We start from the raw sequence: 531,590 nt of genomic DNA, 5'->3' as shown, positions 1-531,590 counted from the left end.
TTCCATTTCTATTTTACCTTCTGGTTCTAGAATATCAGGACAGTTTTTCTTGATAATTTCTTGGAAGATGATGTATAGGCTCTTTTTTTGATCATGGTTTTCAGGTTGATCAAAAGTTTTTAAGTTATCTCTCCTGGATCTATTTTCCAGGTCAGTTATTTTTCCAATGAGATATTTCACAATGTCTTCTATTTTTTCATTCTTTGGGTTTTACTTGGTTATTTATAAAGTCATTACCTCCCATCTGCTCCATTCTAATTTTTTTTATTTTATTTTTCATTTTTAACAAAGTTCATATCACATAAAACAATTCCAACTTTTGGTCAGGTGATACTTCTTTTAAAGCATTTACAATATGGACCACAAAAGAATTTTTTTTTTTTAACATTAACCAGCTGAGACACATAATAACTATGTATGCTAACTTCACAAGCCCTTGACCTAATTGTCTCCACACTATTACTAAGAATTAAAGGACCCTAACTTATTGTTGTTGGTTTAAAGCCCAAAGCCTAATAGCTTAATTTTAGACTTAACCTTGGATGTTCCCCTACCAATAATCTATAATTTAATAGATCTGGTATTAAGCTTACAAACCTTTTGACTATAGGAAATTGCCACCAAGAGTAGGGACATAGCAGGGAAATAATATCTCCCCAACTTCATGTCAGTTCCAGGCAGTTCATGTCAGTTCCAGGCAGGAGTAGATTGTCAACTTGCATTCAGTCAGACTTAAAGTCCACCAGGTGTCAGGGGGGAAAGTGAGTCAGGAGAATCCTACCCTGCCCAGGTTGAACAGCTGCTCTCCCACCCTTCCCATGAGATCACCTTTTGCAGTTCATACCAGCATCTCACAGGCTTACTGGCATCATGGATTAGAGGCTCAGACCACCTTTGTTGCTATCCATACCTGGAGTTAGACTCAGAAGAACAGTCTGTTAATAGTCCCATAGAATCTTAAAATAGAAAGTTCCAATAACCAGGTTTCAGATATGACTATAATTTCACATTGCTTAAGGAACATCTTTTGAGGCAAATCTTAAGTGGCTTACATGCCTTTCTATACATGTTCTAGTTCCTGATTAAATAACAATCATAAAATCAAATTTACCATTAAAATCTTAACTTTTCCATCAATGCCAAATTTTACCCGAGGTTACCTACCTCTAGGAAACTTAGACTAAAATTCTTCCCCCAAACTAAAGATGTCTCTGATTTAGTCTCAGTAATTAATTCAGTCAATTGTTTTAATACTAATTGCTTTTACATCACTTTGTAATATGTCCAATTTTTCTCCCCATCTCTCCCCTCCCCCCACCCCCTAATACCTTGCATTCTGATTACCCCTTCCCTCAATGAGCCCTTCCTTCTATCACACCCCACACTTCCCTTATCCTCATCTTCTCTCTTTTCTTGTAGGGCAAGATAAATTTCTATACCCCATTACCTGTGTTTCTTATTTCCCGATTATATGCAATAACAATTCTCAACATTCATTTCTAATACTTTGAATACCAACTTCACTCCCTCCCTACCCATCCCCACTTAGAAGGTAAGCAATTCAATACAGACTAAATATGTGTTGTTTTGCAAAAGACTTCCATAATAATCGTGTTGTGTATTACCAACGATATTGCCCTCTATCCTTTTCTACCCACCCTTGGTTTTTTATTCCCTCATTTGACTTGTCCCTTTCCAAAAGTGTTTATTTCTAGTTACTCCCTTCTCCCATTCGCCCTCCCTTCTATCATTCCTCTCACCCCACTTGTCACCTCCTCCCTTACTTTCCTGTAATGTAAGATAGATTTTCATACCAAATTTAGTGAGCATATTATTCCCTCCTTAAGCCATATGTGGAGAGAGTAACTTCACTTTTCCCCTCTCTCCTTCTCCTTTTTCTCCTCCATTGAACAAGATTTTTCTTATCTCTTTTATGAGTTATAGCCTGTCCATTCCATTTCTCCCCTTCTCCTCCTAGTATTTTCTTCCCTCACCCCTTAATTTTTATTTTAATTTTTTTTGTGTGTGGATATCATCTCTTCTGATTCAATTCAACCTGTACTCTATGTCTGTGTGTATGTACAATCCCTCCACCTACCCAAATACTGAGAAAAGTCTCAAGAGTTACAAATGTTTTCTCTCCATGTAGGAATGTAAACAGTTCAGCTTTAGAAAGTCTTTTATGATTTCTCTTTCCTGTTTACCTTTTCATGCTTCTCTTGATTCTTGTATTTGAAAGTCAAATTTTCTCTTCAGTTCTGGTCTTTTGAAAGTCCTCTATATCACTGAATGACCATTTATTCCCTTGAAGTAGTATAGTCAGTTTTGCTGCATAGGTGATTCTTGGTTTTAATCCCAGTTCCTTTGACTTCTGGAAATATCCTATTCCAAGTCCTTTGATCCCTTAATGTTGAAGCTGCCAGATCCTGTGTTATCCTGATTGAATTTCCACAATACTCAAATTGTTTCTTTCTAGCTGCTTGCAGTATTTTCTCCTTGTCCTGGGAACTCTGAAATTTGGCCAAAATATTCCTAGGAGTTTCTCTTTTAGATTCTCTTTCAGGAGGTGATTGGTGGATTCTTTCAATATTTATTTTGCCCTCTGGTTCTAGAATATCAGGACAGTTTTCTTTGATAATTTCATGGACAATAATGTCTAAGCTCTTTTTTTGATCATGGATTTCATGTAGTCCCATAATTTTTAAATTGTTTCTCCTGGATCTATTTTCCAGGTCAGTTGTTTTTCCAGTGAGATATTTCACATTATCTTCTATTTTTTCAAACTTTTGGTTTTGTTTTTTAACTGCTTGGTTTATCTCATAGTCATTCATTTCCCTGAACTCAATTTTCTCTTTCAAAGAACTATTTTGTTCAGTGAGCTTTTGAACCTTCTACATTTGGCTAATTCTGCTTTTTAAAGCCTCCTTTTCTGCATTCACTTTTTGGACCTCTTTTTCCAACTGAGTTAGCCTCTTTTTTTAAAGGTGTTATTTTCCTCAGCATTTTTTTGGTTCTTCTTTAGCAAGCTGCTAACTTGCTTTTCAAGCTCTTCTATTGCCTGAGCCCAATTTAAATTCCCTTTGGAGGCCCTGGAGGCAGAGACCTTGACTTCCTGTGACAGTAGGCCTTGTTCTTCCTCATCTGAAAGGATGGGAGGAGACACCTGCTCACCAAGAAAGTAACCTTCTATGGTCTTGGGTAGAGCTAGAGTAGGTCCATCCTTCTATTCTGACATCTTGGCTCCACCTCCCTGTTGTTTTTTCATGAACAATTAAGTTCTTCAAAGACTCAGAATCCTTTCAAAGTGTGGAATGCTTCTTGTGTACCTGAAAGGGCCTTTCCTTAGTATTTAAATGTCTGTCTTTGCCACTCAAAACCTTCTGTTCTATAGTCTAAACCCTAAAGGAGGCACACTTATATTAGTAACATACAAAACACATACAAAAGGGATATAAGATGACTTTGTGGGGGGGAGGGTGTGACTAGCAGCTGAGAGGAAAGGGAAGCATTTATTTAGCACCTGTTATATACCAGATCTGTGCTAAGTGCTTTACAAATATTTGAGAAGTAGGTACTATTATGATCTTCATTTTACATTTGAGGAAACTAAAGATAACTGAGGTTAAGTGACTTGCCCAAAGTTACACAGCTAGTGTCTGCCCAGGCTTGAACCCAGGTCTTTCTAACTACTGCTTCTCCTAAGTTTAATGACAGTAAATGGTATAGAATTTAGAATGGAAGAGATCTGGAAGGTCATTTAGTTCACCTCCCTCATTTTACAGAATAGAAAATAAAGTCCAGAGAAGAAAAGTGACTTTCACAAAATCATATAGGTAGTCAGGATTCAAATCCAGGTCCTCTCACTCTATTTCCAACATCCTTTCCACTATATCCTGCTGTCTACCCTTGAAATCTAGACATAAAGTGAAAAGTCTATGGCTTTAATTTCACAAACCTTTTGTTGGAATTCTAGTGTTAGAAACATGCTTGACACTATGAAGTATCAAGGAAAATTTATTAGCATTCAGAGGAATTGAACACTTTGGCCAAAGTGGACCCCACTCCTCTTTTTAGAAAGAGGGAGTACCTTCTATATTCATTCTCTCTGAATGAACGAGTAGCTCCCAAGTAAAGCTACAAGAAGACTATAATTTGTTCAGACCAATGCAAGCCCTTTTATACTGTTCTGAATTTTGGACTTCCCACCACACCATCCATTGGCCACATGCCTTCATGTTCTCCTCTCTGATAAGCTCTCCCTCAAACAGCTCATTAAACCTGCACACAAGTTTCTGACCTTTAATCTGACTGTGCTAAGTCAGAATTCTGATGAACTATTGCCACTCAAAGCTGGAAGTTTTTACCCTGTGGAAATAGAACTCTTTCCTTATTTCCCACACTAGATAAGGAGCAACATTGTCAAAACTGAGCTTCACCTCATTAATCTTTTTGTGCCTATGTTTTAGCGGAAGCAACACTATTCAAAGACTCAAATGGGATCTGTGATTTCATCAAGGATATTCCCTTCAATAATGAGGATAGCAAGTCACACCATGCTTGCCTATTATGTGCTTCTCTTGTCCCATGCCCCATTTCCCCATAAATTCACCCCTGGAGAGACACTCACTGAAATGTGATACTTCCTCACTTTCTCTTGATTTTGGAATGATTTCTATGACCCACTCCACATCCCAAGGACTCTGAATTCACACAGATTGAGCATGATGCTGGGATTCTGTATCCTGGGGGTCAGTCCCTCGTTTTTGGCTTTCTCTGAGTGGCAAAACCACTCAGATTTTTCCAGGAAAAAAAAAACTCTAAAAAACAACTTAGGTATGACTTCTGGCTATGTCATCTCTGGTCCAAGAATATACTCCACTTGAATATATCCTTGTCCAAGAACTCATTATAATTGTAGCTGACAAACTGGCTATGAAATCAGCAGATGGGCAACCTGTAAAACCACAATGCTAGTAGAAACGGGCTCTCTGACTCCTACAAAGGTACTTCATGTGTGGCTTTAGATATGGAATAGCCCTTATTTTACCCACCATGGAAATTGTTAAGATGCAAAGGACTCCCCAGAGCTCCTGTACAAATACAGATCCATAAAACATTCAAATAACCCATTAAATTCATTGGATGCCCTCAGAAAGTAATGACATTATGTGCCTGATAAATACACCCCATTCATCTCAGACCTATGTCATCCAAACAACTCACAGCACTATCACACAAGGAAAACCAGGTCCACATTTCTCAGACCCTTAAGGTTTGTCTTTAGAACTCTGTTGTAGGATAATCCCGTTGGTGATACTTTTTGCTTAAAAAAATCATTATTAGGGAAATCTTCTCTCTCTGGGAGTCCAGTAATCAACTATCAAACTTGTGAAATTTCAAATTTGGGAACTCTCAAAACCTAGAATTACAGAGGAGGTAACCTCCAGGGCTGAACATGTCCATTTTCAGAATCTCTAGAATTTGACCAGAGCTCTCAAACAGAAACAGACAAAAGATAACAGTTAGGAACTGGAGATTCAAAGATACTCCCTGTCAAGCACACTTGTCTAAGCATTGGCTTCTTACTAGGTGCTTCTCCTGCAAGTCACCAGTTTCTGCTCCTGGGAGAGAAGGTAGGAGAAATACACACACACACACACACACACACACACACACACACACACCATTTCTGAACCCAAGTTTCAGAATCCAAGGGAAAGGGGGGGTAAAAAAGAAAAAAGATGTAAGAAGCAAATTGCATCATCATTCACTTTTATGAACAGTAACGGAAAGGTGGTTCCTCTGACCAGAATATATCGCCTCCTGAATTTTTAGTAAACAATCACCTTGGAGGTAGCCCCCAGTCACTAGTTGGGAATTAGGTGGTAGAGAAGATAGTGCAGCTGGGTCTGGAGTTGGGAAGACCCAAGTTCAAATATGGCCTCAGACATTAGATGAGTGACTGAGCAAGTTACTTAACCACTGTCTGCTTCAGTTTCTTCAACTGTAAAATGGAGGAAAAAATAGAGCCTACCTGTTAGGATCTATGTATAGCTCAAATGAGATAGCATTTGTAAAGCACTGAGCACAGTGCCTGGCACATAGTAGGTGCTTAAATAAATTCATGTTTCCTTTATTCCTTTTCATCAAGGAGCTAAGGCACTACATTTATCTCCAATGCATATTAGAAGAAAGGCTGATTCTCTGTTATCTCACCAAAGTGACTAGGGTGAACTCTTAAAAGTAACTAAGGATATCCTGACCAGCCCCCCCATTATGATATCTTACCAATCTTCAATACATTTCTTTCATGATACTGTGCATGGCACATTGTAGGCATTTGAAAAGTGCTTGTTGATTGATTAGTTTTTATCCTTTGCCCCAGTTCTTCTTAATAGTTACTTCTTTGGTATATATTGCAGCCTCCTCACAGCCCCACTAAGTGAAATTCATTTTTTTTTTAACTATTCAGCAACCGTAGAATTCCATGGTTGATGGTCATTCAACACCACCAGTAGGATATTGGTATTAAGAAAAGATGTGTACTCTTTTCTGGAAGAAGCTTGGAGTCATTAAAAGAACATCATAATTTCCTAAAGATAATCTAATCAATTTTTCAAAACTATTAAATTTGGCACAATTTATGGTCCATTTGGAGCATCTATCTAAGATCCAGATGATAGATAGAAAGCCATCTTATAGACATACCCTGGATAGATTTATGTATGAGTGTGTGTATATATATACATACACACATACATCTGTGTGTATACATGAATAATCTCTACATGTTCTCCACATCATGATCCACATCAGGTCAATAGACATTCTTCATCCATTTGGTTTTTCTTGTCTGTATGGTCAGGTTACAGTTAGGTTACATAATAATTCCTAGATCCTATCCAGAGTTCCACTAGTAACAATATTAGTAAAAATAACTGGTATTTATACAATACTTTAATATCTACAAAGCAGTTTACAAATATTATGTCATTTGGGGCTCACAATAATATTATGAGATAGATACTACAAATATTACGACCATTTTACAGATAGGGAGACTCAGGCTGAGAGGCTAATTGAGTTGACCCTGTTCACCAATTAAAAAGTGTCAAATATGGGGACTTGAATCCAAATTCTCCCTGATTCTGTGTTCTTTCTACTACACCATGCTCCCTCTCAATTATAAAGTGCAATGGTAGAACAGAGGAATTAGGAGAAAACTGGGGCAAAAGTATAAGTTATAAATAATTCATCAACTATATGCTTAATCAGTTTCTGAATAATTGAAAATTGATTAGTGTTTCATGCTGGAAAGGCAGAGAATCTCTCCCTTTAGGCAATTTTAATAATGATCTCACCTGAGTGTCCTTAACTGCAGTTAGCCATCTAGAGTCAAGACTGTAAACAATTTCCTATTTGTCATTTGAATTTTTTTTTAAATGGATTTGGTGAATGATGTAGAGAGTATGAGTGATGAGAATGATAATAATAGATGAGGATGATCATTTTGAGAATGCTTGTGATGCTCGAGCAATTAGCTTAAAGCTGTATTCAAAAACTTTGTTTAAATTTCGTTTCACAAAGATACGTGATAAAAGGTGCGGGTCCTTTTAGAAAACAGCTTTGAAAGGATTGATGAATAATTTGGAAAGGCTTCACAGAAGCTTCAGCCATTGTGAAGGAAGTAAAGGGAGAAGGAATTGTATATACATATTTGTTTTAACAAATCACCTGCTTGATGGCTGACAGGAAGAAGGCACCTTGGTCTTCCCTTAAGACTGAAGCAGGTTTCTACACTATTATTGAAGATCATCAAGTCATAGGAAGGAGATAGTGCTTATATATGTATATATATATCATAAAATATATGGCTTTAATTCTTTCAGCTTCTGCCACATGGAAGCAGACAAAAAAGCATACTCTGAAAAAAGGAATAAGAAGGGAACAGAAGCCAGTAGGGATTATTTCAGCAATAGACTGTGAAATAAGGAAGTCACAGGAATGATCACAGGAATAATTACTTAAATTGAAGGACTCATATAGAACACCTATGAAAAACTATAAGGGCTTTCGATGCCAACCAACCCTGAAGGTTTGAAGTTGTGTAACACCCTAAGAGGAATCTGATTTCCAGTGAGGAGCATTGTAATCAAAGTTGCAGGGTAAGATTACCTTACATTATGATTTTTAATAACAAAAGACTGATGAGAAGAGTGCTAATTCATCTAGTTTTTCTTAAGATACTTGCTCTCTAAGTATGATCTCTAAATATAGCGTGTTAGTGTTTTATATGTATTAGTTAAATTGAATGGAGTGGATGTACATACTATGCAAAGATATATGCATATATTCATACATACATGTATTTTTAAGGGAGAGGCAGTGAAAAATTCCTGGCAAAAACCTGGACCTCAGCCATTATGGTTTGGACTGTATTGATCAAAGGACCTACTACCATCTGGTGGTCATATAAAAATTATTCAAGAAAACAATAGCCTCTCAAAGCATGAGACTGCAATCCTAAAGTTACCCAATGTGACAAATGTCACAGTGTCTTAGAGTGACCCAGCAAAAAAATCCAAAGGAAGGCAATTTTTAGGAAATTGACAATTTTTTCATGCAAATTGTTTTTCTAAGACTTCTTTGAGACTACTTATAATCTTTTAAAAACAACACTGCATCTGAAGGTTTCTTTAAGGAAAAGTATTTTTTTAACAAAACTGCAGTATCTGTAGGTGTTACAGTAGTTACAAATTGTAAATTACTTTTTACAGATATAACTTCACCTTCTACAGAGACAATTTTATAAACAATGATACATCCCTGAGTTGCATGGATACTTTTTTTTCTGGCTATGTCCAGAACCAGTACTATTGAATAATCATCAAAGCAGGCATTGCCTAAGACATGATGCGCTCTAGGAGGGGATGAGAAAGCAAGGAGGAAGAGATGCAGTATGGAATACTATTTAATATTAATTTTTACAAATTCACACTTTAAAGTCAGAAAATCCTACTCTCCATGGCATATGTCTTTTTTGACAAGTCAAGTGAAATTGATTATTGTAAAGTCTGAAAGCTTCCAATGGACAGTAGTGCACCTTCATGGTTACATTACAGGGAAGGAAAATAAGTCTTAACAAGAATTTTCTTTGTCTATCAAATGTGGCCCATGATAAATAAGCAATAGCAATGCTTCTTCAAATCTTGCTTTATGGATTTCTTTCTTGTGTGGAAGCTGTTTGTTTTTTTTTTAAAGTAATCTGACAATTTCAGATTCAAAGGTATAGTAAGTACAGGTTACATATCAAGCACTGAATATCCTACTTTGCCTATATTAAAGGAGCTCTTTTTTTCCACCTACACAAGTTTTGGTCTTTTTTCCCTTTTGTCATCCAGCACCAGGAGCCAATGTCAGATAATGGGGAAGATAAGGTCCATTTTAAACATTTAGCCAACCATCAGCTTAATGACAAACTGTCCATCACATTCCTTGGCATTAAAATGGCCCTAATAGTCAAAATACTTCTTTCTGACTGTCAAGAAATGAGTAGCATTTCTATCCATAAACTTCTATGGAAGCTAAGAAAGAAAGGTACTAAATCTGGGCGAATTATATTCATATACAATTGTCATGCTCTGAATTCTTTATAAAATAAATCAAGAGGGTGAAATCATATTACCCATTTTTTCATATATAGTAATTAAATATCAATGTTATATTTAAAATGACATCAAAACAAATATTTGGATCCAGAGTTGTGATTTCATTTCTATGTGGAGATACATAGTGGAAACTGGCTTTACAGATGACAACTAGCAGCTCCTCAGCATCTTCTTAGAGAATTGCCTGAAGACAGAGAGATTAAGTGATTCACACACACCCACAAGCACCCAACTAATATGTGCCAGAAGCAGACTTGAACCCACATGAAGCCTTTCTGTCTAGTACCGAATTTAGAAGGGAAAAAATGTTGTAAAAGGAAGTGATATTCAGATACATTCTAAGAGTCTGAGATTCTTTTATTCTAAATAGTTAACTACAGGTGCAAAAATCATTGCCAAAAACAAGTCCATTTGCAATAGGCAACTTTCCATGACCAAGAAACACTATTGAAAGACTACTTGTAACTCACATAGCTCTGGCGTTCTACAAACTTCCTCTAAATGTCTAGTAATAAAAATTATAACTAATAATCAGTCAATTGAATATTGAAAGAGTGGTAAAAATCCTAATAGTTCATTCTATATGATCCTCCTTCATGTCCACATGTTAATGATCTAATGAGGAGGGACATGGAACATTGGAAAGATTACTGACAATAGAGTCAGTGAACCTGGGTTCACATTCTATTGCTGCCACTAACTGGGTAACCTTTGGTAAGTCACTAGCCTACCTGGCCCTCAGTTTCCTAAACTATAAAATGAGGCTGTTGAACCAGATGGTCTCTTACATCACCAGCTTTAAATATGAAACTCTCTGAGTTAAAATGTCATTTTAGCCTAGAATAACACAAACACAACACAGTCTTAACTAGCATAAAGACTATTTCTAATCTGTAAAGGCTAGTGAGCATTGTATTATGGGTTATTAGTTTACCAAGCAATTTTCCAAAGGAAATTTATTAAGCTAGGGTTGAATAATGTATTTCAAAGCAAATAAATCTTTATATGTATTTTCTTGGATTCAAAATAATATACTTGCTAATTTTTAAAATGCTGCTCCAACTGGGAAAACATGCATAAGGTGTCATGAGAATTCACTGCATCATCACACTAATTTTATGATGAAGATGAAAGAATGAAAGATGAAGGAAGAAAAAATGAAAGATGAAGTCTATATTCATGATAATTCAATATTCAATTGAAGTATATAGGCAAATATGTAAAAAAAAGTTCTCAAACCATTTTTGAAAAATAAAAATAAGTAAATAAAATAAAAATAAAAATAAGTAAAAAAATAAGCTGATATAAAAGGTTCCTATTGACAAAATTGGAAGTCTAAATATTAGGATCATTCTTAATATTATGAAAATAATCGACAACTGTTACAAAGCCTGGACAAGGTAATTTCAAAGGACAATACTGGCAATCTTAATTAGCAGTTCTGAAACTTTATGTCCTCAGAATTCTTTTACACTTTTAAAAATTATTGAGGATCTCCCCAACAAAAATTTTATGTGGGTTATATTTATCAATATTTGCCCTATTAGACATTAAAATAACTTAGTGTTGTAAAAAACACTTTTGACTTCACGAATTATCTGAATCTTAGAAATTTCCCAGAGATCCCTGAACCACACTTTGAGAACTGCTGATCTAAAATATCCTCCTAATAGAATCCAAAAGGAACTCACTGGATTGCCAGGCAACTAAGTTCAAACTGAAATTAAGAAAGCAAAATATTTTTCTTTTTTATTTGACTCTACTTCTGACATTGACCACTAGAGATAAATAAATCAAGGAATTCAGTTTATCATTACTATAAATTTAAGTGTTTCTATTTTTAAAGAGTTTTATAGAAAAGATTGTTAATGGGTTGGCATAAATTCTTCATAAGTTAATTATTTGGGGGATGAGTCTGTTCCTATGATTTCATTGGTATAGGAAATTGCTGCAGATGAAACTTCCTCTATCAATGTAGATCTGCAGCAGTTATAACCTTAAAGAGTTGCCTAAGATTTAACAAGACAGGTTATGTGACTTGCCCAAAGTCATCCTATTGTCCTTGCTCAGTCATTTTTCAATGATGAGCCCAAAGTCATACAGTCAGTATATGTCAGAGGATGAACTTGAATCTAGGTCTACCTGACACCAAGATTGGCTCACTAGACACCATGCTGCTTGCCTGACATGTTACTCTTGGATACAGTGAATTTTTTCAGATACAGGAAAAGAAGTGTATGACAATGCTGTAGAGTAGGTAAATACAACAGAGTGTAAGTCAGCATCCTTCAAAAATACTAAATGACTAGACTTGCATCATGAACAGTCCATAGTCTTAATCAAGCAGGTATAATTACAGCTCATTTGAATAATGAGGATTGTGCATTTTTGAGAAAACTAAAAAGACTTCTCACATTTTTTCAAGTTTCACCAACCCCTGTGAAATGTTAATGAACACATTACAGACTCCTCTTAACCATACTGGTTGTCTAAAGCAAATGCCACCAAAGCATTGCATTTAGAAATAGGTGATGGGATTAAGGTGTTGAATGTGACTATTGCAAATCTACAAAGACCAAGGTTTCCCATTGCATCCTGGGTTGTCTCCAGTCATCCTGATGAATATCTGGTCACTGGACCCAGATGGTTCAGGTGGAGAAAGTAAGGCTGGTGACCTTGCACAGCCCTCCCTCATTCAAAACAAAGTCAAGTGCAAATCATGTCATCATTTCTCTGATGGCATGGTCTTCTTCAAAAACGAAGGACGAACACAACAACCTGCAAACCTACAGGCAAATCCAGATATAATATCCATGATCCAAAGTCTTCTCTATCAAATAGATTTTTCCATTTCTGTGCACGATGGCAGTTTGGAATCAAATTCTAAACCTTATGGGTTGAGAAAGAAGAGCCTTGCAATTCAAGAATATGATATTCTTATGAGCCTTGAAAATGTTAAGAGTATTATGTGAGGATGTATCAAGAGTATCTCTCATTTATGATGGGAAGAAACAATTGCAGAAGAATTGGAAATGCCGATCAATTTTTCACCCAATTGAAACAATAAAAATATGCAACTAAGCAGTGAAAGTTTAGTTTTGTCTGCAAGAGATTATGTTTGCAGACAGGTTTTTTAAAAGTTCCATTTTCCTATAACTGAACTGAGTCAGAGAGGTGAATTTTTGCAAGAAGGTTCTTTGGATTCTGATTTCCTTTCTGGTTCTATATTCTCAAATATGAATTTAAAATAACTACAAATGGTCTAGCTGTGAAATATGACAGGGACCTTGATATTTCCAGAATTTTGTTTAGAATTGGAAAGCATCAAGTATCAAGTACAAAATTTACTGCCTCCCATGGAAGCAGCAACAATTCTTACTCTGATACAGGATTATGTTCTTGAAAGATACTGTCCAAACATAAAAACAACAATATGTTGGATTGTTGGGCTTTCTTTACTTCTGCTTATTACTATTGAATCATGTCAAAGGAAAATCAGCAAACTAAAAATAATTTTCAACTATCTAATGTCATAGGGTCATAGATTTAGAGTCAAAAGAAAGAACACTTCAGAGGACATCTAGTCAAACCCCTTCATTTTAGAAATGAGAAAACTGAAGCCTGAAGATTTAAGTGACTTGACCAAGAACATCTAGGTATTAAATGTTAGAGGGATTTGAATTCAGATCCTCTAAACTATAGAACCATCATTTATGGGACAAGGTTGATTTCCAATAAATGAGCTTAAAAAGTCTGGCTTTTTGACAATTTAATCAATGGCTTGCTACCTTTAAAGTAGTCCATTAGAAAACATTCAAGTACCTATCATGTATCATGCCTCCCTGTTAAGCATGGTGGAAATAAGAGAGAAGTTAGTTCCTCCTTGGATCGAAATAACAATCTAGTGCTGCCAGGTTATCTACCACTGAACAAATTACCACAATATACAATAATGTATTATAAGGGAGGCAAAAAAAGGGAGGGAGGGAGGGAGGGGGAGAGAGAGAGAGAGAGAGAGAGAGAGAGAGAGAGAGAGAGAGAGAGAGAGAGAGAGAGAGAGAGATGAGGCAGAAGGAGTCTTCACAGAGAAGGCAATATTTGAGTTGAGCTCTAAATGATGGATGGAATAACAATAGTTCATAACTGTAGAGCATTTTATCTATTCTCCCCTTTGATCCCTACAACAATCCTGTGACGTAGACAGTGCCAATTTTAGTGTCCTCATTTAACAAATTAATAAAATGAAACTCAGAGAGATCAGAGAGAAACTCAGATACTTGTCAAAGGTCAGACATCTGGCAAATGGAACAGTTGGGACTTGAAATCTCATCCTCTTACTCCAGACATTGCTTCATCTTTCATTTTTCTCCAATACTATCTGCATCATAAAATCAATATGATGATTCAATGAATTCTTATGATACTTAATGTGTATTTTCCCAGTTGGAATATCATTTTTTAAAATTAGCTAGTATATTATTTTGAGTGCAAGAAAATAAAAATAAAGATTTACTTGTTTTGCAATATATCATTCAACCCTAGCTTAATAAATTTCCATTGGAAAATTGCTGGGTAAACTAATAACCCATTATACAATGCATACCAGCTTTGATAGGTTGGAAATTGGTGTCTTCATGCCAGTAAGGACTGTGTTATACTATACAAAAAAAAGACATTTCAATGCACAGGGTCTCAGATGTGAAGTTAGTAACATAAGAAGCCATCTAATTCAACATCCTTGTTTTATAGAGTAAGAAACTGAGGGCCAAGTAGGTTAATGTCTTACCTAACTGAAGCAGTTCAGCTGCTGTGGGACAGCATTAGAAACCTTCAGGAAACCTGGGCCTGTGTTGTAATGAGTTTCAAGGTGATACAACCATCTCAGAAAGGCCAAGGCCAATTCTGGGCCAATGGCCCCATTTTTCTGGGTGTAACTAACGTTTTTCGGTAGCATTGGTTTCTGTTTGCACATGACTATGAGCAGTCCTAACTAAAGTCAAATCAAGTCAACAAGAATTTATATGCCAGGAGCTATGCTAAAGGATGAAGCCATCCCATGGCTAAGAATCCAGGCTGAGAAGGTCCATGTACTAGATATATTCAGTGGTATTCTATCTGGGGTGCTAGAAAGTACAATTTATTATTATTCATATACAATCTGACCATATCATCCTTCTCCAATTCCACTAGCTACCAGAGTCTGAAAATGATCCATGAATGTGTTAGCAGCTCAACACAGAGATAAGAGTTGCTATGCTAAGAAAAATAGAAGTAAGGTTATAGTGAAGAATGATTTGACTCTTGTTGAAGTAAAACTTAAGTGAAAAAAGTGGAAGAAATGGTGCTATCTATGACCCCGAAGTCATCACAAGTTGAAGAAACACTTCCAACAATCCAACAAGCTCTAGCGACATAGTGTTTAGGCTGGTGGATGTCAGTCCACCTGCCTGAAGCAAACCTGACTAGACAGGGCAATGAGACTAGAGGTCATAGTTAAATTTATATGAATAGATCACCCAGAAATTGTGTGATTCTTAGCATACTTTATTCACTTTTCCGCTACTCCGTGGTCCATTCTTCATTTTTATAGCAACTCCTGGGGTTTGCAACAGAAAGAAAATGTTTTGGTAAGAGCAAAAGATAATTTAGCAGAAGTCTACCCTTCCAAATATCTGACTAATACATATTGGTGATTCATCTTCCTCTGGTTTTTCTACTACCTCTTCAGAGTCAGTCTTTCTGTTGAGTTGGTGCCCTTGATCCTGCTTAGCTACTGAGAAAAATGTGCAGATACCACAATGACTTGAAGTTGCAAGCACATTTTTTTAGTTTTTTCAAACGTATAAATTTTCTTCTAAAAAATTTTTCCATGTTTTTGCAGCATTTTGTTCTTTACACCCCAGTCACTTCCCAATAAACATCTCCATACTACCTTTCTTAATTTAAAAAAAAAGTTAAGGAAACCTGCTCCCCAAAACAAATGGCAAAAATGTGCCAATAGTCTACCATCTCTCTTTCTGGAAAACAAGGAAGTACATTCCAATATCAGTTCTCTAGAACCAGCATTGGTCATTGCATTTGAGCCAAATCCTGTTGTCATTTAGTATAGTGTGTGTGTGTGTGTGTGTGTGTGTGTGTGTGTATACACATATATATATATATATATGTACAAGCATGTATTTATATGTGTGTATATACATAAATGTAATTGGAACCATTACGTATATGGTTCTGCTGTTATATTGTCTTCATTCTGAATTAATTAATATAGTTTTCCTAGGTATCTCTGAATTCTGTATATTTGTCATCCCCTATATTATGGCACAATATCATTCCATAAAAGTGATATACTGCAAATTGTTCAACCATTTCTCAGTAGACAGATGGGCCTTTACTTTGTTTCCACTGTTTTGCTACTATTAAAAATGCTGGTATGACTATTAGGATATAAATGAGGGCTTTCTCTCTGTTACTGATTTCTGTAGGGCCTAGTGTTGTTTGTCTGTCATTCTCAAAGAGGACCAATGAATGACATCAGCAAAGTGATGTCTTGACTCACAAATGAATTGGATTTAAGTGAAGCAGGACTCTGCAAAGTCATCAGCCTCACTCTCTCCTCTGGAACCATCTGGATCCAGTGGAAAAATATAGATGAGGACAACTGAAGATGGCCCAAACACAATGGGAGACCTTGGGTTTTTTAAGCTAAGGTCTTTCTCAGGTCTCAATTTGTCTGAGGCAACACCCATTCAGTGATTAAAGCTAGGTGAGAAATGAGGAAAAAAAATGGCCTCTTTTATCTAGAAAAAAATCAATCTGGGAGGGGAAGACCCTCAGGATTTTTGGCCAAAACAGAAAAAATTGCTATTTGCATGTGTGTTCATCCTTCCTTGCCGAACACCATGCCATCAGAGAAATAATGACATGACTTGCACTTGACTTTGTTTTGAGTGAGGGAGGGCTGTGCAGGTCACCAGCTTCACTTTCTCCTCCAGAGCCATCTGAATCAGTGACCAGATATTCATCAGGATGACTGGAGATGAGCCAGGATGAGGCATTTGGTTAAGTGACTTGCCCAAGGTCACACAGCTAGTGAGTGTCAAGAGTCTGAGGTGAGATTTGAACTCAGGTCCTCCTGACTCCTGCACTGGTGCTCTATCCACTGTACCACCTAGCTGCCCCTGTTAATTGCTATTTACATTCATTCTGAGCCATCAAAACCCAAACAATGACCAAGTGAGGCTTAGACTGGGACTTATTGTTGGCCAATCCAGGAGAACTAGAGTGATTTGGATTAAGACAGGTTCTAGTAGCTCCATCTGAATCCTAATGGGTTTTTTAAAGCCCATGTAGTTTTGCCCCAAGTAATTTCATTTACAATTTCTTGAAATACAGTATATAGACTTAGTAGCTGCATTGCTCTAGCTTAATCACATTTCTCAAATAATTCCAAAGTGCTAACAGCACTTTTGCAGGGCACTCTCAAAAGTGATGCACTCAGAAAATTATCAGCACCAGACTGGACAGCAGCAATAAGAGAAGATAAAGCAGAAAACAATAAACATTTTAAAGGGAATCTTTGTTTCTGAACTACTTTTAACACAAAGGTACAATAGAAGAAGCTCCAGATTAGATTTTACAGCTTTTTATTGTTATAAAAGCTATAATGATCATCAATTAATTAATCAGTTAATAGACCAATTATTTCTAGGTTATCTTAAATACAAGATACAATAGGAAAATTATATGGTTAGATTTTATAGCCTTGCTATTTTTATTAGGAAGTTATAATAATATTATAGAATCTCAAAATTGGAGGTGACCTTAAAGGCATCCAAGTCCTACCCATACCTAAACAAGATCGTGTGTGCGTGTGTGTGTGTGTGTGTGTGTGTGTGTGTGTGTGTGTGTGTGTGTATTTCCAATAAGAAATTAGCTGAGTTTTGCTAGAAAATCTCTAATAAAATGGATAGCTCTAATGGTTAGGAAGTTTTTAAATCCATCAAGTCTTTATCTGCCCACTTCTGAGCACCAAGCTGAGACCAAGCAAAACAATTTGAATCTCTCTTTCTTGTAATAGGTTTACAAATACTTGAAAATAGCTATTGTGTCCACCAAAATGTGTGTGTTGAATTAAATTTTGTGCACCATATTTTAGGGAGGAAATCAATAACCTAGAGAATTTCCAGAAGAGGATGAGGATAGCAGAGGGCCTCAGGGTCATGCTATATAAGGACCAGTTGCAGTAACCAAGCATATTCAGCCTTGCAAAGACTAGGGATAGTGAAGGGGGGGATAAAATTTGAATATCAGGATTGAAGGAAACTCATCAGCCATCTAGTACAACCCCTATATGAAAAGACCTCCCACTATAACATAGTCAACAATGGACCTCCAGCTCTAATTGAAGATCTCCAGGAATGGGAGATTCCCACCACATCTGGAAGTAGTCCATTTTACTTTTGGTCAGCTCTAATATTAGGAAGTTCTTTCTGACATCAAACTTTAATTTGTTTCTTTATAACTTCCACCTATTGCTACTGGTTCTGATAGATTCTGAGCCAAACAGACAAGTCTGAATGGAATATAGCAGCTATTCAAAACTTTAAAGGTAGTTATGGTATAGTGTCTCCTTCCTCCACCACTCTGTTGTCTCTTCTCTAAGTTAAGCATGCCTAGTTCCTTCAACCAATTCCCATATGAAATGGACTCAAGACTCTTCACATTACCTCTGGACACTCTCCATCTTATCAGTGTCCTTCTTAAACTGTGACAAGAACTGAAAACACTACTTCACATGAGGTCTGTTGAGGGCAGAGTCTAGGCTTTTACTTTTCTATATCATGGCTTGACCCTTTGCTTCTCTTCCAGTGTCGGGTCTACATGCCTGATTCTCAGTGTAGGATCCTCTAGAGGCTTGGCATTCAGAAGTTCCTGCTATTCCACCACTTGACCCCACAGTTCTATTTTTCTGGTGACACCTACCACCCTTGTCAATCAAAACCTAGATACACATTGTAGTCTAAGGTTCTTTCCCAGAGAAAACTCTGGGTAGGGGCAGAATGAGGCAAATACAATTTTTGAGAATGCCCCCAAAACTGAACCCAGGAGTTAAAGCTCTGGTCCACAGTTCATGAACCTGTAAGTTAAACAGATCATGGATGTAGTTAGGAGCACTATGAGTTAAATGGATCAAGATTGCACTTAGGGGCAAGAAATTCCTAAGTATTCTCACTAGGTCAAGAATTATGTGTGGCTGATTAGCAGACAACTCTATCTTGGTTGAACATTTACACATCCTGCTACTTTGGTCATATCCTTCACATTTCAACCCACTCCCACTTTAAGTTCAATTAAATATATATTTTTATTTTATATATGTATATATGTGTGTGTGTATGTGTGTGTACATATACATATATACACATATATTTTGTTGTTCAGTTGTTTCCAGTCTGACTCTTTGTGACCCCGTTTGGGATTCTCTTGGCAAAGATAATGGAGTGGTTTGCCATTTCCTTCTCCAGCTCATTTTACACATGAGGAAACTGAGGCAAGCAGACCAGGGCAAGAAACCAAGTTAAGTAACTTGCCCAGGATCACATAGCTAATAAGACTATGAGATCAGATTTGAACTCAGGAAGATGAATCTTCCTGATTCCAGGCCTGGCACAAAGAGTTTCCACTAAGGCCTCTAGCTGCCCAAAAGAGAGAGATATTGATACAGATGTCTATGAGTGTCTATGTACGTGTGTATGTCTTAAGGACCAAGCCTCTGGACTGACATACAATGGATATGCCCTGCTGCTTGCTGTCCACTGCAAGGTGCTATCACAAGGGTTTCTTTAGGTAAATCCGCTAATAAAGTTTAGAATGGTCACCCAGGCTTTCTGTGCCTCTTTCCTCAGAATTCATGCATCACAAATGGCCACAACAGCCTCTAGTGTACAGAGCAGCATACTGTACGGAAGGAGGGCTGGGTTTGGAGGTGAAGGACCTGACTTCAAATTCTGACTGTGGTTTAACCCCCTATGTGACTTTAGATAATTTGAAGTGATTAGACCAGATAACTTCTCAGGTCCCTCTAGCTGTAAACTTATGGTCCCTTATTCAAGTTTTCCTAATTATATCAAATACCATAGGTTCAAACAGGGATTATTGGAGCACCTTACCAGAAACTTCCTTCCAAGTTCCCATTAAATCACTAATGACTACTCTTTGGGTAGCGCCATAGAACTAGCTCAGAATTCACCTAACTAACAATTATTTTAGCTCATATTTCTCCACCTTAAATACAGAAATAATGTGAAAACCTAACAAATGCCTTGTTTAAATCTAGGTAAACTTTATCGTAACATCCCTCTAATCTTTCAGTCTAGTGACCCTGTCAAAGAAAATTACATTTGACCTGAGCTGGTTTTTGCTGAAGTGATGTAGACTTTTTGTGATCACACCTTCATATAGATCTTCACAAACCACTTTTAACAATTTGTTCTAGAATTTTGTCAGAAGTTAAAGATAACCTCATTGGCCTCTACTTTGCAAACAACTCCCTTTTCTTTCTTTTTTTTTTTTAAATGGAGGCAATGTTTACCCTTCTCTATTTGTATTTCTCTGATTCTTCATTCTTTCAAGCAAATACTTTTATTTCTTTCAGTGCTCTGTGTAGCCCTTCCCACAAGCTTTTAAGGACTAATGTTAAAGATGACTAGGGAGTGCTTGTCTCTCAAGGGGTGAGATAGGTGAAACACGAAGAGGAGAGACTATTAGAGCAAGACCAGATGTGCACTGCAAGCAATGGGTCCTGACCCCATAAAGTGGAACCTGGAGTGAAGGATAAGCTAGCAGTAGTGAACTTTATCCCCTTTGGTTGCATAGACAAATGGCTGAGGGTTTCTTTTCTCTTCCTCTCTTCCTTACCCTCTCTCTTCAGAGATTTTTTCCCCGAACTTTCTACCCTGTACATGGATTTTTCACTCTCTAGTGGTGTTTTGCTTAAATTTAATTCATTTAAATAAAGAGTTCATTCTACATTCTTATTCTAGGTATGATTGTACATGCTTCTCTACTGTGCTAAGAGCATGATAGTTCTATGGAGATTTTATATGACAGATTATATAAGCCAGGACTTCACTTCTGGTTTTGTAATTAATGAGACTATGTGGGGACATATTTCATGAGCCATTTATCCTATATATTTCATAGTTGACCTCCAAAGGGCAGAATTGGAAGAGAATCCTGGACTCATGCACATGATCATGTGTAATGTTAATGAGTTAAAGATCCCCACCCATTGATGAGCCTGCCCATTAAAGGAAGCTTGATTAGGGGAGGCTCACACCTTTTGTTAATTTTCTAATGAGACACTGGTTCTCAAGGGTTGTGACGCCTTTTGGCTCTGAAAAATGTATAAATACTCTGAGGTGAAGTTTGACCTTGGGGTTTACTCACTGGAAATGTTTGTTTGACCAGAGGAGAGAAGACTGGCAGTCTAAGGAGGCGGTCCTCTCCGCCTTGGAAAACCCAGATGTTGGTGCTCGTCTCTCTGGTAACTCTGTACATATGTAACGGTCAGACAGATCTGTCTGCTGATCTGTATTGTACGTATTGCTTATGGTCAGGCAGCTGGAAGCCCTCTCTGTTGGTCTTTATTTCTCTGCTTTCGTTTTCTCTGAAGTTCAGGGTGCTGACTTTTTCCCTTGAACTAAGTGAATGATATATATGCTTGATTAAAGTGATTGTTGACCCCTCAAAAGTTGCCTTTCCTTTTAAAAAAGCAAATCAAAAAATCTGTAATAGCAGGTCATCCTGGATGTGTCAGGGTACTTGCTTTTACATCATGCTTGAGTTAAATCTTGTAGATCATAAAGCATTCTAAAATACAGAGATGGAATGAGAGAACATTATAGACAAGTCCTACAATGTTCCAAAGCCTCCCAAAAATAACTTTAATCACTTAAAGAAGCAACTTTTTTTAAGTGATTAAGACAGAATGGGAGTCTGGAAATGACAATGGAAATTAGGAAGTATTCTGAATTCCCCACTGAGATTGGTGAGTTGAAGGATACAAGAGAATGCATTACTGGGAAGGATGACCAAGGATGCAGTGTCATCCTAAGGAGATGGCTGTCTTTGAGAGCCAGAAAATGGAAGGATCATGAAAGAAAAGAGGTATAAAATGAAGGAAAGTATGTTAGTTACAGAGTTCCAGGAGACACAGTTGAAAGGATGGGCAGATTGAGTGTTGGAGTAGAGTTGAAATAGATGGAGATGATCATCCAACCAGCATAGACTGTGGGGATGATTTGCCTTTGGGGGCAACCAGGGATTCAGTATCACAGGGTTGGAGAGAATATGAGGGGATGGATGTTTTCTAACCATTAGGGAAGAAATCAAAAAAGAATATTAATAGATGAGAAGAGCTCCATTGACGGAGCCCTGAGCTTCTCAGGGAAACAAAACTCTGTCTTTTTAACACCAATACTATTCTGGTAATTCCACATGACTTGGAATCATGAGATATCATAGTCTGAAAAACTATTAAGTTTAACAAGAAACTACTAACAGTTCTGTTTATGACAAAGACAAAGCTCTAGCAGATGTCTGTCTTATTGAAGTTTCCCTGTCACTTCTATATAATACCTCCCTGTCAGATTTATCTATTTACTAAACTCTGTATCTATTTCCACCCTCTCTTACTTCTAGTGCCTTCCCCCTCTTAATTATTTCCTATTAATCCTTTACGTAGTCTATTTGTAATCTATGTGTTGACATGTTATGTCCCCCATTAGATTGTAAGCTCTTTGAGGGCGGGAATTGTCTTTTTCTTCTTTTTTGTATCCCCACGACTTAGCAGAATGCCAGTAGGCACTTAATAAATGTTGATTGATTGATTGATTGATTGATGCTTCAATATCACTTCTGTTTTTGCCTTCATTGATTTCTGTCCAAGTGCTTCCTACACACTGGTTCCCAGATTTCCTCACATAAGGAATATGACATGCAATGCCACACATATGAATTAATTAGCTAATTAATTAATGAAAAGAATTTATTAAGTACTTACTATATGCAAAGCAATGAGCTAAGGATCAGGACTATGAAGAGAAAAGTAACAAAATCCTTGTTCTCAAAGGTCTCATGATCAAATAGGAGGGAAAAGACACTCATAACAAAGTTCTAGCTGCAAGTAAGATAGAAAGACCCCACACTCCTTATGGTTCAGCAGCAAAACAGATGGTAATATGTTTTGTTTAATGTCATTTCCATTAATAAAACCCTTTTACCTAACCTTTTCCTTTTGAATAAACCATACCCTTCTAGTGCCATTTTCAAGTCAGAGGTTCCCTTCCAAGTCTCAATGATGCTTATAAGATGAAGTTTTCCTCCTTGCTTCATTGTCTTTATTTCACCTCACTTGTTACCCAGGACTTGTTCCTTTGTGAATAGACTATCTCCTTTCTTGGATTTTGTCCATTACTTTCTAAGAAAATAGTAATGAAGAAGATAATAGTGTAACTGGGCTTTGATACCTGCCCAGATCCCTGAAGATCTCCAAATGGGAGGCACCATTTCCTGCACAGCCAAACTCTCCTCATCTTTAAATGGTCTGAGACCTTCACTCCCAGAGGTCACTGAAAAGATAGAGCAACAGTGCCTCCACTGGGCATATTTAAAGACACGAACAATTCTGGCCATGAAGCCAATGGAAAGAGGTTATTCCCATCCATGTGGTCAGGGATCACAGAATGTCTTCTTGGGGCTGTCAGGGAGTACAATGGACAGAGTATTGGACCTGGAGTGAGGAAGACCTAAGTTCAAATCTATTTAGACATTCACTAGCTGTGTAACCCTGGGCAAGTCATTTAACCTCTGTTTGCTTCGGTTTCCTCAACTAAATAGCAATAGCAACTGCCTTGCTAGATTGCTGAGAGGATCAAAGGAGTTAATATTTGTTCCTGGCACATTTTAGGTGCTATACAAATGGGTATTTACTTCCTTTTTTCTCTCCCTGCCAAAAAACAAAATCTACAGGTGTATCCTGTATTAATTAGTAGTGCAGGAATAACTACCTAGTAAACCAATCAACTAACCAATTGACCATTTCACTTACCAAAAAAATATACCTTAACAGAAAAAAAAAAGAATGCTAGGGGATGATTTTTGATATATGTTACCTGAGGCCTCATAGTAATGAACTTTTCTGGCTGATGAAAAGCATTTTACAAAGCAACAAAGAATACACCAGTTTCACTGAAGAAGCAGGCTAGACAGTGAGAATATGTCTCATCACCCAGTACAGAGGTTGTTAAACTTTTTTGGTGTCATGGATCCCTTTAATAGTCTGGTGAAGCCTACAGACCGCTTCTCAGAATAATGTTTATAAATACACAAAATACATAGGATTGCAAAGGAAACCAATTCTCTTGAAATATAGTCATCAAAACTGTGAAAAAAACAAGTTCACAGTCTCCTGGCTAAGAACCTAATGTAAGGCTGCAGTACCCTGACTCTGACCTCAATGGTGGGGAAACTTTTCAAATGAACCTGAATTCTAATAAAATACTCCCTTGGGATCCTAGAGTTTGAGCCATGTCTCACCCTGAGTACAGGATTTGGGTAGAATAAGAAAATGGCCTAGGCCAAGAGTGAGGAACCTGCAGCCTCAAGGCCAGATGCAGCCTTCCAACTCCTTTGTCTGTGGCCTTTTGACAGAATCCAAGTTTTATAGAACAAATCCTTTTATGAAGGGGATTTGTTCTGTGAAGTTTGGATTCAGTCAAAGGGCTGAACTTGAGGACCTAAAGAGCCACATGTGGCCTCAAGGCCACAGGTTCCCCCCTCCCCAGGCCCTAGGGAGAGGTGTCAATCATTTGTTATTCTCAGGTTGTATTTCTTAACTTAGCAACTGGAATTGAACAAGGAAAGCAAAGTAAGTTAGACTTTCAGATGAAAGGGAAAGAGATAGCTATGGTCTCTTTTTGTGACCCAGGACATACATAGACTTCCAATAATTTCCAGTCTAGGGCAGTAGATGAAACATTCACTTCCTATTACAGTGCCTTACATGTTGCAGGAACTTAATAAATGTCTATTAAATTAATTACAATAAAAAGTAGAGTCAGACCTTCTGTGTGGCTAATGGATAGGCTTAAGGAAAATTGAACAGAATGAAGGGACAATTGCAAAGAGCTTTCAAGTGGTCAAAGCCATTAAGATTTCCAGGAGGTTGAAGGAAATAATTGCCAAATCAGGCAATGAAACCTTACCTAAGTCCAAAGGTATGCTGGAGTTAGCACAAACCTGCTAGCTGTAATGTTAATTAGAGTTAAAGATCTTCCCTGCACACTAATAGGCTTCACCTGAAGTCCATTAAGAGAAGCTTTTGTTAATTTCTATGAAGCACTGGGTCTGGAGGGTCATGATGCCCTCTGGCTCTGAAATATATATACATACATACTTTGAGATGAGGTTTTGCTTTAGGAGGCTTGGAAGAAGGTCTGTGTGCCAAATGAGATTCTGGGTAGCCATTAAGGAGCTGCCCCCCTCACTTTGAAAACCCAGATGTTAGTGTTTCTCTATCCGGTAACTATGTATGTATGCAATGATCAGACAGTTGGATCTGTCTGTTGATCTGTGAGTTGATCTGTGATGTATGTATTGCTTATGGTCAGACAGAAGCCCTGTCTGTTGGTCTTTATTTCTCTGCTTGTGTCTTCTCTGTTGGTGAATGTAATTAAAGTAGATTGTTGACCCCTCGAAAGTTGCCTTTCCTTTTAGAAAAGCACATCTAAGACTCTGTATAGCAAGCCTTCCAGTGTATGACGAGGTGCTTGCTGCTACACTAGCAAGTGTAAATGTGAACATTCACACTTCAGAAACTGGCAAATGCTACGTATTTTCATTTATTGCTTTGTCAATTGTCTAGGTTTTTTAGAGTGATAGAGAAAATGTTAATAAGCTTTAAAGCTTTAAAATGTGTATAGGTTTGTTTGGTTTTTTTTAAGAGAGATGGTTGTTAAATATTTACCAAGCATACCCCTGCATAACCCATAGAAAAAATCTTTGAAGGTCCACCAGAAAAGGGTGTGTCTCATCCTGGAAGCCAGGTATCAAAGATAGCGCTTGAGTAAAGCTAAATGAATGTCTAAATTTTAAAGAAAGGGCAAGAAACAATACTCCTGGCATTGCTACAATTCAGGACCTTACACTCGGTTAGACTGGAAAACATACTCTTGAAGGGCTGGGACATTTAGCAGATTCACCAAGTCATATCATCATCCTCAGATAGAAACCTAGAACTGGCATCTCAGTCTGATAGGGTTGGTGAATGATTCCCAGAACAAAAACCTAGGAAAATGAAATCTAGGCAGAATAAAGGGGCAAGGACTAAAAAAGATTAGGACCTATTTCTCTGAAACTTGTATATAGGACAAAAATCAATGATGATATCCCAACCATGTAATTTTCATGACCAAAATTGTCCCCAATGAGGAAATATGAGAATTCGCCTCCCTACCTTTCTTTGGAGGTGGGGAATGACGAATTAGTGGAATAATGCATATGTTGTAATGTATGTTGCAGTTTGAACATTATGCTGGTGAGTTTTGCTTAAAAATGTTCTTTTTCCTTTATATTCTTTACTATAAGGTATATATATTACATAATGTTATATATAATTATGTAATGTTATAACATCATATATGTATTATTACAAGGTAACATTTATATTCTTTGTCATAAGGTATGACTTTCTGGGTAAGAGAGCAGAAAAGGATTTACTAAGGGATTATAGTAATAAAAGGTAGCATTAAAAATTTTAAATAGCTAATTTATACAGTAACAATTTCATAACATACATTATGTCATTTGATCTCACAACATCAAGGATAAGCACTTTCATTGTCCCCATTTTGCAGACAAGGAAACTGAGGCACAAGGAGGCTAAATGACTTGCCTAGAGTCACAAAGCTAACCAAGAGTCCAAAGCAGAATTTGAACCTAAGCCTTTCTGCCTGGAACTCCAGCAGGCGATTTACTACACCATGCTGCTTCTCATGCTGTTTCAGTATCTGTAAATTTGCAAACACTGTCACTTGTCATTTTAAATGTTGTCTCTTCCCCTGTAGTTCTTATTAGTAAAATCTTCGAAACAAATAAACACAATAAAAAAACCTAGAGGGTTTTTTTATATTCTTTACAGTGAACTGCACAAAAGAGAAGGCAAGGAAAACCCAGATGGGCATCAAGGAACCTTTGCCAAGAGCTGTGGTGTTGGCAGCAAGCAAGTAGTGGGAAGGGAAAGGTAGGGGTGTAGGACCAGCAAATCAAATTGTGAGCTTACTGAGAGGGAAAAAAAAAGTACAGGTCATCGAGCCAATAGGCCCATGGTACGTGGGAAAATTGCTGATGCCCAGATCACCTGAATTCTGGCCCAAAGTATCAACCTAGGTAAGAGAGAATGTCCCCACTCATGAAAGCTCTACCCACCATTAGAGCAGAGCTCCACCATCAACATTCACAACGATCCAATGATATTCTCCTCCTCTGGTTCAGCTCCTCTGACCCGCTTTCCCCGACTCACTAATCCAAACCTATGTTCCATTTTACAATGGAGAAAAACATTGTTAGACATTTTCTATAGACTTACTTTACAGGCTCATTCTCAGGAGCCTGTCTATCCTGCATGGCAAAGTACACTTGCCTGGCTTCTTTTTTTGTTTTGCTTTGTTTTAGTAAAAGTGAGAAATATTGCTATGGCATTTAGTCCCTGCGTCCCTTTCAGGAAATATCACCACTTTCTGATGCTGTTTCTGAGTGTCACACTCTGCCATTTAAATATTAATGTTATGGAAACAGAGGAGGAAAAAATAGGTCTCTCATCTTTGCTGATATATGATGTGGGGAAAAATTAAGATTAATAAATGACGACAAGATCTACAGAGGAAATAAAAATTAAATGTGCTTTGGACTGTTTTTAGAAATTGTTTGAACAATGAGCAGTATATTGAATATCCTATAACTATGATAACTCTAAAAGCTTGATTTCTAGTCATTATTCTCAAATACCTTGGACTAGAGCATCCTTCTCCATGCATTTTCATTTTGAAAGTTCACTCACAGAGAAGTCCTTTTAAGGTTGAGAAACATCCAAAATGAAGGGTTTTGTTGTTATTTTTGGTTTGTTTATCTTTTCTGATCAAACCTCGAGTGAACTGCAGACAGTCATCATGCTGGGGAAAACATAGATTCCGGGAGCTGAAAGCTTGACAAGTAGCCTCCCCGCTGGAGAAGCAGCAAGATAGGCAGGAAGAAGACTACTGGGACAGAATGATGTATACATGATATGATGCAGTCAGGATGAGAGGTTTTAGCTTAATTGTTGGTCTTTGTCAGAAGAGAGCGTTCCATCCTCAGGGATGACTGTGATGTAAAGATAGAAGGCATCCAGAGAGTGGATTTTTTTTAGATTGTGTAAGGAATATTAGACTCTTAATTCAAAATCTCTAGGTTGAAATCCACATGCTGCCACTTACAAACTGTATGATTTCAGCAGTACAATGTAGTTCGCAAACAAGAGGTCTACTTTTGGAGTCAGAAAACCATGTTTCAAACACCAGCTATGTGACCTCGGTCAAGTAACTTCCATTTTCTGAGCTTTGGTTTCTTCATCTGTATTATAAGAGGGTTGGACTAACCTCCACAGTCCCTTCCAGGTCTGAATCTTGGATCCTGTGGATCCAACATCTAAGCAACTAAATTGGAAGATTGGCTTAACAGTGACAAGCTAAAACTCAACAAGACAATGAAAACACATTGGGGGAAAGATTTAGAAAGGAATGCTCAAATATAGAGTGGATACAAATGTTAAATGGGAAAACAAGATGCTCTCAATTAGACAGTGCTACAATCAATGAATCAGAAAGTATTCATTATTTCCTACAGCTTCTGAGCATCAACCATGTACATACTTATCCATATCTGGCTAGGAGAATGGCAGGTGTGAACCCTTGGGCAGGAGATGAGGGCAGACTCTAATGCTGACCTCTAACTCCCTTTAAGGTTTGGTTTGCTCAGCAGCTTATATATTGCCTGTAAGTCCAGGTCAGCTCTCTCAGCGAAAAGACACAGAATGCCTGAGGACATTACTGCCTTGGCTTTGGCATCCTATGCTGTCCTGCTGTTCAGACCTGTAGGACTCAGCTGCCCCAACTTGATTCATGTCCCCATTTGTCATCCTGGCTTTGGAATCTGGTTCTGGTTGGGCTCACTCCTTTTTCATTGGCATTAACCCTGGTTGTGCACTGGGGTCAAGCTTCACCCTTGCTGGGTTTCTAAATTTTGCCTCCTGATCTTCCTCACCACTCCTGTCTGTGGTTTTCATGATAATTCCTGCCCCCCATGTTTAAGGACTCCTTGGTTTTCTGTTCCAGCTCTGTTCCCTGGCAGCATTACACAAAATGTTCAGTTACATCCAGTCCCTACCCACTTAGCCAAAAAAGATTGTCTATGCTGGGTGTTCTGGCATGAACCTACAAGGTGTCACATATCTTGCTGGTCTGACCTGATGGTGGCCTACTGTGCTTTGAGTATGAACTTTATTCTTTTACTTTCAGTTCCCTGAAGATTGTCAGGCTTCTGCCTGGCTAAGCAATAAATCCATCTTTTCAGGGATCAATTGCAGTGACTGGCTGCAAAACCTGGAAATCCAATTAACTCCAAAATAAATAAAAAATGAAAAATACACTGAAGCCATGGCATAAATCACCCAGAAAATGTTCTGCACGTTAAAATAAACAAGGAGGAATTTCAACTTCATTTGTCTTCTCTCTTTTTTAACCCTGTCGTTGATCAATTTTGATTTGGTTTTTATTTTGTCTTAGCCCAGATTTGAAAGCACGAGAACTTCTTGGATGGCTATCTTAGTTCTAATTACACCCTGCAGGAGTTTGCCAGAGAGGGGCCAAAATGACACAGCTTAGCTCAGTGTCATATGTAAAACATTTGATTGTATCTCCTTTCATCTTTGCATACCACATGTTCCCTTGAAGGGACATAAATCTGCTCCAACTTCAAGTGGGAAATTGGAGTTATTCTAGCTTTCTAGGACATTCTAAAAAGGACAAAATTCTCATTGGTTCAATTCAGTTCAACAAACTTTTGTTAAAATGCCTACTGTGTGCCAAGCACCAAGATAGGTGCTAGAGACACAAAGGGAAAAATATAACAGTTCCTGTGCTCAAGGAGCTACTGGGTCAAATGTTGGGTAAAGGCTTTTTGTTAGTTGCCATAGGCTTGATATTTCTGGGACATATGCCATTGACCCTCCTGTCAACCATGGGAGAAAGGGATTAAGGGGCAAGGAGGAAGAGAAATGTGAACAGTCAGACAAAAAAAAGCATTAAAAAAAGAAGAAATGTTAGGGGTTTTTTTAGGGTTTTTAGGGTTTTTTTTTCTAATAGACACCCACACCCACTCCGTTTGTTTGCTATGTTCTAGACAAACTGAGACAAATGATCATAATCACCTTTGTCTTGGGGTTTACAAGTAAGCTCCGTCCAAGAGTCAATGTGAGGCTGTAGGAAGAATATTGCAGCCAGGAGTAAGGTGGCCTGAGTTTTGGTCTGACCTTCAACAAATCTCTTAATTGCTCTAGATCTCAATTTCTTCATCTGTAAAGGGAGAGGATTGGATTATGTGAGCTCTAAAGATACTCCTTTCTAAAACACTAAGTTAATATGTCTAGTCTTCCATTAAAGTTATTCTCAATATCTATTTTACCCTCTGGTTCTAAAATATCAGGGCAGTTTTCCTTGAAAATTTCTTGAAAGATAATGTCTAGTTTCTTTTTCTGATCATGGCTTTCAGATAGTCCAATAATTTTTAAATTATCTCTCCTGGATCTATTTTCCAGGTCAGTTGTTTTTGCAATGAGATATTTCACATTATCTGTCCCCTCTGCCACCCTGGGACTGGGGCCAGACCACTCTACTCTCTCACACAGGTCCAACAGGTTTTTTCCACTGATTTTCCAATTTGTCCTTGGTGTTTTGGGATTATGAAGTCTAGAAACTACCACAGGTGCCAGAGATCCATTCCACCCCTCCAGACCTACTCAGGTCCTGTCTATGATGGCATGGCCCACGCTAGACTGCTCCCAGTGCAGTGTAATAGATGCATTCCTTTGAACTTCCAGGCTGTCTTGTGCTGGAGAGGGGCTTCACCCCATTATTCTGTGGATTCTGCAGCTCCAGAATTTGTTCAGAGTCATTTTTTACAGGTATTTGGCTGGGCTTGGAGGGAAAGCTCTAGCAACTCTCTGTTTCTACTCTGCCATCTTGGTTCCACCCCCTCAAGTTATTCTCTTATATCATATGCTGGAAATGAGGTGACCCTAGGTTCTCAAAGGCTGTGGCAGAAGAGTTCAACCTTTTTCAGGTCCTACAAAACTGAAAGAGCTCTAAGTATGAGTCCAACAATAAACTACGTGTCTGCGAATCAAGTTTATCGCCAGAAGTCTGGACAGTGGGTGAGCAAATTATTTGGCAAGATCAACTCATAAAATTAATCCAGCAGGTGAAATCCTAAACCTTTTGAAATACTGAAACTCTCTGAATACAAAGAAAAGATATGCTGCTTAATCCCTCATTACTGCTACAAATTTTTGCTAGGTTAAGTATGAAACATTCCCGCTCATACTTTATAATAAAATTAACAAAGGATCTTACATACTTAATTATAACTAATTGGGTTGAGTGAAGAAATTATTTTATTTTCCAAATTTATTTTCAAAATTATATTCCAGAATCTGGAAAAAAAATTCTGAAGATGAAAGATTATAGTATTATTCCTAAACTATTGGCAATAGCATCAGCCTCACCTAGTGGCAGATTTCAAGATGATTTATCAACGTCATTTGTTCATCTATCCCTTCGTTCATTCAGGTTTGGGTGACTATTAACTATGAACCCAACATGATATTAGGTTACTGAGGAGATAGAGAACACATTAATGGCAGTCTCTACATTCAAGAAATTGAAAATCTAGGTGGGGAGACCAAGGCCTATAGCTGTGAAATGAAAAGACAAATACAGAGTGATCTAGGGGAATATTTAATCATGATAGTTAGCATTTACATAGTCTTTACTATGACAAGCACTATGCTAAGTGCTTTACAAATATTATCATATTTAATCCTCACAATAACCATGGTAGGTACGTGATATTATTATCCTCATTTTGCAGTTAAAGAAACTGAGGCAAACAGAGGTTAAGTGACTTGCCCAGAGTCACATGGTTAATTAGTGTCTAAGACTGGATTTGAACTCTGGTCTTCCTGACTCAAATCCAGGACTCTATCCACGGCATCATCTAGCTGTGCCCATTACCTTCCATTCTTAAGACCATACCAGTGTCCCATCCCTAACTAATCATCTGGAATCTCTCCAAGACAACTGCTCAGTTCAGCAGAAGAATTTTAAACCAGTCATTTGGCATTGAGCAGACCAAAAAAATTTTCATCGTTTGACTGAATTTTTCACTTTTCAACTGGTTTGTACTGGTGTGATGTAGACAACACAGCCTAAGGCTCTTCTTTCCAATCCTTGTTTCTTCTCCAAGGCAAGTATTTACAAGAACCAAATTGGCTTCTAAACCTCACTGTGGGGTTTTTTAGTCTAAAACTGTTTATTGATCAATAAAAAGAAGAAAATCACAAAGTCATTGCCTGGGGAAACTGTACTAGTAATTTTACAGCAGGACAGACAGTGAGGGGAGATTACAAATGTTGGTAGACAGGAGATGTAGCTCTCACTGAAAACAAGTCAATTCTAAAGAAATAAAACCTCTGTCACTAACCTTGGAAAACTATGCAAGGTCAACGAGATAATGAATATTATTAGATCAGTCATGTTCCAATTCTGTTTACTAGTTCTTAGAGCAAAGAGAAGAAATACAGTATACATGCCCATATGTTTGAAAGTACTGAGCAGGATAAATAAAAGACTTATGCCCTTAAATGAATGCAAAAGAAAATATATTGAGAAGCTTAAATGGCTGTTTTTAAAATTTTGTCATTTTAAATATTCATCTTTCGAACCTACACACATGTAAATGTCAGGGGTACCCTTATGCACATGCATTGTTAAAAGCAGGCTTGAATGAGTGCAGATTTCAGCAAACTCAGGTCAAGAATATGCATGAATTATGAAGATTCTTGCTCCATCTTCCCTTAGACCTTATGGACTAACCTGACCGACCCCCTTCCTTTGAATTTAAGCCTCCTTGCCATCCCTCTTCCCACATCTCTATTAGATAATCTTACTTGTTTCTGAAGTTGTTACAGATTCTTCTCTTCACCAGATATGCTACACCAATACAGGCCCATTTGCATATTTTCACATTTAGATTGCCTTACATTTAAGGGTCGTTCAAACTTCATATGCCACATCAGATAGTTTGCTTTTTCCCCCACTAGATGGCACTAACAGCAGCTTCATTACATATATGTATGTATTCACCTAATAAATATTTCTTGTATAACTACAATGCACAAGACATTGAGCTATGCACCATGAAGAACAGCAAGAACTATAAGATATAGTCCCTGTCCTCAAGAAGCTTTCAGTCTGGGAGGGAAAGTAAAACATATATTCACATTATTATCATACAATGCAGTCTATTGCATGATAATAGTTAATATCATTTTTGGATTTTAATAAGGTCCAGAGCTTGAATTAATCAGAAGAAGGACCTGGACCGAATAGTCTCTTTGTTCTCTAAAGTAAACTCAGAGAATATCTCTTCCTATGTCAACAAGGCCAGGTGGGGCTGACTTAGCATTCCTTATGAGACCATGAACCTGAGACATTATCTTGAATAGTGGGACTTTTTCTTTTTATTATCTTGTGGACATGTACTATGTTATGACATATTAGTGATAAAGAAAATGCAGATATTCTGATTTGTAATTTCAATCAACACCCTGTTCACTCTCTTATCCTATTGTATTTGGAAACTATCCCATTAAGAAATCCCTTTCTCATGGTATAGTTAATCACTCATGGAGACCATAAATCTGAAGGACTGTCCTAATTAGATTGGATTGTCCTAAACAGATTTAAACTTGGTCATTCCTACAACAATCAGTCAGAAGTTTTTCTGGCTCCATGATTATGTAACCACTAGCTTCAAGGGAATAAACAATATGTATTCAGCCTGTTTGCCTTTTTAACCAAACTTCCAGGTCGGCATGCGTCATGTGAGCAGCAGAAGCAATCATGTCCAGCTGGAGAAATCAGAGAGGCTTTATGAAGGACATGATGGTTGAACTGAATCATGAAGGCTCATAAAGATTTCAAGAGGAAAAGATTACAAAGATACAAAGACACAGAGATGGGAGATGGACTGGCAGATTCAGGGAACAGCAAATAAGTCCATTTGGCTAGAGAACATGAAAGGGAGTAATTAATTTAATGTGGTAATTAAGTGGTAGATTGTTAGATGTAAGGGAACTTTAAGATCATCTAATCCAATGTCTTCATTATGAACTTGAAGAAACTGAAGCCTTGAGAGGTCTAAATGATTAGATCAAGGTCAAACAGATAATAAGTGTCTGAGGCTGGATTTGAACTCAGGTCTTCCAGACTCCCAGCCTATCACTCTATCCACTTATTCAATTCCACTCACCTTTTTAAGAGTCCATCAAGTCGTCACATAACTTGCTGTTAATATCAAGGCTGCAATCTAGGTGCACTAGAAGTGGGGTAGAATAACATAACCATCTCTTAGAGCAAAACATATTCCTTTAAAATCATATACTACAGCTTGTTTAGCCATTCCCCAATTGATGGGCATCCCTTTGATTTTCAACTCTTAGCCACCACAAAAACAGCTGCTATAAATATTTTTGTACAAATAGGTCTTTTCTCCCTTTTTGGATGTGTTTGGGATATAGTCCTAGCAGTGGTATAGCTGGATCAAAGAGTATGCAGAGTTTCATTGTCTTTCAGGCATAGTTCCAAATTGCTACTGGGAATTATGTAGTCTGATCTGAGGTGAAAATGTTCAGATGATTACACTGAAAAAGATGTCTGAGAGAGTCATTGTCATTAGAGGGAAAGACTCAGGAGAAATGCCCTTCAGGAAGCCATTCCTGTTAGTTTTTAGACAACCATCATTGGTGCCAGCTGAGACCTGTCAACTCTAAATGGTCAAGGACAGCTCCCAGCAATCAACAAGAATCTTCCATACCCCTGCCTTTCTGCAGATTCCCCTCTATTGTATGTACTGTCATCCTTTGAAGATAGCTGAGAAAACTGGTTGTTCTTCCTTTTACAATCCCTCAGATTTCCTTTTCCCCAGTATCGATTCAATCCCATACAACACCCAAAGGTAATTTGGTTTGTACATATTCATAAAGCTGCTTCCTCAAACCCATTGCCATTAGCAGAAATTTCCTGCCTGGAAGGAAAGAAAGAGCATTTATTAAGCACCTACAATGTGCCAGTCATTGTACTAAACGCTTCACATTCATTATTATACAATTACATGTAATACACACAGACAGACAGACGGACAGATAGATAGATAGATCCACAATTATTATTTCATTTGATGATCACAACAATCCTGGAAGGTAGGTGCTATTATTATCCCCATTTTATAGCTGAGGAAACTAAGTAAACAGAAGCCAAATGATTTGCCCAAGGTCACACAGTTATTAATACCTGAGGCCAGATTTGAACTCGTCTTCCTGACTTCAGGCCCAGAACTTTATCCCTAGTGCCACCTGCTTGTCTCCTCTGACAAATTCCTAGTGAGAAACTTGAACTGATGACAAGACATTTTGTTCCCAATGGATTCAAGACAACCCACCCATCCATTTATGTGTACAACACAAAGTGGCCAGACTAGTCCATGAAAGGCAGGTATGTGGAACAGTTTGTTTTCAGAATTATAGTGATGGTAATGGCATGCAGGGCAGTGAGTGTGGGATTGACTCTGGCAGCACAATTCAGTGATGTGTTAGAGAAAAAGGGAGACTTGTCTCTTAACTAACTTTCAGCCCATCACACCATACACAGAGTTTCCAAAAAACCAAGCCTCAGCTCTGATAGCAAATGCAAGTTTATCTCCTACCAGTTATACCTCCCAATTACAAGGATTTATGGCAGATCTTCAATAAGGACAGGGCAGAGTATCCTCCCTTCATGGACCCTGAACGCCAGATTGAGCTGCCCCTCAGAATGACCTGAATATGGGTGCATTCACCTGCTGAACTATGAAAAGAATGTCAAACTCTTTAGGAGTCTTTAAAGGAAAACCTGAAGAAAATTGTCCTTCTGATGTCTCATGAGGTCTCTGTTATTCTTCATGCCCAGAAGGGAAAGTTGATACTGTAAAGGTTATTTCTCAAGGCTATAAAAATTATTAAAATACAAAAAAAGTTGACTGCAGATATATAAATAATATTAAGGTTATAAATCAGAATTTCTCCTTCCCTTCCCCCCCCACCCTACATATACCTAGAGACAGTATGAAATATTTCATAGAGTAAGAAAGAGTAGATTCATGTCTCTACCATTCTAAGCACAAGCCCTTTCTCTCTGTCTTTTTGTGGTAGCAACAGATGCCTTGGGAGTGACATTGGGTGAAATTGGCAGTGTGGCACACATTTCCAAGAATCTCCTTTAGTAAAGTCCCTCTATTTACTGAATGCATACTGATTTGACCCTAATGCAAAGGAATCATTCTATTATAGACTGGGAATTGTTGGCAGGCAAAGTGGCACTGGAAATCTTCCAGAGGTGCCAATGGCACTACTGAAACTTGGGGAATTTTAAAGAGGTCTGCCTGCATCCTGTCCAGGTAGCATTTATAATGAAGTCTCCTTCTCTTGTGAGTTGATCTGAAGGTGGCCTACAGACTAGATTGTACCTGTACATTATCAGATATTGGTGATAGAAGATCCAGAGGGAGTGAGGAGGGAAAAGGGGAAGGAGTTGTATTCTTCTATTGCATCATATTCATGGAATTATACCAAGTGAGTAAGAGAGGTAGCATGGTACTATGGAAATAATACTGGAGTTAGAGGAATGGGGTTCAATCCCACTTCTGATACTTACTACTTATGTGATTGTGGGCCAGTTACTTAATTTTCTGGGCCTTGGTTATCACATGTATAAAAAGAATGGGTTGGACTAGACCAGGGCTTCTTAAACTTTTTCTACTCATGACTTCTTCAGTGCTTCCTAAACTGTGAGTCACTTAAACTGTGGGTCATTAAGAAGCACTGGCCTATGTGACCTCCAAAGTCTCTTTGATCTCTAGATCTTTGATAAATGTCAAAGTCTTGAATTTTGTTTGAGTCATGATCCTATTCCAAAGAGGGAAGTTCTTCAGTCACCCAATAAGATACCACCTTCTCTGCACCCCCAAACATTTTTTATATCAAGTCATCGATTCTCTTACATTATTGGTGTTCCATATGGGCCCACAAGTGGTAATGGGAATGTACAAGGATGATAAAAGTTATGCTAAACTAATCAGCCATGGAGAAGACTTAGGGCCTGTAATAGCCTCTTTTAATGCCTATAGGACCTCAGGTCACAGCTCAACGTATTTCTGGCACAGGTTCTAAAACTAAGAAAGCTCCAGGTCTTGCCAAATAGTATGAATCACCCTCAGACCAATGGGCAGGTTAGAAAACATGTCCTAGAGCCTTCAACTTGCCCATGACTTGAAAGCACCAAGAATTAATGTGACACAAATACATACCATAATAAACAACAAATATTTAACAATATACTTTTGGACAGACAGTAATACTGTTCCTAACAAAGACCAAAAAAAAAAAAAAGCCTGCTCATGTGTCATGACTGTTTAATTCCATTCCACATGTCAATAAGCATTTATTAAGTGCCCACTATGTGCCAGACAAAATACTAGTGTGACATTCAAAAAGTCTGAGGGACATAATTTCTGGGTAATTTAACTATTTTATTAATATGACTAGTATATTATTAATGAAAAGAGGTCAGTGGTACTCTTAAATGGTAAAGACCTCTCATGGCAATGCGTTCACAGTTTATATGACCTTGGAAAAAGGGCAGCAATCAATTCTGACTGGTTAACAGTTAATGAGAAAATGAATATTATAATGAGACATGAGCCCATTCTTGGGGGCATATGACCCAGATCACCTAAGTTTTAGTCAAAGAGACTCCAGTCATCCTGATTTATAACTTGCCACTGGACCCATATGACTCCTGAGGAGAAAGTGAGGCTGGTGACTTTGTACAGCTCTTCCTCACTTAAACCCAATTCACTTGCATGTCATGGTATTACCCCCATGATATCATGGTCCTCTTCAAGAACAAGGACAAACAACGAAAATAAAGAGACTTATCAACATACATATCAAAGAGGGAATCCACTTCTATCCCAGACCTGACTAAACACAGTGAACAGGAATTCACCAGTTCTTTCAACCTGATTGGGTAAGTCTTTGCCCAAAATTTCCTATACTGGTTGATTTCTAGATGAAGATGTAAAAAAGGGGGGAAAACAGTCCTAATTAAATAATTAGTCATTAATACAAGATAGAAATAATCATTTCTCTCACTAGGCAAGAAAGATACAAAGACAAAAAACAAACCCATCCCTGTCCTGAAGGAGCTTACGTTCTACTGGAGGAATGCAACATGAACACAAATATTTAAATGCAAGGTGAGTCACAGAGAGTGAGAATATTAATGATCTGAGAGAACAGAAGGAAGAGAATTAGCATTTATATAGTGCCTACAATGTTCTAGCCACTGTGCTAAGAGCTTTTCACAAATATTATCTCATTTAATCCTTACAACAACCTTGTGAAGTAGGTGCTATTATTGTCATTTAACCTCTTTATATTTTATAGACTCCCATTCCTTCCATAAGGATCATTCTCTAACTTGTCCACTGAAATCATTATTTACCCCGACCTTACATGTATACATATACCTGTATGGATTTACAGCTGAGTAGACTGAGGCAAACAAAGACTTGCCCTAGGTCGCACAACTAGAGTCTGAAGTCAAATTTGAACCAAGGTCTTTCTGATTCCAGGCCCAGGGCTTTCTCCACAGTGCTACCAGCAAAGACTTCACAGAGGAAATTATTCCTGAGCTAAGTAATAAAGAAAAATAAAAATGGAGAAGGACGGAGCTGAGGAGGGCATGTGTTTGCATGTAGGAACCTGAGTACAAGCCAGAAGCTAGACTAGAGGTCTGAAGACTATTAGAAATCAAGCTTCAGCCCCCTGGGACAGGTATTAACAACCATGAATAATGAATTACAGAAAAGGGAAGTAAGCTATTTCCCTATCTCCAGTGTTTGGACAGTTAGACATTTTAGCAACTTAAATTGGCCTTCTTTATAATGTATGTATATTATGATCCTCTCAAGAAAAATTATAACCATTAGTATTTTAAGTTCTGATGGGGATTTTAAGACACAAAAGGACCACATTAGCAGATGCCAGAGCCTGTTTGTACACCAGGAGAAATTACAGAAGGGGTCCAGGAGTTGGCTGCAAGGACCCAGAAGAGGGCCATTTTTCCAGAACTTTCATTGACCAGCAGAGAAACCCAGGGACTAGATGTCAATCAGTGGAGAAGACTTGGGGGACTCCTGGAAATATAGGTAAACTAAAGCCTAAAAATGAGAATTCTGCAAAGACCCTTCCGATATTCGTATTCAACAACCCATTCTGAATGTCCTGTCATTTCTATGAACCTCATGGTAAACAAAAATCAATGGAGAGGTGTGTATATTCATCCTCACTTATCGTAATTACCTTATGTTTGTCTTTACCAAAGAAGGTTTTCATTCCAGTCTCTTCATGGATTCTGTCCATATATAATCTTACCACATTTCTCATTTAACCTCTTTATATTTTATAGACTCCTGTTCTTTCCATAAAGGTCATTCTCTAACTTATCCACTCAAATCTTCCCTCACCCCTGACCTCACCTGTATGGATTTATTGTTTAGCCAATCAATACCGTTATGTCTATTTTTTATATATTTCTGACCTAATATTATCATAGGTTCATAAAATGATAATTATTGAGTTGGAAGGGACATTGGTTATCTATTCTGAACTCCTCAAACCCAGTTATTTTGACTTCAGGTCCACTATACCACACATAGTCAGTGACCCCACCTCTATAGTTTGTGACATTGAGGGTCATGTCTGACAAACATGCCCCTGAACCTAACAGTTCAAGAAAGGACCTCTTCATGGGCATTTGGTCATTTGTATTTTATTTTTTTAATCTGTTTTTATATCACCTTCATAATATATATATATATATATATATATATATATATATATATATATATATATATATATATATATATATATATATATATATATATCCATCTTTCCTTCCCTCCTCAGAGAGTTATCCCTTTTAACAGAGACTAAAGAGAGAGAAATAAAAGTAATTCAGGAAAATTGATCAACACATCAGCTAAATCTCTTACCATATGCATCATCCCACAGTTCCATGGAAAAGGTAGAAAGGTACTATTTGATACTTTTTTTTTTGAGACCAAACTTCCTCATTAAAATTATATTGTTTCATTTTTTTCTTTACTTTATTTTAGTCATCATGAATGTTCTTCTTCTGGTTCTGCTTACCTTATTTTGTATCTGTTTCTTTGAGTCTTCTCATGTTTCTCTGTAGTCTTCATATTCATCACGTCTTATGATGCATTAATATTCTGTTACAGTCACATACCATAGTTTACTTGCTCTGATCAATGAGCTGTTTCCAGCACTTTGTTCCTACACGAAGTATTGCTGTAAATATCTCTTTCCCTTTAAAGTCAGAACCTATGACTATTTTCAGCCTTAGCCCTGAAATGCAGGATTTGTCAGGGCTATATTGTCAGAGTAAGCTTCAGGAGTAAATAGAATTAAACCATTATCAAATCTTGATTCAAATTAGATTATCAATTTCCACCAGAAATTAGTACCCTGAAGGAATGGGACATTGGACAGGTGAGTCTTACTAAGAAAAAGGGAACATGTAAGTCTAGCACATAGCATACTCTATGCTCCTGTGAAACAGACCCAAATAAGTACCACAGGTAGCAGTATGAAATAAGTGGCACTTGGAGTAAGAAATACTAAGATGTGAGGCAAAAACACTGCAGAGCATAGGAATAAATGGAACTTTCCATAAAATAATGAGCAGTATCCATCTAAAACCATCAGCAAGTATTATATGCAATGGGGAGAAGCTAGATGCATTTCCAATAAGATCAGGGGTGAAACAAGGGTGTCCATTATCACCACTGTTATTCAATATGGTACTAAACCAGAGATCAGAAACCTGAAGGCCCAGGAGAATGTGTTAGTTAGCTCCCCCAGTTCCAGTTACTCCTGACTAGCCTGAAAGATACATACCCTCTGTCCCAAGGCCCATCAACATGGGATTCTCTCCTTATTGTGGAAATGAATGCCTTGCTCAATGAGTTAATGAGGGGAGAAAGCTTCAGTGTTCAGTCAGTTCTACTTTGGGGTTTCTTCAAGCCAGAGTCTTCTTTGAGTAAAGCTTGGAGTCAGCTTCCAACTTCAGGTCACTAAAGGAAAAGACTCTAGGAAGTCATGAGAGGAGCTGGCAGTCTCCATCATGTCCCTATCCCCAGCTTGGTACACTAGAGACATATTCTAGTGCTTCCCTTTGGGTAAGATTCAGGATCCTCTCCTTTGGTTGAGTTGAGTTATATCGCTCCAAAAAGAACTGCTTCACTCTATATTGTCTGATATATATTCTCCTATATACACCTTTTCTGATTTCTGTTTTGCTATGATTTGGATAAGTGGGCTTCTTTTCTATTTGATATGTGTGTTCATTGTGGGAAAGGGGTCAAACCTTGGATATAGAGCTCAGGGTTCCCCTTTTTCCCCCAAATGACAAAGTCATCAGAAGTTAGAGCAATCCAATTATATTCCCAAGACAAATAACATTTAGGAAGCTTTGTTTGTTGTTATTGTTCAGTCATGTCTGACTCTTCACAACCCCATTTGGGGTTTTCTTGGCGGACAAGTCACTTAACTCTGTTAAGTTCGCCTCAGTTTTATAAGCTATAAAATAAGCTGGAGAAAGAAATAGTAAACCACTGTAGTATCTTTGCCAAGAAAACCCCAAATGGGATCATGAAGAGTCAGACATATAATCTGAGCCCTGTACAGTGTCCCTTCAAGGAGAGCAGAGGGTACTCCAGCCCTGACTTCCTGCTTCCCCTCCTGGCAGAAATTATATTCTCCCTTGGAGAAGGGAAGAGGAGGAAAAGAAGGTTAAAGATATCTATTCTGCCTCCCTTTGAGCTACACATAAGGCCAGCGTCCTCACCACATGTGGGCATCTCTCCTCACGTGGGGGCCCCCTTATTCCTCTATTGCTTCAAATGCAATTGGTTTAAAAACAGTAGAAGGGATATTAAGGGAGTTACTGAGAAAGGGTGGTCCCTAGATTTGGTGACTTCATGTACTCTCCTCCACTGCCCCAGGTCAGAATTCCAAAGAGTCAAAGATTTTAAAACTCAGGATGATAGGATCACAAATGCAGAGGCAAAAGGAACTTGAGGGATCACTTGATCCAATACTCTCATTTTACAAACAAGGAAACTGAGGCTCAGAGAGGCTAAGTAATTATATATTATAGGATAAAATTTTTTTAAAAGGCTACCCTCACCCTGATCCTTGTCTACCACATTATCTCATTTCTCCTTTAAACTCTTTTTTTCTATTACATTATCCTATCCTTCCCATAATCACCAATCTCTACCTATCTACTGCTTTTATTCCACTCCATCCTTGGTTGCTTCTCTCATCTCCACAGACTCTAAGATTTGCCATTTAATGATTGCCAATCTCACTCCATTCTAACCAATCAAGGGCTAGATAAAGTAGCATAAGGGAAAGAAAAAAGGGGGTGGGGGAATAGGTAGCAGTAGAATCATCCTACCTTTTCCAAGAAGCTTTTTTCTTTCCATTCTTCCTTAATTTTAGTGCCTTCCTTTTGTGATTTCCTCCAGTTTATCCTGAATATATTTTCTTTATACATAATTATTTGCATGTTTTCCCCCTCATTAGGAGCTCCTCCAGAGCAGTCTTGTGCCTTTCTTTGTATCTGTGCACATAGTAGGTGCTTAATAAATGTCATTGATTGACAGACTGACTTTTTGACGAACTCTGGAATCAGAAGTTCCACATCTACTACCTACTGTCTATGTAAGTCACTTAGTTCCTTGAGCCTCAGGTTCCTAATGTAAAATTGGGAATAATGGAGTTCAAATGAGATCTATTCAAGCTCTAGATAAAGTTATGATCTCGTGATCCTAATATATCCTTTTGAAGGAAAATACCCAGTAGACTGATTCTACAGATTGTGTATCAGTCAATATGGAAAATGAAAAAAAAAAAAAGACAAACAGCCTAAATAAGCAAAGCAGTAGATTCAAAGTCAAGAGAATTGTACTTGTGGCCTGGGGAAAGTCATTTAATTTCTCTGTGCCTTACTTAGTTAATGCATTTATAAAATGAGGAAAACACTGCCTACCCTTATCTTTCTCACCAAGACCTTGTAAAGACCAATAAGATTGTGTGTAAAATGAGGGGACGGGACTAAATGACCGCTAATATCTTTCATCTCTGTAAGTTTATAATTATGTGAACTGTATCCTTCAGCAGAGGATAAAGTAATTTTTAAAATTCAGAGTGTCATCACAGTGTTATTATATTGCACATAAAGACCTGGTTGATTGATCTCACACACACACATGCACACCCTAATTGACCGCACATCTTCCAACATTTTGGTAAACAGCCCTCTTCACTGTGGCAGAAGAGAATATGTTGCTAGAGAAAAGATATTCTCACGTAGCTTTTTCATCCCTGTGGGAAAGATGTTTGTGCACTTGTGTGGCTGATGAAACATCAGAAAGCATGTCCACACCACTTTTGTGACTAAGGCAACCATCAGAGGAAGTGCCTCGCTCCTTCTTACACTTTTCCCTTTACTGTTTTAATAGCTAGCTTTTTTCTTCAGATCATTAAAGCAGCACTCAAGCAAAAGAGAGAGAAGCCAATATATTTCAAACCTCTGCCATTCCAACAGCCACTATATATGATGATGACTACTTCTTGTAGGAGCATACCCAAAGCCGGCAGTAGGAAAAAAAATACTCCAATGAGTCACGCTAGCTGCCTTTAACTTTAAGAAATGAGCACTCCCCATAAAGAAAATATTAATTTAATTGGTTCTGGTGCGTCTAAGTTGCTCTGGTTTTGGTCTTTTAATTATCCTCTGAAAAATGCTTGGGCAACAGCCTGTTATTAGGTTAAACAGTGTCAGCCCCTGTGCTGTAAAAGCAAACAGGTTTGTGGTGCTTTACAAATCAACATTTATCTTCTGCTGTTTGCCTTGGAAGAAGCCTTACTCAGAGGCACTTTTCTAATCAGAAAGACAGAGTGGACATCCTCGAAAAGAAAACGATGCCTCCTTTACTCCAGGAGAAATTTATCCTTCAGCTTTTGGAGTAACTATGTCTTAGTGAATCAGCACTATCTATTTTCAATAATGCAGGGGCTGCTTACACAGTTGCCAGACATTTCAGTCCCCTTACCTCTCCTCCTCTGGCTCCTTAAGTTTTGACCATTTCACTGCTCATTAGCCCCTTCTCCGGAGAGTGATCAGGGGAACAAGAGCAGATGAGACTGGAAGCAGTCTGTTTTGTTCCTTGTTAGCAACTCTAGCCCAAAGTTTGGTAGGGAAGTGGTCTGAAATGATTAACCAAGAAGTTTGGAGATGGACTGGAGATTTCATTCCTTCATACACATCCTCAGGCTAAACAAGAGTTTTTCATACTATTTATAAAATTATGATTATATTAACAATAATAATGGTGATATTAAAATAACAACTGGAATATCAAAGTTTCCTTCCAAAGATCTCCAAGCATTTCACATCATCCTTGTCAACCTTAATAGACCATATGAGTACCAATAAAGCAAATGCTTTTAAATGCATATCATCATAATCCCTGTGTAGCTCCACTGAAAGGAAACCTACTGTACAGAAAGTCATACACTTACTAGGAAAAAAAAAATATGCCCTGATAATGATCCTCAGGGAAAGATAAGCTGGATTCTCTCAATACAAAATTTACAGAAGATAGTAAACAAATATTTCAGCAGGCCAACCAGGGCTGTTAAATAAACACTTATAAACCATCTTACAGGATTAACCCTTTGGGAAGAAGAACTTAAAGCGGAAGACCTTTAAAAGGGAATATTTTCCTTACAATAGCAATAATACCATAGAATTCATTTAGAGGACCTAAAAACAGGACACAGGATTCCATCACCTACAGAAGGTAATTAACAAACTCCTGTTGAGTGGGTTAAATTTTAAAAAATACTATTTCTCACATAATCTAGCAGTTTAAATTTTAGTGATGTCCTTTCCTATTTCTTGTACAAGGAAGCCACAAAAAACTGAGGATTTGAGAATTAGTAGGCAAGAAAAGCAAGGAAACTCTTCCTTTTACCTGAGGGGTTGCATTTTATTTGTGTTTCTTTCAGTGGCCATAAACAACCATGTGTATATTACACCCTACTTTGGAAAGAAGGTGAAAAGGTATTGATAGTCCTCTGCTTGGAAAACCAAAGCTGAATGTGCACAGATAATTCATGACTAGTTTAAAGTAAACTTTTTTCTCTTCTTTTATTGTTTTTTTTTTAAAAAAAAAAAAAAAGAACAAATATACTTTCTCTCCCTCCCACTTCCTATTCCCCACCCTATGGGGAAGAAAAAGAAAAAGATTTCCTTTTAAGAAATATGCATAATCAAGCAACACAAACCCCCTCTTTGAAATTTGGAATGCTTCTCCTAGTTATTACTGCATGGGCAAACAATGCCACAGGGTACTCCAGTAAATGTGGTGATTCTCAACCTCTTTACTTCAACAATAAGCATTAAGTGCCTACTATGTGCCAGGAATTATGCTACACACTGGGGATACAAAGAAAAGCAAAAAACAGTCTCTGTCATCAAGAAGCTCACAATATAATGGAGATAACATGCGAAAATTACGTACAAGCAAGATACATACAGGAATGAATTGGAGATAATCACAGAAGGAAGGTATTAATATTAAGGGTAATTGGGAGATTCTTTTTGCAGAAGATGGGATTTTAGCTGAGACTTAGAGGAATCCAAGGAAGCTCAGAGGAAGAGATGAGAAGGGAGATAATTCCAGGCAGAGAGGACAGCCAAAGAAAATGTTCCACAATTATTATTATTTCTTCTTCCCCTTCCCCATCATCTTCATCCTCCCCTTTGTCCTCCCCCTTCCTCTTCCTCCCTCTCCCTCTCCCCCTCCCCTTCTCCCTTCTCCTCCTTCCTCGCCCTTTCTTCTCCTCCCTCTCCCCCTTCCTCTCTCCCTTTCCTTCCTCCTCCCCTCCTCTTCCTCCTCCTTCTCCATCTTTTTTCTGGAAGAAAGTCTTTTGAGTTTCTCCATAGAGAGGAAGCCTTATTATGCTAATTAGGATGCATCCAAAGGTCACTGACCTGAGGTGAATAACCACTGTCTTGAGCTGGAATGTCATTGCTCCCTGCTCCAACTGTCTTTAAAAGCCCACATGCTATAAATATTTCCAAAAAGGCGTGCTGCCACCCTGGGGGCTGGGAGAGGGGCGTTGGTTTGCAGAGTGTAGTTCAGTCTCATGTTCTAGTATACCAAAAAAAAAAAAAAAAAAGATTTAAAAGTTCTTAGACAAAAATTTTAAAAAAATTATCTGGAAGGAATACAAGGTGGAGAGGGTTTGTGAAGGGAGAAAGAAGAATACTAAGGGGAAAGAGGAAACTTAAACCAGGGTCTAAAGATTAGTTGGTTGAAGTCTGTTGGTACAGATAAGGAATCAATATTCATTAAGCATTTACCATATATACAAGAGAACATCATGCTAGTTATTAGGGGAAATAAAAAGTTTAGACAGGACATGGTTCCTCCCCTCAAGCAATTTACAACTAGTAATGAGATAAGACATTGATGCAAATAGTTATAATATACAACAATATATAATAAGTTCATTAGAAAATTTCAGAACAAAGTGTCATGCGAAGCTTGAGGGAAAAGATTAGAACAATAAACCGAATCTTATAAAATGAAATATAAGGGGGAAAAAAATCCAAAGTTCTCTACTTAGGTTCAAAATTTCAAAATGCACAAGGGTTTGAGATATATATCTCACAGTTCCTGGCATGTGTGTGCAGATATATGTGAATGTATCTATACATGTATGTGTGTATGTACACACACACACACATCCATACACCTATACATGCATATGTACATATATAAATATATGTGTCTATACATGTGTGTATACATATATGTGTGTATAAACATATGTCTGTGTACATGTTTGTGTATATACATATATGTGTACATATACATGTGTACATATGTGTGTATATACATATATTTGTGTGTATACATATATCTGTGTGTATGCCTGTATACATGTGTGTATGCGTGTACACATATGTGTCTGCATGTATATATGTGTGCCATGTGTATACATATGTACATGTACACATGTGTGTATACATGTGTGTGTACACATACATGTGTGTTTGTATGTGTGTATACATGTATTGCATATACGTGTGTGCACATGTGCATATATACACATCATATACATATATATATGACTTCAGGGTTTTAATATTCTGTGAACTCAAAATGAGAAAACAATATACAATGGCCAAAAAAGTAAATGCAGAGCTAGCACCTGGAAAGGAATGTGGTAATAATCTAGGTGATATTCTACCCTGATGAGACTGCCTCTGGATTACTGGAGCCATTTCAGAGTGCTACATTTTTAGTAGGAACATTGAAGCCTCCTTCTCTTTCCTGATTTCATTGGTTCATAAATTTGTATCTGTAGGGCTAGGAACAACTTCCCAGTTTCATTTATAGCAAGAATGTCAAGATTGATGTGATTCATCTCCAACAATATGTCCACTGATCAGTCATTGCACAGGGATTTCACATTTAGTTTATTAAATAAAAGCTTATAGATGACCTAAAAACTATGAAATCTTTAATACACTTTGCTACTTCTTCCACCATTCTGTCACTGTAGAAACTGATGGGAGCCACACAAAAGTGAGGGCTGTTTTGTATTTTTCTTGCTTTTAAGAAGTTCTGTGACTAAAAAATTCACCACTGAGTGGTCAGACTACTGATGAGGAGCTCCTTTGTACTTCAACTTGTCCTCAGAGAATAAATTTAGTGTGTTGCTGAGTTCATCCTTAAAGCCTTTCCAGTATGCGAAAATGTGCCAAAGCTTATGTTCCATTGGTACAGCCTTGAAGAGCTCAGGTCATTTCCACGCTACAGTGAGGCATCAAAGTAGGACATTGTGGAGGTCAAAACTAGAAGAAAAGTTGTAGCTAAATGGAAATATGGTTAGTCCTTAGAGAGGCAAAGAAGGGAGGCAGAAAAGTTGGTCTTGTTTTCTCAAAGGTAATGGTTATTTCATTGTACATTTGGTCATTTCATATTACAGTTGTGATGACAAATATTTATAAAAAAGATCACCATGAAAATAATCACAATTTACACACAAACATTGCTGAAGAAGAAGAAAGGGGTAGATAAATTCTATGAAGAACTGTTAAGGTTCTCTAAATTAAATCAATATACACTGATATATGGTCACTTCTGAAGGGAATATACTAAAGGTATGGGAAAATATCTTGGATTTTATTAATAAAGAGATTGAAGAAAAGGAGATTGAGAAATTATTAACTGCTCACTTATTTTTACATCTATACAAAATCTTTATAATTCATTTATATACAAATCAGGGGCATTCACAATGAGAGTATTAGTAGGGAACAAGTAGGCTTTGACAAGTGATATTTAAGAGTAAACCGCATCTCTGTTATTTCACAATTGACTGAAATACATAGAAAATGTTAGATACCACTGTGCTTATTGCATTTGATTTGCTAAAGCAAAATATTTTCTTAAGGGCTCTTTGTGTCTCCCGTCTATCTATACATCAATATAATTCAACATTTATTGCAGAATGTAACAAAAATCACCATGTTCAACAACTGTCAGATCATAAAAATCAGGTGAAACATAAAACAGGGAGATGTATACTCAAAGGTGTTTGCCACTGTGATGGAAAAGATCCAGCAAAGAGTTCAGGTGGAAGAGTTATTCCCCATAGATAATGAAGTCCTCCAGATGTTACTATTTACAAATAACATGATGCCAATTGCATCAAACAGCAGATCATCACAGAGCCTCCTAAAGTAGATCCTTAATTACTCAAAGTTTGACTTGATTTTTTAAAAAGTGAATGAAGAATGCTTATTATTCAGATTTCGAGGCTATTAAAGTTGGTACACGAGTATACATATCTTGGACAGACACTTAAAAGAGTCAACAAACTGGGACCAGCATTGAACAGGAGGAGTAGCGTATGCTAGATTGCCTTCAGGAAATTGCAAAGCCCCTTTAATGATCTCAAGCTTCCTATAGAAGCTAAAGTCTATCTTTTTAATATGAATATAATACTGATACTGTATGGCAGCAAGACATAGGATAAAGCTGTCTTCAAAGAACTGAAAAATGAATCTCACCCAGAAACCAATGAAAAAGTGCATGGTGGGTATGAGCAGGCTGCAATATCTAGTCAATTAGGATTTTCAAAGAGGAACAGGAGTAAAAGCCATCACCACGTAAATGTATAATGGAAAGATTAGAAGGGCCTAGGCTATCTAGGATGAGGGTTGGCAGGTGGACAACCAGAGTGCTCTACTTATACCCCAGTGATATCAGGAGAAAGTGGGGAAAGTTCACTTTGGGTAGACTTCCTATAGGCAATTTTTGGAGGACTTGGACAAAAAATACACAGGATAATCAGACAGGGATGAGTTAAGATCTCCATCACAAAAAGGAATTTCTAGGTCAATCATTCAATGAACATTTAAAACTGTGCTAAGATACAAAGATGAACCAAATAAAAGAGACTGTCGTTTCCTTCAAGTTGCTTGTAATCTAATGGGGAAAGATAACAAAGTGATAGAAGGAATAAACAGGAGGGGAAAGATACCTGACATGGTGGTATGGTAGAGAAGTCTGCCAGAGAAATACCATAGTGCAGCCAGGTGAGAAATGAGATGTCTAAGCTGAGCTCTCCTTAAATAGAGGTTTGGAATTCTTCAGTCAGAGAAGCAAAGGGTAGTGATAAGGTAATGAAAAAGATTCTAGAACTATTTGAGTTTCGATGAACTAGATAGAATCCACAAGACAGCAATTAGTAGGCAAAATGGGCCTTCTGCCATGTTGAATGACCCGAGAACGTTAAACCTGGAAAATTTTTAGAGGGTATAATAGTTGTCTTCAAAAACATTTGAGAGGTTGCATCAAAGAAGTAGGGTTTTATTTATTCTATTTATTTATTCTATTGGTCCCAGAGGTCTGAATAAGGACCAATGGGTGGATATTATTGTGAAATAGAATTTAGTTCAATAACTAGAGCTGTCCCTAGTTAAATGGACTCAGTGATGTCCTAACATTGGAAATCTTCAAGCAGATTCTGGACAACCGCTTCTGAGAGATGTTGTAGCTAAGGGTTAAACTAGATGCCCTCTATAACCCCTTCTAACTTTTGACTTCTATGATTCCAGAGGAGTAGCAGTTGTCTTGATGTTACCATACAAGTCTTATGGAGTATATGTCCTGTCTTGAAGATCTGTTTCAACCCTGTGGATTCAAGAACTGTTTTTTATCAATTTATTGGGCTCTGAGTGAATGACTCAGGCTAACCAAACTCACAAGAAATAGATTTTAGAAAAGACAGTTAGGAGGCTAACCAAACTCACAAGAAACCAAAATGTCAACTTATTAATTTAAAATAGGAGATAGACCTTTCCATTAGCCAGAATCATTGTATCCATTATCCAGGGCACAACCTTTTCTGTATCAAGGTACCCAAGAGACTGAATTAGTTAGCAGAACATTGCCGGGTGAGTATATAATCAGAACAAAGGAGACAATTTGAGCTGAGAAATAGGGTCTAGTGGTGAGTTGGCAGCACAAAGAATATGAAACTAAAACCAGGTGAGATGAGCCTAGGCTGGGGAACCTGAGAGCAGGAGTCACACCTAGGCAGAAGAGGGATAGAGTTCAGAAGAGGGTCCGAAAAGAGAGAAAACAGGAAGCAAAGGTTAGATCAGAGCCAGATCAGTGCCCTGGGCAAAAGTCAGAAGCTAAAAATGCAGACTTTTGCAATGTCTATGAAACTTACAGTTTATTATGTATTATATAATTGGGATTTATCCACTTGGGGTAAGGGACCTGTAATTTCATCAGTATGGGGAAATTCTTCATGTGGAAATTCTCTCCATCTATGCAAATCAACAACTCACTTGCAATTTAATAGGTTAACGAATTGCCTGAAATTCTAAAAGGTTAAATAACTTCCCCAAGGCCACATGACTAGTGTACATCAAAGGCAAGACCTGAACCGACATCATTCAGACTCCAAAGCCAGCCCTCTGTACATCATACTGCTTATTAGCTTATATAATATTATACTATAATATATTGTTGTGCTATGTTGTACTGTATCACAAATGTATCAAACACAGGCCCAAGGATACAACCAACTCCCCAGTATGTCTGAACCAGATTTAAATGTAATTGGGAAATATTTAACAAAATAATAAAATACAATAAAAGTTAGATAATATTAATATGTGGTTTTCTAAGTCAATATTCAAGGATCCCTTATGTAGGGTCAAGTGGCCCCAGTTTCTCTGTGTATTTGACATCACTGCTGTATCATGTAATATGTTACTATAGATAATATTATGTTATATTGTGTGGTATTTTATTGTGCTGTGTTATGTTATGCCAAATACAATATATTTCATTATAGAGAGGCAATGTTGCAAAGGGGATGGAAGGTTGGCATCAAAACCCAGAAGTCCTGAATTCGAGTCTCATCTCTGATACTTACGGGCTGTGTAACTAAACAAATGATTTCATCTTTTGGTGCTTTAGGCAACTTTCTAAGACTCTAAGTTACAGAGAAGCTCAGCTCCGATCAGGTCACCCCCTCCACTACTCAATAAATTCCAGTGGCTCCCCTTCACCTCCAGGATCAAATACAAAATGCTCTGTTTCACATTCAAATCCCTTCATAACCTATCCCACCTTGCCTAGATTTCTAGTCTTCTTACACTTTTCTCCTGGACAAGTACTTTCCAGTTCAGTGACACTAGCCCCCTGCTTATTCCATGAACAAGACATCCATTTCTTACCTCCAGGCATTCTCTCTGGCTTAAAAAGCTCTCCTCTGATCCTTAACTTTCTTAAAGTTCCAACTAAAATCCTACTTTCTATAGGAAGCCTCCTCCAACCCCTCTAAATGCCAGGGCCTTCCCTCTGTTAGTGATTTCCTATTTATCCTGCACATACCTTGCTTTACATATATTTGCATGTTGTCTCCCTCATTAGATTGTAAACTCCTTGAGGTCAGGAACTGTATTTTGCATCTTTTTACATCCCCAGCACCCAGAACAGTGCCTACTACATAGTAGGCACATAGGAGGTACTTAATAGATATCGATTAATTTTTCGATTGGCCTGCATGAAAAGAGGGAGTTTCCTCACTCTGGAGGTCCCTATGCTAATAAAATCACTGGTCTAGTCCCTATCCCTATATTACATTAAATGATATCAGGCCTTATATAGCAAATATTTTATAAACTTCAAAATTTAAAAATCACTTTCCCCACAGTTCTGCACATATTGATTATATATCACTCAAATATATAAGTGCTATGCTTGGTATGCATACAAATACCGATTACATTTTTTAAAATTCTAAATTATTTTGCTGAGAGAGTGGTACAGTTAAAGAATGCTGGCTTCAGAGTCACAAGGCCTGCATTTTGTTATGGTTGTTGTTCGGTCATATCTGATGATACTGGAGTTGTTTGCCACTTCCTTCTCCAGCTCACTTTACAGATGAGGAAACTGAGGCAAAAGGGTTAAGCAACTTCCACGACCAGCACTCTATTCTATTCACTGCACCACCTAGCTGCCCTTCCCAAGTTTAGGACTTATTTCCTTTGTAAAGTGAGATACTCATTTAGCTTTTCTCTGTCTTTTTCTTTATCTGCAAAATGAGGAGTTTAAACTGGATGACCTCTGGCTCTAGATCTATAATTCTATGATTTAACTGTTCATAAGAATTTAAAACACCAAAGATTCTCAGAAACGTTAATAGCATTTACTGCTACCCTTTTTAAAAAATTTACTTAAAAGTCTATCTCATTCCTCCTGCCCTTTGTTTAATATAGACCAGACCCCCATTTACTCTCAGTCTTTCTCTCATGATATAACCATGCTTTCCTCTCAGATTATTCCTTTTTTCCAGGAACATAGCAGATATTACAGTGGGAAACAGGGGGCAATGTCTCCAGATAACCATAAAGCATACATATATTGCTTCTAAAAGCAAATGATGCGTTAACGAGATTAACCAGATTAGTAGCCAATGCCCAGGGTCCTGAAAAAATGTATAAACAAGAGAGGTAAATATCTTTTGGAAGATGGAAAAGTATAAGACATAATCCATGCCCTTTGGGATTTATGTAGTTGTATAGACAAGATTTATACACATGGGACAGTTAAAGAATATGAAACAGTATTAAATTGTATGGCAAAGACAGTGAGTTCAGAAAAGGGAAAGGTTAATTTAGTTGGGATAATCAGGGAAGATTTCATGGAAGAGTTGAGCTCAGGGCCTTAACTGGAAAAGGTGGGGAAAAGGACAACTCAGATGGAAGAAGGAAATTATGAAGGTAAGAGCCAGGGAGACAGTAAAGACACAGGACTAACTGAAAAGGAAGCTTCAAACTATAAATGGGAAAATGGTCAAGGAGACCAGGCAAGGAGAGATCATAGAAAACCTTAAATAACAAACACAGCAATTTAGATGATAGAATTCTTTCTCTTGCCTCAACACTATCTCCCCTTAAATAGAAAACTTTCTATTATCTTCACGCTTTACACATTAGTTCCATCTATTCCCAGGAATCATTCCAGGAGACATGTTTCCTCTTTCTATTCCAGATCACTTTCAATTTTAGTTTTTCTCAGACAATACTTAATCTAAGAGGCTCCTTCACTGCCGTAGGCTCTTAAACTAAAGTTGCTATTTCTTCAGTGGATTTGAAAAGCAAGACAGCATTTTCCACCATGCAAACCCTTGGGAAGGATGGCTGAATTTATTTGAGGCTCAGGTGTCCAAAGGACCACAAGAGAAGTATTGGGAAAATCTACCATTGTGTTTGTAGACTTCAGGTCACAAGAGTTTCTTGATATCCCCTATTGTCATTCACTATCATGACTGAATGAATGAATGATAAAGCACTTATTAAGTGCTTATTATGTGTCACGCTAAGCACTCAGAATAAAAATACAAAAAAAACAAGACAGTCCCTGTCCTAACAGTATATATTCTAATGAAGGAAGACAACACATAAGGGAAGCTGGAAATGGGGAGGAGTGGCAGGTTATATTCTCAATGGAATGCTTTGGAAATGGAGGCCTGGTTTGCACCAAGGAAGGTAAACACTCACCTATCAGAACTCAGAGTGGTTCCAGGAACAGAGGCCAAGATTCCTGTCCCCAGGGTCACCCAGGGTGTCACACCTCATGGCAAATTTTTCCTAGAAAGAATTAGGAGGAGCTCAAAAACACATGATACAGATGTCTTACAAGGCATCAAAATCAGATCATGAAGCTTTTATTATGATTTTCTCCTTGCTGAGTTGATTTCTACCCACCAGTGTGGGGGCAGTAGGACAAAAGGTACCACTGTACCCCCCATATACAGTTTATGTCTGAGCAGAGCTCAGGGCACAATGCAAGGATACACACACACACACACACACACACACACACACACACACACACACACTCCCATAAAATTATTGAATCTCCATTATATAAAAATGTCACATTAAGTCTCAACTCTTGTGTCATTACACTGAAAGTCTCCTGTCAGATCCTCTTAATCAATGCCTTCTTTCTTTTATCCAACGGTCACCCCAAACTCTTGCCAATGGTACTGTGATCTACACTCCCAGGACTTGTTCCTTTAACCAAGCACTATCCATGAGGCTACATCCCTGTGTTCATAAAAATGTCTGAGGAATGTTAAGTACTTTTCTCTCCCTGATTTCTATACCTTCTCTTTTCCCTCTTAGCTCCATAGTATCCCCAACCTCTTAGCTTTCAGCAGCAGTTGCAAAACTCAGAACCAAAAAGCTATGGCAGAAATTGGAATATAAAAGTGGCAAGAGTTAGAACAAAATGGGAGTTGCAAGAGAAGGGGAGCAATGGTTTGACCAGCCTAAAGAGGAGACAGCTGAGACAAAATGGCAATGGACTCTGAACTACTTCCAATTTTTCAGTCTGTCAGTGTAAAAATAGTTCTTCACATATGGAATTTCACTTTACAGCCAATTTGGCTAGAATGCAGCCTTTCCATATGTCAAGGTGTGGTGGCACAGCAGGTTCCCTGCCTTCAATGCCACCCCCAGAGCCCTTATTGGATCTTTCATGGTGCTGTGGCCCTTTCCATTCTCTATTGTACCCCATAAAATTTGCAGTCATGCTAGCTTCGCAAAGGTAACATATGAGACATTATTCATTTCCTCTTAGGTCCTACAACTATAGTTTAGGTAAGCTTCTACCAGATGCCTTGGATACCCAGGCTATAGTCAGATTTTCTGAACAAAAAGATTCCCCAAAAGTACAGATTGCTGAGAAAGAATTCAGCATGATTTTTTAATTTCCCTATGCTTTTTTTTTAGTTTAAAAAATACTTTATTAAATTATCAAAGCATTAACAACTGGAGGTGAGGTCCACAGGTGTTAAACATTGCATGTTTTGGGACTTTCAGTGCATTGATCAGTTATGCTGACTTATTTTCCTCTCTAAAAAAACTACTTTTTGTCCTATGGCATGCTTCTCTGGAATGGGAAGGGGAAAGGATACATAAGACAATTCTGGTGAAAGAAATAGAAAATATCAATAAGAACATTTTTAAAAATAATAACAATCACTATCATCTATACAATTATATTGTGGGTAAAAATGACATATATTACTTAGAGCAAATCTGAAGGAAATGCAAACACTTTGATTCAGTTTGGTGTCTTCTAGCAACAGTCACCATCCAGCAAAATAAAATAGTCACAACTTAGCACTGCATATAAGATGAAGCAATATAAAAGGAATAAGAAATGTGGCACCTGGCAAAGTGCAGCTGTGGATTATTCCACTCAGAAAATGGTAATTTAATGGAGAGTTTTTAATTGATGCAGGTTCCAGCAGTAGGAGGCTGCCAGTGATTGAGACTGATCAATTTCACTTCTACTGAGGCAGAGTATCAAGCAAAGGGATCTATATAGAAAGAAAAATACAGTTATGTTTCCATGACATTAATTTTGTTTGGAACAACAACTGAATCATGTATTTCTAAGCTCCTCCTAGTTCTTTTTAGGAGACTCCATGATGGAAGAGAGCCTTTAAGATGTCATTTATCTCTTCCACAAGAAAGAGCCACAAGTAGAATTTTTTATCCCTTGTACCTTTCAGGCAATTGTGTGACTATAGAGATTTGTTCTGCTGAGGAATATCAATTATAAAAGACTGGCTATTCCTACATCATATCTTCAGTAGTCATACAAAAATTTTGTGGAGATGGGAAAAAGTTGGTGACAAAATCTAAAAAAAAAAAATGAAGAGGAATTGTTTATCCATATTAAAGGGGGAAAGAGAATCTAAGAAGGAAGAGTGCTGGTCAACAGAAAGTGAAATAGCATGGTTCTTATTTTTCATCTGTTTTCTCCTCCAAGAATGACTTTTGCATGGAAAGGACAGAACAAAAGTGGATAATAGGGATTACTAAGATAATTAAGGAGATAACTGCCTTTATGATATTCAAAGCCTCTTGGGGCAGATGAACTATTTCCACCTGTTCTAAAGAGCTAATGGATATCATTGCTAAGCCACTGTCTGTGACGCTTGAAAAATTTTGGAGAATAGCAGTGATAACACAGGACTACAGAAGAGTAAATATTTGTAAAGAGAACAGAATTTTGAACCATAAGCCAATGAGATTGACTTCAATTCTTGAAGCAGCATGGCATAAATAAATAGTGACTGACCTGCTTTTGAGCCCCCACTTTAGATAACTCCTAACTGTAGAGAAAAGGAGAACTTTTGTGGGCCTCATTTGCTGCTTCATCTTTAAAACAGGGATAATAATAGCACTGCCTTCACAGAGCTGTTTTAAGGCTCAAATGAGATAATGTAAGTAAAGTGCTTTGCAAACCTTAAAGCTCTGTGTAAATGTCAGCTATTATTGTTACTGGCAAAATTCTGGTATGTGTTATTGAAGAAATAATTAAGGAAGATCTAGAAAAGGGATGATGATGACAAAGAGTCAGCATGGCTTCATCAAGAATCAGTCATGCCAGACTTATCTTATTTCATTTTTTGATGAGGTTATTAAATTAATCGATCAGAGGAATGTTGAAGTTTATCTAAAAGAAGTTTACCTAATTTTTCAGTGCTTGATTAAAAAAAAAAGTCTCATTCTGCTTGTGGAAAAGATACAAAGATGTAGGTTAGACTGTAGTACAGTTAAGAATTGGTTGAATGACTATATCCAAGGAGTAGTCTTTAACTGGGAAGGAAGTGCCCTGGGCATCTGTGTTAGGCCCTGTACTTTTGAACATTTTCGCAATAATTTGGATAAAGGCAGAAATGGATACTTATTAAATCTGCAGATGACAGAAAGCTAAGAGGTCTAGGTCACAGTCTGATGAAGGAGTCAGGATCTAAAAAGATCTTGGATGGGTTAGAAAATTAGGCTGAATATGAGAAGAAATTTAATGTGCCTTTTTGCAAACTCCACATCACACTGGGGTTCCAAATACTCCTTGCTCGCAATATCACCTTCAAACTCTCCTTTTACCACCATCACTCAGCAATATCTCCTCTTTCAAAATTCATTCTATTAAAAGATTTCTTATAATGAAGGTCATCATTCTCCCTTCTTTCTCAAGGAGTTCAACACTTGGCTCACTGTCTTCTCCTCCCCAACTCTTATCTTCATACTAAGGGATTTCAACATTTATGCTGCTGCTCATCCCAATTCCTTAGTCCCCTCAGATCTCATGGTCTAATCCTCCATTCCACCTCAGTCATGCATAGGAATGGTCACATCTTGGATCTCACCAAAAATGTTCCACTTCCATTAAAAAACTCATATTCCTCTACCTGATCATAGCCTCCTCTTATTATAGCTGTCCTTATGCCTTCCTTAAGGGGAATAATAATAAGGAGCATAATATGGAGCATCTATCTCCCAGGGTTATTGTGAGGATCAAATGATACAATATTTGTAAAGCACTTAGCAAATTACCTTGCATATACTTGATAAATGCTTATTTCCTTCCATCCTTTGGTACTTTCACAGGTCATTATCCTAATCTGACTTTATATTCTTCCCTACCCAGTCTTGACTCTGTAGTTCAAATCTACACTGTCCTCTACTTTCATATTCTTTGTTTCCTTCTTCTTCACTGGTCATACCTTGACAAAATCCATTGCATCCTGGGCCGTCTCCAGTCATCCTGATGAATATCAGGTTACTGAATCCAGATGGCTCAGGAGAAGAAGGTGAGGTTGGTGACCTTGCACAGCCCTCCCTCACTCAAATCAAAGTCAACTGCAAGTCATGTCATCATCTTGATGTCATGGTCCTCTTCAAAAACAAAAGACAAACACAACAACAACAACCTCTACCTCCTACCTTTTCCATTCTACTTATGTGCTGCTGAATGTTGCTAGGGGAAGGTATTTAACCAAACTGAGTATAATACAAATTTGTTATTGGCACTCATCTGAGCCTTCACAACAGCAAGTCAATCCTTTTGTTCCTTATACCCTAATTTATTACTATCAAAAATATCTGAAACTCCCAAAAGCTATTTAAAACTTTCTCTCCCCTCCTTAAGCTGTCCACCCTCCTCTGTTCTCCCATCTGATCTCCCATGAAGACATCATCTCATACTTTACCGAGGTCATTTAACTAAGGTCAATCATTGTGAGCTTCCTCTCCTCCTCTTTATCTTTATCTCAAAAGCTCTTCATATCATCACTCACCCTCTCTGCCTTTTTACTCCAGTCTCTTATGAGATGACCAAGGCCAACTTTGCCAAGACCAATGACTCTATATATGCCCTTGATCCAATTTTCTCAACTATCCCCAGTCTCTCTCTAATTGTCAGTTTCTTCTTAACTACTAGTGCCTTTGCTTGTATCTTCAAACATAACCAAGACTCTCCTATTGTAAAAAAAAAAATTTTTTTTCAATTTTACCAGACCCTAACATCTCCCCAAGCTGTCATCCTATATCTCTTGTACATTTTCCAGTCAAATTCAAAGAAAGCTCTACCTATTCAGATTTTACTTTCACTCCCTCTCTTCTCACTCACTCCTTGATGATTCGTAAACTGGCTTCCAGCCTCATAACTCAACTGAAACTATTCTATCCAAAGTTACCAACAATCTCTTGCTTGCCCAATCTGATGGCCTTTTCTCAGCCCCCATCTCTCTTGAGCTCTCAAATTATCTCAAATATTATCTCAAACAATACCTGGCACATAGTAGGTGCTTGGTAAATGCTTATTCTTTTCTCTCTTCCTCCTCCCTGCAACATTTGACACTGTTGACTACCCTTTCTTAGATACTCTCTTCTCTTTACATTTTCTTGACAGTGCTTTCTCTTTAGGGTTAGGCTTAGGGAAACCATTTCCATTTCCTCATAGCGTATATCTAGGTGAAATAGAGCACAAATAGGACAACTTATCATAAATGGAAAAAGGAGCTTACTAAAGTAATATTTACAGACATTTCAAATTTAATCTGTTTTTTTCCTTTCTCTAGTTTCATCCCTAAATATTCTCAGAATGATTTTGCTTTCTTGGGTCTCTGATCAAGCTTTCTTCCCATTCTTCTTTAGGCTGCTTCTCACTGTTTTATGGGGTGATATTGTCTATAATCTTCTATCATTCTCCTCTGAAAGATTTTGCAAATTCATTTATATTCTAAACATATGTTTTTACTCATTGCCATCTCTCTTAGCTTGGCAAAGAGATCAAGTTTTTGCCAAATGATGTGGTTTCCAGATTTTTTTGGTTTGCTTGTTATGGTAATTTATTTACATCAATTAAATTTCCATAGAAAATGATGGGGGGGGGGGGGCGGTGATGGAGCCAAGATGGCAGAATAGAAAGACACACATACACTTAGCTCTTACCCCACAGCCCATAAAATACCTGTAAAGAAGACCTCTCAACAAATTCTAGAGCAGCAGAAGTCACAGAACAATGGAGTGGAGAAGATTTCTGATCCAGAGAGACATGCAAAACCCACGGGAAAGGTCTGTCACGCACCTCACCCAAAGCAGAACCCAGCCCTGCCTTGGCCACGAGGCACTGAGGGGAGCAGATCTGATCAGGCTTCAGGGACAGAATCTCCAGCTGCAGCGCAGGTCCCTCAACCCACAGACACCAAAGGTCAGTGAGAGGGTCTTTTCAGCTCGCAGAGAGGGGAGCAGGGTATCCCCATAACTCAGGCCCCCACAGGAGGTAGCAGTAGAGGCAGCAGCAGACAAGGGCTCCCAAAGCAGGCAGGAGCCCACATCCATTGTTGAAGGTCTCCTTGTAAACCCCCTGAGGGAACTGAACCCTGTGTGGCGGCCCTGCCCCCACCTGAGCAGCTGAACTTAATCTCACACTCAATAGGAGCCCCACCCCCACCAAAAACCCCTAAGGCTTGGGAGCAGCTCATTTGAATCAGCCCCTAAGCATTGGCTGGGTGGAATTGGAGGTGAGGTGGTTGTGAAGAGGAAACTCAAAAGTCAAGTAACTGACTGGGAAAATGCCAAAAAAAATAAGACCATAGAAGGTCACTTTCTTGGGGAACAGGTGTCTCCCCCCATCCTTTCAGATGAAAAAGAACAAGGTATACTGTCAGAGGAAGTCAAGGCCTCTGCCCCCAAAGGAAACTTAAAATGGGCCCGGGCAATAGAAGACATTAAAAAACAAGTTAGCAGCTTACTAAAGGAGAACCAAAAAAATGCTGAGGAAAATAACAGCTTTATAAAGAGGCTAACTCAACTGGAAAAAGAGGTCCAAAAAGTCAATGAGGAGAAGGAGGCTTTAAAAAGCAGAATTAACCAAATGGAGGAGAAGGTTCAAAAGCTCACTGTACAAAATAGTTTGTTGAAAGAGAGAAATGAGTTCAGTAAGTAAGTTAGTAAACAAAAGCAAAAATTTGAAAAAATAGAAGATAAGGTAAAACAACTCATTGGAAAAACAACTGACCTGGAAAATAGATCCAGGAGAAATAATTTAAAAATTATTGGACTACCTGAAAGCCATGATCAAAAAAAGAGCCTAGACATTATCTTCCATGAAATTATCAAGGAAAACTGCCCTGATGTTATAGAATCAGAGGGCAAAATGGATATTGAAAGAATTCATTGATCACCGAACAGACAAACTCCTAGGAATATATTGTGGTCAAATTTCAGAGTTCCCAGATCAAGGAGAAAATACTGCAAACAGATACAAAGAAACAATTTGAGTACTGTGGAAATACAATCAGGATAACACAGGATCTGGCAGCTTCAACATTAAGAGATCAAAGGGCTTGGAGTGGGATATTTCAGAAGTCAAAAGATCTGGGATTGAAGCCAAGAATCACCTACCCAGCAAATCTGAATATAATACTTCAAGGGAAAAAATGATCATTCAGTGATATAGTCGAATTTCAAGATTTCATGTTAAGGAAAAGACCAGATCTGAATTTAAAAATTTGACTTCCCAAGGCAAGAAACAAGAGAAGCATGATAAGGTAAACAGAAAAGAAAAATCATAAAAGGCTCTCTAAAGCTGAACTGTTTACATTACTACATGGAAAGAAAATATTTTTAACTCTTGAATCTTTTCTCAGTATTTGGGTAGTTGGAGAGATTGTACATACACACACACACACACACACACACACAGATAGATAGAGAGTACAGGGTTATATCAGAAGAGATGATATCCACACACCACACAAAAAATTAAATTAAATTGAATTAAAATTAAGGTGTGAAGGAGGAAAATTCCTGGAAGAGAAAGGGAGTAATGGAATGAGGCAGGCTATAACTCATAAAAGAGATAAGAAAAATCTTATTCAATGGAGGAGATAAGGGAGAAGGGGAGAGGTGAAAAAATAAAGCTACTCTCCCCACATGTGGCTGAAGGAGGGAATAACATGCTCACTAAATTTGATATGAAAATTTATATACACCACAGGAAAGTAGGAGAGGAGGCGACAAGTGGAGTGAGGGGAATGTTAGAAGGGAGGACAAATGGGAGAAGGGAGTCACTAGAAATAAATACTTTTGAGAAGGGATAAGGTTAATTGTAGGGGGGGGAAATAAGGGGGGATAGGGTAGGTCAGAGGGCAATATAAGTAGTATTACGCAACACAATTACTATGGAAGTCTTTTGCAAAACAACACATATTTCGTCTGTATTGAATTGCTTACCTTCTCAGTAGGACTGGGGAGGGAGGGGGAGAGGGAGAGAAGTTGGAATTCAAAGTATTAGAAACAAATGTTGAGAATTTTTATTGCATATAATTGGGAAATAAGAACTACAGGGATAGGGGTATGGAAATTTATCTTGCCCTGCAAGAAAAGAGAGAAGATGGGGATAGGAAAGGGGTGGGGTATGATGGAGGGGAGGGTACATTGAGGGAAGGAGTAATCAGAATGCAAGGTATTAGGAAGCGGGAGGAGGGGAGTAATGGGGAGAAAAATTGGACATGTTACAAAGTGAGGTAAAAGCAATTAGTATTAAAACAATAGATTGAATCAATTACGGAGAATAAATCAATGACATCTTTAGTTTGGAGAAAAGAATTTCAGTCTAAATTTCCTAGAAGAAGGTAACCTCGGGTAAAATTTGGCATTGATGGAAAAGTCAAGGTTTTAATGGTAAATTTGATTTTATGATTGCCATTTAATCAGGAACTAGAACATGTATAGAAAGGCATGTAAGCCATTTAAGACTTGCCTCAAAAGATGTTCCTTAGCCAAAGTGAAACTATAATCATATTTGTAACCTGGTTATTGGAACTTGCCATTGTTAGATGCTATGGGACTATTAAGTGACTGTTCTTCTGAGTCTAACTCCAGGTATGGGTAGAAAGAAAGGAGATCTGAGCCTCCAATGCATGATGCAAGGGAAGGGTGGGAGAGCAGCTGTTCAGCATGGGCTAAGGTGGGATTCTCCTGACTCAATTTCCCCACTGACACCTGGCAGACTTTAAGCCTGACTGATGCAAGTGGATAATCTAATCCTGCCTGGAATTGATATGAAGTTGGGGAGATATTGTTTAATTTCCTATAGTCAAAAGATTTGTAAGCTTAATACCAGATCTGTTCAATTATAGATTATTGGTAGGGGAACATCCGAGGTTGTCTAAAATTAAGCTATTAGGCATAGGACTTTAGACCAACAACAATAAGTTAGGGTCCTTTAATTCTTGATAATACTGTGGAGACAATTAGGTCAAGAGCTTGTGAAGTTAGCAACATAAATATTATTTGTGTCTCAGTTGGTTAATGTTTAAAAAAAAATTTCTTTTGTGGTTCATATTGTAAATGCTTTAAAAAGAAGTATCACCTGACCAAAAGTTAGGATTGCTTTATCTGTTATAAACTATGTTAAAAATAAATAATAAAAAAAAAAAAAGGAAAGTCTCTCAACAAATTCTAGAGCAGCAGAAGCCACAGAACAATGGAGTTGAGAAGATTTCCAGCCCAGAGTGACCTGAAAGGTCACCAGGAAAGGTCTGTCCCATCGGATGCAGAGCAGAGCCCAGCCCAGCTCAACCTTGGCCCCACGGGAATCCCCAGCTGCAGTAGCAGCTGTTTGCAGATCCCTCAACACACAGGTGCCAAAGGTCATTGAGAGGGTTTTCTCAGCTGGCTGAGAAGGGAGCAGCCTGATAGCTCAGGCCTCAGGCTGTCTGCAGCTCCCACAGCAGCTCCCACAACAGCCCACATCCATTGTTGGATCGTAAAACCCCTTGGGGCACTGAGCAACTGATCTTTACCTCAGCTTTGTGTGGAGGCCCTACCCCCACTTACTGCTCCTGGAGGAATTAAGTAGCTCATCTTTATCTCACACTGAATGGTGGCCCTGCCCCTGCCAAAATCCCCTGGGGAAATTGAGCAGTTTATCTGAATCTCAGCCCCCAGTGCTGGCTTGGTGGAACTGGAGGCCAGGTGGTTGTGGAGAGGAAACACAGATTCTGGGCACAAAATGTTTCTGGTTGGTCCCAGACAAGTGTACACACTTGACTGTGCCACCTTGGAGGAACTTAGATCTTATAGATCCCCAGAGTATACCCTACTCTTGACAAAGGACCCAAAAGTCAAGTAACTGGTTGGGAAAATGCCCAAAAAAGGGAAAAAAATAAGACTATAGAAGGTTACTTTCTTGGTGAACAGATATCTTCTCCCATCCTTTCAGATGAGGAAGAACAATGCTTACCATCAGGGAAAGACATAAAAGTCAAGGCTTCTGTATTCCAAACATCCAAAATAAATATTGAATGGTATCAAGCCATGGAAGAGTTCAAAAAGAATTTTGAAAATCAAGTAAGAGAGGTGGAGGAAAAAATTGAGAAGAGAAATGAGAGAGATGCAAAAAAATCATGAAAAGCAGGTCAACAACTTGCTAAAGGGGACCCAAAAAAATGCTGAAGAAAATAACACCTTCAAAAATAGGCTAACTCAATTGGCAAAAGAGGCCCAGAAAGACAATGAGGAGAAAGAATGCTTTAAAAAGCAGAATTAGCCAAATGGAAAAGGAGGTCCAAAAGCTCACTGAAGAAAATAGTTCTTTCAAAATTAGAATGGAACAGATGGAGGCTAATGACTTTATGAGAAACCAAGAAATCACAAAACAAAACCAAAAGAATGAAAAAATGGAAGATAATGTGAAGTATGTCACTGGAAAAACAACTGACCTGGAAAATAGATCCAGGAGAGAAAATTTAAAAATCATAGGACTACCTGAAAGTCATGACCCAAAAAAATAGCCTAGACATAATCTTTCATGAAATTATCAAGGAAAACTGCCCTGATATTCTAGAACCAGAGGGCAAAATAAATATTGAAAGAATCCACCAATCACCACCTGAAAGAGATCCAAAAAGAGAAACTCCTAGGAACATTGTGGCCAAATTCCAGAGTTACCAGTTCAGGGAGAAAATATTACAAGCAGCCAGAAAGAAACAATTCAAGTATTGTGGAAATACAATCAGGATAACACAAGATCTAGCACCTTCTACATTAAGGGATTAAAGGGCATGGAATATGATGCTCCAGAGGTCAAAGGAACTAGGACTAAAACTAAGAATCAACTACCAAGCAAAACTGAGGATAATACTTCAGGGGAAAAAAATGGTCTTTCAATGAAATAAAGGACTTTCATGCATTCTTGATGAAAAGACCAGAGCTGAAAAGAAAATTTGACTTTCAAACACAAAAATCAAGAGAAGCATGAAAAGGTAAACAGGAAAGAGAAATCATAAGGAACTTACTAAAGTTGAACTGTTTACATTCCCACATGGAAACACAGTATTTGTAACTCTTGAAACTTTTTTCAGCATCTGGGTAGTTGGTGGGATTATACACACACACACACACACACACACACACACACACACACACACACACAGAGCACAGGGTAAGTTGAATAGGAAGGGATCATATCTAAAAAAAATGAAATTAAGGGATGAGACAGGAATCGGGAGGAGAAAGGGAGAAATGGAATGGGGCAAATTATCTCTCATAAAAGAGGCAATAAAAAGACTTTTCAGTGGAGGCAAAAAGAGGGGAGGTGAGAGGGAAAATGTGAAGCTTACTCTCATCACATTTGACTCAAGGAAGGAATAAAATGTACACTCATTTTTGTATGAAAACCTATCTTACAATACAGGAAAGTGGAGGAGAAGGGGTTAAGCAGGGTCAGGGGGATGACAGAAGGGAGGGAAATAGGAGGAGGGAGCAATTAGAAGTCAACACTCTTGGGCAGGGACAAGGTCAAAAGAGAGAATAGAAGAAATGGGGCCAGTTCAGGATGGAGGGAAATATAGTTAGTCTTACATAACATGACTATTATGGAAGTCGTTTGCAAAACTACACATATATAGCCTATATTGAATTGCTTGCCTTCCCAATGGGGATGGGTGTGGAGGGAGGAAGGAGGAGAAGTTGGAACTCAAAGTTTGAGGAACAACTGTTGAGTATTGTTCTTGCATACAACTGGGAAACAAGAAATACAGGTAATAGGGTATAGAAATTTATCTTGCCCTACAGGACAAAAGAGAAAATGGGGATAAAGGAAGGGAGGAATGTTAGAAGGGACAGCAGATTGGTGCTAGGGGTAATTAAAATGCTAGGCACTTTGGGGTGGGGGGAGGGGAGAGATGGGGAGAAAATTTGGAACTCAAAATTTTGTGGAAATGAATGTTAAAAACTTAAAATAAATAAATTTCAAATGTAAAAAAAAAAAGAAAGAAAATGATGGTAGTCCATTTTGATGTCTGTTCCCATTTTTCAACATCACTAGTTTGTTTAATTAGGTCAGGTTGGAAGTGCCTCAATTGCATTTTCTATCTTCTCATTTTTCATCTTTCTTCTAATTTGGTATTGATTTTCATCTATATTTTAACAAGTTAGTGATCTGATTGTACAAAGACAGCTGATTCGGAAATGACTACCACATTAGTAATCAGTCATTTCTTGTCTCTTAAATTATAATCGATTTTCATTTTTTGTAATGTTATGTAATACTCACTATGTCCAGCACTTCCACTTCTCTTTAAAAAAAAATATTCATACTATATATCTGAAGTTTCTGTGTAGTCTATAAGCCATTGCCTTCTCTCATTTCTATTGATGTCCAATAGATTTTTACTACCCACCCCTAGGCCTTTGCATTAAACTCAGTGAATTGATATGTTTATTTAATTAGGAAATTCATGCCTTTATAGAATTTCTCTACCTCCTCATCTTTTACAGCAGATTTTGGTACCAAAGCTATAATTATTTTCATGATAGTATTTTTGCAAGTGCTTATTCCAAGTGCTGCAAGATGAGATGATTGAATTAACATACTAATGAAAGAAAAAGTGTTTATTAAATGCTTACTATGTACCAAACACTATGCTAAGCACTGGAGATTCAGTTAGAAAAATAGAGACAGTTCTTGCTCCCAAGGATCTCACGTTCTAATTAGGTGAGACAATGTAAAGAAGAAAATTCAGCAGCAAGGTAGATGGTGAGGGTCAGAAGTCCTAATGGTGCAGCAGAGGATCAGATGGCACAGCCCAAGGATCTATACGTAAGATGACTGTACCACAAGTCAACCAAGAGTTCCGTGAAGTGATGTTTCTTATTGTTTTTGAACACATAGGAAAACCATCCATGACAATGCCTTTATGTATGTCTCCCAAAAGAGCCCAAAAACCATCCTTTCACTCAGCTGCAACTCCCTCATATCTCTGAATTTCTCTTACAGCAAGACTGCTAAGACTGAGATGATTTACTTCCTTTGGTAATACGCCCACTTGTTGGTCACTTGACAAAGATTTCACCTAGACATTTACAGCTTACAAAATATACCTGTCCAAGATTCAATATTCTCTATCTTTGAGGAGAGATCTAACTGAAAAGCAATCTAGCAGAAATTAGGCACAGGCCAACATCTTATAAGTCTAAGAGGTACTCCCCAGTAAATAAATGGTCCAAGAATATGAACAGGAAGTTTTCAAAGGAAGACCAAAACAAACATGAAAAAATGTTCCAAATCCCTAATAACTGAAGAAATTCAAATTAAAGTAACTCTGGGGTTTCATCTGACTGGCACCCGTGAAAAATGAGGAATATGACAAATATTAGAGAAGGGCTATGGGGAAACAGGCACATTAATGTCCTATTGAGGGAGCTATGAATCAGTCCAGCCATTCTGGAAAGAGATTTACTATTCCTCAAAAGTCATAAACTGTTCTTGCCCTTTAACCCAGTAAATACCACTACTAGGCCCAGGCAGCTAAATGACGCCAAGTACACAGAATGCCAGGCCTGGAGTCAGAAAGACTCATCTTCCTGAGTCAAATATGACCCTAGACACTTACTAGCTATGTGACCCTGGGCAAGTCACTTCACCCTGTTTGCATCAGTTTCCTCAGCTCTAAAACGAGCTGGAGAAGGAAATAGCAAATCATTCCAGTATAATTTCCAACAAAACCCCAAACAGGGCCACAAAGAGTTGGAAATGACTGGAAAACAGCAGAATAACAACAATAAAGGCCCACACCATCAGGAGAGATCCAAGAAAGACGGAAAAGATTCAGATGTACAAGAATATTTATAGCAGCTCTTTTCATGGTACCCAAAAACTGGAAATAAAGAGGGTATATGCCTATTGAGGAACAGTTTAACAAAGCAGGCTTTGTGGAGGTAATAGAACATTATTGCATCAAAAGAAATAACAAAATGGACAGTTTCAAAAGAAACTGGAAAAACCTCTGAACTGACGTAGAGTGACGTGATCAGAGCTAGGAGAACAATTTATATAAAGAAAACAACATTATAAATAAAAACATCTTTGGAAGACTGTAGAATTCTGAGCAATGCAATGATAAACCATGATTCCGGAGGACTAAAGACAAGTTATCTAATTCCTGTCAGAAGGGGAGGGAAAGGGGATAAGCATTTCTATAGAACTTACTACATGGCCGTGAGAAGTGGTCTACAAACATCATCACTATGATCACTATGTGGCCATGATGAGTGGTCTACAAACATCATCACTACTTGGCCATGATGAGTGGTCTACAAACATCATCACTATGTGGCCAGGATGAGTGGTCTACAAACATCATCACTATGTGGCCAGGATGAGTGGTCTACAAACATCATCACTATGTGGCCAGGATGAGTGGTCTACAAACATCATCACTATGTGGCCATGATGAGTGGTCTACAAACATCATCTACATTGTCTCATTTGATCCTCACAACAACCCTGGTAGTTAGGTTCTCTTATTATCCCCATTTCACAGCTAAGGAAAATGAAGCAGAAAAATAAGTGATTTGTCCAGGGTTATATCTAGTAAATTGTCTGATGTCACATTTGAACTCGGGTCTTTCTGATTCCAGGTTCAGTAGCGCTCCATTCATCCACTGTGCTACCTAGCTGCCTCAGAAGTAAATGTAAAATGAAACATATAGTTTTGGATATAGCCAATTATGGCCAGTTGTTTTGCATGATTACAGATGATAAGGTTTTTTTTCCTTTTTTTTATTTTATTCAGTGTGGAGTAGGAAGGTGGAAGGAAAGACAAAATAAATGCTTATTAATCAGGAAAAAAATAATAAAAAGTTGAAGTGGGAGGGAAAGAGAAAGAAGAAAAAAGGAAAGAAGGAAGGAAGGAGGGAGAAGAAGGGAGGAAAAGAGGGAGAAATAGACAGACAGCCACCTTAAATCTGTCAATCTGGATACCTTTGTCCAGGTCTCAAATTCAACCTATTCTTAGCCTCTGGCTTGGCTCTTCAAGGACCATTCATTCTCCGTCTCTTGGTCTGCCTTGAGACTATTTCACTCTTGTCACTAGTTTAGAAGTCTCCATCTGTGAGTATGACTGTCTTTTTTTTTTTCTGTCTCTCTCAATCTTATCTGCTTTCCCAACCTAAAGTAACCTTTGCCAGCTACCTGAAAACTGTGTCCACTTCTAAGCCACAGCTCTGTCTACTGGGGTGAAGAACCTCAAGGCCACATATGGCCCTGTAGATCCTCCAGTGTAGCTTTTTGACTGAATCCAAGTTTCACAGAACAAATCCCCTTAATAAAAAGATTTGTTCTGTAAAACTTGGACTCAGCCAAAAGGCTGCATGCAGTGACCTGGAGGGCTACATATCGCCTCAAAGCCCCAGTTTCCCACTCCTAGAACTAAAGCCTTTCTCTTTAGCCACAGATTCTCTCTACTCTATTGTTTCCTCAAACCTGAGCCCTTTGTTCTATCCCAGGGGCACCTTCAAGTATCTCTTATTAACTATATAACCACTTAAACTGTATAACCACAGAAGACATCACCAAACTTGCACTAAATATGTCACAGAGATATTGATGGAAAAAGGATTTACCTCATATGTGTGTGTGTGTGTGTGTGTGTGTGCGTGCTCATGAGCATGCATGCACAAGCATTTCAGTTGTTTTTCAGTTGTATCCAATTCTTTGTGAGCCTATTTGGGTTTTCTTGGTAAAAAATACTTGGGTGGTTTGCATTTCCTTCTCCAGCTCATTTTACAGATGAGGAAACTGAGGCAAACAGGGTAAAGTGAGTTGTCCAGGGTCACATAGCCAGTAAATGTCTGAGGCTAGATTTGAACTCAGAAAGATGAGTCATCCTAACTAGGCATAGTGCCCTTCGCACCATGGTACCACCTAGCTGCCCTTTACCTTAAGAGGAGACCCTATATGTGCATAGTGAAGGTTAATTGTAATTAGAGAGTCTTAAACTATCAAAGAGATAGTAAATAATAATAATAATTAGACCTAGAGAACAAATATAATTTATTATTGCTGTACAATGAAAAGAATGCTAAATGTAAAGCCAGTAATTGTTTCAGTTGTGTCTGACACTTCATGATCCCATTTGGGGTTTTCTTGGCAAAGGTACTAGGTCCAGCTCATCTTATAGATGAGGAAACTGAGACAAACAGGGTTAACTTACCTAGGGTCACACACCTAGTGTTTGAGGCTGGATTTGAACTCAGGTCTTCCTGACTCCAGGTCTAGCACACTATCCACTGCACCACCTTAAGTCAATAGATCTAGGTTCAGATCCTATATCTTATTTACTACCTATGTGACCTTAGGCAAGTGCAACAGCAAGCACCCTGACATATCCAGGATGGCCTGCTAGCACAGGTTCTTAGATCTGCTTTTCTAAAAGGAAGGCAACTTTTGAGGGTCAACCATCTTCTTTAATCACATATACTAACAAAGAAAATGCAAGCGGAGAAATAAAGACTAACAGACAGGGCTTCTAACTGTCAAACTATAAGCAATACATACATCACAGATCAACATACAGATCCCACTGTCTGACTATTACATACATACATAGTTACCAGAAAGAGAAGTACCAACATCTGGGTTTTCAAAGCCAAAGGATCCTTAACAGCTACCCAGTCTCATTTGGCACACAAACTTTCCTCCAAAGAGTAAGCCCCAAAGCAAAACCTTACCTCAAATTATATGTGTGCGTGCGTCTGTTGCTGAAGAAGACCATGCCATCAGAGAAATAATGACATGACTTGAGTGAGAGAGGGCTGTAAAGGTCACCAGCCTCACTTCTCCTCCAGAGCCATCTGAATCCAGTGACCAGATATTCATCAGAATGACTGGAGATGACCCTGGATGAGGCAGTTGGGGTTAAATGACTTGCCCAAGGTCACACAGCTAGTGAGTGTCAAGTGTCTGAGGTGAGATTTGAACTCAAATCCTCCTGACTCCTGCACTGGTGCTCTATCCACTGTACCACTTAACTGCCCCACCTTAAATTATATATACACTTTTCAGAGGGAGAAAGCATAGAGACCCTCGTGACCCTGGTACCTCATTAGAAATTAACAAAAGATGTGATCCCTCCTACAAAACAAGCCTCCCTTAATCAAGCTTCCCTTAATGGGCTCCACCTGAGGCCTATTAATGGGCAGGGAAGATCTTTAACTCTCATTAACATTACAGCAAGTAATTGAATTACCCTGGGCTTCAGTTTCTTCATCTGTAGCATGAAGGGCTTGAGGCTCTCTGAGGGCCATTTCAGCTCTACATCCAAAATCTTATGATCCTATTAATTCAGCCTAAAATCACATTGGGTTTTTTTTTGGCTACCATCATACATTGTGGATGAATATTGAGCTTTACAATTTACAATCCTTTTTCATATAAAGTACTATGTAACCTCATTTCCCTCCTCCTGTACTCATGCAGTTGCGTGAACCCAAGTGCAGAACATTTTCTTTATCCAAAATTCCATTGTATCAATTTCTGCCAATCTTTCTAGTTTGTCAAGATCTTTTGGGATACCCATTCTATTAGCTGATATATCAAGTACCCCTCCAAGTTTTCTGTCATCTGCAAATTTAATGTAGCCTGTGGCTCAGGGACCAAGTTCAATCCTGGGGTCTTCTCTTAAATCTTATCCCTTTGACTCAAAACCCTCACTCAGAGTTCCCCATAGAAACACCAGATTTTGGCTTATTTTGCTCCCACCCAGGATTTTTCTGAGAAAAATGTCTAGGTCTCCATAGACAAGTGAGTGGGGATGTACAAAAGAAAGTAATATTCATAAATTATGTGATGTAAAAACAAAAGATATTAATAAAATGCATTTAAAACAACAAAAAAGAGTTCCCAGTTCCCAAGTAAGCACTCCAGCTACCAGTACATTACATACGAGACATACTTTACTTCACACAACAAAAAACAGAAGATATGAACAACCCATAAACAATCAAAATAACTCGCCTTCCTTCTCTAGTACATCTCACCTCCAACCCCAGTCCCCCAGTGATTGATACCATTCTACAAACTCCCCAAAAAAGGGGAAAGCACCTGGAGTTAATAGAACATCAACCACCTTTCCCAAGACCTAAACAGATCACATAATTCACAGTTGTTTTAGAGGGTAAGAACTTGTTTGTCCCTGTTCACCATGACTGAAGCATTATCTCTCTACTGCTGCTGTCTTGGGGCTCCCTGGGATGGTGCCATGCATAAAATTAGATTCCCCCTCTACCACAAACCCTGGTCTCTGTATGTAGCTCTTCTACTATATTTCCATCTCTCATTACTGGTCTCTCTCACGCACACAGATCTGTGGGTTCTAACTTTTCAAAGGTCAAACTGAATGGTGTGGCTCAAGTATCCTCCAGACATAACAATAGCAATAATAATTATTATGATATAATAATAGCTAAGATTTATATAGCACCTATTATGTGCTAGGCATTGTGCCAAGTCCTTTACAAATATGATCTCATTTTATCTTCACAACAACCTTGGGAGGTAAGTGCTATTATCATCCCCATTTTACAGATGAGGAAACTGAGGAAGACAGGTGAAGTGACTTGCCCACAGTCCTACTTCTAGTAAAGCCAGATTTTAATTCAAGTCTTCCTGACTCCAGGGAATCAATCATTTTTTAATGTGATCTCAATGGACCAACAGTATACAAGGCATGAAGGAGACATCATTAAAGCTCCAAAAGTGAAGAGATATATGATAGCTTAAAAACAAAGCAAATACCTCATTTTTTAACTTTGTCAGGTTGACCATGCTCTTTCTGCATTCCTCTAGAGATCTCCCTCTAACTTGGCGTAAAATGATTAGTCAACTCTCTTTGGATCCTAAAGGTCATTCCATTATGAATTTGTATCACTGTTCTATGATTAAATTCATATCCCTCCACCTTATCCACAAATATTTTCTGGCTCTCTGATGTCAAGTGACTTGACTGAAATTTATCTACACTATGTCTAGAAAAGCTATTCCCAACCTGTGGGCTGAGGACCCCTGGAGAATCACACAGTTATTGCAAAGAGTCCACAAATCCATTCATGAATCCATATTTTCTCAAAGTATTAGTAATAGAACTACTGTTTTATTAGAGTGTTCCAAATTTGGGGACATTAAAAGGGTCCTCACTGGACTGTTTTTGATAGACTTAGTCCTCCACAGCAAGGCAAGGACCTAAAACATTTCCAAAGGACTCATGATGCAAAATGCCATTCACATCCAAAGAAAGAACTATGGAGTCAGAATGCAGAATGAAGCGCACACTGTTTGTTATGTTTGGTTTTGTTTAATTTTACTCATGTTTTCTTCAATTCATTTTAATTCTATGGAACATGACTAATGTGATAATGTGTTTAATAAGAATGTATGCATAGAGCCCATATAAGATTGCATGCCACCTTGGGGAGGAGAGAGGAAGGGGAGAAAATTTAAAACTTATGGAAATGATTATTGAAAATTGAAAACAAAGAAATAAATTTGAAACAAAAGGGGTCCTTATCATAGGAAAGGTTATGAACCACTATAACATTCCTCCATCTTCCAATCTAATAGCCCCGTCCAAAAAGGAAATGCGCTTTGATGGACATGATTCATTGTTCTTAATGAGCTTGGTAAGATCTTCCCTTTCTAAATATTCACAAAAGCCATTCTAGAAGGCTTACCACAAATCAACACAAGCAACGATCACTGTTTTTTCCACCACACCGAGGATTTCATTAGTGTAGGGAACCCCTAGAAAAGTTTCCCTACTGGTGCAGGTTGGCACCCTCTCTGCAATTTATAGTCATAGAAAGTTGCAAAAGACACTGAGAGGTTAAGTGACTTGTCCAGGGTTTCACAGCAACCGTGTCAGGTATAGGTCTGAAAATAGATCTTCCTGACTCAGGCTTGCTTTCTGTCTTGTTTCTCTATCCTGCTGCTATGAATGAAAATGAAAATGAAAATAATACCTCACATTTTTATGGGGGCTTTAAAATTTTTAAAGCACTTTACATACATTATCTCATTTGAACCTCACAAACATCCTGTGGCTTAGGTATTGCAGGGACTATTATCTCCACTAACAGATGTGCAACCTGAAGCTCAAAGTGGTTAAGTACAAGGATGCACATCTAGTAAATAGTCAAAGTCAGGATTCAGACTCAGCTCTCCCTGACTCCAGGCCCAGCATTCTATTCACAAAAGCATGTAGCTTCTAGTTTGAAAAGACCACATTAACATATTTGGGCAGGGTCAATGCATATATTGTGAGCCAGACAGAAATTTTGCCAGCCAAGTAATTTCTGAAAATGCTAAATAAGTATATGCTTCTGGGTATACTTGAGCCCTTGTGCGTAGATTTTTAGTACATTTATTATTCAAATACTCTATGCCCTATAAAAGGGAAAAAAAAGAGATGTACCTTGCTTTGTTTTGTTTGGCTTTTTCTCAGTCAACAGAGTGAAAGGATATTTTGTAAAAGGTTTACTGGGGGATTTACATTTAAATTTTTATCTCTGGTAAAAAAAAATCTTACATACATGAACAGGGACAGATAGAAAAAGCTGTGTGATGTTTGTTCCTTTTGTTACTGAAGGTCATTCATAGATACTCGAATATAGGGTACAGGTTCCTTGGTCCTAAACTCAGTGACAAAGAATCAGTTCGAAAATAATAGTAAGCCCATTCATCCAAGGGAAGCCAAAGATAAGACCAAATTCAAGTCTTCTATGTGGTTCTTCCCAAGGGTGAACAAGTACCTTCCAATCAGTGTGCAAAATATATCATACTTTTCTGGAGATAGATAGATAGACAGACAGACACAGACAGACAGACAGACAGATAGATAGATAAATAGATAGATGATCGATAGATGATAGATAGATAAATAGACTATGGATAGATTAGATAGATAAATAGATAGATAGATAGATAGATAGATAGATAGATAGATAGACAGATAGATGATAGATAGATGACAGATAGATGATGGATAGATAGATAGATGATTGATAGATGATGAATAGATAGATGATGGATAGATAGATGGATGATGGATAGATAGATGATAGGTAGATTGATTGATAGATGATGGATAGATAGAAAGGTAGATGATAGATAGATGATGGATAAATAGATAGATAGACAGATTATATGCATACATATATAAACATACATGTATATAAAATGCAGCTACAAACCCAGAGCTAAGTTCTAAGAAGCCAAATTGAAGCTCTGGAGTGTTTTAGTTGGAGCATCTCTACCCCTAAAATCTAATTTCTTGCAACTTTCCATACAGTATCCGGTGTTGTATTATTTATAAGAAAATAATATTCTTCCTTCCCTTGTGTTTCCTGACTGCAGGCACCACTGCAGTGATGAAGCAATAGAACAATTCTGGTAATGTTTCCATAGCTACCTTGCCTCTAAGTGTGGTTTATTCTGTTTTAAAGTCAACTGACCTACTCATATCATCAAATGAAGCATTTTCCATCTAATCCCTCCTCTCTCCCTATTATTGTCTAGTGTTCTTGTGATGCCTATATTTAAAGAAGACTTAGATGCATAAATACATGGCAAGCAGGCATTCCAGTTAGATGTAAGAGGATGATGAATATATTCATTCTTTCTTCTTCCCCTTTCCAATGTGTGTATGTTCAGTTCTGCCCTTGCGATATCGGGGATCCTTCCATGATTCAGGGAGGCAAAGCTTTTAAAGTACGCTGGTGCTATCTAGTGGCCACTCAAAGTTTTGCTGTTTGTACCTGAAAATCCATTCAGCTAATAGGTGAAAGAAAGCTTAGTTCAAAAATACATTGCTAATTCCTTGGGTGTCCTTGGGTTAAAGCTTTTCTTTCACTAAAGTCACTATACATCCTAATCTAGGGATTCTTAACCTTTTTTGTGTTGTTGGCCCCTTGGACTGAGTGATGAAGATCACGGAGCCTTCCTCAGAATGTTTTTAAATGAATAAAATACATAGGATAACAAAGAAAACTTTGTATTTATAAGAACTATATACATATATATGCACATATTCATATTTATAAGATTATACTGAAATACTGTTATCAAAATAATTTCCCAAAACAAGTTTACAAATTCCAAGTTAAGAACCCCTGGCCCATAAAGAAAGAGCAACTATACTGAAGGATGGGCCGCTGAAAGCAAAGGACATTAATTTTCATCAACAATTGCTATCACATAGAGACACTGTTTCAAGTATTGGAATTCATAAGATTATAGGATCATAGATTTAGAACTGGAAGGGAGTTGGAAATTATCTCGTATAACCCTCTGATTTTAAAGATGAGAAAACTGAAATCTGGAATGTGTCAGCAATATATCCAAGGTGACCCAGTTAATAAATAGTAAAGGTTCAAATTCAAGTCCACTAACTACCAATATAGGGTTATAGTGGTCAGTTCTGGTCAGAAGCATGAAAGCAAAAGCTCACCTGGAAAATACTTGACAGAACAACTAATAAAGATACTTCATAATAAAAGCAATTAACCAGAGGAAGTAAATAAGGCTTTACCCATCCACAGTGTAAAGAATCTTTATGTATGTTGACACAGTAAGCAAAAAAGGAGAGGAAAATATATGATAGTGTGTTATCTTTATAGCTATAAATACTATACCCTAAAAACGTGAGAAAATATGTTAGAGTTATTATGCAAATTCTGGTACCTACTATATGCAAAAGATTTCCAAAATGATGCTGAACTTCCCACATAACAAGAAATAGCTGCTAAGCTAGGTTTCCTCTCCTGTTTTTACAGATACCAGTAGGCATAAACTAGATCCAAAATGGGTGATTGTCTAAGGGTTGGATTTTAGGAAGCCTGTCTTATTGCAACCCAATGCCATTTTACCTTTTCTTGGCTGTCTTATCATACTGTTGACTCCTGCTGTGGTCCACTAAACCCTTTAGGTCTTTTCAAACTTTTCTAATCCTATTTCATCCATCTTGTACTTGTGAGGTTGATTTATTTTTTAACTTAAATGCAAGACTTCACATTCCCTATGAAATTTTCTCTTAATAGATTTAGTCTAGCATTCCAGCATGTCAAAGTTTTGGATTCTGGCTCTGTCATCATTTCATTTAATAATAGGAAAGAAATTCAGAAAGATAAAGAAAGTGTGACATAGAGGTTACCACCTTTCTTCTGTAAGTGTTATTGTCATGAGACTCCTTAATATTTTCATAACTATTTTAGAAATCCATACTCTAAGAAAAAAATCCTGGCTGATCCTCCATTAGTGGCTGTTCAGTTGTTTTTCAGTTGTGTCTGACTCTTTGTGACCCTATTTGGGGTTTTCTTGGCAAATATGCTAAAGTGGTTTGCCATTTCCTTTTCCAGCTTATTACAGATGAGGGAACTGAGGCAAACGGGGTTAAATGACTTACCCAGAGTCACACAGTTAGGACGTGTCTGAGGCCAGATTTGAACTCAAGAAGATAGCTAACTCTAGGCCTAGCACACTGTGCACTATGATGCCACCTCGTTGCCCTTGCTTATTATTATTTTTTAATTACTAATGGATCCTTCATTGCTTTATCTTGTTCTAATTACTATGAGGATTTATGATAACTCTCTGATAAAGGTTTTTAAAGTTCATGAGAGGCAACTTGGCACACTGGATTCTTGGTCCTTGAAGCCTTGAAGACCCAAGTTCCAGTCCTGCCTCTGATCTATATTAGCTATACGATCTCAGACAAGTCATTTAACTTCTCACTGTTCTAGGCAATTCTTCATGTTTCAGAGAAGGTTCCAAACTGCATTGATAGAAGGGGTTTCCTCACTCAGGAATTCCCTATTACCATTCAATTTCAGATCCACTCCAAATCCCTATCCCTTTTAAGGTTTACAAAGTACTTTCCTCACTATAATCCTCTGAGGTAGATAGTGAAATTTTTATGATCACCATTTTACAGATGCTAAAATTAAAGTTTATAGATCTTCTACAAACTATGTGGTTCGTAACACCCTCCGCTCCCTTTTCTACCACTCTGCCACCATCACGTTAAAAACAGAAGGAAACAGGCAGAACTAAAGTCACTTTTAATTTTTTGTTTGTTTCATAAATTATTTTGCCACAGCCAAAAAAATTTTTCATTGATTGCCCAGCCTCTTGGGGATAAGCCTATCCATATTTAGCTAGTCCTTGGAAAATAGACGTGGTCTGTTTCTGGGTCCATCCTTGAAGCCTTCAGAACATGCTAGCCTCATTAGATAATGATAATAAGAATGAGGATAAGGATGATGATATGACTAGCATTTATATAACACTTTAAAGTTTACAAAGTGTTTTATAGACATTATCTCATTTGATTTTCAAAACAAAACTGTAAGGTAGGTACTGTTATTTTACCTATTTTACAGATCAAGATACTGAGGCTGAGAGGCTAAGTAACTTACCCAGGATCACGCTTATCAGTCGATAGAGCACCAGCCCTGGAATCAGGAGGGCCTGAGTTCAAATCCAGCCCCAGACACTTCTTAGCTATATGACCCTGGGGGAGTCACTCAGTCTTTATGGCCTCCCCTCTAGCCCCACACTGACCAAAAAAAAAAAAAAAAAGGCATGGCTTCCAGGAATAAGGAAATATATTGTTCCCACAGTACTCTGTCCTAGTTGGACAACATCTGGAATATTGTGTTCAATTTTAGGGCCACATTTTAGGAAGGACTTTTAAAAGTCTTTTATATCTTTAGATACTTAAAAACAGAGCTCATGTTTTCCATGTCTTTCATCCGTCTTCATATGGCATATATGTGGGGCTCTTTACCATTCTGGGTGCTCTTTACTAGATTCTTTTCAGTTTGAAAATATGTTATATCCTTGAAGTCACAAACACATTACATAACTTGTGCCAGTCAATAGAGAACTGGCCCTAAAGTCAAAAAGACCTGGGTTGAAGTCCTGCCTCTGACAAGTACTGACCATGTGACGTTGGGCAAGTCCCTTAACTTCTCAGCAGCTCTCTAAAACTATCGGTGCTGAGAACCCTGAGAAGTCAAGGGTCACGTGGTCAGTAAGTGTCAGAAGCAAGACTTTGGATCAGAAAAAGCTAATCTGGATCAACAGAGGTAGATTCTTCACCTAGGTAGGGGTTCCCTCTCCCAATGAAATCACAGATCCAGTTCCTATTCCTATCTCACAAATATGTACTCATTGATTAAACTGAAAGATGAAAGAATAATGATGAGATAAGACTATATTGAACTGTTATGTATCTGATTGATTTTATGAATTCATCAATCATAGTAAGAATCCCATTTGAATAAACGACATAACATCAAAATATGGCATTTAAATGCTTCTGTGGTAACTGTGATGTGGTTGAGATGGCTCTAAGTTTGAAAAAAAGATCTGCATTCAAGTGCTAGCTCTATCACTTACTAGCCATGTTGCCTTAGTCAAGTCAATTAACCTCTCAGAGACTCAGTTTCCCTATCTATAGGATAAGAATAATAAACAGAATGGATTATCAAGGGGATTATGGGGTGAACCTCTGTTATTTACCTCTTTCCGTTATTTCTTTCCTACCCTTAATTTAGACAGCTAGGAGGCTCAGTGGACAGAGCACTGCGCCCTGGAGTCTGGAAGATCTGAGTTCAAATCCAGCCTCATACATTCACTTAGCTATGTGACCCCAGGCAACTCACTTCACCTCTGTTTGCCTAACACACTGGAAAAGGAAATAGCAAACCACTCCAGCATCTTTGCTAAGAAACCCCACAGACATAAGATCCATGGGGTCATGAAAAGTTGGATAGGGCTAAACAATAGCAAACCCTTAGTTTAAAAGGAAAGCCAAGTCCCAAAAAAAAAAGTTGGGAAAGAATGGTGCCACCCACATAAGGGTAGAAGCCAGAACAGGAAAATAACCTAGGCCAGATTTTTATCATCACAGTAGTAGATATGCCAGACCACTAAAAGATACCTGTATCTTCCTTCTGTCTCTCTTTCCTCCTTCCCTTCTCTCCTCTTCTCTTCCTTTCTGTCTCCATTACCTCGTTCTTTGTCCTTCCTCTGATTTCCCTCTGTTTCTCTCCCTACCCATTTCTCTCCCTACATGTCTCCTTTCCAGCTCTTTCCTCTTATTTTCCCTGCCTTCCCTCTGTCCCTCTCAACTGTCTCTGCCTATAGCACCCCCATTCTCTCTCCTTGATTTCAGCATCCTATTGTTGTCTCTTTATTCAGATTAGGGTGTAGACCGAGAAAGAGGAGCATCACAAAGATATTAATTTCAGCAAGTTGTCCTACTTCTGGCTGAATGGATAAGATGACAGAATCAATAAAAATCTGAGTACAGAAATGTTTTTTAAATAAATGAATGCAGTTTTATTAAATTCAAGTATATAAAATTCTATTGCTGATGGGACTATATGTTTTAGATAATCTTTTAAGAGTTTTAAAAATAGATAAGAATAACTCATAATTAATATTCAATGTTTGACTGCAAAAGTCACTGTTAAAGGCCTTTCCTCACAAATAGACTAATAATTCACTTGATTAGACTATCAATTTGACTTAAAAATTTTTCCCATAAATACTGATAAAATCTCATTAAAAGAGTTCTGTATATATGCTTTGTATACGTGTCTCATCTCCCATATTGAACTACATTCTTTACAATGACAGGAACGTATCTCTTTTTTTTTTTGCCCACAATATTTAGCCCAGTGCTTTGTATATATCAGTAAATAATCAATACTATTTGTTGAATTAAATGAATGAATGAACATATAACAAGGCAATTTTCATACTCTGAAAAAGGTCTGTAGAAGCAATACCTCAGGAAGAAGAGGAAAACCCATATAGCTGAACTCTGGATTCTCCATGAAAATTTTAAGTGGAAAGTTACTAAGGCAGAGACAGTGAGTTGAGGTTAAATGGATAGATAACTCTATACCTTTGGAACCTTGACCATCTAAACTCATTTTTGCTGATTACTTGTAGAGTGGCTCACAGTTTGGGTATTTTGTTACATGCCACATTTGCATGTGAAAGACAGGAATTTAGAACAGAGTATTTGAGAAGGAATGTGTTTCAGCCTTGCAAGGACTCCAACTATCCTTTTCATTCTTGTTTTCTCTCATCTGCTCATTTGCATGGCAGACCCAAAAAATCTTGGCTGGCTAAACAAAGCTATGGTGCTTCCAAGGCACAGAGTCACACAGATCTTTACAGTTTGTTGGAATGTAGTCTCTCCACATTAGTCTGAGAGGAATGCAAATTGACAATTAAGAATTGACTGAAATCAGAAAGGACTTTCTTACCCTAAGTCAGATAGAAGCTCAGAACAACATGGACACAAATCCTGCTAACAGTAGGAAAAAAGATTTAAAAGATAGACTAAATGCCTGAAAACTCATTAGCTAGAAGACCAGTTTGTCCTCCACAAAGTGTTTAAGACTTGGGACAAAAACTTTGGAACCTGGCTAACTTTTTCTCATTATGGAAAGGAAAGTCTGTTTCCCATTGTCCTAGAATTAAATAGGTGTGTGAAGGTCTGCCTCTCCCTGAAAGGGCTGGAGGTTGGCCTCTGAGCAATAAGGAGAGAAAGGGAGAGAGAGAGAGAGAGAGAGAGAGAGAGAGAGAGAGAGAGAGAGATGGCAGAGACAGACTTCCAGTGAAGATGGTGTGTGTGTTCGTCCTTCGTTGCTGAAAAAGACCATGTCATCAGAAAAATAATGACATGACTTGCACTTGACTTTGTTTTGAGTGAGGGAGGGCTGTGCAGGTCACCAGCCGCACTTCTCCTCCATAACCATCTGAATCCAGTGACCAGATATTCATCAGGATGACTGGAGATGACTCAAGATGAGGTAATTGGGGTTAAGTGACTTGCCCAAGGTCATGCAGCTAGTGAGTGCCAAGTGTCTAAGGTGAGATTTGAATTCAGGTCCTCCTGACTCCTGCACTGATGCTCTGTCCACTGCACCACCTAGTTGATGGTGTAAAAAGTCCTCAACGAGTGCAGGTCTCCCATAAACACCACACCAAAGACCTAAAAAAGGCACCAAATAGAACAATGTTCCAGTCTAGGGTTACACATGCAGATTGCCAGAAGCCAGCCTGCTGGTGATCAGAAAACAGACATGCTCAGGGTGGCAAAAGCCAGTGTGAACTCCTATAAATGGGGACCAAAGCTAATGAGATGCTTGCTCTGTTTTGCTGAAATGAAGTACAAAGTCCAAAGTTCATTAGACAAGGGACAGAGCTGAACAGTATATATTTCTCTCTATCACTTGAAGCCATACCTAGAAACAGGGCCAAGAAAGTAACACCCAGTGTTTCCTCCAGGAACTGTGAAGCCAGAGTTTGGCTCAGAGTTACAACAGGAGATAGGGCTGGCCAGCTGAGTGCTCAGATGGGGTCTTTTAAGACGTCTAAAATCAGTATGATTTCTAGCATCCCTTGGGGCTGTCACATGATCACAGCAGCGGATAAAGCAAGACTAGGAAAGATTTCTTGTAGAATGTGGGATTTGGGCTGAATCAAGAAGAAACAGGGGAAGTTTAGAAGTCAAAAGAAAGGAGGTAGAACATTCCAGGCATGGAGTCTGAAGATGGTAGATCCTCTATGAAGAACAGCAGGTAGGCTAGAGCAGTTTGATCATATATGGTGGACAGTAAAGTATAATAAGACTAGAAAGGTAGGAAAGAGCCAGGTTGTCGAGTGCTTTAAATGCCAAAGAAAAGCCTTTATATTTGATCCTGGAGTAAAATTTTTGAAAGATGGAACTAGAAGTGAGTTGATACCAAGTCACATTGAGAAAAAATAATTTAATGGCAGAAAAAAGTAAAGGAGAATTGGGAAATATTCTGTAGTTGATAGAATAAACTAAGAATCTTTGTAAATTGTAAAAAGTTCAGTGTTTCAAACTGTTAGTATAGCTCTTTATCTTCCCTAACCACTATATACTCTTCTGTTTGACTTCATACTTAAAGAGGGTTCAGAGTAGTGGTATGGGAAAAAAGAAGCTGATGATGTGGGGACCTCGGTAATCAGGTGACAGTATGGGACCTAGAGGTGGAGTGCTATTGTCAAAAAAACAGTACTATGTGGGGCATTCCAAAGTACCAGACTTCCATTTAAATATTTGAAGATTGCTATCATATCCCAACCAAATCTTCTCTTCTCCAGGCTAAAAAGCCTGCTTCTTTCAACCATTCCTCATACAAAATGATTTCCAGAATGCTCACTCTATCCTAGACAAAATCTAGTTCATCTTCAAAGGTCATACCAAGAACTAAATACTAATATTCCATATGTGGTCTAGCCAACAAAGAGCATAATAAAATTATAGCCCTCCTTGAATTGGTCACTATACTTCTATAAAGAAGCTTAAGTTTTTTTGCACACTTCTGTTAAGCTTATATGCTGAGCCAGATAAAATTTCCAGGTTTTTTTTTTCATGTGAACTGCCGCCAAACCAAATCCCTTCCATTCTTATGCAGTTTTTTTAACCTAAATGGAGAATTTAACATTTATCCCTACTAAATTCCATCTTGTTGGTTTCAGCTTATTCTCCAAGTCTGTCAAGATCATTTTGAACCTTTATCATCTGATATGCTTTATCTCTCTGTTTTGTGTCCTTCAAATTTGAAATGTATTCTTTCTGTATCTTCAAATAAACTGTTCACATAAGTAGGGACAAGGAGAGATCCAAGGACAAAGCCTTTCAATGTGCCACAAAAGAGATCCCTTCATATTGAATTGATCCATCAATGCTCCTTGGGTAGGGTTGTACAGACCCTACCCAAATGTACTGCTGTTCAGATCACATTTCTCCATATTATTCACAAGGGTATCATGTTGGATTTTATCAAACACTTTCCTGAAATCAAAATGCCCTCCCCTGATCACTCTCAAAACCCTGTCAAAAATTAGTCTGGCACAACTTCTTCTTAGTGAATCCATATTGGTTCCTATTGGTCACTATTCCCTAATCATCCACTTAATAATTCATCGAAAATTTTGCTGGATTTCATCAACAAGTTTATCTGCCCATACATTGTTCTGCTTTTTAAAAATCAAGACATTTGCTCTCCAGTTCTTTGATACCTCTCCTATCTTCCACAACTTTTTAAAGATTACTGATTGTGGCATTTTTTTTTAATCACATCTGTAAATTCTTTCAGCGTGAGCAGATAAAGTTCATCTTGATCTAGAGGCTTGAATTCATTAATGGTATTTAACTGTTCTCTTGTTGCTCCTCATCTGTCTTGAAAATTTGCTATTTTTATTTGGTTCTTCCCAATTTTAAGATTATCCTTTCTTGAGAAAAATTGTTGTTCCATCATTTTAGTCATGTCAGAATCTTCATGACTCCCATTTGGGGTTTCTTGACAGAGATGCTAGAGTGATTTGGCACTTTCTTCTCCAACTGAGATGAGGAAACTGAGACAAATAGGGTTAAACGATTTGCCCAGGGTCACACAACTAGTAAGTAGCAGAGGCTAGATTTGAACTCAGTTCCTTCTGACTCCAGACTGCACCACCTAACTGCTTCTTTTGAAAAATATATAAGCACCACAGGACAAAAATAATTATACATTCTCTCTGACATTTTTCAACATTATAACATACAGTTTATCCCCTCTGTTCTTCTTGTCAAAATATGGCCCTTTTTTCCCCCACTCCTTTCTGTTCTCTGGCATTGTTCATAAGCTTAATTCATTTGAGGCTTTAGCCTTCTTGAGACCATTCTTATTGTTTTCTGCTACAATTTCATATTGTCCTTGGTCATGTGCCCTTCCTTTTCCTTTTGAATTTATACATATATGAATGTCTGTGTATATGTAAATATTTATTTGTGTGTATATATATATATATATGGTTATATAATGATGACAGATTGATTGACAGATTAATAAACTGGTATTCTGAGTTTATCAGAGATTTCCCACATAGCTTCATTGGTTTCTTTAGATGTCACTTTTCTTTCCTTATAACTGGGATTATTCATAATTTTATACCTAGTACTTCATTTTTTTAGAGTCATCTGCCTTTATTGAGCTGTTCATCCCATAATTCCATATTCAGAATCTCTAAACATGGTCATAACTGTCCTTTCTCCAGCTTTAAAAAATATACTTCCCTAAAGTCTAGGGTAGAATTTAGCAACAAAAAGACATATTAGTGGACGTGGATCACTATCAGCCCTGTTCTGAGAAGTATGGACATCTTCGATTGATATCAATGGAGATAAAAAGTAGTGCCTATATGCAACATAAGTGACTTCTACGCCCTGGCTAATGAAGACCTCAGCTCTAAGTTAGGTACTACAAGCAAAAAGGGTGCCTGCCTCAGTCAGAAAGTATAAAATGGGGAAGGTCTAGAAGTTACTGCCAGGTGCTAGGTTTGCCAATTACCCTACTCCAGATCAAAGACCAAGAGCTCTACCAAAGAGCCAAAAGCCCACCACCTGCATGTTAGGACAAAATAGACAGACAATGATATTCATCAGTCATCTCTTATGGAGAAATTGGAGAAATTAGTAATTATCCAAAACCCCTAATACAGTTTAAAAATACTAGAGATTAAGAGAACTCCAAGACAAAACTTCAGAAAAGGGGGTTAATTCAGCAATAATGTATAACATCAGAAAAGAAGAATGAATTGATCATAAGGAGTCCAAGAGTGTTCAAAGTTTTGTTAAAATAAATGAAAGAAGAGATAAGAAGTTAAATTAGAATTCTTGAGAAAAAAAATTTGGATAATTTTCTATCATCTGTATATTTATGTGTATAAAATATAGAAAGAAAGGATCAATTAAGAAGTACTAGGTATAAGCATATGGTTAAAAAATAAAAAAATCGACCCCCAAAGTAAACATGAAAAAAGAAACATTAAAAATTTGTAGAGATGAACAAAGATGAAGAGAAAAATTATTAAGATAAAACATGTTTTATTGAAAATGCCAACAAAATAGGAAAATTATTAGCAAGTTTGACTTTTTTAAAACTTTGTATTTTAAAGAAAAAAATCAAATTGAGAAAGAAAAATGAAATTACAGAAATGAAAAAGTAGTTACAGCAAAGAGAAAGTCAAGAAAGTTGTCAGAAACTATTATAAACAATTATATGCTTACAAAACTGAATACTTAAAATTAAGATATGAAAATGAAAAAATAGTCAAATTAACAGAATAAGAAATGGAAAATCTGAACAATCTCATCTTAGAACTGAATGAATGAAAAAGAATTTATTATTTCCTTTGCTTCTTTCTAGGATACACAAATTCATAAGTGAAATAATCCCTGCCCTCAAGGAACTGACATTCTAACGGAGCAGAGGAATGGAAATAAAAATAAAGCAGTAATATCCAAAAAAAGGAAGAAGTCAGTGATAGTGAATGAAACTATAACTCAGTCTTTCCAAAAGTGCTGGTAATATTTATTTAATTGCTATTCCCAAAGCAAAGGATAGAAAGCAAGGGACTGTAGAAGAGGAGGATATGTATAGTAGGATGATGATGTGGTTTAGTGGCTGCAGCCCACAAATATAGTGAGCTCTTATTCATAGTCATGGTCCCAAAGTAAATACTGGAGGTCTTCTTGGGAGGATGCAATGACAAAAGCGGTACTCAGAGTGGCATGGCTGAAAGAAGCAGAAATTGAACAAACCACAAGTGAATCCTTAAAGGTAAAACTTTGGACCCAAGGAAGCTTTCATGCAATTCTATCAAAAGTTTTAAGAACCATTAATGCCTATATTAAATAAATTGCTAACAATAGAGATAAATGGCACCTTACTAAATTACTTCAATTTTTAAAAATATGGTCCTGCTACTAAAACCAGGAAGATATGTTGCAGAGAAAGAAAAGCATTATTAATTAATATGAACACAAAATATTTAGTAAAATCCTGGAGAAGAGGTTATAATAATTTATCAGGTTGCATTTATACTAGAAATATGAGGACTATTTAACATTGAGAAAACTATTTTTAAAATAGATTCTATTAGTAACAAAACAATATATAGTGCCCTTTGGGGTTACTACCCCAATTTCACGTTTTATAGGTTATAAGCAAAGTTTCTAGGATTCAATTACCACCCCAGATTGGAGGTGCTCTATATACTCACACTCCTAAAAATAAAGCTCACAAGCCCACACCAGTGTAATTATATTTAATAGCCAATCAGAGGACCCATTTGCCTCTAATCAAAGTTATTTCCTGAGATGGCAGTATCAATAATAAAATACTTCCATCCATAAATATGTGACATACTGTCTCACAAATATCTCACATTAGTAAGATAAGTAAGTATATCCACCGAGTATACTGTTAGAGTGGTATGAATGTGACATGCCTCTGGTGCTTCAGGACCCTGGTGTGCTTTCTTTTCTCAGGATCACATGACAGCAGTCTTAGGGTTGGTAGGGACCTTAGAGATCATTGAATCAACCTTCTCTTTTGACAGATGAGGAAACAAAGGCTCGAATAGACTGATTAACTTACCCATGGTTATATGACCAATAAGTATCTTTGGCAAGTTTTGAAGTCTGGTCCTCTTAGTAAATGAGGGAGAAGAGAAGAGAGAATTCTCCTCCATCAGAAATTAAGAGAAATGTACTTCCAAGAACTAGTTTCATTTTCTGTAACTGGTTATCTTCTCTGCTGCCAAGGGCATAATTCATCAGAGTAATTGATTTTAACTAACTTTTAGAACCAAAAAGCTTGTTTTTTGAACAGCAGTAGGAACATGGCCAATCTTCCATCACCCAATAGCTAGCTCTCCTCCAATTCCAACAAGTTTGACTGGAAGAATTTTTTCACTTCTCATAAAGGAATAACAAAGAGTGAATCACTCCACAGTTTAAAGTCATAACACCACATAATCAACACACGTCCATTATTTTTTGTGATTACATCAGTTTGACCAGGGAAATTCAATAGATCAAAGGCATCTTGACCAAGTCTCTGTGCCTCCCCTCCTAACCTTGGCCCAATACAAAAAAGAACAAAAAAACACAAGATTTTTTTCAATAAATTAAAAAAACTAGCATTCTTTTCTGTTAAAATACTAAGAAGCATAAGAAGAAACTGAGCTTTCCTTAATATGATTAACAGCTTCTGTCTAAAATAAAGAGCTAACATTATTTTGAATGTAAAAGACTATTATTGAAGTCTGATTAAAAGTGAAAAAAAAAGTTATCCTAAAGTAAAGCAACAATATCCACTGTTGCCACTATTGCTTGACATAATTTTTGAAAAGCTGATAAAAAGAATAGGTATAGGTAAAGAAAAGGTAAGTTATTTCTACTTGTATAAAAGTATGATAGCTTACTCCAAAAATCCCAAAGATGCAATGAAAAATGAATAAAATATCTATGAGTTAACCTAACAAGATAAACTCAGTATTTGAATGTCTACAACTACATAACTCTTAACAAAAATAAAGGAAAATTAAATAATTGGAAAGATATTTATTGTTAATGATAAGGCCATGCCAACATAGTAAAAGTGCGGATAGCACCTAAATTAATTCACAAATACATCAAATTTCAAAGAAATTACTTTATAGAATTAGATAAAATAACAAAATTCACAGAAGGAACAAGGCATTACAAATGTAAAGGGAAATAATTTCTTAAAAGTAGGAGTGACGCAGGCCTAGTTTTATCAGATCTCAAACTATATTATAAAGCAGCAATGAGAATGAGCAAATGCTTACAAAACCGAGCTTGATTTATTGCTTTGATCATTATCTAGACTTACCTAAGCGACAGAGAAAATGTTAATTCAGATTAAACTTAAAAGTCTGTCTTGTATGTACTTTTTTTCAGAGTAGATTGTTAAACATTTACTAGCATGCCCCTGCTGGTAAAAGAAAGGTCAAGGAAAACTTGAAAAGAACTGTTTAAGTTGATGCAAAGCAAAGTAAGCAAAGCTACAGAACCAGGAGAACAATTTACACAATGACGATAAAGAAAAAAAATATTTAAACATCAGAATTCTGATCAATGTAGTGACTAATTTTGACCTCAAAGGACTGATAGTAAAGCATACCTCTCTCTTCCCAGCAAAGAGACACTGGACTATAGGCATTAAGTGAGGCATAAGTTCTCAGACCAGGTAAATGTGCTTTTTTTGTTTTGCTTAACCGTACTTTTTTTACATCAAGGGATTATTAAGGAAGCTAGTCTTTGGGAAGGGACAGCAATATAAAGGGAAAAAATCATCAATAAAATATTTATTTAAAAAATATTAAATTCTCAGATACATATCTGTCTATATTCAGTATTTCCTTCCCTCTTTATGAGCTCCAAAGTGACTTGGTCACTTTCTCACAAGGTTCTACATCACCAAAAAAAGGTTTTGTTTGTTGGTCAAAACTAAATCCAGAAAAATAATGCCTTCCCTGTTTTCCCGTGTCTTCTGTGAGATTAGTTTTTTTTAGCAAAGCAAGTCAACCATTTCACAAATACCCTGTTATGAGCAGAATTTTACTTTTAACAAATATACAGATAATTATGAAGTTATGGCACTGCTTCTTTGAGACTTAAGTCAGGAACTTTCCTGGACCATTTGGACTACAGAACATGTATGTAGTGCTCATGGCCCTTGGGTTCAGGTAAACATTAACAGTGCCTGCACCAAACCCTTCTACCACTTCCTCTAAGGACCCAGGTCTACTCCTAGCTCAATTGTGCTCACAGAATCTCCCCAGAAAAAAATAAAAAACCAAATGAATGAGTGTTCAATAAAAGCTTTCATTTTAGATAAAATAAAAAGTGTCCTCCCTTTTATATGCATCGTGTGTGTGTGTGTGTGTGTGTGTGTGTGTGTGTGTGTGTGTGTGCATGCGCGCGTGAATTTCACAGGAACTCAAGTCCAAAAATTTATCTGGGACTTATCCTCTGGAAAGCACTAAGGAACATGGCTATATTATCTATAGGAAGAGACAAGTAAAAGTCCCAACAAAGGCTTACCATCCTATAGGGTGCAAGAGCAAGGAAAGCTCCAGCCTGCCTTCTTCAGTCCCCTTTGGAACCCTTCAAGGTTCAAGTCTTCTTCAAGCTTCTAACCATTCTGCTTTCTTCCGGTTTCCAGCTTTCAGAGGGAAGATGGAAGAGGCCAACCTCACTTCAGATCTCTGAAGGAAAAGATTTTGGGAGATCCTGTGTCTCCATCACGCCCCCATCTCTAACCTGCTATACTAGAGACATCAACAGGAAATTTCCCCTTGGGTAAGATCTAAGACCCTCCCTTGGTTAAGCTGAGTTATCTCATTCTCAACAGGAGAGGTCCTTCATTCTACATTGTCTGGTATATATTCTCTTATGTATACCTTCTCTGATTTCTGTTTTTACTCTATTTGAATAAATGGGCTTCTTTGCTATTTTATATGTGTGTTCATTGCGGTATTGGATATGAAAAGGTTCAAGCCTTGGATATAAAGTTTAGGGTCCTTCTCCCTCTCCTCCCCCTCAATAATGACAATTCAATCATAAATTAGATGCTACCTGATCATATCTCCCTAGATTAACAATATCTAAGAAGCAGATAGATAAACTTCTAGAATGGTATTCCTTCTAAATGAGTAGAATGGTAGCTCCAGCCCCAACCTACTGCTTCCCCTCAGGACAGAAATGATCATCTTCCTTGGAGAAGGGTAGGAGGAGGAGAGATTAGATATGTGTATTTTGCTTCACTTCAAGCTGCACAATGATAGTCCTCACTGCATGTGGTCTTTCCCTACAAATGGGGCCTATCTACACTTAGGATCTATTCCTACATACAAATCCAACCAGGGTATCTTTGAGTGCATTGGTCTATGCTCCAATTCTAAATAGCAATGTGGAGACCTGGGAAGGCTGCAGTATAAGAAAAAAACTTCACTCAAATAACTATGCACAGTTTTTAATGCTCTTCAAATTAACAACCCTCTGTATGGGGCCCAAACTCTCAGAACTGGTTGGAATTAGGATTTACATTGATCCTCCATCCAATAATTTTGGCAAGTGCTTCTAATCTCAAACCTGTCTTGATGCTTACAGGGGTCTGTCCCAAATCTAAAGATTATAAATAGGAAAAAATAATATTAAAACAACAACAAAGAGAAAAAACAGCTTCCCCTTCAATGAAGAAGAACCAGAGTTGCCTGGGCATCAAGGACTCACTAATCTGCAGAACACAGGAATCTTGCACAAGACCCAGAGATATACACAATACTATGGGCTCCATCCTTAGCCATCCTGGTTCACATAGTGCTAGGGTAAGCTGCCCAGAGTCAAGAAAAAAAATAATCCTGGATGAGTGTCCAAGATGTCAACCACATGGTACCATCTTAAGGGTTTCTCTTGATCTAGCTTGATAGCTTTATGACGTGGTGTAAGTCAATCATCTTTTCTAACCTTCAGTTTCTCCCTCTGTAAAATTAGATCATTCCCTTTCAAATTGTATAATGCCATGTTTTTCCTGACAAGTCAGTTAGTGAAGCATCACATCCACTGGTAAGATTCCAGTTCTGATCTATTAATGATTGGTTCACAAAAATAAATCTTGTTTTTCAAAACCATAGTAAGCCTTTTACTTAGCAAATTTTAACTGGAAGAAAGCAATGAAAACTTTAGCTGTATCCCTAAGTCCTTCAGGATTTCAAAATCTCTAAAAATCTATTTCAAGTTTCTCCCCAACATAAATCTAGACAAATGAGCCACATATCATACCTTTAAAAAGACGATGCATCTCTCAATTAATTGTCCATCTCAGGTCTACATCCAGTCATTATCTACAGACCCTCAGTAGAAAATCACCTACTCCCATGTTTGGCCTTTTCCTCCTGATAATAGTAACAGAATTCCTCCTAGAAATACAGAAATCAGTATCTATGTATCCTCTTTAGCTTTCTATTAAGTACGGTGTGGTGCTTCACCAGAAAGTCCAGAATCTCCATTCATGGAAAAAAGTCTCATACCTACTATATGGCTGCAAAGAGTTATAGTGTCTCTTCTCACTTTTCTTTACTCTCTCATATTTTTCTACTCACCCACCTCTTGACAATGCTTTCAAAAAGTCGCTTAAGAGTCTTTTTTCTTTCTAGCTTTCTTCATGTATGGCAGGGGACCTATGCCTTTTTTTAGGTTATGGAATTCTTTCACAATCTGGTGAAGCTTGTGGACCCCTTGAAATAATGTTTTAAAATACATAAAATAAAATACATAAGGACTACAGAAACCAAAGGTTAGTGGAAATAAAGATGCAGTGTTTTTCTGATCCAAACTCACAAGGGCCCTAAAATCTAATAACCTGATACTCTATGCTCTCTGGGAGTCCTTCTTTCTCAATTTCTTTATCTCCAGTTAGAATGCCAACTTTCATTTGCTGTACACATAACTGCTGGCCATCTCAGACAAGAAGATAACAGTAGCACATACTCATACCCTCCAGGGCACTGCAAAAATTCCCCCAGTGTTCATAGTCTTGGACATCAAGATGAAATAACAGTCATCTTTATGGCTCCCCTATGAATACTCCTATGAAATACTGCAACAAGCTACTTGTTCACTGCACCTGTTCACTAAGACTCCTGTGACAAGGACTCTTGAGAAATCTGCTTTTAAGCCTGTCTGGCTGCAACTCTTCCCTCACTAGGCTGTCTGGGGTGTTATTAATTTGCATTAATTAGCACTACCAAGGCATCAATCCCCACCCCCTTGCACAAACATAATACACAGGGAAAAATTACTCTCTCTCCATCACTTCACGGTATTGCACGCACTCTTCTCACCCCCTTGCTATGGTTATTCTCTAGGACAACTAGGGAAGAAGCCAACACTCTTGACTCTCTGTTCACCCCATATCCAATCTATCCTAAAAGGCCCAGATCAAGGATTGATTTTTTTCATGAAGCCCCTCCTAATGTACTTGTCCCTCATTGATCTCTCCTGTTCTCTGAACTCAGGCAATACTAATAGGCTGAACCACACATTTCATATTTAATTATATGTCATCATCTATTTTCTGCTAATGGTTTCATATGCATCATATCTCCCCAAATAAATTGATAGGTTCTCAAGTATAGAAACTACTTCATGTGCTTCTTTTTTCTCTCCTGCAGTACCCAGGATTGTCAAAATGTGACTGAAGTTATATGCTGTGATTTTTTTTTAACAAACACACCCAGAACTTACCCATTGAAATTAATATTGTACTTCAAAGCCATCATCTTGGGAAGCTAAACATTGTAAAATGAAGAGTTTGGACTAGAGGATTTCTATACTCACTTCACCGCCATAAATATAGGTTCCTATAAATAGAGGATCTATGCCCTAGAACAGAGATAGATCATGAAGGAAGAGGACTCTGAAGAACAGAAGTTCAAGACCTTACCTGAGGAACCATATTAAAATAAACCAAAGGATCCAACTAGCAGATAAACAATATAGTTGCTCCCAGAAATTGATTCTACTATTAGATTACAAACACCAAAGAGACTCATTGCTGAATTAGGATACTGTGTCTTCTTCAGAAGATCAGGGCTGTCTCTTGAACACCTAGTAGGTCTCCCCCAAGGGATAAAATTGAGCAGAAAACACCTAAGCTACACAGGATAAAAGACAAACTGTCTACTTAGAGCAAAAAAGTTTACTGAGAACTTTTTCTACTGCATTGACAAACTGACTCAGGACTGTACAGTCTGATTGATCAATTCATTCCTATCTACCAACATATTTTGTTTCAATTCAATTTCACAAGCATTTATTAAGTATTTACTCTGTCAGGCACTGTCTCAATTCCAATTTTCTTTAAAAAAAAAAAAAGCAAGCTTATAGCTATCAACCCTTAGCCATCTCTGCACTCTATGAATTCTCAAGACAGACTTTTCATTGCCCTCAGTGAGAACAAAATAACTTGCCTCAATAGAGTATGGTGGGATGAAGGACCCTACAGTTCCAAGTTCTGCAAGGGGAGACTAATTACTCATCAGTCTAGTCTTCCAAACTAACGAGAAAAGGCAATCCATTACCCTACTTAATATCATTAATAGATTCTGCAAAAATGTTGTTTTGACATTAGGTAAAACAACCATGTTGGAGGTAATTACTTTCATACGAATAATGTTAAAAATAGGAGCTACCTTGGATATTATCCAAACAGCTACTATACCTCCTATCTGTAATGTTTGGTGAGTCAATACCCTAATGATCTGTTTTCTTCAGTGTGGGAAGCTCCCAGAATGAAAGCTGACTCCACTAATACAGGAGCTTTCTTCCTAGGCATCATCCAAACATCCACTATACCCCCCATCTGAAAGTACTCTGATTAGCAAATAATTCACCTATCTATTTCCAGAGAAGCAGATCAGGAATGATTATATGACTTAGTAGATAAGTCCTAGGGAGTTGTTTGAGTTACATGGAGGTCACGACTTTTCCAAGGTAACTGACATGCTGTCAGTGACAACATTTCTACCCAGGTCTTTTTTATGCTACATCTAATATTCCATTAATTATACCATGATGCTTCTGGTTAACATACTTGAAAAACATTCAATAGGATCCTGAAACTATTGTCCACCTCTCTGGCCCAAAACCAATACATGGAGATTAGACATTCAAAGGGTCTTTCACTAATTGATTAGATTTCATTTGATGCCAGATAATTACAAGATTTTGTCACTGAAATCAAGAAACCTTTAAGGCTCCACAAAGGAAAGGAAGGAGAAAGAGAAGAAAAAAATAAAGGAAAGAAGGAAGGAAGGGAAAGAGGGAGGGAAGGAGAGAGGAAGGGAGAAAGGAAGGAAGGAAGGAAGGAAGGAAGGAAGGAAGGAAGGAAGGAAGGAAGGAAGGAAGGAAGGAAGGAAGGAAGGAAGGAAGGAAGGAAAGGGAGGAAAAGGAGGGATGAAGGGAGGAAAGATATATTAAGTACCTGCAATGTATAAGGCATTGTGTTTTACAAATATTCCCTCCTTTGATACTCACAGCAACACTGCAAGGTAGGTGCTATTATTATCCCCATTTTACAATTAAGGAAAATGAGGCAGATGGAGGTTAAGTAACTTGCCTAAGATGACAAAGTTAGTAAGTGTTTGAGGCAGGATTTCCTTCCTGACTCCAGGCTCAGTGCCCTATCTTCTGCACCTGTAGCACAGAGGTTTCACTGAGTTTCTGTACGTTAATTTCTTTAATTTTCTTTTCCTGGAGGCCTTAATAACACCCAATTAGTCCTTTCAAGAATTGTATTTCCCCATTTATTGGCACAGTTCACAGAATCATAAATCTATAGCAGGAAGGTTTCATGCCAGCTTTGTGGAAGACCCTTATTAAGGCAACACCCGTCAGTCTTCTAAGTGACCTTGTGTTGCTGGATCTCAGCCAGTGATCAATTGTGTTTCCTTCATTGGCCAAATTTAATAGTTGAAAATTATAAGCATAGTAACAGCAGAATGCATGTGATAAGCATTGAGCCTCATAAACCAGCTGAATTTCTTTGCCAAATACATTCTATCCCTCACTTATCACACATCAAGCATTCTACACATTTGCAAATATTATAAAACAAAAAAAATACTCAAATATTACATTGTGAATGCAGGATACCATCAATCCCAGACATTAATAATAATAGCTCATATTTATATAGCACTTAAAGATTTTGCAAAATGTATTACATACGTCCTTTTATTTAATTTTCACAACAGCCCAGTGAGGTAAGCATACAATACCTAGTACATATAACATAAATTTAGCACTCTAATAGCTCTTAATTACTGTGGACACAGATATTTTCCATATTCTTTTTTTTCTGCCCCATAATTATACATAGGTATTACAAATATCTGTGAAGTCACTTGAATAGCCCTCCCCCCTCCTTTGCCATGGCTACACAACAACATACACAATACAATTATGTATACAGTTTATGATACCAACAACAACAACATCTTTACCAATTATAGGGCTCCCCCATAGCTACCCAAGAGACCCATGGATATTCTAATGTTCCTTCACAAAACATAAAACATTGTTGGATTCCCTTGTTAACAATGACCTGTAATAGATCACTTGAACTATCTCTTTTTGTTTATAATTTGTCCCTGAAATTTATAATTTTGTTTATAATTTTAGAAGTCAGGACTAAACCTGCACCAAATCTGGCACCAGTATGTTGGATCCCCAGGAGCATAAGATCCTCAGACTGCCTAAGAAGGGGAAAACTCATTCAGGTCAGATATTGAGCTGGTTAAAGCTTCCATCACCATCAGCCCATGGTTGGCCATTGTCCTTCCAGCCTGGATGAACTAGGGAGATCCAGTCTCAAAATGGCCTGCAACGTACCTCATTGCAACTTGAAAGACAAATAATTGGGATTCTATAAATGTATTTTATGTTGACATAGTGCTTTGTGAGGGGAGTAGTGGATAGAGAACTGGACTTGGAGCCAAGAATATCTGGATTCCCTGACAAAAAATAGCTGTGCAACTCTGGGCAAGGAATGTAACTTCTCTGTGTCCCCAGGCAACTCGTTAAAACCAGAAGTTGTAGAGAAGTTGCTAAACTATAATAGCAGATGAAATTCCTCACCTGGAGCTACCTATACGTATAAAATCACAAGTCTGGTTTTTAAAAAAAAGTTGTCTCATTAAAGTTAACCTCAGGTTTCTTAATTGTACCTAAGACTTATTAGTTGATGTACCAAATCCTGATCAAGTTTGTGCAATGTCACATTCCTCAATATAATAAAATTCATATAGTATTGTTGTTCAATCATTTCAGTTGTGTCCTACTTTGTGATCTCATTTGGGATTTTCTTGGCAAAGATACTAGACTGGTTTGCCATTTCCTTCTCCAGCTCATTTGACAGATGAGGAAACTGAGGCAAGCAGGGTTAGGTGATTTGTCCAGGGTCACCCAGCTGGTAAATGTCTGATGCTAGATTTAAACTCAAGGAAATGGGTCTTCATGACTCCAGACCCAGTGCTTTATCCACTGCACCACCTAGCTGTGCCATATAGTGTATGCAAGTACCATTCCAGTCTCCAGCTCAGGCTTTCATGCCCTAAAGGGTAGTTCCAACCCCCTTTCTACAGCTATTGGTGGGAAAGAATAAACTCTATGAAAGCTAGTCACCACCCAGGTAGTCAAACAATCTGAACAAGTCACAAAACTAGAGAGCATGAATGAGGGAATAAAACATTTTAAAAGAGTTCATGAATCTTTTATTTCTTCCTCTCACAGGCAACTCTAAGATGGCAGAGAAACTGGTATAAGAAGTGGCTCACTGGGAGCTCCCTTAACAAATAAATCACAGATCCTAGATGATGATGATGATGATGATGATTTTCTCTAACACTTGTAATAAGTATAGTTCTTCTTCTATCCCTTGATTATAAGACTCACATATCCTAATCAAAGAAAACACTGAGTCATATAATTGTTGCTGATTAAGGATATATAAGTCACCATGTCAATGACTGACACATAGTTCTTAATAAGTGCCTTTTCATTCATTCATTTGCCTCCAAAAGTGTAATGGTCTGCTTCAGGCAGGAATGAGTTCCCCATCATTGAATGTATTCAAGTAAAGGCTGGATGATGACTTCTTGGGTGTGTTATAGAAAGAATCCTGAGTGATTCTAGATATAAACTTCTTCTGTAGGTCATAACCTATATTTCTGATAAATCATAGCCTTCTAAAAAGCAATTTTATTTGAGTCTTTAACAATCATTCCAGAGTGGCGGAGCCAAGATGGTGGAGTAGAAAGACACACATATGCTAGCTCTCCCCCCACAGCCCATAAAATACCTATAAAGAAAGATTCTCAACAAATTCTAGAGCAGCAGAAGTCACAGAACAACAGAGTGGAGATTTCCAGCCCAGGGTGACCTAAAAGGATGACAGGAAACCTCTGTCACACTGGACACAGAGCGGAGCACAGCCCAGCCTTGGCTGCTCAGTAACAGCAGTTCACAGATCCCTGAACTCACAAGCACCAAAGGTCAATGATAAGGTTTTTTCAGCTGGTTGAGGGGAGAAGGGTCTTCCCACAGCTCCAGCCTCAGGCTAAGGCCCATAGATGTCCCATCAGGCAGGTGACAGCAATTCCCACAGCAGCCACTACAGCAGCCCCCATCTATTGTTGGATCGCAAAACCCCTGAGGGCACTGAGCAGTTGATTCTTACCTCAACCCTGTGCAGAGGCCCTGCAGTAGTTGATCTTTATCTCACACTGAATGGCGGCCCTGCCCCCGCAGCCTATCTGAATCTCAGCCCCCAAGTGCTGACTTGGCAGAACTGGAGGCCAGGTGGTTGTGAAGAGGAAACTGCTAAGATTCTGGGCACAAAAATCTTTTCCTGTTCCCAGACCAGTGTACACGTTTAATTGTGTACCTTGGAGGAACTGAGATCTTACAGATCCCCAGAGTATACCCTATTCTTGACAAAGGACCCAAAAGTCAAGTAACTGGTTGAGAAAATGCCTAAAAAGGGGGAAAAAAATAAGACTATAAAAGATTACTTTCTTGGTGAACAGATATCTTCTCCCATCCCTTCAGATGTGGAAGAACAATGCTTACCATCAGGGAAAGACATAAAAGTCAAGGCTTCTGTATCCCAAACATCCAAAATAAATATTCAATGGCTCAGGCCATGGAAGAGCTCAAAAAGGATTTTGAAAATCAAGTAAGAGAGGTGGAGGAAAAATTGGGAAGAGAAATGAGAGAGATGCAAGAAAAGCATGAAAACCGGGTCAACACCTTGCTTTTTTGGAGACCGAAAAAAATGCTGAAGAAAATAACAATCATTCCAGAATTCTATAATGCCAGCCACTTAAGGATAACTTAACACATGCGAGGTCTATTTTAGCATATGTTCCCAAAATTGCCTTTTGGACTTTGTGGTAAGTGTGAATCCTGATGGGAACCTATAAGGTATAGAATGCATGACAGCATGTCAGACCCCTTAAGGGTTGTTTTTATTGTTGGTTTTGATGAGTGAGAATGCAAAGCCAAACTCTGAAGAAGTGCCAAAGCAAATCAGAAAAATCTTTGTGGAAGAAGCAGAGCCCCTGTATAGTATGTCTAAAACAAATTCCCAGCTGCCTTCTTTGTGAGATTTTGACATAACTGGTTATTTTAAGACAAGTAATTATGCTGGCAGTTAAGGCAATTGACCACTGCAGTGATAGTCAGTGTTGGCTAATGACATCCCAAGGTCTTTAGCCCATATTCTATTTTGCTCACAGCTTCCATATACCAAAGTTCAGGGAGTCCAGGCAGCATCCTACAATAGCTTCTGTCATAGGCTATATGTATCTATCAAACTCAGTGTTATATTCCTCCTCAAAGGTGGAATGGTTTTGGTGCACATTAATATAGGTCATATAAATCAATAAATAGCAACTTTATTCAGTGAGAGTTTTCAAAGAATCCTATCCTCGTGTCTCTATATCTCTAAACTTCCATCACTGTACTAACTGTGCCTCAGAACATTTGACTATTCCATTAATTTAAATATGCACTACCTTGTATCTCTTTTTCATAGTATCTTTCCATACTTAGCCCACTAGGAAGATTTACTTTCTCCGTATCATGTATCATTAAAGAGATGTTGGCGGGAATGTATGAGCCATTCATTTTCACATGACAACTGTTATTTCTTTTTTCTCACCCTCCCTGCCCCTATAGGTGATATTTCTTTTTGTTTACACTTTTAGAAGTCAGAATAAGCTCTTAATAAATGCTGGAGGATTGATTGAATAGTGTTGTGCCTGACTGTGAAGGACATATAGGAGTGAACAGAGGGGTAGAAGCCCACTAGAGATGTATCTTCTTGAATCACAACATTCATGTTGGTTTGAAGGATGGACAATTGGGCCTGGGTATATATCTTGTTCCTGCTTGTGGTAAATTCAGTATGGTGGGAGTGATTGTGAGAGAATGGCTACAAAGTCCATAGGAAGGCCTGATGAAGGTGCTAATCTGTTAGGTGTCCAAATTCTAATTTTCTCAGTAATTCCATCTATCTGCAGATTGAGGTCTCCTGGAATGTAGGTAAGAGTGAAATTGAATCTACTCAAAATAATACCTAATAAACCTGTGGTTGGTTATACTTCTAGGTGATTTGAAAGTACACCAGGAATATAGATTTTTAGAGCTGGAAGAGACCATAGAGATCATCTAAGTCCAAGCCATAACTGGGGCCAGAAAGGTGGAGCAATTTGGCCAAGGTAGCAGACAAAGTAAATAGTAGAGTTGGTATTTGAATACAAATACCTTCTGGTTGCAGATCCAGCATACTTTCCTGCTATACCTTCCTTTAAGGTTCTCATACTTTCTGTAAACAATAGTGGGTGCCTAGAAGTTCCACTATCAAGTCTCAAATACAGTTTTGATGGCCAGGACTTCCATTTCCCAGAATAGTTTCATTTGGTGGTGGTAAATTTGTGTGAGATACAAGCACTGGGTTGCAATTGTTTAAATTCTTTGGATGTAATAGCTATGCCATTGCTTCATTGAGTGTGTTAGCCTTGAGGGTTATTGGAAAATGTGAGTCTAGGCAGTCCAATACTGAGATGGTCACAAAGCATTATTTCAAGGGATCAAAGGTAGGCAGGACTTCAGGTGGCCCCTGGAAAGTTTGGTTCAATGACCCTTTGTTGCTGATAGAATAAAAATATAAATTCTTCAGCCTTTCATATAAAACTTTCCACAATCGGTTTCCAACTTATATTTTCAGACTTACTTAATATTTTCCCTTTCACATGCTATATATTCCAACCAAAATGTTCTGAATTATTCCCTAGACTCAGAATTCTGTCTCCTATTTCCAGACATTCACAAAGTCTCTCCCTTATATCTGGAATGCATTCTCTCATTACCTCTGCTCCTTTAAGTCTTTAGCTTCCTTCAAGGCTCAGTTTAGATGCTCCCTCCTGTATGTTGAAAGAGGTATTTGAACTCAAGGTTTTGACATTTTTATCACTACACAATTCAGTTGAATAGATTGAAAAGTGTTAGCAGGACATCCAAGTGGAGATGTCCAGTAGATAACTGGAAATGTGGGGGAGAGTTCAACTTGGAGATACAGATTTGTGAATAATTTGGAGACAATTGAAAATATGAAAGTGGATCTTGCCAAGGAAGAGCCCGTAGAGACAGAAAAGGGACAGAGAGCTTTGGACGATATCCACACTTAGGGCAGGAAGGAAAAAGAAACCAGGAGAATAAATCAAAAAAGGATTACTTTAAACATCTGTTAACATCTTTGGTGGAGCCCAGCCTGTAGTCTATTGTGAGACTGAAATGTGAGAAGAGGAGAAATCATGGTGCGTGCTGCCTGGACAGGACATGAGCCTCCTTAAAATAGACTAAGTTTCTGTGATCTATCAAAATGGTGATGGGAAACTTGGCCCTTCCAGGAGATGATGCCAAGTTTTGAATGCCACATTAAATGACAGGAACTCCTGGTCCATGACAATATGATTTATTTTGGCCAAATTTAGTAGTAGAAGGAATTATATGCAACCAATTAAGTGGAAGGACTCTGCTGTAGGAATCTTTGGATTTCTCCTTATGTTGTGTAATTCTTCCAAAATTGTTCCAGAGGAATACTTACACCACAAAGAGGCTCAGGCCTGAATATAAAAGATCAATGCAAAGACAAAATTTAATGCAATAGCCTTGGAAGACCAGTTTCTGTAATGGTATCCAAAGAAAATGGTCTCTCCTCTTCAGTAGCCACATAAAAGTCTCTGTCAACATGGAATAACTGGAATGAATTAGCCAGAAAAAATCACAATCCTCAGGAAATATTGCAGTGCTCCAACATTTTGCTATTGCATAAAGTTGTTAATAGCCATCATATACATGGAATGCATTTGTAAGCTTGGTCTTAGCCAGGACTCTAGAACTGTAAAAGTTTTGTGAAATTAATGATTTTTTTTTACTTTTACATTACGGATCAAGGACCTGAAATCACTGCAGATCTTCTTTCAACTGTTGTACATGGCTAGAAGTCTTTATTTAATTTTCTGTTCAACAAATAGTAACTAAATTGAGGTGGCACAGTGGATAGGGAGATGGACCTGGAATCAGGAAAACCTGAGTCCAAATCCAAACTCAGACATTTACTAGCTGTATAATCCTGGGCAAGTAACTTAAGCTCTGTCTGCCTCAGTTTCCTCATCCACAAAATGAAGATAACTTACCTCCAAGGATTGCTGTGAGGATGAAAGGAGATAATATTTATAAAGCACATTGCAAACTTCAAAGTACTGCATAAAAGTTAGCTATTATTATTAAATGCTATGCCTCATGTCCTGTTCCAGACAAAAGGGATACAAACAAGGAATTTTTGCCTTTAAGGAATTTACAGTCTAATATAGACAGTATGATATGAATAGCCAAATAACTATACCATAATCCAAGTTATAAATTGATAAATGCATGAAAGAAGTGTAAAGAAAATAGTAAGAGAAATTACTTTTAATTAGAGGAGGGGAAAGTTAACAAAAGTTTTATAAAGTATCTGAGTGGGGCCTCAAATAAAGGATTTCAACAGTCAGAGACATCGGTGGAACTATTCTAAATATGGGAGGCAGGATGTTTAAAGGATGAAGACAAGAAAGGGCAAGACAACACTGGAAAATGCTGAATAGTCTAATGTGAAGGAGAATAGTATGACAGTATGAAATCATACACTTTAGTGTGATTTACTTTCCCATTTATCATATGCTTTAAGTATGATACATTTTTCCATTATGGGAGTACATTTTTTCCCACAAAACTTCTAAGGAATCTATACAATTACTAGAAACATGACATAGTAATTGTAGGAATGCTGAATACCCTAGTAAACAATAAGGAATTTTTCACAATGGCCTAAACACCCTTTTCTGTAGTTATAGACAAGAAGAATGTGTAGCTGAGGTTAACATCATGTAAGTTTGTCTAGACAGCCTTATGGAAGTCATTCAACTCTGACTGATAGGCAAAGTGTGCAATTCATTATTGTGGAGGTTAAGACCTGTTGTGACATCAATTGCTATACTACAGCACATCAGATAAGGTCAAGTATTCATGAAACATTTGTGCCAAGTAAAATGCCAAAGTACAGTGTGTGAAAGAACAAACCTCTATGTCAGTCAAAATGTCACTCTGCCTTGCTACTATAAATAATTTAGTCCTTTCTATCTCTAGCAGTACCTTTATTTTAGATACAGTTAATATTGTGTCAACACTTTTTCAATTCGATTTTTTTGGTTTTCTATTCCAAATTCTCTCTCTCCCCTTCCCCCACCTATTGAGAAGTGAAGAAAAATAATTACAAATGTACATAGTCAGGCAAAAGAAATCTCTCACATTGGCAGAAACAATGAAGGAAGAAAGGAAGAAAAAAGGAAGGGAAGAAAGAAAGAAAGAAAGAAAGAAAGAAAGAAAGAAAGAAAGAAAGAAAGAAAGAAAGAAAGAAAGAAAGGAAGGAAGGAAGGAAGGAAGGAAGGAAGGAAGGAAGGAAGGAAGGAAGGAAGGAAGGAAGGAAGGAAGGAAGGAAGGGGAAGAGGAAAAAGAAGGGATGGAGAAAAGGGAGAAAAGAGAGTGAGAGAAAAATGAAGGATGAGAGTGAGGGAGGGAGGAAAGGAGGAAGAGAGATTGATCCCCTCCTCCCAATACCCACACCTGATGGAAATCACCCAGATCCCGATACACTCTGACTCTCTGGCCCTCTACTACCTCCCCAATCGTTGTCCTACAAGGATATGGACACTTGCATTGCTTGAATGAACAACGAATCACAAGTAAGATGATGGACCTTGGGCACTGCTATCTGCCTTGCTGCTGTTCCCTAAGGCCCACTAGATCTTATCATCTGCCCACCCTTTGTTTCTTCCAAAAGATCCAAGTACAGTCATCTCTCAATATTCACAAGTTTCATATTTGTGGTTTGGGTTATTCACAGATTGGCTATCAATAATTAAATGAGAATTTTTAGAGATTTGTTGCATACTGCAGGAAATCACAGATGATGATCTTGTGTAAAGAAAACTTCTAAAAAAATTTAATAAGTCATAAATGCATAAACACTGTATATTATTAATCTATTTCATCATTTACTACCATAAGCATACATACATAAATTTATTATGTATGTTAAAAATTTCAGTGAGCTAAAGAGCTACAGGCTATCCACTGTCTTTGGGAACAAGAGCCTTGTCTTTGTCTCTCCACCATCCAGACTCAGTCACATGATTTTCTCCACATTGATCTCTGTATGGAGCTTTTTGTTGTATCTTTTCATAAGAGAAGGAAATCTGTGAAGCAACTGCTGCACTGGGGGCTGTGAAGACTGCATAGTGGGTGAGACGTTAATCTCTCTCTTGTAGGAACTGCAACTCTTTTATGGGTGCGGTGTGCTATTTTACTACTTTTGTGTGTTAAATATGATCAGAATTATTTTTAAAAAAAAAGATTTGAGTGGGGCCTAGAGTTATTTGGTGTTTTTTCCCTTCACAAGGGTCCTACGCCCTTAACCCCAGAAAATGTCAAGGGATTACAGTATTGCTATGTGACTTGCCACTACTACTAAGGACTCCAAGCCCTATGGCCTTTCCATTGCTCTGTATCCTATGTGTTGTTTTCTCTAATAACAATGTACTTAATAGTAGGGACTATCTTGAGTTTCTATTTGTAACCCAAAAGCTTAGCCTTAGCCTTGGCTCACAGTAAATGCTTAACAAATGCATTTCTATTCTGTTTCATCCTTTGTTTAATGTCTATTTTCAAAAAAAAAAAATCACAGAATAAACGAATATAATCTCCCAAACCCTTAAGCAAAACAACATAAAAAAAATATGTTATTGTACAAGCCATTACCTTTCTGATATTTATTGACTAGTAAAAGAAGTGACCATATACATTAATAAGGAGGTACCAGTCTTGTACATAGTATCTTCCATGAATTTTACTACGAATCAAAATCAGTATTCGTAATCTTTTGATTTTTCCTTTTTTTATTTTGAGTCATTTTTATGTCTCCTTGTATTTATTATTCCTTACAACACAAAACATATTCCATTACAATCCTGTACCACAATATATTTAAGCCATTTGCTTAATTATTGGGTTCACGATTTTTCTACTTAAAAAATGCTGCTATAATTTGAGATAGATAGGTCCTTTTCTCCTATCACTAACTTCCTTTGAGTATAGACCAAAAGTAGTATTGCTGGATCAAAAAGTATGAACATTTTTAATAATTTTTATCATATAATTTCTTACTGTTTTCCACATTGGCTAAATCAATACATAGCTTCATCAGCAACGAACTAATATGTTTTTCCCACATCCCTAACAAAGGTGAATTTTTGTCATTTTTTGTACTGTCTTTGCCAGTTTGGCAGATGTAAAGTAGTATCTAAGAGTTGACCATTTCACTGATAATTAATGATACTGAACACCTTTGAAAATGATTGTTAATGATTTGTTTTGTCTTTCAAAAACAGTCTGTGAATATCCTCTTTTACAATGTCTTTTGGGAAAATTATTGGTTCTTACAAACTAATGTCAATTCCCTAAAGATTTTGGCTATCAATTTTACCAGAGCTATTTGATGCAAATCTTTTCCCAGTCTATATCTTTCCTTCTTATCCTGGTGCATTGTTTTTATTTATGAAAAAAATACTTTTTGCTTTTTTATATTCAAAATTACCGGGTTTTTCCTTTATTGTTTTTATCTACCAAAAAGAGTTAAGAATGTTTCCTCCCATCCATAGTTATGAAAGACATAGCCTTCCATCCTTTAATTTGTTTTGGTTAAGATTCTTAAATATTCAGAGCATTGATTCATTTGGAATCAATGAACCTAGTGTAGGAGAAAGCATGATAGTTTTGGAAACAGAGGTCATGAGTTCAAATTTCAGTTCTCCCATTACTATTTTTGTAACCTTGGGCAAGTCCTTCAACTTCTCTAGACCTCAGTTCCTCTTCAAGATCACTTACCTCCTTGTAATTCCCTTATACTGAATTTTTGTGACTTAATACATAGGTATTGATTCCTAAATTTTCCTCTCATAATTTGGAATCTCAAACATAAGCAACTTTATTGCTCCTTATAAACTATAAATTATTTGAGTAACATTCATTACTCAGAGGTCTATGTCATGGTCAATTGACATGTCAAAACCTGAATTAAGCCTAGTCTCCTCCTAAGGAATGTCTATGTTGTAGCAGATAAATTTAAAGACAGCCCTACCTTTTCTGCTACATGGTTTCTAAATTCTCCCTGACAAAAAATCTAAATGGCAATAGTGTAAACACATTTACCGTATTTATCAGAATTCAAGCAACAAGAGGCAAGAGGGGATGTGATGGTTATAAGCCTCTGGGGACTGTTTGACTTTGGTGTTTTCTTTCTAGGGTGTTGAGACTCTTCAAGGCCCACTCCTACTTTGGGAATACATTCTCCAGCTACATATCAAGTGAAGCAGGAACTACCATGATGTTCTAATCTAATCTATGTTTCAGAGAAACTCACATAGCCTGTATAGATTTTCTGTTTTATACCTAGAATGAAACAAACAGTTCCCTTATAAGAACAAAGACAGAACTTGGCCTCCCTATTGCCCAGCTGTTTTACAGCACGTTTACCATTATAGATCATTCTAAAATAAAAAGACATGGGGGGGGGGGGCAGAGCCAAGATGGTGAAATAGAAAGATGCACATACGCTAGCTCTTCCATCACAGCCCATAAAAAATTACTCTCAACAAATTCTAGAGCATTAGAAGCCACAGAATGACAGAGTGAAAGAGATTTCCAGCCAAAGATAACCTGGAAGGCTGACAGGAAAGCTCTATCCCATGGGACACTGACCAGAGTGCAGCCCAGCCCTGGCCATGCAGCACCAGGAGGAACAGGACCAGAACAGGCCTCTAGGGCAGAATCCCCAGCAGCCAGGGTCTTAGATCCCTCAACCCACAAGTGCCAAAGAAAGCTTCAAAGGTCAATAAGAAGGTTTTCCCAACTGGACGAGAGGGGATCTGGGTCTCCCCCACCAGCACTGGCCCCAGGTGGCAGCAGGGGTAGTGGCAGCAGCAGCAGCAGGAGTGGCGGCAGCAGTGGGCGCATTTGTGAAGCACTCTGCCTAAAGCCCCTGGGGGAATTGAGCAGCTGATGTGAACCTCAGCCCTGAGCACAGTCCTTGGGGGAGGAGGAACCCTAGGACACTCCTCTTGTCAAAGGCTCCAGAAGTCAAGTAAATGGCTGGGAAAATGCCCAAAAATAGAAGGTTACTTTCTTGGTGAACATGTATTTCCTTCTATCCTTTCAGATGAGGACGAACAGAGGACGTCAAGAGGAGGTCAAGGCTTCTGCATCCAGTACCTCCAAAATGAATATGCGGTGGGCTAAGGCCATGGAAGAGATTAAAAAACAAGTCAACAATTTGCTAAAGGACACCCAAAAAAATGCTAAGGAAAATAACACCTTTAAAAATAGACTAATTCAATTGAAAAAAGAAGTCCAAAAAGCCAATGAGAAGAACATGGTTTTAAAAAGCAGAATTAGCCAAATGGAAAAGGTGGTTCAAAAGCTCACTGAAGAAAATAGTTCTTTAAAAATGAGAGTGGAGTTCAGGGAAGCTAATGACTTTATGATAAACCAAGAAGTTAAAACACAAAACCAAAGGAATGAAAAAATGAAGAGGATGTGAAATATCTCATTGGAAAAACAACTGACCTAGAAAATAGATCCTGGAGAGACAATTTAAAAATTATGGGACTACCTGAAGGCCATGATCAAAAAAAGAGCCTAGACATTATCTTTCATGAAATTATCAAAGAAGACTACCCTGATATTCTAGAACCAGAGGGCAAAATAAATATTGAAAGAATCCACCAATCACCTCCTGAAAGAGAATTGAAAAGAGAAACTCCTAGGAATATTGTGGCCAAACTTCAGAGTTCCCAGGTCAAGGAGAAAATATCACAAGCAGCTAGAAAGAAACAATTTGAGTATTGTGGAAATACAATCAGGATAACACAGGATCAGGTAGCTTCTACATTAAGGGATTGAAAGGCTTGGCATAGGATATTCCAGAAGTCAAAGGAACTAGGATTAAAACCAAGAATCATCTACCCAGCAAAACTGAGTATAATACTTCAAAGGAAAGAATGATCATTCAATGATATAGAAGACTTTCAGGCATTCTTGATGAAAAGACCAGAACTGAAGAGAAAATTTGACTTTCAAACACAAGAATCAAGAGAAGCATGAAAACATAAACAGGAAAGACAAATCATAAAGGATTTTCTAAAGCTGAACTGTTCACATTCCTACATGAAAAGATAAGATTTGTAACTCTTGAGACTTTTCTCAGTATTTGGGTAGATGGAGGGATTACACACACACACAAACACACATATAGACAGAGCATAGGCTGAGTTGAATCAGAAGGGATGATATCTATAAAAAATAAAATAAAGGGGTAAGAGAGGCATATATTGGGAGAAGAAAGGAAGAAATGGAATGGGGTAAACTATTACTCATAAAAGAGATAAGAAAAATCTTTTTTAATGGGGGAGAAAAGGGAGGAGATGAGAGGGGAAAAATGATACTCTCTTTGCATATGGCTTAAGGAGGGAATAACATGTTCACTCAATTTGGTATGAAAATTGAGTTTACACATAGGAAAGTAGGGGAGAAGGGGACAAGTGAGGTGAGGGGGATGATAGAAGGGAGGGAAAATGGGAGAAGGGAGTAATTAGAAGTAAACACTTTTGGGAAGGGACAAGGTCAAATGAGAGAATAGAATAAATGGGGGACAGGGTAGGATGGAGGGAAATATAGTTTTACACAACATGACTACTATGAAAGTCTTTTGCAAAATGACACATATATAGCCTGTATTGAATTGCTTGCCTTCTCAGTGGGGATGGGTGGGGAGGGAAAAAGGGAGAGAAGTTGGAATTCAAAGTATTAGAAACAAATGTTGAGAATTGTTATTGCATATAACTGGGAAATAAGAAATACAGGTAATAGGGTATAGAAATCTATCTTGTCCTTCAAGAGAGGAGAAGATGGAGATAGGGGAAGGGTGGGGTATGATAGAAAGGAGGGCTTATTGAGGGAAGGGGTAATCCAGAATGCAAGGTGTTATGGGGTAAGAGGAGGGGAGAGATGGAGAAAAAAATTGAAACTCAAAATTTTGTGGAAATGAATGTCGAAATCTAAAAATAAATAAATAAAACTATTTTTAAAATTTAAAATAAAATAAAAAAACATTTGATAGACAAGGCAGAGCTATGTGTTTCACAAAGTGGATGGGCAGCTCTGACCATTCTATCACATTTTTCTCTCCCTTCACAAAAGGGTAGGGGAGGGAATACATGGAGTATTTACAATAGGTACTTGTAATGTTAAAGGCAGAATAAAATGATACTTCCAGTGATGTCTGGAACTCAAGGAAAGGATACTGAATAAAGAGCCATGCAAATCAGGAGTTGATATTAAATAAGAGAGACACTGAAGGACAGAGCAATTACCAGAAAGGAGGAGTTCTTCACATGAAGAAAGAGACAAAATGGTGAAAACTAGAAACCAAACAGCAAGAGTTTCACTGTTAGAAGTGGTCACAAAAAGGAAGTCTTGGCTGTGTCATGGAACAGAGGTCAACAGAATCCAAAGAGGGATACAAATTCTGCTTTTGCCAAAGTTTCCATTGCATTCCTCCTATCTTCAAAAATATTTAGCCAAATCTTCCTCTGTCGGAGTTGTGAGTTTTTGAAGGGCTTTAAACTTCAGATTATTCTGTCTTCAGGGAAAGAAAATTAAATAATACACACCAAATGTGGACTATGATGGCTTCTTATTGCTACTGCTTCTTATTTGTATGGTAAATATTGATACATTTCTTAACTTATTGGCACCTTCAGTTTGCTAGCAGGCAGTGAATTTAATATCCTAGACATGAGATAACTTCAGAAGCTTCCAGAGTTATTTGAGTAGGGGTGGGGATAAAATTAACAATCCAAAGAAGTTATTAATCCCTGAGAGTTCCCACATCAAAAACTTATGTGCTTATGTTAGGAGAGGTTCTGACAAATTGGTTTACATCTATAATATCTCTCACTAGTTTTTAAAAATCATCTTTTCTATGCTATCCACATCCAGAGGAAGAAATATGGAGTCTGAATGCAGAATGAAGCATACTATTTTCTCTGTTTTCTTTCTCATGGTTTTTCCCTTTTTTTAATTCTTTTTTCACAACATGACTAATATGGAAATATGTTTAATATGATAGTACAGTTGTAGCCTATATCAGATTGCATGCCATCTTGGGAAGGGAGGAGGAAAAAATTTGGAACCCAAAATCTTATAAAAGTGTATGTTGAAAACTAAAAATAAATTTTAAAAAGGAAGACAAATCATCTTTTCTCCTAAAAAATATTTTCACTTTTGCTATCTAGGTAATTAAGGGTTGAAGTCAAATTTCTCTTGCTTTTCTGATACTCAATCCTTCCTCTGTCATTTACTGTATTACCTTGGGAAAGTCACTTAATTTCTCTGAGCCTCAGTATCCTCATCTAAAATCAAAAGAGCTAAACTAGATCGCTTCTACAACCCCTAGCAACTCTAAATCTACTATGTTACATCTTGTTTAAGAAGAGAAATGTTGTACAATTTGAATTGGTACTTTTTGATATGTCATTTGCTTCTTTATAGCAAGCTGCTAAAAAAATTCTTTGTTACTAAAATGTCAGAATTTGACGACTATATTTCTAAATGAATTGAACTTGGGTTCTTCCTTTGTTTTGTCCTGTATATTTTATAAGTAGTTTGTCAATCTTCACTCCATTTTCTTTGCCTCCGTCAAGTCTTCCTCTATAGTTTCCTGAAAGATGGTATTCAAGCTCTTTGTTTTTCTTATTTATCTTAGAAACCAATGATTCTCAGTTTGTCAGTTTTCACTCTAATTATGTTACTTTAATTTATAGCATTCTCAAATCTTCTAGCTGTGTTGTTCATTGATTTGTTTAGCTAATTGTTTTGCCATCTGTTTTCTCCGCCAATCAATACTTTCTGTTCTTCATATATTCTAACATTCTTTTGTTAAGAACTTCCAGGCTATCATCTTTACTTTATCTGTTGTTGCTCATTCTTTATTGATTTTAGCTTCACTTTTGTAAATACTAGATCATCCTTAATTTTCCTATTGAGCATATTAACTACTCTGAAGAGTTGCAATAGATCTGTTTTCACAGCTGGGACTTTTTTCCCTTCTGGTCTATACCCTTTTGTTTCTTTATACTCCATAATATTTACTGTTGTATTTTGTTGTAGCTTTTTATTTGGCTCAGTCATTTAATCAGTTAATCTTTTTTCCTTTTCTGTGAGGTGACTTTCCTTGTGATAACTTTTGTTTTACTTTAATTTTGATTTTGATTTTATTTGATTTTCTTTGACATCGGTGCATTCATTGCTATTTTGAAAGTGATAAAAGGTGGCTAAAATACAACTTCTTACTCCATCATATTGTCCATCTGATCTAGAATTCTTGAACATTATGCCAGTAAAAGAAAAGCTCTGGAAGCTTCTACCACGCTAAAAAAAAAAAAACAAACAAACAACAACTTAAATAATAAGGTTTTCAGCATGGGACTAGTGACAGGCTATTTGTTTCTTATCTGATGACTAGCACACCAACTCAAGAAGGTGGTCTTTTAAGTTGTGTAGGAGTTGTGATATAGATTAGTGTATGAAATATCCATATATTGAAAATGTCTAGATTCCCTCGACTGGGTTCAATTTAATTCAATGAACATTTATTAAGCATAAATGTGTAAAATTAAGTACTAGAGATACAAAAAATTCAGTCCCAGCTATCAAGAAACTGATATTCTACTCTGGTTGGAGTCTGTATGTCACATACACAGATAAATATAATACAACATAATTTGGGAAAAGAGAGAGCACTGGCAGTAGGATCAGGGGAAGTTTCATGAAGGAGATGGCACCTGAGTTGAGCCTTCAAGGAAGGTGGGGATTCTGAAAAGCAAAAATAAAGGAGTAAGGTCCAGACATGGGTAATATCTTGTGTTGATTTCACAAAAGACCTGGTAGTTCAGTTGGTTGAAGTAAGCAGTATGAAATAAGGCTAGACAGGTATTTTGGAGACAAATTGGAAAGACTTGAATGATAAGCTAAAGAGTTCCTATTTTATCACAAAGACAATGGGGAATCACTGAAAATCTCAAAAAGGGTCAGACAAGGTCGGATAAGCACCCTAGGAAAAGAATTTTGGAAGTTGTGTGGGCAACAGATTGAAAAAAGAAGAGACCAGAGATAGAGCTAGAAATTAGGAAGCACTTACAACAGTCCAGGTTAGCAGCTATAACAGACTGAACAATGAGGGCTTTGTGAATGGAAAGAGGATTACCCTGCCAGTCTTTTTATGCTTTATCCTCTCCCCACCACCATCCTGTAATCTATGATCCAGTAACACTGCCCTCCTTGCTACTCCTTGTACAAGACACTCCATCCCTCAACTCCCATGCATTTTCACTGGTTGTCCCCCATGCCTGAAATGCTCTCACTCCTCATTTCAGCTTCCTGGCTTCCCTGGCTCCCTTTAAATCCCAAATAAAATCCCACCTTTCACAGGAAGCATTTCCCAAACTCTCTTAATTCTAATGCCTTCCCTCTGTTAATTAGCTCCTAGTTATCCTCTATATAGCATATTTGCACATGATTACTTGCCCATTGTCTCCCCCAGAGACTGTGAGCTCCTGGAAGACAGGGACTGCCTTTTGCCTTTCTTTGTATCCTCTGCATTTTGCATAGTGCATGACACAAAGCAGGTACCTGATGCAAGTTTATTGGCTGACTAAATACCAAAGATGTCGTGAAAAGAGGACTGGGGAAACTGATTGGAAATGAAAAGGGAAGTACACTCTAAAATACAGATTCACAGTCAGATAACCAGGCACTTTAGAGCTCTGACACAAAGAAATATCTGGTTCTCTTATTCTCCCTCCTGTCAACACAGCCACCTCTGAATCTTTGTAGTATCAAGGCCATTTTAGGAAACACTGCTTCAGAAGCCTGGGTTATTTCTGCTTGTATAAGCTAACTACAACCAGTCTGGGAGTAGCAAAGTGGCTGATAACTGTCATTACAAAGTTTGGTGATAGCTGCTACCTTTCTGCCCTGCCTTCGTGATTGTAATAGCAGGGAAATGAGGCCTAGCTCCCTATCTCAATATCAAGTTATTCTTGCTGCTAGTTCTGCCTAACTCTTAATAACCCAGTTCCCCAGAACCTGGATTTTCTTCCTTGAGAGATGTATCCATGAATTTCTGCCTTATAGTCCAGTTCCCAGTAACTGTATATTCTCTTTCCTAGATGCCAGATTCCCAACCAAAAGCCTCAATATGCCGTTACTTAGTTCTGCCTACTGCAGACCTCCCCACTGCTGTCCACTTGCAGAATCAGTACATGGGACAGACTCACACCCAGCAAATCTTGGGTTCAGTTGGGGCCTGTCTGATTCTGACTGGGCATCAAAAGCTAGCTCCACAAGGTAGAGATAATGTTGATAAACCAGAAAATATCCAGAAGGGAGCAATGCTGAGCTTACCATATTAGAAATCATGGGATGTCTGCTCAAGGCAATCAAAATATTCCTGGGACCTACAGGAAATTTGCCACTTCCAATTGCTTCTGATATCATTTTATTCTAAATTCATTGTTCTTTCTTATTTCTTGCTAGAACCTGATCTGAACTTCACGTCTTATACCTGTTCCTTGACCTTATCAATTCACAACTGCTGTCCTTTTAAGCAATTTACTTTCATAAGGAGGGGAAGCTGAGTGTCCTCTGGGACTACAGAGAGTTGTTATGAGGGCTTTCTTATTGCTATAGAGTCCCCTGATTTCTAGCACTAATGCTTCTTTAGGAAGGGCTCAAAAAGTGTTTCAAGGACATTGTCATCTTTGACCTTGTGAGAACAAAACCTCTCTTTCTCTTTGCTTCTATTTGTATCCCCAATGCTTAGCATAGAGTAAATGTTTATTGACTTGAATTCATTTGAGGGAAATGTTGGCACCAGCTTGAACTGGATCTCAAGAGCTAACTACTACATGTTGGGAATTGGCAAATGCTATGGAGCATGGATTGATTTATTGGGTTTTTATTGTCTAAACTTAAGAAAGTGATGGGAAAAAATTTAATAATGCAAATTAAACTTAAATGTGTGCAATTCAGATATTTTTTTCCTGGAGAGTTGGTTGTTAAACATTTACCAGTATACTTCTGCCTCAACTCCACTTTAACATCTCTTAATCAAATCAGTTCCTACATTTCTGCAACAATTTAGGATCCTTGATTAGAAATACTCATTTGTATCTTGGGAATTAGTTATTGGTTTGTTTTCTCCAAAGAATTTACTTTGGTATTTTTTGAAGTTTGCTTATATTATAGCTGTTTAAATACTTTGATACTCCCTCATTATTTCACCCAACAATTCAAATAACAGTCCATCCTTTCCCTCTTATTCTGTGTGACCCCTGTCTATATCGTCTTGTAAATCTTTCGCATGTGATGTTCCCCAGCATGCTGATAACTTTGTTTTAGTTCTCTTGACAATACTTTGATCCCAATATAAGACGTACACTGTCCACAGAGACAGTCCTTCACTCTTAGCCTCATGATCAATTCACCTTTTCCCATCATACATCTCTAATAACATCCTTATTGCTACTTCTTTTGTGCATTTTGTGATTTGTAAGCGTTGGATCTGGCTTGACTTTAATTTTCAGGAGATTGTGACAACTCCATGACTTAGAGATAAATGGTACTAGAACTTTTTTATTAGACATATGATTTCATTGGTATAGGGAATTTCCCATAAGAAAATTCCCATTACCTTTGCTCATTGTCAGTGTACTAATGGACCAATTCTATTGGTTAACCATCCAACTGCATATCACAGTCTGAACAATAAACACTGTTCATTTACTTGGGCTTTTTTTTCCTATGTGAGTAGATAGGCCAAAGTTTATTGAGTTAGGAATCTCATTTAGTGAACTCAGCAATGTTTTGGGTCTTGATGAAATCAGTACCATTTCATGGCGCTGTTATATTCAATAGGAACATCTGGAGTAGATCACCATCTATAGGGAATCCTTCCTCCATTTGGAATCTGTGTTGCAAATATCCCATGACAATAGCCAACACTTCCAGCAAGCTTACACATTTGGTGTCTCTCTTAATATTAATGATCAGGTAATCAAACATAGATACATCTCTCATTACATCTTTCAAAGAATCTTGTGTAATTTTGATGTACCAATGGAAGACTTTTATTGAGGAGAGCCTTTCAGGTAGCATTTGCTTTTATTAAATCAAATTTTTACAGTTGACAAAAAGTAAGCACAGTGTAATTTTGTATTCTCAACATCTTTCAGTCAACTGTGTGACTATTCACACTAGTGAATATTCACTATATTCACAATATTCGTCAGACCCTGACTGTTCCTTTTTCAGGTCTCTTCTATAGATGTTTATAGATATGTACATATAGATATCTCTCATAGCAATTTTTTCAAAATACAAAAGCAGATTTAAAGATCACAGTTATTATCATTCTCTAAGTCTCCTTTAACCACATTTTCAAATGATTTACTTTTACAAAAGAGATTTTTAAAAATCATGGTCCTAATTCTATGAATGAAATATGCTTGAACAGAAAGACTCATCATCCTGAATCTCAGGGGCATCTACCTTGTAGCTTGAAGGAAGCCCCCTAATACTACCTTGTGGCAGCATATCTAAAATGCAGAGTCAGTAGCTAAGCAACAAGAATCAGTCTCTTAAGTGCAAAGATTACAAAACAAAAGTTATGAAGTGACAGCTTTGTGTCAGTCACTCAAAATCACAAAGATTGTTAGCTCTGACTTAAAAAAGAACAAGAATACATTCTGCCCAAGGGAAACCAAATCCTACTGTTTTTCTCATTTACTAAAGCTTCAGATATCAAAACCTATTTTCTTACAAGTTCCTTCTACTTGTTTTACTTATCATGGACACTGAAATAATTTTATATCTCTTCAAAAAGTTTTAAGTGGTTAAGTTCTGATATGATATGAGATTTTAGCTACTTCAAACCTCTTTAAAGTAATACAATCTGCCAAATGTGGTAGTACACACCTGGGAGGCTGAAATGGGCAGATCTCTTAAGTTAAAGAGTTCTGAACTGCAATGAGTTATGATGATCAGGCATCAGTACTAACCTTGACATTAATATAGTGAGCCCTCTTGAGTGGGTTGCTTGAGGAAGAGTGAATGGATCTGAATTAGAAATTAAACAGGTCAAAGCTCCCAAGCTGACCAGAGTGAGAGATTGGCTATGAATGGCCTCTGGACTTCCAGCCTGGACATAAGGATGCTCTGGGAGAGGGAGAGGGAGAGAGAGAGAGAGAGAGAGAGAGAGAGAGAGAGAGAGAGAGAGAGAGAGAGAGAGAGAGAGAGAGAGAGAGAGAGAGAGAGAGAGAGAGAGAGAGAGAGAGAAAGAGAGAGAGAGAGAGAGAGAGGTAAAGAAAGAGAGACAGAGAGATGGATGAACAGATAAAGAGGAATTGACATATAAATATATCAGTATATTAATTAATAAAACAATCCCTCAGCATCCAAACAATAAAAATATGTAGAGAAGCTACAACATTTAATAATAATAATGACTAACATTTATGTAATACTTACTGTATGCGGGCGCTGTAATAAGCACTTTACAATTGTTCTTATCTCATTTAATCTTCACAACAACCCTTGGGGGATAGGTCCTATTATTATCCCCATTTTATAGATAAGGAAATTGTAGCAAAAAGAGGTCAAATGACTTGTCCACCATCACTGTCCCCAGTTAGTGAGTGTCTGAGGCTAGATTTGAACTCAGATCTTCCTGACTCTAGACCCAGTATTCTAATCACTGTGCCACCTAGCTGGCAAAATTTAGTATTAAATGAGTAAGTACATCTTTTCTAAATAGAGGACTGACATAAGCTTTAACTTTTGTCCTATCTCAACCAATCTTGGTAGGAAATGAGATCAAGGTGATAGAGGGGTAGTTCACAAGGAGGGAAAGCTAGGTATCCTCCAGGGCCACAGAGAGTCACTGTCAGGCTTCTGTTATTGCTACAAAGTTTCTTTATTCCTAGCACTGATGCTCTTGCAGGAGCACAGAAGGGTTGAGAAAGCGTTCCAAGGACATTATCATACTTGGCCTTATGATTCAGCATCATCAACGTCCACCCTTCTAGTAAACTGCTTTGCCTTAAGACCTCTTGAAATTTACAGACAAACAGGAGGTGCTCCCCAAGGATAGATAACAGAGAACAATACAAATCCAGACATGCTTGGTAAGCCAGTCAGGCAAGCAGACTCTCCAGAGCTGAACCACTAGATCACAAAGAAGTTCCATTTGAAATTTCGTATTCATTGAGTTTGAGTTTTAATTTGGTATTCACCTACAGTATGTATTAACAACTTTAATATGAAGTGAAATATTCTATAAACAATGTATATTGCATTTGCTTAAAAAAGAAAATGGAGAGCACAAAGACACTTTATTACTCTGGGAACTCGACCAGAAATTGTAGGAGAACATGTGAAATTGCACCTAAAGTTTTGTTATTAAAATTGAACAGCTTAAATTGATTGTACTTGAATGAATGTACTTAGTCTGGTCTTAGTTATTTTGATTTAAATGTCTAAATTATGTCTCCTTAAACATGTGTTTGACTGTAATTCATGCTGTTGGATTTTGGGAGCCATTACTGGACTACAGTAATATGCAACTTGTGTTCACTATTTTATAGAATCATCTATACCAATTTTATAATTTAAGTGATATTTAGATAACTCATAACTTTATATTTGACAAATTATCAAAAATTTTCAGTGATATTAAAAAAAAGAGGTCCATTTGATTTTTTGGCCCTCTCGTCAACATAGTTCTACAACAATAAAGGTCATCTTAGGAAATCTGAGGTGTTTTCTTTTTTTATAAGCTCATGGGAGGCAACATCTTATTGTAATGGTTGTAATCTTCAGGACAAAGACTGTCTCATTCTGATATTTATTTCTCCAGCACTTTAGCACCTTAAAATGCTTATTGATTGGTAAAGAAGCCTTCATTGTGTCTAGTACCATATTCTGCTGCCTTTCTGCTCCATGGATCAATGGCCATGCCTTTCTGATTGTGGCCTTTCCTAAGGTCTTTCCTCTGCACATCCCTTTCCTTCCCACAGGAAAATAATCCTGCCTTACCTTATACTCCTAGTGAGAAACTAATGAGAGTTGAAATATCTGCCTTTACTTGCTATACTAGGTTAATGTGAATGTGAGTCCACTAACTTCTCCTAAATTGCATGTTAATAAAGCTATTTATGGTCTGCATCAGTAAGTCTTTACTCAACTCTGTGCTTTTTACTTTTGACCTATTTTCCCTCTTGTCCCTCTCCTGAAGGGCTCATTTGTGCTGAAGGCAACTTGAATTATTTCCTGTGTTGTTTTTCTAATTTCAGGGTTCTGACAAGATGGGTGTACTTGGTTCATTTCTCTTTTCTCTTTCACTTAGGACAGAGGTTCACATTTAAATTTTGTCAACTGGGAGCTTCTCCTCAGCCTTACAAGTAAGATTCCCTGGACTGACTGATCTGTAATAAAAAAAATCTTTGGTAGTCCCTCTCCCCAGTTTACCCTGTTTTATGGTATGTTTTACAGACAGTATGGACAACTTTGAAGGGAAAAGAGATAAGTTAAAAAAAGACAAAGAAAATTATATCCTTCTGACTGAAAGAAAACATAATCATTTAGATATGATGGAATACAGAAAAAGTATGTGGATGAGATGCTTCTATTTTTTCTTATCCTTAGGAAAAAGAAAAGAAGCAGGACCCCGAAAACTCAATGTTAATTGAGAGGGTAGTGAAGAGGATGTAAAACTCATCCCAGGAATATAAAAAAAGCAATCATAAACAAGATTATCTTGGTAAAAAAAAAAAAAGGATGAAGATACTTCACAAATCTCACAGAAAAGCCCCACAAAAGTTCAATTTCAAGATTATCAGAATTAAAGGATTCTTATGCTCTACTTTTACCTCATCTCAAGTAAAGATAGTCTCAGGTCACCCTTTTTAAGATGGATAAGACTGTAAGTCAAGACTCATGACAAATCTCTTCATGGTTCGACTAAATGTTAAATAAGTGTTTACCAGCACATACAGACAGATCATCAGGGTCTTTCCAAAGAACCCCATATTTGGCATAAAGATGTCAAGAGAACCCTGTCCTGACCAGCAACCAAAGCTTCTAAGTAAGAGTGAAACTTAAGCACAAAAAAGATATCCTATGCCAACAGGACAATGAAGGTCATTGTCTTCTCTCATTCTACTAAAAATCAAACTGGAGTCATGATCTAGGCTCAGTGTCAATGTACTTGGTAACCTCTGAAAACTGAAATAGTAACAATTCAAAAATTAATATAATTCAGCTATCACTTGCTCATTCATATAAGTTTAAATTCTTGTTCACTAGTAGTGGCCCTAAGGCATTCTTTTGCCCTCTGGAGAATGAGATCACTAAACTCCAGGTAATAAACAGAGCTACCCTGTCAAATATTCCAGTTCCAAGGAAACTTATCATCAACAAGTGCAATTATGTACTTTGGCACTACCTTAGAGGTGATAACCTGACAACTGGCTAGGGTAAGTCACATGATACAATCATCATCACTTCAGTGTCATGAATCTTAATAAAGTAAAGTTCAAGATTAATTAGAAATTCTATTCAAGCTTGAAAAAAATGAATTTCAATTTCTTTCAGTGATTGATAATAGTTGAAAATTAGGTAAGTTATCTATGTATTTATTCTTTATGTTATCATATAGTCTGGGATTTTCAGAAATTCTGAGAATTTAAAAAGTCTTTTTCAGAAGTCAAAACATAAAGAGTAGTGAGGAAAGTGCAACTTAGTTTGTATTTATATCTTGCTCCAATAAGTATATCAGGCTTTTGAATATAATGCGATGATAATCCTATTTAATGATAATTCTGTTTAATAATTAGTCTGCACTATTTCAATAAAGCATTATGTTTTTAATATAAAAAGCAATATTGAGTACAATAGTATACTAATTGCTAGTTCAGTTATAGGAATCTATGGAAAACATGATATAATGGGAAAAGTGTTGGATTGGGAGTCAAAGGATCTGGACATGAATCTCAGGTCCTTGAGAAAAACATATTTATTAATGTGTCAAATGCTGTGCTAAGCACTCACTATTCAGATAAAAGCAAGACAGTCCTTGCTTCAAGAAAACTTTTCTTGGAATAGAAAAGACTGCATAAAGGAGAACTGAAAAGAAGGTAGGGGGAGGTACATATGTGGTGGCATTGTTGGCAAGTAATGGCCAGGAAATGATGTAAAGTCAAGGTTCCAGGAAAGAAAAGATTAAAAACTCACTTACTGGTATTCTATGAACAGAGTCCAAGGTTGCAGGGCAGAAGGTGGGGCGTGGAGGTGGGGACAGGGGAAAGAAAGGAGAAACAGACAGGAGATAAGAGAGATAGCCACAATGCAGGTTTTACAGTTTATGAACTATCAGTATTATCTTAAGCAAGGTCCTTCACCTTTTGCAGACTCAGTTTCCTGATTCAAAGATGCCAGGCTTAGACTAGATGATCTATAAAGTCCCTTCCAGCTCTGAGCCCCATCGTTCTAAAGTCATTTGTTTGGAATTGAGACCAGGTCCAGATCAGAACCTATTGTCTGCCTAGTAGTATACCTGAATTGCTGGTATAATACTTGGGAGGAAAAAAATGGTCTCTGCCATCATAGTCTGGAAACTCAAACCTACAAAATTTAACTTATTCCAACAAACATTTATTAAATATCAGCTATGTACAAAGCTCCAGGCTGGGAATGCAATCTATAAGTGAATTAGTTTGTGCTCATAAAACTCTTCTACAGGAGTAATACAACAGATATACAGTGACTTAGAAAATGCTTTTCACAAATGCAAATATTTTAGACCTTTTTTCAAAGGACATCTCAGTTTGTCTAGAAATTTTTCACTTCAGCAGGACTTGTCAGCCAGGTCAGAGTGCACACTTTCCCCTATCTCATAAATGGCATATAAAGTGTGAAGGGGAAGGCAGAAGGGAGAACTGAAAGCATAAATGGAGGAATATAGAATGGAGGAAAAGACATAGATAGTAATCATTAGGGTGAATGTGATGAACTCTTCCATAAAATGGAGATGGATAGCAGAATGAAAAAAAACCATAATCCAACAATATATTGTTTACAAGAAACACATTTGAAACAGGGGGATACACACAAGGTAAAGGTAAAAGGTTGGAGCAGAACATATTGTGCTTCAACTGATGTAAAAAAAAAAAAAAGCAGGGGTAGCAATCCTAATCTCAGACAAAGCAAAAGTAGGAATAGATCTAATCAAAAGAGATAAGGAAGGAAACTATATCCTGCTAAAAGGCACTGTAGGCAAGTACACAATATCATTACTAAACATATATGCACCAAGTGGTACAGCAACCAAATTCTTAGAGGAGAAGTTAAGGGAGTTACAGGAAGAAATAGACAGTAAAACTATACTAGTGGGGAACCTCAACCCCCCCTCTCTTAACTTGATAAATCAAACCTCAAAATAAACAAGAAAGAAGTTAAAAAGAAGTGAAGAGAGCTTTGGATAAGTTAGAAACAAGAGACCTCTGGAGAAAACTGAATGGGGATAGAAAGGAATAAACCATTTTCTCAGCGGTACATGGCACATACACAAAAATTGACCATGTACTAGATATAAAAATCTCACAATGGCATATAAAAAAGGGGTGCTGCAAAGAGAACAAAGTTCATGATTGCCTTTTCTGATCTTTCATTAGCACAGGTGATTGAAACATGGACAGTTCTAGCTCTCAAGGAAACCTGATAAGTCTGAGGATGAAAGTTCCTGGGTCCTCCATAGGAGTCAGAGGATGAAAGTTCCTGGGTCCTCCATAGGAGTCTGATGCACTTTGAGAAGAACTCCTAAACAACTACAGTGTCCCAGAGAAGATGACTGCCAGGATAAGACTAACTCCTGCCCTGGCTTGCCAAGAAAACATGGACCTGAGTGGAACTGTTTGGACAATATAAAGTCAACATTAAGGTGACATGCTGATTCAGCAGTCTTACAAAATGCTTAATATTTTGATGTATTAAATATGTCTCACAGAAGAGTATAATAGTTATAGATTAGAGGTTGATTAAGTTTTGTCAGTGCATACTTGTGAATCTTTAGTGTTTGGCATTTCTTTTGTGTGGAAAAACAAGTCTTCTATATTTAATTTACATTGCACATTGAATTCTATTTTACTCGTTTTTTGGAGAAACTCTAAACATAAGCCAGATTTAAGTTTTAAGAGACTATCTACAGGGGCATGAGGTGGGGTTTAAAGAGTCAGGTCTCTCTAGGAGCAAGGGCTCCCCAAGAAGCAACTTAATCTATGGGTACATGGATACATGGCCTCTTAGAGGGGCCCTAACCTTAGAGGAAACACCCTAACCTCCTTGGACCCATCAGTGATTTATGTGTACGGTTATACTATAACAAAGATAAAATAGATATTAATCTTGACATTTCACAAAAGTCTAGTTAATATTGAAAAATCTAGTAATAGAATCAGAAGGAAATTTATAATCCTGATTCCCTTAAAGCATTATCTTATATCCATCCCATCTTTAACTCTATTTATCTGGCATTATAAATGATCTAGAATAATTTCTACCATTCTATTTTATATAGAAATATATCTATATACCACACTATACAAAGTAACCTTAAATTCTAAATCTCAATAATGTTTGTGTGTCAGTACATATCAATATTAACCTTAATTTCAATTAACCTTAACTCAAACTGAAATTTAGCGTTTTCTTCAATTATTTCAATCATACATAACTTAAGATAGCCTTTGCTCTAATAAATGAGTACTTGCTCTTTAAATGGCAAATGCCTTCTTTTTTCTCCACTTTCTAGCACATAAAAGCAGAAGCTTAAAAAACAGGTACTCACTTATACAGTCTTACCTAATATACATCTTCAGCCAAAAAGACCAGTACAACCCTAGATATCATTATAAAGGATAGTAGAAACAAAACAGGCAGCACAATTTTACCCTTATGTGTAGAATATTGTCATTACCACACCATAAAAAAGACCATAAGGTAGCTAGAAACAGTTCATAGAAAATCAACATTTGTTATTAAAAAGCTTCTCAATTATATTCAGCATTTGAGCTGAACTTCTTTTAGGGAATGCTATTTTAAAACTCTAAAGGTAGACATGTAGTGTTACATTGTAGTTGTTCTCTAAGTAAGAAATTAGCCCAAGTTCAAACTGCTAGATATAGACATAGATATAATCCAAGCAAATCTCTGAATATGAATATTTTGAAAAAAACAGGTTAAATATCTTGCATGTCATTGCCATTACATATCCTTTCTTACTTTCACTCTCATCTTTCCTCATTTCCATGCCTTACAATGTCCTGATATTAAACTTTTCCCTTATATTCCTTTACCCCTAAATCCTTAACCTAGGGTCCATAGAAAGGGGTTCATGGATAGATTTCAGGGTGTTCATGAACTTGAACAGGAAAAAAATTGCATCTTAATTTAAACTGAAATTTAGCATTTCCTTCAATTGTGCATTTTTTAAAAACCACTATTCTGAGAAGAGATCCATAGTCTTTACCAAATTAAAAGAGGCTTTGACACAAAAAAGCTAAGGACTGCTTTATATTATCTTCTACAGGGCACCTGGATGAGCCTCTAAAAAAGTGAGATAAAGGTTTCATTCATCTGAAAATTAAATGGCTACAGTCACTGTACCAGTCACTAATATCAACGTATTGCTAAGCTTCCATCTATTATAAAAAAGAATGCCATTGGCATTCTTAATACTGATACTTTAAATATATTACTAAATATATTCAAATATGTTTTATATGAAAGATAACACGCTGATCATATATATATGTATATATATACATATATACATACATGAAATTTGTTATTTTCTCAGATGTTAGAACATCCTCCCCCAATTCAAAACTTCTAGGAGTATGAAATAGATAGAAGTTAAGTGACTTGCCCAGAATTATATAGCCATGAAATGTCAGAAGACAAATGTGAACACAAATCTTCCTGACTTCAAGCCAAGTGCTTGAAACATGCTAACACTTCCTGTTCCCCAACCTTTTTTAAATATGAAGATAGACAGACACACACATACACACACACACACATACACACACACACACACAAATTAGGCAGTGCCGTGGATAGAGCACTGGACTTGGAATCAGAAAGACTCATTTTCCTGAGTTTAAATCTTGTCTGAGATACTTAGGAGCTGTGTGTCCTTGAGCAAGTCATTCAACCCTGTTTGCCTCAGTTTCCTCATTTATAAAATGAACCAGAGAAGGAAATGGTAAACTACTTTACTATCTTTGCCATTCGGTCATGAAGAATTAGACACAACTGAAAAAGGACTGAACAACACCATATATACATACACATATACTCGTATACATATACAGTATACACATATGTAAATATATGTACATGTATAAATACGTAATATGTACACATTTATGTGTATATATAATTGGTGTGGTCAAGACCAACCAGCGGATTCAGTATGTACAGCTGATACAATCTCCACATGGACTTTGGAGTGTGCAGTTAGAGGCAGTTAGATGGTGCCTTGCAGTAGAGTCAGGAAGACCTGAGTTTAAATCCAGTTTCAGCTGCTTGATAGCTGTGTGACCTGGGCAAGCTACTTCACTTCTGTTTGCCTCAGTTTCCTCCTCTGTAAAATGGGGATAATAACAACATCTACTTCCCAGGGTTGTTATGTTGTCATAATGACAAATGACGTAGTATTTGTAAAGCACTCAGTGTAGTACATGGCCCATAGGAGGCACTTGATAAAAATTTGCTTCCTTCTTTTCTTCCTTCCCAATTAGCTTTGGTCTACTAATCATATGGTGAAAATGATCTTTGATTGGTTATAGAGCTAGAATGACGTCGGGAGGGAGTATTTAAAAGGTTCTAACCAGTTTAAAAAAAAAAAAAAGGATCTTGCTTTGCCATTTTCTTCCCTGGCAGCCTTTTAGTAGAGAGATGCCCAATAAGAAGAGACCGCCAATTCTCCCCATCCAAGATCAGCACATGGTGCTCTGTTCTTTGCCTCTTTGAATGTTTTCTTTTAATTTTAGTTGAAGGAATATGGAAGACAGAGGATACCTTATGAGCTTCAAAAGGTCAAGAGAACTAGCCCCAAGAAATTCAGGAACTCAAGTCTACACTGGGATTTGCCAAAAGCTAGATAATGAAGAGCCAAGTCCTGAGTAGCCTGTTCTGTCCAGACTAGCAGCAGCAGAGACACAGGCTCTATCATCCATCAACTATGTCACATTTGGAGATAAACTTGGTGGAGTGAATGATATATTAAAGCTGTTTAAGCCCACCATCCCCAGGGACCAAAATTGCAAAAGGGAGAGTAATGTACCCAGTTATTGGGGGGAAATGTCTATACTTTTCTTTCTGCTATATCTTCAAGTAAACATCTCTGTAAAAATAAAACAAAAAATTAATTTTAATTTGTTAAATGCAAACTGAGCACTAATCAATGGTAGTTAACAGTGTGGAAAACACGCCAGAATCAGGAGAAAACAACCCCCAGTCTTTCAAAAGTACTTTAGGACTCTGCAGGAGAGATTTAGCCTATATAAGAGAGAGTCAAGACTAGAGCAATTGATATTCACACATACACATACACACATGTATACATGTACACATATATATATGTGTGTTTATAAATTTGAAGGTGTTGAACATTGGTGACTATCACTACCTTCTTGGGGGGCATTTCATTTCCTTCCTTTGCCCCCTTCAGAGAAAGATTTACATTTTCTAAAGCTGCTATTGATATATATAAAATACACACACACACACACACACATATATATATATATATATGTATGTGGGTGTATATGATTGGTCTTCTAAATTATGTCAGACTTGTTAATGAAATCACACAAGATTCCATTTTCTAGAGACTTTCAAAAATCCTCAATTCTCAATTTTTTCTCAGCAACTGCTTCCATTCAACTCTGATTTCCAGCAAATGTTATATCACAGTTGGACTTTACATCCTCTCTCTCTCTCCTCTATTACTGTAACCTGGGTTCCCACTGTCCAGGGCTGTGCTGCTCAGAATGTTCACCAAATATGTTTTTAAATATTTAAAGAAAAGACATTAACTTACCAACAACCATAAGAAGAATGTAAGCAATCTCTTTTTGTTTTTTCGATATGAACCTGGAGGGACTGAGAGCTAAGGAAACTTTTTTAACTTTGTAAAAAGACAGATGGATTTAGAACTGGCTAAATGGCTGGACTCAAAGAATAGTCATTGAGAGTTTGATGTCACCGTCAGAGAAGCTCTTCAAGAAGCTTGACCCTATTCTATTTATATTTTTATATTTTATGTTCATATTTTTGTGGATGACTTGATAACATTCTTATCAGATTTTTAGATGTCACAAAGTTAATATTCTGAATGACTGAATCAGGCCCCAAAAAGATCTTGAGAATATCGACCAGAAGAGTCACACACATGGCACTTCCAAGTGCTGCCTAAATCAGATTTAAATGTAATTGGGAAAATTTTAACAAAATAATCAAAAATACAACGAAAGAGAGATAACATTAAATTTTAAAAGTAAGTCAATATGAATGTCACAGGAATTCTTATGTATGGATGAGTGGCCCCTGTTTCTATTTGAGTATGACAACACTGGATTAGATCATTACGTTTAATCTAATAATGAAATTTAGTGGAGATAAATGTAAATTCTTGTACTTGGGTTTACAAAATTGACTTCATAAATACGAGAAAGGGAAGGCATAGTTAGTAGTTTGAAAAAGATCTGAGAGTTTTAATAGACTGAAAGCTCAATATCACTCAACAGGCTGTTATAGCAGCCAAAAAAGTTAATGCAATCATGGTCTACATCAAGACAGAAATAGCTTCCTGGAACTGGAAAGTGATAGTCATACTGTATTCTCCCCTTGTCAGCCCACATTTGAAGTGCTTGACTTGATTTTGTGCACCACAGAGGCACATTGATAATCGGGAGAGTATCCAGAAGAAAGAGACCAGCAGAGTTGAAAGGCCCTGAGTGCATGACATGTGGGGATTGGTTGAAGGAGCTATGTTTAGAATGGAGAAAAGATGACTCAGAGAAGGCATGACAGGTGCCTTCAGGGCTGTCATGGGAAACAGGACTAGAATTCTTCAGCCTGGTCCAAGAGCACAGAACCAAGAACAATGGGTAAAAGTTGCAAAGAGTCAAACACTTAGGTTTGATGTAAAGAAAATTTTCTTAACTATTAAACTTAAAAGTAAAATGTTTTGCCTGGGGATGTTCTCCCTTACTGGAGGTTTTCGGGCAGTGGCTGGATAATTACTTATTGAATGTGTTGTAAGGAATATTATTTTTTCTTTTGTGGTTAGAACTAGCTGAGCACTGAGGTCCCTGATAACTTTTTAATTCTGTGATTCTATGATGAAAAGCAAAGAATTACCTTCTATTGTTCCGATGTCATATTGGGTGATTGCCCAGGCTAGATGTTGGTCAAGTAGCCAATACATGGAGACAGGTCCTGGTTCCCCTCAAACTCAATGACTGCAGCTATATCAAACAAAGTGAGGGTTAGAGAGAGGTTTTCCAAATTCCAAAAGCACTCCAAGAGATCACTGTATTTGTCATGAAGCCTGAATTTTCCAAATTTGGAATGAAGGGAGAAGAAAACCTCCCAACTCCTGTCTTGAACTGAGCAAGCTCTTGATTACTGTGATGTCTGTCTGCCTTGCACATAGGCAATTGCTCAGGACAAAATCAAGGGTCTCTGTTTTTTTTTTAATAAGAAGCTTACAAATCACACATACACACACACACACACACACACACACACACACACACACACACACACACACACCTCTCCTCCCCAATACTAATTCAAAGCAAAAAGTGTACAGTTCAATAGAAGACTAGTATGCAGTGCATTGAAAGACTTTGCCTCTACCCTATAATGTAAGTAGAGAAGGTGGAAATAGGAAAGTGCTAAATGTAGCCTGAAATCACATAATGGAAAAAACATACTCAGCCTCAGAACATTTGTAATATTATAGCTGAGGTTTGGATTGAGTTTGTTACCCCAGGGCAAAGGGAGGACCTACTCTTCCCAGGAAGTCTTATAACTGCCACTTTGTCTCCATGTGCCAGCCAAATGACTCATTCAGACCTGCTTACTAAGAAATAGCATTGGTGGGTTGGATATAGCCTCAAGGAGATCAGCTGCCTATCATCTTAGATAATAACTCCAAATCACCAAATATAGGCTTCTTAAAACATCTTCACACATGCTCACATTCATCCAATATGTTATAATGGAAAACTCATCCTAGGTTCTAGTATTGCCTCTGCCACTCACTGAATATATGACCTTAGGCAAGTTACTTAACATCTCTTAGCCTCTATTTACTAATCTAGAAAATGGGGATCATAATGTAATCCTGCCTATTTCCCAGGATTGCTATGAGAATCAAATAACATAAAATATGTGAAAATGCTTAGAAAATAGTAAATCATTAACACAAATATAGGCTTTATTACAATAGCACAAATCACCCTTTCTACTTTTCTGGTGACTAGAGGAAATTGTTACAAATGGTAGAAGTATCAAATTGAGTAAATTTAGCAGAGTAATTAGTATTTTGTTGGTAATGTTTAAAAGCACCAAGTTAGTTGGTTATCATGGACCTTGGTCATCTCAGGCAATAAGGTCTATTGGAAAGGAAAGTTATTAGAGCTCATTCCTCAGTTGCTTCAGCATTAGCTCTTGAGATAACTCGAGATGTATTAAAGAACTTGCTAATACTTTGCATAGTTCCAACATAGTTGGAAAATTGCTGTCAGTTTTTTTCCACTTATAAGCAAGTAAAAAACTAGGATATGAGCAAAAGAATTTTAGAGAATCATAGAATTTTAGAGCTAGAAAAGTGATATCCAATATTATCTGGTCCAATCATCCTATTTCTTTAACTTGCAAGATGGATAAGGAACAGAAAAACTGTGACTTGCCAAAGGTCACAGAGCCAGTAAATGTTAGAGCCAGAACAGAAACAATACAATCTGCAGTTATCCACAGACGTCAGTATCATCTTCAGGGCTGGCCTAACAGGTTGAATTCCAATGCAATAGTGAGGCTATCGTTTTTTAAAGATTTACAACAATGAGGAGAAAAAATACACAGCTCTAAGAGTAGATGAGCATTAAGGAATCTAATGTGTCTGTTTTTTCTTGTTATAATAATTCTACAAACACTCAATAAGAGGAATAACTATAAACACAGTAAAATAGGAAAATTATGTTTTCTGGAATTATCTTCTATGACACTGACCTGACACAGAAAACATTTTCAGAAAAGGAGCAAAAGGGATAGGAGGGAAAGGCTCAAAATGTATTTTATACAATTTTCTCTACAACCTGCACCTCAGACCTCCTCAACAACCTTCTTCACTATCTCCCCTTCCTTTTATCTCTCAGTTTCTTCCTCTGATTGGATTACTTTTCCCATAATCTTCATTTAAGAAGAGTGCCCAGGTCAACCATGTTTCATTCCTCTTCAGGATGTGCTCAGGACTTCCTCCACTATTCCCTTCCTCATTTTACCCTTCGTCACCCACACGTTTAAACACTATCTATCATTATTGTTGTTTTTTTTAAGCTTCCCTTTATTTATGTGTTGTTTCCCCCCATTAGAATGGGAGTTCCTTGAAGGAAGGATTCTCCTTCTCTCTATTTATGTTTGTACTCTCAGATCTTAGCACAGTGTCTGGCACTTAGTAAACAACAAATGTTTTTGTACTTGTTGACTTCTGATAATTTTTGGCACATGAAACTTTGTCTAATCAGTATCATTTTCTGAGTTGTCACTAATGGCAGTTTCTGTTTCTTCCGATGATTGATTTTTATCACTTTCATGGATTTCTGAAATCTGAAAGTTTGCATTAGGACAAGTTTGCCTGGCTAGATGGCGGAATCAATAGAGTTTAAGACTGAGTCAGAAAAATTTGAATTCAAATATTGCTTCAAATTCTTACTAGCTGTGTAACCTGGATTCACTTAATCTTGTAATCTCAATTTTCTTCATTTCTAAAATTAAGATATTAGTAATGCCTACCTCACAGAATATTTTAAGGACCAAATGAGGTAGTATCTGCAGAAGGCTTTACAAATCTTAAAGTGCTATATTAGTTATTATTTTTAACTTTCCATGTATTCATTTACTATATTTTAATATATATGGAAACTTTTTCTCTATCTCAAACCTCCTTGAAACATAATTAGCAGAGATACTACCATATACTTTTCTGTTGCTCTTTTGATCATCCATGATTTTGATTCTGTGGAGACCATAGTATTTGAGCCAAGGTCCTCCCACAACTACTCCAATAAGATCTAAGAAGAGCACCAGACTGATTACTAATTGTGAAATCTAAGGCAAAAAAACAATGAATCCTTTTCTTATCCCAAGAGAAACTTCCAAAATTCAGTCAATTGAACAGGACAGGAACTATGGAACAGAGAGCCAACAGAGTAGTCTTTCTGTGGGATTATGGAATCAATCTTTGGGCTCAGACCAAGGGCAGGTCAGCAATGCTCTCTCTTTAAACCTACGTAGCCTTCTGGATAGCTAACAGAGCCAACGACAGTTTACCAGAGCTCCACCTAGGGGCAAATCTGTAGTTCTACTACTCAGACTCAAACCAGGGTCTGAAGCCCAGAAAGTCCAGAAGACCAGCAACTGAACTATACCTTAGATCAGACTGCTTTAAGGTCACTAAAATTTTGCAAGTCCTAAGCCCAGACTGACTCTGTGATCCTTGAGGAACACAGCATTCAATATAGCAGAAGGTCTCAAATAATATAGGCCACAGAGATCATAACACTAACTCCAGAAGTATGCAAATCCTGACCCTAACACAAAATCCCAATCTGGGAAACAAGGCTGGAAAAGTGAGTAAATAAAAAAAACTCCCCAAATAAAAATTGTGCCAGGGAAGGGAAAGATACAAACACAAAAGAGGAAAATACCTCCAAAATACTTATAAGAAAAGCCTTAAAGAAAGACATATTTTGGTCATAAGGTCAACTAAAATTCTTAGAAGAAATGACATATGAAGGCTTTTTAAAAAGATAGTACAAACAAAATAAGAGTGTTAGAGAAAACAGTTGGAAAAAATAAGGCTTTGAATGAAAGCCTTGGAAAGAAAATAAAAGCTTAATGCAAGAGGCAGAAAGTATTAGCATAAGGTTTGAAAATTAATATGAACCATGGCAGAGAAAAGATAGTGGATTAGTGGTAGCCACTCAGCTAAACTCTTCCAACATTCCTCTCCAAACAGCTTTAAAATAATACCTCAAATCAAATTTTGGAGTGACTGAGCCAACAAAAGTTCTGAGTGAGACATTTTTCCACCTAAGAAAATTTAAGAGATCAGTAGAAATCTGTGAGACTGAAGTGGAGGCCTGTCTGGAGCCCATACATGGTAGCAATAGTGGCAGCTGCCCCAACACAACTTTGGGAGCTCTCAGTCCAGAGTCAATAAGGGAGTCAAGTAACTCTTCAGAAAGAGATTACAAATGAACTTGTGCTGGCACTGGGTATAGCTGGGGCTGATTGATATTTCTATTGCTTGTATGCAATTCTGGACTAAAGTTCTAGTGCATAGAGGAGCACTTGTGGTCAGTCACAAGAGAACAGGAGTCCTAGAACTTTCAGCTACAGTTGACCAAGGGCCATTCCTATGAGCATAGACCAGGAGAGCAGTGATCATACCTCTCCCCACATCACACAAACTTAGAAGCACCAAAAACTAATGACACTCAGAACTAGCTACAGAAGCACCAAAAAGCCTGAAGCTTGGGATAGTATCTCCCAAATCCCAGATGAGCAGAGTCCAACATTAACATAAAGTTCAAAATCCAAAAAATGGACTAGAAAATGAGCAAACAAAAAAATTGATAATAAAAAAGCTACTACAGTGGCAGGAAAGATTAAGACACATAAACTCAAAAGAAGACTTCACAAAAGTGTGAAAATGGCTACCAAAAAAAAACCAGAAAGAAAACGTCTCAAGGAAAAATGGTAATTAAACCCAAACCTAGAAAGAATTTCTAGAAGACTTAAAGAAAAAGATAAGAGTAGTAGAGGAAAAATTGGGAAAAGAAATGAGAATGGTGCAAGAAAATTATGAAAAGAGAATAAACAGTTTGGTAACAAAGGCACAAAACATACTGAAGAAAACACCTTAAAAACAGAATTGGCCAAATGGCAAAAAAAGTCACAAAAAATTTTCTGAAGAGAACTCCTTAAATAAGACTGACCAAATGGGGAAAAAACTAATTGAAAAAAAGTCTTTAACAATTAAAATTGGGCAAGTGGAAACTAATGACCACACGTGGCGTCAAGAAACAATAAAACAGTCAAAAGAATGAAAAACATGTATATGTGAAATATCTCATTGACAAAAAACTAACCTGCAAAATAAATTGAAGAGAAATAATTTAAGAATTTTTGAACTACCTGAAAGCCATGATAACTTAGTTATGATATTTCAAGAAATTATCAAGAAAAGTTGACCTGATATCTTAGATCCAGAAGGTAAAATAGAAATTGAAAGAATCTACCAATCCCCTCCTGAAAGAGGTCCCAAAATGAAAATTCTTGTGAATATATAGACAAATTTCAGAGCTCCAAAGTTAAAGAGAGTATACTTCAAACAGCCAGAAAGAAACAATTCAAATACTGTGAAGACAGTGTCAGGATCACACAAGATTTATCAGCTTCCATGCTGAATGAACAGAAGGCTTGGAATATGATATTCCAGAAGCTAAAGGAGCTAGGATTACAACTAACCTACACAGCAAAATCCTTCAAGGGAAAAATGAATGAAATAGAGGACTGAAAGCATTCCTGATGAAAAGATCAGAACTGGATAGAAAATTTGATATTCAAACAGAAGATGCAAGAGAAGCATAAAAAGGTAAACATGAAAGAGTAATCATTTGAGACTAAATAAGTTAAACTATTTATATTCCAAATAGAAAGATGACACATGTAACTCCTAAGAACTTTACCATTATTAGGGCAATTAAAATAAGTCTACATATATAGAGGGTATAGATACAAGTCGATTATGTTGAAATGAACTCCAAAAAAATGAAGGGGTGAGAAAGAGGAATGCACTGGAGGGAGAGGGGAGGGAAAGATGGAATAGATAAAATTTCTTACACAAAAGAGGCACATGAGGAAGATCTTTTACATCGAAGGGGAAATGGGGGGTGGATAGCAGGTAATGTTTGAACCTCATTTTCATAACATTTGTTCAAAGAGGAAAGAATATATATGTATGAATGTTTACATACATACATATACAGACAAACACACTCAGTTGTATATAGAAATGTAACTTACCCAATAAGGAAATAGGAGGGGAAGAAAATAAGAGAAAAGAGGAAGAATGATAAAGGGGAGGGCAGACTAAAGAAGGCAGTGGTTAGAAACAAAATAGACTTTGGAGGAGGGACAGTATAAAAAGAGAGAGAAGAAACAAAAGAAAATGGAATGGAGGAAAATATATAGTTAATAATCATAACTATGAATGTTAATGAGATTAGCTCACCCATAAAACAGAAGCAGGTGGCAAAACGAATTGGAAATCAGAACCCAACACTTGAAAAAGAAAGATCCATACAGAATTAAAGAAAAGGGCTAGAGCAGGTCTATTATGCTTCAGCTCACCTAAAAAAGGCAGGCGTAGCAATCATGATCTCAGGCAATGTAAAAGCAAAAGTAGACCTAATTAAAAGATATAATCAGTGAAATTACATTATACTAAAAGATATAATTGACAACAAAGTAATATTAAAAAATTATATAGCAAGTTTCTCTGATAAAGATCCCATTTCTCAAATAAATACTCAGTATAGAACTGAGCCAAATTTATAAAAATAAGAACCATTCCTCAATTGACAAATGGTCAAAAAATATGAACAGGCAGTTTTGAAAAGGAAAAATAAAAGCTATCTGTAGTCATATATAAAGAAAAATGCTCTAAAGCACTCACTATTGATTACAGAAATGCAAATTAAAACAACCAAGAGGTGCCACCTCATACCTATCTGAAATGACGAATGCTGGAGGAGATGAGGGAAAAATAGGCATACTAAGGAACTACTGGTGGAGTAATGAACTAGTTCATTCATTCTTGATAACAATTTGAAGCTACGCCCAAAGGGCTATAAAACTATGATCCAACAATACTAGTACTAGGTCTGTATTCCAAAGAGATTTTTAGAAAAAGGAAAAGGACTTACATGTACAAAAATATTTATAGTAACTCTTTTTTTGTGTGGCATCAAAGAATTGGACACCAAGGGGATGCTCATCAACTGGGGAATAGCTAACCAAATCATGGTATATGATTGTGGAGTAGTATTGTGCTATCAGAAATGACAAGAAAGGAGGGAAGAAGTCAGAAAAATATGGCAAGATATATGTGAGCTGAGACAAAGTGAAATGAGAAACAGGAGATCACTGTGCACAGGGATAGCAATGATGTTATGATGATCAACTGCGAAAGACTTGATAATTCTGATTAATACAATGATCCAAGACTATTACAAAGGACTCATAATGAAAAAATGCTAACTATCTTCAGAGAGAGAACTGATGAAATCTGAGTACAAACTGAAGTATAGTTTTCTCACTTTATTTTTCGTTTATTTAAAAATGGCTAATATTAGAAATACCTTTTGCTTAATTTCACATGTATAATTGATATCATACTGTTAGCTTTCTTTGTGGGTGTGGAAGGGAGTTAGGAGGAAAGAAGATTTGGAACCAAATTATTTTTATTAAATTTATTTATTTAATTTTAGTTTTCAACATTCATTTACACAAGATTTTGAGTTTCAAATTTTCTCCCCATCTCTCCCCTCCCCCACCCCAATATAGCATGCATTCTGATTACCCCTTCCCCCAATCTGCCCTACTTTCTACCACACCCCTACCTTCCCTTATCCCCATCTTCTCTCTTTTCTTGAAGGGCAAGATAAATTTCTATACCCCATTACCTATATTTCTTATTTCCCGGTTGCATGCAAAAACAATTCTCAGCATTTGTTCTTAAAACTTTGAGTTCCAACTACTCTTCCTTCCTCTCTCCCCACCCATCCCCACTGAGAAGACAGGCAATTCAATATAGGCTATACATGAATAGTTATGCAAAAAACTTCCATAATAGTCATGTTGTGAAAGACTAACTATATTTCCCTCCATCGTATCCTGCCCCCCATTTATTCTATTCTCTCTTTTGACCTTATCCCTCCCCAAAAGTGTTTCCTTCTAATGATACCCTCCTCCCATTTGCCCTTCCTTCTATCATTCCCCCCACCCTGCTTATCTCCTTCTCCCTTACTTTCCTATAGTAAGATAGAATTTCATACCAAATTGAGTGCACATGTTATTCTTTCCTTAAGCCAAATGTGATGAGAGTAAGCTTCACTTTTTCCCTTTCACCTCCCTCTTTTTCCCCTCCATTGAAAAAGCTTTTTCTTGCCTCTTTTACGAAAAATAACTTTCCCTATTCCATTTTCCCTTTCTCCTCCCAATATCTTCCTCTCTCACCCATTAATTTTATTTTTTAGATATCACCCCTTCCTATTCAACTAACTCTGTGCCCTCTGTCTATATATATACATATATGTGTGTGTATGTTTGTATGTATGTATATAATCCCTCCAACTACCCAAATACTGAGAAAAGTTTCAAGAGTTACAAATGTTATCTTTCCATATAGAAATGTAAACAGTTCAACTTTAATAAGTCCCTTATGATTTCTCTTTCCTATTTACCTTTTCATGCTTCTCTTGATTCTTGTATTTGAAAGTGCAAGTTTCTATTCAGCTCTGGTCTTTTCATTAAGAATGCTTGAAAGTCCTCTATTTCATTGAATGACCATTTTTTCCCCTGAAGTATTAAACTCAGTTTTGCTGGGTAGGTGATTCTTGGTTTTAATCCTAGTTCCTTTGACTTCTGGAATATTCTATTCCAAGTCCTTCAATCTCTTAATGCAGAAACCGCCAGATCTTGAGTTATCCTGATTGTATTTCCATAATACTCAAATTGTTTCTTTCTGGCTGCTTGCAACATTTTCTCCCTGATCTGGAAACTCTGGAATTTGGTTACAATATTCTAGGAGTTTTTCCTTTTGGATTTCTTTAAGGAAGTGATTGGTAGATTCTTTCAATATTTATTTCACTCTCTGGTTCTAGAATATCAGGGCAGTTTTCCTTGATAATTTCTTGAAAGATGATGTCTAGCCTCTTTTTTTTTTTATTGTGACTTTCAGGTAATCCTATAATTTTTAAATTGGCTCTCCTGGATCTATTTTCCAGGTCAATGAGATATTTTCCATTGTCTTCCAATTTTTTTCCAATGAGATATTTCCCATTGTCTTCTATTTTTTCATTCTTTTGGTTTCATTTTGTAATTTCTTTGTTTCTTATTAGCTTCCATCTACTCCATTCTAATTTTTAAAGAACGATTTTCTTAATGAGTTTTTGAACCTGCTTTGTCATTTGGCTAATTCTCCTTTTTAAAGCATTCTTCTCCTCATTGGCTTTTTGGACATCTTTTGCCATTTGGGTTAGTCTATTTTTAAAGGTGTTATTTTCTTCAGCATTTTTTGAGTCTCCTTTAGCGAGATGTTGACTCACTTTTTGTGATTTTCTTTCATCCCTCTCATTTCTCTTCCCAATTTCTCCTTCACCTCTTTTACTTGATTTTCAAAATCCTTTTTGAGCTCTTCCATGGCCTGAGATCATTGCAGATTTTTTTTGGAGATTTTGGATTTAGAAACCTTGACTTTGATGTCTTCCTCTGATGGTATGCTTTGTTCTTCCTCATCTGAAAGGATAGAAGAAAGTATCTTTTCTCCAAGAAAGTAATCTTCTATAGCCTTATTTTTTCCCTTTTTTGGGCATTTTCCAAGCCAGTTACTTGATGTTTGAGTCCTTTGTCAAGTGGAGAGTATACTCTAGGGACCTGTAAGTTCTGAGTTGGAAGTAAAAATTTTAAAAGAAACGATAAAATTAATAATAAATTGAAATATTAAAAAGAAAGAAACATGAACAAAACAGAAGTTAATAACTATAACTCTATGGGATAACAAAAACAATTTTAAAAAACTCAAAATATTGAAAATATAAAGGGAAATGAATGGTATATCATTTTAAATACAACTGATCTGGAAAACAAGTCAAGGAAAGATAATTTAAAATCATTTGACTACTTAAAAGCCATAACCCCCTTCCCAAAAAAGAACCCAGGTATCATATTTCAAGAAATTTTGAAAGAAAACTGTCCATACCTATTGGAACAAGAGAGCAAAGTGAACATACAAAGAATCCACCAATCACTTCCTAAATGAAACTCTAAAGTGAAAATTCTAAGGAACATCATGTCAAAGAAATATCAAAGAAAAAATACTATAAGCAGTCAAAAACAAAGAGTTTAAGTACGAAGGTGTCACAGTCATTATCACACAAGATTTAGCAGCCTCCCCCATAAAGAAATAGACAGTATGTAATACAATATTACAATAGGCATGTTTACAGGCAAGAAAAACTTACCCAGAAAAACTGAGTATAATTCTAAAGGAGAGAAATAGACCTTTATTGAAATAGAGGCAGTATTCCTGAAGAGGAAAAAAAAATGAACTAAAGAGAAACATTGAAATATAAAGATAGCAGAGAAACATATAAAAGCAAACACAAGTGAACAATCAGAAGAGAATATGCAAGGATGAAGTATTAAGGGCGTAGGGGAGAATGATACAAATGTCCTCTCAGAATCCTAATATCCTTAAGAGTTATAAACAAAGTCAAATAAGACAGAAGGCCTGGGAGGGGTTTTGTTATGTTTTGATGTTCTTAGTAAAAGATAGAAAAGGGAGGGGAAACAGGATATACAAAGGAAAAAGGTGGGGAAGGTTAGTGGAAGTTTTTGTCTTAAATAATCAGGGAAATCAAGAAAAAATCTACTTAAATGAGGAAACATAGAGGAAACAGGTGTCTCATAAACCTCACTTTAATTTGAACAAGTCTAAGAAGAAAATACACACACACACACACACACACACACATACACATACACATGCACAGATTTTGGTGTATAAATACATTCAACTAAACAGGGAAATATGAGAGAACAAGGAAAGAGAAGCAAGGAGAATAAGAGGGAGGACTGACTCAGGAAAGGCTTAGTCATAAGCAAAACAAAATCTAAGCTCATAAGGCAGATTTGAAGAGGAGTCAAAAAGGAAGGAAAGAGTAAGAACTTGTGATTGGTATCTAGGTGAAAAGAAAAGAAAATGGACAAAAAAGAGGAAACTGATTACATCAAGCAAAGAACACTGGTACTAAGCACATTTCTCTCCCACCACCCTCTCTCTCATAACTGTCTTCTTCTTTGGGGGAAAAAAAGATCAAAAGCAAAGAGATTTTTTAAAAACATAGGAGAATAAGAGGGAGAAAAAAACATGATCAACACATATAACTGTGATGGCAGAAGGGATGGATTTACCAACAAAATGTAAAGGATAGATAAATATATCAAAAAGTGGAATCTAGCAATCTACTGTTTACAGGAAATAAAACAGAAATTCACAGAGCAAAATTCAGGAACTAAAGCAAATTCCAGTATGCTTCAAGTGAACTCAAAATAGCAGGGATAGCTACTATGATCTTAGACAAAGCAAAAGGAAAAATAGATCTGATTAAAAGAGATAAACGGAAACTATATTATGCTCAAAAGTTTGATAGGACAATGAATTATCATCAATAATTAACATATATATACATACATACATATATACAAACGGTAAAGAATTTAAATACTTAAAGCAAATCTAAACAAGGTACAGGAGAAAACAAATAGAAAAACTATAATAGTAAGAGACTTCAACGTACTCCTTCTAGACTTGGACAAAACTAAATAAAATATAAATAAGAAAGTTAAGGACCTGAATGGAATTTTAGAAAAGATAGGATAGTTCTTCAGTGGTCATCAAATGGGAATAGGAAGAAGTAAACATATTTCTAAACTATGTATGGTGCCTTTACAAAAAATAAGCTTATATAAGGGCCCAAAAAATTACAAACAAATGCAGAAAAGCAGAAATCATGAACATATCTTTCACTGATGATTTTACAATAAAAATTATATTCAATAAAAGGCCAGTGAAGAAAGGATTAAAAATTAGTTGAAGATCAAATCACTTAATCCAAAAAATTGGTGTATCAACGAACAAATCAGAAACAACAGTTTTTTTTTAAATAAGTCCAACAATAAGACAACATACCAAAATTTTGGCTGAGATAAAGCCAAACCATTCCCAAGGAAAACGTGTTCTCTGAACACTTTCATAAGCAAAGGAAAGAAATAGCAGATCAATGAATTTGGAATTCAACTAAAAAAAAGCCTAGCAGACCAACAAATATTTTTTAAAAAAAACTAATCACCAGAATAGAAATTCTGAAAATTAAAGATGAAATTAATAAAAATAAAATTAAAAAGCAATTGAATTAATAAACATAACTAAGAACTAGTTAAAAAACATTAAAATTGATATCCTGGTATTCCATGATTCAGCGAACTGTAGTTATACATTGAAGGTAGTTTTCATAAATAATTTTATGTTAACAAAAATTGGATAATAAGATTTAAATATCTTATTTGGAACATGTTATTCATTATACTTTTTTTAATGTTACAATGAAAGTATTTCAAAAATTCTCAATTCTTTTTCAACAAAAAAAAGTCTTTGGAGAAAAACATTCTTCTTCTCAAATTGTCTTGTTTATCCCTAGTTAATCATAGATTTGGAGCTGGAAAGGACCTTTAAAGAAATCATCTAATTCAATCATCATTGTACAGATGAGGAAACAAGGACCCAAACCACTCTTAAAAGCGGACAGTAGGTCAGCTTAGATTTGCCAGTTTATCCCTTCCAACCAAATGCTGATTACTCATAAGACCATCAAAAGGTAAAAACAAGTAGCAAAAAACCACAAATATTTATTCAAGCAAAACAGTAAACAGAAATCAGAGCTCTATAGATTAATTTTACTAAAGAATACACATGAATAAATGAGCTCTTTGGCTGGGAACAAGATTCAGACTCCAAAAGAGAAAGAAAGAGAGAGAATGAGAGCACCATTGGAGGTCTTCTCTCAGTAGTCCCTATAATTTCAAACCATAGAAGTGAAAGAATAGAATGGGATCAGCTTTCCACACAAGTCTATCCCTCTGAGGGTGCCAGTCTGCCATTCTAAAGTTCACACCAATTAAAAATCTTTTTCATCTACCTCCTAGCGATCCTCTCTCAACCAACTCAAGCAAGTACTTTAGGGCACACATACAACATTATGCTCAGTATTGTTTCAACCCATCAAAAAGTCCTGCCTCCCTCCAAATTTGCAGTATGCAGCACAGAAACAGTTTCATGGTACTGCCCAAAAGGGTGTTACAAAGTAGTTAAATAAAAAGTAATTCAAGAGAAAGGTCAGTAGCAATTGAAGGAAATTATGAAAGACTTCATGTAGGACTGTATCTCAAAAAAAAAGAGGTAAAAGTAAGAAAGAAGTGTTTTCCAGGCATAGAATGGGAAAAAAACAAGGGAATAGAAATAAGAGATGGAGTTCTGTATATGAAGAAAAGAAAAAAGGACCAGTTTGGTTGATCACAAAGGAAGAGGAGAAATATGTGGTGAGATTAGAAAGTTGGGTTAGGGCCAGGTTGTTAAGAGCATAACAAGCTGAAGAAAGGAGTTTATATTTGATTCTAGAGACAGATGGACAGCTACTGGAGTTGACTGAGTAAGGAAGTGACATTGTCAGATCTGCTTTTAAGGAAAATTATTCTTTCAGGACCTACCTAATGTCATACAAGGCTAGTTAGTGGAAGAACTAGGACTCAGTGACTCTCACTGGTATATAAGCAATGACAATCCCAACCCACCATAGGATACTCTCAAGTGATAGGAGGCATAAAGGAACAACATAGAATAACATGGTACAGTGGAAAGAGTGCTGGATTTGTAGTTTAGATTTTGTTCAAATCTAAACTTATATCACCTTGGGCAAGGCACTTAAACTCTTAAATTTAGATTCATTATGTATACAATGAGACATCTAGATTAGATGATCCAATTCTATGATTGACTTTAATCCCTATGACTCTATATGTCAATGAAATTCAACAAAGTTTAGTGTAAACTTCTCTTTTCTGGATATATGAATGCAATTTTGTGAGGAAAAGGGCCAAGTCAACAGTAACTGAAGACATTTTTTCTAGTTCAATTGGTTCCTGAAGTTAGACTAACAAGGATGGTGAAGAGGAGTGGGGTCATGGGGATTATATGTATATTCTTCCTTTGTTTCAAATATAGAGATGAAGCATTCTTATTGGTTGAACAGAGCAATAGATAACTTGAACAAATGAACCTAATATCCTTAAAATCAAATTCTTTAGGCCACTGCCTATTGAGGGAATTGTGGGAATTGAGTGAACCACACTGACTCCATCTTGTGACTCAGTTCTGAATCCATATCAGTTTCCTTTCTATTCAGTTGTGGATCTATTTCAATTTCTCTTTTGTGAGAAAACTTTTTTCAATTATGGGATAACTTTATTGTATTGTTTGAACCTAGCCCTGCCTGGCTGAGAAGCTAGACCACCTCTATCTGTTGCTTAGAGACCCTTAACTAAGGGCATAATATATGCTGACCAGAAACCTAGCCAGATCTGAAGACTGACACCAGGAGTTTTCTCACAATTATACATCTCAAGCAACTCATATGTCTTTTCTGAAAATTGGCACCATAGTGGGTAATCAGTTATTGTTTCCATGTTGTTTTGATTGAATATAGATACTTGTGGAGAATGGGACACCTCTTTTTCTGATTCCAGGGCAATGAACCCATTCATTCTCCCCCTCCTGACTTGGAAAGTCTCTAACCTGTCTTCCAATTAGAAATCAGATTACATAATTGTGTATCCTGACTGTTTTCTTTTAACTAATTGGTCTTATTTGATTAATTATTTTTAATGCATAAAAATCTGTCTCCTCCTGTATTTGGAGTCCAGCGTCAAAACTGAATAGGACTGAGCCCAATTTGTTATGCAATTGACCTGCGTTGTTTAATAAAGCTACATGCTCAGAAGCTCAAAACTTGGTTTCCTCAGTCATTTCATCCTTTACCCACCAACTAGTCTGTCTATGCTTAAACTCTCCTTTTCATTACAGAGAGAGGAAAAAAAATCTAATGTCAATCCTGTTTTTATCTGTTCTTTTATGTCCTTGTGAATTTCTTTTATTAAAAAATCTTGAAAAGGTTTTATCCATTACAGAAGGTTTATAGAATATACCATGTCATTTGACAATCATCATCAACAACAAAGATGTATTGAATACTTGCTAAGTACAAGGTGCTATATTATTAACTGTGGTCTGAGATTTGGTCCCATGGTTTAAAATTAAGCTCCTGGAAAGTGGTTAAAAATTGAATTTGAACCGTTTGCCAAAATGTCCCTTGATCTTTGCTTATAGGGTCTCCTAAAAGAAGCAGGACCATTGATTTTTCTAGCACTGAGTTGATACTTTTCTGATATAAGCCACAGTAGTAGTTGTCAAAGATCTTACTAGAGAACATCTACTTTCATTAAGCTCAAGAATAATAAAACCATTGGTGTCCCTCACTTTTAGCCCTCTTCTTCAGTAACCCCAATTTGAAGTTTTTCCCCTCTGCCTGAAAAAAATCATTCCTTCCTACCCAGGCCTTCCAACAATCCTGTTGTTCCTCTCATTCTTTGGAAGGAAAAAAAAATCAAAATTTAAAATTGGGTATAAAGAAGTAAACTTCCCATTGAATTCCCAAAAAACATTTTCTCTCATCATAAAATGGACATGTCAGTGAAAAGCCACAACACAGAATATCCTGACATGGACGTATTTTTGCTTCCCCAAGTAGAGTGCCTGACGTCGGCAAATGGCAAGACCCATCCTTTCATCTACCTCCCCCTAGGCCCTCTCCAGTACATCTGGCCTCATTAGAGTCCTAGACAAAATAGGGTATCAACCTGGCATTGTCAAGCTAGTTTTGCCCTCCTAAAATGCGAGGAAGAACTTCAACTGAGACCAAATTAATGCAATGATAACAGCTCACTAAAAGGTGAATTTTATTGAAAGGTATTTTACATAAGCACCAAAAAACCATTACAGGTCACCATTTCTGGAAAACTGTGATTAATGCTATGCAAGTCATGTACATACTCCCCTTCTCTCTGCCCTTATCTGGTTATAAATTTGGATTTTTGGACATCAGGTTTTATTCAACTAATATCCACAGGACCCCATTATTTTAAATAGCCAAATACAACAAAAAAACATAGTATTAAAGAAACGTAGTATAACCTCATGTAATGGAATCTGCTAATAAGGAATCAGTCCTTAGAATACTCTCAATATTTTCTATGGACAATCCACATGAAAGAGTAGTGAATCTGCTTCCAAAAATGCATTAAGGAAGAGCCCTTCCTCCCTTTTTTAAGGAGTGGGGACTGGCCCTCCCTGCTCAGCTATTTAGAACATGTGCAGGTATTTAGATATTCCCTGATTCTTTCCTACTGGCTTATTGCCATCATGCCAAAAAGACTTTTAATTTTGGTGATTGGGCTAGAAGTACATGTGCATACAAAAGTCTCAAAGGAATGGAACAGTTGTCTCTCATCTGGCACCTTTGAGTGAAGAGGAAGAATGGCTGTAGATCTCTGGCTGAGGAGGAGGGAACCTTCTCTCTTACTGGGCTGCCTTGAAGTTGTGAATGCATGCCACTGATATGTCTTGTCTCTGTTATGTTTATTCTTTCCTGAACTTAGGTGAATAAATATCAGAAATAGACCAGATCAGATATGACTTTGTGAGTTCAAAAGGCTGGAAGTGATACCAAAGGCCCAGCAACTGGAATTTGTGGCAGAGTCTGATAGTAGTTATGGCATACAAGGCTCAATGGTGAATTAATCTGGCAGTCAAGGAACTACATCTTGAAAGCAAAGAAGTGACTTATGAACTGGTTATACCAGACCCAGAGGTGAACTCACTGTGGTAAATGTTTGGTGTTCACCACTATGTCTGACTCCCCTCTATCAGATGACTGAGTGGATACATAAAGAGGAGGGTATATCCCTGAGTTGAGGGAGCAAGTAGTCATTTTATACTTCTGACTTTGCTATGCTTTCTCAGTAAATATCTCTTTGTAAAAGCTAATTGATGTTAATTGATATTGAGGAGAGACCAGTTGATTAAACTGATATTGGGTATATATTAACTGATGATTGATATTGGGGGAATAGCTCGAATGGGGATGGGGTGAATTCAAGAATGATCATATTACAAAGACACACCCAACCCTTCAAGGTTATATATCTAGAACTCAAACACATTATACAACATAGATAATGTTAATTTGTGGTTTTCTAGGTCAATAAGTTGCCCACAGAGACCTGTTTCTATTTGAGTTAAACAGCACTGGGATAGATTATCTCTAAGGCTCCTTCCTCTTTGGATGTTCTATGTTTTATGACACCATAAATCTCTAGTGATACTTTAAATCTCCTACAATAGAGATTCTGAAGAGTCAAATTTACATAATGAAATGTTTACATAAATACAATACATTTAAATATAGATTATACTTTGTGCTATATGGTTTGATGTATTGTGTTTGAGGAAGAGGACATGGAGAGATCTTACTATGCAAGCTGATGATGCAAAGCTGTTGAGACAAACTACTACTACATTATGAGCTCTGAGGGAGTCAGCTCTGTCTTATTTAATATTTTCATTTCCATTAGAACTTTTAACACAAAGCTCAAACCTTATTATTAAGTAGGGATAGCCACGAACTGGACTTGTGATTTCATGGGTTATAGGAAACTCCTGAATGAGGAAACTCTGTGTACCAATGTAGGTTGGCACATTCTCTCCATCTTATGGGTTTAGGGAGAGACCTAAAATATTGAGGGTTGCAGTGACTTGCACAAGGTCATATAGTTTATTTGTGTCAGAGGCAAGTCTTAAACTGCCATCTATATGGCCTCAAGACCATCTCTCTAGCTGCTAAACTATGTTACCATTCTATCTATTACTAAGTACACACTTAATAAATCTTTATTGAAGTTGGAATCAGAGATCAACATACAGAGTCAGCATATTTGAAGCTGGACTAAAGTTGTACTAACTAAATAACTTCCCCTCTTTCTATCCTATCTAGCAACATGCATTGGACAGTGAACTTTTGCAAAACCCTCTCATACTACCAACTTCCCAAAGGTGTTGTGGATCAAATGAGAATATATTCGAAGTGTCTTAGAAAATTCCAATGGGCTATACAAGTCTATTTCAAATGACATTTTCCTGACTAACATTAATGCTGTTAAGACATTATAACCAAAGGCCATTGTAAGTATGGGATGAAAATTGAATGGTCAGTGACTATGAAATATTAACACTGTGTTTTCATTTTAATTAATCCTTAAGATGAGTTATGACTGCATGCTTAGCTATCACTTCTTATAGCATCACTTTACTTCCTGTAAAATATCATTTTAGCTACTGATAGGCTTAGTCCAAGCACAAATTATAAAGCAGACAAATTTTGTCTATCACTAACTTTTCCTCTCTATATTTTTCCTCTGCCTCTCTCTACATCTCACAGGAAGCTCATTGCTGTCATACTAACTTGGTCCCTCCTGATTAAAATACCTGATAAACTAATTTATATTATAGTGTTAATAACAATGCATGGCCTCTCCCATAGTTATTTGCATTTTAAAAGGGGCTGCCAGAAAAAGGGAATTTTTAAGCCAAAGGAATGTATCTATAATGGCAGAATTCCTGGTGCTGTTGCACATAAATGGGGAAAGTATGGGCTCAAGGGAAATAAAGCTAGAGAGAATCTTAGAACCAATTAAAACAAGGAAACGTATTAGAAAACATTTGAATCTTCTGTGTTTCCCAAAATATGTAATACAATTATTGATTTAGGACTAGAATTAAGACAGTCTGGAACAATACCCTCGGTTTATGAGCAGCCCGAGGCCCAGAGAGGTCAAAATGACTTGTTCAAAGGTACTAAGGTAGCAAATAGCAAAGCCTGGAATGAAACTCAAGTTGTCTGATTCAAAGTCCCTGTGTTTTTTCCTTTCTACTACAACAAGCCCTTACCTATAAGTTACAAGAATCACAAATTTCAGAGTTAAAAGGGACTTCAGAGGCTATGCAATCCAACTCATACCTGCATGATAATCTCTTCTATAACATGTCCAAGAAGTAGTCATTCAGTCTTTATTTGTAGACTTCCAGTATGGGTAAATCCACTCATTCTCAAGGCAGCCCATTCCACTTTTGGAGAGCTATAATTGTGAGGAAGTTTTTCAATATATCAAACTAAGTTGCCTTTTCACAGCTTCTATTCTTTCTCCCAGTTCTGCCAAGCCAAACAAGTTTAATCTCTTATTTGGACAACAGCCCTTCAAATGGCTGAAAACAGCTATCATATCTACCCTTAGGCTTCTCTTATCAAGAATAATTTAATCTTCACAGGGATTGATCTAGAGGTCATTTACCATCTCAATCACCCTCCTGTGGAACCAGCCTAGTAATTTCCCTTCTAAAATGTGCCACCCACAAGGGAACACAATAACCCAAAAGGAGTCTGACTAGGGCAAAGTATAGGACTACCTACCATCTCCCTCGTCCTGGATATTATTCTCCTTTTGAACACAACGTAAGATTATATTAGCTTTCTTGGCTATTATATTGTACTGTTAATTCATGATGAGTTTGCAGTCCACTAAGATCTCCATATCTTTTTCAGGTCAGCTACTCTTCATCCACGCATACTTTATCCAGAAAATCTGGACTTGATTGTTTTTAAGCCAAGTATAAGATTATGACATTCAAGTTCAAGAGACATAGTTTCTGGGTAATTAATCATTTTATTAATCATCCTAGAATATAATTAATAAAAGGGTCAGTGGCACTCTGGAATGCTTCATGGACCCCTCATGGAACCCACTCAATGCTTATATATCCTTGGAAGGAAGGTTAGGTGCTCCTGATGGTGGCAATCAACTCTGATTGGTTAACAAGTAATGAAAGAATGGATATAATAATGAAAGGGGGGCTTATTCTAATAAGGGTCTGGGGGACATGACTGATCACTCAATCTTGGTCAAAGAGACTTATCTATACCCATATCACCCAGTCCAGGGTAGTCTAGATGAAAGGAGAAATCCACTTTTATCCAGACCTGTCTAACACAATGGACCAGAATCCATCAATTCATTTAAAGTAAAATTTCTTTACTGTTTGTTATCTGTTCTTTTGAACAGATCTGAGTTTACCCTCTCATTATCAGCCCTGCAATTCAAAGGCCCCCTGAATAACCTACAAAAACTGATTTCTGAATGAGCAAGTAGGAAAGGGGAAAACGCTTAGTGCTAATTAAATAATTGGTTCTTATTATAGAAGGAAAATAATCATTTCTCTCAAGACTTTTACACTTATCCCTACTAATTTTCATTTTATTAGGTTCTATCCTAAAACGCTAAACTGTAGAGGGGTTTTTTTTGGAATGCTAATACTGTCATTCAGTGTGTTAGCTTGTATGCAAATTGGATAAACATGTTACCTATGTCTTTATCTCAGTCATTGATATGACTGTTAAACAGCAAAGAGCCAAGCTCAAATTCCTGGAGCACTCAACTACATGCCTCCTTAAAAGTTGATTTTAAATCATTAAATGAATGACCTTTCAGTCTAGCCATTCAATCAGTACCAAATCCACCTAACAAACCTCCAGCTTTCTCCCTCCCTTCCTTTCTCCAGGGTTAAAATGCACGAGTGACTTGCTCAAATGTTTTGCTAAAATCTAGGTTAAGTTGTACCTAAATAAATGAAATCTAAATGAGCACTCCACCAATAAAGCAGTCTAAAACTTCTGTCAAAAATGGAAATGAGAATATTATGACAATGCTCATTTTCAGTGAAATCATTCTGGGTCTCTCATCACTATTTCCTTTTCAGCACATTCAATAACCATTCTTTTAATGATTCATTATGGCAATTTGCCAGGAATAAAGGTCAACTTCATTGGCCGGTAGCCTGCAAATTCTACTCTCCTTTAAAACAAAAATTGGGACATTTTCCCTTTTCAAAAATCTGTGGAATCTCTCCAGTTCTCCACAATCTTTCAAAGATTCTTCAAACCGTCAGTTTTCAATACTATCTAGGATATAGTTCATCTTGGACAACTCAGTAAGGACAAATAGGTACTTGGATCTCTTCATCTGCCTACTTGTCTTGAGTACCAACTCATGACTGGCCATTCTTGGTCATTATTATCAAATGATACAACGTAAGTGAAGCATTTCAAGAACGGACTCTGGAGTCGGAGGATTTGAGTTCAGATCCCGCATTGGTTGCTTATTAGTGACCTGTGTGTGCCATTTGATCACCCTGGGGTCCTCCTTTTCCTCATTTGTAAACAAAGGGGTTGGATTGGATGACTTCTGGGATCGCTTTCAGATCTAGATCTGCGATCCTGTGATCTCACTTTGCATATAAATGTCAGTGCTTATTATTGTTCTTATGGTGTACTTTCCAGTTCACAGATTATTCTTTTTGACAGAAAACCGTAGGAGAGACAGACAGAGAAGGGGGAGGGAGACAGAGACAGAGAGACAGAGACGGAGGGAGTCAGAGACAGAGAGACAGAGACAGAGAGAGTCAGAGACAGAAAGAGACAGAGAGACAGAGAGAGCTCTGCCTTTTTTCCCTTACATACTAAGATCAGTCCTGCCTAAAGAAAACGGGGTGGTTGGTATTCTTGGGAATTCTTTTGGGGGGGGGGTCCAATTTTCAAATGGCAAAACCTCTAAAATCCCTTTCATTTTAAAAAAGTCATAAGAGCGGACAAACCGGATTTTGAAATTTGTGCGACATCTCACAAGTGCCCCCGTTTCGCTGTATTTAGAAATGCCCGGTCAGGCTGGACCCGGCCCGGCCCGGCGCGACAAGGAGCGGCGCCGGATCAGTCCTTGGGCCCGGTCCGCGCTCGGACCACGTGAGAGGCCGCTTCGCTGACGGCCCAGGCGAGGTAACACGGACACGGCGCTAAAGCGCGGCTTCCAATCATCCAGAGCTAACGAGGTGTGAGGACTGCGTGTGTACGTGTGTGTCAGACCGGGCGGGTCGGAAAGCTGGAGGGTGCAGCGAAGGGGGAAGAGAAGCCGTGGGGGGCTCCGGAGCGCCTCCCCTCGCGTCACCTCGGCCGATCCCGGGCTTGGGGGCTCGGGGGCTCAAGCTTCGCGCGGCCGTCCAGACGACCCTCGCTCGTTATCCCACTTTGGATCAAAATAATAGGGACGAGGTCTCCCTGAAAGACTGAGGGAAGGGACGTCGGGAGGGCCACGCGCGAGCTGCAGGGGCTCGAGGAGGCTGCGGCGGGAGCGCGCGCGGGCCCCTCTTCCCCCTTCCCCTCATCCCGTCTAAGCCCCACTCCCCCGCCCGAGACACGCCGGGATCGCGGGCGTGCGGCCGTGGCCGCGGCGGCCCATCGGCTCTCGAGGTTCCCCCAGCCGCCTCCCCGGAGCCCCGCCCCGCCCCGCCCCGCCCCCTTTCTCGGCTCTGGAGGCTCCTCGGCGGGCCGGGCCGAGGCGAGGCCGGGGCCCGGGCTGGGGCGAGGCGAGGGCGGGGCGGGCCCGAGAGCGGAGCCGAAGCTCGGGAGGCGGCGGCGGGCGGCGGCAGCGACGGCGACTGTGGGCTGGTCCGTCCTCTCACACATTTCCACTCCCGCACGCACGCACGCGCACACCCGCACACCCACACGCCCCCCTGGACTCTCGGCGCTCCCGGAGGCGAGCGGGAGTATCGGGTCGCGGGCGCTGCCGCGGCGGAGAGCAGCCGGCTCGGGTTTCTCTCCCGGCTTGGAGCGGACCAGGAGGAGGAACTGGAGCCGGAGCCACCGAGGTACGGATGGGGGCGCCCTGTGCCTGCGGCCGACCCCGGGGCCCGAGGCCGGGGAGGCAGGCGGGGCCCGCCCAGCAGCCCCCCGAGGAGGGGGGAAGCATGGGCAGGAGCGCGGGACGACTGCTCCCCCCTCCCCTCCCCCCGCGCGCTCAATGTCAAGGTCTGGGACGGGAGGGTCAAGGGCTCGCGAGCCCCCCCAACCCCACCCCGCGCCCCGCTCGGGGAAAAGTGACTCCCGGGGCGTGAGGAAGGGGCCTGCCCAGGTTGGGGGGTGGGGGTGGGGGTGGGGGTGGAGAGACTTCCAGGCAACCAGTCGGTAAACATTGTCAAACTAATCCTCCGGTGTGCCTAGCGCTGTGTGGCGCCCTGGGGATAAAAGTAAAATTGATTGACATGAAATAAAACGTTAAACGTTCAAAGCTCCCTTTCCCCGGGGACAGACGAGGCAACGGGAATACGCGGAGATCCCCCCGCCGCACTCTGCCTCGCGCCGTGCCGTGCCCTCCTGGGGAACTTGCTCATCAGAAAAGCCCGGCGGGGCAGCCAGTGCCAGCGGTCTGGAAGAACTGACTTGTCAGAGACTCCTGCCCCTCCCCCTCCCCCTGGGCTTGGCCAAACAAGGCTGTGTCACAAACCTCATTTTATGAGAACATGTTTTGACCCCTGGCGATTCCGAGGATGACTCGCTGAAACCGAGTTAAACGGTGCTCCTGCTCGGGGCAGTTGGCCCTGGCTCCGGACAGCCTGGAGAGTTGTGCTAGTGTGGGATGGGCCATCGCACCGGCCGTGGTGGGACAGAAAGCCCGGTTTAATGCGCTGCGCTCACAGCTCAGACTTCATTGACATGCCACATGCAGCTTTCAGTTTGGAGAGCACTCGATGTAAACCAGCTGGCCCGGGGCTTTGTCTTAGCCTGGAATCTCAATTCAATGTGCTTTTTCTGTGGTTAGTCAGAGTACTGGGACATTCTAGTTCTTCAGGAGAAAGGGCTTGTAAAAGGAAAGGAAATTGTCAGTGATCAGATTCTCCAATTAAGGGTGTCTTTAAAATGTGGTGTTTCTTCAGATTATAATTAGTATTGAAACTCAAAATACATAATTGTAAAAGGTGGACCATATCCGTCACCTCACTTTGTAAAGTGCCCATACAAGTTCTGTCATTCTTGGCTACGACAATCCTGAAATCCTCCATAGTTCATTGTTCTCAGGTCCTGTTTTCTTGAAACTCAATGTTATGAACCTATAAATTGTGGTATTTGGTCAGATCCATGGTCTGTTGAACCTTGGGGGTTTTTTGTGTCAGAGGAAAATATTGTGGAAGGAGATATACGCGGAAGGGAAAGTAAGTCTTTTCTGATGACAGCCTCAGATCTTAAGCCTGCTTAAAAGTTTTTGGAACACAAACTCCACCACTAGTACTGTCACGTTAGAATGATGACCAAGATTATTGTCCCGTAGTGGTGATCTCACATCTTAAATAGGTGAAGTTTTAAACAGTCTTGAGCAGGTTATGTTACTGGCCCCTGATGGACAGTGCTGCCATTTTGCTGGTTAGGGAGCAGGTAGTCAAGTGCCTACTGTGTGTTAAGTACTGTGTATATGAAAAATGAAAATAAAACAGTCTTTGCTTTGAGTAAGCTCTTATTCTGTAAGAGGAAACAACATATACATGTGGGTAAGTACAAAATATGTGCAAAGTAATTTTAAAGTCGTTTATTAAGTGCCCACCTTTGTGCTAGGCACTAGGGGTTGCAAGAAAAAAAAGACTGCCCCAATGGACTTACATTCTATGAGGAAACAAAAAGTATTTGTAAGTAAGTACAACATACATACAAAACAGTTTATGAGAAGAGGGGACAATAGCAGCTTGGGAAATCAAGGAAGGCTTCCAGTCTTCAAGTAAATAGCACTTTGAGCTGGTTGAAATCAAAGGATTATGCTTGTGGGTTGAATTTATAAGAGTTGCTGTAATAGTAAACTGAGTGCTTCTTTCTCTCAGGCCTAGGCTATCTGCTGAACTTCCTTGGCCTTAAAGGGGCCTCATTTGTATAAAAAATTATGTAATTAATCTTCCTAGGGGTCAGTTTATAGGACAAGTAGGTTCACTAGCACTGTACTCCAACTTAGAATTTGGCTGCTACAAAATCATGTCCATGCTTGTGATGCAAAATGCCATCCATATCCAGAGAAAGAACTATGGAGTCAGAACGGAGAATGAAGCAGACTATTTTCTCTTTTGTTATGTTTGGTTTTGTTTAGTTTTTTCGTGCCTTCTCCCATTCGTTTTAATTTTTATATGCAACATGACTAATGTGAAAATGTGTTTAATAGGAATGTATGTGTAGAGCCCATATAAGATTGGGAGGGAGGGAGAGAAAATTTAAAACTTGTGGAAGTGATTGTTGAAAATTGAAAACAAATCAATAAATAAATTTGGGGGAAAAAACGAAATCATGTCCATGGCTAGTTTTAAGACATTCACTTAAGTGGTTAAAGGACATTTCAGGATTCCAGACACTTCCTAGGATCAGGACGTTTGTAAACCTGTATATACAGTGAAAGTAGGGCAAAGATCTGTTTGACTCCAGAGGTCCACTGTAATATCTGATACTTAGAGAGCCAACTTTTCAGGAGCATTGTCAATGGGGAGAAATTCAGAATGAACTCTTTGTCATACTTTGTTACTGGGTGGTACAGTGGTATATGTAGTAAGGAATGGTACTCACCTACACGTCAGTAACAAGGGAGGCCAAAGAATTTTTTAATTGTTTCGTTTGTGATTCGTTCCAAAGGGACCAGCACTCTTGGGCTGGCCCAGGTTCACAAGTAGGAGTCATTCTCAGCTCTACTCTCCTGTCTTATATCCAATCAGTTGCCCCTTCAATAACTCTGTTCTTACCACAGCCTCCTTAGTTCAGGCCTTCACCACTCTCCCCTGGACTATAACAATAGCCTCCTAATCTTTTCCCTATATCCAGTCTTTCTCTTTTCCAGTCCATCCCCCAGAGTTGCCAAATTGATTATTCTAAAGCACAGGTTTGACTGAATCATTCTCCTGCTCAAGAAACTTTACTCTCTACGTTTCCAAACTGTGCTTCCCCCACCCCGCCCCACAGCCCCCATCTTCAGAATGACATTAAAACTCTTCTGTTTAGTATTTAAAGCCCTTCACAATCTGGCTATTTTTTTCAGGCTTGTTACAATTACTCTTCTCACCCCCACATACTCTGTACTCCAGCCAAACTAGCCTACTTGCTGCTTCTGGTATGTGACATGATGTAACTAACATTCCATTTCCTTCCCCCAGGCCTTTGTACAGGCTTTCTCTCATGCCTGGAATGCTCTTTCTCTTCAGCTTCACCTCTTGGAACCCCAGACTCCCTTCTTGGCTTAAGTGCTGCTTCTTTTCTAATTCCTTCAGATGTTAGTCCCAATTCCAAGTCACTTATTATTTTACGTATCTCTTGCATTTCATTATCTGTGGATATATTGTGTCTACCCAATAGAATATAACTTCACTAAGGAAATCGACTTGCCTTTGTGACACACAGTTGACACATAAATGACGGTACTTGGATGAGTTCTTAGACCATATGCTGCCAAAGGTCATTAAGTTATTGTCCAGATACATCATGATATGATGTCATAGTTCAGAGTCTAAACACTTCATTCATAAAGTATTCAAAGTCAAAGGAGGTATTAGAACAAATGATAATTCTGTATTTAAAGTCAATAGATCAATACTATTTTTCATTCATTATCCTCCAAATTATAGACTAAAGTACATGTTCTCCATCTCCCAGAGAGGTAATTTTATTTTTACAGTAGCTAGTGTAATCTAAAAGACTCAAGGTAGTATAATGAAGAAAATAGTGATAGAGTCGTAGAATCATAACATTGAAAGGGACCAAAGAAATTGTTGCATCCAACTGTTTCATTTTATATATGGGTAAATTGAGTTACAGAGGTTAAGTGATTTTTTTCCAAATTAGTAAAGTGTCAGAGCTAAGACTACAATCTAGGTCTTCTATCTAAAAGATAAAAAAATCTTTTTTACTTTCTTTTTGTTTAAATGAAGAGCCCTAGAACCTTAGCCAGTGATTTAAGGTGATTGAATGAGTCCTTCAAATTCTTAGTGTTGAAATCACAATGTGCCGTTCTTTCTAGTCTATGTAATGGGCATATCTGTTCCACCAAGATCTATCACCTTCCATCAGTCCTGTATTTAACTGATGGAGTAGCTATGCACTTGCCTTTATTAAGCTGAAAATTATTGATAGTATTGTTATTTTTCTGGAGGGATGTATTAAAAGTCATTGAGTAAAGGAAAACATACTGGATTGAGAGTCAGGAGATCTAGATTCTAAATTCTGACTCCATCATTAATTAGCTGTGTGACCCTTAAGTAAATTGCTTAACTTTTCTGAGCTTCAGCTTCTGCTTCTGTGAAATAAATGGCTGGTTGATTGCCTCTTCATGTCCCCTTTCACCCCAGAGCCAGTTTACACCCTCATCACCCCTGTAGTCCCCTGCTTGCTTTGGGCATTTACTTCTGTAAATATAATGTTTGCAATGTATTTTGCAAGTGGGGAGAATAAAGAACTATAGACACCAGAGCATTATAAGTAATTTAGACTGTGTAAGCATTGGGCACAATACTGCGAAGTGTATTAATTATGATGATGTCATTAATTTATATTCCATGAAAAGTTATATTTTAATCACTTAAATTTACAATTTTATCTCTCAGAATGATAGATGTTATGCTACTACTGTATTTCTAAGTTGAAAATATTTTTTAAGAAGTGTAAATAAATACATACATTCACTAGGGTGGTGGGAGAAGAGAGGCAAACTTTTCAAACCTTGCCCAGGGCACTAAATGCCAGCACTCACTTCTAGTCACCTCTAGTCAATCTCTTCATTTTCTTCTACTCAAACTTGCTTTTTCATAAATCTTCATAAGGAAATGAATTGTCTTTTGTAAACTTTGAGGGTGATCTGTATGTCCAAGATGAATTGTTCTGAGACTGAAACCAGTAACTGGTTTCATTTATGTCTTTATATCCCTTGCTCTTAGCACAGTACCTTTATACATAGTAGTCATGTAACAAACACTTGTTGGATGAGTTCGGAATTCTCAATCAGATATCAGTAAACCTCTTTTGTGTCCAAGTGAGCTGTCCAGATAAAGCACAGCTGTACATATAGTCCTAGGCTACCTCAACATAAAGAATAAAAGAAGCTCTCAAGCATTGTGCTCAAAGACTTTTCTTTTGTAAAAAATTCTTATTCTCATGAATTCTTCTATCTTAACTAATCCATATTCCTAACCTTGCCTTAGATAATTCCTAAAACTGTTCAGACCATGATCCTGAGTTCACACTCTCTTGATTTTGTATTTTCCTCCACTCAGTCAACAACTAAGATGTGGATCACTGACTCAACCTATAGCCAACAGTACTGTTACCCAAGAACCTATCACTAGATATCAACGTTCCTAATTACTTTTAGAAGGAGGATGCCATGATGAAGGTATAGGCATTGCCTACTGTAGGACAAGACTGTCTTATAGGGAGAGCACTTTTGGATAAAGGAAAATGATAAACAAGAATATAAACTCTTTGAGGAAAAGGTCTGTTTTGGTTTTTTTCTTTGTATCCCTTGGACCTAAGTGCTTTGCATATGGAAGCCACTTAATAAATGTTTGTTGTTGAATAAACAAATACATTACTATCTGAACTACAGCTGGCTGTGAATGCAACTCCATTAGACTGAATAGTTCCCGAGAGAATCTTCTCCTCTCCCCTCATGCAAATAAATTCTTAATCAGTCTTTTGGAGAAATTTCATGAGGTCCTGCAGTTGTTGCCTAGTTTTATAATGAAAAACTAATTATAACTACAACTGAGACCCAAAGATTTCTTCATAGTGTTTTTGTTTGCTTAGAAGAAACTAGTTTACTAAAAGACAGTGGTACTCGGTAGACAAACATCAATTCAGTTAAAGGCTGTTTGTAAACATTAAAATATTGTATATGTGTGAATTATCAGTCACTTCTTGAACATCTTATGGGAATTTATTAGCTAAACAATCTTATTCTTGTCAGCTTTTGAATAGGAGCTTCCCAGCAGGAAATTCATCTTCTTACCTTGCTACCTAGGGCCTAGATCCAGCTATTTGCCTAGCAACTTCAGGGAGAGTAGACTCTACCCAAGTGTAATCCAGAAGACCCCAGAAGAAAAGAAACACTGATAATACTTTAATTTCTTCCATTGGTATGTACAGAACAAATACTACTGTTCCATGTAATCAGAAATATCTGGAGGAGAGGGAGGGGGAAGTCATCAGTACCACCATGGAAGGGACCCTTAGGACTGGCCTTGAGAATCAAGAACTCTCCCCCACATCCACCCCAAAGACATATCCTGTTGTCACATACAACTAATGTTGATGGTGCATCTCTTCCGGAAGAACATTCTGGGTCTATATCATACTTGGCTGGTGCCTTGAGCAATTTTATTACTCAGTCAACAAAAACTTAAGTGCTTCCTGTGTGGCAAGAGCTATGCGAAGAGCTGGGAATACGAAGAAAAGGCAAAAACACTCCCTGCCCTCAGAAACCTACATTCTAATGATGAAGACAATGTATAGGAAATATAGAGTAGAAGAAGGGTTGTCTTAGAGGGGAAAGTATATATACAAAATACATCCAGAATAGAAGGAAGGTTACCATGGAAGGGAAGGCACTAGTATCTGGGGGGAACCACAGAAGGTGGCTTATTGATGATTCTTGAAGGAAGCCATGGATTCTGGAGGTAAGAAGAGAGAGCATTCTAGACACAGGAGAAAATGGCTGCAAAGACTTAGAGATAGGAGATGGAAATCAACTAAGCCACATGATCCAAAACATATCAGTGAAACCTCTCCCCTTAAATCTTCTGTACCACTCCTCCCCCTTCATCTCATCCAAGGACTTTCTTAGTTTATTCAGAAAACAGAAATCTTCTGTGGCAAGCTCCTTTTCCCTACTAAACTTAACCTTAAAATCCTTCTTCATTCTTCATTCTCTTCTCATATGCTACTGTCTCTGACAAAGAAGTAAGTAGCTCTTCTCCTTCCAAAGCCAAATCTGTCACTTTTATCTTTGGTCCTCCCAGCTCCTTCCAGAGCTTTTCCCTTTTCAATACTTTCTCCCATTAGTAATCTCTTATTTTCCACTGGCTTTTCCCCATCATCCCAAAATATGCCCAGTTCTTAAAAAAAAAAAAAAAAGCAAAAACTTTACTTAGCTCTATCATTCTTTCAAGCTATCATACAAAAATTTCTCCCTTTCATAGTTAGGCTTCTAGAAAGGGGCCATCACATTCATTACCTCTTATATTTAGCCACTCACTTCTCAATCCCTGATAACCTGGCTTCTGACTCTTCCACTGAACTGAAGGTGCCCTCTACAAAATTAACACAGTAGCATGACATTTTTTAAAAACTTTGATACTTGGTTGAATCTGTGATCTAATTGATGTAGAGATACTTTTCCAATAGTACATATTACAACTTTCCCTGTGATTTTTGTTTGTGTCATGTATAGATCCAGCATAAAAGGGATCTATACCCTCTATGCTAGGGATCTTCTTATAACTCTTGAAATTACAAGGGTACCAATTGAGTTCACAGGCTGTCATCCCTCACTTTTGTTACATAACCAGATTGCATTTTTTTTTTCTGGTTGTGTATCCATTTGGTGGTGTCTTTTATGCCAGTTCCTATTCTCATTTATTTTAGGTATGTACCTAAACCTAACCTAACATGCCTAACCATGTCCATCTTGTATTGCTCCATCAGATTTTGGATAACATGTTGTTTTAATTCTTCCAGTATTGTGGTATTTCATGATTCAAGCTTGATGACATCCACTTCTTATATTTACCAAAAATTTGAGATCATTATCCAGCAGCTCCTTATTCTTTCCTTCACTTTATCTCAGATCACTGTGGCGTCATCTCTTACTGTATCCTTTACTCTGGTGTCTAATGGAGAGAAAGTGGCCTTCCTCCTTATTAGTGCCAAGCCTTCTACATGTTCGCGTGATTCTGTCTCCTCTTCTCTTTTTCAGAAGAGTACCTTCAAGCTGTGTCTAATCTTTAGTCTCTCCCTATTTACTGACTCTTTCCCTGTTGCCTACTGAGACTCCCAAGTCTCTTCCATTCTTTCAAAAAAAAAAAAAAATTCTCTAGATTCTACCGCCTCTGCTAGCTATTACTTTATATCTTTCCTCTTCATTCCAGCTGAACTCCTTGAAAAAGCCTTCTGCACTCAGTGCCTTCATTTCCTGTTCCCTCACTTTCTTCCCAACCTTTTTGTGATATGTCTTTGAATGTGAATACATGGAAAATACAATTTGAGACTGGAGAATAAGTAATATTCCAATTTGCTGTATTGTACTCTGAGTGAAGGAGATTTGCATGAAATAAGCCTTAAAAAGCAGATTGGAGCCAGGTTTGTGGAAGCCTTAAAACTAAAGAGCTTGTATTTTTTGTCCTGTAATCAGTAGGGAATCAAAGAGGCAGCGTGCTATAATAATAAAAGTAATACCCAAAGCATTTTACAGATCTCATTGTATCCTCACAATAACCCTGGAAAGTAGATGCTATTGTTACCTGCATTTTACAGATGAAGACACTGATTCAGAAAGAGGGTGACTTGTCCAGTCACATAGCCATTAAGTGCCTGAGAATGGAACTGAAGTGCCTTTTTCCTGACTATAGGACCAGCATCCATCCAACACCACTTGGTTACCTCGTTAGTAGATTGAGCATTGAAGGTGAAGTCAGAGGATGTGGATTTGAATCTTGGCTCTATTCTTTAAGAAGTTAAAAATGCAAATTGTCTAACCCTTCAGGTTCTCTGTCTCCTCATTAATAAAATAGCGGAGTTGGACTAGAGGATCTCTGTGACCCCTTCCAACTTTAAATCCTATCATCCTAAAAAGTTTTTTTGAGAAAAGTAATGATATGGTCATATTTGTTTTTTGTCTTTCTTTGTAAACTCAGTGCTTGACACCATACCTACGCACTTGATAAATGTTTGTTGACTTGACAAAGACAGTTTTAGCAGCAGTTTGAAAGATGGACTGGAAAAAGGTAAATGCTTTTGATTTTTAACATGGATTGTAAGGGGACACTGATGAAATGCCTTAAGAAGCTAGGTATGTTATTAATATTACTGATAGCATGTGGCACTTTCATCCATATAGCAAGTTAAATTCCATCAGCATTCAGTAGATGTTCTGTTTGATATGAAATTTTATGCCACGTTGATGCTACCTTGTCAGTCAGTTTCTTCCAAAGGACATCATGGTTGCTTTCCCAGAATCTCAGAAAGCTTGCCCTCCCCAGTTGTAACACTGGGCAAGTCATTAAACCGTATCACAGAATACAAGAGTTGAAAGGGACCTCAAAGTATATCTAATCAAACCCATGCCGAATCACAAATATATTCTGCAGTATTACTGAAAAGTCCTCTTAACTTATTTTTAAAACTTCATGTAGTAGAGCAGAAGGAAGTTTAGAACTAGACACAGACTGGGCAATTTTGTTACTATTTGTGTTAAATTTGTTATGGACTTAAAAAATTTCTTTCTTTATTCAGATTGTCATGTTTGATAATGTTTATGTCTATAACAAGAAAGAATATTTTAAAAAGTGGATTGTTACCCAGCCTCTGCTTGAAGACCTCCACCAAGTGGGGACCCATTACCTCTTGAGGCAGCCTCTTTCATTTTATATAGCTCTGTTAGGAAGTTTGTGCTTATATCAAGCCTCTGTCAACCACTGAAACTTAAACCTAGTGTTTTTTGTTCTTGACATCTCATCAGGTACTACAGTGTAACTGTATAAGTTATATTCCTCCCCTCAGTCCTCCCTTTTCTAAATGAAGTATCTCCACTTCCTTCAGCTGATCCTGATTTGACATTTTCTCAATATTCTTAAGCACCCTTGGCATTTTCCTCTAGGAATACTCACTCTGACTTATGACTGTTCTAAAATATAGCACCGGAAGAGAATTCAGTAGTTTACTAGGGCAGAATGGCCAGAGCTACTACATTAGATAGAAGGTTGAGTAGTTAGCTTTTTGAGCTTCATTACCACATTATTGACTGAAGCCTGCAGTTCAGTGATGCCTCCAGGTCATTTTCTTTTTTGTTTCAAAAATTTTATTGATAGGATTTTCTTGTATGTAAACTTCATTTCCATATGTATATGTAAACATATGCACATATGTGTATATTATATTTACACATACATATATATATACACACAAATACAACATATATATCGCTACTTAACAAGCAAAGATGAAAAAAAAAGATGAAAAAAGTTCAGCAAAACTAACCATCACCTCAACTGAGACTGATAGCATATGCCAAGTTCTTCCTCTGCAAAGAAAGGAGTATTATTTTATCTTCTCCAGGGTCAAACCTGATTATTATAATTGTACTGCATTCTTTCTTTTTGTTCTTTCCATTTACCTTGTCACGGTCACTGTATATATTGTTTTCATCATTCTGCTTACTTAACTTTGAAACAGTTCATTATGTTTTCTTATATTTATCTGAAGTCATCAAATTTGTTGTTTCTTATAGCACAGTAAAATTCCATTATATTTATGTACCACAATTTGTTTACTAGTCCCTAGTTTGCAGTTCTTCACTATTATTGTTTTAAGTGCTGCTATGAATGTTTTGGTCTACATAGGACCTTTCCTTTTGTCTGACCATGGGGCATATGCTTAGCAGCTTATCTCTGGGTCAAAGGATATGAACATTTTAGTAACATTTTTGGCCACGGTTCAAAGTTACTTTCTCAGAACAATTAGATCATATCACAGTTCCATCAACAGTGTGCTAGCTTGTCTATTTTTCTGCAATCTTTTTGGTTTTGATTATTTTTGGTTGTGAAGTAAAACTTGAGTTCTTTATGTATTTGCATTTTCTTACTGCTAGTAATTCACAGTAATCTTATATATGGTTGTTAATTTGCCATTCTTCGTTTGAGATTCGTTTTTCATGTACTGTGCTCACTTGATCATTAGGAAGTAGCTTTTGGCTATACATTTCTATTAGATTCCTCTCTCTTAGATATCAAAGGTGTTTGATGTGAAGATTTTTACCAGTCATTGCCATCCATATCCTAGTTAAATTGATTTTATTCATGTAAAATCTTTTTCCATTTCATGTAATTGAAATTATCTGTTATCTTTTATGATCCTTTCTATCCTTTGGTTAAAAACTCTGCCCCAATTATAAATGTGAAAGGTACCTGAAATCTTTTCTCTTCAGTATTTCAGGTTGTATATCCATTTTTATTTTGTTATTGTAGCATTTGATGTAAAGTGATTGTTTAAACCTTATTCCTGGCAAAGTGTTTTTCAGTTTTCCCAACAGCCTTGTCAGATTAGAAGTTCTTCCCCAAGTAATTTGTGTTCTTGCATTTATAAATAACTAAGTGTTGAGTTCACTTGTTTGGTTCTTTCTTATCTAGTAGATTCCAGTGATCAGTTTTTCTACTTTTAATCAGTACCAAATGGTTCTAATGATTGCTGTCTTGTGATATGTGAGGTTTTTAAAGTACAATAATCCTGCTTTTTTCATTTTTTTCTTAAGATTCTATACCTTTAATTCCTCAAAATACTCCAGATAATTTTCAAATTAAGTGCTATGTAACAGTATTCTAAGATTCTGTACCTATGGAGTTGATTCTTTAAACTGAAGTGTAAGACTTTACATTTATCGTAGTAATTTAATCTTCTACCATGAACACTAAAACTATCCTTTTTAAAATGACAAAAAAAAAAAAAGATAAAAATAGAGAAGGAAAGAAAATGGAACTAGAAGTAGTAGATCTTACCAACAAGCCTGACCTGGATATAGGCCCATAATAAATTTTCTTTGCTTATTTGTCATCTGTTAATACTTTTTGGCTGTGCTTTATTAAAGGCATCTCTGTGTGCATGTGTGTGTGCATCTAATTGTATGTTAAATTTGTATAAAAATATTCTCAACATATTAGAGTTGGCCTTATTATTTGACCTATTGAAATCTTTTTGGATGCTATTAGTATGCCTGCTTGCTTTGTGTCATGTGCAAACTTCATCATTTCCAAAAAACTCATCATTCATCAGAGATGAAAACAACTCTGAATTCAACCCTCCCCTGTACCCCCTGCCCCTGGAGTCCCTTCCTCCCTCTGTTTGGAGTGGATGGGGGAGGGGAATGGATATCTAGGAGTTCCTCCCAGACACTCTGTTTAAGGAGGGACCTCAGGGAATTCACCTCATCATTTCCTATCCTGCTGATCTGAATTTTCATTGCCTCCAGAAACTCATCATTCAGCTCTTTAATTCACATCTTCTCAGATCATTGCCCACCCTTGCTGCAAGATTTCATTATGCCTCTGCATAGGTTATCCTCCCCCACTTTCCTTTTCAGCCCATTAGGTTGTGATCTTCTTTCGGGCCGGACTGTCTTATACTTTCTTTGTATCCCCAATGCTTAGCACTATGTCTGGCATATAGTAGGCACTTAATAAATGTTTATTGACTCTGACTCTATGACTTGATAAATACACCAACTCTGCATCTAAGCCAGTGAACAAGGGATGAATTTGGAGTCAGTGGATCTAGTGCTGAATCGTTGTTCTGCCTCTTGCTATCTTCTTAGCCTCTCATCCTTAGATTCCTCATTTGTAAAATGAATGAGATAGGACTAGATGAACTCTAAGGACCCTTCCAGCTCCAATGATCCTATGATATAATATATGATTTGATATATGATAAACAGCATATAGCCAAGGGCAAATTTCTAGATCATTCCACTAGCGACTTCCTTCCAAGCTGTCTTTGAGCCATTAATAACTACTCTTGGAGTTCAGCAGATCCAGTTTCAGAAGGCAAAAACTGGAGAAATAAGGAGCTTTTCATTTCTCTTCCAAAAAAGATAAAATAGAGTGACAGCTATGTGATACAGTATCACATAGTTAATAGTAGAACTTGGAATCAGAAAGACCCAGTTTTAAAACCTACCCCAGGTATTTACCTAACTTTGTGCCCCTGGACAAGTAACTTAACCTCTGTTTTAGTTTCCTCATCTGTAAAATGGGGCTAATAATAGCACCTATTTACCAGGTGTTATGAAAATAAAATGAAGTAATAATTGTTAAAAATGTTTTGCAAACCTTAAAGTCCTGTGGAAATGCTAGCTATTATTATGACAAAATAGCCAGAAAAATTCTGTTTGGGGAAAAGTAATTGTATGAAATCACATTGGAGCACAGAAATCTATGTATCAGATTTTTTTTTCTCCCTTTTTCTTTTGGTGGATGGAAAACTAGGAATAGAAAATCAAACTTCCATGACTATTTTTTCTTCCCCCTTCATTTGCTTCTGGGTTGCTGAGAAATGGAAAACCTGATACAGTGTACAAAGCCTGAAATAAGATTTAGAGAAAGGCAGTTTATCTCCAAGAACAGCTAGAGAACCGTGGACGGTCCCTACAACTTGATTGCACTGAGTCTTGGTAAATAAATTTATAGGGTGTTTTCAGTGAGGAATAAGAGATTCTCTTTAAACTCTTGAAGAAAAACAAAGAAACTAAGGAGAAAAAATAGTTAGGAATTACCAAATACACATTCATTAATACATTCATTAATATTCTTTAAATCTTGTCTATAGATAAATCTTAATATTACTTAATAATATGAGCTAATTTTACCTATTTAAAGTTAAACAACCTTACTAAATTGAAATTCATCATTTTCTTCTGCGTTACCAGTGTAAGACTCCTGGGACTCTTCTCTCAAATCACGCTGATGAGTTAGGCTCCGGATATCTACTTCTCCCCTTGGAGTTTTAGGGGTGCCTCTGAGGGGTTGGGGTGTCTTTTTAGTGATGTTGACTAAAGTTCCCCCTCTGGTGTATGCCCCATTATCAGTCAGCAGGGCCAGCTAATATCTCCTCAGTGTCATTGATATGCCCCTGGTTAGGATACCAGTATCATTTAACTATAACATAAATTAGCTTTTTTTAAAATGGAGATCTACTGAAGATAGTGGAGTGGGAGAAGCAGTTGGGCCTAGCTTTCCACTGTCCCTTTTCCACGTTGAGATCATGAAAATGCACCAGCAGAAATTCTGATCAGGAAAGCCGAGAAAAGGTAATTAATTTTTCCAGCCCAAAGTAGTTTAGGGAGACATAGAGGGCTCTGGACACTGGGGATGGGGTCAAGTAAGGAGCATGTACACAGTAGCTTGAGTATTCCAGCACCCAGGGACAGAAAGAGAGGGCAGAGATGGGGCATCAGGGGGCAGAAAGAGATCACAGGGGATCCTTAAGCTGAGTGTACAAATAAGTGCTCTCAAGCAACTTTGTTGCCCACTACCCAGCTGTAGGCCATATATCCAGAGGGGAGAGGAGTGATATTGAATCAACATGGGCCTTAGCTGTGTACTGAACAAAGAACAAGTTCCAGAAACCAAGCTCTGTGTCTCTAATCCCAGGAGCAGAGCAGTGACTCAGCTCTAGCCGTTAGTCCAACACATAACCCTCTAGTGGAATAACCAGAGCAAGAGTCCCCGACCAAAGTTGTCCCTGCAGTTCAGTCACTCTGAACCTATAGAAACTCCCAGTAGATTAACAGAGACCAGCAGCACTCTTGAAATTCTCAACCACTCACAAGCCGGCAAACCCAAACCTGGGATAGGAACTTGTAGAGGTCAAACCAAGAAGACAGTGAACAGGCTCCCTCTGGATCATACCACTTTGGGAGCACTAAAAACTTTCAGATTCCCAAAAGCAGATGTGAAAGCAGCAGAAAGATGAGAAAGAACAGACGCTTAAACTAGACATCCCTCTTCTCCAGAAGTGTACAGATTCAGATGCTAAAATAGTCCCAAGTAAAAAAAAAATAGGTCAGAAAAGGGGGCAAACAAAAAAAGAACCTGATGATAGAGAGCTACTATGGTATCAAGGAAGCTCAAGACAGAAACACAGAAAGAAGAGAATGACTTGAAAACATCTACAAACTTCAAAGTAAAATGCAGCTGGAACACAAGCCCAGCAAGAATTTGTAGAAGAGTTAAAGGATTATTTTTTTCCCAAAAGAAGACCTGAAAATGAGTTTTAGAACCAAATGAGAGCTATGGGGGAAAAAATACATGGAAAGAGATTTAATACCTTGGGAAAAGAAGTACAAAACCTTGCTGAACAAACTTCTTGAAAATTAGAATGTGCCAAATGGAAACTAATAAATCCATGAGACATCAATGATAAAATAGGCAAAAGTCTGAAATTATGGAAAATATGAAACTGAGGAAGAACAACTGACCTGGAAAACAGAACAAGGAGAGATAATTTGTGAGTCATTGGACTACCTGAAAGCCATAAACAAAAACAGCCCATACATCATATGTCAAGAAATTATAACAGAAAATTGCCCAGGTATCCCAGAACTAAGGGCAAAGTCAGAATTGAAAGATTCCATTGGTCACTTTCTGAAAGAAACTTTAAAATGAAAGCTCCCAAGAATATTATAGCTAAAATCCAGAGTTGTCAAGTCAAGGAATAAGTGCTGTAAGCAGCCTGAAAGACTTCAAGTACTGCAGAGCCACAAGTCAGGATCACATTAAGATTTATTATCTATTACATAAAAAGAACAGAGAGCTTGGAATCTGAAATTCCAAAAGGTAAAAGATTTTGGCTTACAACTAAGAATAAACTACCCAGCAAAACTGAGTATAGTCCTGCCAAGGATAGGGAGGAGGGGGAGTGAACCTTTAATGAAATACAGGACTGTGGTTGAAATCTCAAGGTTGTTTTCATTTGCTTTTCTTATATTAGTTTATTTGGAATGTTCTTTCATGTCATTGTGAATACTTTGCAGTTCTTCTTTTGAGAACTATTTGTTCTTAACCTGTGACCATGTATCTATTGAGGAATAGATATTAGTCTTACATATATTTATTAATTGTTTATATATCTTGGATACCAAACCATTATCAGAGAAATTTGATTCAGAGATCTTTTCTCCTTTGATCATGTCCTTTCTCATCCTAAGGGCATTTATTTTCTCTGTGCAGAAGCTTTTCTGTTTCATGTAATCAGACTTACATATTTTATCTTTTACAATTGTTTCTCTCTCTTGTTTAAAAATGTATCTCTACCTGTAGCTGTTAGAGATACAAAATTTGGTTCTCTTCAAAATTTGTTACAGTCTGGTTGTTACTTAAGGTTACATATTCATTTAAAATGCATTGAGGAATATGATGTATGAGGATGATGGTCTAAACCTTATTTCTGCTAGACTGATTTCCAGCAGTTTTCATCAGATGAGGTTTTCCCCTCCTAGGTAATTCATATTTTCTATTTTATCAAACACTGGCTTATTGAGTGCCATTATTTCTGATTCTCCATTGTTTAGTCCATTCCATTAATTTATTTCTCTGCTTTTTAACCAATACTAAAAGGTTTTCATGACTGCTGCTTTATGATATGGAAGTGTTTTAAAAGTGTTATTCCCCTTTCATCCTTATTTCTTCTCATCATTTCCAAGAATACCATCATGTTATCAGCATTATGGATGGTTTTTTCATCTTTTTAACCTTTTAAGGCCTTTAATTTTTCATCTTGGCTTATTGCTGTAACAAGCATTTCCAGAACTATATCATTTAAAGATAGAAAAAGGCTCTAGTGTGTCCCCATTGCAAATGATGTTTACTTTGGGTTTTAGATACTTTTTACGATATTAAAAAAGGTTCCTCTGTGCTTAGACTTAGCAAGGTTTGGTATTTTTGTTTTTAGTATAAGGGAGTGCTAAACTTGGTCAGAGGCTTTTTTAGCTTGTATTGAAATAATTGTGTGGTTTTAGATGCTTGGGTTTTTCATACATTTAATTATATTGTTTTCCTATTGTTGAACCATTTTTGCATCCCTGATATAAATCATTTGTGGTCATAATGAATGTTTTCTTAGATAAATCACTAAAGTCTGATAGAATTTTGTTTAAAATATGAGTCAGTATCTATTAGTGACATTAGGTTATAGTTTTTGTTCTGTGTTTTGTCTTTCCCTGGTTTAGTTAGTAGCTTTATATTTGTCCCATTACAAGATTCAAATAGGGTGCTTTCTTTCCCAGTTTTTGAGAATAATTTGTAAAGTACTGGTACTAATGGTTCCTTAAAAATTTGATAGAATTCTTCTGTGAATTCTTTAGGACCAAGAGGTTTTCTAAACCCTTTGATAGTTCTTTTATAGCTAGATTTTTTTTGAGAATGGATTAAGATCTCTATCTGACCTTCTGATAGTATGAATATTTTATTCTTTGAAAGTATTCCTCTGTTTCCTCTTTTTCTCCATTTTGTTAGCATATAGTGGTGCATAATATGTTGTTATCATTTTTATTTATCAGCATTCATGTGGAGATGTCCAGTAGGCACTTGGTAATATACTGGAGTTCAAGGGAAAGATTAGGACTAGATATGTAGATTTGGAAGTCATCAGAATAGAGATGACAGTTGAACCAGTGGGTACTGTTGTAATTACTAAGGGAAAATATGTAGAGAGGGAAGAAAAGAGAACCTAGGACAGAAACTTGGGGGGGTGCCTATATCTTGTGGGTAGGATGAAAAAAGGAGTTTAAGAAGAAACAATCAGAAAGAAAATCAGTAGGGTGGAAAGAGAACCAATAAAGAGCCAAGGGAGGAGAGAATGTCCAGGAAGGAAGGATAATTGATAGATAAGACAGATTGTGCATTTATTGAGCACTTACTACGTGTGATCATCTTTGCCTCAGGAGGTATGCTTCATCAGTCCTCTGGAATCATGATTGGTTATTACATGATCAAAGTTTTGAAGTCTTTCAAAGTTGTTCTTTTTTATGGTGTTGTTATCGTATAAATTGTGTTACTGATTTATAACACCAGTGCAATGCCCACAGCAGCCAGTGTGGATATGCTTGTATATTTCCAAGGTAAATTCGCAAAATATAAACTCTCTTCCTCAAAGACAAAACCAGGACATTTATTCAAACACCAAAAAGCCAAATCCATCATGGTAACAAAAAAATCTATATACATTATCAATGCAGGGAATATGGCCATCCCCAGGCCTTCTTTCTGTTAGGTCTTTCCACAAACCAGCTCCCTTAGACAAAGTCACTCCCTCTCTCACTTATGCTAGCTACTCAGCTCTGTTCTGCCTGCTTTCTCCCTCAGCTCTGCCATTCCTGTGCCAACCTTTTGGCAAGCTCCTCCCCCCATTGGCTCCATGTGACTCAGACTGTGAACTGGGTCAGAGCTCAGAGCGGGTCACATGGGCCTATTAAGGAGCAAGGAATATCTTCAGATTCCCTACATGAGTACATGATCCTACTCACTTTACTCTACATCAGTTAATATGCCTTCTCTTGTGTCTTTGAAACTGTTTCGTTCATCATTTCTTACAGGACAGTAGTGTTCTATTTTATTTGTTTACCATAATTTGTTCAACATTTCCCTAATTGAGGGGTATTCTTTTGGTTTCCAGTTCTTTGATACTTCAAAAAGAGCTGCAATTTTTTAAAAATTACGAGTTGTTTTCCTATTTCTTTAATCTCTTTGGTCTGTAGATCTAGTAGTAGTATCATTAGGTTAAAAGGTATTCATAGTTTAGCAAATTTGGGGCATAATTCCAAATTGCTTTTCAGAGTGGCTAGACCCAAGTCAAAGCTTCACCAATTAATTATTAATTAAATATTAATTAAATTAATTAATTAGATATTAATGTGCCTTTTTTTCTTTCAGCTCCTTCAGAATTTCTCAGGGTTTTTTTATGTCAATTTTGTCAGTCTGAGTATGGAATGGAACCTAAGAGTTGCTTTAATTAGCATTTCTCTCATATTAATTATTATCTAATTCAAGGCAGTTATGTGGCGCAGTTAAACAATGGGCCCACAGTCAAGAAGACCTGAGTTCAGACCCATGCTCAGACACACTCACTAGCTGAACCTGGGCATATCAACCTCTCTGCCTCAGTTTCCTCAACTTTAAATGAAGATAATAATAGCACCTACCTCTTGGTGGAGGATCAGATGAGATCTTTGTCAAGCACTTAGTACAGTTCCTGGTACATAGTGGGTGCTTAATAATCACGTATTTCATTTTTTTATTAGTTATTTTGAGCATTTTTTCATAGGCTTGTAAGAGCTTGAATTTCTTCCTTTGTGAAATGGCTCCTTACAAATTTGAAATCAGTTTCTTATTTCTCTTGAAAATGAGACCTTTGTCAGAGGAACTTAACTGCAAAGAATTTTTTTTCCTAGATACCTGTTCCTTATTTTTTTTCCTGAACCTGAATTGGCCTTGTTTGTGTAAAAATTTTTAAAATTTTGTGTAACCAAAACTGTCCATTTTATCTTCTCTGATCCTTCCTGTTCTTTGTTTTGAAATGAACTGATCTCCTAAATAGATATGAAAGGTTGTTTCTCCCTTTCATCTCTTAATTTGTTTATTAACATCTTTAAAATGTTATTAACCAGTTTATATTCTAGGTCTGTGTTGCCATTGGCTGCCAGATCTCTCAGCTTAGTAAATAAGTCTTAAGTGTTTGCTGACCAAGGTGTATTTTAGATTCATATTCATTAAGCCTGAGCTGGAAATCTTTGTAAAATGATGTTTGATGCCCTTTCTTTCATGCATTTTTTTGGCAAGTTAATCAAATATTTATGAAACGCCTACTCTGTGACAGGTGCTGGGAATACAGGCAAAAATGAAAGTTCCTACTTTAAAGGACCTTTCTATCAGGAGAGAGAATCATTTTATGAGAGACAGTATCTGTGTGTAAGTGTGTGTATAAGGAGAGAAAACATGTATGTTTAAGTGTACCCAAAATATATGCACAGCAGTTTACTGGATGGGGGCACTTGCGTCTTGTTGGGGGGAGGGGATCAGGAAAGGCTTCATGTGGAAGGTGATCTGTAATCTGTTTTGAAAGAAAAAAGGGATTCAGAGACTACTGGTGAGTATAGGGAGTGCATTCAAGGTATGGGAACAGCCACTGGAAAGGCATGGATTTAGGAGATAGGAATGCAGTATGTGAGGAACAGCAAAGAAGGCCACTAGTCTGGTTGAACTCAAGAGTGTAGGAAAGGAAAGCAATGTGTAATAATAGCAAAACTAGAAAAGAGAATGTTGGGGTCAGGTTGGGAAGAACTTTAAAATTCAACAGAGAAATTTATATTTGATACTAGAGAAAACTGAGAACCATCTATAGGGGGTCACACGGTAAGACTGATGATTTAGAAAAAAACCATTTTAGCACCTGTGTGGAGGATGGATTGCAGTAGAGAAAGAATTGAGGAACAATAGCTTGTTTAAATGGGTCAGGTCAGACCAGAGTTATTTTAATTTCATGCTCTATCTTTCTTTTCTTTTATCCTTTTATCTAACTGCATCGGTTTTTAGCTTTGCCCTAACAAAATGATGATCTTTTTATTGTGCACAGATCTAACTACTGCTAACATGATACCCACTTCAGTAACTGGTACTTTCCTATCAGCGTTTATTACTTGTGTGATGTTGAGGAAATCACTTTATCTTACTGGGGCCTCAGTTTCTTTATCTGTAAAATGAGGGGGTGGATTAGCTGGGTCCTGATGACTCCTTCAACTCTTATCTATGATGCTAAGATAAAATAAATTTCATTTTTGTTGTTATTTGGGGTTTGATGCATATAGTGCTTCCAGACTCTCTCTTCATGATCCGTAAACAAAATGTTTCTGTGTGTTCTACATACCTTGACCCTTTTTTTATTCTTTTCCAGCATTTTTGCCATACTCCCCTGTACCAACCTGTGCTTTGATGTCACTGAATACTATATATTGTATATTGGGGATTTTATTATTTATTTATTTTTAACTTTTTATTTTTAAGCTTTGAATTCTGAATTCCCTTCCTCCAGCCCCTCCTCCATCCATTGATAAGGTAAAAAATGTGATATCAATTATACATAAGAAATTTTACAAAATATATTTCCATATTAGCCAGATTATCCCCCCCAAAAGCAAGGAAAATAAAGTGTAAAAGTCAGTCTGCACTCATACTTCATTGATACTTTCTCTGGAAGGAGATAACATTTTTCATCATAAATTCTTTGGAAAATTGTCTTGAATCATTTTATTGCTCAAAGTAGCTAAGTCATGGTTGACCATTGTACAAGATTGCTGTTACTAGGTACAGCGTTCTTCAGGTTCTACTTACTTTAATTTGTTCATATAAGTCTTCTCAGGTTTTTCTGAAACCCTCCTACTATCATTTCTTATGGCACAATAGTATTTCATCACAATCATATATCACCACTTACTCAGCCATTCCCCCAGTTGATGGGCATCCCTTCCGTTTCTAATTCTTTGCCACCCCAGAAAGAGCTGCTTTTGATGTTTTTGTGCATGTACTCCATTTTTTTTCTTTAATCTTTTTGGGATACAGACATAGTAGTAGTATTACTGGACCAAAGAGCGTGAACAGTTTTATAGCTCTTTGGGCATAGATCCAAATTGCTCTGCAGAATGCCTGGATCAGTTCACAAAACTCCACCAGCAGTGCATTAATTAGTGTCCCAGTTTTTCCACATTCCCTTCAACATTTCTGCATCTTGTTTTTGTTTTTGATATGCTCAATTATGCTGATAGTTTTCCTAATATTGAACCAGGCCTGCGCTTTGGGTATAAATTCCACCTGGTCATAGTGTATGTTGTGGTATGATATGTTGCTTTAATCTTCTTGTTAGTGTTTTATTTAAATTTTTTGCATCAGTATTCATTAGGGAAATTGGTTTGTAGTGTTCTTTCTTTATTTTTGTTCTTCCTGATACCTTTAGGTATTAGCACTATATTTGTGGAATTTGGTAGGACTCCTTCTTTGCTTATTTGGAATTAATTATGTTCTTTATATGTTTGGCAAAAGTCACTTGTGAATCCCTTTGGTCCTGGGGCTTTTTTCTTAGAGTGCTCATTTATGGCTTGTTCAATTTCATTTTCTAAGATGGGGTTATTTAAATATTTTGTTTCCTCTTTTGTTAATCTGGGCAATTTATAGTTTTGTAACTATCTATTTAGGTTGTCAAATTCATTGTCATATAATTGGGCAGAATAGCTCCTAATAATCACTTTAATTTCATCTTCATGTGCACTCACCCTTTTCATTTTTGATACTGGTTATTTGGTTTTCAGTGTTTTATTAGTTTTTTCATAAAATCAGCTCCTAATTTTATTTATTAATTCAGTGTGTTGAGTTGTGGTTTTTTTTACTTTCAGTTTTATTAATCTCTCCTTTGATTTTCAAGATTTGCAGTTTGGTGTTTAATTGGGAATTTTTAATTTGTTCTTTTTCCAGGTTATTATTTGTTCTTTCTATATTTTATTGGTGTGTTTGGAGGTATAAATTTTCCCCTAAGTACTGCTTTGGCTGCATCCCACAAGTTTTGCTATGTTGTCTCATTGTTGTCATATTTAATGAAATTATTTATTGGTTTGCTGGGTAGGTGATTCTTGTAATTCTAGCTCCTTTGCCTTCCATAACATTATATTCCAAGCCCCCTGCTCATTTAATATGAAAACTGCTACATCTTGTGTGATCCTGACTGTGGTTCCACAATATTTTAATTATTACTTTGTGATTACTTGAAGTATTTTCTCTTTGACGTGAGAGCTCTGGAATTTGACTATAATATTCCTGGGAGCTTTCATTCTGGCATCTCTTTCAGGAGGTAATCATTGTATTCTTTCCATTTCTATTTTACCTTCTGGTTCTAGGATATCAGAGTGTTGTTTGGTTGTTGGTTATTTTGTTTTGTTTTATTTTTTAATAATTTCTTGAAATGTGATGTCCAGGTTCTTTTTTTGATCATGACTTTAAGGTAGTCTAATGATTCTTAAATTATCTCTACTTAGTTTGTTTTCAAGGTCAGTTGTTTTTCCAATGAGATATTTTTCATTTTCTTTTTTTTCATTCCTTTAACTTTTGTTTTATTGTTCCTTGATGTCTCATGAAGTCATCAGCTTCCACTTCTCAATTCTAATTATTAAAGAATTATTTTCTTCAGTGAGCTTTTGTTCCTTCTTTTCCATTTGGCCAGTTATGCTTTCTTCAATATGTTTGTGCCTCTTTTACCAAATTGTTGACTCTCTTTTCATAATTTTCTTCCATCACTGTCATATCTTTTCCCAGTTTTTCCTCTATCACTCTTATTTGATTTTTAAAATCCTTTTTAAACTCTTCTAGGAATTCTTGTTGGATTTGTTTCTTTTTGAGGCTTTGCTTGTAGCTCTTTTGACATCATTGTCTTCTAAGTTTGTGTCTCAGAAAGGAATAGGAGAAATGGTAGGTTTTAGCTGTGTTAATAATTGTTCGAGACACACTAATTGTATGACTCTGGGCAAGTCACTTAATTCCTCTGTCTTTCTATTTCCTCATTTGTAAAATATGGGTATTATACTCAACAGGAAGCTAGTTGGAGCTCAGTGCATAGAATACTGGACTGAGGAAGACCTAGGTTCAGATCCAGCCAGAGATATTTGTTAGCTATGTAACCCTAAGCAAGTAACTTAACCTCTATTTTCCCATCTCCTCAACTGTAAAATGGGAATCGTAATAGCACCTACTTCCCAGGATTGTTGTAATAAATGAACTAATATTTGTACAAGAGCTCAGTATAGTGCCTAGCGTATAGCAGGTGCCATGTAAATACTTATTCTCTCCATGGCCTCCAAGGTTCCTTTCTACTCTAAATCTGCTCTATTTTTGGTATTTACTAATGACATTTAGTTGTCATTCCTGTGATTAGATGTTACCCTTTTTTACTTTTTAAAAATATTCCCTGAGTATGTGAGTTCCAAGATCAATTTTTTTCAGAAGTTAAACCACACCTTTTGCAACAGGGTATTTTTTCTTCCCTGAAATGCCAAAAACACCTCCACCAATGATTCTCTAGAATTCCTTATAAAACAAAAAAGTTGGTGGAACCAAGCTTTGTCTTTATAAACATCAAAATATTATCAGTTTTAGGCTATAGAACCTTCATAATAATATGCTAGCAAAATAGCATGTTCACCTAAGTTGAAAATCCCATTTTTTTTAAAGGAAACTGTAGTTTATGAAAGGTATGATCCCTTCCTTTTCAACTTACCCTGTGCTCTGTGTGTGTGTGTGTGTGTGTGTGTGTGTGTGTGTGTGTGTAATCCCACCAACTACTCAGATACTGAAAAAAGTTTCAAGAGTTACAAATATTGTCTTTCCATGTAGGAATGTAAACAGTTCAACTTTAGTGAGTCCCTTATGACTTCTCTTTGCTATTTACCTTTTCATGCTTCTCTTCATTCTTTTGTTTGAAAGTCAAATTTTCTTTTCAGCTCTAGTCTTTTCATCAAGAATGCTTGAAAGTCCTCTGTTTCATTGAAAGACCATTTTTTGCCCTGAAGTATTATACTCAGTTTTGCTGGGTAGGTGATTCTTGGTTTTAGTCCTAGTTCCTTTGACTTCTGGAATATCCTATTCCATGCCCTTCGATCCCTTAATGTAGAAGCTGCTAGATCTTGTGTTATCCTGATTGTATTTCCACAATACTTGAATTGTTTCTTTCTAACTGCTTGCAATATTTTCTCCTTCACTTGGGAACTCTGGAATTTGGCCACAATATTCCTAGGAGTTTCTCTTTCTGGATCTCTTTCAGGAGGTGATTGGTGGATTCTTTCAATATTTATTTTGCCCTCTGGTTCTAGAATATCAGGGCAGTTTTCCTTGATAATTTCATGAAAGATGATGTCTAGGCTCTTTTTTGGATCATGGCTTTCAGGTAGTCCCATAATTTTTAAATTGTCTCTTCTGGATCTATTTTCCAGGTCAGTTGTTTTTCCAATGAGATATTTCACATTATCTTCCATTTTTTCATTCTTTTGGTTTTGTTTTGTGATTTCTTGGTTTTTCATAAAGTCATTAGCCTCCATCTGTTCCATTCTAATTTTGAAAGAACTATTTTCTTCAATTAGCTTTTGAACTTCCTTTTCCATTTGGCTAATTATGCTTTTGAAAGCATTGTTCTCCTCATTGGCTTTTTGGACCTCTTTTGCCAATTGAGTTAGCCTATTTTTGAAGGTGTTATTTTCTTCAGCATTTTTTTGGGTCTCCTTTAGCAAGGTGTTGACCCACTTTTCATGATTTTCTTGCATCTCTCTCATTTCTCTTCCCAGTTTTTCCTCCACCTCTCTTACTTGATTTTCAAAATTCTTTTTGAGCTCTTCAATGGCCTGAGACCATTGAATATTTATTTTGGATGTTTGGGGTACAGAAGCCTTGACTTTTATGTCTTTCCCTGATGGTAAGCATTTTTCTTCCTCATTTGAAAGGATGGGAGAAGATATCTGTTCACCAAGAAAGCAACCTTCTATAGTCTTATTTTTTTTTCCCTTTTTTGGGCATTTTCCCAACTAGTTACTTGACTTTTGGGTCCTTTGTCAAGAGGAGGGTATACTCTGGGAATCTGTAAGATCTCAGTTCCTCCAAGGTAGCACAATCAAGCATGAACACTGGTCTGGGAGCATGGAGAGATTTTTGTGCCCAGAATCTTAGCAGAGTTTCCTCTCCACAGTCACCTGGCCTGCAGTTCCACCAAGCCAGCACTGGAGGCTGAGATTCAGAAAAGCTCCATGGGCAAGGCCACCATTCAGTGTGAGATAAAGATCAGCTCCCTCAGGGCCTCTACACCGGGTGAGGTAATAATCAGCTCCTCAGTGCCCCCAGGGTTTTTACGATCCCACAATGAATGTGGGCTGCTGTAGGGGCTGAGGTGGGAACTGCTGCTGCCTGCCCTATGTAGCCTCTGAGGCCGCTGCCTGAGGCTGGAGCTATGGGAAAGCCCTTCTCCCTTCCCAGCCATCTGAAGAAACCCTGTCACTGACCTTTGGTGCCTGTGGTTTGAGGGATCTTCGAATCCGCTGCTACTGTTACTGGGGATTCTGTGACTGGAGATTTCACCCCCAAGGGCTGTTCTCAAGCCACGCTGTGCAGCCAAGGCTGAGCTGGGTTCCACTCTGTGCCAAGTGCAACAGACATTTCCTGTGGGCCAAATGTCTTCCACTCTGTTGTTCTCCACTTCTGCTGCTCCAGAATTTGTTGAGAGTCCCTCTCTACAGGTATTTTATGGGCTGTGTGGTGAGAGCTCATATATGTGTGTCTTTCTACTTTGCCATCTTGGCTCTGCCCCCTCAAAGGATATTTTCAGAGGAAGAAATTAAAGATTCTATAATCATATGAAAAAATGCTCTAAATCACTTTTGATTAGAGAGATGCAAATCAAAACAACTCTGAGGTACCACATGACACCTATTATTGGCACACATGACAGAACAGGACAATGATAAATGTTGGAGAGGATGTGGGAGAGTTGGAATACTAATTCATTGTTGGTGGAGCTGTGAGCTCATCCAGCCCTTCTGGAGAGCAGTTTGGAACTATGCCCAAAGGGCTAGAAAAATGTGTATACCCTTTGACCCAGCAATATTGCTTCTAGGAGTGTATCCCCAAGAGATTATAAAAATGGGAAAGGGTCCCACATGTACAAAAATATTTATAGCAGCCCTTTTTGTAGTTGCCAAAAACTGGAAATCAAGGCGATGCCCATCAGTTGGGGAATGGCTGAATAAATTGTGATATATGAATGTAATGGAATACTATTGCGCCGTAAGAAATGATGAACAAGACTTCAGAGAGGCCTGGAAGGACTTATATGATCTGATGCTGAGCCAAAGGAGCAGAAGCAGGAGAACTTTGTGCACAGCAACAACCGCAGTGTGCGAGAGGTTTTTCTGGTACACTTGGATCTCCATAGCAGTGCAGGGACATAAAAAAAAAAAAATTCCCAATTGTCTTCTAAGGCAAAAGGCCTTCCACATTCAGAGAAAAAACTATGGAGTTCAATCACAGAATGTAACAGATCATGTGTGTGTGTGTGTGTGTGTGTGTGTGTGTGTGTGTGTGTATGTGTATTATATTTTGGTTGTTATGTGATTTCTCCCATATATTTTAGTTCTTCTACACAGCATGACCATAGTGAAAATGTATTCTATAGAATTGTATGTGTAGATTCTGTATGCAATTGTATGCCATCTAGGGGAGGGAGGGAGGTCATTGGGGTTAGGTAGAGGGAAAAAAAATCTCAGTTTTATGTTAGTGATTGTAGAACATTAAAAATTAAAAAAAACTACAAAGTAGTTTGGCAAAAAAAAAAACAACAAACAGATTTGGAGTAGTATTTTATACAATTAATTGTAATAAATGCTAAATCAATATGTGATCTCAATAAAGTCAGAGTCAATAAACATTTATGAAGCAAAAAAAAATCATGGACTAAGTCATCAGCTGGAATGTTTGGTGGTTTTGTATAAGAACTACTTTGACTTGAACTAAGCAATCAAGTCTGTTTTTATTGATCCTTACTTAGTTTATTGCATCCATTGGAATTTGTGGTGGCAGAAGGAAGCCATCATTTTACAGTCACGAAAACAATGACACTAAAGTCAGACAAACAGGTTCAAACCGTATGTTTGACACTAGCTATTGTGTGAACTTGGACAAGTGACTGGACTTCACTTTCTTCATTTGTAAAATGAAGGGGTTGGATTATATGGTCTTTAAGGTTCCTTTCAGCTTCAATTCTATGATCTATAATTATCTTCATAGAAATTCTTTACCAGGGAGTCTAAGGTATTTCATTATTATCAGCACAATTTTTATAATTTAGTGTTTTCTGCTTTTGTTATTCAAAAATATTTTAAAATAAAAGGGGCATTATGAATTATTATGAATTAAAATGTAAAACCATTGGCTTATTATGCCATTTCAGTAAAAAACACATTTGACAGAGATCATAAAAGGTATTCTGCTAAGCATACTTGATGTGGTTACTTACATAGGTCCAAAACTTTCAAGAGCAGTAGTTAGAGGGGCAAGGGAGCACCATTGGTAATGTAGCACCACTATAGGGGGACTCATGCTACAGATAAACAAGACCTTTCTGTAAATTTCAAAAAGAATTCCCACAGTTTTACACTTATTACCTAAAATACAATCTGTAGTTTTTAAAAAGTACGTCATATCATTGAATTAAAATTTAATTAATTTAAAAATGAAAATTAAAACATAAGGTCCCTGTTTTTGAGCCATTATGGTACTTTTATATGTCTTGCAAACTTTCTATGCACAAAACGGTAGTGAGATTCAGCCTATAGAAGAAAAGAGTAAGGAGAGACATGGGAGCTCTCTTCAGATGTTTGAAGAGTTGTCAAATGTAAAAGAGTCTAAATCTGTGTGGTGGAAAAAACATGAGACTGACTAAAAGTTGGGAGCCTAAGTTGTAGTTGCCTGTGCTTGGTGGTTGTATTTCATACCTGAAGAGGACTAAAATGGTATCACTATATTGGGGTCATCGTATAAAGTGTCCAGCTGTGGCTGACCAGACCAATACAAGCTTGAAAGGCTCTACCACAGTTGGGGAATAGTCCATATGAACATTTGTGATGGAGACATCTCTAAATTTGTACATCTCACATTTCTTTTGAGCTACTGCAATTCTGCTTTGCTCATAGAGCATAGCACCTTCTTTGCTATGGGCACACTATGCTAGGTGGACCTGTGCAAGTATCTCCAATGTCTCACAATCAATTTCAGAGTTCTTCAGAGAAACTTAAGAGTGTTCTCATTGCTTCTTCTGACCACTATATGAGTGCTTGCCTTGTGTGAGTTCTCCATAATAGTCTTTTAGAAAGGTGTGCGTTTGGCATTCAAACATAGCCAGACCATTAGAGTTGCACTCTCTGTAATAGAGTTTGAATACTTGGGCAGTTTAGCTCAAGAAAGGACTTCAGTGTCCAGTACCTTATCTTGCTGGGTGACTTCAAAAATCTTCCTAAGATAATTCAAATGGAAGCAGATCAATTTTCTGGCATGGCAGGCTATCCAGGTTTCACAGGTATACAACAGTAAGGTCTGTGCAATAGCTCTGTAGACTGTCAGTTTGGTAGGCAGTGTAATACCTCTTTTCTCTCACGCTTTCTTTCGGAGCCTCATAAACAGTGAGCTAACTGGCAGTGTGTGCATCACCTTCATCATCTATGTATACATCCCAGGAAAGTATGCTGCCAAGGTAAATGAACTTATTCATAGCATTCAGTATTTCTCCATTTGCCATAACTAGTGGTCCCACATATGGATAGTGCTAACTGATGGGCAGCCTCTGTTTTCTTGGTGTTGATTCTCAGACCAAAATTAGCACAAACAGGAGAAAATCAATCCATACTCTGTTGCATCTCAATCTCAGAGGCTGCATTGATTTCACAATCATCTACAAGCAAAAAATTGCACACCAAATCTCCCTTCACTTTATATCTTGGCTTGTAGCTTTTTCAAATTAAATAATTTACAGTCAGTGCAATGGCTGACCATGATGCTATTTTTGTTCTCATTAAAGACTTCCAATATTGCTGGAAACATCATGCTAAAAAAGTATGGGAGCAAGCACATAGCCCTACTTCGCTCCATTGGTGACTAGGAAAGCTCAAAAATATCTTTTATTAGAACCTATGCAAGCATACTATCATGAAACTGACATATGCTGGTGAACTTCTCTGGGCAACCAAATTTTGCCATGATCTTCTACAAGCCTTTACAATTGACTTTATCATAGGCCTTGGTCAGATCAACAGATGTGTGTACAGACCTTTGTTCTGCTCCTAGCATTTCTCCTGTAGTTGTTAGGCAACAAACACCATGTTGATTGTTCGTCAACCTTTTCTGAAATCACACTGGCACTTGGGTAGATGACCATCTTTCAAGTGAAGAATCAGCCTCTTGAGAACTCTAGCAAGAATCTTGCTGGCATCCTTGAACTTTTGGGGAATTATCTCCTCTTGCCATGTAATCCAGAAGATTTCTGTCTGCTTTTGTATGAGCAGTGGAGATCCTGCCTTATAAATCTCACCTGGGATAGAATCAGTGCTTTGTCACTTGAGAAGAGTCTAATGACATTCAAAATTTCTTCATTTGGAAGTTCAGATAGAGAGAAACTGACTTCAGCCTGAGGTATGTGGTCAGTGGCATCAGTATTTATTGATGACACTATCTGCATAAAACTGAATTTCATCTGCCTTCTTACTGAGCCAAGAATCCTGCATCTCTCTAAGCTTTGTTTGCACTTCACTTTTGATGGAGTTAAATGCTGCCTTTAACTGTCTTGCTGGTAAACCCTGAGGAGTTCTTGTTTTTCATTTTGTAACTACAGAATCTCCCCCTCATTTTTATCAAACTGTCCAGTTGTTTGTGAGTGTTCTGACCCAAATGAGTAAATGCTGTGCTATGCATCAAATCTCTGAAAGCTCTCCACTCCTTCTCTGCTCCACTCTTGCAAACTGTGTATTGCGTCAGCTTTTCTTCCAAGTTAACAAATTTCACTCATGTTGAAGCACTGTAATTGGTTGACACTAAGTCTTCAGGTAGTCATCTTGCCTTTGGGCCAATGCTTTTGTTGAATGGAAATGTTTAGCTTGGAGAGGATGTCTACGATTGGTCCAGCACTCTGAGCCACCAATTGCGTTTGTCACTCACATCCTGTCTGTTTCTTCTCCTTTCATTGACATAGTCAGTGTGCCAGTGTTTGCAGCAAAGGTGTATCTTCAATGTTTTGTTGCATTAGGTAAGTGGAAGATAGTGTTGATGATGAGAAGGTCATTAGACACATCTTCAGTAGTAAGTGACTATTCCTGTTGCTGTTTCTGATTCCATTCTTCCCAAGGACTCCCTGCAGTGTCTGATAGTCTGTGCCTTCTCTGGCTTTAAAATCACTCAGAATTACAAATTTGTCCTCTTTCAAGACATTGATGATGAGGGTTTCCTGGTCTTCATAAAATGTTTCTTTGATCTTATCAGGGTTTATCATGGTAGGATTATGGTGGGTGTGGCACCTTCTTTTTAAAAAAATTCATTTATTTTAAACTTAAATACTAAAACTTAAATATACAATAAGAAAATAAAATGAATTGTATTATAAACTTAAATATTAAAACAAATGCAAAATAAGAGAAGAAAAAAAGAATTGACATGCACAGTAGAATGTAAGAGAGAATTCAAAATATATAACAAATTTCCATTTGAAGAAAGCCTATATAATAAATACTGCACACTGTATTCAGAGCTATCTATCTTTTCTTTGCTTCCTTGTAAGTTTTCTTTTATTCTCTGCTGTGTACTTTTTACTTTGTTCTTTTTTCCCCTTTCCTCTTCCCTTCCCCCAAGAAGGTTACATTAAGCACATATATATATATATATATATACAGACATAGTTATAGACATATACACATATATTAATATATACACATATACCTGTATACGCACTTATGTACACATATACAGACATATACTTACATACATATACTTAGATATCTATTATCATACTCATATATAAACATATACATTCATATGAATCTATATAAGACTGTACTAGTTTGTCCTCTGTTTCTCTGAGGGTGGCTAGCATTTTCCTCCAAAAGTCTAAGTCCTTTTGTATTTTTCTCATCCTTTCCTACACCACAACAGTATTCCAACCTTATACTGCCTAGTTATTTTAAATAGTCTAAAACAATAGTGATTAATATGACTGGAATATAGGGCACTCTCCTATAATTGACAATTGCATTGTCATGAAGCTCTCATTCACTCCTTTTGGGAGGCATACAAGCTTGTTGACTAGATTAGTTTTGATTATAAAACCTATGCCAGCTTCACACAGTTCCTCACCAAAAGACCACGCCAGAAAAAATGTGTGTTCTGTTCCAACTTTGGTTATCAGCCTTCATTTGCCAATCTTCTTTCACTAAGGTCTGCTATTTGGATATAATGCCTGCAACAAGAACTGTTCATCCTTCAGGTCTACGGGATTTTGTGTTGTCCATAAGCATGCACATACATTTCATGTACTAATGATGAATGGAATCATCTTTGCAAAGTTTCTGTGCATGTGTGTGTTTCAGCCACAGGGGAGGATCCCTGCCTGCCACAGTAAGCAGGCTAGGGTTAGGTTAGGTGAAGTAGACAGTTTTTAGGGCACTTTTTTTTAGCCCCTTCCTCATGCCAGGAAGTGAGCAGTGCAGTCATTAAAAAGGCTGCTCAGACAATCAGGGGACTGCCAAATTACACTGCTGCTTCAGTCCAATGAGAAGATGACCCTATGCCCTGGGCCACCTGGGTGAAGAGTTGTGACTACAACTTCCAGTGTATCTGCAATTGCTGCTTCATCAGTTACCATTGGCACAGGACTTTAAGGTAGATAAAAATGGTGAAATGGTATGGGTGGTATCTTTTCACTCACACATAAATTGGATTTAAGTGATTCAGAGTTATACTAAGTCATCAGCCTCACTTTCTCTTCTAGAGGCATCAAAGTCCAGTGGCAAGACTAAAACCAAGATGACTGGTGATGGCTCAGGATGCAGTGGTTCACCTTGGCATCTTCAATGTGTCCCAAACTCTAGGTGCTCCACAGCACCTGCTTCCACTGCCTCCCTGGCCTATTGGAATAAATTATTCACATCCACCTCTTCCATGAGGAAATCCTTTACATGCTTAGGGTAGACATCCCTCTAACTCACCAATGGATTTGAGGCCCATCAATTACCCTCAACCTGGGTTAGCTCGTCTGCTGAAATGGTTTTACCGTAGTGTGCCCATTGTGCATGCTACAGCTCCTTGGAGCCACAGGTGAGAGTTGGGTAGCAGATGGACACCAAAGGTGGGAAGCAGCCCTCATTCCAGAGGTATTAGTCTTCCTTGAACATCTTGTACACCCCATGGGCAAATTACATTAACTATTCTAGGCCTAAGTTTTTTTCATCTGTAAAATTAGCGTATCAGTGTATTAGTATAGTTTTATGGTCTATTTCCTCTTGCAACTTATTTAACTTTTCCTTTAAGAATTTAGATGCTATTCCATTTGGTGTGTATATATTTGATACTGATTTTTCTTCATTGTCTGTGGTATTTTTTAGCATAGTTTCCTTGATGAACTCATTAGGTCTATTTTTGCTTTTACTTTATCTGAAATCATGATTACTTCCCCTGCCTTTTTTACTTTGGTTGAAGCAAAATAGATTCTGCTCCGTTCCCCTTATTTTAACTCTGTGTATGTCTTTCTGTTTCTTGTAAACCGCATATTGTTAGATTCTGGTTTCTAATCCATTCTGCTATCTGCTTCCATTTTATAGATGAGTTCATCCCATTCACATTCACAGTTATGATTACTAACCGTATTTCTCTCTATCCTATTTTCTTCTGTTTATTCTTCTCTCTTTTTTTACCCTATCCCTTCTCAAGTCTGTTTTGCCTTCTGGAATGTGTTATTACAAGCCCTCTGCTAATTAATGTGGAAGTTCCTTGAGAGCTGTTAGTTGTCTTTTTTTGTTTGTTTGTATCCCAGTGTTTTGCACTTTGTAAGCACTTAATAAATGCTTTTTATTCATTCATGCAAAAAAATAAGTTGCTAGAATAAACATAGCCAAAGAAGAAACTAAACTCTTGCTTTTTGCACATAATATAATGGTCTGTGTAAAAGTTCCAAAGGAATTTTAAATTTATCAACATTTCTATATATACATATTGCCCACAAAACTCACCAAGAAAAGATAGAAAGAGAACTTGCATTCAAAATAACAACAGAATGTATAAAATATTTGGGAATCTACCTACCTAAAAATACCACAAGACTGGAGAATATATATATATCTCCTGATTTTCATGAAAAGGAAATAGTACTGTCAACTAGTACTTATTAAGCACCTACTTTGTGCTCAGCACTGTGCTAAGTAACCACTGGGGACAGAAAAAAAAGCAAAAATAAAACACTAGAATTTTGAGCTTCATTCATGTTCTAGATAAATTCCAGACTGTATTATTAAAAGGATAGTTTTCTGAACATTTAAAATTGAATATGATTATAAATAGTTTCATCAAGAATAAACCTCAGCAAACTTAATCTTATTTTCCCCTTTAGTAGAAGAGGGAAATTGTATTGGTATGGTATAATTATACTTCAGCAAAGTATCTGACAAAGTCCATTATCTTATTCATGTAGTCAAAATGGAGAGAGGAAAGTTTAGATTATGATAACAGGTAGGTTCAGAACTGGTTAGATGAACCTATCCAAAAAGTAATTAAATGGTCTCCCTCTCAATAAAATGGATATTACCCACTCACTGTAGATCTTCCAAATGAAGTTTGTGTGAGCCTTTGTCAGGGATGTGGTAGAGGGGATTACTGTTGAGATATGCATTGGGCTAGATGGCCCTTAAGATCTCTTCCAGCAACTCTTAAGATCCTGCGATTTTTTTCTATTTCAAAATCTTTTTCCTTAAATCTAAGGTGAGAGGTAATATGGTGCAGTGAATAGAGGGCTGGCCTTAGAGTCAGGAAAACCTGACTTTTTGAGTCCTGACTCTGACTTAGACTAACTTCATGACCATAGTAATAAACAAGTTACTTAACAACTCAGTGTTCCAAGTAGCTCTCTAATGGCAGAGAAATAGCATAGTACAGTGGAAAAGAATGCTGGATTTGAGATAGAGAATCTGGTTCACCCTTGTCACTTTGGGCAAATTACTTAACTTAGTTTCCTTATCTGTAAAATTGACAGAGTTGGACTAGACAACCTCTAAGGTCTCTTCCAACTCTAAATCTATGAATTCTATTTTACAGACTCCCAGTTTGTGTTGGTAGAAGGAGTTTCTACATCAGAAATGCCCGCTGAAAAAATCTAGATTACATCTTATTATTCTCAGCATTTCCTTCTTTTTGCTTTTAATAACTCCAAGATGAAATGGGCTCTTTCTTCCAACGTTCCTGTCACATACCACCAATCATCCTTATAGTCAAAATTCAAATAGTTGTTACGTTTATTAGTTTCACTTTCTTGAGAGATAACTGTTCACAAAGCAAATATACCTTATTCTTATGCTTTAGCAGAAAAGAATTTCAAACAGATGATTAAATAATGTTTTCTCTTAGTACTGTATCATGCCTCTATCACAGTTTTATAATTAGGTAGCATATTAAATAAACCATCATATTGTGTGGTTTATTGTATTCCTATCACAGTATCATTTGTGTTTCTTCCTTTACCTCCATTTTCTTTCTTTTTTTAACCCAGATGATGTCTGTTGAACATTTAAACTTCATGGATGTCTTTTGAAGTATATGCCTTCTTAACATATGTTTCTTTTCACTCATTTTCCCATTGTCACTCCCATTCCATTTCTGAAAGAAGTTCTGAAAATCACTAGTTTCTTCATGTCATTCTCTTGCTCAGAAAAATTTAGTGGCTTCACATAGCTTACTTGATCAAGTATAAATTCCTCTTAGCTATCAACACCCTCCCTGACTTGACTCCACATTTCTTCTAAAAGAAGTGAGAGGGGAATGATGGTGGGATCTTTTTTTGAAAAAGATCTTTAGTGTTCATATCCAGTTGCCTCCTAGATAGTTCTTAGAAGCCCCGGGAAGGGGTAGTAGCCCACCAGCACCTCATATTCAATATATCTTTCCCCCTGAGGCTATTCATCATCTTTATATCCCTGTTTCTGTCAGAGCCATTGAAAAGTAGTCACCCGTGGTTGAAATCTTGGAGTTATCTTTGGCCCTCCTTTATCCCTCCTCTTCCACATCTAATTTGTATCCAAATTCTAAAGGTTTTCTGCAATAACCTCACCTTTCTCCTTTCTGTTTTCCTCACTTTTGCCTTAGTTCAGATCCTCATTATCTCTTGCACAAATGATTACAGTAGTCTCTTAACCTAGTTTCTGCCTTCTAGATTCACTCTCTTCTTCAGTGCATCCTTCATAGCACTGACAAATTAATATACCTTGTGCACACATTTGATTATTAATCTTTGTCATTAGTGCCTACCAAATAAAGCTAACTTTTCAGCTAGGCATTCTGTTATAATTATTGGTGTATGTGTCTTATTTCCCCCATTACATTATAATCTTCTTCTAGGCAAGAACTATGACTTATTTATGTTTATATACTCTATCACTGAATACTGAGAATGTAGTAAATGCTTAATAAATTTTTGATAAATTCAGTTGTCTGTAGCTCTCATTTAACAGGAGCAGCAGTAGATAGAGCACTGGACCTGGAGTTAGGAAGACCTATGTTCAAATCTAGTCTTATATATTTATTAGCTCTGTGACCCTGGGTAAATCACTTAACCATGTTTACCTTAGTTTCCTTATCTGTAAAATGAGCTAGAAAAGGAAATGGCAAACCACTCCAGTATCTTTGAAAAGAAAAAAATCCCAAATGGGGTCACAAAGAGACAGACATGACTGAAACAACCGAACAACTAATTTAACACCTAATTTTTTGTGTCTTGAATTATCATTCAAGTTTTTACATTCCTCATAGGTTTAAGATTTATAGGTAGAGGGTAGAATGTAGACCTCATCTAGTCCAGTCCTCATTCTAGAAATAGAGACATAGAAAGGTTAAAAGATTTGCCCATTAGATTGCAGATTCTTGGGAGTTTGATGTTATTCTTAATATCTTCACTTATTTCCTTGTATTCTCCCAAAATATTTGTGACAGATTAGTCTCAGGACATATTGTTTATTTCATCTTGCCACCTTTAAAATAGTAATCAGGTTTTTTAGTCATTATTTGGTGTTTATTTTACCTGTTCTTCCAGTTCAAACCAAAGTGGGTTTTGTTTTATGATGTTTTGTTTTGTTTTTCCTTAAAGTCACTTCAGCACTGAAGAAGCAAGATCTACTCTAAGAAGGTCAACATTCACCAAAATATGGTCTCCCACTTGCAAAACTCTTCTTGAATTATTGAGCAACCCATGGAGATTGCTCTCCTATATTTAATCTATTCACTTCATTATTTTTTCAGACTCCATTTTCTCTGAGAAGCTTCTTCTTTACTCACACATTTACTGTCTCTTTTGGCCTTTCCTTTTCAAGTTTTCAAGTGTATAGTCTTCTAGGAGTTCGTCCCTAGAATATTACTTCTGTAAGACCAGACCAATAGATGATGACACCTCTATCTACTATACTTTTTTGGGTAATGAGCCTTCTGAAGCCACTGGTCTTTTCTTGATAAAAAGGACAAAAAACTCTCCTAGTTAATGCCATTTTGGCTCTACTATTTTCTTTTGGGAGAGCCCTTCATTTTCTTTCACAACTCCTTTCTAGCCATCAATATTAGGCCTGCCTCTGCTGGCAAATCTCCCCTGGGGAGTACCTCACTTACAGCTGGCTTGATAAACAATATCAGCAAATACCACAGGGTGAGCTGCCAGTTCTTCAGATCAGTTTTAGCAAAAATGTTCTTTTTGCTTATAAGCAAAACAGTTCCTCTTGATCTTTAAATGACTATTCACCTTAATTAAGGCTTTCTGTTCCTGGGGAAAGTAGTACCTCTTTTTCACCCCTTAGAAATGCTTTTCTTTCCTTCTCATTTCTGAAACAACTTTTTTCTGTTTTTCAAAATGTTTATTTACTTTTAGTTTTCAACATTCATTTCCACAAAATTTTGAGTTCCAAATTTTCTCCCCATCTCTCCCCTCCCCCCACCCCATAACACCTTGCATTCTGATTACCCTTTCCCTCAATATGCCCTCCCTTCTATCACATCCCTCCCTTCCCTTATCCCCCATCTTCTCTTTTTTCTTGTAGGGCAGAATAGATTTCTGTACCCCATTACCCATATTTCTTATTTCCCAGTAATATGCAAAAATGTTTCTCAACGTTTGTTCCTAGTACTTTGAATTCCAACTTCTCTCCCTTCCTCCCACCCCACCCATCCCCACTGAGAAGGCAAGCAATTCAATATAGGCTATATATGTGTTGTTTTGCAAATGACTTCCATCATAATCATGTAGTGTAAGACTAACTATATTTCCCTCCATCCTATCCTGCTCCCCTATTCTCTCTTTTGACCTCATCCCTCCCCATAAGTGTTTACTTCTAATTACTCCCTTCGCCCATTTGCCCTCCCTTCTATCATTGCCCTCACTCTAATTGTCTTCTTCTCCCCTACTTTCCTGTAATGTAATATAGATTTTCATACTAAATTGAGTGAGCATGTTATTCCCTCCTTTAGCCAAATGTGAAGAAATTAAGCTTCACTTTTTCCCTCTCACCTCCTCCCTTTTCTCCTCCATTGAATAAGCTTATTCTTGCCTCTTTTATGAGTGATAATTTGCCACATTCCATTTCTCCCTTTCTCCTCCCAATATATTCCACTCTCACCCCTTAATTTTATTTTTTTAGATACCATCCTTTCTTATTCAACTCACCCTGTGCTCTCTGTCTATATGTATATGTATATATGTATATATATATATAAAATACATAATATATATGTGTGTGTGCATGTGTGTACGTGTGTGTGTGTGTGTGTGTGTATAATCCCTCCAGCTACCCAAATACTGAAAAATGTCTCAAGAGTTACAAATATTATCTTTCCATGTAGGAATGCAAAAAGTTCCACTTTAGAAAGTCCTTTATGATTGCTCTTTCCTGTTTACCTTTTCATGCTTGTCTTGATTCTTTTATTTGAAAGTCAGATTTTCTTTTCAGGTCTGGTCTTTTCATCAAGAATGCTTGAAAGTCCTCTATATCATTGAATGACCATTTTTTTCCTTGAAGTGTTATACTCAGTTTTGCTGGGTAGGTGATTCATGGTTTTAATCCTAGTTTCTTTGACTTCTGGAATATCCTATTCCAAACCCTTCGATCCCTTAAATGTAGAAGCTGCCAGATCCTGTGTTATCCTGATTGTATTTCAGCAATACTTACATTGTTTCTTTCTAGCTGCTTGCAGTATTTTCTCCTTGACCTGGGAACTCTGGAATTTGACTCCACTATTCCTAGGAGTTTCTTTTTTTGGTTCTCTTTCAGGAGGTGATTGGTGGATTCTTTCAATATTTATTTTATCCTCTGATTCTAGAATATCAGGGCAGTTTTCCTTGATAATTTCATGAAATATGATGTCTAGGCTCTTTTTTTCATCATGGCTTTCAGGTAGTCCCATAATTTTTAAATTGTCTCTTCTGGATCTATTTTTCAGTTCAGTTGTTTTTCCAGTGAGATATTGCATATTATCTTATATTTTTTCATTCTTTTGGTTTTGTTTTGTAATTTCTTGGTTTCTGATAAAGTTCTCATAAAGCTTCCATCTGCTCCATTCTAATTTTTAAAGAACTATTTTCTTCTGTCTTCTTCTTCTTCTATCTTCTTCTTTTGAACCTCCTTTTCCCTTTGGCTAATTCTGCTCTTTAAGGCTTTTTGGGCCTCTTTTGCCATTTAAGTTAGTCTATTTTTTAAGGTGTTAATTTCTTCAGCATTTTTTTGGGTCTCCTTTAGCAAGCTGTTGACTTGCTTTTCATGGTTTTCTTGCATCACTCTCATTTCTCTTCTCAATTTTTCCTCCACCTCTCTTACTTGATTTTCACAATCCTTTTTGAGCTCTTCCGTGGCCTGAGACCATTGTATATTTATTGTGGAGGTTTTGCATGCTGAAGCCTTGACTTTTAGGTCTTCCTCTGAAGACCGAAATTGTTCTTCCTCATTCACAAGGATGGAAGAAAATACCTGCTCACCAAGAAAGTAACCTTCTATTGTCTTATTCTTTTTCCCTTTTTTGAGCATCTTCCCAGCCATTTAATTGATTTTTTAGTTCTTTGTCAGGACCAAGCCCAGGGCTGAGATTCAGATCAGCTGCTCAATTCCCCTAGGGACTCTGGGGAAGGGCTCCAAAAATGGAAGCTGCTGCTGCAGTGGCTGCTGCCAGGGTCCAGACCACGCTCCCCTCTCCTGGGTGACTGAGCCCTCCTACTGTCCTTTGAAGCTGTCTGTGGTGTTTGTGGGTTGAGCAATCTGGGAACTGCTGCTGCTTGTGGGTCCCTGAAGTCTGTTCAGGGTCCTATCCCAGGCATGTCAGGCTGCGCTGCGTGCACTCCGCACTTCCTGGGTTGTGCTGCATGATCTCTATGCTTCCTCAACTTTTTTTCTTAAAAAAAATTCACCATGTATATCTTTTTCTCTATGAAGCAACATACTAAAATCACACTTGGATTAATGTAATAGTTGACTCCCTAACTCTGGTCTCTTTCTGCCTTCTACTTAGTATACTGCTACTTAAGTACATTAAAGATCAATAATTTCATTACTATAGGTACTCCCTCCATTGATAATAACAATGTTTTGTAGTGATTTTAAGGTTTGCAAAAAACTTTACAAATATTATTTTATTTTATCCTTTTTCCTACAACAATTCTGGGAAGTAAGTGCTATTATTATCCCCATTTTTTAGATCAGAAAACTGAAGCAGACAGAAGCTAAATAACTTCCCATGGTCACACATTCTAGGCTAATTTTAACTTAAGCCTTCCTACCTCCAGGTCCAGTGCTTTATCCACTGTACCACTTTGCTTCCTCAGCTACAGATGGCAATCCCTCTATAACTTAACAGATAATATAAAAGAATTGCTGGGGTTGGAAAATTCATTACCCTGTGGCTAATGTAAGTATGAACTTAGGTTATCCCTCAGGCAGAAGAAACACAGTTCCTCAATAGACTCATATTCAAAACCCTTCCAGATAGGTAGCACTTTCCAGAACTTGTTCTCAGGTGGTGTAGGTTCCAAGGACCCAAAGTCAACTCCATACTACAATGAGGGAACAGCGTAAGATTTTAGTGGAGCTGGTAGACTAATATTCCTAAAAATACTGGTTTCATCATGTTACTCTCTTGCTCAAAAAAAACCTGAATGACTCCAGATTGCCTACATGATTGATTATGAGTACTTCTTGGCTATCAAGGCCTCCATACCCTGACTCCACCCTACTTGTTCAGTCTTGTTTCTTTCCCACTACTCCCTAACACACACCCTTCACCCTAATCAGGTTGTTCTCCTCACTATCACACAAATAAAGCATGCTTATTCTTGCCTTTGTACCTTCTTTCATCTTGTTTTCCACACCTATTCCACTTTCATTTATCCATATCCTTCCCATCCTTTAAACCTAGCATTGTATTCTATCAAGCCTTCCCCTATTTTTCCAACTCACATTGACTTCCATGTCCTTTGAACTTCTTATAGTCTCTAATGTACAAATTAGTCCTGACTATATTCATTACTCTTATATTCATTCTTTTGTGTGTGTTAGTCTTGACTCTCTCCAATTACAGTGTAATTTCCTTCAGGTTAGGGACCATATCTCTGTGTGTGTCTTACTTTGAACTCTGAATCTGTCATATATGTTTGTCTTTCAGATATTGTTGTGATTATATAAATTATTTTCTTGAATCTGTTCACTTCACCCTGCATCATTTCATCTAATTCTTTCCGGATTTCTCTGAGACTACTCCTTTCTTCATGTCTCACAGAACAATAGTATTCTATCACATTTACATGCCATCACTTGCTCAGCCATTCCCCAATTCACGTGTACTCCCTCAGATTCCCATTCTTTGTCACATCAAAAAGGAGCTTTAAGTATCTTTTGCATGTCCTTACTTAGAGTTTGTTTTGTTTAGGACCAATCCCTCCCTTAATCTACCATCATTCTAATTCTTCTTTCTCCTTCCCCTTTCCTTGTTGAGTGAAATGTATTTCTGTACTCAAATGTGCGTGTATTCTTCCTTCCTTTGACTAATTTGGATGAGAGAGAGCTTCAGGTACCAGTTGCTCCCCTTACCTTCTCTTCCTTGTTTGAATGGTTACTTGACAGACTCTGATTGTTCCTCTTCCTCTCTTTTTCCATTCTTCTCCTTAAGATCATCAAGGTGTAGAGAAGATGGGGACAAGGGAAGGGAGGGATGTTAGAAGAGAGAGCAGATCAGTGATAGGGGCAATTAGAATGCTCAGCCTTTGGGGGAGGGGGTGGGGAGAAATGGAGAAAATTTGGAACCCAAAATTTTGTGAAAATGAATATTAAAAGTTAAATAAGTAAATTTAAAAAATAAAATAAATAAAAATATTAAAAAAAAAAAGATCATCAAGGTATAACAGAATCATTCCTAGGTTTTGTCTAATTAAATTCCCACTATGGCCTACTGGTGAAAGTGTTGGAGAAGACACATGAAACATCTCATATTTGAAATAAGCAGATTATCCCTGTTTTATCCCTTATTGCATTGCTTATTCATATTTATCTTTTTTTACTGTTTCTCTAAACCCCAGTATTTGAACTTTGGAGTTTGTGCTCAACTCTGGACTTTTTTTTCATCAAGAATGCTTAGAAATTCTCTATTTCATAAAAGGTTCAATTTTTTCCCTCTGTAACATTATACTCAGCACTTCTCAGTAATTTTTTCTTAGCTATAAGTCTGTTTTCTTTGCCTTCTGTAATGTCATGTTTTGAGCTCTCTATTTCTTTGAATGAAGACTACTAAATCATGTGTGATCATAACTGCGACTCTTCAGTATTTCACTTCTTTCTGTCTGTTTTGTAGCATTTTTTCTTTGACCTGAAAACTCTGAGTCTTGGTTATCATTTTCTTGGAATTTTGATTTGGGGGGTTATTTCAGGAGGTTGCCAGTAGATTTTTTTTCTATTTCTACTTTACCTTTTGGTCCTAAGAGATTTCATCAGTTTGTTCTTTTGAGGGAGCAGGGCTGGATCTCAAAGCATCTCATCCTTCTCCCATGCTGGGAAATTCATGGTTCACCATGCTAGGTCTCTGTCCCGTGTGACTTTGGTGGGGACAGAATTGGGCCCATTTGGATTCTGAGTTCTTTCACTCAGGCTTAGTAGAGGGCCCCCCAGCACACCCCTCCCCAGGATGATTTGTTTCAGTGTCCTGTCCTACTTCCTCTGTGCCTTAGTTCTCTGGCCCAGCAGTAGCAGTTGAGAAAAATGTTGCACTGGTTCCACAGGTTTGATTTCTGAAGTTTGGTTCTCTCAGGCTCTGGGACAAGGGTTAGGTAGGGTGTTGTGTTGAACTCTTCCTTCAAGTTCAGGCACATGTCCTGCCCTTTTCTCTCTGCCTCTGGCTCTGCTGTGGAGCACAGACCACTCGCTGCTCTCCAATCCAGCAGGCTTCTACTCCTGGAGCCGTTCCAAAGCACTGGCTATGTGGCCCTAACAGGCTTCTGCCACTAGAGGGCAGGCCATCTGTCACAACAGGAGCAAACTTCTGCAGCCTTGGAGCGAGGATCTTCACAGCACTGGAGAGAAAGTGGGGGATGAACTGTGGGATTGGCTTTTGTTGTGAGTCCTTATGTCTCGTCCTCTCAGCGCAACCTTTATTGGTAGTATGGAATGTGGGGGAGCAGTGCTGAGTGAGCTCAATGTAGAAATCAGTTCGTAGGTTTTTTGTTTGTTTGTTTTGACCTTTTGGATTCTGCGTATTTTAAATCTTGGAGACAGCTGAAGTTGCTTTATGGCACATCATTTCTATTTTTGAGAGTTTTGATAGGTCAAGGGAATTAAAAAAAAGTCTAGTCCTCCATCTTTTTAATCGTGTACTAGAAGTCTCTGTATTTATTGATTCTTAAATTTTTCTCCTTGATCTGTTTTCCAGGTCAATTATTTTTGTTATAAGATACTTTACATTTTCTTGACCCTTGATTGTAAAATGGCTAAACAGATTTTGGTACTTGAATGAAATGGAACAGTACCAGGCTATAAGAAATGATGAAAACAATGAATACAGGTAACAATGGAAAGACTATATGACAAAGGGCAATTAGAGGATAATGATAGAAGTATCTTTAACAGCTATGGCTAAAGGAAAAATTCTTAACCAAAAAAAGAATAGAGGAAACCACAGACATGATTTGTGTTATGTAAAAAGGCAAAGAGCTTTCTTTGAACAAAATCAGAGCACCAAGAGTAAGAAGAAAACCTGTCAGTTGGGGTAGCAACCTTGTATCAAATATTTGTCCTGAGTCTGTTGTACACTATGTTAAGATATATATGGAATTAACATGTATATATACATATATATATATATAAATATGTATATATAAAACCAAGATCCATTCCTGAATGTACATGTGATCAGAATAACTAAGCACTTCTCAAAATTGCCAGCTGTTACGGTTATAAATTTGCTTCAAATCATTAATGTAAGAAAAATGTAAATTTAGATTACTGAGGTCTCTTTGCTCTCCCAGTAAATTGGCAGAAGTGAGAAAATATAGAAATAATGTTAGAGGTACTGTATGAAGACAGGTGTGTTATTATACTATTGTTTCAGTTGGAAATGTGTCCATCCATTCTGGAAAGCAATTTGGAATGCCATTTTTAAAAAAGATTGAAATGGACGTGATTCTTCAGTGTAGAGATCCTACTGTTAAGGAAGTCAAAGAAAGGGAGAACTCATATATACAAAAATATTCACCTTTTGTTATTACAAAAAACTAGGAACAAGTAAGTGCCTTTAGATTAAGAAGTGGTAAATAATTTTGCTATGTGAATGTAATGGAATATTACTTTGCTGTAAGAAATGACAAATCTGAAGAATTCATAATAATGTGGGAATAGACATGAACTGATGAAGTAAGCAGAACCAGAAAAAAATAACAGACCATAACCATGGAAATAATATTAAAACAAAAATGAACACTGTATAATGATAATTGCCAAGTTTGACCCCAGAGAAGAGAAGAGGGAATGAATTTTCTTTCTGTGGGGAACATGCTATGGATGGGGCATGTTGCATATGCTGATGCAGCTAATGTGACTGTTAGTTTTGCTGGGATTTTTTTAATCTTTGTTACAAGTGAAGGTTGGTGTAACAAGTATATTTGGAAATTAATGTGATATATAAAAAGGTGTCATTAAAAAGAAACCCCCATTTTATAAAACATAAGAATAAATTTTGCAATACAATAAGTAGATTAAAACCATATCTAGGGTTGATGGAGGTGTGGATGAGGTTAAAAGGTGTGTGCTTAGAACTGCTGGAGCATGTGTATGACTAATATAATAATTTTACAATATGTATAATAATTTTATAATATGGTTAATTTTATAATATGCATAATAACCACAAAAGATGCTGGAAAAAACAAATCAGTGTGGTTGAAGATTATCAGAAAAATTTTTATGAAGTTGATGGAACCTATATTAGTCTTTGAAGAATAGGTAGGAATGTGAGTATGTGAAGATACATTGAGAGGATATCCTAAAAGCTATTAAGACCATAACTGGTGTGTTGGGGACTATAAGGTTTTTTTGAGAGAAACTGAGGTTTTGTGTTGGGGACTATGTCAAAATAAAGTTAGATAAATAATACAGATCCAGATTATGGAAATCTTAAAAGCCAGAAAATCAATCAATAAGCATTCATTAGGCAACTACTATGATAGGCCAGACCATATTGTGCTAGGAATTCAATGAGAAAAATGAAACACCTCAAGAAGCCTGTATTCTGTTGGGGGAAACAACATGTACAAATTTTGTGTGCACACACACACACAAAATACAAGGCATTTTTGAGGACAAAGGAGACACAAACAGCTAAGGGAAATCAGCAAAGGCCATAGTAAGTGACACTTGAGCTGACCTTTGAAGGAAACAAAGAATTCTACAAATTTCTCCACAAAAGGAGGGATTTACAGGCATAGAGAAGAGTCTGTGTGAAGGCACAGAGAAGGAAGATGGAATGTCATTTTTGAAGAACATCAGGAGACCTGTTTGACTGAAAGGCTGAGTGTTTGTTTGAAGAGGAATGATACATTGTAAGTACACAAAAGTAGGGGCGAGCCAGACTGCGAAGGGATTTAAATGTCAAACAGAAGAGTTTATATTTTCATCTGGAGTCAATGGGGAACCACTGAAGATTCTTGAGTTTAGGAGGGACATAGTCAGACTACTGTTTTGGGAATATCACTTTGTTAAGTGAGTATAGATTGAGAGGCTTGAGACAGAAAACCTATCACGTAGCTGTTGTTGCAGACCAGAAGAGAGGTGATGAAATGTGAATGCAAAGGAGACAGATTATTAGCATTGTTGTGGAGGTAGAATCAATAAGACATGGCAACTTATTGGATGGAAGGGTAGGGGGAATGAGTGAGAGTAAAGGAACAGTAATTACAAAGTTGCAGATGTGAGTGATTAGAAGGATGGTTGTACCCTCACTGAAAGTAGGGAAGTTGAAGGGGTTAGTGGATGAGAGGGGACTATTGTATAGGACACACAGAGCATTTAGTTTCAGCTGTCTACTGGACACCCAGTGGGTAGTAAATAATGCAGAACCAGAGTCCAGGACCTACATAAAGAGATCTGAGAGTAGTCTGCACAGAGCTCCCAGATCAAGGACAAAATATTGCAAGCATCCAAAAAGAAACAATTCAAATATCATGGGGCCACAGTCAGGATAAAACAAGATGTAGCATTTTCTACATTAAAGGATTGGGGAGTTTAGCTTGGAAAATGATATTCCAGAGGGTGAAACACCTAAGATTACAACCAAGAATCACCTGCCCAGCAAAACTGAGTATAATCTTTCAAGGGGAAGTGGAGTGTACGAAATAGAAGACTTTTAAGTATTCCTGATGAAAAGACCTGAATGTAAATTTTTTGACTTTCAAATACAAAACTCAAGAGAAGCACAAAAAAGTAAACAGGAAAGAGAAATCATAAAGGTTTCAATAAGGTTAAACCATTCCTATATGGGAAAATAATACTTGTAACTTCTAAAAATTGTTCATTATTAGGGCAGTTGGAAGGAGTATACATAGAGGGAAAGAGTATGAGTTGAATATGATGGGATCATTATACAAAAGAATAAAATTAAGGAATGAGAAGGGGAAAGGTAGTGGCAGAATGGAATAAATTATCTCACATAAAAGAGGTGCAAAAGAGCTTTTAGAATGGAGGGGAAGGTTTGGGTAGGGGACAGGGTAAGTGAACCTTACTCTCATCAGAATTGATTCAAAGAGAAAATAGCATACACACTTGGTTGGGTATAGAAATCTGTTTTACCCTACAGAAAAGCAGGAGGAGACGGGAATAAGAGAAGGGGGAGGAGGTGATAGAAGAGAGGGCAGAAAGAGAGAGGTAAAAGATAGAAGCAAAATGCTTTTGAGGATGGATAGGGTGAAAGGAGAGAGAGAGTAGGATTATGTGGGGGGATATGATGGAGGGAAATAGTAATCATAACTGTGAAAATATTTTACAGCAAGTTTCTCTGATAAAGATTTTATTTCCCAGATATATAGAGTTGAATCAAATTTATAAAAATAAGAGCAGTTCCTCACTTGATAAATGGTCAAAGGATATGAACAAGCAGTTTTCAGACAGTAATCAAAGCTATCTATAATCATATGAAAAAATTTTCCAAATCACTATTGATTAGAGAAATGCAAATTAAAATATCTTTGAGTGATCACTCCACACCTATCAAATTGACTAATATGATAGAAAAAGAAAATAACAAGCGTTGAAGTGTCTGTGGGAAAATTGAGACACTAATGCTGTTGGTGAAATTGTGTACTGATTCAGTAGAGCATTTATAACTCTAACCAAAGGGCTATAAAACCATTCATACCTTTTGACCAAGCAGTACTCCTACTAGGTCTGTATTCGAAAGAGATCAAAAAAAAAACCAAAAAGGAAAAGGATCTATATAGAGAAAAATATTTATAAGCAGCTTTTAATGGTGGCAAAGAATTGGAAATTCAGGGAATATCCATCAGTTGGGGAGTGGTTGAACAAGTTGTTGTATATGACTGTGATGGAATACTGTTTTGCTATACAAAATGGCAAGCAGTATGCTCTCAGAAAAAACTGGAAAGACTTCCATGAACAGTGATGCAAAGTGAAATGAGCAGAACCAGGAGAACATTGTTTATAGTAACAGCAATATTGTTTGATATTCGGTTGTGAATGACTTAGCTGTTCTCAGCAATACAATTCCAAAGGACTTATGATGAAAAATGCTGTCCATCTCCTGAGAAAGAACTGATGGAGTCCGAATGCAGATCGAAGCAGACTTTTAAAAAAATCTTACTCTCTTTAGTTTTGTGTGTGTGTGTATGTTTTCTTTCAAAACATGACTAATATGGAAATATGTTTTTCAGGACTTCACAAGTATTAGTAACCCATATCAAATTGCTTGACTGCTCAAGGAGAGGAAAAGGGAAGGAGAAAGGAAATTTAGAACTCAAATTTTTTTAAAAGTTTAAAAAAATGTTTTTACATGTTATTGGGGAGCAGGGAAGCAAAATATTAAATCATTAGGAGAGGAAGGTGGAAATAGTAGGGACACCCTGTCTCCAAAAAGAGGGACATTGGAATTTTTGAAATGCATACACTATGATACAAACAGGACAATTTTGAAGCAATGTAGAATTTATTACTTTTTTTTAAGCACGTGATACAGACTCCTTTTTATGAGATAAATATTTTCCCAGGATTTAAACCAAGGAAAGATAATGTATAAGAGGACTATAGCTCAATATTATTAATGAATATCTATTCAAAATTTTAAAATAAAATCCTTTTTGATACAATTTATCCCAGAAATCATTCATGTAACTAAGTTGTATTCATAGAAGAATACAAGAAAAATTCAACATTAGAAAAACAACCAATATAATAACATTAAAAACAAAATGCAAGCCATGTTTATCTTAGATGTAGAAATGACTTTTGATATGGCATAACATTCATTTATGCTAAAAATCCTACAGATTATGATCATAGAGGGATCTTTTTAAATATTAAGTATACCTATCAAAAAAGCAAGCATCATATGCAATAAGTACACACTAGAAGTTTTCCTAATAAATAGAAAGGGAAATCCCATTCAAAAAAGCTATTAAATGAAGGAATAAAAAAATTTGGAGGGTAATCTAACAGCACACGAAGTATTTGTATAGATACAGTTACAAAGTGTTCCCCAAGGCAAGAAAGACACTATACACAACTATAACAATATAGATAGAAAGAACAACTACCACAAAATAATTTTAAAAACTTTCAGAATTATAAAGAAAAAGTATGACCCTAAAGAGGTAGAAGGACCCTTTCCTGGGTCAGGAGATCCGTGAATGTGGAACGTGGTATATATTTTTAGATTGTTTGGTTAATTCATTGGTTTTGATGAGGGCTGGAAAAGGGGTATGAGACCCCCACAAACACTGGGGTACCAGAGGCAGGTTGTCTGGAGAAGAATTCACGATCTCAAGCATTGTTGAGGTCAAGGTAAAGATTTATTATACTTTTCAGTGGACAAAAGTTCTTAGGGAACCTGCAACCTTAAAGGGGTAGAGGGAAAGTTTATATAAGATATTCTATAATATCACTTGTGCCAAATATGCTAACTAGGTGTTTTGGGTTGGGATTAGGGAGTGGTTAAAGAGTGGTCAGTTCTTAAAGGAACATGCACTTTTGGTATCTACTGCACAGGCATGTTACCCAAAATTCATTGGGAAATAGCCCAAGAGGGGGCTACCTGGAGGTGTGGTTTTAGGCCTGAAATGGCACTAAGTCAAGCAATGGTCAGGGCTGGGGCGGTCAACCAGGTTCTCTCCTCAATATCTTTTTAGACCAGATTAATGTAAGGGAGTATAGGTATGTCCAAGACTAGGATATATACGATTGGTCAGTGAGCAGTAAATGTCATTACAGCCAGTTCGGTACACAGCTGGTTCAAACCAATGAGTTCTATAGGTGCAGCTAGCTACTATCGCAGGAAGGGAGATAATGGTTGTTGCTGGGGCAGGATGTGTCCTTGAGGGAGAAACTGCCTGAGATAGTACTTGAGACTAGGGAGAAATACGATTTTTAAAGAGAAATATGATTTAGAATTGGGGCCTAAGTGCATGCACCCAAGCAGCCCATCAGTTTCACTGATTTTTCCTCTTTATTTTTTTTTTTTTGAATCTTTGTTATGGAGCAAAGAGAGGAATGGAGACTATGGAGATGTAGGGAAGAAGAGCTGAGAAGGGACTGAGAGTGTGTTTTCTCAGGACTATATGAAACAAGATCCTTTGCTGAGTGGTAGGTGGGAAAGCATGGTGTGGAAGGCTTAAACAAAGAAGGAAGTTTAGTTCAGTAGCTCTGGGGAATAAAATAGTCAAGTAGGAAAGAATAAAAGGATTATGTGGAGGCAATCAGAGTTTAGCTAAGATTAGATCATATAGTAGATAATGTAGCAGACCTAGTCAGCACAATTGTGTGACTTCCTCCACATAGTTCAAACACAGAAAATAGGAAGGGAGCAAATGGATGTTAAGGGCAAAGCAAAGTTGGAGTTTGGTAGGACAAGGGGACGAGGAATTTGAGAATAGAGCGCAATGTGAAATTGAGGTAGTTAACTATGGCTTCAGAACTGGGAAAGGAAGAGGGTGAGGTCAGACTAGGAGTGGTGTCCTGGAAAAGTGCTGAAGGGTGGAAATCTTGGTTAGGGGAGACTTTGGTTTCAGGGAGGGTAAACTCTAGGGAGATATTGGATAATAGGAAGTATCAAATGATCAGACAAGTAATTTCAGAATTTTTATATCATGGAAATGTAGAAATGATATGGGGAATGGCATAATCACATATGTGATAATTCCTAAGTGTACACAACTGATACATACTGAAATTTTAAGTCATGTAAGTTGACATACTGAAAGAACAGGTTTGGAGGAGCAGCAACATATGTATGTGTGTGTGTGTGTATGTATCTATATATGCATTAAAATCCCCTAGTATAAGGACAGAGGTTGGTGTGGAGAGGATGATGGTAAGCCAAGTGATGAATTCTTTGAAAAAGAATGGCCCTGTAGCCAGAAGATAAATGCTATAAGAATCCAGATAGAGTAACATATTTGAATGGAGTGAACGTCAAAGGAGAAGAGTTTAGACTTGATTCAGTAGGCACAATCCACTGAGTAAGGGAACATAATATAGCATCATACAGAATTCATTGGAGGAAAGTGAGACTGTAGAAAGAAAAAACAGCTTGCAGATAATTGTAGTAATCCAGAGTTGGAGTGATGCTATATACTGAGTAATGATAAAGGCACAAGAGACAGTGCAAAAAAAGAAAGAATTGTCAAGATATTGGGACCATTTGAATCAAAAACACTGAAGTAGTGTGTAGTGTCTTTGATTTTGTCATTGTGTAACTTGAGAAGTAAAGGACAAAGAAGAACTACAAGTTGCTTTAGCTCTCCTAATATGAAAATATATTTGCTATTAATTATTTCTCACTTGTTTTTCATTTTTTTGTTTTATTCCAGGTTACCCACTCACTCATGGAAAAATGGAACATTCCTACACTTGGAGAACTCAACTCTCACAGCATTTAGATCTTACTCTAAGTCATCTAACTTCCATTTTAACATCATAGAACTTGCTGAAGAACTGAAACAAGATATTTTGTTTTTTAAAAAAACCGACTTGAGAATGGCTTTGTGAATTACCATGACATAAGCTGCCTTGTCCAGAAAGGTTGACACAAACAATAGATGCTATGCCCAGGACTAGTGTCTTCTGCAATGTGACTTTTCATTCAAATTCACGTGTGCGCTAGCTACTGTATTTTGTCAATATATCCCAGAGTCAAGTTTTGTTTCCTTTTGCAGAAAAAAAAAACCCACTGCCCAATATTAGCAAGTTATTACTAAAATCTGAATGTCAAAATGTACACAGCCTAGGTGAAGAAACTAGGACATCTAAAAGTTGAACCAGAATCTTGTAAATTCAGAACTCCACTAAGTGGATTTTATGTTATGGCAGCAGCCTACAGGCTTGTGGTTAGCACTGTGAACTATTACAACAGTGTTGTCATAGATCAGCGTTTTCAGCAGGCTGTACATTATTGCACTGGGACTTGCCAGACCTTCAGACATGGAATTGACTGTATTGTGGTACATCATAGTGTTTGTGCAGAGCTCTTGCATATCCCTGTCTCTGGTGTCAAAAATGCAGCACATGCTCCTCTATTTCTACGTGATGAAAATGGTTTTTCCTTGGCCGAGAGTGAAGAAAACCATCAAGTCCTCCCTGGTATACCTAAAGTCAAGAAGGTATCTGTGGTGCAAAGCACCTGCAACCTGAAAGACATTGCAGGAGAAGCAATCAATTTTGCCAGCGGAAAAATCAAGGAATTTTCCCTTGAAAAACTCAAGAACTCTAACCATGTGACTTACAGAAAGGGAAGAAAAGTTAAGAGTGACTCATTTAATAGGCGGTCAGTTGATTTTGACTTGATCTTTGGTCATTATGGCAATGATGGAACTTATCCAAACTTTGGTTTACTCCGGAGTTCCTCACTTGAGGAAAAACCTGTGTGCCATAGTAATTCACTTGAAACAAACATGGCTTCTCTTTTTCTCCAAAATTTATCTGAAGAGAATCTTATTACCCAGATATTGGAAAAGCATAAGTTGGATAGCCCTTCTTCTGGGACAGATATTAAGATGTGCTTGGATATCTTACTCAAGTGCTCTGAGGACTTGAAAAAATGCACAGACATCATAAAGCAATGCATAAAGAAGAAATCAGGGAGTAGTATCAGTGATGGAAGTGGTCATGATTCATTTTCAAGCTCTGAAACTATCTATATGAATGTGATGACCAGATTGGCTTCCTATCTTAAAAAGATACCATTTGAATTCTTGCATCCTGGACATACTGAGAATACAGACTTGACTGAATTTATTAGTAATTTACCAAATTTACAACCAGCTCCCTTCTCCCCAATATTTGGCACTGAACAGCCCCCTAAATATGAGGATGTTGTCCAGTTAGCACCAGAAACAAGGCAGTTTCATTCAGTTGGATTTCAAGAAGACAAACATGATAGTATTAAAACTGGAACAATTACATCTCTCCAGACTAACTCCGCAAAAGGTCCTTCAAATTCCTTACGAAGTTTAGAACTAAATGACCCCAGAACAATGGAAACTGTTCAATTTAAACCACAGATTTTGACTATGCATCCTTTAGAAGGTGTTTCTTCTACTGACTTTATGGAAACTCTTTATATTGAGGAAGAGTCAGATGGGAGGAAAGTGTTTGATAAGGAAAAAAGAACTCAGAACAGCTTTAATAAGGAATGTTTAGAAATGAACAAAGCTAAATCAGAATTTATAGACCATAATAATAGCTTTGCAAAATCTCCTACCTTAGTACAAGCTGAAACTCTTGGCAAGGTCTTTGAAAAAACAACATTTGTTTTACCGAAGGAGGACCATACACCCAAAGTCACTAAAGTGGAAGAGAGAGACCACATAGGTGTTATGAAATCTAATAATCAGGAAGAGATAGATAAGCTATTAATGGACTTGGAGTGTTTCTCACAGAGAATGGAGAACACACTAGGGGAGTCTTTTGCCAAGAGTTGTGACACTAAATCTTTAAACAACCATAATCCTTTGGTTGGGCAGACAACTTTGAATAATGATCCTAAATCTAATGACTCTTTACCCTTAGAAAAATCTCCTTCTTCCTGTTTGACAAGAATTATTGAAACCAATGGACATAAAATAGAGGAAGAGGATCGTGCTCTCTTGCTGCGTATCCTAGAAAGCATTGAGGACTTTGCTCAAGAACTAGTTGAATGCAAATCAGGCAGAGGAAGCTTATCACAAGAAAAGGAAATGATGCAAATTTTGCAGGAAACTTTGACAACTTCCTCCCAGGCTCGATCATCAGTTTGTCAAAATCATACAAGTGATAAAACCAAAGATAGTACTGCAGTGGTTTTGATTCAGCAGAGCCCTGAGATAATCAAGGTAAGACCAACAATTTTATGTCTTGAAGCTTCACCAAAGAAATACTTGTAAAATAAATACACATGAAAAAAATGTCTTGGTTGACTATATTAGTGTTGTTTCTACTGTGAAAATAACCTGTGTTAGAATAGTAATAGTTTCACTGACTTCAACCAGTCAACCAAGTATTGGTGTTCATTTTGCAATACTGTGCAAGGCTGTCCAGATCATGCAAAAGAAATATAAGACATGGTGCCTACCTTTGGGGAGTTAATAATCTAGGTAAAACTAGCATGCACAAAACAATTAGAGAAAAATGTCTTGCTGAACAACGTAGTCCTGACTTGTAGGAAGTCCCATTTAAACAAGTGTCTGATTAATCCCTGAAAATGAGTAATAGGTCATTTCTTATTGAGATAAGAGAAGGGAGACAGCAAGTATTTTTCACCACAAAAAAAAAAACAAAACCATTTTTTTAAGTGAGTCTTACCATTCTTTATATTGTTAACCCTTGGAGTATTTAATACTAGTTATCAAGTACATGCCTAACCTAGCCTACTATCACTGCTTTGGGAAATTATGAGGAAAGAAACAGAAGGGAGCATCTTCGTCTTTAACATATATCAAGAATATCTTTGTACTCTGTCAGTGGTGGAAATCAAGGAAATATTGCTCTAATTTTTTTTTTGCATTATTTGAACAGTTTACAGTAAGTAAAGGCATAGTATTAGGATGTCCCCTCTACCTTCCTCTTATGTATGAATTTTTTCTCTCCCCTTCTTTCTCCTTTTCCTTTGTTTTTTTTTTTCTGTTTTCCTTTCCTTCCCCAAATCTAAAGTAACAAATGAGTGAAGTGCTAGGTCCCTAGCTTTTTTTTTTTTTTTTTTGCCAAGGACTCCTTTGGCAGTTTGGGGGAGGCAATGAGAGCTCTTCTTATAATTATGTTTTTAGATGCATAATATAAAATACATAGGATTACAAACAAATTATATTAAAATATCAATTTAGTTGATTATCAATTTAGAAAAAAAAACAAATTTATGGTTCCTTGTAGTGGACTCCCAAGTGCTTCATGGGCCCCAAATCAACTACTTGCACTACAGAAGTATTCTAATGAGTCAAGGTTAGAGTAAGTAGTAAAACTGCAGATTTTTAGAAATATAATGATATTTGTTGTTGTTTCTTCATGACCTCATTTAGGGTTTTCTTGGCAAAGATACTAGAGTTTTTTGCCATTTCCTTTGCTCATTTTACAGATGAGGAAACTGAGACAAACAGGGTTAAATGACTTGCCTAGGGTTACACAGTAAGTATCTGAGGCTGGATTTGAATTCAGGTCTTCCTGACTCCAGGTCTGGTGCTCTAGCTAGTGCATCACCTAGCTGCCCAAAAATAATCTTAGAAATTATTAATTCTAATCTCTCCATTGTACCAATGAAGAAAATTGGCAAGAGAACATGGTTAATGGTAGAGCCAGTACTACAATTAGGGTCTTTTATTTACAGTCCAGGATTCTTTTCATGGTGCCATGTTATCATTTTTCTGATCTCTTATTATTTCCTACTTTAAGTTTTACAACTTATTATACCCACCTCAGAGTGTATCTTTTTGAACCATGAGAAAGTGGAAAAAGATTAGGTGCTGCAAAGAAAATATGTTCTTAAGTAAAATTTAGAATTCAAGGATTTTTTTACATGAAGATTATGGTCATCATTCAAAACATTTGGTAATTAACTACAAACTTATTTCTTATGAAAATCTTGTTTCATTTAGTATGTCATGAGGGAAATGCAACATTAAATGTCATGTTTTTAAAAGGTAAAATAGCTAATAAGAGTTATTCATGAGATAGACAAAGCTGACAGTTAGCCACCATTAATAGTACATAATATGTATTAGTAAGAATTCTTGCCCCAGGTTCTTTATAAACCAGATAATAAGTAAATGTCAGTTGTGTATTATGAAAGAGAGGAAAATGGTAAATAATCTAAGAAGGTCAAGAGGATATGAGAACCTAGATGTCATTTCTAAGATCAAAAGAGCAAACTTTTGGTAAGATATAGTAGCATAGTCTCCTGTTTAGAGGAGTTAATAGTTTTCTGGATTGTCACTACAAATATAATATATAAAAAATTTGAAACATCAGAGTGTTGAGTAGCAAAAGAAACACATATCCTGGAAAGTCTTGGCTTTTAGTTTAGAAGTCCTTATTTATTCCTTCCCCTCCCCAAATTATCCCATGCATTATTATTCTGCTCTACCAGATCCACTTTCTTCATACCGTTGGTCTGATATCCTCCATTTCTAACTCAGTAATAAAACTGAAAGAAACCTTAGATGTTTTCACATTACTGTCAACTCCTAGAACTTCTTTGACACGTAAAATCTAGTTTCTTTTCCATGTGACATCCAATAGCTATTTGAAGACAGCAGTCCTCTTTCCACTAAATTTTTTTTCCAAGCTAACAATCCTCAGTTCTTTACATCATTCCTCTTGACAGAGCCAGCAAAATTTATCACATACCTCCTTGAAACCCACTTTCTCCCTAACGCCTTCCCCCCTTATACAAGCAGGTACTTGAGATTCCCTCTCAAGAGACATTGACAGGGAAAGGGTAAGGGTATGGTGTACAATGAAGGGGAACTTCTCTGGATAGACACTAGTTTTTTCAGTGTTGTTCCAAAAATAAGATACACAAACCTAAACCAAATACTTTAGATGTGGTCTAACAGAGTAAAGTGAAACTTCACCATTTGTTTCTTCTTGATGAGAAAAAATAGGAACAAAATAGAAGTTGTATTTATTTTTTTACTCACTGTCATTTAGTGTTATTTAGTCCACTCTCCCCTTGGTTTCCAGAACAGTGGACCTGCCCTTTCCTTATTCTTTTTCTTGTGCCTAAAATAGCTTCTTTTTTTTAATTTTGTTTCATTTATTTTGTTCATCTTCAAATTATTCAGAACTTTAGGTTTCCTGATTTCCTGAAGAAGCCTGTGCTGCCCTTTTGATTTGGCCTCATATATATACATATATATATATATATATATATATATATATATATATATATATATATATATGTATATATATATATATATATCTTCATACATGTGTGTTTATATGTATGTGTACTTATGTACATGTATACATATATATCTTCCATCTTTTGTACATTTTCTTTTTAAATTTGAGCTTAAATGAATTTCTTATTTTGCTAGTTTGTTCTCTTTAGACATTCCTTTGTTTAGTCTAATCACTAGTCTTTCATTCCTTGCCAAAATACAAGCCTAAATTACCCCCACCATAAGCCTTCACTCCTAAGCATAGGCTACTAAATTCCAGTCAATTCAGTTACACAACTGTGCAAATGAGATCCCTCCACAAAGTTATGTTATCTAATCTCAACTGGACCCTCAGGCAGTGTGACAATCCTTTTAGTATTTGCCTAATTGACTGTCATGTTCTCCACAACTGCTGGAAACCTCTCCTCAAACTTCCAACACCATCTCCTTTCTCATTCCTTGAAGCCAAGGACATTAACTTCTACTCTCCTAGGAAAGAAAAGACCATCCATCCTGGGCTCCTAGTTCTCCCTAACTCTGTACCTCACAACTTCTCTACATCATCCCCCAGTCTCTTCTCCTTTATTCTCTCCTTGATAAAGCAGCCTCTTCACTGGTGCCCTTGATCTTACCACTCCCTACTGCTCCAGGAGTTTGCCCCCTCAATCATTTACTCATTCTCTTGATCATATTCAGTCTCTGTTTATCCACTGCTTTCTTCCATGATGTTTATAAACATCCCCAGTTCCCCATCCTTAAAATACCTTTTTCTAATGTCACTATCCCCTCTAGCTATTATTGCATGTCTCTTCCCTTTAACCCTTAAACCCTTAGAAAAAACTATACACACTTAGCTCCATTCGCTTTCCTTTCACTCACTTTTCACACTTTTCAGCATTACTTCTGATACTATCATTCAGCTGAAATTGCTCCATTCAAGATAGCCACTGATCTCTTAATTACTAAATCTAATAATCTTCTGTCCTCATCGTTGACTTCTCCATATTCTTTGACATGAGCACTCTCTTCTCCTTGATACTCTCTTCTAGCTTAGTTTTCATGATACTCTTCAAGGAGTTCCCCTCCCAGATTGATTTTTTTTTGAGTAGGTAAAAGAGACCATTCTTTATCTTATTTCTTACCTAACTTTAATCACTGAATGGGTATTGCCTCATAAACTGAGACCTGGGAAAGACCTTAGCTTAAAAAGGCCAACATCTCCCACTGCATCTGGGGCCATTTCCAGTCGTCCTGATCTATATTTTGCCACTGGACCCAGATGGCTCTGGAGGAGAGAGTGAGTCTAGTGACTTTGCACAGCCCTGCTTCTCTTAAATCCAGTTCACTTGTAAGTCAATACATCACCTTTCTGATGTGTCATTGATCCTCTTTGAAAACAAAGGACAGACAATACCACCACCACTTCCTGGTTATTCCTTTCCCTGTGTGACCTTTCCTTCTCATTCTGCTTTATTGAATAATCCATGTCCCACCCTTTAACACTAGGTAGCCCACTAAACTCCATCCTGTTTTCTGTTCTTGTATTTCACCTTACCCTGTGTCAGCAATCTTATCCACTCCAGTGGGTTCAGTTGTAATCTGTTTGTAGATTACTCACAACCTTGTATATGCAGACCCTAACTTCTCTCCTGAATTCTAGTTCTACATTATCTACTGCATGCTGGACTTCTGTACCTGAATATCCCATAAGCATATCAAACCAGCTTGTCTCATACATGTTGTATTATCTTTCCCCCATTACACTTATCCCTTCTCTGTATTTCTCCATTTCCATTGATGTTACTTCCTTCTAGCCCCCCAAGTTCATAGCCCCACAGTCATCCACTCTTCATTGTCCACTCTTCTCTCATCCCCTATAGTGAGTCAGACTTAACTGAGGACAGTTAATGTTCAGGATTGGAGTAATATGGAACACTCATCGATTACCCGACAGTTATAGAAGGGAAACTTACTTAGGCATAGAAAAGTTATTCAACAAGGATACGTTCAGGTAGACATAGCCCCTTCATTTTCATAGAAGAACCTGTTTGGTCAGAACACTTTTGACTTTCATGACAGTGGCTCATCGGTCAGGTATGAATGGTGCTGCCTCCTTATGGACAGGCCTTTTTATACCACCAGTGACTGAGATTTTGTGTCAGTAGTTTGAGCCCTTGTTCCTTGGACCAACCAACCAATAGGACATTAGCCTTACACATTTTAAGGGAAAACTGGCCCAACCCACATTATAGAAACCCTAGCATATGTTACTCCTACCCCACCTTCATCACTTCCAAAAAGTTTCCAAGTCTTATAATTTCTTGCTTTATAATATCTCTGACAGCTGTCTCATTTCTCATAGGCCTACCACTCTAGTTCAAGCCCTTAACATTTTCCATTTACTGTAGTGGATAAAGGACTGAGTATGGAATCAGGAAGATTTTTGTTTGAATCTTGCCTCAGAAACTGTGTGACCATGGGCAAGTTATTTAACCTGTCAGGGTCTTGTTTTCCTCATCTGTAGTACAAAAGAGTTGCACTTCACCCCAGGGTCCCTTCTCATTCTACATCTATGATTCTCTGGGCCTATGGCCCATTGCAGTGACCTCCTATTTGGTCTTCCTGCTTTCTGGTCTTTCCTCTTTATAATCACGCCACTGCCAAAATAATCACCGAAAAGCATACTTCTGACCTTGTAACTCCAGGGCTTAGGTATAGTCAGTGATTCCTTACTGGTGCCTCTAGGGCACAATACAAATTTCTCTTCTGGGAAATTAAAGCTATTCATAACCTGATTCCAAACTGCCTTAACAGACTCATTTCACATTCTCCCTCCCTCTCTCTCTCTCTCACCCTTTTTCACCCTCTCCCCTTTTCTCCCCCCCATTTTTTTCCTCTTTCTCTCTTCCATATATCTTTGTGTATGTACATATGTGTGTGTGCACACACATACACACACATGCATCATGTAGTCTAGCCAAAATGATCTATTTTCTGTTCCCTAAATGCATCATCATATCTCCTACTGCCTTGCCTTTTGTATAGGATGCCCCTCATTTGTGCTGCGTTCTCTTTTCTAATTGAGAATATCTGGGTTCTTTCAATGCTGAGCTCACGTGTCAAGTCAACAAGCATTTATTAAATGCCTGCTGTGTGCCAGACATTGTGCTACATAAGCCTAGGAACACAAAGATGAAAAGTCCCTGCCCTCAAAGATCTCACATTCTAAGAGGGGAGAAATATGTATGTACATGATATATACAGAATAAACTGAAGTTAATCTCAGATAGAAGGCCCTAGTATTGAGGACGACTAGGAAGGGCTTCTTGTAGAAGGCAGGATTCTAGCTTAGACTTTAAAGGAATCAGAGGTGGAGTTGAGAAGAGAGAGCATTCCAAGCATAGAGGGCAGCCAGTGAAAAGGCAGGTAATTGGGAGATGGAGTGTTTTATTCAAGGATCCCAGAGTACATGTAGGGGAGTAAAGTATAAGGAGACTAAAAAGGTAAAAAGGGGCCAAGTTATAAACTCTTTAAAAGCCAAGCAAAAGCTTTATATTTTGTTCTGGAGAAAGCCACAAGAATGTCTTGGTGTCTGGTGACATGATCAGATCTTTGTTTTGTAGGAAGATAACTTTGACATCTTAGTGAAAGGTGGAATGGAGTGGGAAGAGATTTGAAACACAGAAACTACCTAAAAGACTGTTACAATAAATGTTGAAAGGTAAAATCAAAAGGACTTGGCAACAGATTAGATATGGGAAGTGAGAGAGAATAATGAGTTGAGGATGACCCCCAGGTTGTAAGCCTGGGTAACTGGGAGGATGGTGGTGCCTTTGACTGTAACTGGGAAATTAGGAAAGGGGAGGGATTTAAAGAAAAAAAGTAGCAAGTTCTGTTTTAGACATGTTAAGATATCTCTAGGACATACAGATTGAAATGTCTAATAGGTAGTTAGAGATGTGAGACCAGAGGTCAGGAGAGAGGTTAGGTCTGGATAAGTAAATTGAGAGTCATTGACTTGAATATATAATTAAAACTTGGGAACTATCCAGATCCCTGGCTGAGACAGAAAGGAAAGAGGAAAGGGTCCAAGACAATCATGTGTAACCTTTGTGATTAACAAACATGACCTGGAAGATGATGATCCAGCAAAAAAAAACATGGAATGTGTCATCAAGTTGATGGAGAAGCAGGAGAAGGCAATGTCATAAAAACCTGGAAAGTAGAGTCAGATTTGGTAGTGGAGAGATTGTTGAGAAAGAGCAGTTTCAGTTGAATGATGAAGTCAGAAGGTGGACTGCAGAGAGTTAGAAGAAGGGGAAAGGAGAGGAAGTAAGTAGAAATTGTAGATAACTTTCTCAAGTTTAACCACAGAAGGTAAGAGAAATATAGAACAATAGTAGGCAGGGATAGATGGATCAAGTGAGGAATTTTTAAGAATAGCGGAGACATTAATGGATTTTTAGGTAGTAGAGAAGTAGCTCTTAGAAAGGGAAAGATTAACAGTGAGCGAGTCTGGGAATGATAGAGCAATCTGCTGGATAAGATGGGATGGAATGGGGTCAAGGGTATAAGTAGAAAGCTTGGCATTAGCAAGAAGGGATATTTCTTCTTGTGAGGCAGGGGTGACCCCTCACAGAAAGCTCTTCCTGATCCCCTCATAATCATTGTTATCTCCTCAAATTAGCTTGTAGTTTTGGGGGGGGGCGGGGTTTAAGTCTGTTTACATGAAAGGGGCATGGTAGAGAGCCCTGAATTTATAACCAGAATCTCAGAGTTCAAATCTTGTCTCTGCTACTTAAGCATCTTTGTGAGCTTAGAAAAGTAACTTAAGCTCTGTGTGACTCAGTTTCCTCATCTGTGAAAGGAGGAGGTTAAATTAAGTGACCTGTAGGTCCCTTCTGGCTCTAACAATCCTATGTTGTGTCCTCTAGTATAATATAAGCTCCGTGAGGGCAAGGAATGATTTTCATTTTCTCTTTGTTTCGCAAGCACTATGATTTTGAACATAGTAATAAATGTTTGTTGAACGGAAGTAGATAACCAGTTTTGAAATTCTCTCTTAAACATAGTGTTTTTTAACTGATTTTTAAGTTCCTGAAGTCCATTTATAATTTTAGAAATTTTGATCAAATTTATTTTGAAAATTCTCTTACGCAGAACCTGTATATAGATATTTTATGTGGTCAATAGAAGAGTCACCCCTTTCTCACCAGAAAGTAATTACAAATGGTATTTGCCTTCTTTACCCTTTTTTTTTTTAAACCACAAAGTCAGTAAGATATCTGTTTACATTCTTCTTTGGACTTCAAAACAGTCAACCACCATATCTGGGAACACCTAATGCATCCTTCTCATGAAACAAGCTTCTTATATATGGAGTTTTTATAGAACCATGAGAGTTTATGAATTGAATCATTTTCTTCTGAACTGAATTCACTTTCAGCTTAGTACTCATTCTCACATAATTTAAATTTTCTGTTACTCAGCTTGAATTGGCTGAGTTTGGTCTCCCACAAATATCTCTGAAACACAAGGACAGAGTGAAATTCTAACAAGTCTTTTTTGGTGAAGGAAGGGAAGGGAGGAGTTGTGAGGCATTGGGGGTTAAAGGACTTGTAAGTATCATGTGTTTGAGACTGGATTTGAACTAAGATCCTCCTGACTCCAGGGCTGGTACTCTATCCACTGTGCCACATAGCCTGCCCTTGGTTTATTTCATTTTGTGTTTTAACAGGTTGGACCATCTTTGCTAGATTACGTATTTGCTGCAAAAGACAGCAATAAAGTTTTCATGTTTGGTTCCAGGAAAGGACCTTCCAACTAGTTCTCTTAAAGAGACTGGTTAAACTCAGTATCTCTGTACTACCTCCCCTTTCATTTATATCAAAGGTGGTATGATTATAAAAGTGGCCTCCTAAGTAGTAATGATTTCCTGGAATTGTTAAGGAACCCCTCTAATCTGGAAATGACCCATTTCCAAACACATTATTAATTCTATGTTCTATAGTTCTGTGGCTCCCAATTTTTTAAATATGAGAACTCCTTAATGTTAAAAAATTGTGTAAAGTTCAGTTAGATAAAAATGTGCTTTTTAATTGCTTGGGACAGAGTAAAATATTTAAACATTGGTTTGTCTAGTCCTCATAACAACTTTTTATATGTTCTAAGTCACTTAATATGCAGTATGATCTCCTTTTACTGCTGTCACTTATTTTATACAACTTAGCTTTGAATTCACAAGATTTTGACAAATAGTTTTTTAATTCTTCATTATGAAACCACCCACACTTTTATCATGTTGGGTATTAAGCATACCTTTGATGAAGAATGCACTTTCTCCTCATGGGTTTTCCAATAAAGTTTCAACCAAACAAGTTCTGAAGCTATTGAAACATGTTTTCTCTATTTTCTTGGATAATTTTCTTAACTTTTTGTGACTTATGCTGTAGTGATAAATGATCTTGATGTATTCTATCCCCATTTGAAAATTTCTGTAAGTTTTAAAGGACTCTGCCTCTTAGTATGTCAGTGATATCAGAATTTCTTTGTCACAATGCTTATTCATCATTCCCTCAATGGAGACAAGATTTACTGAAAATAAATAAATCCACATAATATTTTTTGAGTGGATATTTTACAGTTTGACAAAGATGTCCAGATGTTACAGGCTCATCCAGATTTCTTCTGACAATGATTTTGGTGTCTTAAAAGAAAATATGCATTTTTTTCAGCCTAAAGTATCTTTTTCATATCTTTAGTACTCCAATATTTGTATTACCTTTCTTATAATAAGCATATTTTCTTCATAGCATTGACTAGCAGCTTTTTTTCAACTGACGCTCTACTTCCAGTATAAAGAAACTTATGCCTTACTTCCAAGGAATTAGCAATTCCTTTAACTTCTCAGTTCCTTTGAAGAGCTTTGCTTACTTTTTGAGGATTAGTTAAATTGTTCCCCAGTAGTAGTATGTCAGTCATATGGCATTGCTTTTTTTTTTTTTTACCATACATTCCCTTGTTTTTCTATGTGACTGATAGTATTTGATTGTGGATTTGAGTGTTCCTTGAAACACTTGATCCTTTCCTCAGCAACAGTGTCTTCAGTTTCTCTAACAGTTGTTGCAGTATGCTCTTTAAGAGTCACAACTTTTGCCCATTTCCTTGGAAAAATATCCATTCTTAAAGATTACAGATTAATAACAACATAAAGGAGCAGTGGAACACATGTGTGGCATGAAATCTAGTTAGGAAGTTAAAACTCAGTTCAAAAACATTATGTGTAAGAAAAAAATGTCAAACTGATTATCCATGTCGGTTCAGCATTTCGATGATACTGTCAATAGAAACGTATACACTGACCACTGCTGTAACAAAGTGAATCTATATCAAAATTATTGCACATTCCAAGTGATTTTGTAGATCTCTGTAATTGTGTCATTGATAGAAAAAATAGGTGATGGCAAAAGGATACTATGAATTCAGTGACATTTTTAAATGAATGTGTTTTATTCACAACAGCATATAAATACATTTGAAAAATGGAAGTGTGTGTATGTGTGTTGTGTGGTATTCCTAAATAAAAATTGAAATTTTAACATTTGGAGTTTATTTAAAAAATCAGGATCCACAGCTTCAAAGCCACCCTAAAAGTCAGTAACTCCCAGTCTAGGAACTATTACTATAGCACAAATCCGAGACTCTTGCCCTGATGGAATGGTACACTGGAAGATACAAGTAACCAAGTAACAAGTAAACAAGTAACAACTTGGGCATCTCCCAGTGCAGGATTTAGTAGATGTACTGTCAGCTTGGAAATATTCATCAGGAAAGCATCTTTGCTCTTAGAGATTGTTCCTATTTAGATAGTCAAGATCCTTTCTTGTATCTTGATCTGTATTCCTATTCCAGTAGGATCAATTAGACCTCTAAGTTCACTGTATCAGAGTTCACTCACCTTCTCAGCATTCCCCATTCAATCAGAACTGCAACTTTTTAGAATTGGGAGGGACCTTAGACATCATCTAGTCTAGAGGTTTTTAATCTGTGATGCATTCCTTTATTTTTTCAATATTTTTACAACTATTTCTATATCATTGGTTTCATATAGTTCAGAGTTATTTTAATTTGTAATCCTGTGTGTTTTGTTTTGTGCCTATAAAAATCTTATTCTGAGTAGACTTCACCAGGTTGTCAAAGGAGTCCATGATGCAAAAAAAAAAAAAAGGTTGAGTCTCCAAACTAGTCCATTCCATTTGTTTTATAGATGAGAAAATTAAGGCATAGAGAAATTAAGTGGTAGAACTGAAACGAGTACCTAAGTTTTCTTACTAGTCTAGTACTTGCCACCACTTCAGGTCATCGTCTGAGTAACAAAGTCTTTCTGCAACATTCTGGTTCATGAAAGTCTGCCTCAAACAAAACTTATTGTCTGTATTAAACCTCAGCTTCGATCATTAGTTGTTCCAATGACTTCCATTTCTGCTCTGCTATAGCCAACCACAGAGATTAGACCTCTGTATTACATGAAACTGCTCCACTTCCAAAATCCTCTAAAATTCCCCAATCTGATCACATTTTGCCCTTCTACTTTTCCCACCACCTCACTCCACCTGTTCTTTGCCCTTTTCTAAAAAGAGGAAGGAATGCAGATTTGGAGTCAGAGAACTTGGGTTCGGTCTCGGCTCTGCCACATATTACTTACCATTACATATTACCTTGAGCAAAATAACACTGACCTCAGTTCTTTATTGGTAAAGTATAGGTTTATATTAGATAACCCCTTAAGGTCCAAGGTCCTTCCCAGCTCTAAATATGTTAGCTTAGTCCATCACCCTGCTCAGGATCCACTTCCTTCTCATTCACAATTTTGAATATATAATAAGCCATTTCAGCAATGACCCATCCTCCATCCCTGAATCCCTTGGCTTTGTGTCCTTCAACTTTCTTCACTGCTAATCTCGAGTCTCTATTTATCCCAATGCCAACAGATAGGTTTATCTGCTCCCGCTTTCAGCCAGCTAGGAAACACTAAACTATACTAAGTGCACAACTTACTCCTGTTAACTTCAGCCAAACCCTTCCCGATGCTTGACGGGCCTTTTGTTGATTTCTGCTTGAATTTTTCAGCATCTGTTCCAGACCTCTTTTCCCAAGCCCCCGACTCTACTCCCCCCCTCTTACTTTAGCAAAAAAGACTAAAAACATTTGTCATAAGCTCCATTATATCCTTACCTCCACACCTCAGAAAATACAATGGTTCACCTGATTACCAAGGACAACCCCTGTGCTTAATAATGACTTATTTTAACTACCACTTCCCTAACAAAATTGTGAGGTAGGTAGTTCAAATGTTATCATTATTATTATTCCCATTTTACAGCTAAGGAAACTGAGAGATGTTGTATGATTTTCCCGTGGTCACAGAACCTCTGACTGCATGTCCAGTACTCTTTTTTCACTACACTATGCTACTGTTCACTTGTGCCCTTGGTCCCATCCCTTCCAATACTTTCTGTACCTTGTTCCATCATTTGATCCCTCTTTTATCTCCATTAGTTCCCTCAACTGTATTCTTGCTCTCTGCTTATGTAAATATTTCTTTTCTTCCTCCAAAAAAACCTATGCTACTTCATCAAGGTATCAGTTCTGTATCTCCCCTCTCACTATTAAACTTGTAGAAAATGTAGTCTGTATTTAGCTTCCTCCATTTCTTTACCTTAGATTAATTCCTTAACCCAGTGCAATCTGACTTCTATACCTACTGCTATTAAAAATCCATATGCACATCCACTGATCATGAGTATCCCCCAACACTCTGTATTCAGCCCTGTTTTCTATCTTTTTTATCTTCACTTGGTGTTTTAATCAGCTCCCATGAGTTCAATTGTCATCTCTATGCAGATGATTCCCCAGTTTATCTATTCAGCCTTGTTTTCTATCCTGATCTCCAGCTTTCACCAAGTCCTTTTCAGTGATTTCTATTTGAATGTCCTATAGGCATCTCAAACTCAACATGTTCAAAACTCTTTATCTTTCCTCTCTTCCACATTTCCCTATTACTGTTGAAGGCACCTACATCCTTAAGAGTTACCCAGATTTACAGCCTCAATGACATACTCAGCTATTCACTTTTATTCCAAATATCTAATCTTAATTTCCCAAAGCTTGTCATTTCTGTATTCACAACAGCTCTCTTATACACCCTCTTCTCTCTACTACACAACCTCTCCCTTATTCAGTCTCTCCTCACTTCTCACCTGCACTGTTGCAGTAGACTTCTAATTGGACTCCCTGCTTCAAGTCTTTCCCCCACATAACTGCCAAGGTAATGTTTCCTAAAACATAGGTCTTTCCAAGTCACCCTTCTCAGTAAATTCCAGTGGTTCCATTATATCTCTAGAATAAAACATAAAGGCTTTGCATTAAAAATTCTTCATAACTCATTCCCTTCCTACCTTTCCAATTTGCTTACACATTACTTCTCTCCATGCACTCTGTAACCCAGCTTTAACTACTTGATTTCCCTCACACTGACTCACACAACATTCCATTTCCTATCTATTTGCCTTTGTATGAACTATCTCTAATACCTGAAGTGTTTTTCCTTCTTACTTCTGCCTGTTAGAATCCATGACTTCCTTCAGAACCCAGATCATTTGCCACCTTTTGTCATAGGCCTTTCCCAGTCCTTTCAAAAACTACAGCCTTCTCCTTTTAGGTTACCTTCCACTTACTCTGTATGTATCTTGTAAGTATTTATTTATTTACATACTGTCTTTCCCCTTACAATGTAAACATTCTTGAAGGAAAGGCCTATTTTTGCCTTTCTTTGTATTTCCAGGGATTACTAAGTGCTTAATAAATGTCTCTTATTTAATTGATTAATATTAAATTTAGCATGATGGTGCCAATACTGCCCCATCTGTGTCCACTTTTGTGCTGACTTCTGCTTTTTGCTGCATGTTTTTAATGTTTAACTCATGTTATTTAATTTCTTACATAGTATAATTGTCACTTGTCCCTCTCCAGACCAGTACCACCCCATAGTTCTCTTCCCAGGCAAAAAAACAAAAACAAAAAGCCTTTCCTTGTAACAAATTCTTATTGTCAAGTAAAACAAATCCTTGGCTGTGTCAGAAAACATTTCTCATTCTGTACTAATGGTCCATAATTTTGCCACTAAGTGGGAAGCATGACTGATCATCAGTGTTGTGGAGTTGAGGCTGCTCACTGCTTGATCATAATTCTTAAAATTCTTAAATCTTTGACAATTAGAGCCATTTAAAATGTTCTTCCGATGCTGGTTACTTCACTCAGCATCAGTTCATACTAGTCTTCCCAGGCTTCTCTGAATATCTCCAATTATTTCTTATTGCATAAAATTTATTACATTCATATGCCATAATTCATTCAGCCATTCCCCAGTTAATAGGCATTTACTTTTTTCCAGTTCTGTACTATCACAAAAAGAACTGCTACAAATGTTACTGTAAATAAAGGTTTTTTCCCTCTTTCTTTGTTATTTTGTGTATCTCTGATTCGCATTGATTGGCCAACATTAGGTCCCAGCTCTAACCTCACTTGGTCATTGTTTGGGCTATGATGACTCAAAGTGAGTATAAATAGGAGTTGTTTCTGTGTGGGCCAGAAACTCTGAGGGTCTTCCTCTCCCAGATTGATTTCAGTTGGGTTTTTTTGGGGGGGAAGGGGGGTGGGGAGCGGCGTTGACTAGGCGAAAGAGGCCATTCTTTGCCTTATTTCTTACCTAACGTTAATCACTGAATAGGCCTTGCCTCAGTCACAGTGAGACCTGGGAAAGGCCTTAGCTTAAAGAGACCAACATCTCTCACTGCATCCAGGGCCATCTCCAGTCAGCCTGATTTATATCTTACCACAGAGCCCAGATGCCTCTAGAGGAGAGAATGAGACTGGTGACTTTACACAGTCCTCCCTCATTAAAATCCAATTAACTTGTAAGTCATGACATCGTCTTTCTGATGTCATGGTCCTCTTAGAGAACAGAGAACAAAGGATAAACAGAATGGAAGGAGTGAAGGAACAACAACATTGATGTTCTTAGTATCACAGGATAGAAGGACATACACAGTTACTGGCTAGTAGAGTTATCAATTCCTTTCTAGAAAGGCTGATTCTCACCCCTCTACTAACGGTGCATCAGTGTGGCTGGCTTTCCACAGGCTTTCTAAAAGTTCTCATTTCCCTTTTTCTTGTCATCTTTGCCAGTCTAATGGCTGTGTATTTGGGCCTCGGAATTACTTTAACATGAATTTCTCTTTATTGCTTATGATTTGAATCTTTTCTATATGGTTACTGAAAGCTTTCCCTTTCTTTTGAGAACTGCCTGTTCAAGTCTCTTTCACCGTTTCTACTGAAGAGAAGGACTGTTTTTCAATCAATCAACAATCAGCATGCAGATATTAAGTGCTTATAGTATATTATATACATATTTACATATATTATATAGTCTGGGATTTGAAGAAAAAGCAAAATATATTTTTATCAGTTTCCTAAATCTTTAAATATCTTGGATATCAGATCTTTATCCAGAAAATTTGCTGTGAAGATTTATACCAGTTAATTATTTCCCCTGTGCTTCTCATTACTTTTGATTTTGTTTGTGCAAGACCTATTCTATTTTATGTACTCAAAATTGTCTCTCATATTTTATTATTATCTCTATCCTTTTTTTGTGTGAAAAGTACTTTTTTGGTGGGGGGAGGAAGGCAAGGCAATTGGGGTTAAATGACTTGCCCAAAGTCACACAGCTAGTAAGTGTCAAGTGTCTGAGGCCAGATTTGAAATCAGGTCCTCCTGACTCCAGGGCCAGTGCTCTATTCAGGAAAGGTATTTTCCATCCTTGTTCTTCTAATTTATGACATAACCTTTTATATCAACGTCATATATCCATTTGGAACATATTGTTGTATATGATGTGACCTGTTTGTCTTTACCTAATTTTCTACCAGATTCTTTCCATTTTCCCAGCAGTTTTTGTCAAATAGTGGATCCTCACTCCAGTAATTGGATTCCTTGAGTTTATGGAACACTGTACTATAATATGCTTCCTTCAGGCTTTGGTGTACCAAGTCTGTTCCACAGATTAATTTTTCTTTTTTTTTTCCTAAGCAGAACCAAATTTTTTTGATAATTACTGCTTTATGGTATCATTTGAGATCAAGTCCTCCACTGATCTCTTGCCAGTTTTTTTCTCTTTCCCATGAAATTCTTAACGTTTTGTTCCTGTAGATGCTTTTTTCCCCTAGTTCTGTAGAGTAATTCTTTGATGTATGAATGGTATGACACTAAATCTGTAAATTAATTTAGGTAGGTTTGTCATTTTTATAATATTAACATATCCCAACCCTGAGCAATTATTATCTTTCCAACTGAGAGTCTTGGTACATGGATATACAGATATTTTATACATTCCATAGTACTTTTTGGAATTTCTCTTCCTGTCTATTCTTGATGAGGTTTGTTGGCAATATACAGATTATGCTGAGAATTCAGTTGAATTTATTTTATATCCTGCTACTTTGATGAACTGAATTCATTTTAGTTGACTTATTAGCATTCTCTAAGTTGGATTTGCCTGTAAAAAGTAATATCCACTTGTGTGACTTCTTTTTCTTGTCTTACTGCTTAGCTAACATTTCTAGGTCTGTGATTAATTAGAAGCAATGATAATGGACATCTTTACTTTATTCCTGATATTATTGGAAAGGCCTCAAAACCTTTCTCCATTTCAAATAGTGTTTATTCTTGGGTTTTGATAAATAATATATTAAGCAAAAGTCTATTCCTGTGCTTTCTAGTATTTTTTAAACAAAAAGGTATATTGAATCTTGTCAAAAATTTCTAACATCTATTGACATAAAATGTTATTTTTTTTATATTAAAATGATCTGTTAGATTACAGTTTTCCTTATATTGAACCATCCTTGGATTTCTTATATAAATCTAATCTGGTCGTAGCGGATAATCATTTTAATACATTGTGGTGACCTCTCTACTGGTATTTAATATTTTTGTGTTACAGTTCGGTAGGAATACTCATCTATAATGTTTTGTCTACTTTGTGTCTTCCAATTTTAGATATCAAGATCTCATTTGCATCATAGAATTTGATAGGATCTTTTCTTTTCCTATTTCTGAAACGTTTTATATCACGTTAGAAGTTGTTCCTTGAATATTTGATAGAATTTACTTATAAATCCATCTTGTCCTGGAGTGGGTCGTTTCTTGTTTGTTTTCCCTTTTGGGAGTTCATTTTTGGCTTGTTCCATTTCTTTTTCTGATATTGGGTCATTTAAATAATCCATTTCTTTTGTCATTCTTGGTATTTTTGTAAATATTTATCTGTTTCAACTATGTTACCAGTTTTATTGGCATAAGAAAAAATGTTCCTGTTAGTTTCCTTTATTTTCTCTTTGATTATGAATTCTCCTTCAGAGATCTTAATTTTCTCCCATGAACTGCTTTAGCTGAGGCATCTGAGTGGCTCAGTGGATAGAGTGCTTCCTGGAGTCAGGAAGACCAGAGTTCAGATTCGGCCATACATATTTACTAGCTGGGCAAGTCATTTAACCCTGTTTGCCTTGGTTTCCCCATCTGTAAAATGAGCTGGAGAAGAAAATGGCAATTCACTCTAGTACCTTTGTCAAGAAAACCTCAAAAGTTTGAAGAGTCAAACTTGACTGAAACAACAACCCTTTAGCTATATCTCTTAAGTTTTGGCATATTAGCGTGTTGCCATTTTCATTGATGACATTTTCTCTTCTTCTTTGACTAACCATGTATTTAATTTCTAATTAATTTTAATAATTTTTTCATAGGCCCTTTATTGAATATAATTTTATAGTATTGTGGTTGGCAAAAAATGTGGGTTGGGGGAAAGGTGGAGAGGAACAAGCACTTAAGTACCTACTGTTTCCAGCACTGTGGAATATCTCATTTGATTCGATCCTTATGGTAACCCTATGAAATGGGTGCTTTTATTATCACTATTTTATAGTTGTGGAAACTGAGGCAAACAGAGGTTAAGTAATTTGCCTAATTAATTAAGTGTCTGAAGATAGCATCAGGTCCAACCTCTCATTTTAACTTTATTGTTGGTGATTTGGAACATTCTTTCATGTGGTTGCTAATAGCTTGCAACTTTTCTTTTGAGAACTCTTTGTTCATATCCTTTACTTTTCCATTGGGGAATGTGTGTGCATATATATGTTTGTACATTTGTATGTCTGTATACATACACAAGTATGTATATGTGTATGATCCCAGGGATGAAGGACAGAAGGCTCAGTTCATTGGGTTCAATAAATTGAACATCTTTAATACTGTGCTAAATGTCAGTTACACAAAAAGAGGCAAAACGCAGTCCCTGCCTTCAAGGATAAGTTATATATTAGTGGATCTTTCTAGAATGCCAGGTTTATATATTTGGACAAATGAGGAAAACCTGAGTTCAAATACTGCTTCAGACACTAGCTGTGTGCCCCTGTCAAATCACTTAACCAGTGTCTGCCTCCATTTCCTTATCTGTAAAATGGGGATAATAATAGCAACTTGCCTGTTAGAGTTGTTGAGGATCAAATAAGTGCTATGTAAATGTTAGCTAGCATTGTTGTTATTATTATTATTATATGCCCAGCCCATTGTGAACAGTTGTCAGCCTGCTAACATTAAAATACATTCGAAAAGAAATTACTCATTTGAGTTGCAGAGAAATAGTAAAAAGCAAACTAGGACTCACATACAGTTAAGGAACAAGTAGTATTAATACAGTAAGAATTTTGCTTTTATGATGAAAATGACTATGGAGTTTTGATTCTTTACATTTTTAGAATTGTTAATGATCAAGAAGAGGATTGAATATTTTATATTCATAAAATAAAAATAGAATAAATAATATGGTAATCATTTTAAAGAGTTTTCAATCTTTCATGAAATTGTCAAGGAAAACTGCCCTGATGTTTCTAGAACCAGAGGGCAAAATAAGTATTCAAGGAATCCACCAATCACTGCCTGAAAGAGATCCAAAAAGAGAAACTCCTGGGAACATTGTGGCCAAATTCCAGAGTTCCCTGGGCAAGGAGAAAATATTGCAAGCAGCTAGAAAGAAACAATTCAAGTATTGTGGAAATACAATCAGGATAACACAGGATCTAGCATCCTCTACATTAAGAGATAAAAGGGCGTGGAATATGATATTCCAGAAGTCAAAGGAACTAGGACTAAAACCAAGAATCACCTACCCAGCAAAACTGAGTATAATACTTCAGGGGAAAAAATGGTCTTTCAATGAAATAGAGGACTTTCAAGTAAGGACTTTCAAGCATTCTTGACGAAAAGACCAGAGCTGAAAAGAAAATTTGACCTTCAAACACAAGAATGAAGAGAAGCATGAAAAGCAAAGAGAAGTCATAAGGGACTTACTAAAGTTGAACTGTTTACATTCCTACATGGAAAGACAATATTTGTAACTCTTGAAACTTTTCAGTATCTGGGTAGTTGGTGGGATTACACACACACACACACACACACACACACACACACACACACACGAGAGAGACAGAGAGCACAGGGTGAATTGAATAGGATGGGATCATATCTTTAAAAAAATGAAATTAAGCAGTGAGAGAGAAATATATTGGGAGGAGAAACAGAGAAATGGAACGGGGCAAATTATCTCTCATAAAAGAGGCAAGCAAAAGACTTTTCAGTGGAGGGAAAAAGAGGGGAGGTGAGAGAAAAACATGAAGCTTATTCTCAACACATTCAATTAAAGGAAGGAATAAAATGCACACTCATTTTGGTATGAAAACCTATCTTACAATTCAGGAAAGTTGGGGAGAAGGGGATAGGAGGGGTGGGGGGATGATGGAGGAGAGGGAAGTAGGAGGAGGGAGCAATTTGAGGTCAACACTCTTGGGGAGGGACAGGATCAAAAGAGAATGTAGAAGCAATGGGGGGCAGGATAGGATGGAGGGAAATATAGTTAGTCTTACACAACATGACTACTATGAAAGTCATTTGCAAAACTACACAGATGTGGCCTATATTGAATTGCTTGCCTTCCCAAAGGGAATGGGAGGGGAGGGAGGGATGAAGAGAAGTTGGAAGTCAGAGTTTTAGGAACAACTGTTGAGTACTGTTCTTGCTACTAGGAAATAAGAAATACAGGTAATGGGGTATAGAAAGTTATCTTGCCCCACAGGATAAAAGAGAAGATGGGGACAAGGGAAGGGAGAGATGTTAGAAGAGAGCGCAGATTGGTGATAGGGGCAATTAGAATTCTTGGCGTTTTGGGGTGGGGGAGGGGAGAGATGGCGAGAAAATTTGAAACCCAAAATTTTGTGAAAATGAATGTTAAAAGTTAAATAAATAAATTTAAAAAGGAAAAAAAGTTTTCAGAAGTTTTGAACTTTTAAATGTTTCATCATTTAATATTTTTTTAAAATCTCAGATCCTGTTTTAACCGATTTGAAGAAAGACATATATATAGATTCAAAGTATTATACCTATATGTGTGTGTGTGTGTATATATATATATATATGTATATATATATAAAATCACCATTTTAGCCATTGTTTCAACAAGCACTTAAGTACTTACTGTGTGTCAGGCACTGTGCAAAGTACTGAGATACAAAGAAAAGCAGATAACAGAACATACACGTGTGTGCACGTGTGCATACATAACACACACACACGAGTCTCTCTCCTCAAGAAATTCATAATTTCATGTAGGACACAACAGGCCAGTAACAATGTACATATAAGATATATACAGTGTAAATGGAAAGTAATCTCAGAGTTAGTTTATTACATGAATTCATTTTTTCATTCCATTATTCCAATTCTTTAACTACCACCCTTTTCCTTTTTGTCATCATATTGGCTTGAAAACCCCAGAATGAGATATGAGTACATTAGGAATATTCAAAAAGACTTTAAAAACCCCAGAATGAGGTATGAGTACGTTAGGAATATTCAAAAAGACTTTTAAAAACATGTAGTTGATGTTCAGTTATAAAATGAAAAAGTAGCAAAAAAAACAAACAAACAAACCCCAAAACAATTCACATTAAATCCTTTACAAAGCACTTTGGTAGAGAAAGTTTTGCTTTTTTCCTCACAAATTCTCTAATCAATTTAGAGATATTTGTTTCTTTTTTCCCAAATAAGGAATGGAACTTGTTTTAAAATTAAAGCCCCTAATTGGTAAAATAATTAATGTTTAATGAAATAATACATGTCAAAAGCAAGAAAATAGTAAAGACATCTTATACTCTTCATCTTATGTAAGACTGAAGGGTAAATTTGTTACAGCAGGGACTGTTTTGTATAGGTTTTCACCTCCTTTAAGCTGTAGTTTAACAAGTTAACATTGTCAAAGAAGTTGATATATTTAGGTATAGTTGTAATGTTTCTAACTTTAGCACTTTTGGTAGTGGGTGCTTTCCTTCCCAGAATGCTCTGTGCCCACAACATGTGCAAGTCAGTTTGTTTTAAAGCTACCAGGAGCAAAGGTTCTGTTGCAGGATGTGTTTCTAGCTTGAAAATTATGAGAAGGCACTGGAATCCACGACCTTACTTTGAGACTCATTTGATTGTTGGTGCAGGTGTGGAAACTGTGACCTCAAGAAGTTAGGAGACCATTATGTCCGAATATTATTTCAATGGGAGCCAAGAAACAATTTCTTCGTTACAAGACTCATAACTTTTTGCCTGTAAACATATACATCATCAAGATTAAATCTGATCATCTTAAGGATTGTACTGGACAGTGACTCAGTAAACTTGTTTTCCAAAGATGATGATCAAGGAAACCTCTCTTCGAAGGGACCCGGATTTAAGGGGAGAGTTAGCTTTTCTTGCAAAGGGATGTGATTTTGTTCTTCCGTCACGCTTTAAGAAGAGGCTAAAGATATTTCAACAGGCACAGGTTTGAAACTTGTGTTCTTTTTTATTCTCGTATTTTTATAACTAATAAAACTACATTCATTGAATTAAGTTCTAAAATATTCCTATAACTCACTTGTATCTTGATATTAGATCACGGAATTCAACTCTGTCCTCTCTTCAGTTGTCTATTTGCAGAATGCTATTTGTAGCTAGATACCAACATGTTTAAAAATAGATCTCCCTGACCTGGAGTACAGTACTCACACTTTTCATCTGTAAAAAAGGGAAACTGTTTTTAGAGATAATCCAACTTCATAAGTAATTAGTTTTATAGTTAAAATGCATTGAATTTTTGTAGAGAAAACATTTTCAGGTGATTAGCATTCTAGTGTTTAAAAGTTTTATTTGTATTTGAATTAATAGTCTGCAGTTTGGTTACAATAATCATAAATGTTTTTAATACTTTGAAGGCAGGAAGATTGGTTTTTTTCACTCGAAACTGAAGAATTGAGTGCATAGATATGTTTGTATGCACATGCATATTCACATGTGTATCTTGTACATGCATACACATAAAGGGCATTATTGAATGTAATAGAATTTCTGTCATTGGTAAGAGAAGTGCTGGAATTATTTCTGATGGTGATAGCTCAGTTTATACAGTCCACACATGCTCAGCTCCATATGGCCCAGTGTCAAAGCAAGATGAAACAAAGACTAAAGATAGAGATAAAAGCTTTTCTCACAGTAAATGTTATTGACTGTCAGAGAAAGCCACATCAATTTTCATTAAAAATGACTGTAATATGATTTGATACATAAAATCTAATAGTTCAGAGAAGGAAATATTAGCAACAGCATTTTCTCATAGAGCTTCTGTTCACAACACATGAAATCCTCTGGTTTCTTTGGAATACAATATGGAAACGCTGAAATCAAAGTGGCATTTTAATGAATTTTTTATGTCCATGTGTTTATAGTTAAAATAAAACAGAGAAATGAAACTTAGATATATCAGACCAAGAAAAGCAAACTTTATACCTGGTCTTTTGTTATTTGACAACATACATGTTATTAGCAATGTTCCTATGTTTGAATGGAACCACTTTTTCAAAGTAAGCAAACCAGATAACTTAAAATAAGGACGGCATATCATAATAGGTTTTAATTATAGAAATATGTACGATGGGCCACTTGTATCAAATTAGTTTATTTTAAACTCTTTATTCCTCAGTAAATTCTCTATAGAATACTTTTGCCTCATCATAGGCACATTCATGCCTATTTGTGCCATGCTACTTTGTTTTTAAAAATCAGTAGCTAGATTTTTCTCTCCTCTTCAGCATTAACAGCAGCTCCACTGAGTTGGAAATGAACAGAATTTGGAGACTAATCAGTCAACAGATATTATTAAGTGCCTACTATGTGTTGGGGATATAAATAAAAAAGTTGGGTAGACCTTCCCGAAAGGAATTAGCGCTCTACTAGTCTAACAGACATTACAGTTGAAAAAGTAATCAGTAGATAAGTAATTCACTAGAAAAATCATTAACAAGGGAATTAACAAATATGTATGTGGGCATGAATGGATTTATATTTAGACTTGTCAAGGAAAGCAGGACAAATTGCTGTCATGAAGTTAGAGGGAACAGAAAAGGCTTCCTCAGAAACATGACACCTGAGCTGAGCCTTGAAGGAAACTTGGAATTCTAGAGAGAAAGTAGTTTCCAGGCATGGTGGACAGCTTGTGCAAAAACATGGAAGTGGGAGATGGAAAGCTGAGTAAGGGAAGTAGGTCACAACTGTGCTCTTCAAAGGTATTATTATACATTGAAATGATTTTATTTAAAATTCCATTTCTATTTTCAAGAATTACTGTTGAGTCATGGGTCTACATTACATTATAAGTTTTCTAATAAAATGGTCATCTCCTTAGGTTGCCTGACTATGCCATCACTGATTCTTGAGCATAATGAAAGTTATGTTGGACTTAATGTTCGATCTACTTTTTTTTTTTAATATGAATGAAAAAGCATGTATGAAGCACTTACTCGGTGCCAGGCATTGACTTAAGTGCTGGGATACAGTCAAGAGAGAGGTATCTCCACCTCAAAAAGCTTGTTTTCTAATAAGGAGAAAGAATATATCTAGGGAAATAGTTTCTAGGGAAAGGTATTTTGTTCTGGGAAGTCATAGGGATGGTGAGTGGAGTCATAGGGTGGTTGATAAGGAGATAGAGTGTATGTAGTGGAAAGAGACGTCAAGTAACAAGCGTTTATTAATTACTTACTGTGTGCCAGACACTGTGCTAAACCGTAGAGACATAAATACAACGAACAAAACATTCTTTAATCCCAAGGTGCTTCTAATGGGAAAGAAAATAAATACACACACACAGTATCCATAGGAAGGAGGGAGAGGGAGAGAACAAAGTAGATAAATACAGTATGGTTTGGAAGGGTGAGTACTAGCATTTGGGATTATCAGGAACAGCTTCCTGTAGAAGGTGGTAGTTGCACTGTCTTGAAGCAAGAGAGAGCTTCTTTGAGGCAGTGGTGGAGGAAGAAGCACATTCTAGACATGAAAGATAGCCATTGCAAAGGCGCACATTGGAGTTAGGGGTCATGTATGAAAAACAGAGTATGGGATTCAGCGAGACTGGGAAGACAGGTTGGGGCCACTTTGTGAAGCCTTTAAAAGCTGAGCAGTTTACATTTTTCTCCTAAAAGTAATAGAGAAGTAGAAGTCTGGGACGCCTATTCTTGTTTGTGCATGGTGCATGCTGTCTCTCCCATTAGATTATGAGCTCTTTGAGGCTAGAGACTTCTTTTTGGTTTTGCTTTTTGCTGTTTTTTATATCCATAGCACAACACCTGTATTAGAAACATACTTGACACTAATAAGGTATCAAGAAAAATATATTGCAGCAGAGTTCAGAGGAATTGGAAACTTTGGCCAAAGTGGGCCCCCACCGTCTTTCCAGGAGGAGGGAGCATGGGATACAGAAGTAAGATTGGTTTTATACTGTAATTAAAGACAGATCCTCCCACTAGGAGACGGATTGGTCCATTCTCCATTAGGTCACCATCTTCTCTACATATCCATTACGTAACCACCCTTGATATGTTTCTTCCTCCACCCAACATATAAATTGTGCCTAATTTTGTGCTATCTGTCCCCCCAGATGGGAAAGTTAACATGGAAGTAGCTTATTAAGCAAGCACAAAGAAGAAAAGCTTTCTCTCCATATTCCCAGACTGGTTCAGGCCGATTTTAGACATGGTCCCCTTTATCAAGAACTTTGTGGTTTCTGAAGGCCATTAACTGTCTCTTGATTGGTTGGACCCACCTGCAGTTTACTAGCTTTCTTATTATCTGACTTATTTTCGGTGGCTTCAGCAACCAGCGACTCTGAAGAAACTTAACTCTTTGCTGCTGTCTCTCACACCTGATGTATGATAGGAGCTTAATAAATGTTAGTTGATTGAATGCCTTCTTACCCAATTTTTGGTTATTTCTAATTGTTAGGAAGTTTTTCTTTAAATCAAGCCCAAATCCTCCTCATTACAACTTTCATTTATTGTTCCTAATTCTGCCCTCTAAGACTAAGCAAGACTAGTCTAATTCCTCTTCTGTCTTATAAATCTTAACTATTTAGACTTCTGACATGTTCCCCCTGTGGCTTGTCTTCTCCAAATGAAACATCTCCAGTTTCTTCAGTTAATCCCAATATTGCATGATTTCAAGGCCCTTCACCATCCAGGCTGCCCACCTCTTTATGTTATCTTTCTTATCAATGCTGCAACTAAAATGTGGATTCCAGAATTGAACACAATATTCTAGATAAACTCAGGTCGGAGCACAGTCAGTCATCTCTTTATTCCTGGAAGTTATGCCTCTCTTAATGCAGCCAAAGATATCATGAGCTCTTTTGATTGTCATATCATTCTATTAATTCCTGTTGCATTTGCAGTGTACTAAAATTCCCAGATATTTTTCAGATAAACTATTGTCTAACAATGACTACTCATCTTATATTTGGGAAGTTGTCTATTTCATTTCTATTCAATTTCATCTCATCCAGTTCAGGCAATATTCTAACTTGATAAGATCTTTTCAGATCCTGGCCATATCATTCTTTGTGTCATCTATCCCTGCAGTTGTGTGACATCTACATGTGATAACATTTAGGCCCACATACACATCATTATAGTATAGAACCAACCTCGGTTCTCTGGGTACTCCAAAAGAAACATTCTTCCAAGTGTACATCAAAATATTGAATACTTTTGAGTCCAGCTGTTCAGCCAATTCTGATTCCCTCTGATTGCATTGCCATCTAGCGCTTCTTACACTATGGGTCACCACCTCATATGGGGTTGTGAAAAATTTGGCAACAGTAAAAGGCTTCTGAACGTGTAATGACCAAAACTTAATTAAAAATCAAACACATAATGAATCTGAGGTATGTGTGGCAGCACTGGACCCTCTTGCAACTTCACTGCAGCCTTGGTTCTGAACACAAACCATATGAAGTTTGACTGCACATGCTCTCAGGCCACACAATGCCAGTGTTGTTAAAATGTGAAAAGGAATCATGAGTTTAAGTTTAAGACACCCTGATCTAGTCCACATCTTTTCCGCAAGAATAACATGAGAGATTATATCAGGTTCTTTGCAGAATTCTAAGTAAACTGTATCTACAGTGTGCTACAAGTTTAATAGTTTAGTTTTGTGGGGGGAGGGGGAAGAGGAGTCAGAAAGGTTAGTCTGGAATAACCTATTCTTTATGAATCTGTGCTGGTTCTTTAAGGTCACAACTTTTCTTCATATTTCACTAGCTATTCTTGAATTTTGACAGGATCAGAGTCAAGCCTCCTGCCTTTGAAAATCAATACAACTTTGCCCTTCTTACAATTTTTGTGGTAGTTCTTATTTTACATGTTTTGGCAGGGAGGGAAAAGTCACTAAGCATTTATATCTACCATTTCTTTCAGTATTAAGTATATAGTTCATCTGGGTTAAGGAATTTGAACTTATCAAGGACAATTAGAATACTCTGTTATCTCCTTATCTATTTTGGGTATCAACTTTGTATCACCCATTTTAATTTTCTCCTTTTTAGATCAAAAGTCAGAAAACAGAAGCAAAATAAGAATTAAACAGAATTCTTCTGTTTTCAGCCAACATCTAGGGGTGATTTCCTTTTGTATCTGCATTAATCTCTTCTTGTGCCTTCCCCTTTTTCCTGCTCTTCAAAACCTGTGTCATTAAAATTTTATTCTTGTCATCTTTCTCTCCTTCCTATACTGACTTCCTTTGTAGAATTTTTTTGGTCATAAGATCCTACCTAGTCTTCCCCTGAAATCTTTGAAATCTGCTCATCCCAAATCTAGGTTACTCACCAAATTATACTAAACTTCTGTCTAGGAGGGAATGTTCCTTTCTCCTTCAAAGATACCATCATTTTTATACCCCATGTGCCTCCATGTTGATGAGAATCAGACCTAGAATTGAATTTGCCCTTATTGGTTCCTCTACTTTCTGAAAGCATAGATGTATTCACTGCTCTGCTTTTGCCCATGAGTACTCCAAAATGTGTATGGAAAATTTAAGTTTTCCATTACTACTATCATCATGTCTCTCTGTCAGGCTTTTCATCTGTTTCCTGAATTCCTCGTTTATTTTATTCATCTGCTCATGTGGTGTATTTGTATTACATACTACAATGATAAAATTGCTCTTGTATAAGTACTTCCCCCTTCACCTTTTTTGCGTCCCTGATTTCCTCCCATGAGTGTGTCTTCATAAAATAATGCAACCCTGTTCCCTCCTCTTTACCTGTCCTGTTTCATTTGAATAAGTTATACCTATCCGGAGCAGGGGTGGGGGAACCTGTGGGCTCGAGGGCACATGTGACCTTCTGGGTCCTCAAGTGCAGCCTTTGACCTAAGTCAAGACCCTGATCCAGAGCCATATTCCAACATTAATGAGACCTATGAGATCCAATCTGCCCCTTTCCATTAGGGTTTCTAGTTCATCCAGCTTGTTAGCCATACTTTTTACACTTGTGAATAGACATTTGAGGATATGGGTTTTACCGTTGGCTCTGTTCTTGGATTTTTGTCTCCTGTGAGCTGTGAGATGTCTCAGCTGCTATCATTCTTCTACATTTAGCTGTTCTCTGTGGTCTGTAGTTTAGGCGAGCTTTCCCCCTCCCATTACTATTTTCCATTTAAAGCCTTTCTGGATTAGATTCATACATAAGACAATATTCTTATCAAACTTTGTTGAATATATTCCATCCTTGGCTGGGACCTTCTCATTCCTGTATTTTATAATCTGTGTGCCAGATAGCCAGGTCTCATTCTCAGAGATCACATTTTTAAGCAGCTGTTCACTTCCCAGATTTCCTATTCTCTTCTATGTCTCTTGAATTCACTAGACAGAAGTGCCTAGAAGGGGTGAGGGGGGGAACAAATTGGTGTCTTTATGGTCTTCTCTTTTTGAAAATACTTTCTAGATTCCTTATGACTTTGTGAATCTCCAGAAAGGAGATAGATGGTGGACGAGCCTTCAGAGCTTCTCTGTTATGTCCTGGGTAAATGCCCCATGAAGAAAACCATCTTATTTATTGTCATCAGGTTGACAAATAGCTGCTTCAGTTCCCTCTCTGCAACTCACCAACCACCACTACCCCCGTACTCTCCTCCTCTGACCTTTACGCGATAAACTTTAACAGTACCTGTGTATCTTTTTTATAACTCCTTGGAGGACAAGCTCCAGCATTCTCAGAGTATAATAATAGCAAAGGAAATAACTTTAATTTAGACAACTCAATGAATAAGAAGCAAAAGTTACAAGAAAGTCTAGCAGTAGTCTCAGACATGGACCTTGTGATTTAAAGTAACTTAGGCTAAGAAAATATCATTTCATTGGATTCTGCCCCTTTGGTAATTTTGAACGTTAGAAATGTCTTATAAATACTAATGAAAATATCTGCAGGAGTTTTAAAAAACAGAAGTTTACCATAGATATAACAATGATAAAATGATTTATTCATGACCACATTAATTTGTTTAGCATATGTAAACATCTTACTGCTCCTGTAAAAAGGTAAAGTTCTGTTGTACAGTGTCTCCACCAGCTTTTTGCAGTGATATTCATGCACAACTTCCTAACTCAAGTGGAATGTCTTTAAAAAAAAAAACAACATATTTTTGAATCAGCATTCATATATTGTGTTCATGTTGTCATTTCAGGTTCAGAATAAGCAAGAAAAGAAACTTGGAACACCACTTGTACCTGCAGCAAGTGTTGGCAGCAGTCCCCGACCTCTCTCTCCTCTTCTTCATGTGAATAATGTTGCTAGCAATGTGCCATTATCTGTAAACATTCCACGATTCTACTTCCCTAAAGGACTTCCAGATGCATGTGCAAACCATGAACAGACCATAAACAGAATTGAAATGGCCTTCATGGAAGTTGAAGATCAGAAAGCAGATATTTACGAAATGGGGAAAATTGCAAAGGTAATATAATTACTAAGTAATTTTTATCTACACATTCTCTTTAGGCCTTTTAATCTGTCTTCTCCAGTGAAGGTCCCTTCCCCTCTGTGCATAAACCATGTTCTTTCTTGAAATAATCTCTGATTGACCATAACATCCTGTCTAGCCGTTACCAACTCATTCTCAAATAAGTATAGCCTTTTTTATACCCATTACATTCCTTTTCTCACTATTTAATTAATATAATTTATTTTCCAAAACCACCATTTTATTGAAACTACATTCTTAGAGGTCTTTAGTGACTTCCTAATCACCAATTCTAAGGACTTTTTCTTATCCCTCCTTCTCCTTGACCTTTCTGCAGGATTTGACATTTTTGACCTCTCTTCTTTGATATTTGAGATGTTATGTTGCTGTGATTCTCTTCCTGCCTCTCCACCTGTTCTTTCTTTTCTCGTATCTTTTTCTGCTACTCTCTTTTAACTATAGATGTTTCCCAGGTTTCACTAATCAGTCTGTATTTTTTTTCTCTTTATACTCCTTTAGGGATCCTATTCATTCTCATGATCATAAGCGGTTGTTTTGTTGTTCAGTTGTTCAGACATGTCCGACTCTTCATGACCTGTGGACCATAATACACCAGTACTGTCCATGGTCTTTTCTTGGCAAAGATACTGGAGTGGTTTGCCATTTCCTTCTTCAGTGAAGTGAGACAAACAGAGTTAAGTGACTTGCTCAGGGTCCCACAACTTAGTGTGTGGGACCAGAATTGAACTCAGTTCTTCCTGACTCCAGGCCCAGCACTCTATCCACTGAGCCACCTAGCTGCCTCCATCGTTACCATTATTGAAAAGATTGTTAAATCTTTCAAGCTTTAACCACCATTCTGCCTCAGTTCAGCAGCTTTGTTGAATATTTTAATTTGAGTGTCTCACTGTTACCTCACACTTCTAAAATCAAACTCATCTTCCTCCTAAAACTAACTTTTCCTCTAGAGTTCCCTGTTTCTCTGAATTTTCTCAGCTGCCTAAAATCCAAGTGTTAGAATAATCTTTCATTCCCACATCTTCCTTTAATAGTCATTTCCAATCAAAGAGTTTTATTGATTCTTAAATGCAGTATTTTCCCTAAAACTTATTTGTTGATATACTAATAAAGGAATCAGCAATTAATTCTGAAATATGACATTTTAAATTGTGCTAGGGGCCAGTGAAGAAGATAAAAATTGCACTGTCCTCTGACTTAAATGCTTAACTACATAAAAATGGGTAAAACTTGAAGGCAAACTAAACTTCAAATAAAAAACACATAGCACATATTCACCTCACTCAAGTTAAAAAGGTTTGTGCCTGCTCACTTCTATAAAAGATTGCTGATGGGGAAAGATAAGGGGAAGAGAGATGAAGGGAGAGAGGAGGAGGGCAGGGCAATTTTGTAACGCACTCAAAGGAAGGAGAATCCGCATCTCTGCTGGCTTAGACACGTGTGCTTTCCTCCTTGTTCTAGGTTTCCTTTTAGTCTGAAAGTTGGAACATACAATTCACCAGCAAATATGTGACTCTTCACAAGGTTGTCACTTGGGGGAAAAAAGTCACTTTTTGCTTTCTTTTCCCACTGACATTGCCCTAGAATCATAGAATTTAAGTATGGAAAAAAATTAGTCAGAGAACCCTATAATCACCTGGTACATCCTTTTCATTTTACTGACAAAGAAACTGGGACTCCGAAAAGCTAAAGCATTTATTTGACATTCTGTGATTAGTTAGTGGGAGATTCAAAACTAGAACATAGGTCTCCTGTGCTGAATTTAGTGGAATCACACTGCGTCCATTTTGGAAACTTATCGCTAACTTCCTGGATTATTATAGCCTCCTAACTGTTCTCCCTGCCTATAGTCTCTCTTCCCTTCAATTTGCCAGATTAAACTCCCTAAAACACTACTTTCATTTTATTCATTCTGCTTTAAACTCTCCCATAATGACCTATTGCGTATAGGAGAAAATCTAAATTTTTCTTCCTGACATTCAAGATAACCCTCACAGCCCAACCAAATTCTGCCCCTCCTCTCCTTCTGTGAAGCCTTCCCTAACCAGTCTAGGACACAGTGATTCCTAGCTATCTTCTGAAATCCTATCTTATCACCTATAGTATTCATTTGATAGTCAAGTTATTTAACTTTTCTGTTAACAAACAACTTATCTCCTCAACTATACTGTAACCTTTTTTTAGGATTAAAATAATGTTTTACATAAAGCTGGGAAGGCTGGTTAATAGTTGTACAGAAAAATCAACATTCAAAGTAATCATGACTAGCTACAACCAGTAAGATGAAATTTAATGAGTTAATTTGGAGGTATGCATTCAGTCCAAAAATGTAGTGCAAAAAGTACATGGGGAAACCTGGTTTGATAGCTGTTCATTTGGAGAAAAAAAAAAACTTGGAAATTGTAGTTTACTAGCGGTTCCATATGACTCAGTAGTGTGATAAGTTTGCTAAAAAATGAAAATAATAAAATCTTTGTCTTTATAATAAAAATATAGTATTCTGCTTAAGGGAGGAAATAGTTTTACTTTACTCATCACTGCCCAGAGGATCACAGCTGTTTACTTTACTCATCACTGTCCAGAGGATCACATCTGGAGCAATGTGAATGAATTCATTTGGTATTTGTTTTTTTCAATATATACTTTATTTAGTTTCAGTTCTTAACATTCTTTTTCACAAAAATTTGAATTCAAAATTTTCTCCCAATGTCTCCCCACCTCCCACCCCAGGACAGCATGCACCCCATTCCCCTTCTTCCAATCTCTCCTCCCTTCTATTACCCACCCTTCTTCTATCCCCTTTCCCTCTGTTTTCCTATAGGGCAAAATAGATTTCTATACTCCATTGCCTTTATAGCTTAATTTCCAGTTTCATGCTAAAACAATTTTTAGCATACATTCTTAAAGCTTTGAGTTCCATATCCTCTCCCTCTCTCCCCACCCACCCTCATTGAGAAAACAAGCAATTCAGTATAGGTCATATATGTGTAACAATGCAAAGCTCTTCCGTAATATTTATGTTGTAAAAGACCAACCACATTTCGCTCTGTCCTGTCCTGCCCTTCATTTATTCCATTCTCTCTCTTGACCTGTTCTCCCACAATAATATTTGCTTCTGATTATCCCTTTCCCCAATTTGCTGTCCCTTCTATTATCTTCCCTCTCCTATGCCCTTCCCCCTTGCCTTCCTTCAGGGTAAAATAGATTTCCATATCCAACTGAGTGTGTGTTATTCACTCCTTATGCCAAATCCCAGAAGAGTAAGGCTCAATTATTTTCTTTCATTCTCCTCCCTCTTACCCTCCATTGTAAAAGCTTTCTTCCTTGTTTTATGTGAGATGATTTGCTACCTTCTACCTCTCCCTTTCTCTTATTCCTAGTACATTCCATTCAACAATAAATTTTTATTTTTTTTCAAGTATTCTCCCTTCATATTCAGTTCACCCTGTGCCCTCTGTCTATGTATATCTATATATAGAGAGATATAGACTTAGATAGATATCTAGTTAGAGATAGATATATACACATACACACATATACCCATGTACATATACATACCTACACATATATAATATGTACCTACCCATACACACACACACATATGTATATATATGAATATGTATACTGAAAAAGGTCTCATGAATTACAGATAACATCTTTCCACATAGGAATGTAAACAGTTCGACTTTAATGAGTTCCTCAAGGCTCCTCTTTCCTGTTTACCTTTTCATGTTTCTCTTGATTCTTGCATTTGAAAGTCAGATTTTCTATTCAACTCTGGTTTTTTCAATCAGAAGTCCTCTGTTTCATTGAAATTTCATTTTTTCCCCTGAAGTATTATACTCAGTTTTGCTGGGTAGGTGATTCTTGGTTGTAATTCTAGCTCCTTTGCCCGATGGAATGTCATATTCCAAGCCCTTCGATCCTTTAGTGTAGAAGCTGCTAAATTCTGTGTTATCCTGATTGTATTTCCACAATACTTGAATTGTTTCTTTCTGGCTGCCTGTAATATTTTCTCTTTGACCTGGGAACTCTGGAATTTGACTGCACTATTCCCAGGAGTTTTCCTTTTGGGATCTCTTTCAGGAGGTGATTGGTGAATTTTTTCCATTTCTATTTTACCCTCTGGTTCTAAAATATCAGGACAGTTTTCCTTGATAATTTTTTGGAAGATGATATCTAGGCTCTTTTTTTAATCATGGCTTTCAGGTAGACCAGTATTTTCTAAATTACCTCTCCTGGATCTGTTTTCTAGGTCAGTTGTTTTTCCAGTGAGATATTTCCCATTGTTTTCTATTTTTTTATTCTTTTGGTTTTGTTTTGTAATTTCTTGGTTTCTCATAAAGTCATTAGCTTTCATCTGCTCCATTCTAATTTTTAAAGAACTGTCTTCTTCAGTGAGCTTTTGCACTTCCTTTTCCATTTGGCACATTCTCCTTTTTAAAGCATTCTTCTCATTGGCTTTTTGTATCTCTTTTGCCATTTGGGTTAGTCTATTTTTAAAAGTGGTATTTTCTTCAGCATTTTTTTGGGTCTCCTTTAGCAAGCTATTGACTCACTTTTCATGGTTTTCTTGCATTGCTCTCATTTCTCTTCCCACTTTTTCCTCCACCTCTCTTACTTGATTTTCAAAATCCTTTTTGAGCTCTTCCGTAGCCTGAGATGATTGCATATTTTTTTTGGAGGTTTTGGATGTAGAAGCCTTGACTTTTATGTCTTCCTCTGATGGTATGCATTGTTCTTCCTCATCTGAAGGATGGAAGAAAATATCTTTCCTCCAAGAAAGTAACCCTCTATAGTCTTATTTTTTCCATTTTGGGGGCATTTTCCCAGCCAGTTACTTGACTTTTGAGTCCTCTGTCAAGTGGAGGGTATACTCTAGGGACCTATAAGTTCTCAGTTCCTCCAAGGTGGTACAATCAAGGGAGAGGAGTTTACTCCTCTTCTGGTCTGTGCTCTGGTCTGGGAACAACCACAAGCATTTTTATCTGCCCAGGATCTGCAAGTAGGGTTCTCTCTCCATAGCCACAACCAGCACCACCAAGCCAGTGCTCCTCCTCAACCCAGGACTACCACTCAGGACTGAGACCCAGACCCAGCTCAATTCCCCCAGAGTCTTTAGGCTGAGGGCTCCAAAAGTGGATGCTGCTGCTGCAGTGGCTGCTTCCACCCTGAGGCCAGGGTTAGGGCCAGACCATACTTCCCTTTCACCCAGGTGAAAGAGCTTTCTTATTGATCTTTGAAGCTGTCTCTGGCGTTTGTGGGTTGAGAAATCTGGGAATCACAGCTGCTACCCATGATTCCACAGCCTGAAGCCTACTGCAGGCCTGTCCCTGCTGCAATGGCAAGGCTGGGTTGGGCTCTGTTTTGAGCCCTGCTTTGAGCCCAGTGCAATAGACCTTTCTTGTCAAGCTTCCAGGCTGTCTTGGGCTAGAAATCTCTTTCACTCTGTTGTTTTGTGACTTCTGCTGCTCTAGAATTTTAGAGTCATTTTTTACAAATATGTTACGGGTTATGGGGGTAAAGCTAGAGCAGGTCTGTCTTTCTACTCCATCATTTTGGCTCTGCCCCTCCTTCAGTCTTTATTAAGCACTTACCATGTGCAAGCACTTTGCTGAGTACTGAAGATAAAGTCAACAAGAGAGTCCCTGCCCTTGAAGGTCTTACACTCAAATAAGAGGAGACAACCATACATAGGGGAGTAATGATCAGGGAAGGGAGAAGTCACAGGGATGTTGAGTGGAGTCCTAAGAGAATTTGAACATTATACCCTTTCCAAAAGTAATATTATGTTGATTTGATTACTGATCAGACCAAGATTGCATTGTTGGGGTTGGTTAAATGTAGTGAACATTCAGTAATCAAATGCTCAGCCTTAGGGTAAAAAACTGGAAATCCAGCATGGGATTCCAGAACAGGGTGGCAGCAGTGATATGGCAAGAATATGGATGTCTTTGGCAGGGGCTGGCTACATATAAATGACTTCTCATCAATCAGTGTGGGCTCCAGTACAGAAGTAGAGACCAATTTGGATATAGGACAGCAGCAATGTGGTAGGAAAATGGCATGCTCAGATGGCTGGGGCCCACTATTTATAGAGCAAATTCTTTAGTTAGAATAGTGCATGGCAGCTAGGTGGTGCAGTGCATAAAGTGCCAGGCCTTAAGTCAGGAAGACTCCTCTTCCTGAGTTCAAATCTGGCCTCAGATATTTACTAGCTGTGTGACCCTGGGCAAGTCATTTAACCATGTTTGCATCAGTTTTCTCATTTAACCATTTTTGCCTCAGTTTTCAGTTGGAGAAGAAAATGGTAAACCATTCAAGAAAACCCCAAATGGGATTTTCATGGTCATGGTCATGAAGAGTCAGACATGACTGGAATGATTGAATACCACCTACATTTCCAGTCTTCTTAGACCTTACATGTATCACATATTCTTGAGATTCAGTGACACTGGCCTCCTTCACATCCTCAAACAAGGTACCAGATTCCTTGTTTTTCACTGGCTATCCACTTTGCCTGGAATGTTCTCCCTCCTCATCTGTGCTCTCTGGCTTCTTTCAAGTCCCAGCTAAAATCATACCTTCTAAGAGAAGCCTTTTCTGATCGCCCTTAATTCATGTGACTGAAAATATGCTAAACTGAAGAATATCATTTTTGGACATCTGTTTCCTTTTATTTTCAAAACAAAAAATATTTCTGTATATGTATAAATTATTCACATAAAGATTCAAAACAAAGTCAAGTGCAAGTCATGTCATTATTTCTCTGATGGCATGGTCTTCTTAGGCAACGAAGGACAAATACATACACACACACATACACACGGAGATGAAAAAGTAAATATAAGGATTAATAGTTATTAATAGTTTCTTTAGAACTTGCTTTGGTAATAGCTCCATAGATCTGAAGCCTAAAGGAACATCAGAGACCATCTAGTCTTCCCCCTTCAGTGTGTTTTTGGGTTTGTTTGTGGTGTGGAGGGGGGGCATAGGGGGTATTTACAAATATGAAAACTGAAGACCAGACAGGTTAAATGATTTGCTCAGGAACACCCAGAAAGCAATAATCTGAGGTAAAAGTTTGATCCAGACCCTCTGACTCTAGAACCGGTGCTCTTTCTATTGTACCAGGCTGCCCCCTGGTCTATAGTGATAAAGTTGTTTGGGACCAGAGAGGTCATCTAAATCATGGTTTCTTATACTTTTTCCACTTTCAACCCCTTCAGTGCTTCTTAAACTGTGGATCATGACCCTATATGAGGTTGCAACCCACTTTTAAGAAACGCTGATAAACTCCTTTATTGAATTTCTTTTTTGTATATTTGGTCTGGTCCAGTTGCAAACCCTCATATTCTATATCTACTTAAAAAAATTGCTACCAATTCAGTTCCATTATTTTTTGTCATTCAGGTTTTATCTTTTTTATCTTTAATTTTTTCTGGTTGATCAGATTTATTCAAATTTAAGGGAAAGCTTTCTGTGTATTCATTTCTCTTTTACCACTTTTCACTGTTTTATCAAGCACTATTGACCATAATCTTCCATGATTCTCCTCTATAAAATTTTCCAGATCAGTTTATATTCTGTTAAGTTGTACATAGATACTTTGCCTCTCCTCTTGTCAGAGAGTCAAGTGTTTAGTGATTGAGGCTCTTTGGGACCTTCTGGTTTTTTGTCTTTGCCTTATTTGTCTCAGAAGACTAATTTCTTACTCAGTATTCTAATGAACTTGTGATTTCATTATTGTATTACTCACTTTGGTGGTACAGACCCCAACCTATTCATACTTTCTCATCCTGTGCAATTCTTATCCATGTTCTTTGAAAAAATCTTCTGTAGGCAATTTACCTAGTATGCTGGGAGGCCTTCTTCTAGATCTCCTGACGTTGCATGGTGCCATCAGTCAACAAGTATTTAATTAAGCATCTGCTGTACGCTAAGTACTGTGCCAGGTACTGGGGTTGCAAATACAAAAATGAAAACAGTCCTTCTCCTTAAAGAACTTATATCAGGGACTTCACTATTTACATAAATATGTATATACAAAATTAAAACAAGATATATGGGGGGTGGACAGTAACAGGGCCAATCCGGAAATTGCTTAAACAAAGGCTTGAAGGAAATCAGAGATTCTGAAAGATAGAAGTAATGTGGAAATAAATTCCAGGCATGGGGGACAGAAAGTAAAAATGCATGGAGACAAGACATAGAGTGTTGCATGTGAGGAGTAACAAGAAGGCCAATTTGACCAGATATGAAAATAGTATATATTAATATTATAAAGGTAAGTTGAGACTAGGCTGTGAAGAATTTTAAAAACTAAATGGAGGAGTTGAGAGGTCTTAGAGGCAATAGGGAGACATTGGTGTTTATTGCATAGAAGACAGGCAAGGCTGGACTTGAATGTGGGAAAATTGCTTTGGGAACTATGTGAAGGATGAACCAGAGACAGAAAGAGAGATGAGACAAGACTTGAGACAGGAAGACCAATTAGGATGTTTAAAACTTAAAAGTACATAGAAATCAGATTATTCTCAGCAAAATATAGTCCGTCAAAAAGAAAATGACAACAAATGACAAATAAGTGAGAAAATTAAAGAGAAATAGTTCTCATCTGACAGTTTCCATTTTGACTGGGAAAGTAAGTGGGGGTGCGGGAAGCCATTGTACGAAATAACAATAATAATGGTAGCTAATTTATGTAGTGCTTGCTCTGTGCTAGCACATGCAGGTTAGGGATTCTTTCCTTTTAACTGGACTAGTAATTTCATTGCTATGAGGCTCTCCCAGCAGTGAAACTCCTTCTACCAGTGCAGATCATGTACAAAATCTGCCTGCGAAGCAAAGATTAAGCTACTTGTCACGTCACAAGTATGAGTCAGAGGCAAGATTTGAATACAGGTCTTCCTGACTCCCACACCCAGATCTCTATGCACTATATTAATCCGCACTACTTCCTTATGGAGATTATACTGTAAATAACAAAACTATCAACATTTCTGCTGATTCTGATGACCATCCACAGACTCAAAATGGGAAATGACCAGTTAACCTGAGCGTGCTGATAGCTCTCCTGGACCACCCAAAGCTCTAGTACGATAGTTATAGTACAAAGAGACGTGAGGAATGAAATCCAGTAAATAGAAGTGTATCAGAAATCCGGGATACCCAAAAGCCCAAAGGTTAAGGCTATATAAGGACAAAGAACAACATTTAACATCAGTCACTACTAGAAGCTGCAGGAGTTGTTGATCTTTTTTGGCAATCTGGTGAAGTCTGTGGATGCCCTTCTCAGAAGTTTTTAAATGAATAAAATAAAATGTGTAGGACCACAGAGGAAGCCAGTTATGTTGAAATACAGTTATCAGTATGTTTTAAAACCAAAGTTCATCAACCCCAAGTTCAGAATTCTTGAATTCCAGATCATAAAAATTACAGTTAAAATGAGACCTTCAAGGCCTTACAACTACTTTAATTTTATGGTACAGGTGAAACTAATTTTCCCCATATTGTTTGATATCAGTAAAGAATCTTGTACTTGGAGAACATGAAGAAATCTTGAATTTCCACTCTGATCCCAATATCTTGAAGCCTTGATTTGGTTATCCTGATGAGAGATTCTGTTTTTTATCCACTATTTACCTCACATTGCTTTTATCTTGTTTTTTGTGTTCTGAGCACCTTTCATATGATCTTAGCTGACTTTGCGACTAACCTATCTACCAAGAACACCTGATACTTGATTATGTTTACCTTTAGTTGGAAGCTAAAAAGGAAAGCCTCTTGTCAAAAGCCATACGTAAGCTCAGAGTGAATCATTTATCATATCTCCATAATAAACAACTTTCTTATATAGTTCTTATCACATGAATCAGACTGTAATGGCAGGTTTTAATTTCTAGGATAAATGACAAATACAGTCTTTATATACTAAGAAGGTGTGGTACTCTAGACAGTTCCAGATTTCGAAGTGTGTTTTACATGAAACTATGAGTATACAAAATTGTCCAGTCTTGGAAGCTGACTGCATTTCTCTGCTGTGAGCTAGAGGTAGTTGCCAGTGATAGAAAATAAATTAGTATTTTTTTTCTGTCTCGGAAAGAAACAAGTACTTGGTAGGGCCAGGGGGAATCACCTTTCTTTTAAGAAGGGGCAGTGGGAAAAAAAAGAAGAGATGACAGAAGGGAATTCTGGGGAGAAAGAAATGGATACTCTTCCCTTTGGGGGCTGTTGTTATATTTATCAGTCATATCTTATTCTTTGTGACCCCATTTAGAGTTTTCTTGGCAAAGATACTGGAGTGGTATACCATTTATTTTATCAACTCATTTTACAAATGAGGAAATCGAGGGAAACAGGGTCAAGCAATTTGTTCAGTTACTAAGTGCCTGAGACCAGATTTGAACTCAGGAAGATGAGTCTTCCTGACAGTTGCAGCATTCTATCCACTGCACCTACTAGTTGCCTAGAATCTCTTTCTACATAGGATCATAGTTCCCTTTGGGGGAGTATGTCTTAAATGTAATTTCTTTTCACTTCTTAGTAGTTCTCATGATCTTGAAATATAGAGAGTTTCTTATTTGTGATGGCTTCTAATTTGCTAATGTGATTTATGTGCTAGTATTACACTTTCACTTTTGATCATTTATATAAATTGTAATACTTTTAACAAACCCAAAACTATTCCTTTCAGCCTGAGCTTTTCTGGCTTTTTCTTCTGTCTTGGTCTTAATGGGGGGAAAAAAACAGGCAAAGGATGGAGAGAGGTGCAGATAACAGAAAACATGTAACTACAAACTGTTCAGGAAAAGGGATGACTGACTTTATTTCTCTGCTGGGGTGAGGAGAGGACAGGCAGCAATAGGAAATGAGGCTTACTGTTTCTTTTTCTTCTTTCAAAAAAGGGGGCTTATATATTGGACTTTAGTTAGATGAAGCTGCTGAAGGCTAGAGGCTGACCAGGAAAGGGAAAGGAATATTCCGAAAAAGAAACTGAGGAGGTAAAAGAAATATTTCCTTTTTGTTTATAAAATTGGTGGTTTATATGTCTAACAAAATTTTCCCTCTCTAATGAGTTCTCATGTTTACTACCTAAAATCTAAGGTTATAGTAACTGAGTGTCCTTAGTTTCATTTTTCCTAGTACTCTTCTGCCCATAGGCACAGTTGTGCTAAAAAACCCATAAAGAACTTTTCTTTTTCCCTTCATCTGCTTACTGACTCTCTGTTTGTGTTTTCAGGCATGTGGCTGCCCTTTCTATTGGAAAGCTCCCATGTTCAGTGCCGCAGGGGGCGAAAGGACGGGATTTGTATCTGTACATTCATTCATAGCCATGTGGCGAAAGTAAGTATGTGGGAACAGTTGGTCTCTTTTTGACAATTTCCTTTCTTTTGCACACTCAAATGCATATTACCCAACCATATTCTTCTGCTATTTTAGTGCTTTCCCAGGGCAGCTAGGTGGCACAGTGGATAGAGTGCCAGGCCTGAAGTCAGGAAGACTCATCTTCCTGAATTCAGTAGCATCTCAGATGCTAGGTGTGTGACCCTGGGCAAATCATTATACCTGTTTGCCTCAGTTTCCTCATTTGTAAAATGAGCTGGGGAAGGAAATAGCAAACCACTCCATGGTGTCTTTTCCAAGAAAACCAAATGGGATCCCAAAGAGTCAGACACGACCGAAATGACTGAACAGCAACAAAAAAGGGATCTTTTCCTATGTAATTTAAAATTCTTTCAGTCAGTAAGGATAATAATTCATATTTCTGTAGCATGCGCTTTGCAAAATGCCCTCCTCACAACAGACCTGTGAGTAGATATTACAAGTTTTGCTGTTCTCATTTTACAGATGAGGAATATGATGCAGAGTTAAGTTGATGTGCCCATGGCCCAGAGAGGCTTGTGCGAAATCATACAACTAGGCAGTGTCAGGGTGAGACTGGGAACCAGCTTTCTTCTGACTCCACAGCTAGCACTCTTTTCACTTCACCATGCCACTTCAGATCCATGGGCTACCTATTTAATAACTAATAATTTCCTGATTTTTACTTTTAAACATATGCCCATGTATTGAGACATGTTTGACCAATAATACCAAATTGAATAAAGACTCCTTTCAGTAAGGTGAATGCTGAGAAAATATCCCCCGAGGAGGAAAAAATGCCTCTTTATCTAGGAATAAATCTTGTTGATATTATAAGTATTTTAATTAAGTTCTTATCTGGATAACTAGAAATACTACTTTGTTGATACAGTTGTAGATTTCATTATCTTGACCCTCCCAGATCTCTTATTATTTAATTTGTCTTTAAATGAAGATTTACTTCATCCTTTTCTCCTCCTTTCCTATTTTGACTTTTTAGTATGTTAATTCATTCAACAAATATGTATTGAGTGTCTACAATATGCTAAATATGGAGAAGGTAAAGCTTATAGATCACAGGATTGTTTTCAGAGGTGTAAGGCACCTCAGAGTCTGTGCAGTCCACCTTGTACCTGAAAAGAATCCCTGCTACAACATATCTGACAAGTTGACTTTGAGCCTTGATTAAAGACTAATAGTGAAGATAAATCTCTATCCTATTGAGGCACACCATTCCACATTAAAAAAAGTTTATTCAAGCCCTTTCACAAGCCAGATATTACACAGACTCTAATGTCTTTTAACCTAGAGAGTAACTACCACAAGGGAACATGAGGTCATTGCAAGGAAAAGTGCTATGAGAAATTTGAGGTGGGAAAGATCACTTTCTTTTGGGGAGGGGCAAGGGGGAAGTGAAGAGGCATCAGGGAATGCTTCATGGAGAAAGTGGCTCATGAATTAAGAGAGAGCCCTCAACTGATTGAGATGGGGATAGAGGGATTGCATTCCAGGAATGGGAAATAAGTAGAGGTATTAAGATGGAAGAAGATATAACAGAAACAGCCAATAGAATTCCAAGTTGGCTAGAAATATTATGAAATAATAATAATGAGATATGGCTGAATGGGTAGGTTAGGAACAGATTATAGAAGGTCTTGAATGTCAAGATCAACCATTAATGCTTCATTCAGTAAGCTTTGGAAAACCACTCTCTTTTTTGAAAGGTAGAGAGTGGGGAGGAACAAAAGAATGGCATCTTTGAGTGATGCCATGGAATAGGAGATAGAAGACAGAAAAAGCTGGATATGAGACTTTTACAGCAGGCTGGGTGAGGGATTTCCTGACAAGATGGCCACTTGAACAGGAAACCGACCTCCCAGCTCTCATAAAACTACCTACTCCAACAAAATTGTGAAGTGTTCACCAGGTTGAATAATAATCAAGAAATCCGAAGAAAAATTACAGTAAGTGATTTCTGCCATCCACTCAAGAATTGCACCAAAAGTTAACCAAAAGCACAAGGGCAGTAGGAAAGGGGCCATGGTCAGCAAAGCCAACACAGGATTGCCCTTTAGACCAAGGCTTCTTAAACTTTTTCCACTGATGACCCGTTCAGCAGTTCTTTTGATCTAGACAGATCAGAAAGAAACCAGAGACGTAGGTAAACTGCAAGTCCCTACGGATAGAAGCAATGACTGAGCTTTTTCCAGAAGTACTTCTCTTAGAAAGCTCCATGGTGGGGGGACCTTGAAAGCCCAGGGAGGCACAGCAAGCAACATCCAGCTTGGTGCCACAGTGCCCAAAACAGTCCAAGCTGAGGGGCTTTCAGGTACCTAACATCGCAGTCTTGAGATGCCAGAGAAGGCTCTGAAGATCCCAGCACCCTGAACCTCAAAACTCCAGAGGGCCCAAACCCTGGAAAGTAGAAGTCAACATAAGAACCCAGAGATCCGAGGGCTAGACTCTATCACCCAAAAATGCAGCAGGGATCAGAACCTGGCCCTATCCCAGGAACTAAAACTGTATAAAAATGAGTAAATCAAAAAAAACATTGTCCATTATTTTTAAAAAGTGTTGCAAATATAGTGCCATAATAAGTAAAAACAGAGATGCAAAGAAAAAGATCTTTCCACAAAGACCACTTGAATACCTAGAAGAAATGAAACAAGGAGAAATTAAATAAGAGCTCTGGAGGAAAGAATTAGGAGAATAAGTAGTTTAGAAGTGGTAAACCCTACAACCTCACCCAAGTAATGGACTCCCTGAAGACTAGACTAGAACCAACAGAATTCAATGATTCCATGAAGCAGCAAAAAAAAAATATTGAAGTCAGAAAACTTAAAAAATATAAATGTGTCTATATATTATACCTAATATACAATGATTTCAAAAGCAACTGACTGTTCAGAAACAGATCAAAGAATTATCCCCCCAATAGATAAGAATATGAACAAAAGAAAAATTACAAACTCTTCACAGCCATATGAAAGAATGTTCCAAATCATGAATAATAAGAGAAATGCAAATCAGTACAACCCCAAAGCTTTACCTCATACCCTGCAAGTAGGCGGAGATGACAAAAACTGGAAACAGTCAATGTTGGAAGCCTGGGAAGATAGGCACCTGGTGTTCATTGTTGGTGGAGCTGTGAATCAGTACAAGAGTTTTGGAAAGCACTTTGGAATTAGGCAAATAAAGTGACCAAAATAAACCGATCTTTTGATTCCAAGATTCCATTACGAGGCCCTGAAGCAGGGCATTGATAAGGAGAAAGTCCCTCTATATACCAGAATATTGATAGTTGTATTTTGTGTGATAGCAAATAACTGGAAATAAATAGATGCCCCTTGATAGTGAAATGGCTAATGTAATTGTGATTGTTCAGTCACATCCTACTCTTCATGACTCCATTTGGGGTTTTCTTGGCAAATATACTGGAGTGTTTCAACATTTCCTTCTCCATCTCATTTTACAGATGAAGAAACTGAGTCAAAAAGGATTAAGTAACTTGCCCAGGGTCACACAGCTAGTAATTGTGTAAAGCTGAATTTAAACTCAGGGAAATGAGTCTTCCTGATGCCAGACCCAGCCCTCTATCCACTGCACTACCTAGTTGCCCTCATAACCTATTGTGGTACGTGAATGTACTGAAACAGCGCTGTGCTATGTATAATGAATATAGAGAAGATATATAAGAACTGATGCAGAGTGAAGAAAGCAGAACCGGAAAACAAGACCCATGATGACTCCCACAGTGTAAATGGAAAGACTAACCACAAAATGTCCAAAGTCAGTGTTGAGAGATTATAAGGATCAAGCAGGACTTGGAAGAAGATGTGTGAAGACTTATCCTTCCCCACCCTTTGACAGAGGTAGAAGGTCCACAGTTATTGTACATTGCACATATTTCCAGCCTTTTTTAGTTAAGCTGATTTTTCTTTCCTTCTCCTTTTGTTGTCTTTTAAAGATGCTATTTGTTATATAGGATGGCTTTCTGAGAGGGGTAAAGAAATAATACTGGGAGAAATTATGGTGATGTAAAAAGACATCAACAAAAACTTATTTTTTTTAAAAAAAGAATCTTTGGAGTCCCTGATTCAAAATACTATTGTTTATTGTTGAAGAACAATAAAAGTATAGATACTCTTGTTAGGAAATCAGAAATGAAATTATCCAGATCTATTAAAACCGGAGGGTAAATTAAGATAGAATATACCAATCACTTCTTGAAAGAAACTCCAAAAGGAAAAGTCCAGGAATGCCACAGCCAGAATCCCGGCCTTTCACATCAAAGGAAAAAATACTACAAGCATCCAGAAAGGAGTTCATGGAATCAGTCCCCACTTCCCCACTCACACAAGACTTGGCAGGTTCTCTGAAAAACAAGAGAAAACCTTGGAAAACAATATCCCAAAAACAAAAGATAGAGACTTAAAACCAAGAATAACTTTCCTTTCAAAGTTTAGTATAATCCTATGGAGGGGAGGGGATGGACCTTTACTGGAATATAGTGCTTTCAAGCATTTCTGATGAAAAGAACAGAGCTCAGAAGAAACTTTGAAATATAAAAATAAGAGGCCAGAGAAACCTAGAAAAATAAATTTATTTGAGCATTTGAAAGTGAATAAACATTTATTCAACACTTACTGTGTGCCAGGCACTGTGCTAAGACCTGGACATGGTGCTGATTGGGAGGAGCTGTATGATGGACGCACTCACATTCCAATAAGAAGAGAAGAAACAGTCGTCCTTTCCAAATTTGAATGTCTTCATAGGTTTTTGAGGAAGTTAAGTAAGAAAAAAACAGAGGTCCAGAGAGTGGATTGGTTCTGTGCTGAGGGCTTGAAGAGGAACAAGAGAAAGGAGGGTTTAAAAAAAAGAAAAAAGGAATACACCAGTATAGAAAGGAAGAGGGAAGTGAAAGCATGGTATAGGAGAGTTCAGGTGAAACGTATCAATACAACACAGGGAGAGAAATTAACAGGACTACTAACAGTAAAGGAAAAGGATGGTAGACAACAGGAAACGGTGTTAGTGTGCGGCCCCCTTGATTTGTTCCAGACATGGTAGCAAGCAATGGATCTTTGTACTCTATTCAAAGACACAGAGTATTTCAGGACTCAAACTTATATAGAATTTTAGGTAACTAGCCAGCTGACACCAATAGAATACCACCCTGTCATCCATAGGAGAAGGTATTCGTATAGTTGGGACTGGCAAAATAAGGTTATAAATTGCCTAGGATTAAAGAATGAGGGGCAGGGGTAGTAACCTTAACCCTCTAACTGTCCTAAGCAAGAGGCTTTCGAGATAGAATGGTTAAGCCCAATCTGTGGGTTTATTAGCCTTGGCATACATGCGTCTTGGACTGCTGATCCCTAACTAAACTAATCAGTTTTCACCAGTTCACAGTTAGCAGTTGTGATTCCCCCTCCAACCTAAAAGCCATTGTAAAACTTATTAAAATGCATACAAGAAAATATAGAGAGAATTTCAAAAGGAAGTACAGACAAGTAGGACAGATATAAATATAATCTATAGAATTAATTATATACTTTTTAGGCGAGTGTTGTAAAATGGACGTTCGCAGTTTCATATAGAATTCTCTCTTCAGGGCCTGAAGCAGGCTAATTGCTATATAGAAGAAATGAGGAGATATAAGGAAAACAAGATGCAGAGGTAAAAATCAATTGGATTTAGTTTCTTATTGACCCAATCCTCTACATCCTACAAATCTGAAGAAAACTAGATTACAAGATTAGTCCTTGCTAACTAGGAGAGTGATGGTGTCATCAGTAATAACAGAGGAGTGAGGAGAAGATGTAGGTATCAGGGAATAAAATTATAAATTGTGCTTTAGACAGATTTGATGTGAAGTACCAGAAAGCCATTCATGTAGAGGTATCTAGCCACCAGTTAGAATTATTGGGAAAATGGAGCTCTAAACTGCTTTGAGGAAGAATTGTTTAATCCATTATATTTTTATTCCCAACATGTGGCACATAGTAAACACTTAATAAATACTTATTGATTAATTGATTGGACCTCTGAGGAAAGGAGTCATTGACATAAAGGTGAAGTGAATGAGTGAAATTACAAGGAGAGATAGTGTAGAAAAAGTAAATAAATTTAAGTACATAGGTCCATTCTCACCTCGATGAATCCCAAAAGTCCAGACATCCTGATTGAATTAGTCCAAAGTAAACTAGGTGTTAATAGGTGCTTAGTCAGTTTCAAAGGATCATTGGGGTTTGGGATCATCAGTTAAACAAAGTTTGACACTGGACAACAAATACCTTGTATCTGCTTAAAAATCAAGTTTTTTATTCTTTTTGAGTTACATTATAAAAACAGCAAACTAGTTTGTAGTTCTACTCATTGGAGTGGAAAATGTATGCAAATTTGGGAGATGAGAATTCCAGGCTTAAGAGAAAAAATTGCTCTTGGGAGCAGGAAAAGCCTCCATCTCTTTCTTCTCCCTTTACCATATTACCAGATGGACCATATTAGCAAGAAACTGCATCCAGCTGGAACTAAAGAGAGATATGCTGAGGACAAAAAGGTCTTCCCAAAGAAGGTAACTGAGTATCCAGAGATAAAATTGACCAAACCATAACTTCGTGAACTTTAAAAAGTTGGAAGACCCGAAGTCCTCTTGATAGCAATGTCTGCCAAAGCTGTTGTTGACCTAAGCCACAGTTGTATCCCCAGAGCAGCAGTGGTTGATGGCAGTATCTGTTTCCAGAGCTGAGAGACTCACCAAGGATCAACCAAGTAAATGAAAGAAAGGCAGTTTTCACATTCTAAAAATCACTAAGCCTGCAGTAGAGAAATACACCTCAAGTGAGGATTCCACAAAGAAAGAAAAAGATTTCTGGTAGCTAGGAGCTATAAATTGCCCTTAGGTGCACAGGTTCTACTACCATTTTACCATAATATTGAGCCCACTCTTCCCAGGGACCTTATGTATACCAGGGGAGAGTATACCCCTGATTTGGGGTGATTTTTTTTGTAACAGTTGTCTTTGTTACAATCTACTTGGTAAATACTCTTTGTAAAAACTAGTAAGACCTGGTTGATAATCAGTAGGAAGCAGACTGGTTGGGGCCCATTAGTGACAGTATTAGAAAATCCTGTGGCCCTCAGGATTGTACCTAGAACCCTAAGAAGAGTAATAGTTAGCTCCCCTTTGGGAATTTAGCTGCAGTGTAAGTTGTAGAAGTAGCCCTATCGGGGCTACATGGAAAAGGGAACCAGGGTAAGAATCTTGAGAGAAACCAGCTAATCAGAGGGAGAAGCCACAGGGACACAGGGTACTTCCAATGTGAAAAATAGTCCAGAGATAATATGAGCTTGCAGGATGAAGAGGTTTATATGGCATGGTAGACAAAGTGCTGTAGAGAGTTAGAAGTGCCACTTGAAGTGCAATCCCCAAATAAATCCTAAGAATCTTTACTGATACTAAAACTGTATAATAGAATGATAATTTTCTAATTGGAAAACAGCTCATAGGTGAGATATTCCAACTTTTACCAAATGAAAGCAAAATAATATAATGCTTGTAAAACTGCTTTGAAACTTTTAATATGTCATGTTTTGTTATTATTAACATTAATACTACATAGTTACAGCCAGAAAATAACATGAAATAACTACTCTAGTGAAATTGGTCCCTAGACTGTGCTTTGAAAAATACTATCTAACCTTCATTCTTAGTAATTTGGAGAGGATAAACAATAATTACAAACGTTTTCCAGGTTTTCCATTGTGTTCCTGAAAAAAACATGTTAAAAAAAGTGAATGACAACAAAGTGTAACAAGTCTCTTATAAAGGCCGCTTGCTTCCCCACTTCTTAGTTGTCGAACAGGCCTGGCTATTTGTCCAGCTTAGAGATGTGTACATCACAAAAAAAAAAAAAAATCACTCTCATAAAGTTGAAAGGGAACCTACAAACTGTACCTTAAAAATAATCCCCCATGCAGGATCCCAGCCATAGATTATTCCCAGGTTCTACTTGAATACATATAATTATGAGAAAGGGAACACACTACTGCCTCCTGAATCAGCCCATTTTTATTTTTATAGAACTTTTACTAGAAAATGTTTACATCAAGCTTAAATTTCCTCTTTGTAACTTTAGTCTACTGTTCCCAGCTCTAATCCTTCTTCTAGCATAACAGCCTTTAAATATTTGAAGACAGCTATCATGCCACCCCCACATCTTCTCTGTTCTAGGCTATACATCTTCTGTTCCTTCAGCCTATCCTGATCGGTATGGGTTCAAGCTTCCTACCGTCCAGATCATCATTCTCAGGATACAATCTAGTTAGCCAGTATTTTTCCTAAAAATGAGTTTGGTAGAATTTAACACAGTTCTTTAGAAAAAAAGGAGAATGTAATGAGACTGTCATTTCCCTTATTCTAGATGGTATGATTCTATTAATCCAGGAAGGGAGGAAGGAAACAAGCATTTATTAAGCATTTGCTATGTGCCAGGCAGTGTGGTAAGTATTTTACAAATACATTATATCACTTAATCTTCACAGCAACCCTAAGAAGTAGTTGCTATTGGTATGCCCATTTTGCAGTTGAGGAAACTGAAGCAGACAGAAGTTAAGTGACCTGCCCAGGGTCATACAGTCTGAGGTTGAATTTGAACTTGGGTTTCCTTTCTCCAGAACTCTGCCCCTGAGCTATCTAGCTGCCTCCAATACAGGTTAAGATGAAAATAGTTCTGTTGTTTTGTTTTGGTTTTACATACCATGTTATACCACTGATATACACTGAACTTGTATTCCAATAAAAACTATTATTTTCGTATGATCTGTTTTCCAGTTATGCTTTCCCCATCGTGTACTTGAACAGCTAACTTTTTTAACCCAACTGTAGAATTTGACATTATCTATATTACATATTCTGCTTATGTTTGTCATTACATATGTCATACTCAAAATACTTTTTTTAAGCCTTTGTGTTTCCTTAAACATTTATCATCAGCCTTAGTCTCTAGTGACCTTTAGGACCACTGCCACAGGGTGCTCCCACACTTTTTTATTCATCCTGTTATATGTCCTTGTTTTTCTCTGCTTTACTTTTCTTTTCAAAGTCTTAGTTATTTCCTGTGCATCCATATTGATCTTTTAAACCATATTCCTTTTCTTCCTCTTAGGAATTGTGTTTCAATCATGAAAAAAAATTTCATTTCTCTTCTGCTAATTTCCCCTGTAGAATAAGCTATGGGAACCTACTTATCCTTTCTCTGGACTCTGTAATCTGTTCTCCTAAAATATGAAGTGCTTATTATACAAAATCCAGCCTTCCCTTCCATATCAATCACAAACTCTGAGATAGAGTGGCCATTTCCTCCTAATGTTCCCACTATTTCTACTTGGACTGGTGTTTTACTGGGGTAGGAGGCAAATAAAAATAGCTGAACCAGAGGTAACAACTCATTTCAGCATTCATGTGTTTCCAGAATATTGTGTGAGATTACCCAGGACCTCTTCCTGACTCCACCAGGCCTTCAGAAAGAGGGACAGAAGCTAGCTCACCTAGCATGATTGATGTAAGCAATTGGCTTATCTGATCACCACCTTCATCACTGGAGATGATGGAGGAAATAAGCCATGAAATCTGACCAGAAAATATCCATGAACATATCTCCACATACCAAAGTAGTGATACAGAGAAAGGAGACCATGGCCTTCCAGCCTCTCTCACATCTGACACTCAAGTCTTTCTCATAGTGAGTAGTCTGTATACTCACTGGCTTTACTGCCATACCCAGACTCTCTCGGCACCAAGACTAGTCTCTAAATCCAACACCCTTTACTACACACAAGCCATTTACCTACTTCCTGGCGTCCTTATGTCTTCAAGTAGAACTCTAAACAGTTGCTTCCCTTCCCAGCTGCTACCATAGTAGTGGGAGCTGTGAAAGGAATCTTCCCACACAAATAGTAGCGCTTGTAAGCATTTCTCCCTCCCATCCCTCCAGTCTTCCAGTTTCCCAACACCGTGATGTTCTTACCTTACATTTTTCTCCCTTATTTGCTTTGTGATCCATGATATTCTTCCTAAATTCTGAGTTAGTCTTAACTGCTTTGACATTTTGCTTATTTGTTTTCAGTTTGTTCCTTCAGCCCAGACCTGCTCCTTGATTTAATTTCAATACTTGTATATACTCCCAATACTGATGCTTACTGCGAACCTGACAGTTGATAAAGTCTTGCTCCTCTGTACTTCTTTCAGTTCAGCTGTCAGTGTCAAGTCATGTAGGACAGGTGAATTTCAACCAGGTTTCAAGCCCCTTAATTTTAGCTACTCAAATCTCTTGAAATTTAAAATACTCTTACAGTCTCCAGGTGAAGAGTCAGTAAATGAGGAAAAAGCAAGGCAAAGACACAGCCACTGGATTTAAGTACATAGTAGGAATCACAAATGAGCCTATAATGGTGATGGGAAGGGAAATACTGATATTACCACAGTATTGGAAAGCTGATAGTGAATCTCCAACAAACAGGTTAACATGAGCTTACCAAAAGGTATTCTTTTGTCTGTAGAAAATGCTTAGTTGGAACAAGAATTATATTAGACTATAATGCAATAGTACCTATCCAGTTTCAGATAAGTAAACGTTATACTATGATTGGTTTGTTAAAATACTTTATCTCAATTTCAAAGGGGCGAACAAAAGTCATTAGGAGCATAAAAATAGAAATCATTATTTTCATTTAATGTAACTGGAGAAATGCTTATAAAATTATGTAGAAGGAATCTTTATCCCCAGTTAGTTTTTTTTTTAATTTTAAGAAAATCTGGAGAAAGCCTTTTTCTATATATTTTTCTAACTTTGACAGACAAGTTGCCTGATATTATTGTTTACTACTACTACTATAATCATTATTATTATTTTAACACCCTCTAGTGGTAGAACATAGCTTTTTAAACACCTCTGAATAAATAGCTAGAGTTCTTTAATGGAAAAAATCTATTTTTGGAAGACAAACAGCTAAACAGGTTTAAGTTACCAAACAAACTATCCTTTGAGGATTCGTGCATTTGCTTTTATAAAACTATAACCTTTGCATAAGGTGTTTTGTGCTACAAGTACAGTAAAGTAAAGCCTTAATTAAAATATAAACAACTATGGCAAATAATAAAATGGAATTAAAATATCATGTATATAAACATTTAGGCTTGCCTAATAGGTTTCATATCATCCTAAGTAATAGTGACAAATAGGAAATTTCTCAAGATAAAAGAAGATATTCTAGTTCCTAATAGTTTGGCATCAGGAAGACTTCATTTTCTATCTTTTTGATGATTTTAAGATGAGCAGCCCAGGAACTCTTACCCTTTTCTTGTACCTCCTAACTTCCAGCCCTATATATTTTCAGTTCTATCTTCCTTATAGTTAAGAAATGTTATGGTGAAGGACAGTTGTACCACATCTCACTGTCAGGATTCTTACGGTATATGTTTCTAGCAGAGTCCTTCTCCCACGTAGCTGTGCTCATTTCTCCGTAGGGCCATAGTGAGGCTCAAATGAGATAATGTATTTAAAATATTTTGCAAACCTTAAAGCACTATATAGATATTAGATACTATAATTATATTATTTTGTCAGTTAACATTAAAGTGATGATGAAAGAGGCGTGGGAACTGAAGTCAGGTGACCCTAAGCCGTGTTACCTATTGTGTGACTACAGGCAAGTAATTTTATCACACAGAACCAAGATTATTTAATTATTAAGTGGAGATTAAAATATTTATGCTACCTAATTTCCAGGATTGATTTTAGGAAAGGACTTTATAAACCTTGAAGCATTATGTAAAAGTATGAGCTATTTTTATTATTGTCATGTGGCAGCTAGGTGGCCCAGTGGATAGAGCACTGGGCCTGGGGTTAGGAAGACCTGAGTTCAAATCTGGCCTCATATATTTACTAGTTGTGTGACCCTGGGAGAATCATTTAACCCTCTTTGCCTTAGTTTCCTCATCTGTAAAATGAGCTGGAAAAGGAAATGGCAAACCACTTCAAGTATCTTGGCCAAGAAAACCCCAAATGAGGTCACAGAGTCAGCCACAACTGAACGACATTTTTATTATTATAATACGTTGCTGACGTGTGTGTATTCACACATACACACACATTTATAATCCCTCAAGCTCCCTAACCTCAGAATTCATCAGGCTCCTTAAATCCCATAACCTTCTCCTTCAGTCTACCTCAGCCATGTGTAGAGATGGTCACACGCTAGATCTCACCATTACCCATAGGTGTTTCACTTCACTTATTTAAAACTCTGACATTGCTCTATGACCTCTTAGATTCCATCTTTCCTAATACCTTAATCCATTCCTAATCCTCATTGAGAACTCAAATCCTTCTACCTCCCCCCCCTTATTTTCTAAGGCAATTATCCTTGTTCTTTAATTACCTTCCCTTTCTCCAGTTTAGATCCTATAGTTAACCAACTTAACTCTATACTGTTCTCTATTCTGGAACCTCTTTCCAATTATCTTATCCCTGACCCATCTTTTAAGAAACCTTAGGCTTGAATTTCATCCACTTCCACTCCTCTTATGCTGCCTGATAGAACTGGAGTAAGTCCCACAATTGTGCTGTGTACATTAAATTCATGTTATCCAATTTCACCTGGTTCCCAAAATAAGCAAGTCAGTCCTGTTGTTGTTCTTTAATTGCTTCCCCATCTGAATCCCCACAAAGGCTTTTCAAGCCTCTTGTTCATCCCTTGTCCCTGTTTCTCAGCTAAGGACCTCAACTGTTAACTCCCCTGAAAAAACTGAAGTCTTGAGTTTCTTTTTATCTCCAAACTCCTTGACATTGTTGCCTATCCTCTTTTATTCTTCCTCTCCCGCCCAGCCTCTGGCATTAAGATTGGCCCCTCCTTGCCAAAATCAGTTGATTTACATATAGTCTTAATCTGATCCCTTCCATCTTTTGCAGATTACAATTTCAGTTGTCCCTTTTCTTTGTGGAATCTTCAACTTCTGTTTCTCTGCTGGTTCTTTCTACTGCCTTCAGACATTCCCAAGTCTCCTCCAAACTTAAAAAAAAAAAAAAAAACTTCAGTAGATCCTACAATACCCTTAGGCAGGAACCATCTATCTTTCTCTTTCCTTTCTCAGTTCAACTTCTAAAAAAACCTATCAACATTTTATAGTTCTGCTTCCTCTCCTCTCACTTCTGAACTCTGCATTCTGGTTTCCTCATCATTCAACTGAAATTGCTTTCTCTGAAATTAGCATTAATCTCCTAATTGTCAAGTCTTATGGACCTTTTCTCAGTCTTCCTCCTTACCCTGTCTGCTACATTTGAGAGTCAACCACTCTCTCTCCTCCTAGATACTCCCTTTTGTTTCGTATTTCTTGGCACTGCTTTCTCCTACCTGTCTAAATTCTTCTACTCAGTCTCCTAACTGGTTCATCATTCAGATTATGCCCCCTAATATTGAGTGTTCTCCACAGCTCTGTACTAGGGCCAATGGTGTGCAGTAGCCAGCTAGTGAGAACCACTTGTTAAATTTGCAGTGTGAGAATTTACACCTCAGAAATCAGCAACCACTACAAGTCAACGCTTGATTTATTGTTTTGTTGATTATCTAGACTTAAAGTGATAGAGACAATGTTAATAACGCTGTTTAAATTTAAAGGTATGCCCCAGGCACATATTTTCCCTCAGAACCAGTTGTTAAGCATTTGCCAGCACAACCCTAACTAAGGCCCCTTCTTTACTCCTTCATCATCTTTCATCAATTTAATTATAATCTCACTGAAGGTGACTCTAAAATCTACACACCTAGACCTAGTCTGTCGCTTGATCTTTTTCCCTGGTCACTAATTGCCCATTAAAAATTTCAAAATTTATTTTCCAAAGGCATTTCAAACTTAAACATAACTCCAAATCACCTTCCTCTCTATGGAAATGTGTCTAATCAGTAAGGCAGAATGTCACTCATTAGGTTTTGGAGCATGCAAAGTCTGAAAAGCCTTGACTTCATGTCAGGAGGCCTTTTTATACTTTTAGGTAACCGCAGAAGCTATATCATTTGGAGCAGAGGCCTGATGATTTTGAGTCAAGGGATGTACAACTTGAACCTTATTCTCCTGGGCCAGTCAAGTCCCAGGGACAACTTTTTCATCTTTCAGGGAAATATTTGCATGAGAGAAGGAGTTGGATGTTGCTCCCATTCTTCCTTACCCCAGCTTCATAGAACTCTTCCTTTAAGGCACAGCTCAAACTCCACCCTTCACATGAAGCCTTTCCTGATCCTACTGCTAGTGCCTTGCTTCCCTAACTACCTTATATTTAAATGCTTTGTATTTCTCTCTTGGTATTTATTCTACACGTACTCATGTTCGTTTTGTCTTCCTCTCTGTTATTTGTATATCCACTACCTAACACAAAGTAGCCACATAATACCTGTTGATTGGTTCATCAAATTCTGTGATCTTCTGATGTATGAAGATCACAGGGAATGGGGGGGAATCAAGGGAATGAAGATCTTGCTTCCAGCAAGGACAAATGGAATTTTTCTGTTAACTGCACAGAGTATTCAGTGTTTGTGTTCCAACCATGGTCAAGTCATAACTGCATCTGTACAGAGTTCAAGTTGGTCTCTCTCCAAGAAGGTAAGAGGGCTTGGGGAGTCTAGATCATCAGGAAGAATGGAATTTTCCCTTAAAAATAGGAAAAACTTCAAGGTAATTTTTAAAAGAAGAAAAATCTTTTTGAAGAGAGGCAAACAAGAATCCTAGCTTGTGTCAGGATGTTGAAAGATTTAGAGGAGAGAAATAAGGACCATCGAAAATTTTGAGTCAGGTAATAGTAGGAGGTTCTTTTGGGAAGTACCATTGTTGTTGTTCTGAGACCATGCTTACGCGGCAGATAGAATGAGTAATAGAATGGACTATTCTAACTACTAGTGGCTTCTCCTACATTGTAGTTCTTTGAAATTATGGTTAACTACTTGTCACCTTTAAATTCCCTGAGAAGCCACTGCTTCATCTTCCCCATTTTACATCATTCTGCTGCTGCTGCTCTGCCCCTCCCACCCCCACCCCATACTGGACCTCCAGGGCCCATACCTAGCAGGATCTTGCTGAACTTCTCAGTTGACCTTTCTCTAAGGCCATGCTTCTTCACTGTGGCCATTTTCCACCCTAACTACATACCTAGACTGTCCCACTATTTTTTACCTCTTGCTCCTGAAATTATAGTAAATCATCAGTACCCTTGCTTCTCGAAAGATTGTGTTAATCACCTACCCTATTGTCACTTACCATCCCTGTGACTTTCTTAACCAAAACACCCTTCCCTGATGATTATTCCCTTATATTGTATTGTATCCTCCATTAGATTTTTAAAATAATTTTTTATTTTTCTATGTTGTTTTTACTCTGGCTAAATTTCCCTACGTACCCCTCCCATTACTCCTCCCATAAAACTATCCCATATAACAAATAATTTTTAGGGGAGAGAAAAATTAACAAAATCAATCAATACATTTTAAAAATCTACAGTATATACAATGATCCACATCCATGGACAACCAAGCTCTGCAAAGGAATGGGGGAAAATGTCTCTCATATCTCTTCCATGGAGGCAATGTATTCTTTATAGTTTTGAGGCTCATTTTTATCATTTTGTGATTCTTTCCATTTATGTTGTTGTGATTATTGTATGTAATGTTTTCTTGTCTCCATCTCACTCTACATCAGTTCATATAAGTCCACATATCTTTGTTTTCATCATGTTCATCATTTCTTTTCCACATTAAGCTTCTTAAATGACAAGGACATTCGCAATCATTCAATAAGTATTTAGTAAGACCTGGTATGTGGCAAACACTATGTTAGGAGCTGGGGATATAAATACTAGGAAGGCAATCCATATTGCCAGGGAGTTTATATTGTTAACAAGGGAGACAGAGACAACAATTATATATAAAAATATATATATTTAAACTTTATAAATACGTAGAAAGTAGTTTGCGAGAAAGGTCAGTAACAGCCAAAGGAATCAAGAAAGTCTTTATGCAGAAAATGGTGCTTGAGCTTTGCTTTAAAGGAAGAAAGGGACTCTATGAGAAGAAGTTGGGAAGGGATTGAAATCCAGTCATGAGGAATAGCCAGTGCAAAGGTATGGAGATTGAAAATGGAGTGTCATGTTTGAAAAACAGAGAAGACCAGTTTAGATGGTAAGTGTGGGCCTGATAATAATGTCCAGTGAGTCTGGAAAGATTAAATTGGGGCTGGGTTGTGTAGGGCTTTAAAAGCTAACCAGAGGAGTTGATAGCTTATCCTAGAGGTAATAGGGTGCCATTGGAGTTGAGTGCATTGAGTCACATGGTTAGATCTTGTTTAAGCAGCATTACTTTGGCAGCAATGAGTAAGATGAACTGGAGTCAAGAAGATACCTTAGGCAGGGAGACCAACCAGGAGATGGTTGCAATTCTCATCAGTGTATAACTAACACTTTAGCATAGTGTTTTTAATGAATACTTTTTCCTTGATTCATGAGATTTTTTATATAGAAGAAGGATCTTGTTCATCTAAAGAAGAATTTGCATGGGCTTCAAGAAATGGTATCGTAGATCCACAGGTAATATTGAGAGGGTCAAAGGAAGAAGAGACAAATAGTACTGATTCGTTCCTGCCTAGCTAAGGGTATCAATCAATTAACATTTATGAAATATCTAGTGTATGACAGATGCCTAAGCAGCTATTAAAGAATTGACATTAATATTCAAAGTCTGATGTTTTCCTGAGCCATTTAACTGGATATAAAAGAGAGCTTCCCAAAATTTGTCAAACATGATGATGCATGTGAAGAAAAATGCAAGAAGGTACTTAGAATTAATTGCTAAGGAATATGAAGCCCTAAACAAGAAATGGAAGATGACAAGGACCTGTTCTTAAACAAGTGATATTTTCATAACTGCCACCACCTGAATGCTCAGTGACTTGGGTAGAGAAAAGGTTGATCTGGGAAGCAGCAAATACCTAGTTAAAAAAAAAGTAACTTCTTGGACTTTTAGCTAAAATCAATTCATGAAGATCATATCTGAGACTGGGATTTGTATTTCTGAGTGTGTCCAAAATATATTTGCCTGGATTCTCAAAAATATGATTGAGATCATTAAAATGAAATGAAAAGTAGAAAGAAAAGTATGTGTAGCTATCAATCTTAAATCCTATAGAGAATAATTAACTTCAAAATTGAAAGAAAACCAGCAGTAGTGATACCCAGTAATTAAGAGGAAACAAAATCCAAGAAAAAAAAGAACAAGAAAATACAGCATAAATTGTCTCTACACAACTACACTGAAGTTATCTACTGTCAAAAATAGCATGTGGAAAATGGGTCAAGAAAAGAAATAATAATCACCAACCTCCCTGAAAATCATGACCAAACCAAAAAACAAGAAAAGAAAAAACCATAAAGGAAAACTCTCCAGTTCTATTATAACCAGAGGGCAAAGTGATAATACAATACACAGATCACTTCCTGAAAGAAACCCCAAACTGAAAATAGCCAGGAGTATTTTTATAGCCAAATTCCCTAGTTTCTAAATTAATGAAAATGATGCAAGCACCTAGAAAGAAAGAGTTTAGGCACCAAGGATTAGTAGTCAGGATCACATGAGGCTTCACAGCAACTATTCTAAAGAAGAGGAAATCTCTTCATTGGTAAAATAGATAAACCATTAGCCAATCTGATTATTAAAAGAGGAAAATCAAATAACCAGTATAAAAAAAATAAAAAAGGATAATTTGCAACAAATGAAGAAGAAATAAAGGAAATCTTCAAAAACCATATCCCCAAAACCTGATAATATAAATTAAATGGATATAAAAATATAAATTAATACCACTAATAGGCCAAGAAATAAAAAATGTAAATAACCCAATTTCAGAAAAAAGGAATTGAACTACTAAAGAAAAGAAATCCCAGGACTAGATGGATTTACAAGTGAATTATATCCAACATTCCAAGAATAATTCTAGCATTATATAAATTGCTTGCAAAAGCAAGGAAAGAAGAGATAAGAGATCCTAACAAACTCCTTCTATAAGAAAAATATAATCCTGATACCTACACCAGGGAAAGGTGAAGCAAAGGTGAGAAAACTAGACCAATATTTCTAATAAATAAGGATGTGAAAATACTGTTTAAATTTTTAGCAAAGCAGCCACAAACATATTTAAAAAGATTAAACACTGTGACCAAATTGGATTTATGCCATGAATCCAGGTTCATTAGGAAAACTATAATTATATTAGATCATTTTAACAGCAAAAGCAAAAATAACAAAATATAATATCTCTCTATATTGAAAGTATTTTAAAAGAATAAACAGATTGTTCCTATACATACATATATATGTATGTGTATACACATACATATATATGTATGTGTGTGTATATGTATATGTATATATATATATATGCATGCCTCCATTGCCTTTGGATCATTCTCAGATCCTTTGAAGATTATGTGATTCTTTGAAGATGTTCTGTGATTTGTTGTCATACAGCAGCAATTGAAGAATAAGAGTTTAAAAGATTTTTTTCAGGGAGCCAATTGAAATTGTTGAAAGCACTGTACCATCTACCAAATGCAGTCCAACTCAGTCTTTGTGTGTACAGTTCTGAGCCTGTTGTCCATCTGCAGTGTTTATCCATGTTTTGTATCATAATAGACTACCCAGTAGACCGTCTACATAACCACCTATTACAGTTTGAACAGTAGACATGTTTTAGCCTTTGGTTTTTACTGTTTGGGTTAGTAGGCTGAACTCTCAAGAAGTTGTGGATTTTATTAAAGAGGATCTGTATTGTTTTAGAGGTTATTTTTTTTCTAATGTAAATGTATGTGTATGTGTATAAAAAGTCCTAGTGGCAAACTGAGTCTCACATCTGAGGACCAACTTCCTAAGAACAAAAGGTTCTTCGCTCCTAGGTTAACTCATTATGATTTCTTTGATTATGGCAACCCATGAAGCAACAAAAAAATTTTTTCAATTGCTTTCTCATATTTCTGTAATAAAATGGTGGTGCAGTATCAGAAAAAGGAGTAGTGAGTGTTAAGAAACACCCAGATTTTAAACAGTTTATCAACATTAGCTGTAGGCATTCTAACCTTTGTCTAGTGAGTCAATGACTCAGTTGATGTGCTCTTAGGAAAACTAAACCATATCAGTATTTATATCCTTTTGGTAAATTAAGACAAGGAAATTGTGATTTAGTGGAAGGATAGCTTGCAAACTCTCCTTGAGGAAAAGGATTTAACCAAATTGGTTCCATCGAAATGTCCAGTAGCAACAAGAAATATCACTTCATGGATTGGTTAGTTATCTCATCTTTTATTGCTCATGATGAGTTTATAGGGATAGAATCAGGAAGACTTGCCTCAAAAATTTGACTGTGCAATCCTGGACAAATAACTGCCCTGGGCCTCATTTTCTTCAGCTATAAAACAATAATAATATTAATAACTAATATGACTGAGTTGAACTCAATGACCTTAAAGGTTCCTTTGAGCTCTAAATCTATGACTGATTTTTTTAAGATAGATTTAAGTTATTTGGAGAAATGCTAAAGGTCTTTCCAATAAGATTAGGAATGTTCAATGCTACCCTTATTATTTGTTGTTGTTAAGTCATTTTCAGTCATCTCCAACTCTGCAATCCCATTTGGGGTTTTCTTGACGAAGATATTGGAGTGGTTTGCCATTTCCTTCTCCAGCTCATTTGACAGATGAGGAAACTGAGTTAAAGGAGGGTTAAGTAACTTGCCCAGGGTCACAGAACTGGTAAGAGTCTGAGGCCACTTTTGAATTCACCTCTTCCTGATTATAGGCCTGGTGCTCTACCTACTGTACCACCTAGTTGCTCATTATTATTTGACATAGTTCCAAAGAAAAAAATATTATTTGACATAGTCCTAAAAAATTACATCCATGTCAATAGAAAAACAAAATTAGAGAGTTAAGTAAAAGGAAACAAAAATCACTACTTCTTAAAGATTGCTGTGTGTGAAATGAGGTAAACTGAGGAAACAAGTGTGATCAATACAATTTATTTGTAAGGCAAACAACTGTAAAACAAATTGGTTCCAAGGTTCCTCAGTTGGCAAAGGACCATGAAGAGAAAATTATGAGGGTTTTTAATACTAAGGCATAGTTACTATTTTTAGGCTTTATATTTTTAGAATTAGGGACTTTCCAGTGCTTGAGCATGGTGATTGGTTGCATCCACTTGTATCCTGCAAGCCAGTTAAGAGATGTAATAATAACTGATTTCCTTGAAATAACATGATTATGGAAAAAAATAAAACTTAGCTCAGGGAAACTTCAGCAGTTATACAAAATGTCAGTGATAATACAAAATGAAATTAATTTAGTTCTCTCAATAAGCTAGTTCTATAAGGTTTTTAACATGCGTATGATCAACAGAGTATACTAGTATGATCCTCTCTGGGGCTATCTTGGAACAGGCTTTAACAAAGAAGTTAATGCAGAGTCTAAAAAGAATTATTAAGATTGGGACGGAGCGAAGATGGCAGAGTAGAAAGACGAACATACTCTAGCTCTTACCCCACAGCCCATAAAATACATATAAAGAAGAACTCTCAACAAATTCTAGAGCAGCAGAAGCCACAGAAAAACAGAGTGGAGGAGATTTCTATCCCAGAGTGACCTGAAAGACCACGGGAAAGGTCTGTCGTGCACCACATGTGGAGCAGAGCCCAGCTCTGTGTTGGCCATGTGGCACCAAAAGGAGCAAATCCAAACAGGCTTCAGGGACAGAATCTCCAGCTGCAGCGCAGATCCCTCAACCCACAGGCACCAAAGGTCAGTGAGAGGATTTTTTCAGCTGGCCAAGAAGGGAGCAGGGTGTCCCCATAACTCGGGCATCCTCAGGTGGCAGCAGTAGAGGCAGCAGCGGATAGGGCTCCCAAAGCAGGCAATAGCCTGCATCCATTGTTGAAGGTATCCTCATAAAATCCCTGAGGGAACTGAGCCCTGTGTAGCAGCCCCACCCCCACCGAAAGCCCCTGAGGCTTTGGAGCAGCTCATCTGAATCTCAGCCCCCAGTGCTGGCTTGGTGGAACTGACGGCAAGGTGGTTATGGAGAGGAAACTCAGAAGTCAAGTAACTGGCTGGGAAAATGCCCAAAAAAGGAGGAAAAAAGTAAGACCATAGAAGGTTACTTTCTTGGGGAACAGGTGTCTCCCCCCATCCTTTCAGATGAAAAAGAACAAGGCATACTGTCAGAGGAAGTCAAGGCCTCTGCCCCCCAAAGGAAACTTAAAATGGGCTCAGGCAATAGAAGACATTAAAAAACAAGTTAGCAGCTTACTAAAGGAGAACCAAAAAAATGCTGAGGAAAATAACAGCTTTAAAAAGAGGCTAACTCAATTGGAAAAAGAGGTCCAAAAAGCCAATGAGGAGAAGAAGGTTTTAAAAAGTAGAATTAGCCAAATGGAGGAGAAGGTTCAAAAGCTCACTGAACAAAATAATTCGTTGAAAGAGAGAATTGAGTTCAGGGAAATGAATGACTATGAGTTAAACCAAGCAGTTAGTAAACAAAACCAAAAATTTGAAAAAATAGAAGAGAATGTGAAATATCTCATTGGAAAAACAACTGACCTGGAAAATAGATCCAGGAGAAACAATTTAAAAATTATGGGACTGCCTGAAAGCCATGATCAAAACAAGAGCCTAGACATTATCTTCCATGAAATTATCAAGGAAAACTGCCCTGATGTTCTAGAACCAGAGGGCAAAATAAATATTGAAAGAATCCACCAATCACCTCCTGAAGGAAACCCAAATAGAGAAACTCCTAGGAATATTGTGGCCAAGTTTCAGAGTTCCCAGATCAAGGAGAAAATACTGCAAGCAGCTAGAAAGAAACAATTTGAGTATTGTGGAAATACAATCAGCATAACACAGGATCTGGCAGCTTCAACATTAAGGGATCAAAGGGCTTGGAATGGGATATTTCGGAGGTCAGAGGAACTGGGATTGAAATCAAGAATCACCCAGCAAATCTAAATATAATACTTCAAGGGAATAAATGGTCATTCAATGATATAGATGACTTTCAGTCATTCATATTGAGGAAAAGACCAGATCTGTATAGAAAATTTGACTTCCCAACACAAGAATCAAGAGAAGCATGAAAAGGCAAACAGGAAAGAAAAATCATAAAAGATTCTCTAAAGCTGAACTGTTTACATTACTACATAGAAAGAAAATATTTATAACTCTTGAATTTTTTCTCAGTATTTGAGTAGATGGAGAGATTGTACATACACACACACACACACACATACACATATATAGATAGAGAGTACAGAGTGTGTTGAATCAGAAGTGATGATACCCATACACAAAACATAAAATAAAATAAAATAAAAATTAAGGGGTGAAGGAGGAAAATACCAGGAAAAGAAAGGGAGAAATGGAACAGGGCAGGCTATAACTCATAAAAGAGATAAGAAAACTCTTGTTCAATGGAGGAGAAAAGGGAGAAGGGGAAAGGGGAAAAATGAAGCTACTCTCTCCACATGTGGCTGAAGAAGAGAATAACATGCTCACTAAATTTGATATGAAAATGTATATCACACCACAGGAAAGTAGGAGAGGAGGTGACAAGTGGGGTAAGGGGAATATTAGAAGGGAGGGCAAATGGGAGAAGGGAGTCACTAGAAATAAACACTTTGGAGAAGGGACAAAGTCAATTGTGGGGGGAAAAAATAAGGGGGGATAGAGTAGGACAGAGGGCAACATAATTAGTATTACACAACATGATTATTATGGAAGTCTTTTGCAAAACGACACATATTTAGTCTGTGTTGAATTATTGTATTGAATATTGAGTTACTTGCCTTCTCAGTGGGGCTGGGGGGTGGAGGGAGAGAAGTTGGAATTCAAAGTATTAGCAATGAATGTTGAGAATTATTATTGCATGTAACTGGGAAATAAGAAATACAGGGAATGGGGTATAGAAATTTATCTTGCCCTACAAGAAAAGAGAGAAGATGGGGATAAGGGAAGGGTGGGGTGTGATAGAAGGGAGGGTATGCTGAGGGAAGGAGTAATCAGAATGCAAGATATTAGGAAGCAGGGGGAGGGGAGTGATGGAGAGAAAAATTGGACATGTTACAAAGTGAGGTAAAAGCAATTAGTATTAAAACAATTGACTGAATTAATTACTGAGAATAAATCACATCTTTAGTTTGGGGAAAAGAATTTTAGTCTAAATTTCCTAGGGGCAGGTAACCTCAGGTAAAATTTGGCATTGATGGAAAAGTTAAGGTTTTAATGGTAAATTTGATTTTATGATTGCTATTTAATCAGGAACTAGAACATGTATAGAAAGGCATGTAAGCCACTTAAGACTTGTCTCAAAAGATGTTCCTTAGCCAAAGTGAAAGTATAATCATATTTGAAACCTGGTTATTGGAACTTGCCATTTTTAGAAACTATAGGACTATTAAGTGACTGTTCTTCTGAATCTAACTCCAGGTGTAGATAACAAGAAAGGCGGTCTGAGCCTCCAATCCATGATGCCAGTAAGCCAGTGAAATGGTGGTATGAACTGCAAACGGTGATCTCATGGGAAGGGTGGGAGAGTGGCTGTTCAGCCTGGGCTGAGGTAGGATTCTCCTGACTCAATTTCCCCACTGACATCTGGCAGACTTTAAGCCTGACTGAACACAAGTGGACAATCTACTCCTGCCTGGAATTGACATGAAGTTGGGGAGATATTGTTTCCCTGCAATGTCCCTACTCTTGGTGGCAATTTCCTATAGTCAAAAGGTTTGTAAGCTTAATAACAGATCTATTAAATTATAATTCTTGGTAGGGGAACATGCGAGGTTAAGTCTAAAATTAAGCTATTAGGCATAGGACTTTAGACCAATAACAATAAGTTAGGGTCCTTTAATTCTTAGTAATACTGTGGAGATAATTAGGTGAAGAGCTTGTGAAGTTAGCAATATAAATATTATTTGTGTCTCAGTTGGTTAATGTTTAAAAAAATTCTTTTGTGGTCCATATTGTAAATGCTTTAAAAAGAAGTATCACCTGACCAAAAGTTTGAATTGTTTTATCTGTTACAAACTCTGTTAAAAATGAAAAATTAAATTTAAAAAAAAAAGAAGAAAATCATTGACAAAGGCCCAAAAGGTGAAGAAATCAGGCTTTTGCAAGTTATGTTCAAAAGCAAACTACATCTTTATAGTTGCAATTGTTTAAAAAGCACACTGAATACAAGATCAAACTCTGATTATTTCAAGACTCAATAAACTCAACAGAGTAAAATGACCTTGCAAAGATTCTTCTCCAATGAAGTCTATCTTCCTTGCATCTGTTAAAATCGTTCACATCTCATCGAAAGATGCAACAACTTTGAAAACCCTCTGTTTTTTTATCAATTAATAAATTAATTTAAAAAATAAAATCACAAAAATTATTAAGGCAGACGTCAATAAGGGCCAATTTACCAAAAGTGGCCAACATGCCATTTCCCTGCAGCCAGGTGTACCTAGAAGAGGGATTGCACCAGAAGTTGCCTGGGGGAGGTAGTTGTGCTTTTGTTATAACTCTTTGGATTTTATGAAAGTTTGTTACAATTCCTCCTGATCAACTACTGTAGGAACAATAAGATTGATTAGTCATAGCACATACTCTTCCTTTTGAGGCAGTGAAGATGTCTAGAACCATGCAATTTTTTAAGATCACTTGGGCTAAAAAAATCTACCGCACTTTGGAGGGAGAAGATGGATTCATTTGTGGCCTGTTTTTTAATCTTGAGGGAGAGATTTCTAGCTGCTTCTTCTAGTGCAGCAATCCCTAAAGGAACTTTATTCCATTTCTGTGTTGTTTTACAGGATTTGGAATTGAAGCTGTATTACTATTAGAGTTTCTTCTCTTTTTTGACACCTATGCCACCTTTCACCCAGGTTTCTAGTAGACTTTTTCCCTGCTAGTACTATGGTAATGATAAAAGGCTGAAACTGGTGGGGCCACGTAGGCAATTCCGCAGATACCAAACCACTTGGGTAGAGAGGAGTAAACTTTACCATTACAAATTAAAAATTGGACTGGGGTCACCAGATGCCTTAAAATTCAGACAGGGAAAGTTTAATTTCATCATAGGATTTTGCCAAGAACTGTCATATTTTATAGTGTCAGTCCTGGACTTTATCCAACTGAACCCAACTAGACCCACTGTATGTAAGTTTGAATAGGAAAATAGGTTTATAATCTTTATTATCATTATAAAGAATGGCTTTTTCACAGGTAAATAGATCCTTTTTAATAATATTAGGGAAAGAAAGTGTATTAATGCAGTTGTCCGTTACCTAAATATAGAGTAGTGCTACCTGCTCCTTTTTTTCCCAGAGAAATGGAAACTCAAGAGGGGAGTAACAACTTTTAACAAGATGACCCTAACTTTAATAATACCATGAGATCCTTGAATTTAAAAGTGATTTGGTTTTTCCTGAGTGGGATAAAGGAAATGACTTTTCCGCATCCTTTTGTCACTAGTGTTAAGATTACAAATGACTAAAGCAAAAGGCATAAAAGCACCCTTTAAAACTATAAGGATACCAGAGAGATAAAGGTCTTCTGGCTGGGGAAGGGTTTTCTGTTCAGTAATGGAAAAAACTCCCCATGGATCAAGGTTTCTTTGTTGGATATGATGATAAACCCAACCTCCGTGAGGTCCAGTTGCTTTGAGAATGTTAACACTTCCTCATGGAGATTACTAAGTTTTTTCCCAGTCTTCCTGTGTGGAGAGGACAGGAGAATCATGGGGTGACAAGTGAGCCAAAGGAAAACAAAGCAAAAACGTGAAACAGTTTGGGGGCAAGTTTCATGTGAGAACAATGTGTCCAAGAGTGCTTTTCACCCATCTTGATTACTGTCAGAGTCATCAGTAGTCCTTGGAACAGGTCCTTCAAAGCAGATTGAGTTCCACTGGTAATTCATGATTTAGACTTTATCTCCAGAATGAAAGGCATGTACTGAAAAGTTCAAAGGCCCAGTCTATATCACAACTCCAGTGTCATGGAATTCTCTCAGCCTAGTTTGTAGTTCATGTATATAAAAAGTAACAGAAGTATTTCGTCCCAATAGAGGTGTATGTACTGGGAGAAAAGATCTTACTTTGACTGGGGTGGGGGTTAGGGGCAGTCAGGAGCAGGGCAGGTGCTGAAAAGCATTTCAAAAGGAGATATATGTAATTCCCCTTGATCTACTGAAGCCAAAGGAAGAACATTATGCCACTTTAGATGGATTTCAGTACACAGCTTTCCAGTCATGGTTTTAAACTCCTATTCATATGTTCAGCTTGACCTGAGCATAAAATTGTGGGACCACCCATAGGCAAGAGTAAACCTAGAATAGGATGGAATTGGTGAAGTGGGTTCCTCTTTCAGAATCAGCCATTTCAGCAGGCCAGGGGGCTGAAGCAGGGAACAGTTTGTTTCAAAAGCATCTTTACAACAAATCCAACCATGCCCCTAGAGCTAAGAAAGGCCTTTACCCACTGAGTTGATTAACAATAACAAAGCAGACTTTAATAGTGGCTAGACCTAGGCATGCAAGTGAAATCAATCTTCAAATACTCAAAAGGTATATAAAGTAGGGGGTATCCTCTGTAGACAGTGGTACCGAAAGCATGCTGATTAAATGTCTGTCAAGTAGGACAGCTATGGGGATGATGCCAGGGACCACCCTCCTCACAGTTTCCAATTCCTTATGTATCAAAATGTCCCCCTTCATGAACAAACAGACATACCTCCAGGGGAGGGGCAAGTTGCCTTCCATAGTCACCCAGACCCCACCTACCTGTTTGGCACAGAAATGCTGCTTCCGTATTAGAGTTTCAGAAATATTGTAAGACAGAGAGGTCAGCTTTACCAGAAGGAGAAAGGTCCTCTAAGGGCAGAAAGTTTTGCAGTTGTACTGGCATGGTTTTTGCCTCTTGAAGCAGGATTGGTTCCACTGGCATAGGCAGGACAATGAGCAGGGCTTCAGGAAGTTTCAGGACAGATATGAATCTTTGATGAAATCCACATTCTCAGTGACCTTGCCACCTGAAGTCAAGAAACGCCTTTGTTAGCCAAAACATTCCAACAGTGTGATAGATCCCAAATGTATACTGTGAGTTGGTGTAAATCAGGGCACTTTCTCCATTGGCAAAATGACATGCCAGGGTGAGAGCCACAAGCTCAGAAGCTTGGGCACTGAGGTTAGAGGACAGAGAGGCCATCCAAATGGTGTCATGATCAGAGACCGCAGCAGCAGCAGAGTAACGAATATCTTCTCATAAAAGAAGACCAGTCAGTATACAAAATGTAATCAAGGGGAGCTGAGCGATCACCTCAAGATTTCCCAGTCATCCCCACCCATGTATCTGGAAAATTGGAAAGCAGTGTAGCTGGATTGAAAATGGCACATGGCTTAAGAGTGATTTTCTTTTACCCAGTAAGGTCAGTTCATACTTAGCAGGTCTCTGGTCAGAAAAGGCTTGAGTTCGTTGGTGAAGTAAGAGGACCTTAACTGCACTGTTAAAGGGGCTCCCAGAACTGGACTGCAAGCCTTCTCAACCAGAAGGGTGGTGCTGCACAGCCAGAGCTTGAAGCTGAGCCGAATAATAGGCTACTTGTCATGAAACAGACCCACATATTTGGGTCAAGATACCAGAAGCCACCCTTCCCCCTTCATATATAAAAAAGAGTAAAGGGTTTACTATAATGTAAGAGTCTCATTATAGAAGAGAACAACAAAGTCTTCTTGAAATCTGCAGGAGTGGAAAGGTATTTATGGTCAACCTTCAAAGGTCCTGAATCAGAGAGTTTAATGATCTCACCATAGGATGGGATCCACTGTTGACAATATCCAGCTGCCTGAGGATAGCATGTAAGTTTTTCTTGATTCTAGGAACAGATGACTTCTGTAGAGCCTCCGCATCCCTAGGGGAAAAAAGCAAGCATTAGCAGATAGATTGAAACCAAGATACTCTACCTGAGTGAGATATACCATTGAACTTTTGACTTAAAGACTTGGTATCCTCTTTGATGGAGTTTAAAAATAAGATGATGGCTGCCTTCCTGACAGATCTAGGCATTCAGAAGCACAAGTAAGAGATTATCAATATATTAGATCAGAGAGGAGTCTTGAAAGTGAAGGAAGTTAAGTCCTGCTGTAAGATTTAAGAAAATAGTGTAGGGCTTTCTATATACTCTTGAGGTAAATGCAGTCATGTCCATTTTAGGAAGGCAAAGAGGTAATAAGTGCGTGAATGGGGATGCTTAAAAAAAAAGCAAAGACCTATCATAGTAAAACAAGGAACCTCACTGGGAATTGAGAAAATGATGGACACCATGAGATGCCTAGGTATAACATAAGCATTAACTGCACATAAATCCTGTACAAAGTGATTAAAACAAGGTTGTCATCTGAATATGGCTGAGGTTTTTTAATAGGGAGGATAGGAGTATTACAAGGGGATTTACATGGAAAAATAATTCCTTGATCCCTCACACTCAATAATGGGTGAAATACCTTTGGTGGACTCCCTGAACAAAGAATATTGGGAAATTAATGGTGGAGGGGGGGGCCTCCCTTAGTCTTTGATGGGACTTGGGACAGCAGATTTTAACAATCCTATATTTGAGGATGAAGAAATCCACGGAATCCCTGGACTCTCCTCATGGGTCTCTTGGGCATTCTGAACTCAAAAACAGGGAGTCCTTGGGGATCTGAAAGGACTGAGATCCATTATGGGAGCAGGAAATGGTGGCCTTGAGTTTACAAAGGAGATCCCCAACAGATTTACAGGAGATTTGATCATGAAGATGAAGTAGTATTCAATAGAGAACCCACAGATATCATGCAATGAAACAGTTTTGGAACACTGAGGTTTTCCTGAGGCTCATTCAGCAACATTAAGAAACCAGATAGAGGTACAATTAGAGTCTGGTCTACTCATTAAAACTGAATTAGAAGCTGCAGTATCTAGTAAGTAATCATAGATTGCATCACCAAATTTAAAAGTGACATGGGGTTCACCAGTGTGGGGAGAGGCATGGACCAGGATGACTGGGACAAGGACATCAGAATCAGGGAAAACAAAAGAGTCCCCTTCAAGATCCATGGTCTCTCCTTCTCCCCTTCACCTTAATACAAATGGATTCCCCTGAGCATTTCTAGGCCCATTTTTATTTTTATTCTTGTGGTCTCATTTTTTCCTTTGTACATTTTCAGGCAATTTGGCCCTTCTTTTTGCAGTAAAAACATTCAGGAGACTCATGAGTTTCTCACACAGCCTGTACAGGGGCAAGGATAGCAGTTTGGCCCTTCGACTCAGAATTCACTTTCCCCTTCTCTTTTCTTTCATAAAGCAGTGCTTTTAAGTTCACCCATAAGCTTCTCATACTATCCCAAGCAACTTTTATAAAAATACTTTCAAATTTCTGGCTGAAATTGACTGACAAACTATTTAGTACTACTAATGCAGAGTTGGTAGAATTATGAACTGATGCAACCATTCTGGAGAAAATTTGGAATTATACCCAAAGAACTATAAAACTGCCTACTCTTTGACCAAGCGATAGCACTGCTAGGTCTGTATCCCCATAGGGACAAAAAGAAAAGAACTCATATGTACAAAAATATTTGTGGTAGCTTTTTTGGTGGGGGAAAGCATTAGAAACTGAGGAGATGTCCATCTTTTGGGGAACAGCTGAACAAGTTGTAGTATATGGATGTGATGGAATACTGTTGTGCTATAAGAAATGACTAGAGGAATGGTTTCAGAAAAAATGAGAAAGACACATATGAACTGATGCAAAGTGAAGTGAGCAGAACCAGGAGAACATTGTACATAACAACAGCAATATTGTAATGATCAGCAATGAAAGACTTAGTTATTCTTATCAATACAGTTATCTAAGAAAATTCCAAAGACTCATGATGAAAAAGGCAATTTACCTACAGAAATAAATGATTAACTATGAGTGCAGATTGGTCCATACTTTTTTTCATTTTATTTTACTTGCCTTTTTTTTTCTTTTGCAATATGGCTAATATAGAAATGTTTTGTGTTGCGTCACATGAATGAGTATCCTATTGTTTGCTATCTCAGTGAGTGAGGAAAGAGTCAGTTATGGAGAGGGAAGAGCTCTTGATTAAATAAGCAATAGAAAAGATTGCAAGAGATAAAATGGACAAGTCTAGTTATATAAAATTGAAAATATTTTGTACAAATTAAGTCGATGTCATTAAAGTTATAGTGCAAATAGTTTTAAGGGGAAACTTATTTGATAAATTTCTAATATTTGAGATTTGCCAATTATTCATTCAATAAATATTAAGTACCTATTATGTGCTGTGCACTGTGCTACGCGCTGGAGAATACAAAAAGGCAAAAAATGAAAAGACAGTCCCTGCCCTCAAGGTGCTTACAATCTAATGGGGAAAACAACATACAAATATATACAAAGCAATCTATAGACAAGATAAATAGGAAATAACTAAGAGAGGCAAAGCATTCGAATTAAGACGAGTTGGGAAAAATTTCTTGTAGAAGATAGTGAAATCCCACCTGGGACTCAAAGGAATTCAGAAAAGTCAGTCATCAGAGAAGAGCAAGGAGAGTGTTCCAAGCATGGAGGACAACCAGAAAAAAGGCTCAGAAACACGAGATGGAATGTCTGGTTCGTGGAATAGCCAAGAGGCCAGGGCTACTGGATCAAAGAGTATGTTTTAGGAAATAAGATGTAAAGAGAAGACTAGAGAGGTAGGAGGGGGCTAGGTTATGAATGGTTTTGAATGCCAAACAGAGCATTTTATATTTAAGTCTGGAGATAATAGGAAGTCACTAAAGGTTTTTGAGTAGGAAAGTGATATAATCAGACTTATGATTTAGAAATATTTCTTTAGTGGATGAATAGAAGATGTAGGAGTGCAGAGATACTTGAGACAGGCAGACCCACCAGCAGCCTATTGCAGGAATGAGCTGAGGAGGGCTCACACTAGAGTGGTGACAGTGTTATAGGAGAGAAGGGGCCATATTTGAGAGATGCTGCAAAGATGAAATCTCACCAAACAAAATGGACAACTTTGATTGGATAATGGGGGAGGAGGTGACAGTGAGGACTGCAGAATAACTCCTAGGTTGTGAGCCTGAGGGCCTGGGTGGATGGTATTACATTCTACAGCAGTAGGGAAGAAGGGTGGGGAGGAGATGAGGTGGAAGGGTTTGGGGGAAATATGAGTTCTGTTTTGGACATATGGAGTTTAAGATGTCTACTGCACATACAGTTCAAGATGACTCAGGGGCATTTGGAGATGCCAGATTAGAAGTCAGCTTCAGATAGAGTAGATATATGTTTGAACCATCAGTATAAAAAAGGTAATTAAATCCATAAGGAGCTGATGAGATACTTAAGGAATTGATTCAAACATAAGAACAAGAGCCATTCCCCAATAATTAAATGGGAAAATCAGGCCATTTTTTTAAAAGGCAAGTTATGCTTCAAATCACAAATAGTAAGAGAAATGAAAATTAAAGCAAAGCTAAAGTTCTACCTCATACTCATGATATTTGGAAAAAAGTGATTTTAAGTAAAATGGCAATTTTTAAAGGGTTATGGGAAAATAAGCATACTAATGCACTATTGGTTGAGCTGTGATTTATTCCAACCATCTTGAAAAATAATTTGTAACTATACACTGAAGGTCAATAAACTATGAATATCCCTTTGACTTAGCAATACCACTACTAGGCTTAAACACTAAAGAGACGGAAAAAGAGGGAAAGGAACTAATGTACAAAAAAATATTTTTCAGCATCACTTTTGTTATACCAAAGATCTGGAAACAGAGCTGGGAAAGGCTGGACAAGTTATGACCTCTGAGTATAGTGTAATATTGTTGTTTCCTAAGAAATGACAAAAGGGAGAGACTGGGCGAAATCTAGAAAGACTTATATGAACTGATGAAGATTGGAGTGAGCAGAACCAGTAAAAAAGAAATCCCATAACTTCAACACTGCAAAAGAAATTAAAGACTTGAGAGCACAGGAAACAACTGTCTCCAGGAGATCAGTGACAAATCATCTTTACAAAGAAGTTATGGTTTAAAGGTACAGAATTAGACGTACTTTCCAGATACTGACAATATGTGGATCTGTTTTGTTTGACCATAGTTATTTGTTACAAGGTAGTGTTTATCCTTTTCTGGATCACTGCTTTGTTGTGGTAGAGGGACTTGTGTAGCTCAATGAAACTATGAGCTATGCCATGCAGGGTACCCAGGACAGGTCATAGAGGAAAGTTCTGACAAAACATGGTCCACAGGAGAAGGAAATGCAAACCACTCCATTATCTTTGCCAAGAAAACCCCATGGATAGTACAGTTATCCTTTCCACATTACAACTTTCACCATTGCTGTTGTTGGCATAAGAAATTACTGTAGTATTTCATATTTTTTAAATTTCTTTTTAAACAGTATTTTTATTTAACATTGACTTACATGTAGCCTATGACCAAATACTTAAGCCAAATTTTACAATAAGGTACTGTAAACACTCCATTAAAAGCAAAAGAAAAATTCAGATTTCTTCTCTAATACAAAGGGAGGGCCAGAAGACTTTACACAGATTTTCTAGATTGCAGGGGCACTGTTCCACTAAACCCTTCAATATGGAAGGGATAACTATTAAAGATAAAACACTGGAAGATGAGCCCTTCCAGTCAGAAGGGTCTGGCATGTTATAGTTCATGAGATCACGAATCAGACATGATTGAAGGACTAAATAGCAACATGTGGACTAGTACTGATGATGTAAAAAAAAAGAAAAAAGAAAATGAGATTTACAAAATATACAGAAGAGAACAGAGAGAAGTTCAGAGACGGACAAGCAGGGCGATATTATGATTATGTTCTTTAAAAAACTACTAATAATTGATTCATAGTTTCACATAGAGTTCTCTTTTTCTTCTTTGTATAAGGAAATAATATGCTTGTTGTCCATCAAGTTCATACTTTCTTTTTTTTACGGGTGATTTCAAGATTTTACTCCTGGGTTATGATAATGCCAAAAATAGAGATAAATCCAGGAGGACTCCTGTTTATAGAAAAGATGATGTTTGTATTTCAATGTGTTAAAATCAAGGTAGCAGGAACACTTAAAAAGACGAGTCGTTTCATCATTTCATCATCTGTTCGCACAAATTATAATCCTTCCACAGTCTTTAGGAGTTAGTGAAAAATCAGAAAATACAGGGAAAAAAATCACCTAGAGTTCAGATTAGACTGTTTCTCAGCAACAGAAACTGTAGTGAAAAGGCTCACACTACATTTACAGGACCATCCAGAGTTTGCACTTTGAGAAGCCAGTGTGGCATTGGCCACACTGTTTACTGTTTACTCTGTAATAAGGTATTAGTCTGCACTAGAAATAGACATCCAGTTGAAAACATCCAGCAGTTAGGTGGAGATTCATTGTTGGCTCACAAGAGAAATTAGTACTGGAGATGTAAATACCAAATCTTAACCTCAATAAGCCTCTGCCTAACCTAAGCATGAATGTGTTAACATAAGAAAACAAGACATTTGCAGAGTTTCTTATATAGACCTAATGCTCTCTTTGACCTTTTTGCTACTGACATGTTCATTTATTTCTACTTGTTAGCACTGAAGGTCTAGCTCCAGGTGCAGGCCTTACTTAAGGAGCCAAGTGTTGCTGTTGTATGAACAGTTATAAGAGATCCTTTCTATTTTGCCTACTTATTTCAGTTGTCAGTATAACAAAACCCAAAAAAGTTTTCCATCCAAATAATAATAATATACCATCCATACACATATATGTTGTTTCTTCCAACTGGATTGCAGCAAGCTCCTCAAGGACAGGAACTTTTTTGGTTTCTTTGTGTCCTCAGCACTTAGTATAAGACTGTGATCATTGATTGACTGGCTTTTGAAATGAATGGTCCACAAGCTTTTACTAAAATTACTAATTGTCAAAAACATTAAGGTCAGCAGATGAACTTAACAACCTACATTGTTCTTTTTCAGGTTGCTGTATAACTGCCATGATGATGCATCCAAGTTTGTCTATCTTCTAGCAAAGCCCAACTGCAGTTGTCTGGAACAAGAGGATTTTATTCCTTTACTTCAGGTACTTTTTGCTTGCTGATGAAAATGGTTTCCATTTCTGTAGACAGGTGGTTAAAAAATATCTACAAAATATATATAGTAAATCCCTGCTTCACCACCTGCAGTCATATGAAGCACTTCCAACAACCAGATGTTAAGCAAAAAAAAAAAATATAGTGTGGCCAAATAACTCTCACAAAATCCATATACTTAACTCACTAGTTCATTCTTAAGGGACCTATGTGCTTTTACTCTTTTTTTATACACATTTCTAACAACCTTAGTATTTTGGAACAGCACATTGAAAGCATAAGGCAAGCGGTGGAGAGATTGATAGCTTGTAAACTCCTTTTGCCCAACTACTAAAGTAGCTTTTCAGTGGCTCTAAAACGCCTCTGTTCCAGATAGTGCATACTGAAAAATCAGCCCTGAAAATAATCAGATTTCTGTTATCTGTAAAAATGAAGGGAAGCAGTAATGGATAATCTTGAATAGAAAATTGTCATTTAAATTTGACTTTGAAATGGTATGCTAGACACAATATGTCCTCTCCTGCTAGTGTGTCTTTGCACAGGCTTTCTCCCAGGCTTGTATTTCACTGTCCTCATTTCCACTTTTTTGGAAACCATAACCACCTTCAAGACTTATCTTCACCCTACCTATATGAGTCTTTTCTTAATCTCTGCATCTGCCTCTCCCCTACCAAAAAAAAAAAAAAAAGAAAATTCTTTGTATTTACCTTTCATGTCTAAGCAAAGCTCTTTTGGCCAGGCTAGGCTAACTTCCGTAAAGACTGTAGGAGTTGTATTTCTGTCAGGCTGAAAAGAGAGAACTGTTATCATGGGTTCAGAACTGGGGAGCAAAGCTTCTGGTACAACAAGAGTTTAAAGGACTTTCTGGGGAGAGATAAGAGGAAAGTTTTCTATCTACTTGTCACTGTGCATTCATGCCAGCTCTCCTCCTATTACTCAGAAGAGAATTCTTGAAACTCCAGCTCTGCCAGAAGATCTACCCTCCAGTCCTGATCCCATCATAATAGTTCTCTTTTTAACTTGACAAAAATACAACTCGTAGGGTCCTTAACAACATATGCTGTCTCAGAAGAAGTTAGTCCAACCTCACTAGAGAACTACTCCACAAATATCTTCATTCATTCAGAGATCCTTGCTCTTATTTTATACACGTTTTTTATGATCTTGATTTTTTTTATTGTTATTCCTACCACAGATTAGAAGCCGCATATAAAGGTAAGGTAGATGGTGGGAATAAGAAAGTAAACTCATTTTATCAAGTTTTTGATGTGTTAACAATCTTCAATGAGGACCATAGGAATAAGTTCAAAAACCAAAACCATTGTTTGAGATAAGAAAGATAATGTGAGCCAAGTCTGTTTTTTTGCTCCTCTTTGATAGTGGCTAATTCTCAGAATTTGACACATACAAATGTCTAAATGCTTAGTTATTCTTTCGGGATTTCTTAGTGTGTGCAAAGGTTAGGGAGGATAACTATTATAGTTGGTTTGTTCCTGACTTCATCTTTAATTGTTTCTGCAAAAGTCTGAAAGATAGTGTGGTATAATGGAAAGAATGCTGGACACAGAGTCAGAAAAACCAGGACTTGAATCCTGCCTCAGACAATTATTAGCCTGGGATGACCCTGAATAAATCACTTTACATCTCTAGTCTGTTTCCTCAGGTAGGGTCTGGATCCGATAGCTTTTAAGGTCCATTCCCAATCCAGTCTGGGTGCTATGATCCTGTAATATATGATTCTGTGGCCTAGTCTTTGCTCCATAAAACATGAAAGTCGTATTTAGATCTTGAAAATGCTACTGATCAGTAAAAAATCAACTAGCAACTTAGATTTGTAAATGATGGGGGGGGAGACTTTTTTTTTTTACATATTGCTTGGCTTGATCTTTTTAGGATGTAGTGGATACCCACCCTGGCCTCACGTTCCTTAAGGATGCTCCAGAATTCCATTCCCGCTATATCACTACGGTAGGTTGGCTTCTCAATTTTTTAATATTATCAACCAATACTTCAGTCTTAAGATCCTTATTAAAAGGGTAATAAACATAAATGTTTTAAGTGGGAAGAAAGTATAGCATATGATTAAATTTATCATTTACTTTATCTCTGTTACCATTTTAAAATCTTCCCAGTACTTGAAAAGTGTTCCATCTACAGTGTGAAACTATTGCCAATAAAAATGAGAACTCTCACCCAAAATTGCCAGTGAATAATCTTAACCAATTTTTGCCTATCTTTGAGGTAGATCTCATGTTGTTCCCTAAATATTGATACTTCACTGAACTTGGGCATTGCTAAACAGGAAAGAAGAAATTATTCAGCAGGCCTGTCTAGAAAATGTTCTGACCAAGTCAAATAACATCTTCTCCATGAAGGTTTTTCTGAGCCTCCAAGCCAGAAGTGATCTCTCTTTCCCCATTATCTCTCATGGTATTTCCTGTGTACTTCTCCTAGGCACTTTTATTTTATTTTTATTATAGTCATTTGTGTACATATATTATCCCCAATAAGCCTCTTAAGAACAAGGTCTTATTCACCTTTATATCACCAGTGTTTAGCACAATGTCTTGCACCTAACAAATGCTTCAGAAATATTGGTTGTATTTCATTTAATTACTAAATGTTAGAGCAGAAAATGTTAGTAGGGGTGAGTGCCATCCAAGGTAAGGTTACTAATCATGCAAAAATGCATATTCGGTACTTTGTAGCACATGCGTAGCAAGCTTTTCACTTTCAGATACATTCATTTTTTAATGAATTGAGCGTCTTCTATGTACTGATGAAGACAAAAATGATCCCTGTCCCCAGTTTAGCAAAATGATAAAATATATAAACAGGTGACATTTAATTAATCATTTAGTCTCAATTACAAATGAAGGTAAATTGGCATCAAGTTCAGAAACAAAATAGGTGCCCTCTGAGGACAGAGCTAAGAAGGGCACATGACTTTAGTCCTGTTTTGCAAACAACATTTGCCCAGATGGAAAAAGTCTTGATCTCACTGCCAAACAATCTCCTTAGGCTTGAAAAATTCGCTTGCCTCCCTCATTAATTAGGTAGACTATACTTGAGTTATCTGAACTAAGTGTTATAAATTAGCTTTTCTTCTTTTTGCATGTACACTTCTCTTCTTTTCCATATATATAAAACCATATCTGAGCCAAGAATGCTTTTCTTTTTTATCTCTAGAAAATTTTAGGCATGCCTTAAATGGATTTGATCCAATTCTACCTGATACAGAAATCATTTCTATGATTATCCAGCCTCTGCTAAAACATTTTCTAGAGAAAAGAGACTACTACTTCACCCCCCCCAAAAAAAACCCCATTCCACTGTTTAGCAGTTCTAGATGTTAAAAGGCTCTTTCTTTTATTGAGTCAAAGTCAGCCTCCCTATGACTTCCACCCACTAGGACTAAGTAGCTCTGCCCTCCGTAGAAACAAAAAGCAAATGTATTCATTTTTCTTCTCCTTGCATCTTCAGATATTTTCACACAGCTCTCAGTTTTCTCTTTAGTCTTCTCTGCAAGCTAGACCTCCACAGGGCTCCACCTAGCTCCCTGTTCTTACAGACTTTCCTGTGCAGACTCATTTGTTTATTTAGAGGCTTCCCTTTTTCTTTCTCATTGAGGTTATTCAACATTGTATAACCAAAATTATATATATATTTTTAGAATCTTATTCCTCTCGAGCTTTAACCCTTTTAAGAGTCTAACTTACCTTTTTTTCTAAAATTTTGAAATCTGTTTTTCAAACGTCTGTTAGGTATGTGCTATATAACTCTAAGAATGTTATTTTTTTTTCTTCTCTTCTACTTTTCCAAGTACTTGTACTTTACCCACCTTATTGACACTAGTTTCTTTCCTCCTCTCAGAATCTTTTTTCTTTCTAGGTACTTTCGTAGATTGTTTTTACCATTCTAAGAAGCATTTTCTCTCTCTAATAAGCCCTTTTACCCATTTCCTCCAGCAGGAAGGTCAGCTTGCATTTGGATAAACTATAAATGAAAATTTTTTTTTAGATAAAAACTACAAATATAGTATATGGCTATTAGGTGTGGCAGAAGTCCCTTTGTTTTATTTCCTGGTTTACTAGGTTTTTCTAAGCCTGTTCACCAGTTTTTTTTTTTTCACAATCACAAGAACTCTTGGGAAGGGTCTCTAAAAGCCTACCTGTCTCCCTGCCATCCCTCGAGCTACTACTACTATCCCCTCTCACATGCTTCTAATAGAAGTCATCATTTAGCAGCCGTGGTTAGTATATCATCCAGAAGTAATATTTCACTATGTGCCACTTAATCTTTTCCCACAGGCATTGTGTACTCCTGTTTTCAGTAGCTTCTGTTTTTCATATTAGTAAAAGATTTTTTACAGAGTTTTAATTTTATTCATTAATCAGAGGAGAGCTATCTAAAATGTCACCTAAAAGAAAAAATCTAGAATAAACAAAAAATTATTAATAAAAACAAAAGAAAATTGAGAATTTCCTTTTCTGAATTCCCAGTGTACTGCCAAATGAAAATGTTATTTAGACAAGACATTCTTAGGATACAGAAATACAAGGATACACTTTGTTCAAAAGGAATAAAGGAGGGAAGTAATAGTCCTGAATGTCAAGAAGAGAAGCAGCTATATAGAAATATGTGATTCTGAGTCTGAAAACACAATAGAGAGTATTTGTGTTAAGAATACAAAGGATAATGGAAGTACTGTGATTTCAGAAAGATACTATAGACCACCTAGCTCTGCAGAGGATATGGATGGTGTTAACTGTGGTACAGATTACAAAATGGACACAGAGGGAAGCTAGAGCAATGATGGGAAATTTCAAGCATCTCTTGGAAGTTTACTTCTCTTAAAAACAACCTCTGAAGAATTCTTGACTTACTGCAGTTTCACCTCTCAAGATGTAGAAGCAATAGATAAATTGCTGTTCTGTATTTCATTCTAATCAGGAGAGAAGAAACAGTGAGTGGTGTCAAAGTGATGAAACTCTTGGGGAGGAGGGAAGGTTGGGAGAATGCCCACATCATTTCGAAATTCATAGTAGGAAAGAAAAATTTTTCATAGTCAAACATATTTTAGATGTTAAAATAGACTTCAAAGGTCCAATATTCAGTAGGAATATTGGAGTCCCTTGCTATAAAAGAAGGAGTTGTGGGGAAGAAAGATGGTACTGAACTTGCCAAGAAAAGAGAGATGATGGTTTGGGGTTTACAGCCAGCCACCATCGTTTGTATTGGGTAGAAAGTTTTATTGAGTTCAGATGAGAAGAGGTTGCTGAGTGATGGAAGCAAAGGGAGGCTCTGGAAATATGTCCAAGGCTGTGAGAAAAGGTATAGGCAGTGCTGAAAAGAATGACTAAGGAAGCATGGTTGCCTCAGGGAAACCAAGTCTCAGTAAGAACTGGTATATGATCATGAAGTACAGAATGTGAGTACCCTGGTACTTGAATGAAGTACAGGTGAGATGGAATTCATAGGACTTGAGGTATTTAAAAAACAGTTAGTTCCCTCAATAAAATATAAAAGTAACAGAATGGACTAATGATCAGGATCCAGTAATATGTTACTTAGAGAAAACATATACTAGAAAAATGTAAATATGAAAGATAAAAGCCTGGCCTAAAGTTTACCATGTCACTGCCAATTGATGAAGTCAGAAATGTCACCAAATGGCATCAGAAAAGTCTAAATTAAAACCCAGAACTATTAAGTCTGCTAGGGAAGGATGTTGTATTATATACTAGAAGTTTCTATAAAAATAAGAGCACATCAGTCTTTGTTATATTCTTCAGTAGGTGTGTGATCTAATTCTTGTGGCCATTGTCTTTCACCAAATAGGGCTAAACCTGTGTATGCCTTCTTATCCTATCCAAGTCTTCACCATGTCAGATAGTCCCAAGAGGGTTCACCCGACATGCTAGGGGCCTCCTTTTAAATCTCTTGGCTACCAGCCAAGTACATGGGCCATCCAGTTATTATTCCTCACTCTTCTTGTATAACTGGTCCATCTCATTTTCCAGCTGTACATTTCACAGGTACTTTTTACACCATTTCTCCTTAATAATTCTTCATCAGTACCATTCTTCAGTTTACCATGCATTCATCACGTATCTCTAAATTACTCTTTAGGTGACCTGCAGTTTTGATCCCTTAGAGATTGTAATATTCCTTGAAACAGCAGGTAGTCATCCCAGTGAACATAGCACTAAGAGTATGCCGCAGGCAACCAGCGTCTGCAGAGTGCTTCGGGACCGGTGATTGGTGAGAAGAAAGACCCAGGGCAGGCAGGAAAGCAAGAGAGCAATCCGTTTATTCAGCTGAGGGTCGGAGTATTTAAGGGCTGTCACCACAATCATGTGCAGGCTGAGCTCATCCCATTACTTCACCACCCATGACTCACCCACGTCCTTGTACCCAAAGCTAGTAACGAAGCTTAACCTGCTCCTGAAGCTAGTTCTGAGTTCCCAGGCCCAATTGCAGCTTTCTGCAAGAACGTCAGTGTCTGCAGGAACATCAGGTTCCAGGGTCATGGAGCTTCTGCCAGGGTTTGTGTAAGCACAAGTCCCATGGGGACAGGCTTTGCCTCAGCTGTGGCCTTGATCATGGGACTCGCACTCCCCTTAGCCCTCTACAGGCCTAGAATCTGGAAGGCCTGAGTTCAGATCCAGCCTCAGACCCTCACTAGTGATTCTAGGCAAGTCCTTTAATTTCAGTCACCCTTACTTCACTCATCTTTAAAATGGAGATAATAATGGCACCTCCCTCCCAAGGTTGTTGTGAGGATCAGATGAGATGATCATTGTAAAGTGCTTGGCACGGAGTGAATATTCTGTAAATGTTAGCTATTAATAACAATAATATACAAAAAGCTCTGCCAACTTTAAAGCCCTATTTAAATGCTAGCTGTCAACTGTTATTTGATGCCATATAGCATCATTAAAAATAACAATAATAACTAGTGTTAAAAAAAAAAGTAGGGAGAAGCATAGAGTAATTAAAAAACTAAACAATTTTCCAAATTCCATCCAACCCACCGTTTTCTTATTCAATTCTAGACCTAATTCGTTGTTCAGCTACAATAGCTGACCAAGATTTACCGTGTATGCTAACAGTCCAGCTTTATGAGTTGTCTATCCAACTGCATATTATAGTCTAGGTGGGCTCTTGATTTTTTTTAATGCCATGGATCCCTTTGACAATCCAGGGAGGCATGCGCACTCTTCTTGAAATAAAATTTTATAAGCACAAAATAAAATACATAAGATTACAGAGGAAACCAATTACATTGAAATACAATTGTCAGAGTATTTTTTAAAAAGAAAACAAGTCCACAGGCCAAGAACACCTGGAAACAAGAGACGCTATTCATCCACTTCTTTTTTCCTCTGTGAATAGTTAGGCCAAACTCTTATGAATACTTACAAATCTCATTTAGGAAGTTCTGCATTATTCCAGGACTGTTTGCTATTAGTAAATGTTAGCCAGAAAACCTACCTTTTATACAGAACTCTCCAAAATGTTTAGACTCTGTGCCTTCATTACAGTGGCAAACACCTTCAGCAAGAATATACATCCCTATTTTATGCTTCAGTTAATAATCAAGGTTTTTATTTCTTTTGTTATATTTACCAAGGAAGCATGTATGATTTTAACATATACCTTGGAGACCTTTATGGTGGCATTTTACACTAAGGAATCAAAGGCTTTTTTATGATCAGCAGACAATACACAAAACAAAACTTTTATATTCTGTGTACCATATAGTCACCTGTATGACTATAAAAATGTGGTCTATTATACAATATTGTTTACAAAAGCATACCTTCTCCCTTCTTATAGCTTCATCAAGGATATCCTCAGTATGTAGATTATTTTCATAAAGATTTAACAGAAAAATAAAAGTAGATATATTAGTCAGTCTTTACTAATATTTTTACTGCTATTTTTCTGGATTTTCATTTGCCATAAAAAAAAAAAAAAAAAGCCAGAAGGCCTAGAAGACACAAACCCTTGATATCCTTGCCAAGTAGAGAGTTATAGAGGGCAGGCACAATAGTAATTTAGAATATCTGTAAATCTTACAAAGCAATGTAGCAAAAAATTATAAGCATTATCTGCTTATAAAACAATGAGAGAGGCTATTGAAAATAATCATGCTTAAAGAAAGCTTCTGGAGAGACCCAACTAAGTAGTCATCCCAAAATAAAAGGATGAAACTGGAAAGGCTACAGCAACAAGCAAATGAAGAATGGGAATGATCGTAGATGCCTTAAACAAAACTTTTTCACTATAAAAGTTTGAGGAACTACTGAGGTGGGAATCTCATATCACAGTCCCAGACATGATACACAAAGAAGAAGAAATTGTATTTTAAAGTGGGATAAATAGCTGAACTAGCCCAAGTAGAAACAGAAGAGATCAGGATAGTTTTGCAGGCATTGCGGAAGGTAGCTGGAAAAAGATGAGATACCTAAGGTGTGGGGAAAAAATATCTCAGCATTTATTTTTACCTAAAGTTTAGTGACTGAAAAAATATAAATAACCTCCAACCTATGTGCTTATTTCCCATCTCTCTCGAATTTTTATGAGAGTCTACATAAACAGTAAGAGCATCTTCCTTTGATGAAAACATGAAAAGGAAATACAGACTTTTGCAAACAATTTTCTACAACAGATTAAACTAATTAACTAAAAACTGTCCAGAATGCAAGATCCTACTGTGCTTAATGTTTATTAGCTACCCCCCCAAAAAAAAAATCATTCGATTTAATAGAACAAAATTGCCTCTTAAATGTTCTTTCTCAACAATGTGTTGTATATATGTAGGTGTATGTATGTATTCATTTAAGTATATATTGTTAAAATTATATAAGATTCCTTGAAAGATATGATGGCTATTTTATTCAGCAGCCCTGTAACTGTTAATATTAAGCAAGGCATAAAACAGGGTTTAAAAAAAGTTTGCTGTTATCATTACGATGTCCACTACTTGACCCAGATTCTCTTGTTCACAGATGATATTCTTACTCAGATATTGCTGAGCCTCCTAAATAAGATACATACTCACTTAAGAGTTTGATCTGATTTGTCCATACAGGAAAAGCAAGTAGATAAAGAATGCCCACTGTTCTTTCTGTGATATGTAATTGGAAAGACAGTCCATAAAACAGATGTAGGAGTGCATATAGTTTGGACAGACATTGCCTTCATTATATAATGAAGTGATCCCATAATTGAGTAGGAGGAAAAAGTAGGTTGGATTGCATTTGGTAAAACAAACAGTGCTTTTAATAAATTCAGACTTTTTTCTGAAACAAATGTCCATCTTTCCAACATCAACATATTTCTGGTTACACAGCATTGTTGTGAATCACAGATTTCCACAATTTCTAAAGAATTAATGTTGCTAGTCACACAAAAAATAATGGAGAGGTGTTTGGTGAAAAGGCTGCAATATTTTACAGATGAGGAATTGCACAGAAGTATCATCAAAAATGTCACAAGGGGAAATGAATGATGAGGGAGAGAGAGGTGGATTGATCACTTAGTAAGAGTGAGGGGTAACTAATTGACGGTTTGAATAATTTATCGGTATCTGTGCATTGACAAGAGATCAAGAAATCCCTCCCCCTAGTGGAGGGATAAAGAGGGGAGGCGAGAGAAAAACATGAGGTCTACTCTCATCACATTCCACTAAAGGAAAGAATAAAATGCACACTCATTTTGATAGGAAAACCTATCTCACAATACAGGAGAGTGGGGGACAAGGGCACAAGCAGGGTGGAGGGGAGGATAGAGGGGAGGGCATGGGGAGGAGAATGCAATACGAGGTCGACACTCATGGGGAGGGAAAGGATCATAAGAGAATAGAAGTAATGGGGGACAGGATAGGATGGAGGGAAATATAGTTAGTCCTATACAACACAACTAGTATGGAAATCATTTGCAAAACTACACAGATTTGGCCTATATTGAATTGCTTGTCTTCCAAAGGGAAGGGGTGGAGAGGGAGGGAGCTAAAGAAGTTGGAACTCAAAGTGTTAGGATCAACTGTAATGTTCTTACCACTAGGAAATAAGAAATACAGGTTAAGGGGTAAAGAAAGCTATCTGGCCCTACAGGACAAAAGAGAAGACGGAGACAAGGGCAGAGAGGGAGGATAGAAGAGAGAGCAGATTGGTCACAGGGGCAATTAGAATGCTTGGTGTTTGGGGGGGGAGGGGAGAAAAGGGGAGAAAATTTGTAACCCAAAATTTTGTGAAAATAAATGTTAAAAGTTAAATAAAATAAAATAAAATAAAGAAATAAAGAAATCCCTCCCCCTACCATATTTGGTAGACCCCTGTAGAGGATTTATTTAAGAAAGTGAACATGAATTTCACAGAACTGGCAGGCATAGTTGGATTTTTTATCTTCACTGGGGAAAGCAGTACCCACAGAGATGAGATCATTGATATTTGGTGCTCTTTGATTATTGATTTACATTAAAGTTTTATATAGGAAATGTTTACAGGTTGTATCAATAGCTATTCTTTTACCCATTTCCCATTTCTGACATCTCCAGCTTGTTTAAATAATCTTAGAGTGCCTCAGTCACATGTCATATTGTCTTCTCATTCTTAGTTTTCCTTGTTTTGACATTGTACAATGTATCCCAAAAGTCCTAAAGCAGTATTAAGCTTTACTAGCTTTTAATAGCTTAAAACTGCCCTATGATTTGGGGGGTACCTTGTATTTGAACTTTGTTTTGTGGGATTATACCATCTCCTCTAAGCAACTGAATTTTACCTTCCTCCTTATTCCATACCTATCTAAAAACAGGATCTCCCATGATACCACAATGACCTGAAGAGAAGATTTGTATATTAGACCTTTAGCTACTAGGATAAAAATCATAGCACCCAATCAGATATTAAACCCATTAAATTTCAGTTCTTTTCCCTGCAATTGTTAAGGCACTATCTCTGTTGAGTCAAAGGGGAATCAGGTTGATGAAGTGGATAACAATTTTGCTCTAGACAAAACTGAAGCAAGTGTGGTATCTTCCCACCTTCTTTATACCTTCTTGTACCCACAAATACAACCTCTGATAACCCTCCTCTGAATCAATGCTTCTTCCTCAAACTCCTGTCTAGTGTTTTATATCTGCTGATTCCAAATAAGACTTGATTCTAACTGCAGTATGGCTTAGGATCATGATAAAGACTAGGCCTATAATTTTATTAATAGATGAGATGAGAATGGATGAGAAAATGCCAGTGTAGGTTAGCAACTTATCTACAATTTATAATCTTAGAGAGCTGCCTAGAACACTAAGGGGTTAAGTGACTTGCTCAGGGTCACACAGCCTCTCTACTGCACCATGCTTCCATTGCTTAAAATGTTTAATTCTTATTAGAGAATCCATATTTTCACGTAAAGGTGAACTGAAGACCAGAAACCTTCAAAACCCAAAAGCAATAAAACATGATAGCTGAATAATGCCCCCCTCATCTAGACTGCCACCTACTATAAGTTAACTCATCTTCCTCCCTACATTCACGACTCAGGCATGTAATACATGAATGACAGATAGTCTCAGGCACTTATGCATGTAATAACATGGGAAAGCTAAGCATGTAGAAAGTATTGGATTCTTTATCCCTTCAGTAATATGTATGTTAGACATGTGTAATTTTGGAACAGAGGGATCTATACAAAAGTATCATATTTAATATGACTAGAAATCACTTTGGAGAAATTAATTAACTAAAACATTCAGTTGGGTTAATTCATAGGACAGCCTTTAACATTTAAACATATATTTAATATTATCTTACTTTCATTTTTGAATACAGGTTATTCAGAGAATATTCTACACAGTCAACCGATCCTGGACTGGCAAAATCACTTTGACAGAACTAAGGAAAAGCAACTTTTTGCAAGTATGTCAATGACTTATTTTCAGATTTAAAGAGCACTTTATATAATAGCCTATCATCTGAGAAGCTTTTTGTGTAATAGAAGATTCATTTCGATGCACACTCCTCTATGCCTGTCTCGAAATAATTGCATCAAAATCTTTTTTGAGAAAGGATAAAGTATGTATTATTGCTAGGGCATTTTAACAAAAGAACCCTAGGTTTAGAGTAATGTCCACTTATTGTAGTCTGTCAGTGAATGGCCTTGCTTATTGTCTATAAATAGTGTTGATAACTACCTGAAAATCAAAAACATAAGGGGATTATTCATACTATAGTAAAAAGAAAAATGGAGCATCTTATTGAAAACAAATATGCTAAATTAATCTTATACTATAGTACAAACATAGCTTAACATAATTGTGTTCGTTTCTGCGTCTATAACAGATGTAGCACATCATAATCAGAAGTCTGTGGTACACCCACATAAATATCTTTATTTACACAATGAAACATCAGCATCACTATAATTAACTGAGAATTCTCAATCATATTGGTATTTCACTAAATGTTATGAAATTCAAAGGTATGTAGGGACAAGGGGAGGCACTAATTGAGAATAGAAGAAACCAATCCATCAAGTATCCTATTAGTAACTGAACTAAGAAAAATACATTTATTATTAAAATTTATGTATAGAAATATGGAAACATGCTTTCAGTATCTACAGATGACGTTGGACTAAAGACTTTACTTTAAGGAAAGTGTTTTGAAGGATATGCTTTGATAGAGATATAGCCTCATCAATGTTGATGATTCCTCAAACAATGCAGATAATCCTTTGTTGTGTTATGTGCCTCTTGTCCATAATTTTCCATAAAGCTTCTACAAGGGATCCTCCTAACATGGTCTTTCCCCTAGATGTCTTGACATTATAGTTCATGATTACCCATGGTATACAAAAGTTGTCCTTTAGTTATCTCTAGTTAGCACTGTGTGACCATCTCACCTCTTTTCTAGCCAGAAATATCTCTGATAGTATTCTTTATAATAATTCTCTGGCATAGTTCTTTGTTGATAAGTTGCATCTTAACACACAATCCACTGTATATCTCTCCATTGTCTTTTTGGTGCCTGTAATATTACATGATTCACCACCCATATTGCATCATCAGAAATATATTGATGTTAAAAAGACTGGGCCTTTGATTAGAGTCATTGAAAACACTGCTGTCTTTTTCCTGTTATATTCTTAGTTCATTGTCTAGCTTCAAAATTTATACAAAATGCTACCTCTATGATCTGTCTATTCAAATATGTAGAATAGTAAGAACTGTAGCCATTCTCATTTACTTGATTTTTCCTGTGCAAGTTAGGCTGAACTCTTTTGAGTAATTATGAATCCCATTTAGCAGTTTCTGGATTTAATAAAATCAGCTCAGTGTCTTTTGCAAGTAGGAGAATCTGAAGGACCTCATCCTCTACAGTGAGTTCCTCTTCAATGTATACTCTGCCCTCTACATCCTTCATAACAATAGCTAACTCCTTTGGTGAATGTGTATCTCCCAATTTTATTGCCATAACTATTACTTGATATTAGTAATTTGAGGATCATCAGAAGTATTTTTAAGGATTAGACTTGAAAAGACAACAGATGGACAAAAATAGAAAAGATCTGTCAAAAATTTTATAACAAACTATTCTTCATCTGTGACAGTAGAGCCACCAAATCAGTTTCCACATGGCATCTGTCTTCAGCCTAACCTAGTCCCAGATCTCCAACTGTGTTTTCTAATTATTCTGAATAATGTCTTTACATTGTAGTCAGGCCAGTCTCAGAATCATAAAATCTCATATGTAGGAGGGACCTCAGAAGCCATCAGTCCAACAAATACATGAAAAAATCTTTACAATATCACTGACATTCAGCATTAGATTAAAACTTTTCTTTAAAGTGAAGATTATTGTACAATCAGATATGACAGAAGTAAGGAATTCAGAGAAATATGCAAAGTTCTGGGAAGATGGTGCAGTAGATCAGAAAATACCAAACTCTACAGATTTCCCCCACAAACGAGATAAAATCATGCCTTAGGACAGATATAGAGGGGTTGGGACAGAACAGTGGTCCTCCTGGGATAATCACAGAAGATCCAAAGAAAAGTCCCAGGAACAAGATTAGGTTCCTCTGAAGAGTATACACCTCTAGGCTGAAATAGCAAATGGCAAGCCTTGGGGCTAACTGGGTTGGGAGATAGCCTCAACCCTCATCATAGGAACTTTCACTTCCCAGATAGTGTTGGGAGTCAGGCATCCGAGCTGGAAGGATTGAGAGAACCTCTGCTAATAAGGAACACCAGAGCCATCTCTGTTGCCAAGACCTGGCCCTGGGCAAGAAGAAACCAGCACACACCTGGTGAGTGTAGAAGCATTGGGGCAGGAAGCTGCTGGCTGTGGGCATTTACAAGAGGGTGGAGTTCTTGATTCTGGTTCCAAGCTAGAGAAGAGAAGTGAAGGAAGACCTGAGGGGAGAACTGAAGGAAGACCTAAGACCAGAGGTACCATTCCCCATTCCCTAGGACTAGAGGTGGTTACAAAAAACTAGCTGTTACAAATTTTTTTAAAAATTAGCAGGCAAAGGAGAAAGAATCCAACCATAAAAAGTTACTATGGGAATAGAGAAGACTGGGGTTTGTCTTCAGAGGAGGATACTAAAGCAAAAAAGCCTCTCCTACACCAAAGAGTAACATCAAATGGTCACCTGCCCAAAAAAAGAACTCATAGAAGAACTTTAAAAATCAAATGAGAGAGATTGAGGAAATTTTTCTTAAAATACAAGAACAATCCAAGAAAAAAAAAAAAGATTATGAAAAGAAAGTCAACCAATTAGAAAAGGAGATCCAGAATCTTAAGGAAGAAAGTGACTCCTTGAAAATTAGAATTGGGCAAGAGGAAGCCAGTAAAGACTAAGAAATAATACAACAAAATATAAAAAATGCAAAAATAGAAGAGAATGTGAAACATCTCATAAGAAAAACAGCTGATCTGGAGAACAGATAGAACAGACCAAGAAGAGATGACGCAAGAATAATCAAACTGCCTGAAAGCTGCAATCAAAAAAAGAATCTTGATACAGTAATACAAGAAATAATTAAAGAAAACTGTCCTGAAGTGTTAGAACAAGAGAGGAAAGCAGAAATAGAAAAATTCCACCAATCACTACCTGAAAGAGATTCTATGAGAAAAACTTACAGGAATATAATAATCAATTTCCAAAACCCCCAGCTCAAAGATAAAATATTATGAGCAACAAGAAAAAAAATTTAAGTATGACAGTGCCACAATTAGAATTCACACAGTAACCACACTAAAAACCATAGTTCTTGGACCACTATATATTGAAGAGCAAAAGAACTGGGGTTGTGGCTGAAAGTATCATACCCAACACAGTTAAGCATAATCCTGAATGGAAAAAAAATGGACATTTAAGGAATTGTCAAACTTTCAGGATTTTGTTTACAAAAATAAAAACTGAACTTAATAGAAGATTTAACATATAAGATCCAAGAGAAATATAAGGTATGTATCAAAGACTAATTGCAAAAGACTAAATAAGGACAAACTGTTCATCTTTTATATGAGGAAATGTAAAACATATGTCTAAAATTGTTATTAGTAATTGGGTAGTTTGTAAGAAATTGGGGTAGATCTGAGTATGCTATGATTTTTTAAATGATTCCTTTTAGGAATAGGTACAAAGAGGAATTATTTTATAAAATTGAGGTACAAGAGGAAGAACTGACACAGAGGAATTAGACAGGGAGAAGGACTAGTAATTCTAGAACCCTACTTTCATGGGGAATGGGTTTAAGAGGGAACAATACACATTTATCTAGAAAGGCACAAAAGTCTTCCAAATTCAGAAAGAAATAAAAGGTTTAAGGAGATAGAGGGGAGAGGATGAGAGAGGGATCATTAAAGGGGAGGGTGAGGTAGTAGGATAAGGTGGGGTAATAGAAGGGTGTTTAGATTAACAGGAATGGGAGGACAAGGGAGGGATCCTTGAACAGGAGGTAGGTTAAGTAATAGAAGAGCAAGATAGTAGGCAGAAGTTAAGTAGAGTAATCAAGAGGGATAAGAAATAAGAGATACAAACATAAAGATCAGAAGTAGAATGTATTAGGGAAAAAAACAGGGGTAGCAATCATCTCTAGCAAAGTTAAAGCTAAAATAGATTTACTCATAAGAGAAAAAGAGGGAAAGTACACTATATGTCAACCATGTTAATCAATACTGTTTTAGACTATTTAAAATAACTAGACAGTATAAGAATAAAATATTGCTGTGGTATAGGAAATGACAAATTGGTAGACTTAGAAAAATATGGAAAGACTCACTTATAAAGGGAGGGGTTATCCACCCTCAGAGAAACAGAGGATAAATAAGTATAGTACAGTCTTACATAGATGCATGTGAGTGTATATGCCTGTATATGAGTATGATTATAGATATCTAAGTATATGTAAGTGTACATATGTATGTGTATATGAATGTATATGTCTTTGTATATGTGTGCGTATAAATATATCCATATTTAATTGTACCTTTTAAGAGGGGAGCCTTGAATGGGGTGGAAGAAAGGAAGGAAAAAGAACAGAGTAAAAATTACACAACAGAAAACAAAAGAAAACTTACAAGGAAGCAAAGAAAAGATGAACAGCTCTGAATACAATGAATAGTATTTAATATTATATAGGCTTTTTTGAAATAGAAACTTGTTGCTATATATTTTCAATCCTCTTATATTCTGCTGTACACATGGCAATTATTTTTCCTTTTCTTATTTTGTATTTAAGTTTAAATTAATTTTTAAGAAAAGATTTGTATGAACTGGTAATGGAGCGAAGTAAGGAGGACCAAGGGAACAATTTATACAGTAACTAAAACAATATAAATGAAAAGATCACTTAACACAAGTTGAATTCTGTGTAAAATTCTGTACCTTGAGTCCATCATCTCTCAGGAGGTATGTAGCATGCTTCATCTTCATCCTCTGGGGTCTCTTCTGTTTGCTCACAACTGTGATCAGAATTCTCAAGTCTTTCATAGTGGTTTTTCTTTATCATGTTATTGTATTAATTGCCCTCTTCGGTTCAATTATTTCTGCATCAAGACATACAAGTTTTCTCAAAACTCTCTGCAATCTAAGTGGAATAGATTAGGTGTAAAGCATGTAGAAGCATGCAAGCACAGTAGCTTCATGTTTGCTCAACACCAGTATTCCAACTGTTAGAGCAAGAATCCCTGTTCTTTTTTTGTCATTCACTGTGTAACGTATCCAGCGCTGTCCAGAATTCTAGTACTGCTGGAGTCAGGGAGGCTCGTGTTTGAATCCTGCCCTTGAGCAAGTCGCTTAACCTCTTTGCCTCAGTTTCCTCTTCTGTAAAATGAATTGTTGTGAAGATCTTATCAGACAACACATGTAAAGTACTTTGCAAATGTTAAAAGCACTAGTTAAATGCTAAGTACTATTATTATTTGACAAAAAACTATTGGGAAAAATGTAAAGCAGTATGAAAGAAATTAGATATTAAAATATATATATATATCTCACACCATATACCAAGATAAATCCCAAATGGGTACATGACTTAAATTTAAAGTGTGACCTTGTAAAGAGATTAGAGGAGTAAGGAAGACCTCTCTCCATTCAGATGTCTAAATAGGGAAAGAGTTCTTGACCAAACAGTAGATAGAGAGGATCACAGAAGATAAAATGAATGATTTTGGTTTCATATAATTAAATAGTTTTTGCACAGATAAAACCAGTGCAAGTAAAATTAAGAGATGCAGATAAATGGGGAAAATAAACTTTTCAATGGGTTTCTTTGATAAAGGTTTTATTTCTCAGGTACAGAAGGAACAGATTCAAATTTTTAAGAATAATAGCTGAGACTTCTGGGTCATATGGGCAAAAAATATGGAAGACTAGACATTTTCTGTGATCCCCATTATCTCTCAAATCTCTTTAAAATGGAAATTATCCATCAAAGATAAATCAACTTCAGCTGTACCCAGAATTCAGAAGAAGATAAAAAAAAACACCACCAAAATTATGCCCACATATGCTGAAGTTATTTAGCACCCCTCCCATACTACCAGCAACAAGGCTACACTAGAGGAACCAAAATACCTGACACAGGTTTACAACAAACTCATCCCCAGACCCCTTTCATTCTTTCCATTGCTTTAGAGACCCCAGCTCTAAGCTGCAGAAGTTTGCCTGGGCCATGACAGATAGCCAACAGAGCTGCAGCAGGAACAAAAACCTTGTGGAAGCTGCAGCCCTATAGCACCAGTGCTGTAAAAATCTTAGGCTGCCAGTGCCAAGGCAGACAACCCCATAGCACCAACACAGCAAAGCTCTAAATAGCTGGTGCAAAGGAGGACAGTCCTCTGGAGTCAGTCTGGCAGCTCTCTGAACTGCTAGTGCTGGGTCTAAGAACTAAGGAACACAGGGAGTAGGACAGTACAGCAGGAAAACAGACATAGGAGGTAGAGTGGGGCAGAGAGTATGTAGCACTCCACAGAACCTGAGGGAAAGAGCACAGCATCCAGCTGAGGGCATTTCTACTACAATTTGGACAAAAAACTAGGCTTGTGAACTATGAATTACCCAACATAAGAGAAAGCTAAAATGCTTTGAGATCCAGCCCCTAAGTGAACCACCATCAGAAGGGAACAGTCAGAAAATGAATAAGGAAAAATCCGGGGGGTAGAAGGGAACTGATATTACCAAAGATTTCAGGAAGGAGAAAACTCAAAGACCTTGAACATAACCAGATAAATCAACAAGGAAATCATTAACAATAGAAGGAAATATGACCTTCAGCTCTACTATATTAATTCAGGCTATATTGCAAAACAAGGGAAAATGATCCAACACTTGATGAAAGCAAGGATTCTGTAGAATGAAAGGGAGAGCATAGAACCACAGTATACTGTTCCTGAGTGGATCAAAAGATCCCTTTTCATCCTTTTAAATCAGAGACTCTATTACTTGCCTTATACTCCAAGGAAGTCATTGATAAGAAGAAAGTCCCTATATACACCAAAATATTTATAGCAGCACTTTTTGTGATAGCTAAGAAATGGAAACAAGGTAGATGTCCACCAACTGGGTGATAGCCAAACAAAGTGCGGTACATGAATGTAATGAAATATTACTGTTATGAGAAATGATGCCCAGTAACAGCAGCACTGTGTAATGACCAGCTTTGGCAGAGTTGGCTCTTCTCAGCAACGCAAGGATCTTAAAAAAACTCTCAAAGACTCATGATGGAAAATCCCATCCACATTCAGGGTAAGAGCTATGAGTCTGGATGCAGATGGAAGCAGACCATTTGTTGTCTTTTTTGTTTTTTCTTCTGTCTCGTGAGTTCTCCCATTGATTCTAATCCTTCTTTACAACATGGCTAGTGTAAAAATATGTTTACTCTGAATGTATATGCAGAACCTATATCAGATTGCATGCTGTCTTGGGGAGGGGTAGAGGGAGAAAACTTAGAATTCAAAATCTTACGGAAGTGAATGTTGAAAGCTAAAAATAAATAAATGAAAATCTAAAATAAAAAAAATTTTAAATGATATATGTGATGAGTATATGGAAATATGTATATGAACTGCTGCAGAGTGAAATAAGCAGAGACAAAGAAAATAATATACATAGTAATGACAACAATGTAAATGAAAACACAACTAAACATACACAAACCCAGACACCAGTTTTGATAAGAGCAAGGTCCACCCCTTCTTCCTCATTCTACTCTACTCCTTTCACCCTTTCTTTTCTTTTCTTCTTTAAAGCCATCAGAAGAAAACAATTCAACCCTGGGACTTCTCTTTTTCTTATTTAACTCCCCAAATGCCCTTTGAAGAACATTTGTTTTTTCTCCCTTTATTAAAATGTTAGTACTACATCATCCTATAATTCCTTTCAGTTGCTCAAATAAATTTCCTGTTCCAGGCTTCTCTGGTCTCTCATATTTGTATTTAAAAGTTCCTATTGAGTTCTGATATTTTTGTCAGAAATACTTGCATAATGGGGATATGGTGCATGCCTAGAGTACCTCACGTGGCATGTCCTGGAGGACACCATGTGGAGGAAGTGAGAGAGCCACTTCTAGGAGACTCATGAAAACACATAAGGAAAGTACCTTGAAGGGACAGACTATGGAATATGCATAGACATTCTGTAACTGATTCTGATCAGCTACCATTGTGATAAAGAAGAAGCTTTTTGGCTGTGGAACCATTCCAAAAAAAGGATGTCATTTTTTTCCCTCTCATAATTTTTTCTAGGTATTCATATAGTCCTCATGGAAAATCCATTTTTTCTTGGAGTCTCCATTGTTATGGAATTATTCTTTCCTTCTAGGTTGAATTTTTAGGTATCTCTGGATTTACAGTAATTTTTTGTAGTTGCCAATGTCTTTTTTAGTTTACTTGTATCTCCCAACCTTAGTACTTAAATTGATTCTTTGTGCCAGGGCAAGACCCTACCCTAAGTCTTGAGAGAGATGGTTGATTCTATTTGGTCTTGATATAGCTGGTCACCTGAGTTCCTTTGCTGAACTTCACCTCCCAGGGTTAGGCCCCCTTGTATCTCTGAGGTTCAGAGTGCTTGATTTTCAGGGCTAGGTGCGAGGAGCCTTGGAGCCCCTGGGCCAGAAGTGTCCTAATCCCTGCATTGAAGCACAGTACTAGTTGCTGTTCTGGATGGCTTCCAATGTCTAAAGCATCAGTTTCTGACTTACCCTGAGTCTTTCTCATATGAGTCTTCCCTTCATAAGTTCCCTCCAGATATAGAGCCTTGGAGTTTCCAAGCTGTCACTGGGTTGCTTTTCTTAAGACTGCTGTCTCATTTGCCTGGAATGGCAGTGACTTTTCTGTCAATCCTCTTTTCCATTGCCAGCGAATTTCTGACTGATCTTTTTGTGCATTTCTGTCATGAAGTTACTTACTATATTTTCTCATTGAATTTCTTGATGAGTATTCAGTGTGGTGCTATTTTTAGGTTTCTGCTGGAGAAGATATTGTAGTACCTGGGCTTCCTGCCTCCATTCAGACAGCCATCTTCCCTGATCCATCTAATTAGATGTGACATGATGTTATAATTCATCAGAATTCAATTCAGTATGCATTTGTTAAGCACCTGTTGTGAGCCCAGTGCTATGTGAGGTGTTGCAGCTATAAAGACAAAAAAACAAAACATCCCCTGTTCTCAAGGTTCTTCTATTCTCCAGGGTGGAAACAATTTATACATAGATAAGGAAATACAAAATGTATACAAAGAAAATAAAAACTAATCAAAGGAAGGACTGAGAGATCTAATCACAAAATTTGAGAGCTGGGAGGAGCAACACCTAAACAAAAGGACTTCCCAGTCTAGTATCTGACGCATGGTTGTCTGGCCTTTACTTGCAGACCCCCAGCACCTCTTGATGTAGCCTGTCCTATTTGGTGACAGTTTTGATTGTTAAAAGCTTTTCCTGATACCAAATCTAAATTTGCCTTCTTGCAACTTTCACCCATTACTCCTGGCCCTGTCCTCTAGGGCCAAGCTGAGCAAATCTAATCCCTCTGACACATAATCTTTCAGATAATTAAAGATAGCTATCATATCCGTCCCGAGTTGCCTCTTTTCCAGAATAAACATACGTTATTCCTTCAGTTCTCATTTGGCATAAAATCAGGGGCCTTCGTCACCCTAGTTGTCCTCCTATGGACACTCTTCAGCTTACTAATGTCCTTCTTAAACCATCATTTCCTGCTAATATCACAGATGAGGCCTGATCAAGGTAAAAGTACAGTTCCCTATATTCCTAGAAGCTATGCCCATCTTAATGCAGCCCAAGGTGACACGAGCTTTGTTAGCTGCTATACCATAAGGTTCAGTTCTGTTGCCTATGGTCCATTAAAGTTCCCCAGAGCCATATTCATACTTCTCTGACAAAGACCCCATCTCACCCCCTAAAAGGGTCACAGGTTCCCTAGTAGAAAAACTCTTAAAATGGAAACCAGCCAAACCAAACACTCCTGAAACAGGTTGTCTCTCTAAGAAAAATTAGACACTTTTCCAAGCTAACAAGTGGAAGGTCCCCCTCCTCCGTCTTCCTCCCTCCCTCCCTCCCTCTCTCTGTCTCTCTCTCACACACACACACACACACACACTCACACTCTCTTACACACACTCTCTCTCTCTTATACATACACACACACATACATACACACCCCTTAAACAGCCATGATCCTCTCAACATGTAAGGTCATGCAATTCTTGTCCACAGGTACTATCATTCTACATAGATTCTGCAGGAAGCACCAAAGTGTGCCCTGATTGAGCACTGGAATCAAGCCTGTGAGTTCCTGGACTTCAGATAGGCACTGCTCAGGTTTAGGGAGTGCACAGCCTTTACTAAGGAAGGGGGTGTTCAGGGTGTGGGGAGCAGGAACTGAAAAAGTTCCCAAAGGAAAAAGCTTCAAGATCCCAATCACAAAATAAACATCATCCTGGCCTGCACTTTCCAGGTCCATCCAGCCCGCTTGTCCTGTTTGCTCTGAAAATATGTATCATCTGTCTGAGGTGACTTCTCATTTTGTAGACTGCCAAACATGTCCAGACCTGGAGATAGGGCAAAGCAAGGGCAGCCAGGTGGCACAGTTTTATAGTGCCAAGCCTGGAATCAAGAAGACTCATCTTCCTGAGTTCAAATGTGGCCTCAGACACTTATGAGTTGTGTGACCCTGGGCAAGTCACTTAAACCTGGTTTGCCTCAGTTTCCTTATCTGTAAATGGAGAAGGAAATGGCAAACCACTCCAGTATCCTTGCAAAGAAAATCCCAAATGAGGTCATGAAGAGTCAGAAACAGTTGAACAGAAGGGGTGAGCCAGTGAGCAAGGCTGTTCTTCTCCCAGCTCTCCTTCACACTCTGGCCTGAATGTATTCCTCTGACTGTGTCATTTTTCTGCCGAAGAAACTCTTGTGTCTACACTGGTGATGCAGAATCGGGAAAGGTTTGGCAGAATGTTCCCTTCCCTCTCACATAATGGCTTCATTTGACATATAAATACTCCTGTGGGCTCTGAAAAGTGACATCACAATGAAAGGGGTCTGTTTTGGATCCTGAGCATGTTCCTCTCTTTTAGCTTGTAATTTGCTGAGAACAAGATCTGTGTTATTTTTCCCTTTTGTGTCCTCTAAACCTAAAAAAAAAAGTCCTTAGCACATAGTAAATGCTTATACACAACTGGTGCAAAATTTGTTAAATTAGCTATTTTCTCAATCTTCTTCATAAAGATATCAAATTAAATCACATTATAATAGCACCTACCTCACAGGGTTATTGTGAGGATCAAAGCAAGAGAATGTATGTACAACCCTTTGCAAACCTTCAAATGCTATGTAAATGTGAATTAGTATAAAGTCACTATAATTTTTAAAAATTGTCATAATGTCTTCAGGCTTTTCCTATATTGACTGAAGCTTCTACTTCATTATTTTATAATAAATTTCTCCTTCTGTTCATGTAATTTCAGACATTAGCCCTTTTGGAAGAAGAAGAGGATATAAATCAAATCACAGATTATTTCTCCTATGAACACTTCTATGTCATTTACTGTAAATTCTGGGAGCTAGACAGTGATCATGATCTCTACATCAACCAAACTGATCTATCTAGGTATAATGACCAGGGTAAGTTGTTCTACTAATCTTCTCTGTATTGATCACAGTTTAGTACGTGTCCTGCCAGAATAGGCACAGAATTATTGGTTCTAAAGATGAAGACTAGTTAATAAAATCTCACACATTTCATTGGTTGGAACATCCATTTCTTCATGGAAAAATCTAATGAATTGACTATTTTAGAATAAAAAAAACTTAAAGTTTAAAGAGGTGAGATTAGTTTGTTCATTGTTTTTTTTTAATGTGCTGATTTTAGTGGGGAGGGGGCTTCATCACTCTCACTTTCCAGTGATGCTCCTTCCATGGAATCCCACCTTGTAATAGGGAAACATTTAAGAAACAAACCTACCAGTGAAACATTTCTAACAGCTTATGCAGCAGTCTGCCTCCTCATTATTGAGAGGAGGGAATTATGCTTCCTCAAACCTCTGGAGTTGGTCATTGTGTTGTCCTGAATTCTACTGTCATTTAATGTTCTTTAAAATGTTTTATTGAAGGATTTTAAAATATCCTTGTTGCTCCTAGTATCCTCTCATCCTCTAGTAGAAACCTCCACTGTTACAAAAGAAAAAAAAGGTATAATTAAGGAAAACAGTCCACAACATTGGCCATGTCTGACATGTCTTAACATACCTAGAGTCTTCCTGCTTCTCTACTAAAGAGAGAGAGACGTTCCATCTTAAGTCCTCTCTAGTTAAAGTTGATCATTGCCCTGAAGAGAGTTCCGATATCTTTTGTAGTGTGACTATTTTTTTACTTCCCATCATTGTACGTATTGTTCTCTTAGTGTTGCCTTCTTTGCTCTGTATTGGTTCATACCTATCTCTCCAAGGCTCTCTGAATTCCTGTGCCACAGTAATGAGCCGTTACACACAGCACAGTTGGCTAAGCTATTATGTAATGTATGGCACCTACGTTGTTTCTAGTTTTCTTTATTCCTGTGTCTATGAATATTGTAGTGGATATGAGAATTTCCTCCCTTGTCTCTGATCTCCTCATGGTATATGACCAGCACAGAGTGATGTTGAATCAGAGGGTAACATTTTAGTCACTTTTTCATTGTGATTCCAAACTGTTTTCCAAAATGGTGTGACCAGTTTACAGTTCTACCAACCAGTACTCTAGTGTTCTAGAGTCTTCCCACTGTTACTCTAACAGTGATTATTTATGTCTTTTATTATCATTGCTAATTTGATGTGTTTTCTGAAACTTCAGAGTTATTTTCATTTGCATTTGTCTTATTAGTGATTTGCAGCATTTTTTCCTGTCTGTTGCCAGTTTACATTTCTTCTTTTGAAAATTGTTTACAACAATTTACACAGTAACAGCAATACTTAGTAACTGATCAATATGGTGATCCATTATACTTCCAAAGGATTCATAATGAAAAATGCTGTCCCCATCCAGAAAGAGAACTGATGTACTCAGGATGTAGATTTAAGCATAATTTTTCTTCTTTCTTTTTCTTATTGTTGTTGGGTTTGGGGGATTTTTCATGGTTTTTGTTTTGTTTTTCCAGAACATGGTTAATGCAGAAATTAGTTTTCCATGTCTTCATATTTGTAGTGCATTTTATCTTGCCTTCTCAATAAATGGGAGAGGCATAGGGAAGGGAGAAATCTGGAAATGAAAAGACAAGAAAAAGAAAAATGAAAATTGTTTACAGTAATTGACCACTTATCTATTGAAAGAATAGCATTTGGTCTTGGGTCAGTTCCTTTTATAGTTTAGATCCTTTTCCCCTTGATGGTTTATCTTCTTATTCTAGCTGTACTAATTTTATGGGCACAAAAGCTATTAATTTTTTTTAATTGAAATTGACTATTTTCTTTTACAATCTCAAGTCCTTACTTAGTTAAAAATTCTCCCTCTTAATCTAAAGATCTAAAAGATACTTTATTTCATCTCTCATTTTTTATGGTATCTTTTATTTAAGTGGGGCTTATTATGGCATCATATATTGTAAATTTATGACCTGTCTGTTTTCTGCCAAACTACTTTGAAATCTTCCTAACAATTCTACCACCTCCCCTAATAGTCTATATATTTCAGTTTACAAAACACTGAACTATACTCTGTTGAACTGTTTCTCATTGGGAACAAAGTGAATACAAACGTAATTAGACTCTTCTGTCTAACTGGCTGCGGAACATGCTTCACAGTTCATCCAGTTATCCTGGTATCTTGTTCAACAAAATTATAAACCCATAGTCATCAAAACTAGTTCATACTGAAGTATGAACTTGTAGGTCATTGGAACAAACTAATTAAGCAAGAAGCAGAAACAATTGAAACAATAATCCAATTTTTGATAGATTACATTGAGTATAAATTACTGGGAAACAGGACAAGAGCCGCCATCTAAACTTAAAAACAATTGGGCAGAAATTCGGTTTAGGCCACCAGCTTATAACTCATACCAATGCAAAACATTTCCATATTACCCATAGTGCAAAAGAAAATGCAGACCAAAACACCCCAAGACTAATAAAATAAAGAAGTATGCTTCATTCTACATTCATCAGTTCTTTCTCTGGAGGTAGACAGCATTTTTCGTCATAAGTCCTTCAGAATTGTCCTTGGATCATTGTATTGCTGAGAATATCTAAGTCATTCACAGTTATCTGTTATTATGTTGTTATGTACAGTGTTCTCCTGGTTCTGCTCATTTCACTTTACATGAGTTCATGTAAGTCTTCTCAGGTTTTTCTTGAAAGCATCTTGCTTGTCATTTCTTATAGTACAATATTCCATTCTAATCATATACCATAATTTGTTCAGCCATTCCCCAATTGATGGGCATCCCCTCAGTTTCCAATTCCTTGCCACCACAAAAAAGAGCTGCTAAAAATATTTTTGTGTATGTATAGGTCCATTTCCTTTATTTTAAATCTCTTTGGGATACAAACTGTACTATTTGCTGAGTCAAAGAGTAGGAAGAGTTTTATAGCCCTTTGGGCATAGTTCCAAATTTCTTTCCAGAATGGTTCAATCAATTCACAATGCCACCAATAATGCATTAGTGTTCCTGTTTTTCCACATCTCCAACATTTGTCATTTTCTCTTTCTGACATATTAGCTAATCTGATAGGTATGAGATGGTACTTCAGAGTTGTTTTGTGTTTCACTAATCCATAGTGGTTTAGAGCATTTTTATATGACTATAGATAGCTTTCATTTCTTTTTCTGAAAACTGCCTGTTTACATACTTTGACCATCTACCAATTGGAGAATGACTCATATTTTTATAAATTTGGCTCTATTCTCTATATATTTGAGAAATGAGACCTTTATCAGAGAAAGTTGCCATAAAGATTTTTTTCCTAGCTTCATGGTTCTTTCCTAATTTTGGTTGCATTGGGTTTTTGGTACAAAACCTTTTTTTTTTATTTGATATAATCAAAATTATCCATTTTGTATTCTATAATGCTCTCTATTTCTTTTTCGGTCATAAATTCTTCCCTTATTCATCCCTTAATAAATAGGATCTTAACAAATAGTTTCATCTCTAATATTTTGTGATAGTTATGTCTAAATCATGTACTCATTTTGTCCTTATCTCAGTATATGGTATGACATGTTGGTTTGTACTCGTAGTTGTGTCCTTTTTTTTCAGTTGTATCCAACTCTTTGAGACCCCATTTGGGGTTTTCTTGGCAAAGATACTGAAGTGGTTTGCCATTTCCTTCTCCAGTTCATTTGACAGATGAGGAAACTGAGGAAAACAGGGTTAAGTGACTTGCCCAGGGTCACATAGCTAATAAGTGCCTGAGGCCAGATTTGAACTCAACTTTTCCCTACTTCAGGTCTAGCACTCTATCTACTTTGCCACCTAGCTGCCTATACCTTGCTCATTTTTTGAGTAGTATCTGACTCTTGATGGCCCCATTTGGGATTTTTTGGCAAAGATACTGGAGGGGTTTGCTATTTCCTTTTCCAACTCATTTTACAAATTAGGAAACTGCCTATACCTAGTTTCTGCCAAACTGCTTTACAGTTTTCCCAGCAATTTTTCTCAGATAGTGATTTTTTTGTCCCAAAATCTTGGATCTTTGGGTTTTCAAATACTAGATTACTATAGTCATTTATTACTATGTGTTGTGTACCTAATCTATTCCACTAATCTTCCACTCTACTACTTAGCCAGTACCAGATTAATCCATTTTGATTATTACTGCCTTATAATATATTTTGAGGTCTGGTACAGCTAAACTACCTTCCTTCACATTTTTTTATTGATTGCCTTTATAAAACCTTTTGTTCTTCTGGCTAAATTTTGTTACTATTTTTTCTAGCTTTATAATTTTTGGTAGTTTGATTACCATGGCTCTGAGTAAGTAACTCAATTTAGGTAGGATTGTCATTTATATTATATTGACTTCACCTGCCCAAGGGCAATTAATATTTTTCCAGTTGTCTAGATACTACTTTATTTATGTAAAAAGTGTTCATATAGTACCTGAGTTTGTCTTGGCAGGTAGATTTCCAAGTATTTTGTATTATCTATAGTTATTTTAAATGGAATTTCTCTTTCTGTCTCTTCCTGCTGGACTTTGTTGGTAGCACATAGAAATACTAATGATTTATGTGGGTTTATTTTATATTCTACAACTTTGCTGAAGTTGTTAAGTATTTCAACTAGCTTTTTAGTTGATTGTCTAGAATTTTCTAAGTATACCATCATATCATTTGCAAAGAATTACAATGTTGTTTCTTCATTGAGTGTTCAAAATCTTCAGTTTCTTTTTCTTCTCTTATTTCTCTAGCTTGCATTTCTAGAATAATATTAAATAATAATGATAATAATGGGCATCCTTTTTTCAACTCTGTTCTAACTGAAAAGGTCTCTAACTTATCCTCATTACAGATAATGTTTGATGATGGTTTTAAATAGATACTACTTACCATTTAAAGGAAAGCTTCATTTATTCCTATGTTTTCCAGTGTTTTTAATAGGGAGAAATGTTGTATTTTGCCAAGAGCTTTTTCAGCATCTATTGAAATACTCATTTTTTATTGTTTTTTTATTTATATTTTTAACTACACTGATAGTTTTCCTGATATTGAACTAGCCCTGCATTCCTGATATAACTCCCCTCTGGTCGTAATGTATGATTTTTGTGCTGTAATCTCCTCACTAGTATTTTATTTTAAATTTTTGTATCAATATTCATTAGGGAAATTGATCTGTGGTTTTCTTTCTAGGTATCAACACCATTTGCATTATAAAAGGAATTTGTTAGGACTTCTTCTTTGCCTATTTTCCCAAATAATTCATATAGTATTAGAATTAATTTTTCTTTAAATGTTTGGTAGAATTCACTTGTGAATCCATCTGGTCCTGGGGATTTTTTCTTATGGAGTTTGTTGACTGATGGTTTATTCAATTTCTTTTTCTCAGACAGGTTATTCAAATAGTCTGTTTCCTTTTCTACTAATAAGGGCAATTTATATTTTTGTAGATGTTCATCCATTTCACTTATATTGTCAGATTTATTGGCATACATTTGGGCAAAATAGCTCCTAATACTCGCTTTAAATTCACCTTCACTGGTGGTAAATTCCCCCTTTTTATTACTGATACTGACAATTTCTCTTTTTTTAACAAAATTGCCAGTGGTTTATCTATGTTATAGTTTGGTTGTTTGTTGTTGTTGTTTTTTTATAAGACCGGCACCTACTTTTATTTATTAGCTCAGTGGTTTTCTTACTTTCAGTTTTATTAATCAGTCCTTTGATTTTCAGGATTTTTAACTTGTTCTGTTTCTAATTTTTTTAGTTGAATGCTCAACTCATTAATCTGATCTTTCTCTGTTTTATTGATGTAAGCTAATAGAGATATAAATTTCCCCTAAGTACTGCTCTGGCTTCATTCCATAAACTTGGGTATGTTGTCTCATTGTTGCCATTATCCTTAATCAAACTTTGTTTCTGTGATTTATTCTTTGACCCACTCATTCTTTACATGAGCTTATTTAGTTTCCAGTTCATTTTTGGTTTATGTTTCCATAGCCCTTCAATGAATGTAATTTTTGTTGCATTATGATCTGAAAATGATTCATTTAATATTTCTTCTTCTTTTCTACATTTGATTGTAAGGTTTTTATGTCATAATACATGGTCAGTTTTTGTGAAGGCACCATGTACAGCTGAGAAAAGGTATACTCTTTTCTATTTCCATTCAGTTTTTTCAAGAATTCTATCATATCTAACTTTTCTAAAATTCTGTTCATCTCCTTAACTTATTTGCTTTGTGGTTAGATTTATGTAGTTCCAAGAGAGGAAAGTTGAGGTCCCCACTGGCACAATTTCATGATTTCCTCCTGTAACTCATTTAATTTTTTCCTTTAAGAAATTAGATGTTTTGCCATTTAGTAAATGTATGTTTATCATTATTTCATTGTCTGTAGTACCTTTTAGCAAAATATAATTTCCTTGCTTTTCTCTTTTAATTTAATCTATTTTGGCTGTTGCTTTGTCTGAGATCATGATTGCTATCCCTTCTCTTTTTTTACCCCAGTTGAATGAAGCATAATAGATTCTGCTCCAGCCCCTTATTTTTACTCTTGTTTGTGTCTCTCTGTTTCAAGTGTGTTTCTTGTAAAAAAAACATATTGTTGGATTCTGGTTTTTGATCCATTCTATTTGCTTCCATTTTATGGGTGAGTTCATCCTATGCACATTCACAGTTAGGATTATTAACTGTGTGTTACCCTCTATCCTATTTTTCCTCTGTTTATCCTTTTCTCACTTTTTACCCTGTTCTTCAAAGGTCAGTTTTCTCTCTGTCCATTGCCCTCCTTAATCCACTCTCCCTTCTATCAGTCCCCCAACTCTTCCTCTTCCTCTTCTCCCTTCCTACTTCCCTGCAGTGTAAGACAGATTTCTATATCCAGTTGAGTGTGTGTGTTATTCCGTTTGAGCCAATTCTAATGAGAGTAAGATTCAAGCTTAGCCTACCACCACTGCCCATCTTCCCCTTCATTGTAAAAGTTCTTCGTCCCACACCTCTTTTATGTGAAATAATTTCCCCATTCTTCCTCTCCCTTCTTCTTCTCCCAGTTCATTCTTCTTTCTTAACCTCTTAATTTTATTTTTTTAATCATCCCATCATAGTCATCTCACACCTGTGCCCTCTGTGATATCTATATTTCTTCTGACTGCCTTAATAATTTGATACAATTATCATCGTCCCATATAGGAATGTAAACAGTTTAACCTCCTTTATGATTTCTCTTTCATGTTAACTTTTTGTGCTTTTCTTGAGTCTTGTATTTCACATTTTCTATGCAATTCTAGTCTTTTCATCAGGAGTACTTAAAAGGTCTGTATTTTATTTAATATCCATTTTTCCCCCTGAAAGATTATGCTCAGTTTTGCTTGATTCTTGGTTGTAGTCCTAGTTCCTATGCCTTCTGGAATAACATATTCTGAGCCCTCCAATACTTTAACATGGAAGCTGCTAAATCTTGTGTGATCCTGACGGTGGCTTCACAGTATTTTCATTTTTTCTTTCTGACTGTTTGCAGTATTTTCTCCTTGACTTAGGAGTCCTGGAATTTGGCTTTAATATTCCTGAGAGTTTTCATTTGGGATCTCTTTCAGGAGGTGATCAGTAGAGTCTTTCAATTTCTATTTTACCTTCTGGTTCTATGATATTGGGGCAGTTTTCCCTGAAAAATGATGTCTAAGGTCTTTTTGATGCTGGCTTTCAAGGAGTCTAATAATTCTTAAATTATCTCTTCTCAGTCTGTTTTCCAGATCAGTTGTTTTTCCAATGAAATATTTCACTTTTTCCTCTATTTTTTCATTTTTTTGATTTTGTTCACCATTTGACTCTTAGTCCCTTAGCTAAACCACCTAACACTTAGCTCCTTAGTTCCCTCATCTGTATAGTGGGGATAATAATAACACCTACCTCACAAGGTCGTTGAGATCACATGCAATAACGTAAATACAAAGCACTACCTAAATGTCAACTCTCGTGATCATCGTCATCATCATCACCATCATTGTTGTCACTCTCAATTTCATTCCCTTTTTTCACAGTACCCATCAAGGAGTCAGCTGCAAAATGAATTCAGTTCTATGGGGCCAAGTATGCAAACTATCCACTTTAGCTATCTAAAAAGAGGCAGAAGGCTTTCAAGGGCAAAGGCTCTGTAATATTTCCAAGGTGATTTTATTCTACAACTGATAAAAACTCAACATTTCCCCCATGAGACCACACCCTTGTTAACAGTTGTTCTAATGATTCATTAGCTTGCTCTAAACTTCTGTAGCCTCTCAAGTTCTTTGGTGGTAAAAGCCTACTATTCCATCCACTCCTCAGAATTTAGCATCCCAAGCGGTACTAGTAGCGTACCTCAGAAGCTTTCTTCCCATTGATACTGTTTCCAAACCTCATCCTCACTTGCTCTTATTATCCTTCCTAGTAACCCCAATCCTAATAGGGTTTAATTAATTCTTTGGGGAAATCTCTGGTTCAGAGATCCTGCTTCTCAGCTATAGTCTATATATGTTATTGTATGTATTATCAGTACCCATTCCTATGAACTTTACCCTTTTCACTTGTGCTGTTACTGAATTCAAGGCACAGGCTTTAAAAATCAAATCATTTACCTCTAGACCATTATAAAACAAAGGAGGACAGTTTATTTTCATTTTCCTTATAATGGCAATCCACTATTAAAACCATTAATAAGATTTAAGGAGTATTTAGTTTTGCCATTTTTTTTTTTTACTTTCCCTCTTAGTGTCCTTAAAGCATCTATCAAGCTAACCCTACAGGTTGAATGAGATCTTACATCCTATCCCAGGAAGAGAGTTCCCCCCCATATCCCCAACAAGGCTCCAGTCACAGGATTCTTCTGGGGTCTTACATCTCATGGTCCAATGGACCATGCCTTCCTTTCTTCCTCACACCCTTCCCCCACATCAACAATGAATTTAACCGCAAAATCTTTGTAAACAAAAACAACAGATATTCAGGACTGGACAGTGAAGTGCTTCAGGCTTGAAACTGGAATATAAGGAAGGACTCTTGGACCATAAAATGTAACAAAAATAACTTGTGATGGGATTTTAAAAGATGCAGTTCTTAATTAAATTCAAATAAAAATGCTACTCCCTGTCCCCACATTCCCTTTGCATTTACTACAAGACGGTAACACTCAATCAGAAAGGTATCCCCTGCAGGACAACTGGAATTTCCCTAAATCTTTCGGGGCACTAATTGCCCTTATATTCCCTCTTAACTCCACTCCATCCTAGACATTGCTGTCAAAGTAATTTTCTGATCATGTGATTCACCCAACTCCAGTGGTTTCTTATTGCCTCTAGGATAAAATATGCACTATTCTGTCTAGCTTTTAGAGCTCTATGGCACAGTAAATAAATTCCCGTCCTGGAGTCAGGGGACTTGAGTTCAAATGTGGCCTCAGACTCATAATAACTGTGTGACCCTGAGCAAGCCATTTAACCCTGTTTGCCTCAGTTTCTTCATCTGTTAAATGAACTGGTGAAGGAAATGGCAAACCACTTCAATATCCTTTCCAAGAAAAACTCAGATAGGGTCACAGAGAGTAAGACCCACTGAACAAAAACAAAACAAACTGCCTTTCCACCTGCACCAGACATACTTCAACACACTCTGATATAGCGAAAATGGGTGTTATTTATGTTCCATACTCACAGAAACTTCTTCTCCATGGAGTGTCTCTGCCTTTGTGACTGATCTTCATGCTTAGAATACATTCACTCCTTACCTCTACCTCATTGAGTCCTTCTCTTCCTTTAAGATGCAGCACTATATTTTGCATGAAGCCTTTCCTAATCCCTGCAATTACCAGTGTCCTCCCTCCCAGACTATCTTGTTTTTAACTAAATTTATCTTTTGACTGTATATTTTTATATGTACTTATTGTCTTTTCTCATTAGAATGTAAGTTCATTGCAACCACAGATTATTTCATTCTTTGTACTTTAGCTCAATACCTGCCACATAATAAGTTCTTAATACATTTTGGTTGATTGATAGGCTGGACTTTTATTTTTTAAGAGGTAAAGAAGCCAAACCAGTAATTCAAACCCTGTTCCCCCAGTCAACCATAACCCAAGGACAAACTCCTTCCCCCCTTGAAGGGAAATCAGCCAAGTAGATATGCCTACCACATATGGTTAAGAGGAGAGTTCTTAACCAAGGGAGGGACAGAGAAGATCATAATAGACAAATAGCTAATTTTGGTTACATAAAATCAAAAGGCTTTTGCACCAATAAAATTAATGCATGTGGAATGACAAGAGAAATTGTAAGGTGAAAGAAATATTTGTATTAGTCGTTGTGGTTAAATGTGATATTCCATGATATATAGGGAATTGACATAAATGCATGACATCAAGAGCCATTTTCTGATAGACATGTGATCAAAGGATCTCAGCAAATAGATTTCAAAAAAACAGATTATCCATGGCCATTTGAAAGCATGTTACAAATCACTTATAGTCAAAGAAATTGATTGGTTAATTTTGCCTTATTAATATGGAATTTGGCAAAGGTGATCAAAATTAGTCAATGTTAAATGTATGTATTCAATTCAATAGTGATATGCAATTTTAAAAAGTTATAAACATGAATTCAGAGAAACATAGGAAAATTTGTATAAGCAGATGCAGAATAAAATAAGTAAAACAAAAAAATGTGATGACTAAAGCTATATAAATAAAAAGATCAGTTAAAGGAAGCCAAACTCTTGAGTGATTTGAATAATCAATAATCTCCAAGAACAGATGAGACATGCCTTCCTCCTCACAGCAGAGAGACAGGAGACTACTTAGACAGAATGTTTGTCAGATAAAGTTACTAAATAAGTATTTTTTACTAGTTTTTCATTGTTATAAAGGTACAGTTCAATTGAGTGTGTAAAATAAAGGAATCTCCAGAAATGATTGTGGTATAAAGACAAAAGACATCGATAAATTTTTTTAAAATCAGCAATAAACCAGGAATTTCAGAGGGCACAGTGTAAAGAGAGTACAAAGGAATGCAGGAACTGAAGAAAAATGATACTGAGCTGAAAGAAGATGAGCATTTGAAAAGGGAGAAAAGGGTTTTGTTTTGTTTTTCACCTACACAGAAATAAACTCAAGACATGAAGCAAATTTACAATTTGAATTGTACAAGGGCTGAATCAAACATCACCTGACCTGGAATTCTTCAGGCATAGAGTAGATGAACACTTCATAGAAATGTCATGGAGGGGATTCTTGGTCAGGTGTAGATTGAACCACATGCCTTAGAGATTCCTTTCAAGTCTCCAATGCTAAGAGAAAACAAGAAACCAGTAGCAGGAAAATCTAGAATGATAAAATGCCAAATCCATAAACAATTCTATATTTTTTAATCATGATTTGAGTGAAATCTAGTACTTGTCCAAAGCTTGTTTAATACATCTAATATGTGAGAAAATCTAATGAACCTGATAATAGTCTAGACATCTAGATTTGCCAACTTCTACCCCTGCCTTCTTAGAAGTCAAAATAACTTGTCTGTATTAACTAACGTCCCTTATAAAATGCCTTCACTGAATTAAAATTTAATGTCATAATTATTGCTTTTATAAAGGGTTGATTAGAGAACTCTCATTGAATAACATTTCTGTAGCTTTTAACTAGTGTGAAAATATTGTTCACAAGAGGCATACACATAGTCCAGGTATGTGCCGGCACACTCAGCGTACACTCTCTGCGCACTTATCTGTATGGCTTTCTTGTTTTTCATATTTTATTTTTCTAATTTATTTTACTGCATTTTAAATTCTGAACTCTGTCTCTTTCCCTTCCTCCCCCACACTAGAGAAGGCTGCCATTTGATACAGATATGGATTATATATTTGTGTGTGGGTGTGTGTAAAAATCATACTATGTATACTTCTGTTTATTAGTTCTTTCTCTGCAGATGACTAGCATCTTCCATCATAGCTGCTTTGCAGTTGATTTGAGTATTTATAATATTCAGAATAATTTAGTCAAGTTATTCTTTGAACAATATTACTGTTCCCGTATGCAGTGGTTTTTTGGTTCTGCTTCTTTCACTCTTCACTATTTAATGCAAGTCTTTCCTTGTTTTTCTAAAATCAACCAAGTCACCACTTCTTACAGAACAGTAGTATTCCATCATCATCATATACCACAACTTGTTTAGCCACTCCCCAACTGATGGACATCCCCTCAGTTTCCAGTTCTTTGCCACCACAAATAGAGCTGCTGTAAATATTTTAGAACATGTAGGTTCTTTTCCTTTTTCCCTGGTCACCTTGGGAAACAGATTTAATGATGGTATTGCTGGGTCAAAGGGTATGCACAGTTTAATAACTCTTTGGGCATCATTCCAGCTTGTTCTCCAAAATGGTAGGATTAATTCACAGTCCCACCAGCGTTATATTGGTGTCCCAATTTTTCCATATCCCCTCTAACATATGTCATTTCCCCCTTCTATCATTTTAGTCAATCCCTTAAGTATGAGATGATATCTCAAAGTTGTTTTAATTTGCATTTCTCTAATTCAACAGTGATTTAAAACATTTTTTCATATGACTGCATATATCTCTTTGATTTCTACTTTGAAAAACTGCCTGTTTATAACCTTTGAGCATTTATCAGTTGAGGAATGACTGATGTTCTTATAAATTTCACAAAGTTCTCTATATATTTAAGATATAAGATCTTTATCCAAGAAACTGTGTATAAAAATATTTTTTTCCATTTTTTGCCTTCTTTCTAATCTTGGCTACGTTGGTTTCATTTGTACAAAAGCTTTTTTAATATCATCAGATATCATCCATTTTATATCTTACAGTATTCTCTATCTATTGTCTATTTATAAATTCTTCTCTTATTCATAAGTCTGATAGGTAATATGTTCCATATTCTTCTAAGTTACTTATGATATTTCCCTTTATGTCTGGAACCTAGATTTCACCTTGTCTTGGTAAATAATGTAAAATTGCTCTGTACCCAGTTTCTGCCAAATTGCTTTCCAGTTTTCCCAATAATTTTTACCAAACAATGAATTATTATCCCAGAAGTTTTAATCTTTATCTTTGTCAAACACAAGCTTACTGTAATCATTTACTACTGTGTCTTGAATGTCTACTCTATTCAACTGATCCACCTTTCATTTTCTTAGCCCGTACCAGATAGTTTTGATAATTACTGTTTCCTAACATAGTTTAAGTTCTGGTACTGCTAAATATCCTTCCTTTACTTTTTTTTTCATTAATTCCTTTGATATTCTTGACCTTTTGCTCATCCAAATTTTGTTAATTTTTCTGGCTCAATGAAATATTTTGGGTACCTTAATTGGAATGGCATTAAATAAGATTAGTTGAGGTAGAATTGTCATTTTTATTATATTCCATATGCCTTTAAATGTTTGTCCAAGGATCCATGCTATAAATTCCTGCCCAAGTTTAATTCCTGGAAAAATAATATTTCTGATGTGTGCTTTCTATTATTAAAGAGAAAAAATTAAGTCACATATCTTTCCCATAGCAATCAAAAAACCTAGAACTGAATTTATTGTGCATGTGTTGCCAGTCTATTCAGTTATGAAACCTAAATGCATCTATTCTTTCTTTCTTTAAATGGCCTTCTGGTTTGTCTTTAAATACTTTAACTTACACTGTTGTAATGTCATATCAAGTACTTTCGTAAATAGGTAGGGTGAAAATCCTGCATAAATATACTGCCTTTTTGTTATTAATTTGTGACTAGTGATATTTCAAGAAGGAACTTTAGTGAAAGATATTTCATCTAATTGTACATAGTAAAGAATGAGAAAACACCACTCTTTTTATCAGTGAGTTCATGATTATTAGATGCCAGAGTTAATAATTAGCTGTGTTAGACACGTTCCTTAACATAAATATTGGCATATATCCTAATATTACTGCAATCACAGTACACTCATCCCTGCCTTCTTCAGTCTACCCAATTTTCCATCATTATGTTTTGATCTTCAAATAGAGATCTTTGATTAGGAGTTGAACCTGGAGTCATAAGAAAGAATGGGCTTGTAGCTCTAATCATGTTCTCATTAAGGATAGTTGTTAGGGTTTAACTTGAAACCTTTACCAGTAACAGAGAAGTGCTACAGTTTATCTACCATGCTTTCACAATCTGCAACTTGGTAGCAAGATGAAAATAGATTTACAAAAGTGTGGATCATAAAGAATATGTTTCTGATTTTGTTCTTCAATCATTTTTCAGCGTCATCAAATAGGATTATTGAAAGAATATTTTCTGGAGCAGTGACAAGGTAAGAAAATGCCTCAAGGATTTCATTAAGCATTCACAAATTGTTGTTGACTAAATCATAAGTTTGAGAAAGAATAAAGTGGCAACAGTCAGAATTGCAACAACTATTTAAGAGACACAGTGTTGTGTTATGAGAGAAGGTATCCCACTTCTTTTCTTATCAGTGTTTTCCAAGATAGGATAATGAACTACATTTCTTTAGATTTCTTTGAACAATGTTATGTAATAAATAAAAAAGTTTATGGGGAAGTTTTCAATTATTCTTAATGTTGAGTCTGTTTGCTCCCTATATTTCATTCCCTACCTGACTTACTTTATCTGTGCTACATCTGAAATTAAAGAATTTTCAAATTTACTAAAGAAAAAGCATCATTTAAAAAGATAACTGTTAATGCAGCAAGGACCTCATTATAACAGGGTTCATTATATAACTGTGACTCAATTCATGTCCAAAAAATTATCACAAAAACCTAATGAAAACAGGTGTCCTATAATTTAGGTTTTAGTTCAGTCATCAGCAGTTGACAAGCATTTATTACATGTCTGCTCTGTGCCAGCTAGCATAGTAGGGCCCGGGAATACAAAGTTGAAACAGTCCCTGCCCTCAGGCTTACATTGTGTGAGAGGGTTATATAAGGGAAAAGCAGCGTGTGTACGTAACACAATATAGAAACATGCTCAAAATAAAAACAAGATTATTGGTTGGGGGAATCAGAAAAGGCTTTCTATAGAAGGTAAGCTTCACATTTAAGGAAACTAGATTTCTAAGAGGCAGTGGTGACAAGGAAGTACTTTCCATGACTAGGAGGCAGCTATTGAAGAGGCATCTGAGAGATGTTGTGCCACGTATGGAGAACAAAAAAGGCCAGTTTGACTCTACACATAAACTTACGTAATATGGAATAAGACTAGAAAAGTAGATCGGGGCCAAGTTATGTCTTTTAGTGCCAAACACAAGAGTTTATGAATGGTAGAGATCATAGAGACTTGCTGTTCAGTCTTTTTCTGTTGTTTCTGATTCTCCGTGACCCCATTTGGGGTTATCTTGGCAAAGATACTGAAGTGATCGGCCATTTCCTTCTCCAACCCATTTTACCAATGTGGAAACTGAGGCAAATTATTAAATTAAACTTTCCCAGGGTCACACAGCTAGTAATGGTTTGAAGGCAGATTTGAACTTAGGAAGACAAGTCTTCCTGACTCCAGGCCCAGCACCGTACCACCTAGCTCCCCTCACTCCCTCCCAAATCACCTTGTTTTTAACTGCTTTAAATATATTTCTATTTAACTTTATACCTAAGCTATATTTTTTTCAATCAATAAACAAGCATTTATTAAGCAACTACTATATACCAGGCACTGTACTAGGAACTGGGAATGCAAAGACTGTAATGAAATAGTCCCTGACCTCAAGAGGCTTCCATTCTGGGCTGTGTATATGTTCACAAACATTTATCGGCTCTCCCGCTAAAATGTAAACTTGCTGTGAGAAGAAACTGTTTATTTTTACTTGTGTCTCCAGTGCCTAGCGCAGTACCTGATGCATAGTACATGCTTTATACTAGCTGACTGACAGAAACAAGGGCTGGATATGTAGACTTGATGATCTTTAGCATAAAGATGAGAATTAAACTCATGTAAGCTGATGTTACTTTAGAGGATGAAGGGGAAAGGATACACAGTTAAGGTTTATGATATGAATGATTATTCATCAGAGAAGACTGAGGAGTGAACAGATAGGAATAAGGTAGAGAACATTGCCATGAAAAGCCATGAAAGAGAGAGTAGCCAGGAGAGAGAGTTCTGCTCTATACAGAAATAAAAGCAGCTTATCTCAAAGGGGTCATCAAAATAATTGTTACTTATTGTCCTTATTGTCTGTTCTTAGTTATCTTTGTGGCTTCCTTATCAATCTTCTCTTAAAGATCCTTTTCCTTTTGGAAACTCTAGAACCATTGCTCTTGAACTTCACAACCTCAAAAGGACATGGGAGTCTGCTTAACTACCGTGGTCTAACTTCCCTTTGGAAGCAGTGATGGTCAGCTTCTTTTAAAGTCAATTCACTTTAATATTATTCATAGCTAATCTTTGTTAACAAAGGAACACTAGGTAAGAAAGCGTGAAGGGATAAGTACTGACCCAAACCCATTGCTCAAATTCAGTTTAAAAAAAATTATTCACAGAATCCAAGCTAAAGCTATTGCAGCCATTTTCCCCACTTATACCTGACCAAGAATTCCTTCTACAACATGGATGACGAGTGACCATCCAGCTTCCATTTAGAATATCCAGTGAGAGAGAGCCACGTTGTTTTGAGGTAACCCATTCTCACATGGACAGCTTTGTTAAATATCCTTGTACCCTATAGCCCAGGGCCCCCAAGCCTGCATTCATATGAACCAGCTCCAATCCTAAGGGTTCATTTCAAAGACATTTTCTTTCTTTGTACTAGCATTCAAAGTACCAAATGCCTGTTGAGTAAAGCAGCCTTTATCTCACCCCATAGGAAATGCAGAATAAAGAAGAGGGAAAAAGGAAAGAAAGAAATAGTAGTCCATTCTGCATACCATTTTAGCTCTAAAATGAAGACTAGTTTTTCTTTAGAATTTAATGTATTCAGATGCCCACAGATAGTAATAATAACTGTGAATGGAATGAACTCTCCTATGAAATGGAAGCAGATAGCAGAGTGGATTAAAAACCATAATCCTCTAATACAAGAAACACATTTGAAGCAGAGGGATACACACAGAGTAAAGGTAAAAAGCTGGAGTAAAATATATTATGCTTCAGCTGAAATAAAAAAAGCAGAGATACCAATCCTGATCTCAGACAAAGCAAAAGCAAAAAATAGATCTAATTAAAAGAGATCCTGCTAAAAGGTGCCATAGATAATGAAGTAATATCATTACTAACCATATATGCACCAAGTGGTATAGCATCCAAATTCTTTTTTTTATGGTTTTATTTATTTTTAGATTTTGACTTTCATTTCCACAAAATTTTGAGTTCCAATTTTTCTCCCCATCTCTCCCCTCCCCTTATCTCATAACACTTTGCATTCTGATTATTCCTTCCCTCAGTGTGCCCTCCCTTCTATCACATCCCACCATTCCCTTATCCCCATCTTCTCTCTTTTCTTGAAGGGCAGGATAGATTTCTATACCTCATTACCTGTATTTCTTATTTCCCAGTTATATGCAATAACAGCTCTCAACATTCGTTTCTAATACTTTCAATTCCAACTTCTCTCCCTCCCTCCCTCCCCATCCCCACTGAGAAGGCAAGCAATTCGATACAGGCTATATATGTGTCGTTTCGCACAAGACTTCCATAATAGCCATGTTGTGTAAGACTAACTATATTTCCCTCCATCCTACCCTGTCCTCCATTTATTCTATTCTCTTATTTGACCCTGTCCCTTCCCCAAAGTGTTTATTTCTAATTACTCCCTTCTCCCATTTGCCCTCCCTTATATCATCCCCCTCACCCCACTTGTCCTCTTCTCCCCTACTTTCCTGTAGTGTAAGCTAGATTTTCGTACCAAATTGAGTGAATATGTTATTCCCTCCTTAAGCCATACGTGACAAGAGTAAGCTTCACTTTTCCCCTCTCGCCTCCTCCCTTTTCTCCATTGAAAAAGATTTTTCTTATCTCCTTTATGAGTGATAGTTTGCCCCATTCCATTTCTCTCTTTCTCCTCCCATATATTCCTCTCTCACCCATTAATTTTATTTTTTATAGATATCATTCCTTCTGATTCAACTCAGTCTGTGTTCTGTGTGTGTGTGTATAATCCTTCCACCTACCCAAATACTGAGAAAAGTCTCAAGAGTTACAAATACCATCTTTCCATGTAGGAATGCAAACAGTTCAGCTTTAGAAAGTCCCTTATGATTTCTATTTCCTGTTTACCTTTTCATGCTTCTCTTAATTCTTGTGTTTGAAAATCAAATTTTCTCTTCAGTTCTGGTCTTTTCATCAAGAATGTTTGAAAGTCTTCCATATCACTAAATGACCATTTATTCCCTTAAAGTATTATACTCAGTTTTGCTGAGTAGGTGATTCTTGATTTTAATCCCAGTTCCTTTGACTTCTGGAATATCCTCTTCCAAGCCCTTCGATCCCTTAATGTAGAAGCTGCCAGATCCTGTATTATCCTGATTGTATTTCCACAATACTCTGATTGTTTCTTCTAGCTGCCTGCAATATTTTCTCCTTGACCTGGGAACTCTGAAATTTGGCCACAATATTCCTAGGAGTTTCTGTTTTCGGGTCTCTTCCAGGAAGTGATTGGTGGATTCTTTCAACATTTATTTTGCCCACTAGAATATCAGGGTAGTTTTCCTTGATAATTTCATGAAAGATAATGTCTGGGCTCTTTTTTTGATCATGGCTTTCAGGTAGTCCCATAATTTTCAAATTGTCTCTCCTGGATCTATTTTCCAGGTCAGTTGTTTTTCCATTGAGATATTTCACATTATCTTCCATTTTTTCATACCTTTGGTTTTGTTTTGTAACTTCTTGGTTCATCATATAGTCATTAGCTTCCCTGAACTCCACTCTTATTTTTAAAGAACTATTTTCTTTTGAACCTCCTTTTCCATTAGGCTAATTCTACTTTCTAAAGCCTTCTTCTCCTCACTGGCTTTTTGGACTTCTTTTTCCAATTAAGTTAGCCTATTTTTAAAGGTGTTATTTTCCTCAGCATTTTTTGGGGGTCTCCTTTAGCAAGCTGCTGACTCGCTTTTCAAGCTCTTCCATGGCCTGGGCCCATTATATATTCATTTTGGAAGTACTGGATGCAGAAGCCTTGACTTCCTCTGACAGTGTGCTTTGTTCTTCCTCATCTGAAAGGATGGAAGGAGACACCTGTTCACCAAGAAAGTAGCCTTCTATGGTCTTATTTTTTTTCCCTTTTTTGGGCATTTTCACAGCATTTTCTTGATTTCTAAATCCTTTGTCAAGAGGAGGGTCCTGGTGCTCCTGCTCACCCCAGGACCATGTCCAGTGCTGAGATTCAGATTAGCTGCTCAATTCCCCTAGGGGCTTTATGCTCAGTGCTCCAACAATGAAACAGTGGACACACGCTGCTGCCTGCCTGCCAGGGCCTCCAGAAGCCTCTGCAGCCCAGCCTTCACCACTGCCCTGGGCCAGGGTCAGGGGTGGACTTTGCTCCCTTCTCGCTCAGTTTGAAAAAGCCCTCTCACTGATCTTTGGTGCCTATGGGTTGAGGGATCTGCAAATCACTACTGCTTCCAGGGATTTTGTCCCCAAAGCCTGCTGTGGTCCAGCTCCTCCCAGAGTCATGTGGCCAAGGTTGGGCTGGGCTCTGTGTCCAGTGTGACAGACCTTTCCCATCAGCTTTCCAGGTTACCCTGGGCTGGAAATCTCCTCTACTCCATCTTTCTGTGGCTTCTGCTGCTCTAGAATTTGTTGAGAGTCTTTCTTTACAGGTATTTTATGTGGATGAAGAGCTAAAGTATGTACATCTTTCTACTCTGCCATCTTGGCTCCGCCTTAGCATCCAGATTCTTAGAGGAGAAGTTAAGGTAGTTACAGGAAGAAATACAACAAAACTATACTAGTAGGGGGACCTCAACCTCACCCTCTCATGATTAAATGAATCTAACCACAAAATAAATAAGAAAGAAGTTAAGGAGATGGATAAAATTTTAGAAAAGTTAGATATGGCAGACCTCTGGAGAAAATTGAATGGGGATAGAAAGGATGATACCTTTTTCTTGGCAGCACATGGCACCTACACAAAAATTGACCATGTATTAGGGCATAAAAACCCCCACCATCCGATGCAGAAAGGCAGAAAAATTAAATGCATCCTTATCTGATCATGATGCAATAAAAATTACATGTAATAAAGGGCCATGGAAACTAAAAATTAATTAGAAACTAAATAATCCTAAGAATGAGTTAGGTCAGAAAAATTGTAGAACAATGAATAACTTCATCCAAGAGAATGACAATAATGAGACAACATACCAAAACTTATAGGATGCAGCAAAAGCCATTCTTAGGGGAAGTTTTATATCTTTCTGTGCTTACAGGTATAAAAGAGAAAAAGAGGAGGTCAGTGAATCAGCCATGCAACTAAAAAAAGTTAGAAAAAGAACAAATTAAAAGTCCCCAATTAAATACCAGATTAGAAGTTCTGAAAACTAAAGGAGAAATTAATAAAATTGTGATTAAGAAAACTATTGAACTAATAAATAAAACTAAGAACTGGTTTTAAGAAAAAAAACAATAAAATAGATAAACCTTTGGTTAATTTGAATATTTACAAATGCCTAGTTTTAATTTCTCAGTCTTAACAAATAGGTTAAGCCACTCATTGGAACATTAACTTAAAATATATATACATTTTGCTAATTTAAATGTTCTTGAAACAAAATTACAAACCTTTAACAGAAAAATGTTACTATGACCTCTGACTGTCATCCCACTGAATTTATCCAAGATACTGCCCTGGAATTTTCACTTACATATCTTTTTTTAGGGGGAATGTTGTGCAAAAAGAGGGAAGAATGAGTTATGCAGATTTTGTATGGTTTCTGATCTCTGAAGAAGATAAAAGAAATCTGACAAGGTATGATTTCTAAGTTAACTTTCTGTGCTACATTATGCTTAACACAGTTTGAGTTGAAGCATGCTGAAGCACTGTATTTTGAAGTTACTTCAAAGAGAAACAATCAATGTATCATGGATATGACATAATTTTATAGTATTTGACTTCTCATCATAATAAGAAACTAATCAAAAATATTTCTACAGAAACTATTCCTTGCATAGGCAATCAGGTGTGAAGGAATGAAAAAGCATTTGTAAAGTAGTTACTTTGTGCTAAGTACTTTGCTAAGGCTACAATTCTTACCTTTAAGGAACTTGTAATAAGAGGAAAGAAAACACAACAGAATAGTGGGCAAGGGTGGGATGGTTTGGTTTGGGATGTCAGGGGAAGGTGATAGGGGACTGTTAATTGGCATGCTCTTTAAATTAGCAATGTCAGTTACAGTTCCAGATCTGGAAAGGGATGGGAGGATTGTGTTAGGAGATCGCAAAATCTAGTGGGTACAGAGAGGGGCAACATGGATAGCCCAAGATAATGGTCCAAGTGGATTGTGAATCATAACTGGGACTAGCTAGACAGAGGAGGTCACCAATCAGAGCCACCCAGGCCCCAGAGTCAGAGATCCAAAACTGAGGATGGTACCCAAGAAGGTACAGCATCAGGCAGGGAAGAGGGTGAAATCCAGTGGCCCAGAGATAGTACAAATGACAAGAAAATGGCTAGGCTGGAAACAGAGTAATGTATAATGCAGATTTTATTTCTTTTACAGTGTATATAAATCCTGTTTTTGCATATATTATGTAAAAACACAATATAATTTTAAATATCTTTAAAATCAATATCCTGTAAAAGTTTAGAAGATGCCATTATTCTATGAAAGTAGACCTTTTCCTGTACAAAAACGTATATTAATTACTCTTATACTTATTATTCTCAACTAGAAATGAGGCAAGAGCTTTAAAACATTTCTGCTTCCAAATTTGAAATAGAATTTAAATCTTTTAAATAAAACTGGATAATATACTTTATAATTTTGTATTTTTAATAGTTGTATATTTGCAATGTTAAAACATTTTAATTCACATTTTAGAAAAGCTAAATTAAGTTACTTTTTGCTTATATGACTCTCAATTGTTTTTCCCATAAAACATTGCCCTTTGCTTGAAAATTCCCAGTCCTTGCGTTATAGTTTTTTAAAACTATATACATTGATAATAAGCAAAGATAGCAATTTTTAAATCTAATAGTATATGTTGGAAGCCTTTATTTTTAACATAGGACAATTTGCTCATATCACAAGACAAAATAGTATGATTAAGTGTGTGTGCAGAAATACAAATAAATTAATAAAGGACAGTGAATACTTCAGAAACTGATGCAATAAAGTAGTATATTTTATATTGTTTCTTTATTTATTAGCATTGAATATTGGTTCCGCTGTATGGATTTGGATGGGGATGGTGTGCTCTCCATGTATGAACTTGAATATTTCTATGAAGAACAGTGTGAAAGAATGGAAGCCATGGGGATTGAACCATTGCCGTTCCATGACTTGCTCTGCCAGATGCTTGACCTGGTGAAGCCAGAACTTGATGGTAATACCAGTTTATTGTATACCCTGTTCATTTACAGTTCAATAGTAGACATTTTTACAGTCTTTCAAAGTCTCAAAATGCTTAACATACATTATTGCATTTAAGCTTTGCAACAGTCCTAAAAGGTAAGATAGCACAAATTGTTCTGCAGATGAGGAAACTGGGGCTCAGAAAAGATCCTGGCTTTAGGTTTACATGCAGGTAAAGCAAAAATACAAATTCATGTCTTGTGATTTTGAATCCATTGTTCTTTCTACTACACCAAACTTTATAGAACACGTATGTTGAGTGGCATAACCCAAAATGACCTTAAATTGTTTTAACTCCTCCAATTCTTCCTTAAAGTACAAGTCTATTGAATGCAGAGGTCTTTCATGTATTCTTTACCAAAGTTAGCATTTCTAATACAGTGTAAACTAAATCATTTATAATAAACCTTTTGTCGGAAAAATGTATTTTATAATAACAAAACATGTACATGTTGTTTTTAAACTGGACAAAATTTATTTCACCTGATAAGCTTTTGATGAAATTACCCACTTTGCTCTTTATGCAGGTAAAATAACTCTCAGAGACCTGAAGAGATGCAGAATGGCTCATATTTTTTATGACACCTTCTTTAATCTAGAGAAATACCTGGACCATGAACAGAGAGATCCCTTTGCAGTGCAAAAGGTATCATTGTGATTTAATATTATTGCATCCAGCAATAAATGATACAAGATCATAGGTTTTCAAAATATACATATAATAAATTCAACATATTAGTTTCCAAACTATCCTGAGAAGCCTCTTCTTAAAAGAAGCAGCAAATCATATATCGTATCATATAGCATATTGACACGTAGATTGAAGGCATGCATAAAGCATTTGGTCAGAGAAGTGGAGGTGGAAGATCCGAGATCCAAGTAAAATATCTCTCATGACAGCAAGCCCACCTGTGTTTAAGTTAATCTATGAACAAGTTGCTTCAAAAAAAGGTTTGGAAAAAATGCCTCTCACAGTATTTTGTTTTTGACATCTATAGGCTTATCCAAGAACTCTAGAGCTTACAGTCCATCTAGTCAACAACTCATCATACAAAAATTGAAGCTAGGGGAAATAACTTGTCTGTAATCACACAACTGGTAACTGAGAAAGGCACAAAACTAGACACTCATTCAGTATTCTTTCCACTACACCATGTAGCTTTAAAAAAAAATCAGGACCACAAGTGTCACAGAATTCTGAGATCTTTCAGACAAGTTTTACACTCTATACATTTTGCACCTTTAGGAATTCTAAAAAAATAGCATATTAACCTGGAAATTAATTTTTATGTCCAGATGATGAGCATCTGCCATGATTGAAAAGAATTATGAAAAAATAATTTGAATCAAGTTGTGAAAATAACTCAGCACATTCAAGTACCACATTAGTACATCATTGTAGCGTGGAGGTAACCCTGGATTTTTAAAAGGTGTACAGTAGAATGCATTCTTTGGCAGTTTCTACACAATAGAAAAGGTTTGAGTGTGAACCCATGACAGAATGTATCTACTATCCCAGGAAAAGCTATTGATGAAGTACAGAGAAGCTCATCATCAGAAGGCTGGCCACCAAAGAGGATGTTTTTGGTTTTTTGGTCACAGTAATCCATGAAATTCAAAATGCAAAATAAACAGTCCTTTATAACCTCCTTCCACAGTGGCAGGGTAATAGAAAAGGGGAAAGAGGGTGCCAAGAATTAGTTTTTAGAATCCATGTAAATGTGCAGCCTTTGTCCAACAATCAACAAACTTAATATCCTGAAGGAAGAGAACCACATCCTTAATACATATCCTTGTAATAAATGAAACTAGAAGACATAAAAATGTTGGAAGGACATGGAAAGGCGGCTAAAAGATTCTCATCAAGAATTCAAATAGAAGAGTTGTCGGTTGGTTTTGTTCTGTACTCAAATAGAACAAATGATCTTTTGATGAAACACTTGTTCATCTCAACTTATAGTATTCACAGTGATTATAAGGAAACTGAAGCAAACTGCTTATGAAAATAAGAAAGCCCATGTATGAACACTCATTGCAAAGGCTGGAGAGCTGGAGAAATTCTGTAAAGAATCTTTCAAACTTAGTTGTCAAAGTAAGTATTAAATTAACAAAAGGACTAAGGATGAGACAACATACGTACTTAGAGCATTACCAGCCCAACTTATTAAAACAACTTGGTTAGATGAACAAACAGAATTGCAGACTATCAACAACTACATGAAAGAAGGCTCCAACTCACTAATAAGATAAATACAAAGTAAGACAACCTGGAGAATTTTCTTTTATTGTGAAGTTAACAGTCACAAATATATTTCAAATAAAAATATTTCAACAGTATATGAGAAAGAACAAGGGGTTTGTGTTAGACCGTATGAATTTTTGTGTACAGTTGGTTTTTTAAGAATCATGCTGGACATTATTCTTCTGTTAATATCCCCTAAAATCACATTAGTTTTTTTTATTGTCACCTGTCATTTTTCACATTGCTAAAATCTCATAAGCTGTTTTGACATGAACTATCGGTTAGCCACATCTCAACCTTACAATAGTTGGGTTGTTTGGTAGGGAGAGGGGAGTTTGAACCCCAGATGTAGGATTTTACATTTATTAAATATAATCTTACTAGATTCAACTCATTGTTCCAGTCTGTCATCCACTGTAATCATTATCCTCACCTCCCAGTTTTATGTAGTCTGCATAATTGATAAGCATGCTATTTTATTCGTATCTTTATTCAAGTGAATTAAACAACCCTTTGGCACTGCATTAAAGACCATCCTTTATATTTGCTGAATTAAATCAATCACTATTCATTGGGTAGTCATTGACACTTCTAGTCCTACCTAACTAGATTTCTACCCCACCCACAATTCTCCCTCTTTCCTTTGGTAAATTTGTTCTCCCTGAAGCAGCTATTTCCCTCCAATGGTACAGTCACCACATCATTCATTTTCATCAAGTACCACTGACTACACAATATTACTAAGTTAATGGAACTAAGAGGAATTACTGAGAATTAACTAAGCATAAAAGAAAGATATCCAGTCCCTTAAGATCTAGTTATACTAGTAAGATATTTTTTTTTTTATTAAATTTATTTATTTAACTTTTAACATTCATTTTCACAAAATTTTGGGTTACAAATTTTCTCCCCTTTTATCCCCTCCCCCCCCAAACACCAAGCATTCTAATTGCCCCTATGACCAATCTGCTCTCTCTTCTATCATCCCTCTCTGCCCTTGTCTCCATCTTCTCTTTTGTCCTGTAGGGGCAGATAGCTTTCTATACCCCTTTACCTGTTTTTCTTATTTCCTAGTGGCAAGAACATTACTCGACAGTTGATCCTAACACTTTGGGTTCCGACTTCTCTTCCTCCCTCCCTCCCCACCCCTTCCCTTTGGAAGGCAAGCAATTCAATATAGGCCATATCTGTGTAGTTTTGCAAATGACTTCCATAATAGTTGTGTTGTATAGGACTAACTATATTTCCCTCCATCCTATCCTGTCCCCCATTACTTCTATTCTCTTTTGATCCTATCCCTCCCCATGAGTGTCGACCTCGAATTGCACTCTCCTCCTCATGCCCTCCCTTCTATCATCCCCCCCACCCTGCTTGTCCCCTTATCCCCCACTTTCCTGTATTGTGAGATAGGTTTTCCTACCAAAATGAGTGTGCACTTTATTCTTTTCTTTAGTGGAATGTGATGAGAGTAGACTTCATGTTTTTCTCTCACCTCCCCTCTTTATCCCTCCACTAATGAGTCTTTTGATTGCCTCTTTTATGAGAGATAATTTGCCCCATTCAATTTCTCCCTTTCTCTTCCCAATATATTTCTCTCTCACTGCTTGATTTCATTTTGTTTTAAAGATATGATCCCATCCTATTCAATTCACTCTGTGCACTCTGTCTCTATGTATGTGAGCGTGTGTGCATGTGTAATCCCACCCAGTACCCAGATACTGAAATGTTTCAAGAGTTACAAATATTGTCTTTCCATGTAGGAATGTAAACAGTTCAGCTTTAGTAAGTCCCTTATGACTTCACTTTGCTGTTCACCTTTTCATGGTTCTCTTCATTCTTGTGTTTGAAAGTCAAATTTTCTTTTCAGCTCTGGTCTTTTCATCAAGAATACTTGAAAATCCTCTATTTCATTGAAAGACCATTTTTTCCCCTGAAGTATTATAGTCAGTTTTGCTGGGTAGGTGATTCTTGGTTTTTAGTCCTAGTTCCTTTGACTTCTGGAATATACTGTTCCATGCCCTTCGATCCCTTAATGTAGAGGCTGCTAGATCTTGTGTTATCCTGATTGTATTTCCACAATACTTGAATTGTTTCTTTCTAGCTGCCTGCAGTATTTTCTCCTTGACCTGGGAACTCTGGAATTTGGCCACAATGTTCCTAGGAGTTTCTCTTTTTGGATCTCTTTCAGGCGGTGTTCTGTGGATTCCTTGAATATTTATTTTGCCCTCTGGTTCTAGAATCTCAGGGCAGTTTTCCTTGATAATTTCATGAAAGATGATGTCTAGGCTCTTCTTTTGATCATGGCTTTCAGGTAGTCCCATAATTTTTAAATTGTCTCTCCTGGATCTATTTTCCAGGTCTGTTGTTTTTCCAATGAGATATTTCACATTATCTTCCATTTTTCCATTCTTCTCTCTTTGTTCTGTGATTTCTTGGTTTTGCATAAAGTCATTAGCCTCCATCTGTGCCATTCTAATTTTGAAAGAACTATTTTCTTCAGTGAGCTTTTGAATCTCCTTTTCCATTTGGCTAATTCTGCTTTTGAAAGCATTCTTCTCCTCATTGGCTTTTTGAACCTCTTTTGCCAATTGAGTTAGGCTAGTTTTCAAGGTGTTAATTTCTTCAACATTTTTTTGGGTCTCCCTTAGCAGGGAGCTGATCTGCTGTTCATGCTTTGACTTCATGTCTCTCATTTCTCTTCCCAGCTTTTCCTCCACCTCTCTAACTTGATTTTCAAAATTCTTTTTGAGCTCTTCCATGGCCTGAGCCCATTGGGTGGGCTGGGACACAGAAGCCTTGATTTCTGTGTCTTTGCCTGATGGTAAGCATTGTTCTTCCTCATCAGAAAGGAAGGGAGGAAATGCCTGTTCGCCAAGAAAGTAACCCTCTATAGTCTTATTTCTTTTCCCTTTTCTGGGCATTTTCCCAGCCAGTGACTTGACCTCTGAATATTTTCCTCACACCCACCTCACCTCCTGATCCTCCCAGCCCGTGTTTGTGGTCTGAGATTCAAATGCTGCTTCCAGCCTCAGGGCTTTTGGCGGGGGCAGGGCTGCTATTCAGTATGAGATTATGTTCTGGTGCTGAGGTCGGGCTCAGTTCCCTCAGGGGGTTTATGCACAGACCTTCCGCAATGGATTCAGGCTCCCGCCCGCTTGGGGAGCCCCTGTCTGCAGCCACCTCTCAGCTTCTACCTCCCGGGGGGGGGCCTGAATTATGGGGGCACCCCACTCCCCTCTCGACCCGCCAAAGAGACTCTCTCACCCACCCCTGTCACCTGCGGGTGGAGGGACTTGTGCGGCCGCTGGAGATCCCGTCCCTGAAGCCTGCTCGGATCTGTTTCTCTCGGTGCCGCAGCCGTGGCCGCAGCAGGTCTGGGCTGGGCTTTGTGTCTGCAGCGCGACGGACCTTTTGCGAGAGGTTTGCAGATCCCTCTGTGGGTGGAGGGACCCGCGTGGCCGCTGGAGATCCTGTCTGTGAAGCCTGCTCGGATCTTTTCCTCTCGGTGCTGCGGCCGCGGCAGGGCTGCACTCAGCTCCCAGTCCCGGCGCCCAGTCCGCCGCGCGAAGGACCCCCCGCGAGAGGTTTGCAGGTCTCTCTGGAACAGAAATCTCCCTCACTCCAATGTTCCGTGGCCTCTGGGTGCGGAATTCGCCGTGAGTTACTTCCCTGTAGCCATTCTATGGGTTGTGGGTTCAGAGCTATGTGTATGTGCGTCTTTCTACTCTGCCATCTTGGCTCCGCCCCCCCAAGATATTTTTATAATAAAAACATTTGTACAAAAGTCTAGAGAAATGCTATGTACGAATCCAAGCAAAGCTGGATTAAAGGTGATTAAAAATCTTTGGTTAGTCAAGAGAATTCCTTCAGAGAATAATTCAGTACTTTGATGGATCCATGATTTCACTCTCTCCAAAGGTCTGAATTACAGTCTATCCAAGCTTTCTCATCCTTTGAGATTCCTGCACACATCCTCTCATAAATTTTTCAGAGGATCGAAATCAGCAGCAGAAAAGGAACCTTCTTTTATGTCTCTCCACTCTGCATAGATCTATGTAGTTCACAAGTTATTCATAGGTTATATCCCTAGCTCTTCTATATGACCAATTCCATTTCCATTTACACTTTTCTGATATCATCTCCATAATTATTCTCCTGCACAGTTCTTCATTGCCAATATTTTGAAGCCTACTTTCATCTATCATGTCCCTTTCCATTACTCTTTGAATGACCTGCATCATTAAGCCTTTGGAGGCTTTGGCTTTCTATGCGATTTAGCTATGCAGCATTACAAGAAATATACTGATATTTTAAAAGATGAGATTTGTTTCAGGCGGGAGCCTGGAGTCATTAAAAATAACTCTCTTGTCTACTCTGTAACCTATGTAGCTGTTAAGATGCAAACTACCTTCAAAATTAACATTTGGCTCATTTATCCGGTGAACATAAAGTAAGATTATTGCTAGTTTAACAAAAGTCATCCTTCTTACTTTACCATTGCATGCCCAGTATTTCAGCATTAAGCCTTCCAAAATGCAAATAATCCTAGAGTTTTGCAAGTGTTGAATAACTTCCAGTGGTTTTGAGAATTTAATTACAAGGAGATGTTGCAGTTGGTAAGAAACACAACACACTTCTACTGTCATGGTTTAGTGAGTATTTTTATCCTTTTTCCAGTCTCTATATTTGGGTAATCCATTGTCAAGTTTTGCTTCCTCTCAGCTGAGGAACATGAGGACAACAAATCAGGAGGTGGGATTGATAACTAATTTTTCTGATGTCAGAATATGCCTGATATACACATGTTGAAGTGAAACATTTTTCAGATGGACAATTGTTCACTCTGAAAAACATTACCTTCCAATACATATCTTAGTTTTCGTCATGAATTCTTTGTCCAAAACTTATTTCATTTCTTTTATCTCTTCTTTTTAATTAGGATGTTGAGAATGATGGCCCTGAACCTTCTGATTGGGACAGATATGCTGCTGAGGAATATGAAATTCTTGTTGCAGAGGAATCTGCTAATGAGCAGTTACAAGAAGGGTAGGTGGGATTCTCCCTACATTTCAGAATTTTTTCATCTGTTTCTCAAAATGTGACCTCATGACAACTCCTACATTGCTATGGCTTTCTAGAGAGGCAGGGCATGCAAAATGTTTGGAGAGGCTGTCTGCATGGCAAGGAAGTACGCAGTGAAGTCAAGTCAAGAAGCATTTATTAAGCATCTCCTCTGTGAAGCATTGCTGGGGCCTGCCTTAAGTAGAAGGCCCTCTATTACCTTTTCTGCTTTATTTCCTCTTAGAAACCCAACCAGAATCTGAGGCTCCCCCCAATACTAACATTAAGAATTCCTTCTCCCTGAGGCTTATACTGATCTTCTGTCCATACTAAATAAATTTTGTCACAGATATTATGAGCTTAGATTTATGTACCAGCAAAGAATATTCACCCTTCTCTGCTCTAATTGGGCTTTATGACTATATCAGAACAACAACATAAACACTTTGAAATCTCCATTGTACCATTAACAAATTCCCTATGGGTTTAGACCTAAAATTATTATTATGTTAGGGTCTTCTCCCTAACATTATCTTCCTTCTACTATGTCTCTGTCTTCTTTGTACAGTCATTTGCATGTTGTCTCCCCTTTTAGACTATGAGCTCTTGGAATGCAGGGACTATTTTTATTTTTGCTTTTCTTTGCATCTCCAGCATTTAGCATAGTGCCTAATAAGTAAGCCCTTCATAAATGCCTGTGGCCTTGAATTACTCTAATACTTAATTCCTTCAGGCAGTCAGCACTACATAATTTGTTTTATCTTACCTGAACTAGGATCTCACTGCTACATAGCAATCCTTTTATTTTTTTTCCTGATTAATTCTTTGTACATTACCCATAGTAGTCCTTCCACTATCTCCTTCTGGATGCTCCCTCCCTTGGTCTGTCCTGGGCCATCTTTTCTATATTCTCTTTCTTAGTGATCCTGTCAGTTCTCATGGGTTCATCTCCATGTGTGTGCATGTATGTGTGTGCCCTGGAGTCAGGAAAACTTAAGTTCAGATATGACCTAGGACACTAGCTGTATGATCCTGGGCAGATCTCTTAACCCTGCTTGCCTTGGTTTCCTCATCTTTAAAATGAGCTGGAGCAGGAAATGGCAAAACACTCCTATATCTTTGTCCAGAAAACCCTAAATGGGGTCACGAAGATTTGAACAGAACTGAAATGACTGAACAATATGTACATATGTGTATGTGTATATACCCCCAATAATTTTCCAGGCATCTAGACCCAGATCACCAAATGCATGCTAGATAACTTCACCTGGATATCGCCTAAATACTTCAAACTCAACATTACCAAAATGGAACTCATGATCTCATCCCCCGAATCTACCTCCTTCCAGTTTCCTTATTTCTATTAAAGGCACAATCACCCATCCTTCTGGTTATCAACCTCCGTGACATCTCTGATTCCTCCCTCTTCCTCATGCTACATATCGATTCAGTTGACAATCTTATCAATTCTTTCTCCACAACATAATCTGTCCTCTTCTCTCTACTCAGTCACCACACTAATATACTTTTCACCTTTATTTTTGTAAAAGCCTATGTAGTTTTCTGTCTTCTAGACTCTCCCTTTCCCATTGCTTCCTCCACATAGCTGACAAATTGATATTTTTAAAACACAAGTCTGACCATCTCAACTCTTGTTCAAGAGGTTCCTAATGGCTCCATATTGTCTGTAGGCTAAAATATGACTGCTTCTATTTGGCATATAAAGATTGTCACAACCTGCCTCATTTCCATGTTTCCAGACTTTTCACATTCTTCCCCAATTCACTCTACATACCAAAATAACTGATGCACATGCTTTCGCCCAAACTTACCGTTTCATCTTCCTTCTCCATGTCTTTGCTCAGGCTGTCTCCCATGTCAGAAATGTACTTTCTCCTCTTTACCTCCTAGAATCTTTAGCTACCTTCATGTCTCAGTCCAGTGCTACTTCATAGAGGAAACTTTTCCTGATTCTCCTAGTTGTCGGTGTATTATTCCTCAGTCAACAAGTATTTGTTAATCATCTACTTCCTGTGTGCCAGATACTGTGCTAAGGATACAGATACAAAGAACGAAGCAATCCCTACTTACACTGAAGTTTACATTCTAATGGGGGAAACAACAAATAGGCATAAAAATATTTAACCTAAATATAAAGTCAAAAAATGCAAATGCATAAATTAATATTAAATACAATAAATGGTTGTAAAATATATAATATAAATATAAAGTCAAAACTTCAGTATACAGAGTAGTTAAATATAACAAATGGATATAAATATATATGAGTATGAAGTCAAAAATGCAAATGTATACATAGTAGTTAAATACAAGGTAGAGAGAACACTGCCAGACGAAATAACTGAGAAAGGCTTCATGCAGAAGATGGCATTTGAGGTACTTCTTAAACTTTACAAAGAAAAGGACTCTGAGGTAGAGATAAGAGAACTTATTCCAGTCATGCGGAAAAATGGGAGATGGAGTGTTATGTGTAAGGAACAGAAAGGCCAGTTTGGTTGAATTACAGCAGGGAAATGATATCTAATGAGGATTGAAAGATAGGCTTTAAAAAAAAGCTAAACAGAGAAGTTTATGTTTTATCCTAGACGCAAAAGGAAGCCCCTGGAGTTGGTTAAGTAACAGTCATGGGCACAACTGTGTCTAATGACAGTTACTTTGGTAGCAATGTGTAGAGTAGGTTGGAGCAAAAAAAGATTTTTGACCAGTTAGGAGATTATTGCAATTATCTAGACAAGAGGTGGTGAGGGCCTACATTAATGTGGTAGATGTATGAGTGGACAGAAGAGGATGCAAGATATATTGTAGAGGCAGAAACAGCAAGATTTAGAAACAGATTAGATTTTGGATGGGGGAGTGTAAGAAGTTCAGGAAAATTCTTAACACTACAAACTTGAGACGTGAATGATGATGGTTGTCTTTGAGAGAAATAGGGAAGCTTGAAAGAGGATAAGGTTTAGGGATAAAGATAATGAATTCCGTTTTAAACATGTTAAGTTTAAGATACTTGAAAATCTGCCCAGTAGGCAAATGATGAGGCAGGACTGAAGTTCAGGGCAGAGACTGGTGCTGGATATATATCTGGAAATTATTTAGATGAAAGATGATGGTAAAACCTTTGAGAGCTGATGAAATTACCACAAGAGAGAACAGAGGTTCTTAACTTTTTTTTTTATCACAGCCTCTTCTGAGAATATTTTTAAGAATTATAAATAAAATCAATGGAATTGAAATATAATTATCAAAATACTTCTTAAAAACAAATTCATGGACTCAGGAAACCCTAGTAGAGAGGAATAAGAGAAGAAGTCTCTGGATAGAACGTTGAGGAATACCCACCATTGTTGGGGGAGGAATGATGATGATGATGAGCTTCCAACAGAGACATCAGATGGTGAGACAGGTAGAAAGTATACCAGGGTGAGGCACAGCCAAGATGGCAGAGAAAAGCAGGGACTTGCTTCAGCTCTCCCCCAAACCTCTCCAAATACCTTTAAAAAATGACTCTAGGGACAGAGCCAAGATGGCAGAGTGGAACGACGCTTATAGTCTAGCACTTCCCCCACAGCCCACAAAATACCTGTAAAAAATTACTCTCAACAAATTCTAAAGCAGCAGAAGCCACAGAACAACAGAGTGAAAGAGATTTCCAGCCAAAGGTAACCTGGAAGGCCGAAAGGAATGGTCTATCCCACTGGACACTGAGTGGAGCAGCGCCCAGCCCTGGCTGGCCACGCAGCACTGGGAGGAATAGGACCTGAACAGACCTCCAGGGCAGAATTCTCAGCAGGGAGGGTCCCACATCCCTCAACCCACAAGTGACAAAGAAAGCTTCAAAGGTCAGTGTGGGAGGGCTTTCCCAGCTGGGCGAGAAGATAACAGGGTTCTCACAGCAACAGCAGCAGCAGCAGCAGGAGCAGGTGGCAGGCAGCTACGTGGAAGCAGCCACGTGGAAGCATCCTGGGTCCACTGTCCAGGGAGCTCAGCTTAAAATCTCAGGCAGACCTGAGTAGCTGATCTGAACCTCAGCCCTCAGTAGCAGCCCTGCCCCTACCCAAAGCCCCCGGGGGAGTGGAGCAGCTAATCTGAATCTCAGCTTTGTACTGGGAAGAAGAGAAGCACTAGAACCCTCCTCTTGACAAAGCATTCATAAGTCAAGCAACTGGCTGGGAAAATGCCCAAAAAAGGGAAAAAAAAAATAACACCATAGAATATTACTTCCTTGGTGAACAGGTGTCTCCTTCCATCCTTTCAGATGAGGAAGAACAAGGCATATTGTCAGAGGAAGGCAAGGCCTCTGCCTCCAGTATCTCCAAAGTGAATATGAAATGGGTTCAAGTCATAGAAGAGCTTGAAAAGCAAGTCAGCAGCCTGCTAAAGGAGAACCAAAAAAATGCTGAGGAAAATAACACCTTTAAAAAGAGGTTAACTCAGTTGGAAAAAGAGGTCCAAAATGCCAATGAGGAGAAGGAGGCTTTAGAAAGCAGAATTAGCCTAATGGAAAAGGAGGTTCAAAAACTCACTGAAGAAAATAGTTCTTTAAAAATAAGAGTGGAGTTCAACGAAGTTAATGACCATATGATGAACCAAGAAGTTACAAAACAAAACCAAAGGAATGAAAAAATGGAAGATAATGTGAAATATCTCAATGGAAAAACAACTGACCTGGAAAATAGATCCAGGAGAGACAATTTGAAAATTATGGGACTACCTGAAAGCCATGATCAAAAAAAGAGCCCAGACATTATCTTTCATGAAATTATCAAGGAAAACTGCCCTGGTATTCTAGAACCAGAGGGCAAAATAAATGTTGAAAGAATCCACCAATCACCTCCTGGAAGAGACCCAAAAACAGAAACTCCTAGGAATATTGTGGCCAAATTTCAGAGTTCCCAGGTCAAGGAGAAAATATTGCAGGCAGCTAGAAAGAAACAATTAGAGTATTATGGAAATACAATCAGGATAATACAGGATCTGGCAGCTTCTACATTAAGGGATCGAAGGGCTTGGAAGAGGATATTCCAGAAGTCAAAGGAACTGGGATTAAAACCAAGAATCACCTACGCAGCAAAACTGAATATAATACTTCAAGGGAATAAATGGTCATTCAGTGATATGGAAGACTTTCAAACATTCATGATGAAAAGACCAGAACTGAAGAGAAAATTTGACTTTCAAACACAAGAATCAAGAGAAACATGAAAAGGTGAACAGGAAAGAGAAATCATAAGGGACTTTCTAAAGCTGAACTGTATGCATTCCTACATGGAAAGATGGTATTTGTAATTCTTGAGACTTTTCTCAGTATTTGGGTAGGTGGAGGGATTATACACACACACACACACACACACACACACACACACACACACACACACACACTTATAGACAGAAAGTGCAGTTTGAGTTGAGTCAGAAGAGATGATGCCCCGGAGGAAAATACTGGGATGAGAAATAGTGGCTTAAGAAGGGAATAACATGCTCACTAAATTTGGTATGAAAATCTATCTTACACTACAGGAAAGTAGGGGAGGAGGCGACAAGTGGGATGAGGGGGATGATATAAGGGAGCGCAAATGGGAGAAAGGAGTAACTAGAAGTAAACACTTTTGGGAAGGGACAAGGTCAAATGAGAGAGTTAAAAAAGGGGGGACAGGGTAGAATAGAGGGCAATATAGTTAGTATTACACTACATGACTATTATGGAAGTCTTTTGCAAAATGACACACATATAGCCTGTATTGAATTGCCTGCCTTCTCAGTGGGGATGGGGAGGGAGGGAGGGAGAGAAGTTGGAATTCAAAATATTAGAAACAAATGTTGAGCATTATTATTGCATATAACTGGGAAATAAGAAACACAGGTAATGGGGTATAGAAATTTATCTTGTCCTACAAGAAAAGAGAGAAGATAGGGATAAGGGAAGGGTGGGATGGGATAGAAGGGAGGGTACATTGAGGGAAGGGGGAGACATGGGGAGAAAATTTGGAACTCAAAATTTTGTGGAAATGAATGTCAAAATCTAAAAATAAATTAATAATAATAAAAAACAAATATTGTAGAACATTTTGTAAACCATAAAAGACTATACAAATGTCAGCTCTTATGTCTTCTGAAAATCAAATCTTTATGAAAAAAGAAAGGATATTTAGGACTTTGTAGTTTTTGTGGTGGTCCTCACCTCTGGTTTTGTGTTTGTTTTTTAATGGTTTCTTATTATCTCCTATAACCCAAAATAGCCTGATATAAGGATAGACACTGGTTCTCAAGTCACAGGACCTGGGCTCATATTTCACCTCTGATGTGATTATAATCCTGGGAACCTCCTAGGAGAAGTTTTATTCCATGGATTATTATTTCTTTCTACTTACTTAAAGACATTTTAGACTTGGTATTATGTCATCCTTAAGATTTCAGATTTTGGGGAGAAGAGGTTAGAGAAAAGGAAGATTAAAATTATTTTACTAATTTAAAAAAAATGACTAACAAATTCTAGAGCAGCAGAACCCACAAAAAGACAGAATGAAACAAATTTCCAGCCCAAGACCACCTGGATGGTCAGTGAGAAAGGTCTGATGCACCAGGCTAGGAGAGGAGCACAGTTCAGTGTGGACCACTCTAGCACAGATCAGGCCCCAGCAAACCTGGAGCAGGCCTCGGGACTGAATCACTGGCAGCTGCAGCAGTTTTCAGACTTCTCAACCCCCAAATGCCAAAGACAACTTAGAAGGTCAGTGAGAAAGTTCTGTCAGACCTGCATGAGAGAGGAGCACAGACCAGACCAGCCCCAGGGCAGCAGCCAAACAACTGATCAGAAGGATATTACAGAGATGTCTTTACTGGCACTGATGCAGAATTCTTCTGCTTTCCCCCATACTTGGACCTGGGTCACAGTCCTGGGGTAAGGAGCACAGGCATAGCAGAGTTTGTGGCGACAGTGAAAAGGGAACCTTCCTCACAGTTCCAGGGCAGAAAAGAGTGCTTGTGGTCACTCACAGACCAGAGCACAAGCCAGGAGAGGAATAAACATCTCTCCTTAGATCATGCCATCTTAGAAAAACTAAAAACTTACAGGTCCCTAGAAGTATCTTTCAAACAGCTGCACAAAACCCCTGAAGTTTGGGACAGTACGCCCTCCACACTGGAAGCAGACCCCATAGTTCTTTAATAGAGAGTTAAAAAGTCAGGTAATTGGCTAGGAAAATGAGCAAACAGTGGAAAAAACTCAGACTACAGAATCTTACTTTGGTGACAAGGAATATCAGAACATACACTCAGAAGACAACAAAGTCAAAGCTCCTACATCCAGAATTTCAAAGGAAAATATGAATTCATCTCAGACCATGAAGAGCTCAAAAAGAATTTTGAAAATCAAGTAAGAGAAGTAGAGCAAAAATTGGGAAGAGAAATGAGAGTGATGCAAGAAAATCATGAAAAACTAGTCAACAGTTTGGTACAGGAGGCACAGAAAAAATGCTGAATAAAATACCACCTTTAAAAATAGACTAATCCAAATGGCAAAAGAGATCCAAAAAGCCAATGAGGAGAAGAATATCTTAAAAAAGCAGAATTGGCCAAATGGAAGAGGAGATGCAAAAATTCACCTGAAAATCATGATCAAAAAAAGAGCCTAGACATACATCATCTTTCAAGAAATTATCAAGGAAAATTGTCCTGATATTCAATAACCAGAGAGTAAAATAGAAATGGAAAGAATCCACTGATAACCTCCTGAAAGAGATCCCAAAAGGAAAACACTTAGGAATGTTGTGGCCAAATTCCAGAGTTCCCAGGTCAAGGAGAAAATATTGCAAGCAGCCAGAAGGAAACAATTCAAGTACTGTGGAACCACAATCAGGATAACACAAGATTTAGCAGCTTCTACACTAAGGGACTGGAAGATTTGGAATATGATCTTCCAGAAATCAAAGGAGCTAGGATTAAAACCATGAGTCACCTGCCCAGCAAAACCAAATGTAATCATTGAGGGGGTAAATTAACATTCAGTGACACAGATGAATTTTAATACTTTCTTGAGAAGCTAGAGCTAAGTAGAAAAATTGACTTTCAAATACAAGACTCAGAGAAGCATGAATAGGTAAACAGGAAAGAGAAATCATAAGGAACTCATTAAAGTTGAACTGTTTACATTCCTATGTGGAAAGATATTTGTAATACATGAGACCTTTCTCATTCTTAGGGTAGCTGGAGGAAATATATATGTAGACAGAGAGCAGAGTGAGTTGAATATGAAGGCATGATATCTAAAAAATAAAATTAAGGGGTGAGAGAGAGGAATGTACTAGGAGGAGAAAGGGAGAGGTAGAATGAGGTAAATTATCTCACATAAAAAAAGGCAAGAAAAAACTTCTGCAGTGGAGGGGAAGAGGTAGGAGGTGAGAGGGAATGAGTGAACCTTACTCTCATTGGATGTTGGCTTAAGGAGAGAATAACATACACACTTAATTGGGTCTGGAAATCTATCTTACCCTACAGGAAAGTAGGGGAGAAAAGAGATGGGGGGGGTAGTAGAAGGGAGAGCAGATTGGCAGAGGGGGTAATCAGAAGCAAATACTTTTGAGGAGGAACAGGGTCAAAGGAGAGAATAGAATAAATGGGGGCGGGATAGGATGAAGGGAAATACAGTCTTTTACAACATGACTATTATGGAAGTGTTTTACATGTTGAAAACTAAAATAAATAAATTGAAAAAAAAAAAAGTAATTGGGGAACAAAAGTAAACCAGAAGACAGTGGTGTCACAAAAATTCAGAGAGTGGTCAGCAGTGTCCAGTGCAGCAGAAAGATCAAGAAAAAGGCCTGAGAAAAGACCATCAAATGTGATGATTGAGATCATTGGTAGCATTGAAGAGTGCAGTTTCAAGTGAGTGATGAGTTGAGAAGTCTGATTACAAAGGACTGAAAAAAGGAAAAGAAGTGGAAGCAATAAGTGGAGACAGCTTTTTCAAGGAGTTTGGCTGAAAAGGGGAGTAAAGATATAGAACAATAATATGAGGGGGTGGTATCTAATTCCCTCCAATGTAATATAAACTCCTTGCAGGCAGGCATTGTTTTATTTCTGTATTCTCAGGGTTTTGCACATAGTGCATGCTCAATAAATGCTTGTTTCATTGAATTGACTCTAATATGACTACTTCTTCAAACTGTGGATTATTTAACCCATTCACACCTTCTCATCCTGTCTTCTCTCATCTCTTCTTTCTGTCCTCCCATCATTCTCTATAGAGAGTCCACCTAATATGTAGACATTCCTGTAAATTCTTAACATGGCATGACTCCCAAGAGAACACAGGGCTGTCTGTGGTTATCTTTTTCCTACCTAACTCTTTTTATGGTCTTATTCTTCTTTATTGGGATCTTTTATAAAGTTTTTCTTCATTGGTAATTTGATGCAACCTACTCATATCCATTGTAGATCTTTCCATTTAGACTTCTTAAATGTTAAACAAACACTGGAATTAATTCCATTTTAATATTCTTGTATAACTTAGCAGTCCACTTCCATTTTTCTGAAGCAAAATTGTAATAAAATATTTATATAATTTTATTTTCAAGTAAAGTATATAAGAATAGGTGTGTTTATCCCAAGTTGGGAAACTAAGGTACAAAGAATCTGATTTTCCAAAAAGTCAATAGGGAAGCTAGAATTTAAAATTGGGCATTTTAGTTTTCCCCTTATGTAAAAAAACATTTTTAATGAAATAGTATTTTGACTAGAACTAGAAAAGATCTTTGAGATGAAATAAATTATGTAATTCCTTGATTCTAGTTCAGGGAGCTAGGCCACTAACCTCCCCAAGAGATAGAATTTAAATATTTAGGATTATTTTTCAAAGTTAGATATTTCTTTCTCTTGTTATTGTTTTCAAATGCCATTAATATTGATAGATAAATGATTCTTAATTAAATTGATAGCTATTCCACTAACAGATTGTCTGATCTATTTTGAGACAAATACTAAAAACTCATTTTTCACATATTCTTTCCTCTTACTAATAACAAACTATGCATGAAAAGGTTACCCTGGATTCAAAGATACCATTTCATGAGTGTAATTAAGACATGAAAATACATTTTACATAGTGAGGTAATGGATAAAGAATATGCCTTCTACTCATTGTGTGTTATAGTGTATTTGAGAAAGAAACATCCATTTTTTTAAGACAGTGTCCAAAGATACATGGTATTCTGGAAAAAGCCACATTTTGTCGAATACAAGCTGAAGTGTGAGATAAAATCAAGGATGAAAACATTTAATAATAGCGCATGAGATGTGACCCAGCAATTGCACTATTAGATATCTACCAATAGAGGCCAGGAAGTAAAGTTCCAATAAAACAGCACCTTTCATTGGTAGTAAAGTTCAGAAACAAACTAGGGGCATGTGAATGGGATAATGAACAAACTGTAGGATCTAAAGGTAGCGAATATAAAGTAAGGGGTGACAAGTACAATCAATACAGAGAAACATGAGATTTGCATAAAACAGTTCAGAAATTAGCAGAACAAAAGGTGCCAGTGACTACAAAACTATAGATAAAAAGATAACTGAAAGCTGAAATCTGAATATCAGAAAAAAAACAGTAACAAGTCAATGAAACTTGCCCCCTCTTTTAAGCAGAGAAAGGGGCAGGATGGGTTGTCACTGTCCAACAGTCTCAGTGTCAGCTGTTTTTGCTTGTTTTTGTTTCAAAGGGAGGAGTGAATTTCACGCATCTGTGACATGGAAACCGAAGGCATCAATAGAACCTTCTTTAAAACAACAGAGCAGGGACAGGGATATTCCACTAGATAGAGTAACAAGGGGTAGATGCTGTAATTTTGATGAAAGAAGCAGAAACTATGATTTTTCTCACTAGAGGATAAACAAGGTGATTGGAGCCCCAGGGTCCTGTAATGACTGAACATTGTACTCAGTTCAGGAGGAGGATAGAAGCAAAAAATAGGGATAATAATAAACATTTATTTAGACATCAGTGCTCAGGAGCTATGCTAAATGCTCCTTTTTTTAAGTAAATTCTTATCTCATTTGATCTAAAAACTCTGGGAGGTAAGTGCTGTTATTATCCCTATTTTACAGATGAAGAAACTGAGGTAGAGATTAAGTGACTTGTCCAGGGTCACACAGCTAAGTCTGAAGCCATATTTGAACTCAGGTCTTCCTGCTTCCACAACTTGTCATCCAAATACATGATAGCTAGAAGTATAGATAACAAGTTCTGTCTGGGCATCAGCATTAGTAAATAACTCCTATTTAGATCCTCCAGCCAAACTAAACACAGATGAGTCCACCCTGTAGCCTCATCCCAGGATGCCAGAAGTTGAAACACACCCAGGAGACGATCTTCACCTGGAATACTTGGCCCTATATCTAAGTCCTAAGCAGCACAGGCCCTATACTATTTCTAGCATGCTAAACTTTTGATAGGGATTCCACAGTGTCTCACAGCTTAATGTAATCACAAATGTCACCTGAAAATGAGAACATCTTCACTTGCCTCACATGAGATGGTCCTTCTCCTTGCCAAAAAAAATCCTTCTACATATTGAAATAGCATTCATTCTATCCCGACTTCTCTAGTAGATTGCCCCCTATATTATCCCTACTCTCTAACTTATCCATGTCTGTGGGCTGCTTCCCTACTTCCTACATCCATGTTTTATCCATCCTCAAAAACCCTGCTAGTTATTACCTTCTATCTATTTCTCTTCCTTTTTGTGGCTAAACTTTTCACGAAGACCATCTACAATAGGTGCTTCCACCTCCTTTCTTCTTATTTCTTTCCTTTTTACAGTATGGCTTCTAACCTCATGCAACCAAAACTTACTAAGTCTCTTAAGTACTATCTAATGGCCTTTTCTCAATCCTCATCCTTCTTGATTCAACCTCTTCAGAGCCTTTGACACTGTTTATCACAAGGTTCTCAACCAGCCGGTCAGACCATCCCTTCTTAATCTCCTTTGCTGATCCTGGTCACATTGATGGGTGTGCCTCAGGGCTTTGTCCTGGGCCTTCTCTCCCCAAATTATTTCACTTAATTATTTAATCACCATGGATTCAATTATCTCTGCTTATGCTGATGATTTGCAGTTCTACTTACCCAGCCCTGACTTCTCTGCTGACCTCCAACCTCACATTTCCAACTAAAAATGTCCAGTCAACATCTTAAACACATGTTCAAAACTGAACTCATTATATTTTCTCCTAAGCCCTTCCTCCCCAACTTCTCTATTACTATAGAGGGTAGCACCCTACTAATCCCTCAAGCTCACATCCTCAGTCACCACCACCACCCCATCCAGTCTGTTGCCTAGGCCTGTTAATTTCACCTTTGCAACATCTCTTGAATACACACCTTTCTCTTCTGATACTGCCCCAGCTCTGGTGCAAGCCTTCATCACTTCACACCTGGATTAGTACAGTAGCCTGCTTGTAGGTCTGCGTGCCACAAGGCTCTCTACACTCCAGCCCATCCTCCATTCAGTTGCCAAAGTGATCTTCCAGGTCTGACCATGTCACCCCCCATTCAGTAAACTCAAATGACAGCCTGTCACCTACAGGATCAAATACAAAATGCCCTGACACTCAAAGCCCTTTATAATCTGTTAGCACCACCCACACCAACCTTTCCAATCTTCTTATACTCCTCCCGCTTGTCTTCCATGAAGTGTTCAGTTCAGTGATACTGACCTCTTTTGCTATTCTCATATAAGACACTCTGGGCATTTTCACTGGCTGTCCTCGATCCTTGGAATGCTTTCCCCTTCTCCTCTCCATCACCTAGCTCTCCTAGCTTCCTTTGTACCACAACTAAAATCCCACCTTCTGCAGGAAGCCTTTCCTAATCTCACTTAATTCTAGTGTCTTCCTTCTATTGATTATTCTCAACTTTTCCTGTATGTAGCTTACTTATAATAGTTGTTTGTATGTTGTGTCAAGGTTCCATTAGACTGTGAGTTCCTTGAGAGCAGGGTCTGTCATTTGCCTATTTTTTTTAAATCCCAACACATAGTAGGTGCTTAACAAATGTTTAATGATGTAAAGATACATCTAAAGAATCTTTCCTCTTGAATTTTGCACTGATCGTATTGTGACACACCTTCCATTTTATCATACTACACTTGATAATAGAGGATCATCACAGACATTTCTTTTGTTGCACTAATCAAGAAAGCATTTATGATCTTAACATGTGCATGGGAGACTCCTTTTTGGACAGTAACAAATCAAATGCCAACAAAGTAGTTAGCACAATGGGATCTTTCATTCTTTATACATTCATGGACAAGGGCCTCACAAATAAGAGTATCAACATACTCTTAACATAAAGTAGGATCTTTTGCTGTTTTTGTTTTAGTATAATCAGGTGCCACTGATTGAATCTTACCTACATCATAGAAGAGTCTTTACTAGGACCAAAGTACAGAAGCAACTTTCTTTAAGTAGAAACAGTATATGTATTGTATCATTAATGGGATTAAAGATCTTCCCCATCCATTAATGGGCCTGGAAAGATTTGTAGGAAGGCTCACAATTTTTGTTAATGAGGCATTGGTTCTCAAGACTTCTGATGCCCTCTGGCTCTAAAAAAAAAAGTTACAAATACTCTGAGGGTAAGGTTTTACTTTGGGGCTTACTGACTGGAAGCATTTGTTTGGCCAGATGAGACTCTGGGAAACCACTAGGAGCCCCCTGGCTTTGAAAACCCAGATGTTGCTGCTTGCTTCTCTGGCAACTATGGTCAGACAGTTGGACCTGTCTGTTGATCTATGATGTATGTATTATTTATGTATTGACTATGGTCAGACTATGATCTTTGATTCCTCTGTATTTCCTCTGAAGTTCAGGCTGCTGACTTTTTCCCCTGAACTCGGTGAATGATCTATGTGCTTGATTAAAGGAGATTGTTAACCCTTCAAAAGTTGCCTTGATCAAAGATCAAAGAACCTGTGATAGCAAGCCCCTGCCATATTTGTTGGAATGCTTACTGATACATGCATATAGATGACCTGAAACTATGCAAAATGTTTAACATTTTTTGCCCCTTTTCCAGAATTCTGTACTAGAGAAGCAGAATTGAGCCTAAGACAGAAGGCCATTTTGTATTTTTGTTTCACAGGTTAAGTGATCGACAACTAATGATAAGCTTAATAAGCCTAAATCCTCAAAAAGCAGACACCATCTATTGCAAGTTTTCCATCATGGTAGAACCTACTAGAGCTTTGTTTCTGCTGGCCTTGCCTCCAAGAACTTAAGAGCCACCTCCACTCCACCATAGGCAGTGGAGGACTTCTATGGATGGGTTAATTTTTAAAATTTAGATTGAAAATAATCAATTTTCTGGAACATTTTGTAGTTTTCAGAATGCTTTTGTGTATACATTTCATTTCATCTGGAAGTTTATAACAGACCAGCTAAAATAGATGTCATAAAGCTTAGCCTATTGAAGGTCTAAAGGGTTCTCTGTAACAGTCTTATTGACTATTTTACTCACATGAAATAGGAGCAAGTCACATTTCACCTCTGATTAGAATTGCTCATACTGGCTAAAATAGGGGAGCTGTTATTCGTTAAGGAAAACCACAAGACATAAGAACTCCATAGACTAGTGTGTCTGGATGACAGGATCAGGAGACAGAGGCTTCCTTTCTGAAAAAACCATAGTAAAGGCATATAATGGCTAATTGAGGGAGGCATTTCTTGCTTTGTTGTTGGGCAAGAGCACTCTGAAAAAGGACAGTAGCCTGATCTGTACGTCTTGGTCGTTGGTATTGCACAACCACACAATATTGACTCCATGTAAATGTGAGTTGACAACATGGGGCCAGAGGTGGGTGGACCTTTGCAACCAGATTTTAGTACCAACACTAAGAAGTTTTACTTCCTGCTATATGTATTTTGCCAGGTAATTACTTCTACACTGGTGTATGTATGATATTATAGGAGATTATACCTATTGTTTTTTTATGGAGGTGAGGACTAAGATTCTGTTGCCTATTTATTTTGTACTGATTTATTTGTGATTTCTACATGGTCTTTGTATGAATACAGTATGTATACTAGAATGGGGGCTTTTCCAGAGTTGAGTGAAACCCTGGTTCATATAACTGTAAAAAAGCTTGATCCTCTAGTTTCCAAACCATCAAATGGAAACAAACATAGGCACACACTGATAGAACAAGAAGCAACAGCTAATGAGCATTGAATGAAAAGATAGAAAATCAAAGTTCCATTTCCTATATGTTACTAATATTCAGTTTATATTAATTGAAATTTGTTCCCTTTCATAAATTATATAAAGGTGAAATTAAGCTCCTCCTGTGTCTGAATTAGTAAAAATTCAGAATTAGGAGCTATTAGGTGATGTTTTACCATATTATCTTAGTATTTGATATCCCAATCATTGCATCTTTCCTATGAAGTTGAAAGGAAAAACGCGTAATAGAAAATGATCCTACTTGACACCAATGATCTCTGGTAAAAACTGCATAAACTACCTTAGGTTACACGCATTTTTGGTTATAGGAGGTTACATTCTCATTCTCATGCTAGCCACAGTACAAATCTTATGAAAAAGGAAAAAATTGTGTCTAATCAGATGCAAAATCCTATCAATTCATTTCTCTAATATGCAGCCTCCACTCATAGTTGCCCCCAAGTTTAGATCTTCCAAATTCTTCTCCCCATCACCATTTTCCTCCCTTTCTCCAAGCCATACTTCCCAGAGCTGCCAAAACAGTCTCCCTAAGGCACAGATCTGACCAAATTTCATACTATGCTTAAGGACTTCCAGGTCCCTATTACCTCCAGGTAACACATGTACCTGGCATTTATAGCTTCCACAGTCTGACTTCAACCTACCATAGTCTTATTTCATAATACTCCCTCTTCAGACTCATATTCCAGCTAAATTGAATTCCTGGTTATTCCTTGATGTCATTCTGCCTTTTTCTGCCATTTCATACTTTCTTCATCATCTCCCTAGCTAGCACAGACTCTGTATCTTTTTCCTGGAAAGTCAATTGCTAATTCTTCCAGGATGTCTTTCCTACTTCTAGGCAGGCAAGCCAGCCTAAAAAAAGGTATCCAAAGGAGAGACAAAAGACAGCCCAAAACCAAACCACCAGCACTATTTGGCCTGTCTCTCTCCTCGGACTTTGAAGGAGACAGCCCAGGACCAAAAGCCCAAGAGTCTTGGGAATAGCAGTGCCTACCAAACCAGGAAGCCTTGTAGTCCAGTGCTCAAAGCCACTGTTTAGGGGAAGCACTGCTATGGAGAAAAGGCTAGCTATTCCAAACAAATTGCCATACACAAGGCAGAAAAACCAGCCTAACCAAAAAGTAACAGTTTCCTTAAATTCTGATGGGAACAACTGAGGACCCTGAACCCAAAAACATTTCAAATAGCAATACTTTCAGCCCAAAGCCATCATCCTGGAAAACAACCCTTATAGAGGTGCATCCCAGCAAATGCTTTTGCAAATGCTACAATAATAGCTACTCAAATCGCAGAAAAGAAAGTTCTTGCCAACAGAATCAAGTATCAAACGGATCCACATCAGAAACTGATGTCACTTTATCAGTGGAAACGATGTTAGAGGCCTTACTGTCTGCTTTGTCACAGCAGCTTAAGTTTCCACATGTTGTTTCCCCTTTGAGAGCAGGGGCTGCCTTACTTTTCTGTTTTGTATTCCCAGCACTTAGCAGTGTTCCTACCTACCTAGTAGTGATCACTTCTTAAATATTTTATTTATCCTGATCCCCAACAGTTAGAAAATCCCTTCCTTGGGAGAGCTGCTGTTCAGCCTGGGCTGAGGTAGGATTCTCCTGACTCAATTTCCCCACTGACACCTGGCAGACTTTAAGCCTGATTGAATGCAAGTGGACAATCTAATCCTGCCTGGAATTGACATGAAGTTGGGGAGATATTGTTTCCCTGCAATGTCCCTACTCTTGGTGGCAATTTCCTATAGTCAAAAGGTTTGTAAGCTTAATACCAGATTCATTAAATTGCAGATTGTTGGTAGAGGAACATCTGAGGTTAAGTCTAACATTAAGCTATCAGGCATAGGACTTTAGACCAATAACAATAAATTAGGGTCCTTTAATTCTTAGTAATACTGTGGAGACAATTAGGTCAAGAACTTGTGAAGTTAGCAACATATTATTTGTCTTGGTTAATGTTTAAAAAAAAATTCTTTTGTGGTCCATATTTTAACTGCTTTAGAAAGAAGTATCACCTGACCAAAAGTTTGAATTGTTTTATGTTATAAACTTGTGTTAAAAATGAAAAATAAAATTTAAAAAAAAATCCCTTCCTCCTCAGATGTTTCTTGGTGGTTTGACCTCTCCAATATACTTCTCAGACTCATTAGTGGTGTACACACTTTTCTCCCTAAATTGTAAACTCCTTATTGCCAGACAGGTTTTTTCATTTTATCACGGGCACCTAGGAAATGCCTTATACACATTAGTCTATTTTGCCTCTTCACTTTTAAATAAAATCAGCAACATGGTATTATTAAGAAAAACCATTGAACAAGTCAGCCAAGTTCAGGTCCCACTGCTACCTGCAAATTATGTGACTCTGAGAAAGTTACAATTGCCACCGCTGGCTGGGTCTCTTTTCACAGCAAACTTCCAGGAAAAGATTTTTATACTTGCCCACTTTTTCACTGGCTTTCTTCCCAAAACTACTCTTCCAAGGTTTCTAATAATCTCTTATTGCTAAAACCCCAAATTCTTTCTCCACCCCCATTCTTCTTGATTCCTCTCATTTTAAATACTCTGTATTCCCTGGGATTTCTTAACATTGTTGTCTTAGTTCTCCTCCTACTCAGACTGGTCAGTCTTGGTATACTTTGTGGGCTCATCATCCATGCCTGGCCCCTTTTACATGGGTATTTGCCAGGGCTGTGTCCTAGACCCTTTCCTTGTATTTCTTTATATTCATTGATTATCAATTCCCATAGATTCAACTATCATCTCTGTTCAGGTAACTCTGAAATAGACATATTCAGCCCAGAATTCCTGTCTTTCATCTTCCACTGCCTGAACATTAAGCTAAGTGCTAGGGATACAAAGAAAGGCAAAAATAACCTCCCCTCTCAAATGGCTTATATTCTCATGCCATTTTCAATGTGTGACAAAACACATTAGTAACTAGGCACATACAAATGTATGGAAAGTGGGCAGGAAGATTAATGAGGAAAAAAAGAATCCTTCAGAAGATAGAGTTGAGGGAGTCTTGAAGGAAGCAAAGAGATGAAGTAAAGAGACAAAGAGCAAGATGAGGTGTTTGGGGACCATGGTAACTGGGAGATGTTAAGTGTAACAAGATGGGAAGGGTAAGAATGGGCCAAGCTCTTAAGTGCTAAACAAATTTAACAGGGAGTCACTGGAGTACAGAGAGACCAATTAGAAGGCCACTGAAGCAGTTAAGTGACATAGTGTATAAAGTGTTGGACTTTGGAGTGAAGAAGATTTGAGTTCAAATTCAGATACTTACTAGCTGTAAAATCTTCATCTGTAAAATGGGAATTATAGTGCCTGCCTCATAAGGTTGAGAAAATCAAATAATGTACATAAAATGCTTCATAAACCTACAAATACTATATATAGATAGTAATTCAATCTCATTGATATTTTCACAAATAACACAGAAATGAAACTTTTATATGTAATGATCACAAACTAGATATATATAAAATTAACATGACCGTTTTGTGTTTATATTTAACTTGTATACAAACTATTATGTAAGAGTTTCAGGAACTATCTTTCCAACTTTCTAGTCAGTTTATTAAATGCATACTATACGCCAGGTACTGTGCTAAACATTGGGAATGCAAAGAAAGGCCAAAAACAGTCCTAGCTCCCTGGTATAAACCAGATAAATTAGGGACGGTCTCAGAAGGAAAGCAGTAAGATTCAGGACTTGGAAAGTCTTCTTCCTTTGCACAGACTTCCAAATGCAAGAAGTGAATGAGGGCCTGAACCAAGATGGTGGCTGTGCGAATAAAGAGAAGGAAAAGTACCTAAGAGATGTTGTAAAGGTAGAAACAATGTTGAGTAAGATAAGATTTGTGGGGGAAAATGAGGATGACACTAAGATTCCCGAGCCTAGATGATTGGAAGGATGATTGTGTCCTCAAAAAAATGCACACATAGACTAAGATAAAAAAAAGTAAAAAGACAAATGCTGGAGGGAAAGAGGTACACTGATGCGTTATTGATAGAATGATATATTGTCTGCATTCTGAAAAGTTCTTTGGAAATATGCCTTAAAAATTACTAACCTGTCCGTACCTATAGACCCAACAATACCATAACTAGGTCTGTACTCCCAAAAAAGATAAAAAGGGGGATTGGGAAGAGATCCAGTATATACATAACTCTAGCAATTCTTCTTCATGGTAGAAAAGATCTGGAAACTTAGGGAAAGAGATGCCCACCAGTCAGGGGAAATGGCTGTACAAATTATGAAATATGAATGTAATAGAATATTACTGTGGTGTAAGAAATGATGAAAAGGACAATTTAAGAAAAACCTCGGAAGACTTGTATAAACTGATGCAGAGAGAAATAAGCAGAATCATGTGAACAATTTATACAATAACAATACTGTAAAGACAAAAAACTAGAAGACATAAGAACTCAGATCAATGTAATGATAGCCACAATTCCAGAGGTCCAGTGATAAAGAGGAGATATACTCAGGGTATACAGAATGAGATTTTTTTTGCACATAAGGGCAAAAGTTTGCTTGACTGCGTATTTCAGTTACAAGGGTTTTCTTTTCTTTTTTTTCCTCCCAGTTGTAGAGAAGAAAAAAGATTTATGTCAAATTTAGTTAGGAAGGGGTTAGGGTTTGGAGAAAAAGATGAGTTCTGTTTTGAACATGTTGTTTGAGGTATTGAAAGGCAGTTGTGGTGTGTGACTAGCACCTGAGAGAGAATAGGGCTAGATATATACATCTGAGAATCATCTGTGTAGAGATAATTGTATGCATGAGAGCTACTGAGCTTACCAAATGAAATAGCATTGAGGGAAAAGAGCCCAAGACTGAGAGCCATGGAGGACATAATTACTAATTGTGACATGAAGAACCAGTAAAGGAGACTAAGGAGGAGCAGTTAGGAGAAGCAAAAGAAGCAGTGTTCCAAAAACCCAGAGAGAAGGTAATCCAGTGTCAAATGCTACATAAGTCAAGAAGGATAAAGAGTGAGAAAAGGTTATTAATTTGGCAATAAGAAATAATTACTAACTTTGGAGAACAATTTCAGTCAGTAGAATCAGAAGTCAGACTGCAAGGGTTTGTTTATAAGTAACTGAGAGGCGCAGAGGTACATGTAGCTTCCTCTAGAAGTTTAGCCATTAACAATTCAATAAACATTAAGTGCCTACACTGTGCTAAGTGCTGGGAAGAAGTGACTACTTATAGATATAGGAAATAGAAGGATTGAGGAAGTGTGTTAAGGTGTGGGGCGAGGGGAGAAACATGGGCATGTCTGTAGGCTTCAGAGACAAAAATAAGAGAGTGAAGATTATTAGAGAGAGTAGGCCCTAATTCCAATCATAAAGGGATAGGACAATCAAGAGGTGAGATTTATCATGGTGTGGCAAATGGATTAGGGGGCAAAAGACTGAGGGCATAGGAGGGAAAAGAGTGTAACCAGTGCAGGATCAGTGGCTTGGAAAAAAGTGAGGGGTAGAGGTACTGGAAGTCAGAGTCAGGATGAGTTAGAAAACATAAGAGTATAGAATGAATTAAAGTTATGATCAAAACTTGTCAACATGGTAATAAATTACTGCTAAGTAACAGAGGATATGACCATCTGTGTAGCAGAGATGGAATAAGTCATGGGAATTAAGTGAATTAAGGAAATGGGAGGTAAGAGTATTTGAGACACCAACATGTATGTTTCATTCCAGGAGGAGGAGGGCAGGAGTTGGGATGAGAGTGTGTGTAAGGCAAGCACTTGCATCCATTAAAGTGGACTGTCTAGTGGTAATTTTAACTGCCACCAGGATCTGAATTGATTAGCATTTGGAGAGCACCTAGCATATAGTACGTGCCTGGCGCATAGCATAAATGCTTGACAGATTAACAAAAATTAATGCATTGCTACAAATCTCACTCCCTGTCCGCATTATAGGGCTAAAATCTGATCTTCAGTTAATTAACTCTGGGGGTGTTTAACTTGAAGAAAATAGAGGACATACTAACTAAGCATTTGAAAAGTAACCCATGTATACAGGAATCAACATTTGTTCTGCTTGGCTTAAGAAGGGAGAATAGGAGTAATGGAAGTTGTTGTTTTAAAAAAAAAAAAAGGCAGATTTATTCTTGAGGAAAAGGAAAACTTGCAAACAACAAGTGTCCATAAATGAAATGGGATGTCTCAGAAGGTAGTCAGGTATGCTCCTCACTGGCGATCCTCAAGCATAGGCTGGAAAACCACCTGTCAAGTATGTTGTGTAGAGAATTCTGTTCAGGTAGAGGTTGGGTTAGGTGGCCTTGGAGTTCCTTCCCAACTCAGTTTTTGCGTTTCTGTGGAAAGAAATCAGGGAAAAGAATCAAAGAAAGGCCCACATAGAGAAATTGGTTCAGTTACAAGAATCACCTGTCCAGTGCAAAGAAAAAAAGGCATAGTTGGGATTTGACATCTAAAATTAATATTTCAAGTGTTTGTTGAACTTTAGCCCAGGCCCTCAACCACCTTCAGATTTATATTTAACCCTTTCGGTGGTGCCCTCACTACATACTGCACTCTGGCACCACATCCATTTTGCTGTTTCCCATACGAATACCCTATCCTAAATCACCCCCCTCTTGAGACCTTCCTTGGCCTCAAAACTTAGACATAAGTCACAAAAACCTACAGAATTGGTCTACTGGAAATTCAGGTTTTATTTCATTTCAACCCTTTCTGGCCAATTAGCATTTGTATTGATCTTCCATAGATTTCCCAATACTTCCTGCCACAGTACCCAGGAAAACTTCCTTACTCCCCTAGCCAGTTAACATCACTTGTGGTATGACTGTATTCCAGGAACATCCAGAACAACATAATCATTTAAACAGATTTGTCTCATAAGCCATATGGTCATTCATTCCTCTTTTCACATACCAGCCACTCAGCTTGCATTCTAGCCATCCACCTCCTTCCTCTTTCTGTGCATTCCACCAAGGTTTGTTGTTCCTCAGTTCTTTGTGTGTGTATATTCTCCTATGGGAATTCATTGCCTTCCACAACTTTTGCACTAAGTCTCTATGCAGCTAAATTCTCCATTTGCTGCTTCACTTAAAATTTTTTTTTGGATGTTACTTTTAGATCTTTACCTCCAAATCCAGTTTCCTTTTTCACGTTCATCTCCCAATTTATATTTAAATGTCTTACCATCACCCTAAACTCAGCATGGTCTTTCTATCCTTTCATGTCCTCTCTAATCCTTCTTCCAAACAGTTGGCCAACATGATAGTCCTAAAACATGTACCAAACAAACCTACTCAAAAACTTTTTTACGACTCCTATCTCTAGGATCAGAGACTCCAGGCTGTTCTGGCATCTGCCTTTTATTTATTATACAAGTTGTCTCCCCCAGTAGAAAGTAAGTTTCTTGAAGGCAGGAACTATTTTTTTTATCCCTAGTACACATAACTGCTTAGACTTTAATATTGAAGCTAAAAACTAAACTCAAATTTTCTCCATAAAAAAGTCTTCATTGCTGCCAAAAGTATCATTACATTCCCAATCACACAAAATTAATAAAAAACAAAAAATGTCGCCCCCACATCTTAGTGAACGATTACCAGGGACCTATTAATTATTGCTTCATAACTATTCCTGAAGAAATTTCTCCTACGTATGTCCCTTTCTTCCTATTTCCATGGCCAGCATCCTAAATCAGTTTCTTAGGGCCTCACAAATGGGCTAGTGCCTAACTAGTCTTCCCTGCTGCATGCGTCTATCCAGAGTAACGTATTTTTTAAAACACTCCATACATATCACCCTTCTGCTCAAAAACCTTCAATGGAACATCACTGCTTAAGGATGAAGTCACAACTCTTTAGCCTGACGTTCAACTTAAGCACAACCTTTCTTATCTCTTACTCATTCTCCAATGTCCACTCTATATCCTTACAATATATATTTCCACCTTTACGTATGCCCTAGTACTAGTGTTTAACGGAGCAAATTATCACTTTGACACCACTGAAAAGTTTGAAAGGTCCCAATGTTACCACTAGGTGGCAGTAGTGATTACCTCCTCCCATTGCAAAAGTATTTAGTCTGACCACTAATTAGCATTCTTTCATGCACTTTTGACTACTAGTTCTTTAAAGCTGATGATATAGCCACTAGCATATATCACTGGCCACTTTTTCTTACTGGCACTTTAGCTTTTGAGAAAATTATAAGTATCTACTCTGTTAAAATTCAGCCAGGGATGTGTATGGTAAAATACCCTCAGAAGGATAGCTTAGGGGTTTCTAACTCAGTGACCCCTAGGCAAGTCATTTAGGATTCTCTAGGCCTCCCTTCCTCGCATTAAAAAGAGGAATTACTTAACACCTATTTGAAGCACACAGTGCACAATATACATACACACCATGAAACCAGAAGACTACATGTTCAAACTCTGGCTCTGTCACATAACCAACTAAGTGATCTAAGATAAAGTCTCTCAGAACCTGTCAACTCCTTATTTATTAAAGTTATTATGTGAATACTTTGTAAAACAAAAACTATAAAGGTTATCAGAGAACAGGATCTGATGTGCATATTTTCCCACCAAATCTGCATCTTTATTTCATTATTTCACTATGATCCCCATACAAATTTAAAATTCAAATAGAAATTGTTTTCGTCCTTACAGGTCCTTTGAAGAATATGAAGCGGATGAACCTGTTCCTCCCTCTGAACTTGGAAACAAAGGGGACAAAATAGTCATCTCAAGCCTTCCGGAGAAATGTGGAAAGCTTCACTCAGTAGATGAAGAGTAGCTGCCAATCCCAGCGAAGACAACACACATGTATCTTAAAGTTTATTTCCTCATGGAAAGGATAATTTTATACTGCCACTTAAAATCTTTCATGTCTATAAATGTACAATTGCACTGGATTAACTTAAAATGGTTTTGTGCAATAGGTCTGAATGTACATTCTAACTTGGGGCTTTTCCAATTTCCTTCACAGCTGTCAATTTTCCTTAATGCTATATAATCCATGGAAAATGAACAGAATTTTCACATCACCACTAGAAAGATGTCAGTCAGTTGCATGCCTTTAAGGCTGTTCTGCACGTAAGTGCTCAAAAATATTAGGCAAATATCTCCTAGCTTCACTGTGTCCCTCTAAACATAAGAAGACATGTATGGTTCACTCTCTAAAAAAAAAAAAAAGTCATAAAACTAAGGCATGAAAATTAAACCTGTGTGAAATGACTCAGATCTACTTGTCCCCTGGGTATATATAGTGTTTAAATATTTCAAAGGGATTTCATTTAGTTATGAACAGTACAAAGATCAGCTTACTCAGCCATTGTAGTTTTATAATTAATAAGCCAAAAGGCTAAAGTTAACTTCATCCTCACGTGTTATGAACTAACTAGTAGGAGTGACAACTCTTCTTTCAAGCTAGGTAAGTTTCTTTCCCCCAGAGTCTGAATTAGAAGGGAGAAGTAAAAATCCTAACAGCACCTATGATTTCCAAAAAGGAAAAGTTTACTTAAGATATGAACAAGTACAGGAGTCTTACTCCTTAATTGAGAGTAATCTCAATTTATACACCTACAAACACAATTATGTCTAGAGAGAAAAATGGAATTGTTGAATTAGGACCTAACAAATTTCATTACCCAGAATTCCCTTTCCCATTGTTTGCTTCCCTGGAAAGAAAAAAACCCGATACATCAGGAAATTCACTCCTACTTTTTTTACTTCCTTTCAATGTGAACATTTTTAATCACTTATTTAAATTTCTAGGTTGAACTTTCATAGGAAAATGGAATAGAAACTTTAAATTCTTTTCATACAGAAAAGCACACCTGTTTGTCCTGCGTTAGTAGCTGAGAATGTTTCACAAGAAATGCTCCATGAAATCACAATGCCACCAAATTCTACATTATCTAGTAACATTTTGTCTTCCTTCAAAGTAAATAATGGGCAATAAATAAGGATGAAAACTTGGGTACACTTTAATAGAAAGTCACAGGAAACTTTTTTTTTTAAAGGTACTTTCAGCCAAAAGCATCTTTTGTCCCAAACTTTTTGCCAAAACTGCTAGTGGTAACCAAATTTAGTTCATTTTACCCACTCACTGCCCCCTCTCTTGGTGAAGGGTCAAATGAACAATGAAATAAAAGCATGGGCAACAATGAGAAAAAGACCACTCAGGGAAATTCAGAAAATGTATCTATCATTCAACCTTTCAATAAACAACAATTCCTTATACTTACTTCAAGTGAGGATTCCAATTTCTTTAGTTGTTTTACCCTTCATTACTAGAAAGTGAACTTACAGTAAGTTTAAAAAATTACATTAACAAAAATTCTTAATTCTCCCAGAAATAACTCAAAAATAGAACTGACAAATCTGTAGAAAATACAAACCTGTGGCAAACCAAAAACCCTAGGATTAAGGCTTCTTTTCCTGATACAAGTTGTAAATCTTATTTTTTTCCAGCAGAAGAAATCAATTGTTTTTGATCTTGCATGGTATGTATGATAAAGGATAATAATACTGATTTCTCTAGAAATTAAAATGAATGTAGTATAGATGATCTGACATTCATAATGGCCTATACTGTTTCACTTAGACTCAGGAAAGAACAAAAGTAAAAACTCAGTTCTGTATTTTAAAATAATACAAGCTAGGCTTGTTTTTTGCCTTCATTGGCCTATTTTGTTTGACTTTGCTTCTCTACTAAATTCCCCATGCTTTTAATATGTAATTTATAGGGAATTTTGCATTTTATTCCTTAAGTAAAAACACAACTGCCAATGCCATTAAAAACGACAAAACATTTTTTAAATTAAATTTTCAAAGTACCTACAATTTATAAAGCTGTCGAGCTATTTTTCAAATAAATGTACTCAATATCTGAGAGCTTATTTAACATAAAAAAAAAGGAATCTGTAGAGCTGGATAGTAAGTTTTGTTTGACTATCTGCTACAGAAATCATGCTGACAACATCCATGAACTAGCAACACGTCACAATTCCCCAGTACAGCTTAATGGATGATACTTTTCAGTGTTATTTATTATGATCTTAATACTATGCAACAAAAAATAAAATTCAGTACCATAGCACACTAATTGCTATGAGACAGAGAAATAATTAAATACAATTTTATGGCTTTTTTCCATGCATCTTACCCCATTTCTTTGTATAATATTTGAGTAGTGTTTACAGTGGCTAAAGATATAATCAATTAAGTTGAGTGATTTGTGCAGACTTGGAAAATTTGTTGGGAGGGGGGAATGGGAGGGGCGCATGGTTTTATCTTTGATTCACTTTATGTTTTTCCCCTTTTCGAAAACCAAATAAAGGTATCTGCAAAGATGAATCTTGTTTATTACTAAAGTAATCCACAGAATATCTGAATCGGAAGTAACTTTGAAGGTCAGCTAAGTCTAACCTAAATGTGACCTATCCCTTCTACAAAACCCCTGACAAGTGTTCTATTCAAACATCTACTAACGAGGACTCAATCACTACCCTACCTACTGGGACATCCTGTTCCTCTTTGGGACGGCTCTATGGCTTTTAACTTTCATCTAATGGTAGTAACTCTGCCCCAATCTAGATCCAAACAAAACAAATCCTCTTCTATATGTCAGCCAATTGCAGCTATCATGTATTCACTGGCACTACCAGCTTTCATGTCATTTGCCAACATGTTAAGCATATCATTCAAGCTGCTAATAAAAAAGGGTGACCAAAAAAAGGGCTGGTGATCACATCTTAAGGTATTCTATGAAAGGCTCCTTCAGTGTGATTTCCTTCCTTAATAACAGGTCTTCTGGATTTTAAATCCACCTAACTTCCATTTGGCTAACAATCTCTCTCTCTTGTCCACAAGCATATCATAAGATACTTTATCAATAACCTTGCTGAAATTCAGTTACAAGTTGTATTTATAGTATTCCCTTGGCCGACTTAAAAAGGAATGGAAGAAAAACAGTCAGAATTGCCTGACTTGTACCTGATGAATTCATATTGGTACTTACTGAATGATGACTATTCTTTTCCTTATGTGCTTACAAACCAGTATTTTAATAATCCATTTCAGAATTTTGCCAAGAATCAAACTCAGAACCTTAATAAACAATCCACTGTTTTTCCCCCTTTTATAAAAGACTATTTCTTTGTTCACCAGTCTTGCAATCACACTCAACAATTTTACAAAATGCAGCAATCCCATCTGCAAATTATCATTTATGTCATTGAGGAAGTCTTACCTGTTCTTTGTGATATTAGGCTTAAAATATGTAAAATACTTTTCACCCTTCCCCTCTATTTCCAGGTTAAAGCTCTTTCGGTCACATACATCTCCATTCAAATACATTCTTCCTGACCCTCAAATCTGGGTCAAGTACTCATATTCTATTTGCCCTGCAGACCACTTTTAATTTAGCAATGAAGTATATCCATATTTTAGGGGGGAAAAATTTAAATTTAGAATATGGTACCCTAGATATCAAATTCTCTTAAATCTATTTCAGAAATTTTATGAATTTAGTTTTTAAAAGTACAAAGTGCTATACATTCAATAATGTAATATTTTAAAACTATCAATTTCTAAATCTAAACCACTGTATTTTGGTTCTCTCTTCATGTGCAAAAACATAGAATATGCCTTCTTTCTACCTACTTGTTTTCACTGAATCTACTTTTCTTCAAGTTTTAAGGAGATATTTTGCTACACAAAATTTCTTACCTCTTTTAAACTAATGACTCCTACTAGCAAATCTACATAGGAATTTGAACTTAGGCTGTCCAGCAAGATAAACTACAAAAGTTCTAACACGAAGCATAAAAATAAAGGTTTGAGTTAATATTCCTCACAGGATATCAAAAAGAGAATAAGATTTGACCTTTTAAGTAACTATGGCCGATAAAAGCAACTTAATTCTTCTGATCGTTTCAGATCTTCTTAGACCATTTCTGAAACAACTTGGACCTCTTCAGCAGTTTATCTTCCTTTTAAGTCACTAGTCATCAGTCTTAAATATTTACAGGATGTAGAAAAGCATAATGTAACCATTAAAAAGGAACAAGATGTAATCAAACTGTTGTTCCTAAAATTACAGATTAGAAAACATTGAGTGCATACCATCCCAAAGCCCTCAACATTCTACAACATGGAATTAGAAAACTAACATTTATTGATAGACTTAGGGCATAATACATATTTCAAAAAACGTGGCAGTGAGAATACCAGCATAAAAAAGGGAAATTTGTGTTAAAAACAACCTGAAATCATCATTTTCAACATTATACAACAGAGATCTCACATACTCATCGTTTCCACATTTTCTAAATTGCCACCATTCCATGCAGCAATAAATAGGAAACTAAGGTAATCACATTAAAATTTGGGAAACAAACAGGTAACTCTGAATTTAGAGTTGTAACATCAGCTGCATTAAGAAAACTTAGGGGCCTTGCAAAAATATCCCAATTAGTCCATTTCTAGCATTTCCTTTGCAATAATCATATCTGGAATAAATAATAACTAATTTACATTTTAAGTTATAATCATCAACTCAAGGAAGTACTTTCTATGATATGGCAATTTTTGGTCAACACAAAATTATTACAAATTTTGACCAATTACATTTTTCATAAGACATTGCAAACACATGACAAATAAAATTTTGAGAAACTGGGGGTAGCAAATAAAGACAAGACGACTAAGAAGCATTTTCCACCATTTACTCTTGTTATCAAAAATAGTTCGACTCTTCTTGCAAAACAAAAACAAAATAGTACATACTGGACACATACATCACATTTTTCTTCCTATGGCTTTAGCCCCCACCCCCACCCCACCGAAAAGAGACGAAAAAAAACCCAACAACAAACAACAACAACAGAAACAACTCTACCTGACCACATTCACAGAAAATGACACCAGGGTACACTACAAAACAGAAGGAGGTGTCATCTGCTCTGTGTCCAAAGGTTTTCCCCTCGTTTCTTGGACTAGGTGAGTAACCATCATTGTACATGCTGTGTGCCAAATCAAAACATATCTTTAATGTTATGTCAGATCTCATGGGAGATGGTGGACATAGCAGAAACTGGAAAATTTCTAGCAGTATTTTTCTTTACATGTGCTGTCAAAACAGCGACTCTCTTTTTCTTTTAAATCAGTAGGGCATTTCTTTACAATCTAGTCAGTCCTTGTTTTTGTTTGTGCTGTGCTCTTTGAAGCAACTGACTAGATTTCCCTTCAACAGAATGTTTTGTGATTCATCTGTCTCCCCAATAGAATAGGAAAGGGAAGAGGTGGATTTAAACTGAAACATATTTTGTGCTTTACATGCAAAAGAGCATTCTAAAGAAGATTCCCCTATTTTCAAACCTACCTAAAAAATACACAGGCTTCATATAAAGATGTTTTTGTAAATTTCTATAAAGAAGCCTTCATAACCAAATAGCACCTTTTTAACTAAGAGCCATATTCAAAATAATGTATGTTGCAGAAAACTGTTACAAAAACCAAAACTGAAGAAGTGGCCTATGGCAGTAATATAATGTATAATAAATCTGGACAAGTTGTAGGGCATTATTCCAAAATTATTTTAAACAAATCCCAATTTCTAACTATTGGTTCATATATTTGTCACCTAGTATAGTCTAAATTCAATTGCCTTCAGAATAAAATGGCTCTTCTCCACTTCCTTACGTAGCCAATTACAACACTGCTCAAAGTGAAGGAAGAACTCAAGATTTTTTTAAAACCAGAAATTAATCAGACAACTAATACAGGGGCTCAACTCAGAAGAGCTTATAGCATCAACAGCTTAATGTCTGAAGTCTAGCTGACAATTTCAGTTCTTTCACTTAGATTTCTTAAGCATTTCTAATGAGGGGCAAATTTTCTCTTTCATAATACCGATTTATGAACTGCTACTTACACCACGTAGCCAATTTTCATGATCAGAAATGGTATGTCAGCACAAAGGCTGGGCTGGATACAACAGGAGAAATCGATGGCTTTTTGGAAGCAACACAACCTCCCACCCACCCACCCCCAAAAAAACCAAGCTAATGGCTACTTTTCCACATAAAATTAGCACAATCTTGATGGACTGACTAGATACCACTTCCTTACATTTAATCAGAAACTTTGATTACGCACAAAGCATGACCAGAAACAATGAGGTTAATGTTATTTTCCTTGCCAAAGATCATTTTGTATAAATCAGTTGCATCAGCATTTGTTCTCAAACTATGAGGTTCTGTAAGAACTAAGGACATATAGTTGTAGGGTTACTCCTCCATTATCTGCAAACTATTTCCCCGACACTAACACATATAACTTAGCAATGAAAACACTTGATACAAGTGATCTATATGCAGGAGCTCCGGCAAGTTAACCAACAGAACCATAGCTGCCTTAAAACTGTAGCTATTTCCCCAACAAAGTAGGGTGAGAAGACAGACTGACTTAACAGTCATATCTCATGTCTATAGCTTCATCCAAACTTTTATCATCATGTGTACTGGCAGCTAAAAACGTAGTTACTGGTGACCCTGTTACATTAATTACACTGGTGCTTGTACTGGCATTGCGCACAGCAATGCTGGTCACATTAATGCCCAAAGTAAGCCTGGTCTGCTCCAAGGCCTTTTCTGGCACTGCAAATGCCTCCAGCTTCTTCTCACCATTGGCCATATATGAGTTTTGGCAGCCACGACATATACAGTCTAAGCAGGCTTTGCGGTTAGAGTAGCAAGGGCAGCGTTGGCCTCGGCAGGTAAGAACACTTGGATTTTGAGTAGCACGCCCACACTTACACCCTTTCTTCTCTTGTGGCTTTTTGTATACAGTCTTTGTAGGACTTCCCGGCATAACATTATTGCTAGGAATCTTTTCCTTTGTTGCTTTATCTTTTGTTTTCAGAAGACCTGGTTTGGCTTTAGGGTGAGCTTTTTTGGGTCCATGTTCCAAATTCTTCTTCATGCTTTTGTTAGGTAAAAGTACAGTTTTGCTGATTTTGGGAGTAGTGCCTCCATTAGGAACAGTGGCTATAGGCTGAAGAGAGATTTTGCTCTCTCGTTTCACTGTTACAGGAGCTGATGCCCCCAGTGTTGGGCCCCGGATGATGCTAGAAATAGGAAGTGGCTGAACTTTCTCACTATCACTTTCTGACCTTGATCGTTTTCTATTTAACTTAGCGACCTTAGGTGTTGCTGCTGTACATGATATTCCATGAGGTGACGGATTGGTGGACATGAAAACATGGCTAAGAGGTTGGGAAGAGAGCTGCATAAAAGGTCCATTGGATACACTAGCTTCCAAGTTCGGCTGCAAATTAGAACAAACCACCTCTGTGTTTGAAACAGTTTCTAAGCTCCGGAGTACTTCCTCAACACTAAGTAATAAAGAGTCACCAGGTTTTATATCCTCACTGAAACTGCAGATATTGATGCCTGGACACAAGTCAGTAGAAACTGCATCACAGACAGGTGGCAAGCTATTAGATATATCTTCAGTTTTTACGTCAACTCCAGTGTTACATACATCAATTGTATTTGAATGTTCAGGTGAAGGAATATTTATACCAAACTTATCTATTGAAAGCCCATTACAGGTGGGCAATCCATTGATAACAGAACTGCTGATATCAATATTGAGTGTGCTTTCAGGTACTGGGGATAAACTAGTTTGAGGATCACTAGTAGGTTCTGAGGTTGAAGGTAAAGGGGAATGTGTCAAACACAAAGCAAAGGATGAATCTGAGGGTTTTTCCATCTCCTCACAAAGCAAAGATCCATCTTTGAGCAACGCTAAAATGTCAGCAGAACAATCAACTGCTTCAATTATGTCCCGTGCCAATGTAGTTTGTGTTATATATTCACATAGTTTTTTGTAGCAGTTTACTAAGATGCTTAATTGTTTATTCTCCTCAAACTGTTCATAGTCCTTGCACCAACTACATGACGGCTTCATCATCATTTTCTTGCCTTTACAAGTTTTGCAGACATAGTGTTGACATGTCGAATTGGTGGGAGCAATAGGATCTTGCAGCAAATTTCCTAGAAGAAAAAAGGAAAGGAAGAAAAGTTTATTATAACAAAATCTAAATTGGCAGGGACTGATCATGAACTGGAATTGAGATGAGTTTCCATTTACCTTGTCACATCTAAGATCACCTAAAGTTTACCAGACCAGGTTACAGTTAGAAAAAGGAACCTTACTAGGAAATCAAAACAATATTCAACAATTGGGAAAATGTCTTATATCAAAAGAACATATATCAATAAGAAAATAAAGAAAAATACCATCCTATTTCCTTTATTTGAAGGAATATATGCCTTTATTTGAAAACCACAATCTCTTTTGCTTATGTGGCTAATATCTTTATAGCTTAAGTATGACCCATCTTTTTTGCCTCTTCTATACCCAAGGACTACTGAGGTAAAAGGTAAAAGACATCTCACAAACAGGAAGTAGATGAAATGGTTGAATAAATGTAATTGTGAGGACTGTATTATGAATTCTCTCTACAGAGAAAAACTGCAAAATTAAGTTCTTTACGTTCCTAGCATCACTGGTAGCAGCAGCATGAAGGGGGAACGCCATCAAGACAGTATGAACTTAAGTGTTTCCTGAAATGCATGAAGAGGCAACTTTAGATTATCCAAAATTATTTCACACTATATAGCTGGAGATTTAATCCACAAAAAGGAGTCAGGACAAACTTTGCTTAAGTATGTGATGAGAGTTTTTGTTATTTTTCCAACAGAAAGCACTCTTATTAATATTCTGAGAATTATCATTACTGTTGAAATATGTGGAAAATCCAACAAGCAGACTACTCTTTAAAGACAACATTCGTTGGGATATTTAAGTTCTGGTGTCTCTGCTTTTGAAAATTATTTTCTTCACCTTTTTAGGGTAAAAATTTAAAAAGGCAAGGAGTGTGCTACCTCCTCCTGAGTTTTCATGGTTCTATTATGTGATCTGACATGGTATGAAAAGAATTAACAATGTATTCAAACATAAAACCATATTCTATCAATACAATCAAGAAATGCATATAATATACAAACCAAACCTATAAACACAAGTTTATAGATTATTTTTATATTATCTACCATTCTGGATGAGTTGCATTTCAAAGGAGGAAGGGAAAAGGTAAGAACGAAAGGAGAAAAGAAGATCTACTTTAAAAGACAGGAGTTAATTAACTTCAAGCCAATGTCTATCTATCCAGGAATGAAAAGCCAGGGACTATAGTCTCAATTTTATTCACCCAAATGATGATTTTTAAAAAAAACTAGAGTTAAAAGTAGTTCTATTAAAGAGAACTGAGGTCAAATCTTTCAAAGACTATGGGCAAGAACCAACTATGATTACAATTCTGACATATAAAAGTACAATAACTGGCCAACTTAGAAGTTACAAATTACAATGACCCATATATGTACCCTAACCATAGGAGCCTGTCTTGAGATACTTACCCTTTTAGAACTTAAAACAATTAGTCCTTGGGTAGAAAAGAGGCAAAAAGATGGATCATAGTACAGTTAGAAAGAATTTAGTCACTTAAGAAAGATCCTGGTTTTCAAATAAAGGCATCGGAAAGTTGGCAGTAATATATGATAGTGGCTATTTTGCCTCCAACTTTCTCCTCCTCCAATAGGATGGCACATCCAGGAATCAGAACAAAAGACATCTAGTGCATGTATGCCCCAGACTAACAAGTATTCTCATTATATCTTCTGTTCTGTGTTCCATCAACAAATTACAACTAGGCAATATTAACTGACTAGCATATTAACTCCTTTAGGTTGAATGGATAATAGATAAAGTCAGGCAAGTGATCAAGTGCCTATATTTGTTTAACAAGAATCTAGTATCCCAAAAGTGGTTTTCATGGAGTACAAAAATTATAAGAAGTCAAAAATGTCTAAAATAATTACATCTAACAGTTATATAAATAATATGTTAAAGAGAAAAACCAATGATCTTGAAAAGAACAGAATATTTTTCTCCAATATATACATATACGTACTGTTATACATTTAATGACAATTTTCTGCTCAGAAACCTTCCCTATCTGACTTCCCACTCTCTTAGCAAATAACTCTACCTAATGCTAGCCTGAGTCTGGCATTCAAGGCCTGTCACAACCTGATTTCAATCTACCTTTGTAGTTTTAACTCACATTTTTCTTCCTCATGTATTCTAGGGTCCAGGTAAACACTCTTTCCTGACTCTGTCCCTGTGCTCAAACCACTCCTTACACCTCAAATGATCATACCCCTCCATCTTTTCTCCCTCTTTTCCTTACTCTCTTATTTCTATTTATGTAATCTTCCTTTATCCTTCAAAGATCAATGGCTACCTCTTCCATCCAGTATTCTCTGGTAAATTACTCAAGTGTCCATTCTCATTAACGACTCCTAAATCTAGCCATCTAATTCTGCCCTTAGAAACTACTTATAAACACCTCCACTTAAAACACAACACCAAAAATTAAGTTCACCATTTCCCAACCTTATGTGTCAATACTACAACTACTTCTAGCCAGTCTCCCTTCCTCATATATTTTGCATCCAATGACAGACTAATTATTTAAACTATTTCAACTCATCACTCAACATCTCTAATGTAAAACAGTTACTTTTGGGACTGTGATTTTTCTAAAGCCACTTTATAATATAAACTCACCATAATCTTTCCCCATCATTATATCTTATTACTCCCAGATACAAATCCTTTTCTTAGTAAGGCCAATCACCCTACATTTTCCCTGCAACCTTCATACCATCAAAATTATCTCTAATTTTCTTTTTGTTGAAAAGTACTTAACTCCTATGAAACTACCGGTAATTTCATGCCCATTTTACTAGACAACCAGTTTGTGGGTTTAGGGGTAAGAAAGCGGGAAGACAGGCACAAGTCTCCCATGCAACACTCATAGAGTACCAGTGAAACAGTATACTCCTTTCTCCATGGGGTAGGGGGCTCTGTAATACAATTTAGGGTAACCTTTGGGTACTTTTAAGGTGAGTTTAAGGTAACCTTTGGGAGCCTATTCTCAAAAAAGGAACCATTTTCCATTTTTTTCCTGGGTAAAGGAAAACGGGATTGGGAAGAAAACAAAATTCTAGTCTGAATTAAAAATTTGTCTTCAACTACCCTTTCATCTCCCTTTACCATTTTCCCAGCTCTTAGCATTATCATTTCTCTGAATCCAACTTCAGGCAGCTAGGTGGCACAATTATGAGTGCCTGTCCAGGAGTCAGGAAGACCTGAGTCCAAATCAAGCCTCAGACACTTACTGGCTATGTGTGACCCTGGGCAAGTCCACTTATCCCTATCTGCCTCTGTTCTTCATCTATAAAATGAGCTGGAGAAAGAAATGGCAAACCACTCCAGTACCTTTGCCAAGAAAACCTCAAATGTGGGGTCACAGAATCAGACACAACTTAACAACAAGTTCTAACTACAGTATACCATTCAGATCTCCACATCCAGGAATGCATCAAAATCACCTTTTTATGTTAAAATGATAATTACACTACTTCTCACAAAAGTGGGATTGACATCTACAACTCACTCTCCCTAGGCACATCTGTTAAAAAGATCAATATGTAGCACAAAATTTTTCAATTTATTAACAAATAATATATGACAGCGTAAAACTTCTGACTGAAGTTCCTCAGTATGAAGTTCTTGAAAATAGTGATGTCTTCTGTTTTTGAATTCCACAGGCATCCACATATGCAATTGATTATTGACAAAAAAGCATCAAGGTATAGGAGAAAAACACTGGACTGGTATCAGAAGACAGAAGTTTTGTTTTGCCAGTTTTTTAACTAGGTCACCTAATATGTCTCCAAGCCTCAGCTCAGTTTTTTCTTTTATAAAATAGGAAAACATGCACTACTTACTGACTCTACTGTGATAGGGAATCAAGTGAAATATTGTCCATAAGGTGTTTTATTACCATAAAGTGTTATTTTAAAATTATTACAAAGAATATAGCATAAATTTCACAATTCTAGTACTAAGATCTTAGTTTTACATTTTGTTTTGGATTAATTTAGTGCCCAGAAATCTCTTATAAACCACATTTATAATGGTGCTTAAATCATTGCAAGACTTTTAAAAATAGAATTTTGACTCAATTAAGAATATACCCTTAAAGTGCAAAAATCTCAGTTACTTGTTTAAATATTTCATATCAGAACTGTATGAATCTGCAAAAAAATCGGAATCAACCCAAATCAATCTAAACAATTTAAAATGTCTAACAATAGAAGTGTAGTTAAATAAATTATGCTATCATAAGAATACGAAAATGCAATTAAAACAGACAAGTGTGAGAAATACAAGGAAATCTGAAAAGGTATTTATTATGTAATACAAAGCAAAAAAAGTATAATCAGAAGAATTAAAATATTTTTCTACAATCATGTAAAGAGGAAAAGAAAGAATGCTAGCAATAGTGTTGCCCAAAAAAAGAAACTCATTGAAGCATTATTTTAAATGCACACAAGGGAATTTTAAAAAGAACACCAAGCAGGGCAGATATGCAAGTAACATATTTTACTTAAATAAACACATATATACTTTAAAGAAAGCCATGTGCATCAGAAATTTGTGACTTTACATATAAGCTACTTTGCATACAGAAGTGTTCTTTTTTGAGGTTTGTCCAATTCAAAATTTTAAAAGAAAAAAATTAAGTTATATTGAAATGACAAGTTCCAAGTAATTTAGTTATTTTTGTACTGATTTCTTTAATGAAAACAAATTACAGTAGAATTTTGAGAGAATCAAAAAATTCTAGTTACATACATACAAAACATGCTGCCTAAGAAGACAGGATGATGAGAGTGGAAAGATTTGTTGTGCAAACCTGAATGGGTTACTTAGGTAGGAGAGCTTAGCACACCCATAGAATTAACTTTACAACACCAATTCCTGGGTCTAAAAAATGTTTCTAGACACTTTAATACTAACTACAGCAAATGGCTTAATCATTTAAATTCTGAGTTATCTCAATGCTAGTTTTAAAATTTGGTCCTATTTGTTGAATAATATTTATCAAAATGAGGGGGGAAAAGGGAATAAGATTGGACAAAATCTTGATGCAAAATTAAGAGGGAGATAACTGAAAAATTACTATACTTTATGTAGTTACTAACAAGTTCAGTTTGTCCTTTTATTGAATGTTTAATTTTTAATAAAACATTCCATTAAAGAAAGAAAAACACAAAACAATCGCCTCAGCACAAGCAAGTGAAAACTGAGATGAGGTGGTGGAATCTTCAGATTCATACAGACCTGGAGCTTCCCTCATCTCTTTCTTCTGTGCCTCACCATTATAGCTAAGACACAGAAAGACATGCCATTGTACTTCTCACCTAGCAGCTCTGGCAAAGAAGAAATGAGGAAAATAATGGAACAAGATGAGAATTAAGGAGACAAACAGCGCCTCCAAGTACTTTCATGTTAAAATAAGAAGGAAGTATTAAGTTTAAGGTAACATTTTTTGAGAATCAGAAGATGAGAAGGAATATTCAAATATGTTTTGTGAATACTGGGGAGCAAGATGGGGGAAAATGGTATAAAACGCAAAAAAAAAAATTTACAGAAAAGGGAAACAAAAAGAAGATTATAAATGTAAATCAAAATAAAGTCAAAATACATAAAAATAAAACAGAATACATCATTCTAACCAAATAAAAAGAATTCTAAAGTTACACAAAATTTATAACAATCTGCAGAATATCAGGACTTCAAAGGACTACAAGGTGTCGCTGTTAAAATTCCATCTTTCACCAACAGGTGGTGTGGTACTTTACATATTATTAAACTTCCCTCACCATCTACTGTGAAATTCCTAATCTCCAAAATGAAAATTTTGCTATGTAAAACACATCCACTTCAACCTAAGGAAAAGACTAGCTTTCATTTTTAAAATGTACAGTATATGTGTATGTGCATATATGTATACACACAAAAATGTATACATGTGCATACATACATGTATGTGTGTGAATGACTGATAATTTGCCCACTAATTTCCACAAACTTCCTTGAATTCTTAGTTGTTACCTCAATTTTCTCTATAGTGAATATAAAACTTTACTTTATGAGATATTGACTGCTATTTACATATACTATTTCTACACTGATTTTAAGAGAAAATTTGCTTTTTTCATACAAACCCTTCACCTAAGTTCTCTGCCTGGCTCCATATCCCTTCACACTGAGGGAAACTAATTTATCCTACTTTTAACTCACTTCAGCACTCAAACTTAGGTTTAAAACATAAGTTATCTCAGTAATTAGATCTGACCTCTAATCTTGTGTAGTTATTCAATAAGCTACTTAATCTTTGATAACGTTTTTCATGTTATAAATATACTGTATAAATTGACTTAGGTTTAGTTGAGAGAAAAAAAAACCTTTAAAATCCAGAAAACTAGTTCTAAAAAGTAAAGCAAACTGTGAGCCTTTTTTAATGTTAATATCAAGAGATTAAAAAACTTTGGAGGGTGATCACACCAGCTATTTTTCCTTTCTTTTTGCAGACTTTAACCTAATTTATTTAAATCATTACCACTCATTAAATCAAGTTACTTCACAAGGTTTAGCAAGAGGACAACAATTCCAAGTATGACAGCTAATTTTCTTTGGTACACATATAAGCTGTTACTGCTATGCCAAAACCTGTCCCTTCCCCACTGCCTAGAATTGCTGACAAAAGCTTGTTGGAAACTAACACATAGGAGCTCACTCTCTCCTGAATCAGTGGTTTCCCCAGTCCTCCATCAAATGGCAGTAACTTAGCATTAGTCTCAATCTTCCAGTGGGGGCCAGTATCTTAGCAAACTCTTCTTAAAAAGATTTTTACAAGCTTTTCCTGTATACTTCCTGCTACATATTCCTTTATAGGGAAGAGATTAAGCTGCCTAGTATGTATCCTGCCACTGTGCCAAGTACTTTTTTTAAATAAGTCATATTTGATCCTTACAACAATCCTGCTATTATCCCCATTTTACAGTTGAGGAAACTGAAGCAAACAGAGGTCAGGGTCATAAAGTAAATGTCTGAGACCAGATTTCAACTCATGCCCCCTCCTGACTGCAAGCCCATGGTCTATCTACTATGCCACCAGTGTATAGTAGACTCCAATTTCCATATTTCCAACGTAAAAAGAAGTACAGGAAAGTATTTATAGTCATCGAGGTCTTCGCTGACCAGAAACCTTCATTAATTAAAATTTCTGTTCTCATACTAAAGAGTCCAGAGTTACACAGCAGAGTAGAAGTCATCTACATCTGGTCCACCTTTACTAATAATTTTACCTGCCTCTAACAATTACTCAAACATAACTGTAAGGCTGTCCCTATGTTCAAAGAGCTAATATGTAAGTAACCAAAAGGTGCATTTACATTTTAGCTTTTCCGCAGAACCTAAGTACCATCTGGATTAGGGAAAGAGGCCTTCTTCCTCCTCAAAGAGCACACCTCAGCAACAGATAGACAATCACTAGAAAGTGTGTCTTGGGAAATAAAGGGAAAGGTGTTATCTGCTACACATTGGTGGTTGGCTGCTTTGTATTGCTTTGTTTCGTCCTCTCTTTCATTCCATTAGAATGTTTTGTGTTTTCCCTTGTTCTCAAAGAGGACCATGACACCAAGATGATGAAACAACTTGCAGTTGACTTTGATTTGAGTGAGGGAGGGCTATCATTAGAAAGTAAGCCAATAGTGAATAAGGATTGTTTCCTGTTGTTTAATTCTTCGTATTTGTACCCCTAGAACCAAGTACAAAGTTTGACAAATAGCAGGTGCTAAAGACTGTGAGCCTCTTGAAAGAAAGAACTGTGTTCTGCCACTGCAGTCCAGGTACTCAGTCCAGTGTCTGGCACATAGTAGGTGCTTAATAAATGCTGACTGCTTAACAAATAAATACTTGATTCCTTCCTCATACAGATATTCAATGATTTTAAATCTCTGTTCTAGAAAAAAAAATGAAAGATATTAATTTTTCTAAAAGGAGCCTTCAATGGCTATTGTAGCTGATGTTTTAAATCATAAAAAGTGTTCAGTGATGTTTAAGGAAAAACACCTGTCCTACTTCTGTGGCAAAAAGGCAGAGGAAAGTGGAAATGAGCATATTCATATACATAATATAGCCCTTCTTCCCTTAAGAAAAAAAAAAACAAAACTAAGATCTATGGCTCACTCTAGTTACTGAATATCAGGTGACTAAAACTACAGAAGAATAAGGTCTGTGCTGTAGATTACTGGGCAAAATAGCTCCCTGCCCTTCTTCTTTATCATGATGAAATTATTTTACCCCCTTCCTACACACTGCAATCAAATTATTCTTTCCAAAACAGTATTTTGTAAATGTCATTCTCCTGCTCAAAAGTTTTTAATAACTACTTCAAACTCCTCATCTTGACATACTTACATACATACAGTCCTTAACAATCAGTGACCACAAGCAAACTAGGAAGTAAAGGGAAAGGATGTGCAGATTTTCCCACAATTTTCCCCACAAAAAAAAAACAGAAAAATTAGAAAAATATTTTAAATATTCCTCCCAATTTTTTTCCCTAAAATACATGCAAGAGAACAAAGTAGATGCCCACTGACTGAGGAATGGCTAAAGAAAATAAATGTAATGGAAATGTTACTCTACCCTAAGAAACAATGAATGTGAAGAATTCACACAACTACAAGAAGACGTGAACATATGGAGAGTAGAAATATAAGAAGCAGCCGGAAAACAATATACTAAGTGATGCCGCTGATGGAAAAAAATTTTTAAAATTAAACTGAAAACTGTGTAATTAACAAGGATGGTCTAAAACAACAACAGAAAAAGGGTACATCCTTTCCTTCTTGAGAGGGAAGAAACTACAAGCATGGAACACATCAAATATCTTCTCAGATTTAGCCAACGTTTTGGATAATTTTACTGAACTATGTATATTCTCTTTTTGTTGTTGTTACAGGGAATGGCTCACTAGGGTAGGAAAGGGACAGGGTAAAGGGATTCATTAGTAAAGAAGGTTAAATAAAAACAAAAGACCAAAATGGAGAAAACATAAGCAACTACTTTTTCCAGCATGAATCAGGAATAAGATTATTTAGCCAAAAGCCTTCATTCAATCAGAGAAGAAAGAAGCCTAGACTTTATATTAATGAGAAATAGAAACCTGGCTCCCACTGCTTGGGGTGAATGGGACAGTGTTAACAGAGAAAAGAAAGAAGTAATTAACTCAGTTTCCATTTTTTCCTCCAAGGGGAATAATCTTTAGAGACTGAAAAGTACAGAATAAAAGTGGTTAAAAGGGGATTGAAACTTCAAGATATGAGAACATGGGACTGTCTGAATGGAAGCAGACCACCCAGCTCTCATATACCTAACTCTTCCAGCAAAATCTGAAATTCACACCAGACTAAATAATGATCAAGAAATTCTATTAAAAAAACTGCTCAAAAAGTCAGTCGGTAAAAAAAAACAACAACAACAAAAAAAAACTGTAAACTTAAAGATTCCCCTAGAAGGAGAGACTAACTTTATAATAAACAGATTTTTTTCCAGAAGGACTACATGAAAACCTAAAAAAGTAAAGAGATAAAAAATGAAATACTAACAGCATTGAAAGAATTGGAAGGAAAATAAATAGTTCAGAAAGAGACAGTAGTAAATCTTACCAAAACATGAAAGTCCCTAAAAACTAGAAAAGATCAAAAAGAAATCAATGATTCTTGAGACTTCAAGAAATATTAGAATTAAAAAACTGAAAGAAAAAAAAATCTCTCCATATGCACCAAAATATATTATAGCAGGGCTTTTTATGACAGCAAAGAACTGAAAACAAAGTAGAAACCCATCAACTGGGAAATGGCTAAACAATTTGTGATACATGAATTTAATGTATTATTACCATACTCGTATGATGAATACAGAAAAGCATGGAAAGACCTATACGAATGGATACAAAGCGAAGTAAAGAGTCAAGAAAATAATATATGCAGTAATTACAACAATGTAAATGGAAAGAACTACACACTGAAATTCAAAAGTGAAAGAATTATTCACTTATAATCATTTTTAAGGTTATTAATATCAAGCAGCTATGAGAGGATATTCCAAACTCATCTCTTTGTGGACGGTGTTACACTGCATGTTTTTAGATTTTTTTCAATGTATTAATCAGTTGTGGGGGCTTTTTCCCTTCTCTTGAAAAAAAGACATCAATGTTATAAAGAACACCTCTCTGGGAAGGGAGTCTGGGATAACTATGATATAAGAAACAGAAGACATCAAATGAAAACATTTAAAAAAAAATTTTTGGAAAGAAAAAATAGAAAAATACCTGATATAAAAAACAATTAACTTGAAAAACAGGTCAAGAGGTACTCTAAAAATCAAGAACTCCATGAAAACCAGAATTTTAGAAGAAAAAAGTCTACTCTATTTCAAGAAAGCATAAATAAAAATTGCCCAGATTAATATCAGAGGGGTTGTTGTTTGTCCTTAGTCCTTGAGGACTATGACATCAGGAAGGTGATGTCATGACTTGTGAGCGAATTTGATTTAAGTGAGGCAGAGCTGTGCAGAGTGACCAGCTTCACTTTCTCTTCCTGAGTCATCTGGGTCCAGTAGCAAGATAAGTATCAGGACAATGGAGAAGAAATTAGAAAAAGGAAAAAAAATCCATCAATTGGAGGGCAAAGATAGAATCCAAAGAAGAATATCCAAAAAGAAAAAAGTCCCAGTAACGTCATGGCCAAAAATCAAAGCTTTAATGTCAAAAACAATACTTTATGAATCTATAAAGGGGTACAAACAAATACCAAGGAGCCACAGTCAGCATGCATTACAAGAGACCAAGTAGCTTCTACCAGACAATATTCCAAAAAGGAAGAGAGAACAAGCAAGACAACCAATAATAATTTATCGTGCAAAGCTAAGTGTGAGTATAATCTGAAAAGTGAAAATAATGAATGAACCTTTCATGGAAAGACGTACTTCTAAGCATCTCTGATGAAAGACCAGAGTTGAGGAAGAACTCTGAAATGCAAACACAAGAGTCAAAAAGAAACCTAGAAAGATAAATGTATCTGAGTGATTTAAAAGGCTCTAGGATGAGGTATTTTCTAACATTCTAATGGTGGAGAATAAAGTTTCTCTTCAGAACCTTTAAGTCTTCAAAGGGCATTGAAGGACTTAAAAAAGGAAAACAGGATTTGGGGGTGGAATGGTTCTATTCTGAAGGCTTTAAGCATGCAGTAGAGAAGGTAAAAGGAAGAAGATACTTGAACAGAAAGGAGAAAAGAAGAGAGTAGAACTTGTTATTTATCATAATTAAGAAGGAGTAGGGGGAAGCCAGCATCTCACTCACTCTTATCAGATGGGAGAAAAGAGAGTTAATACACACTCTGAAGAGGAGGGAGAGATTAAGAAGATAACACCACAAAGAGAATACCTATTGGGGGGAAAAAAAAACCTTCCAGATCCAGAAGGGGAGAAGGGAAGAATAATGAGAGGGGGGGAAGGAGAAAGGGGAGGAGTAATAAGGAGAAGGGTGGACTGCAATCTAAAGGAAAGCCTATCAAACGGGAAATGGCCAAACTGTGGCAAACAGAAACAGAATGTTACTGAAGTGTAAGAAATGACAAAAGATACAACTTCTGAGAATCCTGGCCAATATGAACTGATACAGAATAAAGTAAGCAGAACCAGAAGAACAATTTTACAAGCACAGTAATGTTGTAAAAGAAACACAATTTTTCAAATTATGTCTCCAAAGGACCTAGAATAAAGCTTATTATCCAAGAGAGAGGTGAAGGACTCAAGGTACAGAAAGAAACATTTATTTTTGGATGTGGTCACTGGGTAGGGTTCATTTTGGCTCTTGTTTCAAGGGTGATTCCCCCCCCCCTCTCCATTTTTAACAGGGTTGGAGGATAATAGTGATATGCCAAAAAAAATGAGGTCCACTGAAACTTTACACCTTTCAAGAAGAAAAGGCAATTCAGATGAAAACCCAGACAGATGTAGAATTATATACTTTTTTAAAAAAAACCTATAAAACAAATTCATAGTTTCACATAATCTTTTTATGTTCTATATAGATGTAGATGCTCCTTTTTGGTGTTGAAGTTCAGAATAAAAAATATTTTAAATGGAAAAAAAAATCTAAGATAAAAGATGTCTCAAGTATCCAACTATGCTCAGTAAGTTCTAGTTATTAGGTCCTGACAGACTACATCAACAAAGTACATCTAACTACTGCTTACTGGTATCCATGGTTTCTGAAAAAATCTTACAAAACAGGTACAAAAAGAAAAGGTACCCATAGTGGATTTTAGCACTGGATCCTGAGTGGAAAGACCTGGGTTTAGAAAAATTATGGAATCACAGAGTAAGAAGGAACCTCAAGGGGGTGTTTAGTCTGATAAAAGGCTGATAAAAGATTTTCTACATTTCTTAAGGAGTAGTTATTGAGACTATAAAGTCTTTTTTCTTTTGAAAAATTATCGAAGTCTACTCTCATCACATTCCACTAAAGGAAAGAATAAAATGCACACTCACTTTGGTAGGAAAACCTATCTCACAATACAGGAAAGTGGGGGATAAGGGGACAAGCAGGGTGGGGGGGATGATAGAAGGGAGGGCATGGGGAGGAGAGTGCAATTCGAGGTCGACACTCATGGGGAGGGATAGGATCAAAAGAGAAGAGAAGTAATGGGGGACAGGATAGGATGGAGGGAAATATAATTAGTCCTATACAACACAACTATTATGGAAGTCATTTGCAAAACTACACAGATTTGGCCTATATTGAATTGCTTGCCTTCCAAAGGGAAGGGGTGGAGAGGGAGGGAGGCAAAGAAGTTGGAACTCAAAGTGTTAGGATCAACTGTCGAGTAATGTTCTTGCCACTAGGAAGTAAGAAATACAGGTAAAGGGGTATAGAAAGCTATCTGGCCCTACAGGACAAAAGAGAAGATGGAGACAAGGGCAGAGAAGGATGATAGAAGAGAGAGCAGACTGGTCATAGGGGCAATTAGAATGCTTGGTGTTGGGGGGGGGGGGGGGGGGGATAAAAGGGGAGAAAATTTGTAACCCAAAATTTTGTGAAAATAAATGTTAAAAGTTTAAAAAAATAAATAAATAAATAAAATTAAAAAAAGAAAAAAAAAAAGAAAAATTATCACTGGTAAGGAAGCACACTGCTTTAGGGTAACTGTAAGATATTCCCTTATATCAAACCTAAATCTAACTTTTTTGAAGGTCCATTCACTGTTTTGGATTCTGCCCTCTGAGGTAGAATAAATCCCTCTTTCCCTGAGATAGCTCTCTGTTATTTGCTGATAACCATCATGTCTTCTCACATTCCCTTTCCCTTCTTCCTTTTTACCAAGCTATACTCAGATTCCAGTAGCCTTCTAGCTATCTCTCAATTTAATAAAGTCCTTCCTAAAATAAAATACCCAGAACTGAATATAATACTCCGTAAGTGATTTGACCAGAGAAGGCAAAATAGAGAACAAACATCTCACTTGTTTGCAGTGATTTTTGATTTTTTTTTTTGCCACCTACATTTTGATTCTTTTTAGATGGTGCTATTCCAAGGCAGTCTTATTACACACCTTTATCTATGGAGGAGCTTGGTATAGTGTTTAGATTACAATATAAATACTAAGTTTTTCTTTCTTTGATCCCCGGCCTAGAAAATGGTGAGATCAATTACTGGTCTTTCTGTACTACAAGTAACTGAAAAGGAAAAAAATATATAAATTACAAATAAACTTAAACTAACTACAGCTCTCAAAATATTTTTAAACACGTTAAATAAAACACATAGGACTACAAAGGAAACTAATTATACTAAAAAGGTTATCAATATATTTTCAAAAACAAGTTCACAAACCTTGGGTTAAAAACCCCCAATTAACAGAATTTCAAAGAACGCAAAAAAAGCACATAAAATGTCCTCCTGCGTAATTTTTAAAATTTATCTTTCATGTACATTAAAAAAACAACACAGTCCAAATAACTCTAGCTCTATTTAGAATTCCTTTTTATTACGATTATATTAGTAACAACAAAGTTTGTCCTGCTAAAAACCAAACACTGCAATGACCCTGTATTACAAAAAACTCAAATCACTTAGTTGAAATAGATGATTCTTGAAGAAACATGAGAATGAGAAACATAACCAAGCTCTTGTAACAACAATACATTTGTCCTGAATTACTAAAAATGATGCACACTTTAACAAAGTTTAAATGACTTAAAACCATCACACCCATCTGCCTGATAGGCATTCTTTGAGCATCTTTTACTGAGAGAATGTAAAGAAAATTTTGTTACTATTCAATCATGCTCAACTCTTTGTGACCCCATGTAGGGTTTTCTTTGCAAAGATCCTGGCGTGATTTGCCATGAGGAAATTGAGGCAAACAGGGTTAGAGTCATATAGCTAGTAAGGGTCTGAGGTCAGATTTGAACTCAGAAAGATGAGTCTTCCTGACTCCAAGCCCAGCACCCTATCCCACTGTGCCACCTAGCTACACTCTATCAAAGAATAACATCATCTATATACAAGGAAAAACTAGGGTGCTACTTAATTCTTCCTTGTATATTTATAAATAAGGGCAGAAGGAATCAGTGATATTAGAAACCACTTTAAAAAAAACAGAAGCACTGATGAAGAGAGTAGACACTGCAAAGCCTGTCAGCTTGTAAAATAGGAAATTCAGACAAAATGGGCACTCTCACAGTCAAGTATCTGCTTTGCCAAAAGACAATGTAAAAAACATCAAAGCACCATGAGAGATCACAGTGGATATCCACTTATTACTGCAACACATCCCACTACACGTTTCTTTAAAAGTAGCATCAAGTTGCACTCTCATTAAAAAATTACAGAATTTGTATAAAAGGCTATCTTTAAAAAGCAGCAAGATCATCATAAAGACTCTGTCACACAAAACATGAGATTTAAAAGTAATTATACTTTCCAATTTTTCAAATTCCAAAAGAATATCACCCCAAAATTTTATGCTAAAGATCTTGAAAAAACAAAAACCATAAAAGGAATGCTATAGTTGAAGAGCCTTGAGTTAAACAGCAGAACTTCCTGAAGACTGAAACCTAATTTTTCTCAGTGTCTAATCACGAAGTACCCTCTGTCAGACATCCCTTTGCAAATGATCCAGATTAAAACCCACCATTCCTAATGATTTTAGTATATCATCTACAGTACAGAAATAACAAAAGACTTTATTAAGAAGAGGGAAGAACTTTATCAGCAAAACGCAGCTATTCATCTCTTAAGAATTAAAGGCAATAATGCCATTTTCCCTAGGAAAGGAAAAATTTTAGTGACTTCTTTACTTGTGGGATTCTTCTTAATGACTTGTGATCCAAAAGTAGGTGGTGAATAGAGGTGCCTGTCCTAAATGGACTGAAAATGGGACACCCACCTATTTTTTTAAAAACTGCTATTACATTTGACGATTACAATACAAAGTTGGGAGATGTTGGAAAGATGCTTGCAGAACTATTCTAGGTGCCTGATTCAAAGAGAGTCTGAGATTCTGCCAATAATAAGGTTTTGGCAGCATGATGCCAAAGCCTTTACACAACATGCCCTCAAATTCCTTGCCTGATTCAGATTCCTGAACCTTCTTGCCGCATATGAGAGACACATTAAGTTTTTGGAAATACCTACTCTTAAATATAAAGAAAATGCAAAACTATGTATCTAAACAAAATGTGCTAAAATTGAAAAAGCAGAAACTGCTGATGGTGACAGATCAAAAAAAAAAATTACAACTTATATATCCAATGAGTTTGAGAGGTTTTCTTCTCCACAGTTCACATCGTTTAAAAATAAGTTTTTTACATTTAATACTGTGGTAAGCACCAAGTGCAAAAAGTATAATAATCTGTGTAAAAGTCTTAAAACTAAAATTTTGCTCCATTTTTAACAAAAATTAAACCTATTTGAAAAGAGAGTATAGGACAAAAAGAGAAAAAGAAAAAAGTAACTAGAATCTAAGGTGCCTTTAGAGTACCTCACACAACTGGTGAATGACTGAACAAATTTTTGTATATGAATGCAATGGAATATTAAAGCACCTGAAGAAAAGGAAAAAGATTAGAGAATCATGGATAGTATGAACCGACACAGAATAAAAATGAGCAGAACCAGAAGAACAAGTTAAGAAAGGTCAACAGAATAAGGAAAAACAACTTTCAAAGACCAAAGATCTCCAGAGGACCTATAAAGCATGTTACTCACCTCCTAACAGAGAAGTGATAGACATAAGACACAAAAAGACATATATTTTTGGACTTAGCCACTGTTTAAATTCTACTGCTTAATTAGGCTCTTTTGTGAAAATGGTATTTTCTTTTTTGTGATGGGGGAGAAGGGAAAGGAGGAGAAAGTGAAGACCAGGGTTAGGAACAGTAATATTTTTAGGGTTTGTTTTTTTTTTTTTTTAAAAGACAGTGCCATTAAACATTTCTTTTAAATGCACAAAAGAGAAGAGGAGGAAGTTCAGAAAGTAATGTATGGAATTTGTTATTTACTTTTTTCAAAAGAAATCAAGTGGTATAAAGTGGAAGAAAAATGGTTTTATATATAATCCTATTTGTGCTCTGTGTGTACGCCAAATGGTCTTTTTTGACAAAATAAAAATGAAAGTATAAATGTATAATTGTCTGAATAATATACTTTTCAATTTTCTACCAAATGATGTCATATGTGCCTGATCAAAGTAACTTGAACTGGGTTTGTTTCCTCATTTTAAAAATTAGGTATCTGAACCAGATTAGCTTATTTCTGTGGTTCCAAAGAGTTCTAAAATTAAGCCAATGACTGGAGCTGATAACAAGTGCTTTAAAAAAGTTCTATTATTTCAATTTTTTCCCCAAAATTTCTACTTTTTAAAAAATATGATTATTCCCCCATGGCTTCAAAAGTTCAAGAAATTTTACATTGCTTAAAATACCTTACCAATTTTATTTCCATGATTCTAAATGAACCCTCTGCTATACCCTAATTAATTAGTCTACCTGTAGATCAGTGAATGAAGTATCTCCCACTTCATTGTCTACATTTATAAAATTCCACTGAGTTAGTACCATTTCTACCGAGTTCAGCTTCAGTCCACCTCTTATGTGAGGTGTGGGTACCTCAACCTTAGTAATCTTTCACATAGCATATACTGAACACTAACCACTGATTTTAAATTTGGCATGAGCTGCTTTAATTGTTATTTATCATTTTAGACAGATATCACATCAGGCAGTAAGCTTCTTGAATTTAAAAGTCACATATCAAGCTACTCAGTTTTCTAAGAGTTCTAGCAGAGAACTTTACATAAAGGTATTATTAAATATCTGCTGCTGTTCATAACTGCTCAATTTGGGTGTAAACCTTGTTAAGGCTTTAACTTTGTTCAACCTTCTTAGCAGGACATGGTTTTTGGTCTTTAAAATTAAAATGTTAATAAAACATACAGAAATAGGTAGGCCTAAAGTCAGGAAGATGTCAGTTCAAATCAAAACTTAAGAGACTGTGTGACCCTGGGCAAGTCATTAGTTATGTGACTTGCGCAAATTACTTAACTTGTCTTTGCTTCAACTTTCTATAAGTGGTGATAATCACAACACCTACCGCGCAACCAGGATTGTTGTAAGGATAAAAAGAGCTGATTGTAAAATGCTTCTGTACTATCTGCCCTGCACATGGCAGGTGTAAATAAAAGCCTATTGCCCGCCCTTCCCTTCCCTCTACCAAAAAAAAAAAAAGGAAGTACCAGGGGTTAACTTCGTTCTTTTCACCTCACAAAAAATAAAGTAATGTGAGGCTAGATTTGAATTCAGGTCTTCCTGATTCCAGGCCCAGCACTCTACTCATTGGGTCACTAATTGCCTCTTTGTAAATTAGAGGGAAAGTGAAGAAAAAGGAAAAATTAACTCACATAGGTGGGAGCTCAAGTGGAAGACTACTACTACAAAGGAAAGGGTGGGGAAAGCAAGCAACTTTCAAACCTTTCATCAGGCCTAGAAGAACATGCAAACACAACACAGGGAATAAAAGGGAAAGGAGAAAAAGAATAGGGAAGGAATAAGAGGGTAAATTAAGAGTGGGATTTAACTCTCACCAAACCAAACTCAACATAGAGGGTGGATCTCAAACATAAGTTCAAAAGGTGAGAATTATCAAGAAATTCTGACTGAGCTCTGGACAGAAAAGAGGGTAGGAGGTCAAAAGCAGACTTCATCAAACCTAGACCACTGGTGCTAAACACTCCTCTCCTACCAAATCTCTTCTTAGGAGAGCAGGAAAACACTGATCAAAGAAATGAACAACCACATACTCAAGAGGTTCATGATGAAACATGCTATTACCCACCTCCCAAAAGAGAATTAATAAACCTAGGGTGCAGACTGAGAAATATAATTTTGTGGGACATATAAAAGAATTTGTTTGGTTTTTCTTTTTTTTTTTTTTTCAACTGGAGTAAAGAGATGGGAAAATGGAGAGAAAAGATGGATCTATGTAATTGAAAAAAATAAAGTTTTAAAAAAGAGAGTATAGGCTGATTAACTAAAACAAGAAGGAAAACAACAGTTGGGGGGGGGGAGACTTTTACAGCATGTTTCTCTAATATAGATTTCATTTTCAAGACATTTCCAAGGTCAGTTCTAAGAACTGACCCAAAATTTATAGTATGATCCTAAACTGATCAAAAGACCAGTTTCTTACTGCACAAAAGATCAAAATATACAAACAGGCAATTTTCAAAGGAAAAAATCCAAGTTATCAATAGTCATATTAAAAAAAGCTACAATTAGAAAAATACAAATTAAAGCAACTATAAGGTTCCATCTTATAACTCCCTCAAGTTCAGCAAAGTTAACTAACAAGGAAAATGATAATTTTTTTTGCAGAACTGCAAGAAAACAGGCAAATTAATGCAGACTAGTAAACTGGTCCTGTCATACTGCAAAGCAATTTGCAACTATGCTCCGATTTAATAAAATAAGAACATCCTTTGACAGTGATATCATTCAAGGCCTACACTCCAAAAAAGGTAAAAGAAAGAAGAAAAGGATCCTAATGTACAAAAATACTAATAGTTGCTCTTTTTATAAAGGTAAAGAAATTAAATGAGAAGGTGCCCATCAATCTGAGAATGGTTGAACATATTATGCTATATAAATGTAATGAAACATCATAACACAATGATAAAAAGAGACAGTTTCAAAGAAATCTGAGAAGACCTGTGAAAACTGATGCAAAATGAAGTAAGCAGAAATGGGATGTTAATTTATACAATAACAATATTGTAAAGAAAAACATCTATGAAAGTCTTAAGAACTCTGATCAACCATATTCCAGAATGTTGATTAAGTATAATCCCCACCTCCTAAAAAGAGAGGTAACAGATTCAAAATACAAAATAAATTTTGACATGGCCATCGAAGGATTCTGTTTTACCTAACTATGCACATTTTTTACAAGTATTTTGTTTGTCCTTTCTTCCCCTCCAGCAGGAGATGGGGCCAAGGTGAGGAGAAAATATCTGTTAATCTAAAAAAATTCTTAACAAAGATTAAATTTTAAAAAGGTGACCACTAAAAAAATATACAGATTCACTATGAATAAGTCATGGCAAAATAAACCCTTGGCCTTTAAGGTTACATTGGGAGGTCAGAATCCTGTGGTCATTGGATACCTTGATTTATACAAGGTATTTACTCAAATTTCTCCTATCACTGTAAACAAAACAGAAAAAAAAAAGAGAACCGAATAATACAGCAACTAAATTATAATACCCTAGAAGTACTTATTAATAAAAGCAGTGGTATAACAAGGTTCCATGTTAACTAGCTAAATACCATCCTAAAAAAACTTTCATATGTCTTTCCACGCTTCTCTGAAGTCTTCCTGTTCATCATTTCTTATAGCACAATAGTCTTCCATTACATTCATATACCACAACTTGTTCAGCCATTCCCCAATTGATGGGCATCCCCTTGATTTCCAGTTTTTGGCCACCACAAAGAGAGCTGCTGTAAATACTTTTGTACATGTGGGACCCTTTCCCATTTCTATGATCTCTTTGGGAGAGGGTCCTAGAAAAAAATATTGCTGGGTCAAAGGGTATGCACATTTTTGTAGCCCTTTGGGCATAGTTCCAAACTGCTCTCCAGAATGGTTGGATCAGCTCACAGCTCCACCAACAATGAATTAGTGTTCCAACTCTCCCACATCTTCTCCAACATTTATCATCTTCCTGTTTTGTCATGTTAGCCAATCTGACAGGTGTGATGTGGTATCTCAGAGTTGTTTTGATTTGCATCTCTCTAATCAATAATGACTTAGAGCATTTTTTCTTATGATTATAGACAGTTTTAATTTCTTCCTCTGAAAATCCCCTGTTCATATCAACTGATGCTGAGTGAAAGGAGCAGAACCAGGGAATTTTGTACACAGCAACAACCACAATATGCGAGGAACTTTTCTGGTAGACTTAGTACTTCATTGAAATGCATGGACTAAAAAAATGTTCAATGGACACTGAAGTCAAAATGCCTTCCACATGCAGAGAAAAAACTATGGAACTGAATCGCAGATAGAAACAGACCATTTTCTTTTGTATTCTGTTTTGTTTTATGGTTTCTCCAATTCATTTTAATTCTTCCATGCAATCTAAATTATATGGTAGTGATTGTAGAACACTAAAAATAAATAAAATATTAAAATAAAAAATCCTTCCATGCAACACGCATTTAGTAGGAATGTATGTGTAGAACCTACATAAGACTGCACACCACCTCAAGCAGGAAGTGGGGGGGGGGGATGAGGGAGAGGGAGCAGAAAAAAATCTAGATACATGGAAGTGATTGTCAAACACTGAAAACAAGTAAAATAATTCAATTAAAAAAAAATTTTTAAATACATTTCAGGTTTCTGGTAGCACAAAAGGGCTTTGTCCTTTTCAATAATATGCTCATCAAATCTGCAGATGAAGCTTTGAAGGCTAGTACAAGAGAATCAAAATTCATCATTGTAGATACAGTGAATTCATCCCAGTAATCAATCAGTAACATTTAAGCACCTATTGTATGTGGTAGTTGATGTTTTTGTTTTTTTTTATCAAGTACATTAGTTCAGGAAGAAGAGAGAAGAGAGAAGAGAGACCTGGAGTGATGAGAACATTTGACAAAAAAATGTCACAAGCACACAACCATAAGTTACTTGCATCATAAGAGATGTTATTGTTATCCCAAAAGTCTTAGTGTAGGTTTTAAGAAGGAGGAAAAAAGAGAAGATGATGACAACAATATGGGCTTGAATCATGGCTCCCCTACTTACTTCCTTTATGACCTTGAACAAGTCACTTATCCATCCTTTAGTGGCTCTAGTAACAATTATTATCTACATAGCACCAACTATGTGCCAGGCATAGTCCTAAGTGCTTTTTTTTTTTTAACAACACATTTGATCCTCACAACAACCATGATAGGTGCTATTATTATCCCAATTTTACAAAGGAGGAAATTGAAGCAAACATTAAATTATTTGCCCAATATCACATAGCTAGTCAAGTACTGGAAGCCATATTCATGTCTTCCTGCATCCAGGCCCAGCACTCTACCACCGCGCCACCTAATGGCCACAAGACAGCTACTGTATATTAAAGATACAGTACCTACATACAGCTATACATGTTAGACATAAAATTATTGTACTCAGGAGTTTATGAACTTAATTAGGAAGCAATGCAAAAATATAAGGTAGTAAAAGATATCCTGAATTTTGTTTTCAACAAGTTCTAACAGCATTTTATCACAAAAGAAATTTAACAGATATTGGCTGATAAGCAATTTTCAAACTTTACAACTCACCACAGACAAAAATGACCTTGAGGTAGTAAAGGCATTACATATAGCTAAGATGGTCTTTGCACTCTACTCTGTGGAGATTCAGGGGTTCCGTATTTCTGTGATTTGGGCAGAAACAAGGGAAGAAACACTGTTTACAACATTTAGAGTTTAAGTTAGAATAGAAGTAAAGATAACAGGAAAAGGTCATACGTATTAATTTAAAACTTTGTTAGTTTCAATTAAGTAGAGTCAAAGAAACATTTTTTAAACAAGGACTAGGAAGCTAGGTGGTGAAATAAAGAGAGCACTGAAACTGGAGTCAGGAAGGCCTGAGTTCAAGTGTGACCCTAGGCAAGTCATTTTACCTGTTTACTCAATTTCCTTACCTACTTCACAGGATTGTTGTGAGGATACAATGAGATTAATACTTGTAAAGTGTACAGCAAATCTTAAAGCCCTATATAGATGCTAACTATTATTGTTTCGCAGAAAATATAAAGATGTCATGACAGCAAATAGGGCAACTAATGAAATATAAAATGGAATGAGAAGGGGTAGAGCCAAGATGGCAGAGTAGCAGAAAGAATGCATTCGCGTTTCTCTCTAGTGAGAAGTAAAAAAAAAAAAAAAAAAATTTTTTTTTTTTAAGTCAGTAATTCAGAAGGCAAGGAAAAGCACTCCAGCTCCAGGAAAGATTAGATCCCAGATTTAGCACAGACAGACTTAAGAAATAGGTGCCATCTGGGAATTCTAGAGTTTTCCAGGTGGCTGCTCAGGCTTTGCCCTGAATCAGAACACTCTGGAAACACTAAAAGCTTTCAGATCCCCAGCCCAAATTATCTCTGAGATCCAGAAATAACACAAGACTCAATACCCCAAGGAAGCAGCAGAACCAACCCACAAGTCAGGAAGCAGACTAAAAGAAAGAACAAACAATACAAGGATCCCACCATAAAGAGTCATTATGGCAACAGGGACACCTAAGACACAAACTCAGAAAATATTGATGCCAAAACATCTATAAGCAATGCCTTCAAAGAAAACACACAACATGGGCACAAATTCAACTAGAATGCCTGGAAGAGATGAAGCAAGAATTTTTAAAAATTTAAAAGTGTCTCTAAACGAAATGAGAGGAGAAAATGGGAAAAGAAATGAGAGATATGAAAGAAAGTACTGGAAAGGGAATTAAAAGTTTGGTACAAGAGACATAAAACTTCACCCAAGGAAAATTAGAATGGACCACAACATAAGTTAATGATTAAATAGAAAATATAAGGTTTTCTCAAATCAGAGATTGACTTGAAAAACAGATTGAGAAAGAAATGTAAGAATCACTGGACTATCTGAAAGCCATAACCAAAAGAACATAGGCATCACATTTCAAGAAATCCTGAAAGAAAACTGCCCAGATCTCTTTTGGCAAAGTAAAACCCAGAAAGAATCCAAATCACCTCCTCAAAGAAACTACAAAACAAAAACTCCTAGGAACATGTGTCAAAATCCAGAACTTCCACTTCAAAGAAAAAATAATGCAAGTAATCAGAAGGAAAGAATTCAAGTATCAAAGAGTCACAGTCAGAATCATACAAGATTTAGAACTTTCCACTCTAAAGAAAGTATGAAACCTAGTATTCCAGAAGGTGGAAGATATATGCTTACAACCAAGAATTAAGTTACCCCCCAAAAAAATACATTCCTACAAGAGGAAAAAAAAAATGGAACTGTGATGAAAATAGAGGCCGTCTTCCAGGCATTCTTGATGAAAAGACCAGAGCTGAGCAGAAACTCTGAAATGCAAACACAGGAGTCAAGAGAAACAGGAAAAAGCTAAATACAAACAAGAAATAAGGGGAGATGATATATGTGTCTACTCAAAACTCTTATCATCATAAAGGATAATAAAACAAATCTATTAAGATTTGGCCAGGGAGTGTTTTATATGCTGATTTTAAAATAAAGGGAAGGGAAATGGAATACACTAAAGGAAAAAGGGAGAGAAAAGGTAGGGAAAATTAACTCACAAATAGAAGATATACAAACAAGAAGAAAGGGTTGGGGAAGACGATTCTTGAACCTCACTTTCATCTAACCTGGTCAAAAAATAAATAAACACAAAGCAGGGGAATAGGAGGGAAAGAGAAGGAAAGAGGTCATGAGAGAGGATAAGTTAAGGGAGAGACTAGCCCTACACAAAACTAACTCTAAACAAGGATGTACAAAAGTACTTACGGTTCTTTTTGTGGTCACAAAGAACTGGAAATTAAACAGGAATTGGGGAATGGCTAAACAAGTTACAGTATATAAAGGCAATGGAATACTACAATACTCTAAGAAATGACAAAAAGGATAGTTTCAGAAGATCTGTATGAACTGATAGTTAAATAAGCAGAACCAGAAGAACAATTTATATGACAGCAATATTACAAAGACAAACAACTTTGAAAAACTTAGGTACTCTGATCAGTGTTAATGACCAACTATGACTACAGAATACTAATAATGAAACATGCTACCATGCTCCTGATAGAGAAGTGGAAGATTCCATGCAAAATGAGACTTTTTTTAAAGGATGAAAAGTTGAAATGAATGAGAACAAAAGAATAAATGAAAGACCACAGGTAGATACTAAAAAGTACTATGTAAATGATGACTCATGGAAACAGACTTAACCAACTGAAAGGTAACACTAAGGTAGCTGAGAATGGAGCCCTTAGAAATATGCTGGTAAAAAAAGGAATACAAAACAGACTAAACAATTATTGACATAGTTAAAACAATAAATGACAATACTGTACAATTATGAGAAAAAATGAAAATGATGGCTATTCTGATAAGCCAAAAGAATGAGACAGGGAAAAGGGGTCAGAAATTAGCCTAAAGTCCACATACACAAAGCAAAGTAACATCTATGCAAATTATGTATATCATATTAAAGAGCACAAAATAATCTCAAGTTTTTTTAAACAAAAACTAGTTTCCTTGTATTAAATTATCATTTCCTAACCACTATTTTTCTTCAGCCGATTGTCACTAACTACACTATACACATTTCTGTTTCCCTAATATTCATTCTGCAAATATTTACTGAGCACTCCTTACAGTCTACCATGGATTCAATCCCCTGGGATACTGATACTGGCCAAATTCTTCTTGCATCTCCTCCCCCAGCTGCAAATACCCTCCTCATCTCCCACAAATCACTTGACTATTGGTAAAAAGCAACGAGAAAAATGAAGTCATGAAGAAGACAAGTGACTACTGCCCCTACCATTCTACTGAAACTGCACCAAAGTCCTAAATCATCAAATATTATTTGTCTTTCAGCCCTTATTCTCCTTAGCCTCTCTATAACTCTTCATTACTGTTCAACAATGAATCCTGAATGAAACACTCTCCACCTCTGGCTTCTTGGGACATTATGTTATGCCATCTCTTTTGTCACTAGGATAGGATCACTACTTCTATTTCCTCTGTTAGCTTCATTTTCTATTCCTGTAATGAAATTGTGGGTATACACCAAAATTAGGTCTTCAGCATCTCCATCTCTCAGGAACTGAACATGGACTACATAAGAGCATTGATTCAGAAGTCAAGAAAGCTTGTGTTCAAATCCTGCCTCAGACCTTTAGTAAATAAAAATTGGCAAGTCATAATTACTCAGTGCCTTAGTTTTAGCATCTGCAAAATGTGGATAACAATACTTGCACCACCCTACTTCTCACAAGAACTGTGAGAAAACCACTTTGTGACCTTTAGTCTTATATCAACAAGTCACATTATAGCTTCAAAAATAACCTTTACAAAAAGATGATTTCCAAATCAACATCTCCAACCCTGTCCTCACACCTAAACACCAGTGTCACACAGAACCAAAGATGGAGAGTTAAAAGGAGGCAATCTATCCCAAGAGTTGGAAACTCCTTTTGTACTGGCTGTAGGCTTCCAAATGGTTTTTACATTTTTAAATAGAGTAAAATTTTATTTAAAAATATAAAAGCCATTCTTAGCTCCCAGCCAAAACAAAACAGGTGGCAGGGCAATGTAGCAATCCCTGATATAATCCAATACTCTCAATTTTACAAATGAAGCTTAAAAAAATAAGGGTAAAAAAGAAGCAGTAGTTTAACTCAGACACACTGGTACTACAACAGAAGTTCTTAACCTGGGGTCGATGAGCTGGGTTTTTTTTTTTTTTCAATATTTTGAGACTTAAATTTCAATAATTAGTTTTCTTTGTAATCTTATGTACTTTATTTTATGAACAAGCTTCATCAGACTGCTGAAAGGGTCTAACAAAAAAGGTTAAGAATATCTGCACTAGAAATGTTACTTCCCTGTAGCATACTGTTGCTTCCCTTTATTTTTAACTGTTTGCTAGATAACTCTAGTTGAACATCCATCATTTCATCCTCAACTTACTTATAAAAGCAAATTCAATCTTTTTTCCCCATTCTGCCAAACACTGCTTCTGTTGCTAATAGTACCATTTTCCCCCTAATCATGAACGTTTAAGTCATCTTTGATTCCTTCCAATTCCTAGTCTGAAACATCTAATGAGTTTTCGAAGTCCTGTCAGTTCTTTCTTGGAAATGTTTTCTGCATTCTCATTCCCATAACTAGTACCCAACCCAGAGCCCTTATTTCACTCTAGTGCAGTGCCAGTCAGCAAAAAGCACTTCATAAAAATGCTTATTGACTAATTACAAAAAAGTCCTAAATTATTTTCCAGCCTTAAAAGTCTTTCCCCACTCCAATTCATCCTGTATTTTGTCACCAGATCAAATCTTTCAGAACAGGACTTCATCACTGTCTTTAACTTCAAAGGCCTCTCAAAGCCCTGCACAATAAAATGCAAATTACTTATCTTAACCTTCAGGACTCTACAACGTGACCCCAATTTATCTTTCCACAGTCTTTCCAACCCCTTCCAAACAGGAGGAAGCCCCCAATTCTAACCAAATTGTCCCACCCAAACAGTTCTTCATCTTTGTCCAATTTGGGATGCCTTAGCCTGGCTTCCTACTATACCCCATTAGCCTTTCTTCACATAGTTTATAAAACCCTCCTCCAAGAAACCTTAGCAAACCACTCCAACTTTAAGTCATTTCTCCCTCCTCTGAACACTTGTCTATAAAATTCACATTTTAATCTTGCACTATTTTATGACATGTCTACAACCTTGAACTGTCATTTAACTTCTATCGTTCATCCTTTAATTTTTTTCTGTTGTATGTAAGCTCCTGGAGGGCAGGAACTATAGATCTCAACCTTTTTTTAAAAAAAATGTCTTCTCAGAATCCAGCAGAATGCCTAAGAGTGAGCATTCTAGAAATTTTTTTTTTTTAATTTTTGTAAAGCCCAGAGTCAGGAAAAGTTCAGTCAAAGAAGTGACAATCAACTACAACATACATCCAAACACTAGGTGCCAAAATAAACTGTGAAATCTTGTAGTTCCTTATCAGTTGATAGACTCCTAAATAAAATTATTACAATTTGTGAACATGAATGTCCCAACCTAAAAGAAGCACTTACTTCATTTCATACCAAACCTAAATACCAAAAATCTCCACTTGCCTGTGAGACATTTCCACCTGTATCAACCATTCAATAAGCATTTATTAGGCAATCAATAGTCAACAAATATTTATTTATTAAATCTATGATGGCCCAGTCACAGTGCTAAGTGGAGGCAAGGCAAAGAATAACTAAAGATAATCCCTGCCCTCTGCAAACTCACGAAGAGAAAAGCAACACAGTACCTAATCTCAAGAAATTTACATTCTCATCTCCATTCTCTCCATACAGCTGCCAAACTAAGTAATTCCTAAAGCACAGGCCTGACCAAGTAACTCCCCTGCTAAAGAAGATTCAAGGGACTCCTTATTGCAGTTATGATAAACTGCAAACTTCTCTACGTTTATTTACTGCCTTTTACAGTCTGACTCTACCCCATCTTGGGAGATTACATATTTAACCCTCTCCATCCTTCCCCCCTGGCCCCTACCATCCTGCCAAACTAGTCTATTCAATGTTCTTCATACATGTCACACACTTTCAAAATCTTTGCTTGTTGTTCTTTAGTTACATCTGATTCTTCATGATCCTCAGGACCACAGCAGGGCAATACTGTGCACAGGGTTTTCTTGGTAAAAACACTTTAGTGGCTTGCCATTCGCTTCTCCAATGGAGTAAGGTAGTCAGGTTAAGTGACTTGCCCAGGGTCACACAGCTAATAAGTATCTGAGGCTGGATTTCAGCTCCAGTCTTCCCAACTCTAGGCCCAGCACTCTATTCACTGGTCCTTCCAGCTAATAATTGCAAGTTATAAACAGCTATATGAGTGAATGCGCTAAATCACTATTAGATAGAAATGCAAATCAAAAACCTGAGGTTTCACCTGACACTACCCCCAACAGAGAGGCAAAAAATGGGAATGGTCAATGATGAAGAAAATGTGAAAGACAGTTACATGAATGCATTACTGATGGAACTGTGAACTGGTGCAACTATTCTAGAAAGCAATCTGGAATTATGTAAGGAGTAACTAAAAGACCTATTTTTTGACAGAGAAGGAGAGAAGTGGAAGGGAACAATAATTTATTAAGTGCCTACTTGGTACCAGATACTGGGCTAAGTGCTTTTTACAAATATTATCTCATTTGATCATCACAATTCTGCAAGGTAGGCGCTGTTATTTTTGCTTTTTCACAGCTGAGGAAACTGAGGCAGACAGAAGTTAAGTAACTTTGCCCAGTGTCACCCAGCTACTCAGTATCTGAAAACAAATTTGAACTCACAACTTCTTGACTCCAGACCCAGCACTATCCACTGTTGCACTTAGCTGCCTCCAGAATCCTAATTTCCAGAATTGCTACATGGCAATGTGACAAGGCATGAAGACAAGTAAGCTAATGATAAAAAGAAAGGACCTATTACACCAAAATATTTATAGCGGCATTTTCTGCAGTAGCAAAGAATTGGTAAAAAAACAACAACAGATGCCCATTGATTAGGGAATGGCTAAACAAAATGTAGCATAATGGTTAAAAATGGTGAAGCTTATATGAACTGATCATAAACAGAACCAGGAAAACAACATACACTCGAATTACAATGTGAACAGAAAAGACACTGAAACCTGCAAACTACTTAAAAATTTAAATGAAAAAACTTGGCCCCAAGAAGAGATATGAGGCAACATTTCCTCCTGCTCCTCTGCATAAGTGGAGAACCATAGGCACAGGATATTAAATACCAAATGTCTGGTTTGCACAACTTTTTTTCCCTTTCTTCCTTTATTACCAGTTATGGCACTCTGGGAGACAGTAAAAACCTGGGGAAAGGGATGGAGAGTAGAGGAGAAAATAAAAGGTGATTTTCTTAAAAATATCAATAAAAACACATATTCTGAGCATGGTGGTACACACCTGTGATCTCCGCTACTGTAGTAGATTCCAAGACTTGAGTTTGGAGGTTCTGAACTTCGGTATGCTAAGCAGATCAGTTGTGTGCACAAACACTGGTACCAATATGGTGAGACCTCAAGTGAGAAGAGGGCTGCTTATGGAAGGGATCAACCAGACCAGGTCAAACTTCCCATGCTGATCAGCAGCAGGATCAACTGGTGAGTATTTACTGTACTTCTAGCCTGGGTAAGTGAGGGAGACCCAGTCTCAAATTTGAGGCAGCTAGGTTTCACCAGATAGAGCACTGGGCCTGGAGTCAGAAGACCTGAGTTCAAAGACAGACTTACTAGCTATGTGAATCTGAGGCAAGTCACTTAATTTCTGGCTCAGTTTCCTCAACTGTAAAATGGAAATAATAATAGTATCTATCTCCCAGGGTTGTTACGAGAACCAAATTATATAACTGTAAATTACTTAGCTTAGTGCCTGGAACATAGCAGGTGCTATATATAAAAGCTAGCTATTATTTTATATGGAATAGCCTGGCTAAGTCACTGTTAACTTGTCAGGCCCCAGGATACTTCTCTCTAAGATTAGAAGATGCAGAATAATTACCAATATGTATTGGGTAAGGGAACTTTCTTCAATGGGGAGTTCCCTACAACAACCAAATCACAAAACCTTTTAAAACAGACTCTACCAATCAAGGAAACTATGGCTTTAAGCAAACCACTCTAGTTAATAAGCTTAAATTATAAAGTGGAGGACTCCTAAACTCCTAGGAACTAGATGTGGTTGAATCAGTCACAAAATTAATTCTCTTCTTAAATGGGGATGGACTGTGGGAGGAGAGAGGAAGATCAGGAAGTTCATACAATTTTACAATTAGCAAGGCCCTTAGAGACAGATCATCTATACAAAACCTAAAATTTTACAAATAAAGGAAACTCAGACCTAGAGATTTCCAGTAATTTGCCACACAATTTAATGGCAATGTAAGGACTAGCACCCAAAACTCCTGTCTTCCAATTCAGGTCTCTATACACTATATAACTTATTTTCTCTTTCATAAGTGTTTTAGTGAAAAGTCGGGAAATTTTTCATTACATATTTCTGGCAAGAACATCTTTATAGTGCTTTTAACTTTACAAGAGCTCTGACAAACACTACACCATTTGATATTGACATTATTCAAGCAAAACTCTAAAATACAATTTTCATGGAGCTGGAGAAGAAATACAAAAGTTTCTCAAACATCCATTCTGATCCTGATGCTTCAAAGGATGCTAATTACACTCCTCATGGAATCATTGTATTTTCCCATATGACATATAAAGGAATTATTCATGCACTTTACCTTACTATATACTGCCCAAGAAATTACAAATTTAATGAAAAGTTTCAAAATTCTAAAACCTCAAAAGTCATCTAAGCCATCCCCACCTTTCACTTTATAGAGGAGGCAAATGAGTCCCCACCAACAGTAACTTATTAAAGTTCACCTATGTAGTAACAGGATTCAGACCTAAGTTTTCCTCCAAATCCAATGTTCTACCTTACACTTCCCTCCCCTCTAAATCTGGAGCAGAAGCAGAAAAACTCCAATTAGAGGTTTAATTTTATTCAGTACCCGGGACAATATTGCTTTGATCACAGCTACTGCAGTCCAAAAAAAATTTTTTTCCTGGTGTCCTACTTAAACCTCTTAAAATTTAAGAATAAAGAGCTGTTAAAGATCCAGGAAAAACTGTTAATCAGCTGTAAGTATTTCAAAGAGCAGGGCTAACACCAAAGTTCAAATTCAATTAGAAACTGGGTATATATGACAGTATTTACCCAATACATCAAAAGCTGAAGTTCTTTTTAGCTCTCAGACACTTCAGAAACACTTCACACATTCACCAATTCATCCCTTACTTGACCTCACTTATCTCATACAACTATGGACAAGGCAATGTATTCAGTACCACGGACTATGTAAAGACTTAAAAGATACAGTCCTCAAGGAATTTAATACAGGGGAGATAAAATATGTTACCATCAACAACTAAAATACAAGGTAATAAAGCGATCAGTGCTATATTTCAGTTACTGAGTGTCACTGGACAAAAATTATCTATCCTTGAAGTTCAGGAATGGAAAATTTCAAAGAGTTAACTGAGCTGCGAGTGTTAGTGAGGAAAGATAGGAGGGTACTTCAAACAAAGAGCAAGGCTGGAAGATAGAAGGCGTATTAAATTGAGAAAACAAGACTATAGCATAAGATTTGTTTAAGTGGGAAATATGGAGGGAAAGGAAGAATGAGGCCTGAATTTAGAAGCCCCTAATCCTCAATTCTTTATTTAACTAAGCATAATATGAAATTTAAAAATATTTTAAAATATTTATCAAATAAAATGCTATGACCCACTTTTAGTATCAGGTGAATTTAACCCTGTGTTTCTCCAAAAAAAATTAACATAATTCTTACTTCCATATGAAATCTTAAATTTTCTCCCTATAGGTTACCAACAGAAAAAAAGGAGAGAAGGGAGGCGTCCCTACTTCTGGTCAGCTTGGTACAGTGTAAATAAAATCTCAAGAGTCAAAAGACCTGGAATCAAATCCTGCCTCTCACACTACCTCTTGGGGATTCAGTTTTCGTAACTGTAAAGAGCGTTGGATGTTATAACCTCTGAGAACCCTTCTATTTCTATGATCCATAGTCAAAATAGAAAGGAAACCACTTGCCCCCTCCCCCCCCCCAAAAAACCACTAAGTAAAATAGTGCCTGAAAACCATCTCAACTAATCACTTAGAGTGATCTTCAGGTGTTGTTACTAGTTGTAACCAGAAAAAATAAACAAGACTAAATCTAGAGCAAGGGTTCTTAAATCTTCTTTTGTGTCATGGGCCGATTTAGGCAGTCTGGTTATGTTCCTCTTCAGAATTATTTTTAAATTTATAAAATAAAATATATAGGATTACACATGAAATCAATTACATTGAAATAATACTTGCCAACAACTTTTTTTTTTTAGTTCATGGACCCAGATTAAGAACCCTTGATTCTAGGAGATACAGAAAACCTGATGGCTCAATTTTATGCTTACAAGTAAATAAGGGAATGCCAATTACTTTTTGACACAAGGGAAAAAAAAGAAGCACACACAAGCCTTTTGTCCTAAGAGATTGGGCAAAAAAAGTTTCATATGAGAGAATAACTACAAAGACCTACTGTTGAGCAGAATTTCCTCCTGTTACCAGGGTTATTAAGGATGATAAAGCCTCAGAAAATGCGCACCTATATATCTTGATAAGCATTTTTTTCCAGAAAATACTTGAAGATCATTCTTCATTAGCACCGCTAGCTTGTAGCAAGAAAAAAAATCTAAGAAATAACTTGCTGATAAAAAGTGACTGAAAGGTGTCTACAATTAATAAGCTACCTAGACCTCATGAAAATTTGGGTAAGCTAGGGATCTATCCAAGGACAGAAGATCAGGAACCACATTTCAATCTTGAACCTTACCTGCTCAGTTAGCCCTCTCTTGTCTGCAGTTCCCTGAGTCCCAGTGTTGAGGTTGTACTTTGTTTTGCTTGGGGGAGGGTGGAAGAGTGAGTTGTTACAATGTTTCTCACCTCTGCCCAGCTAAGCTAAAGTCTTTGGGCAAAAGATAAGAAGCTCCTCCTAGAAAAAATAAGTTATGCACCCGTGACTAAACTGCTCTCTCCATGCCTAGAATCATTATTTTAGAATCGGAAGGTACCTTAAAGCTTATCCCATACAAATTATTCCTTTTACAACTAGGCTGTAGCTCAGAAAGGCTTATCCAAGGTCACTGATTCTACCTAGAGGCTTTAGGATCTGCTACCACTCATTCTAGTATTTAATCATATTCTGAGACAGTTACTTAAAGGTTTCTTATTCCTGTCTTCTTTTTCTAACTGGATTATCAACCCCTAAAGATAAGGAACCAAAGTCTTAAGCACAATACATATAAAAAGCCATCAGTAAAATCTCTGAAAGACATATTTTTCCGTTTAGTCATGATACAAATCTTTTCTTTTCTCATTCAAAATAAAAAAAATCAAAAGAACCTACATTTCAAGTCCTGACTGCCTACCTTGATCAACAATCCAATATAAAACTAAATAAAGTTTAACTTTTTCTTATTTTCCCTAAAGTGGTCTTCTCCACTAGCTTTGCTGTACAGAATTTTAAAATTAATTCATAATGTGAATATTCTTTTGTGACAATTCTTTTCTCTGAAGCACTTCAAAACACACGGACTCCTAAGAGCTTCAGAAAGCACTAGAAAACTAAAAATCTATCAGCTTTAACAACATACCTCCAATAACCCAAAGTAGCTCATGGGGTAATTACATTACAAAAAAAAAAAAAAAAAAGGTAAATGATAAAGCCCTACAAAATTCCGTTGCAAATGCCAAATTACTATCAAAGTAATGTGATCTCCTGAAAAGAACACTGGCTTTAAAGTCAAGTAAGACTTTTGATAAATCATTTTGACTTCTTTAGTCCTCAGTTTCTTCGTCAGTTAAGATAAGGTGTTTGTTCTATGTAACCTGTCTTCCTTAGGTCATTCTTTTACTCAAAAACTTCCAATCATTTGAGACAGAATACAGATATGAAAGCCCTACATTAATTTCCCTGGCTGTGGACACATCCCCCACCTACAAATGTAATACAAGACGACTTGGAAAGTGACAGGATTTTATGCGGACCTCAGTTTCATCATCTGTAATGTCACTTCAGACCCTTTCAACTCCAAAATCCTATGAGGACTTAAGTGACTTGAAAACCCTTCGGTAAGATTGAGTGTGTATTTTAAAAAGTGGCCAAGAAAATAATGAATTACCTCAAAAGCAATATACGCAGAACAAAAACATATTTTGTCCCTCTTAAATTACTGAAAAAAGGCAAAAAAATTTAAGGAAAATGAAACTAATTTGAACGAGTTGGTCCACTGTGCAAAACTCGTCTCAGTTTATGTTACGTTGCCTGTAAATCTTAAAACACTACATGTTAGCTAAAATGATTGTTTCTAAAGTTTCAGATAAATACTTATTTTGTAATGGAATTTTACTTTACTTTTACTTTGCTACAAAAATAAAGAAACCAGGTTAGGCCTTAATATAACTGTTAAACGTGCGAAAGGACATAGAAATATTAAGCTATACTGAAGAACAATAAAGAAAAGTCTCACCGCAAACACAGCAAGATAGGGATTGTCTGAAGAAAGGTAGGAGCCTATTAATTTCTGTGAATGACTTGGGATCCCCAGGGTCGTAGTTGAGCACTAGGCGGCTCGCTGAAATGTAAAGAGCAGTAGCATTCACCGGGTTCATTGCAGACACTTCGACACTGATGATTCCTGGTTAAAAAGAAAGTTCGGGTCCAACTCTGTAACCAGACAAGGAACAATGGCCAAGATGCAAAAATTCGTTTGAAAAACAAGTTGAACCTCTGCCCAAAGAAGTAACTTAAATCCGTACAAGTTCCGGGAGCTGAAGAAATCCTCCCACACATGGGACCCTGGCGCCCCTCCTCCTGAGTCCCTGAGACTTCCAGACAAAAAGAAAACTGTGTTCGAGTTCCTCCGGTGCAGGAGCCGGAGCGGCAGGAGGGAGAGAGTCTCGGCCCCAAGCTAGTCCGTGAAGCGGCTCCGGTGCGCCGTGCGACCGGGGGAGGCTCCCCTTAGTGGAGCTCGGTGGGGATTCGCTCCGGCAGCATCTCCCGCCGCTACTACCAACCTCCTCCCCGGTAAGGTTCGGCGGCGGAAGGGGGAGGGGGAAGGGCTCGGGGGCAAGGGGAGTCCAGGCCCCCCGACCCCGGGGCGCGCGTGTGTGTGGAGCTGGGAGGCTGCTTCTCGGCCGGTTGCACCCTTTACTCCATCACAGCGCCAGGCCCGGCGGTAGATGCATCAGCTTCCACACTCCTACTGCAAGCGGTGGCGGCGGATGTTGCTGGGGCTGCTGCCGCCGCCGCTGCTGCCGCCGCCGCTGCTGCTGCCGCTGTGGTTGGCGGGGCCCGCCGCCGCTTCCCCCATGTCGGACGCGGGGCCCCGGGGCTGATTCCGGTTCTCGGCCCCGACCCCAGCGTCCACAACTCGGCAGTCGCGGAAGGACCGTGGGTGGGCAGGAATCACCACGGGCGGGGAGGGGTAAGGGCAGGGGTCGGGGGCGGCGAACAGGCCCCCGGCCAGGCCGCGGCGCCCCTCACACAGCCGCACACGCACACACACCAACACACTCACTCGCACACCGGGGTCACCAGGCGCAGGCGCCGCCCCCTCACAGCCCCGCCATCTTCTCCCTGCCACAGGCACCAGTTCCTCCGCCTTCTCCTCAGAACACGACGAGGACAGCCGCCGCCGCCGCCACCTCCCGCTTCTGCAGCTGCAGCTTCTGGTCGGCCGCCGCCGCGGTCACTAGCACACACCGCCAGGCCCCGCCGCCGCCCAGAGCACACACACACAGCAAGGCCCGGCCGCAAGCCCCTCCCCCCAACACACCACCGCCGCCGCCACCCCTGGACTCCACACGCGGCCCCGACTCCGTCTGTCCTGGGCCGCGGCAGCCCCAACGGATCTCACGGGCTTAGAGGTGCCTCAGGCCCTGCAGGCGACAACGACCGTTACCCCAACGGGCAAAGCCACGGTCATCCCCGAGACTCCCCCGCCGCCGTCGTCGCTACCGCCCACACGCATGCGCAGTCTGTACCCTTCCCCCGCCCCCCCCTTCCCCGTCCCTTCCCTTTTCCCCTGCTTCTCCTCTAGGCGCCCCCGCCCCCTCTTTCTCTCTCCCTCCTCCCTGCCCCCCCCACCCTCAGTCCCGGACCTACCCAGCACATGCGCGCTGCCCACCTCTCACCGCCGCCAGTGGCCCGCGCGTGCGCCATGAACACCTACCCGGAGAACGGGATAAACAGACAAGCGCGTTCACGCACCCCGCCTCGCCGTTCCACTTCCCCCACCCTACCGCCCCTTCTAAAAAAAAAAAAAAACCGCCACCTTCTGCGCATGCTCGACCGTGTGAGTTTGTTTTCTCGAGTCTCTCTGGTCACGACTTCCAAGAAGCGCATGCTCGCTCTCCACCCTCTCCCCATCCCCCCTCCCATTTCTCGCCCCCCACCCACACTCAGGGACTGGGGGAGGGGGCGCAGAAGGGGCGAAGTGATCTTTCCCTGAAGTAAACCACGGGGAGCCGCCTTCCGCGTAGCTTCACCTCGCGTCCTTTCCGACCCAGAACCCTTCGAGTACCGCATGGTCTCGCCGCCCTTGCCACGGACCGGAAAGCGTCCTCCTTTCCCCCCAGGCCCGGCCTCTGCCCGCCGCCGGCGCCCCTCCCCTTCCCCACCTCTCGGCTGTGCGGTGCTGCTCCCGAGGGCGTGGTGCCCGCGCCCCGGCCACTGCCGCCGTCGTAGCTTCGTCCTAAGCGGCCACCTCTGCTCGCAGCTCCGCCGGCGGGGCCCGGGCCCGAGCGGGGGGCCGAGTCGTTGGGGGTCAAGGTCAGGCCAGGCTTTCTAGGGATTTCTGATCCGAGCTCGCCTAGAACGCCGGCCCGGCCCGGCCCCCTGCTCTCCGCGCGGCCGCAATCTGCGGCGTGCTGCCCCTGGGTCACCCTTGACTCGTGTCCACCGGGAGGGTCCGGCCCCCTCACAGGGGCTGCCCCATGCTTTTCAGTAATCATGGGTGCCGGCACAGCGCCCCGTGAGTGCCCCGGAGAGGCTGCAGGTAACGGCGGAGCGCAGGACCCGGAGCTCTGGCCGCCCTGCCCTTTCTGTCTACAGATCTGCGGTGACTTCCTATGGCACCCTCACGTTCCGCCTGCATCTGCCACCCACCCACCCTCTGCACTCCTGGACAGGTGTCCACCACTCAGCTGTCAGTCATCTTCCTAAAACCTAGGTCCGATCGTGTTACACGTTCTCCCAGCTCGATGAACGCCACCGGCCCCATCCCCTCCACAATCGCACACAAACTCCTCTGGGTCCGAGGCCCTCAGTAACGTGCCTGTGCCTTGCCCTGCCTTCCCATCCGCCCAAGTGTGCGACCATCCAGTGACCCTGGCTTCCTGGCTTTCCTCCGTATTCTGCCTCTGGGAATTTTCACTGGCTGCCCTCCGTGCCTCCAAGTCCTAGCTTCCCTGGCCTCCTTCAAGTCCCCTCTACGGAGAAGTCTTCCTGACCCCCCTTGATCCTCGTTGGCTCCTTCCAGTTTATTCTGTACACGTTTATACGTAGTTTGCAGTGGTCATCCCCGTTAATAGACCGCGAGCTTCAGGAGAGGCCACACTACCGTTCACCTTACTTGGTACCCCCACGCAGCACCGAACCTGGGAGGTAAGTACTTACTAAAGGTCTGACCCGCTGATCCTGACGTCCGGATGGATTCCAGACAGCCCCTTTAGCCTCCTCCTATGGATAGACACGACTTTTCTGAGAACAAATAACCCGACTAACCCCAAGACTCCTTTAGGGTAATCAAAAAGCTTACTTCCAACTAGTGTGACAAGAAATGTCCCCCTCGGAATTGATCTGTAGAACCCCCTTGACTGTTTTCATAATCCCCCCAGCAAGAACCACTGCTCAGGTGCTTTATGGTCACTGGTGGACATCCTCGGATTTCACAGAGGTAATAGATACTGAGTCTTTCTTGACTTGCCTTCCTATTTACGTACCTTTCTTAAATCTTAATACCAAAAAAGAGAACTGGTACTTAATAAGATTTGATGTCATCAAAGTCTTGGTTGTTTCCAGCCAGATAGCACTAACATCATGGAATGTTAAGCTTACAGGAATCTTCCAGGTGTGTGCTACTAAATGTTTAACAACTGGCTCTCCTAAAAGCATGACGAACTGTCAAGTTTTATTTGCATTATTAACATTTTCTCCAAGACTTTCAACTGAAACAATAAACCAACCCTTGATTTCTAGTTTTTGTCAATTTCAAAGTTATAAATGCTCATACCTGAAATTTAACAATAAGCTATTTTGAACCAATATACCCTCCCCCTAAACTCAGGGTGGGGTAGAAACTACTCTCACCCAAATTAGCTCTGATAGCTAAACTAGATGAGAACACTTCTCAATCAATCAAAGACATTTGAGAAAATATTTTGAAGGCCACTGGATGAAGCGAAATGAGAACAGACAAAAAGTCCCCCCTCCCCCCCCCCCCCCCCCCCCCCCCCCCGTAGACTGGGAAATTTGGTCAGCTCCCTTTAGGGATCATCTATAAATAATCAAAGGGAATGAGAAGAAAGGAAATTCCAAAAATGAAAGCTAATGTCTCTGCAACATTTCCCTGAAGAGCTGAGAAGTGGTGCAGAGGAAGAATCAGGTTGAGAAGAAGGCTTCACTTTGGCTTCAGCTAGGTCTGCTATCCACTTCTGCTAGAAGAGGACCTTGCAGTTTCAAAGAAATCAGAGGGTTTTGAATTTCCCATTTTCCTATTTGTGTCCCAGTAGTGTCCCTGATCAGCCCAAGTAGTGTCTGCAGCATCAGAAGCCAAGAACAGACTGGATTCATGACTCTACAAGAAGGCTAAAAAAGAAACTACAATTATGCCAAAGAAAATCTCTTGAGCAGTCCTATAAATGGGAGAATGGGTCTTCTAGCATCTAGGAACTGAGTTACTCCTTTGCCACATACAAAGTTTGAGTCCACTTTCCCCTAGACTCTGTACATACTTGTGGGAGAGTATATCACAGATCTTTGGGATGATGTTTAATATCAACTGTCCTCATTGAACCACTTTAATAAATACCGCTTTCTAAAAGCTACTTAGGGATGGCTAGCTGAGTGATTCTTAACTTGATAATCTTAGGGAGAAGGACAATGGTGGGTGCTTAAACCAAATGGCATAAACGAATCATCCTTGACCCCCTAGAATCCACCTATGGGAACCCAGGAAATCACAATAGAAGTTGGAATGAAGATGCCTCCAGACATACTCTTGGGTTACGGTTTGAAAGACTGGGAAAGGGAAGGGACCAAGCATTTAATAAGCACCTACTACTTGTTAATAGGGCAGCAGTTTATACACCACTGGGCTGGAGAATCAGGAAGACTAATTTTCATGAGTTCAAATCTGGCCTCAGACATTTAACTAGCTGTGTAACTCTGGGCAAGTCACTCAACCTTGTTTACCTCAGTTCCTCATCTGGAAAATGAGCTGGAGAAAAAAATGGCAAACCACTCCAGTATCTTTTCCAAGAAAACCCCAAATGGGGACACTGCTGAACAGCATTTATTAAGCATCTCAGACACTGTGCTAAGTGCTTTACAAATATCTCATTTGCATCACAACAATATCTCAATGTCATAACAACACGACAAAGCAGATATAATTATGATCCTCATTTTACAGCTGAGGAAACTGAGGTGGAGTGAAATTAAGTCATCACCCCAGAGTCATATAGCTATTGAGTATCTGAGGCTAGATTTGAACTCTTCCTCCTAACAGGCCCAGCCTTCAACCCATGGCACCACCTAACTGCCTCAGCTGGAAAGGACTGGACTGAACACTGGACTTGGAGTCAGAAGACATTATCTGTATGTCATAATCTCGGAGCTTCTTATAATGAGAATAATCTCTGAGCCTCTTTTTTATAATGGGAATAATAAATCAGTGGCAAATACCTATAAGGCAGGGGAGGAGTTCTTATGAAAACACATTCAGCTTTCATCTCCTCCCCACTTTCTCTGATGTTACAAGGCATAGAACTAAGAGGGATTGCAGATGAAACCACAGCTGTAGAAGATATAAACATTTCCAGCATGGGATATGGAAGTTTCCCTGAAAGGGGGTGAGAGTGGAGGGGGCAGGAGGAGAGAGGGCAGGGGCAGCAGCAGCCTGCTTCAAGTGAATTCAGGAAGGACCAAAAACTTAATGAGGCTTTTTGAAATATCACAGTGGTTAACACTCTTAGGAACAAGATCACAGACTCTTCACAAATGTCCTACCCCAGAGTCTCAACAAAATGAAAGTCCTGGGAGGTTTTACTGAACTGGAAAAACTTTATATTTGGTACCAGGGACAAACTCCCTGATGTTCATAGATGAACCTAGTTAAAGAGAAGAGACTCATCACCAGTAGGTTGGCCTTTAGGTAATAAATTCATTAGGCACAGCAATCCATGAAACAAATGAAAATTTAGAATAACCAGACACCCTATGCAGAACCCGCTCTGATTTCACACTGATGGTGGAAGAGAATGCTAAGAATCCACAAGTTTTTGGACCATGGTTTTTTTTTTTGTTCTTCAGTTTTTTCAGTCATGTTCAACTCTTCATGACCCCATTTGAAGTTTTCTTGCCAAGAATACAGGAGTAATTTGCCATTTCCTTCTCCAGTTCATTTTACAGATCAGGAATCTGGGGTAAGCAGGGTTAAGTGACTTGCCCAGGGTCACACAGCTAGTAAGTGCTGGAGGCCAAATTTGAACTCAGAAAAATGGCTTTCTGACTCCAGACCTGGCACTCTATCCATTGTGCCACCTAGCCACTGTCTTAAGAACATGTAGAAATATCAATTTATGTATTGGTACAATAGCTAGTAAGTCTTGATGTTCATATAATGAATTGAAGGGATTCCTTTCTATATAGGTTGACTCAGATGGCTGCTTAGGTCTCAAATACTGTGATCCTATGAATCATAAATGTTGACATTCTTGCTAAAGATGAGCCAAGAAGAGGCATCTCTGGTGCAAGGGATCTAAGATATAGAATTTGAAGTTAGAGGACTTGGGTTTGGAACTCAGTCTTGTCACTTGTGTGGTTTTGGGCAAGTCACATTAACCTCATTCTGTCCTGGCTCATCATCTGCAAAATAATTGTCTATATCAAACACTCTTGACCTGTGGTATGGGAAGTTGTTTTTAAAAATATTTTAAATAATGGCATTTCAATATGATTGGTTTTCAATATAATCTTGCATATGTCACTTTATGCATTTAAAAACATTATTCTGAGGTCTTTAGGCTTCCCCAGCTTGCCAAAGAGGTCTATGACCAAAAAAAAAAAAAAAACCAATTTGAGAATTTTCGGAGATTGATATTCCTTCCAGCTCTGATTATATGATACTATGAGCAGTTAACTGAAAGGATAGTTCAGCAGTTCTCCTTATGGAGGCAAATAAAGGAGTCAGCATAATTGGTTTCAGCATCCACCCAAAGGCAACAAGAAATATAATTTCATGAGACACTTGGTCAACTTTCCTTGAAATGTACTTGATAAGTATAAACAAAGATCACTATGTGGATTTTTGTGCCAATATTTGTTGCAGAAGATAAAGAAGTTGAAAAATTCAGCAAGGAGTTAAGCCAGACATCTATATCTCAAACTGTATTGCAAGAAACCCTGAAACACAAGTTTACTTTTCTTTTCAAAAATGAACTTTAGATTGTAAAAGTAATAGTAAAAATTATAAGACATTAATTAAAATTAATTAAGTTAAAATTGATAAAAATTAAGGCATTAAAATATTAATTGTAGAGGATTTAACTACAAGTGTTCTTCCAAAATTTTGTTTAAAACTGAAGGGTTCTATTGTGGAAAAATCTGAGAATGATTGCTTTAAACCAAGTTAATATATCTCTTCATACTTGATGACTTCATGTTGAAGCTGAGAACATTGTTTTATCCAACTATGTGATAGTCTACCAAAAATTAAAAAAAAAAATACTAAAACAGTGACTCGTCCCACCACTGTTTCTATCAGAACTCCATTGACTATAAGGGGACATGCATTTATTAAGTACCTACTATGTGCCAAATATCACCTCAGTTGACCTCACAACAACCTTGTGAGGTAGGTGCTATTATTATTCTCATTTTACAGCTGAGGAAACTGAGGCAAACACAGGTGAAATGATTTATTCAGAGTCACATAGCTAATAAGTATCTGATGTTGCACTTGAACTCAGCTCTTCCTGACTCCAGGCCCAGGCTCTGTTTGATACCTAGTTTCCTCTGTAGGATGAAAAGAATGAGGACATCAACCGAAATAACAATGATCTTACTATTCTTAATAACCATATCATTAAGCCCAACCTATATTCCACATGTAGATAGATGTACAATGACAGTGTTGAGAAATGCCAGCCAGGATTATATACAACAGAAACTTCAGGTGTCCTAAAACCATTAAGATCACTATGAAGGACTGGCAGAAACCCTGAAATGCTAGTAAATTGGACTCTGGCAATGCCACTGATTAGTGATAACACCCCTGTCAGTCTGAAAGTTGCTCCTAAGAGCCAAAGAAATAAACCAGGCAGGTAAGAGTTGTAGTCTGGATACACTTAAAACTCTACAATGATCAGCTTAATACAGAGGACTAAAGAACAATCTTTAATATCCTGGTACCACAAGAAGGCAAAATCCACTGAAAATATTCCAATTGCTGGAAATGCTTCATTGCCAATGGTGTTGACCACTAAAGCAGGCAAATCAGAAGGATCCATGAAATAGACAGAAGATATGAACACTTCCGTTATGTGGCAGTATTTCATCATAACAAAATTGGAAACAGATCTTAGTGGTTATAGTCAGGAGCTGCCCACTGCTTTTTTTCAATGGCCCCCAGAACTCCGAGTCACATAGCGAATTACCAACAAGTATAGGCTGGAATGTGCTCAAAAATTTAACAACTGGCTCTTTAAAAAAAAAAAAAAAGAAAAAAGAAACTTACCAAAATTCACTTTTAAGTTTAATCTGTATTATTAACCATTTTCTGCATCACTTTTGTAAGTTGAAACAATCAACAAAATAATCAATCAAGCCCTGATTTGTAGTGTTTATTTCCAAGGTAAAAACGCTCACACTGAAAATTTAACAATCAACTCTCTCTAACTGGTTCAAACTGGCTCCAGCACAACTCTAAATTCAGGGTTTTTTTAAGGAACAGCTTCATGCCTAAGTCTAGATTAGACAAAATAAGGTTAAAATCCAGGAGATGCTAAAATCTGAAGAGGAAAAAGTCAAAAAACCTGATATAATTGAAAATCTTCATTAAATGCAAATTCTACAAAATCATACCTAATAAAAATAGATGATAAAAAGTACAAGTGTATCAAATATTTTAAGAGGAAATGGGTATACTTAATAATTTCAAAACTAATTTTTTTTTCTTTTTTCTTTAGTGTGATGGAATAAATCTACTAGCAGGTCAAGCATATCAAAATAGAATAACTTAGCCCTGGGAGTCAAATTCAAGTCTTAGCTCTGAGTCCAGTCTTCTTTTTGCTATACCCTGCTTCCTCCACAGACATATGTCAAGTTTCGGTCATATATGGAATTGGAGAACAGGACTGAAGACCAGCAACTTTGAAAGACTTTTAATGCAATGACCATCTGCAGTACCAGAGGACTGGTGATAAAGCAGAGATGTGAGAGACATGCATTTTTTAACACAGCCAATGTAGGAATTTGTTTTGTTTAAATATGTTTGTGTATGTGCATATATTTGTATTTATGTTTCTATGCATACATACAATAAAAAATCAGTAAAGTGTCATATTCATATACAAATGGAGGAAGAGAGAATGAAAAAGATGAATGAGAAAGAGAAAAAAAGAGAAGTCAGAAGGAATAATCAGACAGGAAGAGAAACAAGAAAAATAGATAAAGGAAAAAGAGAAAGAGATAAAGGGTAGAATTTAGTTCAAGCAACATTTATTAAGTGCCTGATATGTATGGGGCCCTGAGAATATGTCAAAATGTCAAGATCCTGTGATTTCATTGGTGTAGAAGCTCTCAGAACCAAGGCAACCTATGGAACTCACATTGTTTAAAAGTTTCCTCAGGATCAGAAACATTCTGTGATGGGCTTATGATCATACAGCTAGAAAATGGACATCCTCTTCCTCTCACCCAGGGTGCTGGCACAGGAGGTTGGGGGAAAGAGCCTGGGACATGTGCTTAAGCAATATGGTAATGTGAATGAGAGACAAGTTGGCAAAATCTCCATGAGAACAAGATCTACTTCAGTAGAATGTAATCCCAGATGTTTGTTGAACACCTGCTACATCAAGGTACTGAACTGGAGGGCAAACAGCAAAGCATAAGGAATCTTTTATGCCCTTAAAGAATTTTCAGTCTAGTCAAGAAGCTAATGCAGAAGTATACAGAAAGGAAAACTTAAAGTGCCAATTAGTATATGAGAAGTAGTAAGTAGTTCTCAATAAATACAACAGGAAAAGGAAGAAGACTGGAGCTGAGAGAGTAAGAGGATTAAAGGCAGCCAAACTCTACACATAAATAACAAAGAGTTACTCCAAAAAGAAAAGAAATAGCTAAGAAACACACACACCAAAATAAAAATCAGCCAAGAACCAAAAAATGAGCAAAAAAGAGTCAGTACAACTAATTTTTCTCATAATTGTAGAGCTACCTAATTAGATAAAGTAGCAGAAGTAATGATGGAAAAAGAAACCACACAAGAAATTCTGATACAGACTCGCAAATGGATAGGAAACATACTCAAAGGAATTTGGCAAGAATTAAGTCTAAGAAAATCAAATGACTAGATAAGAGCTTGAATTTTTTTAAAATTATACTGGGAAATAAAGTGAAAAAGTTTTAATTTGAAAAATGAGGAAATGCTGACTAATGGAGAGCACACACACACACACAAAAACATAAATTCAAAGAAGCAATAGATATAGGACTTAATTCAGTGGAAAATGAAATTATACACAAAGTAACAACCGAATACTCAAGCCCAAGTTATAGGCCTAGAGAATAGATCATAACATCCCAGAATATTTAGAAAATAAAACAATCCAGATGCTTTATTTCAGGAAATGATCAAAGAAAACAACCAGCTGATAGAAAGGATTCACAAAACTAGAAAACAAAATTTTAACACCCCTGGACACATCATAGATAAACTCCAATACTACAACAATAAGGAAAAAAAGTTACCATAAGAAGTGAAGAAATAAAAGCTTACCAAGGAACAATAATTTGGGTCACAGTAGATTTTCTCAGGACAAGGGGAGATTTCAGAAACTGAAATATAATACTTACAAAAGTAAGAAGAATGGAATTATCAGAATTATCAACCCAGCAGAACTCATACTGTTCTACGTAGATAAGAGAGGGACAGCTGATAAAGCAGAAAAACTTAGAAAAGTTTACAGAGAGACTTAGTCACCTCAGAGAACTCTCTGAACAACAAAGAGACCTCTTACAGGGGAAAATATTCAAAATAACCAAGATAACAAACACAAGAAGAGGACAGGGAAATCCCAAAGTGAAGCTCCTAGTTTTGATAAAAGAAAAGTCCAAGGCAAAGTAACCTGCAAAATTTTAAATATGAGACAGGAACTTTGTTTAGAGAGGATCTATTAAGTTTGCCTTAATAACAGAAATAATAAGAATTTTTGTTGTTTTTGTTCAGTCATTTCTGACTCTTCCTGATCCTATTTGGTGTTTTCTTGGCAAAGATACTGGAGTGGTTTGCCATTTTCCTTCTCCAGCTCATTTTACAGATGAAGCAAACAGGGTAAAGTGACTTACCAGGATCACACAGGTAGTAAGTGTCTGAGGCTAGAATTTAACTCAGGAAAATTAAGTCTTCCTGACTCCAGGCCCACCACTCTATTCACTGTGCCACCTAGCTAAAAGTGCATATTATCATCTGAAGAAAAGGCAAGTCCAACAACTGGAACATTAAATTAAACCAATAAAATGCAAAAGAGTTACAGAATGGGGGGAAAAAACCAATAGCAACAGAAGATGGGCTTGTGACTCCAGATAGTTCTCTGTAGCCACTAAACCAGTAGATACTTGTAATACAAAAATGAATACTGACACAGTCCCTACCCTAAGGGAGCTTGTTGTGTTCATCCTTCATGGCTGAAGAAGACCATGCCATCAGAGAAATAATGACATGACTTGCACTTGACTTTGTTTTGTGTGAGGGAGGGCTGTGCAGGTCACCAGCCTCACTTCTCCTCCAGAGCCATCTGAATCCAGTGACCAGATATTCATCAGGATGACTGGAGATGACCCAGGATGCAATGGGAGACCTTGGCCCCTTCAGGTCAAGGTCTATGCAGGTACTCACTTAGTGTGAGGTAAGTAAGGCCCATTCATTGAATAGACTTGCTTAAGAAGTAGCCAGGGCATGGCCCCTTTAATGAGGCAAAGAAAAGAAAGACATCAGGCTGTGAGAGAAACAGCAACAGTTACTATTGATAATCACTCTGAAGCCAGGAGGGTCCAGAAGAGAGCCTTTAGGCATGGGGTAGGGGCGCCATGGTATCTGAACTTCACAGGTTCAGTAGGTTTAAGGTTCAGGGAAGGGAAGGGAATGGGAGGAGAGGGGAACAAAGGGAAGGGAAAGGAAATCATCCTGATGAATATCAGATCACTGGATTCAGATGGCTCAGGAGGGGAAGTGAGGCTGGTGACCTGCACAGCCCTTCCTCACTCAAAACAAAGTCAAGTGCAAGTCATGTCATCATTTTTCTGATGGCATGGTCTTCTTCAACAACAAAGTACGAATACAACCCCATAAGAAGACTCAGCTCCTCCTCTCCTGTCTGTCTCCCCCTCCACTCCCTTCTCTCCAAAAGAAGGTAAATTTGAACAGCCAAAAGATGCTCAGTTTACTTGAGTTTTAAAGGAGTTTACAATAGAATAGGGGAGGGAGACCATAATGTATATAAATAAGTAGGATAAAGGAAGACTGGGATAGTGAAAGGAAAAGGTCCAGACAAAATGCTATAAGGAAATTTGAGAAGAGATTGTGGAGAGAGGATTGGCACAGTTACGAAATATATTTCTACTTATGATCCACTTGTGAAGAAGTCCTAAACTTGCTCTCCTCTGATAAGTGTTCTACTCAACTTTCCAATATGGATCACTTGCATCCTTCTCTGTGTTTCTGATATATGGTGTGGTATACATTGAATATAACATCTGCACTCATTTTGGATCTCTTGGCTAATAAGGAAGGCAGGAATCATAGTTCCTTTAACAGCCAAAGAGAGGATGTTGTATTTGATCCTGAAAGTAATAGAAAAGCATTGGGGTATATTGAATCGGGGGAGAAGAGTATGGGTTTGTATGACATAGTGAGCTTTAGGAAGATCATTATCTTTGATAGCTGAGTAGAGGATGGATTGGAGGGAGAGAGACTTGAAGCAAAGGAGACCAACTAAGAAGGCCATTTCAGTAGTCTAAGAATAAGGTGATAAGGGTCTACACCAGGGTAAGAAAGCTCACTTACTCCTTAAATGCCTGATCATATTTCTCAGTGAAGCTACAGTCAAAGATTATTGGAAGTCTAGACCAAAATATTCGTTTTATTTATCCTTCTGCTTTCAGTTCATCCCAGCCAGATAGATGTAGATATATGAATAGTGATAGATATAAATATAGAGATGGCATAGTTCTCAAATCTGTAATTGTAGTCACTTTGGAAGCATGTATAGCTAATACCTCAACTTTACTCTAAAAATTAAGAATCAATATCGGAATGTTTGGCCTAGATGACATCTCTTCCCATAGAAGGAATCCAGCTCTGGACTCATGGGAACTTTATTTAGACATTTAAGTGCCTCACCTCAAAAAAAGGATATTCAGGTTTTTTTTCTTGTACTCTTTGGCTAGTTTACCCTCACCCAGGTGGTGCTGCAGAATCTTTCTTAACCAAAGCTTAAGTATTGCTATCATCTAGGGTCTCTCTTAATATAGACTAGCAGAGTCCCTCCTAGGAAGGTACCCACAGTGCAAAGTAGTACATATCAGATATAGGATAGATATTTATTTCCTCCACGACAAAAGAAATGCTTAAAACACAAATAAACCAATTAAGCCTATATTAACAAATGCTTTCCTTCCCAATTTATATTCACTGATCAGGTCTCCAAGTTCAAGTTACTTTGCAAATCTTCACTCACAAAACTAGAACTCACAAGCCTCTGATGCATTTACTTTTTTTCTTTTTGGTAGGGGGAGGCAATCAGGGTTAAGTGGTTAAGTGACTTGCCCAGGGTCACAACTAATTAAACGTCTGAGACCGGACTTGAACTCAGGCCCTCCTGACTCCAGGATTGGCATTCTATCCTCTGTTCCACCTAGCTGCCCTGCATTTACTTTTAATAGTAAGTCAATAGACACAATTAATCTGAAGCAAAAGCATTTGCTAAAATGACATATTAAGAATATTAGCTACAAAACACACACACACACAATATACAAAGTGTCAGTGAGAAGAGTGGGCACACACATAGAACACACTGGTGGAACACAAAGAGAGAACACATGTGGCCAATGTGAATCACACCTCTGATGCTTAAGGACCCAGATGTCCTTTCTCTTCTCATGGTGTCCCCATATTAATCCCCTTGGGTACAGTATTTCTGCTAGACAAATCACTCAGCTGGGCTACATGGGCCTGCCCCACTCCTCAGTTCAGCTCCTAGTAGCCCAAACCAATTCTCTTGGTTCACAAAACTCCTCTGTTATTATGTTTTGGCTTACTGAACTTACTTCCAATTGTGTGAGGTGTTTCCTAATATAAAAGTAGGTCCATTCCAAGATACCATCACTGATGGGAGACGAAAACAGAAATAAAGCTCTTCCCATTCCCAAAGAGGCAAAGAGTAATTCCCTCTCATGTGCTGGGTTCTTCTTCCAAAGGTCTTGACTGCCATATCTCACCACGCTTCATATCTGCCACTTACCTCCATTCATTCCTTAGAGATTGTGCTTTGTTTTTAATGGGCCACTAGGGGCACGGCCAATCCTTTGGCTAGCTACCCTCAAATTCCATCAAGCTTGACTAAAAAAATTCATTACTAATCATAAAGAGATAAGATAACATAAACACTTCTTGGGACTTTATTTAAGATTCTTCATTGTCCTAATGCCTGCCTATTACATTCTCTAATTTCATCAACTGATCTGAGAAGAGGGGCAGACAAAAATGAATGAATCAGGCATGTCCAATCAACTGCCTTCCATTACTACAATTTAAATATGAAATATTTTGTAGGATAGCTGAACGGGTATTTCACTTACTATGATCTGTGTTACCTGAGCAACTCATAAATCTGGATTCCTGTCAAGATAGGGCATGATTTCAGCCCTTCAGCTACAGAATCCTTCTAGCATTGGCAGTTTTATGTTCTGAGAAGCTGTTGTAGAAACCACTTCCTGCCAGGTAACTAGCATCTGACCCTGGGAATTCCAAAACTCAGAGGTTGCCTCTAAAGCCAGAAACATCCATCTTTTGTTATCCTTGTGTAGACACCTTTGCTTGGGGAAAGAAATACAAAGCAAAGGAAGAAGCCAGGATCTCAGTTCCATCTCAGGTGTACCCTAGGCAAGTGCAAGTTCTTATTGCCATCGTAACTTGGTGGGGAGAAGGAAGAACAATTCCTTCTCCTCCCTTGCTGGAAATTCAAGGGAGAAATCTGTGGCCCAATAAAGAGGCTGCCTTGAGAGAAAGTAGAAATTGCCCTTCCTTGATCCTTTTTTTTTAATTTCATTTTTATTTTGATTTTAACACCAAATAAAATGTGCATTTCCACATACTTAGTAGAAGAGAAATGGAGACTTTTATATGAAACTTCAGATCTCTAATATGTTCAGCTTGCTTTTATTTTCATCTATATATATATATATATACATATATAATAAATTTAATCTATAGCTTTTATAACTGTCTTGCTTGTCTCTGATCCTTTCTGGATTTAATTCTCTTTTCTTCTTTGCATTTTTTAAAATAATCCTAAATGACTATCTTTTCATTCTCTTCTTTTTTACTTTTATTTTTTGCTATGGTATTCTTATTCTTTCTGGTCCTCCTACCACCACCACCACCACCCTATTGAGGAAAAAAATGAAAGAAAAACAAGGTCTTTGTAACAAATAGGTATAATCAGACAACACAAATTCCTACACTAATTGTATCCAAAAACAAATGTCTTATTCAATATAGTAAGTCCATTGCCTATATATCAAGAAGTGGGTGGCATGTTTCATCATCAGTTTTCTGGAATTGGGGCTAGTCATTGCATTTATTAGATCTATCAAGTCTTTCAATGTTGTTTTTCTTTATAATGTTGTTAGGGTATAATCTATTCTTGTGGTTATATTCATTTCACTGTGCATCAGTTCATATAAGTCTTCCCAGATTTCTCTGAAACCATCCCTTTTGTCATTTCTTAAGGATCATTAACATTATGTTATATTTACATACCATAATTTATTTAGGCATTCCCCAATTCACGAGTACCTTCTTAGTTTCCATTTCTTTGCTGCTACCAAAAGAGCTGCTATAAATAATTTTGTTCACGTGTCATTTTCTTCTTTCTCTTCTCCCTTTAGGGGTGTAGTCCTAGTAGTTGTATTATGCTGGGGCAAAGGGTATGCCCAGTTTAATGACTTTTGGGCCATAATTCCAAGTTGCTTTCTGGAATGACTGGATTAATTCAAATCTCGACTAAACAGTGTGCCAGTTTGTCTGCATCTGTACAGTTAGGTGGTTCAGTAGATAGAGTACTGGGCCTGGAACTTTGAAGTCCTGAGTTCAGTTTTGGCCTCAAGACATTTAAGCATTTATTAGCTGTGTGACTGTTTTCCTCGTCTGTAAAATGGGAACACACACTAGTGAAGGAAATGGCAAACCACTTCACCATCTTTACTATGAAAACACCACAGACTTTGTCCATGGGGTCATGTAGAATTGGACACAATTGAACATCAAAAACAACAAATTTCTTATATCCCCTCCAAAAGCTGTCACTTTCCTTTTTCATCATCTTTTCCAATAGATAAAATATCAAGGTTTTTAAAATTTATATTCTTCTAATTATTAATGATTTGGGATATTTTTTCACATGGTTGTTGTTAGTTTAGATTTCTTCTTTTGAGAAACTGCCTATTCATATCCTTTGATCATTTCTCTGTTGGGAATCTGTCCCCAGTTCTTATAGCTCACATAGTAAGTGGCCCTTCCTTTCTCAGTGACTAATCCTTTTTGGCACAGATTCTGATTATGGGCTTTGAAGGACCAACCTGGAGCTATGGGCTATATGCCTTTAACAAGGGGAAAGAGCACATGAAGTCCACCACAAGGATTCAAGGTACAGGTTCATCTCCATGCAAGCTCCAATGGCTCTCGGTACAATATCAAGTGTCCTTAGTCTTCCTTGAATTGAAAACCTACCCAATCTCCCCAGAATAGTTGTATATCAAGCATGTGGTGTAACCTCACTCTCCCCAAGCAAGGTGGCTACATAACCCTCTCTGAGTTGTAGGGATACTTTTGATAGGTTGTGGTGCCTCTTCTCTAATGCTATCAGCTTGAGCCCCCATTCCAGGAATGTTTCTCTCCTCCCCATTCATGTTCCTACCTACTGTTAGCCACCACTGACTGGTGCCCCAGTTCCATTTAACTAATCAATGTCAACATCATTTAGATTTTCAAAAGAGATATTGCTTTGAGGATAGAACAACAGATGTACAAACATCTTCTCCAGTACCTCATATTGACTCCATACCTCCTTGGTCTCTGGACAGAGTAAACTCAGATATAACACAGTACCACCAAGTTCACATCTAAATGCCAAAGGATTCTTCATCTCAGCTACCTCAATCCTTGAGATATCAATGTTGTTTGCAAAATCTGGCATGGACTCATTCCCAAATTCTCAGACTCCTGGACTCCTATACTCTGTACAGCTTGCTCTCCTGACATTCTGAAACTCTAATGTCAAAGCCTCCCACTTCCTTCACCTAAAACAAACATTGAAGTAAATAACTGAGACTATATGTGGACATCAGAAGGACAGGAGCTGAGATCACTTTCCCCATAGCACTGTCTTTCATTATCAGATAGGAAGAGAAGAAGTTCAACCAAGAGAAACAGAGAGAAAAAGGACTAAGTCAAATAATGCCTTTTAAATGCATTCCAAATTCTGGTTCCTATAGCAGCAATCAGTCAGAGTCTTCTATTCAACACATTATTAGCAGACTGGAACCAGTTTAAGAATGTGTACATGTACTCTAAAGTCTCTGCAAGGAACTTCCAAGAGCTTAGCATAGTGCCTGACACACAGTAGGCACATATTTAGATGAATGAATGAACTTCCATTACACATCATGACAACTCTTCCAGAATTCCCTTCTTTCAGGTGGAAAGTGTTTCCATCAATGGTATTCTTCACAAAGACTGACCTCAACAGCCAGTTACCAATTACAGAAGCCTTGATCAAAATAAGAGGAGTGACTAGTTAGTGGGGACCAAATGAAGATTGGATGGTCCTTGTTTACTGTTGACCAAACTAGAGCTGGAATGTGTTTTTGTTAAACAAATGCAGACTTTTTATTAAACAAATATAGAATGAAAGAGGACCTTTTTACAGATAGTATTAAGTTTCAAAAAGAAAGATCTTTTCAGGTATATGCTTTTGTTTCATTCCTCTGGTCCAATTTCTTTTTGTTTAATGATATTATTAAAATGAGTTGAAAACTGCTGGAACAAGAAGGCTTTTCTAATGTATCAGAACCAGCGCAAGTCAGAACCTCTCTCAAAACATGATTGTTGTTCAATCATTCAATTGTGTCTGATTCTTCTTGACTTTGTGTTCTCTGCTATGTTCTAAAGTCTGTCCACGTTCATGTTTTGTTTCTTCCATGATACTATTTATCCATCTCATTCTCTACCATCCTCTTTTCCTTTTGCCTTCAATCTTTCCCAAAATCAGAGTCTTTTCCAATGAGTCCCATCTTCTTACTATGGCCAAAGTACTTACAACTTCAGCTTCAGTATTTGACCTTCCAGTGAATAGCCTGAATTGATATCTCTAAGTATTGACTGATTTGATCTCCTTGCTGTCCAAGGGACTCTCAAAAGTCTTCTCCAGCACCACAATTGGAAAGTATCAATTCTTCCAGCTTTCATTATATTCCAACTCTCATAGGTGTACACTACTACTGGAAAAACCTTTGTCAGCAAACTAATGTCTCTGCTTTTTAGTGCTGTCCAGATTTGCTATAGTTCACCTTCCAAGGAACAAGCATCTTTTAATTGCATGGCTTCTGCAGTGATCTTTGACCCCAGGAATATAAAATCTGGCACTGCTTCCATTTCTTCCCCTTCTGTTTGCCAGGAAGTGATAGAGCCAGTTACCAAGATCTTAGTTTTTTTGATGTGAAGCTTCAAGCTAGCTTCTAACTTTCCTCTTTACCCTTATCAAGAGACTTCTTAGTTCCTCTTCACTTTCTGACATCAGAGTGGTATCATCTGTATATCTGAAGTTGTTCATATTTCTCCCAACAACCTTAATTCCTGCTTTTGATTCATTCAGCCTGATATTTCACATGATGTACTCTGCATATAAGTCAAATAAATAAGGTGACAATATAGAGCCTTTTCCAATCTTAAACCAATTCCTTGTTCCACTTTTGGTTCTAACTATTGCTTCTTGAACTGAATACATGCAACTTGGAAGAAAAGTAAGATAATTTGGTACATTACCCACACCCACACCCCCCATCTCTTTAAAGACTTGCCACGTTTTGTTGTGATCCACACAGTCAAAAGATTTAGTGTAGTCAATGAAGCAAAAATAGATTTTTTTTTTCTGGAACTCCCTTGCTTTCTCTATAACTGGCAATTTGGTCTTTAGTTCCACTACCTCTTCTAAAACCACCCACTCTTCCGGTTAATTCTCTGTTCACATACTGCTGAAGCCTAGTTTGCAGAATCTTAAGTATTTCTAATGAGTACCATTGTTCAGTAATTTGAACATTCCTTGGCATTGCCCTTCTAAAGAATCGTAAAGGACTGGGACGTAAACTGATATGATTCTTTGCACATTAATAAAAATGTGCCTGACAAATTTTACTAAAATACAAGAGTAGATTGTTTTTCTTTCACAGCCACCAAATCTGAGAAATGTTTTTAGCTCTTGACAGGTCTTTAGAGATGGGCAGATAACTAAAGCGTCTATCTTTTCAAGTGCAGGGATCACTCCCTGATGAACTACAATGGGATATACAGATACAGAGCTAGCACTTGTCAACTGACAAGTTTTGACTGTCTTCTTCCAGGCAATTTTGTTCCTATAGTGGTCTCTCTTCATGCTCCTCCAACATCTTCCCAGATTCAGTGAAAACATCTTAGCTAAATCAAAACCCTTGATTAGTCAGGGATAAAACAACAACCATTGCACTGTCTCTTAAAAGCTGCAGGGGTCCCAGAAATCTCTTGGGGCATGTGCTCAAACTGGTAGGAAAGTCTTCATGTCACTTGAAAGAAAAATAGAATTTAAACAAGCAGAAGTGGAGGAAATGTATTTCAGGCATAGGTGTTGGAACATGTATTATAAATGTGTTATAATGTGCTATCCTGAGCAGAACAGGGGACTGAGGAATGATGATTCTCTGTCATAAGAGTAGTGACAGGGACAGCTAGATGGCACAGTGAATAGCACACTGGCCCTAAAGTCAGTAGGACCTGACTTAAAATGTCACCTCAGACTAGCTGTCAAGTCACTTAACCCTGATTACCTCTAAAAAAGAAGAAAAAAAAAAAGAACGTGACAAATGCATCCTAAGTAATACCTACTGAGCACTTTTCTATTTTACCTGGTCTGTTTATATTAGCTGAAAAATCATTAATTCATCCTGGTAGTCAAGGGTTTTAGAATTCCAACAATGAGAGAAACAAAGGACAATGGAAAAATATTGAGAAGTCTGGGAAATTCTATAGGTAGGTATTAGACTAAGGTAAACTGCTCTTGCCACATCCTGCTATTTACTTGGGCTTTGGGGTTCTGGGTTAGTTATTACTATCCTTTGAAAAGTAATAACCTCTTTTGCAGATTATAATAGTGCTTTCTGCACTGAGAAACAGCTGATCTGGTTTTTTTTCAAAGTTTGCTTGAAATTTAAGTTTATTTTTATGCAATATTCAAAATGCCTTATAGGTGGAAAGGAATAATATAGTTTCAGAAATTTGCTTTGAAATTATATAGATTTGGTAAAGTTGGCCCCAAAGAAGAGAAATAAGAATATACCTTCCTTCCTTCTTTGTAGGGACAATGAAAATAGGACTTGACTGATGTGTTGGTTAGGTTTGTTTCTCTGTTTTTTTTCCCCTCTTTTTTAATTCTTTGTGAAAAAAAAAAAGGATGACTGAATATGGTAGGTGAAGGAATATACTGGGAAATAAAGATTACCTAAAAACAAAATTTACAAATGCAACTTTAAAAAAAGAAATTACAGAGATTTTAGGATCAACTTGCCTTGTGATATAACTGGCATTCTGCAGTTAGAGAAGAAAACTTAACTTACGATGTAATTTGGAGCACTATCAGAAAAGATGTTCCTGGTTCTGAAATATCTTCCTGCTGGCCTTCCCCAGTCTTTCATTCTACCATTAATGTCATTCTTTCTAAGAAGATTTGAGGAGTGTCCTGTTAAAATGTAAATTCTTTACTCCCAAAGGCTCACATTAAATTATTTATTCCTCAAGGTTTTTTTCTCTTTACGACTCTAGCCAGTGGTTTTGCAACTTGTCAAATATATCAAGGACCTCTATGGTTTCTTAATGTCTGGCTTTATAGTTTATAGTCTTGAGAGAGTTGCCTAAGGCTTAGAGATTAAATAACTTTCCCCTGGTCATCTTTTTTTTTTTTCTGGTCTCATTTCTTACCTAGCCTTAATCACTGAGTGGGTGTTGCCTCGGACAAATTGAGACTTGGGAAAGACCTTCTTAGCTTAAAAAGACCAAGGTCTCCCACTTCATCCAGGGCCATCTCCTGAACTATACCTTGTCACTGGACCCAGATGGCTCCAACAGAGAAAGTGAGGTTGATGACTGCACAGCTCTGCCTCACTTAAATCCAATTCACTTTCATGTCATGGCATCACCTCCCTGATATTATGTTCCTCTTCAAGAATGAAGGACCACCACCAACTGTCCATGGTAAACTAGCTATTAAGGGTAACGGTGAGATGTGAAGTCAAGTCTTCCTAAGGCCTGGCTGCCTCATAAAAGCTTCAGATATATAGACCTCATTTAATATGATCCCTAATTTTGAATGCCAAGTAAACATTTTTCTGTAACTACTATGTTAGTCTGACAGAACCGAGTGATTAGTGCTCAGGTTTGAATATAAGGGGCTGAAAAGGACAAAGGACATGGGTTGAGGCAGGACTAACAACATTTTAACTTCTTCAAAGCTTTCCATCATGTCTGGTTTCTTCAGTTTCTATGATCCCCTTTTTTATTATGTTTATTAGACTATGGCTTTGTTTCTTAGAATTTTATAATGGAAAGTGCTATCCTTCACTCTGAGGAACATAAATGAACTAATATTTCTTGCTATGGAATAATTTATAAGCCTACACACATTAGCTATGTGAATAGTAAGATATTTTGTGTAAACTGATTGTAGAATGAAGTGAATAGAACCCAAGAATTTATACAATGCTGTAAAGAAAAATAACTTTGAAAGACTTAGGAACTCTGATCAATATAATGATCAACCACCTCCTAAGAAAGAAATGATGGATTCAAGATGCAGAAATGAAACACAGTTTTGGACTTGCTAACATGAGCATTTATTTTACTGTATTACACCAATTTGTTCTAAGGGTTTTCTCATTTTTGTTTGTTTGCTTGCTTGTTTTTCCAGTAGGTGAAAGATGAGAGAAAATAAATTCTTGTTAATTAAAAAAAAAATTTAATTTAAAAAATAAGTAAATTTATTATCTCTTCATTAGGATCTTTTTCAATTGGAAATAAATTCCCACTCTCCTTATGGAATCTGATTTAGAATTTCACATGTAGAGTCATAGAAAAAATTTTTTAGAAAAACATAACCAACTCTACAAGGTCTTTCATTTCTCTCTTAAGAGAATCATCTATTCTCTGTCCTCTTGGTACCAGACAAATAATTGCCATGTATCCAGTAACTGTCCTTTTATTCTATTTTATCTTATTTTTGCATTAACTCCTAAAACTAGTCAAGACAGTTTCCTCTTTTTCCAATAATAACTTCATGGACTCTCGGCCCAGATTGCTTCACAGTACCTGACATCTATATCTATATAAGACTTCTTATCTTATCTAAATAAGACTTCTTCACCCGTATTAGTTAACCTCTGGTAAATTGGGTTACTTACCATTCCCTTGCTCTCAACCCCTTCACCAAATTACTGTACACAAAATCTCAAAGCATAGATCTAGAAGTAGTAGTAGCAGATTCCAATCACTACCTTCCCAATAGAGATCTCTTAACTCACATCAGAGATGGGGCTTTTCCAGTATACACACACACATAAAATGGAATGTTGATAAACCCTTGTTAAAGCTGCCTCACCAGTATTATCATTATCAGTCTAGAGGTAGACCTGGAGGCCTGAAAAACCCTACTCTTGTCTCTAACCTGGAGCATCCTTTGAGAAATCTCCTGTGAACAAGTAAGTCTTATGCATGGTTTCCTTTTCCCCCCTCTAGTATGGACACAGGGTTACCACGTAATCATTTATTTAGACAGGCATTTACTGCTAAATGGAGGGATTGAAATGGGTAGGGAAAACTGAACCAGGTTCTTCCTCATTTATAGAATTTAAGGAGCCCTCATTCTAGTTGTTGCAGTGAGAAGTCCTAATTTACTATCACAAGGCAGGGAAGCAAAGGCTAAAGGCATTTATTGAAGTTGATAAAGGATCAGCTGAAAATCAGCAACCTTGCAGTCTGGTCTAGTCTAGTGACCACTGAAGTAGCATCCCTAGTCCATATAGTCAACATTTGGGCTTCAGTTTCCAGCACGGTGAGATATACTTTGAGCTCCTCTGACATTAGGGGTTTGAGAAGAGAAGAGTAGAGAAGAGAAATTGTGCTCACTCATTTCCCTTTTTGTTCCACCCCTCTTATGATCTCACTGAGACAGGAAGTGTCTATCTACTCTTTGGCCATGACAATTGGCCAGGCTCCAAGAAGCCTCAATCCTGAGCTAAGTATCCTGAGTCCCATATAATAAAGTCCTCATTAGGGCTATGTCCAGCTTGTCTTGGGCAGATAGGTGGTACAGATGATAGAGTGCTGAGCCTGGAATCAGGAAGATTCATTTTCCTAAGTTCAAATCTGACCTCAGACACTTACTAGCTATGTGACCCTGGGCAAGTCATTTAACCCTGTTTGCTTCAGCTTCCTCATCTGTAAAATGAGCTAGAGAGAGAAATGGAAAACTACTCCAGTATGTTCGCCAAGAAAACCCCAAACAAGGTCAAGAAGTGTTGGACATGACTAAAAATGACCAAACAATAAAAAGTAGAAAGAGCTACCTTAGGAAGTGGGTGTATTCATTCCAGAGGGACTCTGCCCTGTACCCTGACATTTCAAGGTTCCCAACAACCCTACACTGAGTCAACTTAACTCTGTTTACCTCAGTTTCCTCATCTGTAAAATGAGCTGGAGAAGGAAATGGCAAGCTACTCCATTATTCTTGCCAAGAAAACTTCAAAAGAGTTGGACACAACTGAACAGCAATAAATCATAGCTAGCTAGCTGGGGTAGTTAGATCAAATGAAGGGTTTTTTAAATATGGTGTGGAGAGAGGGAGACATGGGCATGTTTGTAGGACCCAGCAGACAGGAAGAAATCCAAGATTAGAGATAGAGTGTAGAGGACGATGGGGGGCAATCTCCTGGTGAAAAGGGGAGGTAATGAGATTAAGGGCACATGCACACAGAAGGGATTTGTCTTAGCAAGAAGGGCAATTTCATCAGTGCTACACGTTATTAGTCATTTACAGAATGTGAGCTGTCTCTATGAAAAAGTGCCAGTTTATCTCACACCGTTCATCGTCGTGGAAAGGGACTCACTGATCATGTTATGGCTAAGCATTGGTGCCAATAAATATGTTCCCAAGCTAATTTCTCATTTGATTTCTCTGGAGATAGGCTTGCAAAATATATCTAAAGGGGTGGGACAAGGTGAGAGCTTGGGAGTGGAGGTAGGAGTGGAAAATGCCTGCCTTATCTCTCAGCTGGGTGGAAGTAGGAGATAGCACAGCCTGGTGCATCGTGAATACAATCTAAATGTAATAGAAGTTGCACCCCAAGAAGCAAGCTTAGGAATAGACCTATGGGGCCATCTCAGGGAATAGACTCCCTAGGAATCAATCTCTCTTATATAAGCTTATATAAGTTAATGAAAATCATTTCCTTATTTTACCAGGTACCAAGTACTATGCTAAGTGCTAGGGACACAAATGCACAAAAGCAAGATAAGTCCCATGCAGTTTATATTTTAGTGGTGGATACAACAAACAATAGGAAGTAGTGGTTGGGTCACTTTGGTCCCAGAAAGTTACAGAGATGGTCAATGCTTCCTCTGAGGAGGAGATTGACTTAAGCCCATCCTTGAACAATGGCAGGGTTGAAATGATCTTTGTTTATGGTTCCAGAACTATGTGGGAAGGGGAAAGAAAGGAAAAAAATTGTTCCAGGAAGAGTCTAGAGGTGTTCAGGATTGCCATGAAATGAAAACTCCATGAAAATTCCACACTCTAGACCAGTGCTTCAGCAATCAGCTTATTTTAAGGTGAGGTCAGGGGAGGAGGTAGAGTTCTGGTACAGCCAGCAGCTTCAAGGAAATACATAAGCACTAAAGACAAAAATAGTCAAAATTACATGGTCACACTCACAGGGGGAGGAGAGTAGTTATATGTGGCACCCAGCCATCACCACCCCCACCACCCCTGGAGATGACCAAAATCCCCAGAGGTCTTATATACTATTCTGGCTGCAGGTGGCTAGGCCACCTGCAAGAAGGTGCTTTCTAGTAGGGCCAGGAATAGCTGAGCCCTTCTTGAGAAGTAGGGACAAACATGCCAAGAATATTCCTTTATGCAGCATAACGTGGATTTACTGAGCCAGGAAGAGGATGCAGGTGGGTACCAGGGACACATAATCATTCAAAGGTCAAGAGGTTCCAGGTTTCTGAAAACTTGTTATCACATTATGTATACTGATCTTGCTAAGAATAATTCAGTATGCAAAGATTATGTTTCAGAAGATACTGCAGGTGGACACCAGGGACATGTAGTTTAACAGGGTCAGAAGTCAGGGCCTTCTAATAATTTTATATCACAAAACTGTACCCTTGCCGGGTGGGTAAAGGGCAAACATAGCTGGAGATGCTGGAATGAAGCAAGACTGGTGGTTTTCTTAAAGCAATGGCCAGGAAGGAGCAGTCACCAATCAAGAAAGTAGGACTTCAGGGTGGATGTACTGTATGTGTCTAACACATATAATTCTTGGAACTTTCAAACTGATTCAATAGGCCAATAATACAACTACTGTTTCCTTTACAACTGCCATTTAGTTTCAAGTAGACAATTAATAAAATGAGGAAGTTGCAGAGAGATTTCTTTAAAAAGTATATTTGTACAGTGAAGATCTAGAAATCAAGAAACTGTTCATCTCTTGGGGAACATCTCCTTCATCCTCCAATCAGAGTATACAAATATAATTGAATAGTACTGTCCTGTCAGAGGTGATGCATGTGAAGAAATCAACGAAGTATGGAAAGATTTAGATGAACAGATAGAGAGTAAAGAAAGAGAACCAAGAGAAAAATGTGCACATGGATGACAATAATGTAAATGGGGAAAAGCAACAACAAAAACAACAAAAAACGTCTAATACTGAACATGGTAATTAGAATGACCAAACCTGACCCAGAGCTCTTATATACCGTTCTGGCTGCAGGTGGCCTAGCCTGAGGATGAGAAGGATGAGAAAAAGTGCTCCCCTCCCTTTTTTTCTGCAGATATGGGGTGCTATTAATGTGAAACATAGGCCATTGTTAGACTCAGTTGCTGTGGCAGTTAATTTTGCTAAACTACATTTTTTTTTCTCTATCACACTGATTGTGGAAGGTGTCCTATCATTTTTATCTTCACATCATCTCTCAGATATATCTTCTCTCCATCACAGTCACTACCTTAGTCCAGGCCTTCATTACCTCTTGCCTGGACTTTTGCAATAATCTTCTCATTGACTTCCCTGACTCAAGTCTCTACCCCAGTTCTATCTGCCTTCCACTCAGCTGCTAAAATGATTTTTGTGAAGTGAAGGTCTGACCCATGTCATTCCACTTCCACTCCCATCTCCATAAACTCTTTCTTGTTTTGTTGATTTAATTGTGTCCAACTTTTCCTGACCCCATTTGGGGTTTTCTTGGCAAAGATAATGGAGTGGTTTACCATTTCCTTCTCTAGTTCATTTTAAAGATGAAGAAGCCGAGGCAAACAAGGTTAAGTAACTTGCCCAGGGCCACACAGCTAGTAAGTGTCCATGGCCAGATTTGAGCTCAAGTCCTCCTCACTCCAGGCCCAAAACTCTATCCATTGCACTACCTAGCTGCATCCCAATAACCTCTAGTGGCTTCCTCTCACTTTCAGGATCAAATATAAAATCCTCCATTTGGCATTTAAAGCTCTTCATAATCTGACCCCTTCCCACCTTTCCAGTGTTCTTACACTTTACTCCTCTCCGTGCCCTCTAAGATTCAGCCAGACTAGCTGACCTGCTGTTCCTCACATAGGATACTTCCTATCTCCATGCGCAGAAGACTCTACTTCTTCACCTCTGATTCCAAGCTTACTTCAAGATTCAACTCAAATCCTAGGAAGCTTTTCCTAGTCCTTCCCTTCCCTCTCCCCAATGCCCTCCCCCTGAGATTACCTTCTACTTCCACTATTTACTTCTTGTTTGAACATAGTTATTTGCATGTTATCTCTCTATAAAAAAATCTGATGGCGACCTACCTCCAGGACACTTCCCTTTTAGTGCTTGGCTTTCTCTCCTCCCCAGTGCCTGCCTTATACTAGGAAACTTTAACACACATATTCACATTTTCTCAAAAACCCTAACCTCACAGTTCTTCGACTTACTCTTTTCACATAATTTACTTCTCCATCACTCAGCCACACCCAAAAGCAGTCATACCCTCAATCTTGCCATCATTATGGCAAATGCACGGCTTCCAGGCTCATGAACTCTGAAATTCCCTTATCTGATCACAAACCACTGTCATTCTATCTCACCCTCTAGCTTGCTAGCCCAAATCTTATTCATATATTCATCTTTTTAAAATATATTTTTATTTCATTAAATATTTCCGTTACATGTAAACAAATGTTAACATTCATTAAAAAAAATTTTTGAGTTCCAAATTCTTTCCCTTCCCCCACCCACTGAGAAGGTAAGTTATATGACATCAATTACACATGTGAAGTTATGCAAAACATCTTTCTACATTAGCCATGTTGCCAAAGAAAACACACACACACACACACACACACACACACACACACACATAAAACAAGAAACTAAAGTAAAAAAGAATACTTTAATCTGAACTCACAGCTCATCAGTTTTCCCTGGAGGTAGATAGCATTTTTCATCATGGATCCTTTGGAATTGTCTTGAATCACTGTCTTAATCAGAGTAACTAAATCCTTCAGAGTTGATCATCTTTCTTATCCTCCTCTTTACCTTTAATCCTTCAACCCCCTCAGTTCTTTCTCAGGCCATCAACTCATCCGATCTCCCTTCTCCTCCCTTCCCCATCTTGAATCTTTGGCAAACCAGTTCAACTCTATACTGTCCCATTCTTTGAGTCACTTACATATGTATCATCAGCCTTGGATAGCTCCCATCAGTCAGTCATTGCCTTCACTCCCACATACTGCTGAATGAAGTTGGAGAAAATAACAAAACCAAACTAACTGGTTCCACTATAAATTTGTGTTCTATTACCTCAACTGGTCTCTCACCATTTTTATATCTCCCTGATTAACGTACTATCTCACTCCCTACAACAGTGCTTCCAAACCTTTTCATCCCTCCTCAAACTTCTCATGGCTCTTCTCTCCCCCCATGCTCTCATCTGAGAAACTTACCTCATATTTTACTGGGAAAAGAAGTTGAGGCTATTCTCTGAGAGTTCCCTCTTATCCTTTCCTCCTCATCTCACATCAGTCAGATGTCTTCTGTATCCTTCTTTATTCCAATCTCACATGAAAAGATGCCCTTTCACCTTACCAAAGAAAACCCTACATGTGTACAAATGATTCATACCATGCCATCTTCTCCAGCAGATCATCCCCCTCTCTCACTTATCTTAAGTCCCACTTTATCTACTGGATACTTTCCTAATGACTACAAACATGCCCATGTTGCCCCCATCCTTAAAAAAAAACTTTAAAAAATCCCCACTAGCTACCTATCATCCCATATCTCTTCTCCTATTTGTGGCTAAACTCCTTGAGAAGGCCATGTACAATACATGTTTCCATTTTCTTTCCTCTCACTCACTCTTTTAACCCTTTATAATCTGGCTTCCAAACACATCATTCAACCAAAACCATTCTTTCCAAGTTTCTAATGCTCTCTTAATTATCAAATCTAATTCCCTTTTCTCAGTCCTCATCTTTCTTGAGCTCTCTGGAGCATTTGACCTTGATATTCCCTTCTCTTTACGTTTTCATGGTACTTTCTACCCTAGATGGCCTCTTACCAATCTGACTGTTCCTTCTCAGTCTCTTTGACTGGATCTTTGTCTGATAAGATGTTCCCTGGGGTTGGGTCTTGGGCCCTCTTCTTTTCTCCCTCTATACTATTTTATTTGGTGATTTCACCAGCTTTCATGATTTAAGTATAATCTCTGGGTTGATGATTCTCAAACCCTAACTTCATTGCTGACCTCTAATCTCATGTCTACAACTGCCCAGGGGACATCTCAAACTCAACTCCATGTCCCATAAATATCTTAAAGTCACCATGTCCAAAACTGAACTCATAATCTTTCCCCCAACTCCTTTCTTCTCTCTAATTCCTGTGTTACTATGGAAGGTACCTCTATCCTCTCAGGCACCCAGACTCATAACCTAGGTATTATTCTCAATTTCTTACTCTTGCTCATCCTCCATATTCAATCTGTTGCCAAGTCCTGTTGATTCTACCTTGATACTATCTCTCTCATACCCCACCTTCTCTCCTCTGACACTGCCACCACCTTGGAGAAGAGCTTTCTCCCCTCACTCTTAGACTATTGCAGTAGCCTGTTGGTTGGCCTCCCTGCCTCAAGTCTCTCCACTTCAGCTGATTCTCCACCCAATTGTTAAATTAATCTTCTTAAAGGCAGATCTGATGATGTCAGCTTGTCAATCAGTTAAACATTTAACATATAACACATACCATGTGCCAGGCACTGTGTTAAGCTTGTGTTTGTCCTTCATTCTCAAAGAGGACCATGACATCAAGATGATGACATGACTTGCAGTTGACTTTGATTTGAGGGAGGGAGGGCTGTGTAAGGTCACCAATCTCACTTTCTTCTCACACTGTGCTAAACACAGGGGATTCAAAGAAAGGCAGAGAAGATAGTCCCTGCTCTCAGGAATCTCATAGTCTAACAGGGAGACAATATGCAAATAATTATGTACAAATAAGCTATATACAAGATAAACTGGAAATAGTCAACAGAGGGAAGTCACTAGAATTAATGGGAATTAGGAAAGTGATCCTATAGAAAGTGGAATTTTAGTTGGGACTTCAAGGAAGCCAGGAAAGCCCAAAGGTAGAGATGAGGAAGGAAAAGCTTCCAGGCATAAGTGACAGCCAATTAAAATGCCTAGAGTCAAATGAAGCGTCAATTATAAGGAACAGCAAGGAGGATAGTGTCACTGGATCACAGAGTACATGATGGGGTAACGGACAAAGAAATCTGGTGGAAGTGGGCCAGGCTATGAGGGCTTTTGACTACAAAAGAAGATTTAATATTTTATCTTGGAGATGATAAGAGCCACTGGATTTAATTGAGCAGGGAGATAAAATGGCGAGATATACATTTTAGGAAGATCATGTAGACAGCTAAGTGGAGGATGGACTGGAGGAGGTAGCAACTTGTGGTAAAGAAACCAATCAGCAGGTTTTTGCAATAGTCCAGGTATGAGGAGATAAGGGCCTTTTTTTTGGATGGTGGCAGTGTCAGAGGAGAGAAGGGGCATTATAAGAGAGATGTTAAGAAGGTAAAATTAACAAATGATTGGATATGGGGAATAAGCATCAGTGAGGAGCCCAGGATGAGATTGTAAGCCCTAGGTGCCTGGGAGGATGGTGGTATCCTCCACAGTAGCAGATAATTTAGGAAAGGGGGAGAAAGAGAATGGATTTAGTTTTGGAATGTTGAGTTTAAGATGTCTGTGGGACAACCAGTTCAAGATTTCCAGCAGGTAATTGGAAATATAAGACTAGAGGTCAGCAGAGAAGTTAGGGCTAGATCAGTAGATTTGAGAATCATCAGTATAGAGATGATAATTGAATTCAAGGAAGCTAATGAGATCACTGAGTGAAACAGTATAAAAGGAGAAGACAAGAAGGCCTATAGGAAAGCCTTGAAGGGCATCCACTGTTAGTGGTCAAGACTTCAATGAAGATCCGGCAAAGGAGACAGAGAAGGAGCAGTCAGGTAGGTAGGAGGAGAACCAGAAGAGAATAATGTCACAAAAACCTAGAAGGAATAGAGTCTCAAGGAGAAGAGGGTGATTGACAGTGTTAAATGTTGCAAGGAGGTCAAGAAGGATGAGGACTGAGAAAAGGCCATTAGAGCTAGCAATTAAGAGATCACTCTACCCCCATTCAATAATTCAATACCCCCAGTAGCTCCCTATCATCTCCAAGATAAAATATCAAATTATCTTGGTTTGACATTCAAATCTTTTCAAAATGGAGCCCACTCCTTCTAGTCTTTTTATACCTTACTCACCCATTTCCCCACCCTCCCACACCCAGTACTCTGTAATCCAGTGACACTGGCCTTGGTGCTTCTGGAATAAGAGACTCTATCTCACAACCATGAACATTTTTTACTTGCTATCTCCCAGGCATGTAATGCTGTCCCTCCTCATTTCTGCTTCTTTTAAGTCCTAACTAAAATCCTAGCTTCTATGAAAAACCCTTTCTGATCCCTCTTAATGGTAGTGCCTTCCCCCCTATAAGGCAACTAGGTGGAATAACGGGTAAAGTGGATAAAATGCTGGACCTGGAATCAGAAAGAACTGAGTTCAGATGTGTCCTCAGTCATTAGCATTTTGACCTTGACCAAGTCATTCAAACAATTTGTCTCACTTTCCTCATCTGTAAAATAAGGTTAATAATAGCACCAGCCTCACAGGATTGTAATAAGGATCAAAGAAGATAATAATTATAAAGTACTTAGCACATAGTAAATGCTACATAATTGTTAGCTATTATTATCTCTAAATTTTCCTGTATTTTGTTTGTACAGAGGTATTTTTGTGTTGGTGTCCCCCACTAAATGTATGCTCCTTGATATCAGGGACTGTTTTGCCTTTCTTTGTATCCCTTGTACTTAGCACTATACCTAACAATAGCAAGTATTTAATAAATACTTAATAATCGCAAATTGATGGTTGGCTGACTTCTTTTTAAATCTTTCTTATAAGAGATGGCTCTCTGGATGAGAGAAGGAAGAATATACTGTAAAATATAATTGATGTAAAAACCAAAGATATAAATAATTTTTTAAAATGTTAAGTCTATTTATACAATTCAACCCAGATTTTATCCAAATATAAATGGGACTAAGCCTGTTCTTCCTGACGGCATGGTTTATTGGATAGAAAACTGGATTCAGAGTCAGAAAAACCATTCACAAATGCCTCAGACACTTAATAACTAAGGGGTCCTAAACAGCTTATTTAATCCCTATAAGCCTCAGTTTCCCCATCTGTAAAATTAGAATAATGATAGCATCTGTTTCAGAGTGGTAGTGAAAATCAAGTGAGATAATGAATGTAGGCTCTTAATAATGAATGAGGCTCTTAAAAGTGCTATATAAATATGAGCTTTTATTGTCAGTTCCCCCTTTTCTCCTTCACTGACATATTTTTGATAGACAGCCATACCCTAACCCCACCCTCTCTTTGTTCTAGAGTATGAATTGCTATGGTTAAATAATTCATCACCAAAGCCAAATTGCAGGTTATGAACCTTTCCATAATCAGCTAGACAGGTCTTCAGAAAGAAGGCCTAGTCTGTTGCTAGACTTGAAGTCTTTTCAACATGGTAGACCTTTATAGATATTATAATTTCTGGATGATTTTGATATTTTTATTTTCCTTTCTCTTTTATGGATTATTAGCTAATGATTTATCAATTATGTTGGTTCTTAAAAAAACAGATTCTGATTTTATCACTTCTGCAGTCTTTTTTTGCTTTCAATTTACTCTCTCTTAATCTTCAATATTTTTCTTTTCTATTTATTTTAGGTTTGTTAATTTGATTTTCTATTTTTTTTAAATTTTAAACAATCCATTAATCCTCTCTTTTTTTGTTTTGTTACTTTTTTAAGAGATCATTTTCCTTCAAAGACTAGTGGCATCCCCCAAATTTGTACTTGTTTTATTGCAGATGTTCTTTTTTTTAAAACTAATTTATTATTTCCAAACTTGTTCTTTGCTGTCATTTGGGATATCATAACTCATCATAACTTAGTCTCTGTGTAGGTCCACATCCTTTATTCTTTCATAATAATAGTTTTCTTATTATTTATAAAGGTTTTATTTAATATTTGTCTTTTTGTATTTATTTATGATTTTCTTGTCCCACAGAACATGATTTCTCTTTACAAAAGTACCTTTCATGTTTATAAATACATAGATTCTTTAACATTCAGAACATGTCTTTCAAATCTATTTTTTCCAAGTCTATTGAGCTTTTTGTTTTATCTTCTGCTTATCTTTATGCTACATTTGTGTAGTTCTGAAAGAGGAACGTTAAAGTCTCCTAGACTTGTGTTATTATCTGTGTCTTTTTACAACTTGGTTACCTTTTCTTTTATAAATTTAGACACTATGGCACTTGGTGCATATATTGATAATACATTGTTTTACTGTATATGGCACCATTAAGTATAAGATACTTTTCAGTATAATTATAGATGAAAACATAATTGCATTTCTATTTTTAAAAAAAAATCTTCTGAATCATAGTAAGTTTTGTCACATACCCTTATTTTCATTGTGTGTCTTTAGTTTTTGAATGTGTTTTTTTGTAGAAAGTTATTGTTTTGTTTTCTTATCCATTCTATTATTTTCTTTCTTTCTCTTCATATTTATAGTAATAATTGATAGTGAGAGAAATGATTATTCAATAAACAACTATTGGAGTGATCTAGAATGTTTCCCTTCCTATTTCATTATTCTCTACTAGGTCAGGCCAGCATCTGAAGGACATTTCTGATAGTAAGACTGGATTAACTTTCTCCCCAATCTTGTTCAGACCCCACTCAAGTGAAGAAGCCCACACTGTGTTCTACTCAGGCTTGGGTGGGTCACATCCCACAGCCCCTCATTAAAACAGATCTACTTCTCATTATAATATTAATTCTCTTATTACCTGGTAATAAATCAGAATTGATTTCCACCCTCAGTAATACCCACTCTTCCAAGAGCATATAAGCATTGAATGTGTTCTATGGGGGGCGTTGGCATGCTAGAATGCCACTGACCCCTTTTAATAATTATTTGCTAGCATAATTAATAAAATGATTCATTACCGAAAAACTAGGTCTCTCAAACTTTTATACATCATATTAGCTTTATATTTTCCTCCATTTTATGGTTTTGTTTTATGCTTTTTCTAAAAAAACTACTTTTCAGAATTGATACTTACCCTTTCAATTATCTTTACTTACACAAAATTGGTCCTAACAGGTTTTCTGTACCCCCTCCTTTACCTTTGGCTTATACTAAATTTTTAAAATTCAGTTAAATTATTTTCCTCTCTTTTTTTCTTCCTTTCTTTTCACCTTTCCTCCCTCCTTATTCCTTCCCTCCTTCCTTCTTCTTTTCCTTTCTTCCTTGTAATCCAGTAACACTCGTATCACTGCTGTTCCTCATACACAAAACTCCTTGCACATACTAATTAATAAATGCCAGTCCCTTCAATATGAGATTTTGTTCTGCTGAACTTAACTATTTGTTGTAACAGTTTTCTTTTTATTATCCTTTTCCAGTGAGGTGCAGGAAGTGGGAATGGGGAATGGAAGGGAGAAAAAAATAAAACTTTATTCATCAAAATTTAATTTAACTTTAAAAAAAAAATTGTTGGTCAAGAGTATCGAAAACCTGCAGAAGTCAAGGTTAAAACAAGGGGACCTGTCATATCGTGCAGTTCTAAATGTGTATGAGTACTGATAAAAGATCATTGTATTTTACGATATCATTGGTAATTTGGAGAGAGCCATATCATTCAATCAGGGGAGCGAGGAAAATGATGACAAAGGGTGGAGAAGTCAAGGCTACAATTGAAGGAATTTGACAACGAAGGGATGGACATTGTCATTTGTTTTAGTTTCCATTAAGGTCTATAGCAAGAATGCTTCTTGTGAGTTTCCCATTCGATGACAAGCATTCAAAGAGCAGGGACTGGTTTTTGCCTTTTTTTAATCACCCAGCACTTTGCACAGTGACCGGCATGTAGTAGTTGCTTAATGAACGTTTATTGATTGCTTGATTTCTGATCATGTTCCCTTTCCTGGCTCCCTCATAGACAAACAACTTGGCTTTGGGAACTTGGAGCCCATCGTGACATTTTGCTCCGTTCACTGATGTTTCTTATCTCCTGCCTGATTACGACACAGCTGCCTGGGGAACATTCTCTTCTTCTCCAGAGACTGAAGAGCGAACAAACATGCAAATGAAACTCAACATAAGCAATATCCAGGTTCCTTGTGGCCTCCTCCTCAGCTCCAGCTACAGCCAGTCACCTATTTAAATCTATAGTTCATAAAACCTGGGGGGTGGGGGATGGAGAGGAGGGGGAGGTTTCTGGGCCTAGCCTTCAAACAATCTTTAATTCTTCTTTAATTCCAGGCCAGGCTAACAGTAACATTGCTGGAGCCACAGCAATGCCAAAACCAAACAGATTCAGCGCTCCAATCCTCCTTCCTCATATGTTTGTTTCTTCAGCTGATCTTTATAGATCTATGGTATGAACAGGGTGCAAATACAGTCTGAGAAGTTTTTAAAGTATCAGACTTACTCTCTCCACAGCTGGGAGACAGAGATCCTCTTTCCTTTTTTCCTCCCCCACCCCTACCCCCATCCTTTTCCCTCCTCATGGTCCTAGAGGGAAAAATGGAAAGGGAGTAATCAGACAGGCAAAAGAGAACAGGTTTTCATGGATTAAGTTCCTAGAGAGGAGGAGAGGGAGTAACCAACCAGTGTGCTTTCCAGGAGACCCAGGCATCCCAGAAGGACCATTGTTCCGAACCTCAGCTCTTGGGTGCGGTCTTGGCTTGAATGTAGTCAGTATTTCTCTGAGCTCCTCAGAGGGTGATGGTCAGTAAAGAGCCCTGGAGTTAGTCTGTCATGGATAACATTTCTTTCAAGCCACTTCAAGAGCTGGGTAGCATGTCTGCATTTTTAGCCCACCCTCATCCCCTTCCCCCAACCCCTCCATGGAAGTCTGCCATTCTCCCAAGCCCCTCAGAACTAGGAGTTGAAGCAGGATCATAAGTTTTCCTTCTCCTCCAACTCTTGTTGACTTTAGGGGGAGGAAGGGATAAGGTGTCATGCACACAAGCTCCCACCAGTGCATCTTTTTTAAGGGGTGAATAGCTTTATTTCTTTTCAGTTTCTATTTATTTTAGACATTCATTTTAAAAAAAAATTTGAATTCCAAATTCTCTCCCTCCCACCTGTTCCTTCCCCACTCACTGAGAAGGCAAGCAGTATATAAATTATATGTGTGAATCATATTTTCATATTAACCATGTTACAAAAAAAAATAAAGTAAAAAAATTATACTTCAATTTGTACTCAGAGTTCATTAGTTCTCTCTCTGGAGATGGACAGCATTTTGCATCATGAGTCCTTTGGAGTTGTCTTGGATCCTTGTATTGATCAGAATAGTTAAGTCTTTCACAACTGATCAGCATAAAGATACTGTCACCTACAATGATCTCCTGGTTCTGCTCACTTAATTCTGCATCTGTTCATCTCATTCTTCCCAGGTTTTTCTGAAGCCATTATTTCTCATAGCATGATAGAATTCCATCACCATCATATGCCATAATCTACAGTATGCTTCAACTGATGGGCATTCCCCCACACACACACACACATTTCCTATTCTTTGTGACCACAAAAAAATCTACCATGACATCAGTGCTTCTTTTATGAGCTTTTATGAACCAGATTACCATGAATTTCAAGCAAAGACACTGAAATAATTTGAGGAAAAACAAGTAACTGACTCAGGTATTAAACCCTTTTAACCAGACTTATTCCCAAATGAGTTCCATCTCCACACATTTCCCTCAGAGGAGTGTTCTATTCATCTCCTGATTATAATCACCCTTTCCAGTGGTAGGTGAAATAGCAATCACCCATGGGAGCTGCCAGGGAAACCTGCCATAGCCCTAAGGGATGCTAGGCTCCTCTGCAGAGGAACTGAGAGTCAGTGAAGACGCAGAGAAGACTTGAGAATCTTGCTTCTTGGCATAGAAACCTGATAGAAAGAGCTCGGAACTCAGCTGCAGATTTCTTCTCATCTTGTGGGGTAGTGAATAAAGAGCTGGCTTCAGCACCAGCAAAACTCAGCTTTAAGTATATGTGTATGTGTGTGTGTATTTGTATATGTATATGTATACACACATATATATACACATATATACACATATGTGCCCACACTCACATATATCTCAAATATGGAAAGAGGTTGCTGAACTCCAAGGTCTTCTTCTAGTAAATGATTGCCAATCATGCCTCCCTGCCCTTTCTTACTCCCTCCCCATTTCCCCCCCAAAAGATGTTGTTGCCCTACATTGGTAGAGGAACTTTAATTATCTTCAGAAATTCCCTTCCCTAATGAAAATACAGATCTGGTCCTTATTCCTCTCTCCAACTAACAACATATTTTTCCAATCCTAAATTCCATCTTTTGCAAAACTTCTTGTCAGTCTTTTATATATAAATGATGAATGATCTTGGTAAATAATATGAAAGAATGAATACAACTTTTGCTAAGCACTTACTATTTTCTGAACATTATGGTAGGTGCTGGGGATACACATGTGTAAAAGAGACAGTCCCAGACTTCAAAAAATTTACGTTAATGGAAAAGACAACTTATAGGGGAGCAGTGGCCAGGGAAAGGAATGTTATTCTTGGAAATCAAAGGAATGGTGAATGAAGTTATAAAACAAATCAATGAAAGTATTGATTTAATTACTATTCCCAGAAAAAAAGGGGAAAAAATGCCTTGACAGAGGTAGTAAGTACACAGGCAACCAAGCAAATGGCATGATGTCTGGGTTGGATGGGTATGAAAGGATTATGAAGGTTAGATTTGGTGGGTTAGGTTAGTTTGTGCTCATTTACTCACTAATCCAGATAGCTGGAATTACAAGACTGAGTGAATTAACTCCACTAGGGTGGTGAGGATTGTTTCTGGAAGTCTGGTTCAGGCAGCGCTTGTTTCAGGTGGGGAAGGAGACAATGACAGGGCCAATGGCAAGATGTCAAGAGTGGTGGGATGATTTGAGGCAAGTGGTATTAGTAACAGCTTCTGCAAATCATTTAGCAAAAAAAAAAAAAAAGAATTATAATTGGCAAGAATTTCTAAATAATATATATAACCAATAGCTGGTGTTGCATCATTAAAATGGTAAAAATGAATTAGTGGTCACTGATGGGGTAATGGGACTTGGACCCTGAATTATACCACACATTTCAACAACCCTGTCCAACATGTCTCCCTTAAGGCATATGGCTCACCCCAGTCCACCTTGATTACTAAATTAGCTTACTTAATACTCCTTAATCTCATCTAGACCCTTTCTCTGTTGCCCCAGGGCCATCCCAGGCTATTTACCACTCCGTAATCTCATCCAGATCTTTTCACCGTTTTTTCTTGTACCAATCAGTACCAATTTTACCCCCATTAAATTTCACAGATTTGGTTAGGAATCTGGCCTGCTTCTATTGGCAGCACAATAAACCTTGCCACTGTGACTGAAAGAAGGCTTGAGTAGTTGAATTCTTTCCCTGTACTCTTAAAGTTTGGGTTTCTCAGCACCCCAAACTGTAACAGTCACCAGTGCAATTAAACTTCTCTGTGTCTACACTTCCAGCTGTCCAGAGGTCCTAAACCATAGATTAATTGTCAAAGATTCAGTTTCTTCATTATTCAGGTCACTTCAAGAGCCATTTTCAGAGACAAGGTGTTGATCTGACTATAAGTTTGGTTTGGAGCATAATGAGTTTGAGGTGCTTCACATCCAAAGGGAGATTGGGTAGGTGAAGATATGGATCATGTCATGCAAATTTAGGACCAACTTTGGGGTGAATGCTATTCAGGGATACTACTAAAAATTCAAATGGTTTATTGAAGTTCACAAGCAAGTACAGCATAGAAAGGTACAGTAATTTAGTCGGCGATAAAGATGCATGTGACCTTACCTGCCCCCACCTTCCCACAAGAGAACATGCCTGGTGTTGACTTGGATGAGCAGTGGGTCATGCTCTCTGGTCTAAGGCACAGAGTTTTTGGATAAAGAGTCTGAATGGCAACTGTCATGTTGTTGGTAGGGCAATTATGTCAAGAATGAACAAGTAGCAAAAAAAAAATTAATTTTTAAAAATTACCCAAGAAGGCCTGCTCAAGCTGAGGATAACTTAGATTCAGAAGCCAATACTAATTAGAACTGAGATGGATAGATAATATCATGAAAACAATATGAGAAAAATGATTATTTTCTTATTAATAATCAATTTTATATATGGGATCCAAAGATTCTCTTTCTGATTATTAATAACTACTTACTAGTAGGTTCTTTATTAGTACGATTTTTTTCTCTTTTTACTTCCTCATTCAAAGCTCAATCCTTGTGAAGGAAGCAGCTGACAATGAGACACTCTCCTCAGTCTTAGGCAGGACTCCACACAGCCTGGAGAGTTTATTTATGATTACAGATTAAGAGAATCTAGTCTAGGTGAATTCTGGCCCATTGTTCAACAACTTAATGACTGGGATGGAGATGGATTCCTTTGTCCAGATGACTGGAGCAGCTTGAGTCTCATCAAGCCTTGTCCTCTACAGGAAGAAATGAAGACTTTTTGCCCACTTCCTCATTAATATATCTACCCTCTCATTAATTGTTAACCAATCAGTGTTGATTTTCACCCTTAGGGACACCCCTTTTTCCAAAGGTGATTAAATATTCAATGACTTCCATGTGGGGTCTTTGGTTACAGAGAGAACCATTGACCTCAATTTATTGATTATTTGCTAATCTAATGAATCAATTGATTATTAATTACCCAGAAACTCTGTCTCTCAGTCTTTTCATTTGTCTCAAAGGAATATCAATTTGGACAGACTGATGGCTAGTGGAGGACAGAAGGGCCTGGTGCTTTGAGGTCATGAAGAGTTGGACGCCACTGAACAACACACCAATAACAACTAATTAGAATTGGGTGAAGTCTACTTCATTTATGGGGCAGGAAGTTGGGTAAGATCACCTCTTAGTATATTTCAAACTCTCAGCTAACTAGGTTTAATCCAGAGCTGGTAAGATGGATCTATCTTTAAGAAACAGCCCTCAGATTCTTTTCACTTGATTACACTAAGGCAGGTGTGAGAGGTTAATCCACCAAAGCATACATAAATGAAACAACCAAGTTGAAGTGGAATAGAGAGGAGTAGGATGGTTTACATGGGCCTTGGGGAACTTCCAATCCACCTGTGTTCAACCTGACATTCTAGCCCAACCAAGATCTTGGATTTCTTCCATCTTTTTCAGCTGAATAACTTTCCAAACAACTTCAAGTACCCATAAATCTCAAGGGAAGAAATAAGATGCACACATGTTTTAGCTTTCTTCTATGGTTTTTAAAATCTCACAGAATCTGTATCAGTGCTCAAAGAAATCTTATAGGAATCATTTGGTATTAACCTTTTCTATGTGTCATAGATGCCACTGGCAGTCTGGAGAATCCTATGGACCTCTTATGAAAATAATACTGTTAAATGCAAAAAAAAAATACATAGGATTACAAAAGAAACCAATTCTATTAAAAAATTCTGTCAAATTCTAATAAAGATATATATTGGCTCCTATCCAAATTCAGAGACACCACCCCCCCGCCCTGAAATTTATCCCAGATTGAGAACCTGTGATCTAGTTTAATTCCTTCACTTTACCGATGATGAAATTGATGCTGAGAGGTGAAAAACTTGTCCAAGGTCAAGATGGTGACTTAGCAAACGGCGGAGCTGGTATTAGAACCTGAATTAGAGCCTGAATTTCCCAACTCTAACACTCTTTCTGTGCTACGTTTTGTCTTTTCTCTCTGGATAATGAAGAAATTAGGATTTGTATCTTTCTGGAAACGTCACCCAGGTTCTTTCTTTTTGGTATTTCTTCTGCTTCTCTAGCATCATCGTCTGAAGCCTGCTCTCCTGGAGGATGATTGGTCTGATTTAAATGTAGTAATTACGACTGGTGTTCAAATGAAACTACAGATATGTAGAATGTTATGCTTCTTCCTTGGCAGGCATTCCAAGCTGCCATCAGAGTTCTCCAATTCACTACCCTCCCGGAGCATCATACTATTCCCTCTCAAACTCCTAAGTCTCTTGTCTGTTTTGTAGCCGTTTCTCAGGACAGATGAAATTGTCTGTCTCCCAGGCTCATCACAAGTGTCAGCTTCTTTCCCATGGAACTGGGTAAACCTATCTAGTTTCCAGGGGTGGTGTTAAATTCAAGTAGTGTCTGACATGTGAGAAGTCCTCTCCAGGGAATGTGAAAAGTAATAGAGGATGCCTTGTTTTCCTTTTTTGATGCATCCCATCCAATTCCTTAACACTGTAATCTGACGGTAGGGTAGAAGAGATCTGAACAAGGCGAAGAAAAAAAATCTAGGACTATACAGACTGAAAGTATGAGTTGGCAGGTCTCTCTTCTTGGTAATTTTACAACCCCTGTCACACAGTCTCAGGGGAATCAAACAAGTCAGAGATCTGCAACTTCACAACTATGAACAAATACTGAGAAAAACATCATTCGCTTGCTCAAGTTTGTGTTGTAATTTTTTAAATACATCAACAAGTATTTAATGAGTATAAATTATGTGCAAGGCATTATAAAAGTAATCTGATCTAGTCAGAGGTCAAACACAAAATCTTCTGTTCTGCATTCTTTGTCTATTGGGGCCTTCTTAAGGGTCTATTCATTAAAGTCATGGGTGAGATTACCCTGTAGACTCATTCGTTTTGTTCTGTTTTGTGGCCACATGTTGCATCCTAACCGATAAGCCTATAATATATTTCTCTAATGCATTCACCATGGTGTATTATATTCATTCATGTTTAGCCCTCTTCTCCTGAGACCCCGGGCTCCATGAGGGTAGGGATCATAACTTATCTGCACTTTCTATCTACCTCAGCACCAAAGACAATGCTCCCCGAGCTGGTATTTACGGCTCCTCTACTTGGCTTCAACCTACCTTTCCAGGCCCATTTTCAAATGACATAATATTTACAAAGTAGCAGGAGGCTAGGTGGTGCAGTGGATAGAGCACCAGTGCAGGAGTCAGGAGGACCCGAGTTCAAATCTCATCTCAGACACTTGACATTCACTAGCTGTGTGATCTTGGGCAAGTCACTTAACCCCAATTGCCTCATCCTGGGTCATCTCAGCTCATCCTGATGAATATCTGGTCACTGGATTCAGATGTCTCTGGAGGAGAAGTGAGGCTAGTGACCTACACAGCCCTCTCTCACTCAAAACAAAGTCCAGTGCTAGTCATGTCATCATTTCTCTGATGGCATGGTCTTCTTCAGCAACAAGGACAAACACATAACATAACATAAGCATTTACAAAGTGCTTAGCACAGTACCTGTCACATAGTAGGCACTTAATAAATCCTCATTCCCTCTATTTCTCCCTATTACAAACCTCCGTTTTAAGCACTCTACATTCCAGTCCACCTGGCCTACTTATTGGTCTTCCTAACAGGGCATTTCATGACATGGTCTAGGTTGTCTCACAAATCTGCTGTGCACAAGGACTGCTCTTCCTGTTCAGCTCCACCTGGTGCAACTCCAACTCCTGGTTCCCTTCAAGGCTCTTCTTATATGTCACCTCATATGTGACAGAGGCAGGTAGGAGGTACAGCAGATGGAGTGTGCTGGGCCTAGAGGCAGTAAGACCTGAGTTCAAATTTGACCTCAAACAATCACTAGCTGCATGACCCTGGATAAGTCACTAAACCTTTATTTGCCTGGCACATGGTAGGTCTGAGATATATATGTATAAGTGTATGTATGTGTGTGTGTATATATGTATATATGTGTATGTATGTATAGCTATATCTATATCTACATATATGTACACTTATTCCCTCCTTCTGCCCCCACATATTAAGCCTTTTATGATCCCCTCAGTTGTATCCTTTAAAAACTGCTTAGTTTATGTATATATGTGTTTGTATGTATGTGTATATATGCATATATATATATATACACACACATTAGCTTTTACAAAAAAGAGTAGTTATGGTGAAAATATAGTAAAAATAGACAGCTAAGTGGCTCAGCAGGCCAAGTGCTAGGCTTGGAATCAATACCCTCAAATACTTACTTGCTTTGTGACCCTGTTTGCCTCAGTTTCCCTCATTCTGTAAAATGAGCTGGAGAAGGAAATGGCAAACCACTCCATAACTCTGCCCAGAAAATACCTAATGGGTCATGAAGAGCTGGTCATGACCAAAAGGACTGAACAACAATAATAAAAACAGAAGTTGTAAAATATCCCTCTCTCCCTTATCCTCTGTTTTACAGGAGACATTCTTTGATGTATCACCTCAGTCCCCTAGGAAAGTTGGGCTTGTATTTAAACCATTTTTCACAAAGTATTCTCCCCCAATTATTCACTTCCAAGTGTGGCATAGTCCATAGGTGGGTGAGTCTTTGTCTCTGTTACCATGGGGGTGGGTTAAGCCCGCAGCCCTTCAGGATATGGGTCACTGCCTCACCTGTGGCAAATCTCAGCATGGTCGGTAGCCCCCAGACTTCCAGTACTAGCTATCCCTACCAAGTTACAGTCATATCCAATACTTCATTTAAAAGTAGGAAGACACAACATTCCCCAAACTTCCTTGATGGGGAGATTAAAGCCTGAGGTCTCTCTCCCCTCTGGGGCCCGAAAGCAGTTTTTGTTTGCCTCCTCAGCTGACCATAGACAGGCAGAAAGAGGAAGAGTTAGTGCAGCAAATCAACCATTAATCCTCTGTACTAGCACATGTATTTAATTTTCACTCTTCGAAGTTATAATTATGTAAAATAAGGTAGCTAATTCCAGCCCATTGGAAAATGCAAGGTGAATTCAAACAATGCAGTCACTTCAGAGGATTCATTATTGCCACTAAGTGGAACTAGTTTTATTAACTCTGCTATATTATATTCTATATTTACCTATCTGTATCTTTTTTTTATTCCTCTCAGTAGAATGTAAACTCCTTGAAGGCAGAGACTGCTTTTAACTTTATAGACCCAGCATGCACAGTGTCTGGCACAAAGTAGGCCTTTAATAAATGTTTGTTGAATGAAAGAGATTTTTTTTAAATTTTATTTATTTATTTTTTAAATTAATTAATTTATTCAACTTTTAACATTCATTTTAACAAAATTTTGGGTTCCAAATTTTCTCTCCTTTTGTCCCCTCCCTCCCCAAACACCAAGCATTCTAATTGTCCCTATGACCATTCTGCTCTCTCTTCTATCATCCCTTTCTACCCTTGTCTCCATCTTCTCTTTTGTCCTGTAGGGCCAGATAACTTTCTATACCCCTTTACCTGTATTTCTTATTTCCTAGTGGCAAGAACATTACTCGACAGTTGTTCCTAACACTTTGAGTTCCAACTTCTTTACCTCCCTCCCTCCCCACCCCATCCCTTTGGAGGGCAAGCAATTCAATATAGGCCAAATCTGTGTAGTTTTGCAAATGACTTCCATAATAGTTGTGTTGTATAAGACTAACTATATTTCCCTCCATCCTATCCTGTGCCCCATTACTTCTATTCTCTTTTGATCCTGTCCCTCCCCATGAGTGTTGACCTCAAATTGCTCTCTCCTCCCCATGTCCTCCCTTCCATCATCCCCCCCTCCCCCCGCTTATCCCCTTATCACCCACTTTCCTGTATTGTAAGATAGGTTTTCATACCAAAATTAGTGTGCATTTTATTCCTTCCTTTAGTGGAATGTGATGAGAGTAAGCTTCATGTTTTTCTCTCACCTCCTCTCTTTATCCCTCCACTAATAAGTCTTTTGCTTGCCTCTTTTATGAGAGATAATTTGCCCCATTCCATTTCTCCCTTTCTCCTCCCAATATATTTCTCTCTCACTGCTTGATTTCATTTTTTTAAGATATGAGCCCATCCTCTTCAATTCACTCTGTGCACTCTGTTTCTATGTGTGTGTGCGTGTGTGCATGTGTGTGTGTGTAATCCCACCCAGTAGCCAGATACTGAATAGTTTCAAGAGTTACAAATATTGTCTTTCCATGTAGGAATGTAAACAGTTCAACTTTAGTAAGTCCCTTAAGACTTCTCTTTACTGTTTACCTTTTCATGCTTCTCTTCATTCTTGTGTTTGAAAGTCAAATTTTCTTTTCAGCTCTGGTCTTTTCATCAAGAATGCTTGAAAGTCCTCAATTTCATTGAAAGACCAATTTTTCCCCTGAAGTACTATACTCAGTTTTGCTGGGTAGGTGATTCTTGGTTTTAGTCCTAGTTCCTTTGACTTCTGGAATATCCTATTCCATTCCCTTCAATCCCTTAATGTAGAAGCTGCTAGATCTTGTGTTATCCTGATTGTATTTCCACAATACTTGAATTGTTTCTTTCTAGGTGCTTGCAATATTTTCTCCTTGACCTGGGAACTCTGGAATTTGGCCACAATGTTCCTAGGAGTTTCTCTTTTTGGATCTCTTTCAGGCGGTGTTCTGTGGATTCCTTGAATATTTATTTTGCCCTCTGGTTCTAGAATCTCAGGGCAGTTTTCCTTGATAATTTCATGAAAGATGATGTCTAGGCTCTTTTTTGGATCATGGCTTTCAGGTAGTCCCATAATTTTTAAATTGTCTCTCCTGGATCTATTTTCCAGGTCAGTTGTTTTTCCAATAAGATATTTCACATTATCTTCCATTTTTTCATTCTTTTGGTTTTGTTTTGTGATTTCTTGGTTTCTCATAAAGTCATTTCTTCAGTGAGCTTTTGAAGCTCCTTTTCCATTTGGCTAATTCTGCTTTTGAAAGCATTCTTCTCCTCATTGGCTTTTTGAACCTCTTTTGCCAATTGAGTTAGCCTATTTTTCAAGGTGTTATTTTCTTCAGCATTTTTTGGGGTCTCCTTTAGCAGGGTGCTGACCTGTTGTTCATGCTTTGACTGCATGTCTCTCATTTCTCTTCCCAGCTTTTCCTCCACCTCTCTAACTTGATTTTCAAAATCCTTTTTGAGCTCTTCCATGGCCTGAGCCCATTGAGTGGGCTGGGATATAGAAGCCTTGACTTCTGTGTCTTTGCCTGATGGTAAGCATTGTTCTTCCTCATCAGAAAGGAAGGGAGGAAATGCCTGTTCACCAAGAAAGTAACCTTCTATAGTCTTATTTCTTTTCCCTTTTCTGGGCATTTTCCCAGCCAGTGACTTGACTTCTGAATATTCTCTTCACACCTACTTTGCCTCTGGATCCTTCCAGCCAGCGCTTTGGGTCTGAGATTCAAATGCTGCTTCCTAGCCTCAGGGCTTTTGGCGGGGGCAGGGCTGCTATTCAGTGTGAGATTAAGTTCAGGTGCTCAGGTGGGGGCAGGGCCACCTCACGGGCTCAGTTCCCTCAGGGGGATTATGCAGAGACCTTCAACAATGGATCCAGGCTCCTTCCTGCTTGGGGAGCCCTGGTCTGCTCCCACCTCTGCTGCTGCCTCCCAAGGGGGCCTGAGTTATGGGGGCACCCCACTCCTCTCTCGACCCGCCAAAGAGACCCTCTCACCGACCCCTGTCACCCGTGGGTGGAGGGACCCGCACGGCCGCTGGAGATCCCGTCCCTGAAGCCAGCTCGGATCTGTTCCTCTTGGTGCCCCGCGGCCACGGCAGGGCTGTGCTTGGCTCCCAGTCCTTGGCTCCCAGTCCGCAGTGCAAAGTTCCTTTTGCGAGAGGTTTGCAGGTCCCTCTGGAACAGAAATCTCCTTCGCTCCAATGTTCTGTGGTCTCTGGTGCTGCAGAATTCGCAGTGAGTTGCTATTTACAGATGTTCTATGGGTTGTGGGTTCGGAGCTATGTGTATGTGTGTCTTTCTACTCCGCCATCTTGGCTCCGCCCCCCTAAAGAGATTTTTTAAAAACTGAACTAGTGACCTTTTTATTAATTATTGCTAGCATAATTAATAAAATAATTAATTACCTAGAAACTATGACTTTTGAACCTTTTATACATGACAATGGATAACCTATCACTGTTGTTATTAAAAGAGAATCCCAAAGTGCCTGCTCCACAGACAGCAGGATTGGAGCATCATCTTACTAGATGAAGACTAACATTGTCATTTTAAAACAAACATCCCACTGGCTTTGAGGATAGAAATGCTCTATTTTTGTTATCTTCTGTATCATTGATCCTTAGTTTGCAGTTCTTTTATGCCCACAGGAGCTATTGAACTTTGTACTTTTAACTAAATTTTCTGCCTCCCTTTACTTGGTCCAGCAGAGACAGACTAGGCTTTAGTCCTACAACCAGGAAATCTAAGGCTATTAAACTTCTGGGACACTGTTTGTTTTTTCTAGGAAACACTAGAATTGGATTCTACCATCTTGTTCCCAGAACAAAAGTCCAGTTTGCAATCTGGAGAAAGAGGAGTCCACCTGACCCTTTGGCTCAACTATAAAATAAATTGTGTGTATCAGCATCCTTCCAATCCCTTTTGGGCTGCCTTTTCCTTCCTTTAAGTGGCCCTCCCCCTAAACCAACTAACCAGTGTCTTCCTGCAGTTCAGAGTTGCCCACTGTGATACCGAACACTCTGGGCCTTTCTCAGCTCCTTCCATCAAAGCCAGACTTTTGTGTCCCATACCGCTTAGGTCTTCTTAGGTTAATATGACTAATCCTCATAGTAAGGTGTTAATGACTTAATAGGCTACTTCTGCCAGATCACATTTGTAAGTGGGAGTTGCTAATTAATGCAATATTGACACTCTGGTCAGCCATGGAAATATTTTGTGCATTTCTAGTGTCCTGAATTCTGAATGTAAAGTATACGGAATAAGGCTTAAAACTGCCTTCTCACTTAAGTGTTTACAGAGACAGAGAGAGAGAGAGAAGGAAGGAGGGGGAGAGAGAGAGTGAAAATGGAATGAGTAAAGTGGAGGGAAGAGAGACAGGGAAAGAGAGGGAGGAAGAGAGGAGGAGTGAGGGAGGAAAAGAGGTAGAGAGAGATTGAAAAAATTCTATCTGTCCTGCTGTAACATTTCACACTTAGGTACTGAACCAGATATAATCTCCCAGGTAAATCTGAAGAATGAATAAAAGCTGCTTAATCATGTTTGTTACTCCAAGTTCTTGACATGGCAGTGGTCTGAGAAAGTCTCCATTTGGACTGCTTAAAAATAAATGCTTAGGAGAAACATTTGATTTGAAACATTACAGACTAACATTTACCCATTTTCATTTAATTCAATTAATGTTTATCAAGCACTTATTAGGTACAGAATACTATGAAAAGTGCTAAAAGTGCAAAGACAAAAATGAAAGTCCTTAACCTGAAGGAGCTTACATTTGAATAGAAGAAACAGTACATGTTCATAGATAAATAAATATAAGGCAATTTGAGAAGAAAAAAATCTAACACACCTACGGGAATCAGAGTTTGAAGTGGAAGTGAATTTCAGGTATGGGGGGAGGAGGCAGACTGAACAAATGCACAAAGGCAGGAAGCAGGAGGTGGAATGCTGAGATCAGGGAAGAAAGAGTCAGCAATCTGGCCTCATTGTAACATGCAGCTCATAAAAGGAAGTTAAGTGAAATAAGGTGGGAAAGATATACAGGGACCAGATTGTTTGGCTGAGGAATTTTTATGTTATCCTAGAAAGTAAAGATATTTGAGCAAGGAAAAAATATGAAAGCTCTATGGGAGATATAAAGAAGATGGGAGAGACCCCAGACTGGGTGGACAATAATCCAGGTAAGATGATACTAGGGCCTGAACCAGGCTGTAATTCTTATGAGTGGAACAGAGACATAGGCAAAAGATGTTTTTCCTCCCAAACTCTGCCTCTACCCTAACTTTCCCTTTGCTGTCAAAGGTACCACCATTCTATTCTCCCAGACACCTAGTCTCACAACATAGGGGCTGTCAACCTGAAATGAAAAAGACTGCCAAAACCAAGGCAAAGGAATCGTAATCAGGGGGCCACCTCCTACCCCAGGAGATGCCCAAGAGGGCCAGAGGAGGAACAAGATTAATACATTTCCACAAGGAAAGAGTCTCAAGGAGGGTACAGCCTTGAGAAGCTGTTTCATAAGCTGTTTTACATAACAACCAAAAGTCCCTAGAGAAGTCGGAGGGAGGGTTAGGGACATGGGGAGAGGTGACATCGGATCCCATCTGCAGGCTTGGGTTCTGAGAGCAGCAACCAGGAAACCAGTCTGGACCTGCTCCAATCTTGAGGTCAACTGGGATCAGTCAGGTAGAGCCTTCTGAGGTCTGTATTCAACATTCTTTTTTAAACTGGTTTCATTAACCCTCAGGCAATTTATAGCTCTAGGATCAGGCAAGGTTAGCAGCTGCTTTCAGCCGTGTCTTCTTTACCCCTTTTTCTCTTACCTCCTCTTCTCTTCTCTGACTCTTCCATCACCCAAATGCAAGCCCTCAGAACCTCTCTCCTGAACTATTGCCATAGCTTGTGAGTTGGTCTCCCTGCCTCAAGTTTCTCTTCACTCTAAGCCATCTTCCATTCAGCTGTCAAACTGATCTTTATCTGACCATGTCACTCCTTTATTCAATAAACTCCAGCAGCTCCTTTTTATTTCCAGGATCAAATATAAAATTCTGTTTGACTTTTAAAGCCCTTTATCATTTGACCCCTTCCTATCCATCTAGTATTCTTACACTCTACATACTCTGACATCTTGTGACACTGGCCTCCTTACTGTTCTACACATGAGATACTCCATTTTCCAACGATGATCATTTTCTCATTTGGGGGAAGCAGTAGGGGGACCCTCTGTCCCCCACGCCTGGAATGCTCCACATCTTGACTTACTTAAGTCTCACTGTCTGCAAAAAGCCTTCCTTGACCTCCATTCCCGTTAACACCTTCCCGGTTTATTATCTCCAGTTTATCTGGTCTGTATCTTGTTTGCTCATAGTTGTTTATCCGTCTTCTCCCCCTTGAGGGTAGGGACTGTTTTTGCTTTGTATCCCTGGTGCTTCACATGGTACCTTGCACATAGTGGGTACTTAATAAATGCCTGTTGACTTGATTTCACATACATGCATGGACATATAGGAAGAAACATCTACCTGTAGGCAGTTCATATGTTCAGGCACAGGCACAAAGGGAGAACACATACGGATATGTGCAGCAGAGCTACACTCAGGCTGGGATAATTCACACCTTTGGGGCTGTAGTACCTCCGTATCTCTTACCCCTGGACATTGCTGCTCCTTTCCTCACTGGCCTTCAGCTATTCAGATTTCTGAGTCATCTCCTGCACTCGGGTACCTGCCGCTAAGATGCAATAGTTGGTAAGTCTCTCCTTTGCAGTGAAGAGACCAGAGCTCTTGAATGACAAAGGTCGGCAGAAGCCCTTAGGTTTGGACTAAATCTATTCTTTAAACTGATTCTCCTCTTCAGCTGGCTTCTCTGACACCCTTTCTCTAATTATCCACTGAGTTGTGGTCAGAAGTCTCTTAATTTTTAATCATATCCCTTGACTCAGTCCAATATTTTTAAGGTCCTACTTCAACAAATCACGAAGGAGCGAAGGAAAGTTGGGTCAGACAGATTGCTTTCAATTTCTACCTCTTCCATCCTCATACCATTCATATTCTATGCAAATCACAGGAGCTAAAGTGGAAAACAATTGTAAAAGACAGATGAGTCTAGACCCATTTCCCTTAACAACAAATCTTTGTCATTTGTTAATTACACAAAAGTTTGATCTCTCTAAATATAATTTAATATGTAACATTAGGAGGCCTCAAAAGTTGTATAAACTCTGTGGCAGAGTCATCTATGTAGCAAGGTCTAGATTTTAGCTCTACAGAAACTAAATATTATTCATTCATATAAGCCCTAATTAGTCAGTCAAAAAGCACTTATTAAGCACTTTCTGTGTACCAGGCACACTAAGTGCTAGAGAATCAAAGAGAGGCAAAAATAGTTTCTGCCCTTGGGAAATTCACATTCTAATGAGGAAAATGTATCAACAATTATGTATTATAGACAATGTAAATGGGAGGGAATGTAAGTCAGAGGGAAAGCTTTAGTGATGAAGGTATAGAAGGGAACCAGAAAATGCTTCTTACAGAAGGTGGGACTTGAGCTAAGTCTTGAAGGGAGTCAAGGAAGCCAAGAAATGGAGTCAGGGAGACCTGAGTTCAAATCTGACCTCAGACACTAGCTATGTGACCCTGAGTAAGTCACTTAACTCTGTTTGCCTCAGTTTCCTCAAATGAGGACTGAATAAAGAAATGGCAAATCACTCCAGTACCTTTGCCAAGAAAATCTCAAGTGGGGTCACGAAGAGTCAGACACAACTTTAAAATGGCCGAACAACAAAAATTAAAGGGAGGGATGTGGGTGACAGATACCCTGAGATACAAGCTAACCTGTCAAACAACTTCCAGGAAAGATTCATAGCAAAATCTTGGAAGGAAGGAAAAAATATTTGCTACAGAGATCTAAAGAGTAATGAAGTCCAGTTGCAATGTGATGGAACAGTCTTAGACTTGGCCTGTCCCTGGGAAGGTTGAAGACAACCACAAGAGGTTGTATACTAAGTTAGAAGGCCAGTGAAGGTGTTTGTGAGAAATGAAGATTTTCTTAGCTGTTTGTGGGCTTCAGCAGTATCAGTCAGGAAGCACTTATTAAATACCTACTATGTGTCAAGCACTATGCTACACATGGAGGTCAAAGACCAGAATGAAATAGTCTAGCCAGAGGAGACATATTTTATGGGCATAGGCAAAATGTATATGTAACTGTCTCCCAGAAGGGGCCCTACTCTGGCCTTGAGTGGACCCAGATTCATCTCGGGATAGCGTAATATCAGTGAAGGGTGGCCAGTAATTTCTTGCTTGGACTCATTGACCACATCCCAAAGTAATTACACGAAAATCTTTAAAACAAAGCTTAGGTATAATTCATATCTAGCATCTCCTAAAAAAGTAACAGAGTTTCTCCCAGGAAAGGTACTAGATGTGTAGTACAATATGGATATCATATATAGGACACATCCATCAAATGGGCAGAGATAATAAAAAACAATAAAATTCAATGTTGACTCAGCTGTAGAAAAATGGCATGCTAACAAAATTCTAGTAGAGTCATGAATTATTTGTTCTTTTGGGAAAATAGTACAGATTGATATGATAAAAGTTATGAAAACAAAGGCCTTACTATTAAATTTATATCCTAAGAACAATATTGACCAAAACAAAAGAACTATCTATACAAAAATATTCCTAGTAGCACTCTTTGTAATAGCAACAACAAATTGAAACAAACTATATTCCCAACTGGGGAATTTTAAAATAAATTTTAGCAAGTAGATGTCATGGGATACTTCTGTGCTACAAAACAAACATTTGAAGAATTCAAGAGATATAGCAAGACTTACTTGAAATGATGCAGAGTAAAGAAAATAGAACCCAAAGAACAACACACATACTAGCTATAGCTAGATAAATAAAGGCATTAAACAGACACAAAATTCACATAAAGTATACAGAACAACTTTCTTGATCACCTTGTGATCTAAAATAGAGTTCTTGTTTCTTTTAAAAACCGTCAAATAACATACATCTATAACTCACGTGTAATTATTTAAATCACTTTTGTTATTATTTAGTTTAGTAAGGAGGAGGGTTTGTTTTTTTGTAATTTCTTCCTTTTGTTTTGGGTTGTTTATTCCAAAGTTTATATTCCACTTTGGAAGTTAAAACAAGATGCATCATTTTTTTAAAAGGAAAGAAAATAAATCTATCACCGAAGACCAGGTTTCCCCTTTGTCCTCTAGTCATTTTGTCATTTACAAAATACAAATGGACTGAATTTTTCAAGAAAGAGTTTCAAAAATAATAAGATGGATTACAAAATAGAATCTCTCAGCACATATACAGTAAATACATTTAAAACTGAAAGTTTCGAAAAATTTTCCTACATAATTGCCCACTAAAAAAAGCAAGACTATTTCTGAGGATAGACAAGGCACAATTCAAACCAGAAAGCCTTTAAAAAAGATAAACAAGGACATTATATTATGGTAAGATTCTTGTTGTTGTGTTTGTCCTTCATTTTCGAAGAGGACCATGACATCAGGGAAATGATGATAACTTGCAGCTGACTTTGATTTGAGTGAGGGAGGGCTGGGCAAGGTCATCAGCCTCACTTTCTCCTCCTGAGTCATCTGTATCCAATGACCAGATATTCATCAGGATGACTGGAGATGGCCCAGGATGCAATGAGAAACCCTTGCCCTTTTAGGTTAAGGCCTTTTCAGGTACTCACTTAAAGTGATGTAATGCCCATTCAAGGAATAGGCCTTGCCTCTTTAAGAAATGAGTTAAGGATTGGCCCCTTTAATTAAAAACAAAACAAAACAATCAAGCTGGGAGGGGAAGACCCTTAGGGTAGTGGTTCCAAAGAGAAACAGTTACCATTGACATTCAATCTACGCCAGAAGGGCCCAAAATAATGGTGAAATTCAAAATAAGGACATAAGAATTTTCAATTTATATGAACCTAATAATACTTTTTTCACTAGCAAAATTTTACTAGGAAAAATATTATGTTCTACATTAAAAAACAGGTAACATATCCATAATAGTGGAAGACCATAACACCTTAAGATCAGAATATGATTGATAAAAAAATTCTTAACTGAATAGAGTATCAATTATTTGTATATATATGTATATATATCAAGTATATATTTGTATATATATATCAAGTATATATATTTGTATATATATCAAGTTTAAATCAACTAGATTTTATAGTCATATGGAGAGAACTTAATGGAAAAAGCACAAAACAAAATTCATTAGGAAAAATAGACCAAAAAAATAGGTAAAATAGAGAAACAAGAACAGGATTAATGAAGAGGAGGACCTCAACTTAGGAGCATCATTTTCAGCAGAAACCAGCTGAAGGGATAAAGATGCTGACATGATGAAACACACTGAGACTGAGCTACAGAAGAGAAAAAAAAAATTGTGGAAAATGAAAAGCTGAAGGTGAAGCTGAAGAATGCTGGAGACTTTATGAGCTCCTCAAGAGCATCCCAGTCTCCTCAGCTAAGAAAACAGAAGAGATGTTGTCCAACCAGATGCTGAATGGCATCCCTGAAATGAACCTGGGCATTGATGGAAAAATAAAAAATATTTCAACAGAAGGTGCCAAGGCATGACTACTGTCTGAGCAACAGAACATAAAGAAAGACAGTGAAACCTCTTTTGTTCCAACCAACCTGGCTGTGAGCTATGTGCAACACAACCAATCTTGTCATGAGGAGCTCAATGCCTCAATTCAGTCATAAAGAACAGAAAACCCAGCCCCTCAGGGTGGGAGACACAGAGAAACCAGAACCTGAGAGATCTCCTCCAAATCGCAAGCTCCCTCCCCACCCAACCCACCAAGGAAAAGACAGATGATTATCATCATGAAAAGTTTAAGAAGATGAACAGACGCTATTGATACCAGCTCAGTAGGAGTAGGTGGGGAGGGCTTTTTTTTAGTTGACTTTTTCCTAAGTACAAGATGCAAAGTAAATATTACAGAAGGAAAAAAGAGAAGAAGACAGACAAGACTGTTAAGAACTACGCAAATGAGAAAAGAAAAGGAAAGACTCACCCTATCAGGTTTCCAAGTGTATTACAAAGCAATAGTTATCCCTTCCACACCAGGGCAGTTAGAAGCACGATGCCCCCATGAACTGGAAAATCCATGTAAAACTTTTTGGCCCTGCCTGCATACCAGAGAAGTCTAAATTTCTGAATTTTTTCTTTTCCATCTCTGAGGTATTTAGAGTACCTTTACTGAAAACTTTGGGTATATTTGTGGTACTAAAGGATAAAGCATGTTGATATTATGTAATACATTACATATATTTTATGAATTTCTGAGTTTCTGAACTTTTTCTGTGTCACCTGCAGCTTCCACAAGACTCCCCCCAAAATTCCCATTTAATTTCTTATGCCCATCTGTAATATACTGAAATTGTGATGGGGAAAATTGAGATGTGGAAGGGATAAGTTTAATTACAAAAACTACTGTTATGGCAAAAACAGAGCAATTAAACAAAATAAGAAACGAAGAAGAACCTAATATACATAAGAAGATGGTGTTTGGAATAAAACAAGGCTGTGTGCTTGCTCTCATGCTTTTTAGCATGATGTTTTCAGCAACATTGTCAGATGCTTTCAATGAGGACAAACACTGTATCAAGGTCAGCTACCACACTGATGGTAAATTAATTAACTTGAAATGACTACAAGCCAAGAGGGAGAGTTGGTATCTGATTTTTTGTTTGCAGATGATTGTGCACTCCATGAAACCTGTAAAGTTGAGATGCAACAAAGTATGGATTGTTTCTCTGCTGCTTGTGCTAATTTTGGCCTAACAATTAACACCAAGGAAACACAGGTGCTCCAACAGCCAGCACCACATCATCCATATGTGGAACCATAGGTTAGAGCAAATGGAGGAGTTTTGAATACTGTGGATAAATTCACTTACCTTGACAGTATACTTTCCCAGGATATACACACTGATAATGAGGTTGACTCATGCATTGTCAGATATAGCTCAGTGTTTGGGAGGATGTAAAGGAAAGTGTGGGAAAGAAGAGGTATTAGACCGACTACCAAACTGAAGGTTTACATAGCCATTGTGCTGACCTCATTGCTGTATGCCTGTAAAACCTGGACAGTCTACCGTAGTGCCGTGCCAGGAAGCTGAAGCACTTCCATTTGAATTCTTAGGAAGACTCTGAAGATCACCTGGCAAGATAAGTAACAGATAGTAAGGTCCTTTCTGAAACAAAACTACCAACCATTCAAACTCTACTGCAGAGAGCACAACTCTGATGGATTGGCCGCGTTGTTTGAATGTGTGAATGCTTCCCTAAAAGACTGTTTCACAGACAATTCATACAAGGAAGACACTCATAGGGTAGTCACAAGAAGTGATACAAGGACACTCTCAAGGTCTTTTTAAAGAACTTTGGAACTTTTTAAAGAACTTTGGACATGGGAGATGCTGGCAAACAACTTCCCAGCATGGTATGCCCTCATCATAGAAGGTGCTGTGCTCTGGGAGCAAAGCAGAATTGCAATAGCGCAAAAGAAAGGTGAGCTGTGCAAATTTAGAGAATCCATCCCAAATGTTCATATGGACTATTTGTGTCTGACCTGTGACAGAGTATTCCAAGCTCATACAGGTCTGCTCAGCCGCTTGACTCTGCCTTATTGAGGTCATTTTGGTCCTTTTTGAGAATGAAGGATAACAACCAATCAACCAACCATCTCAGAAAAAAAGAAAAATGGAAGAATCAAATTGTATTTAATTTTTAAAAAAACTATTAGAAAAATTGGATAATTCCAAGATAAATGTGATTTTTAGATCTAGGGTTCTTATCATTTACAACAATAAATTCAAACTATATCAATTACCTAAATATGGGGGTGTTTTTTAAGCTGGGAGAGAAATAAAACTGTCCCACATGCAGCAAGGAGGAATATTTTTATCAGTCAAACAAATGGAAGAAGTTATTGGAGACAAAATCAAAAGATGTGATTTTTTTTTAAAGAAAAAAAGAATTAAAAAAAAAACAAAACAGCACTTCTTAAATAAAACCGGAAGAAATAGGGGAACGATTTGCAGAAAATATATGACAAAAGTCTGATATCTAGAATCTATAAGAAATCAATATATTTCTATAATGGTAATACAAAGTCTACAATAGATAAATGCTCAAAGGCTATACACAGATGATTTTTGAAAGAGTCACGACAGACTAGGATTACTCAAAGGAGCCTGCAATTTCATAGATGTGGATATTCCTTTCACTGATGAAATCAATCATCTTTTTCTCTCAGCTCATCTTTTTATCATTTCTATTCTTGCTTCTAGCACTGTATTAGTTTTTATCTTTCTTCTAATAAGTGAATAATGTGACTGTCCAGAGACAAGTGATTCACAAATGATTTCTGTGGCAGTAATGAGTCATTTCCTGTCTGTTAAAATATAATCAATTTAATTGTTTTTATGAAATTATTTGGTACTGACCATGACCAATAACTTCTGATTCATTTCTCAAAGCAAGTTTTCATCATCAAATTAAACAGTCATTACAAGGTATATGACATTCCAAAATATTAAAAATATGTACACATGTTGTTTCTTCCACTATAACGAAGGCTTTTCGAGGGCAAGGACTGTTTTAATTTTTTTCTCTGAATCCCCAGGATCTAGTGTGTCTAGAAAAATAAAAGATGCTTCATAAATGCTTGTTGACCCTTTGACCAACTCTAAGACTGTATCCCAAGGGATCATAAAAATGGGAAAAGGACCCACATGTACAAAAATATTTATAGCAGCTCTTTTTGTGGTGGCCAAGAACTGCAAATTGAGGATATGCCCATGAATTGGAGAAAGGCTTAACAAGTTGTGGTATATCAATGTGATGGAATTGTTGTGTTTGTGTTGTGTTCGTTGCCGAAGAAGACCATGCCATCAGAGAAATGGTGACATGATTTTCACTTGACTTTGTTTTCAGTGAGGGAGGGCTGGACGAACAGACAAACTTCAGAAAAACCTGGAAAGACTTAGATGAACTGATACTGAGTGAAGTTAGCAGAGCCAGGGGAACAGTATACACAGTAACAGCCACAGTGTGTGAGGACTGTTCTGATAGACTTAGCCCTTCACCGCAATGCAAGGACTTAAAACATTCCCAAAGGACTCATGATGAAAAATGCCATCCACACCCAGGGAAAGAACAATGGAGTCAGAACACAGAACGAAGCACACTATTTCCTCTTTTGCTGTGTTTTGTTTTGTTTTTGTCATGGTTTTTCCCGTTCCTTTTAATTCTTCTATGTAACATGATTAATGTGAAAATGTGTTTAATGGGAATGGATATGTAAAGCTCATCTTGGGGAGGAAGGGAAGAAGGAGGGGAAGAACATTTGGAACTTATACAAGTGATTGTTGAAACCTGAAAACAAATAAATTAATAAATTTGAAAAAAATGCTTGTTGATTGATTCATTAATCTAGGATTTATAACCTCAGTGCCTACATCAGTGTGTTGCATATTTCTCTTTTATCAGACCTACAATTTTATCCATATAGATCTATACTTGTTCTGAAACTTCATTTTAGAGAGTTGCCTAAGGGACATTAAGATGTTAAGCAATTTTCCCAGGGTCACACATCTAGTATGTGTCAGAGCCTGGGTATGAACCTTGAGTCTTACACAATTAAAGGTCAGCTCTGTATTCATTATGGCACTTCTCTGCCTTATATCTTTTTTGCGTTGGTAGTTGCTGGGTTGTTGTAGCTGTATCTGACTCTTTGTGACCCCATTTGGGGGTTTCTTGGCAAAGATATTGAAATGGTTTGCCATTTCCTTCTCCAGCTCATTTTATAGATGAGGAAATTGAGGCAAACAGGATTAAGTGACTTGTAGAGGGCCACATAGCAAGAAGTATCTGAGGCCAGGTTTGAATTCAGGTCTTTCTGACTCCAAGTCTGGCACTCTATCTATTGGTCCACTTAGTTGCCTTGTATTTAGTAGATACTTAATACATATTTGTTGGATTGAAGAAAAGAAGTGATTACAGACAACAGAAAAGGAAGTGAAATATGGAGGCAGGATTGCACACTGGAAAGAAACATTGACACTAGAGTTAGAGGACCTGATTTCAAATCTCCCCAGAGAATCTTACTTCCTATGTGACTTTGGCAGGTTACTTAACCTCTTTAGGTCTCAGTTTCCTCATCTGTAAAATTACAGCATTGTACTAGATGGCCTCTGACATCCCTCCCAGCTGTACAACCATGACCCTATGTATAAATGTGAAGCTTCTGTGTGCTCTACAAGCCTTGGACTGCTCTTATTTCTTGAGATTGAAACATATTTTATAACATGTTTTTGCCATCCTCTTCTCTTTTCTACCCTTTTGCATTAGAGTCACCAAAGCTCAAATTATATGTTAATTTAAGTTTGAGGTTCTTGTTGAGTTCTTCATAGAATTTCTCTCCCTTTTCATCCTCTGAAGCAAGGTTAATAACCACATGAAGAGATGTTCACACTCTTTAATGATCATATAAATTCACCATCTTAAGATATATTCCCTACTATACTGCGGGAAAAAAATGATAAAATACAATGACGGGGAGAAGGGAGGATTTGGGGAGAAAAGTTTCTCTATTACATTGTTGGTGGTAGTGACAGCTATGTAAACTCAATGTTCATTAATAGTTGCCAAATAATTGTTGTTGTTAAGTCATATCAGTCATGACCTCATTTGGGATTTTCTTGGCAAAGACATGGGAATGGTTTGCCATTTCCTTCTCCAACTCATTTTGAAAGCAGGGACTAGGTCTCTGCATCCCCAGGACCTACTGTGTCTGGTAACTGAGGCAAACAGGGTTAAGTGACTTGCCCAGGGTCACACAACTAGTGTGTAAGGTCCTAGTGGAGCTCAGGTCTTTCTTATCTCCAGGCATGGTGTTCTATCCGTTGTGCCACCTAGCTGCCTACCAAATATAGTTACTATTAATAGCTATACCCTTTAATTAGCAATCTCATTGCTAGGAATTTATCCTAAAGATATTATAGTGGAAAAAAGCACCCTTCAACAAAAATATTCATAGCTTCTCTGTAATGACAAAAAAATTGAAACAATCCATCTGGACGACAGTTTGATTGACTGTAGAGTGTCACTGTAATGTTGTAAAAAAAAAAGATAAATATGAAAAATATAATGTGAGGAAGTATTGAGTGATAGAGTCTCAAAGTCAGGAAAACATGGATTCTTCAGTCCTATGTCTAATACAGACTGGATATATGACCCTGGGTCAGTCATTTAACCTCAGGCCTATAACTTGCAGTAAAGGTGCTCACTTACATTAGCAGAGGGAATGTACCAACACATAACAAGGAATCACAGATCCAGTCCCTATGTCTATGAAAAATATAAGGAAATATGAAGTGATTCAAAGTGAGATCAACAGAACTAAGTAGTAGCATAGACATTGACTAGAGGCACATGTGTGTATCTCTATACACGTGCCTGTGTATGTATGTTTATACATCTGTGTCTATATATGTAGCCTCATCATCAGATGGCAGATGCCTAAAGATAGCCCTGTGATGATACATACGAGAGATAGAGAGAGATATAACTACTGATTAGCAGAGGGACTTCTGATGAAGGAGGACAGAAAGGAGAAGTGGTCAAGAGAGAAGGCATTGACTTTGAATAAGAGATGGATGGGGCTTCCGAAACCATAACCACATGTGAAATAGGTGGTTCTCCAGCAGCTCTTTGATTCCCATGGCCTGTGTATCTTCAGAGCCTACTAAGAACAAACTTTTTTTTTTTTGTAAAGATCATTTTTTTCTCTGATCCAAATGAGGTTTCATCTCTCTCTGGGGTCAGAGAGTTCCTACCTTTTGTGTATTCTATTGAAAATTCATCTTTATGACTTTCTCTGTTACTCTCTTCCTGCTTGTCCAACTCAATCTGGTTGAGATTAAACTGTTACTCTCCCAGTCTGTGGAGTTTTATACTGAAACTCAATAAAGGAAACATATGGTGTGAACTAGACATAATTCCAAGCCTAATACTCTTATTAATGATAGCAGAGAGAAGGAATGATTACCTAGTCACTACTGTTCTCACAATCCCCTCAAAGATAAAACTCCGTTCTCCCTGAGAGGTAGAATAGGGCAGTCCCAATCTATTCATACATACTACATGTGGGCTGCTCAAACTGTTTGATGGATGTCTGTTACATGTATAAATTAATTATCTGTCATTCATTTATTTGATTTTTCCTTTTGAATATCTATTGTTTTCTTTTTCTTTTTCCTGATTTTATCGGGAAGTAAATAATTCAAATTTTAGGACTCTGAATGAAGATCAAACCCAATAACCCATGCTTAGATGCACTGTGGTTGATTAGTATTGGTTGTAAAGGTCAAGTTTGTGACATAATATATTTTGGCAAATCATGCAAGATTCAGTTCACTCCAACAAACATAAAGCAGAGTCAACATTACAGTGTGGAAGAAGACTATATTTTTTAGTCAGAAGACCTAAGTTTAAAACCTGGTTCTGCTATTTATTGCCTAAATGAACTTTGACAAGTCACTTAATGAGAAGGCTGAATTCAATGATAGGCCTTCCCTTCCATCTTTCAATCTATAATCTTGTGAAGCACCTACCAACAAAGGGCAATATCCTTGGTGCTGTGGGAGATGATAAGATTAGGTCAGATTAACAAGATGCCTACTTTCATGGAGTTGGAGATCTAGTAAGGAAATATGATACATAGTTAAGAACTCTAAGATAATAAAACAAAGGATAAATACTTAGTAATTGTAATAATACTTATATTGTGCTTAAGATTTGGGGAGTTAAAAGCAAAGTGCTACATAAGGATTGGAAAGAAATTAGGATGAGCCTTAAAGGTTAAGGAGTAGTAATTTAACAAGCAAGAAGGCGGAAGCCAATCTAGACATGAAGAAAGAAGTGGGAAGCACATGGTGGACATGGAGAACAAGTATATAGAATAAGAAGGGAACTTAGTCTAACTCTCACATTTTATAGTGAGGAAACTGAGGCCCAGAGATGTGAAGCAATTTTGCCGAAGTGACACAGGTAGGAAGTAATAGAGTCAGGACTGGGATTCAAATTTTCTGACTCCAAGTCTTTCCATTATATCACATCAGCACTCAGATCATCATCTCATTGGAAAGAGGGAATTTGTTAGGAGGTGTAGGTAGAAAGGGAGACAGCACCAGATAATGGAAGACAGATTGACTAAAACTTTAGTCAGTGGTCCAAGGAGCGCCCCTGAACAGTTTAGAGCAGAGGAATGACTTGGTCTATCTGTGCACAATTCATAGGATCACAGGAATTAGAGTTGGAAAAGACCTTGGAGATGATATAGTCTGGAGGTATCAAGCTCAAATAGAAACTAAGGTCCACTAAACTGTACAGAGGGAGCCCTGTGGGTTCATATGGACTCAGAAAACCACATATTAACATTATCTATGCTTTACTGTATTTTTATTTTGTTAATTATTTCCTAATTACATTTTAATCTCGTTTGGGCTGCCCTCTGCAGTGTTGTAGGCCACATCTGACCTTTGGGCAGCATATTTGACACTTCTGATCTAGTCCAACTCAGACTAATTTCATTGCCTTTTTTTTTTTTTTTTGACACAGTAGAACAACACCCCCTTCTAAGTCCCCCAAAAGACTAGACTGGTAGATTATGGGAATATTGAAGATATAACATACGCTTCAGAAGAAAACATTTGATAAAGGCACTCATGCTATTCTTATGGACAAGATAAAAAAATATGAGCTAAATGAGAGGTTTGGATTTAGAACGATTGAATAACTGGATCCCTCAAAATAGTTCTTAATGAGTCAATAGCAACTTTCTGGGAGATCTCTACCACAGTGCCACAGGTCAGCAGTGGCTAGAGAGAAGGTTACATTCCCAGGGAAAAGAGTAACCCAGCCCACAAAAAAGTAGGAAAAGATATGAACAGGTGGTTTATTGATGAATAAATCAAAACTATATATAGTCATATGAAAAATGTACTAAATCACTATGGGTTAGAGAAACATAAATTAAGACAATTTTCAGATATCATCTTACTTTTATCAGATTGACTAAAGTTATAGAAGGGGAAAGTAGCTGATGTTGAAGGGAATATGGAAAAACTGGGACACTAATTCACTGTTGGTGGAATTGTAAACTGATCTAACCATTTTGGAGAGCAATCTGGAATTATGCCCAAAGAATTGTAAAACTATATACATATCCTTTGACCCAGCAATGCCACTATTAGGCCTGTTTCCCAAGGTGATGAGGGAAAAAGGAAAAGAATTTATACGTTCTAAAATATTTATAGCAGCTCTCTTTGTGATAGCAAAGAACTGGAAATTGAGGGGATGCCCATCAATTGGAGAATAGCTAAGTTATGGTACATGGTTGTGATGGAATATGACTATGCTATAAGAAATGATGAGTTTGTTTACTTTAGAAAAACATGGAATGACTTGCATAAAATAATGAAGAGTGAAATGAGCAAAACCAAGCAAACACAGTACAAAGTAAGAGTAATATTGTTCTAAGAACTCTGAATAACTAAGTCATTTTGAGTATTATATATACTCAAACTAACAACAAAGGACCTATGAAGATTTTATTCACATCCAGAGGAAGAACTGATAAATAAACATGACAAAACAGGAAAAGATGTGGAAAACATGGAGAAGATGTGGGAAAACTGGAACACTAATTCATTGTTGGTGAAGTTATGAACAGATACAACCATTCTGAAGAGCAATTTGGAACTGTGCCCAAAGGGCTACAAAAATGTGCATGCCCTTTGACCCAGCAATATCACTTCTAGGGCTGTATCCCAAAAAGATCATAAAAATGGGAAAAGGACCCACATGTACAAAAATATTTATAGCAGCTCTTTTTGGGGTGGCTGAGAACTGCAAATTGAGGGGATGCCCATTAATTGGGGAATGGCTGAACAAGTTGTGGTATGTGAATGTCATGGAATACTATTGTGCGATAAGAAATGATGAGCAGGACAAGCATAGGAATTGTTAGAATGTCAGGAGATGTGATTGATGACTCAGAAAAATCTGGAAAGACTTCTATGAACTGATGCTGAGTGAAGTGAGCAGAACCAGGAGAACATTATACACAGTAACAGCCACAGTGTGTAGTGACTTAGTGTAGAGTGACTTAGCTCTTCTCAGCAACGCAAGGATCTAAAACAATTCCAAAAGACTCATGATGGAAAATGCCATCTATATCCAGAGAAAGGAATATGGAGACTGAATGCAGATTGACACATACTATTTGCTCTCTTTTTTGTTCTTCTTTCTCATGATTCCTTCCATTCATTCTGATTCTTCTATACAACATAATTAATGTGAAAATACGTTTAATAAGAATGTATATGTAGAGCCTATTTTGGATTACATGTCATCTTGAGGAGGGGGAAGGGGAGGAAGGTGGAGAAAATTTAAAACCTATAGAAATGAATGTTGAAAACTAAAAAATAATAAATTTATTCAACAAAAGAACTGATAGAAGTTTATTTAATACAGTTTTACAAATATACACATATTTGTATCTAATGGTAGTGGAGAGGGAGGGAGAAAAAATAAAAACTGCATGGCGGAAAACAAAAACTTAGAAGGAAGCACAGAAAAGCAGGGTAGTTTTGAAAATATTGTGTAGTATTCTTTAGGATTTTTTTAAAACAAACTGTGAAATGGAAATTCATGGTTTTATATTCAATCTTCTTTTTATGTTGTGCTGTGTTCCTAGAAATGTTCTTTTTTTTTCTTTTTGTGTTTAAATTCAAAATGAATAAAAAAAAATTTTTGAAATCTGGACAATCAACATTCTTTATCAACTTGATCTTTCTTCTGAGAAAGGTCAACCTAAATTCCTTTAAGTGGTTACAGTTCTTTTCTAGGAGGCTCTACACTGTCAGTTACATGTCAGTCAACAAGTGTTTATTAAGTGTTTACAAGGTACCAGGCACTATGCTAAGTTCTGGGGATACAAAGAAAGGTGAAAAAACAGCCCTTGTTCTCAGGGATTTCAGAGTCTAATGATGGGGAGTGGGGTGGAGGATGGGTGGGACAATATGCAAACTATTAGATACAATCAAGATATGGACCTGATAAACTGAAGATAATTTCAGAGCGAAGGCTTTACTATTAAGGGGAATCAAGAAAGGCTTTCTATAGAAAGTGGGATTTTAGCTAAAACTTGAAGGAACAAGGGAAGTCAGTAAGTGGAAAAGAGAAGGGAGAGCATTCCGAGTATGGAGGACAGCCAGTAAAATACCTGAAGTCAGGAGAGGAAGTGTCTTCTAGGAATAGCAAGGAGGAAAGTGTCAGATTATATGGTGGAATGTGAGGTTTGAAAAGGTATAAGAAGACTGGAAAATTGAAGGGCTAGGGAGAGAGGGAGTAGGTTATGAAGGGCTTTGAATACCAAAGGACTGTATATTTGATCCTAGGATTTGGGTGATGGGGAGGAGAGGGGTGTTGTATGTGTCATGGTTGCACTTGAGCTTTAGAAAGATCAATCTAATGTCTGAGTGGCACATGGACTGGAATAAGAAGAGACTTGAGGCAAGGAGACCAACCAAAAGTCTACTGCAGTAGTTGAAGCATAAGGTTTTGGTAGTGGCAGTGTCAGGAGAAAGGGGAGTTTATGAGAGACATTACCAAAGACTCCGCAATAGATAAGACTGGATATGGGGTGGGGGGGAGCAGGCAGTAATGGAGGAATTGAAGATGACATCTAGGTTGTGAGCCTGAGTGACTGGCAGGATAGTAGTACCCTCTACAATAATAAGAAAATTAGGAAGGGGGGAAGGTTTTGGGGAAAAGATAATGAGCTCACTTTTGGCTATGTTGAATTTAAGATGTCTATAAGAAATCCAGTTTGAAATGTTAGTTGGAGATGCCAGAATAGAAATTAGAAAAGAGCTGTTAAGGCTAGATAAGCAAATCTGGGAATCATCCCATAGAGGTCAGGAGAGAGGTTAGGGGTAAGTAGATAAGTAGATCTGGAAATCACCAGCATAAAGATGATAACTGAAACCATGAGAGCTGAACAAATCATTAAGCAAAATTGTAGAGAGAAAGAAGAGGGCACAAGACAGTCATAGTTAAGTGGGCATGACCTGGAAGAAATTCCAGCAAAGGAGACTGAGAAAGACTGGTCAGACATATAGGAGGAGAACCAGGGCAGAGGAATGTTACAAAAAAACTTAGAGAGAAGAGAGCATTAAGGGGACAAGAGGGACCACCAATACAGAATGGTACAGAGAGGTGAAGAAGAATGAGGACTGAGAAAAGTTCACTAGGTTTGGTAAGTAAGACATCACTGGTGACTTTGGAGAGAGCAGTTTCAGTTTGTCAAGCTATTAAGAGACACCCTGTTTCCAGAATTAAGCCCCAGCAAGAAGGCTGTGCCCTGGGCTTGGCATAACAACAATCCTTTGTGCTCACCCTCTGGATGATCTCAGCCACAGCAAAATCTCAGAATTGGGATTTTTAATTTTAACTATTTTGCCCTGTTTCCCACGGGATCCTGACCTGAGAACTGGAGCTACAGCTGACATACTGCAGCAGTCATCAATCTCATCTCCTGACATTCTAACAATTCTTGTGCTTGTAATCGCTAAAAGAATCAAAGGTACTGCACACTAACTCTGGTTCTGTACCCCAATGAATGATCACAAGGCTCACAGACTCTTAAAAACTTGGGACAATCAGAAGCCTCAAAGATTTTAATAACTTAAAAACTGTTCCCAAAGAACCCAAGAATGCCTGTATTTTCCAAAAAATGCCAACTGTGGAAATAGTTTATTCAAGAATGACTGTGTTGCGGTCCTACCTTTTTGTGATTTTCATGCTTAAAATTCCTTCTGCTGCCATAAATCCTCCTTCTAAGGAGGACCTCAGTTTGCAAACTTGTTTTCTTCACTCTGAAATTAAACTACTTTTGATTCCTGACTCTCCTGTTCCTATCCGGCTTTGTTCAGTTCTGATCACCAGCAGGTTAGAGGCCAGTTCCAGTTGGCAAGTTGGATAATGAGGTCAGGAGGCAGATTGTACAGAGTTAAGAGTGAGAAAAAAGGAAGTAGAGTTGCCAATTATAACTGGCCTTCTCAAGAAATTTAGTGATATGTTCTGGGATTTAATATAATGACTATAATGTAATCCTTAACAGAAGCATTGGGAGGACATTACCATCTATATAGAGTCTCTCTTTAACTTGTACTCTGCACTGAATCTCTTTCATCACACTGGGGAAGACCTTTGTCAAGCACATATCTCTTTTGTTCTTTGCCTAATGTTTATGATGAGAGGGTCATCAGACTAAGTTATTTCTGTTGTTATATCTTTCTTTTTTTTATTGAATAGTATAGCATATATAGGTAGTTACAGATGTTATCTTGGTTGTCTTTTTCAGTACTAAGAAGGTTCAAGATTTTTTCCATGTCTTTTGATATCTTCCTCTCTTTCAGATACTCTGTACATATGTCACAATGCCCCCACAATTGTGTCACTTCCAGCATGGATTTCCTTTTTGTGTACTCAGTGTAAAATATCTGGTTTTCCTGTCTTTGTTCTCCTTAGTGCCAATTCTACCTCCTCTTTAAGCACATCTGGGACTGTGATAGTAGGGACCAAGTGTTATGGTTTCCTTTTCTTCAACAGGAGAAAATAGTTTGTTATGATAACTTTTTTTAAAAAATATTTTCAATTTTTCTCCTGTTTCTTGTCCTCCTTTAATTGTCATCCTTAAATGCCCCTGGAATGATTTTCCCTTTGTTGGATATCATGCCAAGCCTTCTCTAAACTAATTTTGCCCTCTACCGCTTCTCTCTGTTTTATGAGATGATACTCCTTTTTTCAGAGTTTTAAATTTTCTCCCCCTCCTTAGACTGCGTGTAATCTGATGTAGGCTCTACATATACATTCATATTAAACATATTATCACATTAGTCATGTTGTAAAGAAGAATTAGGACCAATGGGAGGAACCATGAGAAAGAATTTCAGGATCACACAAGAGCTTCTGATACTTCAAAAAGGAAAAAAATGAATGTTTACAATCAGAAATAATTTATATTCAAGACTAAGTATAATCACACCGGAGGAAGTTAATCTTTAATGGAACAGAGGACCTTCAGGCAATTTTGATGAAAAGATCAGTGCTGAGCAGAACCTCTGAAATACAAACATGGGAGTCTAGAGAAACCTAGAAAAGTTAAAAACATTTGAGGAAATGGATGGGGCTAAATGATGAGAAAGGCTTAAATTGATAATGAAGTGACAGCTAGATAAGAAGTTGATAGGATATTGGAGTTAGAGTCAAGAAAACCTTAGTTTAAAGTCTCCCTCAGATATTCATTAGCTGTGTGACTCTGGGCAAGTGACTTAACCTTTCTCAGAAGCAGATTCCTTATAAGTAAAATTGTACCTATTTCATAGGGTTATTGTGAAGATCAAATAAGATAACATGTAAAGCACTTTACAAACTTTCAAGGGCTACATAAATTCCAGTTATTACAATATTAATACATTGGGTGAAAAAAACTTGATGAAGGAGAGGAAGGTAACAGTAGTGGTACAAAAATTAATGATGTGTGTCAACAAGTTCACAAAGTAGAACAAAAGTAGGTTTAGAGAGGACAAGCAGAAGAGCTTTGGAATTAACCAGTGGAATGTTTTATATACTTTAACAAGATGTACATAATGGAGAATGGCAGTTCCGTGTACAATATTCTTTTTCTGGTTCTTTTTTGTAGGATTTTACAGGTGAACTAATAGTCTAACCTAATTCCTTTGGCAGCTGACTTGCTCTTTGTGGCAAGTAAGCCAAAGAGGACAGCTATGTGGAACAATAAATACAGCTTTGGACCTGGGGTCTGGAGGACCCAAAGGGGAATCTTGCCTCAGACACCCACTAGCTGTGATACCCCAAACAAGTCATTTAATTTCTGTAAGCCTAATTTTCACATTTGTAAATGAGAATATGTGATAATACAACAGATATTTGCTAAGGTGCTTTCTTATTGTGACAATTAATTTACAATGGTTAAACTCCTAGATAAAATTATTAGAGTTGGTATTAATGTGATTTTTGTTGTGTATTTCCCATTTTTTCTCATTAATTATTTGTTTAAATAGATTGCTGCTGTTCAGTCTTTTTTCAGTTGTGTCTAACTCTTCATGACCCCATTTAGGGTTTTCTTGGCAGATACTGGAGTGGTTTGCCATTTCCTCCTCTAACTCATTTTACAGATAAGGAAACTGAGTTAAACAGGGCTAAGTGACTTGCCCAGGTTCACACAGCTAGTAATTATCTGAGGCCAGATTTGAACTTAGGAAGATAAGTCTTGGCATTCTATCTACTGTGTTATTTAGCTGCCCCGTTTAAATAGTACAAGATCATATATTTTTCTCAGTATTTTTTCATCTTATTTTTTATTAATCGAGCTTACTTCTGACCCATGTATGCACACAGTCAACTGACTCAGAGATTACAGTGACATTTAGGTAGACAAAAAATTTAGTATTATTATAGACTGAATTGAGAAACACAGCGTGCAGAACAAAGGGAGCTAATAATTCCACCACAAAGTGCTCGTCAGTACAATGCTCAGTTCAGAGTAAACTATTTTAGAAAGGACACACAGACAAACAAGTCAAAGACTTCCAGAAAAGTGTGACCAGGATGGTGACTAGATTAGACTCAAGCCATGCTATAAACCGAGAATTGTTTAGCCTAGAGAAGAGGTGATTTAGAGGGACACGTTAGTAGTGTTTGATTACGTCAAAAGGCTGTCCTGTATAAGAGCAATTTCTTTTTTTCAGAGGGCAGAAAAAGAAATGATAGTTCTAGATATGGCAGAAGGGAAATGAAACTTGATTTAAGGAGAAATTTCCTAATAAGCTTTCCCAAAGTAGAAGAGACTATCTCAGGAAGGAATGAGTTCCTCCTTATGAGTATTTAGACTAAGGATGTATGACCATTTGTTGGGAATATTATAGAAAAGATTTTGAGTCACCTGGGATTGAACTAGATGGCCATTAAGTTCACTTCCAACTGGGAGATTCTGTGATTCTTAGACAATTACTAGGATAATTGCTGAACTTTTTTTTTTTAAGCCTTTGGATTTGGCAATTGAAAGAGAAGTTTCTGCAGAGTTATGGGGACAAAAGCTAGATAGCAAAATGTTGACAAAATATTGGGTGAGAGGAAATACAGTATCAAGTATAGAGTACTTTTTTCAGGAAGGAAAGTTATTGGCCAATAGTTTCATGTAGTAAAAGGGGCTAAGCAGAACCAAGATGGTGGAGGAAAAAGAATAGCCAGTTCCTCCTTCTCAACCTAAACTCCTTCAAAAAGATCTAGAAAATGGATCAGATCAAATTCTTATGGGAAAATCCAAGGAAGAGGTCACAGTGAGATTTTTCCAGCTTGTGTCAGCATAGGGAGACAGAAAGGTCTGTGGACTGGGTCTGGCCAGGAACATACCAGGGGCCTGCTGATCTGAGCACTCCAATACAAAGAGGGTCTGCACCAGGGCAAGAGGAGGTCCATGATCCATACATGTCACCATAACCTCATGTAAGATGTGGGACCACATACCAACTAGTAACCCTGTCACTCACTACACAGTTCTGCCTTAGAGATCTGGTGCAGACTGAGGAGGAGAGTCCAGGGATGTCAGCATAAGAAAGGTATTGAAGTAAGGAGCAGTTGTAGGCTCCAGCATGTGTACTAAGCAAGGAACAAGTTCAGCAGCAAGCAAGAGCTGTGTGGCTTAAACTCCAGCAGCAGAGCAGGGTCTTAGTTCCAAATTCTAGCACTGTCTGAAGCCTACAGAGGAATAACCATGGCAAGAATTCCAGACCAAATTGAAGCTTGTGGTCTCTTGTCTTTGAAGGAACAGAACCTTCTGGTTGGGTGATAGGGATGAGTTCGACAGAAGTTTATTATTGCTTAGACGCAAATCCAGATCAGGAGCTTGTGAAGTTCAGATGAAGGGGGGTGGGGGGGAGCAGCAACAAGAATTTTCCCTGGATCAGACCACTTTGTGAGCACTGAAAGCTTGCAGGTCACCAACCTAAGCTGTTCTTAAGATACTGGAATCAAACAACACTGAATAATATCCTAAGAAAGTAGCAAAAGGACCAGTCTAGACTTCTCTCTAGAAGTAAACAGAATCCAACCCTAACATCAAGGCTGAAGTAAAAAATGTAAGCCAGCAAAATGAGAAAAAAAGAAAAGAATTCCACCATAAAAAGAAATTATGGTGACAAGGACGTTCAAGACACAAACCTGGAAGGAGAGACTGATTTACAAAGTTTCAAAGAAAAATTTAGCTTTGGCACAAAGAATTCCTGGAAGAGATGAAGCAAGAGTTTTAAAAAAGGGTTATTTTAAATCCCTTGTTATAACAACATTTTAATTGTTATAAACGAAAAGAGAGAGCTAGAGGGAAAAAAGTGGAAAAGAAATAAGAGCCAGGGAAGAAGGAATTGGAAAGAGAATTAACAACTTGGTACAAAACCTTGCCCAAGCAAAAAAATCCTTGAAAATGCAAATGAACTATATAGAAGTTAATGATTCCATGAGATGACAAGTACTAAAAGTTTAAAAAGCATAAAAAAGTAGAAGAAAATATAAGGTATCATAACAATAACAACTGATCTGGAAACCAGATCAAGATGAAAAAATTTAAGAATCATTGCACTACCTGAAAAACCATGATCAGAAAAGAGCGTAGATACCATTTTCAAGAAATGTTGAATCTCTTTGAACCAGAGGGCAAAGTGAAAATAGAAACCATAGGTCACCTCCTGCAGAAAATCTCAAAATGAAAACACTCTGGAACATTGTAGTCAAAATCCAGAGTTAAAGAAAAAATACTTCAAGCAGCCAGAAAAAAAAACACTTCAGGTATCAATGAATCACAGTAAATATCACACACAATTTAGCAATCATCACTTTATAAAGGAGCAGAAAGCTTAGAATACAATATTCTATAAGGCAAGGGATAACCAAGTTATAACCAAGGATAACAACCAACAAAGCAAAGTATAATCATGGAGGAGACAAAAACGGACTTCTAATAGATATGGAACTTTAAAGGAGTCCTGATAAAAGACTTGGGATGCATAGAAACTATGAAATTCAAAAACAGGAGTTAAGAGACATAAAAAGGTAAATGTGAATGAACAGGGATTAACTGCTTATATTCAAGTATGATGAGATACATGTGTCCCCTCTGAACTCTACCATCATCACAGGACATAGATGGAGTCTAATCAAAGAGAACATCTAAGAGTAGTTTTTATGTCTTGATCTTAAGAGAAGAATGAAAAGAGAGGGGAAGAGAAATATACAGGGTGGGGGAGAGAAGAGAAGGGAAGGAAAGATTAGAGAAAATCATCTCATAATCAGGAGGCACAAATAGGAGTTTATACAAAGAAGGAGGAAAGAGGAGAACAGATGACACTTGAACTTCCCTCTTACCTAAATTAGGTCAAAGGAGGAAAAAATACATGTCACACAGAAGTGAGTACAGAAATGTATTTCACTCAACATGGAAAGACAAGGGGAAAGAATAAAGGGATAAGGGAATAGAAGGAGGGCAGATTACAGGAGGAATAAATGAATAAGTTATGGTTAAAATGATGGAATATTATTGTGCTGTAAGAAATGATGATGGAGATGTTTTCAGAGAAACCTGAAAAGACTTTTATGTAATGATGCTGAGTGAAGTGAACAGAACCGGCAGAACAATTTGTACAGTGATAACAATATGGTACAGGTAAACAGCTTTGAAAGAATTAGGAACTCCTATCATCATAATGACCAAGCACCATTCCAGAGGACTAATGATAAAGCATGCTACCATCTTCTGACAGAGTTGAGAGACTCAGAGTACAGAATAAGACAAATTGTGTTTTGGATGTGGCCAATGTGGAAATGTGTATTGACTGGCTATGCATATTTGTAACAGGGGTTTTGTTTTTCTATCATTCTCAACTGGGAGGTGGGATATATGGGAGAGAGAGAGAAGTAAGTTTTTTTTGCTGATTGAAAAAAATTCAACAAAAAAAGATATACAAAGTTGAGGAAAGGGGTGTGTGTGTGTGTTTAATGACTGTGGAGATGTTAACAAGGTATACAGGAAGGAAGGGTATATGACAAGGATTTATGGAACAAGGTATTGGAAGAGGTGGTGATATCAAGGGCATTAAGGACACAGCTAGAGAGAATGACCTTAGCAAGAGAAAGGGATAATTTTCTCTGAGACAGGAGAAAAGAAAGAATAAATGACTGGTAAAACGTGATTTGAGATATGGAGAAGTTGAGGATGCTCAACTCTTACGTGCTGTAAGATTTGATTTCATTTGTAATAAGTGTGGCTAACGTGATGTCAAGGGATACCTGGTTAGACCTTTCTGTCTTCTTACACTTTACTCCCTTCCACATGCTCAACAATTGAGGGACATTGACCTCTGCTGTTTTTTAGACATATATAATCTCATATACCATCAGACATATATCTCTGTACTCCTGGTATTTTCACAGACTGACCATCATTCCTAGAATCCTCTTCCTACTCATGACTCCTGACTTCATTGGCTTCTTTCAAGTCTCAGCTAAATTGCACCTTCTGCAAGAAACCTTTCCCATTCCCCTTAATACTCCTGAGGTTACCTCTATATCTAATAATGTAGATATGCACATCTATATTAAGTACCTATCGATCTACCGATCTATCTACCTATCTATCTATCTAATCTTGTTTGTTATCTGGCCGTTTCCATGTTGTCTCCCCCATTAGACTGTGAGCTGCTTTCAGCTTCCAGAGTATTTTTGCCTTTCTTTGTATCACCTGCACTTACCTTAACACAGTGCCTAGTACATACTAAGAGCTTATTAAATGCTTCTTCCTGAAATCTGAAGCCACTATCTTGGGAAATAATATAGGGTGTCAATAACTGAAAGACTGCTGAACAGAAAGGAGGGCTTTCATTCCTGTGTGACTCATTGGAAATCTTTACAATCCAGCTGCAGCCATCATCCAATTTAAACACTCTTTTATGTACGCCATGGTTAATAATTAAGTTTAATAGCACTCTGCTACTTACACCTATGAAATGAACGCTTGTCTCCTTTGGCTGCTGAGGGGCCCAAGCTGAGGGCAGGAACTCCCACCATCACACACTGACCAACACCATGCACAGTGAAGTTCTTCGCCAGCACTGAGGCTTCGAGTCAGGCTTTTTGGAGACATCCTCTTCTTTGGGAACAGCCATGGACAAACCGAAATATGAAGGAGAAATCTGTCATTGCTGCTCAGGGCTCTGAAGGCTCAAAGGCAGGAAGGAGCTCCGTGCCTGTAACGTAGCTGGGGGAGAAGTCAAGAAATGGACAGTGTTTAAAAGCACCGGGAGTGAGGATCTGTTTTGGGCATGCCTCTGAAATGCAGCTGGAACGATTGATTAGCTCTTGGAATTGTAACAAGTAGGCAAAGGATCGGTGCAATTATTCACCAGGGTTAGCCTGTAGCCGGGAGAGTGGCAGGCTTGCTCGGAGGATATCGCAATACTTGAGCGCCTAGGGCAGGGTTCACACCCTAACTTCAGCAGCTCAGGCTCGGACTTCCACCTCGATGCGAAATGCTCCCAGGGTTGTCGAACCAGGCTTAACCACGTGGACAGAGACCAAGCACCTTCTGCGCCTGCTCAGTCCATCTTCTGGACTGGAGGCCGCGTATGCGCCGTTCTAGCGCAGCCAGCGGCGCATGCTCAGTGCGCCCAACGTCTCCAATGCGCCGGCGCAGGGAAAAAAGGTGGGGAACAAGGTGGACGGCACGCCAGAACCAAGATGGCGGTTGCACTGCGGGCGGCGGCTGGAACCGTCCGGTGTGCTCTGGTGAGCAGCACCAGGGGCTGGACGGCGCAGGCCCGGAGGTACTGCAGCCAGCCCGTCACCGTGAATGAGCGCATTGAACGGAAGCGCCAAGAAGCACTGCTCGGAGGCGGTCAGTCCCGTATTGATGCACAACACAAACGGGTGAGTCTGAAGGACGCCAAGTCTTAGGCTCCGCCCCCACCCGTTCTTGGCCTATTACTACGCGGCTTGCGCGAAGACGCCCACTTCGAGTCATCCAATCAACGAAGAGTAATCCGAGAGGCGTTCTCCAGCCCCTCCCACTTTCCCACTTTTCTGAGTGTTTCAGTAAAAGTAATCTCCCACCCTTCCCCCCGCCCTCGCCATAACAGCGGAGTCTTATGTTAGTTACTTTAAAAGTATATTGACCCCTTTTTTTTTTTTTTTTTTTTGCCTTCTGAGTGTGTGTGAGCGTGGAGGGAGCTGAGAGGCATTTATTTGTCTGAGTCTTAAAGACCTGCCAGCTGAGGCATCCAGACGGTTTGGGGCCAGGAGGGTAGGGAGAGCAGCCTGGAGCTGGGGCCTCTTAGGGAGGCTTTGCTTGCACACCCCCTCCTTTCATGCACGAGGAAGGAAGGATCAGAGAGCGTGCCCCCCTGGCCCCCTGCTGCGCAGAGGGCACCCCCAGGGTCCTGCCACCTCTGCGGGCTGCCATGTGTCCCACGCGCTGATTGTGTGAGTGGGAGGGCGCTGAATCTGAACTCCTGCCATCCCTGACGCCTCTCACCCCTTCTTTTTTTTCAATCAACAAGTATTTATTTTCTTTCCCAATTCCATTGGGGGTGGGGGAAACGGTAAACCCAAACCCTTGTAATTAATTATGCAAAGTCCAGACAACTTTCCTGCCTGGACGCGTGCAAGAATGCGTCTCATTCTGTACGTTGAGTCCTAAGAGAGCCTCTCAGGAGAAAGTGAGTGACATGCTTCTTCGTGGGTCCTCAGAAATCACGAGGGGTCCTTGCATTGATCAAAGTTCTCTAGTTTTTATTATAAAAAAGTTTTTCTTAATATAAAAATTTTTTTAAAATAGAAGTTCATATGTATACACACACACACACATACACATATATTCTGAATTAACAAATTTACATTCTCTCCCACTTTACTCCTTTGGAAAAATAAAATCTGTGCTCGTACTAAATAACACATAATCAAGCCAAACAAATTCCCTTACTAATAGTTTTCAGAAATAAATACCATATTCTGCACCTTGAGCCCATCACCTCTATGGGGAGGTGAATAACAGGCTTCCTCCTGAGTCCTTGAGAAGGTCATTGTATTAATTAGATTTCATTCAAAGTCTTTACAATGTTGTGATGGTATAAACTGTTCATACAAGTTTCCCCAGGTTTCTCTGAAGCAGTCTCCTTGATAATTTCTTAGGGTCCACTAATATTACAATAATATTGTGGTTTTTACAGTAATTTGATTTAATTTGTTAAACCATTCCTCAACTGATGGGGGCACTCCCTAAGTTTCCAGTTCTTTGCTATTGACAAAAGAGCTGATGTGAATGTTGTTGTACACCTGGCTCTCCTTCTTTTGATTTCATTGGGGTATAGGCCTAATGGTGGTATGGCTAGCTCAAAGGGATGTGCACAGGTTAGTGATTTGGGGTGAAGGGATAGTTTCATACCATTTCCACAGTGTCCAGCCAGAAATCTGGATCATTTCACAGTTCCACCAGTAGTGCATTAGCGTGCCTGTTTTCCTGAAGCTACTCTAACAATTGTCATTTTCTAATTTGTCATCTTTGCCAGTCTGATGGCTGTGAAGTAGAATTGCATAGTTGCTTTATTTGGCAATTCTCTAATTATTAGTGTTTTGTAACATTTTTTATATGTCTGTTCATGACTTGAACTTCTTTTGAAAGCTGCCTGTCCTATCCTTTAACCATTTAACTCTTGGATAATGGCTCTAGTTCTTAGATATTTCAATATCTTATATATCTTTGCTACTAAAAAAAGCTTTCTGCAAAGATTATTTGTCACTTGACCATTTCTCTTCAAAATTTAACTGCATTGGTTTGTTTATGCAAAATCTTTCAAATTTTATGTAATTAAAATTGCCTATTTCAATTTTTGTGATCTTCATTAACTCTTATTTCATCATGAGCTCTTCCCTTATCCATAGTTACAAAAGGCATTTCCTTACTTGATCCTCTGATTTGTTTGTGACCTTTTATATCTAAGTCATGTTATCATTTGGAGCTTATCTTTGTATATGGTGTGGGATATTTGTCTAAACCTAATTTCTGTATGACTGGGAAAACAGCATTTTAACTTTTATCTTAACCAGGGCGGGTCAAATAGAGTAGCTGTGCTTATGATGGTGGGGGCTGAGGAAAGGGAGTACAAATAGGTCAAGAGTGATAGAAGAGAAGACATGGTCACTTATAAGCCAATTTTCTCGTTTTTCTTTGCATGATTGATTTATTCAAAGAGCTTTGTTTGTTGTTTTTAATTTTAGGGAAAACTTACAGCCAGAGAGCGAATCAGTGTCTTGCTGGACCCGGGAAGTTTTGTTGAAAGTGACATGTTTGTGGAACACAGATGTGCTGATTTTGGAATGGCATCTGATAAAAATAAGGTATTTATTCAGAATTGTGGTATCTATATTTCTGCTACACAGATATTGTTACATTTACTTATCTGCTCTACTTGTGGGCCCTGTTTTAGCATGGGAAGAGGGCTGGCTTCAGTCAGAAAGGCTTAGGGTCAAGTTTGGTCTCGAATACAAACCACAAGTTACTCAACCTCTGAGTTCCCTGAGTAATTCTCTGAGGTTTGAGGTTGCAGAAACAGTTGCTGATTTCCACTGGCAGAGGGAAATCACTGAAGAATTCACAGGTCCAAGCAAAAAAAAAAAAAAAAATCCGTGCTACACAGTAGTGAATAAATGAGTCTTTCCTCTTGTATCCTGGTACTCAGAAACTGTTAGTCCTGGTGTAGGTCACTTATAGGACAGAAACCTCAGAGGAAGGTTCTTCAGATGACTCAGGTCCACTGTTGAACTCTTGATTGATCTCCTGTGTTCCAATTTTGTGAGGAGAGGAGCTCAAGTCAGAGTTGTTCTTTAGGCAGTTTCTTCTTTTAGGTTTGCATATTGCGTTACAGTTCATCACTCTAATGCATTTTTCATAAGTTCTTTCTACTTTGGTAGCTTAGATTTTTAGCACCATAGAAAAGTGTCCTGGAACAAATGTCCACAATAACATTTTAGTGTCATTCTGACTTAGCTGAGTAAGCAGAGCAAAGGAAATCACAAAGTTTGATCCTTACATATATATTTTTTTAACTTAACAAGAAATAGAAATACAACATGTTTATTTTAATGGAAGCTGAGGCCCTGGGGGAGAGATGAAGCTTAGAGGAGAGCTCAGGAAGATGTTCCCTATGAATTTTTTGTTTGTTTTGTTTATTTTACACCAAATGAATCATAATTTAATTTTCATAACTCTCTAGCAGTTATATAACTAGACGTGTAGTTCTCTGTCCTTAACTTTATAACATTAAGGTTGGTCATTAAGGTATGGGTCTGCTGTCATCTGAGTTTGGGAAATTATCTTAATGCCTTAGTGAGATTTACAGTTGGTCTTTTTGGGGGAATTCTCATTGATGGTTGAAATTCTTTGTAAAATGGTGGCTTTCCTTTTGAGAAAACACCATGTTTGGTTTTTTACTTTAAAAAAAAATGTTAAAATACTTAATTGTCAGCATTTCCTGAGAACCCTTGCAACCCTGAGACTGTGATTATATGAATTGATAATCCTAGACCTCCAGCTCTTAGGGAGCTTCATGCTTTTAGGAGCAGATTTTAACCTAAAACTATACTAGTAGTTCTTGTTTCTTACGCAAGTTTAGAAATCTCGACAATCTTTAATCCAGGATGATTGCACTAATGGAGCTCACAGATGTTTTGTACTGCTAATTGTATTCCAGGTATTCCTCTGTGGGGTGTTTAGCTTTCATTTTTCTTTTTTATTACAAAGCAACGACCAAGTTCATCAAAATAGATAACACTTACATCTTGACTCTTAATGTCTTTTGATTTCTTTCCCCTGCAGTTTCCTGGGGATAGTGTGGTAACTGGCCGGGGCCGGATCAATGGAAGATTGGTTTATGTCTTCAGTCAGGTATAGTATATACATTGTGAACATTCCGTCATTACATCTAGCTGTAACCTGATGTATGTTGAAATTCAGTAGTCTAGAAGGAGAAGGGAGCAAGAAAGAAGGAACTAATCAGGTGGTCTTGAGGTAGTGAAACTTATTCTTTTGGGTGGGTAGATTTGTAATCAGGAGAGAGCTGTCTAAAGGCCATGGTTATTTTCTCAGAGAGGTGGGGGACTGTGGGTCATATATACTCTCAAACACGATCACACTGTGTTGGTCGGTTTTGCATAATTGCCTTTCTTTTTATGGTGAGGATGGAAATAAATAGGATACAAATATAAAGTCATCAATAAAACTTAGTAAAAATGAAGGCCATAATTAAAAACCTATAAAGGTAGAGGTTAACCACAAGGTGGAGTTATAGTAGAGTGTAAATGGACTGTTTAACAAATGCTCGATGAGTGAGTGAAAGAATGAATATAAGTAATAAGTGCATGTCTCAGAATTTTTCTTGGAGAAAATATATGTCTTAAGTAGAGTATTGTGTTTGAAGAGGACTCTCAATGCAGAATGGGTGTTGTGTTGTGATACTGACTCTAGAGATTGCGAATTTCCTTCTGGAGGTAGTGAGTGAGTGAGGTCATGTCCCAAATGGAGGATGTCATGGAAGAGAGAATCTTTCCTAGAGAAAGTGGATATTGAAAGCATGTGCTCCCTTGAAAGTATTCATAATTACAGTTGTTATTCAAGCCATGTGAAGTAAATAGCTTTTTCCAAGTAGATGTTTTTGGGAGAAGAAAATTTAAATATGGGTAATGTTTTACTTTAGTGCCCTCCCCAGGTTTAAATTCGTTTAGAAACATAAAATACATCATGTATATCTTGGTTTGCCCATGAAATCAAGTAGGTTTAGTATATTAAATATACAGTAATAATAGTAATCATTATAGCCAGTATTTACATAATGCTTTAAGATTTGCTAAATGCTGTACAAATATTGCCCCATTTTATCCTCACAGCAACTGTAGGAAGTAGGCGCTGTTATCATCCCCACTTTACAGATGAAGAAACCGTGGCAGACAGTTTTTGAAAAGTAACTTGCCCAAGGACATACAACTAGTACAGATGTGAACTCAAGTCTTCCAAGGCTGGGCCCAGCACTCCAGCTGCTGTGCTGCTCAAAGTCTATATAGTTTACTGAAGTATAATTTATTTAGGCAATGATTACAACTATACTGACTCAATTAACTTGAAAATGTTTCATTTGGGGAGTCCAAATGGAGCCATAAGCTATCATCTTCAAAGAGTCAAGCATCTTTATTTATTTTTTTTTTTGCTAATTTGCAAAAAGTGGGTTAAAAAAACTTGAATAGGAGAAACCTTCAATGTCAGGGAAGTAAACAAAGGCATGCTTTCTGGATGCTATGGCCTCTTTTGTGTCAGAATGCTACAGTAAGCATGTTATTTGAGAAAATTAAAGGAAGGGGCAGAAATCCCCAGTGCATTTTCCATATTGTTATAATCTCTCTTTTTCCAAGCTCTCCCTGGCAGTTTCTGCTGTTTCTGATGGTTTATTTTTATCATCTTCACAGAACTTGTAAAAATTGAAGATTGGTCTGGACTGTAACGAGCTTCTTTAGATTTTTTCACATGTTCGTTTGCCGCTTGATTTGGTGTACTTCCACGTAGAGATCAGCTCCTTACACTTGCTTCAGCAGCTGAGAGGTGTGGGGGGAGGTCCAGTTTTGGGGGGCTAGGGAATGGCACCAGTGAGAGCCACATACTCAAGGATGCTCTAAATTTCTTAACCTTTGAAACCTCTTTCCTGTACTAACCCTAAGGGAGAGGAAGTCCCATGTAAGGGCCTGGGATTTAGAAGACCCAGGTTCCCATCACAGTCCGTACTTGCTTAACCTTTTCCTTCCTCAGTTTTCTCTCTTGTAATATGGGGGAAATAATATTGGCAGCACCGACTCATAGGGTCATTGTGAGGAGATTGCTTGGCATCAAGCACTCCATAAATGTGTGTGTCCGGGTTGTTGTCATTGAGTGGGCATCTGGTTTCACTCACCTCTCTGCCATATTTTGTATTTTTGCCTTTGAATATAGGGAGGCAACTACTTCTGCATTTAGTCCTTTGAGCCCCACTCAGGACGGGAGGACAGCTACCAAAAGCCTTTAACCAGATCAACCAAAGTTAGATAGAGGAAAGCTGCTAACAAAGGACACGCATCTGAGAAGCAGAATGGGCATTCAGAGTCAGAAAGACCTGGGTTCAGATCCTGTCCTTAAAACACCGAAGCAGATGTGCTAACTCTGGGCTGGTCTCTTAACTTTGGCATGAGTCAGTTTTGTCTGGTCTAAAATAAGTGGCTCTGAAGTGCCTTCCAGTTCTAAAGCTATAATCCTGTGATTCTTCTCTTGTGAAAATGGCATGACAGGAATGCATTTTGATTTCAGTATAGAGGGACTCGTAATTTCATATGGTAAATAATTTTAATAATAATAATAATATGTTCCAGTTATATAGTGGCTGCATGTATCCGGCATTGTGTTAAGTGCCTTACCATTGCTGTCTCATCTGATCCTCATATCAACCCTGGGAGGCAGGGACTGTTATTATCCCCATTTTAGATTCAGAAACTGAAGCAAGTAGAGGTTAAAGGACTTACCCAGAGCCATACAGCTAGTGCGTGTCTGAGGCCAGACCTGAACTCAGGTCTTCCTGACTCTAGGCCTGGCCGTATATTTACTTTGTTACCCAGCTGCCCCTAATTTTACCTAGCTGTTAGAATCACCTTGGGAATGAAAAGCTGGATAGCAACAATATGGGAATACTTTATCTTAAATACTTGGTTCATTATTTGAAAATAATTCATAATACAAGATTTTTCCAAGATAAAGAAAAGTTCCTAAAAGTCCTTGGGGAAAATGAAGAGCAAAAACTTTTTCCCTTAATCCCTCCCCCCAGTCTTTTACAAATTTTAATAATCATTTCTTCCTTTTTTTTTTTTTTTTTTTTTAGGATTTTACAGTGTTTGGAGGAAGCCTGTCAGGAGCTCATGCCCAAAAGATTTGTAAAGTAAATATTTAGCAACAAAAAAATGCTGGACTTTTTTGGTTGTACTTTGTCAATGTCTGTTGAAGTGTAAAACAGCCGTTGATGGTCCTCAGAAGTCTAACTGAACCTCTCATGGTTCTGTACCAATGCTAGACTTGCCATAGAAGCCCAGAAGCAGAAAAAAGTAGAAAATCAGTTTGGTGAAATTTGGGGTTGAGGATAAAAATGATATAGTTGTCTTGTAATGTCCAAGGTAGCCTTTTTTCTATCAGGGGTATCTGGGTCAGGTTTGTCATAGTCTGCAGTCAAGGAAGGAAAAGGCACAGTCTGGGATCAAGCACAACCCAGACTTTGGTTGCCAGGCCCATGTAGACAGGTTACTGCCCACTCCATCTTAAGTACTTTTGAACAAGTAATCATGGTAGCTTATCATGTGCACCAAAAAGATGATTGGCTACTGAATACACTAAAAAAGCATATACGCCGATGTTTTTAAAAATAGAGGTATCCTTTACACATTGAAGGGGTTAGGGGCCTGACACCCCCCACAAGGAAAATCCTTGTAAAATTCTTTGGCCCTCCCTTCGTAACCAGAGATGGTATTAAAAGATAAAATATGTTGATATTGTACAATACTATATATATATACATACACATATATATGAGTGTATATAGACACATATATGTATATGTATTTTGTGTTTCTGAGTTTCTAACCTTTTTCTGTGTATCTTATTTGCCTTTGCACAAACTTCCCAACAATTCCCATTTAATTTCTTATGCCAGTGGCAATTGGGGAAGTTGGAGTATGGAAGGGATAACTATACTTGCCACAGGAAAGTAAATTTCTCTCTGTTGCAAATTTAGAGAATGAGCTAAGGTGCCTGGGGGCTTTTTAAAGGTTGGAACATAGCCTTGTAAACTTGCTTCACTGTTCTTCCTTCTGTGAAAGTATTTAGTTAGTAAAGTGAATTAAAAGGGCATTCTTTTTGACAGCTTGGTAAACCTACATGAAAAATGCTATGAACATGTGTTAATAAAATGCTGTGTGTTTATTAAGTGCCAGTGGATAGTGATTGAATGTTGTTATAACACAAGAATTTGTGCTTCCTGCAGATCATGGATCAAGCTATGTTGGTTGGGGCTCCTGTGATTGGACTGAATGATTCTGGAGGAGCTCGGATCCAAGAAGGGGTAGAGTCCTTGGCTGGTTATGCTGATATATTTTTGGTAAGAGACTCAATTTGCAGATAATGAAATAAAAATATTTGGCATTGTTCAGCCTTTGCTTATCTCACCATCTCTCTTGAATTTTCCCCTGTTTTAATGGATTTGCTCTGTTAGTACGTATTCTCGGTTTTATAGAGATGTTTAGTCAGTGACGTTGAATTGGGGGAAAATGTGCTTATATGTGGGGAAACTTTATTTCTCTTTTGAGAGAGTCATATTCTAGATAAGGGGTGGGGAACCTGTGGCCTTCTAGATCCTTGGGTGCAGCTTTTTGACTGAGTCCAAGTTTTATAGAATAAATCCTTTTATTAAGGGCCTAGAGAAGGGGTTCTTTTTTTTTTCATTCTTAATAGTGTTTTATTTTTTTCCCAATTACTTGTAAAGGTAGCTTTCAACATTCATTTTTGTAAGACTCTGAGTTCCAAATTTTTCTCCCTCTCTCTGTCTTCCCTTCCCCCTCCCCAAGATAGCAAGCAATCTGATATAGGCTATACATGTACCATCATGTTAAACGTATTTCCACATTATTCATGTTGTGAAAGGAGAATAAGAGCAAAAGGCAAAGACCATGAGAAAGAAAAAAACAACAAAAAAGTGAAAATAGTATGCTTTGTTCTGCATTCAGATTCCATAGTTCCTTCTCTGGATGTGGATAGCGTTTTCTATCATGAGTCTTTTGGAATTATCTTGGATCATTTATTGCTGAGAAGAGCTAAGTCAGTGAAAGTTGATTATCATACAGTGTTGTTGTTACTGTGCACAATGTTCTCCTGGTTCTGCTCACTTCACTCAGGATCAGTTTAGTCAAGTCTTTCCAGGTTGTTCTGAAATTCCCCAAATGTTGGACATTCCTTCAATTTCCAGTTCTTTACCACCACAAAAAGAGCTACTATAAACATTTTCATACATGGGATTCCTTTCTCCTTTTTTTGTGATCTCTTTGGAATATTGCTGGATCAAAAGGTATGCACAGTTTTATAGTCCTTGCGCACAGTTCCAAATTGTAGAGCAGGGATTTTTTAACTTTTTTTGTGTGGCAGACCCTTTTGGCAGTCTGGTGAAACCTATGGAACTTTTTCCACAATGATGTTACTAAATGTATAATCCTTTATGAAGGAAACCAATTATACTGAGATTCACTTATCAATATATTTTTAAAAAATTGTCAGATACTCTTGTTTCATCTTAACTTTTCCTTGGACTGTAGCATGAATGGTGTTATTACAGATGTTTGAAATAAATCAACCAACTACTTATTGAATACTTAATACGCTGACATGCTTCTTAGCCAATTCATCACGACTCACAGCTGTCCAGTTGTGAAGTCATTGTGATTTGATAGACAAGACATAGCATTTAGAGACAGAGGGCTTGAGTTTGAATCCTGGCTGTGCTCCTTAAAACCCTTGTAACCTTGGGGAAATCATTTAATTTCTCTTGCTCTCAGTTTTTTCTTCTATCAAATGAGGAAGTTGGGCTAGAAGACTTCTGAGGTCCTTTTCTAGCCCTGAATCCATCATCCTGGGAACTGTTCTTTATTCTTTAAATTCAAGCTATAAGTCGATACTCTGAATGCAAAAGTTGTAGCTATTTATCAGGGGAGATTTTTTGGGGGGGCATTTATTGACAGTAACTAGAACAAAATTAGACAGGGGGCCAAAAAAAAATTAAGTGGAGAGCCAGATTTAGCTCATTGGTTTGACACATTCTTCTTAACTTTTCTTTGCCATCTTCCACTCCCATCCCAGTAGAGAAAAGGGACACTAATTACATTTAAATTTGAAAATTGCCTGAGAATTTACGTAGGTCAGAGGCAAGTAGTATGATTGTAAAAGTTTAGAGCTAGAAGCTTAGCTTAGAGTTTGTTTATTCTAATATATCACCATAAAATGATATGACCTGTATTATGAAAGAATCTTGGAAACAACAAGATTCTTTATTACAGTTTTTTAAATTGTTCAATTAAATTTCAGTAAATATTTATTAAGTACCTACTCTCTTCAAGGCACTGGGGGTACAAAGACAGAAATGAAGGAGTCCCTAGCCTCAACAAGCTTATATTCTAATTACTGGGATAATTATTAGAAAGACTTGGGCAAAAAACCCTAATGCATATAAAATACTAAGCTGTTTATAGAACTCCATATTGTCCTCTGAATGTGCATGTAAGTGGGTTTTACTACACTATGCAAATCTATCTATGGCCATTTTTTCTAATTTATTTAAAGTCTCAAGTAGGCCACCATGAGCAGTTCTGAATGCTGTTTGTGTGAATAGTATTTAATGTAATCAAAATTCAGAGCAAATTTAATCTGACACTTATTTAGCGATGCACATAATCATTGAGCGGTCTAGTAATTTTGTCTGTAGATGGCAGTGACTCTAATTTCATGTATTTCCACAGCCACACCTGTTTTTCATTTTTCTCTTCTCACATCATTTCTTGAAGCCTTGTAATGAGGAGCAGTGCAGTTCAGTTTTCTTTTATATCATGGATGGCTTGATTCTTATCCTCCATATAGATACATACATTATAAAACAAAGGTTCTGCATTTCAGAAGTAAATATGGTAGAGAATCCTCAAAATCAAGCAAATAGTTGGCTCAATGTAGTCATGCGCGTGTATCTTCTTTGTTTATTAATTTAAAAAGGAACTTAAAAAGAAATAGAAATAAAGGAAATAGAAAACCAAGATTCTGGGTCTAACACTCCAGCTGCTGGTGTTGCCCACATTCCTCATCTCCTCAGCCTTGGCTTGAGGTTCCCACAGTTACGCTTCCTGCTACGATACTGTTCTCCTGTGTCTTTCTTTTTGTCACCTTCATCTGAGTGTCACAGAATGGGACTTCTACATGTTTCTGTCTCCCTCATCCCCAGATATACTCTCTTCTGAGTGCCTGGGCTCCAGTGTTTTGAGTGACCTACCTGGGGTGGGTTGAAGACCCACACCAATGGTGGTGGTGATACTGGAAAGGAGTTGAAATCTCTCATATGTAGCAACAAGGAGAGGAAGGAGTATATGGGTGAAGGGAAGGGACAAGAAAGGTACCTGCAAGGGTAGGTAGGATTAGGTAGACTCTTTAGACCAGTCCCCAGAGAGTGTGTTTGTCCTTCATTGCCAAAGAAGACCATGGCATCAGAGAAATGATGGCATGACTTGCACTTGACCTTGTTGTTTTTTTTTTTGAGTGAGGGAGGGCTATGCAGGTCACCAGCCTCACTTCTCCTCCAAAGCCATCTGAATCCAGTGACCAGATACTCATCAGGATGACTGGAGATGACCCAGGATGAGGCAATTGGTGTTAAGTGACTTGCCCAAGGTCACACAGCTAGTGAGTGTCAAGTGTCTGAGGTGAGATTTGAACTCAGGTCCTCCTGACTCCTGCACTGGTGTTCTGTCCACTGCACCACCTAGCTGCCCCCCCTTTCCCCCCAGAGAATAAACTGCAAAATCAAGCTATTGTGTTCTCAGCTTTCTAGAAAGGTCCATTGGTCCTAGCAATACTCTTCATCTAAGGGAAGATGGGATGCTTCTGGGGAAAGAAGCCTTAAGACAGACTTTCTTTTCTGAGGAGAATAACTAAATATAACAGACTTATTTTTAGGGCTCATCTTAAGTACAGTATGACTTTAGAGGAAAGGAACAGAATCATGCTGAAAACCATCTCTCTCACCCACAGTACTTTGCTAATGTCTGAAATGTTTTAACCAGAGGCAAAGCTTTTCATTCTGCACTGAGAGACAAAGGGCTTCTTTCATTGTTCCTAGTGGAGCTAAGGCTCCAGAGCTGGGGTTATTAACCTCTTTAGTGTCAGACCCCTTTTCACTACAATATTTTTAAGTGCATAAGCTCTTTTTGTGGTGGCCAAGAATTGGCAATGGAGGGGATGCCCATCATTAGGAGAATGGCTGAAGAAGTTGTGGTATATGAATGTAATGGAATACTGTTGTGCTGTAAGAAAAGCTGAGCAGGCAGATTGCAGAAAAACGTGGAAAGACTTCCATGAACTGATGCTGAGTGAAGTGAGCAGAACCAGGAGAACTGCGTACGCAGTAGCAGCAACATTGCATGATGATCAGCTACGATGGACTGAGCTCTTCTCAGCAATATGATGATCCAAGACAATTCCAAAAGACTCATGATGGAAAATGCCATTTATACCCAAAGAAAGACTGTGTAGTCTGAATGCAGATCGAAGCATACTACTTTCGCTTTCTTCATGTGGGGCTTTCGCCTTGTGTTTTGATTCTTCTTTCACAACATGACTAATGTGGAAACAGGTTTACATGATTGCACATGTATAACCTATATCAGATTGTTTGACATCTTTGGGAAGGGGGACAGTGGGAAGGGAGAGAGAAAAAAATCTGAAACTCAGAATCTTAAAAAAAATGAAAGTTGAAAACTATCGTTACATGTAATTGGAAAAAATACTATTTACCAAAAAAAAAACCAAAACTATTTAAATACATAAGACAAAATACAAGAGATTACAAAGAAAACTGATTATATTGATAGATAGTTATCAGAATATTTTCTTAAAAAAGCAAATTTATGGACTCAACCCTTACACTAGAGTTGAGTAAGTTTGTCAAAGTATAAATGACAGATAGCAAAACTGTTTTTGTTTTGATAGAGGAATGAGACTAGAAAACCTAAAGTGAGAGAGCCAAGAGAGTAACTTCAATATATAACCCTAAAGTGGTATTCTTTTTCCCTTCCACTGCTGATCCTCACCATTTTCTTCCTCTGTAGTTGACATGTCACGTGTTCTGTTTCTATTTTGTTTCTATGGATTTGTGGAACTTGGATTGCTGAGTAAGAGGTGGAAGCAGATGGGAAGAAGGAGGGAGACTTTTTCCCCTTCTGGGGGAAATTGACAGAGTCCATAGTTGGAAAATTCATTTTACTTTCTAGAGACTTCCATGGTGGTGAGGATCATAGAGGAATGAAATAGGAATTTGTCACTTTTTTACCAAGAACAAGTGACCTCCTCCCGGCCACTGATCCCCAAAGCCTTAGTACCTCCCACTACTGGCTGCCTTGTCCCTTTTATTCAGTGGTGCTGCTATTATAAGATGTACAAAAGAAATGGAGTAAGACTCTGCATGAACAGTATCTCTCCCTGTCCTCAGAGTCTACAGGGCATTACCAGGAGATGCAAAAAAAGCTGACTAAAAAGACAAGGATTCCTGCTTTTTCCTTTCTGTGTATACGAACGTGTACAGCCATGTACTCTTCTCAGCTATTAGAGTTGCTCATGCTTTGGGGCGCTCCTCTTACTGGCCTCATCACTCCTGTCTAGGATTGTTATCCATCCATGCTTTCTTCCTATCCCTGTTCTCTTTAGGGGGACTTTATGATTCTGGTGAAAACTGCCTTGTGTATCTGGATAAATGTGTGCTGGGGGGAAGGTATTAGTTGCAGGTAGTTAGAACGGAGATTTTTTTTCTTTTGAAATAAATTTTTTTCAACTAAAAATCTATTTCCTTTCCTTCCATTACCTTCCTCCCTTCCCATGCCCCAAATCTGTTGGGCAGGGGTGGGGGGGAGGGGCTGGGGAGGAGAAATCCAACAAACGCATTTTTACAAATATGCATAATCAGGCAAAACAAGTTCCCACATTGGCCATTTCCAAAATATATGTCTCAGTCAGCACTTAGTCCATCACCTCTGTGTCTGAAAAAGGCTAGAAGGCTTCTTCGTGATCAGCCTTCTGGCATCGTGGCTAGTCATTGAGTCTTTCAGAGTTGTTTGTCTTTGCAATGTTGTTATTACTGAATAATTGTTCTCTTGGTTCTACTCAGGAAGGTCATTATCAATTCATATAAGTCTTCCCAGGTTTTTCCAGAATTGCCTTTTAATTTTTCTGTTAGAGTAGTATTCATTATGTTAATAGACAGTAATTTATTTTGTCATTCCTTGATTGATGGGTTTCCACTTCTTTACTACCACAGAAAGAGTTACCATAAATCTTTTTGCACGTGGATTCTTTTCCTTTTTTTTCAAGCTCTTTGGGATATAGGTCTGGTAGTGGTATCACTGGTTCAGGAGGTGTATACTGTTTACTGATATTTTGGTCATAGTTCCAGGTTGATTTCCAGAATGGCCAGTCCATTCACAGCTCCATCAACATTGTGTTTCTTTTCCTAAAGCCCCTCCAGTATTTGTCATTTTTCAGCTTTCCTGATCTCAGGGTGACAGGTGGCATTTTAATTTTAATTTGCATTTCTCTAGTAGTGATTTGGAGCATTTTTTTCATATGACTATTGATAGTTTTAATTTCTTCCTTTGAAAACTGCCACATCATATCCTTTGACCATTTATCAATTAGAAAATGGCTCTTATTCGTATAAGTTTGAGTCAATTCCTAATATATTTTAGAAATGAGATCCTTATCAAAGAAATTTGCTGCAAAGATTTTTTTCCCCTCAGTTGCCTGTTTTCTTTCCAATTTTAGCTGCATTGGTTTTGTTTGTGCAAAACTTTTAAATTTTATATAATTATAATTGTTCATTTTATCTTCTGCAATCCTTTCTATTCATTATTTGTTCATCAATTCTTTTTCCTATCAGTAGATCCAAAAGGTAATTTCTTCCTTGCTTCTCTCATGGGATTATGTGGCCACTCTTTGTGTCTATGTCATGAATCTACTTCGAGCCTGTCTTGATTTGTAGTGTGAGAGGTTGGTCTGTACCTCATTTCTTCTAGACTGCTTTCCAGTTTTTCCAGAATAGTGAGTTCTTGCCACAGTGGCTGGAATCTTTGAGTGTCTTGAACACTAGTCTTCTCTGTTCACTTGCTTCTGTATATCGTGTACCTAATTTGTTCCACTGACCTACCTCTTGTATTTCTTAGCCAGTACCAGATCTTCTGATAATTTTTTTATACAGTTTGAGATATATACTAGGCCCCCTTTCTTCCCTTCTTTTTCATTATTTTTCTTGAGATACTTGACCTTTTGTTCCTCTAGATGAATTTTATCATTATTCTTCCTAGCGTTACACAATAATTCTTGGTCATTTGAATGGTATGGCAGCAAATAAGTAAATTAATTTAGGTAGTATTGTAATTTATATTATATTGGCTCAACCTTCCCATGAGCAATTAATATTTTTCCAATTATTTAGACCTGTCTTTATTTGTGTAAAGAATGTTTCATAGTTGTATTATATAGTTCCTCTCTATATCTTAGTGGATATTCTCTGAAGTACTTTCTACATCCAGTAGTTACGTTGAATGGAATTTCTCTATCTCTTCCTGAAGGGTTTTGTTAGTAATATACAAAAGTCCTGATGGTTTATGTGAATTTATTTGATATCCTGAAGCTTTGCTAAAGTTATTTTTTTTAGTTGACTTTCTAGGGTTCTCTAAGCAAGCCGTTGTTTCATCTGCAAAAAGTGACATTTTTGTTTCCTCGCTGCCTCTGCTTACTCCCTCAGTTTGTTTTTCTTACCTTATTGCTGTAGCTAGCCTTTCTAGCACTGTATCAGATAGTAACGGTGATAACAGATAACCTTGCTTTATCCATGGTTTTATCGGAAAGTCTCTTGTTTATCCTCTCTGTATAAAATGCTAGTCCTTGATTTTAGATATATAGCACTTATATTAAGGAAAGGTCTATTTATTCTCATATTTTCTTGTTTGTTTTATTTAATTGGCATGGGTATTGTATATTGTCAGAAACTTAGAGAAGGCATTATTAACTTTTTTACGTGTGTCACAGACCCATTTGACACTGTGGTGAAGGTTATAGACCCTTTCTTGAAATAATGCTTGTTTTTTAAAAATTCATAATTGAAGGAAATGCTAAATTTCAGCTAGAGTTTAGTGCAGATAAAGATGTCATTGTTTCCCCCATATAAGTTCATGGACTCCTTGAAATTTATATGTGGACTTCCTTAACCATCCTTCCTTTAGAGGAAACTTTATTTGGAACCTGAAGAAGAATCCTAGTGGAAGTTGAAAAGGGGACAAAGGTCAGAGGAAGAGAACTCACATAATTTCCAGCCACCTTGGCTATAACAACAATAAAAAATTACGTTTATAAAATACTTTACTTCTTACAAAGGACTTTTTCCATAACAAATTTGTGAGGCTGGATGTATGCATGCATGTATCCCCATTTTACAGATGATGAAATGAGGCTTAGAGGAAGTTAAATACTTTGCCCACATATTTGTTAAGGTTTGGTGTCTAAAGCTGAACTAATTACTTTTGACTCCCAATCCAGCATCCTTCCACCATACTACTTGGAGGCAGCTTGAAAGAGAAAAAAACAACTTTAGTAACAGATTATAGAATTTTTTTCCTGCCACCTGGATTCAATTTCTTTGTAAATAATCCAAATGTTGTTTTATTGTCACCTTTATCTTTTTGCAGATAAAACCTTGAATGTGTTCAGGTAACCAAGTACCTTTTCCTTTTCTCTTTTGGCAGAGGAATGTCCTGGCATCTGGAGTTGTCCCACAAATCTCTTTGATTATGGGCCCGTGTGCAGGAGGTGCTGTCTATTCCCCTGCCTTAACAGACTTCACATTCATGGTGAAGGTAAGGTTCTAGTATCTCTTTCCATGGTTCCCTTTTAGAATGGTGTGCTTTCTCATATGTAGCAACATTAGTGCCTGACCTAGATTGAATATGTTATCTGAATTTCAGAGTACTGCCCATGATAAAGTCTTAGTGCTGAAGAGGTGGTGGTGGCATGGGATCATTAAGATGGGGGATTTCATTGGCCAGAGTGCAATGTGCTTGATTTGGAGGCAGTTTTACACATTCATTGAATTGCAAATATATTCCAAACACTAAATCCTTGAGTGAAAAATAATCTCCAGAAATCAGAGATGTCAGGCACACATCCTGTGGTCCACAACACTCCTGAGTTTGACCTGAGCTAGATTAAAATTGGGGAATATTTAACAAAATAAATAAATAAATTTTTAAAAATATGAACATATGCCTTTTTAAAATCAAAATGAACCCCACAGGGATCCCTACATACAGCATAGTGGTCCCATTTCTATTTGAGTTTGACATCACTAATCCAATCTGTTAGTATCTCTCCAAACAGATCAGTCATAAAATTTTAGAGCTGAAAGTGACCTTAAATTTCATTCTGACTCTTCTATTTAACATCAAATAAGGAAGTTGAGTCCTAGAAAAATGAAATTACTTCCAAAGCTAGGAACAGAGCTTCAGTGCTTTTTCTGCACCTCATCCTATTACCTCCTCTGTCATATTCCTTAAAAATCTTTAGGAAAAATGATGATGTAACTTTTAATGTTAGAAATGTTTTATTTTCTTTTGTAACTTTCTGCCGCATTAGGGACATTTCATCTTTTTAAAAGAGATTTTAGTTAAATGTTATGTGTGTACTAATGCTGAACAAATAAAAATAGTATGGAGCATATCTCAAAATAAAACCTTAAAACTTGAACTTTTTGGAAATTTTATTGGAAAATTATTTTTAAAACAATTTTAAGTATGTTAAATATTCCCAATTACAGTCAAACAAATTTTAATATTCATTTTTTGAAAATTTTGAGTTCCAGATTCTCTACCTCCCTCTTGCCCCAGCCCCTGGAGAAGGCAGACAAATATGACATCACTTATACGTATGGAAAAAACATATGGAAAATTAATTTTATCAAATTAGTAACACTGGTTTGTTTCATGTCCATTTGTGACTCCATCTGTGTACTATTAAAATTTTGTTGGTCAAGTTTTTTTTTAATTTTGAATTGTCACAATATCTTAAATTTAGAGTGAAAAGTGAAAACTAGAGCTAGTTAGTCCAATCCTCTCATTTTACATATGAGGAACTGAGACTCCCAGGGGTCCAGTGACTTCCCTAGAGCTCTCTAACTAGTCACTGTCTGCATGAAGATTTAAGTCCCTTCTTCCTAACTACACAGAGGGCACTTTGTCTGCTGTGCTCTGTGCTGTCTCTCTAATGTCAGCGTGCATGTTTTTATTCTGTGCACATGGCCGTATTTTAGTTCTATGCCTTTCCTTTTTCATATTTGTATTTTCATTTTTTATGGTATAACACTGTTCTCTTACATTAGTAATAATATCAGTTACTCAGACATTCCCTGATATTAGGACATATAGGTTATCTCTAGTTTTTTGCATTGTTTTTGTTTCTAAATAAGTCAACTGTGCATACTTTTGCATAAATTAGTCTCTTTTTTCAAATTCTGAAATTGATTCCTGTAGCACTGTATATTGTCTTTGAAAATTTTCTTCTTTTTTTCTTCATGTGATTCAATAATCATAAATGAGGAAAAAAGAAAGAAAATTTTCAGAGACACTGTATAACTCCATATCAATCAAGAAGAACTCCTTAAAAAGCAGAATTGGCCAAAGGGAAAAGGAGGTACAAAAGAGCTTTTACAGCAGAGGGAAATGTGGAGAGGGCTGGCAAACAACTCTTGAACCTTACCCTCGTTAGAATTGGCTCAAAGAAAGAATAACACACACTCAGTGGAGTATAGAAATCTATCTTACCTTACAGAAAAATAAGAGAAGCAGATAAAGGAAGGTGTCGGAGACTGATAGAAAGAAGAGTGGATTGGGGGAAGTAGTGATCAGAAGCAAAACACTTTTTTTAATAGTATTTTTTGTAATTATATGTAAATACAATCTTTAGCATTCATTTTTACAAAATGTTGCGTTCCAAACATTCTCCCTCCATCCCTCCCTTACCTTCCCCTCTTTCTAGAATGGTAAATAGTTTGATATTGGTTATGTATGTGTAATCATGCAGAATATATTTCCATATTAGTCACAGTTGGAAAAGAAAAAACAGATGAAAAGGAAAAAAATGTGAAAAAAGTGAAAATAAGTATGCTTTCATCTGCATTCAGAGTCCATCATTTTTCATGTCAAGGCAGGTAACGTTTTCATCTTGGGTCCTTGGTCCTTTTCTTGGATCTTTGTGTTGCTGAGAAGAGCTAAGTCACTCATATTTGATCATCATGCAGTGTTGCTGATCCTGTGTACACTGTTTTCCTGGTTCTGCTCATTTCAGTCTGCCTCAGTTCGTACAAGTCTTTCCTGGTTTTTCTGAAATCTGCCTGCTCATCGTTTCTTTTTTTTTTTTAATTTATTTATTTTTAATTTTTAACATTCAGTTCCACAAGCTTTTGTGTTTTAAATTTTCTCCACCTCCCTCCCCCGCCCAAGACAGTGTGCAATCTGATATATACTGTACATATACATTCTACATATACATTCATATTAAACATATTTTCACATTAGTCATGTTGTAAATAAGAATTAGAACCAATGGGGTGAACCATGAGAAAGAAGAAATAAACCAAAACCAAAAGAGAGAGCAGATAGTCTGCTTCAGTCTACATTCAGACTCTGTAGTTCTTTCTGTGGATGTGGATAGCATTTTCCATCATGGACCTTTTTGGAGTTGTCTTAGAACCTTGCATTGCTGAGAAGAGCTGCGTCTGTCAAAGTTAGTCATCAAACAGCCCGGCTGTAACTTTGTACGGTGTTCTCCTGGTTCCGCTCGCCTCACTCAGCATCCGTTCATACAGGTTTCCAGGTTTTTCTGAAGTCTTCCTGCTCATCATTTCTTATAGCACAGTAGTACTCATTGCATTCACATACCACAACTTGTATTCTTATAAATTTGACTTGATTCCGTATATATTTGAGAAATGAGGCCTTCACCAGAGACACTCGCTATAAAGATTGTAGCTTTCTGCTTTCCTTCTTATCTTGGTTGCTTTGGTTTTGTTTGTACAAAAGCTTTTAAAATTTAATATAATCAAAATGATCTGTTTTACATTTTGTATTGTTCTCTGCTTCTTGTTTGGTCATGAATTCTTCCCTTCTCTATAGATCTGACAGGTAGACTCTTCCTTGCTCTTCTAATTTGCTTTTGGTGTCACCCTTTGTGTCTAAATCATGTACCCATCTGACCCTATCTTGGTATATGGTGCAAGATGTTGGTCTACACCTAGTTTGTGCCTTATTGTTTTCCAGTTTTCCCAAGCAGTTTTTGTCCAATAGTTCTTATCCCAGATGTTGCAGTCTTTGGGTTTATCAAACACTAGATTCTTCTTGTTTCTTCTTGTAACTCACTTAAATTCTCCTTTAAGAATTTGGATGGGGGGGCAGAGCCAAGATGATGGAATAGAAAGATGCACCTACGCTACCTCCAAACCCACAGCCCATAAAATATCTGTAAAAAAGATTCTGGAGCAACAAATCCTGGAGCAGCAGAAGCCACAGAACAATGGAGCAGACGAGATTTCTGTTCCAGAGAGACCTGACACGAAAGGTCCATCGCGCCCTGGACCCGGGAGCCCAGCCCAGCCCTGCCGTGGCTGTGGGGCACCAAGAGGAGCAGATCCGAGCAGGCTTCAGGGACAGAATCTCCAGCAGCCGCGTGGGTCCCTACACCCACAGGCGCCAGGGGTGAGTGAGAGAGTCTTTTTGGGCGGCCAACAGGGGAGTGGGGTGTCCCCGTGGCTGGGGCCCCCTTGGGAGGCAGCAGTGGAGGCGGGAGCAGACCAGGGCGCCCCAAGCAGGCAGGAGCCCGGATCCATTGTTGAAGGTCTCTGCATAAACCCCCTGAGGGAACTGAGCCAGTGAGACGGCCCTGCCCCCACCTGAGCACCTGAACTTAATCTCACACTGAATAGCAGCCCCGCCCCCACCAAAAGCCTGAGGCTGCGAAGCAGCATTTGAGTCTCAGACCCCAAGCTCTGGCTGGGCAGATCTGGAGGCCAAGTGGGTGTGAAGAGATTATTCAGAAGTCAAGTCACTGGCTGGGAAAATGCCCAGAAAAGGGAAAAGAAATAAGACTATAGAAGGTTACTTTCTTGGTGAACAGGTATTCCCTCCCTTCCTTTCTTATGAGGAAGAACAATGCTTACCATCAGGGAAAGACACAGAAGTCAAGGCTTCTGTACCCCAGCCCACTCAATGGGCTCAGGCCATGGAAGAGCTCAAAAAGGATTTTGAAAATCAAGTTAGAGAGGTGGAGGAAAAACTGGGAAGAGAAATGAGAGACATGCAGGTAAAGCATGAACATCAGGTCAGCACCCTGCTAAAGGAGACCCAAAAAAATGCTGAAGAAAATAACACCTTGAAAAATAGGCTAACTCAATTGGCAAAAGAGGTTCAAAAAGCCAATGAGGAGAAGAATGCTTTCAAAAGCAGAATTAGCCAAATGGAAAAGGAGCCTCAAAAGCTCACTGAAGAAAATAGTTCTTTCAAAATTAGAATGGAACAGATGGAGGCCAATGACTTTATGAGAAACCAAGAAATCACAAAACAAAACCAAAAGAATGAAAAAATGGAAGATAATGTGAAATATCTCATTGGAAAAACAACTGAACTGGAAAATAGATCCAGGAGAGACAATTTAAAAATTATGGGACTACCTGAAAGCCATGATCCAAAAAAGAGCCTAGACATCATCTTTCATGAAATTATCAAGGAAAACTGCCCTGAGATTCTAGAACCAGAGGGCAAAATAAATATTCAAGGAATCCACAGATCACCTCCTGAAAGAGATCCAAAAAGAGAAACTCCTAGGAACATTGTGGCCAAATTCCAGAGTTCCCAGGTCAAGGAGAAAATATTGCAAGCAGCTAGAAAGAAACAATTCAAGTATTGTGGAAATACAATCAGGATAACACAAGATCTAGCAGCTTCTACATTAAGGGATTGAAGGGCATGGAATAGGATATTCCAGAAGTCAAAGGAACTAGGACTAAAACCAAGAATTACCTACCCAGCAAAACTGAGTATAATACTTCAGGGGAAAAAATGGTCTTTCAATGAAATAGAGGACTTTCAAGCATTCTTGATGAAAAGACCAGAGTTGAAAAGAAAATTTGACTTTCAAACACAGGAATGAAGAGAAGCATGAAAAGGTAAACAGCAAAGAGAAGTCTTAAGGGACTTGCTGAAGTTGAACTGTTTACATTCCTACATGGAAAGACAATATTTGTAACTCTTGAAACTATTCAGTATCTGGGTACTGGGTGGGATTACACACGCACACATGCACACACACACACACACACACACACACACACACATAGTAACAGAGTGCACAGAGTGAATTGAAGAGGATGGGATCATATCTTAAAAAAATGAAATCAAACAGTGAGAGAGAAATATATTGGGAGGAGAAAGGGAGAAATGGAATGGGGCAAATTATCTCTCATAAAAGAGGCAAGCAAAAGACTTATTAGTGGAGGGATAAAGAGGGGAGGTGAGAGAAAAACATGAAGTTTACTGTCATCACATGCCACTAAAGGAAGGAATAAAATACACACTTATTTTGGTATGAAAACCTATCTTACAATACAGGAAAGTGGGGGATAAGGGGATAAGCAGGGTGGGAGGATGATGGAAGGGAGGGCAATGGGAGGAGGGAGCAATTTGAGGTCAACACTCATGGGGAGGGACAGGATCAAAAGAGAATAGAAGTAATGGGGGACAGGATAGGATGGAGGGAAATATAGTTAGTCTTATATAACACGACTATTATGGAAGTCATTTGCAAAACTACACAGATTTGGCCTATATTGAATTGCTTGCCCTCCAAAGGGAAGGGGTGGGGAGGGAGGGAGGAAGAGAAGTTGGAACTCAAAGTGTTAGGATCAACTGTCTAGTACTGCTCTTGCCACTCGGAAATATGAAATACAGGTAAAGGGGTATAGAAAGTTATTTGGCCTTATAGGACAAAAGAGAAGATGGAGACAAGGGCAGAGAGGGATGATAGAAGAGAGAGCAGATTGGTGATAAGGGTAATTAGAATGCTCGGTGTTTTGGGGTGGGGGGAGGGGACAAAAGGGGAGAAAATTTGGAACCCAAAATTTTGTGAAAATGAATGTTAAAAGTTAAATAAATAAATTAAAAAAAAATTTGGATGCAATACTACTTGGTGTATATATGTTTAATATTAATATTACTTCATTGTCTATGGCACTTTTTTAGCAAGACATAGTTTCCTTATCTTTTAATTAGGTCTATTTTTGCTTTTACTTTGTCTGAGATCAGGATTGCTACCCTGCTTTTTTTTTTTTTTAACTTAAGCTGAAGCATAATAGATTCTCTTCCAGTCCCTTACCTTTACTCTGTATGTTTCTCTGCTTCACATGCGTTTCTTGTAAATAACATATTGTAGGATTCTGGCTTTTCATCCACTCTGCTATCCATTTCCATTTTGTGGAAGAATTCATCCCATTCACATTCACAGTTTAAATTGTTAACTGTGTATCTTTCTCGTTATTTTTGAGAGAGAGGTGAGACTGTCTTGCAACCTCTCATTCTCCCATCTTTCTGGAAGTTTTCAGCGTATTTAATCTTATTCTGTCTTAATTGGATATATAGAATAACTGATCTTTATCTTCCTGAAAGGTAAACCTATCTGTATATCATTCTGACAGAATGGCTTTTTTAAAAATAGCAACTATGCAGACAGGATAGTGACACATACAGGTAATAATCCCCTAGTTGTCTATAGAGCGAACAGAAATTAAGAAAAAAATAATCAGTCAAGATGGTGGCAAACATGGGCTTGAGAGTAAAAGTCCCTTGAAATTTCCTGCTGTTGGAAGAACTTGAGAAAGGTTAGAAAGGAGTAGAAGGTGGGGCAGTTAGCTAGGTTCTTGAAGATGATAAAGATAAGACACTTATAAGATGGACCAGAATGATTCTTGGGCTTCCAGGAAGTGTTTATGAAAACTGAATATATCCTAAATATCCAGAAGTACCGCCTCCCCATCCTCCTTTGTAAGATTTATAGTAAAAATTAATATGAATATAGTAAATAGTTCTGATGGAGTGATGAACTCAAGCCATAGCCATGCTAGCAAAATGGCAGAATTCACAAAGCATCAAAATGATTCTGCAAGAGCTTTGATGTCTAATGATGTCTATAGATAATATGAAGCTGAGCTACCTGAAGGATAGTGTTACAGCAATTAATTTGTAAAAATCTTCCCCCTTTATTTAGTTTTCAGCTGCCTTAATTTTCCAGAGTAGTAAATTTTCTGGATGTATCTTGTAGACCTTAAAGTACTGGAAAGAAAGTTCGTGAAAGCAATTTATCTTAAGATACTGTAAATGACACCAATTTTTTATTTGAAACACGTTGTGCCGTAACATATAATCTTGTCATATATAACCATTGTTCACTTAGTTGAACTGCAGGTATCAAAAAAGACGATTTAAATTTCTTATTGTCGTCACTGGTGTGGCACATCTAATTCAACTGTGAAAAAAATATATGTGACAATCACCTTGCTGCTATATGTCCAGGAATTCCACCACTCTACCCCTACTTCTACTGCTTTGCAGTAGCATTCAAACACAGAGCCATTAATTAAAGTAGATACAAAAGTTTGAACTTCCACTATGATATGGGAAGCTTAATGGACTATTATTGAGGGTGTGTGCTAGCTAACCTGTTACTCCTCCCTTTGTAAAACAGTAGTAAAGGTTGACAATGCTGGTGTCTTTACTTTTATTATTAAATACCTTCCATTTTAAGTGGTGTCCCAGCAAGCCGATTTACTTCTCTACAACCTTTGGCCAAGTCATAGATTGTATCCCTCTCCCACCCACTCATCCATCCTCTCTTACGTAGGCCTTTGGTGAGGGATCCAGGGTTCTTTCAGTGTCTTTTCTCTCCCCCTCCTTTAACCATGGGTCCTTCCTAAAATTGCTCTTCCATTTTCAGTGATACTGTCACACTTCTGGCCAATAGCTAACCCAGGTAGAGTTGGAAGAAATCCCTGACTCCCTTTGCTTCTCATTTTTGGAACTACATTTAATCCTCACCAGCCTGGGACATGAATTATCTAACCTGTTTACATACCAGGATCACCCCCTGCACTAGCCCCACTATGCCAGGCGCTGGCAGTAGTCAGTATTTTTAGCTCAACTTTTGATACAGTGATACGTGCAGTCATTTCCCAGGGTTGCTCAGATCTGCCGGCTTAGCAGAGACTTTGGCTGCCTGAAGATTCCCTAAGCATACGCTCCGCCTGAAAGAATTGGACTTGTCCTTGAAAACTGAGGAAATGTGACTTGACAAGCAGTGCACTCACTTAGGTGTGCCTGAGCTTAATATCAGATCTGGAGTTCGATGACAGGAACAAAGCCTTCTGTGTTCTCTTTGAATTTAGCGTAGATTTAGGTTTTGGTCCTCCTTCCTTTCAAGCTTTCCAAAAAACATTTGAAAGGGAAAAAACCTGGGTGTGTTGCGGGTCCCAGAATTTGGTTGGCAGAGCTCCCTGGCAGATCATTGCCTTTTCTGATTCAGTCTTGGACCAGTAGAGGCTGCAGTGTGGATACAAGCCGAAATAAAAACAATTTATTGTGTCCTGAGGGTTTTTTTTTAATTCAGTATTTGTGTAAATCCACATTTTAAAGCAGCAGCTGTCAGGTCAGAAAAAAGAATTATTTCCATTAAAACTCTTTTGAGGAAAATATTTATTGTAAGGATTTCATATCCTTTGTAATTAAAGTTTAATATAACAGTATGCCATAAGCAGCCTTTTTATTGTCAGGTCATTGCCTGGTTTTAATGTAATAAAGTGTGTGTTACTGTTAAGAGGCTCCAGCCTTGTTCCTCTTAGAACTGCTCTGAGCTGTGGTCTTTAATGTCCTGGATGCTAGAGAGTCTTCTGTGCCTACTAGTTCATAACCTCCTCTGCCACGTGTTCAGTTTATGTAGGTTCTTCCAAATGTGTTTCCTCTAACCCCTGTATTTTCAGTCCTGATAAAACTTGTGGCCAAATAATGCAAACACTAGGGTAGTGGGAAAGGTTTCTTTCTCTCCTTGTCTCAGCAGCCCTGTCACTGCTCCGATTTGTTTGTGATAGATAGTATGCATTTCTTTCTGTTTAAAGTTGTGAGCCGTAGCTTCCCCCAAGTTGTTCACCTCTTGATGAAAGAAATTGATGGCTTTGCTGAATTAAGCCCCAGACCTGCTTATCTCATTGAATTTTAATTGTTTGAAATGAAACAGTTTTGACTTTGAAAAAACTGGAAATTTGATAACCAAATAAAGTTTACTGGGATAGTGAGTGAGGTGGTAGGTAGTTAAGAAGTTGCTGAAATTGCACAGACTGGACCCTGTTATTGTTAGGGATGACTGCCATTAATGTCTGGAAGGTGTTCCCCCATTCTCTTCGAAGTGTGTCTTTGATTTATTTGCTTTCCAAAAACTAGAGCGGTCTCATTGAGTATCTTCCTCTAAGAAGGAGGCTCCTGGGCCCCCCTCAGCCATGCAGTACCTGTCTTTAGAGTGAGCAAAGAAACTGCCACTGGAGAAGTGGGGTGGAATGGGATGGGATTCCTAAACAAGTCCCACAGGAAGAATGACTTGAGTTGCTGCAAAATAACTCTTATTCAGGCCATTGAAGTGAGGTCCTTTTAAGATAGGGCTAACATGACAAAAGTTGTTGGATTCTAGCATTTCCAAATGAAATAAAATATGGCTTCAACTACTTTTTTAAGGCCTAAAATTCTTTCTCTTGGTACTTTGCTGAGCCGTAGTGTAGGGATGCTGATCCTTCCTCTTGTCTCTTTTGTGTGCAGCCTGAGCCAGGTAGGGGAAAGAAGACAGATCAGCCCTTGGAAACAAATTCATTATCAGCACAGTTTAGAGGTTTAGGTGTTGGAAAAACAGACTTAAGTACAGTACGGAAGAGGTGGTGAACTTCATTCATGTCTGTGATTTCCAATGACATTCCATATTTTCATGTCCTCTAGTATGTATCCTTCCTGGTAGGATTTATTCAACCCAACTGAAATTTGCCTGAAATTCTGAAAATTGCCTTCAACAAAATCCTCATTTAGACTTGAAATGTGATTGTTTTCATTGCCCTGCCCTGCCTCCTCACCTTTTAGGGCGAGGGTTGGAGGCAAACAGTGCTGTACTTATTGATGAACTTTCTAGTCTGGTATACTTGATGGGCAGGATCAGAAAGGTTTGTGAAGACTTACGTCTAGCATCAGAGTAGAAATGTTATTTCAACCTTCCAAGCATCAAAGAACGCCTTCTGTGCCTGGCATGTTCATAGACTTCTTTGTCACATATTTGCTTGTTAGGTTCCCCTCTGACCCCTCTGTTGTCTGTCTTTACTCCTCATGCATAGTGATTACTCTGTAAATTGTCTGTATTTTAATCCAGTGGAATGCAGAAGTGACTTGGAAAATATAATTACTGGGAGTTTTTTTTGGGTGGGAGAAATCTTAGAAAATTGATCCCCTTGCCCATCAATTGGGAAATGACTGAGCAAGTTGTGGTATATGAATTTAATGGAATACTATTGTGCTGTAAGAAATGATGAGCAGGAAGACTTCAGAAAGGCCTGGAAGGATTTATGTGAACTGATTCTGAGTGAAAGAAGCAGAACCAGGAGAACTTTGTACACAGCAACAACCACAGGATGCAAGGAATTTTTCTGCTAGACCTAGCCCTTCACAGCAATGCAAGGACCTAAAAAATTCCCAGTGGACCTTTGAGGCAAAATGCCATCCACATCCAGAGAAAGAACCATGGAATTGGATCACAGAGAGAAACAGACCATTTTCTCTTGTGTTATGTTTTGTTTTATGGTTTCTCACATTCATTTTAACTTTTCTATGCAACATGACTAAGGTGAAAATGTATTTAATAGGAATGTATGTATAGAACCCATATAAGATTGTATATGGGAGGGAGTGGGAAAGAATGGAGGAAGGGGAGGGAGGGGAAACAATCTAAGATATATGGAAATGATTATAGAAAACTGAAAACAAATAAAATAATTTTAAAAAAAAAAAAAAAGAAAAAATTGATCCCCTTTGGTTGCTGGATCTGCTTTCCATCTTGTTACTTTGTTGGTCTAGATATAATCCACACTCTTAAATTGAAATCTCTTTGGAAGGGGAAAAAGAAGAATGTCTACACTGAAAAACAGTACTAAAGTTCCAAAATACATTTACTGTGAAAGAATTTGTAATCATTTCTTTTGATTCAAGTGAAATTTTTTTAAATTCACAAAAAAAACAGTCTTTTGAGTCACCTTTCAGGCATCTGTTTATTCAGCCTTGGGTGATAAGCATTTATATTTCTCATTGTCTTTACCTGCATGGTATGAAGCAGGTATTCACCTGCTTCAGCTGCTGGGAGCTGCATAGGGCATAAGGAGTGACTTGAGGCAACAGAGAGGTGAGAGAGGTCCTGATGAGGGTGTTGGTGATGTCTCAAGTACCTTTAGTCTTAGTAAGAAACTGTCTTACCTGCTTTCTCAGGTACTTTCCTTTCATTCAGATATTCAAATTGTTCTCCCCATTCCCCTCCAAAAAAAGGGGGGAACCTTTCAGCCTGTGTCTTTATGACCTTTTCAAGATGGACTTTATTTTTTTTTAAGTGAATAATTTTGTCTTGAGAATTTAATGAATGTTGAGATGATTAGAGGTATCTTGAAGTACCATAAAACAAAGTTTGGGAACCCAGAATTTGTATCTGGATAATGCATGCTCAGTAACAATACATAGATTTAAATGATTATTTTTCAGGAGGGAGTTGTTCTCTCTGCTGTGTGTAATTTTTGGCCTGTGAGTTTCTCCTACCTTTTACTGATTTGCTTTTTAGATATAATAGAAATTAGAGCCTCTTACACTTTTTTTTTTACTTAAACTCTACTTAGTTTAAGAATAAACTCCTGTAAGCATGACCATCATATCTTCCATTGGTGTGGTGCTCTGTGTGCTTCAGAGTGCTTTCATGTACCCTGTACTGTTACCTTATTATTCTTGGACAGATAGCTTTTAGCAGTCTACACAAGCATCACAAGTTATCTTTACAAGTTTTGAACCAAGAGTGAAATAGCGTGATGAAGTAACTGTTTTGGGAAAGACTATGAGAATTTATTTTCACTTTGGATTGGGGATCAAGAGAGACCTGCAAGTCCAGTATTTCCTCTGCTTTTTTACTGACTGTGTGACCTTGAACAGATCATTTGACGTTTGTGGGGCTCTCTTTTTCTTATCTGTAAAACGAGGCACTTGAACTAAATGCTGTCTCTTCCTTCTCTTAATAGTCTTGATTGATTTGTCTGGAAATCTGTGATTGTAGGACACATCCTATCTGTTCATCACGGGCCCTGATGTGGTAAAGTCTGTCACCAATGAGGATGTCACCCAAGAAGAGCTTGGCGGTGCCAAGACACATACAACAATGTCAGGTGAGAAGGGCACCGTCATCCTTGTCAGCTAATGATTCTCTTTTAAAAAATTATTGAAGCACCTTTTGAAATGGATGATGAATATACTCTTTTAAAAAAGTATTTTCTGAGGATTTTCAGAAAAGATTTCCATGCTCCCGCAGTGGTAACATTTCTGACTCCAGAAACAGTGATGAGAGAGTGAGTAGGGGTGGCAGCAGTGGTAGTTGTTACTGGGTTTTTTTTTCTTTGTTACATTTGTTGGTTTTATTGTTAAAAGAACTAAGAAGTCATGGCTTCCCAGAGTTCACTGAAGGTTTGCACCCAATTAAAAACAGGAGGGCCCTTTGACACTTGAGAGGAGTTAAGAGACAGTTTTCAGTAACTTCTTCGGTGTTTACATGGTAGTTTTTAAAATACTAAAATCCCCAGAGAAATCTCTGCTAAGTAGTCAGACCAGTTCAAGTTTTACTCCCTACCTAGTAAAGGCTCAATACACCTATTACCAGGCTGTGGAAACGTGTGGGTGGTGTTTGAGAGCCTGTCCCTGCCCTTGTAGACATATCTGGAGACAGAGCCTCTTAGGTCATTGTTGCATCAGATGACCCTTCACCATAGTGCTGTAAATGCTATGTAGTACCAGGAGTGTGGAGGGAGACCGCAGAATCTTGGTTTACATCTCCCCTCTGTTACTTGGTGAACTCAGGCACCTCCCCTGTGAAATGAGGACCTTAGAAGTACAGAGGATGGGGAGGAGGCAGGAGGCAGGAGGAGAGAGAGCACCAGCTCTGTGCTAGGCGCTGTGCTGAGTACCAGATATTGTTATCTCAGTGGATCCTCATAACAATACTTCGAGGTTGGTATTGGTATTATCCCCAGGTATCTGCATTTTATAGTTGAGGAAACCGAGGTAAGCAGAGGTTCAGTGACTTGCCCCAGTTGTTTTTGTTTGCTGCTGTTCAGTTGTGTTCCAGCCCTACCTGACTTCATGGATGTTGTCCATGGGGTTTTCTTGGCAGAGACACTGGAGTTGTTGGCCATTTCTTTCTCCACTGTATCCCCATTTTACAGAAGAGGAACTGAATCAAAGAGGGGTTAAGTGATTTGCCCAGGGTCACACGGCTAGTAAATGTCTGAGACTGGATTTGAACTTGGCTCTTCCTGACTTCAGGCCCAGGCCTCTACCCACTGCTTTGCCAGCTTTCTTGCTAGACTGGGTGATCTTTGTGGGTCTTTCCAACTCTAAATCTTGTGATTTTGATCTTAAGGTCTTCCCACAGACTATCTGTTCTCCTTGTGGTGATAAATACAATATGGGGATTTTATATCTTGATTCAGATTGATTATTAAGCAGATTAGGTATGTGGAGTTAATAAAGTCAGGTCTCACTTAAATTTTTCCCAATAGCATTATTTAATCACAGACATTGAAAGGCATGAATGAGAGAAAAAGAAATGGGGTGGTTATATGACAAGAGGGAAAAATAACAAATTAATTTTCTGGGACCTTAATACTGCCACAATATTAAAAGAACCAAAGAAAGGCCTTTATCTTACTGGGTAGTTTCTTTACTGAGTGTTTATGGGAAAATAGGGATGAGAATTGCCTTGGAGGAACACACAATCTGCGTTGGTGGGTGCCATGCTCATACCACTGAAGTATTTAGTTTAGTCAAGTGTAATCAGAACAGCCTCAACTTGATAATGGACTTGCCTTTTAAAAATTACAGAACGTTACCACTTGATATTCTTTTAGTTTGATTTTTAAAATATAGCACCAAGTTGGCATGAAATAGATACAGCCAACCTTGTTCTTCCTGTTTCTAGTTTTTCCTTCTATAACCCACCTACCCTACAGCTATCAAAATAATCTTCATAAAGGACAAACTGACCAACTCCCTGTTCTGCTTAAGAATCTTTGATGACTTCCTGCTGATCTGTAAGATAAAATACAAATTCCTCAGCTTGACAGTTAAAGCTCCTTATGATCTTGTTCCAGACTCTTTTGTCCAGCCTTTTTTCTTCTGCAGGTGACCACCCTTCACCTACTCTAAAATACAGCCATACCAACTTATTGGATGTTTTCCAAATTAACAACTCCATCTCTGCCCTCTGGGTCTTGGCATAAGCTGTCCTCAGGACCGGGAATGCACCGTCTTCACTTCTGTCTCAGCTCTTTTCCTTCAAGTACTACTTTCTAAAGCCAGTCTTTCAGGATTTCTCGCCTACTAAAATTTAATTTCCTTTTACTTGTCTGTATCCACTGTCATTCTCCAGTACTTTGAACTCCTTAGACTAGAATTATTTTCCATCTTTTTAACTCTGACCTCTGAATCGAGTACCTAGCACCTTATGGGTGTGTAATAAACACTTCTTGAAATCTGGAGCTAAAATGGGCCTGTGGCTGGGTAGTGTGCGTTCAGTAATAATCGTTTCTCTCTTTCACCGCCTTCCTGCTGTCCCAAAGAAATGCCCACTCCACACTTCTTGGGTTTGAAAGGAAATTATGAATGGTGATAGCTGAGGATTTCATGGATTGGAACATCATGCCAGTTGCATCAGGTGCTAGAACTTTGTAGTCTCCAGGAGGAGATCTGGGATCGCTCCAGAATTAAGTTTAACTATTCATATGAGAAAAAAATAAATGGCTGATTAATGTTTCCCCTCTTGATTATGACATACAGTTGGATGGACCAGCCATAGAATTTGTTGATCATTTTCATGGATACGTATAACATACATATGTATGCATCAGCTTCATACAGAAGTAGAGGAGGCTCCAAGGCCATCTACTCTAACCCTTTCATTTGGCAGGTCAGGTCAGGCACAGAGGCATGAAGTCACTTGTCCAAGTGATATCTGAACTCAGTTCTTCTGACTCCAGGGCCAGTATTTTCCACTCTACTCTCTCTCTCTGTGTATGTGTTTACATGTATATGTGTGTGTGTGTGTGTGTGTGTGTGTGTGTGTGTGTGTGTGTGTGTGTGTGTGTGTATAATATAGGCCCAGTTACTCATACATTATTGGGCCTAGAATTGAATAAGAGGAGAGAGGTCTGATTGCTACTATTATGCTGTGAAAGGTACTCTGCTTTTTCTGGAGCCTGTGGACTACCATAATGCTTTGAAAAAAATAGTCTAGGGAAGAAACTTCTTTCTTAGAAGTAGTCTTGTATAAATTTAAGGTCCTCAGTTTTAGAACTAGAAGGAGCCTTGGAGTTCATCTGGTGGGGCTGCCAGATGAGGAAGCTAAAGCCCCAGAGCACACGTGATTTGCCCAAGATCACAGAGGTAAGTAGCTAAGCTGCAAACCCATCACTTCTGACTTGAAATCTAGCGCTCTTTTTTGGGCATCATGCCACAAGTGGTAAGTGAATGAACAGCCCATTAGACGAATGTTGTCAATTAAAGCTTTCTTTCTAAGCACATCTACAAACAGCAGGGATGATACTCAAACAATAATTTTGGACCCATTGGACAATCTGTCTGAAACCTAAGCTCTTTTGCCTTTTCATTCTAGGTGTGGCACACAGAGCCTTTGAAAATGACATAGATGCCCTTTTTAACCTCCGGGAGTTCTTCAACTACTTGCCTTTGAGTAACCAGGATCCAGCTCCAATACGTGAATGTCATGATCAGTGGTAAATGACAGAAAAAACAGTTTTGGAATTATGGTTTTAGAGACCAGCTTTGGGATAACCTCGTGCCCTTTGATCACTTTACTTGTTGGTCAGATTTGAAAAGTAAAGAGTGAATTCAGGTTTTTGTATACTATAATGACAGATGACTTAGACCTTTCAGATAGTTGTGTGCCTAGGGATAGTAGCAGAGAAAGCCAATTTTATTTTTCCCCTTTAAGACGTGAGAGGCAACGTGGAAGAAATACAGAGCTTAAATTGAGAAGGTATTTGGTCTTTGCCCCCTACTACTAGCTCTGTGACTATGATCAAACTGCTTGGATGCTCTGAGCCTTAGTTTACTCACTTGTAAAATAGAAATGTTAATGCCAACACCACTTGCATTATATCTTTGGTATAATGATCAAATGAGATACCTTATGTGAAGTACTTAGTAAACTGTCAAGCACTGTACGTATGTAAACTAAATGTATCCTGGAACAGCAGCTGGTACAGTTCCTTCCATATGGTAGGAGTTTAATCAGTGCTTATTGAATGAATAGAATGGGGCAGAATGAGAGAGAGAAAAAAATTAGTTTCCGGACTACACAGTGTGGGTAGGGATGATAAGATTACAAGTTTTTTACACATTTTGACATTCAGCCAAACAACCTTCAAATTATTTATAGAATGGTATGCACATTAACATCTTTATTGTTTGTAGTAAGGGCATTTGTTATGGATAGGTTTTGTCTCTTGCTGTTACCACATGTTCCAGAGTATCTAAGAGGAAATAGTTTAATTGTGACTGATGACATAGGACATTAAAGATCAAGGAAGAGAATCACAGTGAGATCTTGTGAAGAAATGACTGAGGCAGCCTTTCTTTGCTAAGTGAATCTCAAAACTCTCCATCCCGTGTTTTATGCCTGTTTTGTACCAAATTGAAATTGTTGACGTGGTCCCTGTTTGACTTCTCTGACCTTGAGCGCCTGAAGTCTGAGACATATCTTAAAGATAAACCATTTGTGGGTGTTGAAATGGGGGTGAGGATTTTGGAAAAGGACTGGCAGAAACCTACTGGGTCATTTTTGTTCATAGTAATTATGTATTTGTCAAAGAATGAATCTGGGTCAAGAATGGCCTGTTTTCTGGGGGGAAAGTTAAATTAAACAATGCAACTTCCTTGCTCTAGTCTTCCCATTACTAACTGCCTCCAGATACACCTACAAGGGCAGGAATAGGCTCTCAGACACCATACATGTTTCCATTACTAGTAGGGAGAGTTTCTTCATCTGAGAGTACCCCATATCAATGAAACCACACTCAAGGCCAAATATTGCTAAGTGAAATGTTCGGCCTTTTCCTTCTCTCAGCTTCTCCTGTCACAACAGGCCATGGCTGTTCTTTTGTGGCTTTTAGGGGTCCGCCTTCATACCCTGTATGGTTTTGTCTGAGACTTGAAGGCATTGAAATGCATGCACTTTTATTGCCAAAGCACTTGTTCTTTTGATTCAGATTGCTGAAGTAATTCTATTCATTAAATGAGCTCTTTCTCTGCTTCTAAGATTGTATCAGCTCATCCTGTTGCTAAAGTTTTCTGTTATTAGTAATGTGCAACTAATCGGGCAGTCCGTTGTTGTGCAGTGGAGTAGTCATGATTGTTATTATTGGAATGAACACTGATCATTGTGTATTACTGTGAGATTCACTTTATGATTCTAACTGTCCAAACCTAAGACTGCATATTTGATGGCTCTATTTTTTTTGACCTTGTGAATAATACAATCTTCATACAGCAGCTTTCTGGGTTCATTTTTGTCAATTTGTCCCCAGTTTCTGGCACATGCGGGGTGCTTAATAAATAAATAATTGTTGATTAATTACTAATTGTGTCCTCTTCTCTTATTGCTCACTTTCAGTGACCGCCTGGTTCATGAGCTGGACACACTTGTCCCATTGGAAACTACCAAAGCCTATGACATGGTGGACATAGTACATGCAGTAAGTACTCTCTCTGACTTTGGTGAGCCTTTTTGACAGTGGTTGGGGGACTAGTCAAGGACTCGACTTGCTAGCCTTAAGGTTTGAAGTGTGTGTTCATCCTTCGTTGCCAAAGAAGACCATGGCATCAGAGAAATGATGACATGACTGGCACTTGACTTTGTTTTGAGTGAGGGAGGGCTGTGCAGGTCACCAGCCTCACTTCTCCTCCAGAGCCATCTGAATTCAGTGACTGGATATTCATCAGGATGACTGGAGATGACCCAGGATGAGGTAATTGGGGTTAAGTGACTTGCCCAAGGTCGCACAGCTAGTGAGTGTCAAGTGTCTGAGGTGAGATTTGAACTCAGGTCCTCCTGACTCCTGCACTGGTGCTCTCTCCACTGTACCACCTAGCTGCCCCTAAGGTTTAAGGTAGATTGTTTTGGAATACCAGTCAGCGAGGATTTAAAAGATTATTTAATTTAACTAATAGACTTCTTTTGGTTGTAGTGGTAGTCATGGGGGGCCAATGTCATTATCAGAAATAGTAACTAGATTGGAAATAGGCCAATAGAGAACTTTGGTTTTTAAAATATTTACTGCTTTCAAAGTAAACATTTCACAAGCTTTGGTAACTTGCCAAAGATTCACAGTCCATGTGAGACTTAATATTTTTTTATTCTGTTGATTTATAGAAAATGATAATTTAAAAAACTCCAAACCTTTATTCTGACATTCCAGAGTCACAGAATTATAGCATTGGAAGGTGTATTTGAGGACATCTTGTCCGGTCCCAGGTGGAAACAGTGGAACTGAATCTCCTTGGGAGCTTATTTGAAAGGGTGCATTATTTTCTATAAGTGAAAGAATTCCAGCTTTCCAAGAAGCCTGAGGAGTGCCTTGGGAGCCTTCCGGGCGCTTGTAAGTCACTCATTTGCAAGTCTTATCAGGAGTATTCGGATGATGCCAAACCACCAGTGTAGAGGCTGTGTGCTCAGCCTTGCGGGAGCCTGTGGAGTCCACTCCTGTTGTATAGCTGTTTAGTATGAAATATACGTAGTAAATATGTGTAGCATGAATGTATAGTAAAATACATAGTGTATTTTAGTGTAATTGTATTTTCTTTTTTTTTTTTTTTTTTGGCTTGTAATTATTTTTTTTTTTTATTTAACTTTTAACATTCATTTTCACAAAATTTTGGGTTACAATTTTCTCCCCTTTTCTCCCCTCCCCCCCCAAACACCAAGCATTCTAATTGCCCCTGTGACCAATCTACTCTCTCTTCTATCATCCCTCTCTGCCCTTGTCTCCGTCTTCTCTTTTGTCCTGTAGGGCCAGATAGCTTTCTATACCCCTTTACCTGTATTTCTTATTTCCTAGTGGCAAGAACATTACTCGACAGTTGATCCTAACACTTTGAGTTCCACCTTCTTCACCTCCCTCCCTCTCCACCCCTTCCCTTTGGAAGGCAAGCAATTCAGTATAGGCCAAATCTGTGTAGTTTTGCAAATGACTTCCATAATAGTTGTGTTGTATAGGACTAACTATATTTCCCTCCATCCTATCCTGTCCCCCATTACTTCTATTCTCTTTTGATCCTGTCCCTCCCCATGAGTGTCAACCTCGAATTGCATTCTCCTCCCCTTGCCCTCCCTTCTGTCATCCCCCCCACCCTGCTTGTCTCCTTGTCCCCCACTTTCCTGTATTGTGAGATAGGTTTTCCTACCAAAATGAGTGTGCATTTTATTCTTTCCTTTAGTGGAATGTGATGAGAGTAGACTTCATGTTTTTCTCTCACCTCCCCTCTTTATCCCTCCACTAATGAGTCTTTTGCTTGCCTCGTTTATGAGAGATAATTTGCCCCATTCCATTTCTCCCTTTCTCCTCCCAATATATTTCTCTCTCACTGCTTGATTTCATTTTTTTTTTATTAAGATATGATCCCATCCTCTTCAATTCACTCTGTGCACTCTGCCTCTATGTGTGTGTGCGTGTGTGCATGTGTGTGTGTGTACTCCCACCCAGTACCCAGATACTGAAATGTTTCAAGAGTTACAAATATTGTCTTTCCATGTAGGAATGTAAACAGTTCAACTTTAGTAAGTCCCTTATGACTTCTCTTTGCTGTTCACCTTTTCATGCTTCTCTTCATTCTTGTGTTTGAAAGTCAAATTTTCTTTTCAGCTCTGGTCTTTTCATCAAGAATGCTTGAAAATCCTCTATTTCATTGAAAGACCATTTTTTCCCCTGAAGTATTATACTCAGTTTTGCTGGGTAGGTGATTCTTGGTTTTAGTCCTAGTTCCTTTGACTTCTGGAATATCCTATTCCATGCCCTTCAATCCCTTAATGTTGAGGCTGCTAGATCCTGTGTTATCCTGATTGTATTTCCACAATACTTGAATTGTTTCTTTCTAGCTGCTTGCAATATTTTCTCCTTGACCTGGGAACTCTGGAATTTGGCCACAATGTTCCTAGGAGTTTCTCTTTTTGGATCTCTTTCAGGCGGTGTTCTGTAGATTCCTTGAATATTTATTTTGCCCTCTGGTTCTAGAATCTCAGGGCAGTTTTCCTTGATAATTTCATGGAAGATGATGTCTAGGCTCTTCTTTTGATCATGGCTTTCAGGTAGTCCCAAAATTTTTAAATTGTCTCTCCTGGATCTATTTTCCAGGTCAGTTGTTTTTCCAATGAGATATTTCACATTATCTTCCATTTTTCCATTCTTCTCTCTTTGTTCTGTGATATCATGCTTTCTCACAAAGTCCTTAGCCTCCATCTGTGCCATTCTAGTTTTCAGTGAGCTTTTGAATCTCCTTTTCCATTTGGCTAATTCTGCTTTTGAAAGCATTCTTCTCCTCATTGGCTTTTTGAGCCTCTTTTGCCAATTGAGTTAGGCTAGTTTTCAAGGTGTTAATTTCTTCAACATTTTTTTGGGTCTCCTTTAGCAGGGAGCTGATCTGCTTTTCATGCTTTTCTTTCATCTCTCTCATTTCTCTTCCCAGTTTTTCCTCCACCTCTCTAACTTGATTTTCAAAATTCTTTTTGAGCTCTTCCATGGCCTGAGCCCATTGGGTGGGCTGGGACACAGAAGCCTTGATTTCTGTGTCTTTGCCTGATGGTAAGCATTGTTCTTCCTCATCAGAAAGGAAGGGAGGAAATGCCTGTTCTCCAAGAAAGTAGCCTTCAATAGTCTTATTTCTTTTCCCTTTTCTGAGCATTTTCCCAGCCAGTGACTTGACCTCTGAATATTCTCGTCACACCCACCTCGCCTCCTGATCCTCCCAGCCAGCGTTTGGGGACTGAGATTCAAATGCTGCTTCTAGCCTTAGGGCTTTTGGCGGGGGCAGGGTTGCTATTCAGTATGAGATTATGTTCAGGTGGTCAGGTCTGGGGCAGGGCCGCCTCTCAGGCTCAGTTCCCTCAGGGGGTTTATGCACAGACCTTCCACAATGGATTCAGGCTCCCGCCTGCTTGGGGAGCCCCTGTCTGCAGCCGCCTCTCAGCTTCAACCTCCCGGGAGGAGGGCCCGAATCATGGGGGCACCCCACTCCCCTCTCGAGCCGCCAAAGAGACTCTCTCACCGACCCCCGTCACCTGTGGGCGGAGCGACTTGTGTGGCTGCTGGAGATTCTGTCCCTGAAGCCTGCTTGGGTCTGTTTCTCTTGGTGCCGTGGCCGCAGCAGGTCTGGGCTGGGCTAGGCTCTGCGTCTGCAGCATGACGGACCTTTTGTGAGAGGTTTGCAGGTCCCTCTGTGGGTGGAGGGACCCGCGTGGCCGCTGGAGATCCCGTCCCTGAAGCCCGCTAGGATCTTTTCCTCTCAGTGCCGCAGCCGCGTCAGGGCTGCCCTCAGCTCCCAGTCCCGGCGCCCAGTCCGCAGCGCGAAGGACCCCCCCGCGAGAGGTTTGCAGGTCCCTCCGGAACAGAAATCTCCCTCGCTCCAATATTCCGTGGCCTCTGGGTGCAGAATTCGCCGTGAGTTACTCCCCTGTAGCAGTTCTGTGGGTTGTGGGTTCGGAGCTATGTGTATTTGTGTCTTTCTACTCCATCATCTTGGCTCCGCCCCCCTGTAATTGTATTTTCATATATTAATGTGTAGTACAAATGTATAGTACTAAACATATAATAAACTCACAGTATAAACATAGTACTAAATATATGTACTAAGTGTAGATAGTATTGAAATGCACAGTCCATGTTGGTATGTTACATTGGTATATTTCAGTATGTTGTAGCATGATGTGGTAGGCAGTAGGTTTCTGGATGGAGGAACAATGTCAATCCAAGCCATCATTTATAAGATTATTGGTACATTGTGTATCATGGATTTAAAGTGGGAGGAATTAGAGAGATGAAAGGAGTTCAGTGTCTTTTGTAACAGTTTTGGTATGAGGTGAGCAGGACCTGCCCTCAATGACCTGTTGTAGTTCCAGAAAGAATGGGCATTGAGGTGGAGGAAAGACAGCGATCTAGCTGAAGCAGTGTGGTGTGGTAGAGAAACTCAGCATCAGGAAAGCCTGGGTTCATATCCCTCCACAGACGGTAGCTGTCTCACCCCTTTGCCAGTCACACATCTCTTAGGGCCTAAGGTTCTTCATCTGAACAATGAGATTATACTCAGTGTTCTCTAGGGTTTCTTCTAGCTGTAAATCTATGTTTTTATCTTATGAATTGGCCAGGTTGGTGGCCTATTAGATATAGAAGCTAAAGAGTGAGTAATCAAAAGTGAATTCAAGATTTTGACTCACACAAGACAATGGTTTTACTAAGAGCAGTTGAGAAAAAAGTGAGAACTGATAGAGGAAGATAAATTGAATTTTTGACAATGACTTTGGAGTGTCATCAGAATATCCATGCAAGCTAGAGTGTGTGAAGTGGAGTAGTGTGAGATAAGTTGGGGAGATCATTTTGGTGTCAAATTGTGGAACACTTAACGGTAGGCTAAAGAATTTTAATTTTATCTGAGAGACAATAGGAAGTCAGTGAAGACTTTCAAACGGGAAGTGACATGGTGATATTCTTGCTTTAGGAAGATTATTTTGCATCTGTGTGGAAGATGAATTGGAGAGGGCATAGATTGGCACAGAAAAGCTGCTTTGGAGGCTCTTGTATCTAGAGCCAAGGGCTTGAATTTGAGCATTGGCTAAGTGAGTGGACAGAAGAAGAAAGAAGCACCCTGCCACCACCTTGGTACAAGGCCTCACAGTAGCCTTCTGGTTGGTCTCCTTGCCTCACGCCTCTCACCATTCCAGTCCACCCACTCAGTTGTCAAAATGATCCTCCTAGGGTTGATCTGACCACATGTCCCTGCCATTCAGTAAGCTCCAGTGAAAGCCTATTACTTTATCAAATTTATCAAAACTTTGACTTTTCAAGCCCTTAATAACCTGGTCCCTTTCTACCTTTCCAGTCTTCCTTACCCTTACTTCCCCTCATGTACTTTGAAATCCTGTGACAATGGCCTCCTCACAGATCCTTGAACACGATACTCCATCTCTTGATTCTGTCTCCCAGGCCTGGAATGCTCTTCTTCTTTATTTCTGTCTCCTGATTTCCCTGATTTCCTTCAGGTCCCAGAAAAAATCTCACCTTCTGAAAGAAAACGTTTCTAGCCCCCTTTAATGCTCATTTCTTAATGCAATTCCTCTTCCTTCTGAGATTACCTCCATTTTATCCTGTATTGATCCTGTTTGTATACGGTGTATTTGCATGTTATCTCCCCTGTTAGACTGTGAGTCCTTGAGAGAAGGGGTTTTTTTTGCTTTTGTATCCTCAGGGCTTAGTATAGGACCTGGCGCGTAGGAGGCACATTAGTAAGTGCTCGTTGACTTGACTTGACTGTGGAGGTGTAATCAATAAGACTTGAAAACTAATTAAGCATGGTAAGTGAGGGAGGAGGAACTGAGTCATTAAGATGAGTTCTTTTTCAGACTTAGACTTATGCTGCCTTTTTTCCTTTCCTTCAAATAGGGAGCATTCAGCTCCTAAACCTTTTGGTAGGTTCTTAGAACAGCTTTATCTGTTCTTGTCTTACATACAACTTATAAGGATTAATGTAAAGTCAAACCAAATTAGGTCCTTCATTTCATAACTTCCCTGTATCATGTTTACTTTTGTTTCATTTCCCTCATGGAACTGAAAGCTCCCTTTGGGTGGAGAGGATGTGTAGTTTGTTTTGGATCTTTCATAACGGATAGCACTTAGGAACTCAGCAAGAACTTTTTGAGTGGACTAAGAGTTAAAGTGCGTCATTTGTATTTTTCTGGCTAAGATGACAGTTCAGATGCCCTTCAGAGATCCCAGGAAAGCTCTAAAAATGGATCAGAAAAAACAACAATAATGGAAACCACAGAGCACTTGCTGCTAAGTGTCTGTGACAGCTTTGAGATAGGGTAGACAGAAGGATGTGTGAGCAATCAGGACCCACAGCAGGAGGCAGAGTGGGACCAGCACCAGGCAGCGCCCACCTGAACCACCACAGGAGACGGAGCCAGATGAGCAGCTGGGCGAACCACAGGACAGAAGATCAGGCCAGCATCTGAGAATCAAAGCAGCTAGTGAACCAAATAACACTGTCTGGTTGGGGCATTTTAAGGTCATAGCGCAAGGCAAGGCCAATTTTGACTTTATGACAAGGAGAAGGAGACAGAGAAGCTAAGGCCACAACCCCGGAATTTCTGAAAATGGGGGTAATGTAGCCACCACATCAAGGACCAGGAAAGACCAGCCTATACCATGCAGGAATATGGGAGGGAACAGAGTCTGACCCAAGTATAAAGCTCCAGTGTAGAACCTGAGTAAGCAGAAGAAGGTACTGATCATAGTGAAGAAATACTATGATTTGAGAGAATCCAAGTAGGTAAACCCAGAATGAGGAAAAGAAAACAAGCATTTATTAAGTGCTTACTACATGCCTAGTACAAGCATTGTACTAAGTACTTGACAAATATTACCTCGTTTGATCCTCACCACAATTCTGTGAGGTAGACACTATTAATATCCCCATTTTTCAGTTGAAGAAACTAAGGCAGAACAAACTTAAGTGCCTTCAAGGTCACACAGCTAATAAGTGTCTTGAGGCCATTTTAGAATTCAAATCTTGACTCCAGGTCCAAAGCTCTATCAATTACCCATCTAGTTACTAGCTACTAGGACTAGTCCAAGTAGATCCTCAAAGAAAAGAATGACTTGGACCCCAGCATGATAAGACTACCTGAAATAAAATAGAGCTTGTGATATAAAACGTAATATTAAGTGAAATGAGAGCTAGGGAAGAAAGACTAAGAAGTATAATAAATATCTTAGACTAGAATATAGGAAACCATACCCAAGAATTGGACATCTTATAAATTAGAAAAGACCAAACAGAAAGTTCTGTTGACTATGTGAAAACATGAACATTAAAACAAAATCAAAAAATTGGAGCAGGGGCCCCAGAAAAGTACATAAAGTATATATTATCAAAAACATATGACATTGAAAACTTGAGTAAGGAGAGAAAATCTGAGAATCATCAAACTTCCTAAAAAATCATGATGGAATAAAAACCTTGATTATATATTAAATCATAAACAAAAATTGTCCAGATCTGTTAAAACCATAAGGCAAAATGAAAATAGAGAGATGCTTCACCAGTGATTACTTGGAAGAGACCCTAAAATGAAATATTAAAAATAGACACTGTTAGGAGATTTAACAGGGAAACTATACCTGAAGGCACCATTGATAACTAACTAATATTAATACTTTTAATATCAGCACTAAATGGCATAACATCAAAATATTTAAAAGAAAAATGAATTGAATTATAAAGAGAAACAGACAGGAAAACTATAATAGAAGATCTCAATGTAACCCCTTCAGACCTAGGCAAATCTAACAGAAAGCTAAGCAATAAAGAAGTTAAGGACATGAGTAGATTTTATAAAAAAGTAGGGTAAGATAGTTCTCTGGTGACTACTAATTGGGAACAGAAAGGTATATACATATTTCTTACCTGTGTATGACAGCTTTACAAAAATTGGCCACGTATTCAGGTATAAAAATCTCATAAAATGCAAAAAATCATACATATTAAATATTTCCTTTATTGATAGTGCAATAAAAAATATATTCAATAAAGGGCCTTCTGAGAAAAGCTTAGAACTTAATTAGGTTAAATAATTTTATCCTGAAGAATTGGCATCTGAAGAAAAAATCAGAAAATTTCATTTTAAAAAATGACAATGAGAAATAGAATAATTCATAGAAAACTTTTGCTTAATTATATGCCAACAAAACTAATAACTCAGATGAAATGAACGTTTACAAAATTAAAAAATACTCAGATTAACAGAAGAACCGGATTATTTAAACATTCTTGTATCAGGAAAAAAAATTTTTTGAAGAAGCTATATGGGTTTGTAAGTAAATTCTGTCAAACGTTCAGACAGTTAATTCCAATATGATTTTAACTATACAAAAATAGGAAAAGAAGGGATTCTACCAGACTCCTTCTCTGCTATAAATAGTGTCTTCATGCTTGGGAGACAAATGATAGAACAGGATCTCTAGTGAATATTGACATAATATTAAATAGAATATTAGCAAAGAGACTATAACAGTATATTAAAATATTAAACTATAATCAGATTGGATTTATGCCAGGAATGCAGGGTTGCTTCAACATAAGGAAAACTATAAACATAATAGGCCATATTAATATCAGTTTTCAAAAATGTAATTAAATAAGTAGATCCTGAAAAAGCTTTAGGCAAAATTCAACATTCATTCTGTTGAAAACAGTCAAAGCATAAGAATAGGTGAACCATTCCTTAATATGGTAAAGCATATCTACCTAATACCAGCAGTCAGCATTATATGGAATAGAGAAAGACTAGAGAAGACTTTTCCAATAAAATCAAGGATAAAGCCATTAAATGGCTCAGTGGATAGAGCAGCCCTTGGCCTGGAGTCAGGAAGAGCTAAGTTCAAATCCAGTTTCAGACACTTACTAGCTGTGTGACCCTGGGCAAGTCACTTAACCTCTATTTGCCTTAATCTACTGAAGAAGGAAATGACAAACCACTCCAGTATATTTGCCAAGAAAATCCCATGGTCAGTATTGATGTGCTATGTTCCATGGGGTTATGAAGAGTCAGACATGACTGAATGATTGAACAACGACAAAAGCAAGGATACCCATTATCACTATTAATATTTGATATACTTCTAGAAATGGTAACCCTTGGTCAAGTCACTTGATCTCTGTTTGCCTTGGAGGCAGCTTGGGAGCACAGTAGATATAGTACTGGGCCTGGAGTCAGAAAGATCCGAGTTCAAATCTGGCCTCAAACACTTACTAACTGTGTGACCCTGGGTAAGTCACTTAACCCTATTTGTCTTAGTTTCCTCATCTGTAAAATGAGCTGGAGGACTAAATGGCCAACCACTCCAGTATCTTTGCCAAGAAAACCCCAAATGGAGTTTTAAGGGGTCACACATTGTAATGCCAATGTGATACCTATAGCAGCTGCTATGAACATACATGTGTAACTCCATGGTTGGTTTACAAAATATAATAAACTCTCCTCCATGATAAAATCTAGATGTTTATCTGGGACATTGCTATTAGAATATCAGAAGGCAAGGTTTAGTAAGGTATTCATCACCAATCCAGGGAGCTCCCACATTTCTCTCCATCAAGCCTCCCAGCCAACAAGTTCCCTAGGCTTAATTCTTCTCTCCTCCTGTTTCTGTGTATGCCCACACCTTTCTCTCCAAGCAATACAATATATTACTGTTTCTAATCAAAGACTCGGTACTTGATTGACTTAGTGCTAAGAAGCTTGGAAATCATTACTTAATTGGGAAGGTGTGGGAATCCGTGTGGCCCAGAACCTAATTCGCTCTGTGCCAGGGCTTCATGTGAGGCCTCTTAATGGGTGGGGAAGATGTTATATCCCATTAACCTTACACACACAGACACAGACACACAGACACACACAGACACACACACACACACACACACACACACACACCACTGAAATGACTGAACAAGAGAAATGCTAATGCTGACTTTAGCAATAAGACAAGAAAAAGAAAGGAAACAAAACCATTGCTTTTCTTCAAATGATATGATCTGTCTAGAGAAACCAAAAGAGACAATTAAACATTAATTGAAACAATAAATTCAACAAAGTTGTAAAGTAAAATTCAATTCCAAATCACTACATAACGTACGTCATATTTGAGAGTCTTTCTACAGACAAAAACGAACCATATGAATACAACTACAAAACACTTTACAGAAATAAAGACAGATCTAAATGACTGGAGAAACACTCTTTGCTAATGAGCCGGCATAATAAAACTGATAATACTGTCTAAATTAATATACTTAATACAGTGTGTGCCAAACTACCAAGAGGTTACTTTATAGAATTGGACAAAGTCATGATGAAATTTATCTGGAGGAATGAAAGATCAAGAATATCAAAGGAAATCATGAGTAAAATTTGGAAGGAGGAGGGCCTAGCAGTACCAGATCTCAAATGACATGTCAAAGCAGTAACGCATCAGAACTTTTAGGCACTAGTTTAAAAAAAATTTAAAAAGTCAATAGAATTTATTAAGTGTGCAACAGTATAGAACCACACCAATTCTGTAGTCTAATGTACTTGAATTAAGAACTCTGACAAAAACTGCTGGGAAAACTGAAAGAAGTTAAGATAAATAACTCGGGTTTATAAATCAGCATAAGCTCCCAGTGCATGCATGGCTTAAATTTATCATAAACATATTAGAGAATCAAGAAAGGAAAAACCTTTCACAGCTATGGATAGGGGAGGATCACAGGAGGTAAGATGGACAGTTTTGTTTAATAAAATTAAATTTCTGTGTAAACAAAGCCAGTTGATGGGTGATATAGTTAACTGGGAAACAGTCTTCACAAAGTTTTTGTGACAAATGTCTTCTATCCAGGATATATAGTGAACTGATTCCAACAGATAAGAACAAGAGTTATTTCCCAATAGATAAATCATCAGAGAATAGGAATAAGCAATTCTCAAAAAATAAAAAAACCAACCCAAAATGATGAAGGGACTCATAGCTATACTATCATATGAAGATTAGGTTTGGGAACTCATTCAGTAAACATTTATTAGATAAGTACTTGCTCTGTCCAAGGTACTGTGGTGGGTGCTAGGGGCACAAAGACAAAACAAAAAAAATATATTGTGTATTTTGAAGAAGCTTACGTCTTACTGAACTGGGAATGTTTAACTAGGAAAAATTTAGGAAGGATATGAGAGCTGTCTTTTAAGTATCTACAAGGCCATTAATTACATGAAAGGAGTATCAGGTTCATTTTAGGAGCACTTGGTAGAAATTATATGGAAAATTTTCTAACAAACAGAACTGTTCAAACATGTAATGGGCTGCTTTGGGTAATAGTGAGATCCCCACCAATGGAAGTCATCACATAGAGACTGGCTGATCACTTGACTGGGGTGTTTGAGGTCACATAATTCCTGCTCAGTTATGAATTAACCATTTTTTTAGGTGCTATCATCTTTGAGATTTCATGACTGTTCTAGATAATAGTCTCTAGGAATTTGGGTGTGGATCCAGTGGTAGAGAGCAAAGAAAGAAGTGATAAGGGTCTGGAAGTGTGATGGAGGTCCTTGCCCACCTTCTTCACTTTCTGGTATACACAACCTACCATGGATCAGTCAGGGTATATGAAAATATGTCAGAGGATCATAGAACACACATTTCATTGAGACTCAAGGCATTTACTAGGTGGCATCTCTAAATGTTGGAGGCAGCTAAGTGGCTTAGTGGATAAAATACTGGGGGTATGGCTTCAGGAAGACCTGGTTTTAAATCTGGCTTCAGATACTTACTAGTTATATGACCCTGGGCAAGTCACTTCACTCTGTTTGCCTTAATCCACTGGAGAAGGAAATGCCAGCCTCTCCAGTTCTCTTTGCCAAGAAAACCCCATGGACAGTGTGGTCCATCAGGTCACGACTGAATGACCAAACAACAAACAACAACAACTACAAATGTGTATTCGTCTTTCCTTTCTGACTGTAGTTCTCGTTCCGTTTTGCAGATTGTTGATGAGAGAGAATTTTTCGAGATTATGCCCAGTTATGCCAAGAACATCATTATTGGCTTTGCAAGGATGAATGGAAAGACTGTTGGGATTGTAGGCAACCAGCCCAAAGTGGCGTCAGGTAGGAGGTTCTTCTCCCTGGTTGCTTTTCAGATAGAACTTGAGAATCCTGTGAAATCCTAGACATGGATCCCGTCTGTAACGAATGATGTAACTATGAAATATTGCTCTTATCCTTAGTCACTGCTCAGATAATCTGCACATACTCTGACCTGACTACATATTGTCATGTTTATGCTGCATTTTAAAATGTTTATTTCCTTATGAGTGTGTCCATACAACCAGTGCACAGAGCCAAAAACCATATGGACAACCTTTTCCCATTCCCCTCATTATTTGAAAAAAATTCCCCTCCTTATCCATTTAGCATGGGTCTGTGGGCCATGTCTATAAAGAGTGCTAACTTGTCTGATATTGGATAGTCCTCCTGAACAGTTTTGAAAGGACATCATTGAAACTTTTTGTTGAGCCCCACTAACCCCACAACCTCCCTTGTTCTCTCTTCAGCAGATCATTAGGTCCTTCCTATGTCACCACCTTGACCATTTTCCCTCCCCTTTGTGCCCTGCATGCTTGTTTGCATCTCAAATCTTGTGCTTCTCACCTTTGGCACAAAATTCCTGCAGAAGTCTCATAGGATTTGTATGAATAGTCATGGCCGGCTGTTCTGCCATCTTCACCCTCCTTTTTTGAAATGCTTCTTTTGCCTTTGCACTACATTGTTAAAAACTGTTGCCAAGAGCTTTGTTCAGGAAATCATCAAGCTGTTTCATACTTTTGACTATGAGACCATTAGGTCAATGAGCATTTCTCATCTTAAGAATCTTTATCCTTTTTCCCAATTCTAGGACTGATTCAGGCTACTTAATGCCTTCATTTCTTGATCCCTATATGGGAAAGCTGGTGTGGACCTTCTGTGCATCTTTCCTAAATTTTAAAACAGCTACAGAAAGAAGCAAAATAGAATATAAGCCTCTTCACTATCTATAACCCCTCTTTAGGTCTAGCTTTAATCTGTTTACATATATGCTTAGGACTTGCTAAACCTCCCCTCTTCAGTTCTTGCTCAAGTGTGGCGTTGTTCATAGTGCTTTCCCTTCAGCAGCCTGACTCTACCCCTAAAGTATAATCTGATCTGGGAGTTGAAAGAGAACAGGATCTGAATCCTGGCACTGCCGTGTATGTACTATTATGTGACTTTGGACAAATCACTGAGGATTTCTGGGACTTCGCTGTTCATCTGTCACATGAAAGAGTTGAATTAGATGACTCATAAGGTCTTTCGGTTTTATGTTCCCATGATTTCCCAATTAAGACTTTTCCCTTCCCTTTGGAAATCTATAAGTCTTTTTGGGTTTAACCTAAGTGTCTGGCTTCATGCATTATCATGACTATTGCTCTTTAGTGTGTTCCATGTGCATGACCTTTGTGGTCATTATTTTTATGATGCAGTAATATTCAGTTATATTAATGTCATACTTATTCACTATTCCTGAGTTATTGGACATATAATTTATTTTCACTTCCTTTGCTTTTGCAAATAATGCAGCTTTGCATGTTTTTGTACATATAGGTCTTTCCTTTTCTCTCTGTTATATTTTTAGGATGAAGTCCTAGCAATGGAATCCAAAGTCAACAGGTAGAATCAGTTTGGTTACTGACAGTGCCATATTGTTATCTAAAATGGCCATACCAGTCTAATGTCCCACCCATAGTATAGTACAGTACAGTACAGTATCTTTTCCTCTTGTTATTGTTCAGTTGTTCATGTGTAGCATACTTTTTTGAGACAAATAGAGGGTAAATGACTTGCCCAGAGTCACACAGCTAGTAAGCATCTAAGGCTGGATGTGAACTCAGTCTTCCCAACTATGGGCCCAGCACTCTATCCACTTCACCACCTTGCTGAGCCTGTCTTTTTCCATACACCCCTGCAAATGTATAATTTACAAATATTTTTACCATTGTAGTGGACATAAAGGGATCTCTTTATGGTGCCTTGGTTTGCATTTTTCTGTTATTAATAAGTTTGAATATTGGTCTTCTCCTCTGAAAATTGTCTACTCATTTCTTTTACCCTGTTTCATAGGCCTATAGATAGGTGTCAATTCCTTATAGATTCTGGATATCCAGACTTGATTTGATATATTTATTGCAGCTGTTTTGCCAGTGAATTTCTTTTTCATTTTAGAGATAACACTTTTTATTGTGCAGAACGTTTTTAGCTTTGTATAATCAAATCTGTGAATCTTTGTCTCCAATATATTATTCTATTTGTCTGATTTATAAAAATATTCCTACGCCCTATGAAATATTGTAGTATTTCAGGCATCAGTGATTTCATGTGTTAGATGCTCCCTCCACCACTACGGATGTAAAATTCTCTAGTAAGCAGTCCTCGTGAGTTGTCATGCCTGAAAACTCCCTCTCCACACTTGGGATAAGCCTCTCTAACAGAACTAGGCTGTTCACTGGATAGTGCTGGCCACCAGGCAGACCCAAGCTGGTGCTCAGAGCACTTATTCATGTGTCAGGGAAACATTCGGACCCTCCTGGAGCATCAGAGTAGCATTGGAGTGGAGGAGATAATAACAGTTCTCATAAATAAAACTTAAATAAGTATGGTGGCACCCCAAAGCACAGTTGCTATTTGTTTGTTATTGCCCAAGACAAAGAATTTTTAAGGGACTGAGATGTAAAGAATTCGGTATACCTGCTTAACATCATTGCATTCGTTGTTTCTTTCGTTAGGGTGTTTGGACATTAATTCTTCTGTGAAAGGTGCTCGTTTTGTGCGGTTTTGTGATGCTTTCAACATACCACTGATCACTTTTGTTGACGTGCCTGGCTTTTTGCCTGGTAGGTGTAGCCTTTGGTCAGGAATAATCAATAGGGAGGTGTTTCCATTGGGCCCATTTCCACACCCTACCCCCTTATTAGGTAAAGGTATTTTATTTGGAAATCTATTTATAAAAAACACTAGACTTTTAATTTTTAAAAATGTTATTTATATATTTTGGTTTTTCTTTCCAAATATAGCCCTCCCTCATCCCCTGCAATACGTGAGCCGTTTGTCACAACAAAGGATAAAAAAGAAAGAATAAAAAGTGTTTCAATAAACCTAACCAACGTATCCATTGAGTCTGACGCTCTGTGTAGTGATCCACACCCGTAATATCCCACCCTTGCCAACAGGGGAAGAAGAACAGTTTAGATTCTCAGTCTGTCTGTAATTTTTTGGGACTGGAATAAATCAGTAACCAGAAAAATTGGCTGAATAAGCTGTGTGCGCTCACTTTTGTTGGTGCTGTGAAACGTGCACAGTTCTGTCATTTGGGGAAATGTTTGGGGAAGATACTAGAGTGGGAGCTGCCTCTCCCCCATTGTTCTGGTTTTGAAGCTCTTCGTTGCTTGAGAGTTTTTGAATTTCCTTTTGTCTTAGGTACAACTCAGGAGTACGGCGGAATCATCAGACATGGGGCAAAACTACTTTATGCATTTGCAGAAGCAACGGTGCCCAAAATCACTATAATCACACGAAAGGTAAGATGAGAGACACCACCTCATTTCATCAATGCCCCTCTATAAGCAAGGACCGATTTAGCAGTTACATCAAGAGCTGATCAAGAGAGTAAGATTATAGGGTCATAAATTTGGAGCTGGGAGGGACCCAGAAGCCATCTGATCCAATCGCTTCATTTTACCAGTGAAGAAACTAAGGTCCAGTGAAGGAAAATGACGTGGCCAAAGTCATATAGGTTTTAAGTGTCAGAGCTGAGATTCAAACCCAGGTCCTTTGACTCCAAATCCGTTACATTTTCTACTGCACCAAACTGACTTCCTCAGAGGTTTACCTATCTGTTGTCTGGAAAACACCATGAAATTATTGATCCATCCTGCAAACATACCCCAGTAAGTATGGCGAAACTCAGATCTTTCAAAGGGAACTGGAAAAAACTGCTGGACAAAGCAAGGGAAGCTAAAAAAATGTAATTGAGGAAGGTTAGTGTTGGTTTGTTATTTTTAGCACACTAGGGTTGTAACTGATTACCAGGGTGAGCTTTCTTTACACTTTACTGAGTTCTTTCTTGGTTTCCTGGATTCCCGGGAATGCACATACTGTATTTCAGTTTTGGTTACCATATTCTGTATGTTCTGTTTTAGGCGTATGGAGGGGCCTACGATGTGATGAGCTCCAAGCACTTACGTGGCGATGTCAATTATGCTTGGCCAACGGCTGAGATTGCGGTTATGGGGGCAAAGGTCAGGACCTCAAACCTTCTTAGATTTATGTATCCGAAAAGTGACTGCTGAACATTCACTAGATGGTTAGCTTTATGTGAAGAACTTGCTGAAGCTGAGGAAATACTGGACATCTTCCCTCCCTTCAAGGACCATCCCTTATACTCTAATGAGAAAAATCAAACATGATACATAGCATCAGGAGTCTTGATAAAAGTGTCTGGAGGGGAGAAGGGTAGGACAAGGAAATGGGAAAAGAGAATTCCCTCTCTTGCTTTCCTCTCTCTTTCTCCCTTTCTCTGCTCTCTCTCTGTCTCTCTGTCTCTGTCTCTCTCTCTCTGTCTCTTTCTCTTTGTCTCTCTGTCTCTCTCTGTCTCTCTGTCTCTCTCTCTGTCTCTCTCTGTCTCTCTTTCTGTCTCTCTCTGTCTCTCTTTCTCTCTCTCTGTCTCTGTCTCTCTCTCTCTGTCTCTCTCTCTCTCTCTCTCTCTCTCTCTCTCTCTCTCTCTCTCTCTCTCTCTCTGTCTCCCTATGTCCCTCTCCCTCCCCCAAAGTCAAGGAATTTAGCTTCCTTTGCTCTGTAATTCTCCACACTATGTGAAGCAGTGAGTGTTTCACATAGAGCTGACCTTCAGTTCATGGTGTTGCTTAACTTCCTGTAGCCAGTTTTAGATCTTACGGGTTATCAGAAGAGATTCCTCACTCATGCCTGGATACCCATCCTGGATCCTGGAGAGTCTCTTGTTAAAAAAAATAACAAGCCAAAACAATCCCCATAGGTAAAGGTATGTATTGTTTGAGAGGTTTCTAGACTAGGAAGGATGCCATTAGAATTTAAATTGGACTTCATATGGCACAGTAGGCCCAATTGTGGTTCACTGAAGGCCTACGGGAGTTCTGGTGGGCATTTAATCCATCATTGTGTTTTGCTGTCACTGTCTGTCCTGTTGTAGGGTGCGGTTGAGATCATCTTTAAAGGAAAAGAAAATGTGGAAGCTGCCCAGGCAGAATATGTGGAGAAGTTTGCAAACCCCTTTCCTGCTGCAGTGAGAGGTAAGAGAGGTCTCTCTAAGGTGGACCAGCCCAGAGGCCAATTTTCTCCCTGCTTCCCTGAATTGTTCTTAACCAGGTCTTCCTAGTCCTAATCACCAAATTGGCTGGCACTCTGTCCTGTTTCCTCCTTCAAGGTTTTTGACGCTGCTGATCACCCTTTCTTTTTGGATTCTTCAGTCACCTTTGGCTGCATTGCCTGGTTCTCCTCCTACTTCTCTGACTATTCCTTCCCTGCTTCTTTGTCTTTTTTTCCAGTCACTCAAGGTTCCCCAAGGTTTTGGCCTCCGCTCTTTTTCCTTTTCTCTCTCTACATTCCATCCCTTGACAATCTCATCATCACTCCCATAGCTTCAGATGCACCACTCACCATATATGAACCTATAATTGTCCTTTTTTTCTGAGAATTTTTTTTATATTAATATCTTATTGATAGTTTTGTTTTTCTACCACCATTAGTTGCCAATAACCACCCCTAGAGAACTTTCTTTATAACAAAGAAAAACATTAAAACTAACTGACACATTGACCACATACGATGGCATATGCCACATCCCATACCCATAGTCTACCATCTCTCCCCCTAATAAGAGGGGGGAAAGCGTATTTCATCGTTGGCCCTATATGGAGGTAGGTCCTTGTCTTGAATCTCTGTATTGTTAAGTACTATTTCTTCTATTTCATTCATTATCATTGTATATTGTTCTCTTGGTTCCATGTTAGATCATACAAGTCTTTCTGTGTTTCTTGGAAGTTCTCATAATTGTTATATGGAGACAAGTAGAGCAGAAAGAGTTGAATTTGGAGTCTTGCAGATCTGGTTTTAAATCTCTTTTCTGCTAACTACTGTCTTTGTGACTTTGGGCAGGTCAGTTAACCTCTTCAGCCTTGGTTTCCTCATCTATAAAATTGAGAGATTGGACTAATGACCTTCAGTGTAGCTCTGATCCTCTTGCGTACAGTGTAGGGAAATTCCATTATATTCATATATGGCATCTGTCGGGCCATTCCTCCAGTCAATGAAACATCTTGTTTCTGGTTTTTTACTACTACAAAAGTGCAGCTGTAGCTTTTTATGTGATGACAAAGAATTGGATATTGAGGGGATGTCCATCAGTTGGGGAATGGCTGATCAAGTTGTGGTATACGAATGTAATGGAAGACTGTTGTGCTGTAAGAAATGACGAACAGGCAGATTTCAGAAAAATCTGGAAAGACTTACATGAACTGATGCTGAGTGAAGTGAGCAGAATTAGGGAAACACTGTACAGTTACAGCAACATCGTGTGATGATCAGCTGTGATAGACTTAGCTCTTCTCAGCAACACAGTGGTCCAAGACAATTCCAAAAGACTCATGATGGAAAATGCTATCCACGTCCAGAGAAAGAAACATGGAGTCTGAATGGAGTTCAAAGCATACAGTTTTCACTTTTTTTGTTGTTTTTTGTTTTTTGTGGCTTTCCACTTTTTGTTTCTTCTTTCACAACACGAGTAATGTAGAAATATGGATGTGAGTGTTCATGTATAACCTATATCAGATTGCTTCCTGTCTTGGGGAGGGAAGATAGAAGGAGGAGGAGGAGGGGGGAGGGAGGGAGAAAAATTTGGTACTCAAAAATCTTATAAAAATGAATTTTGAAAACTATCTTTACATGTAATTAGAAAAAAATAAAATACTATTTCTCCCCCAAAAGTGATGCTCTGCAGATTTTGCTCTATAATCTCCTAAGCTTCAAAGTTTGTCCCCCAACCCAGATTTCCTCCTTCTGTGGACTTTCCCATTTCTGTCAGTGATGCCACCAGGAATCTTGCTTGAAACCTCCACATAACCCCTCCATCATTCTCCTATTTCCAGTTGTCAGGTCCTTTAGATTCTACCTCTGTGATGTTTCCCAAGTCCATCCCTTCTCTCTTCCATTGCTGGAAGAGTATATAGTTCCTCGGTGTCCCCTCCTGGACTACTGTGGTAACCTAAGAACTCCCACTTCTCCTCTCCATCCTCCTGTGGATCTTTCCTGTCATTGCTAGACTATTCTTAATGTGCACGTATGATTGTGCCTCTGCTTATACTCCTTGAATGGTTCCTTAGTGCCTAAAAAATAAAGACCAGGCTCAGCATAAGATCATCAATATAGTCGTTGGAGGAACTATAGAGGCCATTGAGGGCAGCCATCTCCTTTCAAGTTGAGGAGACTGAGGCCCAGTGAGTGATTTACCCCTAGTTACATAAGCTCTCAATGTGCTACAGAACTCTGGAACTTTCAGAAAAGGTGTATTAATAGTTTATCAGAGAGTGTTCTATACCCGTAAATATTTACTGTAGGTCTAGACCCTACTACTTTTCCTACAGCCTGACCTTCAGGCATCTCACATTTGCATTGTATGAGAACTTCCATCCTGTATTGAAAATGACAAAGACCTTCTTCCCCTTTCCCTTGTCTCCATGTTGGACTGTTTGCACAATCACTGTAGGGTGGCTACAGAATTTCATGAGTTAATTAAGCTAAGCATGGTAGTAAAGTGTCAAGAATGGTAGGGGTTTTTCGGTTGTTTATAATTTCAGTTGTTTTACTGACTTTCACACTGTACGTGGACTAAATTAGGATGAAAATAACGTCTGCTTCCTTTTCTGTGTTTAAACAGGGTTTGTGGATGACATCATCCAGCCTTCTACAACTCGTGCCCGAATCTGCCATGACCTAGATATGTTAGCAAGTAAAACACAGTCCAACCCCTGGAAGAAGCACGCGAACATTCCACTGTGAACATATCCTACAGGAAGGAATTGACAGTGTGGTATTTCATGACGAGAGGACATGTGACATTCCTATTTCTTGCTTTGGAAATAACGAAACCTGGATTTGGGCTTAAATGCCATGTATAAGTTGGAGTTGCTAAATTTATTAAATCTAAAAGAATACTTTGTGTGCCTTAATATGCCATTCCATGCTATGCCATTGACTTCTTCAGAAAACTAGAAATGATTTTTTTCAAGGCAGGCCACAAAGGAGCTGCGTGTGGACATTTGCAGACCAGGAGTCAGTGTTGCCATCAACCAGTCACAGATATATGTGCTTCCCTGGAAATGATCTTAAGGTTTTTAATCCTGAAATCTTGATGTTTCAGTGACTGACCATTAGCAGAGTAAATCTGATATAGCTAATATTTTGTGCCACACTAGGGCTTAAAAAACTAAGCCTGGTAAAAAGAACAAGTAGATTAAACTTTGGATTTCTGTTTCACTTCTAAGAAATTATTGGCTTCTATTTCAGAAACTGTGGGAAAATAAGATAAAATCTCATTAAAAACTGTGGGACTATCCATCCAATCAATACCTTTTTGCAAAGCAGTTTGATTGCTGGACAATTTTTTGTGTAGTGAGTATCTGTGTATCAAATAATATGATCCCTTTTTTACTTCTTTTCTTCCAGAATTATTATATTCAGATTAATTTTGATCTCGACATGTAATAAAAATTGTGCTCCAGTCTTTATATCCATGCTAAGGTGGGTTTTTGTGTAGCTTTCTTACATCTCCATTCTGTTGTTGTTGCCTCAGCTTCTGCTTGCTTCTGCAGCCTGGCTTTGCTGCTTCAGTCTGTAAAGTACCTTCTTTTTCCCTTTAAACAACCTTTCCAATTCTAATTCCAAACTGACAGAACATAATTTCGAAGAACACGTTCAAACAGAATGTGGAGATTTTAAAACAGAGGTTTAAAGTGATTTTTATAGAAGCCAATTAGATATCTCCAAGAAGCTAGTCATTTAGAGCGATTTTGATTTTAGTCTTTTAGAGTGTTTTTCCCCCCACACGACTGGGACCCCTACTTGGTCTAGGTTGGGATGAGGTGCCCAGAATGGCCATAGTTGGAGGGTGTGATCATGTTTGT

At 37.7% G+C, this 531,590-nt stretch overlaps 3 protein-coding genes, 1 long non-coding RNA gene and 2 pseudogenes across 12 annotated transcripts; 4 read left to right on the top strand and 2 right to left on the bottom strand.

The window, feature by feature from the left end:
• Positions 1 to 52,405: 52,405 nt before the first annotated feature.
• Positions 52,406 to 128,537, bottom strand: LOC140506424 (uncharacterized). Its single transcript, XR_011967927.1, has 3 exons — positions 128,227 to 128,537; positions 56,085 to 56,235; positions 52,406 to 54,493 (listed from the first exon to the last, which is right to left on the bottom strand). It is a non-coding gene; the product is annotated as an uncharacterized lncRNA (long non-coding RNA).
• Positions 128,538 to 150,574: 22,037 nt separating this feature from the next.
• On the top strand, positions 150,575 to 359,901 carry PPP2R3A (protein phosphatase 2 regulatory subunit B''alpha). 2 transcript variants are annotated; one of them, XM_072613579.1, is made up of 14 exons: positions 150,575 to 150,865; positions 202,173 to 204,671; positions 233,906 to 234,175; positions 245,442 to 245,545; positions 279,701 to 279,803; positions 281,707 to 281,781; positions 291,654 to 291,740; positions 303,316 to 303,472; positions 317,731 to 317,779; positions 324,293 to 324,382; positions 325,784 to 325,959; positions 326,516 to 326,634; positions 333,170 to 333,276; positions 357,211 to 359,901. In XM_072613579.1, the coding sequence occupies exons 2-14, from the start codon at positions 202,665 to 202,667 to the stop codon at positions 357,335 to 357,337; spliced, it is 3,471 nt and encodes a 1,156-aa protein (XP_072469680.1). In that variant the 5' UTR covers positions 150,575 to 150,865; positions 202,173 to 202,664; the 3' UTR covers positions 357,338 to 359,901. The 2 variants fall into 2 exon arrangements, with proteins under 2 accessions (XP_072469680.1, XP_072469681.1); XM_072613580.1 differs by lacking the exons at positions 150,575 to 150,865; positions 202,173 to 204,671 and adding an exon at positions 226,214 to 226,683.
• Positions 359,902 to 361,705: 1,804 nt separating this feature from the next.
• Positions 361,706 to 474,771, bottom strand: MSL2 (MSL complex subunit 2). Of its 7 annotated transcripts, none has more exons than XM_072613583.1 (3): positions 402,252 to 402,328; positions 400,100 to 400,267; positions 361,706 to 365,606 (listed from the first exon to the last, which is right to left on the bottom strand). In XM_072613583.1, exons 2-3 carry the CDS (start codon positions 400,239 to 400,241, stop codon positions 364,015 to 364,017), a joined length of 1,734 nt encoding a protein of 577 aa, XP_072469684.1. In that variant the 5' UTR covers positions 400,242 to 400,267; positions 402,252 to 402,328; the 3' UTR covers positions 361,706 to 364,014. The 7 variants fall into 7 exon arrangements, with proteins under 7 accessions (XP_072469684.1, XP_072469685.1, XP_072469683.1 ...); XM_072613584.1 differs by lacking the exon at positions 402,252 to 402,328 and adding an exon at positions 401,804 to 401,893; XM_072613582.1 differs by lacking the exon at positions 402,252 to 402,328 and adding an exon at positions 401,737 to 401,799.
• On the top strand, positions 402,583 to 455,068 carry LOC140507928 (uncharacterized; annotated as a pseudogene).
• Positions 474,772 to 474,871: 100 nt separating the features above from the next.
• On the top strand, positions 474,872 to 531,194 carry PCCB (propionyl-CoA carboxylase subunit beta). 2 transcript variants are annotated; one of them, XM_072613589.1, is made up of 15 exons: positions 474,872 to 475,160; positions 477,507 to 477,626; positions 479,104 to 479,172; positions 482,177 to 482,233; positions 483,329 to 483,442; positions 491,883 to 491,993; positions 504,559 to 504,667; positions 508,165 to 508,285; positions 510,184 to 510,265; positions 522,348 to 522,471; positions 525,162 to 525,269; positions 525,853 to 525,953; positions 526,575 to 526,673; positions 527,603 to 527,702; positions 530,345 to 531,194. In XM_072613589.1, exons 1-15 carry the CDS (start codon positions 474,972 to 474,974, stop codon positions 530,464 to 530,466), a joined length of 1,626 nt encoding a protein of 541 aa, XP_072469690.1. In that variant the 5' UTR covers positions 474,872 to 474,971; the 3' UTR covers positions 530,467 to 531,194. The 2 variants fall into 2 exon arrangements, with proteins under 2 accessions (XP_072469690.1, XP_072469691.1); XM_072613590.1 differs by lacking the exon at positions 482,177 to 482,233 and having other exon boundaries at positions 474,921 to 475,160.
• Positions 497,894 to 504,552, top strand: LOC140506423 (ubiquitin-conjugating enzyme E2 variant 1 pseudogene; annotated as a pseudogene).
• Positions 531,195 to 531,590: the final 396 nt, after the last annotated feature.

This window comes from Notamacropus eugenii, chromosome 5 (genome assembly GCF_028372415.1).
Source record: "Notamacropus eugenii isolate mMacEug1 chromosome 5, mMacEug1.pri_v2, whole genome shotgun sequence".
Taxonomy (NCBI): Eukaryota; Metazoa; Chordata; class Mammalia; order Diprotodontia; family Macropodidae; genus Notamacropus; species Notamacropus eugenii.
The sequence above is the reverse complement of the archived record's forward strand: the minus strand, read 5'-3'. Positions and strand labels throughout refer to the sequence as shown.

Excerpts from the sequence above, each read along its gene's own strand:
- PPP2R3A (XM_072613579.1), top strand. The coding sequence starts at position 202,665 with ATGGCAGCAGCCTACAGGCTTGTGGTTAGCACTGTGAACTATTACAAC. Across the intron at positions 279,804-281,706 it reads ATTTTATTCCTTTACTTCAG|GATGTAGTGGATACCCACCC; the intron begins GTACTTTTTGCT and ends TGATCTTTTTAG. Across the intron at positions 324,383-325,783 it reads GATAAAAGAAATCTGACAAG|CATTGAATATTGGTTCCGCT; the intron begins GTATGATTTCTA and ends TTTATTTATTAG.
- MSL2 (XM_072613583.1), bottom strand. The coding sequence starts at position 400,241 with ATGAACCCGGTGAATGCTACTGCTCTTTACATTTCAGCGAGCCGCCTA. Across the intron at positions 365,607-400,099 it reads CCTATCTTGCTGTGTTTGCG|GAAATTTGCTGCAAGATCCT; the intron begins GTGAGACTTTTC and ends TTTTTCTTCTAG.
- PCCB (XM_072613589.1), top strand. The coding sequence starts at position 474,972 with ATGGCGGTTGCACTGCGGGCGGCGGCTGGAACCGTCCGGTGTGCTCTG. Across the intron at positions 475,161-477,506 it reads TTGATGCACAACACAAACGG|GGAAAACTTACAGCCAGAGA; the intron begins GTGAGTCTGAAG and ends TTTTAATTTTAG. Across the intron at positions 504,668-508,164 it reads GACACATACAACAATGTCAG|GTGTGGCACACAGAGCCTTT; the intron begins GTGAGAAGGGCA and ends TTTTCATTCTAG.